General features: G+C 45.3%; 2 protein-coding genes and 1 long non-coding RNA gene across 4 annotated transcripts in view; 2 read left to right on the top strand and 1 right to left on the bottom strand.

The window, feature by feature from the left end:
* Window positions 1–35,547, top strand: part of LOC119970436 — a 147,434-nt gene extending 111,887 nt beyond the window's left edge. The window contains exons 1-3 of one of the 2 annotated variants that reach the window (XR_005461616.1): window positions 28,387–28,477; window positions 33,321–33,504; window positions 34,979–35,547. This is a non-coding gene — a long non-coding RNA (uncharacterized LOC119970436). Of the gene's footprint in view, window positions 1–28,386; window positions 28,478–33,320; window positions 33,505–34,978 lie in introns of those variants that run through there. The other variant, XR_005461615.1, reaches the window with a different exon arrangement.
* dtwd2 (DTW domain containing 2) lies at window positions 5,971–180,021 on the bottom strand. Its single transcript, XM_038805044.1, has 6 exons — window positions 179,808–180,021; window positions 107,655–107,745; window positions 94,636–94,730; window positions 42,327–42,519; window positions 20,096–20,224; window positions 5,971–9,146 (listed from the first exon to the last, which is right to left on the bottom strand). Exons 1-6 carry the CDS (start codon window positions 179,948–179,950, stop codon window positions 8,976–8,978), a joined length of 822 nt encoding a protein of 273 aa, XP_038660972.1. The 5' UTR covers window positions 179,951–180,021; the 3' UTR covers window positions 5,971–8,975.
* Window positions 180,022–208,944: 28,923 nt separating this feature from the next.
* Window positions 208,945–541,225, top strand: LOC119970433 (dmX-like protein 1). The gene is given in 45 exon segments (XM_038805043.1): window positions 208,945–209,295; window positions 279,108–279,233; window positions 284,088–284,165; window positions 287,526–287,604; window positions 294,187–294,325; window positions 314,083–314,149; window positions 323,354–323,520; window positions 327,136–327,173; window positions 327,176–327,218; window positions 327,220–327,304; window positions 327,468–327,636; window positions 341,550–341,762; window positions 343,606–343,844; window positions 345,508–346,201; window positions 346,896–347,017; window positions 348,590–348,679; window positions 351,170–351,293; window positions 355,755–355,874; window positions 357,700–357,909; window positions 366,135–367,853; window positions 375,089–375,199; window positions 384,927–385,096; window positions 386,730–386,827; window positions 388,079–388,244; window positions 392,345–392,618; window positions 407,119–408,185; window positions 411,247–411,438; window positions 429,030–429,106; window positions 433,679–433,806; window positions 434,091–434,339; window positions 448,098–448,270; window positions 459,084–459,211; window positions 461,495–461,580; window positions 470,858–471,059; window positions 473,769–473,886; window positions 490,571–490,657; window positions 490,914–491,035; window positions 493,295–493,436; window positions 514,607–514,667; window positions 525,125–525,252; window positions 526,933–527,016; window positions 527,129–527,220; window positions 532,257–532,309; window positions 534,086–534,303; window positions 538,027–541,225. Coding segments are annotated over 45 exon segments (9,069 nt in total). The 5' UTR covers window positions 208,945–209,208; the 3' UTR covers window positions 538,261–541,225.
* The last annotated feature ends 35,491 nt before the right edge of the window (window positions 541,226–576,716 follow it).

Genomic DNA, 576,716 nt, shown 5'->3' with positions numbered 1-576,716 from the left:
AATTGTAAACATTAAACTTGTGTTCAAGAAAACATATAAGGATAAACCCAACAACTAGTCAGATTAAACTCCTGTTGGGAAAGCTTTTGAAAGAATAATTTGGACAAATGTGAACATACAAACATAGAGATTAAGAGCAAGAGTAGATCAATGTGCCTCTTAAATCTGCTCCGGCTGCTTTTAAATAAGATCATGGCTGGTAAGATTGCTGCTTCAATTCACCTACCCCTGGTAAGCTTTGATTCCCTCATCTACTTCTGCCTGAAAAATATTCAATGACCCTGCCTCCACCTCTCTCTGGGGAAGAGAGTTCCAAAGACTCTGAGAGAAAGAATTTCTCCTCATCTCCTCTTAAATGGAAAATCTCTCCTCCCCAGAGAGCGGTGGAGGCAGGGCCATTGAATATTTTTTAAGGCAGAGGTAGATAGATTCTTGACAACGAGGGAACACAATTTAAAAATAAGCGTTCCAAAGACTGAGAGAAAGAATTTTTCCTCATCTCCTTTTGAAATCTCTTATTTTTAAATTGTGTCCCCTAGTTGTAGTCTCTCCCACCCAGGAAAACATCCTTTCAGCATCCAGCCTGTCAAGCCCTCTCAGGATTATCAATAAAGTAACCTCTCATTCTTCTGAACTTCAATGGATATGGACTTAGCCTGTCCAACCCAGCTATAAGTCGCATTTATATAATTTCTTAAATAACAAGACCAAAACTGTACAGTATTTCAGATATTGTCCAAGCAGCAGCCTGTACAACTGTAGTGAAAAAATCCCTACTTTTACATTCCATTCCCCTTACAATAAATGACATCATTCTACTTGCTGTACCTGCATATTAAGATTTTGTGATTCAGGCACTAGGACAGATTCCTCCATACATCAGTGTTCTGCAGTCTCTCCTCATTTAAACAGAATCATAAAATCCCTGCATTCGACCCATCAAGTCTGCATCAACCCTCCAAAGGAATACCCCACCTAGGCCCACAGCCCCACCCTAACCACGAAACCCCACCTAATCTTCGGAGACTAAAGGGCAATTTAGAATGGCCAATCCACCTAACCTGCACATCTTTGGACTGTGGGAGAAAACTGGAGCACCCGGTGGAAACCCACGCACACACGGGGAGAAAGTGCAAACTCCATACAGTCATCTAAGGCTGTAATTGAACCTGGATCCCTGGCTCACCACTGTGCCAGTGTGCCGTAATATGCCGCTTTTCTATTCTTCCTGCCAAAGTGGACAAGTTCACATTTTCCTACAACGTACCCATCCACCTAATTTTTGCTCACTCACATAACCTATCTATATTCCTTTGCAGGCTCTTTATGCCATCTTTACATCTTACTGTCCCACCTATCTTTGTGTCATTAGCAAATTTAGCAACCATACATTCAGTCCCTTCATCCAAGTCACTGAAACAAGTTGTAAATAGTGAGGCCAAGCAGTAATCCTTGTGGCACTCCATCTTGCCAACAAAAATGACCCATATATGTCTACTCTTTATTTCTGTTAGCTAACCAATCCTCTATCCATGCTAATATTGTATCCCCTACATCATGAGCTCTTATTTTGCGCAATAATCTTTGATGTAGCATCTTGCCAAATAGCTTCTGGAAATCTACATACAGCACTGCCATAGGTTAGCTTTATCCATGCTGCTCGTTAGTTTCGCAAAGAACTCCAATAAATTAGTCAAACATTTCCCCTTCACAAAATCAGGTGGGCTCTGCCTGGTTGCATTGAGATTTTCTAGTGCCCTGCGATGAACTTAATAATAGATTCCAGCATTTACAACAGATGTGAAACTAGCTGGCCTGTAGTTACCCGCTTTCTGTTACTCTCCTTTCTTGATAGAGGAGTCACGTTTGCAACATTCCAATGGGGCCTTTCCAGAATCTAGGAATTTCGAAAATTAAAACCAATGAGTCTATGAATTCAGCAGCTGCTTCTTTTAAGCTCCTAGGATGAAGTCAATCAGGACATGGCAGCTTTTGATTCCAATAAATGTTGTGATACCTGTTCCCTGGTGATTGTGGTAATTATTTAAGTTTCTCCCTCCCTTTCACCTCCAGATCACAATTATTTCTGGGTTGTTATTTGTATCCTCTGCAGTGAAGACTGATACAAATTATTTGTTCACTTAATCCTCTGTTTCTTTATTAATTCCATTATCAATTTCCCATTCTTAACCTGCATAAAACCTACACTTCCTTAACTTATACTTTTGTTTTAAAAACTTATCATGCTTTAATTTTGCTGGTTACTTCTCTCTCGTACTCTAATTTCTCCCTCTTTGTTGATTTTAATCATTCTTTTCTGTTCTTTAAATTCTGTCCAATCTTCTGACCTATCTTTCAACCTTGCAGAATTATATGCTTTTATTTTATCTTTAACTTTACTGTGTTTACTTTAGAGTGACAGTGTGAGGAAATTAACAGTGAACTTGAGATGAAAACAAAATAATAGAGGAATAATGAGGTGTGATTTATTTAACCAGATTAGCAGGCATCTAGAGACATTGAGGTGCAAGTGGCCATGTCAAAACATCGTTTACCAGAGATCAGTAAGGCTAAACAAATTATAATTTCTAAAGGTAAGGAATTTGAGAGATACAAACAGTCAAATCCACAGAGTGGGACGTCAAAGAGACTGAACAGTATAATTACTAGCATCCTCGTTGGGGAAGGAGGCTAGTTCACCATCTCTCCCTCCAACAACCAGGCAGGCCAGTTCCATCTACGATCCGAGCCATGGAAGCTTGTTCCATCGAACATTTAGAGCCATGGCAAATTGCACATATTCCCCTCTAAAAGGTGCAGTTGCATGCCTTCGCTGAACCCGGAAAGACATTTTCCCAGACTTGGTCTCCAAAGTGATATTGCGTGGTAACTGTTAACTGGATAAGAGTCACTAAAATTGGATGTTGCTTGGGAAAGGGGTGTCTCAGTGAGTTGTCAGGGTCCGTACTGTTTGTTCTAATTTATTCAGTTTATTCCCTTACTTTACATGTCTTTTATTTTTGCTGTAACATGTTTGATCTATGAATGTTTAATGGACCTGTGACTTTAAGGCAAACAGCCTGTCCCTTTAATTCAATAAAGCAGGATCCAGAAGGCTGGGTTGATTTAGACCAGTGATTGTCGATTGGCCAGTGTCAGTCATGACTTGGTTTGATTGATTTGCCTCGTGGCCAATGAATTGCCCAAAAGGCTGTGTTTTGCCCGGTAACAGGTGGTGATTGGATCTGATTCCACTGGAATGTTCTCAGAATCATGAGGTTGCAGTTTGGTTATTGATTCTGCAGTTTGGATGGAGGGTTCTAAGGAATTCTCTCCCAAAAGATCCACCTAAAAGACTGTCCATAAGGCCATTGTGAGAGCTGACTCGCTCTCCAGCAAGACTGGGTGTTATTCTCTCAAGACTACAAAGGCTTGAAGTCAAACCACAAGCTAGAAACAGGGCTTGATGTGAGATAAAGGGTGGGATTCTCCACCCCGGGATGCCCGGAATGCATTTCCAGATGGGACGGAGAATCGGGGGATGGGGGAAAATCGGGATCAGTGGCAGGCGGCGTTACTAACATGATGCTCCGACTCCCCATTAGTGGCATGAACCAGGAGCATGATGCGCACCGGTGGGGGATGTAAATAAATGCAAATGGGTTTCAATGACCCATTTGTATCTATTTAGTAGGCTTGGCGTAATGCTTCGGCCTCGCGTGATTGCGGCCGGGAATCACCTGGGCGTGGATCACTTGTGGTCTCAGAAATCGTGAGGCTGTGATGGACCTCGCAGGGGGCCAAGGGTCCATCACGCCAGTGCCACATTGGTAGAGACACTCTGAGGGCAACCACTCCCCCAACAGTGCACTGCCTGCCCATGCCTGCTCTAGCAGACCCCGCCCTGTAGTCCAGACAGGGGCAATGAGAAGCATTATAGCTGTACCTTACCCTGCAGTTCCACGTGTCCATTCCTCGAAGGAGAGCAGCTATGCCTACTCTGGTTCCCACAGATCCATTATCTGCAAGCCATTCATAGCTTTCCAGTTGTGTCTGTGATTGACAGCTTCTGCAGCACTAATCATTCATATCCCTTCACGCGTCAGTGGTCTAAATGGTGAAATCCCAATGTTTGTAAACATTGACTACATCAAAGAAATGTAAGTGCATTCCAAGCACTAAATGCATTTCAAACACTCAAATGTGTGATTTCACCGCATTTACCTCCTGCTTGGGACAGCATGGTGGCACAGCGCCAAGGGCCTGGGTTCAATTCTGGCCTTGCGTGTGGAGTCCGCTGTGTGTGAAGTTTGCATGTTCTCCCAGTGTCTGCGTGGTTTTCCTCCCGGTGTTCCGGTCTCCTCCTACAGTCCACAGATGTGCAGATTAGGTGGTTTGGATATGCTAAATTGCCCCTTACTGTCCAGGGTTATGTGGGTTCGGTGCGTTTACGGGTTTGAAGGGATAGGGTGAAGTTAGGGTGATCTTTCAGAGCATCGGTGCAGTTTCCATGGGCCGAATGACCTTCTTCTGCACTGCAGGGATTCTAAGATTCTATACACCCCGGGGGAGACAAGGCGGGTCCCGTCACTGCCGTACCTAGGGGTAGGGGGAACACCTAGGCAACTGGAGGTTGGGGCTACTGTGCAGGGGGGTGTCGGGGACAATTTACATTGGGGGAGGGTGTGGCCCGCCGCGGGTCTTCACTATTGGGCCACCCGTTAAAGATGACGACCTGACAGTGGGATTCCCTGGGAATCCCTCATATTCACTGAACACTGAACTGCATCCCGCTTTACGACTGCAGGATTATAAAACTGGTGCAATTCAGCTCTTGCAGGAGAATATAGGGCGGTATTCTCCGACACCCCGCTGAGTTGGAGAATCTCTGGGGGGGGGGGGGGTGCGGAACCCGCCCCAATGCTAGATGCTGTATTCTCCGGTGCCGTTTTTCAGGCGGGGATAGCATCCCCGGCCACGGGGCCGCTGGATAGTGGCGCCTCCTGCTATTCTGCGGGCCCCGATGGGTCGAGTGGCAGTCCATTTCTAGCCAGTCCCACATCCGCCGTGGGCGGTCCTCGGTAGCCAAGCCCACGATCGGGGCCCACCGATCTTCGGGCGGGCCTGTTCCGTGGGGGCACTTCTTCCTTCCACGCCGAGCCTCTGTAGGGCTCCGCCATGGCCGGCACAGAGAAAAGAACCCTTCACGCATGCGTCAAAATATGCTGGCCGTTCCACGCATGCCGAACTTGCGAAGTCCCTTCTTCAGCGCCCGCTGGAGCGGCACCAACCCATCTGCCGTCCACCTAGCCCCCGAAAATTCCTCACCTTGGGGGCCCATTGACGCCGGAGTCATTGGCGCTGGTTTTCCCGCCGGCTTGGGGACTTAGTCCCCGGAAGGGAGAATCCTGGCCATAGTCTCCCAAACAGAAACCCATCCAAAGTGTCTCAAGAAAGAAATGACTATTGGAAAATTTTAGGAAAATCAGATTATAAAAGTCAATTTAAAGTTAAAAACCTAGGGTTAGAGTATATTTGACTGCAATGGTCATGTTTTAAAAAAAAGAATTGTTCTGCGGGGCCTGCATGGTTTTAGCAGCCAGAAGGTAAAATTGGCAAAGGAATGAGTTTTTCAGTCTAGACTAACGCATCATGGTTTCATTGAGGAAGTTCATGGGGAGTTATTGGCATTTATGATGGCGTCAACACTTAGCCTCAGGATCAGAGAATCCTGCCCAGTTTTCTTTCCCAGATGGGTAATTTTTGAAAAAGGGTAATAATATTTTAAAAAGGAGAGCAGTCTTGTCCCAGGACAAAGAAGAAACTGAAACAACCTAGTTGAAGCAGCTTTTGGAAGATATTCAGCCAGAGTCTGAAGGGGTTCTAACAGGAGCCCGGATCTGTTCTGATCAACAACTGACTGTAGAAAAAAGTCATTATATATCACACACAAATGAATAGCAAGAAAGGTCTTGCTCCAACTGCTCTTTATTAAAAATGGGTACAAAAGGTAAATAATACATCATAGTAAATAACTCGTTATTTTCATTGTTGGATGTCTTTTGCAAAGCAATGAAATCTGTAAATTATACTTTCATCATTGATTTTTTTTCCATGTAAACCATCAGTCCATTACACAAAGCAGAGATTTAAAACAAAATTTGCTCAAGGAAAGCAAATAAAACATTCTCCTACAGAGGTAAGATAAAATAAACACACAGCTGCCAAGGGTTTGGAATTTACTTCTCACATTTGTTCTTTCTCAGTATTTCCACACACACTGCACGTTGCTTGATTAGCAACATGGGCTGCAACCAATGGCAGTCACTAGCAAAGTGAACTGGCTTTTTTTTCTCTCCCATTTAGAATTCCGTGAAGTGCCTGGCGGCAAGCTTGTTATTAACAATGGACAGTATAGGGAAGTATAGTTGGAAACTCTGTACAGCATCTCATCACCCATTTGTTCAATTATTTTTAAACCGTTTTGATGACATTTGGTGACTCAGCAAATGGCCATCATCACTGTGCACCTTTTGCAAGTTGCAGCAGTTTGAATTCTGCATTAGAATTAATATTTTATTCCAGCCAGGATTGAGCTACAGAGTTAAAATGCAAAGCAATACAGGAGAGGCAGCAGTGTAAATTAACAGATTTGTTTTAATCAATTATTTTTCTTTCCAACCCTTAATGAAGTGAGCTTCAAAGATTAAAGTCCAATAATGAATTATAGGGAGCTGATTCATGCCCTCCAGCTAGCGTTAGTTGTAGCCTAATACTTACCCCAACAAATGCAGATCAGATAAAAGAACAAAATAATTCTCCCCCACCGCAAACAAATAAATACACCAAGCTCAACTTAAATTTTCTTTATTGTTCCACCCTAAATATTGAAGCACTGCAGTTTCTGTCTAGCATGCTATCCTGGATGACATCCTGATATCTGAAAGATTTGATAAAAAAGCTACCATAAACATTCATTTGAATGCACACGCCTTTATTTTTACTTGGAATTACTCTTTCCTAAATTTTTGACAAAAACGGAGTATTGAATAGTTAAGGGGCTGGATTCTCCCCAGCCCCACGCAAAAGTCGTGTTTGGCGCAGGGGCGGAGAATCCACTTTTACAACAGGATCGGGCCCGCGCCGTTCCCACGGCTCTCTGGTCCCCGGAGAATTACGCGGTGTGGCTGGGGAGCCACTGCCACAGGCCCTCCCAGTGATGCTCTGGGCCCGACCAGACAAATTCCCGACAGCGTGGTTCTAATCACGTCTGGCCAGTCGGGACTCAGTCTGTGGCCGTATTGGTGGGTGCAGGGGGATCAAGTACCCCGGGGGGGGGGGTCCTAATGGGCGGCTGGGGCTGCGATCTGGCGGGTTAGATCGAGCGGCGCGGGGACGATCATTGGGACCTTCTTTGTTGGTCCAGGTCCGCCGGGTGAGTCCGCCATTGTATTCGGCTCGGCCGTTGCAGGCTCGCAACCGGAGGTGCGGGGGCCCGTATCCACAGCTGAAGATGCAAGAAGCACTCCAGGGCCCTGCCAGCCCCTTCAAGATAGGTGGATAGCTGTAATTTTGTTTAAGGAAAGTCTGCCGTGAAACGGCAACGTTTTTACACCGGCGTGGGGACATAGCCCCATTTTGGCATTTTGGGGAATCCAGCCCAAGGTATTTCAAATGGCTGATATCAACTTTACAATGTGAACTGAACTACGCAAGATTGCACCAGGGACTTGCTTTCAATGGGACTGAAGGACACATGGTGCAACAGCACCTGCAAAAACATTGTACCACTTTACCGGCATTTGTGGCATGGAGCAGACCATCTATTATGGAGGGGGAACCTGCCAGAAAAGGGGAGGCAGGGGGAGGAGCAGGTTTAAAAAGAGCCCTGGCACAGCAACTAGAGAAAATTCTGCTGCTGTCAGCACAGCCAGATCTTAACAGCTCCCTTCAGAAGAGGGTCAATCATCCTGAAATGTTGGCAGATTTGGAGGTCCAGTTGAGAACCAAGATCAAAGCATCACACATCCCCTCCTCCCATCCTTGACAGACCCTACATCATCATTCCAAGTGATAATAGACGAGTTTCATCCTGGCAAACAAAGGAATCCAGAAATGAGAAATTGAAAAAATAAAAACAGGGTGTTTGTATCAGCTGAAAGTCTTTATTCCAGCAGTCACAATAACTGTTGACATTTTCCAAAGGGCTATCATTCCTGACTAGAAATTTATCTTCTTCCAACTTTGCCACCCGTAAAATCACGAGTTCTATTTGCAGCAGATTATAGTTCTGCCACAAATAGAAGTTGGCACTGCACATTGGGTCCGAGAGTAATCAGGTCCTGATGACTTTCACTGGGAATTTTCCTCTGAGTCGCTACGGTCTTTCCATGTACGAAACAGAAGGCGGAATCCAATTCATAGCTGTAGATTATTTTCTTTGATTAATTAAAATGACATGTGGATTAACCGGCTGCCCAACTTAAAATTGGCCAAACGAAAGCAGTCCAGATAAAAAAGCTCCTAGTGATAATCCTGATTAAGATGGGCCTGAGTTAAAATCCCTATTTTTCCCTAAAGGAGGTAAATTCCCAAGTAAGACTAACAAAACCATGTTGTTTAAAAAAATATAACCCTCCATAACTGAGAACTGTAAAATTGTAAACTTGACCTCAGAAAACAGAATAAAGAAGAAACCCAGCTTTAACCCTCTAAACCTATTAAGGGGTGACTTCTGCAGAACGTCTGTCACTATTCTGCTAAAACGTCAATGAGATTTCTGGAGGAACCCCATGTAAACAAGATACATGCTGAGCATTTGCCTAAATTACGGCAGTGTAGCAGGGGAAGCCCTGAGGAAAGCAACAAGGAATCAGACTTCAGAAAATTCAAAGATAGAAAACTATGATGATCCATAGAAAATTTCATAACAAGTTTCTGCAAAAATAAAGCCATATTAAAATTATACTTGTCCCCTATACTTTGACATTGTCCACTAAACGCTCCATTCTATTGAGTTTACGTTTATTCTTTGGCATCGATTTTGCATACAATCCATTCTTGATCAGATGCTCCTTGCTGTGATGGATCTGAGCTCCATGCTGAAGCTGGAATGAGCACAAAGCTTGAAGAGGACGCAGGATAACCTGTAGATTTAAAACAACAAAAATGACTGATAATTCAGAAGTTATACTTATTTATTGATTCCGTTAATATGCCTTTAAAGGATGGCATCATCACATCATATGATCTGCATAAGATACTGCGTCAATAAAAAAGGCATACACCCCATGGTGGATAAAGTTAAGGCCATCAAAGAAGCACCAACCCCACAAAATACACCAGAATTAAAATCTTTCCGAGGCCTCGCAAACTATGTGAAATTTATTCCAAACTTGGCCACTTTACGGTTATACCTGCAGACAATGTTGCAAAAGCACCAGAAGTAGTCATGTCAGGTGCCACAGGATGAAGTCTTCATAAAGGTGAAGTAGCAGTTACTATCATCAAAGATCCTGACTCATTACGACCCCAAGAGTGAACTGGTGTTAACACATGATGCCTCTCCATATTGATTAGGGGCAGTCCTTTCCCATCGATGGGACACTGGCACAGGGAGAGATCTATAGCATATGCATCCAGAACCATCGCGGACATGGAAAGACACTGTTCTCAGATTGAAAGGGAAGGATTAGCTATTATTTTTGGGGTGACGAAATTCCATCCATATATCGATGGCCAATATTTCACAATCGTAACAGACCATAAACCCCTGGCTGGGCCTTTACAAAAAGAATAAAGCAATGCCCCACATCACCTCGGCTCGGGTCCAATGTTAGGTATTACTGTTAGCAGCCTAAAAATACTCACTCGATCACCACCCAGGAACACACATGAATAGACTGAGGTACCTCCCACTTCACACAAGCTTCGCCCCTCTGCTGGCATTGGAAAAAGTCATCATGACCTTGAACTTTCTGGATACCTTGCCAGTATCTGCGAAGCAGATTCACTGGCAAAGTTCCACCAGATGATTACAGTGGCAGAATTAGACGATACCCCACAGATTATATAAAGCCTTCCCTCACCAAAGGATAAGTGCTGAGTGTAGAGGCCATCATCCTGTGGGAAGCCCGAGTAGTCGTCCCTCACCCAGATCGGTGTCCAATCCTGACAGAATTACACAATGGACATCCTGGGGTATTCAAGATAAAAATGTTCGCAAAGAGCAAAGTCTGGTGGCCCGGCTCAATACAGACATCAAGAATCTGATGAATCAGTACTCCTTGTAGCAGGAGAACCAGATGCTCCCGGGCGCAATTCTCCCATCGGGAGACGAAGTCCCACCGCCAGAGTGAAAACCGGAGTGTTTCACTCCAGCATCGTAGGCCGCTCCCAGCCTCCTATTCTCCCGCCCTCGGGGGGGGGCGAGGAGTGGTGTCACGTCATTTACATGGGCTGGACCTTGGCGCCGCGTAAATGTCGTCATCCACGCAAGCGCAGTTGCCGTCCTCCCCGCGGCCGCCCCGCTAGAAGATGTCAGATGGATCTTGCGGGGCAGCGGAGGAAATGAGGTCCTCCTTCAGAGAGGCCGGCCCGTCAATTGGTGGGCACCGATTGCGGGCCATACCCCTTTTGAGGCCCCCCCTCGGTGCAAGAAACCCCCCCCCCCCCCCCCCAGCATTCCAGAGCTGATCCCGCTGGCAGCGACCAGGTGTGGACAGCACCAGCGGGAACTTGTCGTGTTGGGCAGGCCGCTCGGCACATCTGGGCCGGAGTAACGCTGCTCGCCCATTACAAGGGAAGGCCGTGAAAGAAACACCCCGGCCACCTGAGAGGCACGGAACCCACTCCGGCAGAGATCATTTCAGAAGAGACTAAGTCCTTATAGCCCATTAAGACTACCTCAGGTTAGGGAACTGAGTCTATGAGGGACCCGAACGTCGCTCTCCCTGACGATGAAGATTCGGAGTCCAGAATGGAGACTGAGTAGATTGATACTCTGCTAGAGGTCAGCACTGAAGATGAGCCTCCACTTGTAGCCCTTCAACGCTCAACAAGGAAACAATGATCCCCAGTCCGCTTCACAGCTCCCAATCCGGCTCCATCCTGCTGCTGACTTGAGGCCTTGTATCAAGTGACAGGAGTGAAGGGGAACATTCAGACTTATGCGGGGAGGGATGTGATAACCCTCACAAGGACCATGAAGATACTGAGTGATCTCCCTGTGGGTTTCATAGAATAAGAGTTCCTGTGGTGAGCGGGCGGTGGCCTGCCCAGCTGGGGCTTGTTAGCAGGATGTTTAAACGTAGCTCCCAGCAGTCCCCTACAGTCCTGGTTTAAAGTAAACCAATTAGGTCTTTCACTCCATGCCTCCTGGAATATACTCATGGTAAAGTGCCCGTAATGACGTTCTCTCTCGGCCACATTACTGATTTTTATACTAAATAATTGTAACAACTGTCTCCATTTGGAATAACCCTGGTGTTCCGATCTCAAACTTTTTCTGGAAATTTTAGGGGGTTATGGTCCGTACATATGATTGTACCTCCGGAATTACTGGGAATGTAAAACTGAAAATGCTGTTTTTTCAGTACCAAGCTTAAAGTCCCTTTATCAACTTCTGTTGGGGACGATTTAATTTCTTGAGAAATAGCCCACAGGCTTCTCAATGTCAAGTTCATCTTCCTGTAGCAAATAAGCTCCCACACCAATATCACTAGCATCCACGGTCAGCTTAAACTGCTTGTTGTAATTTGGTGTAGCTAATACTGGTTTTGTTGTTAACACAGTTTATAAATCTTTGAATGCCGTTTTGCAGTCCTCCATCCAATTAAAGTGCTTGTTCTTCTTTAAGAGCTCTGTAGAGATGCTGCCACCTTGCAAAAGCTCGGCATGAACTTGCGACAGAATCCGCTCATTAAAATCCCTTTTCTTGTGCTGCGTTCCAGAAAATCCCAAATGGCCTGTATTTTTGCATCTCATGGTGCCATTTGACCATGTCCCAGATATGAAATTTGGGCTTCAGCAAATTGACTTTTTGTGAGATTCATGTTGAGATCGGCTCCTTTCAAGTGGTCAGTTATTTTATGGGGTGCAGACGTATATAGCAATGACTCAGACTTTTAATAACTTTCTTCATGAGTCTCTGAAACGTTGCAGGTGTATTCTTCATCCTGAATGGCATAACTTTGAATTGATAAAGTCCATTCAGCATCACAAATACGAAGATCTCCTTTGCCCTCTTGGTCAAAGTTACTTGCCAATAGCCCTTTAGCAAGTCTATCTTTGTAATGAATTTAGACTGCCAAACTCTTTCAGGCAATGTTCAAAATGTGGAATGGTAAACAAATCCCTCTTGGTGACGGTATTCACTCTCCTCTTGTCCACACAACACCTTTGGACGGGATTCTCCGATCGCCGACAACAAAATCGCGTTCGGCGATCGGCCAGAGAATGCCCATTTCCGACCAAATCGGGGGCTGCACCTCTTTTGCAACACTCCGCCCCCTTTAAAGTGGCATAATCGCAGAGTACACTGTGCACCGTATCAACAACCTCAAGGCGTTGCCTGAGGCCCAACCCCCGATGTTCTGCCCCCAACCGGCCAAATTCCTGGCGCCGTCAGTCTCTTGTGGTCTCACCCGTCGGGAACTCAACGTGGCAGCTGCAGACTCAGTCCAGCACCACCAAAGTCACGGGAGGCCCGATCTGTGGGCAAGAGAGACTTTGTGAGGGGCTGGGGGCACTGTTGGGGCATTGCCCAGGGCTTGCAAGCCTGCCAAAAGGGGACATTATTTTGCAGTCTGGGTCCGCACGCGGCCAGTGCCATGTTGCACGGCCGATAGAGCCGGGTGCTCTATACTGCTCGGATGCTAGCCCCCAGCCAAACGATAGATCAGTGGCCGTTTTGCGCCGAACGTCTGGGCATAAAACACCACTGTTCCCATGCCAGCGTGAGGACATAGCCTCACAATTGGAGAATCCAGCCCTTTTGTGGTCCATTCGGCTTTGGCACCAGTACAATAGCAGAGCTCCAATTACTAGAACTCAATTAAATAATGTCACTTTGGAGCATATATTCAATTTGCTCTTGTATTTGTGATAACATTTCTGGATTTAACTTATATCGATACTGCTTTGTCGCCCACATCAACATCATGCATTGCTACCTCTGTTCTACCTAATTTATCTCCACAAATACATTAAAAGGACTGCAGGAACTCTTTCAATTCGCTCCGGCTCTTATCTGAAAGATAATTGAACCAGTCCTTTAAATTTTTCATTACTTCTCATAACCCAAATGAATTTTAGGTAAGTCGCTGTCAGAATGTGACTCTTCTTCTCCCTGTTTCATTATTATCAACACCTTATGTTTGTAGTTATCTCCTCTATCCCAATACTCTTTTAGCGTGTTGATATTATACTCTGTCTATTATGTCTATTTGCCATGCATACCAGATAATTTACTTTACTCAGCTTTCTTTTGATTTGATACGGTGCAGTTCTTCCGGCTATCAGTTGTTTACCTGACATGGGTAAAAACAGGAGCACTTCTTTCCCTGCTATGAAATTGGGAGGTTCTGCTTTCATTCCCTGCTGTGCTGTCTGATATATTTGTTTTAATTTGAATCACCCTGTTGTAATTTTATCAAGTCTCTTTGAATTAAACACATCTGTCTCTTCCCCTTTGTCTGTTTCATCTTCATTCAGTTTGCTAAAGATCGTATCAGATAACCTGATCTCGCTTATCTCATCCTAAACTCGTAGTTCTTCACTCTTTTGTCTTATCTTAGTAGCCTGTGATCTTGTCACTACACAATCAAGAAAAACCCTGAATGGTCTGTTTGAAATTTCTCTGGAACTGAGTTTTCTATCAGCTGTTCAACCACAGTAGGCATCTACTGTGATTCTGCGACATCATTCCCTAGAATGAAATGAATCCCTGCAATGGGCAATGTTTCTACCATTCCAACAACCAGGGGTCCTGTCTTCAAGCTACTCCTTAAGTTTATTTTTACCAAAGGAATTTTTCTTGTTTCACCATGAATGCTGCTGACCAGAACCTCTTCCTTCAATATCCCTTCTAAACTACAAATATTTTTTTCTCACAACATTAGGGCTTGACTTGGACCTGTTTCTCTTAAAACGTTAATATCTTTCCCCATTCTTGTCTGTCCACATGGAAATACTCAACCGTTGCACACAAAATCCTTAAACACATCAGCCACCTGCTGGTCACTTTCGTTCCTATAGTTTTCTCTTTTCTTCTGTGCATACATCCTACCTGCATCTCCTGTTTTCCAGCCTCTGATTTCATATTTCCCATTTTAAGATCTATAACTCCAACTGACTATCCATTTAATCCTCAGCATGCTGACTTGGTTAGTCCAGTTTATTACAAAGAAAGCATCTAACTTTCCTCACTTCTCTTACCCCCTCAGCATTATCTTGTTTATTTTGAGGTGAAGTTTCCTTGGAGTTTTCAACCACTCCCTCTCTTGCTTGACTGTCCTTTCTCACACCTTCCCATTTTCTGTATTTTTCAAAATAAAAAGAGTGTCGTAATAAAGGCTTTGGCATCTGAACAAACTCATAATCGGCAGTAAACTCTGATGCATGTCTTGTAGTTTTAACTGTTTGTTTCTGCACATGAGGGTCGGTGCAGGGTTGATGGGCAAATGGCCTTCTTCTACACTGTAGGGATTCTATGTTAAGATTCTATGAGTCCTTATCATTGTCGGTTTTGAGTCTTTATATTCTTCCAATGGAATTACTTCTCGAAGGGCCTCATAGGTTTCCTCTATTTTAATGCTCTCATCCACCTATTAAAATTACTATTTAACCCTTTCAAATTCAACAAGTCTGTCTAGACCAGGGGTGGGCAAACTTTTCCGTGCAAGGGCCACATTCAGAAATTCACAATTCATAAAGGGCCGCATAGTATATTAAGTAAAATAATTACTTCACCCGGTTATGATTCTGGGCGCCTCATATAGAACATAGAACAGTACAGCACAGAACAGGCCCTTCGGCCCTCGACGTTGTGCCGAGCAATGATCACCCTACTCAAGTCAACGTATCCACCCTATACCAGTAAGTAACCCCATTAACCTTTAAAAAAAATTAAACAATTTTTTTTTTTTAATGACTTGGTGGGCCGCAGAAATACCTTTGGCGGGCCGCATGCGGCCCGCGGGCCGTAGTTTGCCCACCCCTGGTCTAGACTGTTTTCTTAAATTTTGAAACTTTTGTCTATAAGCCTCTGGTACTAATCCGTAAGCACTCAGTATAGCTCTCTTCACTGTCTCATATTCCCCAGACCTGCCCTCTGATAAAGTAATAAATCTTACACCAGGTTAAAGTCCAACATGTTTGTTTCAAACACTAGCTTTCGGAAAGCGAGTGTTTGAAACAAACATGTTGGACTTTAACCTGGTGTTGTAAGGCTTCTTACTGTGCTCACCCCAATCCAATGCCGGCATCTCCACATCATCTCTGATAAAACCGCATAGACTTCACTTGCCCGACCTGATGTGTTGGGCGCTCTGGATCCGTGAAACACATACAGGCCATCAACACTGAATATAGTTCAACACTATTTTATTAACTCTTATAAATTGCTAAACATACTATTACTGTGGGTTTACATGATGCTAGATTAACTAGGGACCTGTGCCTGTCCTAACCAGTCGAATCACTCAGCACGTGGTGAGAGTCTGTACTGTAACTGATAAGCTCTGGTGCTTCTGAGAGGCTGCATCCTGAATGAGCGGGAAAAGTGATGCCCTCTGTCTTTATAGTGAGTGTTCTAACTGGTGATTGGCTGCGGTGTTTGTGCATGTTGATTGGTCCTAGTGTATGTCCATCAGTGTGTGTGTCTGCACCATGATATACTGGTGTATATTATGACACGACCTACAAATTTATTTTGAAAGAGCAGTGTCCAAATGTCATGTGACCATTTCATATGTTTAACTATTTTCGCGAAGTTGTTAAAAAATGCCTCGCCGTGCCTTTCAACAAAGTTTGGAAGTGCTTGTACAAATCAAAACTTCTCCCCACTAGGTTCATGTCCAGACTACTTTTTTCTTCATCCTGGTCTGTTGTCCTGGTTGCAATTTACTGCATTTTAATTTGATGTTCTCTCTCTCTATCCTTTTCTCTTTCTGCCATTGCTAGCTTCTGCATTTCCACTTCCCTTTGGAAAGCTCCCTCTTTCTTGCATTTCTAATTTCTTCATTTCTAATTCTCTTTGTAATTGAATTTTAGCTTGTTCAATTTCCCATCTTTTCAAAGTACTGAGTCTGTCTGACATCACATATATCTTTAAATGGATTACTATTGTCTCAATTACTTCAGCGTTCTTAGTCCCTATAGATAATCCGAATTCCAATTTATCAGATAATTCCATCAATTTAGCTTTAGGTGCACCATTCAAATTTGCTATGGTAATATTGTCCAAATAAATCTGGGCGAAAGCAAGAACCATCTTTGCAGTTTTGTTATTTTAAACAGCATTTTCTCATTTGGTTCCACATATTCCTCACTCTCGTTATGTTTAAAAGGTCATAAATCCCCTACACTCAAAAGGATTTATGCATTTTTAAATTCTGGCGAAGAGCCCCCAATTTTGTTCAGAACCCCACTGATGTTACTTGTGAGAGTGTTCTTTAAAAAAATTCATTTACTGAATGTGGGCGTTGCTGGTTAGGCCAGCATTTATTGTCAATCCCTAGTTACCCTTCAGGAGGTGGTGGTGTGCTGCCTTCTTGGACCGCTTCAGTCCTTCAGGTGTAGGTACACCCACTGTGCTGTTAGGGAGGGAGTTCCAGGATGTTGCCCCAGCGACAGTTAAAGAACGGTGATAATATTCCAAGTCAGGATGGTGAGTGGCTTGGAGGGGAACCTCCAATATGGTGGGGTTCCAAGGTATCTGCTGCTCTTGTCCTTCTAGATAGTAGTGGCTGTGGGTTTGGTAGGTGCTGTCTAATGTGCCTTGGTGAATTACTGCAGTGCATCTTGTAGATGGTACACAAAGCTGCCACTGTTCGTCGGTGGTGGAGGGTTTGAAAGTTTATGTCTCAAAACCTCAAAGGATAACTTGAAATTCTTTGGTGTATTTTTGTTTGGAATAATATGATGAACAATGTACAACCCATTGAGGAACCAGACCAGCCATTGCGTTAAAAATTAATACAAAATATTTTTTAAAGTAAAAGAAAAGAAAAACCCACACGACAAAAGACTAACATACACCATGTCACTTTAAACATGTTTCCTCTGATTGCTCCGGTTTCCTCCCACAGTCCAAAGTTATGCAGGTTAGGTGGATTTGCCATTCTAAATTGCGATTAGTGTCCTAAAAGGTTAGGTGAGGTTACGGGGATAAAGGGAATAGGGTGGAGGCGTGGGGCTTAAGTAGGGTGCTCTTTCCAAGGGTCGGTGCAGACTCAAAGGCTGAATGGCCTCCTTCTGCACTGTAAATTTTATGATTCTATGAAACACAGTTTTATCTGAAGTTACCTCTTGTTCCCAAAATATATCCGCTTTGTCTGAACTAACCGAGACACCCCTTTTCCCAAGCAACATCCATTTTTAGTAACTCTATTTGGTAAAATCCAGTTAATAGTTGCCACACAATACTGCTGAGGTGACCAAGTCTGGGAAACATCTCTTCCTGGTTCAGCGAAGGCACAAAAGTGCATCTTTTAGAGGAGAATATGTGCAGTCTGCTGTGGCTAAGTTATCAATGGACCTCCCTGCCACACAACCCCCTCACTAAATATTCATACCTCACTGATGTCACTACAGCTTTTTAAAAACGAGATTCAGTCAAGGGAATTCCTCTGGCGGCACAAAGGTAAGTATAGCCCCTGGGGGAGAGGGACATACCTCGCACAGCCCCTCGTGGGAACCCAATCCGGGGTGGGGTCAGTTTCCAATTATGTGTGCTTGTGGCAGGGGCTAAGTGAGCAGTGAGGAGGGAACTTGCAGACACAGGGAAGAGCGGACACTGTGGGGTGGGGGGAAACACTGGTGATACTTCTACAGTGGTGGTAGTGGGGGGTGGGGGGCTGGTGATGGCCTGGTAAGGGGTGGGGAGTCTCCAATGATTGTCTGGGGGCAGGAGGAAGCACTTGATGCCTCTATGTTTGGGGGACCGGAGTTCAGGGGATGGCACACTCCAGCCCTTTAAAGGTGGCACCCCAATCTCTGTTGAACCAGGTTCCGGCTCTATCAGGCTCCACCCCCCCCCACCAGAGTGATGGCATAAACCATGCCCACTCATTTTCTTTCCATTAAAGATGCTCAAGATCTGGAATGAAAACTGGGCTGTGCAGCTGGAGAGCTACAAACCAGTTTTCAGTCTCAGCCTGACACTTTGAAAAAATATGGTACGATTCCACCCAACATTTTTCCGCAATCGGCACAATGGCCCTACGCATTCTCCGCACTTCCGGGGCTAGGTGGACGCGAGAGGGGTTGGCGCCACGCCAGCCGGCGCCGTAGGGACTGCGCGAGTCTGCACATGTGCCAAAGGGCTGGCGTGATCCTGCACATGCACGGAACCACCGAAGTATTCTGACGCATGCGCAGGGGGGTGTCTTCACCATGCCGACCATGGCAGAGCCCTACACGGGCCGGCGCGGAAGGAAGAAGCCTTCATGGCACAAGCGCACCCGCAGATCGGTGGGCCCCGATCTCTGGTCAAACCACCATGGGGGGGGGGGGGGGGGGGGGGGGGTCCACGCCGGCGGGACTGGCCAGAAACCGACGGCCACTTCGCCCATCGGGGCCCGGAGAATTGCCGAGAATTGTCAAAGGCCCCCGACCAGTGTGGCATGAACCCCGCCCCCACCTGAAAACCGGCGCCGGAGAATACGGCAGCCGGCGTCGGTGCGGGATTCACGCCACCCCCTGGCGATTCTCCGACTCGGCGGGTGTCGGAGAATCCCGCCCAGAATCTTTAAAGTGAAATAAGAAAATGCTTAACACTCTGTAATGATCTATACATTTCTTTCAGCACGATGGCTAGTAGATAGTAGTAATATGGGGCTTGCAGTGGGGCACATGGGCACAGAGAAAGATGAGGGGCGGTATTCTCCCCTATCCGGCGGGGTGGGGGGTCCCGGCGTAGCAGAGTGGCGCCAACCACTCCGGCGTCAGGCCTCCCCAAAGGTGTGGTTCCGCACCTTTAGGGGCTAGGGCCGCGCCGGTATGGCTCCCGCTCCACCAACTGGCGCCAATGGCCTTTGGCACCACACCGACCGGCGTCTGGGCCGGCCGAAAGGCCTTCGCCGGTCGGCGTGAGTCCACGCATGCGCCGGAGCGTCAGCAGCCGCTGACGTCGCCACCGGTGCATGCGCGGTGGAGGTGGTCTCTTCCGCCTCTGCCAAGGTGGAGGCCGTGGCGGCGGCGGAAGAAAAAGAGTGCCCCCACGGCACAGGCCGCCCAACGATCGGTGGGTCCCGTTCGCAGGCCAGGCCACCGTTGGGGCACCCCCCCCGGGATCCGATCACCCCGCGCCCGCCGCAGAACCCCGGGGCTTGCTCCCCCCGGCACCAGAGGTGGTTTAAACCACGTCGGCGGGAGAGGCCTGACAGCAGCGGGACTTCGGCCCATCGCGAGCCGGAGAATCGCCGTGGGCAGCCTGCCGACCGGCGGGGCGTGATTCCCGCCCCCGCCGATACCCGGGTGGCGGAGAATTCCGGCCACGGCGGGGCGGGATTTACAAAGACCCCGGACGATTCCCCGACCCTGCGGGGGGCCGGAGAATTCCGCCCGAGGTGTGCTACTTATCTGACACGTTTGAGAGAATGTTCAAAATGCAGACAGAGTGCATTATCTATTACTTCACGAAGATTTACTTCAGCGTCAGTTAGTGTTTCTTCCCACCCCTACAAAAATATTAAGACCATTCATAAACTTGTTTACATGCAGCATAGTTATTTTAGTAAACTCAACTCATTTGAATTTACTTAATGTCTCTGATGCATTAAAACCAATGAATTATTTTGTTCCTGTCAGCATAACTATACAATTTGCAACGTAACATGGGCTGCCTAGAATGCTGCACCTTGTGACTTCTTACCTCATGAATGCAATGGTTCTTTTCCACCACAGACAGTGCAAAGGCTGCACATTCCAGTGTAGAGAGACAAGTATTTGTTGGCTGAGTTCGAATTATGTATTGGCTCGATAAACTGGTTTTGAGTTGAACCTAAACGCAAAGAGAGGGATAAAGGTTTTCTTTTCTTAAAGCTATTCATTTTCTCATGAAAAATGACACAAATAGCCGACAGCAAAATGCAACATCATATGCAAGGTTATGTTGTGGTACAGGAGATAAAGACACTGACTGGTGTGCTACTGAACCAAGAGAACAGGAAGATTCCTAACTCAATTTTTATGAAGTTAGTGAACCTTAGCTATGGTGGGAATAGGGGTACACAATTACGATCAGAAGAGAAGGAAACAAAGCAGACAATATTCCTGCTCCAGATGGCAATGATCGCGGATGAAAAATGCAAAGCAGACACTAGGTTGGACAGAAGAAGGTTTCATGCCACAATATCGCCAACGTTTTGATAGACTGCAAACGTTCAATGCCAATGCCCACACACAAAAAGACCAGCTTCCAGTGGAACGTAACTTGGCATGACTAGTGTGGTCAATAATTGGCAGAATAATGGAACAAGTCATAAGGAAATGATTGCTGTGTCACCAAAAACAGAGAGTTAGAATGAAATTTCTCAAAACGTTCTGATGGTTCTGAGTGAATTAGCACATTTGACGATGCTTATTGTGTAAGAGTTAAAGCTAGATTCTAACAAACTTTTGATTTTGTGTCGTTATTATAGGGATATGAACATGAAGTTAAACATAAAACCTGATTGACACAGCCAGTTTTTTTAATTGAAGAAAACAAGCAGCAGTGAAAATTCAGATTCATAATAAAGAGACCAACAATGAATGAGACACATTGCAAGTGGGTTTGCCAATGGGAGAATCCAAATAAGTGTTTTTTGATAGCATTGTCGAAAGCATCTTTCATCACGATGCTAATAACTGAGAGTAGGTTAACGGGGCAGTGGTTAGCCAGATTGGATTTCTCCTGCCTTTTGAGAATAGGACAAAGCTGGGACATGTACTGGAACAACTTGGATAGGAATGAGGCTAATACTGGACTACAAGTCTTCAATACCCCAGCCAGGATGTTGTGGTAACACATTGCCTTTGCTGTATCCAATGCACTCAGCTCTTAAATGGAGTGAATTGGATTGGTTAGACTGGGAGACTTGAATCCTGTGATGGTAGAACTTGAGGAAGAGACCAAGATGGATAATTCACACCAAATGTCAAATTGAAAATAGTTGCAAATGCTTCAGCTTTGACTTATGGGTTGGTGCTGGGCTTCACCATTGTGTAATCCACTGAATGATAAATCCTTTGGGAAAAATGTGACGAGTATCAGTGATGCGTTACTCACATAAACATATTTGTTTTTAGACATGATACTTCCACAACAAAATTAAAATCCAATCCCCATAAAGGTTAACATCTCAATTGGCCTTAACCTTTTTATTACACACTCAACACAAAAAAGGCACCTCCACAGTAGAAACACTGTCAATAACACATAAATAAGTCATCTGTTTCCAGGGGGAAAGTATAAAGTAGCAGTAATTCAAAGTGACAGTTTAAGAGCTGTCTGTTTATAGATTCCGCAGGGATTTCCAGTCATGCAATTGTTGCAAATGTATGTCACAAAACACTTTGACTTTCTTCAAGTCATGCCGATTAACTGTCAACTTCAGATAGGCAGCTATAGGTAAAATTCCAACAAATTGAACCTCTAGTTTGAATACGTATGCAGAATTTTCTACCTTCGGTTTGGGTATTTCCCTTTGAATACAATTGACGATACATCTGCAAATTGCACTTTGGGAAGTGAATAATTGTTCTTGAGTTCTCACTCAAATTGATTTGCATTTTGCCAAACACAAAATTCATTGTGAACTGCACAGTTGGGCAGTGCCTTAAATCAATTTTTGTTTCAAAAATACTTCTTGACATATTTAATTTGATACAGTTTGATTAATGCAGCTGAAAAATGATTGATCACAAAGCTAAGCATTTTCATCAGTGTCGAAGACACCATCTATAACCTGTTCTCAAATTACAACTTCTTCATAAAAAACAAGATAGAATCACTTGCTGGTTTTATTGGGCGGCAACAAGAGTTTAGATAAATATAAATGCTAAAGACCATGTCGATTGGTGTCTGAACCCAAATTAAACAACTTAATTTGCAGGAGCCCCTCGAAGGACTGCAAACGAGCACAATTAATGAAAACTCCCAATGGTGATTAATTTGTCCTGAGGGTCAGGCCGGGTTTTGTGGATGTGGCTGGCTTGTAGTGCAAAAAGGGGCAAGGAGGGGGGAGGGAGAGGGGGAAGGAAAGGGGAAAGGAGAGGGAGGGGATAGGAAGGGAGTGTGTCGCAGAGCTCCCAAAGTTCAGGAGGGAGGATGTGCGCCCCAACTCTGAGGGGGCCTTCCACCCACCCACACACACACACACCTTTTTGCCCACATGGGGAAAAAGTTTAATGTCACTTTCCCACCCTACCCACACCTGCCAGCCTAAAAATTGAGGCTGGGTGTTTTAAGGCCCTTTAGTGGCCATTAACTGGTCACTTAAGGGCCTTAAGAGGTGAAAGGGCGGGTTTCCCACCCAAGGCCCTGCTGCCCAAGATTGAAATTGGGTCTGGGTTTGGGTTTCCGGGGGAAATCCCATGCCCACCTCAGGGGATGTGTAAAATTCAGCTCTATGCCTCAAATTTAACACTCTTCAAATCTAATACACAAATATAGCCCTAATCACCACAAATCAAAAATATACCATAGTTAAATCAATAGTAACTTAAGTAAAAGACCTGCAGCAGAATTTTATAGTTCCCCTTCCTGCAGACAGGCTCCCAATAAATGTCCTGGGTGGCCTTCCTACTTCCTTCCTACCTGCCCCTAACCGGTTCACAATTTTATGTAAGGTGGTCAAAGTCTAGGGCCAATTATTGTCCAGGCACTTCAGGGTCCCTTCCCAACCATCCTCAATTATGAGGTGAGTGACAGGTGTTCAGGGACAAGGTTAAGCCCAGCAGGTTACCCTGCTTGGGTCTCAAGCAAGAGGGAGCATCTCCCTCAAGGGCCCCCTTTCCACATCCACTCGCTGAGGATTACAAGTCGTTTCCAGCCAATCAATGCTCCATGGACGCAAATGGTTATGGGCTGCTGTGATCAGGATGCAATCCCTCAGGGGCTGAATTAGCACAGGGCTAAATCGCTGGCTTTTAAAGCAGACCAAGGCAGGCCAGCATTTTTTTTCATTCATTTCATCCCTGCCGACTCTTTAGGTGGGAATCCCAACATCCGGAAAATCCTATCTTTAGACCCTACATTTTATAAGTCAAGAGGAATCTATAGAACAGACCTGAGATTGACTTGTGCTAAATTTTAACTGAATAAGTCACTTAGTATAAATTCATCTTGCTCTGTCGAACAATCATTAAAAAATTGCCAGCCATTTTACACTCCTGATTTTCTTTTCTACTGCTGTCAATATCTGTCGTCTTCTGCTTACATTTGTATAAAAAATACAGCAAAACAACAATGGTTTACTGAATAAAATATAGCTCTGTATTTTCTGAGAAATTCTACTAGACACTTGCCATAATTTGGGTACAACCCATCAGAAAATATCAAGGACTCATTTGTGTTATATTCTTGCAAAATTCCAGGATTACTTTTAAACGGAATGAAACTTCCACCCACCGCTTAGAATGGCAAATATGCCAGGAAGCGGCCCTGGGATTCATTATGACAGGAGCTGCAATTTCACTGGTTCAGCTGGGATTCCACAAAACATTGGAGACTCGGACACCAAATTAATTGAAGTTTACTGGCCTACAGAAACAAAAATGGGTTCTTCTGGGGGCAAGAAAGAACAAAGTCTGGATCAGGTCCTGCGCAGACCCACTCTGTTTTTCTGCCACTATCCTCTGTGGAGGGGTGCCAAGTATCATTGGGAAGAAACCATGTGCTCCAGGCAACCTTGCCTTTTAAAACACACACTTCCTATAAAAGAGAATTTGCAGCAATGCACTGCAGGTAGCTGGATAATTATTTATTGACATGCAGGGAGACACTTTGGCACATCAGATGAAGTAAAGACTTCCCCCCTCACCCATTCCCCCCATCTTTAGTCATACCACCTTAGACTCACTTGTCTTGAGACTGAGGCCAGAAAGAGGGCCACCATTCCAGCAAGGGGCAGGAAGCTCTCAAAACTACCCATCTGGTGGGGATAGTACAGGTGGTAAGGGTGGTCAATGCTCACAGCTTGGCATCCAGAACCTGGCAGCAATGCTACAAAACATTTAATGACCTCTGTAAGGGTCCTTCTTGTTGATTCCCTTATTTCCCATTATCGTTTTGATCTATGGATGCATTATGGACATGTATCTTTAAGTCAAGCAGCAGAGAGAATGAGGAATTTAAAAAGTTGCTTCAACGTATGTGGTGCTAGCTTTCAAGCAGCCAAACACAGACTTTGTGGCATCCAAGAGATGGCGCGTGACTCGATTTGATTGGTTGGCTGGTGGTCAATGAATTGGCAAAATGGCCATATTCTGCCCGGTAACAGGTGGTGATTGGATCCTGCTCAGTGGGATGATTTCCAGAGACCGAAGGAAAGTAGAGTTGGTCCTGGATGTTCAAGGAAGAAGGAGCTGTGAGTGCCTGTTCCCCCTCTTCACTCTCTCTCTCCAGAAATGTTGTGAGCTCCTGTATTTCTGAACCTACAGAGAACCTGAATGAATGGATCTACAGTGAACATCTGGAATTGGAAGCCTAAATTTATGGAAGGCACGCTACAAGACAACCATCTGAAACACAGACTTTTATCTGTACCAGCTTACCCGGACAGGCGCTGAAATGTGGCAACGAGGGGCTATTTGTAGTAACTTCATACTTGTGACAATAAAAGGTTATTATTATTTTAATTATTATTTTTACACCCCTCTTCCCCCCCCCCCCTCTGTGCCTGTGTATACAGAGGATGCGGCAAATTACAGAGGAATTAACCAGTTGTACTTGCTGCATATTTCATTACAGTTCTTGTTATAATATAAAACGTAATTGCATTTAAATTCATTCAATTCAGTGGTTCATTCAATTGTGTTGCGATTCCGCATCAAGGGGGGCTGGAATTGACCATGCCTTAGCCCAGAGTGTCGTAACCCCTCTCTTAACTGGTCAAGGTGAGAGAATGCATCTGACCATCACATCTCTCATCCATAACATCAGGGACATTAACTATATATACAGGTAAATAAGCATTAATTTTCTACCCTCACCCTTTCAAGAGAAAGTTTCTCACAACAGATGGGAAAGGCAGGCGATCCATAGATTAATCCTCTCATCATCCTTGAGCAATTTGTCCCGAGGATTATGGGCACTAGTGGCAATACCACCAAGGAAGATTACCGCCTTATGCAACTTTTCCACTCACTACCCACCCTCATCCTGAAATTTGGACATTCTGAATTCTCTGTGTACCTGAACAGACGCCAGATTGTGGCTACTAGGGGCTTTTCATAGTAACTTCATTACAGTGTTAATGTAAGCCTACTTGTGACAATAAAGATTATTAAAAAGGTGCCATGAAATGGAAAACTACCACGGGAGTAATTGTAGACCTTAATGATTTCCTCCCCACCGTCTCTTACCTCAACCTCCCTTGGCCAGAGCTTGTATGCAAACTCCTGGGAGGCTACGGTAACAGAGGATTTTGATGAAGGCCTCAGCACCATAGGAACATGCCAAATGAACGTGCACACCGAGATATTTAATGCATTTGCAGGCTTATCAGATGGGCTCCTATCACAGGAAAGAAGGACTGAGGAGTCCAGTTCAACAGTGGCACAGGACATCGCAGAGAACATGAAACCCGTTATTTTCACCGTGTAACTCACCATGAACTCCTCCATGGTAGCACTGCCAAACTGACCCATAATGGAGCATCTGCTCATCACTAACTCAACTTTCACTACTCCACAGGCAGAGGCCTCCCAATATCAGTTGTGTAGTGGAAGCTCAGATAGAGATCATGAGATCTTATTCATATAAATATGTAGAATCAGCACTTTTATGTTACACAATAGATAAGTCATGTTGGGATCGTAATGTGGTTCGGATGCTAGTGGAGCAACAGTGCAAATTATTCAGAAATTTCTGGTGAACCAGAATTTATGGAATATAACCACTGTCTCAAATTCAATAGCCATGAACTCACCATTTATTTTGCAGCAATTTCTGTGCCATTATCACCATCACCTTCAGACAGAACACATAGATATGTATAACGGTTCTGTCATGGGTAGAAAAGGTGGGAGATGAAGGCTGTATTATTAAAATAATCTATTTTTGTACTATTCGTATCTCACTTCCTCAATTTCCAGATCATTACTGCAAATGTATAACTACTTTGGTCCTGCAGAAGGCTTGGAATAACTACCAGTTTGATGTGCATAAAATCAATGTGCATTCCTGATTAGATTTAACAAACTAAGTGGGTTCCAGCAATGCCTGGATCCATGCTATGAAACAACATGACACATTATACTAAATTTAATAGCTTTGCCCTACATATAGACCACAGTAAATCCTTATAGTATAAATCCAATGTATGATGTGCTTGATAGAGATATCACCCTGCTGATAGAAGAGAAAGTGCGAAGCAATTACTTTAGGTGGGTACACTGAGAAATTATATGGGCTATCCATAGGCTACCTTGTGGGTTATATGGCTATGCCTCTGAAATAAATCTGACAGTTTAAGCAATAGATGAAGCTCCTGAAATCTTTAAAATGAGGGAACATAATTTCAGCATGCATACAATGCGAATGATTTATTAGTATGATAGTTATTGTGCACCCTTTTTGCATTTTATCGCAAATCGGAAGAGGAACAATAAACGCAAATAGTGGGGGTGATTTTGAGCCAACGTTAGCCGTCAGTGAGAATGGTGGCGTGGGCTCAAGTCAAGATCAGGCTTTCCGATTTTCACCCTCCCCTGCATCAATGAATTAATGTGAAACACGTCGCGAGAGACGGGGAACCTCCATTTAATACATTAGCATGTCATCAGCAAGCACTTACTCCTGACCTTCCCCTCCTCACTGAATATTCATTCAGTGTGATGTCCTGCTGGTGCCATTTAGAACAGGTTTTAACAATTGTGAACCTGGTGGCTTCACCTCCAAGATGGGTATTGGAGGTGAGCACTCAGGCAACCATGAATCTCCAGGGTGTTCAATACTCAGGGTGCATTGTAAAGGACGCAGGGGACACAGATAAGTTCAACTGGGGCCAGGATTCGGATTCAGTCTCTCAACCTTGGGGGGACAAGTTGCCAGCAGGCCTTACCTTCCCTTCATTTTGGGCTGCACCTTGTCTTAAGGGGGTCTGGAGACTGGCATGCAGGTATCATTTCCTGTGTCCTCCATGATGGCTTTGTGCCCAAATCACCACTGACGTGTTGGCCCTGCCCCATGAATTTGTCCCTCAGTTCATCTGACTTTGTTTACTTAGTTACTTGTCTTAAACAAAATATTTGGAAGCATTGGCCCCAAGCACGGAATGAACATTGGAGTTCAATCATTAATATAAATGAAATGAAAAATGAAATGAAAATCGCTTATTGTCACGAGTAGGCTTCAATGAAGTTACTGTGAAAAGCCCCTAGTCGCCACATCCGGCGCCTGTCCGGGGAGGCTGGTACGGGAATCGAACCGTGTTGCTGGCCTGCTTGGTCTGCTTTAAAAGCCAGCGATTTAGCTCAGTGAGCTAACACAACTTACACTGATGTGTCCTCTGTGCAAAGCATATGGTCATCACTCACCCCATTTAAGGTTATGACAGGGGGGCATCTTTGAGGTGCCCCATGATGATGCAGATGCTGATCCCATGCATGTACTTGACTGCTCTTTCACCTCGGTTGAAAGGTGCCACTGAGACTCTCGAGGGTCCACGCGCCTCATCCTGGTGGAGTTGAGAGGGATAACTGTGGGGAAATGGCAGTGTGAGGGGGGAAGTGTGAGACTTAGTGGTGAAGGCACTCACTAAGTGCTCACTAAGGGGGAAGCACATGGCTGGAAGTCTCAGAGACGTGGAGTGCTGAGGGTCAGGTCTCTGTCAGGAATCCCGAGGAGTATTTAATTGGAGCTCCCCGTTGATTGCAGTGATTAAGTTACCCCGGGACAAGTGAATCAGCGGGAGTCTGCCATGAGAGCGGTGTGATTCACGTAAAGAAAATAACTTTTCTTTAAGAGGCTCAATAATCCATGAGATTTCCTGCCGCTGGTGGCATTTGCATGGTTTGCTCATTGGAACTGACCCTACGCCATTTTTAGGTAAGGTTCCGTCCATAGTGCTCTAACAATCACCTAACTAATTGCATACTTGTTCATAAAAACATCTCATTTTTAATTATACTTATTTTTAAACGTATTTACTTGGTTCTTGTGGATAAAAAAAAAATTGTTGACTTGGAGAGGCCAATTTCCAAAGGTGGCTGACAAGTAGCTGAATGGATCGGTAAGAACAGCAGGATATTCAACTACTAATTTGTTTCAAGCAACCATTCTCTCTCCATGACCACTAACTCTTCCAGACACAGAATAGCTGATATATTTTGTTTTTTAAATAAGAAATAAAATGTTTGGATCTGCAGACATTTGAAGAATAAAGATAAATGTGACAATGCAAATGACTCACCATTTACAGCACAGTATGACTATATGACATTTATTTCTTTATCTATTAAGCAGAGTTGTTATAAGGAAGCAAAGGACCAGAATGCTTAACATTTCATATTTCTTCTGTCAAATAAAAAAAGACAATGAACATAAAACACAGCTTTTAACTAAAATATTTTGACAACCAGGTCAATGCTGAGAGAATATATTTGCTTCAGAACGCACAGCAGATTCTTCAGAGAGCCCTAAAGTTACTCATATTCTGAAACTGCATACATTTAAAAAATGACAGAAACCTTATGAATCTTTTATGCAGCAGAATTTCTTAAATAATTAATAAGGAGAGTAAAAGCGGTGCTACAAGATTTAGCCGAAGAATGGAATATAAAATCAAGGGTGAGGGATGAGAGAAATGAATTGCCTCTTATTTTCTAAATTATTTAACTTTCAAAAGATGAGAACATCACTAACTCTTTTACAGCAATTTTTAGATTGATGTGCACTGATAGAAGCAGCAAGAAGGCAAATATTAATTGTAAAACATTTAGAAAAAATACACAGCTGAAACTAAACTATCAAACACTGAACTGTTTGAAGTTACAAGGTTGATTTTGAAATGCATTTATGTTTGCTAATTCCACAAAGGTTAATACATAAAGGAATTGTGCTTTTTAATCACAGCCTAGATTTGATCTTAGTTATTCATGGATTTAAGAAATTTTTAAATTGGAGCCCTATGGTGCTTCCAAAAGTGGCTATGTTATAAATATGTTTCTGATTTGTACCTCCGGGAAAAGGGTTAGAGATGAACCCAGCTTGATGCCTCATCTTCAAAGAAAGGCTTGCATTCCCAATGGAATTATACAGATCTCTGTTTGCTAGAATCAGGAAGCTTTACGTAAACTAATATGTCAGGAAGTGGAAAAACCCAGTAAAGTGAGCAACAGTCTCAACTCTGTCCTATCAACTTGTTCAATCATGTGAAAGAGGCAAACTCTTATTCATAACAAGCCAAATATCAAAACTGTAAATTAAACCTGAAGATTTCAAATCAAGCAGCTTAATTCCTTGGATATCAAGATACCTTTGGGACAATCTGAAATCTCATCCTTAGTTAATTGGGAAAAAGTGAAAAATGACCACATTTTAAACTTGAATTCACACATCCCAATTATGCTTAAGATCCATCTTTCAAATAGCATTTTAGAAATATCTTAGATAAGAAGTTCAAAGATCCAACGAACTGCCATACAGGAGTTCTTAATATTTAAAAATTAATTAGACACAAAAGAACCTCTACGCTAACAATTCTCAGTAGGTGAGGTTATCATTTAAAATGAAAGCAATTTATTCTAACAAGTATTCGACACTACAAAGAAAACATAAATTAAAATGCTATAGTGTGCTATAATCATGGTTTCAATTCAATAAGGACTACATTAAATATCTGAGCTTTTATTCTGTTATTACAAAAAAGGCATAGCACTGTTACATCTGAAGCTGCTATTGCGACAACAAGCAACTGTCCTACTTTTTTCTTAATCCCCAATTGTGTCAATTAAAGATCCGTGTAATGGTTTTCATGCCAAATTCAGTGGTTTGGTATCAAGTATCCTAATAGTCGCCTGCTTGCAAACTCATGGAAATGTTAAAAATGTGATTCACAGATCAAAAAATGAATGTTTTAGAATGCAACTCATTAAAACATAGTGAGTACTTTTTAAATTTTAGGAGCAAGGTTGATTAAAGCAGATCACATCTAAAACCAAAATGAGCAAGTCTCAGTTCAGATGCAAGACACTTGAGAGAATTCCTTATTTTATTTTGAAAATCACACACACAACCCAGTTTTCAGACCTATATCACAGCTTAAAGGATTTTGTCAAGGCACTGTTGGTGGTACTTCTTTAGCTCTTTGAGGTACCAATTGTACGTTGTCCAAGTTTCCAAAGGCTATGGGAGTGCAGGGATCAGTGCTGCCCAGTAAACTATGACCTTAGTCTCAGATTTGAGATCCTGGTCCTCAAATACCTTTTATCTCAGTCAGCTGAAGGTGGAGCTGTAATATTGGAGGTGATGATGAATTTAGTTGTCTATGCCTTTCTTCATCAAGCAGAGACACCCAAGATCCTCCGGGTCCAGTATCCAGAAAGGTAGTTCAACGCCAGCATCTTTTCCAAGCCAACTTTCCAAGCATCAAAGCACTAATCGCTCAAACCTGCAGGGCTGGGCAGGGCATGTCGTTCTTATGCTTGATATCAGATTCCTAAAGTAACTGTTGTTCTCAGAACTCGCCTGCAGCAGGAGACTCCCAGGAGTGGAAACACTTTTGGGATGTCCTCAAAGCATTCCTGAAGAGTCAAACTGTGAAGGAATTCATGTGAAGATGTATAGTCGTAATGAGGGCTTATGAAGTAAAAAGTTATTTCCCTATTAACGAGAGCTTGAAGGTTTTTTTTAAAAAGGCTCGTTCACAATTCGTAATTACAGATCCTAGTAGATACAGACTTGTGTCACTTATAGCACTGATAAGAAAAATACACACCCAAAAACTGCAGATCAGCACTTTTTGTTGCACACCGTCAGGAAAGACAACACACTGTAGGATTTGATGAGTTGATACTGATAATCCCAGACCACAATGAACTGGAATTTTTACAACCCAGAACCACATTATAATCTTAAAATGCAGACTCCTGACTCATGAGAAAATTAACCATCATGAGTTCTGGCAAGCATGGCTTCTCTATAATCAATAAGAGCCAGGCCATATGTGGAATTTAACAATTATATAAACATAGAACATAGAACAGTACAGCACAGAGCAGGCCCTTCAGCCCTCGATGTTGTGCCGAGCCATGATCACCCTACTCAAACCCACGTATCCACCCTATACCCCCAACAACCCCCCCTTAACCTTACTTTTTAGGACACTACGGGCAATTTAGCATGGCCAATCCACCTAACCCGCACATCTTTGGACTGTGGGAGGAAACCGGAGCACCCAGAGGAAACCCACGCACACACGGGGAGGACGTGCAGACTCCGCACAGACAGTGACCCAGCCGGGAATCGAACCTGGGACCCTGGAGCTGTGAAGCATTTATGCTAACCACCATGCTACTGTGCTGCCCCATAAAGTTGCTGTGAAAAGCCCCTAGTCGCCACATTCCAGCACCTGTTGAGATAAGCTGGTACAGGAATTGAACCCACACTGCTGGCCTTGTTCTGCATCACAAACCAGCTGTCTAGCCCACTGAGCTAAACCAGCCCTTAAACTCTCTTAGAATCAAGAAGGGCCAGACCTACTTTGAAATTAATGGTGATCAAAACCATATTTGGAACATTTAAAAGGCTGAATCTAATTACAACTAAGATGTCACCCCAATTACTTTTTCAAATTAAGAGACAATTTAGCATGGCCATTCCACATAACCTGCACATCTTTGTGTTGTAGGGGAGAAACCCATGCAAACACGGGGAGAATGTGCAAACTCCACATAGACAGTGTCCCAGAGCCGGGATTGAACCTGGGACCTCGGCAATGTGAGGCAGCGGTGCTAACCACTGCACCACCATGCTGCCCCCCTCAGCCCTATTCTTAAGAAATTAGTTATCCAGCCCAAGACACACAACAAGTATTGAGACTATGCAATGGATAGTCAGATTCGCTTGACGAGTTTATATGTCTCTCACTCACTCAGGGATTAAGGTAAATATTACTTTAATGTTGGATGGATATCCCAAATAAATTATTTTTAGAAATGACATTTTTTAATTGCTCATTTAAAATTTTGAAAACTTAAAAGAAAAACATTCAAAGTTCTCTTGAAAAACTGCCCATCTTACATGCTCATAAAACTGTCAATCAAACACAGCCTTTCACACTCCCATTGCAAAAGGTTTTAAGTCACTTAACATTTCTTAATCTTGCCCAAATAAATGAAGACATTGAAATATCTTTTAAAAGAAACAGAAACATTTTACAAGCTCACAAAACTGTCAATCAAACAAATGTAGCAATTCTCCATGGCAGTTGCACAGTCCCCATAGAGCTGCATCCATTAGTGAGTCTTCGAGCTCAGCCAGACATTCATTATGAGATTACATCTCACAACTGTATCAACAAAACAGACGGAACAAATGGCCTGACAACTGTTTCGCAAGATTGTCTTATTAATTTTCTTATAATTTCAGTTGCATTTCAAAGACTTGCAAATGAGTCATTGATTCTATACCGTAGTGGAAATTGAAAGAGTTGCTATGGTGGATGCATATCGGGTATGGAAGAGGCATGAAATATGGAAGGATAATGGTGGGGGTGGATGGATCATATGTAGGGTGGGAGGGGATGGAGAGGGTATAGGAGGGGATGGAGAGGGTATAGAAGGGCATGGGGCATCCTGAGTGAGGGATGGGCATTGGGATCAAACAATCACGAATAATGTCCTGGAGACTGGAGGTAGGCCTTCTAATTTGCCTATCCCTGTATCCACAGGCCTCTATGGACACTTCAGGACTGTTTCATGAGGTGGAAGCCCTGACTCCAGCCCACTTCCACCTCCTCTGGATGAAAATTTCTTCTGAATGGGTTGACTTTCTAAAATCAGGAACACAGCATCTGGAAATTACCCGACTTGCGGTTCCCATTGCTAAGGGAAACATTTGGCCCAACGTTTCAGGTCAATTATTTATTCATGTTTCTGTGTCCACAGATGTTGTCTGACCGAATGAAAAGCATTTTCTGGTTTAATATTAGTAATTGAAATTTGCTTTGCAACTCAGGCTAAAATTATCAAAGATTTTAAATCACGTTCTAGAAAGCTCAAGTATATCTAAACAAAGTATATGAATGTTTCTAGTCTTTAACTTTCAGACCCAGTTAATGATCCTCATTGCCAAACCAATTTCAGCGAAACACCATTTTTATGTACATGACACATAGTAAGTTTGTTTATGGCATAACGCTAAAGATAACATTTACAGAGCTGTCACCTGCATTACAGAAGCTTTGCATTACAGCAAAGCTCTTGGGGTCATATACTAAAAATTTATGATGGTATAAAGTGGGCCAATGCTTTAGAATCCACTTTGGCTCAAGTGAAGCGTTCAGTTCACCATGTGATGTTAAACAAGATGCTTCTCATTAAATTGATGAAGCGATAAAACAATACAACCTGACAGCATCATGTAATAGCCTCTACTTCTGTACAGTTACAATATTAGAAAATAAGGTTGAACCTAGCTAACAATACAAACAATTTATGTCAACATCAAGTACACTGTATTATCAGTATCGCTTCTCTTCAGGTTTAAAATAATCTTCTAACTTTGTTTTTACACATGGTTTAGCATAAAAAATATAAGATATATTTTATAAAAAATATAAATAGATAAGAACAGAAGATATGGGAGCAGATTTCAGTGAAACATGGTACACAGATAGGGTACAACCCAGGGAAGAACTATTTTTTTTGGCAAAGATTGGAATTTAGGATCCATTAACACTGGGAGTTAGGACAAATTGACTTATCTTTTTAGAATGGTGTAGATTGCTTTATTCAAAATGTTGTGGATTGTTTTATTTAGAATATTGTTGATCATTTTAGAATGTTGTGGATTGTCTCAGCTGCTGTGGTGCAATCTTTCGCAACAGTCAAAATGTGAGCAGAATTTTCAGAGCAGGTTGTTGGATGTGGATTGGTCTGAAGCCCAATGTGAGATGGGACTATTGACAAAATTATTTATTTTCTCATTTTTGTAACTACAGAGCATCAGTCAGACAGAAAAAAAACCTCAAGGACTTGTATAACTGTAAGAACATTGAGTTAACATAGCTTGATGAAAGTATTCACTTTACTGAGTGGCCTTTTCACTTATTTTAACTGTTTTTCTCTGCTGAATAGTTCAGAACACAATGCTCCTATATTTTCCTTCAAAACATTTCAAACAATTCAATAATATCTATGGAAGGTTTCTATACAGTGCAATTTTATACTTCATTGCAACAAAAGATGATCTCAAAACTGTGGCAAAGTAGTAAGATTGCTTTTGTTTGCACTGGATACAGCTATTTAGCTATAAACCTATTAAATTAAATGCTTTTAAAGTACAATTTATTGCAAAAACCCTAAAATCATGTTATCCTCTTTCTAGATAAAAGGCATTGGAACACCTGGAAGCTGCAGTCAATAGAGCCAGCTGCAGACAACTTACTGTCAATATGCATCATGCAATGTTGCAGAAGAGAGATGCACTGCAGGTGGCAAAAAAAAGATTAGTTGATGCTCATATAAGTGTTCAGAACTATTTCCCTGCTGAGACATTCATTTTACATTGAACTGGTGTTCCAAAGAAAGACCAAAGTGTGATGTTATTTACATTTTAGAATGTAAGTTCAATATTTTTTGCACTTCATTTGCTGTGGCATCTACTCCTAAACTTAAAAGGTATAAGCACTGGACCTATATCTGTCACTTGTTTTTGCTCTGAATGGAATACTGGCAGTAATATACATGAAGTTCAGTATATCTACTGACCGTGATCACAACTGTTGCTGAATTGTATGTCATGGTGAGGATCCTCAACAAGGGATAAGTGAATGCGACTAATTAAGATAAATGATATTCTTGTAACAATTGGCCGGTTCTTAATTTGTGGGATTGAGAAACCGATCAAATGTCACGATAACCTCAATAAAACATGATGCTGATAATTCATCAATTTATCTTCCTCAGCTGCTTTTTCATTAGCTAGTTCTGCTCCAAACCTTTGTTCAGTGTCTTGTTTCTCCTGCATCTTATGAAGCATCTTCGGATGGCTTATGGCAGTAAGGGTTGAATGTACATCTGTGCAGCACGGGATTTGACAGTAAATTGAGAAGCGGTGTCATCACCGCACAGAAGCAATGCTGCAAGCTGGCCGCAATCATGGATGGAGGTGCAGGGCCCATCCAAAGCTGTTGTGGGGAGCAAGCCACAAGACACCAATCTGACAGCCAATGATCCCCGTGTGACACTCACTGAATTCTAAACTACTTTGAAATCAATTGGATATAAACATGTCTAAATTGCCTTCTCAGTTAGTTTACTTGCCTTCCTGTCGCATTATAGCAGCAACACCGTGTTAGCGGTTTCCTGCTGCTGGTAGAATGCATAATCAACATGCTGTTAGGGAGAGAACCTCAAGATAGAAATTAGAAATAAAATTTAAAATCTATAAAGGTAGGGAGATGTAGCAGTAACACAGTGCATTTGTAATCAGCACACTAACATACCGCACCACAGACCAACTGGACTTCATGTATGTTCCACAAATCCTGTAAGATCCTGATCACAACTGTGCTCACCATTCATACAACCCTTTGTTCAGTCCGGTTTCACCTCACACTACCAAGGCTTATCCCAAATCAAAATTATTAACAACATCTTCTTTGACTGTTTCCTGTGGTCTTGCTCAATGAAACAACCACTTCTACATGTATAAACTCTTGCATTCTGTTTCAAAAATGAATTCTCCTCCTGTCCCTTCAAGATTATGTTCAAAGTTTCCTCTTCTTTTGAGAGCCATTATGTTCTTCAGTGGCAGGCTTGGGGCAGTGTCAATGAATATGCTAACAAGACTAAGCTTTCCCCCCTCATCTTACAGGCAGACTGCCTATCTAACTTTTAATGTTGTAGATGAGCCAGAACAATCACTAAACAAACATCAAGGAAACAAAACCATAATTTTCTGTCAATGGCAAAATCTCTCACCTGCTTACTGAGTCAGGCAAGGTCAGATTGTATGCAAGCGCAGTGATCCCTCTGACCCAGAGTTGAGCTTCAAATCCCACATCAAAAAGGCTGCTTTCCTTTCACCTTTGTTACGTTGCCCATCTCAACCTCCAATTTGCTCGTACTGCTCCTTATCTATTTTGTTAGCCATCGTTAGTCCTGATTTATTCGATGGTCTCTTTGCCATTCTCATGATTTCTATCTTTTGTAAACTCCCACTATCCACTATCACCACTATCCACATCCTGTGCCACATCAAACACAGATTTCTCATCACCCCAGACCTAGGCCCTTTGTTCCCCAACACTGTGACTTTAAAATCCTTCTGCTTACCTACAAAATCCTCTAAGGTTTCAGTCCACCCTCTGGACTTAATTCCAAGCCTTAACATGTCGCTCAATATTTTAACTCTTGTCTCCTGTACATCTCCCAACCCCTCTTCTCCTCTATTTGTGGCAAAGCTTCAGATAATTTCTGATCTGCTGTGCAAATGCATTCTCTCCACCTCCCTTGCAAGCTGTAAAAGATTTCACAAAACCCATCTTTCAGCCACTTCTTTTGTCTCTCATCAAAAGCTTGACATTGGTTCCTTTCCTCATCTGTGAAGCGTCAAGGCATTTTTGTGTCTTCGCAGTGATAGATAAATTCAAATAGTTGTTGCTGTGGAGAAATGTCCAAAAGAAAAAGCTTTCGTCCATTGGTTTAATGGATACACTGGAAGAAAATGTAAGGGAATTGAAATACGAGGAGTTCCTACTTGTTTATACCATTTAATTTCACATATTTTAGTAATTTTGAGTCACAATGGCCGGTAAGTTCCTTGGAGCTGCCTCTGTTCCATTGTCATTAGTGCACTGGAAGTGTGACACTTCTGGTACAGTAACATTGGGAAAGTGGTAGCAACGCTGAAGAATTTCCTGGCCTCTGAAACCTGATTGTTCCATCGGTGAACTGTTCACATATTTCGAGCAGCTTGCCAATTGGAAGGGGCAGGATAGCTGATGGCTTCACTGGAGACCCCATCAAAAGCAAGTAAGTGAAAGAGGAGGGAGGGGGCAATCACACGGAGGATCATGCATCATCGGGATGGATTTACATGAGGTTACAAAAAATATTAATGCTTCTAGTGACCCTCCAAAAATCATTCACCAACCTATTTTATCTTTAATTTTCTTAGGAATTATTCTTAGGAATGACCTGCAGGGTTGCCTTTAAGTTCTTAAGTTCCATTGGTTAAGCTCTTGCCAAGTTCTCATTCTGTCCAGTGGTACTTTAGAATTGCACTGGGATCCTGTTGATGTTACAGGACTCTAATTTGAAGGTTAATGAGGTGTAACAACCACTTCAAGGCACTAAGCAAAATGGAAGTGCCTTAGTTGTCAGCAAAAACAGGCGGCAAGTAAATGAATATTTAAATCGAGCTGCCCGTTCTTCCTCGGCAGAAGGGAAGAAAATTAGCCCCTCTTTTAGGGTAAAACTCTGAGACTGTTTGGCACATGATCTAAATTTCAATTTAACAGTGCATCATTAAGTCAGCTCTTTGATTTTACGGAAGATTCGACAGCATAGAAACAGAAAATTCAGGCTGCCATTTATTTTCCAAGAAGCTCTTCATGTAGACCTATTGTTATACCATTCTATTTCATTCTCCCTCATGAGCTTATCTAGCTACCCCTGAAATAACATACCCCTTATAGTAACCATGGTTCACATACTTCACATTATTTAGGTAAAGAAAATTTTACTGAATTCCCTATTAGATTTATTAATGTCAATCTTATGTTTATGACCTCTGGTTTACACTCCTGAACATGTGGAAGCATTTTCCCCATGTCTACCCTATCAATTCCTTTAGGCAACACGGTCGCACAGTGGTTAGGACAATTGTTTCACAGCTTCAGGGTCCCAGGTTCAATTCCGGACTCGGGTCACTGTCTGTGCGGAGTCTGCACGTTCTCCCCGTATTTGCGTGGGTTTCCTCCGGGTGCTCTGGTTTCCACCCACAGTCGAAAGGTGTGCAGGTTAGGTGGATTGGCCATGCTAAATTGTCCTTAGTGTCCAAAAAGGTTAGGTGGGGTTACTGGGTTACGGGGATAGGTTGGAGGGCTTAAATGGGGTGCTCTTTCCAAGGGCCGTGCAGACTCAATGGGCCAAATGGCCTCCTTCTGCACTGTAAATTCTACATGTCTTAAAGTTGCCTATTTGGTAATTCATCAACCTTTTATTTTCCACAAAAGAAACCAAAACCTGTTCAAATATTACCCTTGTTAATCATTGTGCACCCCCTTCAATACCTCTGTATCCTTTTACAAATATGGAGGGCGCAACTAATTACAATACTCCAAGTGTGGTTGAGCCAAAGACTCATACATGTTCAACATGACTTTCCTGGTTTTTAATTACATTCTTCCAGAAATGAAGGTCCCAATGATTGGTTTGCTTTTTATGCTCTTATCAACTTGCTGTATAGTTCAGATATTTTTGTTCCTGTATTCCACTTAGACTCTTAGAGCTAAAATTCATTGGTATCCATTTTCAGGCAGGGGGTTCACAATTCACAATCTGCCAGTTAAAGATAATACAAACTTTCCTGAAATAAAAACAGACATGCTGGCAAAACTCTGCAGCATCTATTGAGAGAGAAACAGAGTTGGCGTTGAGTCCAATGTGGCTCTTCTTTGGAGCTTCCAGACCTGAGTTTATTCAGCACTTTGTTTTTATTTTCGATCTCCTGGATCTGCAGTACTTTACTTTAACAAACTTTGCCGTGCAAACAATTTAATCTTTTTGATTAATTGTCCCCCTCACTTCATTTTAAATAGTCATTTTATACTGATGTTCCATAACTATATTTATGTTGCCTTTGCTCTCATCTCTCAGACTTACATTTTTCACCAAATCCCTCTGCCCATCTTATTAGTTTGAAGTCCAAATCACAGCTCTATTTATCTTTTCTGCTAGGACACTGATTCCATTCCAGTTCAAGTATTTGCTATGAATTAGATAAGAACAGAAGAAATGGGAGTAGAAGACGACCAAAATGACCCCCTGACCCTGCGCTACCATTCAATACAATTATCTCTACCTCAACTCCTCTTTCCTGCCTGCTCCCCATATTTCTCGATTACCTGGGGGATCAGAGGCAAAATGAAAATTGAAAATCGCTTATTGTCACAAGTAGGTTTCATATGAAGTTACTGTGAAAAGCACCTAGTTGCCACATTCCGGCGCCTGTTCGGGGAGGCTGGTACGGGAATTGAACCGTGCTGCTGGCCTGCCATGGTCTACTTTAAAAGCCAGCGATTTAGCCGGCTTTGAAAGCAGACCAAGGCAGGCCAGCAGTACGGTTCAATTCCCATACCAGCCTCCCCGAACAAAGAAAATTAGAGAAAACATTCGTAAATATTCTGAATGCTTTTCCTCACTAGAGTAATAAAGAGGTGAAATTGGTTTAGTTCTGATATTTTGGCATATTACGAGTTCCCTTTCTTTCTCTGTAGAATTTTCATATAAAATCTGCAAAGCATTCTTACTGCAATGTTTGGAGATCCATCAAAAGTAAATAAAAAGGGAGCAAGACATAAATAGACTTAAAAAGCAGGAAAATAAAACAAATGTTTCAATAATTCTCACTACCTGTCAAATTAGCTTCATGTTGACTTTGGGTGATAGCAAACCACATGGCAGCTGCTCCTGCAACGGATAAAACGTTGCACACACCACTGTTTAATTTTGCATTTGCCTAATATTACATAAAGAGTTACAAAACAAAATGAAGTGAGTCTTCAGCAAGATCTGAGGCGAATGGGTATATTCAAAGCTATGACAAAAGACGGTTAAAATCATAATCTTCAAAACCAATGAACAATTTAATTACCCTGCCTCAGTAAATGCTAAACACCTCATGCTCTTTGTTTGAGAAGGTCCCTGGTGCTTGGCTGGATTTGTCCACAAAACGTCTTTCACTTGAATTAAGAACAAAGGTGGATACATTTTTAAAAAGATGTGTAGTAAAAGGTGTGTAGTTATGCAGTGCATGTAGTTTGCTAAGTGTTACAATGAGAAGGGGAGGGGTCGAATGGCTCCCCTCTTGTTTGACCATAACCAGCTTTTATTAAGTAGCTATGCTGGGCAGCATGGTGGCACAGTGGTTAGTACTGCTGACTCACATTCTCCCTGTCTTTGCATGGGTTTCTGCCCAAAGATGTGCAAGGCAGATGAATTGGGCATGTTAAAGTGCCCCTTAATTGGAAAAAATTAATTGGGGTACTCAAAATATATTTTAAAAACAAAATCAAAAGGATATGCTTGCTATTTCAGTGAATATTTAACTATTTACATGTTGTGACTAGATAAGAGATAGGTTTGTTTGAGCTTTTTGAAAAGAAAGAGGATGTTTTTTATTCCGCTTAATCCAGTCTAAGAAACTAGTCACATACACTCTGCCTTTCACACACACACGCATCACACTGGAAGTTCACATGCACACACAAATAGATAACAGAATTGGAGGATCGAGTAAGCAATAAGTTAAAGGGGTATACAGTTCTGGAGTAATAATAATAATTTTAATTATTGTCACAAGTAGGCTTACGTTAACACAGCAATGAAAGTACTGTGAAAAGCTCCTAGTCGTCACACTCCGGCGCCTGTTCGGGTACTCTGAGGGAGAATTCAGAATGTCCAATTCACCTAACAGCACGTCTTTCGGGACTTGTGGGAGGAATGGCCTGAAGGAGTCATGGATGCTTTAAAATGTATTTCCCCAAAGTCACCCATTATCAATGCATTTGTATTTTCTTACTTGTGGAGTGAGAAATTCAATTTAAAATAACTCAGCAAAACCTTTATAACTTAAAAAGAGGTTAATTAATATCATTCAATCGTTCTGGAAATTACCGAAGAAAACATAAAGGGCGTGATTCTCTAGCCTCGTTGCGCTCTCGCTCAAGCATAATGAAGCCGGTGAAAAGCATGAGAGGCCAAAAACGAGATCCGCGCCGGGCGCCAAACAGTTTGCGATGCAACCAGCCCGCTCCCATAGGCGAAATTGGGATATCGCCGTTGCGTGGCGAGAAACCAGTTATAACTACTTAAGTCCCATTTCCATATAATCAACGAGAACGACCCCATATCCAATGGCTTCCCATCATTCAGCAGCCTCCCCAACAAGTGCCCATGCTGGCGCCAATTAGTGTTCCTTTTGAAAACCGTGAACCTGGCGGAAGGGCTTCTGTGGGGAGCCAAGGAAGTGAGTGACCATTTTTGCTCACAGGCAAAGACCCAGGAGATGCTGGGCTTGCTGCCCCAGGACTTATTTCTGAATTACACCATTCGCTATTTAATCATTCAAGAACAGCATGCTTCTTTCTCCAAAATGTCGTACTTTATATTGCCCATATCACATTTCATCTGCCAATGTTCTGCCCACCTATATATTTTCTCTAAATCTTCCCAGGCTGCATATCATAGTGTGATATCAATTGTGAATTTACCTATTTTGCATTTAGATTTTGAGTGGGAACTGTAGCTGATTTTTCACAAGACTAAGGACACCAAATTCAATGGCCCACTACTAACTCAGCCAAGATCAGTTATCGCAGCAAAGGCCAGGTATTGGGTCACCGTCATGATCTCTGTGGTTTATCATGGATGGAGACAAATGTGCATTTTATTTTTGAAAGTTACTGAACAGATTTCTTGCTGCAGTATTGTGAGCTAATACTTACTTGTTTAGGAAAGCGAAAAAGAGAATTTCCATAAAACATCCCCTTGGCCTGACTCCATGTCCCATCTATGATGATGATATTGTATGGCGACAATGATGGGTCAAGTTCAAGTTCTTCTAGGTTATTTGCTTCAGGTCCAGGGTACAAGACTAACGTACTAAGACTCCGGCAAACAGCTGCAAGTTCAGGGTGCCTTTAAAATAAAATAAACAAATGTTTCAGTCAACATTTACATTTTCCTTTTTTTTGATAGAAATGGTCACACACACACTCATATTTCATAGAATTTACAGTGCAGAAGGAGGCCATTCAGCCCATCGAGTCTGCACCAGTCTTTTGAAAGCGCACCCTACTTAAGTCCACGCTTCCACCCCATCCCCGTAACCCAACCTAACCTTTGGACACAAAGGGGCAATTTAGCATAGCCAATCCACCTAACCTGCACATTTTTGGACTATGTTACATACTCAGCCAATTGCTTGCATTGAGTTGGTTGAAGACTGATTTTACACTTGGCCCTCTCATCAGATGGCAAACCTCTGCAGTATGTTGTGGAGCAGCAGCCAGAAGGTCCAAGATCTGAAACCAACCTATTGAAGGGCTCAACACCTCCTTGTAGAAAGGCTCCATCCTTTGGGTTTTGTGGAGCCCCAACGATCCATATGTCGACAGAAAACCTTGATACACTGATTATTAGGCTGCTCGTCTATTTGGGTGCCCCATGGATAAATGCATAAACAGTATGGTGGCTGAGTTGAAAATATTACTTGCTATCCTACTGCAGGCACAGGCACAGATCAGCACATATTAGGAAGCTACAGAAAACTTGTGGTTGGTAGTCCAGGCAGAGAACTGACTAAATAGGCATCTGACCCTTCCCTCTTTGTCATGTCTATAAACTGAGAGCTTTCTATACACTGCAATCGGGAAAACATGTAACACACCCATTATAACTGCAGATAGTAAGCAGGGGAATGTTCACATCGTAACAATCCTTTCATAATAGGTGTAAAGTGGAATCATTTAATCAATTTTGTCTTTTAGAAACCACAAAGTCAAACTGACTAGTGCAGATATCTGACCTTTTATTCATCCATTACCAAGTTCCTTAAGAATCTTAATGAGCAGTTAATTGGAGGTGAGGGAGTTGCCCACTAACCATGCACCCACCCTCCTGCCCTCACTTTGAAAGGAGCAATGTACCTGGAGGCTTTGGGGCACTGACACATGATCCAGAAGCACAATTTTCAAATCATGCTCATTCCTGTAGTCACCCACACGTCTGTTTACACCGCCCGCCACCTCAGGAAGGTTGACAGCATTATCCGAGACCCCTCCCACCCAGGCTTTGCCTTTTCCAGACCCTTCCATCAGGCAGAAGATACAGAAGTCTGAAGACCCGCACATCCAGATACAGGAACAGCTTCTTCCCCACAGCTACTAGACTCCTCAACGACTCCCCCTCGGACTGATCTGTTCCCTGTAAGAACTCTATTCATGACATCCTATGCTACTCTTGCTCATGTATTTGCTTTGTTTGGCCCCTTGTTCCGCACTGTAACCAATCATTGTTTGTCAATGAACTCTGTTGATTATTCTTTTATCTACTATGTACATACTGTGTATGTTCCCTTGGCTGCAGAAAAATACTTTTCACTGTACTTCGGTACATGTTACAGCAAATAAAATTAAATCAAATCAAGCTGAAAATCAAGGCCAATGTTTTCTTTTTGGAATTAGCAGTCATTATCGTGGCAGAAGGCATGTAATGTGCACAATCTTGGCATCAACAACAGATGTATTAAGCACTTGCAATAATTATTTTCACTTCTAGTACATAAGTTAGCAGTTATTCAAGAAATGTATTGTACGGTATATCCAGGGCAGGACATCAACCAATGTCAATTTGTAATGGGCCAGAGAGAGAAATATAAATTCAGGACTCCAGTTGGTATAGTGAACAAAACAAGCAAGACTTTGGCTAATCTTCATGAAAAATGAATTATAAATACCATGTGTAGCAGTGATGAAGATTTGCAAAATGCACATTCACACAGACTATCTGGTCTTTTTGCTTGTTTATAACTAAACACTCACTCGTTAATATGTGTTTGATCAATCTGGGAATAATTACAAATAGATAGAAAAGTTAGAAATGTTATCAAAAGCTACTACATTACAATCCTCCTTCATGGTCTTACAGAGCAGTTTTTCATAGATTTCTCCACTTAGCAATAAAAATATAAATCATTGGAAAAGAATACAAGTCTGATCAAATGCTAAAAATCAAAATTTGGCATTCCTTCACAAACAAAATCAATTGAATTTGTATTTTATCCCGTTGTTTCCGAGGCTGAGAGAGTATAAGAGTGGTTGTGAGCGTGTGAGAGGGGATAGGCATAAAAGGAGAGAGGACGTGTGCGTGAGACGCATCTGTGCGCAGAGCGGAATGTCTCCATAAGTCTGGTTCACTTTTAGTATCAGTGTTCTCATTCACCCTCACCCACACACTCTCACAGTGGGTAGTGTGCCTGAGTAAGCACCCCGAGACTGGGAGTGAGCTGGATACACACACTCTGATGCTCTTTTTTAAATTCTTCATGGAATGTGGTCGTCGCAGGTTGGGCCAACATTCACTGTCCATCTCGAATTCTCCTTGAGGGGGCATTTAAGAGTCAACCACATTGCTATGGATCTGGAGTCACATGTAGGCCCGACCTTTGGTTACTCATTGTTTTTTTTTGTTCAGCCACTTTTTTCTTTACACCTCAGGGGCTTTACACACCAGGGGCTGGTTTAGCACACTGGGCTAAATAGCTGGCTTTTAAAGCAAACCGTGCCAGCAGCACGGTTCAATTCCCGTATCAGCCTCCCCAAACAGGCGCCGGAATGTGGCGACTAGGGGCTTTTCACAGCAACTTCATTTGAAGCCTACTTGTGACAATCAGCAATTATTATCATCATAGTTTTAAAAATATTCACATTAATATTATGCCAAACTTTACCTTTCTGAAATTTGCTCATCAACCCCTCGAGTGAGAATGGTTTTGAAATGTGGCCCCCCACACAACGAGTTTGGACAAGCTTGCACTATATAAATTTTAAGTCATCCATTTTGTTTCCAGCATGATGTTTCCATTTCAGATTTATAGCATCGCACTTTTTCTTTGTCTCAATATGCTGCCATGGAGTACGTGCAACTAATTTTATCTCTTGTACTTCAAATCAGAAATTTTAAAAGCAATACGTAATTGCATATGCACAAAGATTAGACATATACAAGACGTTAACCAAAATTCTAATTATTTACCCCAAAACAATGTAAAAGTTTTTAACGTTTATTAGCTTTATTGATGAGTAAGGATCGTTAATAAACTTTGCAGTTTAATCATTTTTTAATATGATATAGATAGTATCGATAAGTAAAATAAGCAGTCTATCTGAAACCAGAACAACTATCAGAAGCATTATTAGTCTTAATTTCATGCCAATGTACACGCATTGTTTTATGTTGCATTTTATGTGTCTATCCATTAAGCATATGTGCTTGCACTTGCTTGCTATGGCAAGAGACCCAATTGAAGCTGCAAACATTGCAAATGATGCTGCCAGATAGATTTGCTCAAGTTTTCTGGTACTATAATTATACTTATTCCAATCCACAATACGTATTGAAAACACATTTTGAAATTTTAAGGCTGATGGTTCTGGGGAATGACGTAGATTAAGTAAACCAAGTGCCAGATTTACCAGAAATACAAAGAGCTGCCAAGGTGAGCATGGAGTTGCAATGCCCTGTAAATTCCTGCTACCAGCTGGTGATCCTGTTTGTTGGAATTTTACTGTGTTCACACCAATTTTGAATAGGCTGGATGGGAAGTGGGTGACAACTACCTGTTTAGGCAGTCTATAGGGCCTACTACCTGTTTAGGTAGTCTAAAGGGCCTAACTATGGCTACTGTGAAGTCTGCTCTCTACCCTGTTAAGGCTGAAATCTAGTCGCATAATGGAGGCTGATTTCCCATGTTAAGCCAAATGGCCTGGACTCCATCTTACAAGTTCACCTCCTTCCCCCCACAGCCATGATCAACAGAGGGTCACAACTGAGGTTTTACTATGGAAGAATACCCCCTCCACGGCAGCGGCCTGGCAGCTGCAGCCTCCATGAAAGTTTTTAAAAGGGCTTCAGAGAGCACCTCCATCTTGAGGCATCCTCTCTTTTACCTACGTGCATAAGGAGCTCCCATTGCTGGTCTGCCAATCTGTCAGTGCTCGGGGTACTTCTATTGGCCGACCAACCTTGGCAACCCACCCACTGTTCTTAATTCGATGGGGTTCAGGCCATGCAGCCACTTGATTGGCCATTCATGACACTAGACCGAATTCCGGATTGGAACCCTAGAACAAAAATCCAGCCCCAAGTGTGAGTAGGGAAATATTTAGGAGACAGTGATTATATCATGTTAAGGTTTAGGATAACTATGAAAAGGACATGGAGAAATCCAGAGTAAAAATAATTAACTGGGGGTCAGACAGTTTCAAAAGCGTGAGAACGGATCTGGCCCTGTTACATTGGAATCACAGATTACTAGCCAAATCTGTAGACAACATAGAACATACAGTGCAGAAGGAGGTCATTTGGCCCATCGAGTCTGCACCGACCCACTTAAGCCCTCACTTCCATCCCATCCCCGTAACCCAATGACCCCTCCTAACCTTTTGGACACGAAGGGCAATTTAGCATGGCCAATCCACCTAACCTTGGCGTCTTTGGACTGTGGGAGGAAACCGGAGCACCTGGAGGAAACCCGCGCAGACACGGGGAGAAAGTGCAGACTCCGCACAGACAGTGACCCAGCGACAAATCAAACCTGGAAACCCGGTGCTGTGAAGCCACAGTACTAGTCACTTTTGCTACCGTGCTGCCCAAATAATAGGACAATAGGCTGCTTTTAAAGAGGAGATGGTTCAGGTATATTTGAGGTACATTCCCAGGAGTGGTAACGGTAGAGCAAATAAATATGGGACTCCCTGAATGATGAAATAGATAGGCAGTAATGGGTAGCAAAAAAAGGATCCATACGGCAGATGTCAGATTGATGATACAAGGGAGAACCAAGCTTAAGAAAGAACATTCAGAGGAGAAGTGAAGACAGAATCAAGAAAAGTCAAGAGAGGGTATGAGAAGAGACTGGCAGCTAACATAAAAGGGAATACTTTAGCAAATCTGCCATCCTTACCTGGTTTGGCCTACATATGACTCCAGATCCACAGCAAGTGGTTTACTCTAAACTGCCACCTCAAGGGCAGTCCATTCCAGAATCTAACCAACTTGGTTCACTTTCTGAAGATTATTATTATAGTGGACCAGGTGGGTTTTTACAACAATCGACAATGGTTTTATGGTCATCATTAGACTTTTAATTCCAGATTTTATTGATTTCAGATTTCACCATCTGCAGTAGCATGATTTGAACCTGGGTCCCCAGAGCATTACTCTGGCTCTTTGGTTTACCAGTCCAGTGACAATACCATAACTCCACCGCCTCCCCTGCAACTTCAGTAACTGACTGAGAAAGTGCTGCATTGCTGTAAGTGCTGTCTTTCAGATGACATGTTAAGCTATATTTCCTACTCAGGTGGACATTAAGGTCACAGGGAAAATTCAAAGAAGAGCAAGAATTTCTACCCATGTCTTGGTGAACATTCCCATTCGAACAACATCACCAAAATTCGAGTAATTGGTCACTAATCTCAGTTATTTTTAATGGGACCATAGAACCATAGAATTTACAGTGCAAAAAGAGGCCATTCGGCCCATCAAGTCTCACTGGCCCTTGGAAAAAGCACCCTACCCAAGCCCACTCCTCCATCCTATGCCCGCAACTCTGAAACCCCACCTAACCTTTTTGCACACTAATCCTGAATGTAAAGAAGCTGCTACAATTGCCTACATCATTATGATTGCATTTCAGAAATGATTCATGCAATCCACTTTTATTGAAAATTACTTCGCAATCTTTTTCTCTTTGCTTTTTATTTATCTGAAATTAAACTAAGCATATTCAAAATAAACAGCTAAGAGTTCCTAAAATTAGATCTTGGAAAGGAAAGCTTCATTTATTTTTCTGTACTAGCTGATTACCACAGCATTGATTATGGCCTTGGTAGAAATTCAATGATTAGGTGTTAACATGGTTTTTTTCTTATGGTTTTATACTTCATGAGCCTGGATCATACACATTTCCTCTTTCAGCCTTACTCCGGCTTTGTTAAATCTTTAAAAAACTTTTTTCATATTTTCCAGGTGCTCCTCTTCAGATGCTCCTGCAACCAGTACATTATCTAGATAGGCAACCACCTTAGGTAGTGCCTGTGGTAAGCTTTCCATTGTGCGCTGGGAACTCGCACATGCCAACGGGACTCCAGAAGGTAGTCATGTAGACTGGTAGAAACCTTTGAGGGTATTTGTAGTAACAAATTCTTTAGATGCTTTGTCTAATTCTAATTGTTAGTACGCAAGGCTTAAATTAAGTTGGTGTAAGTTAAACCTTCTGCTAAATTAGTGTATAAATCTTAAATACTAGATACTGGGTATTGGTCCAATTTTACTGCCTGATTCAGTTAATTTTCTGCCCCCACATATCCTCTTGGTTCTATTTGGCTTAACCACTGACACGATGGGAGCCACCCACTCCAAATACTGTACAGGTTTGATGATGCATAATTCTTCCAACTGCTTGAGTTCAGACTCGGCCTTTCTCATGGAAGGCATAGGGGACGGATTGGGCTCTGCTTTTACACCTTGTATCTTGCCTAACTCATTTTGGACCACCTCCTGGTATTTTTTTTTAAGATGTCATGATAAACTCCCTCATTCATTTTGAAGATTCCTAGCCAATTTAATCTAAATTGGCAAAACCAATTTCAGCCCATTAAACTTGGCCCCCCACATGCAGTTGGGCTGACTGCTGCTTGCAGTTTACGGGCACTTTTTTTGTTCCTAGGATCCGTAAAACTTCCCCAATCTACATGGCTAGCCAGGCTGTCGGGTTTCTCAATGTCAGGGGCTGGACCCTCCCCGCCCCTTGCAAATAACGATACGTTTGTTCTCCTACAACTGGAGCAGAGGCACCCATGCCCATCTCCATTCTAGATGGCTGTCCATTTACCATCAACACAAATGTGATTGGGACCATTTTGCTAATCGTAATGTTGTTCACACCACAGACTAGCCTGTCTCTCAACATCCAGCAGAGGGCAGTAGAGTGGAGCTACTGATTGGCTGTTGCGGGGGAAATTTGCATACATGCATTGCGGTCAGCGGAACTTGAAGGTGTACCTGTGCAAGAGACCCTAAGTGTTGAAGTGAAGGCAGGCATCCAGCAGAGGGCAGTAGAGCGGAGCTACTGATTGGCTGTTGCGGGGGAAATTTGCATACGTGCATTTCGGTCAGCGGAACTTGACGGTGGTTTGTGGAGGAGCTGTTGTCCTGTTAGACCGCATGACGGCTCTGGAGCTGCGGATGGACTCACTTTGGAGCATCCCCGATGCTAAGGACGTCGTGGATAGCACGTTCAGTGAGTTGGTCACATCGCAGATTAGGATTGGTGAAGGAGACAGGGAATGGGTGACCAAAAGACAGAGAAAGAGCAGGAAGGCAGTGCAGGTATCCCCTGCGGTCATCTCCCTCCAAAACAGGTATACCGTTTTGGACACTGTTGGAGGAGATGACTCACCAGGGGAAGGCAGTAGTAGACAGGCTCATGGCATCGTGGCTGGCTGTGCTGCACAGAAGGGCGGGAAAAAGACTAGCAGGACTATAGTCATAGGGGTTTCAATCGTAAGGGGAGTAGACAGGCATTTCTATGGTCGAAAACAGGACTCCAAAATGGTATGTTGCCTCCCGGGTGCACGGGTCAGGGATGTCTCAGATCGGTTGCAGGACATACTGAAGGGGGAGGGTGAACAGCCAGTTGTCGAGGTGCATATAGGCACCAACGATATAGGTAAAAAACGGGATGATGTCCTACAATCAGAATTTAGTGAGTTAGGAGATAAGTTAAAAAGTAGGACCTCAAAGGTAGTAATCTCAGGACTGATATCAGTGCCACGAGACAGTCAGAGTAGAAATTCAAGAATAGTCAGAATGAATATGTGGCTTGAGAGATGGTGCAGGAGGGAGGGGTTCAGAATTTTGGGACATTGGAACCGGTTCTGGGGGCGGTGAGATCATTACAAACCGGATGGTCTACACCTGGGCAGGACTGGAACCAATGTCCTAGGGGGTGCTTTTGCTAACGCTGTTGGGGAGGTTTTAAACTAATGTGGCAGGGGGATGGGAACCAGATTTGGAAGTTAGAGGTCAGTAAAGAGGCAGCAACTAAAGCCAGTAAGGTACTAGATAATAAACTCAATGTGCCTAAGGGGAAGAGTAGACCGGGAAGAGATGATGAACGCAAAAGGACAGGTGGTCTGAGGTGCATTTGTTTTAATGCAAGAAGTGTAGCAGGTAAGGCAGATGAACTGAGGGCTTGGATTAGTACCTGGGAATATGATGTTTTTGATATTACTGAGACTTGGTTGAGGGAAGGGCAAGACTGGCAACTAAATATCCCAGGGTATAGATGCTTCAGGAGGGATAAAGAGGGAGGTAAAAGGGGTGGAGGAGTTGCATTACTGGTCAGAGATGATATCACAGCTGTGATTAAGGAGGGCACGATGGAGGATTCGAGCACTGAGGCAATATGGATAGAGCTAAGAAATAGGAAGGGTGCACTAACATTGTTGGAATTTACTACAGGCCTCCCAAAAGCGAGCGTGAAGTAGAGGTTCAAATATGTAGACAGATTATAGAACAATGTAGGTGCAATAGGGTGGTTGTGATGGGAGATTTTAACTTCCCCAACATTGATTTGGACTCGTGTAGTGTTGGAGGTGTACATGGAGCAGAATTTGTAAGGAGAATCCAGGAAAGTGTTTTAGAGCAGTATGTAAATAGTCCAACTCGGGAAGGGGCCATACTGGACCTGGTATTGGGGAATTATCCCGGTCAGGTGAAATGAAAAATGAAATGAAAACTGCTTATTGTCACAAGTAGGCTTCAAATGAAGTTACTGTGAAAAGCCCCTAGTCGCCACATTCCGGCGCCTGTTCGGGGAGGCTGGTACGGGAATTGAACCGTGCTGCTGGCCTGCCTTGGTCTGCTTTAAAAGTCAGCGATTTAGCCCAGTGTGCTAAACCAGTCCCTGGTGGTTGAAGTTTCAGTTGGTGATTACTTTGGGAATAACGATCACAATTCCGTAAGTTTTAAAATACTCATGGACAAAGACGAGAGTGGTCCTAAAGGAAGAGTGCTAAATTGGGGAAAGGCCAAGTATAACAAAATTCAGCAGGAGCTAGGAAATGTGGATTGGGAGCAGCTGTTTAAGGGTAAATCCACCTTTGAATTGTGGGAGTCTTTTAAGGAAAGGTTGATTAGAGTGCATGGTCAGACATGTCCCTGTGAAAATGAGAGATAGAAATGGCAAGATTAGGGAACCATGGATGACGGGTGGAATTGTGAGACTAGCTAAAATGAAAAAGGAAGCATACATAAGATCGAGGCGACTCAAAACTGATGAAGCTTTGGACGAATATCGGGAAAGTAGGACAAATCTCAAACGCGCAGGAAAGAGGGCTAAAAGGGGTCATGAAATATCCTTGGCTAACAGGGTTAAGGAAAATCCCAAACCTTTTAATCGTATATAAGGAGCAAGAGGGTAACTAGAGAAAGGATTGGCCTACTCAAAGACAAAAGAGGGAATTTATGCGTGGAGTCAGAGGAAATGGGTGAGATTCTTAATGAGTACTTTGCATCGGTATTCACCAAGGAGAGGGACATGATGGATGTTGAGACTAGGGATGGATGTTTAAATACTCTAGGTCATGTTGGCATAAGGAAGGGGGAGGTTTTGGATATTCTAAAAGGCATTAAGGTGGACAAGTCCCCTGGACCGGATGGGATCTATCCCAGGTTACTGAGGGAAACGAGGGACGAAATAGCTGGGGCCTTAACAGATGTCTTTGCAGCATCCTTGAGCACGGAAGAGGTCCCGGAGGACTGGAGAATTGCTAATGTTGTCCCTTTGTTTAAGAAGGGTAGCAGGGATAATCCAGGGAATTATAGGCCTGTGAGCTTGACGTCAGTGGTAGGCAAACTGTTGGAGAAAATACTGAGGGATAGGATCTATTCACATTTGGAAGGAAATAGACTTATCAGTGATAGGCAGCATGGTTTTGTGCAGGGATTTACACAGGTCGATAGAGTGGTCAAGAAGGCATACAGCATGCTTGCCTTCATCGGACGGGGTATTGAGTACAAGAGTCAGCAGGTCATGTTACAGTTGTATAGGACTTTGGTTAGGTCACATTTGGAATACTGGGTGCAGTTCTGGTCGCCACATTACCAGAAGGATGTGGATGCTTTAGAGAGGGTGCAGAGGAGGTTCACCAGGATGTTGCCTGGTATGGAGGGTGCTAGCTATGAAGAAAGGTTGAGTAGATTAAAATTGTTTTCGTTGGAAAGACGGAGGTTGAGGGGGACCGGATTGAGGTCTACAAAATTATGAGAGGTATGGACAGGGTGGATAGCAACAATCTTTTTCCAAGAGTGGGGGTGTCAATTACAAGGGGTCACGATTTCAAGGTGAGAGGGGGAAGCGTATATTTTCAATTTGCTACACTGTGAGAAAAATTTGAACCAGGGAGGAATACTCCAATTGTTGTGCAAACAATTAATAAAGAATATTTATTAACTTAAAATACATATGACAAGGATTATGATACACTACAACACTTAATTACACTGATGGCTGTACGCACACAGAATTACATGGGGCGAGATTCTCCGGACATGTTGCGCTCAAGGAGAGCAGTATGGCCGGAGAATGCGGAGAGAGGCTTCCAGCAGACCTCCCGACAGGCATCGCGCCTCGCAAGATTCTCTGGAGTCCTGCGTGACATCGGAGTCAGACCTCCCACCCCAAATGGGTGGGACCGAATGACACTTGCAGAAGTAGGTCGTAAACCTACTTATGACCTACCTGTGCGGGATCCACTGGCCTCCTTCGATTCTTCGGCCTCCCCAGAGAGGCTGCAGGCGGGCGCCGATCAGTGCTGGTCCACAAAAACGTGGTCCAGGCGGAACGGCACCTGGGGGGTGATCCCGGGCCATCGGACACCCCTGGGTGGTCAGGCGAAGTGCATGGCGCCCTGACCCTCTCCCTGGAACTTGGGCACCTTGACACTGCCCAGCTGGCACCTTGGCACTGCCACCCTGGCAATGCCAAGGGTCAGAGGGCAAGGGAGCCATGCCCATCAAATGAGGGTGGAGGGGGGGGTTGAAGGGTGGGGAGTACAGGGCAGCTAAGTAGGGGTCTCTGGGGGATTGGGGGGGGTGATGGTGGGTGGGGGTCCTAGAAGGGAGGGGTGCTGTAGGGGGGTTTGGGGCCTGAAGAGGGGAGATCCCATAGTGGGCTGTTCTCACTTGGGGGGGTGTGGGGTAGTGTTCATGTCTGTGGGGGGTGATATTGCCCATGGGTGGGGCTGTGGGAGACCCACAAGCTCACTAAGAGACCGGGGCACCCTTTCAAAATGCCGGCCTGATCTCGAAGTTCTGCTCCGCAGTACTAAACAAAATTCCAATTGTGTGCTAAACCCGTGAGAAAGACCCCAGGGCCAAAAAGAGTGACTAAGTGTCATTGAATCACAGTGGGGAACTTGCAGGCAGAGTGTTGCTCGTTCTGGGTGAGTGTGCTTTACACTCAATTGGCTCTGTTTTATTCCTAAGCTCTAGAGTCGCCAGGTATCTTTATAATACGCCACAAGATTCAAGTTCAAGTTGGGGCCTCACGGTAGCATGATGGTTAGCATCAATGCTTCACAGCTCCAGGGTCCCAGGTTCGATTCCCAGCTGGGTCACTGTCTGTGTGGAGTCTGCACGTCCTCCCCGTGTGTGCGTGGGTTTCCTCCGGGTGCTCCGGTTTCCTCCCACAGTCCAAAGATGTGCAGGTTAGGTGGATTGGCCATGCTAAATTGCCCGTAGTGTAAGGTTAATGGGGGGATTGTTGGGATACAGGTTACGTGGGTTTAAGTAGGGTAATCATTGCTCGGCACAACATCGAGGGCTGAAGGGCCTGTTCTGTGCTGTACTGTTCTATTCTATAAGTTCAGATCAATGACTCAATACACCAGTTAGTAAGTTCAAACAAGACACGTTTATTATTACACAGTTATTTACAACTCATGCACATAATACTAAGACTAAACTGTTCCTACCACTACCCGGCCAATACTTATCTGGAATAAGGGAACTGCCGGATCAGGGAACAATGGCCTCTTGCTTTGTCCTGGATCCGCAGGCTTCCAGTTGGTGTGGACTAAAGGGGTCAGGAGTGTCTACTGTCGTAGCGTGCGTTGTATGACACTTACTTGTCGGTGTAGCAATTGGCCAGGCTTCTCCTTCTCACGTCCAAGTTCCTGGAGAGCTGCTGCCAAGGTGTTCTGCTGGGAGGGCTGGCTAAGAGAGCGGAGGGCTGGCTAAGAGAGAGAGCTGGGGTCGGGGTCTCTGTCTTATACTGTTTTGGGTTTCGTGCCCATCTGGGCGGACCCTCTATAAACTTGCAATCGATTGGGTCTCTTCCCAATCGATTGATTTGAATTTCCCCAATAACGGGGCTGTTCCTCGATCACTGGGCGGTTCTTTCCACCTTGTTTGTGTCCTTTTGTTTCAGACTCCACTGGCGCCGGGATGTCTGACCTGCTATAGAATGTTTCAATCTCTTCTGATTGTTGTGTCCATTTTGCCTGGGAATCACCAGGAATCGCTCAATTAATATACGCTGCTTGTTAGTTTCTATGCTTTCTGGTTTCTTCACAGACAGAATCCACAGAGAGGTTCTGCAACCTGCTTGCCTCTCTGTCATTGTCCAATTTTCCCTGCATGCAACTCAATGTTCCATTTTATGTCGGGAAGTGGCCAGCTTCGGTGGCTACAAGAGCCAGTGGGAAACTCCCTGAAAAACCCGCTACAAATTAACTTAGAAATTTTGGGGAGAATCGTGCCCGTGAAGCTACACCTTGCTTCCCAACTATCTATGTTCCCTGAACTCTGAAAAGTCCCTTTGTCCCTAACCAACATCTAATATTCTAAAACTCTGTGAGCTAAATCCAACAGATAGTTACCAGCACAGGTTATTTGCCAAGTTTGGGAAAAACGTCTTCAGTTTCAGTGAACGCAAAATCTGCTACTTCTTAGCGGGAGATTGTTTCTGGGCTGGGTGGCAGCCGTGTCTGTGTCTCTTTCCCTGGTCATTGTGCTGTGGATATATAATTCTTTCCCTTTGGTGTATCCAACCTGTGGAGTCTGATTTTCGCATTTACATGTCAATTTCCTTACCCCGCCACTTTGAAGTTACCTCTTCTATATCCCCTTGTTTTCCTCTAGTCGCGTAGGTGAACACTTGCTTTTCTCACTGATATGCTAATTCACATCTCAAAATTTGCGACACTGCCCTTATCAACTCCCTGTTTATTTTATCCCAACTTAATTTTTTAAATCTTAATTTCCCCAACTCTTAACATGTTCCCTCCTTTTAAAAATGAATAGACTTAATTTGAAAGATGATTTCATTTCGTAACCATTTCTTATCAGTTCTACCTTATCAAGCATTACAAAGATTTAAAAACCACATGTCCATAAACCTATTCAAAAGGACTACATGCTATAGAATCATTTGGTGCATCCCTCAGAGCAAATAATAAAAATGGAATCCCTTTAATCATGTGTCTAATTATTTTTTGTAAATTCTTTTTATTGATTTCTAAGAGGAAAGGAGCAGGTACACAATGTAACACAGGCATTGTCAAACTTGGGGACGCGACCCGCAGGTGGATCGCAGGCGGGTGTCGGGAGGGGCGCGGAGCCGTCCGTCGCGGCGCTCCTGAAAACGCAAATCTGCGCGCAACAGCCGGCTGTTAATAACGCCGGTTGCAAGCGGCCTTCAAAATGACCGCGAACATGTAAAAAAAATACGGCCGCATTGCGCATGCGTGCCAGATCATCGGCATGAATACGCAATGTGGCCGCTTATTTTTAATAAACGGTTGCAGCTTTATGTTTTACAAGTTTGGGGCGGGGGTTTATTCATTGTATTCATTTATTTTATTCAATTAATTTTGATTTTTTTCATTTACAGTATTCATTTTTTTTTACAAGTTCGGGGGGGTTTATTTGATAACATTTTACAGGAAAAAAAAGCAGAGATTTGGACAGAAGGAGACACCATAATTTCCGACAGCGGAGTCTACACCTTCATCCAACAGGTTCCGTTGGAGGAGCGTGTACGAAGGCCAAAGGGACCCAAAACCATTTCCTCCATTTTTGCCAGCAGCAAACAAGGTGGGTCGCGAAGGTCGGCCAGCGTGGGTCGCGAAGGTCGACCGGCGTGGGTCGCGAAGGGCGGCCGGCATGGGTCGCGAAGGTCGGCCAGGTAGGGTTCCGAAGGTCGGCTGGGTTGGGTCCCGAAGGTTGGCCGGTTGGCAAAAATGGGTCCCCGGAAAAAAAGTTTGAAGAACACTGAAGTAACAGTACAGTATCATAATGCAACACCCCTCCAATAAACAGACAAATAAAACACTTGTTTAAAAAAAAGTAAAATTAAGTCGACAGTAATTAACTGCTCAAAGAAAGAGACAAATGGTTGCCATCTACAAAAATATTTCTCAGTGGATCATCTTCTGGTATACTTGATTCTCTCTAAATATAGAAAAGCCAGGATTCTCGAAGCCGCTGATGCGAGATGGGGCAACCTGTTCCCCAAGGCAGTCACAGGACCAGCAGCAGGGTCAGCAATGCCATTTGAGAGTCAGTAGCAGCGGCTATCAGTGCGGGCAGCATGACAAGGAGGACCGCCATCCAATGTCGGAAGAAGACTAATGACCTCCACCAAGCTGCAGTTTAAGTCTCCTGGCATCAGTTCTGCCGACCACCCCTCAAATCCCCAGACCACACCCCCCAACAAATCATTGGCTGAAACCTTGCACCTTTCCGACATGACATCCAATCCTCCCGCTTGTTCCTCAGAACCCACTGGCACTCATCCCCTACATATCTAGGTGCGATGCCCACACATGCCATCTGTTATAGACCCCCCTGCCCCATCAAGTGTGTGGCTCGCAATGCCCTCTCTTTATCCACGTCGGAGAAGATAGCTCATACTAAGCGGAGTCCCAGAGATTTGTGTCCTCACCCCCATGAGGAACTAGCCCTGGAAATCGCGAGGTTAGCCTGCAGAGGTAAGGATTCACTGCCACTTCACCCAGATGACTTGTCTCAAAGTGAGTTGTTCATGTCAGACAAAATGATCCTTTCCTCTGACTGACCACATACCGATTATCTCCCAGGATCTCCATCTGATGAGGCCGGCTATCCGGAGTCATCGTCCAGCACCTCTCCCCCCCCCCCCACCCCCCCCTCCCCCACCGCGCCCCCACCCAAGAGAATGCCTTAGAAAAAAACTCCAAGGAGACCACCATCACGGCGTCACAGTTGTCACCCCCACCTTCCACTCGTGCAGAGACACACACCTTGATGGACGACATTAGTGGACAGGCTTCTGGGGCACAATCTGGTGAACACCACACAGCTGCTGATACCCATTAGGTGGAGGCAGGAACATCCAGGGGAGACAGCAATCAGAGGTCTGCTGGACCTCAGGACCCAGCTACATCCCAGTCAGCTGCTGAGCCTCTGGACAAGGTTCTCCCAGAGCTGTTGCTGGTCATTTCTATTGCTACTTTTTAAAATGAATTAAACAATGACTTGACATCCTTGTCATCACATTTAAGAAGTGCTTGTTCAAATCTAAACACCTCCCCAATAGGTTCATGTCTATAACTACTTCCTTCCTCACCCTGCTCTAATGTTACTGATTTAGCTGCCTGTATTTTAAACTGAAATTCTTTCTCTTTCTGCTATTGCCTTCTTCTCCATTTCCACGTCAGGTTTCCTCAGTTCCATTTTCTTTTGAAAAGCTAATTTCCTTTCCCTTTCTTTTACATACATTTCTAATTTCTTAGTTTCTATTCCTTTTTGTAATTGAATTTCAGAAAATTCAATTGTCTCACTTTTTGGAGAACTTGGTGCAGCAGGCAACCCTTGCATTTTCAAAAGCTTCACTACACTTTCAATAATCCAAGTTTTCCTTACTCCTGCAGCTAATCCCAATTCCGATATGTCTGCCAATTCGGTTAACTGACTTTTGGTTACGTTCTGTAAACCAGACAAAGTTACATCTTCCATCTTTAGGAAAGCCTTGGCGAAGGCAAGAGTCATGTTTTAAATCACACACCTCCTCATTTAGTTTTACACTCTCCTCACTCTTGTTACGTTTAAATCACAAATTCCCCTACACGCAAAGAATTATGCTTTTCAAAGTTCTGCCAAAAAGCCCCCAATTTGTTAAGAACCCGGCTGATGTTAAACACGACAGTATCCCGAAACCCAGAAGGGTAACTTAGTGGTGTATATTTTTTATTTGGTGATTGTAAGAAAAATATGTGAACCAGGAAGGAATAGTTCAGTTGTTGTGTTAATTAATAATTAATGAATAATTCATCCTTTTGTTTGTGCTGAGTTAAGTAGACAGGGCAGAAAATAAAGGCCTTAAGACTTCCAGGCTCTGCAGGAGAAAATTAAACTAAGATTCCCTTTCTTGATCATTATCGAGAAAATAGGGGCAGCAGGGTAGCATGGTGGTTAGCATAAATGCTTCACAGCTCCAGGGTCCCAGGTTCGATTCCCGGCTGGGTCACTGTCTGTGGAGTCTGCACGTCCTCCCCCTGTGTGCGTGGGTTTCCTCCGGGTGCTCCGGTTTCCTCCCACAGTCCAAAGATGTGCGGGTTAGGTGGATTGGCCATGCTAAATTGCCCGTAGTGTCCTAATAAAAGTAAGGTTAAGGGGGGGGTTGTTGGGTTACGGGTATAGGGTGGATACGTGGGTTTGAGTAGGGTGATCATGGCTCGGCACAACATTGAGGGCCGAAGGGCCTGTTCTGTGCTGTACTGTTCTATGTTCTATGTTCTAAAACTTTAATGGAAAGAGCAGGTCTGGACACTGACGGATAGCAGGATCAGGGTCACCTGGAATCCACTTTCTCCACTGGCTCAGTTATAAAATTCCCTCACTGCAGTGAGTTTAGAATACAATCGAATCAACCTAATGAACCCCTCTCCTCAGCCCGCTGGTCATGGATACGAGGTTCACTCCAGAAACCTGAAAATAAAAGCATGGCTGACATTCTTGTGCAGTACTAAAGGAGTTTGCTGCATTGCCACAAACACATCTTGGATACAATATTAAAACAAAACAAGTTTGTGCCTTCATACAGATATAAAAGGGTATAGGAATATATAGGACTTAGGAATGGTAGTTGGCTGATTAGCCCTTTGAGCTTGCTTTGCCATTCAATAATATCATGGCTGATCTAGTTGTAGTCTCAACTTCATTTTGCCTTTTGACCCCATTGACCCTCGACTCCTTTGTTTCTCAAAAATCTGTCTAACTCTGCCCAAAGATGTAGCTCGGTGGATTAGGCCATGCTAAATTGTCCCTTAGTGTCCAAGCAGGTGCAGGATTGGTGGATTGGCCATGATCAATGCATGGGGTTACGGGAATAGGGTGGAAAGAAGGCCTAGGTAGAGTGCTCTTTCTGAGGATTGGTGCAGACCTGATTGGCCGAATGGCCTCCTTCTGCACGGTGGATTCGATTGATTCTGTCTTGAATAAATTCGATGACAACCTCCACTGTTTTCTGGGGAAGAGGATTCCACAGACTATCTACCCTTTGAGAGATAAAAATTCTCCTCTTCTCCTTGATAAATGATAGCCCTCTTATTCTCAAACTTTGTCCCAGACTCTAATCTCTCATACAAGTGGAGACATCTCCCTGTATCCTCCCAATCAAGTTCCCTCAGGATCTTATATGTTTCAATAACTTCACCTTTCATTCTTCTAAACTCCAATGGGTACAGGCCCAACCTGTTCAACCTTTCTTCATAAGATAAGCCCTTCATCCCAGGAATGAGTTATGGGAACCGTCTCTGTATTGCTTTAAAGCAATTATATATTTTTTCAAATAAGGAGACCAAAACTGTACATAATACAGATGTGGTCTCACCAATGCCCTATACAGCTGCAGTACAAGTACAAATCTTACTTTTACATTCCATTCCTCTTGCAAGGAATGCCAACATTCCATTTGCGTTCCTATCACTTGCTGTGTCTGCGTACTAACCTTTTGTGATTCATGTACCAGGACCCCCAGATCCCTCTGTACTACAGAGTTCAGAAATCTCTCTCCATTTAAATACATTTTCCCACATTATACTTCATCTGCCTCATTTTTGCCCACTCATTTAGCCTGTCTATATCCCTTTGCAGACACTCTGAGCAGAATTGTTCGTCGCCCGACGCCAGAATCGGGATTGGCAATCGGGTGGAGAATGGCTTCCGACGCCGGATCCGGGGCAGGCGCGGTTTGACGCCGTGTCACAATGCTCCTCCCTCTCCAAATCGGCGTCATGGGGATGCACGTCGCGCGTAGTCACAAGGTCGATGGCGCATCTTCAGCCGGCTCACCCGTGATGCCCTGTCCCTGATCAGCCGAATCCCAACTGTGTGGGCTACGTGTGGTGCCAGCAATCATGTATCCAGCGTGCCAGCTGCAGTGTCCAGTGCCGCCAAACCCATCTGGGATCCGTGCCGCTGGCCGGGGTGCTTCTGACAGGGCTAGGGGGAGTGGTGGGCTAAGGGGTGGGTGGGTTGGGGTTCCAGTACCGCCTGTGCCATGTTTTCCGGTACAACTGGTGCTGCTAGTCAGGCCTGCGCAGCCAGGAACTTGGTGATTCTCAGGCCATTTTCCACACGATCCACGGGTGGTTAACGCGGTGCCGGTGCTCTCCCCTTATCGGTACCAGAATCGGTGCGGAGGTCACGTGATTATCCCTTCGTGATCCATCCGCGGATTCTCCATTGGCACTTAGCCGCTGGAACGGAGAATTCCGCCCTCATTCTCTTCATGACAACTTACTTTTCTATCTATCTTGGTGTTCACGACAAATGTAGCTACCATGGCATGACACAAATGCAGGGGAGTTCCCCTAGGGTTCTGATGAGCACTAATCCTTCACCAACGTAAGTAAAAACAAATTATCTGTTCATTTATATCACTGATGTTTGCGGAATCTTTCTGTGTGAAAACTGGCTGCCACATATCCCAAAACTTCGACAGCAGTTCTGCTTCACAATTACTTACTGGACAGTGGAAAGTGCTAGGAGACCTCTTGAATTTGTGAAAATGGTACATAAATGCAAGTTCCTTCTGTCCTTGGTGGAGTTATGACATTGCAGTCTGTGTCCGTGATTGTTAGTTCTATATTGTAAGAGGATATGGGCATAAGGGCCTGCCACTCCAGCTCACTTGCTGGGCTGGGAGTCAGTTTCTTAAGCAGGCTTCCAGCAGGATTTTTTGCCTGGCAAACAGAGCTGCAGTTGTCTCAAGACATACACCAGTGGTGCTGCAGTAGCAGCAGCAGAAGCACAGTGAGGAAAAAGAGCCATGAAGATTCATATCAATCTCCCAACTTCAACAGTTAAGACCCAAGACTGGAATGGAGCAAAGGGACATTATTATATTGAGTTTTGGCCTCCTTCAAGAGACCAGAGAGCTTCCCCTCAGTATCCTAGGAACTACTGCCAGCTGGGGAAACAGTGGGAATAGGGAAGGCACAACAGGAAATCCACTAGGAACCTGAAACTTGCCTTCCCACCAGCATATGAGAAAAATCAAGGCCCTTGATATTTACAGTATTGACAAAAATGCAGTGAATTATAAGAATGATTATAATCATGGTAACATTTGCTGTTATTCTTACTGTTGCTGATTCTGATCATCTGTTGTCCATCTTAGTTGTTCATAGGATTGTTTTGTAGTTTTGTTTAACCTGAGCAACATAGTCTGTATTAGTGTAATCTGTTAATAAATTGGAGAAATCAGAAAATGCCATGAAATCCTGAACACGAGTCGACCTAGATAGGGTGTTCTTTCGGAAGGTTGGACAGTGAGAAGCTTTTTCCCGGGTGGAAGAGTCAATTACTCGGGGACATGGGTTAAGGTGCAAAGGGCAAAGTTTAGAGGAGATGTGCGTGGGAAGGATTTTTTTTTACACAGAGGGTAGTGGAACTCGCGGCCGGAGGAGGTAGTGGAAGCAGGTACGATAGCGACGTTTAAGGGGCGTCTTGACATGATTATATTTCTAGCATATACAACAGTAAAAACATTCTATTTTTACCAAGTAGCATGCTATGCCAGATTGCTTTGTGCGTAATGTCACATTTTGACTGACTGAAAACAAGTGCTTATCAATGAAAATGTGTTCCTATATTTGGCACAAGGGAAGTATCTGGAGAAAGCTTAAATCTAACTATTCATACACAAAAATGGCACCCTTCTCAGAAGGAAAATTAGTGTTGATAGGTACATCAAATATTAAAGCCAATATGTGAGGGGCATGTTTTCAACATTTTTCGCAGGCTGGGATGGAGCAGCTGGAATTATGAGGTTTTGGCTATTTAAGTTACGGCTGTCAGCATTTTCTGCTTGCTCATGCAATCAATTGCAAAGTTTGCTCGCTGCTGGTAATTATATTACATAGTGGGCAACACGGTAGCATGGTGGTTAGCATAAATGCTTCACAGCTCCAGGGTCCCAGGTTCGATTCCCGGCTGGGTCACTGTCTGTGCGGAGTCTGCACGTCCTCCCCGTGTGTGCGTGGGTTTCCTCCGGGTGCTCCGGTTTCCTCCCACAGTCCAAAGATGTGTGGGTTAGGTGGATTGGCTATGCTAAATTGCCCGTAGTGTCCTAAAAAGTAAAGGTTAGGGGGGGGGGTTGTTGGGTTATGGGTATAGGGTGGATGTGTGGGTTTGAGTAGGGTGATCATTGTTCGGCACAACATTGAGGGCCGAAGGGCCTGTTCTGTGCTGTACTGTTCTATTCTATTCTATTCTATAGGGCAAGGATATGCTGCAGCATCTCCTTAGTACTCTTTCACTGCTCATTTTTCTTCCGGTTGTTGCACTCCATGTCCAGCATTCTTCTGCAGAAAGATATATGGTGATCAGCATGGTCTCAATGCTGGTGTTCTTGCCTGTCCTGGTGGTGGTAATTTTGCCCAGCTATTTAATGTGCAAGACAGATCTTAGGTGTTCAAGATCCAACTTGTCAAAATTCTGACTGTTGTGATAGTAATATGCATAAGACTTTTATCTGCAATGGGCAATGAGACCAATGTTCTGATGAATTAACAACTTGATCCTGTGCTAGTTTGAAACATGCTTACTTAGCAAGCATTTCTAAATTAAAAGAACACTTCATGATCTATTAATGCAGGTCTTACGATATAAAGCCAAAATAGATGCACTGGTTGAAACTGTTTAGCCAATTATTACAATAGCAATGGTGAGTTTCATGTAAGGTAATGTTTTCTTGGATTTGGCTGATCAGATATTTATATATTCACACTTGAGTGTCGTTGGTTGGCCAGGATTTATTGTGCATTAAATGCACTTGAGATGATGGTGGCGGGTCACCTTCTTGAAGCACTGCAGTCGTGTTGTCGGAACACCCACGGTGATACTAGAAAGGGAGTCCGGAGCAACAACAATATGCTAATTCACAATCTTGAGAGACCTGGGTAGATGGTCATAGCTGATAATGGGGGATGGTTGAGAAGGCAAGGGTCTCTCAAATGTGTCCCAATGGTGATGGAGGAAAGCCCAATCTCAGAGAAGGTGTGTAGTCACAGATTTCATCACACCAGACAATGCTGCAGTCTCCGCACATGGATAAATGAACATGAGGAGAACTCACCTGTGGTCCTCCAGGATGGGCTTCACCATGGTGGGGGTGGAGGGGGCATAAGTAGACCAGTGCTAGATGCAGGGGTTTCTATTGGCTGAAATGCTCAAAGGTGAAGGGACAACTTCAAAGAATGTGCTGACTAAATGTATCACCACAATTTGTTCACAGATCACCACAGGTGGTTCTGACTCCAGACAACCATGTAGGGCACCACGGTAGCACTGTGGTTAGTACAGTTGCTTCACAGCGCTAGGGAACTGGGTTTGATTACCGGCTTGGGTCACTGTCTGTGCGGAGTCTGCACGTTCTCTCCGTGTCTGCATGGGTTTCCTCCGGGTGCTCCAGTTTCCTCCCACAAGTCACAAAAGACGTGCTTTAGTGAATTGGACATTCTGAATTCTCCCTCAGTGTACCCGCATAATTGCCGGAATGTGGCAACTAGGGGATTTTCACAGTAATTTCCTTGCAGTGTTAATGTAAGCTTACTTGTGGCATTAATAAAGATTATTATAAGATTATTACTTCTACTGGCTACGGCCCAGTCAAGGAGGAAGCACCAAAAGATTTGTTGTGTTCCTCTCACATGCATAGCTAATGAAGCTGACTAGCCCAAGTTCACACGTGGCCATCCTGGCCCAAAATGGAAACCCCTCTCACTTCTGCCTCACAAATTATACTCCGGACTGATTCCACCAATAGGATCTGATGTATCATGTCTGCATATCTCTGAGGCACAAAGTACAACACGTTCAATTTGCTTTCACTTTGGTTTCTCGATAACAAAACAATAATAATTTTTATTACAGTATCCGTTTTCTTAATTATTTACAAATACTACAGCTGACCAAAGAACCATATTTTTTATTTTGTGATTCCTCTCTATCAGTAAAGAATGCCTGAATTATCATCGCATGAATAATAAAGCTTGGCTGAGAGCCCAGACTTCCATAAAGGTTTTACTTTGTTGAAACAGATGCACAAAAGGGAAAACATGGCTTGATTGACAACTTGGCAATCTTTTTCTCTGTGATCTATTTTTTCACTGGCTCAAAGTATATTTACACAAGCCGAAGTTGTGTCAAATGCTTATAGTTTCTGCTACTGATAGTTAAAAAGTCTGGCTGATTGTAGAATTTTTGCAGCAACATTTATTTTCAGTAATTATGATGAATGGGTGTTTTTAAAGCTTTTTCACACGTGCCATTGTTATAGTTCATTGGTTCTATAGAGGGTGAAAAGGTATGGAAGTGCTTTGAGTTGGCATGGAGGGGAATAGGGGCCATTGGTGGTGGGTGGGGGTATGAGTTGGAATTTGACAGATGGGTAAGACCTTTGGAAGTTATCTTTTAAAAGGTTCCCACATCCAGACTATGGTTCTCGACAACTCTGAGGGGCTGTGAACCATGGGTCTTTGAGCTCAGCTCCATGACAATTGAAGGGGGCTAGAAGTCTAACTCCATAATGGAGCCAACCAGGTCAGCAAGGCAGCCATAACTCATTGTGTGCACCCTTCCCCCGCGCCAATTGGGAATGCTGGGAATGGGGGCAGAAATCCTCCAATTGTGTCCCACCTGCAATTTCTAAAGGCCCGCAAAGTTTCCACAACTCTGCATAAATCTGGTCCATCACTTACCTTGCATTACGGTAACAACTAATACATAGTCATTTATGTTCATTGAAATAGCAGTTTTTCCCCAGCAGAAATGATACAAATACCAGAAATCTATTCACTATCTTCTATTTATTGTAATTCACCCTGTTTTCTCCAGCTTGAGTCAAGAAATACTTTGAACGAATAAGATGCACGTAAAGCCTAAAAAGTGAAAACAAAATGAAGTATTTACTGACTGTTTGGTGCCATCTGCACTGTTGCGCTACACTGAACAGCAGCATTGCTGTCAAAGACAGCTTTCGTTTTAGTGGTCACGCTCCTTTGTTAAATTAGGAAACACCATTAAATATGGGCAACAGGGATTAGCAAGCACTGATAGTTTTACTTTTGGCCTGCAGCTAGTTGTGTGAGACCTTCACTCGGAGAACCTGACAGAACAAGTATGTATTAAAATACTTTATGGCTCTGGTGCTGTAAATTCCCTCCACAGAATAAATAGGGCAGCTCCCCTCACCATTTAACAGCCTTGGGTTATGTTAAAGTATAACCTCTTGAACTGATAATGTGTGTTACTGGACAAAGTTTTTTTTCTGTAACTCAACAAAAATTAGACTTTGTTCAATAGGAAAATAGAACAAAGTAGTCCGTGCATTTAATGAAAGGGAATAAAAACTTTTACAACCTCTAACACACATCTAATATTAAATAAAAAAAGATGATGTGTTCTTGGTTACTAATGTGAGATTCCATTGGCATTTTTAACATTTTCTTGGAAGGAAAGTTAAGCGATTCATTCGACAAGTCCCTCCATTCAGGAGTTACGAGCCGTTTTACTAAATTTGAAACGGTGGTCACTGTGGGACTTACATAATGTGATAACTGACTAATTTACAACACCCCTTCAAATTTCACCTTTCTAGAATGCAGGAGCCAGTGAAAGTGAATCATCTGGAAGTGTTTTTTCTCTCCATTTGATAATAAGACGAGCACACATCTGTCCGTGATAGTTCATTCTAACATACCAATTAGAAACAGGTCTCAACTTGAATGTGTTGCCATGAAGGCAGCTGGTGCTCTTCAACCATAAGAAAATTAATTCTCAGCAGGAGTCCAGCTGTAAATGGCAGCTACCAGACTAGTACACGCTACTACCAATCAATCCATCTATCTCCCACACTTCCACTATTTTACTACAATCTGTAGCATCTGCAAAGTTAGAAATTATTTTTTATTCCAAAGTCCAAATCATTAGTGCAAATTGCGAACAGCAGTAATCTCAGCACTGATTCTATGATTACACTAATAGGTGTTACCTATAATTGTAAACTTTAATTGCAGAGTCCCCTATCACTACCAGACTTCTATTCTGTCTTAACCTTTGGATAGCCTTCTGAGCCACAACGTCTTGGTCTGCGTCGTGGCTGTTCTCCCTGCAATATTTCTCCTAGTTCTCATAGGTAGCGAGTACGTCTTATCTGCTGGACAGAATCGCTGTGTGTGGATCCTCCTCAGGGAGAGATCTTCGGGAGAAGAGGCGCAGGCACAGGGTGTAAAGGGCGAGCAAGGAGGCCAATCAGGATGGGCCCGCAGTAGATGCCACTATCCAGCCGCTGGGGTGCACAGACAGTGATCAGCTACCTCAAATGCAGTGCAGATCCAGTGCAGCAAAAGGCTCCCAGGGAAACCGTTACTTCATTGTGCTAGAACCACGCCAGCCAGACTGGGTGAGTCAGAGGTTCTGAGGCTATTTCAGTGCTCTGCCACATCCAAGGGCCATAGACTGAACCCATCGGACCATCGAGATGGCAGTAGACCAGCCGGGCACCTTTGCAAATGGGATGGGGTGTAACTTCACGAACGTATAGATTGTCTGTGACCACAGGACCCAGATTCTTCAAGTATGTGCGAGGTTTCCGAGCACCTCCCATGATGCCGACATACTTCAACACTCGCAGGTGCCATGGCTCTTCATGGCTCTGACTCAACTAGATGGATGGTTGCTGGGTGGCATGGGGTATCAATTGAATAGGTAGCTCATGGAGAGGACAACAGCGCTACTGAAAATGCAGCTCTGCTGCCTGAATCGTTTTGTGGGGTCGTTGAAACATCATCCACTGATAGTCATCGTCAGAGAACTCAATGCCTGGAGCCAAATGTCACTAAACTACCTGATACCCAACGTTAGGCCACCATCACTCAGGTCATTACAACACAAAACTTTTATATCCGTTTTTAAAACTACCTGACAACAAACAGAACACAAAATGTTTGGCAAAGTCACGCAGACACACTTTGATGAAAGCAACTAAAATCACCTGTGAAAGCCCACCCTATGTTCAAGGTGCCTTAAAGGTACACTTGTGAGTGCTACATCTTGGTGCCCCTCCCAGCTCCTCCCTCACTGGCAGCGATACCGAGATCATTGCCTGTACGAAGGCTTGCAGGTCCGAGTGCAACCCCTGATTCTACTCCTGGAGCAGTTTCTCCATGCGATTCACCACACTCTCAATGGAGGAGGTTGTGTGCTCAGTTCTCAGGGTCAACGATGTGCCTACACTCTGCAGGAACTCCTCCACAACAGAGTCTATGGCACGCAGATCCTCAGGGATCTCTGCCTGAACTTCCAAAGCACCCAGTTGGACAACCTTGACTCCTGAGGACCTCACTCCTTGATGGCCCTTGAGATCTACGATGTCCATCTTGAAAGGTGGAGCATGTGAATGTTGGGCACACCACCTGTTCGTGTATGCTCCAGCACATTTCTCTTCTTCTGAACGTAAGGAAGTGTTCCAATTAGTCAAGCCCAGTCCTTCTACACCATTCCACTCTCATGAGCTTCCCAACTAAAGAACCAGCTTCAAGTACCCGTCAGACTGGGACACCTCACCCTTCCATACATTCAAGGTGCACAGCCCAATCTTCCACCTATGTCATTCACAGGGATGTGTGCCTATTGCCTGCATGCATGACTCATCCCTGAGCATCCCTACTGATGTCCACCCTCCAAGCCATCTATACAGGCTGGTATTCACACTTGCAGAGCACAAAAGATCAATGACACATTTTGACACTGTATCCCACTGCAGTGCACCGCATTATGCCTGCTCACTGCCTTCTTTGTCTGGTGGAGTGCCCTCCTCGTTCCATCCCATGCATTATAACATCACACAGGGCACTGGTACTGGCCTGTACTAGAACCCGCATTTGTCATCTGTGAATCATGGAACTGAGTATCCACCAATATTGGCAGTTTGCCTACTGTGTCCGCCTGGCACTGAGGCCACCATACGGTCCAATTTTCTTGGGCCTCTTGATCAGCTCTATGTGCCTTTCTCCCAACCCCGAGCAGCCTTCTTGCAGCTGGCTATCCCTCCTTTTATTTTCCCTTTCCAGGTCACCGGTCGACCTAACGCCTGCCAAGCTCCCACCCCTGCCGTCAGCAGCAACCTATGACTGGGCACGTTTCACAATGGTTAGAGCCTTGTTTCCCTGGAATGGTAGGTGAAGATCAGACAGGATTTGTTGAGGGCCGGCAGTTGCCTTCCAATGTCCGGCGACTGTTAACTGTTGTTCTTTCCCTGGCTACGGGGCAAGATCCAGAGGTGGTTGTGTCTTTGGATGCTGAGAAGATATTTGATAGGATGGAGTGGAAGTATCTGTTTACAGGTTTGGAAAGGTTTGGTCTTGGACCAAAGTTTGTTTCATGGATATATCTACTACGCTTGTCTAGTGAGCAAGGCTCCCTTGGCTAGTATGCGTGCCAACACTCTTGAGTTCAGGGTACTTTCAATTTGGTAGGGGAATGAGAGGTGTCTGATGTCTCCCTTCTTATCTATATTTTATGATTGATTCCCTAGCTATGGCTCTGAGGGCTTCAAGAAAGTGGAAGGGGATAGTTGAGGGGGTGGAGCATAGGGTATCCCTAAACGCAGGTGGCTTGCTGCTTTATGTGACGGACCCAGTTCCCACTATGGGTGTTATAATGGAGCTACTGAAGAGCGTTGGCTCTTTTTTGGGATACAAGTTGAATTTGGAAAAAACTGAGTATTTTCCATTGGACCCCACAGGGAAGTGAGCCAATTCTGGGGTGCTTCCCTGCTCCCTTGTCGGATCAAATTTCAGATATGTGGGTGCCCGAGTGGCCCAGGACTATAAACAGAATTTCGCCAGTCTGGTGACCAACGTCAAGCCTGATCTGTGAAGGTGGGATAACCTTCCCCTGTCCTTGGCGGGCAGAGTCTAGCCTACTTCCACGTTTTTTGTTTCTTTTCAATATTTTCCTGTCTTCCTCCCTAAATCCTTTTTTGGGAGGGTCAAGAAGTTGATAGCAGCTTTTATATGGGTGGGTAAGATTCCGGGAATTTGTATGACAGTTTTACAGTGAGACAGACAAATGGAGGGGCATGGCATTGCCTAATTTGTGTTTTTATTGTTGGGTGGCAAATGTGGAAAAGATGGTGAGTTGATGGAGTGACACAGAGGCCGCTTGGGTGCAGGTTGAGGCGGGGTCATGGAGAGGGTCTGGGTTTGGCGCATTGATGACAGCTTTGTTCCTGTTTTTGCCGACGAAATATGCCATGGGGACAGTTCAGGCAACATTTTAAGCTCAGGCCTCTGTCTATTTGTATCAACCATCTGTTCAAGCCGGCCTATTTTAAATAATTAATCACCATCAGTTACTAGGGGAAGTGAGGGGCGGGGGGCTGGGGGGTATAGGTTATGTGGGTTTGTATTCTTTTGAGTGTTTTTTTCATGAAATGTTGCATTTGTGGATTTGTAAAATTTTAACTTTTTTAATTTATTTGATAAAATTGAAAAATATTAATAAACAATGTTTTTGTAAAAAAACCATCAATGAGTTGAAATGGGGTCTGTTTCAGGTGGATTGGAAATCTATTTGATTTTTTTTTGCCTATTCAGCTAGTTTACCTATGTCCTAGTGCAATCAATTTGTAACATCCCCGCCGATTGTCACTCCTTCTAAGTTTGGTATCATAGGACTCCTTTAAAATTTTAATTGTATTCCAATATCCAAGTCATCTATATATCAAAAAACATTAACCCTTGGGAAACACGTCTGTCTATCATCCTCCAGTCTGAAAAATAACCATTTACCATGGCTGATTTTCTACCAATAAGTCTATTTTTGTCCAGTGCCATTCCTATCGGGGGTTTGTTGCTCAGGAGCCCATGCTGTGGACAGGGTGCATATGCAGGCGGGGTTCCCCAGCACAAGCGGCTTGTAGGATAGCATCCCAAGAGATGGCAGGTAATGAAAAAGTGTGGGGAGGCCCGGTGAATGCGAGGGATTGGATTGGATTTGTTTATTGTCACATGTACCGAGGTACAGTGAAAATTATTTTTCTGCAAGCAGCTCAACAGATCATTCAGTACATGGGAAGAAAAGGGAATGAAACAAAATTCAAGAAAATACAAGAAAATACATAATAGGGTAACTACATAAGCATTGGCATCGGACGAAGCATACAGGGTGTAGTGTTAATGAGGTCAGTCAATAAGAGGGTCATTTAGGAGTCTGGTGACAGTGGGGAAGAAGCTGTTTTTGAGTCTTTCCGTGCGTGTTCTCAGACTTCTGTATCTCCTGCCCAATGGAAGAAGTTGGAAAAGACGGTAAGCCGGTTGGGAGGGATCCCTGATTATGCTGCCTGCTTTCCCCAGGCAGCGGGAGGTGTTAGATGGAGTCCATGGATGGGAGGCAGGTTCGTGTGATGGACTGGGCGGTATTCACAACTCTCTGAAGTTCCTTGCGGTCCTGGGCCGAGCAGTTGCCATACCAGGCTGTGATGCAACCCGATAGGATGCTTTCTATGGTGCATCTGTAAAAGTTAGTAAGAGTTAATGTGGACATGCCAAATTTCCTTAGTTTGCTGAGGAAGTATAGGTGCTGTTGTGCTTTCTTGGTGATAGCGTCGACGTGAGTGGACCAGGACAGATTTTTAGTGATGTGCACCCCTAGGAATTTGAAACTGTCCCAGGGTGGCCATCAAGGTCACTGCAGCCCTGAACATTTTTACTCCTCGGGGTCATTCCAGGACTCGAACGGGGACTTATGCGGCATATCCCAACTAACAGCCCGCAAGTACATCCATGAAATCATGGATGCCCTCTGGCTGACAAGTAGCTGACAGGATAAACTTTGACCTGGACCAAGCCCATCAATATCCCAGGCAGCAGGATTCTCCGCCATCGCCGGAATGCCCCAGGTCCAAGGGGTAACAGATGGAACACAGATCACTTTGCATGCACTGGGCGGTCCGGGAGCACCCTTCATTAACTGGAAGGGGTTCCACTCCCTGAACGTTCAACTTGTGTGCGAACACCACCTGAAGATCATGCACGTGTGTGCACACTTCCCAGGGAGTGCACACAACAGCTACATCGTGGGACAGTTGGAGATCCCTGACGTCTTCAAGGGACACCCCAGAATGGTGGGTTGCCTCTTGGGGGATATGGGGTAGCCGCTTAGCACCCAGCTAATGTCGCCATTGCGAGGCCAGTGACCGATGTGGAGACCCGATACAATGAGGTCCATGTAGCCACCCAGGTTGTCATTGAGCGGTGCATTGGTCTGCTTAAATCCACTTGGGAGCTGTGAAGTGCTCACATTACTAACATTGCCAATTCCCACCTGAGGCTGGTACACACTCCGCAGCACCCTAATAAGCTCCACTTGTGACTGGGACATGTCCCCCAGCAATTGGGAAATGATGTTGAGGCTCTCAGCCATGGCCATCATTGACTAAGCAACACCTTGGGCACCAGCATTCACAGTGCTAACGTTGTGCTCCAGACTCTCCACAGCGGTCGCCACCCTTGCAGTGTTGGCCTTGGTGCCACGCATTGTCGGCACCATCTCCTGTGCCTATACCCACATTTCTGTTATTCTTTGTGCTTGTAAGGGAAGATGGTAGTGCAGTAGTATTGTCACTAGACAAATAATCCAGTGACTCAGTGTAATGCTTTGTGCTCCCGGGTCCGAATCCCACCCTGGTAGGTGGTGCAATTTGAATTTAATAAAAGAAATGGGAATTAAAAGTCTAATAATGACCATGAAACCACTGTGGATTGATTAAAAAAAACATCTGGTTCACTAGTCTCCTTGAGGGATGGAAATCTGTCCTCCTAACATGTGACTCCAGACTCACAGCAAGTTGCAACAAAAAAGATTGAAACCGAATGGACCACCAGGCATCGACCTTGGCACCAGAAATGACAATGGCAAACTCAGCCACGTCGAACTTGCAAAGTCCTCCTTATTAACATCTGACAGCTTGTCAACAGCCTGACACAGTCCCAGGCAGCAGCAACACCAGCAGGGATGGCAGCACAATGGTACACAGTCGGGAGGGAATTGCCCTGGGAGTTGTTGACATCAACTCCAGACGCCGTAAAGTCTTGTGGCATCAGGTCAAATATTGGAAAGGAAACCTCCTGTGAATTAACCCCTCAGTTGATGCATCAATATACTGCCATGTTGAACACCACTTGGAGAAAGCACTGAGGGACTTTAAAGTCTATCACCAAGTTTGGTACAACCAAGTTGTTTAAGTCTAAAGGATACAGCTCCTATATATGGTCTGCAGTAGATAGCCAACAAGAGGGAAAAACATCCTTACAAACCTGCCTGCCAAAAATACATCTGTCCATGGCAGTACTGGTAGGAGTGACCAAAGCACAGTTCTTGAGGAGACAAAGTCTCACCTTCACATTGAGGATATCGGCCACCGTATTGTGTGGCACTACCGCATGCTAAATGGGTTAGATTTTGAACAGATTGAGCAACTCGAGACTGGGCAACCATGAGGCTCTGTGGGCCATCGGCAGCAGCAAAATTATACTCAACCACAATCTGTAACCTCATTCCCCATTGTACCATTACCACCAAGACAGGGGATCACGTCTGGTTCAATTAAGAGATTATGAGGGCATGCCAGCAGCACCAGGTATACCTAAAACTGAGATGTCAACCTGGTGAAGCTACAACACAGGAGGATTTGTGTGCCAACAGTGTAAGCAGCAAGAAATAGACAAAAGTTAAGCAATTCTACAACCAATGGATAAGATCTACAATCTGCAGTCCTGCCACATCCAGTCATGAATGGTGGTGGACAATTAAGCAACTCACTGGACGGAGAAACTCCACAAATATCCCCATCCTCATTGATGGGGAGGAAGGGGGGGTGGTCACAGGATACTACAAACAATTAGGGCCCTGACAATATTTTGGCAATATAACTGAAGACTTGTGCTCAAGAACTTGCTGCACCCCTAGCTAAGCTGTTCCAGTATAGCTACAACTTAGGCATCTACCCAGCAATGTGGAAAATTGCCCAGTCATGATCTGTGCGCAAAAAAACAGGACAAATCCAGTCCAAATAATTATTGCCCTATCAGTCTATTCTCAATCATCAGTAAAGTGATGGAAAGGGTCATCAACCATGCTATCAAGCGGCACTTACTGAGCAAAAACTTGCTCAATGATGCTCAATTTCAGTTCCACTCGAGTCACTCAACTCTTGAACTCATTACAGTCTTAGTTCAAACATGAACTGCAGAGGTGAGGCGAGAGTGATTACCCTTGACATCAAGCCACATTTGACCGAATCTGGCACCCTAGCAAAACTGGAGTCAATGAGAATTGGGTGGAAACTTTCTGCTGGTTGGAGGCATACCTGGCACAAAGAAAGGTGGTTGCGGTTGCTGGAGGACAAACATCTCAGCTCCAGGACATCATTGTCGGAGTTCCTCAGGGGAGTGTCCCTGACCCAACCATCCTCAGATGCTTCTTCAATGACCTTCCCTCGAAAATAAGGTCAGAAGTGGGGATGTTTGCGGATGACTTCACAATGTTCAGCACCATTCGCAACTCCTCAGATAATGAAGCAGTCAAAGTCCAAATACATCAATATCCACGCTTAAGCTGACAAGCGGCAAGTAACATTCACGTCACACAAGTGCCAGACAATGACCATCTCCAACAAGAGAGAATTTAACCATTGCCCCTTGAAATTCAATGGCATTACCATTGCTGAATCCCCCACTATCAACATCCTGGGATTATAATCGGCCAGAAACTTAACTAGACTAGCCATATAAATACTGTGACTACAAGAGCAGGTCAGAGGCTGGGAATCCTGCAGCGAGTAACTCACGTTCTGACGCACAAAAGCCTGGCCACCATCTACAAGGCAAAAGCCAGGAGTGTGATGGAATATTCTCCACTTGCCTGGATGAATGCACCTTTAACAACAGCTCTAACAACATGCAAGAAGCTCAACACCATTCAAGGCAAAGTAGCCTGCTTTATTCACTCCCTGCTCCACTGATGCACAGCAGCAGCCGTGTGTACCATCTGTAAGATGTGCTGCAGGAACTCACCAAGGATCCTTAGACAGCACCTGACAAACCCATGAGCACTACCATCTAGAGAAGCAAGGGCAAGAGATACATGGGAATACCACCAGCTGAAAGTTCCTCTCCAAGTTACTCACCATCTTGACTTGGAAATATATCATCGTACCTTCAAAATCCTGGAACTCCCTCCCTAACAGCACTGTGGGTGTACTTACGCCACATGGACTGCAATGGTTCAAGAAGGCAGCTCACCGTCAACTTCTCAAGGACAATTATGGATGGGCACTAAATGCTTGCCAAACTAGCTACACCCACATCCCGTGCATGAATAAAAAAATGTTCACCAACATTAGTAACCATGCATTGTGCTTTTACATATCTGCATTCATGGTCCTTCTAGGTCTGCTCCTATCTAAGGATTGATTACTTCCTTATTACAAATGTAGGATTTCATAATTATTATGTTTTGCGAATGTGGCCCAGAGTATCCAGTCAGAGACTGGACATTCCCAGAAGATCCATGATGGGACGCCCTGCTCGTCCTCAGCAAAATGGGGAATCGGTGGCCGTTTGCGCTAGTTTTCCTGGCATAAAGCGCCACCGTTCCCATGCCGGCGTGGGAACATAGCCCCAAAATTGGAGAATCCAGCCCAGAGTAAAATGGACGAATGAAGGGTGTCATGTGACCTGTTCTGAATTCTACTGACAATAAGCCTTGGGGCTTGGTTGCTAAAGATTAAAAGTGATTGTGGTGGAATGGAAGACATGCTGTCTTGCTTGAAGGTGAAAGATATTCACGTCTGTTAACAATGACCAGCGTGTCTGTGCTGATGGTGGATAGTATGTTTTGCTTTATAAATGGTTATACTTAGTCTATTTAATTCCAAGATAAAGTGAAGTTGGGGGTCTGGCGGATAACTAATTAGTATTCCTACCTGGACACAAGATCTATGTGTCTCATGTAGCCATGGAGATGCGCTTTGAGAGGGGAAAAATCCATAGGATGACATTGTTGGATGAGGTTGGAGGTTTCCTAAAAATCACTGAACCCCACCAGCAGGGCTAATCTGCAAGAATCCAAGGGGTGGGTAGGGAGGCTGGATGTGGAGTTATGAATACAAATGTTTGTTTTTAATAAGGGATTTAAGTACGTGGGGATATTTAAACGTATTTAATGGGCTTTCAATAATGGAGTGTTTTTTTTAATATAGTGAAGACTGTAGTGGATATTTAGAACTTTGTTTTGTTTAATGTTTTATTTCAGTATGGTTCCTGAGCCCTGCCCATGGTGGATACTGGACAGGTTATCATGAAAGATACAAAGGGTACAAGTTGACAGGAAGTTGGAATGAGCCAATAAGGAGCCATCGAGTTGGATAGGTGCCATGGGGTTGGCACTACATTGGCATGAGGCTATAATGGGCCATGTGGTGGGTGGTGAGCACTGGTTGGCATGAACTGGTGTCCACGAGCATGGGAAATGAGTAGGAGGAGAGAGGGTAAGGCTGTGGGAGGGCTTAACAAGACAATTGGGACAAATTCCAAGATAACTGAGCCGGCCACGGCCTTTTAATTATCAGCACCTGTAACCTCCTCTGATCTGTGTCCAGGGGGTGGTTGGCCCGATCTTTCCCACCTACATCTGCAACGCCACCATAACACTCCTCTCCCATCTCCCATCCCCATCCAAATGTAGATCCTGTCATTTGGGGCACTTTTTCCTGAGGTGGATGCAGCAAGCCAGGAGATCTCCCAACTCGCCACATCTGCCTGAAGAGCAAAACCTCATGCCAAAGAGGTTGCTTCCCCTGCCTGGGGAATCTGGAACATGGGACTCCAAGCTCTGGATAAATGGCTGACCATTTAGCTACATAAGGAAACCAAAAAGTGCTAAGCATTTTTTGAATAGAACTCAGTCTTTTGGATGGGTGTTCCCTAAAGACCATTTGTCCCTCAGTTCGGAATTCTAATAAGGTGTATTTGCATTCAGCATTTCAGATTGCACTGGCCCCTCATCTTTATATTGTAAAATCTGAACATTATGCAGCTGGTAGAATGTGGGCCTGATTTTTTTTTCCCGTATGTCAATCTCCTGGGACCACCATGCCCCATTAATTTACAAATGCCAAAGCCTATTCCCAGTTGTGGTCTCCTACTGAATAAGAGCCATGAGGAAAAATACACATTCTTAGTTCACGAGCACCAGCAGTAAATAACTGAAGTAGCTTTGTATTCTTTTAAGTTTTCACCAAAGAACAAGTTTTGACTTTCACGCAGTATAAATTCTTTTAAAAGTCAACTTTTGCCAGTATTTCAACTCTACAAGGAAAGTCAGTGACAAATCTTTAACAAGTGATACACCGTGGTACAGGGAGCCTTTCAAGAAGAGGGAGAAAAAATAAATTGTCGTCGTAATTGGGGATAGTATAGTTAGAGGCATTGACACTGTTCCCTGTGACCAGGATCGAGAATCCCGACGGTTGTGTTGCCTGCCTGGTGCTCAGGTTCAGGATATCTCATCTGGGCTACAGAGTGGGAGGGTAAAGATCCAGTTGTCATGAGCCACGTAGGTACCAACGACATAGGTTGAACAGGAACAGAGGTTCTACTAAGGGAGTATGAACAGCAACGAGCTAAATTAAAAAGAAGAACCAAATAGGTAATATCTCTGGATTACTACCTGAGCCACAAGCTAATTGGCACAGGGTAAATAAGATTAAGGAGGGAAATACATGGTTCAAAGATTGGTGTGGGAGGAATGGGTTTGAATTCATGGGACATGAGCACCAGTACTGGGGAAGAGGGGACCTGTGCCGATGGGATGGTCAACTCTAGCCTCTCGGGCAGCACGGTAGCATGGTGGTTAGCATAAATGCTTCACAGCTCCAGGGTCCCAGGTTCGATTCCCGGCTGGGTCACTGTCTGTGTGGAGTCTGCACGTCCTCCCCGTGTGTGCGTGGGTTTTCTCCGGGTGCGCCGGTTTCCTCCCACAGTCCAAAGATGTGCGGGTTAGGTGGATTGACCATGCTAAATTGCCCGTAGTGTCCTAATAGTAAGGTTAAGGGGGTGTTGTTGGGTTACGGGTATAGGGTGGATACTTGGGTTTGAGTAGGGTGATCATTGCTCGGCACAACATCGAGGGCCGAAGGGCCTGTTCTGTGCTGTACTGTTCTATGTTCTATGTTCTCTCGGGCATTCCCCACTTTTTTTATCCCACTGCTTGTGGATGTGCCTTTAGCCTAATAGGTCATAAGATCTGCACTATCGTCCAAAACCTGACATCAGCTTTCCCTCTCCTTTTAGACCTTCCTTAAGACCTACCGCTTGGACTAATTTTTCAGTTATTTGTACAAGCATCTCCTTCTCTGGCTCTGTGTCCAGTTTTGTCTGGCTCCACTCTAATGAAGGGCTCTGGGACATTTTCGTCCGTGAGAGACACTACATTGTGCAAAAGTTGTCATTTCTGCCATTATTGCGCTGCATTATTGGTGCTGTTATCCTTTTGATAAAATGTTAACTGCAACCATGTCTGATAATTCCAGTTAAACTAATAATCTTTCCTTGAAAAGCATTTTTTTTTTAAAATACTACACCAGGACTGAATTTTTAACTGAGTGTTTGACTTTGTAATGATTAGCTTCATGAAATATGCATACACAGTTTTTAAAAAAAATCATAGAACACTATTCAAATTAGAGCAAATGAGTTCTCCTGGTGGCCCAGTTAATATTTTGCCCTCAACAACCAGCATGAAAATTAGACTCCCTTGTCATTTATCTCATTGCTGTTTCTGGAAACTTGCTGTGTGCAAAAGACATAATAATCATTTTATTTCAACAATTTCATTGTAGGTAACTGCAGGAATACATCATGCACAGCAGGGTGCACAGCTTTATTCTAGAGACAAACTGGATAGAAAGGTTTAAAGACAGTGACTCATGGCCCAACTTTCCTGGTCTTGCTTTTAATCTTGAAAAAAACAAGTGCTCTAATGACACATTCTACTTTTCCAATTAGACAAACAATTATTTTTCTCTCAGATCCAGTGAAAAATATTCTCTTGGAACAGAATACATCAGAACTGCAACTCTGTGCTAAGAAATAAGTAAGCCCACAACTCATGGCCCATGGTTTAGCTTGCAATATTTAGCTTAATGGCATGGGTTCTTCTGTGGCAAGTGGCGTGGGGAGGGGCTGGACAATCACTGAAGTTTTTTGGGGAATCACTGGAAGAGAGAGATATCATTTGGAATTGCATGTTTAGCTGGATTGAACAAACAGCCATTTGTTTACGACTGAAAAAAGGAGAAATGCTGTTGAAGCTTTTCGTTTTGCACTCATCAGGACAGATTTGCAAGAATGCCAATTATAAAGGGAACAACAATTTATACTGCATGGGAATGCAGTGCTGCTTGGTTGGCAAGTGGACTCTGTTAGATAGAGGCATTGACAGAAAGAATCACCAGGGAACAGTTAACTGCCAGCTTTTGTTTAAATTCAAACCAGGAAGATCGACTCTGATAGGTCAAGGCATTGCCATGGGAAATGAACCAGGGAATGGGTCCCTACAAACTTTTGTTGCGTTGAAAAAGGCACAATATTTGGATGTGAGCCTTTTCTCTGCAAAGACAGGGCTGTGTGTGTAAATGCATGAGGCTTCTGAGTCAGACTGATTATCTTAAATTGATTGCCAGTGAATTCTTTGCACAATCAGGATTGTTAAGCAAGTTCTGTCCAACCAAAAATTCACAGCTAATGTTCAGCACCATGTTTTGAGTTCTGCAAGCAATTGACCTTCTGCACAGCAATAATTCTTATTTTGTGATTCTGTGATTGTTCACTGTGTATCACGCAAACTCATGAATGGGCATAAAGTCGCCATTTTCCATCTTGAATAGTACCCAGTCTACCTCAGATTACCCTGGAAGGCTAAGATGAAGTTACCCATTTCACAATGCTACTATGCAGTAGCAACACAGTGATATTCTCAATTAACAAGATTCTGCCATCGATCCAAAAAGATATTCAGCTGGCGACACAAATGAGTAATGTGGTATAAGTATTTCAGTGCTGGTGTGATGTCAGGTATGCAGGCCATAGAACGAGTCACGGTGGATTGTATCAAATAGCACATCGCTTTGGCTGTTAACAATAGGCAAAGTGTTAACCATACCCAACCAGCCCATGCTTGTAAAACTCAAAATGTAGGGCACGATTCTCCCAAAAAATTTTGAAGTTACTTTGTGGCAGGTTTTTCAGGGAGTTTCCCACTGCTATTCAATGACACTTAGTCACTTCTTTGGGCCCTGAGGAGTTTCTTACAGGTTTGGCCCACATTTGGAATTTTTTTTAGCACTGGGAGCTGAATTCAGAGATCAGCCCGCCATTTTGAAAGGGAGCCTGATCTCCAAGTGAGCTTGTGGGCCCCCCCCCTCCCATGGGCAATGTCACCCCCCACATACATGGACTCTACCCCATACCCCCAACTGAGGACAGGCCGTTATGGGGTCCCGCATCTTCAGGCCCCGCTCAAACCCCCTTACAGCGCTCCCTCCCTTCCAGGACCCACACCCATCACTCCCAAATATCCTGGAGGCCCGTACCTACCCGCCTTGCACTCCCCCAGCCTTCAAACACCCCCTCAACCCTCATTTCATGTGCATGGCCCCCTCGCCCCCTTACTCTTGGTAGTGCCACCCTGACACTCACATAGTGCTCCTGCTGGCTTAGCAGTGCAAGGGTGGCAGTGCCAAGGTGTCCACGTTGCAGGGGGAGGGTCAGGGAGCCAGCCTGCACTTACCCTGACCACCCAGGAGTCATCGACGGCCCGGGTGACACCCCATTGGTGCCTTTTGTGTTCACCAGTACTGATTGGCGCTCGGCTGCAGCCTCCCTGGAGAGGCTGGTGGATCCCGGGTGAGTAGGTCATAAGCAGGTTTACTTCTGCGAGCGTCATTCGGCCCCGCCCATTTGGGGCAGGGTTCCGACTCCGCGTCTCGTGGGACTCTTGCGAGATGCAGAGGCTGTCAGGAGGCTCACTGCAGGCCTCTCCTAGTATTCTCCAGCCGCATTGTGCTCTCCCTTGAACGCAATGTGGGCAGAGAATCACGGCCATAATGTCCAACATTAGCTATGATTTATTGATTGGACAGAACTTACTAAAGAATCCTGATTGAGCCAAGAATTACACTGATAGTTAATTTAAGATTGCCAGTGTCGCAGTGTGGCTTGCTGAACCATGCTGGAAGTTATGTATATTCACACACAGGGCCCTGTCCTTTGCAGAGAGATGGACCATGTAATGTGTTGTTTTGAACCAAATAAAAGCTGTGGAACAGTGGGACAGTTATTCTCTGGTTCATTCCCCATGGCAAAGCCTTGCCAAATCATAGTCAATCTGCCTGGTTTGAATTTGAACATAAGCTTGGCAGTTACCTGTTCCCTAGTGAAATATCCATGGCAATATCTCTATAATTCTGAGTCCGCTTGCCAACCAATCAGCACTGTCTTCTCATGCAGTATAAAGTGCTGCACCCTTTACAATTGGTATTCTTGCAAATTGTCCTGATAAGTGCAAGACAAAAGGCTTCAGCAGAATGTTTCACTTTTCAACAATACTCAAGTTCTATACTACTGAACAATTTCAAAATTGATCTGGATATTCATAATTATCAAATTAAAATTCAAACAAGTTCCTATATTTGTGTGATTTTAATTTTAAAGTGCCATGGGTGAGCACAACGCAGCCGGAGAATACTGGGAGAGGCCTCCCGACAGCCTCTGTGCCTCGCGGGATTCACCGGAGTCCCGCGTCGGAGTTGGAACTCCGCCCCAAATGAATGGGGCCAAATGACGCTCGCGGAATCCACCGGTCTAGCACCCTCCACCTCAGTCCCTTGCTTAGAATTGGACTGTGTTCAACGTTACAACTGTGCCAAAATGTATCAACTCAGAAATATAGCATGAGCTAGTCCAACAGCTTCAAAACAGTTGGCAGTTCAAGAGGAGCAAATGGTTCAAAAAACCCTTAAAGTCAAGTGTACAACGTTCAAATTAAATTAAAAATAAAATTCAAATGGCAGACTCCTACCACTATTTCTAATGCTCTTAAATTCACAAATTTAAAATGCAGTGAGGCATAGGCTTATCATAATTATAGGTGGGCTGCGTTTGCTGCCAGCGCCATGTATGCCGATGACAAACCTGGGTTAATGGCCACAGTATTTATAGAGGCAATGTGCAGCAGCGCGCCTACACGATCACTACTGGCACCAGAAGGAGGGAATGTTGAGAATTTCTATCCTGGACTAGCAGTGATGGACTTTGGAAACTCCTTTTACCAGGGGTTCGAAGGAGGTTCAGACAGGAAACTGAAGTATTTTCCTTGTTTGGGCTTACACTCTCTAGAGTTTCGAAGAGTGAGAGGTGATCTAATTGAGATATATAAGATGATTAAAGATATTGACAAAGTAGATGGAGAGCAGATGTTTCCTCTTGTGGGGAATGAGAGGTCATAGATTTTGGATAAGGGGTAGCAGATTTAAAACAGAGATGAGGAGAAATTACTTCTCTGAAGGGTTGTGAATCTGTGGAATTTGCGACCCCAGATTGTGGTGGATTCCAGTACATTGAGTAAATTTGAGGAGATAGTCAGATTTTTAATTAGTAATGGGTTGAACGGTTATGGAGAACGGGCAGGAAAGTGGACTTGAGGCCGAAATGAGATCACCCATGATCATATTGAATGACGGAGCAGGCTCGGCAGGCTGAATTGCCTACTCCTGCTCCTAGTTCTTATGGGATATTTTACTAAAGTCATGTTGGTGAATGTTTCTAAACTCTATTGCACTATCCTAGTATTGCAAGTGGATTTTATGTTACCTCATCTATATTGTCCCGGCTGACACCCACAGCAACCTACAATCCACTTAGATCACTGGCAGAGCGAGATAGAGGCAAACTTTAAGCAATGAGGGCTCAGGAGAAGCCCTGAAGGTTTAACGCAGCTAAAGATCGATGGCTCTGTGCTGCAGGCCATTGAGGTAATGGTAACCTGTAAAGCAGTGTTCTGCTTTCTGCTGCTGAAGAGCTGATGTTATGTTTGTGAGTTGGAGTGCAAATGTGGAAATCCAGGGGAACAGAGTCTCTGAAGACATGACTGAAACCCTGCAAGGTGGGCCATGTTTGAGGCCATTCAGAGCGACTCTTAGAGATAATTCCAAGGTGAGATCTTCAAAGCTGAAGATAGGAATTCCTCAGGAGGGAGGAATTCCTATCTTCAGCTTTGAAGACAGAGTTTTAATGAGATTGGTTGACTCAGTGTTTACTGTGGTCTGGGTGGTTTATTCAGAAATTTTGCAATCTGTCTTGGTTGCATCTGCCCTTTATTGTATAGTGCATGCTCGACCTAAGTTTGCTGTATAATTTACAGGTACCTTAAATTACCTTGAATATGAGACTATAAGACATATATTGCAATTTGTTTTATCTTTCTGACCTTGTACAGTAAAGTTTATTTTTGTTTTTACAAGACCTGTAGAACCTTGTGGCGTTATTCCCTTTGCAAGTATCTTAATTTTCAAACTTTTTCTGCTTTAAACAAAAGATTACTGGTCCCTAACAGGATCGTATCAAGAACTTGAGGGACTGGTCTAGAATCGTAATGTTCTGCTTTAAGCAGAATATCATAACATGTGCAAACACTGACGATTCCAAATGGTGCTTCCTCACAAAAGCTGACATATCTTAGGAGCAGGTATGCAGCCACTACTCAGGGCTAACTTCATGTCATTGGGTTGAGCAGTATCCAGCAAATATGGATCACTCTACGTGACATTAAAAAGCAGCCATGAGAACCAGATGCAGCAAACACTTATAGGCTTTGATGAAATCACAGCTGTATTGCTGAGGATCTGTGCACTAAAGCTGGCTAATGTTCCATCTAAGTTGTTCAAGTACACGTCTGACAATGACGTCTACTCAACTATGTAGGGGATCGTCCAGGTATGTGTTACCCATCAGCAAACTATTGCCCGATTATAGTCCTCCCAATCGTTCATAAAATTATGGAATCAGTCATCTAAGTTCCATCAAGTGAAGCGTTTTCAAAAACTGTCTCAACTTATCCTGCCACGAGGACTTCCGGTTGCGGCTATGACCAGCTAAGTCGCACATTTGGCAGCTCCTGCGACAAAGGTGTTTAAGGGCCGATTGGAGGGCCCCGACGGTACTGTAAAGACGAATCCCGGTGGGGGAAGGCTCCCTGAGGAGAGTGAGACCAACTTTATGGTCGGTACTCGGAGTGGGGCGACAAAAAAAGCAGCAGCAGCTCCCCGAAAAAAGCGGGGGAAGAGGACCAAAATGGCGGCCGGTGGCGCGCTAGAAGATTGGAGAAAATGGGCGGAGGAGCAGCAGGCCGCTCTCCTCCGGTGTTTTACGGAGCTGAAAGTGGAACTCTTAGAGTCCATGAACGCGACGACCACAAGGCTGATGGGGGCCCAGGCGACCCAAGAGGCGTCGATAAGAGAGCTGCAGCAGGAGATGGCGGTGAGGGAGGAGGAAGCCACGGTCCTCGTGGGAAAGGTGGAGGTGCACGAGGCACTCCACCTGAAATGGCAGAGCCGCTTTGAGGAGCTGGACACTCGAATGAGGCGGAAGAACTTGAGGATCCTGGGCCTAGCAGAAGGCCTGGAGGGGCCTGACCTCCCGAAATATGTAGCGGAGATGCTGAGCTCCCTGATGGGAGAGGGGGCCGGTCCATCGCCCCTGGAGCTGGAAGAAGCATATCGGGTCATGGCTAGGCGGCCTAGGGCGAACGAGCCCCCGAGGGCGGTGCTGGTGCGATTCCAGCGTTTCTGTGATCGGGAGAAAGTTCTGAGGTGGGCCAAGAGGGAGAAAAGCAGCAAATGGGAGAATTCGACGGTGCGGATATATCAGGACTGGAGTGCGGAGGTGGCAAAGCGGCGGGCCCGGTTTAACCGGACGAAGGCGGTGCTGCACGCAAAGAGGATCAAGTTCGGAATGCTGCAGCCAGCGCGCTTGTGGGTCACCTACAAGGACCAGCACCATTACTTTGAGACCCCAGAGGAGGCATGGACTTTTGTTCGGGAGGAAAAGCTGGACCTGAACTAGAACTTGGGAACGCCGGCGGTCGAGGCCGCCCGAGTACCCTTGACTGATCAAGTGGCCCATGTCTTTCTTAGGCCAGGTCGGAACTTGGTTAAAGTTGATGGATCGTTTGGTTTCTTTGAAACTTGTGTTATGGGGGGTTTCTTTGTTCCTTTTTGTGTGTCTCTTCCCGTTGCCAACTTCCCTTAATTATTGTTGTTGTAGGGGGGGCTTTTTTTTTTTTTTTTTACTGCTTTTTGATCTGTTCTTTAAGGGTTATGGTTACTGTTCTGTTCGATGGAGGGTGATGGTTAAATACGTTATTATTGGGTAGTTATTTAGTTATGCAGGCATAGTTATGTATTTATGTATTTATTTGAGATTTGTTATTTATATTGTTATATTGTTAAGTTGGGGAGGCGGGACGGGGGGGGTGCAAGTTGGTTATGCGTGTTTTCTTTTTCTCTTTTTTCTTCCTCTCGTTTTAAGGGGGCTTTTTTATGGGCTTGGATGGGGACGGGGGTGGAATTGAAGATGGCGGGGTAGGGTGTGGCCGGGCGAAAGCGCGGGCTTTCCCCTGTTTCCCGCGCGCGGGACGGAGGAAGGGGGAGGAGAGAAGAGTGGGGTGTGGCCAGCAATGGCGGCTTTTCCCGCGCTGAAGCGGGGTCAGAGAGGGATGGCAAGGGGGGGGGGGAGGCCCCTCCCCCCCCCCACATCGGGAGGAGTCGGAGTGTGGCAGGGGCAGCCGGGTCAGCGAAAACCAGCTGACTCTCGGGAGTACGATGGTGGATACACCGCGGCTAGGAGGGGTCCTAGCCGGGGGGGGGGGGGGGGGGGGGGGGGGGGGGGGGGGGGGGGGGGGGGGGGGGGGGGGGGGGGGGGGGGGGGGAAAGGGGGGTTAGGGGGGGATACCGGGTTGCTGCTGGAAAGGCCGAGGACGGGAAGGGAAGAACGGGAGGAGAGAGGGGGAGGGGCCATCGCCATGGGGAACGGGTCAGAAGGGGAGGGTCGACCCGGGCGAACAGGGGACAGGACATGGCTAACAGACAGGGGAAAGGGACGGGTCGCTCCGCGACCCGGTTGATTACTTGGAACGTGAGGGGGCTGAATGGGCCGGTCAAGAGATCAAGGGTTTTTTCACACCTAAAGGGACTGCAGGCGGATGTGGCAATGTTGCAGGAGACTCACTTGAGAGTAGTAGACCAGGTACGCCTGAGAAGGGGGTGGGTGGGACAGGTGTTCCACTCAGGCTTGGACGCAAAGAACCGGGGGGTGGCGATTTTGGTGGGAAAGAGGGTGTCGTTCGTGGCGGCGCAGGTGGTAGCAGATAAGGAGGGTAGGTACGTGATGGTGAAGGGTAGGCTGCAGGGAGAAAATGTGGTGCTGGTGAATGTGTATGCCCCGAATTGGGATGACGCGGGTTTTATGAGGCGCCTGTTGGGCCTCATTCCGGGTCTGGAGGCAGGGGGCCTGATCATGGGGGGGGACTTCAATACAGTGCTCGACCCTGGGCTGGACAGATCGAGTTCCAGGACGAATAGGAGGCCGGCAGCGGCAGAGGTGCTAAGGGGGTTCATGGAGCAGATGGGGGGGGTAGACCCTTGGAGATTTGGCAGGCCAAGGGCGAGGGAGTATTCTTTTTTCTCCCACGTCCACAGGGTGTACTCCAGAATAGACTTTTTTGTACTGAGCAGGGGGCTGATTTCGAGAGTGCAGGACACGGAGTACTCGGCCATTGCGATTTCGGACCATGCACCACACTGGGTAGAGGTAGAACTGGGGGAAGCACGGGACCAGCGCCCGTTGTGGCGCCTGGATGTGGGGCTGCTGGCGGACGATGAGGTGTGCGGAAGGGTCCGGAAGGGCATTGAGAGATATCTGGGCACGAACGACACGGGCGAGGTGAAGGTGGGGGTAGTCTGGGAGGCCCTGAAAGCAGTGATCAGAGGAGAGCTGATCTCCATAAGGGCACACAGAGAAAGGAAGGAGAGGCAGGAGAGGGAGAGACTGGTGGGGGAACTTATAGAAGTGGACAGGAGATATGCGGAGACACCAGAGGAGGGGCTGTTGAGGGAGCGGCGCAGTTTACAGGCCCAGTTTGACCTACTGACCACTAGGAAGGCGGAGACGCAATGGAGAAGGGCACAGGGCGCGGTCTATGAGTACGGGGAAAAGGCGAGCAGGATGCTGGCACACCAGCTGCGCAAGCGAGATGCAGCCAGAGAGATTGGGGGAGTGAGAGAGAAGGGAGGGAACGTAGTGCAGAAGGGGCAAGAGGTGAACGGGGTCTTCAGGGATTTCTACAGGGAATTGTACCGGTCTGAGCCGCCCAGGAGGAGGGGGGGAATGGAGAACTTCCTCGATAGATTGAGGTTCCCAAAGGTCCAGGAGGAACGGGTGGAGGGGCTGGGGGCGCCGATAGAGCTGCAGGAGCTAGTTAAAGGGATAGGCCAGATGCAGGCGGGGAAGGCGCCGGGGCCGGATGGGTTCCCGGTGGAATTTTATAAGAAGTATGTGGACTTGGTGGGTCCAGTGCTGGTGCGAGCCTTCAATGAGGCGCGAGAGGGGGGGGTTCTGCCCCCGACAATGTCACAGGCCCTGATCTCCTTGATCCTGAAGCGGGACAAAGACCCTGTACAGTGCGGGTCCTACAGGCCTATCTCCCTCTTGAATGTAGATGCCAAATTGTTGGCAAAGGTCCTGGCAACCAGAATAGAGGATTGTGTGCCAGGGGTAATCCATGAGGACCAGACGGGGTTCGTAAAGGGACGACAACTTAACACAAATGTCCGGAGACTGTTGAATGTGATTATGATGCCAGCAGTGGAGGGGGAGGCTGAGATAGTGGTAGCACTGGATGCGGAGAAGGCATTCGATAGGGTGGAATGGGAATACCTGTGGGAGACGCTGGAACGGTTTGGGTTTGGGGAGGGATTTATCAAGTGGGTGAAGCTGCTGTATTCGGCCCCGATGGCGAGTGTGGTTACAAACGGGAGGAGGTCAGAGTATTTTGGGCTCCATCGAGGTACCAGGCAGGGATGCCCCCTATCCCCCTTACTATTTGCATTAGCGATCGAACCGTTGGCGATGGCACTGAGGGGTTCAGGGGGGTGGAGAGGACTGACAAGGGGAGGGGAGGAACATCGGGTATCACTCTATGCGGATGATTTGTTGTTGTATGTGGCAGACCCGGAAGGGGGAATGCCGGAGGTAATGGAAATACTAGCGGAGTTTGGGGACTTTTCGGGATATAAATTAAATGTGGGTAAAAGTGAGGTCTTTGTGATACACCCGGGAGATCAGGGGGAGGGAATTGGGCGGCTCCCCTTTAAGAGAGCAGTAAAGAGCTTCAGGTACTTGGGGGTGCAGGTGGCAAGGAACTGGGGGACCCTCCACAAGCTGAACTTTTCAAGGCTGGTGGAGCAGATGGAGGAGGAGTTCAAGAGGTGGGACATGGTACCGCTGTCGCTAGCAGGGAGGGTGCAGTCAGTCAAAATGACGGTCCTCCCGAGGTTCTTGTTTCTGTTCCAGTGCTTGCCCATCTTTCTCCCCAGGGCCTTCTTCAAGAAGGTAACTAGCAGCATTATGGGCTATGTGTGGGCACATGGCACCCCTAGAGTGAGAAGGATTTTCTTGGAACGGAGTAGGGACAGTGGAGGATTAGCGCTACCCAATCTTTCCGGATACTACTGGGCGGCGAACGCATCGATGGTGCGCAAGTGGGTGATGGAGGGGGAGGGGGCAGCTTGGAAACGTATGGAAAGGGCGTCCTGCGGCAATACAAGCCTGGGGGCGCTAGTAACGGCACCATGGCCGCTCCCCCCCACAAGGTATACCACGAGTCCGGTAGTGGCGGCCACCCTTAAAATCTGGGGGCAGTGGAGGCGACACAGGGGGGAAGTGGGGGGTCTGATGGCGGCGCCACTGAGAGGGAACCACAGATTTGTCCCGGGGAACACTGGCGGGGGATTCCAGAGCTGGCACAGGGCGGGCATCAGGCAACTGAGGGACATGTTCATAGAGGGGAGGTTTGCGAGCCTGGGAGAGCTGGAGGAGAAATTTGAGCTCCCCCCGGGGAACACGTTTAGATACCTGCAGGTGAAGGCATTTGCCAGACGACAGGTGGAAGGATTTCCCTTGCTTCCCGATAGAGGGGTGAGTGATAGGGTGCTGTCAGGGGTCTGGGTCGGAGAAGGGAAGGTCTCGGACATCTACAAAATAATGCAGGAGGTGGAGGAGGTATCGATAGAGGAGCTGAAAGACAAGTGGGAAGCGGAGCTGGGAGAGCAGATAGAAGATGGGACATGGGCGGATGCCTTAGAGAGGGTCAATTCGTCGTCGTCGTGCGCAAGGTTGGGCCTCATCCAATTTAAGGTGCTGCACAGAGCCCATATGACGGGGACTAGGATGAGTCGGTTCTTCGGGGGTGAGGACAGGTGTGTTAGGTGTTCGGGAAGCCCTGCGAACCATGTACATATGTTCTGGATGTGCCCGGCACTGGAAGAGTTCTGGGAGGGGGTGGCGGGGACGGTATCGAGAGTGGTGGGAACCAGGGTCAAACCAGGGTGGGGGCTAGCGATTTTTGGGGTTGGGGTGGAGCCAGGAGTACAGGAGGCAGGGGAGGCCGGAATATTGGCCTTTGCGTCCTTGGTAGCTCGGAGAAGGATCTTGATTCAGTGGAGGGACACAAGGCCACCAAGTGTTAACACCTGGTTAAACGACATGGCAAGCTTCATCCAATTGGAAAGAATCAAATTCGCCCTGAGAGGGTCGGTACAGGGGTTCTTCCGGCGGTGGCAGCCCTTCCTTGACTTTCTGGATCAGAGATAGGAACTGGAGGCCGAAACAGCAGCAACCCGGGGAGAAAGGGGGGGGGGGGGGGGGGGGGGAAGGGAGGGGGGGGATAGCAACGAAGGGAGCACGTCAGCGGGGGGTCGCGGGCAATGACTGCCCGAGGCCATCGGTAGAAAGGGAAAAAACGGTTTGGTTGCTAGACTGGTAGCGTGGGGGGGGGGGGGGGGGGGGCGCGCGGGGGAGGGCGTGGGGAGGATTTTCCAGGGGGGATTTGTTGTGTTATAATTTAAAATGTAGTAGGGGTAAATGTTTGTATCGAAAAATTTCAATAAAAATTATTTTAAAAAAAAACTTATCCTGCCACCTTCAAAGATTTGCATATGTGGATCCCGAGTACTCTCGGTTTCTGCATTGTTTAAAATTGTATCATTTTCTTATACTTCCTCATCACCTAATTCCTAACAAGACGTATCACTTCACACTTCTCTGGATTAAATTTAGTCAGTCCATTTACCAGACTGCCCTCGCCCTCCTGAAGTCTATTACCATCCTTCTCGCCGCTTACTGTATTTCAGCGTTTTATGTGAACTGAAAACTTTAAATTATGCCCACGTCATTAATGTGCAGTCAACTCCTGTCAATCGCTGGGGTTACATTCCTGTGAATTCTCATGAAGAGTCAAATCGCGAACGGTGAACCTATGCATACGTTGAGTTGGTGCATGCTCAGTATGCACTCTCTATGTGGAAAGACATGAGAAAGGTGATTTAAACAGTCTTACAGTTTAACATAAGAGTCAAAATCATGGATGAGCAAAGATTTGGGGCCACGAGCTGCGATTTGATGTACATACACATTCACGTGAGTAAACAAATTCACTATAGAGGGGCTGTGAATGGCAGAATATCAAAAAGAGCAATGGCCCTAATATGGACTCCTGGGGAACATTACTATATGGGGGCACGGTAGCACAGTGGTTTACACTGTTGCTTCACAGCGCCAGGGTCCCAGGTTCGATTCCCGGTCACTGGGAATACTGTGTGGAGTCTGCACGCTCTCCCTGTGTCTGTGTGGGATTACTCCAGGTGATGGTTTCCTCCCACAAGTCCAGAAAGATGTGCTGTTAGGTAATTTGGGCATTCAGAATTCTCCCTGTGTACCCGAACAGGCGCCAGAATAGGGGCTTTTCACAGTAACTTCATCGCAGCCTACTTGTGACAATACAGATTATTATTATTATAGACATTTCTCCAGGCTGATAAAGCAACTGTTTTAGTTCACCAACATCCATTCTCCCCCCCCCCCCCCCCATCTTCAACATCTCTCATACTTATTCTCCTCTATCTCTGGAAAGAACCCACTCATCCAAGACGGTGTCATATTCTGTCCCTGTCTGTGTGGGTCTCACCCCTACAAGCCCAAAAATGTGCGAGGAGGTAAACTGGCCAAGCTAAATTGCCCCTTAATTGGAAATAAAATGAATTGGATACTCTAAATTTATATTATAAAACCTTCCCCACCTCTGGCCTCATTGATGGAGGGAAGATCTTTGATAAACAGCTGAAGATAGTTGGGCCTAAGACACTCCTGAGGAACACCTGCAACAAAGTACTTTCCACTGTACCTCGGTGACAATAAATTCAAAACCAAGTCCTGGAATGGAGGTGATTAACATCCAAAAACCACAATAACTTTTCTTTGTGCTCGGTATGACTCCATAACTCATACTTTACAAATGCCAATTAATTTATTAATTAGAGATTGCTGTCCTAATATCAACAATTAAATGAATGACCTTTACTTTATCGCTCACCTCTTTTGAAAACCGGACTGTCACATTTACAATAATCTAATCCTCTGGCACCACCCACCAAGGAGGGCAGATAATTGTGGCCAGAGACTGGTCATTTCCTTTTTTTAAAAAATAATTTTTATTCGAATTTTTTGAAAAATATATATCAACAGAACAATAATAATAACAATAATAATAAACACCCCCCCCGGCACCCGTAACAACGCATGTAACAAACCCCCCCCCCCCCCGCCCCCACCACCCCCCAAACCCAATAAACAACAAAATAAATTAACAATAAGCAAATTTACCTAAACAATACCCCCCGCGACCCCCCCCCCCCCCCCCCCCCCTTTCCCCCCTCTTCCCCCCTAGTTGCTGCTGCTGCTGACCTAGTTCCTTATCGTTGAGCCAGAAAGTCGAGGAAAGGCTGCCACCTCCTAAAGAACCCTTGTACCGACCCCCTCAGGACGAATTTGACCCTCTCCAGCTTAATGAATCCCGCCATGTCATTGATCCAGGTCTCCACGCTCGGAGGTCTCGCATCTTTCCACTGCAGCAAGATCCTCCGCCGGGCTACGAGGGACGCAAAGGCCAAAACATCGGCCTCTTTCGCCTCCTGCACTCCCGGCTCCACCCCAACCCCAAATATCGCGAGTCCCCATCCTGGCTTGACCCTGGACCCTACCACCCTCAACACCGTCCTTGCCACCCCCTGCCAGAATTCCCCCAGTGCCGGGCATGCGCAAAACATATGGGCATGGTTCGCTGGGCTCCCCGAACACCTAATGCACCTGTCCTCACCCCCAAAAAACTTGCTCATCCTCGTCCCGGACATATGAGCCCTGTGCAGTACCTTGAACTGGGTGAGGCTAAGCCTCGCACATGAAGAGGAGGAGTTCACCCTCTCCAGGGCGTCCGCCCATGTCCCCTCCTCAATCTGCTCCCCCAGCTCCACCTCCCACTTAGCCTTCAGCTCCTCTACCGATGCCTCCTCCACCTCCTGCATCACCTGGTAGATGTCAGACACCTTCCCATCCCCGACCCACACCCCCGAAAGCACCCTATCCCTTAACCCCCCGCGAGGGCAGTGAAGGGAACCCCTCCACCTACCGCCTAGCAAACGCCTTGACCCGAAGGTACCTGAACATATTCCCCAGGGCGAGCTCAAACTTCTCTTCCAGTTCAGCCAGGCTCGCAAACCTCCCGTCAATGAACAGGTCTCCCAACTTCCTAATGCCCACCCTGTGCCACCCCAGGAACCCGCCATCCATGTTCCCTGGGACAAACTGGTGGTTCCCCCGCAGCGGGGCCTCCACCGAGCCCCCCACTTCCCCTCTGTGTCGCCTCCACTGCCGCCAAATTTTGAGGGTAGCCGCCACCACCGGACTCGTAGTGTACCTCGTTGGAGGGAGCGGCAACGGCGCCGTTACCAGTGCCTTCAGGCTCGTGCCTCCACAGGACGCCATCTCCATCCGTTTCCATGCTGCCCCCTCCCCATCCATTACCCACTTACGTACCATCGAGACGTTAGCCGCCCAATAGTACCCAGAGAGGTTGGGCAGCGCCAGCCCCCCTCTATCCCTGCCCCGCTCCAAAAAGACCCTCCTTATCCTCGGAGTCCCGTGCGCCCAAACAAATCCCAGAATGCTGCTGTTCACCCTCCTAAAAAAGGCCCTCGGAATGAAAATGGGGAGGCACTGAAACAAAAACAAAAACCTCGGGAGCACCGTCATTTTAACGGACTGTACTCTACCCGCCAACGACAACGGCAGCATGTCCCACCATTTAAACTCTTCCTCCATCTGCTCCACCAATCTAGTAAAATGAAGCTTGTGCAGAGTCCCCCAACTCCTAGCCATCTGAACCCCCAGGTACCTAAAACTCCTCACTGCCCTCTTTAGCGGGAGCCTACCAATCCCCTCCTCCTGATCTCCCGGGTGTACAACAAACAGCTCACTCTTGCCCAGGTTCAATTTATAACCCGAGAAACTCCCAAACTCAGCAAGAATCTCCATCACTTCCGGCATTCCCACCACCGGGTCTGCTACATACAGCAGCAGGTCATCTGCATACAGCGACACTCGGTGCTCCTCCCCACCCCGCACCAGACCCCTCCACCTCCCCGACTCCCTGAGAGCCATGGCAAGAGGCTCAATTGCCAACGCAAAAAGCAAGGGGGACAGGGGGCACCCCTGCCTCGTCCCACGGTGGAGCCTGAAGTACTCGGACCTCCTCCCATTTGTAGACTGGTCATTTTCAACCCTAAATTCCCTCACTAACTGAGAATGTATCCCATTTGGACACGGTGACACTTTTAACTACGTCCTTTTTATCTATTTTTATCCTATACAATATCACCACTACCTCATCCTCAACTACTACATAAAATGCCTGATTGTCATCGATACAATTAACTCACCGGTACCCCAGTGAAGCTCTCTACCTCTCTACATGCAAATTAAATCAATTGGCAGTAAACTGGATTGAAGGAAAGGAAGGAGGGACAAAGTAAGACAAAAAGGAAAAAAAGGAAAGACAACTTGCATTCATGCAGCACCTTTCATGAGTTAAAGGTTTCCCAAAGTTTGCAGCAAATGGAATACTTCTGAACTGGAGTCAATGCTGTAATACAGGTAAGTACAAGTATGGAACTGAAGGTATCTTTACCTGTCCTCACTAAAACGTCGACCAATAAAGACTTTGCATTTGTCAGCTGGAAGGCAGGCAGCCAGCAGAGGCACCGTTCGCAGCACACGATTCCCCTAATTTAAGAAACAAAGTGTTAAAAGTTTTGTGCAGATACACAAAAAAAGGCCCACTGTCAAAATGTCTAACACGTAAATCTAGTTTCCCAATACTGAGATCGGAGTGACTTATGTTTTAAATTTGAGATCATGAAAATTGAGCAGTCACAGAAGATTCGAACACGAAGGGCAAAATTTTCACCCTGAGGCCAGAAGTTGGCTTGGAGGCATGTGTGCCGGCAATTCCTTGCTCCTAGCCAGTTTGCTGGTTTTCCAACATGTTCCATCTCTAGTCTGTTGTCAGGAAGGTGGCTTCTGGGGCAGTAATAGCTACCCGCCAGCCAGCATGTGGGCAGCGAATTAGATCAATAAAAGTAACAATGGGGGTACTCTTCACATGCAGCCTGTATCTTCTTGATGAGTGACAGGCACTCCAAAGTGCCTGGTGCTTTTACATGGAATGGAGAATGCCTCCCAGCAATCGGCCGGGAAGCCAGAGATGCAAATTCACAGACTCCCAGCATGGATCAACCGGTTTGTGAGGGCTACCTTTGTGACCATTGACCATCCAGTGCAGGAGCTCTCCCTCTGCATTAATTATCTGGCATCTGTGGCCACGGAATCTTTTGTTCCATGTACAAGTTGTTACGAGTGTAAGGTAATAAGATGGTTAGTTTTAAATCGTCTCTTTAATTCAATGTAAAATGGAGTAAGAAAGAGAGGCATTCAATGTCCTACTAATTCTGCTCAAAGGTAAGCCAATGTGACCAGGTTGCCATGAGAATGTGGGATCCAGGTCAAGTCTTGTCGAGAGCCACATAGCAGTTTTTACATCTGGACACGAAGAAATGAGGAGCTGGCTTTAGTATAGGCAGATTCTCAAGCTTGCAGACTCGCGAGAGAGAGAGAGAGACACACACACAGGAGAACCGCAGCTGCCGCGAACAGCAGGAGACAAGGCTATTCTCCGGTAGCTGCCAGGCTTTCCTCAAGAAATGGAAGTTGTCAATTTCTAAGGAAATTGGAAAATTTGCCCTGGTGCAACCAGGAGAAGGCCTTATCATTAGAAATCTCTTTGGGGCCTCTCAGAAGACTTTCATTGGACACTGGATGTTATGGCTCAGCAAAACGTGGAGAAGCAAGCCTTATGGAATGTGCATGTAACTTTAAACTGCTTCCAGCAAATGCTCCAATTGCGTGAAGCACATTTCTAGTCATGCTAGTAAATTAAGTGGTGCTCAGTTCTTTCAACCCAACAGAAATTCAACCATGAAACCACTTTAAAACTTTATCCTTACTACTATTTCTTATTTTTAAACTGGGCCTTTCTGCTGAACAAAGACAATCAATATGGTTGACCCTCTGTCTGGAAATGTTTTTGAAATTAATTTACGGGATGTGGGCGTCGCTGGTTAGGCCAGTATTTATTGTCCATCCCTATTTTCCCTTCAAAAGGTGGTGGTGAGTTGCCAACTTGAACCGCTGCAATCCTTGAGGTGTAGGTACACCCACTGTGCTGTCAGGGAGGGAGTTCCAGGATGTTACCCCAGCAACAATGAAGGAACAACGACATATTTCCAAGTCAGGGTGTTGAGTGGCTTGGAGGGGATTGTCCAGGTGGTGTGTTTCCCAGGTATCTCCTGCTCTTGCCCTTCTAGATGGTAGTAGTCACGGGTTTGGAAAGGCTTGTCTAAGGAATCTTGGTGAGTTACTGCAGTACATCGTCTGCACACGGCTGCCATTGTTCGTCGGTGATGGAGGGTTTGAATGTTTGTGGAATGAGGAGCGATCAAGCGGGCTGCTTTGTCCTGGATGGTGTTGAGCTTCTTAAGTGTTGTTGGAGCTGCACTCATCCAGGCAAGTGGAGAGTATTCCACTACACCCCTGACCTGTGCCTTGTAGATGGTGAACAGACTTTGATGGGTCAGGATGTGAGTTATTCGCCGTAGGATTCCTATCCTTTAACCTGTCCTGGTAGCCACGGTATTAATGAAATTAATGAAAATGAAAATCGCTTATTGTCACGAGTAGGCTTCAATGAAATTACTGTGAAAAGCCCCTAGTCACCACATTCCGGCGCCTGTCCAGGGAAACTGTACGGGAATCGGACCGTGTTGCTGGCCTGCTTGGTCTGCTTTAAAAGCCAGCGATTTAGCTGAGTGAGCTAAACCAGCCCCTGTGGCTAGTCCATTTCAGTTTCTGATCAATGGTAAGCTCCAAGATGCCGATTGTGGGAGATTCCGCGATGGTAATGCCATTGAATGTCAAGGGTTGATGGTTAGATCCTCCCTTATACGAGATGGCCATTGACCGACATTTGCGTGGCACGAATGTAACTTGCCACGTGTCAGCCCAAACCTGGATATTGTCCAGGTCTTGCTGCATTTGTACATGGATTGCTTCATTGTCTGAGTCGTCGTGAATGGTGCTGATCATTGTGCAGTCATCTGCAAACATCCTCACTTCTGGCCTATGATGGAATAGAGGTCATTGATGAAGCAGCTGAAGATGGTTGGGCCTAGGATTATCTCCAGTCTTCTCAGTTTCAGAAATATCACACTTTGATATGTCTAAGGAGCTTCTAACAGACCACCTGGAACTGCACGGATCAATTTTAAAGCAAGCTACAGGAATATCATTTACATTTGACCCCCCTCCTGTTAGAGCAGGGGGAATATGTTTTCTGTAGTTCAGCAGAGTCTGTGGGTCTGTTGAGATAATGACTTCCCAAAATCCAGACCCTCAACACAAATGGCACCCGCTCGGACACATAATGGCTGAGACATTATCAGCCCTGTGGAAAAGAATCCAAATTCCAGACGCTGAATCAACATGCATTGTTGAAGTCACTGTGGGGAAGGAAGGCCACATGGCCCAAGGCTGTGGCTTTTTGAGCAGTTTAACATTAGGTTTCTATGCTGTGCAGCCAGTCTGCTGTTTGACATACATCTACCAGCAGGCCACAGGTCAAATTCCAGGTTGGGCAACTCGCTCACCTAACTTGACTCTGCTGGAAGATATTGTATCATTGCCTACAGATTTGACACAATCTCAGCATGCCTACTTCACCTTGTGGCATCAACACCACTTGAAACAAAAATCGTGCACACCAGTCTCCAGCCTGTTGGCCATCAAATGCCCACGTGAAAGCTACCTCAATGGACTGTGACTTGGGACTCTGGAACTCACTTGAATCAATATTCATTTTCTCTGTGGTACTTGAACTATAAAACCTTATTTTCTCTATCCCCCTGATAGAAATCTATTTCTCTTATAGGTAATAAAAATTTAAAGGAAGAAATGATTTAGTGACATTATACTATTAAAAATCATATATTAGCCATGACAGCAGAAAAGGCTGAGAGCATGGGAAAAGATCAGATGAGGAAGTCAGTTTGAAAACTGACTATCCACGTTGCAGAGTAAACTCATTGTTATCATTGCTGGGCAAAAATCCTAGTTCAAGAAAACATGGTTGGAAACAGGTGTTTGATCACACCATATTATGGAAACATATAGAAATTTTCTCATGCTACATTATCTCTTAAAACTTGATAGACAGACATTTTGGTCGAATTAGGTGAATTATAATTATTTTAACCCAATCACAGTCAAAAAGGGGACAGAACCTTAAAAGATTATGATTTCCTTATGTGACCGGGAGAGAGCCCTCTCTCTCTCTCTCTCCGAAATCGTCTTTAATCTAACCTTTGAAACCTATTCTTTACTTGGTTTGCAAACAGCTATTTCCTTTCGTTTCATTTTTGTATTGTGCATTTTGATCTGAAGAAATGACCACAAACTGAATTGTATTTTGAATTCAACTCAACCATCTGTATTTGCGTTGGACAAACAAACTTTCTAGATTCTGTACTCGCATAAAATTTGGCTTTAAAACTGACACAAATAAAGCTATACTTTACTTCACCCAAGAAGCTCAGTCTCAAGCTCTGTCGATTAATATATAGTGCGGCGACACATAAATATATTAACAAAGTACAGATCCATCACCCCGTCACTGTGCGAATGTGGAGTGAGACGTTGTTAACACTCCTTTTTGTGGATTTTGAATGTGTACAATACTTGCAGAGTTAATCCTAACTCGAGTTTGCAGAGGTATTATTGGTTAAATTGGATGACACAAAAACAGAGGCATTAGGAAAATACGCCATTGCTTGTTCTAGAAGAAAATAAATTTAAAGCTTCTTCCATTCACGGGCAGGTGGTAAGAGGGAAGCAGTGCTGTTTCAGCGGACCCCCCCCTGTCCGGAATAGGGGACCTTCTTTTAAAGTCGTTGGTCTCTATGAGGAACGTAACAAAGTCTTCAGTCTTAAAGTCCTGCCTTCAGTAGCAGCACCCACATCACCCAGTGGAGCTGGTGGCCATTCAGAGCCACGGGCCATCCTGTTGGTCTTTCTAACTCAGGAACCTGCCCACAGGACACCTGGAAGTGTTCTCTTAATTGGCTGCCTTCTCAAAAATCCCTCCAAAATCCTGTCATGGTGACTTGCTAAGTTCAGCCCAGCATCTGGATCAAAACACTGAACTAAAATTCAGCCTGAGAAGTTAAGAACCAATCTGAGATTTCCTCCTTAATTTTCCTTTCCCAAATTCTAATCAGTCCTTCTGAACAAATGTCCCAATAATAATTTAAAAATTTTATATTCCAAGTACAGTATTGCCATTCATTAATTTGCTGGTAGATTGATGCTGGTGGGAGGGAGTAAATAGGAAAATAATTAAACAGCGACAATAATCTGTAATATTTCCAAAGCAACACATTTCTCTCCTTAATAAGAAACCGAAAGCATGAAATCATATCCCAGCATGCTGGAGGACATAGCCTGATGGAACATGGACATTCTTGTGCCACTGCACCAATTTTTGACAGTTGCATACATCTTTTAAATTGTTAATCAGTGCAAAGGTTAATCAATAAAATAAATAAGTCAATAACAGGTAATAGATTACTGGCAGTGAAGAATCTCGCTCAGATTTTTAATCCCGGTTTGGTTCACACTATCTGATACATTAGTTTGGGATTCATGGATTTAGTCAAATAAGTGAAATTTTAATAATTTAATAAGCTTTATTGTCACAAGTAGGCTTACATTAACACTGCAATTAAGTTACTGTGAAAAGCCGCGAGTCGCCACATTCCGGCGCCTGTTCGGGTACACGGAGGGAGAATTCAGGATGTCCAAATTATCTAATAGCACGTAATTTGGGAGGAAACCGGAGTACCCAGAGGAAAACCATGCAGACACGGGGAGAAAGTGCAGACTCCGCGCAGACAGTGACCCAAGCCGGGTATCGAACCTGGGACTGGTACACCACAGTGCTAACCACTATGATACCATGCTGCCCCATTTTCAAATTTCGCTCGCATGAAACTCGTTCTTAGTTTCTCTTCACATTCCTCCATACAAATGAGAATTGTTTTCTTCCACACTATCTTCTGCACCTGTGCAATTCATCTAGGCAGAACACTGCAGAATACAATGGGCGCAATTCTCCCAAAAGATTACCACGTGCGAATCTCCGGAAAGATTCCTAAGTGTGGTAGCGAGCAGAAACAGCTACGAGCATCCCAGTGCTCGGTCTGGTAAGGCCTGCAACGCAATAAGACATTAATTGGTCCACATAACGAGACCCCATAGGCTTCACTCCGCAAACGAATGCTCGTCAGTGGATTCACCAGGACAATACTCACCAGCCCACCGCTAACAAGGTCGAGCAGCACCTAAACAGTTCTTGCACTGCCAACAAATTCAACTCGCAGCCATGGCACCTAGACGACTGTCTCCAAGGTTTGGAGATGTGGACCTGGGGAAGCTCCTCAAAGTGTCGAGACCAGGATGGACATCTTGTTCCCCCAAGGGTCCCAGAGGGTGAGCCACAGGACAGCAAGTGCCGCCCGGGATGAAGTGGCAGTGGCCATCAGCTTGGGAGGTGTAACCAGTAGGACCAACACCTAAGAAGGTCAAAGACCTACACCAGGCAGCACGGGTGAGTTGACACCAACACCCCCTCCAGATCTTTCTGCCCCCATGCGAGCATTCCCCCCCCCCAACCCTCCAATTGGCCCCCAACCCTCCCTTCACCCCCCCATTCCCTTCAATTCCCCTCCACCATTGTGAAACACGTGTACGGCAAATGATGCCCTCTCTGGGTTTCCATAGGAGAAGCTCTCTCAGTCGCTGGGAGTGGCCCTAGACTGGCGGAGAGGTGCCAGACATAAGAATCCCCATGACCTTCGAGGAATGGAGCAAGGAGGTGAAGGGGGTAGCTGAGGGCAGAGCGGTCACCAATGCAGAGGTTGGCGCATGCCGCAAAGGTGAGGATTTACCAAGCCCCACCCCCTGGATAACCCATTACTCCCACTGACCAGGGGCAAAATTCTCCGACCCTTCGCAGGGTCGGAGAATCGCCCGGGGCCGCCGAAAATCCCGCCCCGCCGTGGCAGAAATTCTCCGCCACCCGGGAATTGGCGGGGGTGGGAATCACCCCTCGCCGATCGGCAGGCCCCCTGCGGCGATTCTCCGGCCCGCGATGAGCCGAAGTCCCGCCGCTGGGAGGCCTCTCCCGCCGCCGAGGTTTGAACCACCTCTGGTGGCGGCGGGATCGGCGGCGCGAGCGGGCCCCCGGGGTCCTGGGGGGAGCGCGGGACAATCGGACCCCGGGGGGTGCCCCCACGGTGGCCAGGCCCGCAATCGGGGCCCACCGATCGGCGGATCGGCCAGTGCCGTGGGGGCACTCTTTCTCTTCCGCCACCGCCACGGCCTCCACCATGGCGGAGGTGGAAGAAAATCCCCGGCACATGCGCGAACCGGCGGAGGTCTTTCTGCCAGCCCCGGCGCCAGGCGTCAAAGGCTGCTGGTGCTGGTTTTGGCGCCAGTCGGCGTGGTGCCAACCGCTCCGGCGTGGGCCTAGCCCCCAAAGGTGCAGAGAATTCTGCACGTTTGGAGAGGCCCGACACCGGAGTGGTTGGCACCACTCCCCTATGCCGGGACCCCCCGCCCTGCCGGGTAGGGGAGAATCCTGCCCCAGATGTCCATTCTCACGCAAGTCCTCCCACCGACACTGCGAGCTCATCTGGGGTGGCTTCATCCCCTGCCTCCCATGAGACCACCTCGGAGGAGAGCTCAGAGGATGCCACAATCAACACGTCATAGCTGTCAAGCCCACCCTCCTCCAGTGCAGAGCCACACATCTTGGTGGGCAACACTAGTGGTCAGGCTTCTGGGGCACAATCTGGTGAGCACCATACAGTTGCTGATGTACATCAGGTGGAAGTTGGAAAAACAGGCAAGACAGCAGTCGGAGGTCTGCTGGATCCCAGGGTCCAGCTGGGTCCCATAAAATGCTGAGCCGCTGGACCACACTATCTCGGAGCTGATGGAAGCGTCAGGAAGCGGCCGGGCCATTTAGAGGCAGATGTTGATGATACTCCAGCAGGTCATAGTCGATTGGAGGAGCCACAGAGGTTAAGGATGCAGGGAGATGTTGCTGGCGATACGTGGCATCGAGGCCAACACTAGGGTGCTGGGGTGGCGACTGCAATGGAGAGCCTAGTGCATGGTGTCAGCAGCATTAGTGGAGGTGTTCAAGGTGTAGCGCAGTGGGTGATGGCCGTGTCTGATGGCCTCAGCAGAATGGCAGACTTGTTGGGGGAATGTGACCCAGTACTAGGGTGACCTTGATGAGGTTCTGTGGGACATGTCCCGCTCTCAGAAGGGAATGGCTGAGGCACTGTGGAGCTTGTCCCAGTCGCAGGTGGGCATTGCCAAGATGTTGGAGAGCATGTCCCAATCACGGAGGAGCATTGCCGAGGGCGTCGACCATGGTGCAGAAACTATTGAGCCGTTTGCCAGATTATGCAGGGGCAGCTGGGACTCGAACAAGCTGTTCCTCTGTCCCGAGGTGAACCCCAGTGCCCTGTGGGCACCAAGCAGGATGAGAGGGCGCTGGGTGCCAACCCGGACCCATCCGATGGGAGTGGGTATGGTGACCATCAGCGCCAACGGGTTCCACACGGACAGGGCGGCACAGCTGTACATGGCATGTGCCGACAAGTGCACCGGGGCCTTCGGCCCCAGAGGACACCCGCCAGGGTCATCGAAAGCCACGGGCGCAGTAGGCAACAGGCTGCTTCCACCTCGGATGTGCATCCTGGGGACATACCTAGAAGTAGCAGTAGAGCAAGGAAGGCAAAGCACAATGAAGATCAATGAGAGAGCGCTGAGGGTGGAGGGGGGGAAAAGAGGTAGGTACTGGGTTAAGGGGCGGTGGGGTGAGTGGGTGGCACCATTGGCTATGGCGCCTCTGTCCAAAGATGTGCAGGTTAGGTGGATTGGCCATGATAAATTGCCCTTAGTGACCAAAAAGATTAGAAGGGGTTAATGGGTTACGGGGAGAGGGTGGAAGCGAGGCCTTAAGAGGATCGGTGCAGACTCGATGGGCCGAATGGCCTCCTTCTGCACTGTATGTTCTATGCCACCTTTTTCCTTAATGCGAGCCGACATCCAAACCATTGGCCCATCTCTCCAGCCGAGCCCCACCCCCCACCCACCCGGGCACACTGCGTGCAGGTGACGGGTATGACTGGACAATCAGCTACAGCCAGGGATCAGACTATGGTAGAGATGAGGAGCACCGACGCTCAGCTCTCGGCAGGATATCATCAACCCTCCGCCCTCAACATTGACCCTTGACGGTGCAGACACAGTCCCGAGTGATGCCACACATACCCTGGGAGGGTGGAAAATGGGGTTGTCAGGGAAGATATCGATGACGGACCAGGCCATGTCCTAAGTGACTTGGGCGAGTATGAGGGCCTCCCTGGCCCTCTGGGCTTGCTGAACCCTCGCCGCTGCCACTTGTCTTGCAGCCTCTGACTGGTCCTCTGGTTCATACCTGGGATCAACCTCCAGCACCTGCTGGGCCAGCGTCTCCTCATCCTCCTCGGAGATGGCCACACGTTACTGACAAACAGCGGTGGCTCCCACCCAAGGACCCTCTATTACCCTGTTTATCTCACCCCTCTCCCCCACGCCGGAACGCCATGTCCATGCACGCCCATCCGCAGTGGGCCCTCCTCAACTGACTCCAGACTCTGTACCCAAGACCTGCTCATAACTTTACCTGGACTGGGCGCTAGTCCCCGCCCCGGTACACTCATCCACTCTCCGACCATGGACATATCGCTGGAGCTATGTATCGTCCCTTGGGTGTTCGGATGTTGGCTGCTGCCTCTGCGGTGTGGCCTCCCGCAGTGTTCATGCACAGTGTCCAGGCATCGCGGCCTGACTGAGATGTTAGGCAATGACTCCCACATGCTACATGACCAGTACACACACGGGAATCCACTTGGGATGTGTGAAGTGCTAACTTAACCACTATTGCCAATTCAGCAATAGCCTTCAACCGCACGGCCACAGGCCTCAGCAGTCGGTGGCGGTTATGGATGGTAGGTGGGGCAGAGGGGCAGGAACAAGTGTTACTCCCGATCCAGGGGTTGGCATGGTGGAGCCATGCACGTTGCCCCCCCCCCTCTTGCATGCCATCCTACCTCAGCCGAGGGTGCCCCACCTCCTGCCGAGTACTGGGGTGGCAAGCTTATACCCCGGGCACTTTGCCTGTGCGCAAAAATGGCTACTCACCTCCTCGACTCCACGCAGAAACACCCGCCAGGTTCACCTTTTTAAAAAGGAGTACTAATCAAAGCCAGCGTGACCACTTGCTGGGGATGCTGCTGAATCATGGGAGTCCATTGGATATGGGGTGGCTTCCATTAATTGTATAGAAATAAGGTTTAAGTGGTGATTATTGGCTTCTCGCCACCGATTTTGTCCACAGGAGCAGACCATTGCATCACCAACTGTTTGGCGCCCAACGCGATTCTCGTTTTTGTCACTCCCGTTATTCACCGGTCTCATTGTGCTCTCTCCTCAGCAAATCAAGGCAGAAGAATCACGCCCAAAGTGTCATTTTGGGCGAGTTTGCCGGGTGCTTCCCACCAGCTTTTTGGGTGTTTTCCAGGCCTGTGTTCATCAACACTTGATTATTTTTCTGCAACTTTGGGAGTTCATCACTGATCTCGCCCATATTTTGAAATGTTTCCAGCAGTGGGGAAATGAACTCACCAGCCAGACCGGATCTTCACGGATCAGGGCACCATTTTGAAAGGGTACCCTGATCTCTAAGTGAGCATACAATTAATGGGAGCCACCCCATATCCAACGGACTCCATGATTCAGCAGCCCCCCCCCCCCCCCCCCCCCCCCCAGCAAATGGTCCCCTACACCCTCACCCATGGACAATTCCCGCCCCACTCCGCCCCAAGTGAGCACACCCTGCTATGGGGTCGCTGAGGACCCCCCCTTTAAGGAACCCCGCTTCACCACCCCCAAACCTTCATAACCACCCCCCATGCTCACAGTTTCGCGTTTGTAAAATATTAGAAGTTACTGACATTATTTATTTTCCATTGAATTATTTCACACCAACACCAAAGAATTTAACTATCAGTAAATTAGTAAAAGGTAATTGTTTGAAGCTTTAATACAAAAGGCATCATATGGACTAAATGTCATAACTATCTGGAAGAAAGACAAAACTTATGATGTAAAGAATAATGATGAGCCCACCTCTGAACCATTAACTTATTTGGTCTCTCCACAGATTCTGACCGACTGATATCATTGGGTCACGATTGTAAATTTAACTCAATCATCTGCGCAGGAAGCCATGGTGAGTTTTTATGCCAACAAGTCAAGGAATTGGACTGAGGCAGAAAATGTCCTAAAATGTATTTATTTTATGATGCTCCTTTCCTCATGGAACCAGGAGGAACATCAGTGTTCCTCCAAGCCACACAAGGTAAGTTTACGCCTCTCTTGCCAAAGATTTGTGCTTTATTTCTCAATCCCGAGACCCCCCCCCAGACAGAATGGCCCTCACAGCCAATGATGTCATAACCTTTTTTTTATTAATGTAGTTTATTTAGTGCTTTCAATCTGGTTACAATTCAATTATTGAGTCAATGAGACAAAGTTACAGCAACTGTGGTAGATTTTGTTGTTTAACATGATTTACTAAGTCACATCATTGTATGTAATGATGTCATACCCTTAATTCACAACTGTAATTTTCTGCACCTTCCATCTACTTTCCATTCAGAGCAGGTTGTCTAATGAGATTTAAATGTGGCCCAGAGTTAAAATCAGGGCTCTAGATTCAAATTAGTTTATATTTAAAGCTTTCGTCAGCTGTCCTCCCAAATTTAAGGAGTAATGTACCAATCCCTAAAGTTTCACTTTTTTTGTCCTTTTAAAGTTTGACCATTTAGTGTTATTCCCCTCAAATGCCATAGATTGCCACATTCATCTGCCCCAATCTACTATTATGTCCATGTTCTCTTGAAGTTGCTGACAGTGCTCCACCTGTTAATTTTGATATTGTACACCTTCACCCTATTCACATTGACACTTAGTTAGGGGAGTAATGGTTCCAAAACAGATACGCGGGCTATTGTTGTTTACATTTGCGAACAGATCTGTAGTGGCAAATATCAGAGCAGCAACATAGCATCAGACACAACAGCACTGCAACTTCAATATCGCATTCTGCAGAGTTTCTGGCTGCATGTTGCTCAAGGGAGTGCTGCATCAGCAGAGGGTCTTTATCCCGATGGAAAAGAGGAAAAAATACACACAAGAGTCTCTATAAGGCCATTGTTGCATGCATGACAATGAGTGGGTAAACTGAAAAGTTTGTTTGTGTTCCAATGAGTTGTGGCAATAGGATTTAAACGGTATTATTATCCATGGCATATTATGTAATGTAAATTATTTCTTTAGGAAGGAAGGAAAAGAGTGAATAGAGTCAGAAGTTGAGGGACCGCCAATAAATAGAACATAGAACATAGAACATAGAACAGTACAGCACAGAACAGGCCCTTCGGCCCTCGATGTTGCGCCGAGCCATGATCACCCTACTCAAACCCACGTATCCACCCTATATCCGTAACCCAACAACCCCCCCCCTTAACCTTACTTTTTTTTTAGGACACTACGGGCAATTTAGCATGGCCAATCCACCTAACCTAATCCATCTTACTCATCTTTCGACAATCATTATTTCAGCCTTGACCTAATTCACCTGATCATTCCTTCATCTAAATTTGATCAAGCTGGAACAAATATTGACCATTTGAAGAACAGAGTTGGAAGAGTGCACCTGGTCACTTGGCTGCCCCACAACCCCTTCCCTTGGCAAAGCTTGATTCATCTGGAAAATTCACAAGGCAAATGAAGACAGTGGCTTCTTGATTCTTTGTCGTAGAGTAGTGCTCCAAGCTCACTAAAGTTTTCTGGAATCTTTCTTCAATGATGCGTGGTCAATGTCAAACGTAAATGGCTTTCTGCCAGATTTTATGCCATATACTTAACCTAAGATGATTTCATATTGATATTTATCCAACCATTTGACTGCACTTGCTTAATATTTTTCTATTTATCCTGACAAGGAAAAACTGATTTACGATTTGTTATTATTAAATGGTGCTGGTCCTTTAAAAGCTTGATAAACGAGTCACCATTCACACAGCTTAATACATTTGTTCCCTCAACATCTGCCTCAAAACAGTAAAACAACGTCGAATGCCTGGAAAAGGAAATGACACTGAAGGACGCCGCAGTAATTTCACAGCAGCAGAGATAATGATCTTGATTGTGATGGGTGTTGGCAAATGGCAACGGATGCAAAACCAGTTACTGACAAGTTTACACATTTTGTAATAGCGACACTCCATGTACAGCTCAGGGAGGCTTGTGGAAATCAAGACTGATCATACAATATGGTTTCCTCTTGCCCTTTCCCATAGTCCCATTCTTGTTAGATAGCTGGTGGCTTATGCTCCTTCCCATAACCTTACTCACCTCTGCTGGATGCTGAATTATATACAAGCATGTGGCGACGTTCAATGGATTAACCGGTAGAAACGGGCAGAGGCAAACCTTCTGAGGGCGGCTGCAATGAGAAAGCAATATTAGTCAATAAATATATAGCATAAATTCAAACAGGAGAAAAAGATGTCAATATCTAGCTTCATAAACGTGAGAGTTATCTATTTCTGAGGGCAGACATTACATTCAGATGCTTCACTTAATTCAAAAGAGACTTGGTGTTTTATATGCTCTTTTAAGATAAACCATAGATAGAACGTAGGTTTTTCCTGCTGTTTTCCTGACCTGGAGAAAACCCAGAGGGGTCATTACACTTACAGAAGGAAAAAAGTTACTGTAAATGCAGCAAAACCTCTCACAGCAATTCAACTATAATTCACTTGAGAACCTATTTGGAGAACATCCCCACTTGGAGTACCTGAGCAGTGGTATTAAAGGAACAAATCAGGTAAGCAATTAGGCATTGCATGTCTGCCTCACACCTCAAAATAAGTCTGAGTAATGCCATAGGAAATTAAGACCACAGAAAATTGATTTTTATTTACAGAATAAAATTAAATTATTTGCATTTAGGCTGCACTTTTCATTTACTCAAGGTGTCCCAGAGCCCCACAGTGAATTAAATACTTTTAAAGTATAAACACTGCTGTAATATTGGAAATTTGGAACAAAAGACCCCCAAAACAGGAATGAGTTAAGAGGTCTGATAATCTACTTTGTGGATAATCTTGATCAGGATGCAGTAGTACAAGGGTCTGGCACATAACGGGTTAATGTGGGGTTGAGTACAGTACCACCCACACAATATGTAAGAGACCACATGACATACACTAAGGGTCAATGTAGTGTTGGACAGAACCATGCTTCTTTTATTCGTTCATGGTATGTGGGCGTTGCAGGCTGGGCCAGCATTCCCATCCCTAATTGCCCTTGAGGGGGCAGTGAAGAGTCAACCACATTGCTGTGGGTTGGGAGTCACATGTAGGTCAGACAAGGTAAAGATGGAAGATTTCCTTCCCTAAAGGACATTAGTGATCCGGATGGGTTTTTACGGCAATCAACAATGGTTTCACGGTTGTCATCATCAGATATTTAATTCCAGATATTTTATTGAATTCAAATTTCACCATCTGCAGTGGCTGGATTTGATCCTAGGTCCCCAGAACATTCCTCTTGATGTCTGGTTTACTAGTCCAGTGACAATACCACTATTCCAGTGCCTCCCCACAAAAAGCAATCATGAAGACAGCTCCGAGCTTAGACGTTTACTGTATCAATGTATATAGTTTCCAGTAGCTGATAAGTACTTATTGTTGAACTATCAAATATTACAAATACCTTAATAAGACCCACTGAACTATACCCAAAACCTTACAACAGAACCCAGGAGAATTCATCTACTCTTCCACGTAGACATGAGAGAATGTACAAACTCCACACAGTCACCCAAGGCCAGAATTGAACTTGGGTCCCTGGCACTATGAGGCAGAAGTGCTAACCATTGTGCCACCAGTTGATTTATTTATCATTACAATGATCAAATCACATTGGTAGGAGAACAAAGGTAGTTTTAAGGGATTCATCTGTATTGATAAACATAAAAAATAAGGTATACTTTTAGGTGTGTTTAATTTAATGTTTCTGTGCCTGGAAGGGTAAAACCTATATTTAGATTCATACTGGACAAAGGTGTTTGTATGTATGGGTGTTGGTTTCAATGCCAACTGTGATTCGATTGTGCTTAGAGAGGGTTACGGTGTGAGAAATAAATAAAATACATAAGCATGTGGGTGTTCCTTAGCAACTGGAAGTCCTTGTAATGTAAATAGCTTTTACATTTTAGTTTAGATAATTTGAGAGCAGTTGTAATAACCCCAACTAACATTTTGGACACTATGGGGAAATTTAATATGGCCAATTTGCCTAATCGGCAGATCTTTGAACTGTGGAAAGAAACTGGAGCACCTGGAGGATAAACACCCAGACACGTGGAGAATGCACAAACACCACAGAGACAGTGACACAAGGCTGGAATCAAACCCAGGTTCCTGGCTCCGTGAAGCAGCACTGCTAGCCACTGTCCCGCCATGCCGGGGGGGGGGGGGGGGTTCTGGGGAGAAATCCACAGACACTAACTTGGATTCAGAGCTAAGTGTGTATTTGACCACAGTCATCATGTGTGCTTAGAAGGAATGTTGTCTGTTAATGAGACCAGTGTAGGTCAAGATATACGTTGTAATTCATGTTCATCTTTAAATCTGTGTTCACGTATTAAGCTACGGGTGGAATAAAGGAGTATTGTATTATCATTTTTCATGTTTAATAAATTATTTTTCTTGTAGTTAAAAGTAACTAGCAATCCTGTGACACTGGCCAAATTCTCCTTTTGGGAGACTACGTTCTCCCGCCGGAGTGAATTGGAATTGATTTGAACTCCCGGCGAGTATCCCTCGCCAGGGAAATTTATGCATGGCGGGGAATACAAAGGATTCCCGAAAGAATCCCACTTTTAGGCCATAATTTTGAGCAGACAGCCTGATAGCGGGTCCCAGCAGCAGCCCCCCCCCCCCCCCCCCACCCGCCGCTATTGCAAATTAGCCTCCCACCCTGCATCATGGAGCAGCCCCCACTCCTCCCCGCCGCACTGCAAAGCAGTCCTCACCCCCAGATGTCTGAGTCGCCCGCCTTCCCCCAGGTACAGGGTTGATCCAACCCACCTACTCACTAGATACCCCCTGAATAGGGGGACCACCCTGAGACCCCATGAATAGGGAGACCCCCAAGACCCCCTGAATAGCACCCCCCCCCCCCCAAGAGTTCCCCTAACTGAAGGGACACCCCCCCAGAGAAGCCCTAAATAACGGAATCACCCACCGAAATGCCCTAACTAAAGGGACACACCCGAACTAAAGGGAACCCCGCCCCAGAGATCCCCTAAGAGACCCCCTCCCCCCACCCCACACACACACACACACACACACACAGACACACACACACACGCACACACACAGACACCCCCCCCCTCCCCAGAAAAGAGAACCCTGCCTGGAAGCTAGAGAGCAGTCCAGACAGGGGTAGTGAAAAATATTACTGTTGTAACATTCACCTGGGCAATACACGTGCTGGCTCAGACAGAGGAAGCACCAGATGTCCATTTCAGGAAAGAGAAAAGCAGAACCCCTCGGAACCTTCATCTGCAAGCCATTCATTTATTTATCTTAGTAGCTGTGATTTGAGGGTTACCCCCTTAGCCCAAGGCAAGATCCACGCTGGCAAATACCAGTAGTGATCCGCGCCCATATGATTCCCAGCTCGGAGGACTGGGGAATTGCAAGGGCCTATAGACTCTGGTGCCGGGCCCGCTGAATGGATGAAAATGAGTCATTAGAACCCATTTGTTTCCATTAGCGTCCTCCTGCTGGCGTGCGAGCGCGTACCCCAATCCCGCTGCCAGCGCGGGGCTGGAGCAGGGTGGTTGGCGAGGCTGGGCGCAAACTTGAATTTCGTCCGGATCCCGATTCTCCATCTGTGTTTCTCCATATTCTATTAAAAAAAATGTTAAAACTTACGTCTTCTGACCGGATTCCATTCCGGGATCTTCTCGTCCAGTTATAATATCTACTGGAATTGTAACAACATTCAGGGATAGTTATCCTGCCTATTGAGTAATTCAATGCCAAATGTTTCCCTGAACACTATTATTGTCAGAAGGAAATTTATTTTGCACTCCATTTGGTGTGGAATTAAAAATTATGTAAATTATGAAAAGTGTTTAATTATAATGTTCAATTTGTACCTTCTCAGACACTTTCTGATTACCTGTTGTTTTACATTTGAACAATTTAACTATTTTTACTCATTCACAGGACTTGTGCAATTCTGTAGGTCCAGCATTTATTGCCCATCCCTAATTGCTTTGAACTGAGTACATTTCAGAGGCATTTAAGAGTCAACCACATTGCAGTAGATCTGGAGTCACATGTAGGCCAGGCCAGGTAAGGATGGCAGATTTTTTAAAAGGACATTAGTGAACCTGATGGTTTTAAAGTTGACAGTGGTTTCATGGTCACCATTAGGATTTTTCATTCCAAAATTTATGAATTCAAACATCACTATCTGCCGTGATGGGAGTCGAACCCAGGTCCCAGAGCATTACACTTGGTCTCTGTATTACTAGTCCAGCAACAATACCATTGCCTTCCCGCTAACACCACCACCTCCCATTGTGTCTGTAGATATAACAGCTTTCTCCTACCAAAGTGAGGTGAGAGTGACTGCCCTTGACATCAAGGCAGCATTTGACCGGGTATGGCATCAAGTAGCCCTAGCAAAACTAGAGTCAATGGGAATCATAGGTAAAACATTCCGCTGGCTGGAGTCATACCTGGCACAAAAGAAGATGGTTGTGGTGGCAAATGCTCCAGGGCATCACTAAAGGAGTTCCTCAGGGTAGTGTCCTAGGCCCAACCATCTTCAGCTACTTCATCAATCACCTCCCCTCCATCATCAGGTCAAAAGTGGGGATGTTTGCCGATGACTGCATCATGTTCAACACCTTTCGCGACTCCTCAGATAATGAAGCAGTCCATGTCCAAATGCAGCAAGACCTGGACAATATCCAGGCATGGGCTGACAAGTGGCAGGTTACATTTGTACCACACAAGTGGCAGGCAATGACCATCTCCTACAAGAAAGGATCTAACCATCGCCCCTTGACATTCAACGGCATTACCAACGCTGAATCCCCCGCAATTAGCATTCTGGGTTACCATTGATCAGAAACTAAACTGCACTACCAACATTAATACTGTGGCTACCAGGGCAGGTCAAAGGCTAGGAATCCTATAACAAAAAACTCACTTCCTGACCCCCCCAAAATGCCTGTCCTCCATTTACAAGGCACAAGTCAGGAGTGATGATGTGGAGATGCCGGCGTTGGACTGGGGTGAGCACAGTAAGAAGTCTTACAACACCAGGTTAAAGTCCAACAGGTTTGTTTCAAACACGAGCTTTCGGAGCACGGCTCCTTCTTCAGGTGAATGGAAAGGCTTGTTCCAGAAATGTTTATATAGACACAGTCAGAGATGCCCCGGAATGCGAGCACCTGCAGGCAATCAAATCATCAAAGATGCAGAGAGAGAGGTAACTCCAGGTTAAAGAGGTGTGAATTGTCCCAAGCCAGTTCAGTCGGTAGGCCTCTGCAAGTCCAGGCTTGTTGGTGGGGGCCGAATGTAATGCGACATGAATCCCAGATCCCGGTTGAGTCCGCATTCATGCGTGCGGAACTTAGCTATAAGTTTTTGCTCAGCAATTTTGCGTTGTCGCGTCTCCTGAAGGCCTCCTTGTAGAATGCTGACCCGGAGATCAGAGGCTGAATGTCCTTGACTGCTGAAGTGTTCCCCAACTGGAAGGGAACAGTCCTGCCTGTTGATAGTCGCACGATGCCCGTTTATTCGTTGTCGCAGTGTCTGCATGGTCTCGCCAATGTACCACGCTTCGGGACAACCTTTCCTGCAGCGTATGAGGTAGACTACATTGGTCGAGTCGCACGAGTATGCGCCGCGTACCTGGTGGGTGGTGTTTCCACGTGTAATGGTGGTGTCCATGTCGATGATCTGGCATGTCTTGCAGAGATTACCCTGGCAGGGTTTTGTGGTGTTGTGGTTGCTGTTCTGAAGGCTGGGTAATTTGCTGCAAACAATGGTTTGTTTGAGGTTGCGCGGTTGTTTGAAGGCCAGTAGTGGGGGTGTGGGGATGACCTTGGCAAGATGTCCATCCTCGCTGATGATGTGTTGGAGGCTGCGAAGAAGATGTCGTAGTTTCTCCGCCCCAGGAAAGTACTGGACGACGAAGGGTACTCTGTCAGTGGTGTCCCGTGTTTGTCTTCTGAGGAGGTCGGTGCGGTTTTTTGCTGTGGCGCGGTGGAACTGTCGATCAATGAGTCGAGCGCCATATCCCGTTCGTACGAGGGCATCTTTCAGCATCTGTAGGTGTCTGTTGCGCTCCTCCTTGTCTGAGCAGATCCTGTGTATACGGAGGGCTTGTCCATAGGGGATGGCTTCTTTAATGTGTGACGTAAGACGCGACAACGCAAAATTGCTGAGCAAAAACTTATAGCTAAGTTCCGCACGCATGAATGCGGACTCAACCGGGATCTGGGATTCATGTCGCATTACATTCGGCCCCCACCAACAAGCCTGGACTTGCAGAGGCCTACCGACTGAACTGGCTTGGGACAATTCACACCTCTTTAACCTGGAGTTACCTCTCTCTCTGCATCTTTGATGATTTGATTGCCTGCAGGTGCTCGCATTCCGGGGCATCTCTGACTGTGTCTATATAAACATTTCTGGAACAAGCCTTTCCATTCACCTGAAGAAGGAGCCGTGCTCCGAAAGCTCGTGTTTGAAACAAACCTGTTGGACTTTAACCTGGTGTTGTAAGACTTCTACCCAAGTCAGGAGTGTAATGGAATACTCTCCACTTTCCTGGATGTGTACAGCTCCAACAACACTCACAAAGCTCAACACCATCCAGGACAAATCAGCCGCTTGATTGTTCCCCCTTCCACAAACATTCAATCCCTCCACCACCAACGAACAGTGGCAGCCTTGTGTATCATCTACAAGATGCACTGCAGTAACTCATCAAGGTTCCTTAGGAAAACTCACAACCACTACCATTTGGAAGGGCAAGAGCAGCAGATACCTGCTGGGAACCCCACCACCTGGAGGTTCCCCTCCAAGTCACTCACCAACCTGACTTGGAAATATATCGTTGCTCCTTCACTGTCGCTAGGAAAAAATCCTTGAAATCCCTCCCGAACAGCACAGTGGGTTACCTACACCTCAAGGACTGCAGTGGTTTAAGAAGGCAACTCACCACCAACTTCTGAAGGGCAACTAGGAATGGGCAATAAATGCTGGCTTGACTCCCACATCCCATAAATGAATTTTTTAAAACAACGGCGTTACCAAATTACAAGTAATGTCTGTTGCTGGCTGAGTAAAGTATCACACAAAGCATCTATTTAAATTTCAGTTGATTCAGGGGATTGAAGATAGTTATACAAGAAACTTTAATCAGTGCAGAGTCACAATGGACAGAATGCTGATTAGCTCTTTTACAGATTTCTGCCACCCATCCAAGGTAGTTTCCAAAGTTCAAAAAACAATCAAAATACAGGAGCAAGACATCTGAAATACATAGATACACAGAAGATAGGAGCAAAAGGATGCCTTTTGACCCTTTGAGCCTATTCTGCTATTTATCAAGGTCATGGCTGATCATCCAACTCAATAGCTTAATCCTGCTTTCTCCCCATAACCTTTGATCCCATTCGTCCCAAGTCTGAATGGGTTTCCTCCGGGTGCTCCGGTTTCCTCCCACAAGTCCTGAAAGACGTGCTTGTTAGGTGAATTGGACGTTCTGAATTCTCCCTCTGTGTACCCGAACAGGCGCCGGTGTGTGGCAATACAAATGTATCCCAAGTAAACAACATAAAAGCTTACTGGCCTCAGCATAAGCAACACAAGTCAGTCTGTAACATTGACACATTTATGTTGGCAGATAGGGATTTGGCAATATTAATGAAAACAAACAAAAGTCTGCAAATTTACAAGTTAAAATGCTTGCCTTCTGTAATCATTTTCTATTGTTTTTTTAATTGAGACTTGATTTACAATTTATTTTAATACTTGCAGGAAGCATGAAATAGAAAGTAAACATTTTCTAAACATTTCTTGAAGTTACTAAAAAAAATTTTGATTTAATTTTTAAGTTTTGTTGAAAGACGTTCCTCAATTATTTTACAGCAACATCTAGATCATTACTGTGATAAAGCCAAGGGAGTCCAACTAGCTTCTTAAAAGTCCTTTATTTCAGCAACAGTATCATACATGCACATGGACCGGTTACCTTTCATCTGGTCCTCGTTCCCTTTTATTAGCTGGCGCTACAGCTGCCTGCCTTTGATGTTAGTGATGGGTTAACTCAGTCCAGTTGAGCACAGGGAACAATCATGCCCAGCTGGATGAGTCCTGTGCAGGTTATGTAGCCATCTCAGATGGCCACCTGCAAAGGACCATGGAAATTATGGCCAACTCAGGACTCAGACACACTCTGAGCTTGTGTGCGTATTTGCAACCCAGCTAGCTAGACGCGATCGAAACCTCTGCTTGTTTGCATTCTAATGGCCCATTTCCCCAGAACAAAAGGACTGTACTCTGGTAACCGATACAGATGCAGACTAACCGGCGCCACTCCCTTTGCTAAGAAAGCCCAAACAGCCAAGGTCAATGACCGCTCAGGACACGCCCAGCCATCAAGGCACCCGCCCCTTTATTGGCCAAAATCGAAGGCAGTGATCGAAGCCTGTCGAATTATTGGGTCCAAAGCTAAGGACCGTCCCAAAGAGAGCAAAATCCCAGAGGGATAAAAAGAGACACAGCCATGTGTTCGGTCTCTCTTGGCCCCGGCCTACACCTGAAACCAAGTGTAGCATTACGACCAGAAGACAAGTTCGAGACCAACAATCGCTACCAGACAGATGAGCCCAGCAGAAACAAAGCCACTTCTTCTACCCAGCCACGCAAGATCCAAACAAAGGCCTTGTTCACCTGCAAAGAGCCGGTTGCCCTGAAGTTAAGTATAGGTTATTGTAGTTGTTAGATGTAGTTTAACTTGTAATGTTTTGTGTTGCATGTCGAAGTAATCCTTGTGGGTAAATAAACCATCTTTGAACTTGAACTGACTAACTGGTTGTGTGGTCCTTTGATCGATATCCGGTGGTATCATTTGATACCTGATGACTCTGAAAAGCAATATCATTAATAACTGCCATATCTAGTTAATTTGGCAACATTATTGGTGACGCTAGTGGGATAGTATTCCACTCATTAAAAAGAGCAACATTATTGGGGTCTCCGGTGCAAATTGGCAACATTATCGGTGACTCTGGTGCCGATTGGCAACAGTTACTACAGGTCATCACATTTAAAATGTATCAAAATTGTAACATTCAAAGAAGACATTTGGTCCATTATTGCTGCCACAAGAGTAGCAATCCTATAACACTCCGGCGCCGGTTCAGGTATACCGAGGGAAAATTAAGAATGTCCAATTCATCTAACAAGCACTTTCAGGACTTGTGGAAGGATCACGGAGCACCCGGAGGGAACCCACGCAGACAGGGGGAGAACGTGCAGGCTCCACACAGACAGTGACCCAACTTCATTGCAGTGTTAATGTAAGCCTACTTGTGACACTAATAAAGATTATTATAATCTCATGTATCTATCTATCCATATCAGTTTGTTCGTCCTTTCATTCAACCATCAATCTAACCGACTCTTAAAATGTCGACACAGTCTCTACTTGAATTACTAGCTGTATTAGTGTGTTCTACACTTGGAAAAGCCTCTGTGTAAAAAAGATTTCCCCTGTTTTCTGTCCTATATCTCTTGCATTTAATCTTATTGGAAGTTCACTCATTACAGATCGTCAAACACTAGAAACAAGGGTTCACCCATCTTCTGGAAGGGTCACTGGATTTTGTTCGACTCAGGAACGTGACTGGCCAGTGGTTGGCCGTCCCCCAAAATCATGTACCTCAGGGGTGAAAGTTCTACCCACCAAGTGGTGCCAGCCAATCAGAGGCTAGCTGCTCGATTGAATGGCAGTATCATCAGGAGCTAGGGGCTGCTGACGGTACAACACAACCCAAGTCCTAGTATCAGCGTTGCATCCCAAGCCACAGGTGAGCGATGGCAGGAATGGGGTGGGGGGGGGGTGGCACAGGGGGGTCAATGGGGACAGAGGCGATTGGGAATAAGGGCAGGAGGGTGACTCTCAGTGAGCCCGTGATGCTGGGACCCTCGATCAGATACAGAATGAGTTTGAACGAGGGTCCTCACCAAGGGACCCTTCAAGCAATCCCATCATGCTCACCACATGACAAGATCTGGGAGAGTGAAGAAATACTCTCAACTTGCCTGGAGACATGTCATTCCAATAACACTCGTAGCTTGACACAATGCAAGACAAAGCAATCTGCTTGTAGACTGACACAATCCAAGACAAAGCAGTTTGATTGATCAGCACCCGCATGCACTGATTTAAAGATACCCCGCCTCTATCACCAGCATATGGAGACTGCAGTGTTTATTATCTACAAATGCACTGAAGGAAGTCACCAAGGCTTCTTTGGCAACAATTCGCAAACCCATAACCTCCACTGCCTAGAAGTACAAAGACAACAAGTGAACAGGAAGACCGTCATATCCACGATCCTCTCCAAATCATACATCATCCTGACTTAGATACATTGCAGCTCCTTTATCATCACCAGGGTAAAATCCTGGAACTTCATAGCTAACAATATTGTGAGAGTAGGGAATTCTGCAGATTCTGATCATCTGAAATAAAAACAGAAAACATGCTGGAAATGTTCAGCAGGTCTGGAAGCAACTGTGGAGAGCAAATCGAAATAGAGTTAATGTTTCGCGTCAAATATGACCCTTCAGTTCAGAAGAGTCACATTCGATTCAAAATATTTGATGTGAAAAATTAACTGTTTCTCTCTCAATATTGTGGGAATACCTTCACCACAAGGACTTGAGTGATTCAAGAATTACCAGCATTGCTTCTCGCAACAAGGGATAGGCAATAAATGCTGATCTTACTATCAATGTCCATATCCTGACAATCAATGAAACAAACTCAAGGCTCTATGGGACAGACACGATGGACAAACTGATGTTCTTCTGACTTTTGGATGTCTCTAAATCAGTCCAGTCACGCTGTGTTCTGATGGCACAGTGGTTAGCACTGCTGTCTCATGGCGCTGAGGACCCGGGTTCGATCCCAGCCCATGTGGAGTTTGCACGTTCTCCCTGCTTTTGCATGGGTCTCACCCCCACAACCCAAAGATGTGCAGAGAAGATGGATCGGTCACGCTAAATTGCCCTTTAATTCGGAAAACAAATTGGGTACTCTAAATTTTGTTTAAAAAGTCACGCTATGTTATCTTTAACAGAATAATATTTGAGTTTATACTGCTGTTAAACAAATCATATACTTATAAGAAGTTATCATTTTGTACAATTGTGAAACTAGCATGGGTTTGCCAAAATAAGTCATTTATTTATTTCCACTCCAAGTCCCAGCTGCCAACTCATTTTGGGCCTAAAATGTTCCTTTCTCAAAAGTTACAAAAATCTCTGTTCCATTCCTTTTCAATCCTGACAACAAACTCCATGTCCATGCCACAAGTCCCAGCCCATTTCCTGGTCACCCCTTCAAGTTGACAGAGGGCAGGATTTGCAGTGTGCTTCAGGAACCCTGCTGCCGGATCGCAACTTCTTCAACTTCTTTATTCTCAAATAGAAATTACCTAATTTTGCCAGGAGTGGGTTCAGCACCCAATTGGCAATGTGGAGGCAGGGCACAGTCAACAAGGATCCTTTAAAAAGGTAAGAGGCAGCCAAGACTGGGTCTGCCACTTGTGGAGATGGCTTTCAGGGAGAAGAGTGGAATAAGGCCGGCATTGCCAGGGGCTGGTGGGTAATGGATAGCCTCCCAGACTTTTGAATGCCTTCCTGGATGCCCGCATCAAGGCTGTGCCTGAGAGGCTGCAGTTTCTTCTCAGCCTCTGGCCAATACAGCAGCCCACACCTGCCACTCAGTGAAAGGGCCTGGTTAGAGGTGGCAGAGATGGTCAGTAATTGCAGCATGACTAAGAGCACAATGTCCAATGTTGCAAGAGCTTCAATGACCTCATAAGATCTGGCAAGCTGAATGGCAAGTGGCAACCACGGTCCAGGCCTCCAACTCCAAGCTCAGAAGACTGTATATATTTAGTGCTCTCTAACATTGGCAGAGCTAGTCACTGAGGTGTCAGACACCCTCATGTGTGGGCTACTAGTAAGCAGGGGCACCACTGAGGTGGGCAACAGCTCATGCCAATATCACGTTATGAGAGTTGAGGGAAGGCAGCCTACTCATTCTTTCCTCATCCTGCAGAGGAATCACATGTGCAATATCCAAGAGATGGCACAGACGGAGGTAGATTCTTGTACCTGCATCAATTCAAAGCAAGTAGCAGTGCTGAACATTGCATGGGCGCCAATGCGGCAGGGTATCCAACTTGGAAAAGTTGGAAACCATGAAGAGCTGCTCACTTAATAACTCCATCATTAGGTGAAGGACATGGAAGAAATTTCTGCCCAATGTGCTGAGGTCATCAACCAGTGTCATCTCAGACCTTGGTTGTGTTGAGGCACTTGCTGAGATGTCCAAGTTATAGAGGGTCATAGAATCCCTGTAGTACTGTAGGAGGCATTCAGCCCACCGAGTCTGCACCGACCCTCCGAAACAGTACAATACCAAGACCCATTCCCCAGCGCTATCCCCATAACCCTGCACATTCATCATGGCCACTCCTCCTAACCTGCACATTTGTTTGCACGAAGGGAAAATTTAGCATGGGTAATCCACTTAACTTATCAACTCCTTCTTCTTGTCAATCCTATAAAGACTGCAGGCTGAAACGCACAAAAGGAAACTCCGAAACAGCACTGTGGGTGCACCAATATCACATGGACTACAGCAGTTCAAGAAGGCAGCTCATTGCCGCAATCTCAAGATAATTATGAAAAATTAAGAATGAATTAGGGATGCGCAATGACTGTTGGCCTAGCCAGCAATGCCCACATCACGTGAAAGAATTTTTAAAAAATGTCACCAGCCTCCTTGGTGCGGGTTGGGGTGTTTGACATAGACTACACTGGCACATCCTGTGTCTGCACCATCCACCATTGCAAACGCATTGACACCAGGGTTGGGAGGGATGAAAGAACACAGTTTAGATTACAACAGGGAAGATAGGTAAGCACCACTACTGAGCAGAAGGTGCAGAGAGTGGCAGGGTCAGCTGTAGGCAGTCTCCCTTTGGAGGATGGAGGACAGACAAAGCCTGCTTCGGAGCACAAAAGTGCTGGGCCTCAAGTGTCACAGCATGGAGGACCTGTCTGGAGGAGTAGAGGCCGATGAGTTTCTCATGGTTGGGTATCTCTGAAACAGTGTAGAATGATGGGCTGACAATGGCAGAGTCCATGTAGTACATGTGCTCTGTCATTGCTCATGGGTTTGAGCATTCCATCTCCTCCTCTGAGAGAATGGCCACCCTCTTGAAGAGCAACATTCAGCATCACTGAGTAGATGCAGGTGTAGTGCACTGCCATGTACAGAAAGAATGAGACACTTTGTAGCATGGACCACTCATTGTCCATGAGGTTGCAGAGATGCCTGGAGTGGATGCCAGCTACGTCTCAGTCAGTCAATAGCGCCTTGAGACGGTGGAGACAATCAAAGAGGCTGATGAAGTGCCACCTCTAAGGTGGTATCTTGCCTCCTTAATCCCTCCAACTCAGGAACCAGCCATGCTGCAAGGCCCTATGGCAGGCTCTGCCCTGTAATGATGCAAGCTCAGAATATATGGAGGAGCCCTAAGGTAATCCGCGTGACGAGGTTACAAGCCACAGACATCTCAGTTGGTTGCAGGTACAATGGAACAGGTTGCCTCCACCTCATCCTCAGCCACATGGGGACAATAAAAGCAGACGTAAGTGCAAGGCACCACATCATTAGCTGCACTTGATCGATTACCTGGGTGAAGCTTGCATTATTTGTATTTACGTTGATTTATGTAGTTCTAAAATTACTTTTTTTCTTTTAAATTTAGAGTACATCCAATTATTTTTTTTCCAATTAAGGGGCAATTTAGCATGGCCAATCCACCTAACCTGCACATCTTTTTGGGTTGTGGGTGTGAAACCCACGCAGACACGGGGAGAATGTGCAAACTCCACACGGACAGTGACCCAGGGCCGGAATTCAAACCCGGGTCCTCAGCACTGCAGTCCCAGTGCTAACCACTGTGCCACCATGCTGCCCCTCTAAAAATATTTTTGATGATATCGCTCAGACTTCTGTTGTTCATAGTGTGGTGGGGACAGAGAAGGTGGCTAAGGGGGGAGTGGTGAGGGGTGGGAGGCACTATAGACTTGTTTTGGGTGCTGGGTCTGTGAGGTGGGTCAATGGCGGCAGTGGAGACCCCATGCTCCTCATCTTTGGGTCGCAATGGGACTGTGTGCAGGCTCGAAAAATTGCTTCAACGGTTTAAATTCAGAATGCAAATCATGTGACATAGGGATGGGTGTTAGTCAGGTGAGGCACTGACAAATTAACATGGTTATTGTGATCATGCCAGCCTGCCGATTCCTATGAGGACAATAAGGTGTAGGTGCTGCGTTTCTCTGGAGCACCCTCTTCATCCTCCATCTGCATAATCTGGATGTTGGTCTGAAGAGATGTGACACATGTGACTCGCACAGAATGAAGAAATCATGGCATTTTCCCAGGAACCAAATGCATAGCTGCAAAATGTGCTTCTTGTGGTCACAGGTCAACTGTGCATTCAATGAGTAAATTTTTTTTCTGTTGTTTTGAAGAATCTGTCTGGCTGATCTCTCTGTGCCTTCATGGATTTTTTGGGTATAATCAATGACCCCCCTGGACCTCGGGGAACCAATTGATGGTGGCATTGCTGACCCCTGTGTGTCAAAATGGATGTATTCCTCCCCTCCCCTTCCCTTCTGGAGTAGGAAATCTATGACATGCCTGATGGTATGATAAGCTGCTGACTGGGAAATGCTACCCGGATCCTCAGTTGACCCCTGAAATATCATGGATGCACAAGTAACCTTAATGTCTGCAAGTAGAGCACCTCCATCGGGGACACAAAGCAACAGCCTACTTCATCACTCGCGCTCTGTCATTCTGCACTGTAGGTATTCCATGATTTACAAGCAGCTAACTCTTGGGCAGTTCACCAGATGTCATGAGTAGCACCTTCTTCCACTTGCAGCCCTTCACTCTGCTTCTCCAGCCTTCTCCTGACCAGAGGATGCCTCTGCTGGCTCCTCCTCATTGCTCTTCCTGATGTCAGAGTAGCCTGTCCCCATCTCAGAGCGTCCGGTCGTTTGTGCAACAGGCCTTCTTCTGCCAAACTCTGACGTCCCTCTCAGGACTCCAACCTTTCACCAGCCTCTCAGTTCCTGCCATCACTACAGCCTTGGTCAAAACATGAACAAAAGAGCTAAGCTCAAGAGGAGAGGCGAGGATAACTATCCTTGACATCAAGGCAGCATTTGAGAAATATGGCATTCAAGGAGCACAATTCAAACAGGAATCAATGGGAAATAGACAGAAAACTCTCCACTGGTTGGAGTCATAGCTTTCAGAAAGGAAGATGGTTGTAATTGTTTGAGATCAATCATCACAGTTCCACAACATCACTATAAGAGTCCTGAGTAGTATCCTCGGCACTATCATCTTCCGCTGCTGCATCAATGACCTCTCCTCCATCAGAAGTGGAGATGTTCACTGAGAATTGCACAACATTCAGTATCATCCTGGAATCCTCAGAAACTGAAGTAGGGACTTCCGATTGCGGCGATGCGGAGCTAAGCCGCACATTCGGTGGCTCCCGCTATTTTTGGACTTTCGGGCTCTTTTAAGGGCCCGCAACGGCGCTGTTTTGACTTTTCCCCGGGTGGGAAGGCAGCCTCTGTGCTTGGCGGCCGGTGGATGGGCTGGACTAGAAGTGGAGCGACCAGAAAATCAACTTTGCAGCAGAAGAAGGTGCGAGGCAGAAAGGACAAGATGGCGGCGGGCGGGGAACCGGCACCGTGGCAGCAGTAGGTGAGTGAGCAGCAGGAGCTGCTGCTGCGTTCCTTCCAGGAACTAAAGGCTGAGATCCTGGAGCCGTTGAGGGCATCGCTGGACAGGCTCGGGACGACTCAGACGTCTCAGGATGCGGAGATTCGGGAGCTGCAGCAGAAGGCTTCGGAGAACGAGGACAAACTCCTGGGCCTGGCGGTGAAGGTGGAGTCGCACGAGGCGCTTCACAAGAAATGGTTGGCAAGGATGGAGAATCGCTCCCGCCGGAAGATTTCAACACGGTGCTGGATCTGCCACTGGATTGATCCAGTTCCAGGATGGGTAGGAGGCCTGCGGCGGCTAAGGTGCTGAGGGGGTTTATGGACCAGATGGGAGGGGTGGATCCATGGAGGTTTGCGAGGCCGAGGGCCAGGGAATTTTCATACTTCTCCCATGTGCATAAGGCCTACTCCCGGATCGATTTTTCGTTTTGAGTAGGGCGCTGATTGCAAGGGTAGTAGACGCCGAGTACTCGGCGATAGCCATTTCGGACCATGGCCGTTGTGGCGCTTGGAGGTGGGGCTGCTGGCGGATGAGGCGGTGAGGGGGCGGGTTCGAGTATGTATTGAGAGGTATCTAGAGGCCAACGATAATGGGGAGGTCCAAGTGGGGACGGTCTGGGAGGCGCTGAAGGCGGTGGTTCGGGAGAGTTGATCTCCATTTGGGCCCACAGGGAGAGAGGGGAGCAGAGAGAAAGGGAGAGATTGGTGGGGGAGATGGTGAGGGTGGACAGGAGGTACGCGGAGGCCCCGGAGGAGGGATTGCTGAGGGAGCGGCGCAGCCTTCAGGCTGAGTTCGACTTGTTGACCACCAGAAAGGCAGAGGCTCAATGGAGAAAGGCTCAGGGTGCGGTGTACGAGTATGGGGAGAAGGCGAGTAGGATGCTGGCACACCAGCTCCGTAAGCGGGATGCGGCCAGGGAGATTGGTGGTGTAAAGGATCAGGGAGGAAATGTGGTGCGGAGGGGGATAGACATTAATGGGGTCTTTAGGGACTTTTATGAGAGACTATATCGGTCCGAACCTCCGGCGGAGGAGGGGGGGATGGGGCGCTTTTTAGACTGGCTGAGATTTCCGAGGGTGGAGGAGGGACGGGTGGAGGGTCTGGGGGCGCCAGTTGAACTCGAGGAGCTGGTCAAAGGGATAGGGAACATGCAGTCGGGGAAGGCACCGGGGCCGGATGGGTTCCCGGTTGAATTTTACAAGACGCATGCAGACCTGCTGGGCCCACTGTTGGTTAGGACATTTAACGAGGCAAGGCGGGGGGGGCTTTGGCCCCGATGATGTCTCGGGCGCTGATCTCCTTGATTCTTAAGCGAGACAAGGATCCCCTACAGTGTGGGTCGTACAGGCCGATTTCACTCTTGAATGTGGACACCAAGTTGTTGGCAAAGATCTTAGCCACAAGAATTGAGGACTGTGTGCCGCAGATTATTCACGAGGATCAAACGGGGTTTGTGAAGGGGAGGCAGCTGAACACTAATATACAGAGGCTCTTGAACGTTATAATGATGCCGGTGGTGGAAGGGGAGGCGGAGATAGTGGTGGCGCTAGATGCGGAGAAGGCCTTTGATAGGGTCGAGTGGGGGTACTTGTGGGAGGTGCTGGAAAGGTTCAGGTTTGGGGAGGGGTTTGTCAGTTGGGCGAGGCTGTTGTATGAGGCCCCGATGGCGAGTGTGGCCACGAATAAGAGGAGGTCGGAGTATTTTCGATTGTATCAAGGGACGAGGCAGGGGGGTCCCCTGTCCCCCCTACTTTTTGCGCTGGCAATTGAACCCCTGGCTATGGCGCTGAGGGAGTTAGGGGATTGGAGGGGGCTGGTCCGGGGTGGGGAGGAGCACCGAGTGTCGCTCTACGCGGACGACCTTTTATTGTATGTGGCGGACCCGGTGGAGGGAATGCCGGTGGTGATGGGGATTCTCCGGGAATTTGGGGATTTCTCAGGGTGTAAGCTTAACTTTGGGAAAAGCGAGCTGTTTGTGGTCAGGAGGGGGGAATTAGAAGGCTCCCGCTGAAAAGGGCGGAGAGGGGCTTCAGGTACTTGGGAGTTCAGGTGGCCAGGAGCTGGGGGGCCTTGCATAAGCTTAACCTCACAAGGCTGGTGGAGCAAATGGAGGAGGAGTTTAAGAGGTGGGACATGCTGCCTCTGTCTCTGGCGGGTAGGGTGCAGTCAGTCAAGATGACGGTGCTCCTGAGGTTTCTGTTCCTGTTCCAGTGCCTCCCCATCCTAATCCCGAAGGCTTTTTTCAGGCGGGTTAACAGGAGCATTACGGGATTTGTGTGGGTGCACGGGACCCCGAGGGTGAGAAGGGCGTTTCTGGAGCGGGGCAGGGATAGGGGGGGCTGGCGGTGCCCAACTTCTTTGGGTATTATTGGGCTGCCAACGCAGTTATGGTGCGTAAGTGGGTAATGGACGGGGAGGGGGCAGCATGGAAGAGGATGGAGATGGCATCCTGTGTGGGCACGAGCCTGGGAGCGCTGGTAACGGCGCCGCTGCCGCTCCCTCCAACGAGGTATTCCACGAGCCCGGTGGTGGCAGCTACCCTCAAGATTTGGGGGCAATGGAGGCGGCACAGGGGGGAGGTGGGGGCCTCGATGGGGTCCTGATACGTGGGAATCACCGGTTTGTTCCGGGGAGAATTGATGGCGGGTTCCTGAGTTGGCACAGGGCAGGTGTCAGGAGGCTGGGGGACCTGTTCATAGATGGGAAGTTCGCGAGCCTGGGTAAGCTGGAAGGGAAGTTCAGGCTTCCCCCGGGGATCACCTTTAGGTACATGCAAGTAAGGGCGTTTGTCAGGCGGCAGGTGGTGGGGTTCCCTCTGCTGCCGCCGCGTGGGATTCAGGACAGGGTGCTCTCGGGGATGTGGGTTGGAGAGGGGAGGATCTCGGAAGTTTACCAGGTGATGCAGGAGGTAGACGAGGCCTCGGTGGAGGAGCTGAAAGGTAAATGGGAGGAGGAGCTGGGTGAGGAGATTGAGGAGGGGACATGGGCGGATGCCCTGGAAATGGTGAACTCCTCCTCTTCATGTGCGAGGCTTAGCCTCATACAGTTTAAGGTGCTGCATAGGGCTAATATGACCGGGACAAGGATGAGTCGGTTTTTGGGAGTGAGGACAGGTGTGTTAGGTGCTCTGGGGCCCAGCAAACCATGTCCATATGTTCTGGGCATGCCCAGCACTGGGGGAATTTTGGAAAGGTGTAGCAAGGACGGTATCGAGGGTGGTAGGATCCAGGGTCAATCCAGGCTGGGGACTCGCAATATTTGGGGTTGCAGTGGAGCCGGGAGTGCAGGAGGCGAAAGTGGCCGGTGTTCTGGCCTTTGCGTCCCTAGTAGCCCGGTGGAGGATTCTTCTTCAGTGGAAGGATGCAAGGCCCCCAAGCGTGGAGGCCTGGATCAATGATATGGCGGGGTTTATTAAATTGGAGAGGGTGAAATTAGCCCTAAGGGGATCAGTGCAGGGGTTCTTCAGGAGATGGCAACCATTCCTAGATCTCCTGGCAGAATGGTAAAATCAAAAGGTCAGCAGCAGCAGCAACCGGGGGGGGGGGTCTCTTTGTTTTTGTTTTGGGTTGAATCTTCGCTAGCGATGGGTGTTTATTTATTGTTTCTCTTTTGTATATATGGGGGGGGGGGGGGGGGTTGTTCTTTTAGTTCTTTGAATTTTCTGTTACTGTTTTCTTTTCTGTGAAAATGTGAAAATTTGAATAAAAATTTTTTTTTTTTTAAAGAAACTGAAGTAGCCATATCCATATTCAGCAAGATCTTGACACATTCAGTTTTAAGCTGATAAGTGGCAAGTAACATTCGTATAACATAAGTGCCAGGCAATGACCATTTCAAACAAAAGAGAATCCAACTATATTCCTTGACATTCAATGGCATTACCATTGCTGAACCCCCACAATTAACATCCTGGAGGTTACCATTGACCAGAACCGAATAAGGATCAACCATATAAATACTGTGGCTACACGAACAGGTCAGAGGGTGAGAATTCTGCAGTAGCTTATTCCCCGAAACCTGTCCACCATCTACAAGGCACAAGCAAGGATGGAATATTCTCCAATTGCCTGAATGAGTGCAGCTCCAACAACACTTAAAACACTCAAGAAGCTCGACACCATCCAGGACAAAGCAATCCTTTAGGTTGGCACCTCATCCACCATCTTCAACATCCACTCCCTCAACCACTAACGCACAGATGCAGCCGCGCATACCATCTGCAAGATGCACTTCAGCAACTTTCCAAACTCCCTATAATCTAGAAGATCAAGGGCAGCAGATGCATTGGAACACCACCACCTACAAGTTCCCCTCCAAGCCACTCACCATTCTGGCTTTATCGCCAATTCCTTCCCTGTTGCTGGGTCAAAGTCCTGAAACGCATTTTCAACAGGACTGTGGGTGTACCTACACCACATGGATTGCAGCAGTTCAAGAAGGCGGTTCAGCTCCACCTTCACAACGGCAATTATGTGGAGATAATAAGAATGCTGGCCTAGTTAATGACGTTCACCTCCCATGAAAGAATTTTGAAAATGGGGCGAGGGCAGGACTTGACCAAGTGACATTCATGCGGCTGCAGCATGTGGGGGTTTTGGGAGAGAACAAAAGCAGCAGAAGGTAAGATAACCTCAACAATGAAGTTACCCTGGTAGGGAAGATTGCTCCCATAAGGGATAGGATGGGATGATGGGAAGGATGGGGATGGCATGGCAAGGGGCAATGGTATGTGTTAGGGATGGTAGGGAGAGAGGGCATAGCATGGGAGTAGTGGTTGAGATGCTGGATTGATCAAGTGTGACAAAATTGTGGGGACAATTACGTGGTCCAAATGATTCAAAAACTATTCTTTGAACTAATTGAAAATTCACTCAATTTGAATAAAACAATTTGAGAAAAGTTGTCAGGTGAATAACAAGAATACATCAGCGTTGATTCGTTTGACAAATATGATGATAACAACCTCCGGAGTTTTGACACAGTCTAACTCCAATTGACAGGTCATCGCACAAACTGAAGACTCAGGAAGGAGCAAGAGTAATGCTATGAAACTTGAATCGTAAAAAAGGGCTTTGTCATGGTACAAGATTGGTAGCTAAGAAGCTGTTTTCTTCAATGATTGATTCTGAAATTATTACAGGGAGATATCTGGAAAAAGAGTTTTTATTTCTTAAATAATACTAAGCCCATCAGGTGAAAACCTGCCTTTTCAACTCAGGAGAAAACAGTTCCCAATTAGACTAACATATTATGTGACTATAAACAAGTCACAAGGCCAGACTCTTGACAAAATTTGTATTTATATTCAGAGGCCTGCTTTTACTCATGGACAGCTTTATGTAGCTTTTTTTTGTGACATTTTGATTTTGTTAAAGTCTTTCATGAAAGACTAACCGGTAAATCTGAATGTTAAAAAGTACACCGCAATAAAGATTTAAAAACTGGAGTGTAAATGTTATGAGGTGATGTATTGCTTTAATATTTTGAAGGTTGGAAGAGCAAAGTCGAAGAATGCACCCCCGCACCTAGTCTCTCATTCTTACATTTGCTACACTTTTGTTGCAATCTCTCCCAGCAACTGTCTAATGTCCAACAGATTTCCCCCCCACTCTCCGTTCTGATGAACAGCCAAATGGATTCTGAACATTACCACTGTTTTCTCTTCCTCCAAATGCTGCCCGACTTGCTGACTTTCTCCAACATTTCCTTTTTCTTTAATAGGTCAGGCTGCCAGTCTTGTAATAAATCATTAAAATTCAATATACAATTCTGTAGTTAAAAAATATATCCAGCATATTTCGAGTCTCAACTGGAATCTATTATTAAGGAAGTCTTAATAATGTACTTTAAAAAATAATCGCATGATCAGACAAAGTCAACATTGTTTTATGAAAGGGAAATTTGAGTTTGACAAATTTATTTGAGTTTTTTTGAAGATATAACTAATAAGGTAGATAAAGGGGAACCAGTAGATGTAATATATTTGGGTTTCCAAGTGGCAATCAAAATATCCAGGACTGGATTCTCCATTTCTGAGATTAAGTGTTGATGCCGGCGCAGAATTCATGGAGTTCCATGACAGCAAAACTGGCACCGCATCTGGACCGATTCAACTACAGTTGAGGATCCAGCATGATGCCACGTGGAACACACTCAATTCCAATGAGAAACGGTGCGAGATTCGCAGGTCTGAAATTGACATTCAGGAGGCTGACGAGTTGCAGTCACCTGTATACACTTCAGTCCCCATACACACCATCCCAGCCAACAAGATGGCAGCAAGGAGAGCAGCTCCACGCTTCACCGGCAAGCTGGAGACTCTCCTGGACGCAATGGAGGCAAGGCGGATGATCCTATTCCCTGACCTGGGAAAGAGGCTGCCAGCTGCCGCCATTCGCCATGCCTGGGCGTAGGTGGCAGAGGCGATCTGTGCCGTAAGTAACACCTTCCGGACCAGCCAGCAATGCCAGAAGAAACTGCACAAACTCCTCAGGGTGAACACCAATCCTTGGCCCTGGCACCAACCCCCTAACCCTATCCATAACCCGGAGGGTGGCTGGCCCCCGCCACCCTGCACCACATGATGGCCCCCATACCGGTGTCCATGGTCAGGTGCCCTGGCCACTGAGGCCACCAGCTACTCAGCCACTGGAATGCATGCGTTGGATTGGCTAACACCGTTGTTTTCCGTTTGCCGCCAGGAGAGGTCGCCCACAACCGCCGGGAGCGGGAGAAGACTGGAGGGGGACCGACGGACCTGCCCACCCTACACCACCCGCACCCTCACCACCACCTCCCCCCACCCGCACCCTCATTCCCACCATCCCCACTGTCTTGCAGTCTACTCATGTGTCTTGTCTTGTATCTTGCTGGATCTGCTGCAATGCAGTGAGCCCATCTGGTGTCCCCCAGCCAGTGCCACAGCAGGAGCCCCTGTGAGTCAAGCACCGACGATGAGATTCAGATGCCAGCTCACCATCCAAGAAACCCCACAGCACGAATCGCAGGATGACACTGACTTCCCATCACAGCTGTCTCCAACTCCCTCCACCATCCCAGAGACACACACCTCGGTTGGGCACTTTAGTGAAGAGGCTCCTGGGACACTATCTGGTGCGCACCACACAGCTGATCTGGTACAGCAGGTAGAGGTAGGAACACCCGTGGGGAAGGATGGTGGGAGGGCGGGCCGATCCCAGGGACTAACTGCTGTTCAGACGGGTTTCGAACTTCTGGAACGGACAGCACCTTCGATTGTAGAGATGCAGTTGCAGAGCCAGAGGCTACATGAGGGGTTGTCGGCGAGCATCCACCACTTGCAGGTGCAGTTGCAGGAATCCAACCGCATGCAGCAGCAGGAGGTGGTACCGACTATGCATGCCACACAGGCCAATACCGCACGGGTGGGGTCCACGGTGGAGGAATTGGGGGCGACGGTTTTGGCTATGGATCAGCATGTCCAAGGCCTAGGGCATTCTGCCCAGACAACCATGTGCCAGAGCCACCTGGAAATTGAAGCGACACTTCAGAGCATGGCTCTGTCACTGGCTGATGTGCAACAAACCCAGAAGGTGGTGGCACAGTCAATGGGTGGTGTGGCGCATCCTAGACTGAGATGGTCCACTCCCTGTGCTCAATGGCCAATCAGGCCCTGGTCGAGACCAGACGGGCCTCTAGGACTGGCAGCGGCAGGTGACGGGGAGCCTCAGCATTTAGCTCTGCTCGCACCCCCGTCCCATGGTGTAGCCCAGGGTCATCGAGAACCCCAAGGGAGGAGGAGCTGATGGAGCCCATGACGGTGACTCCCACAGGGGAGGTGGCAGAACACCACAACACCCCCCCAGCCCCGTCTGCAGGTGCATCTGGTAGGCAGCTCCACATTTTAGCATGGTGCGTATCTCCATGCCTAACCAGGTCCAACATGCTCCGCCCCCGCATTACCCCCACCCCCCAATCCCCATGCCCCTGGACCAATCGGTGGCCGACGTCGTGGGGGCCTCTGGCCCTGGCATCTGTCCCTGATGTCAGGGATACGGTTGGCTAGCACTGCCCTTGCCAGCAGTACGCTCCACAGACCCTGCTCAGCACCCTCGTAGGGGCTACACTGTTGTTGCCCTGATGCCCCACTGGTTGTGTGGTAGGGGACATGGACGGTTGGGTGGTGGGGGGTATGGTGGAGGTTGGGGTGCTGGGGTGGGGGCACCCATATGTCCGCTGCCACCCTGCAGAACCAGGGGCCAAGATGGGTGGTCAGTGAAGTGCACAGCAAGATGTCTGCCTTGCAGGCCGCAGCAATGGCAGTCCATGCCTGGGCACCGCCCCAGTCCTGTGGAGTTTCTTACCGGCCAAATGGCCCGTTTCCTCATCACTCCCCCCCCCCCCCCCCCCCCCCCCCCCCCCCCGCCTCACCCAGCCCGGCCAGTGTACGGCCCGGCAGCCCACAGTCGCAACTCTCCATGTCCTACCTCCTCTCTCTCCCCCTTATCAGCCACAATGCCTGTTTCATGGTTTTTAAAAGCACAAGTGAAGCGCGCCGTCGGGAACTCGGCCCATTGGAAGCGGAGAATCGCAGAGACCTCGGAGAATACCAGGTCGGGCCCACTAATGATATGCAAACGGTATTTATTGTACGTGCATTCCGGAACACATTGATGTCGCTACCGAGGTGACGAGAATTGGAGTTTGGCATCAATTTTGGCGTCGGACCTATTCTCTGCCCAATCTCGTTTCGTGATTTCGGCGTCAGCCAACGGAGAATCCCGCCCCCAATGTTAAACAATTTTCCTTCACCAAATCTGTGCTGAACTTCATATTTTCTAAATGCAATTAACTTTGTCCCAGATTATTGTCTCCAATTCCCCGTCACTGACGTGAGACGACTGGCTGCTTCTATCCCTTTCCACCTTTTTTTAAAGAGGGGCACCACATTAACTAGTTTTTACATTTGCCACTTTTCCAACTAGTTTTGAGCAATAGAATAAACTCATGGTGGCTGTTGGAATAAAATGCTGATGACTGTTAGTAAAGGTTGAACCTTCAATGAGGTAGGGCTTGTTAGCAGTTGTTCATGATTATTAGTCGCTCCATTTGCAAAATTAGAATGTAACTAATTAACGTGTCAGCTGGGGGGCTCGAGACAGATGTTTCCATCAGCCAACAGATGCTGCATCTGTTTCTGTGTAGCACAATATACTTTATTCTTTCAAATCTTTAAGTCCAACCAAATCAAATCTTTATTGGCTGTAACCACATGATATGAAATAAATTTGGGGTGCCCTACCTAGTTTCTAATATGTATGTGGCTATGACACAAAACATAACATAATTCAGTGCCAGGTGAACTGGTAATATCGTTAAAACTGGCAATGATGACGGCTGAAGCAGAAAATGGAAAGTAATTCCCATTGGTTCACTTCATGTGTTTTTGTGAGACTGAGATTGAGGCTCAGGCAGAGAGTGTTTTTCTTGTTCTTCTTACTACATTAAATCTAAACTGCAACTGTGTGATGCAACAATTTAGCATACCATTTACATTTTTATAGCACCTTGGCAGATTGAAATGTCTCAAAATGCCTTTCACAACAAATTACTTTTCAAATTGATTGACTGCTCTGTACACAAATACAATTACCTGACTTCACCAATTAAATATCCCATAAAACAGTAATGAGACAAACGGCCAGCTAATCTGCTTTTTGTTTGGTTGAAGTGAGAATATATGTTTTAACACTGTGGGAGAACTCCCAGCCACATTTTCTTCAAACTGTGAAATGGGAGCATTAACATTTACCTATATCGTTGTAACACTCAAGATAAGGGGCAAAATTCTCCGACCACCCCAGGGTCGGAGAATCGCCTGGGGCCGGCGAAAATCCCGCCCCCGCCGTGGCAGAAATTCTCCGCCACCCAGGAATTGGCGGGGGCGGGAATCACGTCCCCCCGATCGGCATGCCCTCCGCGCCGATCGGCGAGCCCCCTGCGGCGATTCTCCGGCCCGCAATGGGCCGAAGTCCCGCCGCTGAGAGGCCAATCCCGCCGCCGTGGTTTGAATCACCTCTGGTGGCGGCGGGATCGGCGGCGCGAGCAGGCCCCCAGGGTCCTGGGGAGGCGCGGGGCAATCGGACCACGGTGGCTGCTCCCACGGTAGCCAGGCCAGCGATCGGGGCCCACAGATCGGCGGGCGGGCCAGTGCCGTGGGGGCACTCTATTTCTTCCGCCACCACCACGGCCTCCACCATGGCGGAGGCGGAAGAGAATCCCCCAGCACGCATGCGCCGGTGGTGACGTTAGCAGCAGAATTCCGCACCTTTGGGGAGGCCCAACGCCGGAGTGGTTGGCGCCACTCCGCTACGCCGGGACCCCCCACCCCGGGTAGGGGAGAATCCCGCCCCAGATCTTATTTCAACCCCTCAGGAAATTAGGAATGAAAAGAGAGAGCATGAAAAAATATTGGCAAGTAAAATCAAGGCAAACCGAAAAATGTTTAGAATATGTAAAGAACAGGAGGCTAACAAAGGAAAGCTTAGGGTCAATTAGGGACCAAAAATAAATTGTGTGGAGGCACAAAACGTGGCCACGATTCTTAATAATTACCTTGGATCGGATATTGGCTTTGAGGTGGATAGCCCACCTTGGTAAAAGTTACTCCTTCACTGCTTGGGGCAGTGCCAACTATAGAAGCAGAGAGTTGGCAACCACAATAAGAGGTGAGTATCAAGGTGGGCTGGTTAGAAGGTATGTCTTGGTTCTCTGGGACTTGATTCCAGCTGTTATAGAAGTTGCTTGGTCCTCTTAGCACTCAAAGCCTCATTCTACTTTACTCTCACCACCCACCCTCCCCACCCCACCCCATGCCCCTTCATACCCTCCATTCACTTCCATAGCCGTTCACTCAGTAGCCATCATGGGCAGACCTCATGAGCCATGTGGATATGAAAAAAATATTTCTAACAATTTAATACATGTCCCATGTCAACATATTTGAAAAACTCCAACTCATAAAACTATTTGAAATCTCAAGTAGTTTCTCTCCGATGAAAAATATTATTCAGACACGACATCAAAGATAGTTAAACCTTTGACAGATTCTTTAAACTGTAAATCTGTGAACTCAGAAATTCCTACTGAGATAATTGTAGCTTTTGTAACTCAGCCAAGCACTCATAATGACAGCCCTTGAGTATACATCAACAAAGAACTCTATTGAAACTGCACAATCAGATACTAAATCTTTCTTTAAACATAGACCTGTAATAACAGTCCAGGAGAGGGCTTTTTAATCTCACTGACACATTCAAAGAGCAGGACTTTTATCTACCCTTCAAGAGCAATTATGTTTACTCTTTAAATGTATCGTTCTCATAGGCCCTTACCACAACCAAAATAGGACACTAAGTTCAAATTGCCCTAAATACTCAGGGAGTCTGGTAAAATGCTCAGAGAGTCCGGTAATAATAGCAAATACTGAGGGAGTCCGGTAATAATAGCTTCATTGAAAATCTGGAGGCAGTTTCGCCAACATTTCGGGTTAGGGGCAGGGTCAAGGGAAATGCCAATTCGGGGAACCACAGATTTGAGCCAGGGAGGTAGGATGGAAATTTCCGGAAATGGGAAGAGAAGAGGATTAAGAAGCTAAAAGATTTGTCTCTCAGGGGTCGGTTTGCAGGATTGAAGGAGCTGGAAGCGAAGTATGGGCTGGAGCAGGGGGAAATGTTTAGATATATGCAGGTTCGAGATTTTGCCAGGAAGGAGATACAGAGCTTCCTGGAGGAACCGGCCTCCACATTGCTGGAGAAGGTGGCAGTGTCAGTGGTGTATAGAGCTATTTTGGAAAGGATAAGGCACCACTGGAAGGGATCAAAGCCAAGTGGGAGAAAGAGTTGGGAGAGGTTACAGAGGAGGGGGTCTGGTGTGAGGTTCTTCGGAGAGTAAATGCCTCCACCTCATGTGCGAGGTTGGGGTTGATACAGCTGAAGGTCGTATGCAGAGAACACCTCACAAGGGCGCGGATGAGCCGATTCTTTGAAGGAGTAGAAGATGTGTGTGAGCATTGTTGGGGGGGGGGGGGGGGGGGGTAATCACGTTCATATGTTTTGGTCCTGTCCAAAGTTAGAGGACTACTGGAAGGAGGTTTTTAGGGTAATTTCCAAGGTGGTATATGTGAAACTGAACCTGGGTCCACGGGAGGCCATATTCGGGGTGTCGGACCAGCTAGAATAATGAGGGAGGAAATATTCAGGTGTTTCACAATATTGAAACTGGATAAGCCACCAGGCCCGGACGGGATGTTTTCAAGCTGTTAAAAGAAAGGAAAGAAGCAGCAAAGGCTCTGACCATTATTTCCAAATTCACTTTGGCTACAGGAATTATGCCAAAGACTTTAGGATTGCTAATGTTGCACCATTTTAAAAAAAAGAACAAGCCACAACTCAAGTAATTACAAGAGAGACAGTCTAACCTCGATGGTAAGCAAGATATTGGAAAAAAATTCAGTGCAATTATATTAATTGCATTTGGAGAGGCATGAATTACACATGTACAGTCAGCATGGATTTGTTAAGGGAAGATCATGTCTGACTAACTTGATTGAATGTTTTGTGGCGGTGACAAGGGGTTGGTGGGGGTAGCATATTTGATGTGGTGGGCAGGAACTTTAACAACGTTTTTAACAAGGTCCCACATGGCAGAGTGGTCAGTAAATTAAAAGCTCACAGGATCCAAATGAAGATTGCAATTCAGATTCAAAGCTGGCTCAGTGGCATAAAGCAAAGGGTTATGGTTGGCGTATATTTCTGACTGCAAGGCTGTTTCTACTGTGTTTTTAATTCTTCCATGGGGTATGGCCATTGATGGTATGGCCAGCATTTGTTGCGCATTCCTAATTTCCTTTAAGAATGTGATGGTGAAACACTTTTTTGAACTGCTGTAGTCCATCTGCTGCAGGGACACTCACAGTACAGTTAGGAAGGGAATTCCAGGATTTTGATCCAGTGACAGTGAAGGAATTAATTCAATTCCAGATGGTGTGTAGCTTGGAGGATGCTGCAGGGCTCGACATTGGGCCCCTTGCTGTTTGTGGCATATATCAATGTTGTAGACTTCAATGTAGGGGGAAGATCAAGAACTTGGTAGATGATATGGTAATTGGCTATGTGGTTGATGGCGAACAGAAAAGCTGTAAACTGGAAGAAGATATCATGGGACTGGTCAGATGGATAGAAACGTGGAAACTTGAATTCAATCCGGAGAAGTGCGTGGTAATGCATCTGGGGTGGGCAAACAAGTCAAGGGAATACATAATAGTTGGTAGGACTCTCATAAATGTGGAGGAACAGAGGGACCACAAAGTCTATGTCCACAGATCCCAGAAAATAGCAGGGCAGGTAAAGATGCAGTGAAAAAACACATAAGGGAGACTTTCTTTTATTTGTCCAGAGCAAGATTGTTAGAGCAGGGAGGTTATGCTGAAACTATAACATACAGAAACAACTATATAAGCCTACAGCAAGACCAATTCTGCACACTTCCTAAATCTTCATTTCAATGGGAATTTCTCCATCAGTGACTCCTCTTTATCAATAACTTCAAATAGCTTCTGAACTTCACTCGTCCACCACACTGTCTCCAAAATTGGACATGGGTTTATTGATGCTCCACGCTGATTCCTCCAACACTCCGCAACTTTAAACCACAACAGGAATTTTGACTTTAATTCCGTACTCAGTCCTATTGTCTCCTCTCGATCCTCCACTCACTACTCGGATACAGTAAATCCTAAAATCGTTGTATTCGTGAAAGTTGTGATTTTAATTCGTACAACTTTGAGTGAATCACATGCTACATTCCTGTATTGGTAAATGAAATAACTTTTAAAATTAAATAAACTTAAAAATATAAAAGAAAAATGGTAACTTGCTTCTTCCAGTACCTTATGCTCGCTGACGATCCTACTCACTACACATCCCGCTCTCTGACCCTCACCACCACCCCCCCCCCCCCCCCGCCCCCACTTCAAGACTCACCCCCTTGTCAATCATTGGATATGCAGCCTCTCCCGCTCTCTAATGCACCGTCTCACTGTCAGCCGCCTTGGCTTGTGGCCTCTCCTTTATCCATCCTCTCACCGATTTTCTCTCACCAACCCTCCCTCTCCCTGACTCTGCCGCTTGCCTCTTCCCTCTCCTGAACTCTCAGTGTGATCACAGGTTCTGGAGGTGAGTTGTGAGTGTCAGGATGAGCAGCTTCAGCTTTCAGGAGGTAAGCTCTCCAAGTCGGTTTGTGATCAGCTTCAGCTGCTCATCTCCAGAGCCTGCTTTCACAGTGAAGGCAGCATGCCCAGTCTCTGTCCTACACTTGCAGCCACAGTATTTATATGGATTGTCCAGTTCAGATTTGGTCAATGACAATCCTTGGATATTGATAGTACGGGATTCAGCATAATGCATTGAATGTCTTAGGTAGATGGTTAGATTCTCTCTTGTTGGAGATGGTTATTGCCTGGCACTTGGGTGGCAAGAACATTATTGTCACAGCCAAAGCCCAGGTTTTACTGCATATGGGCACGGATTGTTTGCGTATATGGGGAGTCACTAATAGTGTAATTATCAACAAGTATCCCACTTCTGACCTTATGAAGGTGGGAAGATCATTGATGAAACAGTTAAAGTGATGACCCAGAACTGGGATCATTTACATCCAACACCTACAACCATCTTCCTTTGTGCTAGGTATGACTCCAACCAGTGGAGAGTTTTAGCCTGACTTGAATTTTGCTAGGACTTCTTGATACCAAATTCAGTCAAATGCAGCAATGATGTCAAGGGCAGTCACTGTCATCTCGCGTCTTGAGTTCAGCTCATGTGTCCATGTTTGATGTATGTGGTCAGGAGGTATGTGTCCCTGGCAGAACCCCACTGAGTGTCAGTGAGTTTAATACTGAATATGTGCTGCTTGACAGCACTATTGATGACAGCTTCCATCACATTGTTGATGATCAACAGTTGGATTTATCCTGCTTTTTGAGGACAGGACATAACTGTGCAATTTTCCACATTTCTGGGAAGATGCTAGTGTCACAGCTGTACTGGAACAGCTTGACTCGGGGTGCAGATAGTTCTGGAGCAGAAGTCTTCAGTATTCTTGTCGGAATGTTGTCAGGGCCAATAGCCTTTGCAGTATCCAGTAACTTCACTCCACATGATATCAAGAAACAGCACAATAGAATTAGTTAAAGACTGGCATCTGTGGTGTAGTCGGTGGTAATCAGGAATTTTCCTTGCTCATGTTTCACCTGATGCCATGTGACTTTATGGGGTCCAGAGTCGATGATGAGGACTCCCAGGAAAACTCCCTCCTCATCGTACAACACTGTGCTGACACGTCTGGTGGGATGATGATGGTACTGTCTGTGACATAGTCATACTAATTGAATCATATACCTTACAGACAATGTCAGATCCTTGTTTGATAAGACTGTGGAACAGCTCTCCCAATTCTAGCAGAAGCTCCCAGATGTTAGGAAGGAATAATTTGCAGGGTTGAGAGGGCTGGGTTTGTGGTTTACAGTGCCTAGGTCATTTCTGGGTGGTCTGTCCAGTTTGATTCCTTTCTTTTGACTTTGCAGTGGTTTGATATAACTGAGTGGCTTGTTAAACCATTTCAGAGGGCAATTAAGGTTCAACCACATTGAATCTTTGAAGTCACATGTAGGCTGGACCAGGTAAGAATAGCAGACATTAGTAAGCCAGATGGGTGTTTTATGGCGATTAATTACAGAGACTAGCTTTTAATTCCAGATTTATTAATTGAATTTAAATTTCACCACTGCCAGGGTGGGATTTAAACCCATATCTCTGGATTACACATAGAGCGACATTATCACAATGTCACTGCCTCCCCCTAGTTGAGGGTAAAGTTTTTCACCCAGTGGATGTCGGTGGTCTGGACGTCACTGCTTAGAATGATGGTGGAGGCAGAAACACTCTTCTTGTTTAATATACACTTGGATATGTACTTGCAGTGATCCAAATGACCTCTTGTGCCCCAAATATTTCTATATTTAAACTTCTCATCCGAAGGGCATTATCTCTGCTAATTCAGCAGTCTCTCAGTACTGTACTGAAATGTTTATTATGAAATTATGTCAGCTATGATTATATATACAAACCAAAAAAAAAATTAAAAACATTCTATTTCCTGCTTGACAAAATGTTTTATGTAAGCACCCTGATACTTAATTTAATCTGGTTGCATCATCATTGTGCTGAGATATATCGACAGTGCTATAGGATTCATACTCAACCCATTGATTCCTCAGGCAGCAGATTCCTAATGCTTTCTAACAAGGAAGTAACTAGGGTAAAAGTCACAAGGTAAGATTCCCTCGAGTTCTCATCTACATGTCCCGACTGTAATGAGTCCACTGATGTAAACACCAGTCTTTACATTTGAAAAAGAGATGCTATCATTAAAAAGCAGTAACTTGAACCTGTCTCACCTGACTTACTTTTTATCAAATGCCTCAGATGAAGTAAAATTCAGTTCTGACTAAAACCGAATTGTGTAAAAGTTATGATGAAGGAAAGCAAACCTAGCCTGGGGGGAGGAAAACAGTACATTTCGTCGCAAAGTCAGATAAAATACAACACTGACCCCTAGTGAATGAAGAGAGGCACATCAAAGCAACACAATCTTTCAACTTGTGTGGAAAATGGTGGGCTGGATTCTCCGCACCCCGACGTCAAAATCGCATTTGGCGACAGGGCAAAGAATCCGTTTTCGTGCACAAAATCAGACCGGCACCAGTTTCGCTATTCGTTGCGTCCTGAAAATCGACGTATACGCCGCAACAAGTATCCACCGCCTCAGGCCATTGCCTGAGGCCCGCCTCACTATTCTCCTTTCCCAACCAGCCGAATTCCCGACGGCGTGGATCTAACATGGGTCTGCCGTTCGGGAACCTCACGTGGCAGCTGCGGACTCAGGAGGGCAGGGGGGCTTCATTCGGGACTGGGGGCTGTGTGCGCAGCCGGTCCAGGGCGGGCAAGCAGCCGATGCAGGGCACTGTTTCGGCAGTCCAGGTCCACGGGCTGAGTCCACCATGGAGCATGGTGCGGCCCTGGAGGCAGCTACTGTGCGCACACGCAGCCTCTGACCCGGAAGTGCGGCTCTGATCCGTATCTGGGAGCTCTACGACATCTGTCTGTTAGCCCCTGCAAACGGTGAATCTGTGGCCTTTTTACGCCAATTTTGCTGGCGCAAAAGGCCACAGTTTTCACAACGGCGTGGGGACATAGTCCCAAAAACAGAGAATCCAGCCCAGTGTTTTTCAGTGTTATAGTAATAAATTTCTGTTACCCCAGCAGAGAGCAGAATGGAAAGATATTACCATGTCAGTGAAGTTTTCACTCCGACATATTTTTTACAGGGGAATTAGCCTTGAATGTATCAGTACGTTTTTCACTGCTGGATACGAGATGTTCAAAATAATTTTATAAATTATAGTATTGTTAGAAAAAGGTAAAAATGTTAACATAAACAAAAATCAAATATAGAGAGATCTAAAGCACTAAACCAGATGATCCAGCTCTGCTCAGAATGAATTACTAAGATGGCTATAATTCAATCTCTTTATATTATATCTTATGTTATAAATATTTAATGCTATGACTGCAATGTAATAGTTAAGTTTCCAATGTGAGCTTATTGGTCCTTGAAGTTATATGGATAAATCAAATTCTAATAACAGGTCCATGCTAACCACCTCATACAACAAGCCAACACATTGTCAGTAGAAATACATTTCAACTTGTTATAGTAATCAAAATAGTTCCACACACCATTCAACACCCCCCACCTCACCACCCCCAAACTTATTAATTCATTACTCAGGGCATCTTACTCACCCTTCTCGCTACTCAGTAACCATCACAAACATGTCAGCTCTACTACCTCCTTCCTATTGACACCTAGTTCGAGTGCTCCAGCTCCAGTCTCTCCCCACTCACAGTTCCGGTGTACTGGTCCAGTTCCAGTTACATCACTTCAGCCACACGTTCCAGTTGTCATTCTCGATGTTGCATTTTTCAACTTTTTATTCCTCACCAAAACAAAACTGCTTCATCCCTGTCTATTTTGGCAATGCAGATTTCCTCACTAGCTCTCCCTATTTACACACGAGTACTTCCCTAAGGCCCTATCATGAAAGATCTATTACCACTAGGTGATAACAGCTCTCTACCTAGCTACACTTCTTTACAGAACCAGCTCAAGACTTCCTTTTCCCCAGTCCAAAGTACAGATTCCACTGCCTCCCTGCCGCCACTCTATCTCAACCTGAAACACCTTACTCTTCTCCATCCTTGTCCCAAATTGTGACCCAAAGCTGCTCTCTCTCATCTGCATGTTACAGCCGCTGCCCTGTTCGAAAACACTATCAATATCCACTTCCAACATGTTAGCTGCAATTTGCTGCATGTGTAGAGTTGGGAAAAGGTAAAATATACAAATCAATTAAATTTCTGAAGAGCCAAACATACAGATTACAGAAAAGATAGCGAGATAGGTAAACTTACATAAATCAACTGACAAAGCAACAAAGAGTTGGTGTCAAACAGAAATACTATGACAATGGCAGAAAGTTAGTGATGTGAAAAAAAGGAGAAAAAGGTTTGGGAGTGCACCAGAAAGTTTGTTACAAGAGAAAATAAATATTTTTAAAGTTGTTTGTGACAATTCAACAACAGATCATCAAATTTACTCATAAATGATAAGTCACAGCAGAAGGAATGAAGTAGTATGTATACACACACACAAAGTATTTTATCCCTCTACATTTCTAACTATTACAAACTTTTGTCTTTCAGTTAATTTCTTGACATATCTCTGTGAAATTCTGGTAAAACATTCAGATTGTAGGGTAGCAAATAGCACAGCATGTTACATCACCAATATATGGTACCACAGGTGGGTTGAATGTGATTTTGCTCCTGTTTACGTTTAGTTAAAATATTTGAGGTGGTTCTCCAACTCAGAAACCCTTCTAGCGCAGCTTACGTTTCTTTGGGCGGAGGGACATTTACTTTTGTTTGTATGGGTGTTAGGGTTAGGGTAGGTCCACGGGTAAGTAAGTCTGATTTTTATATAGCAAGGAATGTCATACACAGGCCGTTCTAAACCAGAGTTTTACAATAACTCTGTTACAAGTCTTGAAGCATCACCTCTCAATTGGTGTGTACTGCACTAACTAGGAAAAATAATTTGTTCTAATGTTTAAAAAATATAATTCGAATTAAAAGTTAATTGTATGTAAAACTCACTATATTACTCCCTAAACTGTATTCATGTCACACCCTAAAGGTTGACAGCTCACATAGCTTCAGTACATCCATTATGCCAAACACAGATAAGGCCATCTTTGATCACCTCCTTGTATCACTCTCCACTCATATTCCCCTTCCCACTCCAAATTCTATTTCCTTCTTTATCTCTTCCCCTTGGATAAAACTCTTCCTCAATTCACTTACAACTGCACTTTCAATATCTCAGCTCTCCAGCCTTTGGCCCTCAGTTCCTTACAACACAGCAGCACGGTACCACAAGTCATTAGCACTGTGGCTTCACAGCGCCAGGGTCCCAGGTTCGATTCCCTGCTGGGCCACTGTCTGTGTAGAGTCTGCACGTTCTCCCCGTGTCTGCGTGGGTTTCCTCCGGGTGCTCCGGTTTCCTCCCACAGTCCAAAGACGTGAGGGTTAGGTGGATTGGCCATGATAAATTGCCCTTAGTGACCAAAAAAGGTTAGATGGGGTTACTGGGTTATGGGGATAGGGTGGAAGTGAGGGCTTAAGTGGGTCGGTGCAGACACGATGGGCCAAATGGCATCCTTCTGCACTGTATGTTTTATGCCTATGTCTAACACTTTGGCAGTTATCGATCTGCTCAGCCATACCCTCACCCCCACCTTTGATGCCATAGTCTCAGCCTACTCTCAGCCTACCCATGCCTCCTTGTAGATTCTTCATCTCCACTCTCTTAAGATATGGAAAACAACTGATTTAGTCATTCACTACCAGATCTGAAAGAACCAAAAAATGTGGTTCCTTTCCCTATCTCCTCCAACAACCAATGTGAGGAGCACATAGACTTATCACCAAGATTGAGACCACCCAATGGGCTGCCTCTGCCACTACCATCCCCTGTCCTCGTCCACCTGCCTGAATGTCTTTTAGCAGCACGGTGGCACAATGGGTAGCACTGTTGTTTCACTGCGCCAGGGTCCCAGGTTCGATTCCCGGCTTGGGTCACTGTCTGTGCGGAATCTGCACGTTCTCCCTGTGTCTGTATGGGTTTCCTCCAGGTGCTCCGGTTTCCTCCCACAAGTCCTGAAAGACATGCTGTTAGGTAATTTAGACACTGAATTCTCTCTCTGTTTACCTGAACAGGCACCGGAATGTGGCAACTAAGGGCGTTTTACAGTAGCTTTATTGCTGTGTTAATGTAAGCCTACTTGTGACAATAAAGATTATTAAAGACCAAGCCCTAAGCTCATTCCTTCCTTTTTTTTGTTTCTGTCCTATCTATCTTTATGTCCTCACCATCTTCATCCTACCCATGAGATGTACTTTTGCCTTCTTCCACCTTATTCTCACTAAACTGCTGACCACACAATTTCCTTTCCTAGCTTGTCAGTTGATATAGTTGATAGTTATCTCTCCTCAGATATTGTCCCCTACTCCTTCAAATCTGTTGTCATCGCTGCAGTCCTAAAAAAAATCAGCATCTGACCCCTCTGCCTTTGTAAATTACCATCCATCTTCAACCTCCAGGAATGTGTTGTCAATTCCTAAATCCATGGCTCATATGGCATCTCTCATTCCTGGAATTCCATGTTTGAAACTTTCTAATCAGATTTTACACAATCAAAACAGCGCACAGCCATAAATGACACCGTTTCTCCGCAAGGAGACATAAACATTCCCCCAGAGACCCAGACACATATTCTGACACAATGGTAGGACTGGACTGGTTAGGGGATGACAAATGTGGAGACATCTACGGACAAATCATAGAAAAGGTCAGGACCCTACTGGACAAGACTATATGGAACTGGAGGAGGAGCAGGGCATGGAGACAGGAGGAAGGGGTTCAAATCTCACTCCAGGACTTAAGTACAACAATCTACACTGGCACTCCACTCCATTACTGAGAGAATGCAGGTGTCAGAGCTGCCGTCTCTCAGATAAGACATTAAACAAAGGCTGTATCTTCCCTCTCAGGTGGATATGAAAGATGCAGTGACACTATTTTGAAGAACAGCAGGGCAGTTATCCCTAATGTCCTGACCAATATTATCCATCAATTAACAGCACAAAAAAATATCTGGTCATTACCACATTGCCATATCTGGGAGCTTGCTGCACACAAGTGTTAATACACCCTGGGCTAACGTGGGGTCAATTCCAGCCCCACCTGATCCACAACACAATCACAACACAAATTAATTAACCAATAATTCTTTGAAAAGTACCCAAAGTCTTTGGCCCTCGGCTATCCAATAATTACAGTCACCAGGTTTGTAAATGTAAAAACAATTACTGTTTATTTATAACAAGATAATGAAATATACAGCAAATTCAACTGGTTAACTATTATCTAATTCCTAATCCCCACTTTAGCTTGCCCCCGGCCCCCCACCCTCTATATACATACACACACGCACGACAGACAGCCACAGTGGGGTGGAAAGAGGTAAAAATCATAAAGTAAAAGAAAAAAATAATATTTGTTTCAGATGGTGGTTTCCAGCACCTTACTCCTTTTTAAACCTTGCTTCAGTGAGTGGTTTTTATTGTGGATTCATTCAGACCATGTCGTTTCAGAAATCCAGCACTCACTGGAGAGATATAGAGAAGGTTCTTGTCATTGTTTGCATCCCGTAATGGTTTTCCTGTAGATTTATTCATTCAGGTTTTCTGCAGCCCCAGGAATACAGCATTGACAGCCTTTCTGGAGAAAACAGGGAGGAGAGAGAGCCGCAAGAGCTTGACTCTGTGCTGCCAGGATCAAACTGAAACTCCTTACGACTCTGAAAATCATTCCACTGGGCTATGATTCAATCGCCACTTATTTCCCGGCAGAGTACAGCCTTTTGGTCCAATTCATTGGCCACAAGCCAATCAATTAAACCGAGTCCCACCCCCTCGCTCTCTCTGGTGTTGACAAGTATGAAGCTCCTGTTTAAACCAGCAGATAGCAGCAGAGTGTTCTGTTCAGTAACATGTGAAGTCTGCTGCTTGACTTAAAGATACATGTCCATAAATCATCCATGGATCAAAAATACTAATGGCAAAATAAAAGAAAGGGGAAATACTGAATTAACAAGAACAATCCGTACACAAGTAACATCTTTTTTTCATTTATGGGTTATGGATGTCACTGGCTAGGCCAGCATTAATTGCCCATCCCTAATTGCCCCCCAGAAGATGGTGCTGAGCTGCCTTCCTGAACTGTTGCAGTCCATCTGAGGTAAGTACACCCCTGTGCTGTTAAGGACAAAGTTCCAGGATTTTGACCAAGCCACAGTGAAGGAACGGCAACATATTTCCAAGTCAGGATGATGAGTGACTTGGAGGGGAGCTTCCAGGCGGTGGTGTTCCCATGTGTCTAGTGCCCTTGTCCTTCTAGATGGCAGCAGTTGTAGGTTTAGAAGGTGGTTCCTAAGTAGCCTTGGTGAGTTTCTACAGTGCATCTTGTAGATGGTACACACTGCTGTCACTGTCAGTAGTGGAAGGAGTGCATATATGTGTGAAAGGCGGGGGGGGGGGGAGAACAGTCAAGTGGGCTACGTTGTTCTGGTAAGCGTCAAACCTCTTGAGTGTTGTTGGAGCTGCATTCATCCAGGCAAGTTATTATGTTCCTACACTACAATAGTGACTTCAACGGTTAAGCTTTGGGTGGTTATGAAAGGTGTCATACAGTTGCAAATCTTTATTTTATCTCTGGACTTAAGTATTCCATATGCTTGTGGCAAGAATCCTACATTCTACCTTTCATAAACATGAAGTGATCTAAACTTCTTGCCCACATCTTAATTCTCACCAAGTCCCATTCACTCAGGACCCTGTACATGCAGACCTATGTTGGCTCCTGGTTAAGTAACACCTTGATTTTGAGTTTCTCATTCTTTTTTTCAAAGGCCTCTAAGGCCTCACCCCTATCTTCATAACCTCCTCCAACACTACAAAGCTCTGAGAAAATCCTTCAATTTTTGGCCCTATTTGAGTGTACCCAATTTTAATCACTCCACCACAAGTAACTTTCAGTTACCAAATCCCAAAGATTTGGATTTTCCTCCCTAAACCTCTCCGCCTCTCCACGTTGATTTCTAACGTATAGAAATTCCTTAAGGACTAACTCTTTAACCCAGCCTTTGGTCTTCTGCCCTAATATCACCTTATGTGGCTGTGACCACATTCTGTTTGCTGTGGTCCTTTGAAATGTCTTAAAGATACTACTGAAAAACAGTTCTTGTTGTTCAAGATGGAAAGTCTCTTCATTGGTGACGATGTGATAAACCAATTTTCATGAAGTATTTTCTTTAACGTACCACTATTATATTAGGAATTTTGTCCAAACTTCAGAAGAAAAAAGTAATGACATAGAATGCAAAATTACAGATCATCAGGAACGATGCATGATTGTTGGCTTTTTTGATTTTGACTAAGCACAAAACCAACTCAAGATCACAAGCATTTTCTAGTTCAATGCATGTTGTCACTTTTCCAGAGCAGTTGAATCTTTGTAATTCATAAGTTCAGTGGGTTTGTGTGTCAGAGAATGAGATTTCAGTTGTGAAAGCATTCATTTTTCTTGAGATTTTATCAGCTGACTACCTTTAACAGCTATCAAAACAGAGGCATGGGAGCCGATTAATATTTTAATGCCTTTGTACATGGAAAATAAAAGCAAGCAAATTTTCTATTAATGCAACATTAAAAAGGAATTTAAAATCAAATCTCTCCTCTGTTCCCATTAGAATTTTAGCCTATTTTCTTCCTTGCCCTCACAAGGACATTAATTTTACCAATAAGCCCATGTGGAGTTTGCACATTCTCTCCGTGTTTGTGTGGGTCTCACCCCCACAACCCAAAGATGCGTAGGGTAGGTGAATTGGCCACACTAAACTGCCCTTTAATTAGAAATAAAGAATTGGGCACTTCAAATTTATTTTTTAAAATAATAATTTTACCAGTACTGCCACAACTCATATGCAACCCTTACTAGTGCATGGCCACAATGCACACTATCAATTTCTAATAATAATCTTTATCAGTGTCACAAGTAGCTTTACATTAACACTTCAATTAAGATACTATGAAAATCCCCTCATTGCCACACTCCTTCTGTTCAGGTACACTGAAGGTGAATTTAGAATATTCAATTCACCTAACACACACGTCTTTCGGGACTTGTGGGAGGAAAAGGGAGCACCCGGAGGAAACCCACGCAGACACGGGGAGAACGTGAAGACCTTGCACAGTGACCCAAGCTGGGAATCAAACCCGGGTCCCTGGCACTGTGAAGCAACAGTGCTAATCACTGTGCTACTGTGCCACCCGCTGGACACTGGAAAAGTGGATTGTTTGTATGATTTTGCATACTTTAAGCAACAATGTTTTTCTTGTGTTATCTGCGCATGGGAAAACATTACAAATGATCCCAATCCTGTATGCGCCCGGCATCCACGTAAGCTTTCTGTAGGGCGGAGGGATGCCACTAAATAGCAACTCCGCTTAATCCATGCTGAAATCAGCAGATATAGAACACAGTGATGAACGAACCTGTGACCTACTAGTTTGCATGGCCCAATTCACTGGATGAGCTTGTTGTGTAATCAGGGGAGTCATTGCAATTAATAAAGAGAGAATGACACCCAAAATGGCAGTTGATGAGAGTGGTCAAAATAAATGGAAACCTGTGAGACTTTGCATCCTAGAACACAGAATATTGACAGTACAGAAGGAGGCCATTTGACCCATCGAGTCTGCATAAACCCTCTGAAAGAGCACCCCAGCTAGGCCCACTCCCCCGCAGTCCCACCTAACCTGCACATCCCTGGCCATGAAGGGGTAATTTTTTTTTCATGGCCAATCAACCTAACCTGCACACCTATGAACTGTGGGAGCAAGCCGGAGAACCCATACGAAATCCACGCATCCACAGAGAGAAAGTACAAATTCTACATAGTCAGCCAAGGCCAGAATTGAACCCTGGCCCCTGACGCAGTGATGCAGCAGTGCTAACCACTGTGCGTCCCTGTAAGCCACTGAGGCACACATGACGGCGGCCCTGACGAGCAAGTTTTTTGGGATAGAGGACAGGTGTGCGAGGTGTGCAGGAGGGCCAGCAAATCGTGTCCATATGTCCGAAGCTTAAGGGATTCTGGCAGGGATTTGCAGTGGTCATGTCCACGGTGCTAAAAATAAGGGTGGTGCCGAGTCCAGAGGTGGCGATTTTTGGAGTGTCAGAAGATCCGGGAGTCCAGGGGGTGAAAGAGGCCGACGTCTTCGCCTTTGCTTCCTTGGTAGCCCGGAGACAGATATTGCTAGTTGGAGAGACTCAAAGCCCCCGAAATCAGAGATCTGGGTTAGCGACATGGCCAGGTTTCTCAGACTTGAGAAAATTAAGTTTGCCTTAAGAGGGTCAATGCTGGGGTTCGTCCGGAGGTGGCAGCCGTTTGTCGACTTCTTTGGGGAAAATTAACTGTGTCAGCAGAGGCAATAAGAAAAAGCGGGGATGTAGGGGAGGGTGGGGCGGGGGGGGGGGGGGGGGGGGGAGAGGATGTGGTGGGGGGGTGTTAGGCTATTTTCTGTTTGGGGAGGTGGGATTTGTTAGGGATGGAGATGCTTTATGCACTATGTTTATATTTGTATTTGTACTGTTTACTGTTATTATTATAAAATTATAAATACCTTAATAAAATGTTTTACAAAAAAAATCTGCAATTTTAAGGTAAACAATGCTGAAGTAGTTAGGCATGTCACAATGATTGATAAAATCAATCAGGTAAATTGGATTTAAGAATAACGCATGTGTTGTTGCTCCAAGGCTCGCCTGCATTTAATCTACGTGATTATTATTCTATTGACGACAGCAGCTCCTGGAGTCAAACCCAATATTCATGCAAATTACATAAACTGCCTCAACATTTACTGAAGATGGATTGCATTCACTTGCAAAATATAGACAAACAAGTCTAAACATTCTAAACTAGATTAACTCAGATTAAACAATCCTCTTCACTCACTGTGGAGGTAAACTAAATTTATTGCTATAGAATCCAGAATCACTTAACCAGTTCAGGTAAATTATTTTGATTCGATCACTTTTAGCAAATACTAATATTCGCTGATTAAATTATTCTTCATCTTGAGCTACAATTCTTCTTCTGCTTTTCTCCCCATCTTCTACTTTCCTAAAGTTGGCAATTTATGCTGGGATACAGATTCACAGGTGCAAGCGGTCATCTGGTACCTTGCATGTACATGAGAACCTGAACAGCGAGCAGTTTATATAATAATAATAATAATAATCGCTTATTATCACAAGTGGACTTTGATGAAGTTACTCTGAAAAGCCTCTAGTCGCGACATTCCGGCGCCTGTTCGGGTACTCCGGTACGGGAATTGACCCCGCGTTGCTGGCCTTGTTCTGCATTACAAGCCAGCTGTTTAGCCCACTGTGCTAAACCAGCCCCTACTGTACTAAACCAGCTCCTTTAACTGTTGAGGGCTCTGTGGAACAGCAAAATTCTACCCCTTTTCTAATACCCACATTAGTGGATTTTCCAGCAGGTCTCGGAAATGGCAATCAGCAGCAGGAACCCTGGCTTATTTTTTTGTTTCTGTAGCCAATGGTACTGAGGCCAACTGCTGCATGCCTGCTTTTGCTGCTGCTCGGATCATCAACTGGATTGGATTGGATTTGTTTATTGTCATGTGTACCGAGGTACAGTGAAAAGTATTTTTCTGCGAACAGCTCAAACAGATCATTTAGTACATGAAAATAAAATAAAATAAAATAAAATAAAAATAAAATACATAACAGGGCATCACAAGGTACACAATGTAAATACATAAACTCCGGCATTGGGGGAAGCTTTCAGGAGTGTAGTATTAATCAGGGCAGTCCATAAGAGGGTCGTTTAGGAGTCTGGTAACAGCAGGGAAGGAGCTGTTTTTGAATCTGTTCATGCGTGTTCGCAGACTTTTGTATCTCTCCAGCCAGATGGAAGAAGTTGGAAGAGTGAGGAAACGGAGATCAAGCAAGGGAATGAACTCAAGGTCTAGGACTTTCCAATTAATGTGGTCCAGTATCATATTATATGGTGCATTAGTGTCCAGCCCTCTTTTTCCCTCCTCTTGACCTCCCATGGCTTGTTCCATATAGTCCCTTGGAAGAAAACTATTACCCTTGTTTTCCTTCCTTCACTCTGGGAATACACATCAACATATAGAAAACGTATGCATAATTCACTGTGTAAGGAATCACGGACGCAATCCTGTATCCATAGTACAATTCAATCTTTGCTGAACAAGCTTCACAATAATTGCCACAGTACTGCACCATGGCATTAACTCAACGTTTCAAAGTTACCCTGTCAAATATCATAATCCAAAAATATGGGGTTGTTTTCTGTAGTGTAAATTGTGTGTGTCAACACGAGGTATTTGGAAGTAATTCGATTGTTGTACTGCAGATAGAAGGATATATTTTCTTTATGAAAATAATTGATATTTAAGAGTTTAATTGATGTGGGGAAAATAATTTACTCACTACATGCAACAAAGGAACACCAACAAAGCACGTGAAGGAGGTGAAGAAGCGCAGGGTAAAAAAAAGTGTGGCTGTGACAATAATTAAAACATGCGCTTTTTCCCTGAAAGAGGTTGACATTATAGCCAGCTGAGATTTTTTTTAAATTATTAGCAGAACAGCACTTCATCATTTCAACCATTGAAGCCCTGTGGGGATTTTTATTGCTTCTTTCCTGAAGCCCAATTTTTCATATTTCCTATCACACAGTGAAATTATAAAAGATGAGAATGTGCATCAAAGATGAGAAGCTGTACAAGACACTGGAAAGTGCGTGAGCATCTGGTCAGAGTGCGTCATTAGAAATATCATCTAATCTGGAGTGTTCCTCTCGTGTAAATATGAAGAGATTGAAGCAATATTGCTTTTCCAGCAATTGTAATGAAACTGTGCTGGTTTACTTTCCGTCTGTAAAGAGCTGATTCTTAAGGATCTGGAGACATAAGCTTACATGCATTTTGGGGTGAAAAAGATCCATATTGTAAGAAAACATTCTAATGTAGTGCAGCAGTTCTAACTTATTTTCGATTTAAATTAGTTCATCTTACTAATTACTGTAAAATCAGAGCAACGTTGACTCTTTTGCTGTTGACTGCTATTTTCTCATCTGGCAGTTATAACCTCAAAATGTGATTATTTACAGATTTTCTTTTCAAAAGATGAGTGCAAAACTGTCCATGCAAGAATAACCAAATTATACTTTACTCCTTACAGCATATTTGTGGATCCTCAAACTATTTGGTAAACATCAAAGCAAAGGTACTCCATAGAAAGCCGTGAAAGGTTTTTGTATGTTCTTCACTTTCTCTCCAAATCTAATTGAACTACAGTGTTTGAGGTGTTTCTTACATTTAAACTTGATAACCTCTTATATCAAGCACAATTTAATTACTAGTAAGAGCTGGCATCCATCTTCAGTCACATGAAGGCATTTACAACTTAATTAATTTCCATGTTAAAATCCCAGGCATCTCATTTCGCCATAAATAGATGATCATAATAGAGCCAGGCAGTTGGGGCAGCACGGTGGCACAGTGGTTAGCGCTGCTGCCTCACGGCACCAAGATCCTAGGTTCGATCCCAGCTCTGCGTCACTGTCCGTGTGAAGTTTGCACATTCTCCCAGTGTTTGCATGGGTTTCGCCCCCACAACCCAAAGATGTGCAAAGGTAGGTGGATCAGTCACGCTAAATTGCCCTTTAATTGGAAAAAATTAATTGGGTACAATAAATTTACAATAAAAAAATAAATAATAGTGCCAGACAGTCAGCCCTTTTGAAGGTTTCTGTCACATCCAGGCTATGTGTGTGCTGTCGCTGATTTCCTGTAGTCCAAAACAAATCAGATTTACCATCCCATCTAAAAGAGATTGCCATGAAAATATTGCCAAAGGGCTCACGTAGTTAAATAAGCCATGTAATGTAGTACTGAACTGTATGGACCAGGAAGCACTAAGGTTTAATCCTTGACACCAAAGCTCAGTTGCGATGCTTTGCTCTGTGGTCAAATGGCCCTGCAAACACCTGCTGCCTGGTGTCACACGTGAAGAACTACCACTGGGGAGAACTATCTGAGACCGAGCAACATTCACAGAACTGTTTCCCAACATGGGCCATTCTCTCAGGAGTTGAGGAAAATATTTGTTAAAAAGTTAAAGCAAAATCAGCAACTCCCAGAGACAAACAAATAGTAACCAGAGTATATGAGAATTTTCACAAAGACAATTTAAATCCAGAAAGTCACAAGGAAAACTCATAGCATTCTCAAGATTCCAGCACAGATAAAATACATCAGATGCTGAAAAATAAACAGATCCTGAATGCATTTGTTCATAAAAGTACTGTAATACTATGTAGGTCGAATGAGGTTCTAAAAGCATATTCATTAAATGGTGACTGAATCTCTGTAACAAAATACATTTTAAAACAAGTATTTGATTTTATTAAAAGAGTGATTTCATTTGAAGCTGAAGAATAGAGCCACTGTAGCACAAATCTTTGATTACTTTCCTTTTGAGGTAGAAAGTCATGACCCTGAATCTACCCTCAACACACAGCGGCATTACACCACCCCCAACCCCCTACTTTAATCCTTTGCTCTTTTGAAATCTCACTAAAATGTCCATAACGCTACATGACTGTATTTATTGTTCGCACTGAAATAGATGAATTTGCAGCACTTGAATACAGAACACTTTTAAGACCAAACTATTTTAATTTGCAATAAGCAATTTTGAAATATCAGCTCCCACGTAGATAGCTGTTACCATGTTCGAATCAGTTCCGAATGCAGCTGTAGTAGTAATGCAGTCACATCATAAAATAAGTGATGCTACATATTCCTTTGTTAATCATGAATACAGTATAAAAAAATGAATTATAGCCAAACAATTGGACAAAAACCCAAACTTTCTGTTTTATTTAATCATGATTTGAAAATCAGAAATGACTAAATGTCAATGTAAGTAGTGTTTATTTTTTAAATTAATATGGACCTGTCAATTACTATGTTAGCTGATCAACAGTACTAATTAAGGCGACAGTGAATGCTTTTCAGCGATTAATTCCAGTTAGCTGGTCCAGAATAATCCAGGCTTTTAAAACAGCCACACTGGGAACTGACTGGTGGTAGAGGTTCTGGAACTCCCTGGGAGAAGCACTAGCTGAAAACGAAGAGTGCACAAAGAGGCCCCACTGTGACTTCTCTAACATAGCAGCAGCTGATTGACAGCCATAAACCTCTGCTGTTTTTGTAGGAAGCACTCATGAAGTGGCTATGAGTACAAACCACAACTAATAGAAAGTAAATAGGAGTTGTATTTATTTTAGTCAGCAATGAAAATCATTGGATTGTTTTATGCAGATTATTTGACAATTTCTTGACCTACTCTTTTGAATGTGACGGCAAATGTTAATTATTGCAAAAGTTATTGATCAAAACAAACCTGACATTTGTTTAATTAAAAAGGATTGGTTGTGGCATTGCCTGGTCTGCACCAGCTGTGACCGCTGTCATGTCATGCTGTAAGCAGTCATAGGCAAGCAGATGTGTTATCAATGACTGAGCTGCTTGCAATTACGGTTTTAAAACCACAAAAAATTAAGACTTAAACCATTCAGCTTCATTATGACAAAGAGTTATGATATGGCTGCAAAAGTCATCTCGGAAATTAAACTTGGCCACTAAGTCACTTTTCAGAAATTAAACCCAATCATCTTAAATGCAACAATTAATTTAAAAAGAACAATAAGAACCTACAGACGAGAAGATTCAGATATGCAGCACAATTAACCTCACAGCTTCATTCAATCTCCTGAGTACACTTGACAAATATTTCAATCCCACAGGCAATGTTTCAATTTTGCCAAAGTGTAGTAAGGATAAAACTTAGCTGCAGATTTAATGAATAAACGTTGGCCCAAAATGTGTATTATGATGAGGCTATTAGCGAAGGATAAATCTGACAGCAACGTCTGGCATCCATGCATGCACAGCTAAAAGTGGAAATCTGGAAGTTGATCAGGGTAGCACGGTAGCATAGTGGTTAGCACAATTGCTTCACAGCTCCAGGGTCAGAGGTTCGATTATCAGCTTGGATCGCTGTCTGTGCGGAGTCTGCACGTTCTCCCCGTGTGTGCGTGGGTTTCCTCCAGGTGCTCCGGTTTCCTCCCACAGTCCAAAGATGTGCAGGTTAGGTGCATTGGCCATGCTAAATTGCCCTTAATGTCCAAAATTGCCCTTAGTGTTGGGTGGGGTTACTGGGTTATGGGGATAGGGTGGAGGTGTGGGCTTGGGGAGGGTGCTCTTTCCAAGAGCCGGTGCAGACTCGATGGGCCGAATGGCCTCCTTCTGCACTGTAAATTCAATGATACTAAGTATTAGTGATGCCCTGCCTTCCACAGATTGATTGGTGCTCTCATCAATAGCCTATGCATTGAATTGACTGCAACACATGGGCGGCGTGGTAGCACAGTGGTAAGCACTGTTGCCTCACTGTTGCTGCCAACATAAGTGTACTTTACCTGAATGCTCGTAGTATTCGGAATAAGGTAAATTAGTTGATGGCGCAAATCATCGAGAATGACTATGATTTAGTGGCCATTACTGAAACATGGTTAAAGGATGGTCACGACTGCGAGTTAAATATCCGAGGGTATCAAACTATACGGAAGGACAGAGTGGATGGTAAAGGAGGTGGTGTAGCTCTGTTATTTAAGGATGACATCCAGGCAATAGTAAGGGATGATATCGGTGCTACGGAGGATAAGGTTGAATCCATTTCGGTGGAAATCAGGAATAGTAAGGCAAAAAAGTCACTGATAGGATTAGTCTATAGGCCACCAAATATTAACATTATGGTGGGGCAGGCAATAAACAAAGAAATAACTGATGCATGTAGAAATGGTACAGCAGTTATCATGGAGGATTTTAATCTACTTGTCGATCAGTTTAACCAGGTCGGTCAAGACAGCCTTGAGGAGGAGTTTATAGAATGTATCCGCGATAGTTTCCTAGAACAGTATGTAATGGAATCTATGAGGAAACAAGCGGTCCTAGATCTGGTCCTGTGTAATGAGACAGGATTGATTTTTTTAAACAAATTTTTATTCAAATTTTCAATAACAAAATACAAAAAGAAAAGAGGAAACAACCCCCCCCCCCCCCCCCACCAGATATACAAAACAAAATAAATAAATTAACACCCGTCATCAACACTGAACAAATATACACACCCCTTCAGAAACGAAACCACCTTTCCCCCCCCCCCCGCCGGGTTGCTGCTGCTGCTGGCATTTTTCTACCGCTCTGCCAGGAAATCTTGGAATGGTTGCCACCTCCTGAAAAACCCCTGCACCGATCCCCTTAGGGCAAATTTCACCCTCTACAATTTAATGAACCCCGCCATATCATTGATCCAGGCCTCCACGCCCAGGGGCCGCGCATCCTTCCACTGAAGAAGAATCCTCCGCCGGGCTACCAGGGACGCAAAGGCCAGAATACCGGCCTCTTTCGCCTCCTGCACTCCTCTGCAACCCCAAATATTGCGAGCCCCCAGCCCGGCCTGACCCTGGATCCCACCACCCTTGTCACTGTTCTCGCTACGCCCTTCCAAAAGTCCTCCAACGCTGGGCATGCCCAGAACATATGGGCATGGTTTGCTGGGCTCCCTGAGCACCTAACACACCTGTCCTCACTCCCAAAAAACCGACTCATCCTTGTCCCGGTCATGTGAGCCCTATGCAGCATCTTAAATTGTATGAGGCTGAGCTTCGCACAAGAAGAGGAGGAGTTCACCCTCCCCAGGGTGTCCGCCCACGTCCCCTCCTCTATCTCCTCCTCCCATTTACCTTTCAGCTCCTCCACCAAGGCCTCATCCTCCTCCTGCATCACTTGGTACGTTGCCGAGATCCTCCCCTCTCCAACCCACACCCCCGGGAGCACCCTGTCCTGGACCCCGCGCAGCGGCAGCAGTGGGAACACCGCCACTTGCCGCCTGACAAATGCCCTTACCTGCATATATCTGAAGGCGTTCCCCGGGGGGGGGGGAGCCGAACTTCTCCTCCAACTCACCCAGGCTCGCGAACTTCCCGTCCACAAACAGGTCCCCCATCTTCCTAATACCTGCCCTGTGCCAACTCAGGAACCCGGCGTCAATTCTCCCCGGGACAAACCGATGGTTCCCCCGTATCGGGGACCTCACCGAAGCCCCCACCTCCCCCATGTGCCGCCTCCATTGCCCTCAAATCTTGAGGGTAGCCGCCATCACCGGGCTCGTGGTATACCTCGTTGGAAGGAGCGGCAGCGGCGCCGTCACCAGCGCCTCCAGGCTCGTGCCCACACAGGACGCCACTTCCATCCTCTTCCACGCTGCCCCTTCCCCTCCATCACCCACTTGCGCACCATCGCTGCATTGGCAGCCCAGTAATACCCACAGAGGTTGGGCAGGGCCAGCCCCCCCCTATCCCTGCCCCGCTCCAGGAGAGACAGGATTGATTAATTAACTCATAGTTAGGGATCCTCTCGGAAGGAGTGATTACAATATGGTAGAATTTAAAATTCAGATGGAGGGTGAGAAGGTAAAATCAAATAGTGTTTTGTGCTTAAACTAAGGAGATTACAATGGGATGAGAGAAGAGCTAGCTATGGTAGACTGGGAGCAAAGACTTAATGGTGAAACAGTTGAGGAACAGTGTAGAACCTTCCAAGCGATTTTTCACAGTGCCCAGCAAAGGTTTATACCAACAAAAAGGAATGACGGTAGAAAGAGGGGCTGGGTTAGCTCACTGGGCTAAATCGCTGGCTTTTAAAGCAGACCAAGCAGGCCAGCAGCACGGTTCGATTCCCGTACCAGCCTCCCCGGACAGGCGCCGGAATGTGGCGACTAGGGGCTTTTCACAGTAACTTCATTGAAGCCTACTCGTGACAATAAGCATTTTTCATTTTTCATTTCATTTTCAAGAGGGAAAATCGACCGTGGATATCTAAGAAAATAAGGGAGAGTATCAAATTGAAGGAAAAACCATACAAAGTGGCAAATATTAGTGGGAGACGAGAGGACTGGGAAATCTTTAGGGGGCAACAGAAAGCTACTAAAAAAGCTATAAAGAAGAGTAAGATAGATTATGAGAGTAAACTTGCTCAGAACATAAAAACAGATCGTAAAAGTTTCTACAAATATATAAAACAAAAAAGAGTGGCAAAGGTAAATATTGGTCCTTTAGAGGATGAGAAGGGAGATTTAATAATGGGAGATGAGGAAATGGCTGAGGAACTGAACAAGTTTTTTGGGTCGGTCTTCACAGTGGAAGCCACAAATAACATACCAGTGACTGATAGAAATGAGGCTATGACAGGTGAGGACGTTGAGATGATTGTTATCACTAAGTAGTGATGGGCAAGCTAATGGGGCTAAGGGTAGACAAAACTCCTGGCCCTGATGTCCCAAAGTACTAAAAGAGATGGCTAGGGAAATTGCAAATGCACTAGTGATAATTTACCAAAATTTACTGGGGTGGTCCCGGCAGCTTGGAAATTAGCAAACGTGACATCACTGTTTAAAAAAGGAGAACGCGGGTAATTATAGGTCAGTGAGCTTAACTTCAGTAGTAGGGAAGATGCTGGAATCTATCATCAAGGAATAGGGAGGCATCTGGAAGGAAATTGTCCCATTGGGCAGACGCAGCATGGGTTCATAAAGGGCAGGTCGTGCCTAACTCATTTAGTGGAATATTTTGAGGACATTACCAGTGCGGTAGATAACAGGGAGTCAATGGATGTGGTATATCTGGATTTCCAGAAAGCCATTGACAAGGTGCCACACAAAACGTTGCTGCATAAGATAAAGATGCATGGCATTAAGGGTAAAGTAGTAGCATGGATAGAGGATTGGTTAATTAATAGAAAGCAAAGAGTGGGGATTAATGGGTGTTTCTCTGGTTGACAATCAGTAGCTAGTGGTGTCCCTCAGGGATCAGTGTTGGGCCCACAATTGTTCACAATTTACATAGATGATTTGGAGTTGGGGACTAAGGGCAATGTGTCCAAGTTTGCAGATGACACTAAGATGAGTGGTAAAGCAAAAAGTGCAGAGGATACTGGAAGTCTGCAGAGGGATTTGGATAGGTTAAGTGAATGGGCTAGGGTCTGGCAGATGGAATACAACGTTGACAAATGTGAGGTTATCCATTTTGGTAGGAATAACAGCAAAAGGGATTATTATATAAATTATAAAATATTAAAACATGCTGCTGTGCAGAGAGACCTGGGTGTGCTAGTGCATGAGTCGCTAAAAGTTGGTTTACAGGTGCAACAGGTGATTAAGGTGAATGGAATTTTGTTCTTCATTGCTAAAGGGATGGAGTTTAAGACTAGGGAGGTTATGCTGCAATTGTATAAGGTGTTAGTGAGGCCACACCTGGAGTATTGTGTTCAGTTTTGGTCTCCTTACTTGAGAAAGGGCGTACAGGCACTGGAGGGGGTGCAGAGGAGATTCACTAGGTTAATCCCAGAGCTGAAGGGGTTCGATTACGAGGATTGGTTGAGTAGACTGGGACTGTACTCGTTGGAATTTAGAAGGATGAGCTGGGAAACTTATAGAAACATATAAAATTATGAAGGGAATAGATAGAATAAATGCGAGCAGGTTGTTTACACTGGCAGGTGAAAGCAGAACTAGTGGGCATAGCCTTAAAATAAGGGGAAGTAGATTTAGGACTGAGTTTAGGAGGAACTTCTTCACCCAAAGGGGTGTGAATCTATGGAATTCCTTGCCCAGTGAAGCAGTTGAGGCTCTTTCATTAAATGTTTTTAAGATAAAGATAGATAGTTTTTTGAAGAATAAACGGATTAAGGGTTATGGTGTTCGGGCCGGAAAGTGGAGCTGAGTCCACAAAAGATGAGCCATGATCTCATTGAATGGCAGAGCAGGCTCGAGGGGCCAGATGGCCTACTCCTGCTCCTAGTTCTTATGTGCTTATGTTCACAGCTCCAGGGTCCCAGGTTCAATTCCTGGCTTGGGTCACTGTCCGTGCAGAGTCTGCAAATTCTCCCTGTATCTGCGTGGATTTCCTCCGGGTGCTCCTGTTTCCTCCCACGGTCTAAAGATGTGCAGGTTAGGTGGGTTGGACATGCTAAATTGCCCTTTAATATCCAGAAAGTTTAGCTGGGGTTACGAATAGGGTGGAGGCATGGGCTTAAGTCGGGTGCTCTTTCCAAGGAGCGGTGCAGACTTGATGGGCCGAACGGCCTCCTTCTGCACTGTAAATTCTATGACTCTATGAACACGTGAGTTCGGGTACTTACCCATTAACTCTACAGTAAAAATTATTGAAAAGGTTAAGGCTAATGTACTTAGACGTGATTGAGCTTTTAATGATTTGAGAAGTGATAATTACTGAACAGCCTCTTTATTCCTGAAAAAATAATTTTACAAGTGTGGAGTTTCATCTGCTGAGGAGAACTCAGCTGATGAAGGAGCTGTGCTCTGAAAGCTAGTGATCCCAACCTGGTGTTGTCAGACTTCTTACTGTGCCCACCTCAGTCCAACGCCGACATCTCCACATCAAGAAAATTAATGTTAGAGAATATTTTTGAGAAACAAACTTTTTTAATGCTTCTTAGGTACATCACTTTTAACTCTTGCCCATAATTCCATCCATATTTCTGAATCTTTATTTTGCTTTTATATATCATAGAAATCAAATTAATGCCTCCTAATTTAGAGCCTTTTTATCTCAGTTAGATAATTTGCTTGATTGGCTGAAAACCTTGTTGCCTGCCTTGCTCGTACATACCATTGATCCGCTGTCGAGGTTGCCACACTGGAAAAGGTACTGGGTGCGATTCTAGACTCCCCACGCCGGGTGGGAGAATCGCGGGAGGGCCCCCCCCCCCCCCCCCCCGACTAATTTCACGACCCCTTGGCGCCCCCCGCGATTCTCCCACCCCCCGCTCGGAAGAATCGCCGCTCGCCGTTTTTCATGGCACAGCTGAGGTGCTGAACACATAAACAAAGAGAATGTCATTTCTACCTTGAGTAAGTTGGAGCAGTAATGAGGCACATTAGTTGCAGAAGGAGGGTGGAGGAGGAAGATGGTTTTGAATTCAATGTTTTGGAACCTGGAGAGCCAGTGGAAGTCAGCAAGCAAAAGGTGACGAGTAAGTCAGACATTCTGATGGACAGAATGCAGGCAGTGGAGTTTTGGATGAATTGAGGGGAACGCTGGCAAGGAGTATTATTATAAAAGTCAAGCTTGTCTGAAGTTTTACATGTGCAGTTTACCCTGTGGTACTTCACTAAAGTAGGCATTCCTGTGCCTAAGCCCAAACTGGTGATGGACATTTGTATCAAGCTCAGTGGTATCAACTAAGGTTGAAGCCAAGCAATGTTGTGGAGGATGAAATTAAGCACTTGACACCGGAGAGAATACATAGTTTGAAGTTAATTTCAAGGTCAAAAAGGTCATTTGGAGCAGGGGTTGCCAACTGAAATGGTTCAATTCAATGGTCAGTTCAGAAGGCCCTAAAGCTCCTGATCAAATTCCTCGATCTTATATTAAATTTCAATGGAATGCTGCAGGAGGCAGAGGAAAGAAAGGTCAGCATTATCAGCAAGATGAAGAATTAAAATAATATCTGACCAGAAGCTCAAGGTCATGCTTGTAGACTGAACGGAGGCGTTCCACAAAATAGTCATCCAATCTACGTTTGGTCTACTCACGTTTTTTTATATAGTTTTGTGAGATTTGAGGATTTCTGGCAAGTGCAGCATTTGCTGCCCATCCCTAATTGCCCTAGAGACTGTGAGGGTGTGCCACCCTCTTAAGCCACTGTAGTCCATCTGGTGTAGGTACACCTAAAATGCTATTAGGAAGGGATGATGTGGAGATGCCGGCGTTGGACTGGGGTGAGCACAGTAAGAAGTCTTACAACACCAGGTTAAAGTCCAACAGGTTTGTTTCAAACACGAGCTTTCGGAGCACTGCTCCTTCCTCAGGTGAATGGCGAGGTATGTTCCAGAAACATTTATATAGACAAAATCAGAGATGCTGGACAATGCTTGTAATGCGAGCATTTGCAGGTAATCAAATCATTACAGATCCAGGGAGAGGGATAATCACAGGTTAAAGAGGTGTGAATTGTCTCAAGCCAGAACAGTTGGTGGGATTTTGCAAGTCCAGGCCAGATGGTGGGGGGTGGATGTAATGCGACATGAATCCAAGATCCCGGTTGAGGCCGCACACGGATTCCTGATTTTTCCAGCTGGTTTCTTCCTATAATTTCCAAAAAACACTGTGAATCTCCAGATTCTCACAGAAGTCGGCATTTTCTTTTATTCGTTTATGGGACGTAGCGTCGCAGGCTTTGCCAGCATTTATTGCCCATCTCTACCTAATTGCCCTTGAGGAGGCAATTAAGATTCAACCACATTGCTGTAGGTCTGAAGTCACATGTAGGCCAGACCAGGTAAGCATGCCAGATTTCCTTCCCAAAAGGACATTAATGATGTTTTTTTTACGACAATCGACAATGGCGGGATTTGAACCTGCCGCAGAGCATTACTCTGGGTCTCTGCGTACTAATCCAGTGACAATATCACTATGTCACCGCCTCTCCAGGAAGGCTCAGTGAAGTGGACTACAAACTTTGACCGCTACTTTGCAAGACAACACTTGTTACTCTCTCCTTCCCAACTTCAACTGGTTCAACTAGCATGTTTGAAGTGCTCCTTCAATATACTGGAACTGAGATTGCGTCTTCTATTCTACTCATCCCTTCTCCCAAAGCCTGTCCCTCATCAACAAAGGACAAGGCAGGAGTGCGCTGGGATACTGTCCACTTGATAATAATAATCTTTATTAGTGTCACAAGTGGGCTTATATTAACACTGCAATTAAATTACTGTGAAAATACCCGAGTCGCCAAAGTCTGGCGCTCGTTCGGCTACACAGAGGGAGAATTCAGAATGTCCAATTCACCAAACAAGCATGTCTTTCGGGGCTTTTGTGGGAGGAAACTGGAGAGCACCCGAAGTAAACCCACGCAGACACAGGGAGAACCTGCAGACTCCGCACAAACAGTGACCCTAGCCTGGAATCGAACCCGGGTCCCTGGCGCTGTGAAGCAATAGTGCTAACCACTGTGTTACCGTGTCGACCTGGAAAAGTGCAACTCCAGCGACACTTAAGCTCAACTCCATCTAAGAAAAAGCAGCCCACTTCCCTGGTATTCTATCCACCACTTCAAACATTCATTCCCTCCACTAATGGCACATGATGGCAACATCTACAGATGCACTACAACAACTTGCCGAGGTTCCTTCAAGCGCATCTTCCAAACCCATGGCCTCGACACTGAGAATAGAGGCAGCAAACACATCGGAGCGGCATTCTCCTCCAAGTCACATATCAATTTGACCTAGAAATATTCCTGCCCTAACAGCACTGTGGGTATACCTACAGCACAAGGACTTCCAGTGGTGGCCATGGTGTTTAAAGGTCAAACACAGGGCAGTTTCTACTTGAAGGTGTAGAAAATAGCTCTTTTTACCCCAAATTGGGTGCAACTTCGACAGAAAAGTGTAGCTGAAGGTCGGAGGAGAAGCTCCCCCATGAGTGGTATGTCTGCTGGTTTTCTAAACCCGGCAGAGGGTGAAAGACTTGACCAAGGAGTTGGAAGAGACCCGAGGCACAACAGCCAGCGGAAACATGGCGGAGGGGGAAGGGCCAGTGCAAGTAGCAAAGCCCCAAATGGAACAGTTGATGGTCTTCATCAAGGAAGCGTTCCGCCAGCAGAGGAAGGTGATCCAGGAGGATCACTCGAAGGCCATCGAAGGGGCTGTGGCACCCCTGAAGGACTCGATAGAGAGGGTGGAGAAATGTTTGGAGGCACAGGGATCTCAGATCCAGGAGACTGAAAGGGTGATGTCGGACCACAGCGATCGGGTGATGGCATTGGATGCGGAGGTGGGGCTCTTAGGACACCTTTAGAAGACGTTGAGAGCAAAGGTGAAGGAGCATGAAAATAGATTGAGAAGGCAGAATCTGCGGTAGTGGGCCTGCCTGAAAGAGTGGAAGGTGTGAGTGCCACGAGGTACGTTTCAAGGATGCTGGCGGAGGGGGTGTTGGATAAGGCCTCTGAAGTGGATGGAGCGCACAGGTCTCTGAGGCAGAGGCCGAGAGCAGGGGAGCCACCGCAGGCGGTAATTATGAGGCTCCATAGGTTTGTGGAGAAAGAGAAGATTCTGCAGTGGGCCAGGGAGAAGCGCAACTGTGAATGAGAGGGGAACAAGGTCCAAATATACCATACCATTGGGGCTGAGCAGGCAAAGTGGAGTGCGGGGTTCAACTAAGCCAAAGCAGTGCTGTATTGACAGCGAATTAGGTTTGGACTGCTCAACCTGGAAAAGCTTTGACATATGAAGGCCTGCAATACTATTTTGAGACCCCAGAAACGGCCAATGACTTCATCATGGAGCATAAACTGGGAGAGAGCTGAACTGAACAATCCTGGGAGACTGAGGTGCTGGCACTTTGACGTAATTGGGATTATGGGTAGAGTGGGGGTTGCGGGGAGTGGGTGGTTTTCTTTTCCTCCAAAGTGGAGAGGTTTTTTTCTTTTCTTTAAACTGTTGGATTGACAAAGGGTAGCCGGGGTGAAAGGTTTGTAAGGGGACAACGGCCCCCACTCCCCCTCCTGCTGCCTGGGCTGTGTGTTTTTTTTTCTGTTTGTCTGTTCTTCAGGAAGGTGACCTGTGGTTCAAGATGAGTCTTTGTTTGGGTGGGAGAGGGGGAGATCAACGGGGAGCCTTCTTCACAGAACAAAGAGGTGAGGGCAGGGAGGGTGGAGGCTCAGTGGGAAAAGCCTTTGGGCAGGAGTTGCCACGCTGACAGGTAATGCTGGTGAACGGAAGTGAGGTGGGGGGAGAAGGCCAGGGTGGCCCTGGGGGGGGCAGGGGGAGGGGTGGGGGGGGGGGGGGGGGGGGTGACGCAACGAGACGAGGTTGGAGAAGAAACATGGTCGGGGCGGAGAAAGGGGCCATCTTGGATGGGTCAGGTATAGGGTGAAATTAACAGGGGTAGAGCCAAAAGGGGAGGATGGCGGACGGTAGAGGGGAATGGAGGCGTAAGCCCCTGGTAAGGCTGAAAGCGTGGAACGTGCGGGGACTCAATGACTGGTCAAAAGATCTCGGGTCTTTGCATACCTTAGGAGCTTGAAAACGGAGGTGGTCGTTCTGCAGGAGACGCACCTCTGCGTGAAGGACCAGGTTAGGCTAAGGAAGGGATGCGTGGGTCAGCTTTTGCACTCGGGGTCTGATTCAAAGTCGTGGGGAGTGGCAATTTGAATGAGTAAGGAAATGGGATTGTGAGCACAAAAGAAGTGAGGGACCCGGGCAGGAGATAGGCGATGGTGAGTGGGGTATTAGAAGGCATGCGGTGGCACTAGTGAACGTGTAGGCACTGAATTGGCATGATGAAGGTTGTATGAGGGGGTTGCTCGCAACTGTGGCCATGCATGTGTTGATTATGAGAGGAGATTTTAATTGTGTGGGCGCGACCCGCGGGTGGGTCGCGGGTGGGTGTCGGAATGGTCGTGGATCCGTCCATCGCGACGCTCCCGGTCGCGCAAATCCATGTGCAACAGCCGCAGCAGCCGGCTTTTAATAATGCCGGCTGTGAGCAGCCTTCAAAATGGCCAGGAACAGATTTTAAAAATTCGGTCACACTGCGCATGGGTGCCCGATCATCAGTGCACATGCGCAAAACTATTTTTTTCCAAGTTCGGGGGCCAAAGGGACCATTGGGGCCAAAGGGACCCAAAACCATTTCCTCCATTTTTGTCAGCAACAAACAAAGGATGAGAAGGTGGTGGGTCACGAAGGTCGGCCGGTTTGTAAAAATGGGTCCCAGGAAAAAAAGTTCAAAAAACAATGTCCTAGAGCCGAGGGTAGATAGACCGAGCCCCAGGTCAATGGGTAGGATACATATGTCAGGTGATGGGTGGGTTTATGGAAAAGATGGGTATGGTTGACCCGGGGCGCTTCAAGAACCCAGGGGGAGTATTCCTTTTTTCGTATGTGTACAGGGGATATTGACCTTTTTGTGGTGAGCCAGGAGATTTTGGTTGGGGTGGAGGGAGCAGAGTACGCGGGGATAGTAATCTCGGACCATACGTCCCATTGGTCGGAGATTGGGCATAGATCGGGATAGGTGCAGAGGCCAGGGTGGAGGCGCGATTCAGGGTTGTTGGCAGATAGAGGGTTTTGTGACAAAGTGCGGGCTGTTATTAAAGATTATGTAGAATTGAACCAAAACGGGGAGGTGTCGGTGGCCACTTTTTGGGAAGCGCTAAAAGCAGTGATCCGAGGGGAGATTATCTCGTTCAAGGCACAAGCGGATAGAAAAAGGAGAGGGGACTACGAACGGCTAATCAACGAGATAGTGGAGGTAAATAGGTGCCCACCAAGGGCAATTTGATAGTTGACAACAGGGAGGGCGGTAGGACAGCTGCGTACGGCAAGTGGGGTGCTCTATGAATACGGAGAGAAGGCAAGTTGAATGTTAGCGCATCACCTGTGGAGGCAGCCTGCGTCCAGGGAAATATTGAAGATACGGACTGGGGCAGGGGATGTGGTGTCGGAGCCGGGGCAGATAAACAAGGCATATATATATAAAGGAGCTGTACAGGGTGAACCGGGGGAGGATGAAGAAGGGGACATGGGACAGTTCTTTGATGAACTGGATTTCCACAGCTGGAGGAAGAGAAGAGGCAGGCACCAGAGGAGCCTCTGGAGCTGAGGGAGACAGCGATCAGTACAAGGGGTATGAAGTCGGGGAAGGCCCTGGGGCCCGATGGTTATCTGGCAGAATTTTATAAGGAGTTTGCGACATACCTGACACCACATCTCTTGGGGACAATTAGCGAGGTGTTGGCGAAGGGGGTGTTGCTGGAGACGACGACTCAGGCAATGATCATGTTCATACCAAAAGGGGGAAGGACCCGTTGGAATGTAGGTGGTTTAGGCCCATATCGCTGTTAAGTACAGACGTGTAAGTGCTGGCTAAGTTGGTGGCGGAAGGATGGAAGGTTGTGTCCCCGGGGTGTTTGCGGAGGACCAAACTGGCTTCGTAAAGGGCAGGCAGCTTTCTAGTAATGTAAGGGGCTGTTAAATGTGATTATGACCGTCAAGAGTTCAGGTACCGGAGATCGTGGTGCCCATGGATGCAGAGGAGGCATTCGACTGGGTGGAGTGGCGATACCTGTTTGAGGTCCTGGGAAGGTTTGGGTTTCGACCGAAGTTTGTGGCATGGACGTACCTGTTATATGTAGCACCGAGGGCAAGTGTGCGGACCAATGACCTTGGTTCACGGAACTTTGAATTACACAGGGGACCAAGGCAGGGGTGCCCACTGCCACTGCTGCTGCTTGCACTGGCTATAGAGCCTCTGCCAAGCTAAGATGGCCACATGCAAAGGACCATGGGAATTATGGCCAACCCAGGACTCAGACAGATACAGAGCCTATGTGTATCTGAAACACAGGTAACCAGACCTGATCAAAACCCCCGCTCATTTGCATTTTAATGGCCCATTTTCCCAGGACAACAGAACTCCAATCAAGCAACCGGTACAGCCACAGACTGATCGGCGCCACTCCCCTTACTCAGAAAGCCCAACTGCCAAGGTCAATGACCGCTAAGGACCCACCGGGCTACCAACGCACCCACCCTTTTATTGGTCGAAATCAGAGAGAGTGGTCAGAGCCCTGTCGAACTATTGAGTCCAAGGTTAAGGAGCGCCCCAAAGAGCTCAAAATCCCAGAGGGATAAAAGGGAGCACAGCCATGTGTTCTGTCGCTTTTGGATGCGGCCTGTGCCAACCCAATTGTAGCAGGAACAGTCAGCTAAGTTGAAGACCAACGATCGCTACCTGACGGATGAGCCCAGCAGAGACAGAGCCACTTTCTTCGAACCAGCCAAGTGAAATCCAGATAAAGGCCTTATCCATTTGCACAGTGCCAGTCGCCCTGAAGTTAAGTATCGGTTATTGTAGCTGATAGGTGTAGTTTAACTCGTAGTAGATATTGTGTTTGCATGTTGAGATAACTCTTGTGTGTGTAAATAAACCATCTTTTGAACTAACTAATTGCTTGTGTGATTATTTGATCAAGATAAGGGAAGGCTAGAAATGCCCACAGTATTGGCGACGCTGACGGGACCGAAACAGAGCAACATTATTGGCGTCACTGGGTGGGAAAAACACCAACAGTATGTTTGGGATCCGCTGGAGAACTGGTGGAGGAGGCTAGGGAAGATATGAAGAGGTGGGACCCACTGCATATGACTTTGGCAGGGAGGGTCCAAGTGGTGAAGATGAACATTCTGCCTAGGTTCCTGTTCATATTCCAGACACATCCTGATCTTTATACCAAAGGCCTTCTTTCAGAAACTGGACATAATTATTTTGGACTTTGTATGGGCAGGGAAGGTGCCAAGGGTTAAGAGGAACCTGTTACAGAGGCAGCAGGAAGGGTCGGCATTTCCGAACCTGCTACATCACTATTGGGTCGCGAACGTGGAGAGGGTGAGGCGATGGCAGGAAGGAGAGGATGGAGAATGGATTAGAATGGAGGAGGAATCCTGTAGGGGGTCCAACTTCAGGGCTATGGTGACGGCAGCAATGCCATTGGCGCCGAGCAGATACACAGGGAGCCCGGTTGTGCAGACCACGGTGAAGATCTGGAACCAGCTGATGATGCACTTTAGGATAGAGGTGATGTCAGTGTTAATGCTGTTGTGTGAAACCCACGGTTTTGTGCCGGGGGGGGGGACACTAGCAGTCCACGCGCATATGTTCTGGATGTTCTGGGGCTGCGATAAGTTGGAGAGATTCTGGGCGGGAGTTTACGCGGTGCTAGCAAGGATAGTGGGGGAGGAGGTTGAGCCGGACCTTTTGATGGCGATATTTGGGATATCGGAGAAGCCGGAGCTGATGGAGGGGAGGAAGGCCGATGTTAAGGCCTTCGCCTCTCTGATTGCCCGGCGACTAATTTTATTGGAGTGGCGGTCAGCAACCCCACTGGGAGTAGCAACCTGGCTGGGGTACTTATATGACTTGCTTCGGCTGGAAAAGATCAAATACAAGTCATGGGGTTCAGCGGAGGGTTTTGAGGCAAGGTGGGGGACGTTAGTGTCCGTGTTTCAGGAGTTGTTCGTCACGCGGGGGGGGGGGTGCGACGAAAAAGGGGAAAATTTGTCCAAACTGTGTAGTTGTGTGTTGGGAAGTTTTTTTCCCGAATTATTTATATATTGTAACTTTTCATATCCATTTGAAATAAAATACATTTAATAAAAAAGGACTGCAGTGGTTCAAGAAGACAGCTCATTAGCACCTTCCCATGGGCAATGAATGATGGGCAATAAATGCTGGCCTTGCCAGCGATGCCCACATGCCATGAATGAAAAATAAAGTGGGTCATCATCATACGAACTGGCACTAATTTGATGTGAATTCCAGATATCAAATGTTAATGAAGTGCAGCACTAAAAAGCTTCTAAAGATGTGTTTCTTATATTTCTTGATTTCCCAAGCACTGCTGGCCCCTCCACTCTCTATGCAGTAAAATCCAGTTCTTGGGATCGGCAATAAATGTTTGGCCTTGCCAAAAATGCTACATCTCACGAATTAATTTTAAAATGCTAATTTGTGTTGTATCAGCAACTTTCTATGCTGAGATAGGATTGAAAATCACTTGTATCTTCTCTTACTAAAACATGGAAATCAACTACACCCTGAAATGTAAACTGCAATGTCAAGATATGGAAAGAGTGGAAATACTTCAAAATCCTTAATTTGATTTTCAAAATATTATAAATATTCAGCAGAGCTGCGTAATCTCTAAAAATATTTCAGAAAGCTGATAGAACTGACATTGTACATTAGACCCATTCAAATATAATGAAATAGTTTTCTATATTAATGTTACAGTTCCCTGGCAATAGACACTCTTGATACAGTGTTATATTACCCAAAGAAAGTTTCAGGTTCGATCATCAGCCTGCTTAATTTACTGATTTAAACCACGTTGGCAAGAGGGACACAACTGTGGCTTCCAAGGATAGGACAGAAAATCTGTCAGGGTTCCACTCTTTTATTATAAATTTAGAGTACCCAATTATTTTTTTTCAATTAAGGGGCAATTTAGCGTGGTCAATCCACCTAGCCTGCACATCTTTGCGTTGTGGGGGTGAAACCCACACAGACACGGGGAGAATGTGCAAACTCCACACGGACAGTGACACAGGGCCGGTATTCAAACCCGGGTCCTCAGCGCCGCAGTCCCAGTGCTATCCACTGTGTCACATGCTGCCCTGGGTTCCCACTCTTGATCATTACACATTAATCTTTGGTAGAAGAATGCATGAATGGATAATGAGTAAGGATTAGGATAGGTCCGATTGCCACACCCTGAAAAGTACTCACTGTCTATGATTAAATGCTCAATGCAGTCAGCATCCATGGAACCATGTCCCAGTATCAATCATCATCTTCACGTACAAAGAAAAACATAGAGTTTATTTTTTGCTTTCTAAGGAAAATTGCGCACCATTTACAGCACAGGAGATCATCAGTATTTTTCTTCCATGTAAGAAAATAGATTGCATCGCATTTCTTGGATCCCTTCCTTCATCCATTTATCCAATCGAACCTTAATTTCGGCCTCAAGAGCTAATCCAAGACGTGGATTCAAATGCCTCGCCTGTCACTTGTGCCTTCTGTTCCAAATCTCTTGGAATCAATTTGAATCTAAGACCCTCACTGCTGACCCTTCAATTACTGAAAGCAGTCTGTTACTTTCCTTCATCCTCTTAGAATTTTAAGAACTATCACATTGTCTGGTAGCCTGGATTGTTCCAAGGAAAAATAATCTGTTCAGTCTATTTGGAAGGGGATGTTCTTGGAAGGTGATAAACACTCTTTCAGAAGGGCCCTCTTAATTATATACGTATACTTAATAATAATGCACAGCAGTGACATATCAAATCACGCAACTTGATGATGTCAGATGAAAGTTAAAAAATTCCAGTGTTGGAAAGCTTGCCCCTAAAAATGAATCTGAAAATTCAGAGATGTGTTGTTTCTGGAGGAGTGACACTCTCGTCCGACTAGGTGGTGATGTGGTAAAGGTTTCAGTGCTGAAGCAACTCTGCTGTCTAGCTGTTCGCCTTAGCACCACCAAGTGATTGCAGTAGAGCAATACAACAGAAGGATTTCAATATTGATGTTTTTAACATCAGGAAGAATTTGTCTTGTGCTTATGAAATCAAGTTTATTTTAGATTTCTTTTGTGGATGCAGGACAATTTTCCTTCCTTTTCCATTTTCAATTTTCCTTTTGGAGATGGAACACTTTTCCAGTATCACAATCGACAGTTCACAAGATAGGCACTTAGAACATAGAACAGTACAGCACAGAACAGGCCCTTCAGCCCTCGATGTTGTGCCGAGCAATGATCACCCCACTTAAACCCATGTAACCCGTATACCCGTAACCCAACAATCCCCCCGTTAACCTTACACTACGGGCAATTTAGCATGGCCAATCCACCTAACCTGCACATCTTTGGACTGTGGGAGGAAACCGGAGCACCCGGAGGAAACCCACGCACACACGGGGAGGACGTGCAGATTCCACACAGACAGTGACCCAGCCGGGAATCGAACCTGGGACCCTGGAGCTGTGAAGCATTGATGCTGACCACCATGCTACCGTGAGGCCCCTTTGTGTAACATTGTGTGGCATGAATGTTACTTGGTGAGGTGGAAGGTGAGACAAGGGGAACCCTGTTATGGTTTTAGGACAAGGTGGTAAGAGGTGAGAGCAGAAGGGTGTGAAATGTAAATAACATGGCTGCAGGTTCTGTCAACCATCGTGGGGCACATTTTGCCGAAGGAAGTGTGGGTGGAATCCTCAGTTCAAGAAAACAGAGGCTATACCAGAAACATTGTTGTAGAAGATTGCAGCGTCATAAGAGATATAGTTGGGAGCAAAAACGCAAGACGATCAAGATGGGGAATTGAGATGTAAAGATGTTAAATGTCCATGCTGAAAATACAGTGACGTGATGTGTGAAGTAAAAGGAGATTAGGATGTGGGAATACCATATCGCTGTTTCTTCACTGTCACCGGATCAAAAGCTGGAACTGCCTTCTTAACAGCACTGTATGTGCACCTCCACTAGATGAACCACAGCAGTTCATATTGACAAATCACCACCATCGCCTCAAAGACAATAAGGGATTGGTAATAAATGCTCACCAAGCCAGCAATGCTCACATCCCATGAGTGATTTTAAAATAAGGAAATGGGAAAATTAAGAAACTGAGTTTGTACTTTCAGGAATAAAAGCAGAAAATGCTAGAAACACTCAGCAGCTGTGGCAGCAGCTATGGGGAGTGAACAGAGCTAACACTTTGAGTCCATATGACTTCTTCAGAGCTAAAGAGAGGGATAAATGAGATGGATGATACACTGTACAAGAGGGGGTGGAGCAGGTGGAACAAGGTAGAAGGTCAATGATAGGTTGGAGCTTGGAGAGATTGCAACAAAGATGCACAGGGCACAAGGCACCTCAGGGACTGCAGCGGTTCAATAAGGCAGTGCACCATCACCTTCTGAAGGGCAACTAGGGATCGGCAATAAATGCTGGCCTTGTCAGCGACGGCCACATCCCATAAAGGAATTTTTTAAAAGACAGAGGACGAATTAGCGGCTGTGTGAAGGACAATGGAAGGTGCTCATAAGGCATTATGGTAAGGTAGCAGAATGTGTTAATAGGACAACAAAGGCCAGTGCTAATTGAAAGAGAAACAAAATAATAAATGACAGGTGGCCAAGTGGGGGAACGGGGTATGGTACATTGGGCCAGAAAGATTTTGGGGGGATATGGAAAAGTGGTCAAGATGAAGAAGGGTCACAGTCTAAAGCTGAGTCCCAGGGCTATAAAGTGCCCAATCGGAAGAGGATGTGATGCTCCTCCAGTTTGCGTTGTGTTTCATTGGAACATTGCAGTAGGCCAAGGGAACACATGTATTTTCAGGGTTTGTTCAATAACTTTTTTCAATAACAAATACCAGGTACCACCACCGCGCCAACAGGAAAAGCAACAATGTGTCTCTTCAACTGATTTGATTGAAGTGCCGCAAACTCACACCCTTCATATGTTTTAATGCCGAATCTCTCAGTTACCATTGCAGCATAGGCTTGTGGAGCATAAACCAGGGAGGAGTAAAAATGCGGATCGATAAGCACAACAAACTGTTGTCACAGACGACTCTGCTCTGGGGAGTAGATAGCCTTTATGTTTCTTCAGGATACTACCTGGAAAATAGTTCTCAACAACAAAGGAACGAGAATCAAATTAAAATCAACACGGTGTTGGGGGGGGGGGGGTCTTGTTTGTGTGGGGTGTCTTGCGCGAGGCTGGGTCTGGGTTTATTAAATTGTCACTCTGGAGTTAAAAGTGATTTTCTTTGTTCTAATTCTTTCAGAGTAACTATCAGGGCAAAACTGGCAGCACCATCTGAAGTTAACAACATAAAACTTCTGTTGTATAGTTCCACACAGGGCGCTAGCACGTCAGGGCAATTGCCGAGTAAACCCTTAAGTGGGAATGTGTAACTGGTAATTCACACTGTACCTTACTGTTGTCCCTGTGGGCCCCATCTGTGAGCCACTGCCCACAGGGGGAGATGAGGAGCATGTACAGGGCTCCGCCCCCTTTAGGGAGTATAAGTGCTGCGGTCCTGCGAGACCACCTTCAGTATCGTGCAGTCGCAGGCAGGCTCAGTTGTAAGCCAATTAAAGCCACAGTTTACTCCAACTCGTGTCTCAGAGTGAATTGATGGTCGCATCAGGGAACATCCTAGAGGGATTCCCAGTGCATCATGGGGTTCCCCCCAAATGCGATGCTGGGCAACCTGTAAGTTATGGGCCTATGTATCTGGTCTATCACTCTTAACCATTTTGTGATTCACAGTTAGACTGACCAGTCACAGAAGTCTCATCCTTTCCTTCACTGATTAAGATGTATGAACCCCATCCCATGGAAATCAGGAACAGGGAAAGTAAAAAGAATATCCTTTGTTTCAGTATAAAACATGAAAACAAGGTGAGTCATGAACTCTTCAACGTTTTCTCAGGTACCTCTACTGAAAAAAACAACTTAAGTTACTATATTCCCCGGACTATTTGTTTTGTAAACACAGTATGTTATCACTGTGACAAATGCAACTTTGCACTTTGAAATATTTCAATTGTCAAATCATTCACGGATTTCATAGAAACCCCACAGTGCAGAAGGAGGCCATTTGGCCCATCGGGTCACATCAACCCTCCAAAAAAAGCATCCTACCGAAGCCCACATCCCCGCCCTATACCCATTGCACCCTCTAACCTTTGAACACTAAGGGGGCAATTTTAGCATGGGCAATCCGTCTAACCTGCACGTCTTTGGACTTTGGGAGGAAACCCACACAAACACGGAGAGAAAGTGCAAAATCCGCACAGTCACCCAAGGCTCGAATTGAACCCGGGTCCCGTACTCATTCATATTTTTTTTAATACTTTCTAAGGATTTAGCAGCTGCAATTTTTTTAATGTATGTCTATTTCATGGAGAATTCAATGCAATTGCCAAAAATTAATACAGGTGGAAATTTGTGAAAGTCTCTACCCTCATTGACACTTACAGATAAAATCGGAATCAAAATCCTGAAGACAGTGTAGACTTGCAGAAGTACTTACTAAAGAAGGAAAAATACTAATTACTTCAATCTGTTCTTCAATTTTATTCTTCTCATTGAGAAAAACTGAACATTTGGTCAAGCTGTATATTCACCTTGCAGATCAGTTACCCATTCTCAGGTAAATGCATCCTTTCCATGGATCAGTGCCCAGACCTGAATGCACTTGGAACTTAATTTCATCAAACAAGAGTCCTAAGGTCTGTACATGGTGGATATTGGATGAGTTGGCAAGGAAGGTGGAAGGGAATGAGGTTTGGATTGAGGCATGGATTGGCATGAGTTGGCTCCAAGTTGGCAAAGGAACGACTACAAAGGGATATGGAGACTGAATAGAGACGTTGTGTTGATAAATGAACTAAAAAGGGACATGGGAGTAGACATAGGGGCATAAGCTGGTATGGAGGGTATGAGGGACATGATAGTGGGTGGAGGATATGAAGTGGCATGGGTCGGCATGGATGGGGCATGGGGAATGTGTGGTGAGGTCATAGAATTTACAGTGCAGAAGGAGGCCATTCGGCCCATCGAGTCTGCACCGGCCAATGGAAAGAGCACCCTACCCAAGCCCACACCTCCACCCTATCCCCATAACCCAGCAACACCACCCAACACTAAGGGCAATTTTGGACACTAAGGGCAATTTATCATGCCCAATCCACCTAACTTGCACATCTTTGGACTATGGGAGGAAACCTGAGCACCCGAAGGAAACCCACGCACACACGGGGAGGATGTGCAGACTCCACACAGACAGTGACCCAAGCCGGAATCGAACCTGGGACCCTGGAGCTGTGAAGCGATAATGCTATCCACAATGCTACCGTGCTGCCGTGAGGGGGTATAACAAAAACGAGAACATCTGGGGCAGCTATTCAGGAGTTGGGCTTGCAGAGCTGGACCTTTACCCAACTCTGCACTCCTGATGCGAGAACCAAAATGCAGACCTCAATGTATGTTTTTGTAAGTACAGTGGGGCACCTCAGAATGCCAACCATATACAGTACTGTATTTAAAGAAATTGTGCATTATATGATGTTAAATTTGCAAAGTTTTATAAAAATTTACATTTTTGATAACAAAAAATTCAGACAACACAATAGTCCTCGAGGCCCAGCATAGCGCTCCTGATCTGTCAAAATGAAGGACACGCTCCTTTTTATTATAGCTGTTTTTAATTTTTCCAATTGAAGGGCAATTTAGTGTGGCCAATCCATCTACCCTGCACATCTTTGGGTTGTGGGGGTGAGGCCCACGCAGACACGGGGAGAACGTACAAACTCCAGTGACCCAGGGCCAGGATCGAACCCGGGTCCTCAGCACCGTGAGGCAACAGTGCTAACCACTGCACCACTGTGCCGTTCCACTCCCTTTTTTACAGCACAAGCTGCCAAAAACCAGGTAAATTAAAAGTCCCACTGAAATTGACAGGCCGATACGAAGGAAAATGGATAGGATTTGATGTGTTGGGGGAAATCAGAAGTCGGCGGGGAGCATCTGACGTCGACGGGGAGCATCGGAGGTCGACGGGGAGCATCGGAGGTCGACGGGGAGCATCGGAGGTCGACGGGGAGCATCGGAGGTCGACGGGGAGCATCGGAGGTCGACGGGGAGCATCGGAGGTCGACGGGGAGCATCGGAGGTCGACGGGGAGCATCGGCGGTCGACGGGGAGCATCAGATGTCGAAAGAGCATCAGACGTCGAAAGAGCATCAGAGAGTAGTGCAGGGGTCAGATCTCGGGGGAGGTGGTGTATTGAGTTGGGTAGGAGTTGTGTTGCCCCTGCAAGAGGGGAAGTGGTCATGTCAGGATGGGGAGGGGGAGCAGTTACTTTGGGGATCCTAGTTGGGATCACTGGGGTGGAGAATACTGTGGAGTTGTGGTTAGTCAGGGGTGGAGGTGTCCCCTGGGTGGTTAGAGGTGGGCAAAGAGTGGTGTTGGGGGAGGGGAGGGGGGGGGGAGGGGGAGTACAGACTGCTCTTTACAATAGTTACCCAAAAGTTAGAAGAGGTTTTAATTCTTCTAACCTTTTTATGTGTAACGTTTGATCTAAATCCTGTCAGAACCATCCAAAGTTTGCCATTTGAAAAGCTCGGGTTTCCAGCTCTGCATCGGAATTCTCTGGTCCCACAGGCTAACCTCTGTGTTACTTTTGCAACGATTGGCTCCAGTTTTACTTTGCAGAAAACTAACAAACTACAACTGAGCAAGTAACTTACAGGTGAAAAGTAAAAATTGAAAACTCCCAATCAACAACAATCAGGAAGATATGAAACCTACAAATTAGGCAGCATCAGTGAGCAAAAACACGGCCAATAAACAATTTGCGAGTTATTGAAGGAATTCCTGATGGATTACAATACTTCCAAGTTTTGAATCAACAATAATAAAATTTACATAGAATTTACAGTGCAGAAGGAGGCCATTCGGCCCATCGAGTCTGCAACGATTCTTGGAAAGAGCACCCTACCCAAGGTCAACACCTCCACCCTTTCCCCATAACCCAGTAACCCCACCTAACACTAAGGGCAATTTTGGACACTAAGGGCAATTTATCATGGCCAATGCACCTAACCTGCACATCTTTGGACTGTGGGAGGAAATCGGAGCACCCGGAAGAAACCCACACACACACGGGGAGGATGTACAGACTCCGCACAGACAATGACCCAAGTCGGAATCGAACCTGGGACCCTGGAGCTGTGAAGCAATTATGCTATCCACAATGCTACCGTGCTGCCCTAGTCTCTGACATGGTCAGAATATTGTGATTAAAAATCAGATCAAGAGGAAATATATTTCAGAAGAACTACCATCACCACTTGCCAATCAACAGGCACAAATAAACAGAATACCCATTACGTTTCTTCACATCCAATGGTTTTACTATTAGAATTCTGAACCACTTGGGTGCTCTGTGTGACTTCCTGCGATTAGAAAAGATAAAGTATGAGTAAAGGGGCTCTTTAGGGGTGTTTGAAGAAAGGTTGGGGATGTTAGTGACCGTGTTTGAGGTGCTGTTTGTTAAGGGGGAGGGGGGATGAAAAAGGGGAAAGATCTGGACAGACTGTATAGTTGATTGTTGGGAAGTATGTTTCCCGGGGTGTTTATTTGCTGTAACCTGTTTTGATTCATGTTTGCAATAAAATGCATTTTTAAAAAGTAATAATTCTGAACCACGTCCTTTATGCACTCCAAGCTCTGGTCACGTCTTTACCACTCTCATCCTTGCCCTCCTGAACCCCACTATGTTGTTTTCTCTGGTTCCATCCTCTCTGCTGTATTCATCCCTTCCCAGATAAAGCCATGCAAAAACCATAACTGTCGTTCAGACCCAGATTATTCATCACAGGAGATTATCACATATATTATATTTTAGGATGCATCCATCACATTTCAGACATCACACGCACACACTTCTGTATCACACTCCAAAATGTTAAATTTATATGCTGTTCATTATCTCAAACAATCTTTTTGTAAGCAATTTTAAAATAACAAAGTACAATGCTCTCTCACGAGGATGGCTCGGGCAACATATTTTAACCCACCCCCCTCAATCTCCATTGTTGACTTTCTTTGCATCTCAGTAAGTGTTGCTGGTTTGCACATCTTTCACTTTAAATAGTGTGCATATCTTTCAACCCACTTATCAACATGTAGCTGAATACTGCATCAATTGCATGGTATAAGGAAATAGGTGTTATGGTGTCAGATTGGTTACCAATGCTGCGTCAGCACCAGGGACCCAGGTTCAATTCTGGCCTTGGGTCACTATCTGCATGGAGTTTGCACGTTCTCCCTGTGTTTGCATGGGTTTCCCCCAAGTATTCCAGTTTCCTTGCACAGTCCAAGAATGTGCAGGTTAGGTGGATTGGATGTGCTAAATTGACCCTTAGTGTCCAAAAAGATGTGTAGGTTAGATTAAGTGAAAAATGGGACAGGGCGGGGGAGTGAGCTTGGGTGAAGTACTCTTTCAGAGGGTTGGTGCAGTCTCGATGGACCAAATGGCCTCCTTCCGCACTGTAGGGATTCTATGATATCAACAGGAAACATAATATAAAGGGTACAATTCTCAGGAGGGTGTAGAAGCATAGGGACCTGAAGATATATGTACACAAATTGTTGAAGAAGGCAGGGCAGGTTGTGAAAGTGGCTAATAAAACATCCGGGATCCTGGGCTTTATCAATAGAGACAAACAGTGCAAAAGCAAGTAAGTCATGCTGAATCTTTATAAAACACTGGTTCAGCTTCAACTGGAGCATTGTGTGAAATTCTGCACAAGCACTGAAGAGAACCGGAAAAAGATTCACAAGAATGGTTCCAGGGATAAGAAACTTCAGTTATGTGGATAAATTGGCAAAGCTGGGCCTGCAATCCTTGGAGAAGGTGAAAAGGAGATTTGATGGAGGTGTTCAAAATCATGAGCGATCAGGACACGGGAGAAAGAGAACTGTTTCCACTGACATAAGAGTCAAGAACCACAGGACAATGGTATAAATGAACGGCAAAGAACCGGAGGCAACATGAGGGAATACATTTTTTTAAGCAACAAGTAGTTAGGATCTGTAATGCACTTGCTGAGTGTGGTGAAGACAGATTCAATCGTGGCCTTCAAAAAACTAGTGGATAAATAAAATGCATTGTAGGGCTCATTGGGAAAGGACAGTGGAGTGGGTTTAACGGAGTAACTCTTACAGAAAGCCTACATTGGCTGTAACCATTTTATGATCTGCATGATGAGCAGAGTGCAGTTTGTTGGATCTTTGCAAATGTCAAAACTACAACAGGACTCCCCATCCCAATCCCCACAAGCCCATGAGCGTCTCACAGTTTCCACGGTGACCAATGATTTAAGGACAGGGACTATAGGCTGATGTCCCCGTCAATCAAATCCAGAAAGCCCCCCCTCCCTTCCCAGAGGATCACTTGAGTCAGACAGCAGGGGTGGTTTCAAACTTTAGATAGACTTAAATATTCAATTAAAACTGCATTTCTGGGGATTTGAGGGAAGAGTTTCAATGCAAAGCGCAAAACCAAAAGTGTTATTGAGGGAGGGGGTTATTCTGTGGCACTGAGCTCCTCTCTCTCACTCACTTACAGCTGGGGCTGACTCAGGCACCCGAGGCCATTCTCAGGCCCGACTCCCGCTGCAAACATCGCTTCCAGTACCTGCATCGCGAGCAAGTCGGCCTCTTGCCCGCCGCCTCCACCGGCAACTCGGACAGTTCCTGCAACACGTTCTGCTCTTCCTCCGCGCAAAGTGCGCCGGCCCCCCGGCCATCCGAGTCTGCAGCCGCCCTTTCGGGCTCCATGTTGCACCCGAGCCCAGCTGAAAGGGAGCGTCCCCCGCCCGGCCCGTCAGATTCGCCGGGGCATCGGCAGGGGGCGCGCCGGCTGCAGGTTTCCTCGTCACCATCAGAGGGCGCACAAACACTGGTTCACAGAATGGCTCCGACACAGGAGGAGGCCACTTGGCAACTGCTGGAGAGAACCGGAAAAAGATTCACAAGAATGGTTCCAGGGATAAGAAACTTCAGTTATGTGGATAAATTGGCGAAGCTGGGCCTACAATCCTTGGAGAAGGTGAAAAGGAGATTTGATGGAGGTGTTCAAAATCATGAGCGATCAGGATACGGGAGAAAGAGAGAACTTTCTGTTGACACAAGTCAAGAACCACAGGACAATGGACCTGAAGATATATGTACACAAATTGTTGAAGATGGCAGGGCAGGTTATGAAAGTGGCTAATAAAACATCCGGGATCCTGGGCTTTATCAATAGAGACAAACAGTGCAAAAGCAAGTAAGTCATGCTGAATCTTTATAAAACACTGGTTCAGCTTCAACTGGAGCATTGTGTGAAATTCTGCACAAGCACTGAAGAGAACCGGAAAAAGATTCACAAGAATGGTTCCAAGGATAAGAAACTTCAGTTATGTGGATAAATTGGCGAAGCTTGGCCTGCAATCCTTGGAGAAGGTGAAAAGGAGATTTGATGGAGGTGTTCAAAATCATGAGTGATCAGGACACGGGAGAAAGAGAGAACTTTCTATTGACACAAGTCAAGAACCACAGGACAATGATATAAATGAACGGCAATGAACCTGAGGCAAACTGTGCACTTCCTGAGTGTGGTGAAGGGGCAATTCACCTCTGCCCTTTTCTGAACATAATTTAGTTATGTTTAGTGGCCTGGATTGAACCTGCCTCCACCTTCTAATCTTTATTTCTTGCTGCTGAAAAAGTTTTTTTTCGTCCTGTGGCCATTCCATATTTAGCCAATTACTGTAAACCTCAGTTGTAATATGGGTTCCCAAGATCAGTGTTTTTCAAACTTTTTGCCCTGGACCTACTTTTTCCAACCATCATATCTTCATGACCCATGCAGACTGACCTTTGTGACATATGCCACGTTCGCTTACCTTTAATTTGAATGCCATAATGGAGATGCTGGTGTTTGACTGGGGTGGGCACAGTAAGAAGTCTTACAACACCAGGTGAAAGTCATTGTTCCCCTGATGAAGGAGCTACGCTCCAAAAGCTAGTGATTCCAAATAAACCTGTTGGACTTTAACCTGGTAGACATAGAACATAGAACAGTACAGCACAGAACAGGCCCTTCGGCCCTCAATGTTGTGCCGAGCCATGATCACCCTACTCAAACCCACGTATCCACCCTATACCCGTAACCCAACAACCCCCCCCTTAACCTTACTTTTATTAGGACACTACGGGCAATTTAGCATGGCCAATCCACCTAACCCGCACATCTTTAGACTGTGGGAGGAAACCGGAGCACCCGGAGGAAACCCACGCACACTGGGAGGACGTGCAGACTCCACACAGACAGTGACCCAGCCGGGAATCGAACCTGGGACCCTGGAGCTGTGAAGCATTTATGCTAACCACCATGCTACCCTGCTGCCCCTGATTTGTAAGATTTCTTACTTTAATTTGAAAGGAGAGTCTGCTTGGTCCTCATGATCTCACTTGAATTGGGTTAAAACGAGGAGAGAGCAATGCACATATCAGGTACAGACTTCAGCCAGTTCCTTTGTGCCATCTTCATCTTTGTGAAAATGGAACATCCAACCTTGCATATGTAGGTCATGGTGAAAGGCAGGCAATAGCAACAAAATGCTTGTTTTACTCAGCACTGGATACCCCTAGGTGATGCCACTACAGAATGCTGAGAGCCTCGTGCTTTCGCATGTTTTAAATGTGGTATCACAGGTCAACCATAGTAGTGTAGTCTTTTAATCTGGAATTGGTTTTAAGTTAATAACTGACTCTGGGGTCTCAACTTTAAAAGGAATTTTTCACCCACCACTTCTCTTTCAAAATCTAAAATTTCTCCTCTCATCTGCCAGTACTTCCCTGCATATAACACATCCTTATTTGCATTGGCACAATTGACAAAATCATACCTCAAGAAATCCTCTTTATATTGCTTTGTTCCTGAGTTAAGTTTCTTCTTTGTAGGCTGTTAACCAGAGGTCCTGGATCTCTGTACAGAGCTAACACTAGCACTGCTCTGCCCTGGACTCTTCTGAATAGCTTTCCCCAGCAGATTTTGTTATGAGATCCTATCCAAAAGATAAATTGTCTACTTGAGTCTCTGGCCACCTCTTACTTGTAAACAAACCATTCATCTTCACAATTCACTTTCCTTGCCTGCCAACAGCTGGAAAATGGAAGCAACACTACTCCATGATTAGGCACCAAAAGCATGTACCTGGCATGACGTGAAGTGTGCGTGCAGGGCACGTGACCTGCTCTCTGCTGCCACTTCTGGCCAGAAGACTCCACACAGCCTCATTTATTTCCATTTAAAAGACGGCAGGGCTGCCATTCTCATTGTAAACCTGGTAGCGGCCATTAGGCACTTCTCCTGTGATCAGGACTACCGCAGGAAGTCTGCAGCCGATGGTTCCACGGACCTCCTGACACCTGCCCACGACCCACCCACAGATCGTGATCCACACTTTGAAAAATCATGCCTTAAATGTCTCAATAATGAGATCCTGAGATCTGTATATTTAAACATGAACTGTTTTTGTTAGTCTTTTGTTTAATAAATTTAGATTATCCAATTCTTTTTTTCCAATTAAGGGACAATTTAGCGTAGCCAATTTGCTTACCCTGCGCATCAGTTTTGGTTGTGTGGATGAGGCCCACGCAGACACAGGGACAAGGTGCAAACTCCACACGGTCAATGACCCGGGGCCGGGATCAAACCCGGGTCTTCATTGTCGCCTTTAACTATTTACAGATCTTGTCTTACTACCATGCAGGATGCTGCTTCCATGCAGGTAAGCTGCATCCAGAGTGTTCACCAGAGGCTGTGGAGTCTATGACCATGTGACTATACATTATACCATGGACGAAGCTATTCCCCAGTCTCACGTTAACCCTTGCTCTGCTAGGGCAGCACGGTGGCCTAGTGGTTAGCACAACCGCCTCACGGCGCTGAGGTCCCAGGTTCGATCCCGGCTCTGGGTCACTGTCCGTGTGGAGTTTACACATTCTCCCCGTGTCTGCGTGGGTTTCGCCCCCACAACCCAAAAATGTGCAGAGTAGGTGGATTGGCCACGCTAAATTGCCCCTTAATAGAAAAAATAATTGGGTAATCTAAATTTAAAAAAAAAAAAACCCTTGCTCTGCTCAGCATATTTATATTACAACAGCATGCACACAACATCTGATTCTTGATCCTTCCAACAATGGGAGCAGTATGTTTCTTTCTGCTTTGTCCAGACCCCTCATAACTTTGAGTACCTTTATCAAATCTCCTCTCAACCTTCTTTTCCAAGGAAAACAATTCCAACTTCTTTAATCTATCCACGCAACTGAAGTTCCCATCCCTGGAATCATTTTTGTGCACTCTTTCGAATGCCTTTACATATCTTTCCAAAGTGGAACTAGATGCAATACTCCATGCTTTCTTAACCCTCGGAAGGCGACGGGCCCGGACAGGGTCCCGGATCGTGCACTCAGAGCCTGCGGGACCAGCTGGCAGATGTGTTCGCAGACATCTTCAACCTGTCCCTACTCTGCTCCGAGGTCTCCACCTGCTTCAAGAAGACTACCATCATACCGGTGCCAAAGAAGAACCAGGCAACATGCCTCAATGTCTACATTGACATCAGTTGAAATGAAGAGCTTCGAGAGGTTGGCCATGAAGCGCATCAACTCCATACTCCCAGGATGCCTAGATCCACTGCAATTCGTATACCTCCGCAACCGGTCCACAGCAGACGCCATCTCCCTGGCCCTACACTCATCCCTGGAGCATCTCAACAACAAAGACTCCTACATCAGACTCCTATTTATTGACTATAGCGCTGTCTTCAACACCATAATCCAAGCCAAGCTCATATCAAAGCTCCAAAACCTAGGACTTGGCTCCTCATTCTGCAACTGGATCCTCGACTTTGTGACCCACAGACCACAATCAGTAAAAATAAACAACACCTCCTCCACAATAGTCGTCAATACCGGGTCCCCACAAGGCTACGTACTTAGCCCCCTACTATACTCCCTATACACACACGACTTTCTGACAAAATTTGGATCCAGCTCCATCTCCGGATTTCTGACGACACGACCATAGTGGGTCGGATCTTGAACAACGACGAGTCAGAATACAAGGGAAAGATAGAGAACCTAGTGGATTGGTGTAACAACAACAATCTGTACCTCAATGCCAGCAAAACTAAAGAGCTGGTCATTAACTTCAGGAAGCAAAGTACTGTACACACCCCTGTCATCATCAACGGGGCCCAGGTGCAGATTGTTAGCAGCTTCAAATTCCTAGGTGTCACATCACCAAAAATCTGTCTTGATCCACCCAACTCAACGCGACCACAACAGTGCCTGTACTTTCTCAAGAAACTAAAGGAAATTTGGCACGCCTGTACTGACTCTTAGCAACTTTTATAGAAAGCATCCTATCTGGCTGCATCACAGCCTGGTATGGCAACTGTTTTGCCCAAGACCGCAAGAAACTTCAGAGAGTCGTGAACACAGCCCAGTCCATCACACAAATCTGCCTCCCATCCATTGACTCTGTCTACACCTCCGGCTGTCTTGGGAAGGCAGACAGGATAATCAAAGACCCCTCCCACCCGGTTTATTCACTCTTCCAAATTCTTCAATTAGGCAGGAAATGCAAAAGTCTGAGAACATGCACAAAAAGATTCAAAAACAGCTTCTTCCCCGCTGTTACCAGACTCCTAAACAACCCTCTTATGGACTGACCTGATGAATAATATACTCCTGTATGCTTCACCCAATGCCAGTATCTACTTTAAAAAAAATGTATTTTATTATAAAAATGTATCAAAACAGGTTACAGCGAACAAACACCCCGGGAAACATGCTTTCCAACAATCAGCTATATAGTCTGTACAGATTCCCCCCCCCCCCCCCCCCCCACCCACACAACGAACAGCCCCTCAAACACGGTCACAAACATCCCCCACCTTTCCTCAAACCCCCTTGAAGAGCCCCTTAACTCATACTTTATCTTCTCTAATGCAGGAAGTCGTACAGGTCACCCAACCAAGCCGCTACTCCAGGTGGCAATGCCGACTGCCAGTCCAGCAAAATTCACTGCCGTGCAATCAGAGAGGCGAAGGCCAAGGCATTGGCCTTCCTCCTCTCCATGAGCTCCGGCTTCACTGAGACCCCAAATATCGGCACCAAAGGGTGCTGGTCCACTCCCTCCTCCACTATCCTGACTCAGACTGCAAACACCCCCGCCCAGAACCTTCCCAATTTTTTGCAACCCCAAAACATGTGCGCATGATTCGCTGGCCCCTGCCCATACCTCTCACACTCATTTGCTACCCCCCTGAAAGAACCCACACATTCTCGCCCGAGTCATATGCACCCTGTGCACCACCTTAAACTGTATCAGGCGCATCCTTGCACATGAAGAGGTCCCATTTACCATACACAGTGCCTCACTCCATACTCCCCAATTGATCTCCCCTCCCAACTCTGCTTCCCATTTCCCCTTGATCTTCACCACACGCTCACCTCCCTGCTCCCCCAGCCATTTGTATATATCCCCAATTCTTCCCTCCCCTTCCACATCCGGGAGCAGCAGTTGCTCCAGTAGGGTGTATCCCGGCAACCTAGGGAACCCACTCCAGATCTTTCGTGCAAAGTCCCTCACCTGCAGATATCTGAACTCTCTCCCCCTCAGCAGCTCTAACCTCTCTCTTAGCTCCTCCATACTGCCGAACACTTCCTCCAAATACAGATCCCTCACCTTGACCAGTCCCACTTCCCTCCACCTCCTTAATAAACTATCCACCCCCCCCCCCCCCCACCGGCTCAAGCCCATGATTCTCGCACAGCGGCATTCGCACCGACATCCGTTACATCCTAAAATGCCTCCTCAGCTGATTCCATATCTTCACTGTGGACTGCACCACCGGGCTCCTTGAATACCTACTTGGAGCCATTGGCAATGCTGCCATCACCATAGCCCTCAAACTAGACCCCTTACAAGATTCCTCCTTCATCCTTCTTCCCACCACCGCCGCTCCTTGTCCACATTCGGCGCCCAATAATAATGAAGCAAGTTCGGCAATGCCCCTCCCCCCCCCCCCCCCCCCCCCCGTGCTGCCTCTGCCTCTGTAGCACAGTCCTCCCCACCCTCGGCACCTTCATGTCTGTGTATTTACCTTGTGCACCTTGTATTTTCTTTTCTTTTCATGTACTAAATGATCTGTTTGAGCAGCTCGCAGAAAAATACTTTTCACTGTACCTCAGTACACGTGACAATGAACAAATCCAAATCCAACCGTTCTCTCAATGTGAACTGCCACGTCAATGATTTATGGGTCCCTCTGCTCCTGCATCCCTTTGAGAATTATACCTTTTATTTTATGTTATTGTATTGTGTTCTTTCCACCAATATGAATCTTTTCACACTCCTCTGCATCAAATGTTATCTGCCATCTATCCGCCCATCCCACAAACTTGTTTCATGTTCTTTTGAAATTCTACAGTCTAGTGGAATTTACATCTTTATCCTCACAGTTCACAATGCTTCTAAGTTTTGGATTGTCCACAACTTTTGAAATTATGCCTGGTACACCAAGGTTGATGGCATGTAATGCGAAAGCCAGTGTAGATTAGTGCAGCTATTGAAAATGAATGGGTAAATGAAATTAAGATACAAATCAGCTGTGATCTAAATGAATTATGGAATAGTGCTCAAGGAGCTGAATGACCTGCTCCTGATTCTATATTCCTATTAATGATTTTCGATGCATATGGCAGAGTTTCAGAACAGTTGAAAGTTAAAAATTCACAGTATTTCATCAGCATTCATAAGGAGAAAAACATGGGTAATATTTGGGTGTACATTTTCTTCTCTTGACAGGTACCATAAACTTCTGTATTTCCATCATTTTCCATGTTTAGTTTAGTTACATTTTTTCATTACTTGTAGTTAACAATTGCCGAAGTCTAACTTGCGCATCATGTCCTGTTCAAATATCAGGTCAATCAGCCCCTTGAACCTGTTAAACCATTCATTTTAGGTCATGGCTGATCTGTGTTTTAATGCCGTGTATCCATTCATCACCACAATCTTCGCAATCTACACTGGCTTTCACTCCCCTAGTACATTAAATTTGAAATCCTCATTCTTTAGATCTTAATCCATCCTATTTTTGTAATCTCCAATTGCCCGATACTCCCTCCAATTCAAATACTGCATTCCTCTGACTCCCTCCAATTCAAATACTGCATTCCTCTGACTGGCATTTTGCGGATTTCCCCCTCCCTTTGTCTCACCAATTGTGTCAGAGCTGACATCCATTTAGCTCACAATTTCTGCATTTCCATCTCTAAATTTCTAAATCTTATTCTTCTTCTTTAAAACCCAACTCTTTGACCAAGCCTTCAGTCATAGTTCCTGTTGGTCTCTTTCTGGCTTGGTGCCCCTTTTCCTTGCAATAAGCTAAGAAGCACCCTGGGACATTATTTGTACTAATGGTGCTACATGAATCTGAGTTCATAGAATCCTGACAGTGCATAAAAGGCCATTTAACCCATCAAATCTGAACCAACCCTCAGAAGGAACACCCCAACCCAGGGGTGTTATCCTATCCCCGTAATCCAACCTTTCCTTTGTATACTAAGGGGCAATTTATCAAGGCCAATCCACCTAACCTGCACATCTTTGGACCATGGGAAACCCACGCAGACACAGGGAGAATATGCAAACTCCACACAGGCAGTTACCCAAAGTCAGAGTCAAACTCGGGTCCCTGGCACTGTGAGGCAGCAGCCCTAACCACTGTGCTACTGTGACATAGACTATCATTCCTGTGAATTCAGTATTTTCCATGTATAAGAAGGATAAAATTAGGCAACAAATTAGAATGCAAATTGCATGCAAATATCCTGACAATATTTATAAAAAATATGCATAAAATATGATCTCTTCAAGTGTCACAACTTTGGTACTTTCCACTTTTTTTCATTTGATTAATTTTAGATTTAGGCAAACTGTCAACTATCATCAGATTATGGAATTTCTTTCCACTTGCAAATTCAAATAAAGATTATAATCAAGCTTTTCTGGCATACCCTTTGAAGTAAGCAGATTCAAATGTATGTATCTGCAGAATCAAATCTACAGAAGCAAATTGGCCTGAGGTTGGCATTTGCCTTTTAAAGGATTAACCCTATTATCATAGCCAAAGATCAATGAAATTTGAGGTAAAACTCGGTGACTCTGTAACAGTACAGTTTATGAAAACATACTTGCCATTGGTTAGACATGATCAAGTGACTTGGCCATGCAAGATGCAACTTGAATTTGAGCTGCTTCTCCCCATTCCTTTATAGCCTCATCCATGTTGTTTTACACACAACAAATTGTATGTAAATATCCTGACAATATTGGAAAATGTAGAAAATGTGCATAAGTGTAATCTGTTTACATGTCACAACTTTGATACTTCGCACTTTTATTCATGTGATTCATTTTGGATTGAGGCAAACTGTCAGCTACCCTTTTCTCCCTCCCATTTGCATTGTGGCTATTGATATTTGGCTTTAGGCATTAGCCTGCCCAGATCATTGCCTGCTTTCCGTATCCCTCCCTCCTGACATTGCGCTCATTTCTCCAGCAAATCTTTAGGGCTGTCATATTCATTCCCTTACACATCTTGTCCTTCAACAGTAATTTCAGCGGGTTAATAACGTTATTTCGGGCTTTGTGTGGGCGGGTAAAAGCCCGCGAGTTAAGAATGTGTTACTGGAGCGCAATCGGGAGGGGGGTGGGTTGGCGCTGCTGAACTTCTGCAATTACTAGTGGGCGGCTAATATTGCCATGAAGCGGAAGTGGGTAGTGGGGGAGGGGTCGGTATGGGAACGGATGGAGGCGGCATCATGCAAAGACACCAGTTTGGGAGCACTGATAACAGCACCTCTTCCGTTCTCGCCGGCCCGATACTCCACAAGTCCGGTGGTGGTGGTGGTGGCTCTGAGAATCTGGGGGCAATGGAGGAGATATAAGAGAGTGGAGGGAGCAGCAGTTTGGGCCCCGATTTATAATAATCATCAGTTTGTACCGGGTAGGCTAGATGGTGGGTTCTGAAATTGGCAAAGGGCAGCAATCAGAAGGATGAAAGAATCTATTCATAGATGGGAGCTTTGCCAGCTTGAAAGCCTGGGAGGATAAATTTGAATTGCCAGCAGGGAACGCGTTTAGGTGTTTGCAGGTGTAAGAGTTCCTGAGAAAACAGGTGCCGGCCTTTCCGCTGCTGCCGCCATGGGGGATGCAGGTAGAGTAGTTTCCAGTACCTGGGCGGGAGAGGGGAAGGTATTGGATATTTACCAGGAGCTTTCGGAGGCGGAGGAAACTCCGATGGAGGAGCTTAAGGGCAAGTGGGAGGACGAGCTAGGAGGAAAGATAGAGGCGGGTCTATGGGCGGATGCCCTAAGCCGGGTTAATAACTCCTCATCATGTGCCAGGCTCAGCCTGATACAATTTAAGGTAGTCCACCGGGCACACATGACAGCGGCTAGGATGAGCAGGTTTTTCGGGGCAGAGGACAGGTGTGCAAGGTGCGCGGGAAGTCCTGCAAATCATATCCACATCTTTTGGGCATGCCCGAAGCTTTGAGAGTTTTGGCAGGATTTTGCTAAGACAATGTCCACGGTGCTAAAAACATGGGTGGTGCCAAGTCCGGAGGTAGCGGCCTTTGGAGTGTCGGAAGTCAGGGGGCGAAAGAGGTTAATGTCTTGGCCTTTGCCTCCCTGGTAGCCCGGAGTTGGATCTTGTTAATGTGGAGGGACTCAAAGCCCCCGAGTGCAGAGACCTGGGTTAGTGACATGGCTGGGTTTCTTAGTCGCGAGAGAATAAAGTTTGCCTTAAGAGGGTCAATGGTTGGGTTCACCCGGAGGTGCCAGCCATTCATCGACTTTCTCGGGGAAAATTAAATGTCAGCAGATGCAATATTCCAAGGCATTGGGGGGGGGGGGGGGGGCCGTATTGTTATTTTATGGTTGGGGTGTGTGAAGATTGAGATGGGGGGGAATGTTTATCATACCATGTTGATGTCATTGTCTATGTTATTTTTATAAAAATGTTCAAATACCTTACTAAAAATATTTTTAAAAACAGTAATTTCAGTTCTTCAACCTTTTAGGATACCAGACCAGATCCCAACATTCGTTAGGGTACCAGACGAGAACCCCAAACAATTTATTTTCATTTGTAAAACTCTGAGGAAAGGAGTATTGATTCTGACCAATAGGTATCATTTATGTTAAAACAAACATTTATTTAAACACAGAATTAACCACATTAAGATCAAAGAAAGTATATTTACAATTATCAGTTAAACAATTCTTAATCGACTCATAGTATTACGGGCCAGGGTTTAGAGAACCCCAAAGTGTACCATGGAGTTCACCTGACCCACAACATTTAATAGATTTTGGTTAAGGGGAGCACAAGGGCCCACTCTACAGGTGTGATGCAACAGAGATCTAAAGTACTTTTAAAACAAAACAATATTTATTCTATGAATCCAGTTAACATTTTATAAACACACAGTAAACATCTCAGCAACTATCAACTCAAATACTTCCCCCAAAGACTACAGTACTCTATAAGTAACCCTTAATCTTTCCTCGCAACAGCCATAAGACAAATACCCTCTTTAACAAAGACAGCAGGTTTAAATTCTCCACTGAGTGCAGTTATCACTTTTAAATTAGCAAGTGATCTGAAGACATGTTTTTCATGCAGAAAGAGATGAAAATTACACCTTGTTTGGCTGGATGCAGCTCCAACTCTGAAAACTAAACTAAACACACACTATAGCTGCCAGCTCAGAAACAAAAGTAAAAGCAGACACAGCCCAGCTCCATCCACACTCTGGCATCACTGGATCTATTTGATAAACACCCATTTCTTAAAGGTACTCTCACATGACAATATAGTCGTATGGCCCTTCGGCCCATCGAGTCGGCATTGACAATTACTGTAGGAGCGTTTCCAGAGACTGAGTAAAGCTAGCTTTTACGTGGGGTTCCTCACTCTTAGTGACAGTTCGGCTGAACACACAGACTGAAGGCACATCAACTCCGGTTAAGACAGCTTTATTTTTTCAAGCTTGGTCCGCATACGTGGGAGAGTGATCTGGATAAATGCCAAAATCACTGTGCCTGACACTGGTATAGACACCCCAATTGTACAGTTTTCCCAAAATCAATAGCCCACTCCAGTTGGTCTTGATCCAATCCTTGAAGCTGTCGATTTTATATTGCCAGTGAAATTTACTTTAAGCAACCTGATGACTGTGATTAGCTCATGATTTAACCCCATCCTGCCACCTGATGTTTACTAGGATACTGTATCCATGATGAAGTTGTTTTTTTGCCATTTCCATCTTACTTATCTAAGTCAGTTCCTGCCACCTCATTGTTCATTTATGGGCAGGATGCTAAAATTGGTTCCCCTTTACATCATGTGTAAACATGGAGAGGATATTGGGGGCACTGATAAAAACTGTTTACTGAGCTGACCATGTTATTGCTGACCACATTATTTCTGTCAAATCCTGTTTGTCTCAAAAACATGGGCATGTTAGCTAGCTTAAATCCCATCATGCATTGCACCACTGCTTGTAGCAAGAGTTTGAATGCTTATTACTGCTATCTTCTAAAAATACATATTTAATGGTGACTAATGATTACTGGGTATACTTTCTATTATTAGTCTCAATCCTTAATAAACTAACTTATGTAGAACTATTCTAGTGTTATCCTAGCTATCTGGTTTTAGGGGGTCTCATCTCGCACTAATCCCAATTACCAGCACTCGTCCCACATCCTTGAATGTGATGGTGTTTCAAGTGCTCATCCAAGTGCATTTCCAGCCACTACCTTCCCAGGCAGTGCATTCCAGATTCTCACCACCCTCTGAGCGAATTTCTTTTTTCCCAAAGTTACTTGGAATTTTCTGCCCCTCACCCTAAAACCATGCCCCCTTTTGGCCCCTCAAGCAAGGGGAACAGCTGTTTCCTATTTACCCTGTCCAAACCCCTCATAATCTCATACACCTCATTCATATACCCCATCAGCCTTTTCTGCTCGAAAAAAAACAATCCAAGCCTATCCAGTCTCTCCTTATAGCTCAGAAGCTCTATCCTCGGCAAAATCCTGGTGAATCTCCTCTGTACCCCCTCCAGTGCAATCACATCCTTCCTATAGTGAGGTGACCGGAACTGCACATAGTACCCCAGCTGTGGCCTAACCAACTTTATGAACAGCTTCAACAATAACCTCCTTGCTCTTATATTCTATGTCACAACTGATAAAGGCAAGTGTCCATTATGCCTTCTTAACTACCATATTCACCTGCTCTGCCACCTTCAGGGAACTGTGAACAAGTATCCCAAGCTCTATCTGTTCCTATGAGCTTCATAGTGTCCTGCCATTCATTACATACTACCTTGTCCTGTTTCTTCTTCCAAAATGCATCACCTCACACTTATCACCATCTGCCACTGCTCTGCCCATTTGACCAACTCATCCTGTAACCTATAATCCTCTTTTTCACTGTTAGTCACCCGACCAATCTTGGTGTTGTACGCAAACCTACTTATCATTCCCTCACATTCTCATCTATATAATTTATATATATGACAAACAATGAGGGACCCAGGACTGATCTCTGTGGGGATCACAAGGAAAAACTTATACTTACTTTCTATATTTGCTGCTAACTCTAATTAAGCAACTCGATACAGTTCAGATGCCACTTTGAAATAAAGTTAACAAATAGATTATTTGCTTAGTTGTGCAGAGACTTTGGACAGAGTTCCTTTCAAGAGCAGATCCAGTACACTTCTGCTCAACCTAGCAGCATTTGGCAAAACTGCTGTTCAACTTAAAATCCTCCTGTCTTGACAGACTCAAATCCGGTGGCAAATTGCAAAACTACAGACCTCCCATTATTTCCATCATTTGCATCCCACTAAGATCCTTGATGTGCTTAGTTAGGATGAAACACCACTGCCCCATAAATTAACTACTCTCCAGGAAATCTCTAACAATCATGACCTCTATATGTAAACAAGTAAATAGTTAGGATCAATCATGACCTCATCTTTTACGATTTCTTAAGTACAGCTTTAGCAAAAAGACAATCTGGATACCTTAACCTATGTTCTTTAATAATATTACTGCAACAAGCATATACCTTAACGCAGGCTTTTAATAACATTACTGCAACAAAAATAAAACACAATATATATACCAATTTTGCACATTCATCACAAACCACAACTGTCTTGCCCCTCATCTCAAATACAAACCATTCTTATTCTTAAGACACATGCTCAAGAGTGAAGTATGCTTGGCCAGCAGGGGCAGCATTAGGATAATGGGATTACAGTCATTTAAGAAAAGGAACTAAAATACTTTGCTAAGTGTTAAAAATAAAATCCATAAAATTTACATAAAGCGTAAAGCATTTTCTGTAAACTGAACCGATCATAATATATTAAAAGTTTAATATACATAGTCTGGGCTGTGCTTTCCAGCAACCCCTTCACAAACCCCATGTCATCCCAATTTGGCATGCAAACGTTCACTAGCACCACTGGGGTCCCCTCCAACATGCCGTTCATTATCACATAACTCTCACCTGGGTCCCACACTTCCTTGGCCACTACAAACCCCATCCTTTTGCTCAGCAAGATGGCCACCCCCCCCCCCCCCCGACTTTGAATCAAACAGCGAGTGAAATATCTGACCCACCATCCCTTTCTCAACCCGGCCTGATCCTTCACCCGGAGGTGCATCTGCTGCAGAAAGACCACCCCCGTCTTCCAGCTCCTCAAGTGCGAGAAGACCCAAGACTTCTTCACTGCCCGTTCAATTCCCGTACATTCCATGTTACGAACCTTACCGGAGGCTGACGCTCTACTCCCTTCTACCATTTGCCATCATCCCCTTCCAATTCCACTTCCTTTGATTTTGCCCTAAACCAGCCCATCCAAGATGGCCCCCTTTTCCGCCCATGAACCCGCCCATTCTCTAACACTGCCATGTCGCATTCCCCCTAACCCCCACCCCCTTCCCTACCCCCACGACCATCTCCCCATCTCACGTCCATTCACCAGCATTACCTGCCAGCATTACCTGCCTGCAGCTCCTGCCTGGATGCCCCTCCTAGCTTCCCCTCCATGACCCCCCCCCCCGGCTTTCCCTCCCTGGTCTGTGCAAATGGCCCCCCGTGAACCCCACCCTCCCCAAACAAATAAAGACAGATCACAGGTCAACCCCTCCAAAAAGAAAAAGTGCAAACGGCTGGGGAGGTGGGGGATGGCAAAATCACCCACCTGAGAAAAAGCTCCCCACCTCCGGCCTCCACAATACCCGCATCTTCTGAGCTCTGTTGTTCCAGATCCTCTGTCTCCCATCAGTATTCAGTTCTCCCCCAGTTTATGATCTCTAATGAAGTCATTGGCCTCCTCTGGGTGTTTCAAAATAGTACTTGCAACCTCCGAAAGTCACCCCCAGTTTGCCAGGTACAGCACCCCAAACCTGATCTGCCTTTGGTATAGAACCGCTGTGGCCTTGTTAAACTGGCATGGCTTTTCGCCAGCTCTGCTCCAATATGTTGATACATTCCTACACTGTTCCCCTCCCCTTCGCAGTTCTGCTTTTCCCTGGGCCATCGCAGAATCTTCTACTTCTCTACAAACCTATGGAGCCTCCAATCACCACCCGTGGTGGCTCATTCTCAGCTTCTGCCTCAGGACTGGTGCGCATTGACCACCTCTGGGGCCTTGTCCAGCACCCCTTCCACCATCAGCCCCGCCAGCATCCTTGAGACATATCTTATGGCACTCATGCCTTCCACACCTTCTGGCAAACCAGTGATGCACAGGTTCTGCCTTCTGGATCTGTTTTCCTGCTCTCCTGCTCCTCTATCTTTGCCCTTAACAACGTGCAAATGTCCCCCAGGAGCCCCAGCACTTCCTCCAGTGCCACCACCTGATCGCTGTGATCGGACATCACCTTCTCCATCTCCCGGATCTTCGACCTCTGTGCCTCCAGACACTTCTGAACTCTCTCAATCGATCCTTTCAGGGATGCTACCAGTCCCTCAATGGCCTTCGATTGATCCTCGTGCATTTCCTTCCGCTGCTGGTGGGACTCTTCTCTGATAAATGCCATCAACTGCTCCATCTGGGGTTTTCCAACTTGCAACAACTCTTCCCGCTCTGCCATCTTCCCAATTGCTACTGCGCCACAGGTCTCCTCCAGTTCCTTGGCCAAGTCATTAACCTTTTTCTGCCGGGTCCGGGTAACCAACAGACATGCCACTTGTGGCAGTAACCACTGCTGTATATATTAGGGTATGTATGGTAAGGCCCTGTACTACAGGTAAGGGGGTAGTCCCTGCCTGCTGGCTCTGTCCAGTCGGCGGAGTATAAATATGTGTGCCCCCCGTACAGCAGCCATTTCGCCAGTTGCTATAGGAGGCCACATATCTCAGTGTAATAAAGCCTCAGTTGTATTCAACTCTCATCTTTGTGCAATTGATCGTGCATCAATTTATTACACTAAAGTTTTCAGAAGATGGACCTCCGCATCAAACTGGATCGCCTGCAGCTGGATCCGCAATCAAGCAACACCAAAAAGGACTTTGAACACTGGCTAGCTTGTTTTGAAGCTTACATCAGGTCTGCACCAGACCCAATTCCGGAAACTCAGAAGATCCAGATCCTCTACACACGGCCGAGCTCCAGCGTTTTACCGCTTATCCAGGACGTGCTGACCTACGGTGAAGCCATGGCACTACTGAAAGAGAATTATGCTCAGCGGACTAACATGCTTTATGCCAGGCACGTCCTCTCAACGCATAGTCAACTCCCTGGTGAGTCAATAGAAGATTTCTGGCGTGCCCTAATTCCCCTGGTCAGAGACTGTGACTGTCAGGCCGCCTAGGCCAGGGAACACTCAAATTTACTCATGCGGGACGCTTTCGTTGCGGGGATTGCATCAGATCACATCCAGCAGCAACTTTTAGAGGGGGCCACGCTCGACCTCGCCGCAACCAAAAAGATGGCGCTATCGATGACGGTCGTCTCACGCAATATCCAGGCCTAAACCCCGAGCCGCGCGGCCCACCCCTCCTACACATAGTGGACCACGCAGACGGCCGCCCCATCGGGGACCCCACTCAGCCAACCCTACGCCTGTGCCACGCGCCAACCAGTCAACCCTGGGGGCCCCAGATGTTACTTCGGTGGCCAGTCAAAACACCCCTGCCAACACTACCCGGCCCGGAGCGCCCTTTGCAAGGCCTGCGGCAAAAGGGGGCACTTCGCTGGGGTATGCCAAGCTCGCTCAGCCGCCGCTATTGCTATGACCCACCCCGCGTACGGACAGGGGGCCCCGACATCTTTCCCATGCGGACCACGCACGGCCAGTGGGCGCTGCCATCTTCCCCTCCCCAGGCCACATGCGGCCCATGGGCGCCGCATCTTGTTCAACCCCCGCCACGTGCAGCCCGTGGGTGCCGGTATCTTGTCCTCCTCAGGATCATCAGGCGCCGCCATCTTGTCCTCCCCACAGCACGTGGGCGCCACTATCGTTCCAGGACCCGTGCCCCCCAGGCACCCCATTGTCTGACACCAGCAACGACCCAGCCGCGGCTCGCCTCGGTCACACCTTCTGGCAAGCCAGCGATGCGCAGGTCTCGCCCGCACAATCTAGCAACTGCCTCCACAAAGCGTGAAGATCGATGGGCACAAGATCTCCTGTTTGCTGGACTCCGGAAGCACCGAGAGCTTCATACATCCCGATACGGTAAGGCGCTGCTCTCTCGCGATACACCCTGACAATCAGAGAATCTCCCTGGCCTCTGGGTCCCACTCCGTGGCGAACTGGTGGTACTGCATAGCCATGCTCACTATCCAGGGCGTAGAGGTCAGCGGCTTCCACCTCTACGTCCTCCCCAAACTCTGCGCTGCCCTGCTACTCGGCCTGGACTTCCAGTGTAACCTCCAGAGCCTAACATTGAAATTCAGTGGGCCCCTACCACCCCTTTCCGTGTGCGGCCTCGCGACCCTAAAGGTCGACCCACCTTCCCTATTCGCAAACCTAACCCAGATTGCAAACCCGTCGCCACCAGGAGCAGACGGTACAGCACGCAGGACTGGATCTTCATCAGGTCTGAGGTCCAGCGGCTGCTTTGGGAAGGCATTATTGAGGCCAGCAACAGCCCCTGGAGAGCCCAAGTGGTAGTGGTGAAAACGGGGGAGAAACACAGAATGGTCATGGACTACAGCCAGACCATCAATCGGTACACGCAGCTTGACGCGTACCCCCTTCCACGCATATCTGATATGGTCAATCAGATTCCACAGTACCAGGTCTTCTCAACTGTAGACCTAAAATCCGCCTACCACCAGCAACCCATCCATAAGGCCCATACACTGCCTTCGAGGCAGATGGCCACCTCTACCACTTTCTTAGGATTCCCTTCGGCGTCACCAACGGGGTCTCGGACTTCCAAAGGGAGATGGACCGAATGGTCAACTGGTACGGGTTGCGGGCCACTTTCCCGTACCTAGACAATGTCACCATCTGCAGTCACGACCAGCAGGACCACGACGCCAACCTTGCCAAATTTCTCCGCACCGTCACTCTCCTAAACCTCACTTATAACAAGGAGAAATGCGTATTCAGCACCAACCGTTTAGCTATCCTCGGCTATGTGGTCCAGAACGGAGTTCTGTGGCCCGACCCCAACCGCATGCGCCCCCTCATGGAACTCCCTCTTCCCCACTGCCCCAAGGAACTCAAACGCTGCTGGGGTTCTTTTCTTACTATGCCCAGTGGGTTCCAGATTATGCAGACAAGGCCCGCCCACTCATCCAGTCCACCCTTTTCCCCCTGACGGCCGAGGCTCAACAGGCCTTCAACCGTATTAGGGCCAACATCGCCAAGGCCGAGATGCACGCAGTCGACGAGACGTTACCCTTTCAAGTGGAGAGCGATGCATCAGACGTCGCTCTAGCCGCCACCCTCAACCAGGCAGGCAGGCCCATGGCATTCTTTTCACGAACCCTTCATGCCTCCGAAATTCAGCATTCCCCCGTTGGAAAAGAGGCCCAGGCCATCGTTGAAGCTGTGCGGCATTGGAGGCATTACCTGGCCGGCAGGAAATTCACTCTCTTCACTGACCAACGGTCGGTAGCCTTCATGTTTAACAACACACAGCGAGGCAAGTTCAAACATGATAAAATCTTGAAGTGGAGGATCGAGCTCTCCACCTACAACTACGAGATTTTGTATCGCCCCGGTAAGCTCAACAAGCCCCCACCCCACCACCCCCTATGCCCTATCCCGAAGTAAATGTGCCAGCGTACAGGTGGACCGACTCTGGACAACTTTGTCACCCGGGTGTCACACGGTTGTACCACTTCATTAAGGCCCGCAATCTGCCCTACTCCATCGAGGAAGTCAGGGCCATCACCAGAGACTGCCAGGTCTGTGCGGAGTGCAAACCGCACTTCTACCAGCCGGACCGTGCGCGCCTGGTGAAGGCCTCCTACCCCTTTGAATGCCTCAGCATGGACTTCAAAGGGCCCCTCCCCTCCATCGACCGGAACACGTATTTCCTCAGTGTGGTCGATGAGTACTCCAGATTCCCCTTCGCCATCCCATGCCCCGACATGACGTCATCAAAGCCTTCAACACCATCTTTCCTCTGTTCGGCTTCCCCGCCTACATCCACAGTGACAAGGGATCCTCATTCATGAGCGATGAGCTGCGTCAGTTTCTGCTCCACAAGGGTATCGCCTCGAGCAGGACGACCAGCTATAACCCCCGGGGAAACAGACAGGTGGAGAGGGAGAACGGGACGGTCTGGAGGGCCATCAAGCTGGCCCTACGGTCCAGATATCTCCCGGCCTCTGCTGGCAGGAGGTTCTCCCCGATGCACTGCACTCCATTCGGTTGCTCCTATGCACTGCGACTAACGACACACCCTATCAAAGTCACTTTGCCTTCCCCAGGAAGTCCACCTCCGGGGTGTCGCTCCCGACTTGGCTCGCAGCTCTAGGACCCGTACTCCTCCTTAAGCACGTAAGACCGCACAAGGCGGACCCATTGGTGGAAAGGGTGCAGTTACTCCACGCCAACCCCCAGTATGCCTACGTAGCGTAACCCAACGGCCGCCAAGATACTGTCTCTCTCAGGGACCTGGCACCAGCAGGTTCCACACACACACATCCCCCCAGCCCGGCGCCACTCTCCCCTCCCCTGGTGCACCCAGCAGCAACCCCCCCAGGACCATCTGTCCTCCCCCTGCCACTCCCAAGGATGAAGAGGATCTCGGGAGGCTCCTGAAGTCACCAAGGACCTGACAGACGCCAGAATCACCACCACCATGGCTTCGCTCCCAACGTCAGATCAAGGCTCCAGACCCGCTAAACCTGCAATTGGTTCTGGACTCAAAAATGTTTTCTCTGTATATTAAACGTGTGCTGTATATAAACACCACCCCCCCCCCCGCCGGACTCAATTTTAACAGGGGGTGAATGTGGTAGTAACCATTGCTGTATATATTAGGATATGTATGGTAAGGTCCTGTACTACAGGTATGGGGATAGTCCCTGCCTGCGGGCTCCGCCCAGTAGGCAGAGTATAAATATGTGTGCTCCCTGTACAGCAGCTATTTCACCAGATGCTGTAGGAGGCCACACATCTTAGTGTAATAAAGCCTCAGTTGTATTCAACTCTCGTCTTTGTGCAATTGATCGTGCATCACCACTCACGGGGGAACCTCTCCTCCACTTCTTCAGCTATACTTTCCTGCCGAAATTCCCCACCTTTGGGTAAAAAGAGCTCAAACCACCGCCTTCAAGCCGGAGCTCTGTGTGCGACCACTCTCTCCATGGCCATCACCTGAAGTTCTCAGATAGAGTCTTGGAGATTTCTGTCTTCACTCTATGGTATATCCATACCAACTGAAACAAAAACAGTTTTTCTTGTCTCTCCCTGTCCCTGTATTCAGCATTTCTCTGAACCCCTGTTGCTAGGCAACAACAGTTTTTCCTACTTTTTGTGTTTGTTTCAACTTACCTAAACTACTAGCCCCTCCTTACCAGCACCGGGGTGTTCCTACACTACATTTCCTGCAGCGGTTCAAGAGGGCGGCTCAACACCATCCTCTCGAGGGCAACTAGCGAGAGGCAATAAATGCTGGTTTTGCCAGCGAAGCCTACATGCCATGAATTGTGTTTTTAAAATCCATAAACTTGTATCCCCTACCCCAGTCATCAGACATATTATCCTCTCTTCCTAATGATTTCCCAGCACTGACCTGAGGAACTGGCATTTGCCATTTTAAAACACTGATAAGTAATTACACAGTACCAGTATAAAGTATTATCCTTTAAGCATTTAAACAAACAAAAGTTATTTTCCTATCATAATGTTAGCTACAAATTTATAATTTTATAAAGCTACTGCTTTCAGGGGGTTGGGGTGAGGAGAGGCAGTGACCTTTTCTTCATGCAAATTCATTGCAAATGCTCAACGCTGCTATTTATATTTTTTCTGCCGCTCTATTGTTTTTAGCTCCTGTTGCTGGCTGTGTTTCTTATCCCTTAGTCTTAACTCAATGCCAAGAAAAAGTTGAAAATTTGGCAATCCTGTCCTGAATTCAGCCAGGGGTGTTGAATCCATCACAGCCTCCTCTTGAGGATCCCAGTCTTCAACCAATTTGATTCATTCTATGTGATATCAAGAAACAGCTGAAGACAATGGATAGTGCAAAGGCTTTTGCCCCTGACAACATCCTGACAGTAGTACTTAAGGCGTGCTCCAGAACTATCCATGTCCTTTGCCAAGCTGTTCAAGTACAGTTACAACACTGGCACCTGCCCAACAACATGGAAAATTGGCCAATATGTGCTCTCTACAAAAAGCAAAACAAATCCAATCTGACTATTTCCTGCCCATCAGTGAACACTCAATCATCAGCAACATGTTGGAAAGTGCCATCAACACTGCTATAAAAGCAGCACTTGCACAGCAGCTAGGTGGGGATTAACCATGCTACATTGCCCTTAATGTCCAAAAGATGTGCAGGTTAGGTGGGGTTACGGGGATTTGGTGGGGGAGTGGGCCTAGATAGAGTGCTCTTTCAGAGATTTGATGTAGACTCAATGGGCCAAATAGCCTCCTCCTGCACTGTAAAGATTCTCTCATTCTATCACCTGCTTCACGATACTCAGTTTGGATTCTGTCAGGGTCAATCAGCTCCTGGCCTCATTATAACCTTTGTCCTAATATGAACAAAATACCTGAATTCCAGAAGTGAGGTGAGAATGCCCTTGACATCAACACAGCATTTGACCAGGTGTAGCATCAAGGAGCCCTCACAAAATTTAAGTCAATGGGAATAATGAGGGGAAGCTGTGGGGTTGCCAGAGGGAATGGAAGGCCTGTCCCACTGAATACTTTTTGATGATGTTTGGGAAGATGGTGGGGGAGGGTGAATTCATGTGCCCTCGTGAGCTGGATCAAGCCCACCGGACACTCCGACAGAAGCCCCGTCCCAATGAACAACCAAGAGTAGTTATTGTGAAGTTTCACAGCTCCCAGGAAAAGGAGTGGATCCTGAGATGGACTAGGGAACAATGACTATAAATTGGAAGGCAATGCCATCAGGCTATATCAAGAACCAAAAGAGAAAATGATGGAAAATAATAATATAATAATAATAATCTTTATTGTCACAAGGAGGGTTACATTAACACTGCAATGAAGTTACTGTGAAAAGCCCCGAGTCGCCACATTCCGGAGCCTGTTCGGGTACACAGAGGGAGAATTCAGAATGTCCAATTCACCTAACAATAGCAGCATTATTGCAATAAGCAACATGGTTTGTGAAGGGGAGGTCGTATCTCACTAACTTGATAAAATTTTATGTGAAAGCGACGAAGATGATTAATGAAGGAAGGGAATTGATGTTGTCAACATGGACTTCAGTAAGGCCTTTGACAAGGTCCCTCATGGCAGTCTGGTACTAAATGTGAAATCACAAGGCAGAGGTGAGCTGGCAAGGTGGATACAAAACTTGGTCATGGAAGACAGAGGGTAACGGTGGAATTGTGCTTTTCTGAAGGGAAGGCTGTGACTAGTGGTGTTCCGTAAAGATCAGTGCTGGGACCTTGTTGTTTGTAGCAGATATGATTTGGAGAAAAATGTAGCTGGTCTGATTAGTAAGTTTGCGGACGACACAAAGATTGGTGGAGTTGCGGAGAGTGAAGACGATTGTCAGTGGATACAGTAGGATGTAGATCAGTTGGAGACTTGGGCGGAGAAATGGCAGATGAACTTTAATCCAGACAAATAATAATATTTATTGTCACAAGTAGGCTTACATTAATACTGAAATGAAGTTACTGTGAAAAGACCCTAGTCACCACATTCCAGCGCCAGTTCATGTACACTGAGTGAGAATTCAGAATGTCCAATTCACCTAACAGCATGTCTTTCGGGACTGATGGGAGAAAATCGGAGCACCCGGAGCAAACCCACGCAGACACGGGGAGAACATGCAGACCCCGCACAGACAGTGACCTGAGCTGCTAATCAAACCCAGGGCCCTGGCGCTGTGGAGTAATAGTGCTAATCACTGTGCTACCATGCCGCCCTGATAAATAATAATAACAATCTTTATTATTGTCACAAGTAGGCTTACATTAACACCGTAATTAAATTACTGTGAAAATTACTGTGTACATTGTGTACACTGAAAGAGAATTCAGAATGTACAAACTACCTAACAGCACAGTGCTTTTGGTCAATGCAGACGAGTAAAGTTCCTGGCCCTGATGGATTCCCCATTGAGTTTTATAAGAAGTTTGCAGGACAGTTAATCCTTTAATATTAGATATGTTTAATGACTCTTTGTCCTGAGGTTTGATGCCCGTCACACTTACATAGGCCTCTATTTCCCTGACCGTGAAGAAGGACACGAACCCTACAGAATGTGGGTTGCTTCGACCCATTTTGCTTTTGAATGCATATGCCTAAATTACTTGCAAAAGTGCTGGCACTACGTTTGGAGCCCTGCCTGCCAGAGGTGATCATGGATGACCATATGTATCGGTTAGTCAATATTTTCCTTTCCTCCCTCTCCAGCACTGGAACCAGAGGTGGTTGTTTTCTTGGACACTGAAAACACATGTGATAGGGTGCAGTGGGGCTATCTCTTCGGGATTCTTAAGGAAAGTTCATATCTTGGATTTGTTTACTATGTAGGGCCCCCACTGCTAGTAAGGGCAGGGATGTCTGCGCTTCTATTTGCTTTAGCAATTGAATCACTAGCCATAGTGTTAAGATATTCCAGTAAATGGAAGGGGAAGGAGGGAGCATAGGGTGTCCTTGTACGCAGATGGTCTGCTTCTTTATATTACCAACCCAGTTTCCACAATGGATAAAATAATGAAGCTGCTTAGGAGTATTGGCTCCTTCTCTGAGTATAAGTTGAATTTGGGCAAGAGCGAATACTTTCCAGTTATTTCCAGAGTCATGATTTTTTGCAAAAGGCTTTTTCTTCTTTTCTCTTGGCACCAGCATCCTCCCTGTTGAAGAGGATTTTACCTTTCACCGAATCTGGTGGGAGGGTTATTTTGAGTATTTATGGCCAGATCGAATCAGTGGAGTCGGGTCAGTTGAATGGACCGAAAATGAAGTGGGAGGGTGAATTGAGAGCTATTTGCTCTTTGCAGTGTTAAGTCGACCTCCTCCTGTGCTTGGCCATGTTTGATCCAGTTCAAGGTGGTGCACAGGGCATATGACCAAGGTGAGGTTGAGTGTTTTTTTCGGGGCTAGAGGATAGGTGTGAGCATTTGGGGCCTGTTAACCATATTCATATGTTCTGTTTGTGTCCCAGGTTATGAAGCTATTTGGTCTCTTTCTTCAAGACAATATCAGAGATAATGAATGTCGTACTGGAGCCATGTCCCCTGGTGGTCATTTTCGGGGTATCAGATTCGCCTGGCCTGCCTTGGTCTGCTTTCAAAGCCAGTGTCACGATGTGCTACAGATCCGGTAACGCCCACTTAAAGGGGAATTGTCCTGCTGAGGGAAAAAGGTGTTTAAAGTGCTCAAAACCTAACCTTTTCGCTTCCCATTGTAATTCAACAGCAATTTGTCCCAATACAAAACAGGAAAAGCATCTTCAATCAACATCAAAGCATCTTCAATCAACATCAATCTTAAAAAATGAATTGCAGAGATTACAATGTCAAGGCATAATTTCCAAAATTACACAACCGATTGACTGGGTCAGCTCATTGGTTTTTGTCAAAAAACCTTCAGGCGATCTCAGAATTTATATGGATCCCAAAGATCTAAATAAAAACATACGTAGGGAACATTACCCTATTCCCAATCGAGGAGAAATTACTCTGAAATGTCAAATGCATGTATTTTTACAAAGTTAGACGCATCACAAGGTTTTTGGCAGCTGCAGCTCGACAACTCCAGCAAGCTACTCTGAACATTCAACACACCTTTTGGAAGGTACTGTTTTAATAGAATGACCTTGGGGATCATCTCTGCCTCAGAGATTTTTCATCGAACTATGGAGCAGATGATGGAAAACATCTATATGGACAACCTCATTATATGGTCAACTACTGAGGAAGAGCATATTGCAAGGCTAAGGAAAGTATTTCACCGAATACATCAATATGGTTTAAAATTGAACCAATCTAAATGCACACTTTCTACCTCGTCGTTGAAATTTTTAGGTAATACCATTTCAGCTAAAGGCGTCCGACCGGATGAAGAAAATATATCAGCCATACAGAAAATGCAGCAACCAAAAGACAAGAAAGCTGTACTTAGATTTCTTGGATTTGTAAATTTCTTCGGGAAATTCATCTCCAATTTATCTTCAAGAACTGTTGCTCTACGAAACTTGATCAGAAAGAATACTGAGTTTGAGTGGATTCCACACCACCACGCAGAATGGCTGGACCTCAAACAACAATGAATAAAAGCCCCAAGTTTAAATTTCTTTGATCCAACCAAACCCACAAAAATCTCGACAGACGCAAGTCATTACATAGAACAGTACATCACAGAACAGGCCCTTTGGCCCTCAATGTTGTGCCGAGCCATGATCACCCTACTCAAACCCACGTATCCACCCTATACCCGTAACCCAACAACCCTTAACCGTACTTTTTTTTAAGGACACTACGGGCAATTTAGCATGGCCAATCCACCTAACCCGCACATCTTTGGACTGTGGGAGGAAACCGGAGCACCCAGAGGAAACCCACGCACACACAGGGAGGACGTCCAGACTCCGCACAGACAGTGACCCAGCCGGGAATCGAACCTGGGACCCTGGAGCTGTGAAGCATTTATGCTAACCACCATGCTACCGTGTTGCCCTGTCAAGATGGAATTGGTGCAGTCTTACTTCAGCAAGACAACCAGACAAATTGGATTCCTGTAGCATACACCTCTAGAGCGATGACTGCCGCAGAGTGCAGGTATGCGCAAATAGAAAAAGAATGTCTTGGACTAATAACATGCATCACTAAGTTTCATGACTAAAGTGGGAAATGGTTCAGAAGGGCACTTGGCACAGAAGATGGCTGCCTGACACACAAGATGGAGACACAGAGAATAAAGCAGACATAACTGATACCTGGAGCCCAGCGGGGTGCCAGTGGGACAGATAGGAACAGATCCAGGACAAAGGGAGCCAGACAGGAAGATTAAGAAATACATAAATGCAGGACACCACTTGAATAAAGCTGACTTCAGTCAAGGTGTACACAATGATATGCTAATACGAATGTCTTGGGCCATTTCCTAAAACAAAGGACAATCGATACTGCTTTCCTGCTGCTACCTGTAACCTGTAAAATCTCTTTAACTATAACCATGTGTAAATGGCAAAACGCTTACAAATAGCGATGTACAATCTATAAAATGTTTAGAGATAACAAGGTGATAATTGTTTTGTATCTGGGCTCATTGTGAACCCAAAGTATAAAATGAATGACTGCCATTCAAACCATGAGAAAAATTGGCTACTGTACCGCGGGGTACGTACGCTTTCTCCCGAAGCTTCGTGTAACAATAAACTGCACTGATTGAACACAGCAAGTCTGACTCCCGAAGTGGTTGATTTTCCCACAACAATGACTATGTGTATGTTCTACTTAAGTTCATAGTTGAGACTGATCATCGACCTCTAGTAAATATAGAGAAAAGCCTCAATGATATGATGCCAAGAATACAGAGAATGATGATGAAGTTGAGGAGGTATGATTTTACATTAATCTATACTCCTGTAAAAGATCTCGCAATTGCAGATACACTTTCAAGATCTATAAATACTGAAAATCTACTGTTTGAATCCATCAATGACGTAGAAGCTCAACTGCAATTATATAGAGAAACACTTCCTGCATCAGATGAAAAGTTGAAGCAGATGCATGATGAAACACAAAAAGATGTAACCTTGAGTTATCAATCATCTACAGCATGGATGGCCAAAAGGACACTCAACATCAAAGTATTCAAGCAGAACTTACTGTGGCAGATGGCATACTATTAAGAAATGACAGGATTATCATTCCATGAAATCTCAGGTCAGAAATTCTCAGCAAAATTCAAGAAGGACACCTCAGCTTCGAGAAGTGCAAAAGAAGAGCTAGACAAGCTGTGTATTGGCCTGGAATAAACAAAGACATCGCAGAGATGATAATGTTGTGTTCGACATGTCAACGGCATCGACTGGCACAATGTAAAGAAACACTACAACAACATGACATTGTTACGTCACCATGGGTGAAAGTAGGCATTGACTTGTTCTATGCAAGTGGACAAGACTATGTTCTTATCATTGATTATTATTCCAACTTTCCGGAAGTGATGAGACTACCTGATATCATCTCTACAGCAGTGATCAAAGCGTGTAAGGAAATTTTTGTGAGACATGGTATTCAGCAAACTGTCATGTCAGATAATGGTTCGTGCTTTGTAATCTGGGAGTGGACAGGATTTTCAAGAATATATAACTTCAACAACATTACCTCAAGTCCCCATTTTCCTCAATCAAACGGAAAAGTGTAGAAAGGTGGACACATTATGAAGCAATTGTTAAGGAAAGCAAGAGATTTGCAATCGGATTTTTACTTTGCTTTACTATCATACAGAGAGACTCTCCATCAAATTCAGGTTTATCTCCAGCTCAAATGTTGCATAATCGTGAAATAAGAACGACACTACCGAAAATTCATGTTGGTGATCCAGATCAACTGGGTGCACTGAAAAGAATTCAACAGCAACGTGAAAAACAACAAAGTTATTAAGCCATGCACATAAAACCACTGAAACCTCTAACACCAGATGACATTGTTAGAATCAGACCACCTAATGGAGGATGGTCTGATACTGCTATGGTTATTAGGCAACTATTACCACACTTCTACATAATCAAAACTGCAGAAGGTGGATTGATTAGAAGGAATAGGCGTGAATGTGCACTTTTGAAAGTGCACATTCGTCAACCTGTCTTTTCAACTTTGTATTTAAATCAATCTTTAAGTCAGCATGTGAATATCAAACAACCTGTTGAAAGTGAACAGAAGAAAATTAAAGTGTCGATGTCTCCAAACAAATTAAGATCAACTAGACAAAGAAAACCAAATCATTTGAACTTATGAACATTTGACAGATTCATAACTGATGTACAGTGCATGACAGAATTCTTCATTTCTTGTGTACAATTTTCTTTATTGTGTATCTAGAAAAATGTAACACAAAAAATGGGGATGTATGTTAATACATGATTAGTTAATGTTCAGTCAGATGATCACTAGACGGCAACACTAACAAGAACTATATAAGGAGTTTCCCGTTCTTTCTTAGTGTTAGTATGTGTGTTGCAGCTCGAGGATAGAAGTGACCAGCACAGAGTGCAGTGTATTATATTAATTGTTAATTTAATCTAATCTTAGTTAATTCTATTACTAGTCAAATTATTGAAGTAAAAGAATTCACAAGTATATTATTTTGTTATTTTGTTACTCAATGAATAAGTTGTCATCAACTGGAAGACTTTGACTGTTTATTATTAAATTAAATACAACTCGGCAAGACAAATGAGTAATACACACATTACATCTCTGAAATGTAACAGTACAGTGCTGTTCAAGCCCTACTGTGATTCTCATTGAGATATCCAATCCAATCTGTGCAGCGTGTCTCTTCATCGTCGGTGATTTCAAACTACATCTCAGCTCAATTTTTCTTTTCTCTGAATGTACCAACTCTTTAAACACATCCCTCCACAATATAATCTTCTGCCCACGTTCATTCACTTTGCAATGCAAGAAAGAATCTCATTGGCTGTGCTTTGGAATGTCCTGAGATTGTGAAAGGTGCTTTTTAAATGCAAGTTGCTGGAAATACTTTGCTCTTTTTGAGAGATTAAAACTACGCTGGGCTCGTTCAGGTAGTTTCAACTGACTCCATCAGCTGGATGGTGGTGGGCCCATGTCTTTCCAACCTAGATTTCTTGAGAACATGAAACTGAAGCATGAATCAGCAGTTTGTGGAGCCCCAGTCCTGCTCGCCCCCAGGTTCATGGACAATGCCATCACTCTGTGGTTGATGCTCTCCATCAGTGTGCGGTCACCATGGTAACAGGAGGTGGCAGGTCACATGCGCGCCCCACCTCCTCCAAGCTCTCGCGAGAGTTGCATTGTGTCAGCAAGATGGCGGCTGGACGTTGCGAACGGTGTCAGTGAGGAGCGGCCAGGAGAACGGCGGCCATCAGATACGTCAATAGGGATCGAGCAAGTGAGCGCAGGCCCAGCTCAGTGTGTGGGTGTCTCTCGGACAGGTGTCGTCGTCATTACTGCTCTGAGATGAGCCGAAGGTTTGGCAGCCGGCCGGGAGGGTGAATCGTCGCTTCGTTCGCCGGTGCAGAAAGGCAACAAGACGCCGACAGGAAGATGAATCTTCACCAGGTCCTGACTGGAGCTGTCAATCCCGGGGACAGCTGTTTCTCGGTGGGCAACATCGGCGATGAACCGTTTACGGTGAGTGTGCGGCCGACAAGCTGGGAGCCGGGCAATAAAGGAGCAAACTGGAGGGGGTCAGAGCGAGTCGGTAGTCTGAGTATCCAAAGATCGTGCGTCTGTGCCCCGGGGTGTGTGTGTAAGTCACGGCGTTTTGTAGCTGTGTGCACAGCCCCAGGAGCCCGTACACCAGTTTGCACGTCCTGTCAAAGTACACGGGCAAACTCTGTTTATGCTGAGTCCGGATACTCGATTTCTTATGTCAACATTTTGAAAGCCATCTTCTTCGGAACATGCGACTTCTGTGCGAGGTGATTGCACCTGTTGAAGCTGGTCTGTATGTATGTATTCAACCAGTCTTGGCAATCCTGTCTTAGTGATGACAATATTAGTATAGCGTCAGTTGACTCGGAATTATAGGTAATGTAACCAAGTAATGTCTCCATACTAGCTTAATTTAAAATATTAATTTTGCTATTACGCGTGTTACTGAATACGAGGGCCCAGGTTAAAGTCATGAACTGTGCCATGTTAATGAATCTTGGTTTGTAAGTAGTCGGGAAACCATAATAAGCCAAAGAAGAAGTGTACTGGTATGAAGCGTTGCGGGGGTTCTCGTTCCAAAATGTTCCTAGGACCAAGATAAAAATTGCATCTGTCCATGTCAAGTAAACAAAGAAAGCATTACATTTATTGTGCTTTTTATGACCACTGGATGTCTTAAAGCACTTTACAGCTAATTAAGTATTTTTCAATCATAGTTACTGTTGTAAGTTAAGAAATGCTTTAGCCAATTTGCAAGCAACAAACTCCACACACACCAGTGTGGAAATGATCAGACAGCCTATTTTTGTGATGTTGATTGAGGGATAAATATTGTTCAGGACACTGGGGACACTCCTCCACGCTTCTTTGAAATATTGTCAAGGGATCTTTTACATCCAATCAGTTTAATATCTCATCTGAAAGCCAAAAATTCAACGTTTTATCAATATTGTCGTCATCCTTGATCTTTTGTGCTCAAGTCCTGGAGTGGGATTTTAACTTGGAACCTTTTGATTGACTCAAAGGCAAGAATGCTATCAACTGAAGCACAGCTGACACTGCCAAGTTGGGGCTATCCTGGTGATAACTTAAAGTTTCAAAGTAGCCATTTGGATGGCATGCCAAAAGGACTCTTTGAACTTTAATTTTCTCAAAATTTGAGGAGTTTTGAAACCTTGGTAATGGTAGATATGCTGCATTGGAGACCTTTCTGTATGGTTTTCCGTTCTGAGGTATGTTGGATAGTCAAGAATATGCCATTGGTTAAACATTTTCTCACCTGAAATTGGATAGAACTATGGAAATGGACAGAACTATGGAGAACCTGCGGAAGTACAAATCTTGCTCAATTAGTGCAGGTCCATAACAGTGATCTTGGTGTTCACCCAAAAAAACAGTAGTTTGTGTTGCAAATACAGTTATTCAAAACGTTAATTGACTATGCTGTATCAATAATTCAGACTTTGCAATGTGACAAAGTGCTACCTAGCCTCAATCCAACAATGAAAGAAAATAAAATGCTGGAAATACTGAACAGGGCGGCATGGTAGCGCTGTGGTTAGCACTGTTGCTTCACAGCGCCAGGGTCCCAGGTTTGATTCCTGGCTTGGGTCACTGTCTGTGCAGAGTCTGCACGCTTGCCCTGTGTTTGTGTGGGTTTTCTGTGGGTGCTCCGGTTTCCTCCTACAAGTCCCGAAAGACGTACTGTTGGGTAATTTGGACATTCTGAATTTTCCCCTTCGTGTACCCAAACTGGACACCGGAATGTGGCAACTAAGGGCTTTTCACAGTAACTTCATTGCAGTGTTAATGTTAGCCTACTTGTGACAATGAAGATTATAATTATTATTATTAAATGGGCTACTATCTGCTGGAAAAACAAAGTTTGTTCAGCATGGTTGCACAGTGGTTAGCACTGCTGTATCACTGTGCTAGGGACCCGGGTTCAGTTCTGACCTCGGGTGACTGCGGAATTTGCAGATTTGTCCCATGTCTGTGTGAGTTTCCTCCCACAGTAAAAAGATGTTCAGGTTAGATGGATTGGCCATGCTAATTTCGCTTAGTGTCCAAAAGATTAGATGGGGGATTGGGCCAAGGGAGGGTGCTCTTTCGAAGGGTTGGTGCACACTCAGATGAACCGAATGGCCTCCTTCTGCACTGTTGGGATTCTAGAGTTATTATTTTGTCAGAACTGGAAAAATTATAATGTGTAACCTGTTTTAAGCAGGTAACACAGAGGACAGTTTGGGAGGGGAAGAAAGAACAAAAGGAAAGCTTTTGAGGTAGGGTAGCGGATAGGAGAGATTAAATCACAAAAGGGACGATGGTGCAAGGCAAAAGGACTTGGTAATGTGACAAGTGAGGAAAGAAAAGACTGATATGCCTGGGTATAAATGGAAATAAAATAATTACCAGACAGTCCTAGCTGGGAAAAATGGGATTAGAGGTTATAATCAAAAATTGTTGAACTCAATATTCATTCCGGAAGGCTGTCAAGTACCTAATTGAAAGATGAGATGCTGTTTATTGAGCTTGCGTCAAGCTTTATTGGAAAAGCAAACGAGACCAATGACAAAGAGATCGGAGTGGGATGGAGAAATAAAAATGACAGTCAGCCTTGCCAATTAAACAAGAGTGAGAGCTGAAGTGCAAGAAACCAGGACTTTCTCAAGCACAATGTAGGGGAATCCTCTGTTAAGGAAAATGAAGGCATATTTTTAAGTACTAGTATCGGAGGTGTCCATGACAAAACGTGATGGCAGCAGAGAAACTAGGATTTTTTTTGAAGGCCAATTCACCTAACCTGCATACTTTTGGTTTGAAGAGGTGAGATAATTATTTATCGAATTTTCAATTTTTGTTTCAGATTTCCAACATCAGTATTTTGCATTGGTAGAATGTATTTATAATGTTTGTGTGTGAGAGGGTATCTGATGTTAGAAATGCAGTACTCCCTCAGTTGACTGCGCTTCCAGTGATCTGAAAGCATTATTTACCAAGCCAAGACAGTGGGCCTGTAAATCTGGCGCTGGGTTTCAGTTATTTGTTCAAGTAAAATAAGCCAGAGCCAATTCTGCTTGTTCCACATTGCATGTTCCTTCTACACGTCTGGAAATTTCAGATATTCCCTTGAATTTGCACCCTCGGTTGTTCTTTACTTAAGTTGCAGGAAATTTCTTTGTTTTAATTAGAAAATGAATCTGATTATAAATAAACATCTGGCAAATAAATTATGAATATGTGGCTGGATTCAAAATTGTTTTCTATAAGAACATAGTTTTTTTCATAGTATCCTCTCGTAGGTTTATATCTTGTCCTGTGTTAATTTCTGCATCGTTAATGTGATGCATAAACTGTTGTTGGGTCTTTCATGGGCTGTTATGTTAAAGGCAGTTTGTATAAATACAAGTTGTTATTGGGACCAACACTAAACTAAAAAAGGTAGAAATTGTTGCCTGCTGTTTGCTTTCCCAAGATGGGATCAAAGGAATGCTAACATACACAATGCAAAATGAGCACAAGATCTCTTAATGATAAAGCCGAGCCCATGAAGTTTTAACGCAAGTGAATAAATATTAGAACATAGGAAAAAAAATCAGAAAATGGGAGATGGACTGGTTTACTGTTTGTGATTTGTCACAAGTACAATGGGTCGAACAGTACAACGTTTCCATGCAGTAAACTTCTATGATTCTGAATTGCAGTGACTATGGTGCCTAAAGAAGTACGACCAGCTATGAAAATATTTTAATTTAGCATAAGTATTAAGAAAATACAGAATATAATAGCTTAAACAGCGATCATGGTGAATTGAGCAGTTGGCCTTGTGTCTGAGTCCTAACTGATAGCCCTCCGGAACAATATCTTGATTCAGTAACCTTTCTTCATGCTGATGAAGGGAACTAATAGAGCACTTTCCTTTTGGGACATCTGATATTGATATTAAATGCTATTCAGTCAGTTATAATATAGTTGGATATAAAGTACAGTTTCCATGATTTGGCCTCGAGCTTAAATGTGCCCAGTCCAAATGTGTTATTTTTCTCTGCCCAGTATCGGTTCTAGTTTTTCTTTGTATTTACAATAAAGTACCAAACTAGGAATAGTTTGTGTCTATTCTTAATGGAAATGAGGAAACCGTCATAGTCAGTTTGGAGTAAATTTAAGCCAGGATGCATAAAGTGAAACCAGTGGCTAACCCATTGCGAGAGTACTTTAATTGATGAAAAATAACCTCCTGTGGAAATATTATTCTTAAATTCTGCGGTAGAAATATTTTGTTCACCGTCTTGCATTGATCTTTACACTGACTTTAACTAAACCCAGGGTATGGATGCTTATAATAATCAGTTGAGTCGAGTCACACACAGCATGTTCAACTGAGACAATAAAGCTTTCCCAGTGTGTAATCGCAGCCCCAAGATAGCCCAAATAATTTTTTTTGGAAAATATTTTATTGAGGCATTTATAATTTTAACAATTTTAAACATTAAATTTCAACCACCTCCGAGTAAACCCCTGCAATGAACCCCTGAAGGCAAATTAAATTTTTTAAGTCTGAGAAATCCTGTCATGTCGCTAACTCACACCCCCGACTTCAGGGGCTCCGAGGCCCTTCACCCTAGTTAGATCTGTCTCCGTGCTATCAGGGAAGCAAAGGCCAGGACGTTGGCCTCTCTCACCCCCTAGGCTCCTGGGTCTTCCGGCACGCCGAAGATAGCCACCTCTGGACTTGGAATCACCTTCAGTTTAAAAAAAAGTATTTTATTACAAACATCACAATAGGTTACAGCAAACAAACACCCCGTAAAACATGCTTCCCTACAATCAACTATGCAGTCTGTACAGAGTTTTCCTCTTTTTCAGTGACAAACAGCCTCCTGTGACGAACAGCCCCTCAAACACAATCACAACATCCCCCACCTTTCCTCAAACCCCCCTGAAGAGCCCCTTAACTCATACTTTATCTTCTCTAATTGCAGGAAGTTGTACAGGTCACCCAACCAAGCCACTACCCCTGGTGGCGATGCCGACCACCACTCCAGCTTAATTCGCCGCCGTGCAATCAGAGAGGCGAAGGCCAAGACATCGGCCTTCCTCCTCTCCATGAGCTCCGGCTTCTCTGAGACCCCAAATATCACCACGAAAGGGTCCGGATCCACCTCCACCACTATCCTGGCTAAGACTGCAAACACTCCTGCCCAGAATCTTCACAATTTTCTGCAACCCCAAAACATGATTTGCTGGCCCCCGCCCACACCTCTCTCACTCCTCTGCTACCCCCTGAAAGAACCCACTTATTCTCGCCCGAGTCATATGCACCCTGTGCACCACCTTAAACTGTATCAGGCTCATCCTTGCCCGTGAGGAGTCCTGTTTTCCCTATGCAGTGCCGCAATCCATGCTCCCCAATTGATTCCCCCCTCCCAACTCCACTTCCCATTTCTCTTTGATCATTCCATTTTCCTTTGATCTTCACCTTCAGTTTTAATCCCTTTAACATGACGCCAGCAAACTCCTGCCAAAAGTGCTCTACCTCGGACATGCCCAAAACATAAGGACATGTTTCGCAGGACCCCTGCACAGCGCCCACATCTATCCTCCACCTCTTTAAAGAACCTGCTCATCTGTGCCCTGTGGACCAACTTCAACTGTATCAGGCTGAGCCTTGCACACAACGAGGATGCATTAAATCTCCACAGAGCCTCTTCCCATAACCTGGCCGCAAACTCCCCACTCAGCTCCATTTCCTACTTTCTCTTCACCTCTCCTATCTGGGTTCCCACTCCATCAGCTCTTTATAGATCTCTGAGATCTTCCCCTCTCCTACTCCTGTTCTCGACATCACCTTATCCTGCAGCACCTGGGGTGCAGGTGCGGGATGGTCGAAACCTGGCTCCGCACAAAATCCCTCCATGTAGATTCCGGAACCCATTCCCAACTGGCAACTCAAACTCCTCCTCCAAGCTCAGGAAACCGTCATCAATAAAGGGATCCCCAAATCTCTCGATCCCTGCCCACTGCCACCTCCTAAAGCCCCCGTCCCGCGCCCCTGGAGCGAACCGATGGTTATCACATATCAGTGCCCACACCGACCCCCCCCCCCCCCCCCCTCCCCCCTAACCCCTTCTGCTGATTCCACTGTCCCCACACCCTCACGACTGCCACTAATACCAGGTTTGTGGAGTATCGAGCTGACGAGAATGGCAGAGGTGCCGTAACAATGTCCCCAAACTTGTGTCTCACATGATGCTGCCTCCACCTGCTCCCATACCGACCTGTCCACCACTACCCACTCCTTGACCATCGCAATATTCGCCGCCCAGTAGTAGTTCATGAAATTTGGGAGAGCCAGCCCACCCCCTCCACACCCCTACTCCAGCAGCACATCTCTGCCTCGTCCTCCAGTGCAACCTGAAGTAGTCTGATCTCACCCGATTTGTCTGCACACTCACCACTAGTGCCTGGTATAGCAACCGGACTCAACCAAAATGCCTGCCCAAATCAAACTGCCCCAGGACCCCCCTAGGTATTCCCACTCCACCTGATCAAAGGCCTTCTCTGCGTCCATTGGAACCACCACCTCAACCTCGCGCCTCTCTGGAGGCATCATAATAACATCAAGCAATCTCCTAAGGTTGGTCGCCCTTAATGAACCCCGCCTGGTCCTCCCCTATTATTGTGCGATGCAATCTTCAATCGTTGTGGTCAGGGTCTTTGCCACAGTAGTTTGGAATCCACATTTATCAGGGAGATCGGCCTGTTTGACCCACAGTTTTCCGGGTCCTTATCCTGTTTTAAAATGAGGGACATCAACAAATGTGACAACGTCGGGGAGAGCACTCCCAACTCCTTTGCTTCATTGAAGGCCCTTATCAACAGCGGTCCCAAACCCCTGAGAATGTTTTATAAAATTCCACCGGGTACCTGCCCGGTCCCGGAGCCTTGCCCGATTGCATCGCTTCCAGCCCCTCTACTACTTCTACAAACCCAATTGGGGCCCCTAGGCCCTCCACCAGCTCCTCATGATCTTCGGGAACTCCAACCCTCCCAGAAACCGCCTTCTCCCCGGCTGGGGGTTCCGACTCGTATAATTTGCTGTAAAATCCGCTAAACGCCCCATTAACCCCTGCTGGGTCCAGGACTGTATTCCCACCGATGTCCTTCACTTTCCCAATCTCTCTCACCTCCTCCTGCTTCCTCAACTGGTGCGCTAACATCTTGCTACCTTTCCCCCCATACTCATATACCGTCCCTCTCACCCGTCGCAACTGCCCTACCACCTCATCCGTGGATAACAATCCAAATTCCATATGCATCTTCTGCCATTCCTTTAACAGCCCTTCCTCCGGGGCCTCTGCATATCTCCTGTCCACCTGCAGGATTTCCTCCACTTGCCTTTCTATCTCCACCCGCTCCGCCTTCTCCCAGTGTGCCCCAATCAAAATACATTCCCCTGGGGACCACTGCTTTCAGGCCTGCCAAACCATACTTGCCGAAACCTTAGCTGTCGCCGACGCCATCCCTGACCTCGAGCTCGACCGGTCCAATCTCGGAACCAGGACCATATTAAAGACCCTCCCCATAATCAACCGATGAGAGTCCAGGTCCGGGATCTATCCCCGCACATTCGCCACCCCCTTCGTTTTAAAATCCAATTCCGAATGAAATACTTGCCCAACCCATCCCTTCCTCAGCCTAATCTTGTCCTCCACCTTCAGGTGCGTCTCTTGTAGCATGGCCACATCCGCCTTCAATTGCTTCAAGTGTGCGAACACACGGGCCCTCTTGACCGGCCCATTCAATCCTCGCACCTGCCACGTGACCATCCTGTTCGGGAGGCATCCTTGCCGGTCAACCAAAGTCTTTACTGGGCCAGTCTCCGACCAGTGTCCCGCACCTCCCTCAGGCGCCCATCGTCATCGATCCTCCTCCCCTTGCACTTCATCCTTCCCCTGTCAGCGTACTGCCCCCTCCCCCACCCCTCTCCAGATCCACCAGCAACAGTCCAAGCCCCCATGCCTCCACTGACCTTCCACTTGCCCCCCATTGCGCTTCTGTGAACTAGCCCACCCAGCTAGCCTGGCAGCCCCCACCCATGGTACCTAGCATCCTATTCCCCCCCCCCCGCTTGAACATTCGTGCAAACAAACCAATATCAATTTCTCCCCAAGTCCAAACAAGGAGACCAAACTCCTATCCCTTAACAAAGAACAAACTTGAATCTGAAAAAGAAAGAAATGGCCCGAAACATAAGTTAACAGCAACATCCCAGCATCTCCACCAAAGTTCAAAGTCCACCTTTTCCTGCCAGCCCATTGTCTTTAATAAAATCTACCGCCTCATCCGCCGAACCAAAGTACAATTCCCGGCCTTCGTAGGTCACCCACAGATGTGCCCGGGTATAGTAGCCCAAATCTTACCCCCTTCTTGTAGAGGGCTTCCTTGACCTTGTTAAAGCTCACTATCCACTTGGCCAACTCTGCACCCAAGTCCTGGTAGACTCTGATTTCACTGCCCTCCCAAATGCAGTGCCTTGTCTGCCTGGCCCACCTCATAATTTGCTCCTTGCCCTGAAACCGGTGCAACTGCACCACCATCGCCCTCGGTGGTTCGTTCCCCTGGGGCTTCCTCATTAGTGCCCTGTGTGCTCAATCCACCACCAACAGCCATGCATATGAACCCTCTCCGAACAGCTTCTCCAGCATCCTCCCCCACGTATGCGCCAGCATCGGCTTTTTCACTCCCCTCTGGCAGGCCCATGATCCTTATATTCTGCTTGCATGACCGGTTCCCTAGGTCTTTGACCTTCTCCTCCAGCCGCCTCTGCTGATCGCGCATCAGCCCCATCTCCGCTGCCATCGAGGCAAACTGCTCCTTGTGTTCCCCTGCCACCTCCACCATCTTCTGGATCACCTGACCCTGGACCGCCAGCTTCGTTTCGCTGCGGTCCACCCGGCGAATCCACTGCCCGGGCCAGTCCTCCAGACTCTCCTTCCGTTACTGGATGAATGTCTCATTCAAGAAGCTCACCAGCTGGTCCTTTGACCATTGAGCCGGCAGGCCCACTCCCTGCCCCCCTCTCACCATCTCCACGTGCGTCGCAGGTGCCGCACCAGCTCCAACCAACTAATTCTCTCTTTTTCGACTGGCTCTGGCCCTCAGCTCCAGACACCAGAGGGTCAATCTCTTATCTCACTCTCCTGCACCTTTATTCTGCCTCACATCCACCTGTTTACCGGGGAAAAGATCCGGAAAAACCACGACGAGTGGGAGCCACCAAATGTGAGACCACTCACTCCATGGTCGCCACGAGAAGTCCGATATCTCAAATATTTACTGGACTTGGATAATATGCAGAATTGAATTACTAGTTGCATAAAAACGTGTGGTCTGGGAGAATGCGTGACAATGATTTATTGGTAGGCAAGCTAATAAATACTTCTCAGGAGGTGATCAAAGTTGGTGTTATAATGGGTACTGCAAAGCTATTCTATTAAATAACTGGTACCAACTCAAATCCCAAACTGCAAAGAGAAGCACATCCTGTAGTTACAGGCATCGTTTTGGTTTCTTTCGCCTAATTCACTGAGATTAACTAATGAACTCTACTAAGAGCACATGACTGCAAAAGTCCACCATGAAAGTTTACCACCCAAATATTTCATATGATGTCCATAGTTAGAAAAAAATTAGAACTGTCAGATGTACAAAAGCCAGTTCAAGATCATTGAAATAATTAAGTGATAAGTTGCATTGATAGGAACTCAAAAAAAAAATGTCCTTGGTGAGTGGCTCTTTTCATCAAGCTTCACAAATGGAGACGCATCATAGTCCATATGTGCACTTTGTCCCGGGAACAAGCACAAGTGTTGAGCAGTAGAGCCTTTGCAGTGAGAGAATTCTGAGAAAATTTGCAAGGTGCTTGGTCATCAAGGAATTGCCCTAGGTCCTTGAGGAAAAGAGGCAGAATACAGGGCATACCTTTAAAAGCCCCATTCGTACAGAAGCTGCACTCGAGGACAGCAAATGTTATCCTTTGTGAAAAAGGTGAAAAATGAATTTGGAAATTATACACCAGTAAGCCCAATTGCTGTAATACTTCAACTGGTGACTCCAGCTGCTTTCATTACACAGAGGAGAGTATCTGGCTCCTCTTTTCCTCTAGCCTGAACCACAGGATATGTTGCAAACTTTTAGTTGAGTCCTGTTCGTCGGTGAAACAGCATGTTAAACTACAGCAGGTGTAGAGAATTTAAGAATCTACTACTTGACCAATAGTGAAGGGGATGTAACTAATATTTTGTGCTTCTCCTATGTGCAGTTTCAAGATACTGTCAAATCAATGATAGCAGCAACTTAAATGTTTACTAATCTCTTGAATGCATCTGTTAATTGTCAAGAGACTTATGCGATTGCAGTCAAGAAATGCCCTTTGTTTCCTTTTTGGATGGGAGTGACAAGTGTTGGAACACTCCGGTGATTGTATTATTTTTGTAAATTATTGTCAATTACAATGAAATAGATCTGGTTTGTTGACTTTGTGCAATTGCTTATATTTATACAATTGCATAGTCTAATTCAAATCATGAGTTACTGTGACGTGGTAAGTAATGCCTAAGAATACTTTTTGTTTAAAGTACTAAGAGTATTTTATAAAGAAGGAAGTGTGCTGAATTCTTGATACAAATGAGTTTTTAATTTTCTGAAAGTTGAGATTGAACCTTTGCTGTGTTTTATGATATTACCAGCTAGAAGAGTGTTGACTGGTTGGATGTTGTGAGAATGTTTCCTCTTGTAGGAGAATCTAGAACTAGGTCTCGCTGTCTAAAAATAATGTGTCGCTCATTTAAAATTATTTTTCTTTTTGAAGGTTGAGTCTGATAAAATTCTCTTTCTCAAAAGGCAATGGAAGTAGAGACTTAAATGTTTTCATGGCACAGCGAGATAGATTCTTTATTAACGTGGAGTGAAAGGTTATCAGGGCGAGGCAGGAATATGGAGTCGAGGTTGCAATCAGATCAGCTATGATCTTATTGAATGGTTGAGCAGGCATGGAGTTCTTGATGATGTTGAGCCAAGCGGAGAGTATCACACATCTGTCTTGATCTTAAATGGTAGAAACATTTTGGGGAGTCAGGAGTGAGTCACTTGCAACTGAGACCCAGTTCCTGTCCTGTGCTTAAGCCACAGTATTTATGTGGCTGGTCCAGTTAGGTTTCTGCTCAGAGGTGACTTCCAGGATGTTGCTGGGGTCCCAATGAACATGACCATTGTAGGTCAGGCGGTGATCACACTGTCACTTGTTGGAGATTGCCTCACTTAGATTATGGACTAATCATTTTCAACATCACGGTTCAAAGCCCTAATCCTGATAACAGGATATTTTTGAATTTGTAATGGGATATTTCTCCACAATCTAAATGGGGGATTTGATGGTGTGAGGCTCCAGAATATAATGCAGCTACTAAAAGCAGGGACCAGAGAAACTGTTTACGCTTTGATATCTGACCGTGTTTATTCTCATCAATTTCTTTTGCTGTAACATTTATTAAAAATATGTGACAGTATGTTCTCTGTATATGATGTATTTGCAAAACTGTCATGATGACACCGATGGTGTTGATATATTCATATGTAATGATTCAACTGCATCCAAAAGAATGAAAGTCATAAATAGCTTAATAGTTGCTTTGGTAATATTTAATGTTGGTCTGGCAGGTCTATTGTGAGTGCTACAACTGGTTTCAGGTTGCGTAACCTGTTCTTCAGGTTAAAAGGTAATGTTGCTGTAAGAACTCATTGATTCATTACAATAACGGATGTGATTTTATAATTTAGCTATTTGATGGATAAGGCTATTATATAAGGTTAACTAGTTACTCATTTATACTGGCCATTAGTTTAAAATCGGCTCTGTTAAGAGCCCTTAAAATTGGATTCACTCTTGTTTTCATTGTACTTTGGCACATGAGTATTTTTAAATTTAAAATGTGAGCTATGGTGAATTTAACATCATAGAATTTACAGTGCAGAAGGAGGCCATTCGGCCCATCAAGTCTGCACCGGCTCTTGGAAAGAGCACCCTACCCAAGGTCAACACCTCCACCCCATCCCCATAACCCAGTAACCCCACCCAACACTAAGGGCAATTTAGCATGGCCAATCCACCTAACCTGCACATCTTTGGACTGTGGGAGGAAACCGGAGCACCCGGAGGAAACCCACGCACACACGGGGAGGATGTGCAGATTCCACACAGACAGTTACCCAAGCCGGAATCGAACCTGGGACCCTGGAGCTGTGAAGCAATTGTGCTATCCACAATGCTACCGTGCTACCGTGATTACATGATGCAATCAAAGTTGATTTCCTGACAACCAACCCGTTTTGCATCTTGGGTATCACTTTCTACCACAATGTTTCCAAATTAATTAATGCAATCTCTTGGTTGGAAATGTATGTACATTGCTGCAGCTTTTTGAAGTGTATCGATGTTGATCACTGTGAACAATATGAAGAAATATTTTTGACCACCAAGAAAAGTAATATTGACTTGGTTTCTCTGGTCATAAATTTGCACATGCTAAAGTTCAGTTGCTATCCTATTAATATTGCATATAAAATTATGCTTCAAGCATTTCAGAAGTATCCTGTTGCAACAATAACATCTTATTTTCTGATAGCTAATATATGATGTATTTAGAGGACAGGTGAAAACTGCTGCTAGATCTGTTAGTAACCACAAATTGATATGTCCAGGTACCATCAACAAATATTGATGCCATATTGGGCAAGTGGTCAAAAATAATTGCAAGGTAGAACTGAGACCACAGCCAGATCAGCCATATGGTTACTGAATGGAACAGGCTTGAAGGGCTGAATGGCTTACTGCCCCTAAGTCCTTTCTTCCTGTTACAGTCTGGAAAGTGGGGGTGTTGTAATTTGAAGGACCTTAATTTCTCCTCAGCTGTCTGTGAACAGAAATATATTTTCATTTGTTTCCCTCTTTATAAGCTGTGACATAACTCAGGTTTTTTTTCATGTGCTCGAAATACGATAAATAGGTTTGCAATGTCCCCCTAGCATTTAGATGGTAACAAGAGGGATAGAGAAAAGAACGATTTGCAGTGTCATGCGAGAGTACCTTTAAGAAATGGGTGTTTAAGAAATGTATCTTTTTGGGCAGCACGGTGGCCTAGTGGTTAGCACAGCTGCCACACGGCGCTGAGGTCCCAGGTTTGATCCCGGCTCTGGGTCACTGTCCGTGTGGAGTTTGCACATTCTCCTCGTGTCTGCATGGGTTTCGCCCCCCAACCCAAAAAAAATGTGCAGAGTAGATGGATTGGCCACACTAAATTGCCCCTTAATTGGCAAAATTATTGGGTAATCTAAATTTTAAAAGAAAAAAAAAAGAAATGTATCTTTAAGAAGTGGGTGTTTATCAGTGATGTCAGAATGTGGGTGGAGCTGGGCTGTCTGTCAGCTTTTTACTTTCGTTTTAGGCTGTTTGCTGCAGGCTGTGTTTTAATTTAGTTTTCAGTGTTGGAGCTGAAGCCAGACAGCAGGTGCACTGTTGATCTCTCTGCCATGAAAAGGCTATCTCTTGATCATTTGGTGAATTCAGAATTATAAATGTTCTCAGTAGTGAATGTAAACCTAATGTGCTTCAGTTAAAAGGTGTTTCTTTTTTCTTCTGGATGTTGTTTGGGAAGTTATTAAGGATTACTTAGTGTTGTATTCTTTGGGGGTTGTATTTGAATTAATGGTTGCTAAGATGCTCACTGTATGTTTTGAAAAGCTTAACTTGAGTTCAAAGAATACACATTGTTTTGCTTTAAAAAAATACATTTCCATTTCTGCTGTACCACACCTGTAGAGTGGGCCGTGTGCTCCCCATATCACAATCTATTAAAAGTTGTGGGTCAGGTGAATTCCATGATACACTTTGGGGTTTTCTAAACCCTGGCCCATAACAGAGAAAATAAATATTGTTTCACATAGCTCCAGAGTCCAGAAATTAAATCCATTGAAGAATTCCTTCATAGAGGTAAGTGAGTTGAAAACCGATGCTGGTTAATCCACTTTACTGATTGTGTTGACTTCACTCAGTGACAGATGCGGTTATGTTGACTTCACTCAGTGACATAAGCATGCAGAGATGAATCAGCCTTGAAGGTGATAGGACTGAATTTCTGGCAGAAGCTCACTGGAACAACGGAGGTTAAGGGCGACCTGATAGAGGTCTGCAAAATTATGAGGGGCATAGACAGAGTGGATAGTCAGAGGCTTTTCCCCAGGGTAGAGGGGTCAATTACTAGGGGGCATAGGTTTAAGGTGCATGGGGCAAGGTTTAGAGGAGATGTACGAGGCAAGTTTTTTTACACAGAGGGTAGTGGGTGCCTGCAACTCGCTGCCAGAGGAGGTGGTGGAAGCAGTGACAATCGTGACATTTAAGGGGCATCTTGACAAATACATGAATAGGATGGGAATAGAGGGATACGGACCCAGGAAGTGTAGAAGATTGTAGTTTAGTCGGGCAGCATGGTCGGCACGGGCTTGGAGGGCCGAAGGGCCTGTTCCTGTGCTGTACTTTTCTTTGTTCTTTGTAAGAGCCAGGTAGTCTACCTGAGCAGAGCTCCTTGCTTATGAAGCTACAAGTTACATAGTAAACAGCAAACTGAGCCATGCTGTTCAACAAGGCAATATTACTTGTTCCAAGGTTGTGGATAGCACCTTCAGTGAGTTGGTCACATCGCAGATTAGGATTGGTGAGAGAGACAGGGAATGGGTGACCAAAAGGCAGACAAAGTGCAGGAAGGTAGTGCAGGTGTCCCCTGCGGTCATCTCCCTCCAAAACAGGTATACCGTTTTGGATACTGTTTGGGGAGATGACTCACCAGGAGAAGGCAGTAGTAGCCAGGCTCATGGCACTGTGGCTGGCTCTGCTGCACAGAAGGGCGGGTAAATGTCTGGCAGGGCTATAGTCATAGGGGATTCAATCGTAAGGGGAGTAGACAGGCGTTTCTGTGGTCGAAAACGAGACTCCCGAATGGTATGTTGCCTCCCGGGTGCACGGGTCAGGGATGTCTCAGATCGGCTGCAGGACATACTGAAGGGGGAGGGTGAACAGACAGTTGTCGTGGTGCATATAGGCACCAACGTTATAGGTAAAAAACGGGATGAGGTCCTACAATCAGAATTTAGGGAGTTAGGAGATAAGTTTAAAAAGTAGGACCTCAAAGGTAGTAATCTCAGGATTGCTACCAGTGCTACGGGACAGTCAGAGTAGAAATTCAAGAATAGTCACAATTAATACGTAGCTTGAGAGATGGTGCAGGAGGGAGGGGTTCAGATTTTTGGGACATTGGAACCGGTTCTGGGGGCGGTGGGATCATTACAAATCGGATGGTCTACACCTGGGCAGGACTGGAACAAATGTCCTAGGGGGTGCTTTTGCTAACACTGCTGGGGAGGTTTTAAACTAATGTGGCAGGGGGATGAGAACCAGATTAGAAAATTTAAAAGAAAAATAAGTTTTATTCAAATTTTCCAACAACAATTTTATCCCAACAACGAAAAAAGAAAAACAATAACCCCTCCCTCCCAATACAAAAACAATAAATTAACCACAAGAAAGAGTAATAAACATAGAACCATAAGAACAAACCCCAAAAACCAACCCATAGTCGTCGTCTCCCCCCCCCCCCCCCCCCCCCCCACCGGGTTGCTGCTGAAGTTGACCACCCTCTAATGCTCCGCCAGGAAATCAAGAAAAGATTGCCACCGCCGGAAGAACCCTTGCATCGACCCCCTCGGCAAACTTGACCCTCTCCAGTTTAATAAACCCGACCATGTCGTTGATCCAGGATTCCGGGCTCGGGGGGGGGGGGGGGGGGGGGGGGGGGCTTTGCGTCCCTCCACTGCAAAAGGATCCTTCGTCGGGCTACTAGGGACGCAAAGGCCAGAATACCGGCCTCTCTCGCCTCCTGCACTCCCGGTTCCGATGCTACCCTAAAAATAGCGAGCCCCCAGCCCGGTTCCACCCTGGAGCCAACCACCCTGGACAAGGTCCCCGCCACCCCCTTCCAGAAACCCTCCAACGCCGGACACGCCCAGAACATGTGGGTGTGATTCGCTGGGCTCCCCGAACACCTGCCACACATGTCCTCACTGCCAAAGAACCGGCTCAGCCTGGTCCCAGTCATATGCGCCCCATGCAGCACCTTTCGCCGGATTAAACTAAGCCGTGCACAAGAAGAGGAGGAATTCAACCACCCCAGGGCGTCCGCCCACGTCCCCGCATCAATCTCCTCCCCCAACTCCTCCTCCCACTTCGCTTTCAGCTCCTCCACCGAGGCCTCCTCCCCCTCCTGCATCACTTGATAAATTGCAGAGATCCTACCCTCGCCGACCCACGTCCCCGAGAGCACCCTGTCCTGAACCCCCCTTGGCGGCAATAGCGGAAACCCAGCTACCCGCCGCCTAACAAACACCCTAATCTGCATGTACCTTAAGGAATTCCCTGGGGGTAGACCCCACTTCCCCTCCAACTCCTCTAAGGTCGCAAACGTCCCGTCTAGGAAGAGGTCCCCCATCTGCATGATACCTGCCCTGTGCCAACTCAAAAACACTCCATCTATCCTCCCTGGTACAAACCGGTGGTTTCCCCGTATCGGGGACCAAACCGAGGCCTTCACTTCCCCCCTATGCCTCCCCCCATTTCCCCCAGACTTTGAGGGTAGCCACCACTACCAGACTCGAAGAGTACCTTGCCGGGGGGAGCGCCAACGGGGCCGTCACCAGCGCCTCTAAACTCGAGCCCACACAGGATGCCGCCTCCATCCTCTTCCATGCAGCACCCTCCCCCTCCATCACCCACCTACGAATCATTGCCACGTTCGCAGCCCAGTAATACCCACACAGGTTGGGTAGCGCCAATCCACCCACCTCCCTGTCTTGCACCAAGAATACCCTCCTCACCCTCGGGGTCTTCTGCGCCCACACAAACCCCGTAATGCTCTCCTAAACGGGTTAAACCCCGTTAACCCTCCTAAAGAAAGCCTTCGGAATCATAATGGGTAAACACTAGAAGAGAAACAAAACTCTCGGGAGCACCGTCATCTTTTTAAAAAAAATAATTTTTATTCCGATTTTCACAAAATATCAATAACAGAAAATATTAACAGAAAATAATATTAACAGCTAATAAAAACAAGAAAGAACAACCCCCCCCCCCCTTCCCCTCCATGTAAATACAAAAAAAGAAGACTTCCCCCCAGGCTGCTGCTGCCGCTGGCCTTTTTCCCTATCGTTCTGCCAGGAAATCTAGGAAAGGTTGCCACCGCCTGAAAAACCCCTGTACTGATCCCCTCAGGGCAAATTTCACCCTCTCCAATTTGATGAACCCCGCCATGTCATTGATCCAGGCCTCCACGCTTCGGGGCCTCGCATCCTTCCACTGAAGAAGAATCCTCCGCCGGCAAAGGCCAGAACACCGGCCTCGTTCGCCTCCTGCACTCCCGGCTCCACCGCAACCCCAAAAATTGCGAATCCCCAGCCTGACTTGACCCTGGATCCTACCACCCTCGACATCGTCCTTGCTACGCCCTTCCAAAATTCCCCCAGCGCTGGGCATGCCCAGAACATATGGGCATGGTTTGCTGGGCTCCCCGAGCACCTAGTACACCAGTCTTCGCCCCCAAAGAACCTACTCATCCTCGTCCTGGTCATATGAGCCCGATGTAGCACCTTGAACTGTATGAGGCTAAGCCTCGCACAAGAAGAAGAGGAGTTCACTCTTTCCAGAGCATCCGCCCACGTCCCCATCTCAATCTCCTCACCCAGCTCCTCTTCCCATTTAACCTTCAGCTCCTCCACCGAGGCCTCGTCTACCACCTGCATCACTTGTTACATGTCCGAAATCCTTCCCCCTCCAACCCACACCCCCGAGAGCACCCTGCCCTGGACCTCACGTGGGGGCAACAGAGGGAACCCCACCATCTGCCGACTGGAAAAAGCCCTTACCTGCATATACCTAAAAATGTTCCCCGGGGGGAGCCTGTATTTCCCCTCTAACTCACCCAGGCTCGCAAACTTCCCGTCGACAAACAGGTCCCTCAACCTCCTAACACCCGCCCTGTGCCAACTCAGGAACCCGGCATCGATTTTCCCTGGAACAAACTGGTGGTTTCCCCCGTATTGGGTACCCCATCGAGGCCCCCACCCCCCCCGTGCCGTCTCCATTGCCCCTAAATTTTGAGGGTGAGAGCACCGTCATCTTAACCGACTGGACCCTGCCCACTAGGGAGAGTGGCAACACATCCCACCTCCTGAACTCCTCCTCCATCTGCTCCACCAGCCACGTGAAGTTTAACCTATGCAGGGCCCCCCAGCTCCTGGCTATCTGGACTCCCAGATATCTGAAGCTTCTCTCTGCCCTTTTCAGCGGGAGCTCCCCTATCTCTTTTTCCTGGTCCCCCATATGCACCACAAACAGCTCATTCTTCCCCACATTGAGCTTATAGCCAGAGAAGTCTCTGAAATCCCCCAGGATCCTCATCACCTCTGGCACCCCACCGCCGGAGCCGCAATGTACAGCAATAAATCGTCCGTTTACAGCGACAGCCGGTGCTCTTTTCCCCCCCCCCCCCCCCCCCCCCCCCCCCCTCTCCAGTTCCTCGATTCCCTCAGTGCCATGGCCATGGGTTCGATCGCCAACGCGAAGAGCAGGGGAGACAAGGGGCACCCTGCCTCGTCACCGGGACAACCGAAAGCCCTCCGACCTCCTCCCATTCGTCACCACGCTCGCCACCGGAGCACTGTACAACAGCCTCATCCACCTAATAAATCCCTCACCAAACCCGTAGCTCCACTCCACCCTGTCAAAAGCATTCTCCGCATCCATCGATGCCACTATCTCCGCCTCCCCGTCCACCGCCGACATCATTATGACGTTAAGAAGCCGCCGCACATTGACGTTCAGCTGCCTCCCCTTCACAAAACCCGTTTGGTCCTCGTGAATGACCTGCGGGACCACATCCTCCACCCTCCTAGCCAGTATCTTGGCGGGCAGCATCACGTCCACATTGAGGAGCGAGATCGGCCTGTAAGATCCACACTGGAGGGGGTCCTTATCCCACTTCAAGATCAAAAAAATGAATGCTCTACACATCGTCTGGTGCAACTTCTTGTAAAATTTCACCGGGAACCCGTCAGGCCCCGGTGCCTTCCCTGACTGCAGACTCCCCATCGCCTTGATCAGCTCCTCCCACTCGATTGGGGCCCCCAGACCCTCCGCCCGCTCCTCCCCCACTCTCGGGAACTCCAGCTTGTCCAAGAAGCGGTCCATCCCACCCTCCTCCCCAGGGGGCACTGACCGGTACAATTCTTCATAAAAGGTCCTGAACACCCCGTTAATGCCCCTTGCACTCCGCACCACGCTCCATCCTACATCTCTAACTCCCCCTATCTCCCTCGACGCCTCCCGCTTCCGGAGCTGGTGGGCTAGCCTCTGACTTGCCTTCTCCCCGCACCCATATACCGCTCCCTGCACCCTCCTCCACTTCGCCTCCATTTTCCGGGTGGTCAATATATCAAACACCGCTTGGCGACTACGACGCTTCGTCAAAAGCCCTTCTTCCGGGACCTCCGCGTACCTCCTGTCCACCCGTACCATTTCTTCCACCAACCTCTCCCTCTCAGTTTTCTCCCCCCTCTCCCTGTGTGCCCTAATAGAAATCAGCACCCCTCTAACCACCGTCTTCAACGCCTCCCAGACCACCTCCACCTGCACCTCCCCATTGTCATTAGCTTCTAAATACCCCTCTATACACCTACAGACCCGCCCACATACCTCCTCATCCGACAGCAGCCCCACCTCTAACCTCCACAGCAGGCGTTGATCCTTCCCCTCCCTCAGCTCCAGGTCCACCCAATGCGGAGCGTGGTCTGACATGGCTATCGCCGAGTACTCCGCCTCTACCACCCTTGGAATCAGCACCCTGCTGAAGACGAAAAAGTCGATCCAGGAGTAAGCCTTATGGATGTGGGAGAAAAACGAAAACTCCCTACCTCCCGGCCTCATAAACCTCCAAGGGTCCACCCCTCCCATCTGGTCCATAAACCCCCTCAGCACTGTGGCCGCCGTTGGCCTCTTACCGGCCCTGGACCTCGAACGATCCAGTGCTGGATCTAGCACTGTATTAAAATCGCCTCCCAATATCAAGTCCCCTGTCTCAAGTTCTGGAATCCGGCTCAGCATGCACCGCATGAAGCCTGCATCGTCCCAATTTGGGGCGTACACACTGACCAGCACCACCTGCTCCCCTTGGAGTCTACCGCTCACCATTACGTATCTGCCACAGCTATCCGCCACCATGCTCGACGCCACAACCGACAAGCTCTTTCCCACCAAAATCGCTACCCCCCCCCGGTTCCTCGCATCTAACCCCGAATGGAACACTTGTCCAACCCACCCTCTTCTCAGCCTAACCTGATCCACCACCCTAAGGTGCGTTTCCTGGAGCATAGCTACGTCCGCCCCGAGCCCCTTCAAGTGCGCCATCACCCGGGCCTACTTCACCGGCCCATTCCATGTGACCAGCCGAATCAGGGGGCTCTTCCCCCTCCCTCTGCGCCGGTCAGCCATAACTCTCCCTCGGCCCACCATGTGCCCGCAGTATCCACACGGCCAGATCCCCATCCCGACTCCACCCCATCACCATCTGTTCCCCTTCGGCCCTTCCAGCAGCAACCCGATACCCCCCCCCCCCAAAGCTGGGGCCCCTCCTAGCTGCGTTGCCCCTCTCGTTATACATCCGTAAGCCAGCCAACTCATGCTGACCCCGGCTTCTCCCGCCACCCCAACGACCCCCCTGGTGTGACACAACCGCCACTCCCCCCGACTTGGTGCAGGCACCTCCCATTCCGCCTCTTTTTTCCCGTGCTTCCATCTGAAACCCCGCCGCCCGACCTAAAACACGGGAAACAAAAGGGCGTGCGACCCAACGGGCCTGCAATACAGCTCCCCAACCCTCCACCAGTGAGAAAAAAACCAAAATGCATAGTTGAAAAGCCCCAAAAAGAGAAAAAACAAAAAAGGACCAACAAAGAAGTACCAGGGAGAACAGAGCCTCCGGACAATATACATCAGTCCCCAACCCCGCCTCAGTCCTCGGTTCGAGTCCAGCTTCTCTGACTGGACGAAGGCCCAGGCATCTTCCGGGGAGTCAAAATAGAGCTGGCGGTCTTTATAAGTGGACCAGAGGAGTGCCGGCTGTAGCAGGCCGAACTTCACCCCTTTCTTGTGCAGCACTGTCTTCGACCGGTTAAAACCAGCCCTTCTCTTCGCCACCTCCGTGCTCCAGTCCTGATAAATCCGGATCTCTGCGTTCTCCCACCTGCTGCTCCTCTCCTTTTTAGTCCATCTCAGCACACACTCACGGTCGACGAAGCGGTGAAAACGGACCAGCACCGCCCTTGGCGGCTCGTTCGGCCTGGGCTTTCTCAGCAACACTCAATGGGCACCCTCCAGCTCCAAAGGCCCTTGGAAGGCGGAGGGCCGGGTTTAACCGGACGAAGGCGGTGCTCCACAGACGGAGGGTGAAGTTCGGCATGTTGCAGCCGGCGCGTCTGTGGGTCACCTATAAGGATCGGCACCATTATTTTGAGTCCACTGGGGAGGCGTGGGCCTTCGTGCAAGCCGAGAAACTGGACACAAACTGAGGGTCCCCCGGAGGGGGGATGCTGTAGAATACTGTATTTATTTGTACTGTATGTGTATTTGCGGGGTTTAGGGTATGGGGTGGGGTGGCCGTAGGGTGGATGGGGTGATGCCGTACGGGTGTTTTCTTTATGGGTTTTCTAGCAGGAGCTGGGTGGATGGGTTTGGACTGAGGGGTAAATGGGGTGTTTGGGGAGCTGGTGGGGGGACTGACAATGGGAGTGGCCCTGGAGGAGGCGGGGCCCGGCAGGGCGAAAGCGCGGGCTTTCTGCGGGGTCCCCGTGCGGGGAGGGGGAGGGGGCGAGGTCTTCTTCTCCCGCGCAGGAGTGGGGGAGGGTGGACTGGTTACTGGGCACTATGGAGGAGGGGCAGTCCCACGTTGGGAGGAGCCGAAAGTAGGGCGGGAGCCGCTGGGGTCAGCAGAAGATAGCTGGCTCACGGGAGTGCTGTGGGGGGGGCGGGGCGGGGGCGGGGGGGCGGCTAGGAGGGGTCCTAGCCTGGGGGGGAGGGGGGGGTTACCGGGTTGCTGCTCGAACGGTCAGGAAGGAGCTGGAGGACGCAGGGGGTGCTGAAGGGGGGAGGTGCCGCCGTGGGAAACTGGCAGAGCGGGGGATGCTGGCCGGGGGTGGGCAAGGGAGGGGGTATGGCTAACCGGCAGGGGAAGGGGGCAGGGAGCCCTCGGATCCGGCTGATAACCTGGAATGTGAGGGGGCTGAATGGGCCGGTCAAGAGGGCCCGAGTAGTTGCGCACCTGAAGGGGCTGAAGGCGGATGTGGCCATGCTCCAGGAGACACACCTGAGAGTGGTGGACCAGGTCCGGCTGAGAAAGGGGTGGGTGGGCCAGGTATTCCAGTCAGGGCTGGACGAGAAGAGGAAGGGGGTGGCGATCCTGGTGGGGAAGAAGGTGTCGTTTGAGGCGTTGAAGGTGGTGGCTGACAGTGGCGGGAGGTACGTAATGGTGAGTGGCAAGCTGCAGGGGGAGCGGGTAGTGTTGGTGAATGTTTATGCCCCAAGAGAGTTTATGCTCTCTGAAACAGCGCTGAAGCAGCTCCTGCACCCACTGCTGCCACGCTGCCGGTTCCCCGCCCGCCGCCATCTTGTTCTTCCTGCCTCGCACCTTTCTTTGCTCCAAAGCCGATTTTTTGACCGCCATGCTCCTGATTCAGTCCATCCACCGGCAGATAAACGCAGCAGATGTGTTCCCCCACCAGGAAACATCTAGCCAGCTCCGCAACGGGCTCTTAAAAGAGCCCAAAAGACCGAAAAAAAACGGGAGCCACCGAACGTGCGGCTTAGTTCCGCATCACCGCAATCGGAAGTCCATCCCAGATTAGAAAATTAGAGGTCAGTAAAGAGGCAACAACTAAAGCCAGTAAGGTACTAGATAATAAACTCAATGTTTATAAGGGGAAGAGTAGACAGGGAAGAGATGATGAACGAAAAGGGACAGGTGGTCTGAGGTACATTTGTTTTAATGCGAGAAGTGTAGCAGGTAAGGCAGATGAATTTAGAGCTTGGATTCGTACCTGGGAATATGATATTGGTATTACTGAGACTTGGTTGAGGGAAGGGCAAGACTGGCAACTAAATATCCCAGGGTATAGATGCTTCAGGAGGGATAGAGAGGGAGGTAAAAGGGGTGGAGGAGTTGCATTACTGGTCAGAGATGATATCACAGCTGTGATTAAGGAGGGCACGATGGAGGATTCGAACACTGAGGCAATATGGGTAGAGCTAAGAAATAGGAAGGGTGCAGTAACATAGCTGGGACTTTACTACAGGCCTCCCAAAAGCGAGCGTGAAGTAGAGGTACAAATATGTTGACAGATTATAGAACAATGTAGGAGCAATAGGGTGGTTGTGATGGGAGATTTTAACTTGCCCAACATTGAATGGGACTCATGTAGTGTTGGAGGTGTAAATGGAGCAGAATTTGTAAGGAGCATCCAGGAGAGTTTTTTTAGAGCAGTATGTAAATAGTCCAACTTGCGAAGGGGCCATACTGGACCTGGTATTGGGGAAAGATCCCGGCCAGGTGGTTGAAGTTTCAGTCGGTGATTACTTTGGGAATAGCGATCACAATTCCGTAAGTTTTAGAATACTCATGGACAAAGACGAGAGTGGTCCTAAATGAAGAGTGCTAAATTGGGGAAAGGCCAAGTATAACAAAATTCGGCAGAAGCTAGGGAATGTGGATTGCGAGCAGCTGTTTAAGGGTAAATCCACATTTGAAATGTGGGAGTCTTTTAATCAAAAGGTTGATTAGAGTGCAGGACAGACATGTCCCTGTGAAAATGAGGGATAGAAAAGGCAAGATTAGGGAACCATGGATGACGGGTGAAATTGTGAGACTAGCTAAGATGAAAAAGGAAGCATACATAAGATTGAGGCGACTTAAAACTGATGAAGCTTTGGAAGAATATCGGGAAAGGAGGACAAATCTCAAACACGCAATAAAGAGTGCTAAAAAGGGTCATGAAATATCTTTGGCTAACAGGGTTAAGGAAAATCCCAAAGCCTTTTATTCGGATATAAGGAGCAAGAGGGTAACTAGAGATAGGATTGGCCCACTCAAAGACAAAAGAGGGAATTTATGCGTGGAGTCAGAGGAAATGGGTGAGATTCTTAATGAGTACTTTGCATCGGAATTCACCAAGGAGAGGGACATGACAGATGTTGATGCTAGGGATGGATGTTTAAATACTCTCGGTCAAGTCGGCAAAAGGAAGGGGGAGGTTTTGGGTATTCTAAAAGGCATTAAGGTGGACAAGTCCCCAGGACCGGATGGGATCTATCCCAGGTTACTGATGGAAGCGAGGGACAAAATAGCTGGGGCCTTAACAGATATCTTTGCAGCATCCTTGAGCACGGGTGAGGTCCTGGAGGACAGGAGAATTGCTAATGTTGTCCCTTTGTTTAAGAAGGGTCGCAGGGATAATCCAGGGAATTATAGACCTGTGAGCTTGACGTCAGTGTTAGGCAAACTGTTGGAGAAGATTCTGAGGGATGGGATCTATTCACATTTGGAAGAAAATAGACTTATCAGAGATGGGCAGCATGGTTTTGTGCAGGGAAGGTCATGTCTTACAAACCTAATAGAATTCTTTGAGGAAGTGACAAAGTTAATTGATGAGGGAAGGGCTGCAGATGTCATATACATGGACGTAAGGCGTTTGATAAAGTTTCCCATGACAAGTTGATGGAAAAAGTGAAATCGTATGGGGTTCAGGGTGTATTAGCTAGATAGATAAAGAACTGGCTGGGCAACAGGAGACAGAGAATAGTGGTGGAAGGGAGTGTCTCAAAATGGAGAAGGGTGACCAGTGGTGTTCCACAGGGATCCGTATTCGGACCACTGTTGTTTGTGATATACATAAATGATCTGGACGAAGGTATAGGTGGTCTGATTAGCAAGTTTGCAGATGATACTAAGATTGGTGGAGTTACAGATAGCAAGGAGGACTGTCAGAGAATACAGCAAAATGTAGATAGATTGGAGAGCTGGGCAGAGAAATGGCAGATAGAGTTCAATCCAGGTAAATGCGAGGTGATGTATTTTGGAAGATCTAATTCAAGAGTGGACTATTTGGTCAATGGAAGAGTCCTGGGGAAAATTGATGTACAGAGAGATCTGGGCGTTCAGGTCCATTGTACCCTGAAGGTGGCAACGCAGGTCGATAGAGTGGTCAAGAAGGCATGCAGCATGCTTGCCGTCATCGGATGGGGTATTGAGTACAAGAGTCGGCAGGTCATGTTACAGTTGTATGGGACTTTGCTTTAGCCACATTTGGAATACTGCGTGCAGTTCTGGTCGCCACATTACCAGAAGGATGTGGATGCTTTAGAGAGGGTGCAGAGGAGGTTCACCAGGATATTGCCTGGTATGGAGGGTGCTAGCTATGAAGAAAGGTTGAGTAGATTAGGATTGTTTTTGTTGGAAAGACAGCGGTTGAGGGGGGACCTGATTGAGGTCTACAAAATTGAGAGGTATGGACAGGGTGGATAGCAACAAGCTTTTTCCAAGAGTGGGGGTGTCAATTACAAAGGGTCACGATTTCAAGGTGAGAGGGGGAAAGTTTAAGGGAGATGTGCGTGGAAAGTTTTTTACGCAGAGGGTGGTGGGTGCCTGGAACGCTTTGCCAGCGGAGGTGGTAGAGGCTGGCACAATAGCATCATTTAAGATGCATCTAGACAGATATATGAACGGGCGGGGAACAGAGGGAAGTAGATGCTTGGAAAATAGGCGACAGGTTTAGATAAAGGTTCTGGATCGGCGCAGGCTGGGAAGGCCGAAGGGCCTGTTCAATTGCTGTAATTTTCTTTGTTCTTTGTTCACAAGCCAAAGGACCATGTCACATGACTGCCACCCCTCCACCAGGTCTTTGACAGAGGATATGTATCTGGCACCTGGATTTCAAACATTGTTAAGTGTCTCAACCTTAGGAATTGAAAGGACGGTTGTGAAGCCTTTGACTTAGTAGAGAATCCATTGCTTCCTGGCAAGGCTGGGTTATTAAAAGCCGATGGTCTTTGCACAGCCTTTTTTGAAATTTACCTGCATAGTTCAAAGGTGGTTGTCAGTGGCTCCTCCGAGAAATCGAGTTGCAAGTTTTCCCCAAACTGCTATGTAGCTTCTTTTGATCGAGGGTCACAGACCAAAATAGGCTCACCCATTTTAGGTCCTTATTCAGTTCTAAAATTTTAGATATAGTGGTGTGCATGTCTTCATCTACTTCATTAAAATATAGCGTGAAGTCTTAAGTCCTCCTTGGGGGGACTGTGGCGTAGCCGAATGATGACCAAGAAACTATTAATTGGAAAATTGGGCAGCACAGTGGTTGGCACTGCTGCCTCACAGCTCCAACGTCCCAGGTTCAATTCCGGCCTCGGGTGACTGTGTGGAGTTTGCACTTTCTCCCCGTGTCTGCGTGGGGTTTCCTCTGGGTGCTCCGGTTTCTTCCCACAGTCCAAAGATGTGCAGGTTAGGTAGATTGGCTCTGATAATTGTCCTTAGTGTCCAAAAAGTTTGGTGGGGTTACTGGGTTACGGGGATAGGGTGAAGGCATAAGGTGCTCTTTCCAAGGGCCAGTCCAAACTCGATGGGCCGAATGGCCTCCTTCCACACTGAAAATTAAATGATATTGTCAATTGTCATAAAAAACCATCTTGTCTTTCGGCAAAACCTTACCTGGTCTGGCCTTGATATGACTCCATACCCACAGCAATGTGGCTAACTCTTAAAAGTCCTCTGAAATGACCGAGCAAACAACTGAGTTGTATCAAACAGCTGCAAAGTGAATAAAAAGGAATGAAACTGGATGGATTACCTGACATCGACCGTGGCATTGGAAACGGCAAACCCAGCCCTGTCGACTCTGCATTGTCATCCTTCCTAAGATCTGGAGGCTTGACTCAAAATTGGAAGAGCTGTTGCACAGACTAGCCAAGCAATACCCTGTCATAGTCATATTCAAATTATACCTTAAAAAAAAAAGTCCCGGACACCACCATCACCATTCCAGTGTATATCCTGCAGAGAGGCCCACATCCTGTAAATTCATTTTTAAAAGTTCCTTTATGTTTCATAATTGGGTTGCCACTTAATACGAACAACAGACTTCTTTGAATACCCAATTATCTTTTTCCAATTAAGGAGCAATTTAGCATGGCCAATCCACCTAAACTGCACATCTTTGGATTGTGGGGGTGAAACCCATGCAGACACTGGGAGAATGTACAAACTCCACACTGACAGTGACCCAGGGCCAGGCTCGAACCTGGGTCCTCAATGCCGTGAAGCTGCAGTGCTAACCACTGCGCCACCTTGACACAACAAACATTTTGTAAGAGCATTTAGCAGACACCAGAGAATAACGTTTATCGTTTGTGCAAGTATTTAATACTTGATCTCTCAAAAGTAATTACTTTTATGTGGAAATTCCCGGTGGATGCTTCTGAAAATGTTTAAGACTGTAGTTAGTCAAAGAAGACTGCTTGTTAGTCACATGGAGATTGTATTTGACTGCAGCATCTAGCAAGATGAGGGGCAGCACAGTAGCATTGTGGATAGCACAATTGCTTCACAGCTCCAGGGTCCCAGGTTCGATTCCAGCTGGGGTCACTGTGTGTGCGGAGTCTGCACATCCTCCCTGTGTGTGCGTGGGTTTCCTCCGGGTGCTCCGGTTTCCTCCCATAGTCCAAAGATGTGCAGGTTAGGTGGATTGGCCATGATAAATTGCCCTTAGTGCCCAAAATTGCCCTTAGTGTTGGGTGGGGTTACTGGGTTATGCGGATAGGGTGGAGGTGTTGACCTTGGGTAGGGTGCTCTTTCTAAGAGCCAGTGCAGACTCGATGGGCCAAATGGCCTCCTTCTGCACTGTAAATTCTATGATAATCTATGAAGATGTGCAGAAAATTAAACTCTCTCTCACAGGAATTAGTAAATCAAGTTTATTATTTTGACATCAAACATGTAGCCATATAGGAATAGATTTGGGAGGTAACGTCACACTGAAGAACTTGAGGTTAAAGGGGGAGGTGTGAGGATGTGGCCGCAAGGATGACGCGAGATTGAAGGGATGGGGAGCATTTCCTGAGGAGATAACTAATGCCTAGTGGGACTGGGAAGAGAAGTTGAGTGGTCATCATTTGGCGGCACTAGGATCAATGTAGCAGTGTTATGGAGAGGGCATGTGAGGATAAATGAGAGAAAGATGAGAAATCGTTTCCAGGGTGGCGTTTGGTGGCAGGACAAAGGGAGTTAGTGGCAGAGGCAGCAGGTAGGATTGTCCCAGTCTTTATGGCAAAGCAGTCCATGAGCTCCTTGCCCTTGGTGAGAATGGAGGAGGCGTAGACAGGGTTTGAAGACTATACTGTACAGATTATCTATTCGCTGGAAATCATAGAATCCCACATTCGGCCCATCGAGTCTGCACCAACCCTTCGAAAGACCATCCTACCTAGGCCCAATCTCCTGACCTATTCCAAAGACCCCACCCTAAGGGGCAATTTAGTGTGGCCAATTCACTTAACCTGCACATCTTTGTACTGAGAGGAAACTGGAGCACCCGGAATAAACCCACAAAGACATGGAGAATGTGCAAACCTCACAGCCACCCGAGGTCAGAATTGAACCCAGGTCCCTGGCACTGTGAGGCAGCAGTGCTAACTACTGTGCCACCCTGAGTTGTTTTGGCAGACGAGAGAAGGGCCTGGTCTACCAAGACAGGAAAATTTGGGTTGGTCTGCAACAAGAATGGAACACAAGTTCTGTTGAGTGTGACATCCCATCCTCCCTCCAGGATCCTTTCTTACTTTTCCTCAAGACCTTCCAAGCACTTATTAGGTGATGGGATCAAAGACTGTATATAACGGTATGTTCCTTCAATTATGTGCAACATGTTTTCCCTAAATCCCACTGCCATCAAGGGAAAGATCCAATTAAGAACATGATAATGCACTTTTACGGTAGCACAGTGATTAGCACTGTTGCTTCACAGCGCCAGGGACCCCGGTTCGATTCTTGGCTTGGGTCACTGTGTGAACTTTGCATGTTCGCCCGTGTCTGCATGGGTTTTCTCCGGGTGCTCCGGTTTCCTCCCACAAGTCCTGAAAGACATGCTTGTTAGGTGAATTGAACATTCTGAATTCTCCTTCAGTGTACCTGAACAGGTGCTGGAGAGTGGCGACTAGAGGGTTAATGCAAGTTTACTTGTGACACTAATAAAGATTATTATTATTACTTTCACTAATCCACCTGACTTAATTTTTGAAATCTTAACTGTATAGAACATGAGCGGTCACTAGGAGGGCAGAGGAAATGTTACAAGGACACTCTGAAAGCATCGCTAAATAAAATGCAACATCCCATAAACTCATGGGAATTGCTTGCCTGAGAGAGCACCAACTGGAGAAGAAATATCCACAAAAGCACCAATCATCTCCAGCATCACAGGGTGGGCCATGCGGAGGCCAAACGTAAACAATGGAAAGAAAGTGCAGAATCCAGTTTCCCACCATTCATGAAAATAATGCATTTTATTTAGCAAGGCTTTCAGAGTGTCCTTGTAACATTTCCACTACCGTCTAGTGACCGCTTGCCATTGCGGAGCTCAGAGTAGAGCATTTGTTTCTGGAGTCTTGTGTCGGGCTTGCAATGTCGCCAACCCATTGCAGTTGGATCAGTGCCTCGATACTGGGGATATTGGCCTGGAGAGGATGCTCATATTCGTAATCCTGTCTATTTGGTGGATTTCCAGGTTTTGTGGAGGAAACATTGGTGATACCTCCAGGGATTTGAGGTATCTGCTGTATGGTTTCTGATCCATACAGGAGTTTAGGGACCAAGGCTGTTCTATAGATAATGAGCGTGGTGCTGAAGTTGAGGTTTCGGTTTTTGAACACACCACCTCAGGTGTCAGAAGACTGCACTGGCGCATTGAAGTCAATGCTGTCTTTCATTGTCAATGTCTGCTCGTGCTGAGGAGGCTCCCAAGGTCTGGGAAATAATCCACATTATGCAAGGATTCACTGTGGATCTTGCTGACAGGGGGCAATTTTGTGTGGCAGGAGCAGCTGGTAGAGGCCCTTTGTTTTCCAGATGTTTAGTCTGAGGCCCATTCTCTCATCTGCCTCGGTGAATACATTGATGATGGTTTGTAGTTCGGCGTCTTGAGTGGATGCATACAGGCATTGTCAGTGCACTGTGCTCGATGGCAGAGGTTGGGGTGGTCTTGGTTCTGGCCTGGAGGTGTCAGACATTGAACAGTTTCCTGCTTGTCTGGTACGTTAGTTCCACTCCAGCGGGGAGCTTCAGGATGATGGGGTAGAATGTTGCTGTGAGGAAGATGGAGAATAGCATCCGTGTGATGATGCAACCCTGTTTGACCCCAGTTGGCACACGTATTGGATCTGTGGTGGTTCCATTGGTAAGGATCTCTGCTTGCATGGTGGAAGCACGGAGCAGGTGGAAAATGGAGACTAATTTCTGTCGCAGCAAAATTTGAGGAGGATGTTCCACAGTTCCTCACAGTTGACGGTCAAAGGCCTTTGCAAGATCGAAGAAGGCCATGTACAGAGGTTGAACTTTTCCTGGATTTTTTGTGCGCTGCAGATCATGTCCATTGAGCCTCTTGATGGGCAGAAGCTGTACTCAGACTCAGGGCAAAGCTATTCAGCCACTGGGAGGAGGCCGATGATGAGTATTCTTGCGATGACCTTTCCCGCGGCAGAAGGTAGGGAAATCCCTCTAATTTCTGCAGTCAAACCTGTCTTTCTTTAAGATAGTCACAATTAAGGCGTCTGAGATAGCTCGGCATGCTCGCTTCCTTCCAGACAAGGATGATGAGATTGTGGATTTTTGTCAAAGTGCCTCTCTGCAGCATTTAAAAACTTCTGCGGGGATTCCATCTTCACAAGAAGTCTTGCTGTTTTTCAGCTGTCGGATTCATTGCTACCATTCATGGAAATACTTTTTAGTTCCACTTTGGCCACTAGTTTACATAGAAACATAGAAATAGAATGGTAACAACACAGGAGGAAGCCATGCAGATCTTTGTATCTATGCCTGCTCTGAGAACAACCCAGTTTGTCTCATTCCTCTGCCTTTTCCTCATAGCAAATTGTTTCCTTTAAGAGAATTATTGCATTCCCTTTGAAAGCCATGATTCAATCTGCCGACACCACACTCAGTGCATTTCAGATCCTCACCACTCACTGCTCATACAAGTTTTTTTCCTGATGCCGCCTCTGGTTCTTTTGCTGGTCACCTTAAATCAATAACCTATTTTTGACCCTTCCACCAATGGAGATCAATTTCTCTCTGTCTACTTTGTTGTGATCGCCATGATTTCATTCTCAAGTTGCCACTTCATGCACACCCTAGTTGCCCGGGGAAGGGGCTGGGGCATTCTTCTTGAAAGCGGTTTGATGCAACTGAATGGCTTGTTCAGCTTCTTCAAAGGGCAGTTAATTAAATCAGGCAACAATGGCAGGTTTCCTACCCTAAATGACATTAGTGAATTCGATAGGTTTTTTAAAAAAAAATGTTTTTATTCTCCATTTTCACATTTTCCTTCAAAATTTACACCCCACCCACAGACAGTAAACGGAAACAAATACAAAATCAAATCCCCTTAACAATAACAATAATCCCATCCTCCTACCACCCCAAACAATGGCCCACCTGTCAATATATGCATCCAATAAAACAAACCCTCCCACGGTGGAAACAAAAAAAGGAGAAAAAGAAAAAGGAGTCCGGGACAGCCCATGGTCACCATAGAGTCCACTTCCTCCCTCTCTCTCTCTCTGTCTTCTCCACCCCCCCCCCCCTCCCCCACACTCAACGCCATCCAACCTCTGAAAGAGTACCGTACATGATAACCAAGAGTTGTAAACACCCCCCCCCCCCCCCCCAAAAACGCCTCCCCTCCACTGCTTCTTGTAAAACTCCTCCCCCCAACCTCTGTTCCTTTCCCCCAACTTTCTACCCCGGCTAGACCACTTGGACCCTGTTCTGCCAGGCTCCGATGGCTGCAGCCCTTTCCCCCACCTCACTCCCGTTCACTGTCCGGCTTAAACCGGCCAGCATGGATGCCCCCGCCCGGGTCCGTTTCCCCCTTGTCCGGCCCAAGGGAAGCCCAGAAATCTCCTTTTAGCACACAAACCCCGCATATACACCTGCAGCCCAAAGAGCTCTCACTTCGAGTGAAAGTCCCATCACTTCCCTTGTCCAAATATATACAACATTGGCTCCTTTAGCCCATACACCCGCACGCAGTGAAACAAAAAAAGAAGAAAATACAGTCATGAGGTTACATCGGCACATGGCCATTTCTCAATTTCTCAGTTCTGCCACAGTCCTTCTGCCTTCGCAAACTCCTCCGCTGCTTCTGCCGTTCCAAAATAAAAGTCCTTGAGCTTGTAAGTCACCCTCAGCTTTGTTGGATGTACAGTGCTGCACTGCACCTTGCTAATGTTCAGTGCCCTCTTCACCCGGTTGAAAGCAGCCTGCCTCCTCGCCAGCTCCACTGTAAAGTCCTGGTATACACGTATACCAGCTCCAGCCCACTGCACCACCTGCTTCTGCTTGGCCCAGCACAGGACCTTCTCCTTCACACTGTACCTACGGAAGCACAGAGTCACTACCCTTGGCGACTCACTCGCCTTTGGTATAGGCCTCCATGACTGATGAGCCCGATCCAGTTCATATCGGGAGGGATCCTCCCCCTCCCCCAAGAGTTTCACCAGCATCGCGGCAAAATAATCAGTCGGTCTCGGCCCTTCAACTCCTTCGGGCAGCCCCACAATCCTCAAATTCTGTCGCCTGGATCTGTTTTCCAGGTCTTCCATTTTCCTCGCAGATCCTTGTTAATCTCCATCACCTTCCGCATCTCCTTCCCCATCGAGGTAAGTTGATCACCGTGCTGCAATAATGTCTCCTCCACTTCCTTCAGCGCCTCCCCTTGCTCCCGCACTTCCGCCACTGTGCTTGCCACCACCGTCGTCACCGGGGAAATCGCCTCCTCCACCAGCACACTCAAAACCTCCCTCCTCTCCTTCCTCATTGTCTTCATGTATTTTGTAAACTGCCTTTCGAATTCTGCAGCCATCACCTTAGTTATTTCTTCAGCCGCAAGCAATGCGGCCTCCCCTGGTGCTCCAGCCTCCATTTTCCTTGGTGACCACACAGTGACCTTTCCACTCCCCGATGGACTTTCAGCTGTTTTTTTATGGCCGTTTTTTTGCTCACCTTCGACATTTTCCTTTACTGTGCCTTCACTGTGCCTCCTCTGTGCCTTCTCTCTGCTTTTGCTGCCTCCGTGGACACTGGGACCGGGGCTTAAAGCCCCGAAAATGCCGTTCCCGAACGGGAGCCCTCCATTGTGCGGCTGCCTCCCGCCTGCCGTCACCGGAAGTCGAATTCAATAGGTTTTGAGAAACACACCAACATCTTGAAGATCACTTTGATATTAACTTTTGTTTTTAGACTTAAAAAAAATGAATTTGTATTCTCAAACTGGGATTTGAACTTGCAATCTTCAGAGTATAAATTTATGACTCTAAATTACTAGTCCAGTATCATAACCACTTCTGTAGCACAATGCTGATTGAGGAAATTTCAATGTGAAACTTGAGTTGAACTGTCCACTGAACTTTTCTGAACTAAACGTTGCCACAGAGCATTGCATAATGCAACCTGATTTTTCTTTGGTTCTGAGAACTGTCAGTGTCCATTGTGGTCCATTCTTTTGCAGAGCACCTGGTGGCTTTCGACATGATAAGGGAGGGAGAGCTTATTTTGGCAAATAGAAAAGGGGTTTTGCAATAAGTAGGAAATACGCCACTAATAATTTTCCTATCGAACTTACTTTGTTCCAAGAAGTCTGAGGAAGTATTGTGTATTTTGACAACCTGTTGGTTCTGCAGATGATGGTATAATCTATAGTAGAATGTTAATGACCTATATCTGGAAAAAGAAAACAGTTGAAAAAATTGGGCTATTTCTGAATGTTACATCTTGAGCTGCGTATCCAGTGAATTAGTGTGAGTTGCCCTTCAGAAACACTGAAGATCATTGTATTGTTGCAGTATGAGTCCTTGTTTTGGTCATCTGACTTTCTGGCTGCAGCCTACATAAGCTACACAAGTCTTTAGCCTTTTGTCGTCCTCAGATTTATGAAATTTTGATCTCTTCGTTTAGCTGGGTTCAGGTCATCTGCAATCAATTTATCTCACTAAACCAGTTCTAACCTCTTGTTTCGAAATGGCACACAGCTACATATGTTCTGTTTGGGAAAATATTATTGACAATAGTCAGTGTTGTTGGTGCTATGTGTTACAACAGTAAATGGGTGCAGTAATTGTTGCTGTCCTTGTAGAACTGATATTAACATTTGTTTTATCTCAATTTGGATATGCACTGCCTATTCACAGCATTCCCTTATTTGACTTTTTAAAATTTATATTTTTGAGGCAGCACAGTGGTGCAGTGGTTAGCAATGCTACCTCATGGTGCCAGGGTCCCAGGTTTGATCCCGGCTGTGGGTTACTGTCCATGTGGAGTTTGCACATTCTCCCTGCGTTTGCGTGGGTTTCACCCCCACAACCCAAAGATGTGCAGGATAGGTGAATTGGCCACACTAAATTTGCCCTTAATTGGAAAAAATGAATTAGGTACTCTAAATTGATTTTAAAAATATATTTATTTTTCATTTTTTTTCTTCCCCTCCCCAAACATGGTAACATCCGCTATGTCCCTGTGACTATAGGTAAATAGCTCAGCATTTTCCATACATGTACCTGAATATTAACTAGAAGACAGACTGTTGGGGAGGCATCACAGCCAAGCTTGCATCTTTTCTAAAAGTAGAAAACTATGGAATCTGGGAATCTGAAATTTAAAACGAAAATACTGGAAATCCTGAGCAGGTCAGCCAGCATCTGTGAAGAGGAAAACAGAGTTAATGGTTCAGGAAAAGTTAGAAATATAGTGGGTTTGGTTCTTGTTATCTGCATATTTTCCAGCAGGGGGCTCTGCCTCCCAGTCTAATCTTTATCTCAACCGAGACATATTGGGTTGCCAGATGCTTGGCCATTTCATGGTCCATCTTCAGGAAATTTCTACAGTGGTTTCTTTTCAAGGCAATGAAGTTCAGTACTTTGGATAAGCCAGAAAAACATATTTGGACCCAGAAAACATGCGACCAGGTGGGTCGGATCAGGTTTTTATTCACACTGCAAGACCATTGGCAACTTGACACCATCTTAATGTGGTTGTGTAGGTAAACTTAACTGTGATGTGAAAAGTACTTTGCACCATTGCAAAACATGCAGCTGAACTGTCTCATCACAACATTGGCAAAACGCAATGCCTTTTGTTGAACGTCTGCACATTCAAGGAGATATTTGTGCAGTTTTCTCGTCCATTTAAATGGCATATTTAACTGTTCTGCTTTAAATAAGGTTGGCAGTTTGAATACTACTTTTTTCTTACGAGGTACTTCAAGCCAACTTATTTCGAGGTTATTTTAGATATTCCCTCAGTAATATAAGAGCACAAAATATTGGAGAGTTTGCATCTCCTTGTCTAAGCAAACATTGTTTTTAAAATCAGCAATTATGTTTGTGCATGCTCACACAAGCCTATGGGCATGCTTTACTAATGCAGTAGACTAAACACATTTTTAAAAATGATTAATGTAAGGCATTTGATAGATAATCAAATGTAGTGTTACTGAGGCATCAGGATATGAAGCTATATCTGTCAAAATACAAGTTGACAGCTGGTGGCTGCTCGACAGTAAAAATTAGTTAGGTTTGTAAAAATGGTACATCTTTTGTTATGATCCCTTGGAGACCAACAGGGCAAAATAACTGAATTTACTGAAAGACCCCCAAAACCAATGGAAGAGCGAATTCTTTCAAAGCTCGAAGCAGAATTCTAGTTCATTTTCTTCAAAGGTTTAGCCATTGTCATCACCTGACCATAGCTCCCAACCAAGTTGAATTCTCCTGTTATGCTCTGAGTTCTACTGGTATGGTCTTTATCAAACTGGCACACATTCTGCAGAAGAACATCAGCTCTGCTCGGGACTTGATGACAATTATTCAGAAACTCAGTCATATCCCTATGCACATCCTATGCACTGTATGGCTGGCCCTTTAAAAGTAACAGAACAATGTCAGTGACCTTATTTTTTAAGTCCTACCCCATGGTTTCCCATGCTGCCTCTGAGGCCAGGTCAATGCTGAAAGCCAAGCACATAAATCAGCACCCTCAGCACAGGCAGCAGCTCCCTGAACAATTCCCAGAAACAGTCAGCTTCTTCACCCAAAATGCCACTGGAGATCCATAGTGCAAGTGCAAAGCCTGTAATTGCACCACTGCCATCTCCAGCCGACACGCTTGTGCTGACAGACAATGGCACTGGATGGCATTCTACTCTGCAGTAGAATCGCTGCATGTTAATTGAATGAATTAAGGGCAACACGGGGGCGCAGTGGTTAGCGCTGCTGCCTCACGACGTCGAGGTTCCATGTTCGATCCATGCTCTGTAACTGTCCGTGTGGAGTTTGCACATTGTCCCCGTGTGTGCATGGCCTTGGCCCCAACAACCTAAAGATGTGCAGGATAGGTGGATTGGCCACACTAAATTGACCCTTAATTGGAAAAAATGAATTGGATACTTGAAATAAAAAAAATAGAATTAAAGAGTTGACGTTTGAATCTTGACTAAATATCAAAGTGTCTCATAATGTATTTGCAAGAATAATTCTTATGAGGCTATATGTTTCATACTAGTATTTGTGTGAACTTACTTTTAAACTCCGCGTCCAAAGCAGTAAGTAGGGTCATTTTAGAAGAATACACTGGTTAGTTTTAGATGAAAGGTAATGAAATATATGGCAGGAAAGTAGTTCCCAGCACTTGCCTATAAAGCTGGTAGAATGATGTTACCATCTTCTAGGTCCATGAAGGGCATTTATCGGAGAGATTTTATTGTCCATCTACAATTGTCATTGTAAAGTTATTGGTTTACTGCAATCTGTGTGGTGAAAGTACTTCTATGGTACTGCATGGTGACACAGAGTTCAAGGACCTTGACCCAAAGGAGATTATTTCCAGGTTAGGATGGCGTAAGATTTGGAGGAGAACTTGCTGGTGGTGTGTCCATGTGCTAGGTAGTAGAGTTTGTGGATTTGGGAGGTGCTGTCGTAGAAGCTGTAGCAAACTTCTGCAATGCGTTATGTGGTTATTAATGCAATCGGTATACATGAATAAATGTCTGGTTTATTTGAAATTGGCTGGATTGTCATTTTTTTTGTGTAATTCACTGTTTCATGTTTATAATTACTGGAAAACTGCCTACATTTGGCACATGGATTTGTCATAGTTTGTTTATTAGCAGTTCTGGCGTAAAGATGATGAAGTTCAACTCCTTTTCGAGTTTAAAATCGCACATGTCATACTGGATTGAATCTACGGAGAGTAGGCATACTCTTAGAAGCAAGTATTTTGTAAAATGAAACTTGCTGCAACTGGGACCTTCTGGTAACTGGTAGTCTGTAACAACAGCTGGAAATTGTGATTATGTTAACACAACCTCGTGAAAATACCTGATGAGGAATGATGACCCATATGAAGTGTTAACTGAATAGTCAGGGTGATAGTTGAAACCAGCTTTAGGTTGGGGAAATTGAGTTAACCTCCTTGTGGAGCAGAATCTCCTCTGAGAAACATAACCTCAGACAACCCTCAGTCAACCTAAAACCATTGTTTCCCTCTAACACGGAAATGTTAGAAGTATTTTTCAGATAGGATCTACTTCAAACATTGTCAAAGGGGTGAGATTGAACTGGTCCTTGGCAGTATGCTCTTTTGTCAAAACAGAATGACATCTCCTTTTCATGAAACTGTATTCATTCTTGCAAGTGACAACACAGGAACTTTACCCAGCTATGCAAAATCCCTACCTAAGACCATAAGACCATAAGACATAGGAGTGGAAGTAAGGCCATTCGGCCCATCGAGTCCACTCCACCATTCAATCATGGTTGATTTCAACTCCATTTACCCGCTCTCTCACCATAGCCCTTAATTCCTCGAGATCAACCTCCTGTTGATCATGCAAGAAACAGTATTTTTTTAATAAAACTGGTAGATCTCACCTAGCACAAAGGCAAAATGCTGTGGATACTGGAAAGCTGAAATAAAAACAGAAAATACTGGAAATTACAAATAGATCAGGTAGTGTCGAAGGAAAAGTAACAGTTCATGTTTTAGGTCAACAATCTTTCATCAGGCTGGAAAAGGTTGGAGATGGAGATGTACGGTTTTTAATAGGTACAGTGGCAGGGAAAGATGCTGCCTGATCTGGACAGGTTGGGAGAGCAGTTAGTGAAGCACATGGCATCCTGGGCTTTATCAATAGGGACATAGAATACAAAAGCAAGAAAATTCTGTTAAACCTGCATAAAACACTGATTGGGCATTACATCCAATTCTGTGCAGCACTCTTAAGGAAGGATGTTGAAGGCATTGGAGAGGATGCAGCAAAGATTCATGCAAATGGTTCCAAGGATGAGGAAGTTTAGTTTATGTAGAAAGATTGGAAAACTGGGATTATTCTACTGTAAGAAGTCAGTTTGAGAGCTAATTTGATAGAGATATTCGACATTGAGGGGTCTGGGCAACAGCGACTGCCAGTGACTCTCACATTGCATAAACAAATAAATAATAAAGGAAAAAACTGTTCTCATTTGTGGAAGATCAAGAACCAGAGGGCATAACTTAAGGTCAACAGTAAAATACTACAGATGCTAGAAATCTGAAATCAAAAGAAAACCTGTTGGAAAGATGTCAGCAAGTCAATCAGCATCTGTGGAGAAAAATAGAGCCAGCATTTCAAGTCGAGGTGAGCTTTCATCACAACTAATAATAATAATAATAAAAAGATGGGCATTTTCCAGACATCTGGAGAGAAAAGACTGGGAGCAAAAGTCGCAAAGCTTGGTGTGTGAGGTGACCTTGACCAGACCAGAAGGAAGCAAGCAAGGAACAGCCAGCGAGAATCACCTTTACAAAGAGGAACCAGATGGACTCGGGGATCGGATCTGCAGCTTAGCAAATCACCTTTACGGGAGGTATAGTCGAATCCTGGGTGTTCCTTGTATGTATAGTGGGTAATTTATCGGCAAACTATATTTAATAAAGTGTGTTGCATTATACCTGTGTCCTACTTTGTTCTCATAAATAAAGACACCTGGGTAACTTTTAATTAGCGAGCTGGTTGAAGTATCTGAATTGGACAGAAACAACAACTAGATCAAGATTCTGATGAAAGGTAACCTTGGCTTGAAGCATTGGCCCTGTTTCTTGCCACTGATGCTGCCTGACTGCTTGGTGTTTCCAACAACTTATTTTTCTTGCAATATTTAAGGTTATTGGCAAAAGAAGCAATGATAACATGAGGAAAAACGTTTATGCAGCAAGAGGTTAGATTCTGGAGTGTACTGACATACATTTTGGTGGAGGTTAGATTTATTGAGGCTTTCAAAAGATAATTGAATCACTATCTGAAAAGTTTGTACAACCGTGGGGTAAAAATTAGTGGCACCAGGTAAATTGCTTATTTACTTTTTTTTCTCAGCTGTACCCTTCTGTGTTTTTATTGAAATGTTTATCTATTTCCCTGAGAAGTGTAATTTTTACATGGCTTCAATAGTCTATTGCAGGGATGTATTCTGGAATGGATTTCCGAGTTGAGTGATTAATCTTTTGAAATCTGATTCAGACAGTCTGGGCATCAGGTGGCTAAACAAATGAAATGGCCATAGGGCATGTGGGTATTACTGATTCAAACAAAGCTGATAGGTAGGGCCAGTGAAATGTTTGCACACTACCAGAGGAGGTATCTGGAATGTATGAGGAGGTGAAAAATCTATCTTAGGTGCATATGAACTAGTGCCTGAAGCCTACAGACAAAGGTTTAGTAATTTAAGGAAAGAATTTGGTCAAACATACATGGAGTTTGAAAGGCTCAAACAGAGTAATTTTGATAGGTGGATAAGGGCTTTGAAAATAGACCAAATGTTTGAAGCTCTCAGAGAAATTGTACTTTTGGAGGAGTTTAAAAATTCAATTCCTGATGTAGTCAGAACTCATGTGGAAGAGCAGAGGGTTAAAACTGCGCGGTTAGCAGCAGAAATGGCAGATGATTATGGATTCGTTCATAAATCAAAGCTTGGTTTCCGACATCAGTTTCAGCCTGTGAGGGATAGAAACTGGGGACATGAGAAATACTCGAGAGGTAAAAGTAAAGGTGATCTGATGAGAGATAATAAGGAGAGTGTACCTCAGATTAAAAAAGAAATCCAGGAGGGTGGAAGAGACATGAAACGTTTCAAATTTTTTCACCGTAATAAACTAGGCCATGTAAAGTCACAGTGTTGGTGGTTGAAGAAAAGCACTGGGAACGCTGATGTGGTAAAACAGGATAAGAGAGTGGGGTTTGTTAAAGTGGTAAAGGAAAGCCCAAGTGAGGCGAAGGAGGAGCAAAACATTGTACAGCCTGATCAAGAGGTGATTGATAAGAAGGTGCCAGGTCTCTTTAAAGAATACTTGTGTGGGTAAAGTTTACTCATGTGTATCAGGAGGAGCAGGTATAGAAGTCACAATTTTAAGAGATACGGGAGCGAGTCAATCTTTAATGGTAGGAGATGAGGAGTTATGTAGTTTGGGAAGAATGTTGCCACAAAAGGTGGTAATATGTGTAATTCAGGGTGAGAGGAATAGTGTTCCATTTTATAAGGTAAGGTTGGAAAGTCCAGTGAAGTGTGGTGAAGTGGCAGTAGGAGTAATAGATAAACTACCTTGTCCAGGAATACAGTTTATCTTGGGTAATGATATAGCTGGATCGCAGGGGGGAGTGATGCCTACTGTGGTTGATAAGCCAGTGGAAAAAACGAAGTTGAAGTGCAATTATCAGAAACGATTTTTGATCAGATGGTTGAAAAAGAACAAGAACAGGTGGAGGATGAGGCGGATATATTTAGTTCAGGAAAATTGGCGGAGTTACAACAAAATGATATCGGAATAAAACGGATGTATCAGAAAGCATACACGGAAGAGGAATCTTGAGTGTATACCAGAGTATTATTACCATAAAAGTGATGTCTTGATGAGAAAATGGAGACCTTTACATATGCAGGCAGTTGAAAAGTGGGCAGATGTTCATCAAGTAGTATTGCCAGTAGGGTATAGAAAGGAGGTGTTGCGAGTTGCACATGAGGTACCAGTGGGAGGTAATTTGGGAATAAGGAAAACTCAAGCTAAAATCCAAAAACATTTTTATTGGCCTGGACTACATAAAAATTGAGTTAAATTTTGTCAATCATGTCACACATGTCAAGTAATAGGGAAACCTCAAGCAGTGTCAAAACCAGCACCCTTAATACCCATTCCAGCATTTGAGGAACCTTTTACAATGGTCCTAATTGATTGCGTAGGACCGCTTCCTAAAACAAAAAGTGGGAATCGATATCTTTTGACTGTAATGGATGTGTCTCCTAGGTTTCCAGAGGTCATTCCAGTACATAATATTACAGCTGAAAAGATTGTGGAGGAATTACTTAAATTCTTTACTCGATATGGACTACCCACAGAAATACAATTGGATCAAGGATCAAATTTTCCCTCTCGGTTATTCAAAGAAGTAATGGATAGCTTCGGAATGAAACAACTTAAATCAACTGCTACCATCCAGAATCGCAGGGAGTGTTAGAAAGGCGGCATCAGACATTAAACACAATGTTGAGGGCTTATTGTGAAAATTATCCAGAGGATTGGAATAAAGGAATTCCATTCGCACTGTTTGCAATTAGGGATGCACAAAACGAGTGAACCAAATTCAGTCCTTTTGAACTCATTTTTGGTCATGAGGTAAGAGGACCACTTAATTTGATTAAGGAAAAATTGGTGAGTGAGAAATTGGAAATTATATTGTTGGATATGTGTCAAACTTTAGGGAACGATTAAATAGAGCAGGCGAATTGGCTAGACAACATGTAAAAGTTGCACAAAAAGTGATGAAACGAGTAGCAGACAAGAAATCCAAAGTTCGTAGTTTTGCCAATGGAGATAAAGTTTTAGTATTGTTACCAGTGGTAGGTGAACCTTTAAAAGCAAGGTTTTGTGGACATCAGATTGAAAGGAAATTAAGTGAGGTGAATTATGTGGTACAAACACCAGGTAGAAGGAAGACTCACCGAGTGTGTCATGTAGATATGCTTAAAAGGTACTTTGAAAGGGAAGGGGAGCAAAAGGAGGTTTTAATGATTCTAACTCAAAGTGACGAACCATATCCAGGTGACTGTGAATTTGACATACCTCAAATTAAATTGGAAAATGAGGATGTTCTTAAAAATTGGGATAAATTGTTGAGTTACATTCCAGAGGAAAAACAAACTGATTGGAAAGAGTTTTATTGATATCACATGGGCAAGTTTGTTGAGATAAATTGGGAAGTACTAAAATGGCTCTACATGATGTAGATGTGGGAAATGCTGCTTCAATCAAGCAACATCCATACAGACTTAACCCTTTCAAATTGGCACAGGTTAACAAAGAGATTGAGAGTATTCCTAAAAATGGCATCCTTGAAGTGGGTTGCAGTCAATGGAGATCACCCATAGTGATGGTACCTGTACCAGACTGCACCCAACGGTTGTGTGTGGACGATGGAAAAGTTAATGCAGTTACAAGAACGGACTCTTATTCTATCTCACGTTTGGAGGATTGCCATCAGAAAGTGGGACAATCAGCTTTTATTTCCGAACTGAATTGACTTAAAGGTTACTTTATCCAAAAGGGCGAAGAAGATTTTAGCTATTGTGACTCCAGATGGCATATATCAATTCAGAGTTATGCCATTTGGCACAGAAAACGCCCCGCCACATTTCAAAGGTTAACTAACAAAGTTGTTTCAGCCAGACATGGAAAGAACATTTAAAGCATCTGATGGAGTTATTCGATCGACTTCAGGAGGTGGGTTTGGTGATAAACCTAGCCATAAGTCAATTTGGAAAAGCCCAAGTTACTTTCCTTGGCCATACAATCGGACAGGGGTGAATGGCCACACGGGAAGTGAAACCAACAGTTATTGAGGAGTTTCTGATACCCTCAAGGCGCAGGGAAATAAGCGATTTCTTGGCATGAATGGATTTGATCGAAAATTTGTGCAAAGGTTTTGTTGCGTGATTGCTCCACTGATGGACTTGCTGAAGAAACATCAAAAATTTCAGTGGGCAGCGGACTTTCAACAGGCATTTGACTGCCTGAAAGCTGTAATAACCAATGTGCCTGTGTTGGAGAAGTACAAGGGACTCTGTGATCAGATTGAACGAAAGTATCTGACTTTAAAGAGACATGCCGAGGCGTAGAGAAATGGATGGATCACGCAGAGATCTTCCTCTTCAAAGAGACTGTCAATCGAGAAGGATTCAGTTGGGGGAAGAACAAAGAAAAAAAATTGACTATATTATTGTCCCTATTTGCGTGTGTTGTTTTTTGAAAGAAAAAAGTATATTTACTGTGTGCATTTCTTAAAGGACAGTGAAAAGGTGAAAAATGAAACCATCTTGAAGTTGATGGTTTGTTTTTTCTTCTTGGGGGGGGGGGGATGTGTGCCATGAGAAAGTCACTTTAAGAAATGTTTGGCTGCTCATGTTATTGCAGTGATGTCAGTGTGGGTGGAGCTGAGCTGTGACTCTGCTTTTTAGTTTCACTTTGAGAAAAGCTTGGGTGTGTCTGTTTTTTTTGGTTCCGTTTTTCGAGGTTGGAGCTGAAGCCAGACAAAGCAGGTGTACTGTTGTTCTTTCTGCCATGAAAAGACTATCTCTTGATCGTTTGGTGAATTCAGAATTATAAATGTTCTCAGTAGTGAATGTAAACCCGATGTGCTTCTGTTAAAAGGTGTTTCTTTTGTTGTCTGAATGCTGTTTGGGAAGTTATTAAGAATTATTTCATGTTGTATTCTTTGGGGGCTGTATTTGAATTGATGGTTGCTAAGATGTTCACTCTATGTTTTAAAAAGGTTAACTTGAGTTCATAGAATAATACTTTAAAAATACTTTTCGATTTCTGCTGTATCACACCTGTGGAGTGGGTCATGTGCTCCCCATACCACAATCTATTAAAAGGTGTGGGTCAGGTGAACTCCATGATACTCTTTGTGGTTCTCTAAACCCTGGCCCATAACATCAGTAAAGTCTGATGTATAATAGCAGCCTAGTTCATACTTGCACAAAAATCTCTTGTTTCTATAAAATTCTAATAATGCACGTGTGTATTCTTGGGATCCATACAAGCAAGTTTAATTACGTGTATGCAGATTAAACTCCATTACACTTTGGATTCTGGACTCGCGTAAAGCCATAACTTGTATTTTTATTGTGGTCTAGCCCTGTATACCTTTCTTTCTCTTTTTTTTTCAACGAAGAGGAATGAGTGCAAAAGGGGTGGACGTTGGCAAATCCCTTTCCCGTGGTTTGTGTGTGAAATAAATCCCAAATCCTTAATTACTAACTGTGTTCACAACAATATATAACAACTTCAACATGGCAAAACATCCCACCATGCTTCACAGAACGACAGTAACAAGGCAACAAAATTGACACCAAGCCAAAGCAGACATGAGAACAGGTGACCTGTTAGGTTTTAAGAAGGTTATTAAAGGAAGAGAGAGAGGCAAAAAAGGTTATAGGATATTGATCATTCTGAAATATGAAGCTTGAACTGTTTTATTCTGAACATATTTAGATATTTTATTTGAAGTATCATACCATTCATTAGAGGTTTATATTTTGACTGCAGATTATTATACCAGACATTTAAAATTCCAGTTATTACCTGTGATGTCAGCTTCTTGACAGGTCTTTCTCAAGTCAATTTAGAGGAACAACATTTAATCATTGTTTTAAAGAATGCAATACTTGATCAAAACTGTTTTGAAATCCGTATGTAGCAAACTATGTGGAGGTATTTTTATCAACCTGCAAAACACCTTAATGAATGCAGTCCAACCAGTCGGTGATTACACATTCATGTATAATTTAGACTCTGATAATGAAATGCCAAATGGTGATTAAAGTAACGATTTTCCCACATCGTGTCTAGTAAAGGAATTTGCTTTTATTGTATCGTTTCAGGGGGCTTTCCCTTGGTTCATTAGGTAACAATATTTTCCAGTGTGTTTCAACACCTGCATTAACAGACTTGAGCTGAAATTTAAGAATTACTGGGTAGTATTCCTATTATTAAGGTGAGTGTCATTGGAAAGGCTGACATTTATTATCCATCCCCAGATTGCCACAATTCTGCTTTGACTGGCTTGGTAGGCCATTTCAGTGAGCAGTTCACGGTCAGCCTGCATTTAATGACCAATTTATTTTGAAGTTCTTAATGTAACCATTATGTTGCTTTCGTATGAAACATTTACAGTCTATAGATTTGAAGTAACAGCACAAGTGAATCGAATTTTCAAATTAGTTTTTACATATATAAAAAAACTAATACTGTTACCTGATACCAACTGGAGCAGTGTTGTTTCAGGTTTTCTTTTGTGTTTTTGCAGAAAATAAAATCAGTAATTTTAACAAACTCCCATCAGTTTAAAAAAAAATAAATTTAGAGTCCCCAATTCTTTTTTTTCCAACTAAGGGGTAATGTAACGTGGCCAATTCACCTACCTTGCACATATTTGGGTTGGATTGGGGGGGGTAGGGGGGGGGGGAGGGAGAGAGAGAGAGAGAGAGAGAGAGAGAGAGACCCACGAAGACGCTGAGAGAATGTGCAAACTCCACACGGACATTGACCCGGGTCAGGGATCGAAACCAAGTCCTCGGTGCAGTGAGGCAGCAGTGTTAACCACAGCGCCTCGGTGCCGCCCTCAAACTCCGTCAGTTTAAGGGTAAGTTTTGGATAATTCTCAAGAGTCAACTTTTATTTTGTTTGTGGAGCCCTTTGATTTCAGGCGAGTTTATCATTGTGACTTATCACTCAGTTTCACTGGGAAGTGATATAATGAACAGTGATTACCCGAACAAAAGCCAAAGATCTCCATCAGCTGGGTAAAATTTGGCTCATTAATAGACCTGTGTCCATGTAATCCCCACACCACCAAACTCCTATGCTGCCTAATAATAGTTCCTGAGTTCTGGAAATAGACTGTGTAAAGCTGTAGAAATTCGGGAAAGGTAAATAAGGAATTCCATACTTGATCCCGGGGGGAAATTAATGAGAGGGGAGGATCTTGATTTCAACACTGAATAATGTTCCATCTGAAAAAATGTATCTTATTTAATTGTCTGATTTTTCTTGGATTAATATTCCTAGCCAGTCGCAACCATTTTTTTTTAAGCTATGACCAAAGTGTCATCTTCAAGTTTGACTTGGAAATTGAGTGCTTCCTTTTGAATGTCCTGTGGTTTACATTTTTGATGTGTTGTGGAAGAACCAATAACGCTGGAAATCACCTCTTGGTAACTTACTTCTGTACCTATCTTGGTGTCAACTGCGAATTTAGCTATTATTATTTGGCCTCTGTACGGGTCGCTGTGGCACTCCACTCGTGTCAGCTTGCACGTGCTCTCTACTTCCTGTTAATAAACAATCTTTTATCCACACTACTATGTTAGTCACTGCACTATGTTCTATTAGCTCTAACTTCTTACCTCTTAACATTTGATATGGCATCTTATCAAAAGCCCTTTGGAAATCTAAGTACGCCACATCTACAGGTTTCCCATATTCCACCTTTCTTGTTCCGTAATCAAAAAAAATCAAATAATTTAGTTATACATTTTGCCTTCACAAAACCACTGACTCCGTCTGATCACTTGACTTTTCAAGCATCCTGATATAACCATAATGTTATGGTTGAAGTTTCCTGTTTTCTGTCTCCCTCCTTTATTGAATAGAGGTGTCACATTAGCTATTTTCCAATCCACTGGGATCCTTTTAGAATGTCATGAATTTTGGAAAATTATAACCAATGCTTTCCTATTTCTGCAGGCACTTTTTTTTATGACCATTGGGTGCAGGCCATTTGGTCCTGGGGATGTCAACCTTCAGATGTAATAGTTTTTCCAGCACCTTTTCCCTGATGTTAGTGAGCTTTAGTTACTTGTTCCCTATTTAAATACTTGTAGAAACTTACTAGCTAGCTTTTCTTCATGCGCCACTTTCTCCCTCTTTATTATCTTTTGTTGTAATTCCTTTTTGGTTCATTAGGATTTCTTTAAATTTGATACAATCCTCCTTGTTTGAGCCACAAAGGGTGCAGCCATCTCAGAATTTCTTACTGGGATAAGTCATAGCTAAAAGTTATTAAATATCTCCTTATAAATTGGCCACTGCACCTCGACTGTCCTACTTTCTGGTTTAGCTCTGGGCTATACAGCTGGTTTGTAATGCAGAACAAGGCCAGCAACGCGGGTTCAATTTCCGCTGAGTACCGGCTGAAAATTCTGAATTCTCCCTCTGTGTACCCGAACAGGTGTTGGAATGTGGCGGCTGGGGGCTTTTCACAGTAACTCCATTACAGTGTTAATGTAAGCCTACTTGTGACAATAAAAGATTATTAATATTTTCAACTTAGTTTCCCTGTTCACTTTAGCGAGCTCTGCATTCACGCCTTTAGAATTACTTTATTCAGGTTTAAAATAGTCTTAGACCCACACTTCGCTCCTTTAAACTTTGTAAAATTCCATCATGTTAGGATTGATATCACTTAAAGACCCTTTTCCCATGAGGTTATTGATTAATCCTGCTTCAGTATCGGAGGATTTGTAAACAACCAGTGTGACATCTCAATTCAAAAAGGGTGGTAGGCAAAAGCAGCTAACTTTAGGCCGATTAGCCTAACATCTGAAGGAGTGGTGTGGAAAAGAAGGATTCTATTTCATCGGGCACTGACACCCGTATTAGGACAGGAGAGATCTGTACTATTGGTAAGGTCTCCACCTGAATCGATCTGAGACCATTGTCTGCGGAAATGATAATTAGGGTGGTCGCAAGGACTGTAAACTAGCAAATGGGGGAGAAGTGAAGGGTAAAACTACAAAAAATATAATGGTTAATGGGAACCAAAGCAGCAGGTCAGCATGTGAGGAGAAGATAGAGGTTAATAGGATTATGCAGGCAGGGCAGTCTGAATGACTACGAAGGGGAAAGGAAACATAAAAAATCAAAATGTAAGGTGATGTTACGAGTGAAAGGTGGGGGTGAGGCTGAGTGTTATCAGAGATTAATAAAGCAGATCAGAATGTGTGAAAAGCGTGGTGCACAAGTAAATCCTGCAAGGGAAAGACAAATCTTTAGGACATGTTCGGAAACCTTGTACCTAAATGCATGTAGTATTCGGAATATAGTTAATGACCTGACATCACAAAAAACGACAGATGGGTATGATTTGGTGGGGATTACTGAAACATGGTTGCAGGGTGACTGGGAGTTGAAAGTCCAAGGGTACTTGGTATTCCGAAAGGATAGACAGGACGGAAGGTGGATTGGAGTTGCTTTCTTGGTTAAAGATGACATCAAAGGTGTATTTAGAAATGATATTGGTATTAAGGGCCAAAATGTTGAATCGATCGGCGTGGAAAAACAAGGGAAAAAGCTCCATGGTAGGAATTTAGAGGCCCCGAGCAGTACTTCCAAAGTGGGGCATAGTATAAATCAAGAAATAATGAAGGCTTGTGAGAAGGGCACAACGGTAGCCGTGGGTGATTTTAATATTCATATTGACTGCCGGGTCCTATTGGGGTGGAGGTCAGCTTCTCCACCCTGTGACACAGCTTGGCGGGGGGTGGGACCGACTTGAAATTCTTTGACTCTCTGGAAGATGAATTCTCAGCTGGATGGGATGGAGGAAGGGTTTCAAAATTCATGGGGGCTGTTTATTATGCACTTCCAAGAATTGGTTGGCATTGAATATTCTGGGAGGAGGAAGGGGGAAGTGACGGTATTGTTATTTTTGGTTACACTGTTTACGGATTGATTGTTAGTTTGTGTTTTGGAATGTACGGGTGCATGTTTTGGGCAGTATATTGAACGGGGTGCGGTTTGTGTGTTGGGGATTGTTATTGCATTTGTTTTTGGTTTTTTTCTTTGGCTGTTTATTGATGAAAATGAGGAGAATAAAAAGGTTTTTAAAAAATGCATATTGGCTGGATTAATCAAATTGGCAAGGGTAGCCTTGAGGGAAATTTCATAGTGTGTATGAGGGACTGTTTCTTCGAGCAAAGTGCTGTGGAGCCAACCAGGGAGCAGACTATTTTAGATTTAGTATTATGTAATGAAGAAGGGTTGATAAATAGTCTTGTTGTTAAGGATCCTCTTGGAAGGAGTAATCGCAGCATTCGCAGCAGGGGTTGGTTTAGCACACTAGGCTAAATCGCTGGCTTTTAAAGCAGACCGAGGCAGGCCAGCAGCACGGTTCAATTCCCGTACCAGCCTCCCCAAACAGGCGCCGGAATGTGGTGACTAGGGGCTTTTCACTGTAACTTCATTGAAGCCTACTTGTGACCAGCGATTTTCATTTTCATTTTTCATTTCTACAATTTCAAATTCAGGTTGAGCGGGAGAAGTCAGAGTGTCATAATAGATTTTTAGCGTGGGCAGAGGTAATTATACAGGCCTGAGGAAAGAGGCTGGGCACAGATAATTGAGGATAGGACAATTGAGAAACAATGGCGGATGTTCAGGGAGGTATTAAATACTTCTCAATTAAAGTATGTACCTGAGAGGAAGAGGAATTGCAAAAGGGAGAAAAACATTCCCTGGATAAACAAGGAATGCAAGGAAGACATAAAGGCAAAAACTAGGGCGTACCATGCTGCAAAAGCTAGTGGTAAGCTGGAGGATTGGGAGAACTTCAAGGTACAGCAAAAGGCTAGAAAAACAAAATTGAAAGAGCTAAAATGAACTATGAAAGGAAACTAGCAGAAAACAGAAACATTGATACCAAAAGCTTCTATAAATATATAAAGAGAAAGAAAATAGCTAAAGTAAATGTGGCCCTTTAGAGGATGATACTGGTGGGGTAATATTGGGGAATACAGGCAGCGGATCACTGAACCAATATTTTGCCTCTGTCTTCACTGTAGAAGAAAATAAAACATTTCCTAAAACTACAGTTAATGCAGAGAAATGTGGCGCAATAAACATCACGAGGGAGACGGCATTAAATAAACTGATGGGATTAAAGACCGGTACTTGATGGCCTGCACCCTAGGGTATTAAGGGAGATGGCAGCCGAGATAATGGGTGCAATGGTTATGATATTTCAGTATGCTTGGATTCTGGAAGGATCCCGGTCGAATGGAAACTCGCTAATGTGACACCCCAATTCAAAAAGGGTGAGGGGCAAAAAAGTAGGAAACTATGGACTGGTTAGCTTGACGTCCTATGGTGGGGAGGTTGCTGGAATCAATCATAAGGAGGAGATGACCAAACATTTGGAAAGACAAAGCTCCATTGTCAGATTGGTTTTATGAAGGGCAAGTCATGCTTCACAAACTTACTTAAGTTCTTTGAGGACATAGCCAGCAAGGTGGGCAATGGGGAACCTGTGGATGTGGTATATCTAGACTTCCAAGAGGCGTTTGACAAGGTTTTTCATAAAAGACTGATCCAGAGGGTGAGATTGTAGGGGGATTGGCGGTAGAGTACCAAATTGGATTGAGGATTACTGACTGACGGAAGGCAGAGGGTTGGGATAAATGGGTCCTTCTCTGTCTGGCGAAATGTAACTAGTGGGGTGCTGCAGTAGTCAGTTCTCTGATCTCAATTGTTCACAATCTGTATAAATATCTGCAAGCAGGGACAGAGTGTAACATAGCAAAATTTGGGAATGATATTAAACTAGGTGGGAAAGCAGGCATTGAAGAGGAGATAAAACATTTACAGACCAATATAGATAGGCTAGGAGATTGGGCTGAGGATGGCAGATGGGGTTTAATGTAGTGTGCCGTTATCCATTTTGGCCAAAAAATAGAAAGGCAAGTTATTATCTCAATGGAAAGCAGATTCAAAATGCGCCTGGGCAGAGGGATCTGGGTGTCTTTGTTCATGAATCACAGAAAGTCGGTATGTAGGCAAATGGAATGTTCATGTTTATTGCAAAAGGACTGGAGTATAAAAGTCAACAAGTGTTGTTGCAATTGTAGAGGGTGTTGGTGGGACTGCATCTGGAGTATTGTATCCAGTTTTGGTCTCTTTAGTTAAGGAAGGATATGGTGACATTGAAGGCAGTTCAGAGGAGGTTCACCAGATTGATCCCGGGGAATGAAAGGATTGACGTACGAGGAGAGATTGAACAGTTTGAGCTTGTACTCGCTGGAGTTCAGAAGTATAAGGGGGATCTGATTGGGGTGTATAAAATACTAAATGGGGTTGATAAGTAAATGTAGTCCATATGTTCCCCCTTGTGGGGAAGTCTAGAATGAGAGGCCACAGATATAGGTGGAGAGGCGCTAGACTTAAAACTGAGATGAGGAAGAACTACTTCTCAGAGAGGGTGGTGAATTTGTGGAACTTGCTGCCCCATAGTGGGGTGCAATTGGAGTAATTAAATGGTTTCAGGAAGGAGATAGATATATTTCTGATAAAAACCGGGTTAAAGGGATATGGGGAACAAGTGGGGATTTGGATTTGGGACCAGGAAGAGGTCAGCCATGATCTATTGAATGGCGGAGCAGGCTTGTAGGGCTGAATTGCCTCCTTCTGTTCCTAATTCCTGTGTTCCTATCCATCGCTGGAAAAATGATGGAATCAATTATTAAGGAACCAATAGCACATTTGGAAAACCATAATCTGAGCAAGCAGAGTCAGCATGGCTTCATGAAAGAGAAATGGTGGCTGACTAATTTTATTAGAGTTTTTCCAGGCAGTCTCAACCAGAATGGATAGAGGTTAACCAGTAGATGTGTTCTATTTGGTCTTCCACCACGTGTTCAACAAGATATTCCAGAAAAGCTTAAGTCATATGATTAAGAGCCCATGGTGTTGGAGGTAGTATATTCGCATGAATAGAGAATTGGCTAATGGGCAGGAAACAACGAGTGAGGATAAGTTTTTTTTTCTAGTTGGTGACCTGTAACCAGTGGGGTTCTACAAGGGTCAGTACGGAGGACCACAACTCTTTACAATATATATGAATGACTTGGGGGAAGGAAGCGAGTGTACTGCAGCCAAATTTGCAGGTGACACAAAGGTGGGATGGCAAATAGTGAGAGGGATACAAACGGTTTTCAGAGATATTGATAGGGTAAGTAAGTGGGCAAAATGTTGGCAAATGTCTGACTCCCTGGACTCAGTCTCTGCAAACCTTTGGACCCTGGTGGAGACCGTTGTAGGCCTCCAGGACTGGCAGCGCCAGGTGTCGGTGGGGCGACGGGGCACCTCCCCGCTCGCACCTCTGTCCCACAGTGAGGCCCGGGGGCCACCGGGCTCCCCGAGGGAGGAGGAGGAGGTTTCGGGGCCCGTCCCATTAACCCCATCACGGGACGTCCCGGAATGCTCAGCCTTCCCCATCCCATCCCTGGTGCATCGGGTGGGCAGCGGGCTGTCATCATTCCACATGGCACTGATCACACCCGCTGACACAGCCATCAATGTTGTGCCATACCGTTGTGCCGCAGTGGTAAGGGTGATGTCGAAGTGGAGCAGTGTACACGGAGAGGGGGGGGGGGTGGTGGTGGTGGTGGCAATTGTGTGTTGACCCTCTACGCGACTGGCGATGCAGGTGGTGGTTTGGTGTTCAGCGGGGATGTCGCATGCGATGCGTGAATCTTGCTGCCACCAAGGCATCGCGTGCCCGCCGTCCTCGCCTGGTCTGTCGCGCCACCTCCTGGGCATCACCAGCACCTGGGTCGTGTCTGCGTGCTGTGCCCGCCACTCCGCCAGCCGCCTCCTCCTCCCTCTCCTCCTCCTCCTCCTCTGTGCTGGCACCACTGCCACTGGCTTCTCCCTCCGCCTCCTCCAGCAGGTCATCTCCCCTCTGCATCGCGATGTTGTGCAGCGCACAGCGGACCACAACAATGTGAGCAACCCTGTCGGGCTGGTACTGCAGGGCCCCTCCGGAATCTCATCTTCAGGAGCCCAAGGCAGCGCTCCACCACACCCCTGGTTGCTGCATGGGTCTCGTTGTATCGGGTTTCCGCATTGGTCTGAGGCCTCCGTTTAGGCGTCATCAGCCAAGACCTCAGCGGATAATCCCTGTCGCCCAGCAACCAGCCCCTCAGCCGGGGGGGGGACGTCCCTCGAACATCGCAGGGATGTACGACTGCGCCAGTATGTAGGAGTCATGCACACTCCCTGGGAACCTTGCACAGACGTTCATGATCCTCATGTAGGGGTCGCATACCACCTGGATATTCATGGAGTATGTCCCACTCCTGTTTGTGAGGACCTCCCTAACCTCTGCAGGCGGGAGCATGGCGATGTGAACACAATCGATTACCCCCTTCACCATCGGTATCCCGGCCACGCTGGCAAATCCACGAGCTCGTGAATGTTGACCGGCTCGGTCCTCGGGAAAGGTGACGTAGCGATCGGTGATGGCATAGAGGGCGACGGTCACATCCCGGATGCACCTGTGCACCAATGACTGGGAGATCCCGGAGACGTCCCCGCTCGGAGACTGGAAGGAGCCGGTCGCATAGAAGTTAAGAGCGAGTGTCACCCTGACGGCAACTGGGATTGCGTGTCCTCCACGCGTTCCATGTGAGGCGAGGTGCGCCACGAGGTGACAGATATGTGTCACCATCTCCCTACTCAACCGGAGTCTCCTCCTGCAGGTGATGTCCGTCATTGTTAGGAAAGAGATCCGGACACGGTACACCCTAGGCCTTGGTCGTCGCCTCTGGCGCCCTGGCTGCACCTTCACTCTCTCCTCCTCCCCCTCCTCTTCCTCTCCCCCATGCTGCTCGACGACTGGCAACTCCTCGGCCCTTCCCTCTGCTGCTGCAGCTGGCCCTGCATCCAGTGCTGGTTTTGGCTGTGAACGCTGCTCCATCTTCAACTACAGTGCAGCGGCGCCAACTACTGCGCTGAACATAGCCGTTCTGTTTGCAGACATTGTGCTAACCTACAGAAGGGTGGATGGGGGCAGAGAAACGAGACATGTTAACGGAGGTTAGTCGACACCTCGGCAGCCGCCAGCCACGGGCTACCTGTGTGTCCCGGTGGCCTGGTAGCGCTGCTGACACGCGGGCAGCCTAACCCCTGGTCACTTTCTGCATCCAATGGGCAGTTAACTACATCAGTGGCCTGTGTCTGTAAGCCACAGGGCAACCAGCGGCCGTGTCCTCGTGACCGGCAAGCCATGGCATGGTGGCTGTTTTTTTAGTAACCGGGGTTGGACGAGTCACTCGCTCCCTCTCTCCCTTCCCTCCCCACTCCCACTCCCCCCCTCAGTCTCCCCCCCCCCCCCGTCTGCCACACTCCCCCTCCGTCTGCCACACTCCCCCTCCGTCTGCCACACTCCCCCCTCCGACTGCCACACTCCCCCCTCCGTCTGCCACACTCCCCCCCTCCGTCTGCCACACTCCCCCCTCCGTCTGCCACACGTCCCCCCCCCGTTAGAACATAGAACAGTACAGCACAGAACAGGCCCTTCGGCCCTCGATGTTGTGCCGAGCAATGATCACTCTACTCAAACCCACGTATCCACCCTATACCCGCAACCCAACAACTTCCCCCCCTTAACCTTACTATTAGGACACTACGGGCAATTTAGCATGGCCAATCCACCTAACCCGCACATCTTTGGACTGTGGGAGGAAACCGGAGCACCCGGAGGAAACCCACGCACACACGGGGAGGATGTGCAGACTCCGCACAGACAGTGACCCAGCCGGGAATCGAACCTGGGACCCTGGAGCTGTGAAGCATTTATGCAAACCACCATGCTACCGTTCTCGGGGATGCCTTCCCCATTGTGGCCCGACTCCAGCAGTGCGCTGAGCGGTGCGCTCATCTCCTCGATGCTCTCGTCAGCCAGCACGACTGGTTGACGAACTTGAAAAGCAGGTGTGTTAGCCGGAGTGAAAACATGGCGTGATGACGTCGGGACTTTGGCCCATCAGGGCCAGGAGAATAGCGTGGCGCCTAAAAGTCGGGCTTTTGGTCATGTCGGGGGGGCTGTCGAGGGCTTTGCCGGGAATGCCGATGTGAAGTTTGTGCGGGGTTCGGAGAATAGTGGAAGGGCGTCGGACTGGCGTCGCCGTAAAAATCGGCGCGGCCCACTATTCTCCGAACTGACGTGAGAGCGGAGAATCGCGTCCTCAGTGCCTGGAAGGTTAAAACCTATAATTAGATTAATGCTGGACAAATGTGTTTGTATGTGTAGGGGCTGGTTAACTTCCAACTGTGTTCCTATTGTGCTTAGAGAGGCTGCAGCATGAAGAGTAAATAAATTGGCCGGCAGAGGTAAGCAGTGTTGCTCAGCGACTGGGGCGTTGTAAGTTGGAGAAGTTTAAAAAAAAGTTTAGAGTACCTAATTCATTTTTCCAATTAAGGGGCAATTTAGCGTGGCCAATTAACCTACCCTGCACATCTTTGGGTTGTGGGGGCGAAACCCACGCAGACACGGGGAGAATATGTGTAATAAGGGGCCTCACGGTAGCATGGTGGTTAGCATCAATGCTTCACAGCTCCAGGGTCCCAGGTTCGATTCCCGGCTGGGTCACTGTTTGTGTGGAGTCTGCACGTCCTCCCCGTGTGTGCGTGGGTTATCTCCGGGTGCTCCGGTTTCCTCCCACAGTCCAAAGATGTGCGGGTTAGGTGGATTGGCCATGCTAAATTGCCCGTAGTGTAAGGTTAATGGGGGGATTGTTGGGTTACGGGTATACGGGTTACGTGGGTTTAAGTAGGGTGATCATTGCTCGGCACAACATCGAGGGCCGAAGGGCCTGTTCTGTGCTGTACTGTTCTATGTTCTAAGTTAGAGATGTTTTAGCTGAATTAGTGGTCAGTTGGAGTCAGGATCTTTGTGGGTGAGCAACTCTCAACTCTGTCAGAAGAAAGTCTGGACAGGACAGGAGCTGAAAAGTGGCAGGTTTCCTACGATTTACAGTCCAGATACCCAGGGAATTGGGACAAAAAAAAACAAAGTTAAAAGAACAGAGACCAAGGTATTGAAACGGAGAATTCAAGGGGAAAAATAAACAAAGTATTTGGAGTTTAAAAAAAACAGTTGCAGTAACTAGATTGAAAGCAGGACAGCAGACTTTAGAGGTCAATGAAACGTCTGATGCCAGTTAATGTAGTCTGGGAATTCAGAGTTAAAACAATTGTGAGCAGTTTGCACAGCAGTCAAGACAAAGAAATCCTGAACGGGGTTGGTGTTAAATCCTGGACTGGATTCATTGTTAAAAGTGGGGTGGAGGCTTTGTTTAGCAGTGCCATTTGGAAAAACCTGGTTTGGATTTTGGAATGCAAACCATTAAGGGAAAACATAATTATGAGTGAAGATTGTAATGCATGTTTTTGGGAGTGGACGTTTGAAACTTTAACATGAAATTCATGTTGGGGGATTCTGAGGAGACACCCACAAACATTCACTTTGGGATTCAGAATAGTGTGTATTTGCCCGCAGTCATCCTGTGTGTTTAAAAGGGACTTTGGGTGACTGAGACCATTATAGATTAAGATGTATTTTGTAATCCATGTTAATCCTAAAACATGTGTGCAATTCATAAACTAAAGGAGAGTAAAGGAGTATTGCATAATTATCCAACCTTTAATGTTTAAACTTTTGTTTTCCTTGTTAAAACTAATTAGTGGTCCTGTGGCACTGTTCCTACACATTTTATTTTTATTTAAAGTAAAAGTTGGTCTTTTGAGCCAGGATTCCAGTCTGGGATCTTCCTGTACAGTTAGAACACCAACTGAGATTGTAATACTTATTTCTACACATAACGTTACAAATAGAGATCACTTAAACCAACCTCTGTTTCTTGACACTATTCATTTTAAATGAATTCATATTAATGGAATTCATTTTACAGGCTACTGTTCCCAATCTGATTTGTCCAGTCTACATGCCGCACATGATTATTGTGATACCTTTCTTAAACACCCCATTTATTTCTTCCTGTATAATCTGTCCTACAGCTAGTTTCTGTAATGGTGACCATGAAACCATTGTTAATTGTCGTAAAAATGCACCTGGATCAGTATTGTCCTTTTGGGAAGGAAATATGCTGTCCTTACTTCGTCTGGCCTACATGCGGTTCCAGACCCGCAGCGAAGTTGTGCGACAAGCCACTTAACTCAAATTGCTTCCAAAGCTATTGCAGGAATTTGCTTGCAAGCAAGTTTCAAGTTTTCGTAGCCCATCTAATGTTTTGGACTAACTAAAAATGTTTTTATGATGCTCTGTTTTGGCCATTATTCATTATGTAAGAAAGTCACAGATTCACCTGTGCGTACCAAGCTGCCACACTAATTGATGGCGTATAACTGCAATGCAGTTAACTTAATTTCTGTTACCTTTTGTAAAATAGGAGCCTTCTGGCTCAGGCAACATGAGTGACACCCTAACTCATCTCCTTCACTCTTTAAGATCTTCCTCCATCCCTCATTTGGTTGCTTGGTATTTCTTTATTTTGGAGAGGTATTTGCAGAAATTGTGAACACATCATTTGAACAGAAATATCTGTCTTTAACAAATTAATATATTTTTGAAATACCCACTTAAATTTTTTTTTATTTTTATTCACATTTTTGTAAAAACATAATTTTTGCACAACCGTGCGCAACAATTAACAGAACAAAGAGGGGGGAAAATGTTAACCATATGTACAAAGAAAGGAACAATACAACGTAACGGATCGTCTGACACACCAAAGATCGCTATCTCTGGACTCGGCACCACCCGCGTGCCTAAGATCTTGGACATTGCCTTAGCAAAACCCTGCCAGAATCCCTTAAGAGCCGGGCATGCCCAGAACATATGAACATGATCTGCACGGCTTCCCGCACACCTCTCAATTTATTCTTAACCCCAAAGAGCTTGCTCATCCTGGTTGCTGTCATCTGTGCCCGGGGGACCACCTTAAACTGGATTAAGCTAAGCTTGGAACATGATGAGGAGGAATTGACCCTGTTTAGAGTGTCCGCCCACAGGCCCGCATCCAGCTACCCAGCTAGCTCCTCCTCCCATTTGCCCTTAAGCTCCTCCACTGGGGCTTCCTCTGCCTTCTGAAGTTCCCGGTAAATGTCCAAAACCTTCCCCTCCCCTACCCAGGTGCCGGTGACTACCCTATCCTGTATCCTGCATGGGGGTAGCAGCGGAAATGATACCTCCTGCTTTTTCAGAAAGGCGCGTACCTGAAGGTATCTGAAAGCGTTTCCAGGGGACAGACTGAATTTCTCCTCCAGTGGCTCTATCGCAAGGGCGAACAATAAGTGGGAGAAGGGGCACCCCTGCCTTGTCCCCTGGTGGAGCCTAAAATATTCTGACCTCGCCTTGTTCGTGCACACTCTTGCCACTGGGGCCTGATAGAGTAGCTGGACCCAACCTATGAACCCCTCACTGAATCCGAAACTTCTTTGCGCTTCCCACAGGTACTCCCATTCCACCCGGTCAAAGGCTTTCTCCGCATCTATTGCCATCACCACTTCTGCCTCCCCTTCCTCTGAGGGCATCATGATGATGGTTAGGAGCCTCCGTACATTGGAGTTCAATTCCCTTCCCTTGAAGAAGCCAGTCTGATCCTTCCCTATCACCCCAGGGACACAGTCCTCAATCCTCGCAGCTAAGATCTTGCCCAGCAGTTTGGCGTCTACATTCAGGAGCGATATTGGTCTATAAGATCCACACTATAGCGGATCTCTCTCTCGTTTGAGGATGAGTGAAATCGAAGCCTGTGACATTGTTGGGGGGGGAGGGTCCCTCTCTCTGTCCTCATTAAAGGTCCTTGGCAGGAGTGGGCACAGCAGTTCCGAAAATTTCTTGTCGAATTCTACAGGGTAGCCATCCGGCACCGGGGCTTTGTCCGACAGCATGTCCCCTAAACCCAGCATTCTGCTCGCTTTCTCCCCATATTTGTAGACAGCTCTTTGGCCCTCCTCAGCTGTTCTACCGCCTTCCAAGTGGCCAGCAGGTCGAATTCCGCCTGCAGCCTCCAGCACTCTTTCAGTAACGAAATACCCACTTAATTCCACAGGGTAAGTTGGTGCCTTCGATTCTGCTTAATGGCTAAATAGATGCCTTTTTTAAAGTGAACATAAATTTGCAAAGTAATTGAAGTTCAATTGTGTGATATTTGTAAACCATCAAAACATGTTTGTTAAATTTACCAAAACCAGACTTTTGTTGGAACTGTATTTTAACTTGTTACCTCTGATAGCAGCGGATAAGAGGGAGGAATGTGTACCTTTGGACTGTGTCGTTTTGCACTTCACGCTGGGAAATATCACAGTAGCCTGTCACAGCAGCATTCATAAAGGATTATTGTTTGTGGAACAATTAAAATCAAAATAATTTGTATGTAACTCCCGTCTAGGTATTTGAAACATGGTAAGCCAAACAGCCTTTAAGTTTAATCAATTCTAGTGCTCAAAGAAATGGTCACCTCAGAATTTGAATTATTATTTGCATTGCAGAAATATCTCATGTTTTTTTGGAACATATTTTAATTAAGTTGTCAACATTTTATACATAAACTTAAGGCAAAAAAATACAACCCCCCCCCCCCCCCCCCCCCCCCCTCCCAGCCCCCCTCCCAAAGCATCTGACAGAGGCCAGTTCCTTAAAGTGATGGTTGAGGGGTGACACCTCTTGTGAAACCCTTCCAAATTCCCCCTCAAGGTGAACTTAAAACTCCATCAAGTCATCCAACCACACTGAAGCACAGGGTGGAGAAGCTGACCTCCACCTCAACAGGACCTGCTTCCTCGCTGCCAGCAAGGCGAAGGGTAAAACATCTGCCTTACTTCCGACTGCAGGTGCAACGCCCTGAATATGGTCCCGCAGGGGCCTGGGCTTTAAGGCCATTTGCAAGATCGCCGACATGATGCTGAAGAAGGAGCCCCAGAAACACATGTGGATGGTTGGCCGGCCCCCTCCCACATCGCTCGCAAATGTCCTCCATCCCCCCAAACTCATACTCAACCTCGTTGGTGCGCCCAGCACTCCTGTAATTCATCCTCTCACTTGGCCTTCAGCACCTCCAAAGACATTGCATTCTCTCCCATAATCCTCCAATAAATAACCGAGGTGACTCCCCACTCCAAATCCATCACCGCCAGCAGCCCCTCCAGCAAAGAGGGGGGAGGCTTCACCGGAAACGTCAGGAAAATCTTCCTGACAAAATCCCGCACCTGCATATACATAAAAGCCTCAAACTTCTCCCTCAACTTTTCCAAACTTGAGAATCGTCCTCCCAGGAATAGATCCTATGTTGTAACCACCCACCCCACTTCTCTTCCCAGCCCTGAATCTTCACATCTAATCTAGCCGGTTCAAACAAGTGATTCTCGCGGACTGGCATCAATTTTGCCTCCGCCCCTAATTTACAGTGCTGCTGAAAATGCCTCCATATCTTCAGCATCACCACCACCACTGGGCTACTTGATTATTTTCCTGGTGCAAGCAGGAATGATGCCGTATACGAGCCTGCCTCCATCCTCACCCACACTGCTTCTGATTTCTTACTCTCACCCCTCATCTCGGCATTCATCGCCTACTGTAATACATAATATTCGGTAAGGCCAAGGCCCCCAAATGTCACCCCCTCTGAAGCACCATTTTACAAATCCTGGCAAACCTCCCAGCCCAAATAAATGACAAAATCAGCCACTCCACTGCCATGTAAAATGCCTTTGGCAGGAAAATGGGACTCACTGAAATAAAAATAGAAACCGCGGCAAGATATGCATTTTCACCAAATGCACTCGGCCCACAAGCGACAGGGGGAGGCTATCCCACCTCTGCACAAGAGGGTTTCCCACCACTGGACAAGTCTGCCTCAAACCCACCCACCAGGCTTGTGACGTTTAATTGATAGAGCCGTGCCGAAACTGAGCCACCTGTACCTGACCACCATCCGAAACAGCAACTCCCTCAAGTTGGTCCTTTTTTCTGACGGGGAAACCAAAAAGCATTCACTCTTCTCCAAGTTTAGTTTGTAACCCAAAAAAGTCCGCAACCACCATAGCAGCCCTACTATCATATTCCCCCCGCCGTCAAACCGGGTCTGATGTATACAAAATAAGGTAGTCAGCGTACAAGGACACCCAACCTCCACCCCCTCCCCTCCCCCTCACTACCGCTCCATCTATCTGAGCCCCTCAGTGCAATGAATGAGGGCTCTATCGCCACCTCAAACAAGAGCGGGGCATGGGACACCCCTGCCTCGTCTCCCTCTGCAGTCGGAAGCACCCTGAGCTCACCTCGCATGCTTGAACGTTCGCCTTCAGATCCGTGTGTATAGATTTGACTCATGCCACAAACTTGGGCCCTTTCCAGAACCGCTCCAGCACCACAAACAAATAGCACCATACGAAACTGTCCAATGCCACTGTGACTTCCTGTTCCTTCCATTCTGCCGAGGACACAACCACATATAACGGGCGGCGCACATTCGATGCTAAATACCTCCCCTTTATGAACCTAATCTGGTCCTCACCCACCACCTGAGCCTGAGCGCCAATACATTGCCATGTATCTTGGCGTCCATATTTAACAGGGATATCGGCCGATATGACCCACACTCCACTGAGTCCTTATCTTTCCTTGTAAAAGCTAAATAGATGTCTGTCCCATCATGCCTGGAAGCACCCCCGCTCGCCTCCGCGTTCTCGAATGTTTCAATCAGCAATGGTGCCAACCTTTCAACAAACTTTTTATTACATTTTTTTTTTAAAGACAATTTTATTGAGGTATTTTTGGGATATAGAACAATGACATTGTATAGCACTTTACAAAAGGAAAAGCAAGTAACGCATAGTACAAACCACAACTCCGTTCTCGCAAGAACCTGGCTAAACCACCCCCTACTCTACCCTACCCTAGCCCCCCCCCCCCGCTGTCGATTAATTCTCCGCGAAGAAGTCAATGAATGGCTGCTACCTCCGGGAGAACCCCAATCGTGAACCTCTCAAGGCGAACGTAACCTTTTCTAGACCGAGAAAACTCGCCATGTCTGATAGTCATGCTTCGGTCTTCGGGGGCTTTGGGTCCCTCTATGCCAGCAGTATTCGTTACCAGGGAAGCAAAGGCCAAGACGTCGGCCTCCTTCTCCTCCTGGACTTCCGCGTCCTCCGACACCCCAAAGATTGCCACCTCAGGACTCATTACCACCCCAGTTTTCAAAACCCGGGAAATGATGTCTGCAAGTGCCTGCTAGTACCCCCTGAGTCGAGGGCACGACCAGAACATGTGCACGTGATTAGCCGGCCCACCAGCGCATCTGGCACACTTGCCCTCCAGCCCGAAGAATTTACTCATCCGGGCCACTGTCATGTGGGCCCGGTGCACGACCTTAAACTGGATCAGACTGAGCCTGGCGCATGCTGTGGTCGTGTTTACTCTGCTCAGAGCTTCTGCCCCAATACCGTCCTCCATTTCCCCCCCCCCCTCCCGAGCTCCTCCTCCCACTTAAGCTTCAGGTCCTCAGTCTGTGTATCCTCTGCTCCCATTAGCTCTTTGTAAATATCTGAAACTCTACCCTCACCTACCTCTTCCCTAGAAACTACCCTGTCCTGCCTCCCCTTTGGCGGGAGGCGTGGGAAGGACGGCACCACTCTGCGCACAAAATCCCGCACCTGCAAGTAAATAAAGTCACTCCCTCCCGCCAGCCCAAACTTCTCCTCCAATGCCCTAATGCTCGGAAAGCTCCCTTCCAGGAACAGATCACCCACACTCGCAATCCCTGCCCTCCGCCACAGTCGATACCCACTGTCCACGTCCCCCGGGGCAAATAGGTGATTGCCGCAGATTGGGGTCCACACTGATGCTCTCTCTTTCCCTATATGCCTCCTCCACTGGTCCCAGATCCGCAGAACCGCCACCACATAGTGCTGGTGGAGTACTGCGCCGGCGGGAGCGACAGGGGCGCCGTAACCAGTGCTGCCAAACTGGTGCCCCTGCACGAACCAGCCTCTACCCGCTCCCAAACCGACCCCGTGCCCACCATCCATTTCCTTATCAGTGCTATGTTGGCCACCTAGTAGTAGTTGCTAAAGTTTGGCAACGCCAGCCCCCCCCTTCCCCTCTGTTCCTTTCGAGCATCACCTTCCTCACCCGTGGGGGCTTCCCTGCCCAGACAAATCCCAGGATAATTTTATTCCGTTTCTTAAAGAAGGACCTCGGGATGAAAATAGGGAGACTCTGAAATATGAACAAGAATCTCGCGATAATTGTCATCTTAACAGTCTGCACCCTCCCCGCTAGTGACAGTGAGAGCGCATCCCAACTCCGAACCTCCTCCCTCACTTGTTCCACCAATCGGGATAGATTCAGCTTCTGCAACCTGCCCCAGTGCCATGCCACCTGTATCCCCAACTATCTACAGCTTTCTCCTACCAAGCTGCACGGCAACACCTTCAGCCTACTCTCCTGCCCGCTCACCTGAATTAAGAACATCTCGCTCTTAGCCATGTTCAATTTTAATCCTGAAAACCGGCCAAATCCCCTCAGGTTTCCATGATACTGTCCATCCTCGCCATTGGGTCTGACACATATAACAGCAAGTCATCCACGTATAACGAAACTTGATGTTCCACTAAACCCCTCCCCCCCCCCCCCCCCCCCCCGGACCAGCCCTTTCCAATCCTTGAAGCTCTGAGGAATTGCCAGCGGCTCTATCGCCAGCGCAAACAGCAGTGGGGAGAGAGGGCAACCCTGTCTTGTCCCACGGTGCAGTCTGAAGTAATCTGATGAAAAAAATGAAATGAAAATCGCTTATTGTCACGAGTAGGCTTCAATGAAGTTACTGTGAAAAGCCCCTAGTTGCCACATTCCGGCGCCTGTCAGGGGAGGCTGCTACGGGAATCGAACCGTGCTGTTGGTCTGCTTTAAAAGCCAGCGATTTATCTCAGTGAGCTAAACCAGCCCCTGATGTCACCCTGTTTGTCCTTACACTAGCCTCTGGGGCCTGATATAACAGCCTAACCCAGTCAATGAACCCCTATCCGAACCCAAACCTTCCCAGCACCTCCCACAGATATTCCCACTTGACCTGGCCAAAGGCCTTTTCCGCATCCATAGCGACCATTATCTCTGCCTCCCTGCTCTACGGGGTCATCATGATCACATTAAGCAGCCTTCTTAGATTGGCTGCCAGTTACCTACCCTTTACGAACCCAGTTTGGTCCTCCGCAATTACGTCCGGTACAATGTCCTCAATTCTAGTCGCCAAGATCTTGGCCAGTAACTTAGCATCTGCGTTGATGAGGGAGACCCACAAGCCTCCGGGTCTTTATCCCGTTTCAGAATAAGCAAAATAGTGGCCTGCGACATCGACGGGGGTCGAACCTCTCTGTCTCTTGCCTCGTTGAAAACCCTGACCATCACCGGCCCCACTATTTCGGCAAACTTTTTATAAAACTCCACCGGATACCCATCCGGCCCTGGGGCTTTACCCGACTGCATGACCTTCAGGCCTCCAATACCTCTTCGATCCTAGCCAGGGCCCCCAGTCAGTCTACGAATTCCCTACCTACTCTTGGGAAGGTCTGTCCGTCTAGAAATTGCCTCATCCCCTCCGGTCCCCTGGGGGGGGGGGGGGTTCCAAAATGTACAGTTTACTATAAAAGTCCCTAAACACCTTGTTCAGCCCTGCCGGGTCCCTCACCAAATTTCCATCCCCTCTATCCTTCCTACCTCCCTTGCCGCTTCTCTCTTCCTTAGTTGTTGCAAGAGCATTCTGCTGGCCTTCTCTCCATGCTCATATAGCGCTCCATTTGCCTTTCTAAGCTGCTCTACAGCCTTGCCTGTGGTTAGCGCCCCAAACTCGGCCTACAGCCTCTGTCGTTTCCTGAGTAACTCGGGACTCCGCGTAGCTCCTGTCCATCTGTAAAATTTCCTGAATCAGTCGGTCCGTTTCTGCCCTATCTGCCCTGTCCCTTTGAGCCCGTTTTGAGATCAGCTCCCTTCTCACCACTGCCTTCAGTGCCTCCCAGAGCACTGCTGCTGAGACTTCTCCGGTATCATTTACCTGCAGGTAATTCTGCATGCATTTCCCAAGTCTCTCACACCGCCTTGTCCGCAAGCAATCCAACTTCCAACCTCCATTGTGGGTGCTGAAAGCTATCCTTACAAATCCATAGATCTACTCAGTGCGGAGCATAGTCCGATATGGCAATTGCCGAATATTCTGCCCCCCACCATCCCGGCCAGCAAGTCCCTACTCGTGACAACAAAATCAATTTGGGATTACACCTTATGGACGTGGGAGTAATACGAAAACTCCCTCGCCGACGGCCGGCTAAATCTCCATGGATCAGCTCCCCCCATTTGCTCAATGAACCCTCTCGGTTCCTTTGCCATCGCTGGCAACTTGCCCCTTTTTGAAGACGACTGATCCAGGCTCGGGTCCAGGACTGTGTTAAAGTCCCCACCATAATCAGTTTGCTAGAGTCCAAGTCAGGGATCTTCCCTCGCAACATCCTGACAAAATCCCCATTGTCCCAATTAGGGGCATACACACTGACCAAGACTACTCTCACCCCTTTGAGTTTACCCTTAACCATAACAAATCTGCCACGCCCATCCACAACTGTACCTTTCACCTCAAGTTGAACCCTTTTATTAATCAGCATCACAACCCCCCTAGTCTTAGTGTCGAGCCCCGAATGAAAGACCTGACTAACCCAGCCCTTCCTTAACCTAACCTGATCTGCCACTTTCAGGTGCGTCTCCTGCAGCATGACTACGTCCTTCAGGACCCGCAAATTCGCGAACACATGCGCCCTCTTTACTGGCCCGTTTAGCCCTCTAACATTCCAGGTGATCAACCTGGTTGGGGGGCACGCACTTCACCCCCCCCCCCACCCCCCCCTCCCCCTCCTCTTTGCGATCAGCCATCCCCTTTCCTTGGCCAACCCTCCAGCCATGTGTCGTGCTTCCTCTGGCCCACCTCCTGGCTGTCTCCACCCATGACCTCCCCACTGTTGCAATGTCCAGTTTCCATCCCCGTCAGCAGATCAAACACCCCCCCCCCCCCCTCCAATCAGACAGATAGAGATACAAAGTACCAGACACTCTCAGCCCTTCCCCTCCACACACAGAAAAAGATTGCAAAAAAATTCCCCCGAAACCCGCATCATAATCACACCTTTTTAACTATTTTCTTTTTTTATTCTCCCCCAACCAAACCTCCGACCAAACAAGAAACCCAGAAAGAAAACATTCAGGGAAACCACGAAAAAGAACAAAAAAAACACATCGCAACAAAATACATCAACCTAGAATTGTCAAAAAAACGAAAAGAACGGACCCAAGCATGCAGGCAACTCTCAAAGCGAGAGAGAGACAAAATAGACTTAAAAGTTCTACCATGAGTCCAAGAGTCCTCAGCTCAGAGCCAGCCCTTGCTTCTTAACAAAATCCATCGCCTCCTCGGGTTCCTCTAAATACTGGTGCTGACCCTCATACGTAACCCACAGTCGCGCCGGAAAAATCAGCCCAAATTTCACCTTGTTCTAATACAAAATCTCCTTCACCTGCCTGTAGCCTCCCCTCCTCCTGGCTACCTCAGTGCTCAGGTCTTGTCAAACATGCAGGGTGCTAGTGTCCCAGGCACAGCTTTGTGTGCTCTTGGCCCATTGCAGAACCCGCTCCTTGTCCAGGTACCTGTGGAACCGGACCACCATCGCTCATGTGGGGCCCCCTGGCGGCTGCCTCATCTGCACTCTGTGTGCCCTGTCCACCTCCGGCGGGCGAGGGAATACCTCGTTACCCAGCAGCTTGTAGAACATATCTGCCACATACGCGGCAGCATCCAACCCCTTGCGGGAGGCCAACAATTGTTACATTCTGCCCTCGGGATCTGTTGTCCAGGTCCTCCAGCCTTTCCAGCAGCATTTTTTGCTGATCCCTCAACCTCCGAATCTCCACGTCCGCCACCGTTTAAAAGTCGACCTGCTCCTCCACCGTCTTCTCCAGCTTCTGGAGCTTCTCAGCCTGATCATCCAGCCTTTTTTCCATGCTTCGGTCCATCAACTTCTGGTGGAACTCCAAATTATCGCGCTTCAGAGCTAAAAAGCCCTCCTGCAATGCCTGTAGCAGCTGCTCCATTGTAGGCTGGGCAGTCGGCGCCTTACTCTGGGCACCAGCCATATTGGTCTCTCTCACAGCCACCCCCGTGCCATTGTTTGACCACTTCTGCTGTTTACAGTCCCTCCGGCTTCTTAAGTCCATACAACTCTGTATGGGTTCAGTGCCTGAGTACTATTGCTTTCCAGTTCCGCGCTCAAAAGCGCAAAAAAGTCGGAGAAAAGGTCCAAAAGTCTGACCGAAGCGGGAGCCACCAAATGTGTGACCTACTCCCTCATAGTTGCCACTGGAAGTCTCCTTTTTATGAAATTCTACCAGGAGCCCATCTGGCCCTGCCTGCTCTTTCCCTATCGCCATCTGCACCACCTGAATCCCTACCAACCCGACCCTCCAATCCCTCTAAACACTGCTGCATATCTGACTCATCCCCTGCGGGCTCTGATCTATACAATTTCTTATAGAAGTCTTCAAATGCCCTATTCACCTGCTCCGACACCAAACCCCACCTCCCCGGTCCTTCCCCAACCTGAACAATCTCCCAGGAGGCCGCCTCCCATCTGAGCTGGCCCGTCAACAAATGGCTGGCCTTCTCCCCATGTTCATACACTGTCTCATTTTCCCGCCTCATCTGGCATACTGCTTTTTCCGTGAACAAATGATCAAATTTAGTCTGCAGCTCCTTCCTGCCAACCAACAACTCAGGCATGGGACCCTCTACGTGCCTCCCGCCCACTTCCAAAACTTTGTCCATGAACCATTGGTGTTCCTCCCTGTCAACCTGTGCGTTACACAAAATAATCTCAGCCTCCCACCACTGTTTCAATGCCTCCCATAACAGCGAGACCTCCCTGTTATTAAATCTAACTTAATCTCTATGACCCCTTCCATCCTTCCACAGAAACCTAAATCTGCCAGTAACCCCACATCCATCCGCCACACCGGCCTCTGTGTCCCCTCTCCAAGATCATATCCAGGTCACATCTACCAAGTGCGATGCATGATCGTAAATAAAAATAGCCAAGTATTCAGCTTTCCTCGGACCTGGCAGAAACAGCCTCCCCACCATCAAGAAATTGATCCTCCAATATACATTATGCACTGAAGAAAAAATACTCGCTACTCTGAAGATGGAGAAACACCATGGTCTGTTCCTCCCATCTCCTTCATGAACACCACCATCTGGAACCTAAACCTCTTACTCACCAGTATTGGTGTGTGTCCCCCCCCCCTCCCCCCCCCCCCCCCCCCCCCCCCCCCCCACCACCACCACCACCACCACCACCACCTCGCTGTGTAGACCACCCTGAACCGCACAGCAATATTGTGATGTTCTGGTGTATATGAATACCAGTGCCACCCCACATCACCTCCCACTTCTGCTTGGCAATCTCAAGACCTTCTCCTTTGCCAGATAGCTGCTAAAGCAGACTATCACCGCCCTTGGTGGCTTGCTCACCCTTCGGCTTCGGCCGAAGTGACCGATGGGCCCGATCCAGCTCGAAGTGAGTGGCATCTTCATCCTCCCCCAACAGCTTCACGAACATTCTTACAAAGCCTCTGGCCCTCGAGCCTCTCCGCCAGTTCCACAATCTAAAGATTGTGCCTTCGGAACCGATTCTCCAGGTCCTCCCCCTTTGCCCTCGGGCCTTTATTGTTATCCTCCACTCTCGACAGCTCTGCTTGCAGCATGCCGAGCTGGGCACTGTGCCGCGATAGTGCTTCTTCAATCCCCTTTACCACCTCACCATGCTCCCATACCATCTCCGTTGTCTTTCCAAGAGCCTCCTTTATTGCGGCAAGCACATCTTCCACCGACTGTTTAAGAGTCCCCATCATCTCCTTCCCATGCCGCTCAAAGTGCTTGGTAAATTGAAGCTCGAATTGCATTGCCATCACCTCTGCCAATGTATCCACCGTGATGGGCACAATCTCATCCAACGAGCTTGCACTCACCATCTTTTCTCCCTCAGAACTCTGACCCTTGCTCGAGACCACTGGTTGAGTAACCCTTGTTCCCTTACTTCCCATTATTTTTTGTTGGGATATCGGCATCCTCTGCTGCCCTCAACGTTATTGGGAACAAATTTTCATCTAAGTTCCCTGAAAAAAAACTAGGTGGAAAAGGCTAAAACTGAACTCTAGCGGGAGCCACCCAACGTCCGACCTCTGACTTCATGTCGCCGCTGGAAGTCCGAAATATCCCATGTTAAGAGTATTTTAAACTTATCAATTCATTTTGTTTATACTAACTATATATTTTAATATCTTACTAGGCCTATGCTTCAGGGTGTGATATTGTGATTTTGGCCAGCGATTTTGAAAGACTCCAAATTATTCCTGGAGCCAAACATGGAAATATCCAAGTTGGGTGTGTTGATTGTTCCATGCAGCAGGGAAAGGTATGTCAAATTGTTTCTTAGTACATTAAATGCTCCAATGCTTTGTGATATGTGTTGCATTAGCATCACCAATGGTCAGCTGTTGTCAGAGCTGTCTTTCAGCTCAATTTCACAACCGGCCTTTGTGTTTATATGATTTCTCTCTCACTCCCATTTTTTCTGTTTTGTGCTTTCCACAATTCTCTTTCATCGCATCTTGGTATCGATTTAACTTCATTCCTTGCTAACAATGTAACCCCACCCCCTTTGCCATCTGCCTGTCCTTTCAAAAGGACGCATATCCTTGGATATTTAAATCCCAGCCCTGATACCTTTGCAGTCACGTCTCTGATGGCTACAATGTTGCACCGGCCAATTTCAATGTGTGTAACAAGCTCATTTACCTTGTTCCGTATATTGCATGCATTTTTGTAGAAAACCCTCAGTCCGGCATTGACCACCTCCATTCTCATATTTGTCACCTTTTTTGCTTTGCTTGAAGTTAGATTCCTGCCACCTTCTATACAGTGTTCTCTCACGCTCGCTCTCTCTCCCACGCTTACTGTCGGTCTTGCTCCCTCATTCTCGCTCTCGCGCTTTCTCTCTGTCTCGCTCTCTTGTTCTAGCGCTCTCTCTCTCTCTCTCTCGCACTCTCTAGTTCTGCTTCTTAATTTAGCTCCTAGCTGCTCATACTTCCTGAGCAGAACCTCTGTCTGTGTTCTACCTATGTCCTTGGTACCTATGTGGACCACGACAATTGGATCTTTACCCTCCCACTCCACGTTCTTCTGGAGCCCCGATGAGATATCCCAAAACTGTGCACAAGGTAGGCATCACAGCCCTCTGGATTCTCGATCCTCGTCACAGAAAACAGTGTCAATGCCCCTAACTATACTATCCTCAATTACATCTACATTTCTTTTCTTTCCCCCCACTTGAACGGCTTCCTGTGCCACGGTGCTGTGCTCAGTTTCCTCATCCTCCCCGCAGCCACATTCCCATTCACACAGGGAGCAAAAATCTCAAACCTGTTGGACAAGCTCAAGGGCTAAGGCTCCTGCAACCCTACTTCCTGGATCCCTCTACCTGCCTCACTTGCAGCCACACCCTCCTGTCCCTGACCACTATCCAAATTCAAGATATTTAATCTAAGGTGTTTGACCGTCTCGTGAAGCAGTGTCCAGGTACAACTCCCACTCTGATGTGTTGCAGCTTCCGAAGCACCGAATCCAGCTCATCATTACAGACCAGCTTTCTAGCCAAATGAGCTAAACTGGCCCTCCCAGGGAGTCAAAATGATGCTTAAGCTACACAAAGCCCTGGTTGGACCGTGCCGAGACTGAACAGTTCTGGACAACAGATTTTAAGAGTGGTGACCTTGGAGGCAGTGCAGGATATATTTATCAGAAAGGTATTGGAGTCCAAGATTTAAGTTACCATGAGAGACAACACAAATGAGAGTTATTTTCTCTGCAGTTTAGGTCAAGGGAGGATGATCTAAGATTTTAGTATATTAAAGAGCACAGATGGGGTAGGTGGAGGGAGACTTTTTCTGCTTGTTTGGGAGTCTTGAATGGGGGAGGCAGTGGTATAGTGGTATTGTCAGTGGACTTGTAATCCAGGATAATGCTCTGGGGTCCTGGGAAGATGGTGGAATTTGAATTTGATTTTTAAAAAAATTTAAAAATTCTGGAATTAAATGTCTAATGATCATGAAGCCATTGTCAATTGTCATAAAAACCCATCTGGTTCAGTAATGTCCTTTAAGGAAGGAAATCTATCGTCCTTACCATATCGTCTGGCCAACATGTGACTCCAGATCCACAGAAATATGGTAGACTTTTAAATGCCCTCAGGGATGGGCAATAAATGTTGGTTCAGCACGCAATGCCCACATCCCATGAATGAATAAAAAATAAGTAGAAAATCTGAAAGTCCGGGCCAGAAGTTGTTAGTAGTGAAATTACGAAAAGGAATGGTAGAAACTTGAAACACTTCTGCAAACGACAATTTTTGTTGGATCGGTTATTTTTAAATTGGTTTTTTTTCTAGTTAATCTAAAATTTCGAGGGATATCTTGTCTTGAGTTAGGTTAGAACTAAACTCTGATCACATTCAATTGCAGAACAAACTTGAGGGGCTTAATGGCTTACTTCTATTCCTGTGCTCATTCTCTCTTCCCTAACTCCAGTCTGCCAATATTGAGTTCACACAGGAGCCAACTTGAGGACTGTGCTTGGAATTGTACCGCAATTGACGGCAGTGCTTTCAGAAGCCAAAAGGAGAAAAAGATAATTGGGCGTTGGGATGAGAGAAGTGTTTATTTTAAAACACCCTCCATCTCCAATCCCAGTTTATTTCATCCTTCCTTGTTGAGGGCATCAGAAAATTGGTAAACGTTTAGGAGTTATGAACTATCAGAAAGTCCATTGTCTGCCAAGTTGAATTGAGGCTCCCTCTGTCTGTATAGGCAGAAACATAGAAAATAGGAACAGGTGTAGACCCTTTGGCCATTCGGGTCTGCGCCGCCATTCAATGGCTGATTATCCAACTCAGTGGTCTGCTCTCTCTCTCTCTTCTTTCCCCCCCCCAACCCCCCCTCCCCCCCCCCCCCCCCCCCCCCCCCCCCATCCATCCCCTGTGCCCCTATATCCTTTGATTCATTTAGCCACGGGAGTAACATCTAACTCCTTGAAAATAGTGTTTTGGCCTCCATGCCTCCTGTGGTACCTAATTCCACAGGCATACGACTTGGGTGGAGAAATTCCCTCTCAATCGTAAATGGTTTGCCCCATACTCTTAGACCATGACCCCTGGTTCTGGTCACTCCCACACTCTCAAACATCCTTCCTGTCTCATCCTGTTAGAAATTTATAGGTTTCTATGAGATCTCCCTCATTCTTCTTAACAGTAACAAGTACTAAAATGTCTTATCTTCCTCCGTATGATCAAAATAGATTAATTGACCATTCATTTCATTATCGTTTGTTGGATCTTGTATTTCTTGTTTACATAAATTACAGTACTGAAGTTGACGGTTATATGTGAAGATCTTCTAGATACTTGAAAAGCATGATGAAATTGTTAACAAATATTTGGGGAGTTCTGTTTATTAAATTACGTTGCCTATATAAGTCATTGAATGATAGAATGGTTATCGCATAGGAGGCCATTTGGCCACTGTGTCTTTGCTGGCCCTCGGAAGAAACATCTCACCTTGTTCCCACCCCTTGCCTTTTTTCCATTGCCCTGCAATTTTTTTCTTTTTCAGATAATGATCGATTTCCCATTTGAGAGGATCAATTGACCCTGCCTCCAAACACACCCTTGTGGGGGCGGGGGCTATCCACATCCTCGCCGCACGCAATGTGAAAACGTTTTTTCTAATGTTGCCATTGCTTCCTTTGCCCTTTACCTTTAATCTGTGTCGTCTGAAAGAAACTTCCACCAGTTTCTCCCTATCTATTCTGCCCAGGCTCCTCATGACTTTGAATACTATGTCAAATCTCCGTCTTCTCTTCTCCAAGGTGAACAGTCCAAACCTCTTCAACCTTTCACCCTAACTATAGTTCGATATCCTGAACTGTTCATGTGAATCTTTTCTGCAGTCTCTCAAAGCTATCACATCCTTCCTAAAGTGTGGTGTCCAGAACGGGATACAATCCATTTGAGGCCAAACCAGGCTATGAACCAGGGCCTTGATGCAGTCACACCTATTTCCTGTACTTCTGCTCGCGCTCTCTCTCTCTCTCTCTCTCTCTCTCTCTCTCTCTCTCCCCCCCACCCCCCACCAAACCCACCCCCCTTCCCTCCCAGAGCCAGGATAAGGTTTCCTTTGTCCTCAACTTCCACCCCAACGGCCTCTGTATTTAATGGATCATCCTCGGCTATTCTTGCCACCTCCAACATGCTGCCAACACCAAACATATCTTTCCCTTTCAGTATTCCAAAGGGATTATTTCAAGAGCAACACCCTGGTCCACTGATCAGTCGCCTGCGATATATCGTCCCCTTCCCACAACACCTCTCTAAGGCTGGAATAAATTCCATGTAAATGTAATGCATTGAGATTTAGGACAATGTATACAATAGCACTCTCAATAGATGAACTACAGAGACCCAGTTATTCTATACTTGGCTGAAAATGTTTACCTGCATTATTGGAGGATGTGGGAATTGCTGAAGTTACATATTTATATAAGCACAAACCTCTACAACTTCAGCATAATCACAGCACCAGACCGTTGGTGATTATTGGAGGGAAGCAGAAAAATAAATTGAAATTAGCTTTTTTAACCTTTCTTGATGGTAAGCAAACTATGAACACACCTGACTCTTGTGTGATTCAATACAAGTTGCATCAATTTTTCTCATTTCTGAAGTACCAATAATGGCCAAAATCTTCTGCTTTCTGCGTTGATGTTGACTGTCTGTATTGTTTAGAATCTTTTATTCCAGAACATCCATGTGCAGATCTGAAATTCATTAAAGAATAAAGTAAGTGAAGTCGCCATAGTCTCAGATGACCACCAGCTGCTTTCCCCTTTGAGTGGGGGGATGCTGACTGGTGGTAATTTAACCAAGGATCACCACACCTTGGGGAAGGGGCAAGGTTTGGAAGGCAAGGCCTTCATAGATGAGCAATAGGGATTGCAATACAATTGCAAAATTATTGCATGCAAAGAGCAACATTTTTCAATGCGTGAACCTGGAAACAGGGCATCTTTGAGACATCAAGGCCTCAACATGCTGTTAGAAACTAAGATGATGCATTTGCCTTTTATTCAGTCTAGCTCTGTGGTCTGATAAATGGTGATCATGTAATTGTGGGAATTAATAACTCAGTATCACTGCTCAAATGTGTTTTCTTCACAGATTGCTGCATCATATGGAAATTTAATCTGCATTTTTGAACCCATCTCCCTTTTAAATCGGAAAACTAAGCATTCTACAGTAGGTGGAGACAACTTGTGTTTTTAGTTTTAAAACAGTGAGAATATTGTCTTGAATTTTGGTGTTCTGAAACCTCACATTTTTTTAGAATTTGTTTGGTAGATTTTTTTTGAGCTGGTTTCTTTTGTACCCAAGCAGCACGGAAGCACAAGTGGATAGCACTGTGGCTTCACAGAGTCCCAGGTTCGAATCCCCGCTGGGTCACTGTCTGTCGTGGAGTCTGCACGTTCTCCCCTGTCTGCGTGGGTTTCCTCCGGGTGTTCCGGTTTCCTCCGACAGTCCAAACACTTACAGGTTAGGTGGACTGCCCATGATAAATTGCCCTTAGTGACCAAAAAGGTTAGGAGGGGTTATTGGGTTACGGGGATCGGGTGGAAGTGAGGGCTTAAGTGGGTTGGTGCAGACTCAATGGGCCAAATAGCCTCCTTCTGCCCTGTATGTTCTATGTCAGTGTTTCACACAGATTTAGAACCATATTTGATTCCCTAAATTATTGAGAGATTTACACTCTCTAGTAGGGTTTTTGATTTTCCATTATGAAGTGCACATTCTCCTTTTATAATCCCAATTACTTAATTCCAGAACTCTGATGCAGGTTGGCTGGACCAGCGTTTAGCGTCGCTGAAGTGTGTGTGGGGCACAGCAGATGTTTCCAAAACTGTACTGCGAATCAGCAAGGAGTACTTCGTACTTTTTATCCAGCTAGGGACATACAATTAGGGCTTTAGTATTTGGGATTATTTCGAGTAAAGTGGAAGAATTGTAACTTGTAATAAATGTCTGTCGCTCCAGATTCTATTAAGGAGTCAAGCTGGCCAGTTAATTATCAGTGCACTGGAGTACAATGGGCATGCTTCCCTCATGTATTTTCTTCCCAAGTCTGCCAAAGAGGTTGGCTTGCTTACAGTCTTCCCCATCGCTAGGTGTGTTAGCCTGAAACCATCTTGATTTCAACTTAATAGACAACTGATGAGTAAAGTTTTGAGTTCTCACTAGGTAGACAAACTGCAACAGCTCTTTAATATTAGCAGAACCACTTGGCATAGCATGTCAGTATATTGGCTAAAATGACCAACTTACGTTTCTTGGAGTTACTTGCTTCAATGCAACCCAAATGAATATTTAGACAAGATGCCAACAACTAATGTATGCATTAATATTTACATATAGTACAATTGTTGTAGGTTTTAGAATTTTCTCTGACTGTAGGCTACAAAGTAGTGTGGTAAGAAGGACCCACCTAGGGAATTTTGAATCATCTTTGGATATATGCAAAATACCAGGTTTGACCATGATCTCAACTCTTTAAGCTAGTTTATTTGTGTGGAGCCTCAATAAAATTATGTGCATCTTGAGTTTCCTTTCGAGTGTATTTCCTCCCTGTAACTATTCATTTTTGCAGCAGAATCCAACTTGCAGGTTAATCATAGTAGATAGGTGGAATGGAGCTCTTTAATTTTGTGCCTGCAATTTCTAAACTATGAAAAAAAACTATTGCATATTTGTCTGGTGCATAGCAAGATTAACTAGCATTGTGACTTAGATGTCACTGAAGAAAAGACAAAAGTGCCTTTCATCCCTTCTCAGTGGAACTGAGGAGGAACACGTCTAAAATGAAATTTGCATTCACCAGCATGCCCAGGCATTGAAATAACTTTACAGTTGGGACAGCTCACTCTTGCATTCAGTACTTTTTGGGATCTTCTCTGTTCAAAACTAATAAAATGCATGTAAGGGTATCAGCGTGTCTTCATGCTGAGCCCATGGTTGAAAATGAACAGAGCTCATAAGGTTTGTTATCTGCAGGTGTACAAGAATATCTTCAGAGAAATACCCAAATATAATCCCAATGATGTTATTCAACACATCATTAAAAAAGTCAGATTGTTAACACAAATTATACTGACTGTTTTCTCTATTAAAGTTGATGATCTGATGACCAGAACCAATTGTCACAGGCAATTTTTGGGAAAAGATATTAAACTGGAAAGTTAGAAAATGTTGACTGTCCTTTGAGATTACCTTGAATTGAGATTGTCGAGAATCCTTATACATGTCAGAGGAAATTCTGCACTTCCAATATTTTTTTTTATAAATTTAGAATAGCCAATTATTTTTTCCAATTAAGGGGCAATTTAGCGTGGCCAATCCACCTACTCTGCACATTTTTGGGTTGTGGGGGCGAAACCCACGCAGACACGGGGAGAATATGCAAACTCCACACGGACAGTGACCCAGAGCCGGGATCGAACCTGGGACCTCAGCGCCGTGAGGCGGTTGTGCCAATCACTAGGCCACCGTGCTGCCCCTACACTTCCAATATTGAGCGACACTCAAAGGCATAGTTTAGAGATCGGATTACAGTATTGTGAACCTGATTTTTCAACCATCAATATTCGGCACTGGTGAATTTCCCCTGTCCTGTAGTTTCAATATTTTTCTTGTAATGGAGAATTACAGTTTCCTTGAGTACCTTTGCTGCTTTTCACTACAGCACACTGTCACTGTTTAATGTGTATATGTGGTTATTAACAGTGTACATAGTTAAATGAAAAGCTTTTCATGCTAACACAACTGATGTATGAATTGAATTGTAGTAACTGTTGTAAATTCGTTGTGCAATATATCTGATTTGCATTTGTAACTTTTAAGATTAGTTATATTTTCTAGTTGATCTGAAAGTTCGGGCACGCGAGATATACTTAGACTACATGCCACCACTTGTGATAGCAAAGTATTTCTTACAACTATCAAATCTGTCAATTTTTATGAACAGAAAACATAAAAATTTGGAGTTATGCACTTCCAGGTTTTGTATGTTTGTATTATGCCGTCAATATTATGAAACTTGAGTATACCTTTATTATGGGATGAAGTGAAATAAGATGACAGGTAATATGCTCTTAGAATTTTCTTTTAAATTAAAGCCACTCAACCAAAAAGTGTTTTATGTATTCCCACAAGTAATCCACAATTAATTAATGGACTCTTCCTTTTCTCATTGCAAATTCAGCATTTGATTGCCAAATTTGAATGCAATTATTTTGCCGACTGTTGCCATAAGTTTAATATTACAAAGCATGTCTAAGATGTAACCTATTAAACAATCAGAGCGGTCCATTAAGGACTATACAGAACAAAGAATAGCACAGGACAGGTCCTTCGCCACTCCAAGCCTGCGCCAATCATGATGCCTGTCTAAACTAAAACCTCTCTGCCAATAACAGCTCTCCCCATAACATTTAAGTTGTGCTCTTATTTAATAAATTAATTAATAATGTTGAAATGTGTTTCAACAAGAAGCTGTTAAACTCACTTGAGTCATTGCACCTTTTTATATTTGAATTTTCTATCTGTCAGCAGCTAAATTATCAATGGCAGAAGAGTGGACAATTTGCACTGGAGTCAGTGGTGCATAACTTAGCATGGGACCCACAAGGTAAGAAAAGATATGTAAAAGTTGTAAATTGGAAGCCTGTTTTCTCAATGACTGGAATGTTAGACAAGATTACAGTGAATATGAACCAGCTGATTTGTAAAATTATTTTCTCCAGCCACGGGTCCAAAATAATATTTGCTGATTTTGTGTTGCGGCAGTCATGGTGAGGCTATGTCCTTGTCGCTAAGTCTTTGCTCCCATTATTGTTAAGTCTGTCTTAAATTAATTTACTGTAATAAAAAATTGAATTCAAATTAGCATCACAGTTAACCAAGTGCCTTGTGATGGAGATCACTTGGTTTGAATTTTTGTAGCAGTTTAAACTGCCAGGAGGAAACTTGCTGGATAACAACAACTACTTCTGACAGTTAAATAGCTTATTTAGCATCATAAAACGTATAAGGTGCTTTACAAGGAACATAGCAACAAAATTTACCATCAAGCCATGCAAGATGATATTGGGGCAGATCAAATTAGAACAGATCAAAAAGTTGATTAAAAGAGAATGAATAGAATGAGAGTAAACAATCCAAGAATATAAAAACTAATTGTAAGAGCTTGTATAGAGTAACTAAAATAAATATTTGTGCCTTGGTGGCAGTGGCAGGAACGGGAAAAAGTATCATGGGAAATTAGGAAATTGCAGAGAAATTGAACAAATATTTTGTTGGTCTTCACCAGTAAAAGATATCAATTACTTGCAAGAAATAGAGGATAGTCAAGGAACTAATAAGAATATGGAATCTAAAGTAATTAATATCAGTAGAGAAAGGTATTGGTGAAATTTAAGGGGCTAAAAGCTCCAGGACCCAATGGTCTACATTTTAGGTTTGTAGAAGTGTAGCTGTAGTCCTAGTGGACTGGGGATGACTGTTCAAAATTTCCTGGAATTTAGAAGAATGAAAGGTGATCCCATTGAAACATGTAAGATTCTGAAAGACAGGCGGAGAGATGTTGCCAAGATATTTCAGAGCTTTAGACCCAGGAAACTGGAAAATTGGCCACCAGTGGTAGAGTTATTAAAATTGGGGTGCACAAGAGGTCCAAATTGTAAAAGTTCAGAGAGTTTTGGGTGAGCTAAAGTTTATGTAGGATGTAAGATAGGAGATTGGCCAGAAGGAAATAGGAATAATCAAGTCTAAAGGTAACAAAATCATTAATAAGGGTTTCAGCAACAGATACACTGAGGCAGGGCTGAAGGTGGGCAATGTTACACAGGTGACAGTGTGCAGGCTTGGTGATGGAGTTGGCGATATCTTGTTAGATGGATTATTCAGAGTCACATATGGCACCAAGGATGTGAATACTATGGTTTAGCCTTAGACAGTTCCCAGGCAGAGTGGCACAGTCAATGGTTGGGGAATGAAGTTTTGACAAGGACCAAAGACTGTGACTTTGTTCTTCCCAGTATTTAATTGGAGAAAATTCTTGCTCAACAAGCAGTGAATGTTGGATAAGCAATCTAATCAATTAAGGAGACATGGATGTGATTGTGACAAGTGGTGGTGAGTTAGACTAGGGTGATGAGTGTACCTCAACCTGATGTTTTTTTTTGGATGGTATTACCGAAGTGCAGCCTACACATGAAAAATGGGAGGTGACGGGGTTATATCCTCAGTATCTCTAGAGCTTTGGGAGTTGGAAGAAAGCCATTGCAGGTAGATCTCTGGTCATGACTGTGAGCAGTCCCACCCAGCTGGACGACAGAGGAACGATACTGGAGGAAGATGGTATGGTCAACTGTCTCAAAGGGTGCAGGCAGGTCGAGAAGAATGTGGAGTAATGTTAGTCACATAGCTCATTTGTGGCTTTGATAAAAAGCCATCTGAGGACTGTAGAAGAAGATGGTGAGGCGAAATATTATTGGAACAATTAAAACGTAGAGTTGAAAGAAAGGTGAATGTGAATTTGGGAGGCAACAACACCCTTGAGGAGTTTGAGGAGGAAAGGGAGGTTGGAAGTCATGCAATAATTTGCAAGGACAGCAGAGTCGAGGTTGGGGTTTTGTGATGACCAGGGGGTTGTCTACAGGTTAAAGGGGTGGAAGACAATTGTCCCTGAAGGGAAGGAACTGTCTCAACTAACATGGCAGCTCGAAAAGGAAGTTAAGTGGTCAGAAATTTGGTGCATATCAGATTGGGAGAGCAGGACGTCGAGTACCATGGGCAAAATGAGCAGGGCATGAGAAGTGATAGAGAAACAAGAGAAAAATGCAAGTGCAGGGTTACAATGGGGGAAATGATTGGTTCCATGGTTAGGGAAAGTTTGGGAAGTTGGAGGCAGTAAAAATGGATGGTCTCAATCTTTTCTTGAATTCCTTCCTTTTTCACCTTCAGCCTTCCTCCCCTTTCCTCTTTTCACAGTGGTTTCTCTTTTCAACATTTTTCCTTTCTTCGTTTTCCTTGGCTATTTTCCCTTTTTGCCTTTGTTCCCTTTTTTTTTCTTACATAAGAACTAGCAGGTGTAGGCCATTTGGCCCCTGCAGCCTGCTCCGCCGTTCAATAAGATCGAGGCTGATCTTTTTGTAGACTCAGCTCCAGTTACAATACGCCCGCTCATCATGTCCCTTAATTCCTTTACTGTTCAAAAATCTATCTACCTTTGCCTTAAAAACATCCAACAAAGTAGCCTCAACTGCTTCACCGGGCAGGGAATTCCACAGATTTACAACCGTTTACACGAAGTGGTTCCTCCTCAACTCGGTCTTAAAGCTGTCCCCACTTATTTTGTGGTTATGCCTCCTCGTTCTAGTTTCACCCGCCAGTGGAAACAACCTCCCTGCTACTATCTTATCTATTTCCTTCATAATTTTATATGTTTCTATGAGTCCCCCCCCCCCCATTCTTCTAAATTTCAAGAGTATTGTCCTAGTCTACTCAGTCTCCTTGTGGCATTGTTAATTAGAGATAGTATAACAGCTGCAGAAAGGCAGTTCGAGGGGGATCTGCCTACTGAGGTAATATGGGTTGAAGTTAGAAATAGGAAAGGAGCAGTCACCTTGTTGGGAGTTTTCTATAGGCCCCCCAATAGCAGCAGAGATGTGGAGGAACAGATTGGGAAACAGATTTTGGAAAGGTGCAGAAGTCACAGGGTAGTAGTCATGGGCGACTTCAACTTCCCAAACATTGAGTGGAAACTCTTTAGATCAAATAGTTTGGATGGGGTAGTGTTTGTGCAGTGTGTCCAGGAAGCTTTTCTAACACAGTATGTAGATTGTCCGACCAGAGGGGAGGCCATATTGGATTTAGTACTTGGTAATGAACCAGGGCAGGTGATAGATTTGTTAGTGGGGGAGCATTTTGGAGGTAGTGACCACAATTCTGTGACTTTCACTTTAGTAATGGAGAGGGATAGGTGCGAGCAACAGGGCAAGGTTTATAATTGGGGGAAGGGTAAATACAATGCTGTCAGACAAGAATTGAAGTGCAGAAGTTGGGAACATAGGCTGTCAGGGAAGGACACAAGTGAAATGTGGAACTTGTTCAAGGAACAGGTACTGCGTGTCTTTGATATGTATGTCCCTGTCAGGCAGGGAAGAGATGGTCGAGTGAGGGAACCATGGTTGACAAGAGAGGTTGAATGTCTTGTTAAGAGGAAGAAGGAGACTTATGTAAGGCTGAAGAAACAAGGTTCAGACAGGGCGCTGGAGGGATACAAGATAGCCAGGAGGGAACTGAAGAAAGGGATTAGGAGAGCTAAGAGAGGGCATGAAAAATCTTTGGCGGGTAGGATCAAGGAAAACCCCAAGGCCTTTTACACATATGTGAGAAATATGAGAATGACTAGAGCGAGGGTGGGTCCGATTAAGGACAGTAGCGGGAGATTGTGTATTGAGTCTGAAGAGATAGGAGATGTCTTGAACAAGTATTTTTCTTCAGTATTTACAAACGAGAGGGGCCATATTGTTGGAGAGGACAGCGTGACGCAGACTGATGAGCTTGACGAGATACTTGTCAGGAAGGAAGATGTGTTGCGTGTTTTGAAAAATTTGAGGATAGACAAGTCCCCCGGGCCTGACGGGATATATCCAAGGATTCTATGGGAAGCAAGAAATGAAATTGCAGAGCCGTTGGCAATGATCTTTTCGTCCTCGCTGTCAACAGGGGTGGTACCAGAGGATTGGAGAGTGGCGAATGTCGTGCCCCTGTTCAAAAAAGGGAATAGGGATAACCCTGGGAATTACAGACCAGTTAGTCTTACTTCGGTGGTAGGCAAAGTAATGGAAAGGGTACTGAGGGATAGGATTTCTGAGCATCTGGAAAGGCATTGCTTGATTAGGGATAGTCAGCACGGATTTGTGAGGGGTAGGTCTTGCCTTACAAGTCTTATTGAATTCTTTGAGGAGGTGACCAAGCATGTGGATGAAGGTAAAGCAGTGGATGTAGTGTACATGGATTTTAGTAAGGCATTTGATAAGGTTCCCCATGGTAGGCTTATGCAGAAAGTAAGGAGGCATGGAATAGTGGGAAATTTGGCCAGTTGGATAACAAACTGGCTAACCGATAGAAAACAGAGAGTGGTGGTGGATGGCAAATATTCAGCCTGGAGCCCAGTTATCAGTGGCGTACCGCAGGGATCAGTTCTGGGTCCTCTGCTGTTTGTGATTTTCATTAACGACTTGGATGAGGGAGTTGAAGGGTGGGTCAGTAAATTTGCAGATGATACGAAGATTGGTGGAGTTGTGGATAGTGAGGAGGGCTGTTGTCGGCTTCAAAGAGACATAGATAGAAGGCAGAGCTGGGCTGAGAAGTGGCAGATGGAGTTTAACCCTGACAAGTGTGAGGTTGTCCATTTTGGAAGGACAAATATGAATGCGGAATACAGGGTTAATGGTAGGGTTCTTGGCAATGTGGAGGAGCAGAGAGATCTTGAGGTCTATGTTCATAGTTCTTTGAAAGTTGCCACTCAAGTGGATAGAGCTGTGAAGAAGGCCTATGGTGTGCTAGCGTTCATTAGCAGAGGGATTGAATTTAAGAGCCGTGAGGTGATGATGCAGCTGTACAAAACCTTGGTCAGGCCACATTTGGAGTACTGTGTGCAGTTCTGGTCACCTCATTTTAGGAAGGATGTGGAAGCTTTGGAAAAGGTGCAAAGGAGATTTACCAGGATGTTGCCTGGAATGGAGAGTAGGTCATACGAGGAAAGGTTGAGGGTGCTAGGCCTTTTCTCATTAGAACGGAGAAGGATGAGGGGCGACTTGATAGAGGTTTATAAGATGATCAGGGGAATAGATAGAGTAGACAGTCAGAGACTTTTTCCCCGGGTGGAACACACCTTTACAAGGGGACATAAATTTAAGATAAATGGTGGAAGATATAGAGGGGATGTCAGAGGTAGGTTCTTTACCCAGAGAGTAGTGGGGGCATGGAATGCACTGCCTGTGGTAGTAGTTGAGTCGGAAACGTTAGGGACCTTCAAGCGGCTATTGGATAGGTACTTGGATTAGGGTAGAATAATGGAGTGTAGGTTAACTTCTTAAGGGCAGCACGGTAGCATTGTGGATAGCACAATTGCTTCACAGCTCCAGGGTCCCAAGTTCGATTTCGACTTGGGTCACTGTCTGTGTGGAGTCTGCACATCCTCCCCGTGACTGCGTGGGTTTCCTCTGGGTACTCCGGTTTCCTCCCACAGTCCAAAGATGTGCAGGTTGGGTGGATTGGCCATGAAAAATTGTCCAAAATTCTATGATTAACCTAGGACAAAAGTTCGGCGCAACATCGTGGGCCGAAGGGCCTGTTCTGTGCTGTATTTCTCTATCTATCTAACTCCAGAATAAACCGAATGAATCTCTCCTGCACACCCTCCAGTGCCAGTACATCAAGTAAGGAGACCAAAACTGCACAGTACTCTAGGTGTGACCTCACCAGCACCCTATACAGCTGCAACATAACATCCCTGTTTTTAAACGCCATCCCTCTAGCAATGAAGGACAGAATTCCATTTGCCTTCTTAATTAACTGTTGCACCTGCAAACCAACTTTTTGTAATACTTGCACAAGGACATCCAGGTACCTCTGCACAGCACCATGTTGCAATTTCTTACCATTTAAGTAATGGTCCATTCTGTTGTTATTCCTACCAAAATGGATGACCTCACGTTTACCAATTTCTTCCTTACTTTCTGTTTTTTTCCTTTTGCTTCAGCCCTTTGTTTGTTCCTCCTTACTTTATTCCTCCCTCCTTTTTTTGTTTTCCTGCTTTTCGATATTCATAGCATGCACAATTTTCCAACCATGACAAAGGCTGTTATGTTTCTATGCCTCAACTCTTTCACTGTCCATTCAGGAATATGTCAAAAGCTGCAAGTGAACACTTGCACTCTGGTCTTGCATTCCTTCATAGTTGGTAAATCGGGAAACTCAAAACGTATGGGTAAAATTGCTAGCTGTCAGTTGGTTAAATTCCATTGAAATTGCGGGACCATTCTGTGATATCACTGGTTTGTCAAAGTATTGTCACAGAACAAAGGGGATATCCATTTTTTTGTCAAATCATTTGACAGGACTACACTGAGTTCAGAAGCTTTCATGAGGACTGAAGGGTAAAACAGTAATTGAAGTAACAAACATTTTCCAATTTCAGGAATTCGTCTCTTGACTGGTTCGAATTCTTTGCAGCTTTGGTCCAATGGAAATCTGGAAATTAATATTAATGAAGAGGAAACTACAGATGAGACAGATCCAAATAAAGCTGGTGATTGGAGATGCATCTGGGAGTCGAAGTAAGGGATCATTTTAGCTTTTGTTATGAATAGGATACAAGTTGTGTTTTCAAGATTTTGGTTCCAAGTTGTCGCCTGGTGAGAAGCAATATTAGCTGTAAAGTAGTTTTTAGGAAATATATGTAATAGTTACTTTTGAAATTCTTGTTCAGCAGTTTAATGCTTACATAGAATCATAGAATATTAGAACATAGAAGGAGGCAATTCAGCCCATTGTGCCTGTGATGGCTTTTGGTATAACTGTTCAACTAATTCCACTCCCTTGTTTCTCCATGGTCCTGTATATTGTTTTTTCATTTTAAATTATTTAACTAATTTTTTTTTTTTTGAATGTTGCTTTGAATCTTTCAGGCAGAATGTTCTGGAGCACAATGACTCAGTTTTTAAAGAATTTTTTTTCCCTTATGTCATGCCTAGTTCTTTTGTTTTAAATGTGTTTATTGGCCCTTCCGCCATTAGAAACCATTAATCTTTAGTTAATTTACCTTAAAGCTTCATGATTTCAAACACCAGTATCAGATCTCCCCTTATCTTACTTTGCTCTAAGGAAAGCATTCCCAAATCCTCCAATCTATCTATGTAACAGTGATCCCTTATCCCTTGAACCAGTGAAGTAAATCTCATCTGCATCCTCTTCAAAGCATTCATATCCTTCCCAAAATACTACAACTGGAGTCAGTCGAGTGTTTTATATAGATTAAGAATAGTTTCCTGACTTTTGTATTCGCTACCTTTATTTATAAAGTAAGAAGTCTTACAACACCAGGTTAAAGTCCAACAGGTTTGTTTCAAACACGAGCTTTCGGAGCACGGCTCCTTCTTCAGGTGAAGAAGGAGCCGTGCTCCGAAAGCTCGTGTTTGAAACAAACCTGTTGGACTTTAACCTGGTGTTGTAAGACTTCTTACTGTGCTCACCCCAGTCCAACGCCGGCATCTCCACATCATGGCTTTATTTATAAAGGCTGAGATCCCGTATTCGACGCAGCATCAGTGGTTAGCACTGCTGCCTCAAGGCACCTGGGACTCGGCTTTGATTTCAGCCTCGGGTGACTGTCTGTGTAGAGTTTGCACATTCTCCTTGTGTTTGTGTGTGTTTCCTCTAGGTGCTCCGGTTTCCTCCCACAGATGTGTAGGTTAGGTGGATTGGCCAGCTAAATTGTCCAAAGATGTGCAGGTTAGTTGGGGTTACAGGGATAGGACATAGAAATGTGCTTAGGTAGGGTGCTCTTTCGGAGGCTCGATGCAGACTTGTTGGGCCAAATGACTACCTCCTCACTGTAGGGACTCTGGATATGCTTTATGAATTGCTTTGTTAACCCGTGCTGCCATCTTTAAAGATGTGTGTGCACACAGCCTCAAGTTGTTGCACACTTTCAAAATTGTACCATTTAGCTTACATTGTCATCCCATTCTTCCTACAAAAATGTGTTTTAAGTCATTAATTCTCAAGAACATTATTGCAATTATCTTTTAAACTTTGAAATATGTTAAGGAAAAACATGTCACTGGGTTCCAAATTTTGAAGTTAAACTTGAAGCATTATTTTGACTTTTCAAAAGTTGCATTATTTCTTGGAATATTTGCATTTATTCGTGCTGGATGCAATGAGTTACAAAATAAAAATTATGTAACTACAAATAAATGCCGTGGGAAGAACTGAATGTTGCGAAGGTTTGTTAAATAAAAAAAAACATTATTGAAGTTGATGCTGGATTCAAATATCAGCTATAGGTTATCCATGAAGGCCCTGCCTTCTCAATCTTGCCCCTCATCTGAGGTATGGTGATCCTCAGGTTAAATCACCACCAATCAGCTCTCCCTCTCAATGGGACTATGGGGACTTTACCTTGTAAACCAAGTTGTTTTTGAAAAGGTACATTGCAACTGGTACAAAATATCTAAATATTGTAACTGGTTCAAAATATCACAATACTGCACAAACATAAATTCATTATACCACACAGTAATGAAATCCTAATATTCTATACACTTCTGCAGTCTATATAGTATACAAGTTAAATGTATGGATTTTAAATACTAACAACGCCGAGCTGTCCAAAAATTAAATCTTGCATGTAGCATGTGGTTCCTGTCTGTGTAGGACTTCTCTGCACTACCCTGTGATTTATTAAAGTCATTGACATAAAATGCATGAAGGAATAAGTTCATAGGACGTTTACACCCTGCATTAGTAATAAAGCAAACCTAATCACCAAATATTATAATTAAATCAAACTTCTTCTGTATGTTCATCCATAACAAGATTTATCTACTGTAAGCATGTAATTACAATTTGGGTTACTAAGCACAAAACCACTGAACATTTCAATACCCTTGTATTTTGAAGGAAGTAATGTCAGGAAATAAAAGGATTAACTTTAGATTGGAATTCATCAGGAGATGGAAAATCCTGTAACTACCATGAGGATATTACAGCATAGAAGAAGCCATAGGAACATAGGGATTTGGAGCAGAGGTAGGCTATTCAGCCCTTTGAGCTTGCTCTGCCATCCAATCAGGTCTCAAATCCAACTCCCCAGTTGCCCATATCTCTTTAACCTGTTTTTTATCAGAAATATATCTACTTGAAACCATTTGATGGCTTTGATTCCACCGTACTATGGGGCAGTGAGTTCCACAAATTCACCACTCTCTGCGAGAAGTAGTTCCTCCTCATCTCATGTTTAAATCTACAATCTCTCGACGTATGTCCATGACCTTTCGTTCTAGATAGGCCAATGTTAAGTTGACTTTATCAATTCCTTTCAGTATTTTATCAGATCCCCTCTCATCCTTCTAAACTCTAGCGAGCGCAAGCCCAAACTGTTTAATCTCTCCTCATACGTCAACTCATTCATCACTGGAATCAATCTGGTGAACCCCCTCTGAACTGCCACCACATCCTTCCTCAAATAAAGAGACAAAACACAATACTCCAGATGTAGTCTCACCAACACCCTGTACAATTGCAACAGCACTTCTCGACTTTTATACTCCAGTCCTTGACAATAAACACTAACATTCTATTTGCCTTTTTAGTTACATGCTGTAGTTAAGTTACAGACCGACTTTCTGCGAGTCATGAACAAAGACACCCAGATCCCTCTGCCCAGACCCGTTTTGAATCAGCTTTCCATTTTGATAATTTGCCTTTCTATTTTTGTGTCCAAAATGGATAGCCTCACGCTTATCTACGTTAAACTCCATCTGCCAAACTTTGGCCAATCTCCTAGACTATCTATATATGTCTATACATTTTTTAGCTCCTCTTCACTGCCTACCTTCCCACTTATTTTAGTATCACCTGCTTGCAGATCATTTATATAGATTGTGAACAGTCAGAGAACTGACCCCTGCGGCATCCCACTAGTTAAAGTACGCGGGCCAGAGAGTGACCCATTCATCTCAACCTTCAGTCAGTCAGCCAATCCTTAATCTAATCTATTCCTTTACCGCCAATGCCCTGCGATCTCATCTTCTAGATAAGTCTTTTATGTGGCAATTTGTCAAATGCCTTCTGGAAGTCTAGATGTTACACACCCACAGGTTACCCATTGTCCACCTTGTTGGTTATGTTCTCAAAACCTCAAGCCAGTTTGTGAAGCATGATTTACTCTTCTTAAAACCATGCTGACAATGGTGGATCGAGCTTTGTCTTTTCAACTGTTCAGTCATCTCCTCAATGATTGATTCCAGCATTCGTCATTGAATCCACACAGGTTCTCTGTAGAGCAATCAGAGCAGTCTCATTCCCCTGCTCTATCCCCATAACTCTGCAAATTATTTCTCTCGAGTTCCCATGCAATTTCCTTTTGAAATAATTGAGTGTCTCTGCTTCCACCTTCTTCAGTGTGTTCAGGTCATTACTATTCGTTGTTTTTCTGCACACCCTCTTGCCAAACACCTAAAATTACTTCCTCGTCCTTGTACAATAAGCTAATGGGAACAGCTTTTCTCTGTTGAGCTAAACTAAACCTCCCATAATTTGGTACAATTTTATCAAATCTCCCTCGACTTCCTTTGCTCCAAGGAGAACAGACCTCAGTTTAAGAACATGACAAATAGGAGCAGGAATAGACCATATTTCTGTCAAACCTGCTCTACCCTTTGATACGATCATGACTCATCTTTGGCTTCAACTCCACTTTCCTGACCATTCCCAATATCAACCGATTCTCCGCGAGACCAAAAATATGCCCATCTCGGTCGAGGTGGCAGAAGAGGACTCTGGGAAAAGTCAACTTGGTCACCTCAGCTGTACTGTGAGTAGCCGAAGAACTCCTCCAATGCCAAACAGGAGAAAGATCATCATCCAGTAAAGGCGGCAGAAGATAATTTTGGGAGAAGTGAACACCGTCACCTCGGCTTGGTTCCACTGATGTCTGGTTCCTTAGTGGGTTCCTTAATGCCATAATACATACCATACCATGCCATAATGCTGCCTTAATGTTAAGGGCAGTCACTCCGTCCTCCCCGCTGGAGTTCACCTCTTTTGTCCATGTTTGGAACAAGGCTGTAATGGATTCTGCTTCCTGAGTTTGTTTGCCTCACAATCTGCACTGTTTTAATCAATTTTTAAAAAAATAATCAACAAAACAATACAATAATAACAATAAAAATAATAATAATAAACACCCCCCCGGCACCCGTAACAACGCATATAACAAACCCCCCCGCCCCTCAACCCCAATAAACAACAGAATAAATTAACAATAGCAAATTAACACTATTCCCCCCCCCCAACCACCACCACACCGGGTTGCTGCTGACCTAGTACCTTATCGTTGAGCCAGAAAGTCGAGGAAAGGCTGCCACCTCCTAAAGAACCCTTGTATCGACCCCTTCAGGGCGAACTTGACCCTTTCCAACTTAATGAATCCGGCCATATTATTGATCCAGGTCTCCACACTCGGAGGTCTCGCATCTTTCCACTGCAGCAAGATCCTCCGCCGGGCTACTAGGGACACAAAGGCCAAGACATTGGCCTCTTTCGCCTACTGCACTGCCGGCTCCACCCCAACCCCAAATATCGCGAGTCCCCAACCTGGCTTGACCCTGGATCCCACCACCCTCGACACCGTCCCCGCCACCACTTCCAGAACTCCTCCAGTGCCAGGCATGCCCAGAACATATGGGCATGGTTCGCTGGACTCCCCGAACACCTGACGCACCTGTCTTCGCCCCCAAAGAACCTACTCATCCTAGATCCGGACATGTGGGCCCGGTGCAGCACCTTGAACTGGATGAGACCAAGCCTCGCACATGAAGAGGAGGAGTTCACCCTCTCCAGGGCGTCCGCCCATGTCCCCTCCTCAATCTGCTCCCCCAGCTCCACCTCCCACTTAGCCTTCAGCTCCTCTACCGAAGCCTCGCCCACCTCCTGCATTACCTGATAGATGTCAAACACCTTCCCATCCCTGACCCACACCCCCGAAAGCACCCTATCCCTTACCCCCCGCGGGGGCAGCAAAGGGAACCACTCCACCTGTCGCCTAGCAAACTCCTTGACCTGAAGGTACCTGAACATATTCCCCGGGAGGAGCTCAAACTTCTCCTCCAGTTCACCAAGGCTCGCGAACCTCCCGTCAATAAACAGGTCTCCCAATTTCCTAATGCCCGCCCTGTGCCACCCCAGGAACCCGCCATCAATGTTCCCTGGGCCAAACCGGTGGTTCCCCCGCAGCGGGGCCTCCACCGAGCCCCCCCACTTCCCCCCTGTGTCGCCTCCACTGCCCCCAAATTTTGAGGGTGGCCGCCACCACTGGGCTCGTGGTGTACCTCGTTGGAGGGAACGACAACGGAGCCGTTACCAGTGCCTTCAGGCTCGTGCCTCCGCAGGACGCCATCATCCTTTTCCATGCTGCCCCCTCCCCCTCCATTACCCACTTGCGTACCATCGAGACACTAGCCTCCCAATAGTACCCAGAGAGGTTGGGATGCGCCAGCCCCCCTCTATCCCTGCCCCGCTCCAAAAAGACCCTCCTTACCCTCGGAGTCCCATGCGCCCAAACAAATCCCAGAATGCTGCTGTTCACCCTCCTAAAAAAGGCCCTCGGAACGAAAATGGGGAGGCACTGAAACAAAAACAAAAACCTCGGGAGCACCGTCATTTTAACGGACTGTACTCTACCCGCCAACGACAACGGCAGCATGTCCCACCTTTTAAATTCCTCCTCCATTTGCTCCACCAACCTAGTAAAATTGAGCTTGTGCAGAGTCCCCCAGCTCTGAACCACCTGAACCCCCAGGTACCTAGAACTCCTCACTGCCCTCTTTAGCGGGAGCCTACCAATCCCCTCCTCCTGATCTCCCGGGTGCACGACAAACAGCTCACTCTTGCCCAGGTTCAATTTATATCCCGAAAAACTCCCGAACTCAGCAAGAATCTCCGGCATTCCCCCCACCGGGTCTGCTACATACAACAGCAAGTCGTCCACATACAGCGACACTCGGTGCTCCTCCCCCCCTCCCCCCCTCGCACCAAACTCCTCCACCTCCTCGACTCCCTGAGAGCCATGGCAAGAGGCTCTATTGCCAGCGCAAAAAGCAAGGGGGACAGGGGGCACCCCTGCCTCATCCCACGGTGGAACCTGAAGTACTCAGACCTCCTCCCATTTGTCGCTAACTTGCCATCGGGGCCTCTTACAGCAACCTCACCCATTTAATAAATCCCACCCCAAACCCGAACCTTTTCAACACCTCCCACAAGTACCCCCACTCAACCCTGTCAAAGGCCTTCTCCGCATCCAATGCCGCCACAATCTCCGCCTCTCCTTCTGCTGCCGGCATCATTATCACATTTAGCAGCCTCCGCACGTTAGTGTTCAGTTTTAATCAATTTAAATCTTCTCTTCTCTGTAAAAGCATCTGTTGAGAGTCTACGATTCTGTCATGAATCAGCTCATCCTTTAAGTGTCCATAATTGCATTACTTTGTCAGCCAGTAGAGATTGTTGATGAACAAATCCATTCTTTTGCTTGGTCTTTGCTTTCTTTAATTAAATTTTGCTCTCTCCATTAAATTCCAATGGGTGCTTAAATAAGAGTTGAAAGCTTGTTGGACTTTTTCATCAGTTGAAGTCTCATCAATATCCTGCCTTGCTACCAAGCCATCAACAATAGACCCTATTGCATAAAGTAGTGTACAGATCTGTCTTTTTTTGATCTCTGCTTTCTGCATAGAAAGGGTACACCAAATAATACGACCATGTATGTTAGTGGTTGGCAAGGATGCAGGAAAGTTTATGGATAGCAATGTTAGGATGAGCTGAAATTTAAAGGGTGGAGGATGGAAAGCCAGGAGATTAATCTGGAGATCATGAAGACGTCGATGCGTTCTCCCACAAATGATGTGCTGAATCACAACCAAAGATAGGCCATGTATGGATGTAAAAATGGTCAGTCCTTTTTCTGAACATTTATGGGGTTGTAAGCTCAGTTAATGGTCAAATAGGATGCCACGGTTGCACATATTCTCATTCCGCTTGATACCATGTCTAGGGAGATTGTGGTGGGCTCAACAGGAGGCCTTCAGTCTTTCTAATGTTTGAATCAGGAGTAGTAGAGCTGTGTTGTAATTTTACAGGGGGAAGTTAACTTCATGTCTGCAGATGATACTACTAGCTGGTAGCATGTAGATAAAGAGCAGGAACCTTGGAGGAAATGGTATGGGAAGCATTGTTGGAGATGGTCTGGCACCAGTTAAATAAATAGACATCAGTGGAACCAAGTGAGGCCATTCCATTTAGCTGAGTGGGAGAAAATTATTGAAGGAGAATAGTGTGATTGGCTCAAAGGAGACAGATGAGATGAGGAGGAATAGTGCACTTCTGTCATCATAGTGCATCTTTTTTGTGACATTTGTTCATTCTGATTCACAGTACAGAAATGAAAATATGATCGTATCAATTCAAAAACTGAATTGTACAAAAGGTAAGCATGATTTGGGAGACAACAGCAAGTTCTAGACTTGGTTGGGCAACGGAGGTTTGAGCTGGGCAGCAGGTTCTTAAGAATGTAGGGGTCAATTAGTCTGTTTTTGAGGATATAGCTGATAACAACAGGTTTGTTGGGTGAGGGAAGTAACTAGGAAGAAAGATGCAACTATTAAGAGGGCCAGAATCTTGTGGACGAGATTAACTGGGTGAGCAGATTAGGGAGAAAAACTGGAGAAAGATTTGGGTTCAATAGTTGGGCAGCTGAGAACCTTATGGGAGGTTAGACTAAGGCAAGATGAAGTACAGCAGTGGGGGGGAGGGAGAGAGGGGGGGGGAAGTTGGAGCAGAACCGACTACATTGATATTCTCCATCTTAAATTATGAGGTCCATAATCGTCCCCTGCTCATTGATGGTGGCGACAGTATGGAAGAGAGGAATTCAAGGAGATTATTGTAGGAAAGAAAAATTGAGGTTAACGTTCTCCAGGATGATCTTTGGGTAGCGAGCAGTTTTGGCAGGAGATTGCCCCCTTTCAGGCCAAATAAAAATTTATAACCTCATTTTTTAAATGTTTTTTTCAAAGTTGTTGACTTTTTCATTCTCTGAAATTTAACAGCTAAAAATCTGCAAATTTCTACTCTGCTTATTATACAGATTTAATTTGCCATCCTTACTTCAAGTGCATGCGTTTGACACCTACATTCCTTTGACCGAAACGTTTGTGTATATGCATACACACACACACACATGTGCTTCACAGAATAACATGCGAAACCCCCAAAATATTAAAAATAATACCATCTCTTGTCATACAAAGGGGAAAATATCTCCTGTTTACGACTGCTTACTGACAATAACAGTCCAGTCTCTTGCCAGAGAAATAGCCATTTGGGATGAACGTATGATGCAAGCTTCAGGAGAAGACTGAAGGAACAGAGGAACTCTTTATCCCAAATTGATTCACTTTTCTGGAATAAAGGTTGTTATCTCTACTTACTGCTTCAATTCTGTGATGACAGTAATGGTTTCTTGTCGGATTAATGTTTGCTTCCAAGCTTTGGTGACTTATATTTAAATCAGTTGGATAAATGCTGTCTATTTGAATTTCCTACTATTGTTTTCTTTTTAATCATAGTGACCTATAGCACTGAAAAGGCCATCAGATTGCTGTGTCTGCGCTGGTCAAAAATTACCTCCTAAGTATTGGAAACCATTTTGCAGCACTTGGCTCATAGCCTTGTATGTCTCGACATCGCAAGTCCGCGTCTAAATATTTGAGGTTCTTTTCCTCCACCACCCTTTCAGGCAGTGAGTTCCAGACTCCCAACAATCACTGGGTGAAAAACTTTTCCTCACAACCCCTCTAAGCCTCCTGCCCCTGACCGTAAATCTATGCCCCCGATCATTGATCCCTCCATAAAGGGGGAAAGTTTCTTCATGTCTACTCTATCGATGTCCCTCTTAATTTTAAACATCTCAATCATGTCCCCCCTCAGTCTCCTCTGTTTCAAGGAAAACAACCCCAGTCTATCCAATCTCTCTTCACAGCTAAAACTCTCCAGCCCAGGCAACATCCTGGTAAATCTCCTCTGCACCCTTTCCACATCCCTCCTATTATGTGGATTCCAGAACTGCACACAATACTGTGGCCGAACCAACATTTTATACAGTTCCAGCAAAACCTCCCTGCTCTTAAACTCCATGCCTCATCTAATAAAGGCAAGTGCACTATATACCATCCCAACCACCATATCCACCTGCTCTGCTAACTTAAGGGACCGATGTGCTTGCACACCAAGATCCCTCTGATCCTTGGTGCTTCCCAGGATCTTGCCGTTTATCATGTATTCCCTTGCCTTGTTTGGCATGACCAAATGCATTACACTTGTCTGGATCAAATGCTATTTGCCACTGATTAGCCCATCTGACCAGCCTGTTTAGATCCTCCTATAATCTTAATGCTATCCTGCTCAATATTTATCACCCAACCAATTTTTATATCATGCAAACCTATTATCAACCCTCCTACATTGAAGTCTAAATCATATATATAAACCAAAAACGTGAAGGGCCTCAACATCGGCCCCTGTAGAACCCCACTGGACACGAGGTTCCAGTCAGAAAAACACTCCTTGACCATCACCCTCTCCTTCCTGCCACTCAGCCAATTACAGAATCTAACTTGCCAAATTTCCTTGGAGCCCATGGGTTCTTACCTTCACTATCAGTCTCCCAGGTGGGACCTTATCAAAAGCCTTAAATTATAGAATTTCCAGTTCAGAAGGAGGCCATTTGGCCCATCTGCACCGGATCATGGAACGAGCATCCTACTTAAGCCCACACCTCCACCCTATCCCTTTAAATCCCGTTACCCCACCTAATCATTTTGGACAACAAGGGCAATTTAACACGGCCAACTCGCCTAACCTGCACATCTTTGGACTGTGGGAGGAAAGGTTTATGCCTTCCTCCCTTTGAAAACAATGATACCACATTGGCTATCCTCAGGCATCCCTCCGGAGAGGAATTGAAATTATTGCCGGCGCCCCTGCTCTTTACTCCCCTGCCTCACTCAGCGTGGGATACATTTCATACGGCCCTGGAGATTTATCTACTTTTAAGCCTGCCAGACCACTCAGAATTTTCTCTTTCCATGTTAATTGCTTTAATTTTATCACCGTCCTTCTCCCTGATTTCTATACCCATATTGTCCCTCTCACTCGTGAACACCGACAAAATATTCATTTAGAACCTTGTCTATGTCCTCAGACTCCACATGCAAATTGCCACTGTGGTCCTTGATGGGACCAACTCTTTCCCTGGTTAGAGATGCATGTAATAAGGGATATCGGTGATCATGGGTGACTTTAATCTTCATATAGATTGGGCAAATCAAATTAGCCACAATGCCATAGAGGAGGAATTCCTGGAATGTATACGGGATAATTTTCTTGACCAATCTGTGGAGGAGCCAACTAGAGAGCAGGCCATCTTTGACTGTGTAATGAGAAGGAAATCATTGCAGTCTGGCTGTACGTGACCCCTGGGGGATGAGCGACTATAACATGATAGAATTTATTATCAAGGTGGAGAGTGAAATAGTTGATTCGGAGACTAGGGTGCTAAATTTCAATAAAGGGAACTATGAGGATAGGCGTGAGATGGCTTTGATAGATTGGGGAAAGTTACTTAAAGAGATGACTGGATAGACAATGGCAAACATTCAAGGAACGCATGGGGGAACTACAGCAACTGTTCATTCCTGTCTGGCAGAAAAGCAAAGGGGTTAAGAGGGCCAATCCATGGCTTACAAACAAAATTAGAAATAGTATCTGATCCAAGGAAGACGCATACAGATTGGCCAAGAAAAATAATACATCTGAGGATTGGGCGGCGGTTTAGAATTCAGCAAAGTAGGACAAAGGGATTGTTTAGGAAGGGGAAAGTACAGTACGAAAGGAAGCTTGCAGGAAACATAAAGACTGACACTAAGAGTTTCTATAGATGTATAAAGAGAAGGAGATTGGTAAAGAGAAATGTAGGCGCCCTACAGACAGAAACAGGTGATTGCATAATAACGGACAAAGAAATGGCTAAGAAATTGAATACATACTGTCTTCACAAAAGAGGACACAAACCAGATACCAGAAATGCTGGAAAATGAAAGGTTTAGTGAGAGGGAAGAACTGAAGGAGATCAATATCAGTAAAGAAATGGTGCTGGGAAAATTGATGGGATTGAAGGCGGATAAATCCCCAGATACTGAGAATCTGCATCCCAGAGTGCTTAAGGAGGTGGCTCTGGAAATAGTGAACGCATTGGTGGTCATCTTCCAGGATTCAAGACTCTGGAACTGTCCCTGCAAATTGGAGGGTAGCTCACGCCACTCCGATATTCAAAAAGGGAGGTAGAGAGAAAGCAGGGAATTATAGACCAGTAAACCTAACATCGGTAGTGGGGAAAATGCTTGAATCCATTATCAAGGACTTTATAGTGGAACATTTAGAAAACAGTGGCAGGATTTATGAAGGGAAAATCGTGCTTGACATATCTGTTGGAATTCTTTGAAGAGGTAACCAGTACAGTAGACGAGGGGGAGCCAGTTGATGTATATTTGGACTTTCAGAAGGCATTTGACAAAGTCCCACGCAAGAGATTATTGTGTAAATTTAAAGCGTATGGGATTTGGGAAATGTATTGAGGTGGATAGAAAACTGGTTGGCAGAGAGGAAACAAAGAGTAGGGATTAATGGGTCCTTTTCAAATTGGCAGGCAGTAACCAGTGGGGTACCACAGGGATCGGTGCTGGGACTCCAGCTATTCACAATATATATTAATGATTTTGATGAGGGAACAAAATGTAACATCTCAAAGTTTGCAGATGATACCAAGTTAGGTGGGAGGGTGAATTGTGATGAGGATGCAGGGATCCCACAGCATGATCTGGACAGGTTTGGCATGTGGGCAAATCAATGGCAGATACAGTATAATTTGGATAAGTGTGAGGTTATTCATTTTGGAAGCAAAAACAGGAAGGCAGATTAGTACCTGAATGGTTATAAATTGGGAAAGGGGAGTGTGCAGCGGAACCTGGGTGGTCTTGCGCACCAGTTGTTGAAGGTAAACGTGCAGGTGCAGCAGGCGGTAAAGAAAGCTAATGGTATGTTGGCCTTCATTGCGAGAGGTTTCGAGTATAGAAGCAGGGATGTGTTGTTGCAATTGTACAGTGCCTTGGTGAGGCCACACTTGGAGCATTGTGTGCAGTTATGGTTTCCCTCTCTGAGGAAGGATGTTCTTGCTCTCAAGGGAGTGGAGCAAAGGTTTACCAGATTGATTCCAGGGATGAGGGGACTCGTATAAGGAGAAATTGACTAGGTTGGGATTGTTCTCACTGCAGTTCAGAAGAATGAGGGGGAAATCTCATAGAGAATTATGGTAGATGCAGGGAATATGTTACCAATGATGTATGTCCAGAACCAGGGTTCAGGGTAAACCATTTCGGACAGACATAAGGAGACACTTCTTCACACAAAGAGTGGTGAGCCTGTGGAATTCATTACTACAGGAAGTAGTTGATGCTAAAACTTTGAATATATTCAAGAGGCGGCTGGATATAGCACTTGTGGAGAATGGGATCAAAGGTTATGGGGAGAAAGCAGTACAGTAGTCCCCCGTTATAACGCGGGTGTTGGGGTCCAAGACAGCCACCCGCGTTACATCCGAGCCACGGATATCCACGATGGGGGTTTTAAATTTATTTTAAAATCTATGCATGCGCTTCCCATTGTGAGTCTACGAGGCGTGCTTAAACCACTATACAATCCATGACTGTGTCTTCAGTCCTCTGTGATATGGGGGGCGGGGGGAGAGGTCAGACCCCCTGAAGCCTCGCGTTAAACTTGGTTAAAGTGACAGGTGCCACTTTTAAAACGGAGTGACTAGGCGCTACTGCAATGTAAAGATCCCCGGTCCGGTCCATCCAGAGTCCTGACCGCCACCGGTTTAAAGAACCCCCTGCTCCAATCCTCTGCAGTATCCACTTCCGGATGCTTTGTGAGCTGCTCCTCTCTCACTGAAACATAATCTCCCTCCAATCAGCCGGCAGTGTCAACTTCAGCGGCCGGCTCACTTTGATCCGGAGAGGGAAGCTGACAGCACCCGGCTGTTTCGAGTAAGTTGGGGTCCATAAGCCCCCCCGCCGTATATCGCGAACCGCGGTATTGCGGAGCGAGGTATAACGGGGGACTACTGTATTAGGCTATTGAGTTGGAAGATCAGCCATTATCGTGATGAATGGCAGAGCAGGCTCGAAGGGCCAAAAGGCCACCTCCTGCTCCTATCTTCTATGTATCTATGCATGTTATCCGTTAAACCTTAATGTACTTGTAAAACAATTTAGGATTTTCCTTTATTTTACCTTCCAGTATTGTTTCATGTCCCCTTTTTACTCCCCTAATTTTCTTTTTAAGTTCCGTCTTGCACGTTCTGAACACCTCAAAGGCTTCTGCTGTTTTCACAGAATCACATAATACATAAGACTTCGGCCCATCAAGTCTGTACCGACGCATGAAAAATACCTGACCTGCCTACCTAATCCCTTTTGCCAGTACTTGGCCCAAAGCCTTGAATGTTATGACATATCAAGTGCTCATCCAAATACCTTTTAAAGAATGTGAGGCACCTCTACCACCCTCCCAGGCAGTGCGTTCCTGACCGTCACCACTCTAAGGGTAAAGATTTTCCTCAAATCTCCCCGAAACCTCCTGACCTTCACTTTGATCTTGTGCCCCCTCGTAACTGACTCTTCAACTAAGGGGAACAGCTGCACCCCATCCATCCTGCCCATGCCCCTCATAATCTTGTCCACCTCGATCAGGTTGCTCCTCAGTCTTATCTGGTCCAGTGAAAACAAACCCAAGTCTATTCAACCTATCTTCATAACTTACATGTTCCGTTCGAGGCAACATCCTGGTGAATCACCTCTGCAATGCTCCAGTGCAATCACATCCTTCCTATAATGTGATGACCAGAAATGCACAAAGTACTCCAGCTGTGGCCTCATCACAGTTTTATATAACTCCTCCCTGCTTTTGTAATCTATGCATTGATTGAAAAGCCAAGTGTCCCATTAGCCCTTTTCACCACCCTATTAACCTGCCCTTCTACCTTCAGAGATTTATGGGCAAACACATTGAGGTCCCTTTGTTCTTCAGAACTTCTTTGTAACATTGCTCCTTCCAAAGTGTATCATCTCACACTTTTCAGTTAAATTCAGGGGCAGCACGGTAGCATAGTAGAACATAGAACAGCACAGCACAGAACAGGCCCTTCGGCCCTCAATGTTGTGCCGAGCCTTGTCCGAAACCAAGATCAAGCTATCCCACTCCCTGTCATTGTGGTGTGCTCCATGTGCCTATCCAATAACCGTTTGAAAGTTCCTCAAATGTCCGACTCCACTATCACAACAGGCAGTCCATTCCACACCCTAACCACCTTCTGAGTAAAGAACCTACCTCGGATATCCCTCCTATATCACCCACCCTGAACTTTATAATTATGCCCCCTTTTAACAGCTACATCCACCCGAGGAAATAGTCACTATCCCCCTCATCACCTTATAAACCTCTATTAAGTCGCCTCTCATCCTCCTCCACGCCAAAGAGAAAATCCCTAGCTCCCTCAACCTTTCCTCATAAGACCTATCCTCCAAACCAGCCAGCATCCTGGTAAATCACCTTTACACCCTTTCCAATGCTTCCACATCCTTCCTATAGTGAGGTGACCAGAACTGCACACAATACTCCAAATGTGGTCTCACCATGGTCACGTACAGTTGCAGCCTAACCCCACATAGTTAGCACAGTTGCTTCACAGCTCCAGGGTCCCAGGTTCGATTCCCGGCTGGGTCACTGTCTGTGCGGAATCTGCACGTTCTCCCTGTGTCTGCGTGAGTTTCCTCCGGGTGCTCCGGTTTCCTCCCACAGTCCAAAGATGAGCGGGTTAGGTGGATTGGCCATGCTAAATTGCCCTTAGTGTCCAAAAATGTTAAGTAGGGGTACTGGGTTACGGGGATAGGGTATATACGTGGGCTTCAGAAGGTGTTCTTTGTAAGGGCCGATGCAGACTGGCCTCCTTCTGCACTGTAAATTCTATGAAATTCCATCTGCCATTTTTCTACCCACTTTCCCATCCCATCTATATCTTTCTGAAGCCCAACACACTAATTTTACGCCCTTTATATGTGCCATTAGCTTCCCTCGATATCCAGGGTTCACTGGATTTGTTGGACCCACCCTTTTGTTTTATTGTAACATGTTGGCCCTATGCTCTCCCTGTTTACTTCTTGAATATGTCCCACTGTCCTGTCACAGATTTACCTAAAAGTATCTGCTCCCAGTCCACTCTGGCCAAATTAGATCTGATCTTATTAAAACCAGCCTTCTCCCAGTTTAGAACTTCGATTTCAGGCCCATCCTTGTCCTTTTCCATAACAATCTTGAGTCACGGTCTGCAAAATGCACCCCCACTGATTCTTCAACAGCTTGTCCGGCTTTGTTACCTAAAATTAAGTCCAGGACCGTCGCCTCTCTTGCAGGATTTTTAAGCCTTCTACGTTTTGGCTTAAAAAGTTTTCCTGGATGCATTTTAAGATCCTACTCCCTCTAAACCTTTCACACTGCCTACCCCAGTTAGTGTTGGGGAAGTTAAAATCCACCATGATCACGACCCTATTATTTATAATAATATTCTTTATTGTCACAAGCAGGCTTATATTAACACTGCAATTAAGTTACTGTGAAAAGCCCATAATCGCCACATTCCAGCGCTTGTTTGGGTACAAAGAGGGAGAATTCAGAACGTCTAAATTACCTAACAGCACGCCTTTCGGGATTTGTAGGAGGAAACCCACGCAGACACAGGGCGAATGCGCAGACTCCACACACAGTGACCCAACCCGGGAATTGAACCTGGGATCCTGGAGCTGTGAAGCAACAGTGTTAACGACTGTGCTACCGTGCCGCCCAATTACACTTCTCTGAAATTTGCCTACATATCTGCTCTCTTTCTCTTGGACTGTTAGGGGGCACATAGAACACTTGCAACCATGCAGTTGCTCCTTTTTGATTTTAAACTCTACCTATATTGCTTCATTTAAAGAGCCTTCTAAAATGTCACCTCTCCTTACGGCTGCAATTGATTCCCTCCTCTTTTACTTCCCTGTCTTACCGGAAGATCCTATATCCTGGAATGTTGAGCTGTCAATCCTGACCCTTCTCTCAAACATGTCTCAGTGACCGCAATGATGGCATATATCCGTGTTTTAATTTGTGCCCTCAACTCATCTGCCTGGTCCTTGCATTGAGATAAATACCATCCAATCTTGCCAAACCTCCTTGTGACTTAACTGGCCTATAACTTTGATTCCTTCCCAACTTACTTGCTGTCGCTTCTAATTCTGGCTGTGCATTTAGCTCTGGAATCATAGAATTCCTACAGTGCAGAAGGAGGCCATTCAGCTCATCGAGCCCGCACCAACCCTACAAAAAAGCATCCTGCCTATTCCCACTTCACCACCATAACCCCACCTAACGTTTTGAACACTAAGTGGTAATTTAGTGTGGCCATCCAGCTAACCCGCATTTCATTGGACTGTGGGAGGGAAAAACGGAGCACCCGGATGAACCACACGCAGACACTGGGTGAATGTGCAAACTCCACACAGTCACCAGAGGGCGAAATCGAACCTGGGTCCCTAACTCTGTGAGGCAGCAGTGCTAACCACTGTGCCACCCACAACCTTCTCTCAGGATCCCACCCCACTGCGGAGTTAGTTTAAACCCTTCCCAACAGCACTAGCAAACCTCCCTGCAAGAATGCTAGTCCCGTTTCGGTTCATGTGCAACTTAAAACCCATGTCCCCTAGTAACTGACTTTTTCAACCTGGGAAAAAGAATCTTGTTCTCTATTCTGTCCATGCCACTCATAATTCCATGAACCTCTATCGCCCCTCAACCTTTGCCGTTCCAGTGAAAACAATCCAAGTTTATCTAATCTCTCCTCATAGCTACTACCCTCCAGACCAGGCAACATCCTAGTAAACTTTCTGTATGATGACCAGAAGTATATGCAATATTCCAAATGTAGCCTGATTAAGGTTTTATCCAGCAGCAGCAAGACTTACCAATTTTCATACTCGCCCGATGAAGAGAAGCATGCCATATGCCTCCTTGACTGATATCCACCTGTGTTGCCATTTTCAGTGATCTCTGGACCTGTATGCCCAGACCCTTCTGCTTGTTAATACTCCTTAGGGTTCTGCCATTTACTGTATAATTCCCACCTGTATTAGACCTTCCAAGCTGTTCTTCTGTGTCTGCGTGGGTTTCCTCCAGATGCCCCGGTTTCCTCCCACAAATCCCGAAAGACGTGCTGTTAGGTGAATTGGACATTCTGAACTCACGCTCAGTGTACCTGAACAGGCGTCGGAATGTGGCGACTAGGGGCTTTTTACAGTAACTTCATTGCAATGTTAATATAAGCCTACTTGTGACAATAAATATTATTATTATTTCTCTGGATTAAACTTCATCTGCCATTTCTCCGCCCAAGTCTCCAACCGATCTATGTCCTGCTGTATCCCCTGGCAATCCTCTTCACTATCCACAACTCCACCAATCTTTGTGTCGTCCGCAAACTTACCAATCAGACCAGCTACAGTTTCCTCCAAATCATTTATATCTGCTACGAACAACAAGGTTCCAGCACTAGTCCTTGCAGAACACCACTAGTCATAGCCTTCCATTCCGAAAAGCACCCTTCCATCGTTACCCTCTGTCTTCCATGACAAAGTAAGAAGTCTTACAACACCAGGTTAAAGTCCAACAGGTTTGTTTCAAACACGAGCTTTCGGAGCACGGCTCCTTCTTCAGGAAGAAGGAGCCGTGCTCCGAAAGCTCGTGTTTGAAACAAACCTGTTGGACTTTAACCTGGTGTTGTAAGACTTCTTACTGTGCTCACCCCAGTCCAACGCCGGCATCTCCACATCATGGCTTCCATGACAAAGCCAGTTCTGTATCCATCTTGCCAGCTCACCTCTGCCTTGTGATTTTACATTTTCTATCGCTCTGCCATGAGGGACCTTGTCAAAGGCTTTACTGAAGTCCATGTTGACAACATTAATTCCCTGCCTTCATTAATCATCTTTGTCGGGTGGCACAGTGGCGTAGCCCTGCAGCTTCACGGCGCCGAAGTCCCTGGTTCGATCCCGGCTTTGGGTTACTGTCCGTGTGGAGTTTGCACATTCCCCCCGTGTTTGCGTGGGTTTCGCACCCAACAGCCCAAAAATGTGCAGGCTAGGTGGATTGGCCACACTAAATTGCCCTTAATTGGAAAAAATTAATTGGGTAAACTAAATTTATTTTTAAAAAATTAATCATCTTCCTCGCTTCCATAAAAAATTTGATCACGGTAGTGAGATATGACCTCCCCTTCACAAAACCATGCTGCTTATTGCAAATATGTCCATTTTTTCCCAAATACGAGAAAATCCTGTCCATAAGAATCTTTTGCAATAATTTCCCTACCACTGATGTGCAGATCACTGACCTATAATTTCCTTCTACCCGTAAACAAAGTACAACAGTTTTGGCTGTTCTCCGGTTCTCTGGAACCTCAACTGTAGCCAATTCTGGTTTCCCCCAGCAGTATCCATAATTGTATATAAGTTGTCTTTCTTTCCTTAGCCTCCTTTTTGTCCTTCCCTCCCTCACGGAATAAATCTTCCCATCTTCTAATGTTGAGGCATATGGATCAGGCAACTAAAGACTGAATCTCTGGTTTATGTTGAGTTAACTGCTCACAGTTGGCTAAACAGTAGGAAGATAATGCAGTGAGCCTTGGTAAAGCAAGCATGGAGAAAAATTGCTCCTAATTTTAACCATGCTGAAAATTGGGTTGTGTAAATGATACTTGAGAACAGGATTGTGCTCATGTGAAATGTCCAATGATGCCAGTAATGTTCACTCTCCAGGCTCAAATATTAACTTTGGTAAGAAGCTAGAGGGTTGTCATCTGCTAAAAATATGTGCTGTAGTATGAGACACCACCTTCAGTAGAAGAGGGGAGGAAATGAGAATGTAATTTTGTTTGACCTTGGTAATTTGTTTACTCATGATGGTAACGTTTTTTTTGTTTCAGTCTTTTCTTCCCTAGCATTTTACAACCTCCCTTCCTGGCAGATTTTAGGTTCAGAAAAACTATTTGGACTTGGTGTTAGCTTTTGAGTTGGTGTGACCTAAGAATGTTGATTTGCTTTTACAGAACTGCATCTCCAATCCATCTGTTAAAAGTGTCTCCAGATGGCGAATTCTTTGCAACAGTGGGAAAGGTATTTGTATTTCTGTTTAGCTGAGATATAACACTGACCTAATGTTTGATGTGTCTTGCGGATGGTTCACTTGATTTCATTTTAAAAGAAATAACTATTATAAGTGTTTCAACATGCCCATGAAGTTGAAGTAGTTGAGTTCAGCAGTCGCAAATTAAGCAACTGTGTTTTGATATAGTAACTGCAACTATTACCCACTTAATAGCTGCACAAATTAAGAATTAAACAGTTCCTGGAATTTTCACTTAACCATGAATTATGTATAGATCATTTAATTTCATTCAAATATCTTAATAGCAGGAAAGATGTGGCTGACAAAACAGTCAATTAAATAAAATCCTGGTGGTATATTGTTGCAAATAGAAAATTATTTAATAGTTTCATTAAAAATTAATTTGCATTTCTCCTTGCTAACTCAGCAGATCTCATGTCGGTCTTTCAGCTTTCTTAGTTATAATAAATAATATTGAATTGTACCATGGCTTCAAAAGGAACAATTTGATGTCTCAGATAAAATCAATTTAAAAAGCCATTTGACTGAGTGCTGAGTTCTTGAAAGGAAATATATTTGAGTTGATAAAATGATTGACCCTGATTGAATTTGAATTGTTTTGTCAACAAATGATAACTATGCAAGTACTTTTTAATCAAATTTTCATTTTGAACGTTTACTAAATAATTGTTAACCATCAATGACCAAATCTGCTGGTGTCCAAATCGCTATACATGAGATGCCTGTATCAGGACCCTACAAATGTAGGGTCTCGGATGTATGTGGAAATTGTTCAGGAAATTTCTCCCCTATTTGCTTATTTCTGCTCCCCTCCATGAATATCTCGACACTTGAACCAGAAACACAGAATGTGCCTGGATATAAATGTTTTGTTGGTTAATACTTAGCCTAACTCGGGGATTAGCCGGAACAGGCAAAACTGGACCACAACTGACTACCCAAGTACCTGCTTGACGACCCACCCGACGTCCTCACCATCTGTCCACCTGACCACAGTCCCACACCATGACTACTACCTGTCTGCATCAATCTACTGCACTGCATCAATCTACTCGTCCACTGAAAGTCTTTAACTTTCAGAAACTTAACTGAATATGGCAGCTGCTGTTTAATTATATTGCAATCCCCTTTCTGTCTTTCTATACCTATATTATCCTTTTCCATCGTGGATCAGATGCAAAATACTCGTTTAATACATCAACTTCGTCTTTTGACTTCACACAGATTGCCACTTTGGTCCCTAATGGGCCCTACTCTTTCCCTGGTTGCCCTTAAAATACCTGTAAAACACCTTGGGATTTTGCTTTACTTTGCCCGCCAGTGTTTTTCCACACGTTCTCTTCGGTCTCCTAATTTTACTTTAGGCACCCCGCTATACTTTCTGTACTCCTTTAGGGCATCCATGGTTTGAGCCCACTTTATCTGCCATAAGCCTCCCCTTTTTTCCTTCTCCATATCCATATGGTCATATCCATAAGACATAGGAGCAGAATTAGGCCACTCGGCTCATCGAGTCTTGCTCCTCCATTCAATCATGGCTAATATTTTTTTCTCATCCCATTCTCCTGCCTTCTCCCCATAACCCCTGATCCCGTTATTAATCAAGAACCTATCTGTCTCTGTCTTAAAGACACTCAGTGATTTGGCCTCCACAGTCTTCTGCGGCAAAGAGTTGCACAGATTCACCACCCTCTGGCTGAAGAAGTTCCCCCTCATCTCTGTTTCAAAGAATTGTCCCTTGAGTCTGAGATGGTGTCCTCTGGTTCTAGTTTTTCCTACGTGGAAATATCCTCTCCACTTCCAGTCTATCCAGGCCTCGCAGTATCCTGTAAGTTTCAATAAGATCCCCCCTCATCCTTCTAAACTCCAACGAGTACAGACCCAGAGTCCTCAAACGTTCCTCATATGACAAGCTGTTCATTCCAGGGATCATTCTTGTGAACCTCCTCTGGACCCTCTCCAAGGCCAGCACATACTTCCTGAGATGCAGGGCCCAAAACCGCTCACAATACTCCAAATGGGGTCTGACCAGAGCCTTATACAGCCTCAGAAGTACATCCCTGGTTTGTATTCTAGCCCTCTTGCCATGAATGCTAACATTGCATTTGCCTTCTTAGCTGCGACTGAACCTGCACATTAACCTTAAGAGAATTGTGAACAAGGACTCCCAAGTCCCTTTGTGCTTATGATTTCCCAAGCATTTGACCATTTAGAAAATAGTCTATGCCTAAATTCCTCCTTCCAAAGTGCATAACCTCACGCATTTCCACATTGTATTTCATTTGCCACTTCATTGCCCACTCTCCTAGCCTGTCCAAATCCTTCTGCAGCCCCTTGATTCCTCATTACTATCTGTCCGTCTACAGATCTTTGTATCATCTGCAAACTTAGTAACAGTGCCTTTAGTTCCTTCTTCCAGGTCATTAATGTATATTGTGAAAAGTTGTGGTCCCAGCACAGACCCCTGAGGCACACCATTAGTCACTGCCATACTGAAAAAGACCCCTTTATCCCCACTCTCTGCCTTCTGCCAGTCAGCCAATCCTCTATCCATGCCAGGATATTACCCTTAACACCATGGGCTCTTAACTTATCTAACAGTCTCCTATGCGGCACCTTGTCCAAGGCCTTCTGGAAATCGAAATAAATCACGTCCACTGGTTCTCCTTTGTCTAACTTCCTTGTTACCTCCTCAAAGAACTCTAATAGATTTGTCAGACATGATCTCCCTTTGACAAAGCAATGCTGACTCAGTCCTGTTTTACCATGCATTTCCAAGTACTCCGCAATCTCATCTTTAATAGCGGACTCCAAAATCCTACCAATGAATGAAGTCAGGCTAACCGGCATATAATTTCCCATCTTCTGCCTCCTTCCCTTCTTAAACAGTGGTGTTACAGTAGCCACTTTCCAGTCCTTCCTGCCTCCAGTGATTCCTGAAAGATCACCACAAATGCCTCAACAATCTCCTCAGCCATCTCTTTTAGGACCCTGGGGTGTAGTCCATCCAGTCCAGGCGACCAATTCACCTTCAGACCTTTCAGTTTCCCCAGAACCTTCTCTTTCGTGATGGCCACTACACTCACCTCTGCCCCCTGATTCTCCTGGAGCTCTGGCATCCTACTGGTGTCCCACTGATGCAAAATAACCATTCAGTTTGTCTGCCATTTCTTTGTTTCCTATTATTACTTCTCCAGCCACGTTTTCCAGTGGTCCAATGTCTATTTGTGCTTCTCTCTTACCTTTCATATATTGAAAGAAACTCTTCCTAGCTTCCTTTATATTACTAGCTAGCTTGTAATCATATTGCATCTTCTCTCCCTTTATTGCTTTTTTAGTTGTCCTCTGCTCGCTTTTATAGGATTCCCAATCCTCTGGCTTCCCACTAATCCTTGCCACTTTTTATGCTTTTTCTTTTGCTTTTATGCTGTCCTTGACTTCCGTCGTCAACCATGGATGCTTTGTCCTGCCCTTAGCATGTTTCCTCCTCCTTGGGATGAATTTCTGCTGTGCCTCCCGAATAACCCCCAAAAACTCCTGCCATTGCTGTTCCATTGTCTTCCCTGCTTATTTCCTTTTCCAATCAACTCTGGCCCGCTCCATCCTCATGTCTTGGCAGTTACCCTTATAATTGTAATACCGTTACGTCCGACTCCAGCTTCTCCCTCTCAAACTGCAAGGTAAATTCTATCATATTGTACCCACTGCTCCCTAAGGGGTCCTTCACCTTCAGATCCCTAATCAAGTCTACCTTATTATACATCACCAAATCCAGAATTGCCTGTTTCCTGATGGGCTCTACCACAAGCTGCTCCAAAGATCCATCTCTTAAACATTCCACAAATTCCTTTTCTTGGGATCCACTATCAACCTGATTTTCCCAGTCCACCTGCATGTTGAAGTCCCCATGATTATTGTAATATTGCCTTTTCAACATGCCTTTTCTATCTCCTGATTTATTTTCTACCCACATCCTGACTACTGCTAGGAGGCCTGCACAAACTTCTATCAGGGGGCCGGGTCGGAGAATCTGGGGGGGGTGAATCCCGCCCCGCCGGCTGCTGGATTCTCCGACGCTGGAGATTTGGCGGGGGCGGGAAACACGCTGCGCCGGTCGCAGTGCCCCCCCCCCCCCCCCCCCCTCCCCCCTCCCCCGCCGATTCTCTGACCTGTGATGGGCCGAAGTCCTACTCGTTCTACGTCCCTTCCGGCGGCATGGGTGGGCTCCGGGGGGGGGGGGGGGGGGGGGGGGGGGGGGGGGCACATGGGGCGATCTGGCCCCGGGGAGTGCCCCCACGGTGGCCTGGCCCCTGATCAGGGCCCACCGATCCGCGGGCGGGCCTGTGCCGTGGGGGCACTCTTCCTACATGCCGTTCGTGTAGGACTCCGTGATGGCCGGCGCAAAGGGTGACCCCCCCCCCCCCCCGCACACGCATGCGCGGGGATAACATCAGTAGCCGCTGATGCTCCTGCGCATGCACGGGCCTGCGCCGGCCGGCGGAGTCCCTTCGGCCCCAGCTGGCGCGGCGCCGAAGGCCTTCCACTCCGGCCGGCGGGACGCAAACCACTCCGCTGCTGGCCTAGCCCCTGGAGGTGCTGAGGATTCCGCACCTTTGGGGCAGCCCTATGCCGGAGTGGTTCACGCCACTCCGTCCCACCGGGACCCCCCGGCCTGCCGGATACGGGAGAATTCCGCCCAGGGTCTTTTTACCTTTGCGACTCTTCAACTCTACCCACAGAGATTCTATGCCTTCTGGTTCTATATCGCTCCTTGCTATCGATTTAACTTCATACCTTACTTACAAATCTTTGCCCATCTGCCTGTTCTTTTGATAGGGCACATATCCTTGTATATTTAGATCCCAGCCCTGATCCCTTTGCAGCCACATCTCTTGATGTCCACAACATCGTCTCTCTCTCTCTCTCTCTCCTTTGTGAATGACTCCCACTGCTCTGATGTGTATTTTGCTATCTCTTGTCGGACTTTCTATGTGCTGGCTCAAAGCTCTGCTGGATGTACTTTAAGAATTCTGCCCCTCTGAACCTTTCACACTTTGCTTATCGCAATTAATATTTGGAAAGTTGAAATCCCCTACTATTATTGCCCTATTATTTCAACACTTCTCAAGATTTGCTTACATGTGTACTCTTCGATCTCCCCCTGACTCCCAGTAATGTGATTGCCCTTTTTTAGTTTTAGTTTCCATCATATGCACTCACTTGAGCCTGCTAAGATATCCCTATTCCCTGCAGTAGTTGACTCGTTGATCACTATGACAACATAATTTCTTCATCTTTACCACCTCCCCCTGATGGCCTGAAGATCCTAGACCCCAGGTGCTAGTCCTGACCCTCCCTGAACCATGTTCTCGATGGCAATATATAATTTATCACAGTTAATCAATGCCCTCAGTTCATCTGCCTTACCCGTAAGATTCCTTGCAATAAGATAAAAGCCATCCAGCCTTGCCATACTCCCTCATGCCTTAACATATCTATCTTTGTTTTGCCTTCCAGACTGACTTGATTTTTCTTCTATATTTGGCTGTGTAAACCCCCCCACCCCCCTCCGACTTGCACCAATCCTATCTATCTTCCCCCAGAAACTGACCCAGTGATCCAGGAAACTAAAACCGTCCCTCCTGCACCATCGCGTCAGCCATCTGCTCTATCTTCCTATTCCCATACTCACTGATACGTTACACCCGAAGTAATCCAGAGATTGCAACCTTTGATGTCCTTTTCCATCCTCTATCTAGATTCCTAAATTCTTGTTGCAAGACCTCACCCCTTTTTCTACCAGTGGCGTTAGTACCAATGTGAACTATGATCCTTCGGAATGTCCTGCAGCCATTCAGTAACATCCTTGATCATGACACCAGGGAGGCAACATGCCACCTTGGAGTCACCACTATGGCTGCAGAAACGCCTAACTGCACTCCTCACAATTACAACTTCTACAACTATTGCTCTTCCACTTTCACTCCTGCCCCACCTCCCCCCACTTGTGCAGTTAAGCCACCTACAGTGCTGTGATCTTGGCTTTGGCTGCACTCCCCAAAGGAAGGGTCACTCTCACGCTTTTCCATCAAAGAAAAATGGTTCTTGAGTGAGACATACTCTGCGGCTTTCCTGACAACCTCACTGCCACCCTCATTTTGGTTGGTGGTCACCCATTCTCCCTCTGACTGCACTTCTTTAAACTGTGGGATGACCACATCTAAAACCATGCTATCCATGAATCTCTCAGCCTTGCGGGTGCACCACTGTGCCTCCAGCCGATGCTCAAGCTCGAAAACACAGCTCTCAGGCTGGTCAAACCGGTGGCACTTCCTGAATGTGTGGTCATCCATACTGCATGGAGCGTCCAGTGATTCTCGCGTACTGCAGGCAGTGCAAAGCTGGCCTGAACGATCCATTCAGACTTTAATTTGAACTCTTGCCTTAAATTCGTGTGAAGTAGAAAATTATTTATTTTTTTAGAAGCTAGAACTCTTACCGTAATGTAGTTTTTAAAGTGGAGAAAACAATTTACCAATACCTATCATTTGACTCTCTCCCTTGTAGCCTCTACTTCAGCAGGCCACGATCTTTTTAAGTTCCACCTTTTAATTGCTGTTCGGGCGGTGGGGCACTCTCAGGCGAAGGGTTGTGGAGGTGGTGGCAGGTGGAGGAAGCGGGGAGTCCTAAGCTTGCATTCACCAGCAGCAAGACCGGTGGTTCAATGTTCTGATTAATTAAACATAGCAGGCAGGCACTTGGCGCTGCAAGCTCAATCAGAAGACCAGCAGCTCTGGAGCCAAGGGAACTCCACTAGGTTACCATTGAGATATAGAATATAAAAGTAAGGATATAAAAGTAAGGATATAAAAGTATAGAATATAAAAGTAAGGATATAATGTTAGAATTGTATAAAACAATGTTGAGGCCACAACTGGACTGCTGTGTGCGCTTCTAGTCACCTCATTACAGGAAGAACGCTCAGGAGAGAGTGCCGAGGAGGTTTACAAGAACATTGGCCGGGTTTCTCCCCTACCTGGCGGGACAGGGGGTCCTGGCGGGACCGGGGGTCCCGGCGGGATGGAGTGCCTGAACCACTCCAGCGTCGGGCCTCTTCAAAGGTGCAGAATTCTCCGCACCTTTAGGGGCTAGGCCTGCGCCGGAGTGGCTCCCGCTCCGCCGGCTATCATGAATGGCCTTTGGCGCCCGAAAGTCCTTCGCCGGCCGGCGGATGTCTGCGCATGCGCCGGTGCATCAGCGGCTGCTGATGTCAGACCGGCGCAAGCGCAGCGGAAGGGGTTCTCTTCCGCCCCCACCATGGTGAAGGCCATGGCGGGGCAGAAGAAAAGAGTGCCCCCACTGCACAGGCCCACCCGCCGATCGGTGGGCCCCGATCGCAGGCCAGGCCACTGTGGGGGCACCCCCCGGGGTCAGATCGCCCCGCGCCCACGCCAGGACCCCAGCGCCCGCCCCGCTGCCAATCCCGCCGGCACCAGACGTGCTTTGATTCCCGCCGGCGGAATTGGCCTGTCAGCGGCGGGACTTCGGCCCATCGCGGGATGGAGAATCACCACGGGGGGACCGGCGCGGCGCGATTCCCGCCCACGCCGATTCCCGGATGGCGGAGAATTCGGGCCTTGGCGGGGGCGGGATTGATGCCAGCCCCGGGCGATCCTCCAACTCCCTGGGGGGTCAGAAAATTCCGCCCATTGACCGGGGTTGAAAAGTGTGGCTACGAGGAGAGATTGGAGAGGGTTCGGGTTATTTTCCTTGGAACAAAGAAGGCTGAGGGGCGACTTGATTGAGGTGTACACAATTATGAGGGGAAGAGATAGGCTGGACAGGATAAAATTGTTTCCCTTGGTGGAGAATTCTAGAATCATGGGGACGTAGATTCAAGATAAGTGGCAGAAGGTGTAGAGGGAACATGAGGAAAAACGCTTTTCAGCAGAGTATCGTGGGAGTTTGGAATTTGCTGTCTGAATTGGTGGTGGAGGCAGAGACCCTAAACTCTTTTGAAAGGTACCTGGATCGGCACCTTAAGTGCTCTAAGCTACAGGGATATTGAACAGGTGCAGGAGGTGGAATTAGAAAGGGCACCTGGATGTCATCAGGCTGGCATGGAGAAGATGGGCCGAATGGCTTCTTTCTGTGCAGTACCTTTTCTATGAGGCAGGTTGGGGAGCACAACCTGCTGGCCAACACTGCACTGAAGATTCCCAAAGTCGGTAGTGACATCAAGATGGAGAGGTAACCCCTCCACAGGCCTTGTGGCCTGTCATTGGGGCATGGTACCTCTGACAACTGTTGGGTTCTGTGGAGGCCTTCCCCATCAAACCAATACTGGTAGTCATTCAAAGTGGGGCATTAATTGGCTGTCTGTTCCCATGGATCAGGCAACAGACCCAGTTTCCAGAGGTGGGAATATGTCGGGAAGCTGTTGCAAGTTGGTTTCTGACAATTTCCCCGGCCCCACTCCACTATTCCCACCTTCAAATCCATGGGACTGGGGAATCCAGGCTTAAAAGTGTCAGTTTTTATAATAATAATAATCTTTATTCGTGTCACAAGTAGGCTTACATTAACATGGCAATGAAATAGCTGTGAAAATCCCCTAGTCGCCACACTACGGTGCCTGTTTGGGTACATTGAGGGAGAATTCAGAATGTCCAATTCACCTAACAAGCATGTTTTTCGGGACTTGTGGGTGGAAACCGTAGCACCCAGAGGAATCCCATGCAGACACGGGAAGAACGTGTCGACTCCGCACAGTTGCTGTTGGATGCTGTGATTTGATACTAACTTACAATGTGATTGTCTTGGTAATAATTAATGGACAAAAATACTATTAACTAGAAACGATTCTGTAACAACTACTTGTACACATTTTATACCTCTACAATGCTTTGCCAAAATAGCCAATAATATTTTGTATTCATTTTATTTTTATTATATTAATATGCCCTCTTTGAACCGGGGGAATATGAAACTTCTGACTTAAATTGTTTTTCAAATGTTTAAAAAAATAACTACAATTTACTATTGATTAATAAATCTTGAAATATATTGCAGATGCTGTGTAACATATAAACTCTATTTGGATAATTGTGCGTCCCATAAAGGTTGAATGAAAAACGTGTTTTAGCTCATGTTCAAGATTTTTCTTTTCATCTCCTCTCCTTACCCTCCAGGATGACTGTCTTGTGAAAGTATGGTACAATTCCTGCAGTTGGCAATCAGCAGTGATGACACCAGTAGACAAGAGAGAAGGCGATATCGATTTTTCCTTTGTATATTTAGCCCATCCTCGAGCTGTGACTGGATTTTCTTGGCGAAAGACCAGCAAGTACATGCCAAGGTTAGCTAAATACTTGATAAGACCAAGCAATGCATTGCCACTATATGTGCTGATGTTAGCAGGTAGTGTGTGTGTGGCAATATGAGTGAACCAGTCAGCTCTCAAACGTCAAGGTCAGGAGTGGGGGGAAAAATGTCAAAGCTGAGGATTGCATATCAAATGACCTTTAAACTTATTGCAGCACCCTTCCTTCACAGTTTACTCCAAAAAGCAGTTATGTTTGTTGAATGTATTTAAGACTGAGATAGACAGATTTTTAGTGAATTCCGAGAAATGGGAAGGAGGCGGGAAAGCGGAATCGATGTTGAAGATCATCCATGAATTGAATGATGGAGCAGACTCAACGGGCCATATGGTTTTCTCCTATTTCTTGAGTTTCTATCTTCTTAAGTTTGTCTTTATTTTTACCTAGTCAAATTTGCCTAGTCATACCATTTTGTTTCTATAAAAATAACATTGAGCTTATCCACAATTATTTAGATATACCAATGAGGTCCCCCAATGGGCACTTATTTTTTTTAATTGCAGAAACATAGAAAATAGTTGCAGGGGTAGGCAATTCAACCCTTCAAGCCTGTACCACCATTCAATATGATCAAGGCTGATCATGCAAATTCAATATCCCACTCCCGCTTTCTCTCCGGACCCCTTGATCCCTTTAGCCACAATATCCAATGAACTGGCCCCAACAGCTTTCTGTGGTAGAGAATTCCACAAGTTCACAACTCTGAGAGAATATGTTTTTCCTCATCTCAGTCCTGAATGGCTTACCCCTTATTCTTAGGCTGTGACCCCATGTTCTGGGTGTCTCCATAGCCTGTCCAGGATTTTATATGTTTCTATGATATCTCTTCTTCTACTTCTGAACTCCAATGAGTACAAGCTCAATCGATCCAGTCTTTTTTCACATGTCAGTCCTGCCATCCCAGGAATTAGTCTGGTGAACCTTCGCTGAACACCCTCAATAGCAAGAATGTCCTTCTTCAAACTAGGAGACCAGAACTGCACACAATACTGAAGGTGTGGCCTCACCAAGGCCCTGTAACTGTCATTACGTTGTGATGTACAATTTCAGGTCGTCTTTGGTTTGTTCAGCTTTCCCATCCGCTCTGTATTGTTGAAAAGGGAGACTTGTTTCCAAAGCTTTTTGTATGGCACTCATCAGGACAAATGCAAGAATGCCGAATTTCAAACAATCACAACAATTTATACTACAGGAGAAATGCGTGCTGATTGGTTGGCAAGTTGACTCTAATTGGAATTGCCTTGGAGAAAGCAACAAAGAACTATGGCACCTTATGCTTCTAGATAATTCCAAAAGGCACAAACTTTGGACCGTATTTCTTTTTGCCAGAGAACATGGCCCTAATATAAACCTGTTACTACCTAAAAAGTAAAAAGACGCTACGTTTGCACGTGTGACTGATTATCATAAATCGGTTGTTCGTTGTACCTGTTAGCATACTTGGGATTGCTTCAGCAAGTGCTGCCCAATCCGGATCAACATCTACATATCTACTTGCCTGTTGTGGATTAATGCGGCTCTATGTGAAAATGAGGGAGAGTGATTTGCATGTAGACGTGCATTTCTCTGGACTTAATGCACATCTTGCTGATGTGGTAAATATCCACGATGTGCAACAAAACCAAAAGAGTCTAATCTTCAACTAGAAAGGAACAAAAACTCAAATTGCCTCAGTATAGAAAAATTGTTGAACAGTGGTATTTATGTTTTAGGTGGTTGAGTATGGTCTGTACTCTGCCTATTATGAAAAACTGAAAGAGCATGCAGTTTTATACAGTGATGTACTTTGTTCTGCTATATAAGGCCCAGAACTTCTAATCTCCAGATAGTTGCACCCTGGAGGACCCTGTAGAAGTTTTGCGCTTTACCTATCCTATCGCTTTAATGATATCTTTTATCTTATTCTGATATATCTCACTTGATCTTTCAATTTATCAAAGGGGCGACTGTAGAAGCCAGGTATTTCAAATACACTTAATATAGGTAAAAAGCTGGCTAAAGCATAAATATTAATTCCCAGTTTTAAAATGAAAGAAACATACAATTTCCAAACTCAGTCATGAGTTTGCAAAACACAGAAGTCTGATAAAAAACATTACATTTTTTCCAAGGACAAGGGTTGAATCCATGGCATCGAGGAATAAGAAGGAACAAATGGCATGGTTCTCATGCCATTTGAGATTAGAGTAAATCACATCCCACGATTATAATAGCTGAAACATGTTAGACTGTGTTGCCTTGTTTTTAATAAATGAACAGTTAAAACATCGAATCAAATATAATATATATATATTTGATTCCAACATTAAAAGACAGTTTGAATTATATTTTCGGAATTATGCCTCGCATAGTATAATGAGATAACATAAGGTCTCCATTGTTGCAGACATGCAACAATTGGAAGTAATGGTACATCGTGAAGATGGACGGCTTGTTATCAAATCAAATGTGTTTGAGTCTAAATCAAACCAATTAGGATTATATTGGGGTGTGATCGGATCGCTTAAGACAGATATGAAATAGTATATCCATGGATGATTTGGTCCCCATTTTAGACGGACAGAAAGACAGAAAGGAACAGCAGAGAGGTGGAGAGAGAGAGAGAGAGAAAGACAGAGAGCCAGAGCGAGAGACAGAAAGAGCTATAAAGTAAAGGAAGAGAATTAGAAAAGAGTTCTGTATTCATATTTCATTTTCATACTTTGACTTCAGACTTTGACTTTTAAAGTTGTGTTCAGGCTACTGTCTCAGAAGACAATTCCTGTGATTCTTTGAAGAAAATCAAATTATCTACAAACTACCTTTTAAATGATTTTCAAGTTGTAACCAATGAACTCCAAATAAAACAATTCTTATTTGCACCTGATAAGTTTTTAACTTGATTTTCTACTGAGTTTCAGCAATGCTCCAGAACAACCGGTAACCTTAAATTGAAGCTCTACTTCACAATCATAAGTTCCTTCAGACCCCTACCAAAAGTTGCAATGTGGGCCTCCTCGGGAGTTTACAAGCCACTGTCCTCACTTTTCCCATTCTCCTGCCTCCCTCCTTCTCACTCAGCCACCTTTCCTTGATCTTCCTCACCCACTTACCATACTACTCCCTCACCCACCTACCACCCTACCCCCTCACCCACCTACCACCCTACTCCCTCATCCACCTATCTACCACCAACTCACTCACCATACACACTTTACTTTGTTCCATAACTTCTCAAAATGGTTTTGGGGCATTTAAAATAACCAGAATGAGGCAATTAGTGCCATAAAGAGGGGGCATGGCCTGGCTTCCCCCAACCATCCTGCACTCCAAGGAAGGACTCACAGAAGAGTTGTATGCTCTGAATTTCTGATGAGACCCGCTTCAGAAGCCTGGTGAGCATTGCGGAGCTCCTGTGTAAGGTAAGTAAATAGGAGAGAAGTGGCAATTGTGTAAATGCAATATATAAATAATGGATAATGTATTGGTAAACATGGTTCAAAAACTCGCATAAAATTTCTAGTGTTTTCATTCATTGTTTATACCTCTCTTGGTGTGAAGTAACCTCAATCGTTGATCTTATTTGGGCTGAGAACTTTCTTTCATTGCAGGGGTCTGTCATGTAATGTTCTGTTGACCTGTTGCAAGGACATGTTTGTCGGTTATGGGCAGAGACATTACTTCCGAGTGATAGTTGCTTCTGGTGAAGGCCACATCAGTGTTTCTGAATCTGCCTTTGTAACCAACAACCTCAAGAGGAACATCTCTAGTCGTGAGAAGGTACGGAATGCCTTTGCGTTCTGAGAAAGTTCACAGTCTTGAATTCTAAGCATGTTTATCTGAAGGGAAGCAAAACATTCTTTTGAAATGGAATTGCAATGTTAAGACTACTGTTCAACAATTTTTCGATATTAAGATGATTTGAATTTTTGTTCCTTTCTAGTTGAACATCAGGCCCTTTCGAATAGGGAGAAGACGATCATCTGGTCTTGTTGCACATAGTGGATATTTACCTCATCAGCAAGATGCGCATGAAGTCCATAGGAATGCACCCCTACATGCAAATTCACTCTCTCATTTTCACATAGCAGCCAGCATTAATCCAGCAACAGGTAAGGAAATGTTATGTTTATATGCCAAGAGATTATTGAAAGCATTCTGTATTTTAAGTTAATTTTTTTGTTTTTAATATTTTTATTGGAATTTTTTACAGAAAATATAAAACATAACGACAAACAGTGAAATGCAACAAAATAACCCATAATAACTGTGACACCCCCAGACCGTATCGACGCATGTATCACATCCCCCCACCCCCCCAACCCCAATGAACAACAAAAGAACTTAAAAATATATTAAAATTAAATAAACAAACATAGTCATTGTTCCCCCTCCCCCCCCCCCCCGGGTTGCTGCTGCTACTGTCCCTGTACCCTATCGTTGAGCCAGAAAGTAGAGAAAAGTTTGCCACCGCCTAAAGAAACCTTGTACCGACCCTCTCAGGGCGAATTTGACCTTCTCTAGCTTAATGAAACCCGCCATGTCATTGATCCAGGTCTCCACGCTTGGGGGCCTCGCATCCTTCCATTGTAGCAAGATCCTTCGCCGGGCTACTAGGGACGCAAAGGCCAGTACACCGGCCTCTTTCGCCTCCTGCACTCCCGGCTCCACCCCAACCCCAAAAATCGCGAGTCCCCGTCCTGGCTTGACCCTGGACCCCACCACCCTCGACACCGTCCTCGCCACCCCTTTCCAGAACTCCTCCAGTGCCGGGCATGCCCAGAACATATGGGCATGGTTCGCTGGACTCCCCGAGCAACTGACACACCTGTCTTCACCCCCAAAGAACCTACTCATCCTCGTCCCAGTCATGTGGGCCCTATGCAGCACCTTGAATTGGATGAGGCTAAGCCGCGCACAAGAGGAGGAAGAATTAACCCTCTCCAGAGCATCAGCCCATGTCCCGTCTTCGATCTGTTCCCCCAGTTCCCCCTCCCACTTAGCTTTCAGCTCCTCTACTGACGCCTCCTCCGCCTCCTGCATAACCTTGTAGATATCAGATATCTTCCCCTCTCCGACCCAGACCCCCGAAAGCACCCTGTCGCTCACCCCCCTTGCGGGAAGCGAAGGGAATCCCTCCACCTGCCGCCTAGCAAATGCCTTTACCTGCAGATACCTGAACATGTTCCCCGGGGGGAGCCCAAATTTCTCCTCCAACTCCCACAGACTCGCAAACCTCCCATCAATAAACAGGTCCCTCAGCTGTCTGATGCCTGCTCTGTGCCAACCCTGAAATCCCCCATCAATGTTCCCCGGGACGAACCTATGGTTCCCCCTTAACGGAACCTCCATCGAGCCCCCCACTTCTCCCCTATGTCGCCTCCACTGCCCCCAAATCTTGAGGGTAGCCGCCACCACCGGACTCGTGGTATACCTCGTAGGAGGGAGCGGCCACGGCGCCGTTACCAGGGCCCCCAGGCTTTTATCTCCACAGGACGCCCTCTCCATCCGTTTCCATGCTGCCCCCTCCCCCTCCATTACCCATTTGCGCACCATCGACACATTGGCCGCCCAATAATACCCCGAGAGATTGGGTAACGCCAGCCCCCCCCCCCCCCCCCATCTCTACCCCGCTCCAAGAAGACCCTCTTCACCCTCGGGGTCCCATGCGCCCAAATAATGCTCATGACGCTGCTAGTCACCCTTCTAAAAAAGGCCCTAGGGATAAAGATGGGCAAACGCTGAAAAAGGAACAAGAACCTCGGGAGAACCGTCATTTTGACGGACTGCACTCTACCCGCCAACGATAGCGGCACCATGTCCCACCTTTTAAATTCCTCCTCCATCTGCTCCACCAGCCTGGTAAAATTAAGCTTATGGAGAGTCCCCCAACTCCTGGCCACCTGCACCCCCAGGTATCTGAAACTCTTCACTGCCCTCTTAAATGGGAGTCTCCCAATTCCTCCCTCCTGATCAACCGGGTGTACTACAAATACCTCACTCTTGCCTAAATTTAACTTGTAGCCCGAGAAGCCCCCAAATTCCGCTAACGGCTCCATCACCCCCGGCATTCCCCCCTCTGGATCCGCCACATATAACAGCAGGTCGTCCGCATACAGCGATACACTATGTTCCTCCCCACCCCGCACCAGACCCCTCCCTGACTCCCTCAACGCCATAGCCAAAGGTTCAATCGCCAGTGCAAAGAGCAAGGGGGACAGGGGGCACCCCTGCCTGGTCCCACGGTAGAGCCTAAAGTACTCCGATCTCCTTCCATTGGTAACTACACTTGCCATCGGAGCCGCGTAGAGCAGCCTCACCCATTTGATGAATCCCTCCCCGAATCCGAACCGCTCCAGCACCTCCCACAGGTACCCCCACTCAACTCTATCAAACGCTTTCTCCGCATCCAGCGCCACCACTATCTCCGCCTCCACCTCCACTGTCGGCATCATAATAACATTTAGCAGTCTCCGCACATTCGTGTTGAGCTGCCGTCCCTTGACAAATCCTGTCTGATCCTCGTGTATCACCCCTGGCACACAGTCCTCTATCCTGGTGGCCAGGATCTTCGCCAGCAACTTAGCGTCAACATTGAGGAGCGAGACAGGCCTGTATGATCCATACTGCAAGGGGTCCTTATCCCGCTTCAGGATCAGAGAGATCAGTGCCCGCGACATCGTCGGGGGCAAAGCCCCCCCCTCCCATGCCTCATTGAAGGCTCGCACCAACAGGGGGCCCACCAGATCCGCATACTTTTTATAAAATTCCACCGGGAACCCGTCTGGCGCCTTCCCTGACTGCATTTGTCCAATCCCCCTGACTAGCTCCTCCAACTCAATCGGCGCCCCCAGCCCCTCTACCAGCTCCTCTTGAACCCTTGGGAAACATAGCCTGTTCATGAAGCTCTCCATCCCCACTCTCCCCATCGGAGGTTCTGACCGGTACAGTTCCTCGTAGAAGTCCCTAAAGACCCCATTTACTTCTGTCCCCTTCTGCACTACATTCCCACCCGTATCCATCATCCACCAATTTCCCTAGCCGCATCCCGCCTGCGGAGCTGATGCGCCAACATCCTGCTCGCCTTCTCCCCATACTCATATACCACGCCCTGCGACCTCCTCCACTGTGTCTCCGCCTTTCTGGTGGTCAACAAGTCAAATTTGGCCTGCAAACTACGCTGTTCCTCCAGCAACCCCTCCCCCGGTGCCTCCCCGTATCTCCTGTCCACATCCAGGAGCTCCCTCACCAGTCTCTCCCTCTCCTTCCTCTCCCTCCTTTCCCTATGGGCCCGGGTGGAGATCAGCTCCCCCCGGATCACTGCTTTCAGAGCCTCCCAGACCATCCCCACCCGGACCTCCCCCGTGTCGTTGGTATCCAGATACCCCTCAATACTTCCCCGGACCCTCCTACACACCTCCTCATCAGCCAGCATCCCCACATCCAGGCGCCAGAGCGGGTGCTGGTCCCGCGCCTCCCCCATCTCCAGATCAACCCAGTGCGGAGCATGGTCTGAAATCGCTCTGGCCGAATACTCTGCATCCTGCACCTTCGGGATCAATCCCCTGCTCAGGACGAAAAAATCTATTCGGGAATAGACCCTATGGACATGGGAGAAAAAAGAATACTCCCGCGCTCTCGGCCTCCCAAACCTCCAGGGATCCACCCCTCCCATCTGGTTCATAAACCCCCTCAGCACTTTGGCTGCCGCTGGTCTCCTACCCGTCCTTGAACTGGACAAGTCCAGTGGGGGATCCAGCACTGTGTTAAAGTCTCCCCCCATGATCAGGCCCCCCGCCTCCAGGTCCGGAATGCGGCCCAACAAGCGCCTCATGAAGCCGGCATCATCCCAATTCAGGGCATATACATCAACCAGCACCACCTTCTCTCCCTGCAGCCTACCCTTCACCATAATATATCTGCTCTCCTTGTCCGACACCACCTCAGCCGCCTCGAACGCCACCCTCTTCCCCACCAGAATCGCCACCCCCCCGGTTCTTCGCGTCCAATCCTGAGTGAAAAACCTGCCCCACCCACCCCTTCCTCAGATGAACCTGGTCCGCCACCTTCAAGTGGGTCTCCTGGAGCATAGCCACATCCGACTTCAGCCCCTTCAGATGAGAAAATACCCTAGTTCTCTTAACCGGCCCATTCAGCCCCCTCACGTTCCAGGTAATCAGCCGGATCAGAGGGCAACGTGCCCCTCTCCCCCGCCGGCTAGCCATAGCTTATCGACTGCTCGCCCAGGCCAGCTCGCCCCACCTGACCCGTTCCCCATGGCGATAACGCCTCTCCTCTACCCCCCCCGGCCCACACCAGCTCCTTCCTGGCCATTCCAGCAGCAACCCGGTATCCCCCCCCACCCCCCAGGCTAGGACCCCTCCTAGCCGCGACGCACCCTCCATGGTACTTCCGTGAGTCAGCTGACTTCTGCTGACCCGGCAGCTCCCGCCAAAACCATTTCCTCCCGGCATGGGGTCATCCCCCTCTTGCCACACCTCCTTGGCACCGCTTCAGCGGGGGAAAGAAAATCAATGAAGGCCACGCCCCCACCTCCAGCTCCGCCCCCTCCTGCCCCGCAGCGTGGACATCCAGAGGCAAGCCCGCGCTTTCACACTGCCACACCCCACCCTTCTGACGCAGCTCCTGAAAATCCAGTTTCACGCCAACCCCCAGCCCCGTACAGAAGAGAACATATAAAGCACATACCCCCAACGTTCCCCACATACCCCACACCCATACCCAACAGACAAACCCACCCGGAAACAGAGCAAAAAGAAAACCAGCATAAAAATAACACGTGACAAAATTGAAGAACAGCAACAGCGAAAACAGCAACGGCCATAGTGTGTCCCCAGACCCTAGTTCGAGTCCAGCTTCTCCGTCTGTACAAAGGCCCACGCTGCCTCCGGGGACTCGAAGTAGTGGTGCCGGTTCTTATATGTCACCCACAGATGCGCAGGCTGCAGCATTCCAAATCTGACCAGCTTGGCATGCAGCACCGCCTTCGTCCGGTTGAACCCGGCCCGCCGCTTTGCCACCTCCGCACTCCAGTCCTGGTAGATTCGCACCACCGAATTCTCCCACTTGCTGCTCCTCTCTTTCTTGGCCCAACGCGGCACACACTCCCGGTCACTAAATCGATGGAACCGCACCAGCACCGCCCGCGGGGGTTCATTTGCCTTAGGCCTCCTGGCCAGCACTCTGTGAGCTCCCTCAAGCTCCAGGGGCAAATGGAAGGACCCCGCTCCCATCAACGAGCTCAACATCGTGGTCACGTACGACGGGAGATCCGACCCCTCCAGCCCCTCCGCCAGGCCCAGGATCCTCAAATTCTTTCGCCTCGTGCGAACGTCCAGCTCCTCCAAGCGGTCTTGCCACTTCTTGTGAAGTGCCTCGTGCAACTCCACTTTCCCCACGAGGACCACGGCCTCCTCCTCCCTCTCAGCGGCCTGCTTCTGCAACTCCCGGATAGACACCTCCTGTGCCGCCTGGGTCCCAAGCAGCTTGTTTGCAGTTGCATTCAGGGAGTCCAGCAACTCAGCCTTCAGCTCCGCAAAACAGCGCAGAAGAGAGGCTTGCTGCTCCTGCGCCCACTTCCACCAGTCCTCGGGTGTTCCGCCGGCCGCCATTTTGTCTTTCTTCCCCTGCTTTTCTTGGGGAGCTGCTGCAGCTTTTTCCTTCAGATAGATAGAGATAGAGAAATACAACACAGCACAGGCCCTTCGGCCCACGATGTTGCGCCAAACTTTTGTCCTAGGTTAATCATAGAATTTTGGACAATTTTTCATGGCCAATCCACCCAACCTGCACATCTTTGGACTGTGGGAGGAAACCGGAGTACCCGGAGGAAACCCACGCAGTCACGGGGAGGATGTGCAGACTCCACACAGACAGTGACCCAAGTCGAAATCGAACTTGGGACCCTGGAGCTGTGAAGCAATTGTGCTATCCACAATGCTACCGTGCTGCCCTTAAGAAGTTAACCTACACTCCATTATTCTACCCTAATCCAAGTACCTATCCAATAGCCGCTTGAAGGTCCCTAACTTTTCCGACTCAACTACTACCACACGCAGTGCATTCCATGCCCCCACTACTCTCTGGGTAAAGAACCTACCTCTGACATCCCCTCTATATCTTCCACCATTTATCTTAAATTTATGTCCCCTTGTAATGGTGTGTTCCACCCGGGGAAAAAGTCTCTGACTGTCTACTCTATCTATTCCCCTGATCATCTTATAAACCTCTATCAAGTCGCCGCTCATCCTTCTCCGTTCTAATGAGAAAAGGCCTAGCACCCTCAACCTTTCCTCGTATGACCTACTCTCCATTCCAGGCAACATCCTGGTAAATCTCCTTTGCACCTTTTCCAAAGCTTCCACATCCTTCCTAAAATGAGGTGACCAGAACTGCACACAGTACTCCAAATGTGGCCTGACCAAGGTTTTGTACAGCTGCATCATCACCTCACGGCTCTTAAATTCAATCCCTCTGCTAATGAACGCTAACACACCATAGGCCTTCTTCACAGCTCTATCCACTTGAGTGGCAACTTTCAAAGAACTATGAACATAGACCCCAAGATCTCTCTGCTCCTCCACATTGCCAAGAACCCTACCGTTAACCCTGTATTCCGCATTCATATTTGTCCTTCCAAAATGGACAACCTCACACTTGTCAGGGTTAAACTCCATCTGCCACTTTTCAGCCCAGCTCTGCATTCTATCTATGTCTCTTTGAAGCCGACAACAGCCCTCCTCACTATCCACAACTCCACCAATCTTCGTATCATCTGCAAATTTACTGACCCACCCTTCAACTCCCTCATCCAAGTCGTTAATGAAAATCACAAACAGCAGAGGACCCAGAACTGATCCCTGCGGTACGCCACTGATAACTGGGCTCCAGGCTGAATATTTGCCATCCACCACCACTCTCTGTCTTCTATCGGTTAGCCAGTTTGTTATCCAACTGGCCACTTTGCCCCACTCCGGGTGAGCACCATAAATTATGGGGAATGCTCCTCTCAACACCTTCCCCCACTGGGATTCGTCGGGACAGCGTCGACTGCTGCTAGAATTCAGCTTTCATAAAGGCCCTCAAGTCAGCTTGAGACCTATAAGCTGGCCCTTCCCCCGCTTGCCTGCTTGCAGAGGCTTTTGTTTGCTGCTGCTTCCGCCCAATCTTGCACTGTTTCTGAGGGTCTGACAACCAAGAAACATCCTATTCCTGGGGGAAAGTACTCCTCGAACCTTCACCTACGCCTTTTCATCGAAATTCCAACCCATGCCGCCCAAAAAAGAGCTCTTTTCTGTAACCTTGGGCAGGAGCTGTCTCTGTGTGCACACTCACTCCAAGCTGCACACCGGAAGTCCCCATTTTAAGTTAATTTAAGTTTAATAAAAGTAAACACTCAACTATACCAGACCACCCTCTATATCGACCTTCCATTGTCTCTGACTTGTTACACTGCTTGTTCAAAAATATGCAAAAATATGTGCCAACTGAATATTAGGAAGGTTGAAGCCAGTAACGTCAAAACTACCACCGACTCTGTTCCCTTGCGATCAACATCATCCTGGCAACTGCCTTAGGCTGAACAAGACAGTTTGGAACCTTAGTGTTGTATTTAACCGTGAGATGAGCTTCTGACCACATGCCCCCATCATCACCATTTTGTCTACTTCCACCTCCATGCCTTTGGTGCTTCTAGACTTGGTTATTTCAACAATCTCCTGGCTGGGTTCCATCTTCCATCATACTTAAGCTTGAACTCTTCCAAAACTATGTTGTCCATATCCTAGCTCACACCAAGTCCCATTCAGTTCTTTGCTCACTAACCTACAGTGACTCCCAATCGCAATGCCTCATATTCAAAATTCTTTTCATTTTGTTTTCGAATCCTTCCATTCTTCTGTTTTTCTATGTCTCTCTAGTCCTCTCCAGCTCTAAAATGCTCCAAGATATCTGCATTGCTTCAATTCTGGGCATTAATGTTTGATCACTACATTATTGGGGAGGCATTGGCGTAGTGGTATTATCCTAGGATTAAAAATCTAGAGACCCAGGGGACCTGTGTTGGAATGCCAGCACAACAGATGTTGAAATTTGATTTTTGTAAGAATCTGGAATTAAAAGTCTAATGATGACAATTAAACCATTGTCTGTTTCTGTTTTTAAAGAAAATCTGTTGTTTGGCCTTTTTGTGATTCCAGATCCACAACAAAGTGATTGACTCTTAACCACCTTCTGAAATAGCCTAGCAAGCCACTCAGTTCATGGGCAATTAGGGATGGACAACGGTGATGCCCATGTCCTATGAATGAATTGAAACAAAAATTGAGACATACATTCAGCTGCCTAGATCCCAAGCCCTGGAACTCCCTGCCTAAACCTCACAGCCTCAAGATCCCACTCCACCTTTAAGACAACCGTTAAAACCTATGCTTTTGATCTGTCTTAATAGCTCCCTATTTAGCTTGGAGTAGAGTTTTGCTTGATAATTCTTCTGAAACGTCTTCGACCATTTTTCTATATTAGGGGGTAATATATTTCCGCTGCTTGTCAATGGGATATTCCATTGAAACCACCCCATGCCACCGGGAAACCAGCGGACGGGGGTGCGCTGCCGGCAGGAAAAGTGAATCGCAGCAACTAATCATTGGCATGAATTGAGAATTGGGTACGGAGAGAAAACAGTGAGTAGGATTAAACAGGTCATTCTCAAGTTGGCAGGCTGAGTGTAGTGGGGTCCACAAAGATTGAAAATTACCCATTTATGCCTACTCTGTTTCCTGTTTGCTAGCCGATCCTCTATCCATGCTATTATGTTATCCCCTTGCCATGTTCTCTTATTTTGCCTAATAACTTTTCATATGGAATCTTGTCAAATGCCTTCTGAAAATCCCAAGTGCTGCACATCCACAGATCCTCCTTTATTCACATTGCTTGTTACTACCTCAAAGAACACCAATAAATTAGTCCAACATGATTTCCCTTTCACAAAACCATGTTGACTCTGTTTGATTGCAAGTGCCCTGCTATAACCTTCTTAATGATATAATCTAGCATTTTCTCTATAGCAGATGTAACTGGCCTATAGTTTCCTGCTTTATGTCTCCCTCCTTGAATAGAGGAATCTAGGGAATTTTGGAAAATTAAAACCACTGCATAGTTCAGCAGCTACTTCCTTTAAGTCCCTAGGATGAACTCCATCAGATGCTGGGGACTTGTCAGCTTGTAGTTCTCATGATTTTCTTAATACTCTATCCATGGTGATAGTAATTGTTTTAAGTTCCTCCTCTGTATCACCCCCTGATTCGTGCATTTCTCTGGGATGTTATTTGTTTCCTCGACAGTAAAGACAGACACAAAATATCTGTTCAATTCATCTACCATTTCCTTATTTTCCATTATTAATCCACCAGGCTCTTACTCAAGACAACCAATGCTCAATTTCACTTTTTCCTTTTTAAATATCTATAAAAACTCTTACTATCTGTTTTTGACTGGATTTTTCTTGTACTCTAATTTCTTTCTTCTTACTAATCTTGTCTCTCTTTGCTATTCTTCATATTCTGTCTAATCGTCTGACCTACCACTTATTTTTGTGGAATTAAATGCGTTTTCTTTAAATTAGGTGTGATCTTTATCTTCCTTTGTTCCACATAGATGGTGCATCCTTCCTTTAGAGTCTTTTTTTCTCACTGGAATTTATCTTTTCTGAGTATTTTGAAATATCTCAAATGCCTACCACTGGGCCTATACTGACCTGCCCCTTAACCTAATCTTCCAGGTCACTTCAGCCAGCCTTGTCTTCACACCCTCAATTGCCCTGATCTAAGTTCAAAATACGAGTCTCAGATTCTCTCTGCTCTCCTTCAAAATGAATGTGAAATGCAACACTATCATTAAGAGGGCTGTAAAGCTTAACAGCCATATTTCACATATAATTAAAATTTATTCTGGTACATATAAACTGTTAAGTGGCTGGGTGGCTGTAGATAGCTATTGCCCTCGTGTTTATGAGCTTAATTTTGGTAATGGTACTTTCAGTAATGGCTTTTATCAGTAGATACAAAATCTACATTGAATATATAATGGCAGTCAGATAGTTCACAATTTTCTCTGTATCATGTTAGTTCTGTTGATTCCTTTTCTGAAAGTATTAATGGCTTATTTTTTAAGTAGTTCAAACATTGCCTCTAATTCCGTAATTATGCACACATCTCACTTGCTGGGAAACTATGTAAAATGCATGAAAGGGACAGATAACAAAAGTAGCTGCTTTTTTTTTGTGGATTTCATTATAACTATTCAACCATTAAGAAAATTAGTGTGATTTGCACACCAACCTGTTGTGTTAAAATCCTGTGGTCAAATTCTGCCTGAGAGTTCGATGTTGACATAAAATGAGTCATTTTCTGAAAATGTGCTAATTGTTAAAAAAATAAAATAAATATTCACTTTAGAAATACCATATTAAAATAATTCTGATTTAAAAGAACACATTGAATAAAATTATCTAACAGTTATTTGTCATTCAGTTTTATACTTCAGGAGTTAACAATTGTGTATTGTCATGCTTTGCCGTTAAAACTTGAATTTCGTAGTTGCATTTATAGGTTTTGGCAATAAAAACCTCAGTCTAAGTTTGTGTTGAATTCAATGCATCATATTTTTATTTGGAGGAAGTGAGTGGAATTAGTCAATCTGAGTAAATTTAAGAACACGTTTAGTCAGTGGAGGAGAGTGTGACGGATTGAGACTGGGTAGAGCCTCTCGGACATGCTAGTGAGAGGTAGAGGTACAGAGGAACTGTATGTCAGCAGTGACATGTCCGTTAATGTGATTCAATTGGAATCAGTTCAATTGATGGAGGGAATCAAAAGGTTGTTAATGTGGGTGGATGGGTACAGGTAAAAAAGGAAGAATGTGGATCCCTCCTTGGGATAAGAGCAGGCTGAAACAAGTCTGTCTGGGACGGTCCTATTAAGGAACTGGAATGGGACTGTATAGTTTTTGAGAATGTAAGATAGAATGCCATGCTGACAAGCTGTCGAGAAAAGATTGTTGGTAATGGTTTGGGAAATTATAGCTTGGTTTTCAGCAATGGTGCCACACTTCAGGAACCAATTAAGAAAGAATGGTTAGCATAAGGTTAGTGAACTTTTATGCTATAAAATGAAGTTTGTGTTGTGTGGCGGGTTCTGCTGAAAGGGACCATGAAGATTGCATTATTCAATATTTCTTTTTCACTGAAGAGTAAATAGCCAGAGCTCTGTAGAGGTCAGTAATTGTAGCTATTCAAAAAGTATCAAGGGGAAGAATCCGGAGAAGCTTTTATTTTTCAAAATGTTCCTTTTTTTTGGAAGAAAATAATTGTCCCCATTAATTCCCTCTAAGTTTTCAAAAGGTCTTTATTGCCTTGATGGGCTTTTTCAGCTAGGCTGTTGTTTGGCATCACTGACAGAGAGCCTGCCCAAACTACTCCTTAAGAATCAGTGAGGAAATGTTACTTCAAGACTGGAATCCATGACCAACCAATTACTTTCTTATTTGGGAGTTTCCTATGGATGAGACCATTTCAAGTGGTTTAAAATGATGTCTCCCTCACCTTTCATAGAATTTTCATAGAATTTACAGTGCAGAAGGAGGCCATTCGGCCCATCGAGTCTGCACCGGCTCTTGGAAAGAGCACCCTACCCAAGGTCAACATATCCACCCTATCCCATAACCCAGTAACCCCACCCAACACTAAGGGTAATTTTGGACACTAAGGGCAATTTATCGTGACCAATCCACCTAACCTGCACATCTTTGGACTGTGGGAGGAAACCAGAGCACCCGGAGGAAACCCACGTACACACTGGGAGGATGTGCAGACTCCGCACAGACAGTGACCCAAGCCGGAATACCTGGGACCCTGGAGCTGTGAAGCAATTGTGCTATCCACAATGCTACCGTGCTGCCCTTTCTGGAGATACTTCTCTGTCATTTTATATAAAGATAAATAACCAAGTAAATTTTAAGTTGAGCCGCAATATTTCCTTATGTAAAAGGGAAGTAAATTAATCCTAGTGTTTAAAACTAATTTATTTTATGTATGATCAATGAAGTTATAGCTATAGGGAGGCAGTGGCGTAGTGGTATTGTCACTGGAATAGTAATCTAGAGACCCAGGATAATGCTTGGGGACATGGGTTCAAATTCCAGCAGGACGGATGGTGCAATTTGAATTCAATAAAAACAATCTGATATTAAAAGACTAATGATGACCATTAAAAGTCATTGTCGATTGTTTTTGAAACCCACTCTGCCATTCTTACCTGGCCTGACCTGTATGTGACTCCAGACCCACAGCAATGTGGTTGACGCTTGACTGCCCTCCGGGATGGGCAACAAATGCTGGCCCGGCCAACGACACCCACATCCCATAACCGAATAAAATGTATTGCAGCCACAGAAGGAGGCCATTCAGCCCATCGGATCCATGCCAGCTCTGTAGTCCAGTCAATCCCATTCCATTTTCTTTCCTTGCAGCCCTACAAATATATTTCTCTTAAGTGCCCATCCAATTTCATTTTGAAATCATTATTCATCTCTGCTTCCACCATCCTTGTCGGCAGCAGTAAACTCTGGTTATTTATGAATTGCTGTGTAAAATGTTCTTCCTCACACACTACCCCCTTCCCCATCCCCCCAGCATCTCCACCTATACTCTCCCTAGTGTTTGTATGATCAACAACTTTACTTTAGCGTCCTTGTTTAAACCTGTCATAATCTTGTACACCATTATTTAGTCTCCCACTCGATCTCCTTTTCTCCACGCCAGTTACTCCATGCTAACCTTGTAGCTAAAACTCCCCATCCTGGAACCATTCTGGTAAAAAGGACCCTTGCATCTTTTTTAAAGAGTGATAACCAGAACTGGGTGCATTACTTTAGTTGTGGCTTCACCAGAGTTCTTTACAGATATAGCCTACCTTCCCTGCTGTTGTATCTCATGCCTCTGTTTATGAAACTCAAGATCCCAAATGCTTTGCTAATTATTCTCCTTCAGTTCTATTCACCTTCGAGGATCTGTGCACGTGGAACATCCGGTCCCCTTGTCCCTGCAAAAATTTTAGAATGGTACCATTAAATCTAAGTTGCCTCTTTCTATCCCTTCTGCCAAAATACAATACCTCTGGGGCGACACAGTGATAGCACTGCTGCCTACGGAGCTGAGGACCCGGATTCGATCCCAGCCCCGGGTCACTGCCCGTGTGGAGTTTGCACATTCTCCCCGTGTCTGCGTGAGTTTCACCCCCACGACCCAAAGATGTGCAGGTTAGGTGGATTGACCGTGCTAAATTGCCCCATAATTGGAAAATAATAATTGGGTACTCTATATGTATTTTTAAAAATGCATTACCTCCCATTTCTATGTATTAAAGTCCATCTCTTACTACCTGTCCATTCTGCTTGCCTTTCTCTGTCCTGTTGTGGTCAATTTGTGTCATCTTCACTGTTTGCCACACCTCCAATTTGGTATCATTTGCAATTTTTAAAATCTCACTTCAGAATTCCACATTAAATATGTGGCTGATTTAACTCAGTGATAGGTGCAGCAGGCACAGAAGGTTCTGTGCAGTTCATACAGAGGGAAATTAAGCAAGTATTATTATCTGAAATACTGAATGCATTAGACGCGATATTGCTATGAAGCCAGTGTCTTCTCCATTAAAGATAAACTGTCACCAAAGTATCCAATAGCAATTGTTTACCAAGGATAAATTTGTATTTTTGTTCAGGAATAGAACATTGCAGTCCGGTTGCCTCATCACTATCTCAAGGAAGAGTGTGTGATGGAGGGAGTTATTGAGAAAAGAACAAAGATTGGAAATAAGTTAATCCCTGTCACAAATGTCGGAAGTCATTTTTAAAAATATGGTTGACCAGTTTTGCATGTTTACATTTCTGATTTTATTTTTATCAAATATTCCGTCTTTGAAGGTTGTTTAAATTCTCATTTGAATAGACATTCCACTGCTGCCTTCCATCACCTCGTTGAGTTTGAGTGAAAATGAAGAAACTAATGGACCCTTTGTAGTCCATTGGCTAAACAACAAGGAATTGCATTTTACCTTATCAATGGAGGTCTTTTTACAGCAGCTACGACGGAGCTTGGAGCAGCAATCTCCAGAATCCGGAATGGAAGATTTTGGACAAACCGAGAGCAAATCTGATGATGGTACTGTGTTAATTTTGCCTGGTTGAAATATGCATGCGCTCTTTTATATTGTTAGTTTAGATTTAGCTTGGTATGTTACTCTTATTCTAAATAATTGTCTATGTTGCAGAACCTTCATTAGCAATTGATGTGTTAGGCAGGTTGGTTCGACATTGACTGCAACTGGATGCAGGGAAGCTAGAAACAAACGTCTGACACAGGAGATGATCCATCACTGTTTTATTTAACTATGGACTGCTGTACATGTTCAGCTGTTGGTTGACACTCTACTAATCCAACTGATGACCTCTTACTGGCTTGACCAGATTTACCAGCTACTGCATGGTAATAGTGCTCACTAGCTTATGCACTCCGACTGTCTCAGTAGCTGGGTCTTGAGAGAGGGAGAGTCTTAATGCCCTGTGGGCTTTATAGTGGTGGTGTCCTGTCTGGTGATTGGCTGTTCTGTGTTGTGTGTTCATTGGTCATCCTGTGTGTCAATCACTGCCTGTCTGCATTTCATTATATACATGAGTGGATATTATGACAGCAGTCTTAATTGGCAGAAGTGCAAACCCATTGTAAGAATTTTTATTATTATTATTAGAATTTAAACTTAACATAATTAGTAAATGCAGTCCAATTATATGTTTGTAAATGCTATAATTTAATGTTTTTTTTAAAATGGCTATCAGCCACTACGAATAAGTTTGCATACTGTTCCAGTCATTAAATGACACAGCAGAAGTTTATATGTTCTGCACTACTTGGCACTAAAGTAGCCATTGGTTCATGTAAAGTTAACATCAGAAGTATACATGATGCTGATGTAGTATATATTTTGAAGTTTTTGTGACACAGTGGCAATATCCCTACCTTCGAGCCAAAATTTCAAGTACCATGTAGGGGCTTAATGACCACAGAAGGTGTTTTCATAACATGGCCAAACATGTTAATTATTAACCTACAAATCCTTCCATTACACCAATGGCAGTTGGCGAGAGCATGAGAGTCTTCCCACAGCCAGAACCTTCAGATCACAATGGTAAACCACTGCAGTTTCTTGCCAAGCATAACCATGGGCCAACAGATTGAAAGTCCTTGTTCGCTAATGCCCTCTTAAGACATGGTACCTGAAGCGAGCGAGAATGCTATTTTGGGTGTTTACATTTGCTCAGAACAAGAATAACATTGTTTTGTCTGAATCTGTACTGAGATGCATCTTCAGATAGAACTTTGAGATTGAAATAATAAATTATTGTCTCCATGCAAGTCACAATTGAGTCAAACCACTTAACTCCACCATGATGTATGTTGCACCTCAGAAAATTAAATTCAGGACTGATAAGTTACAAATCAGAAGCCTTTTGGCTTGGTGTCCATTTTCCGCTTGCCTCTATGTTTCATCTTGTGATGTTTTTTTTTATAAATAATCACTTCTTATATTCTTTAAAAATATTTAGGTGTTTTTATTTTCTTATGATAGCTAACAGATAAGGATTTCCTGCAGTTTATGAAGTTCTTTTTATTAAAAAAGAATTTGTCTGATGTGTTCAAATCACGGTGGATTGAGCATTATTTGACATGAGCAAAATGTCTCCATATTTGACAGCATGTTAAAATTTGTGTTCAACTTGAACTATACATTTTTAATTTGATAAAAAAATACTATTAAAAGTTACATTTGCTATGATTCCGTAAATCTGAATAATGGTATAAAATGTATTGTCACTTTGACATCCACCAAGGTTCACAGTGTTTCAAGTAATGTATATTCTAGCAATTAAAAACAAGAATAGAACATGATGTAACTGTTCACCATTAACGATTCATAAATTGAAGCTGATCCATTCTTTTCACACAGAAATTGATGAAAACAGTGAATATCAGAAAGGATTTATGCAATCTGTACTTTCAGACAAAAGTACTGGAGAAAAAACCTCAGCAGCTGTCATGATTGATCATAAAATTGAAGTGTTATTAGCAGAATGGAACAAGAATGCAGACATGCTCTTCAGTATTCATCCCATGGATGGATCCTTATTGGTGTGGCATGTTGACTGGCTGGATGAGTATCAACCTGGAATGTTTCGACAGGTGCAGGTAAAGCATCCAACTGTTTCTAAATATTGCTTTTTCAATTAGCTAGATTTCCAGTTTCTGATCCATTTTTATTGTTGCTGATATACATCAAGAGAACAGTGAAAATAAATGTCAAAAAGTCAGGAAATTCAGTTTTTGTCCAGACAGACAATGCACAGAAAATTACAGGGGCCGATTTGAAAGTTGTGGGCCCAAATACTCGAATTAGTAAAAGTAGAGACAATTTTTCCAGTGAGTAGCTAATAATAATCTTTATTATTGTCATGAGTAGGCTTACACTAACACTGCAATGAAGTTACAGTGAAAAGCCCCTAGTAGCCATACTCTGCTGTCTGTTTGGGTACAGAGAGGGAGAATTCAGAATGTCCACTAGATCCTCTTGCAATCTATTTCTTTTATTTCACTGATTTGTAAACTTAATTTCCCCATTATGATTCCAGTTTGGTATTTTTAAGATCAATATTCAACCTGATTCAATATTGATCAAAATTAAAATTCAAGGATGTAATGTTCTTGTTGGATGACCTTATTTATATTGCAAGAACACTTGCAGCTAAGGCTATAGACGATTTATTAACATTAACTGTGGGTCAACTATGTCCAAAACAACAGATGAATAACAGTATGATCATGCACAAGCAACCTCTCTTCCAGCTATCCAGTCAGTCTGAGGTTACCTGACTCTAACATTCACCTATATACTAATGAGACTCCTAGTGGTCAGTCGTTGAATTGGAACACAACCATGATATCACTGCAAAGGATGCTTTTTCTTGACAGAAAAGCCACTGAAAAGCATTCACCAAAGTGAAAGCAAATCTGCTGTTTTGCATTTTGCACTCATTTTGCATGTGGAATTTTTTATTGTCAGTTCGTCACTTTAAAGAAGTGCTCAAATGTCAAAGGTGTGTAAAATTCAGTTAATCCTACAGTTGTGTTAAGCAGATTCATTATGCCTAACTCTTTGTGCTGTCACCATCAGGAAAAACTTCTTAAATATTACAATCCTTTGCAACAATATTGACATTAGTTTTGTTGCATTAATGAAATTGAAATATGCTCTTATTATATATAAATCTAATATTTTTTAATATTCCTGAAGATGCTAGATCTTTTTTGCAAAAATATTCTGTGCCTTCTTTTCTTGTGCTTTCCTCTCCCTGTAATAATTTCACCTTGATTATCAAACTCGGAATCTGCTCAGATTTAACTTGTTTCTATTTGTCCTGAAACTAGTTTGCAAACTCAATGTCCAACTATTTCACTTTTAATAGTTATTTTATTAATGTTCGACTCTGTTACTAGTTTGGCGAACAGGTCAAACTTTATTTTGTTAAGCAACTTGAATGTTAGAATGAGAGACCCTGGCAATGCCTGGAGGAAGTTTAGTACACCACATTGGAGTTATCTTGGAAGTGTTGAAAGGGATAACCACATGATAAATTCCAAAATTAAACTTTTTGTTTCTTGCCAGATAGTTGAAACTTGTTGGTGCACAAGCTTTACAACAATTATTTGATTTGTTTCTTATTGTGTAACTTGCTTTAACAGTGATGAAATGTAGACTTAAAAATAAATAAACTTTGTCTAAACTTTTTAAAAAAATGAATATGATGGTTTTAACTGTCCTTTTTGAAAATGTGTATATACTTTTATTTCCTAGGTTTCATTTGCCTCTAGAATTCCTGTGGCATTTCCAACTGGTGATGCAAACTCTCTCAGCAAGAGTATAGTTATGTATGCCTGCACAAAAAATGTAGACCTGGCTATTCAACAAGGAAAACTAAAGCCACCCGGCCTTACACACTCCACATCTGGCATGTTAATCTCTGCTGGCCAAAATAAGTCATCTGGTAGTTTAAAACTGAGCATCTTCACACCTAATGTGCTCATGATCTCCAAACATGCAGATGGATCCTTGAATCAGTGGGCTGTCAGCTTTGCAGAAGAGTCTGCATTTTCAACTGTCCTTGGTGTGTCTCATAAGTCACGTTACTGTGGTCATCGCTTTCATCTCAATGATTTAGCATGTCATTCAGTTTTGCCCCTACTGCTGACTACTTCCTACCACAATGCAGTACGAACACCAGATGGTGGAAACCTGTACAATGAAGGCAGGGGTTTTGACTCCTTAAAATGCGGTTCAGTATCAAGGTACCAGAGAGAAATTGGGACAGCAGTTACATTCCAGGATTCTAATTCAATATACAGTGAACTAATTCTGTGGCGAGTAGATCCAGTCGGGCCATTATCGTACTCTGGAGGGGTGTCAGAGTTGGCCAGAATCAATTCCCTCCATGTTTCAGCCTTTTCAAATGTGGCTTGGCTGCCAACTCTAATCCCAAGTTACTGTCTAGGTAAGTACAGCATGGATGTTTTGAATCCTCAAATGAATGCTTCATTTTTTTGAATGTAGCTTCTCATGCCAGTGAACTGGAAAATGGACCATTTATTTTCAAATATTTAACTCCAAACATGGTAACTTTATTGGATACAGATGTTTTCGTTTGAGCTCCCATGTCAAGTTCATTACTGTACTTTGTGTTTTTCATTAAAATCTGACATGCAGCTGTCAGAGCCTTAATTATCTAGTTTGTAAAGAAACCTGTGAATCAGAGCAATGCTACTTTGTTTGTCCCATTATCTAATCCTCCACTACAAGAAAATATGCGAACTTTCAAAATTGGAACTTCATTATTGAAATCAAGTATTAACCACAATTCTGTATTTGGAAGTATACAGGATATATTGTTGAAGAATGCTATTTGAACAGTTCTGGTCTGATCGTCTTAGCATGAATTTGCTGTAAACATATTGCTTTGCATGTAATTTTGGTTGAATCAGGCTTCACTTATTTTCATTATCTGACAGCAAATTGTTTCACTTAAACCACCCATTTCCTTTTATTGGATCTAACTGTGTCCTAATTCTTTGGAGTATATTGCTTGGTGGTGGTCAGTCACTAGTAATGTATATTAACCATATCTTCCACGCAGTAATTTTATGGATGTTGGATGGCATATGATAATTGAACTTGATTTTTTATTTTAGGTGCATATTGCAACTCTCCTAGTGCTTGTTTTGTGGCAAGCGATGGCCAATATTTGCGATTATACCAAGCTGTTATTGATGCTAAAAAGCTTTTAAGTGAACTTTCCAATCCAGAAATCGCTGTAAGTGGAAGTTTAATTATGCTAAATGCCACTTAAGTGTTACAAATTTTGATTTGTCCTTTAGTATCTTGTTTAAGCATGCACAACTCCTGTGTAGAAATGGGCCACAGTATGCTAATCTTTTTGTATTTTTGATTTCACAGCACACAATATTTGTGCCAGTTGTTGCCAAACTACATGTTGCATCTTTGATATGCAAAGAGGCGCTGGTTTAGCACAGTGGACTAAACAGCTGGCTTGTAATGCAGAACAAGACAAGCAGGGGCTGGTTTAGCTCACAAGGCTAAATCGCTGGCTTTTAAAGCAGACCAAGCAGGCCAGCAGCACGGTTCGATTCCCGGACCAGCCTCCCCGGACAGGCGCCGGAATGTGGCGACTAGGGGCTTTTCACAGTAACTTCATTGAAGCCTACTCGTGAAAATAAGTGATTATCCTATCCTATCCAGTGCAGGTTCAAATCCTGTACCGGCCTCCCCGAACAGGCGCCGGAATGTGGCCAGTAGGGGCTTTTCACAATAACTTCATTGAAGCCTACTTGTGACTATAAGCAATTATTATTGTTATTATTATTATTATAATACTGAACTTGTTCTCAAACTGTCCCAGCAGTCCTCAAAAGGATTGAACTTACTTTTAATTAAATATGCTTTTCAGCAGAGTACATTTTGTGAGCATGTTCATGAGTAATTCCAGTTTTTAGGATATTTATATACCAGTTTCCCCCCCCCCCCCCCCTCCTCACATGATAGACGTCGCATTTAAAAAAAGGATATTTGGCAACTGGTATTGCATTTTTTTATTCTTCCATGGGATGTGGGCATCGCTGGCTGGGGCAGTATTTATTGTCCATCCCTGAGGGCAATTAAGAGTCAACCAACATTGCTATGAGTTTGGAGTCATGTAGGCCAGACCAGGTAAGGACGACAGATTTCCTTCCCTAAAGTAACCAGATGGGATTTTACGACAATTGACAATGGTTTCATGATCGCCATTAGACTATTAATTCCAGATTTTTATTTGATTCAGATTTCACCATCTGCTAAGGCGGGATTCAAATCCAGGTGCCCAGAGCGTGACTCTGGGTCTCTGGATTCCTAGTCCAGGGGCAATACACTATGCCACTGACTCCTCTATTGCATCATGGGTGACAAAGTAGTACAGTGGTTAGCACAGTTGCTTCACAGCTCCAGGGTCCCAGGTTCAATTCCCGGCTTGGGTCACTGTCTGTGCTGAGTCTGCACGTTCTCCCCGTGTCTGTGTAGGTTACCTCTGAGTGCTCCGGTTTCCTCCGACAGTCCAAAGATGTGCAGGTTAGGTGGACTGGCAATGCTAAATAGCGCTTAAATTAGGTGGGGTTACAGGGTTGGGTGTAGGTGTGAGCTTAAGTGAGTGCTCTTTCCAAGAGCTGGCACAGACGCAATGGGCTGCATGGCCTCCTTCTGCACTGTAAATTCCATGATCCGTGTAGGATCATGTGACACTCTATCCATGAAAATTGTACTTTAAGCAGTTACTTCAATTTAAGATTGTGTTGAAAGACAGTAATTCAGCTGTTTTGGTATGTTATCACAGAGATTTGTTGGAGAGGTTTTCAATATTGTAAGCCAGCAATCAACAGCAAGACCAGGTTGCATTATAGAACTAGATGCAATTACGGAACTTGTAAGTATCATTACCAGCATTTTCTGCGACTTATTGCACATATGTTGACATACTCACATGAACATACTGACAAAATAATGGTGTCAAGTAAGAACTTTCATTAACATCACGCTTTTCAGAGCCACAGTACATCACAAAATGCTTTGCAGCCAATTAGCTACTTCTGAAATGTCATTGTAATAATGCAGGAAATGTAGCATCCGATTGGCACACAATAACCCCTCTTAAACATAAAAGCAGAAATTAGTTAAAAATAAGCTTTAGATGTTGAATGAGGGATAAATATTGGCCAGGAGACTGAGGAAAACTTGCCTGCTTTTGTAAAGACCACAGTGAGAAGACTATGCCTTCAACAGTGTTGTATTCTCTTGGTGCTACGTTGGGATGTCAACCTAGACAAGAGTGTGAACAACTGAATCGCAGCTGATGCCCACATTTGATGTACCAGCATACCGCTGATCTAAATTTAAGTAGATGAGCTCTGACGTGGATGTGGCAATTTAGACACCTATAAGTTTTTTCTTCAGCCCACCCTCCCCCAACAACTCGGATTTTTCCTGAAATATAAATAAAAGGGTTAATTGACAAAAACAGCCTACCCCTCCAAGTCTTGTTCTTTCAACTGTGAGATGACCATTGTTCTAGGGGAGAACAAAGAAAATGCTTCCAAGATACTCTGAAGCCTCCCTCGAAAAAAACACAGCAGCATTGATTGGGAGGAGATTGCTTCTCAGAATGGTGGCAACCTGTCTATGGAGCTTCATTGCACTTTGAATCCCAATGTCGAAGCAGAAAAGGAAGAAATCCCAGGACTGTGGAACCCACATTTTGTGGGGTAACCTGCCCCAGGGGTCCAAAGATTTGTGGGTTGGGAATTGGCCTGTTCAGTCACATGAAGATCCATGGGCTGAAAACTTTGACTCTCATGACACAGAAGCAGATCATGCTTAATTTAAGCAAAAACTTGTTATTTATCTCTGGCTGTGAGTTGGCCCGGTTAGTGTTGTCCATTGGTGCTGCTCACATTTGATTCCTGTAAAAATCAGTTGCCTTCAACCTGCAGTTATATGGACGACAGTGCATACATGCATCAGGGCAACCACGTCAAAGACATCTAAAAATTGATATGCAGTAATCTTTGTAACCTGAATTAAAACTTTCCACCTTCAGAAGCAAGAGTAGTATTCCGGGCCAGGGTTTAGAGAACCCCAAAGTGTATCATGGAGTTCACCTGACCCACAACTTTTAATAGATTTTGGTTATGGGGAACACAAGGGCCCACTCTACAGGTGTGATGCAACAGAGATCTGAAGTACTTTTAAAACAAAACAATGTTTATTCTATGAATCCAGTTAACATTTTATAAACACACAGTAAACATCTTAGTAACTATCAACTCAAATATCCCCCCCAAAAAAATACAGTACTCTAAGTAACCCTTAATCTTTTCCAGCAACATCCGTAAGACAAATACCCTCTTTAACAAAGACAGCAGATTTAAATTTTCAACTGAGAGCAGTTATCACTTTTAAATTAGCAAGTGATCTGAAGACATTCTTTTCATACAGAAAGTGATCAAAATCTCACCTTTTTGGATGCAGCTCCAACTCTGAAAACTAAACTAAACACACACTGTAGCTGTCAGCTCAGAAACAAAAGTAAAAGCAGACAGACAGTCCAGCTCCACCCACACTCTGACATCATTGCAGCTATTTGATAACACCCATTTCTTAAAGGTACTCTCACATGACAATAGTTTTGTTAGATGCGTGAGAATACAATATTTGCATAGGCAGAAGGAAGTAAAATCAAAACAGATAGGAAAGATTTCAATCAATCGCAAATGTTTTCATCAGCTTTTAAGATAAACAAGTGTCAAAGCAAATGAATATAAATTCAAATTGAATTACTATGATAACTACAAACTTCCTTGTTTCAGCCTTGGCTCAATGGTAACACTCATTCTTAAGTAGAAAGGTTGTGGGTTCAGGTTCCATTCTAGAGTAATCTTGGCTGATACTTTAGTGCAGTACTTATAGGTGCCACCTTTCAGATGGGAGGTTAAACAGAAGGTCTGCTTATCTTGGTTGGTCCTAAAAGATCTCATTGGTACTATTCGTGGTAGAGCAGAGAATTCTTCAAATATTCTGCCTTGCCCAGTATTTATCTCTAAACTAACACCACAGAAACAAATTATCTAACCAATGTAACATTGATGTTTGTAGGGCCTTGCTATGCTCAAATTGCCCGCTGCACTTCACAACAAGCAACTACACTTAACGTATACTTCATCGACTGTAATGTGCTTTGACACATCCTGAAGTCATGAAAGTTCCTTATTTGCTCCCCACTCTTTCTCATTTTCTCTCTCCACTTCCTCTCCTGCCTCCAGCCCCCTACTTGTTCTTGCCCTAATTTACTTGAGCTATGTATGAAGAATTTATAATTGCACCTTATAATTTACTTACTTAAACACTGGCTTTATTTTAGTATGGGAAAGAGACTCAGTTACTTCACGTCTTTAAGGAGGATTTTATATTAGTCAATCAACCCAAGAAAATGAAGCAAAATGAAAGACAGGCTTCCAATGAAATCGGATCACAACAGGAAACAGGTACAATGTCTTGATTAGTGCAGATCTACTTTTCCAAAATTGCCACACAGATTTAATTATGAAAATTTTTTTCAATTATAGTACACTTATATTGTTTTGTTCCGTTTGTAAGTTCATACATTTTTGAGCATGTAATTTAACAAGATCGTCTTTGCACTTTTTTGACTGATTATGAAGTAATGTTGCTTTTATTCAGTTTATCTTTCCTACAATATCTAAACAATCGCGTTTCACGGGTAGGCTTTGCAACCCTTTCATCTCTGTATCAGTCTTAAATAATTTGTAATATTTTAATGCTTTTGATTTATATTTTTATTTGTTACTTACATTATCTTTTCATTTTGTATGGGATTTTGTTAATTTTCAGAAATTATACGTTTGCAACAAATATTCATTAGTTTTGAGATAAAAACAAAATGTGGGAAATACACAACATGTCAGGAAGCATCCGTGGAAAGAAACTGTTAACATTTTAAATTGATGAACTTTTCTCAACAATCAGAACTGTTTATTTAAAAAAAAAACATTTACTGTATTTTTTTAGTAAATGGACCAAAACAACGTTTAAAACCTAACAACCCTTTACAAATGATCCCAGACCCATTGGTCCTGAAAGCTCTCTGTTCAGTGGTTTCCCACCTCCACTCTGTCCTCAAATGCTCGTAAACCCTTCAAAATACAACCTTATACCCGAGCGCTCTTCCCATGTGGAAAATTATTGCTGATAATCCTATTATAAAACCTCAAAATCAGGAAAGGAAAACTGGAAAGATGGTTAAAGAAAATGCTTGAAAATGTTAGTAGATAAGGCATCAGATGCCAGAGAACGATACCACCTGCAAGTTCCTCTCCAATTCACATGTCATCCTGACTTGGAACATTATACTGTTATGGGCCAGAGTTTAGAAAACCCCAAAGTGTATCCTGGAGTTCACCTGACCCACAACTTTTAATAGATTGTGGTATGGGGAACACATGGCCCACTCTACAGGAGTGGTACAGCAGAAATGGAAAAGTATTTTTTAAAGCAAAACAATGTTTATTCTATGAACTCAAGTTAACCTTTTTAAAACATACAGTGGACATCTTAGCAACCATTAATTCAAATACAACCCCCAAAGATTACAACACTAAGTAATCTTTAATGGCTGTTTAGCACAGGGCTAAATCGCTGGCTTTGAAAGCAGACCAAGGCAGGCCAGTAGCACGGTTCAATTCCCGTACCAGCCTCCCCGAACAGGCGGCGGAATGTGGCGACTAGGGGTTTTTCACAGTAACTTCATTTGAAGCCTACTTGTGACAATAAGCGATTTTCATTTCATTTCATAACTTCCCAAACAACATCCAGAAGACAAAAGAAACACCTTTCAACAGAAGCACATCAGGTTTGCATTCACTACTGAAAACATTTATAATTCTGAATTCACCAAATGAGCAAGAGATAGTCTTTTCATGGCAGAGAGAACAGCAGTACACCTGCTTTGTCTGGCTTCAGCTCCAACACTGAAAAAACAAAACCAAAAAAAACACACACACCCAAGCTCTTCTCAAAGTGAAATTAAAAAGCAGAGCCAGAGCTCAGCTCCACCCACACTCTGACATCACTACAGTAACATGAGCAGACAGACATTTCTTAAAGTGACATTCTCATGACAATACCGTTCTTTCACTATGTCAAAAATCATGGAACTTCTTTCCTAACAGCACGGTGGGTGTACCTACAGAACTTGGACTGCAGCGGTTCAAGACGGCAGCTCACAGCCACCTTCTCTTGGGCTATTAGGGATGTCCAATAAATGTTTGCCAGGCCCGTGATGCCCACATCCTGTGAAAGAATAAAAAAGAGATAGGGATTTGACTTATCAAGTCAATGGCCTTTCCCTGACACTTTACTTGCTTGAAAACAGAAAACAGATACATTTGTAATGTTTTCCAGTTATGATGAAAGATCATTGACCTGGATCCTGTTCTTATAAACTGCTTTTTCAACCTGCCCTGCCGCCTTCAACAATTTGTACACGGATACCCCTCAGTCACTGTTCCTGCATACCCTTTTGAATTGTACCCTTCAGTTTATATTGTCTGTCTGTTCCACATAACAAAATGTCTCACATTTCATCTGCCAAGTGTCCATCAATTCCTCCAGTCTGTCAATATCCTCTTGAAACCTGTCCAACTTTTCTGTCAATCTAAAAATTATCTTAAGTGAATAACATTCCAATGGCAAAACAACTAATTTCATTTATAATTTAAAAAAAAATCTCATGTTGATTTGCAAGCATCATGTCGGAATAATGTAATTCACCCTGATGTGCTTTGAGATATTTTTGAAATTTGCGAAGGTGCTAAATGATGCAGCCAAATGCGGATCTTATTTGCAACGTTATGAAGCAAACTTTATACTATAAATATGTGGATGCAGGAAATCAGAATGAAAAACCAAGTGTTAGAAATGCTCAGCAAGTTAGGCAGCATCAGTGAGAGTTAACGGGGTGCATTCTCCATCCAGCGACGCTAGAATCACAAATCGTGACCAGGGGGAGATTGGCTTAGTGAGTAATATTCAAATGGCAAAACAACTAATTTAGTAAATAATTAGTCAGCCAAAAATCGAGGTCGGTGCCGAGCGCCCAACGTAATGCCATGCTCTGGTGCTTCGATGGTGGCAGGAATGTTTTCCACACCCCACACTGGCATGGGCATGCAAAACGTACAGTAGCATTCGTTAACATATCATTAACACAACATATCAAATGGGCCTGACCTGGTAGTCTCTGACTTTGCATGATGCTCCTCCAGGTGGTTCACTTGTGGTATTTAAAAACTGGGACCAGGCACTGTGGCTGCTGAGGGAGAGTGAGGAGGTAAGAAAAGTTCCAACGGCAGACCAGGCACGGAGCACCATTGCCACAGTCTGCAAAGCAGCCTTCTGGCTGTCCACTCCACCAACTGCCCACTGTGACTCGTAAATGTGCAGAGTGCCACCGGCCGTATGGGTACCTCCCCCCCTCCCCCACTTCACCTCTCCTGGTACTCCTTGCACCCATCCGAGGCGCTGCACCACTGCAGGAAAGAGCAAAGGGCACCCTGAACATTGGACGCATGCATGTGGCCTTTACCACCCACCCTGGCACATTGATCCCTTCCCCCACTCCACAGGACCACCCGCCGCCGCAAGCCCCGCCTGCCCACTGTGCCCCTGCTCCCATCCACCGTGTCCCGATCAGATGAGCACAGCCTGTGTCGCAAAGAGGGCCCACAGCTACGGTCCCAACGGGTGCCCATCCCCCTCGCCCAGCCCCATCAATGGGCTCTGCCGCATGCATGCCACCAAACACGGCGCTGTTCGGTGACACACATTCCCCGCCCTACAGCAGGTGCCACAGTGTTGGCAGGGTAGCATACGGCCCACCTAAGGAGTACACGCATAGTAGACCCCAAAGGAGGGTACAGGGCAAGGGCCTCAGAGCGTATTGCTGACATGGGTAGTGCCATCCACCGGTACCATTGCTGGCAGGGTGGCGGAGTCAGTGTCCACCCCCCTCCCAGTGCCAGGCATTGGTGCAGAAGGCAGTATTGGGAGGAATTGCTGGGGGTGGGAAGGGACATGCGGGGGCAGGGCAGGGCGACTGTGTAACCCATTGGACGTGGATGGGAATGGGAGTACTCACCATGCCAACATGTCTGCCCTTTACCCTCTTCAGGCAATGAATTTCTGAGTCCAATCAGGAATGGTTGGCATTTGCTTGGCCATGGCAGCCCTTGCGGCCTGATTTTGATATTCCCATTATTAATTCCTATGTCCACATTCACCTGAGGATGGTGCAGTGCTTCGAAAAGTTAGTGATTCGAAACAAACCTGTTGGACTTTAACCTGGTGTTGTAAGACTTCTTACTGTGCCCACCCCAGTCTAACGCCAGCATCTCCACATCACATTTAAATGAGCATTCCAGCAACAGTGAAAATGTAACAACTTGCAACTGTGGAGAGAAAAGGGAGTTCATGTTTCGAGTCTGGATGATTCTTTGTCAAAGCTCCCAGTGTTAGCCCCCTTTTCTTTCCACAGATGGTGTCCAACCTGCTGAATTTGTCCAGTATTTTCTGTTTTTGTTTCCGATTCCAGCATCCGCAGTAATTTGCTTTTAACTTGCATCATTTGAAAGCTTGACTTTTAATGACCGCGGAATCACACTACAATCTGCTCTTATTTCCATAACTCTTAATCATCTATTAATGTGACTTTTGTCAAGCACAAATTCGTTCACTTTTACTTTGCATAATTCAAATTTTTGGATGATTTGAATTTTAAGACTTTGGACTATTAACACTTGCACCTGGTTTTGCTTTAGAAAGACAATGATAATTGAAATATTTCTTTCACACTTGCTGATGCATACTATTCTCTAGGTAATGTTCAACATGTAGGAAGCATTGTTTAACCAATTTTCATTACTTTACAGAGCAACCACAGGATGGATTTTCAGAAAAATTCTTTTTGGTGGTAATTGAGCATAAGCAGAACAGCCGCTCAGTGCTGCATATGTGGCATTTGCACTTGAAATCCGATCAGATCTCTATTGGTGGGTGTCATTTATAAGTTAGATTACATTTTCCATAAAAATTCAATGTAATTGTCAAATATGTGGTCTGACTAACCCAAGCTGATCTGAATTTGCACAAGGAAGTTTTGAGAACAATGTAACTGCATGTTGATCCATAGCCTCCCATTTTGGTAATTTTTTTTTTTTTAATTAGATTAGCCAATTATTTTTTTCAATTAAGGGGCAATTTAACGTGGCCAATCCACCTACTCTGCACATTTTTGGGTTGTGGGGGCGAAACCCACGCAGACACGGGGAGAACGTGCAAACTCCACACGGACAGTGACCCAGAGCCGGGATCGAACCTGGGACCTCAGCGCCGTGAGGCGGTTGTGCTAACCACTAGGCCACCGTGCTGCCCATTTTCGTAATTTTTGATAGAAGTGAAAAGATTGGATGTCTGTAGACAATTTAAAGCATTTGCTCACTGCTTTAAAAACATTTACTAACTTAACAACTTCAGGAAGACCTGAGAGAAAACCTAACTAACCCAAAGACGACATGCACCAATGATGCAGGGTTAATATGCGGGGCCTCACGGTAGCATGGTGGTTAGCATCAATGCTTCACAGCTCCAGGGTCCCAGGTTCGATTCCCGGCTGGGTCACTGTCTGTGTGGAGTCTGCACGTCCTCCCCGTGTGTGCGTGGGTTTCCTCCGGGTGCTCCGGTTTCCTCCCACAGCCCAAAGATGTGCGGGTTAGGTGGATTGGCCATGCTAAATTGCCCGTAGTGTAAGGTTAATGGGGGGATTGTTGGGTTACGGGTATACGGGTTACATGGGTTTAAGTAGGGTGGTCATTGCTCGGCACAACATCGAGGGCCAAAGGGCCTGTTCTGTGCTGTACTGTTCTATAATATGCTAATCATGGTCCTATTTTGTTTTTATGTCACTCATAACCTCCTTACTTTCCAACAGTTCCACATTAATTATCGCAGGACTTCTCATACAAGATGTGACAGGATTGATTTATTTAAAACAAAGGAACATTTAAAAAGTGAATCTAAAGGAATAGTCCACAGACAAATAATTGTGAACATACATACAAACATATGAATGAGGAGCAGGAGTCAGCCACTTAGTCCCTGCTCTGCCATTCGATAAGATCATGGCTGATCTGATTTCTCGACATTCCTGCCTATCCCCTATATTCTTTCACCTCCTTACTTACCAAGAATCTAGCTATCTCTACCGTAAAAGTATCTTTATTAATTCATGGGATGTGGGCACCGCTGGCTGGGCCAACATTTCTTGCCCATCCTTAATTACCTTTGAACTGGGTGGCTTGCTGGGCCATTTAAGAGTCAACCACATTGCTGTGGATCTAGAGTCACATGTATGCTGGACCAGGTAAGGAAGGCAGATTTACTCTCCTAAAGGGCATTAGTGAACCAGGTGGGTTTTTATGAGAATCGGCAATGGTTTCTTGGTCATCATTAGACTTAATTCCAATTTCAACATCTGCTTGGTGGAATTCAAGCCCTGGTCACAGAGCATTTACCTAAATTCAAAGATTCTGCTTCCACCATCTTTTGCAAAAGAGAGTTCCAATGTTAGTGGCAGAAGACCATTTAACAAGTCAATCCAACTTCCTCCTTGGACTGTTAGCTGATCTATTGCAGATTCTAACCTGAACATTAAATCTTTTCCACAGGAACTGGTGCATTTCATGTGATGGTAACAGGTGCAATGCAACTAGTGTTTTTTTGACAGCGCAGTAAATTGTGCACAAAGTTATACTGTGGTTATGTCAGTGTTCTAGTTGAGCTCTAGTTGAATAAATGAAAATGTTCTTTTTTTTTTAGACAATGCTGCTGAAATCTCTTTGTCACCTCCAAAGGAACAGAATGGCTTCTCGTCTGAAAAATTGCATTCACCTTTCTTCAAAAAATACCAGGCTTGTAAAGCAAATTTACAGAGTGCCAGTAGATTAGCACTCATCTCAAAAAGAGTTTATAGCCAAGAATTAGCTCTGCCAGAGGGTGTTGAAATTATTAGAGCTACTCCCTCTGCAGGTTAGTTGGTATTTAATGATTAAAACGAAGTCACTGTGAGTGACTTTAAACTCAATGTTTGAGATAACACTGCTAGAATTTAATGTATGGTTCCATTTAAGCAGTTCTGGTTCTATACTATATAAACTGTCTATGCTTCAACTGTGAATGTCTGCTTTTCAAAGTAAATGCAAGTAGCAATAGATTTTGTCTTAAGTTTAAAGTTTTATTTCCTGTAGAGTGTGAGGTAAATTTCTGCCTCTAGGTTATATATGTAAGAAAAACTTAATATCATAGAAAAAAAAACTGCCTAATCAATCTCTGAAAAAGAAAACTAAATTAACATTTCAGTTTCTTCCCCGAAACTCCATTTGCCTTGTCAACTGCATACAAAAGATCTTATAGCAGCAATTTGAAGAAGAGCAAAATGTTCTTCCTGGTGTACTAGCAAATATTTATTCCTCAACCAACACACAACACAGATAATCTGGCCATTAGTACATTGATGTTTGTGTAAAATGCTGTGTGCAAATTGGTGACAATATCTTCCTGGTCATACTTTGACTAATGAACGGGGAGAAATGGTGCAATCCTTTCTTCCCCACCTCTTGGTTGTTGCAGCAAGATGTTGTTTTATAGGGAGTGTTTTAAATCTTTTGAGTGTTATGGTTTTCCATAATAAACACAAAACGGTTTAAATCAAAAGAAAGCAGGTTTACTCGCATAATACCTCAAAATGTAAAGAAACACACTTTGCCTCATACACACGACAAACACCCAGTTCTAGGGGCAAAGCATGTGTTGAGGTCATTAGCGAAAGAAAACGCAAGAAGTCCAAATTTCAGTCCTTTTAGAGTCAAGCACACCAGGATTGATTGGTTCTCTCGCAGTTCTTTGGATGGATGAAAGCCTCTGGATCTCCAAACAATGTCTTGGCCAAGTTTCTGAAGTCAAAGTTTTAAGATGAAAACAAATTAGTCCTTTGCTCTTACAGCTTTAGTTGACTCATTGTTAAGCAGTTTTCTGTTCTTCGCACTTGAAGATGGTCCTGCATTTCCTGGTGGTTTGCAGACTGCCCTATCTCCCTTGTTCTTGGAATAAAAGGATGTATGATCTGAGGATTGTTTCAGCCATGTGACCCTCATGATCAATATCCACATAATTGTTTCAAAATTAGAAGCCACTGCTACACGATGAGATTTTAATGGTAGCAGTTCATACCCATCTATGATAACTGGTTTCTTTGGACCATCTTTTGTCAGAGTCGAGCCTGCAGAAGCTGAGTCTGGGAGAGCTATTGATTTTGAGTTTCAGTAAACATCCAGTAACTAGGAGTTGCAAATTGACAAGTGGTTTCACATTTTGAATGTCTGATCAAGGGAGAGTGTCCTACCATGGTATTTTTATCCTGGGAATTTTCCAGAAGAATGTTCAGATATGAGGGAATTATTTGTGCAGAAAACACAGAAGGTCACTTGACCCTTGATGACAATCTTTGCTCAAGGTATAACATGGCCCATATGCCATGTTGTTTGTTACAAATAGATGAGGAAGGTTGAATGGCTCCCCTCTTTTCCTCCTCTTAATTTGACCGCACCGAGTCTTTTTGTTTGAAAGGGATATAGTTGCCACTTCAGTAAGTACTGAACTGTTTACAAATTGAGATCATAAAATAACTAATCAGACAGGCTTTATGAGTTTAACAAAGAACACTGATTATACTTAAATTTATCAAATTTATCTAAGTAAAATAATAAAATGTGCTCAAAGTTCACACACGCACAAATTTAGATTACAGAGTGGGGAAAGATAGATTGGTGAAATTAGATCCATAAAAAGGAAAAGTAATACACAGTTTATAGTTTGGTGATTTGGCTGGCTTTGAGTCCTGATGCATCTGGTTTAAAGATATAGATAGCTGATTTGGTTGTATTTCTGGGGATGGCAGTGCTGGGTTGAATTCTTAATCATTTCTATTTTCAGTAGTGGTGTCCCTGGATGGTCACTGTTAGGGTTCAAAACTTGCAATGTGGGTTGGAGAAAAGGAGGAAGGCAGGAGGGACCTGGTCTCAGCTGCTTGTCTTCAGTTCTGCAGCAAAACAGATAGCTTAAACACATAAAGGGGTTGGCTTGTCATATGATCTCTCTTCGGCTATTCAGGGGATCCAAATAACGTCATTGCCAGTGTGTTCCAAAGATAACTTAATTAGACCATGTCTGGGAAGATGATCTCACCATGGCATCAGTGTAATTAGGCTTCATGGTTTGTCTTCAAAAGTCAAATACTTCAGGCCTTAATGCCTTGCTAAAGGGACAAGAGATGTGGATGCTTCACATACCCAAGGAGGTCATTGTCTTTGTGTTTTGCAGACGTACTGTCACCATTCCAGTGGAGTGAAATATAAAGTTATGCAAATGTTTTGGCTGCAAGCTCAAAATCCTTTAACTCCTGTTTTTTTAAAATCTGTTTTTAAAAAGTTTAATTCAGGTTTCCAGCCTTGATTAAAATGATGGATTAAAAACCATTGCTTCACACAAAAATTACATTTTTGTCACATGTTTGCCTAATATCAATAGTTGGGAAAATGCTAAAGTCCATTTGCCTCACATCTATAGTAGGGAAAATGCTACAGTCTGTTGTAAGGAAATTGATAACAAGACACTTCGAAAATATCAACAGGATTAGACAATGTCAACATGGATTCATGAAAGGAAAATCATTTTTGACAAACCTACTGGAGTTCTTTGAGGAAATAACTAACAAAAGAGATAAGGGGAACCAACTGATAAAGCATATTTGGATTTTCAGAAAGCTTTTGATAAAGTCCCATGTAAGTGGATATTGTGAAAAATTGAAGGATTGGGAATAACATTGGCGTGGATTGGTTCATAGACAGGAAAGAGTAGGAATAAGTGGGCCATTTTCAGAGTGGCAAACAGAAGGGTCTTGCAGGGATCAGTGCTTGGGCCCCAACTATTTGCAATATATATCAATGATTTGGATGAGGGGACCAAATGTAATATGCTGACAGCACAAATGTTGGTGAGAATGTAAGTGGTGAGGAGGATTGGGAAATGCTGATGTACAAAGGGACCCGAGTATCCCTGTACACCAATCACTGAAAGTGAAAGCAAGCAGTTAAACAGGCAAATGGTATGTTGGTCTTCAATGCAAGAAGTTTTGAGTACAGGAGCAAGGATGTCTTACTGCATCTTTCTTGGGCCTTGGTGAGACCATACCTGAAGCATTTTGTGCAAGTTTGGTCTTCTTGTCTATGAAAGGATATACATGATGTAGCTGAGCTGGAGTGCAACAAAGGTTCAGCAGACTGATTCCTGGGATGGCAGGATTGTTGTATGAGGCGATGGAGGCCTAGTCAGTAAATATATTTAAGAAGGAAATAGATTTTTAAACTAAAGGTGCCAAGGGCATGAGAAGAATATATAGTCTGGAGTTGAGATAGAGGATCAGCAATGATCATATTGAATGGCAGAACAGGCTTGAAGAACCTAATGACCTCCTATTTTCTAAGCTTCAATGTTCTTTTTTGTAAGTAAAAAATATCTATCATCTTAATACACTCTGGGGCATTGATGCAAGAGTGACATACCACACTCAACTGGCTGCAAAGCACTGCAAATTTAATGGTCATTATAGGCACTACAAAAATGTAAGACTGGCCTTCGTTTCCTTGGGTACCTCATGTGCAATCCCGCGAACTGCAAAATGAGTTGCAGAAAGAAGGAACTTATATTTAAATAACGCAGTTCATGACTTTGGGACATCTGAAAGCAGTTTACGGCTAATTAAGTATCTCTGATGTATATGCAATAATAAGGACATAATAAGGAGGGGCTGGTTTAACTCACTGAGCTAAATCGCTGGCTTTTAAAGCAGACCAAGCAGGCCAGCAGCACGGTTCGATTCCCGTACCAGCCTCCCCGGACAAGCGCCGGAATGTGGCGACTAGGGGCTTTTCACAGTAACTTCATTGAAGCCTACTCGTGGCAATAAGCGATTTTCATTCATTTCATTTCAAAATATGTAAATGATGGCAGGTGAAATTTATTACAGACACATGCACATAGTAAGAAAATATTGACAACACAAATGGTACTTCATTAATGGCTAAGAGTGAATTTTAAAGGATTTAACGACATTAGTGGACCACAAAGGATAAGGAATTGAAATGTGCAAACTGAACAGTGAACTAAAAGTTGGTAAAATTTTGCTAAAACTGTACAGCACTTTGTAACTGTGGCTACCCACAATGTTTTTGCAGGCTTTAGAGCACTGCCTTGCTCTTATCTGGTATCTGAACCAGTATAGTGCCCTCTTTAGGAGAGGCAAGAGGCCAATATGTTGGAAATCTCAAATAAAGTAATATTGAATCTGGGACAGGAACTCACCAAAATTATCATAAGCAAAATAACATTAATGAAGAAAATAATGCCACTGAAGAGTAACAAATCCCCAGGACTAGATAATTTGGGGTTTTAAAGAAAGTTGAGGGCACAAACTGTATCTTCCGAAGTTCTCTCGATTCAAACCATTCCTTCAGGTTGAATATTGCACATGTGTCTCCATTGTTTATAAGGAGAGAAGAAATCCAGGGAATTTTTGACCATTTAGCCTAAAACCATGTTATTGGGAAATTGTAAAAGTCTACATTTAAAGATCGGCTGACTGAACACCTCAAAAATTCCAGCTGATCAAATAGGACAGTTCAGGGCATCAGACCTTGGGAAGGCTTGAAGCGTAGACACTGAAATGATAGTTCCCTAGCTGGGAATCTAAGAAAGGGGGTGTATAGTCCCAGTGTAATGGGTAAATCATTTAAGACGAAGATGAGGACTAACTTCTTTGCTCAAAGGGTTGTGAATCATTGGCATACTCTCCCGCAAAGTTTGGGATTCAGTATATTTAAACTTGCGATAGATAGATGTTATGATCTCTTGGGGAATTGAGGGATATGGGGAAAGAGGGAGAAAGTTCAAGGGGCTGTGTGGTTTATCCGTGCTCCGTTTTATATTTGCCCTGGAGGGAGTATAGCATAGGTTTACTAGAATGAGACCCAGACTACGAAAGTTAAGCTAGAAAGGCAAATTAAACAAACTGGGTTTGTATTCCCTAGATTTTAAATGGTTAAGGGCTGATTTGATTGAGGTTTTCAAGGTATTAGGGTGAACAGACAGGTTAATAAAGAGTAACTTTGTTGGGTGGCACGTAGCACAGTGGTTAGTACTGTTGCTTCACAGCTCCAGGCCCCAGGTTCGATTCCCGGCTTGGGTCACTGTATACGCGGAGTCTGCACGTTCTCCCTGTGTCTGCGTAGGTTTCTTCAAGGTGCTCCGGTTTCCTCCCACAGTCCAAAGATGTGCCGGTTAGGTGGTTTGACCATGCTAAAAAAAAATTTTAAAATTTAGAGTACCCAATTGTGTATATTTTTTTCCAATTAAGGGGCAATTTAGCGTGGCCAATCCGCCTAATCTGCACATCTTTGGGTTATGGGGGTGAAACCCACGCAGACGTGAGAATGTGCAGACTCCACACGGACAGTGACTCAGGGCCGGGATTCGAACCTGGGTCCTCAGCGTCACAGTCCCAGTGCTAACCACCGCGCCACATGCCGCCTCTTGACCATGCTAAATTGCCCTGAGAGTCCAAAAAAGGTTAGGTGGGGTTACTGGGTGGAGGTGTGGGCTTAAAAAATAGGGTGCTCTTTCCATGGCTGTTGCAGACTCGATGGCTGAACGGCCTCCTTCTGCACTGTAAATTCTATGACCAGCATAGATTTGTAAAGGTAAGTAATGCTCGAAAAACCTGATCAAAATTTGTCAAGAGCTATCAAAAGTAGGACAGGAAAGGTGTATAGGTGTTAGCTATATGGACATACAAAAAGCATTTGATGAAATTCCTCAAGGCACTGTTGACTAAACTTGAAATCCATGGAATTGAAAACTTGCCTGATTAGGAAACTGGCAAGGCAGCAAGAGAGACAGAATAGGGATAATGAGCAGGTACTATGATTGCCAGATATGACTAAAGGTGTTCTGAGAGGATATGTATTGGGGGGCCTCAACTATTGATGAGATAGAAAGTGAAGTAGCTGGAGAGAAGGTAGATTTGATGGAGGTTTTAAAAATTATGAGGAGTCTGGACATGGTAGGGAGAGATAAACTGTTCCAATAGGTGGAAGGATCAACAAAGAAACATAGAAAAAAAGAAGTAGGAGGAGGTCATTCGGCCCTTCGAGCTTGCTCCGTCATTCATTATGATCATGACTGATCATCAAGTTCAATACCCTGACCCTGCCTCTCTTTCCCCGCCCCCAATATGCCTTGATCCCTTTTACCCCAAGAGCTATATCTAATTCCTTCTTGAAATTACACAACGTTTTGGTCTCAACTATTTTCTGTTGTAGCAAATTCCACAGATTTACCACTCTTGGTGCAGAAATTTCTCCTCATCTCGGATCTAAAAGGTTTACCCCTTGTCCTCAAACTATGACCCCTAGTTCTGGACTCCTCCCACCATCAGGAACATTCTGAATCTACCCTATCTAATCTTGTTAGAATTTTCTAGTTTCTATGCGATCCCCTCTCACTCTTCTGAATTCCAATGAATGTAATCCTAACCGATTTAGTCTCTGCTCATATGACAGTCCCACCATCCCAGGAATTAGCCTGGTAAACCTTTGCTGCACTCCCTCCATAGCAAGAACATTCTTCCTCGGATAAGGACACCAAAATGGCACACAATACTCCAGGTGTGGCCTCAACAATGCCCTATACAATTACAGTACTCAGTTCCTATACTCAAATCCCCTCGCTATGAAGGCCAACATACCATTTGACTTCTTTACTGCCTGCTGTACCTGTACGATTAGTTTGAGCGACTGATGCATGAGGACACCAAGGTCTCGCTGAGTATCCACCTCTCTCAATATACACCCATTCAAATAGTAATGTGCCTTCCTATTTTTGCTACCGAAGCAGATAATCTCACATTTATCCACATTATACTGCATCTGCCATGCATGTGCCCACTCACTCGGCCTGTTTAAATCCCGCTGAATTTCTGCATCCTCCTCGCAGCTCACCCACCCATCCAACTTTGTATCATCTACAAATTTGGAGGTAATACATTTAGTTCCTTCGTCCAAATCACTAATATATAATGTGAACAGTTGGGGCCCAAGCACAAATCCCTGTTGTACCCCACTAGTCACTACCTACAAATCAAAAAAAGACTCTTTTATTCCAACATTTTGCTTCCTGTCTGCTAACCAGCTTTCTATCCATCTCAAGACACTACCCGTAATCCCATGATCTTTAACTTTACATCTTAATCTGCTATGTGAGAACCAGAGGTCACCAATTTAAAGTGGTTAGCGAAAGATGCAATGGTGGACATTAGGCAAAACTTTTTACACAGGGCATGATTTGGATCTGGAATAGTCCGCTTGAGAGTATGATAGAGGCAGATTAATTTGAAGCCCTCAAAGGAGAATTGGATAATTATCTTGAGAAAAAAGATTTGTAGAACTATGGGGACCAGACAGGAGAGGTTCCAGGTACTTGGGTCATTAAAATGTCATGAACAGGTGAAGAGTGTATTCTAAAAGGCTAATGAAAGCTAGCCCATTCTATCTCGAGGACTAAAATACCAGGAGGTTGAAGTTGTGCTTCTGCTGTACAAAGTCTTGATTAGACCACACCCGGGGAACCTCTAGCAGTTTTGGGCACATATGTTAGGAAGGATAAATTAGCCGTGGTGGGATTGCAATGTCAATTTAGTGGAACAATACCTGGAACCTGAAGATTAAATTACAAGGAAAGACTGCATAACTAGGGTTGTATTTCTTCAAATTCTGAGGATTAGGACTCAGTGGATTGGTATTTTTAAGCTATTAAGGGAACAGATAGGATTGGTAGAGATAAATTATTTACGTTAGTTGTTGAATTCAGGACTAGATGGCATGGCCTAAAAGCTAAAGCTAGACCTTTCAGAAGAAAAGTTAGGAAACACTATTGCACATAATAGTATTTAAGAGACACGCGCATAGATGGACAAACTGAGTTAGGTCGGAAATATGTCAATGTCTTGCTTTCATTGCAAAGGTAAGTTCTGATCTGATTTTGAAGTTGGTTAACTGCTGTCATTTTTATTACTGAACAAACATAAAGGTATTATTGCTATCTTTATTGTTATTTCCATTAATCTTTCATTCCACTTATTGCAGGGCATCTGAGTTCATCGTCAGTTCACCCAGCATGCCTTGCTCCATATCTTCTGGCAACTTCTTGCACAGATGGAAAAGTCCGATTCTGGCGATGTAAAGTGTCAGCCCATTTAGAATCTTCAGCAGCTGGGGATGGTGTGGAGAGTAATCTTGCCTATTCTTGGGAAGAATGGCCTTTACTGATTGAAGAAGGACTTCAGAACAGTAGTGCTGTTAGTGTACCAGGAAGGCCAGTGGATGTAAGTTGTTCATACACAAGCCGGCTAGCAGTGGCATACAAACGAACAATACCAGTTAATGGACATTCCAGTAAACACTTCACAATGCATGTGGGCATATTTGAATGTGAATCAACTGGAGGCTCACAATGGATTCATGAACAGACAATCCACTTAAATGACTTGAGTCACACCGGTGCCATGTTGGATCCAAGGATCAGTATAGATAGTAATTTAGTGGTTTACAATAAACAGGAGTCACATCTGACCAATGATCATCAAATGACTTTTGATGCAAAACCTCTGGTTCACTTAGACTGGGTCTCCAAGGAGGATGGATCGCACATCTTAACTATAGGAATTGGATCTAAACTGGTAATGTATGGACAGGTTTCTGGAATAATACAAAATCAAACAAAGAAAGAAGCACCAGCAGTTTTCTCGCTGTCTTTATGGGATAGTGCCAAAGAAGTATCTCAATCTAGGTGGGTGCTTCTCAGAAGTGTGGATTTGGTTTCTTCAGTGGATGGATCATTGTCATTACCAGTTTCACTTTCTTGGGTGCGTGATGGTATCCTAGTGGTAGGGATGGATTGTGAAATGCATGTTTATTCACAATGGCAACCACCTGATAAATTGGATCCAGTGATAACTGAAGCTGAAAGTGGCAGTACTCCTTCAATAGTTAGTCTCGCAAAATATGGCAGTGCAAATGGTTCCAACCCTTACCTGTACAGAAAAACCCTGTCAAGGTCAGTGACTGGACTTGCTCAGAAATTTGGTGGCAAAAAAATTCCATTTAATTGGAATATTGAAATGGAGGACTCTGGTCTTTTTGAAGCATCTCATGATTTGTCTCCCACTCTGCCTCAGTACCATCCGTTGCAACTTTTGGAGTTAATGGACTTGGGTAAAATCAGACGGTCCAAAGCCATTCTGTCTCATTTAGTCAAATGTATTGCAGGAGAAGTAATCACTGTCAGCGATAGTGAAACTAGCCATGAACGGCGACTCCGATCTCTGACGATTAGTGCAAGTGGCAGCACAGCAAGAGACCCCTTAACTTCAAATAAAAGTGAAAATCCTGACTACACAGAAATCGACTCTATTCCTCCTCTTCCTCTGTGTGCACTTTTAGCTGCTGATGAAGATATTTCTCACACCACTTTTGAAAAGCCAAACAAACGAGTGAATATCAGCGAGAATAGTCAACGGCATTCAACAGGAAGAAACTATGATGAATTATTTGCAATGTCCAGGACTGGTACAGATGACCTCGACAGCTTCAGTGTTGACGAAGGCAATAGTCTGAAGGTTATTGACCTTTCCCAGTACAGTTTAACCTACTTTGGTCCTGAACATGCTCGAGTACTGTCCAGTCATTTGCTTCATTCCAGTTTGCCTGGTCTTACAAGTATGGAGCAAATGTTTTTAATGGCACTCGCAGATACCATGGCAACTATCAGCACTGACATAGGAGAGAGCAGAGAGAGAACACAAGGTAATGTGTTTTGCTTCAGTGAAAGTTTTATTTTTAATTTAAACCTTTTGTAAACAATAGTACCAATAACCTGTATATGTCAGTATAAATTATTTGAATACATTCATTTTGAGACTCTTTGAAGATATGCAAGGACTTTTTTATTGTGATGAGGGTTATGTGCTTGATGCTAGCTTTTTGGTAAACATGATTTTGCGATATATTACCATCTTTTTTGTAGTGCAGACTGAACCATATTTTTCCTGTTCTCAGAACATGAAAAAATTGAGCATTATGCATCACCAACAAATGTCAGTATTGGTCAAATTATAGATGCAAGACATTCCCTCAAGATCTGCATTTGCTACAAAAATATAAATTTGAAGTGAAAAGGAGCAACCTGAACCTGTCACAAAAGCCACCATAATGGTCAAGTGACAGTGGTATACTTTCTTTGACTGTAGAAAAGATGACATAATGCAAATTTCAAATAATCAAGGTGAAATACAGTGAATGGTAGAACCCTAAAGAGTATTGAAAGTCAGAGAGATCAAGGTGTACAGGTCCACAGGTCACTGAAAGGGGCAACACAGGTGGAGAAGGTAGTCAAGACGGCATACGGCATGCTTGCCTTCATTGGTCGGGGCATTGAATATAAGAATGGGCAAGTCATGTTGCAGCTGTATAGAACCTTAGTTAGGCCACACTTGGAGTATAGTGTTCAATTCTGGTCGCCACATTACCAGAAGGATGTGGAGGCTTTGAGAGGGTGCAGAAGTGATTTACCAGGATGTTGCCTGGTATAGAGGGCATTATCTATGAGGAGCGGTTGAATAAACTCGGTTTGTTCTCACTGGAACGACGGAGGTTGAGGGGTGACCTGATAGAGGTCTACAAAATTATGAGGGGCATAGACAGAGTGGATCGTCAGAGGCTTTTCCCCAGGGTAGAGGGATCAATTACTAGGGGGCATAGGTTAAAGGTGTGAGGGACAAGGTTTAGAGTAGATGTACGAGGCAAGTTTTTTTACACAGAGGGTAGTGGGTGCCTGTAACCCGCTGCCGGAGGTGGTGATGGAAGCAGGGACGATAGTGGCATTTAAAGAGCATCTTGACAAATTCATGAATAAGATGGGTATAGGACCTAGGAAGTGTAGAAGATTGTAGTTTAGTCGGACAGCATGGTCGGCATGGGCTTGGAGGACCGAAGGGCCTGTTCCTGTGCTGTATTTTTCTTTGTTCTTTGAAATTAATACCTTTAACTTGGATATCTATTATAAAAATATGTGTAGGATGTGCACTTCCTGCCTACAAATGTTTTAATAAAAATATATAAATCCAAGGTTAAACAAAAAACTATTCGAACAATTCAACACCCCCCACCAACCAACACCCATGAACCTGAAGCTAACCCCCAACAGCTGACAGAGGCCAGTTCCGTAAAGTGATAAATAAACGGGAGCCATCTCGTATGAAACCCTTCCGCATTTCTTCTCGGTGAAATTCACTTTCTCCAAACACAGAAACTCCATCGTCATAGAATCACGGAAAAATACAATGCAGAAAAAGCCCATCAGCCCATCGAGTCTACACCGCGGAATGCATGTCTCCCAACCACATTGAAGCACAGGGTGGATCTCTTCCGCAACAGAACCAGCCTCTTAGCTACCAGTGAGGCGAAGGCTAAAACGTCTGTCTCGCTTCGCACTTCTAAAGCCCCGAATATGGCTCCCAGGGGACTGGGCTCTAAGTCCATTTGCAAGATCGCTGACATGGTGCTGAAGAAGGAGCCCCAGAACTTCAAGCACGACCAAAACGTATGTATGTGATTGGCCCGCCCCTTCCTACATTGCTCGCAAACGTCCTCCACCCCCTCAAACAACCGACTCGTCCTCAACCTTGTCAGGTGCACCCTGTGCATCACCGTCAACTGTATCAGCCCCAACCTTGCACAAGAGTTCGATGCATTCACCCTCTGCAACACTTCGCACCACCACCCCTCCTCCAGCACCACCCCCCATTTCCTCCTCCCACTTGTCCTTCACCCCCTCCAAACGCACTACATCCTCTTCTATAAATCCTCCCATTAATAGCCGAGGTGACCCCCCCCCACCACCACCACCCACCCACCCACCCTCCACCCAATCACTGACACACACCCTCTGGCAAAGAGCGGGGAGGAATCAGTGGAAAAGTTCAGGACGTCCTGACAAAGTCCCGCACCTGCATATAACTAAAAGCCTTGGTCTGCAGAATCCCAAACTTCTCGCTCAACTCTTCCAAACTTGTGAATCGTCATCCCAGGAATAGATCCTTTAGTGTAACCACCCCTTCTCCCAGTCCTGAAACCTCAAATCCAATCTAGCCATTTCAAACAAGAGATTCTCTTGGACCGGCATCAATTTTGATTACAACCCTAATTTAAAATGCTGAAGAAATTGCCTCCATATCTCCAGCATCGCAACAATCTGACCTCTACAGGAGTCTGCCTCCATCCTCCCCACACTACTTCTGGCTCCTTACCCCAATCCCGTACCTTCTTGGCATTTGCTGCCCATTTGTAATGCATACAATTCAGTAAGGCCAAATACATGACGAGATCTGCTACTGCACTCGCAGGTAAAATGCCTTTGGCAGGAAGACCTGGAGACACTGGAATAAAACTAGAAATAGAAGCCAATTGCACCCGACCCGCAAGCGACAGGGGGAGGCTATCCCACCTCTGCAAGTCCGCATTGGCTCTACCCACCAGCCTTGTGAGTTCAGCTTACGGAGCCGGGCCCAAACCCGAGCCACCTGCACCCCATATATTTGAAATGAGTGCCCACCACTCAAAATGGCAACCTCCCCTCAAGTTAGTCCCCTTTCCCAGTAGGGAAACCAAAAAGCGCACACTCTTCTCCAAATTTGGTTTGTTACCCAAAAAGCCCCAAATCTCTTTAGTAGCCCATTATGTCCCCCACCGTAGGAACAAGGTCCGATATTTAAAAAAGGTTATCAGCTTACAAGGACACCCTATGCTCCACCCCCTCCCTGTCCCCCACTATAGCCCTCAACTTATCCAAGCCCCTCAGCGCAATGGCCAAGGGCTCTATCGCCAACGCAAGCAAGAGAAGGGACTTGGGACACCCCTGCCTCGTTCTCCTATTTAGTTGGAAGTACCACAAACTCACCTCGTTCATGTGAATGCTCACCTTCAGATCCGTGTATATAAATTGACCCGTGCCACAAACTTAGGCCCTATACTGAACTGCTCCAGCACCGCAAACAAATAGCTCCACTCAACCCTGTCACATACCTTTTCCAGTTCCAACGCCGCAATGCCCTCCTGCTCCTCCCCTTCTGCCAGGGACAGAACCACATTTAACAGGTGCCGTGCATTCGCTGCTAACCGCCTCCATTACAAATCCGATCTGGTCCTCACCCACCACCTGCGGGAGGCACTCCAGCCTAAGCGCCAATACATTGGCACATATCTCAGTGTCCACTCCCCCCCTTCTATTTCATGAATGCCGCCAATATCTTCGCTGCCTATTTCTCCCAAGTTACTAAATCTCCCATTCAATTTTAATAGTCAGTGGCGTAAGAAATATATAATTGATACTGGTCATTTATGTAGTTCCATTGACTAAGGCTTTGAAACTTCTGTTTCCATTCTGCCCAGGACAATTGGGGATGCTTACTAATGATTGCGCAATGTTCAGGACCGTTCACAACTCCTCCTGAGATACTGAAGCAGTCTATTTTCAGAAAGACCTGGACCCACTTTCAGTCTTGGACTGATAAATTGGCAAGTCACATTCTCTCCACTGGAATGCCAGGCATCAACCATCCCCAACAAGAGAGAATCTAACTATCTCCCTTGACATTCAATTGTATTACCCCATTGACCAGAAACCAAATTGTAACAGCCATATAGTACTGTGGTTACAAGAATAGGACAGAGGCTGGAGATTCTGCAGTGTGTAACTCACATCCTGACTTCCCAAAACCTGCCCACCATCTACAATGCATAAGCCAGGAATGTGATGGAATATTCACCACTTGCCTGAATGAGTGTGACTCCAATAACACTTAAGGAATTTGACATTATCCAGGGCAAAGGAGTCCACTTGATTTGTATCCCATCCACCAACCTAAATAGCCATGCTACCACTGATGGATAATGGCAGCAATATGTACCAAATGCAAGATGCACTGCAGCAACTTGTCAGTGCTGGTTAGAAGCCCCTTTTAAATTTGCCACCTCAACCACCTGGAAGGGCAAGGGCAGCAGACATATGGGAGCACCGCCTGCTGCAAGTTTTTTTTCCAAGTCTCACACCATCCTGACGTGGAACTATATCGCCATTCCTTCACGGTCACTGGATCAGAATCCTGAAATTCTCTTCTCAGCAACTTTGAGGGTACCTATACTGTATGAACTGCAGCGGTTCAAGAAGATTGTTCACACTTCATGGAAATTATGAATGAGAAATAAATGTTGGCCTTGCCAGCAATGCAAACATCACACAAAAGAATAAGAAAAAATGGCGTTGGACAAATAAACAGCTAAATGGGAGAGGAGGCTTCATAACCACACCATCCTCAGTCATGTATGGAGCCCAGTATGAATGCAGAAGGCAAGGCCGAAGGATTTGCAACCATCTTCAGCCAGACTTGCTGAGCCGATGTTTCATCTTAGCCTCCACTTGAAATCCCAGCATGCCAATCTTCAGCCAACTCGATACACTCCATATAACATCACGAAAGATTGATGTCTATGGGTCTTCACAACATTCTGGCAGCAGTGCAGAAGACTTGTGCTCCTGAACTAACTGTTCCCGAGCCAGGTTTTTCCAGTATAGTTGCAACACGGGCATTTTCTATAAATGCGGAAATTTGCCCAGGCATGTCCTGTCCACAAAAAGCAGAACCAATCAAATCCAGCCAGTTACCGGCCCATCGATGGCCTCTTGATGATCGACAAGATGATGAAGGATGGCATCGACAACAATGACCTGCTAACTGGCCCGTATTGAATTCCTCATAGGCTACTTGGCTCCAGACCTCATGACAACCTTGGCCCAAACATGGGTATAAAGAGCTGAATTTGTGAGGTGAGGGTGACTGCATCAAGGCAGAATTTGACCCAAGTGTGGCACCAAGGATCCCTTGGAAAATTGAAGTCTATAGGAACCAGAGGGGAAAGTTGCCACAAGTTGGGAGTCATACCCAGCACAAAGGAAGATGGTTGTGCCGATTGGAGGCCAATCATCTCAGTTCCAGGACATCACTGCAGGGTTTCCTCAGTATAATGTCCCAGGCCCAACCATCTTCAGTCATGTCATCAATGACCTTCCCTCCATCATAAAGGCAGAACAGAGGATGTCCACTCATGATTACACAGTACGTTTGTGACTCCTCTGATGCTAAAGCAGTCCACATGCCACAAGATCTGTACAACCGTCAGACGTGGGGTGACTTGAGTGCCAGACAATGACTTACTTCAACAAAGAATCTAATCATCCCCTATTGACTTTTTAAAAATATAAATGTTAAATACCCAATTCTTTTTTTCCAATTAAGGGGCAATTTAGTGTGGCCGATCCTCCTACTCTGCATATCTTCTGGGTTGTGGGTTGAGACTCACGCAGATATGGGGAGAATTTGCAAACTCCACATGGGCCGTGATCGAACCCGGGTCCTCAGCACTGAGGCAGCAGTGCTAACTACTGCGCCGACGTGCCACCCTGTCTTCTCCTATTGACATTCAAAGTCCTTGCCATTGCCGAATCCCCCAAAATCAACGTTCTGGGATGTCTCATTGACCTGAACTTAACTATATAAATACTGTGGTCGCATGTGTAGGTTAGAGGCTAGGATTCTGCATCGGATTACTCACCTCCTGTCCACCACTACAGGGCACAAGTCAGGAATGTGGTGGAATACTGCCTGGATGCATGCAGTTCCAGGAACATTCAAGAAACTCAGCACCATCTACGAAAAAGCAACCAGTTTAATTGACATCCCATCCACCATCTTAATTCCTTGCAATAACTCATGAACAGCTCCTTCCAAACCTAGTTGAACTTCTGGATAACTAATCCCCCAAAAATCTCCATTTACTCCCTCCGCCTCCCACCCCTTCCCCAACCCTTGTGATTCCTCTGACCCTACTTCACCATCCTATCCAGTTTATACTGTACTCCTTTACCCACTTAGCTCACCCACCCTAAGACACTCATTCACGATCACACTGAAATGCTGTTTAAATATCGTAGTTTTACAGCACAGAAAGAACCCTTTGGCCCATCGTGTCCGTGCCAGCCATTAAGCACATATGCACTCTAATCCCTATGTTCCAGCACTTGGCCCGTAGCCTTGTATGCTATGATATTTCAAGTGCTCACGTCAATACTTCTCAAATGTTGTGAGGTTCCTCCCTCTCTCTCTGACCCTTTTAGGCAGTGAGTTCCAGATTCACAGCACCCTTTCCTCACACCCCTCTAAAAGCCCTCTCCCAAACCTTAAATCAATGCCCCCTGTTTATTGACCCCTCTGTGAAGGGGAATAGTTCCTTCCGACCCATCCTATCTCTGCCCCTTATAATCTTATACACGTCTATCAGGTCCACCCTCGACCTTCTGTGCTCCAAGGAAAACAAGCCCAGTCTACCAAATCTCTCTTTAAAGCTGAAACGCTCCAGCCCAGGCAACATCCTGGTGAATCTCCTCTGCATCCTCTAGTGTTGTGAACACAACTGCACAAAGCTCTTCATTGTGTTCGTGAACACTTGGCAGAATATGATGGCTAGTGCATAGATGGCGGTGTGCGTGGCTTCTGCATGGATTCCTTTTGCTGATGATCCAAGGTTTTCTGTGCTACCTGATTCTGCAGGATCTTGCATCGGAAGATTGGCAGAAAATTAGAGGAAGTGAATACTTTTGTCAAATCGAGGTCACAAATAGGTGTTCCGACCTTAATTGGAAGATTTGGGACGGAATGCTCTGCCACTGAGTCATTGCTGCATGCTTTAATCTAATTCATTTGAGGAAAACTGAGTAAGCATTTCATGCACAGGAAGATGCAGATCTAGTGGGAGAGTGGGGCAGCAGGATTAGTTTAATGATGCTTGTTTTTATAAATACAACAGACAGATTAGTTCTGTCAACAATTTAAAGTACCCTGCTCTTACATTTCTTTCTAGCCGAAGAGTTTTGGAAATTGAAATTACGTAATATGCAAAAAAAAATCAAATGGTTCTTTTTTTTCCAGGTGGAGAAACACTTGATGAATGTGGATTGAGGTTTCTCTTAGCCATGCGGCTCCATACATTCCTATTGACATCATTACCTCCAGTCTATCGAGCACAACTTCTTCGTCAAGGTAAATAAATAAAAATGGTTAGAGTATCTCCTGTAATCAAATTAAAGATGCAACTGAAACTCTTAATTCCTATAAGTACCTTAAAACCAGTTCTAGCATACACAAAGTATTTATTGTCTAACTTTCCACCTGATACGTTGTACCTTTAGCAATACAGCTTCCATAATGTGCCTTGTAATGTGTGGACAATCCTATACAGCCCTAATGTAGAATACATCTCATAAATTGTTTTAGAACCTTTAAATGTACTATCACTGTAAAACAATTTCGAGAATTTATTTTTAATCACTTTATATATGACATTTGGACTTTGCCAGCAATTTCAGCATTTCGGGACATGCTTAAGTTGAGAAGTGGTGGTAATGAGCTGCCGCCTTGACTTTCTGCAGTCCATGTGGTAGACACTCCACAGCGCTGTTAGGTGGGAGTTCTGGGATTTTGGCCCAAAGACAGTGAAGGAACAAGGATATGCGCCCATGACTTGGAGGGGAACTTGGAGGTAGCTCAAAGACTTATGCTGCTCATGTGCTTTGAAGTGATGTAGGTCACAGTTTTAAGAAATGCTGTCAAAGACGTCTTCGCATTATATTTATTAGATGGTATACATTGCGACCACTATGCATCAGTGGCGGGAGCGAATAAGGTACGGGATGAGGTAGTGGTCAAGAGAATTGTTGTGATCTGGAATACAAATGTGAATGCGTCTTTAATTCACTTGTCTCTCAGTCCGGAAGAAAGTACTCTCGAACACGTCCATACTTTAGAATATTCTTTATTGCGATCGGGGCAGCCCTCTAGGTATTCCAAAGGTCCACCTTGGAGAGTGCCAAAGTATTGCTCAAAACATCCTTTCTTTATATGTTTTTTTAAGAGGGCTGCCCCTTGCATTCACTTGAGCTTGCCCCCATTACAAAGCATAGCTTGTTGTTTCAGTACAGCATTACTGAATTAAAGAATTATTGCTGCTTGGTAGCCTCATTTTTCTGATGATGAGATAAGTCTATGGGGTCATTGAATCAGAGAAAACCCACAGCATAGAAGAAGGCCATTCAGCCCATCTAGCCTGCCTGCTCAGGTCTTCCAAAGGAGCACCCTATTCAGGCCCATGCCCCAGCCCTATCCCCAAAGCCCCACCTAACTCTTTTCTTTTGTGGACACTAAGGGGCAATTTTAACATGGCCAATTCAGCTAACTTGCATATCATTGGACTGTGGGAGGAAACTGGAGTACCCGGAGGATACCCACGCAGACACTGGGAGAATGTGCAAGCTCCATTTCGACAGTCACCCAAGGCCAGAATTAAACCTTGGTCCCTGGCGCTGTGAGGCAGTAGTGCTAATCACTGTACCCCCATTCATGTTTGGATAGAACAAGAACAAAGAAAATTACAGCACAGGAACAGGCTTGGATTTTTTTGCCTTTTGTGGACAGAACATCCTGGACAGTTATTAGTGTTGTTGGGTCGATACCATTGTTGCAGCTGTACTGAAACAACTTGGCACAGATAGTTTCTGGAGTACAAATTGTCAGCACTGTAACCAGGATGTTTTCGGGTCCCATAGCCTAAGCCACATCTAGTAGTTTTAGTCGTTTCTTGATGCCATGTTTAGTGACTTGAATTATTTGAAAATGGCACCTGTGATGCTTGAGATCTCTGGAGGAAGCTATGATGGATCATCAAATCAGCACTGCTAACTGAAGGTGATTGCAAATGCATCAGCTTGTCTCTTAGACTAATTTTGCCATCATTGAGGATGGGGATATTCATGGAGTTCTTCGTCCTTTTAGTTGTTTTTATCCACCATCATTCATGATTGTGGCCAAACTGCAGAGCATTGATCTGATCGGTTGTGGGAGCGTTTAATTTAGCTCATAGCTTGTATTTACATAGAAATGTAGATAGAAATTAGAAGCAGGAGAAGGCCATTCCATAATTCGTTATGGTCACGGCTGGTCATCAAGTTCAATGCCCTTATCTTGCCCCCCCCCCCCCCCCCCCCCCCCCAAACACACAAACCCATTCACTCCCTCACTCACAGACACACACCACCATTGGGAACATTCTTTCTGAATCTACCCAGTCTAATCCAGTTAGAATTTTTCAAGTTTCTATGAGATCCCCTCTCACTCTTCTAAACTCCAATGAGTATCATCCTGATCGATTTAGTCACTCCTCATATGATAGTCTCGCCATCACAGGAATCAGCCTGGTAAACCTTTTCTGCACTTCCTCCACAACAGAACATCCTTCCTCCAGGTGTGGCCTCTCCAATGCCCTTTACAATTGCAGTAAAATATCCATATTCCAATACTCAAGTCCTCTTGCTGTGAAAGCCAACATACCATTTGACTTCTTTACTACCTACTGTACCTATGCGCTTAGTTTCAGCGACTGATGCACGAGGATACTAAGGTATCGCTGGGTATCCATGTCTCTCAATTTGCACCCATTCAAGTAATAATCTGCCTTATTTTTGCGACCAAAGCGGATAACCTCACATTTATCCACATTATACTGCATCTGCCATGCATGTGCCCACTCAGTCGGCCTGTCCAAATCCCACTGAAGCATCTCTACATCCTCCTCACAGATCACCCTCCCATCCAACTTTGTATCATCTGCAAATTTGGAGATAATAAATTTAGTTCCCTTGTCCAAATCATTAATATATAATGTAAACAGTTAAGGTCCTAGTATAGATCCCTGTGGTACCCCACTAGTCACTGCCTGCCAATTGGAAAAATACCCATTTATTCCAAATTTTTGCTTCCTGTCTGCTAACCAACGTTCTATAAATCTCAAGATACTACCCGCAATCCCATGCGCTTCAACTTTACACAGTAATCTGCTGGGTGAGACCTTGTCGAAAGCCTTCTGAAAGTCTAAATAAACCACAACCACCAGTTCTACCTGGTCAGCTCTACTTGTTACATCTTCAAAGAATTCTAGTAGATTTGTCAAGCATGATTTCCCTTTCTCCATGCTGACTTTGTCTAATTACACCTGCTTTCCAAATGCTGTGCAATAAAATCCTTGATAATGGATTCTAGTAACTTCACTACTACCGGCGTTAGACTCACTGGTCAAGAGATCCCTGTTTTCTGTCTACCTTCCTTCTGTATATACTCCTGTATTTTAGTTTCACCAATTGTTACCTCATTGTTAGGTAATGCTCTTGGCATGTTCTCCTACACTCCTCATGGAACCAAGGTTGTTTCCCTGGTTTGCTGACAATGGTGGAGGCAGGGATATGCCAGGACATGACTTTACAGATTATAGTGGAATCCTGCTACTGCTGGAACACAGCACCTCCTGGATGCTGAGTTTAGAACTGGAACTGTGCTTTATCTGTCCCTTTTAGCATGACGATTGTGCCACACAATACAATGGAGGGTGTCCTCAGTATGAAGATGGAATTTGTTTTCTCCAAGACTACATTGGCCACATCTACCAACAATATGGACAGATGCATTTGTCCTTAAATAATTATTTTTCCCCTTGTTTTTGTTCTCGCACCACCTGCTGTAGGCCCAGTCTGGTGCCCAAGTCCTCAGCCACTGGGGGAACTACTGAGCTACTCGTGGTTGATGGGCATTGAAGTCCCTTACTATTAACACAGTTTGTACTTCTTATAATTGGTCACCAGTATGTTCATGTACTGATAATTCAGGTGCATGAGGTAGTTATAAGAGGGTTTCCTTGCCTATGTTTGACTTGATACTACGAAACCTCATCAGATGAAATATGGAGTCAATGCTGTCACTCCCTCCAGACTGTGTACCAATGCGCTGACACCTCTTGTAAGTCTTTACTGCTGGTGAGACAGGGGTTAACCAGGGATGATAAGTCAGAATATTGACTAATATGTGCAATTCTGAGTATAATTCTGTCAAACTGTTGCTTGCCTAGTCTGTAGAACAGCTTTGGTACATGTCTCCAGGTGTTGCTGAAGGAGATCTTGCGAAGCTGGCTGGTCTAAGAATACCTTTATGACTTCCGGTTGCGGTGATGCGGAGCTCAGCCACACGTTCGGCAGCTCCAGCTATCAAAGGACTTTCGGGCCTGTTTTAGGGCCCCAAACGGCGCTGTTTCGACCATTCCCGGTGGGGGAAGGTGTTTGGAGGAACATTCCCCGAAATTTATGGTGCGCACCCGGAGTGGGGAAAAGAAAAGGGCTGCAGCAGCTCCCCAGAAAAAGCGGGGGAAGGAGGACAAAATGGCGGCCGGCGGAGCACCCGAGGATTGGTGGAAGTGAGCGCAGGAGCAGCAAGCTGCTCTTCTGTGCTGTTTTGCGGAGCTGAAGGCTCAGTTGCTGGACTCGCTGAATGCGATTACCAGCAAGCTGCTTGAGACCCAGACAGCCCAGGGGGCGGCCATTCAGGAGTTGCAGCAGCAGGCCGCTGATCGGGAGGAGGAGGCCGTGGTCCTCGTGGGGAAGGTGGAGATGCACGAGGCACTTCAGAAAAAGTGGCAAGACCGCTTGGAGGAGTTGGACTTTTGCACGAGGCAGAGGAATTTGAGGATCCTGGGCCTGGCGGAGGGGCTGGAGGGGTTGGATCTTCCGTCCTATGTGGCCACGATGCTGAATTCGTTGATGGGGGCGGGGTCCTTCCATCTGCCCCTGGAGCTTGAGGGAGCCCACAGAGTGCTGGCCAGGAGGCCCAAGGCGAATGAACCCCCGCGGGCGGTGCTGGTGCGGTTCCATCGGTTCAGTGACCGGGAGTGTGTGCTGCGCTGGGCCAAGAAGGAGAGGAGCAGCAAGTGGGAGAACTCGGTAGTGCGAATCTACCAGGACTGGAGTGCGGAGGTGGCTAAGCAGCGGGCTGGGTTCAACCGGACGAAGGTGGTGCTTTAACAAATTTAACAAGCAGGTTAAATTTGGAATCCTGCAGCCTGCGCGTCTGTGGGTAACATATAAGGACCGGCATTACTACTTCGAGTCCCCGGAGGAGGCGTGGGCCTTTGGGCAGGCGGAGAAGCTGGACTCGAACTAGGGTTTGGGGGCTACGGGGTCTTGTGTACTACGGTTGTTACTATTTTTGCTGTTGCTGTTTTTGTAATTTAGATATGTGTTTTTTATGCTGGTTCTTGCTCTGTTTCCTGGTTTTGTTGGGCATAGTTTTGTGTTATGTGGGGAATGTTGGGGGTTTGTTTTTTTTTCCTGTACGTGGCTGGGGGATGGGGTGGAGCTGGAATTTGGGAGCTGCGCCAGAAAGGTGGGGTGGGGCAGTGTGAAAGCGCGGGCTCGGGCGGGGTGTGCTGGCCTGGGGCGAGCAGTCGATGAGCTATGGCTAGTCGGCGGGGGAGGGGGGCGGGGTGCCCTCTGATCCGGCTGATCACCTGGAACGTGAGGGGGCTGAATGGGCCGGTTAAGCGGGCTAGGGTATTTTCTCATTTGAAGGGGCTGAAGGCGGACGTGGCTATGCTCCAGGAGACCCACTTGAAGGTGGCGGACCAGGTTCGTCTGAGGAAGGGATGGGTGGGGCAGGTTTTTCACTCAGGATTGGACGCGAAGAACCGGGGGGTGGCGATTCTGGTGGGGAAGAGGGTGGCGTTCGATGCGTCTGAGGTGGTGGCGGACAAGGAGGGCAGGTTTGTTATGGTGAAGGGTAGGCTGCAGGGAGAGAAGGTGGTGCTGGTAAACGTGTATGCCCCGAATTGGGATGACGCTGGCTTTATGAGGCGTATGTTGGGCTGCATTCCGGACCTGGAGGCAGGGGGCCTGATCATGGGGGGAGACTTTATCACGGTGCTGGATCCCCCACCAGACCGGTCCAGTTCAAGGACGGGTAAGAGGCCGGCGGCAGCCAAGGTGCTGAGGGGGTTTATGGGCCAGATGGGAGGGGTGGATCCCTGGAGGTTTGGGAGGCCGAGGGCGCGGGAGTATTCCTTTTCCTCCCATGTGCAAAGGGTTTACTCCTGAATAGATTTTTTCGTCCTGAGTAGGGGAATGATCCCGAGGGTGGAGGATGCCGAGTATTCGGCCATAGCAATTTCAGATCATGCTCCGCACTGGGTCGATCTGGAGGTGGGGGAGGTGCGGGACCAGCGCCCGCTGTGGCGTCTGGACGTGAGGTTGCTGGCTGATGAGGAGGTGTGTCGGAGGGTCCGGGGAAGTATTGAGGGGTACCTTGAGGCCAACGATACGGGGGAGGTCCGGGTGGGGATGGTTTGGGAGGCTCTGAAGGCTGTGATCCGGGGGGAGCTGATTTCCATGCTGACCCATAGGGAAAGGAGGGAGAGACTGGTGGGGGAGCTCCTAGATGTGGATAGGAGGTACGCGGAAGCCCCGGAGGAGGGATTGTTGGGGGAACGGTGTAGCTTGCAGGCCAAGTTCGACTTGCTGACCACCTGAAAGGCGGAGACACAGTGGAGGAAGGCGCAAGGCACGGTTTATGAGTATGGGGAGAAGGCGAGCAGGATGCTGGCGCATCAGCTCCGCAGGCGGGATGTGGCTAGGGAAATTGGTGGAGTGAATGATAAGGGTGGGAATGTGGTGCGGAAGGGGGCAGAGGTGAACGGGGCCTTTAGGGACTTTTACGAGGAACTGTACCGGTCGGAGCCACTGAGGGAGGGGGGGGGGGGGTGTGTGTGTGTGTGAATGGAAAGCTTTATGAACAAGCTACGTTTCCCAAAGGGTGCAGGTGGAGGGGCTGGGGGCGTCGATTGAGTTGGAGGAGCTAGTCAGGGGGATTGGTCAAATGCAGTCAGGGAAGGCGCCGGATGGGTTCCCGGTGGAATTTTATAAAAACTATGCAGACCTTGTGGGCCCCCTGTTGGTGCGGGCCTTCACTGAGGCATTGGGGGGGGGGCTTTGCCCCCGACGATGTCACGGGCGCTGATTTCTCTGATCCTGAAGCGGGATAAGGACGCCCTGCAGTGCGGATCATACAGGCCAATCTTGCTCCTCAATATGGGTGCTAAGTTGCTGGCGAAGATCCTGGCCACCAGGATAGAGGACTGTGTGCCAGGGGTGATACACGAGGATCAGACAGGATTTGTCAAGGGAAGACAGCTTAACATGAATGTGCGGAGGTTGTTAAATGTTATGATGATGCCAGCGGGGGAGGCGGAAATAGTGGTGGCGCTAGATGCAGAGAAGGCCTTTGATAGGGTTGAGTGGGGGTACCTGTGGGAGGTGCTGGAGAGGTTTGGATTTGGGGAGGGGTTCATCAAATGGGTGAGGTTGCTTTATGAGGCCCCAATAGAGAGTGTAGTTACTAATGGAAGGAGGTCAGAGTGCTTCAGGCTCTACCGTGGGACCAGGCAGGGGTGCCCCCTGTCGCCCTTGCTTTTTGCACTGGCAATTGAACCTCTGGCTATGGCGTTGAGGGAGTCGAGGAGGTGGAGGGCCTGGTATGGGGTGGGGAGCAACATTGGGTATCGCTGTATGCGGACGACCTGCTGCTGTATGTGGCGGACCCAGTGGGGGGAATGCCGGGGGTGATGGAGCTGTTGGCTGAGTTTGGGGGCATTTCGGGCTATAAGCTTAATCTGGGCAAGAGCGAGGTATTTGTAGTGCACCCGGGTGATCAGGAGGAGGGAATTGGTAGGCTCCCGTTTAAGAGGGTAGTGAAGAGTTTTAGGTACCTGGGGGTGCAGGTGGCCAGGAGTTGGGGGACTCTCCACAAGCTTAATTTTTCCAGGCTTGTGGAGCAGATGGAAGAGGAATTTAAAAGGTGGGACATGGTGCCGCTATCGCTGGCGGGTAGAGTGCAGTCCGTCAAAATGACGTTGCTCCCGAGGTTCTTGTTCCTTTTTCAGTGTTTGCCCATCTCTATCCCTAGGGCCTTTTTTAGGAGGGTGACTAGCAGCATCATGAGCTTTGTTTGGGAGCATGGGACCCCGAGGGTGAAGAGGGTCTTCTTGGAGCGGGACAGAGATGGTGGGGGGCTGGCGTTACCCAATTTCTCGGGGTATTATTGGGAGGCCAATGTGGCGATGGTGCGCAAGTGGGTGATGGAGGGGGAGGGGGCGGCATGGAAAAGGTTGGAGATGGCGTCCTGTGGAGGCACAAGCCTGGGGGAGCTGGTAACGGCGCCGTTGCCGCTCCCTCCTACGAGGTATACCACGAGTCCGGTGGTGGCGGCTACCCTCAAGATCTGGGGGCAGTGGAGGCGACATAGGGGGCAAGTGGAGGGGCTCGATGGAGGCCCCGCTAAGGGGGAACCATCGGTTCGTCCCGGGGAACATTGATGGGGGGGGGGTTCAAGGGTTGGCACAGAGCGGGCATCAGAAAGTTGAGGGACCTGTTCATTGATGGGAGGTTTGCGAGCCTGGGAGAGTTGGAGGAGAAATTTGAGACCCCTCGGGGAACATGTTCAGGTACCTGCAGGTAAAGGCGTTTGCTAGGCGGCAGGTGGAGGGATTCCCTTTGCTTCCCGCGAGGGGGGTGAGGAACAGGGCGCTTTCGGGGGTCTGGGCCGGGGATGAGAAGGTATCTGATATCTACAAGGCAATGCAGGCGGTGGAGGAGGCGTCAGTAGAGGAGCTAAAGGCTAAGTGGGAGGAGGAACTGGGGGAGCAGATCGAGGATGGGACATGGGCGGATGCCCTGGAGAGGGTTAACTCTTCCTCCTCATGTGCACGGCTTAGCCTCATCCAATTCAAGGTGCTGCACCGGGCCCATATGTCCGGGACTAGGATGAGTAGGTTCTTTGGAGGCGAAGACAGGTGTGTCAGGTGTTCGGGGAGTCCAGCGAACCATGCCCATATGTTCTAGGCATGCCCGGTACTGGAGGAATTCTGGAAAGGGGTGGCGAGGATGGTGTGGAGGGTGGTAGGATCCAGGGTTAAACCTGTCTGGGGACTCGCGATTTTTGGTGTTGCGGTGGAGCCGGGAGTGCAGGAGGCGAGAGAGGCCGGTGTTTTGGCCTTTGCGTCCCTAGTAGCCCGGCGGAGGATCTTGCTACAGTGGAAGGATGCGAGACCCCCAAGCGTGGAGACCTGGATCAATGACATGGCGGGTTTTATTAAGCTGGAGAAGGTCAAATTCACCCTGAGAGGATCGGTACAAGGGTACTTTAGGCGGTGGCAGCCTTTCCTCCACTTTCTGGCTCAGCGATAGGGAACTAGGTCCGCAGCAGCGGCAACCCGGGGGTGAAAAGGGCGGGGGGGTGGGTGTTGACTATGTTTATTTTATTTATTTTAAATTTATTTTCCAGTTCTCTTGTTTACTGGGGGTGGGGGGGGGGGGGGGGGGTTCGATATATGCGTTGCTACGGTCTTGGGGATGTTATGCTTATTATTATGTTGTTTTATTGTTGCTTGTTACTGTTTGTTATATATTTTGTAAAAAATTTTCAATCAAAATTATTTTTAAAAAAAAGAATACCTTTATCATGTCTCAATTACAATGTGGTCCATCTGGTTATATTCTTGAAAATGTTTGTAATATTTTGATGCAATTGAGTGACTTGTTAGGCTCTTTCAGAAGGCAATTAACAGTCAATCACATTGCATCAAGTTGCACGCAGGCCAACCTGTTTCCTTCCCTAAAGGACAGTAACTAGTTGGGGCGTTTTGGCAGTTACTCATGCTCGCTTTTTATTCCACATTCATTTATTCTTTTTAACCGAGTTCAAATTCGCACACTGCCATGTTGGAATTTGAATTCATATTGCTAGATTATATATTTAGATCTCTGGATTACTAACTTGGTATCATAATCACTACAGTACTGTATCCTTTATTCTTGATTTGTGGACATGTTGTTTGTTTTTACAGGTTTGTCTACTTGTCATTTTGCCTGGGCCTTTCATTCAGAGGCAGAAGAAGAGCTGCTAAACATGATCCCTGCAATGCAGAGAGGAGATCCCCACTGGTCAGAGCTTAGAGCCATGGGTGTGGGTTGGTGGGTGCGCAGCACAAACATTCTTCGTAGATGTATGGAAAAGGTACCATGCATTTGTTTATTTTTGAATGTTTCTATTTAAAAATAATTAGGATTTTGATTACTTTTGCTGTGTTTTATTGCAATTAGGATCTCCAATGTTGATTTGCCTGTGTTTCTGTATTGGCAGACAACACTGATTATTAATAAATGAACCCTTACGATACCTCAAGATAGAAAATTGAGTTTTATTAACAGCCTCTTTTTATGTGGATCATCCAGTGTTTCAGATTATCCACAGGGACAGTTGTGTCAGATCCATGCATCGTTAAGATTTTTTTAACTTATCCATTCATGATAAAGAATTGGGAGCTTCCCAGCTGTTGTAGAGATGTACACTAATTTATTTCCCTGCTTTGAGCAAATACCCATTTTCGGTATCAGCCATGATGGGTCTTGTGTATTGAGTTGCAAATTTCGGGGTTCAAGCCCACTCCAAGGCTTGAGCACAAAAACAAAGCTGATGCCCCTTTTCAGTACTGCAGGATGTCACAGTGATGGGTGGTGCAGTCTTTCAGACGAGCCATTAAACCAGTATTACGGGTGGGATTTACTGACCACCCCGCCGCAGGTTTTTAGCGGCGGAGTTAGCCTGCCAGCAGGATCATCCCACCCCGTCATTGGCAACGGGATTTCCTGGTGACAGCACCCATCGTCGCTGGTAAATCAGTGCACCGATATTGGACTGGAATTTCCCGCCGGTGTGAAAACGGGGAAATCCCATGCTACATCTACCAAGAGGAGACAATATTTGAAGTGAAGCAAGGGAGTTGTTCTAGCCAGTAGTTACCCCTCAGTCAGTATTTCATCACCATGTTTCCAACATTACAGCCAAGATTACTTTTGAATAAGTACTTCAATGAATGTAAAGCACTTTGAGATGACTGGTGGTAGCGAAAGCCTGCCTTTTTCTTCTTTCCATTATTTGGTTATTTGTGATAATGCTTTCCTAGTATATCAATAGAATTTTTCTCTTTCAAGAAGGGGACAAATATCCCTTATTTAACGTTGCAAGAAATATGATTTGATTTTCTCCATCTCCAGCAACCGTTTTTGGCATATTTGCCATTCAACAACTGAAGAATTATCCTATTGCTGAAATTTTCTTTGAGGGACTGAACTGTTACATGGCTGAATTCTGTTGAAAATTTGGGTTTAGCTAGCAAGTCACCCCTCCCTGAGCCAGTGAATATGCTGCAGCAAGAATAAAGAAAAGCATCTAACAGAGCAGACATATTATTTTGTGTGGGATCCAGGTGTTTGGTGATAAGAAGCTGTACCTCTTGATAATGCTGTAAGGTATTTCTTGGCTGTCTCAATAACCAAATACAATCATGAATTTTGATAATAAGACAGTGTTGAGGAAAATGACTTGTTTCACTTGGATATTTTCAGATTTTGCTAGATTATGTAGTAAATTCCAAGCAGATTTTTCACTACAGTGAAGGTTTCAGGCTAAAGGAACAGGAGTTGAAAGGTCAAATGGAATTGTTTTCTCACATAGTATAATTTTGTTAACCTGGGAATAGTGATTTCTATGTGGCTTGGAAGACTTTTTCAAGTAGTAAGTTGTGTTTGATTCGTAATTTTATGTATTAATTGGCTACTCAAGTGATTTTTTTTCCTAAAAAATACAGGTTGCCAAGGCTGCATTCCAGAGAAATAATGATCCCTTAGAGGCAGCTATATTTTATCTTGCAATGAAGAAAAAGGCTGTATTATGGGGTCTGTTCCGGTAAGGCTTTCTAATGTTTCACTCTTGGTGCGAGCGGCATTGTCCCCATCCCTAGCACAGGCATGAATTCTGTCAATGAGGCTAGTATTTCAGGCTTCCACTTGGGTAAGATTGCATGTGATTTGTTTTTCTTTTTATAATACTTTTCATCAGAAGGATGTCTGAGCTGTGCTGAGCGATATTTAAAACTAAAATCAGTATTTCTTGTCCAAAATTATAGATTTAGATATAGATATAGAACAGTACAGCACAGAACAGGTCCTTCAGCCCTCAATGTTGTGCCGAGCAATGATCACCCCACTCAAACCCACGTATCCACCCCATACCCTTAACCCACCACCCCCCAATTAACCTTATTCTTTAGGACACTAAGGGCAATTTATCATGGCCAATCCACCTAACCCGCACATCTTTGGACTGTGGGAGGAAACCGGAGCACCCGGAGGAAACCCACGCACACACGGGGAGGACGTGCAGACTCCACACAGACAGTGACCCAGCCGGGAATCGAACCTGGGACCCTGGAGCTGTGAAGCATTTATGCTAACCACCATGCTACCGTGCTGCCCCTTTTACCGTGCATCATACTCTGGATAAGAAGGATTAATGTATTTTCCACTACTACTACTTACGTGTGGGAGCAAGACCCTGTTAATCATATTAACTACCTGCATAAAGAATAAAAGAAAACATTGAACACTGTTGCAATAGAGCAAGTTGCCATAAAGATGGTGAATTAAAAAAATAATAATTTATGACATTTGGATGTTGTTAGCTGGGCCAGCACTGACAGCCCATCCCTAATGGCCCTTGAGAAGGTGGTTGTAGTGAGCTACCTTCTTGAACTGCTGCAGTTCTAGAGATGTAGGTACAACCACATTGCTATTAGGAAGGGAGATCCAGGATTTTGAGTCAATTGTTTTTGTGTACCTCTTGAATTGGGTATGGTTGGAGGATGTTGTGAGCAGATTATGCGTGACTGAGACAATTCAAAAAAGGAAGAAATAAAATTATCTTGAAGTGTGACTCTTTAAACAATTATAATGTCCCTTTGTCAGTTATACTGGATGTATATTTTATCTGCTGAAGAAATGTATTAATTGACTGACATTTGATGCATTTACTGGAAATAATTGGTTTCTGCTTTTCCTAATATTCTTCAGTTGGTAGGCATTGTGTTTGTATGTGTTTCGAACTCAATGAAAAAGAGGAGAAACATAAAATTTTGAGTAATTTTTTTTAAATATGCAGGTCTCTTCACGATAAAAAGATGACAGAGTTTTTTGGGAAAAACTTCAGTGATGATAGGTGGAGAAAGGCTGCATTGAAGAATGCCTTTGCATTGTTAGGTAAACAACGATTTGAACAATCAGCAGCTTTCTTCCTCTTGGGTGGTTCCCTGAAGGATGCAATTGAGGTAAAGCAACCATAAATTGCAATAATTACTAGTTAAAGAAAGTAACGTGTCTAAGTTATTAAGATCTAAAGTTCAGAAAATGTTCTTTCCTCCACTTCAATATTCTCCATTATGCTCCAGGTAATACACTTGCTGAGGTTTAGTTCTTTGGGAGCTAGTACCTCATATAAGTGACCATTTTTCCTCCAAGCTTAGTGTTGGTTGACTATTCAACCACGAATGACATTTTAGCCAAGCCTGATCCATTTCTCATCATATATATAAACTGCTCACCAGAGATCAATGAATGGCAAACCAAAGTAATGTAGAACGCTTGGCTGCTTTTTATGCTTTTCTTTCAACTGGTAAAGTAACTGTAACTAGACAGTTATAATATCTGAACATTAATGTTAATCTTTCATATTTTGAAATGTGTAAATCATATTTCTGAGAATTTATAAAGCACCATCAAATACCTTTTGAAAAATGGAGGATGTTTTACAGTGAAGAGAAAAGGAGTCGCACTCGCATGTACTTAAGTAATTCCAAAGCACGTTTCAACCAATGAAGTACTTTTGAACTTTAATTGTTTTACATGAGCAAAGTCTCAGCCCATAGTGGATAGAGGGGAACCAGTAGATGTGTTGTATTTGGACTTCCGGAGGTACATCATCATAAGATAAGAGCCCATGTTATTGGGGGGTAGTATTCTGGCATGGAATGAGAATTGACTAATGGGCAGGAAACAGTGAGTGGGGATAAGGGGTTCCTTTACTGGATGGCAACCTATAACCAGAGGGGTTCCAGAGGAATCAGTGCTGGGATGGCAGCTATTTACAATATTTAGGAATGACTTGGAGGAAGGAACCAAATGTACTGTTGCCAAATTTGAAGACGCTCCAAAATAGGTGGAAAGGCAAGTTGCAAGAGGGATACATACAGTTTGCAAAGCATTATTAATAGGTTAAGTAAGTGGGCAAAAAGTTGGCAAATGAAGTCTAATGTGGGAAAATATGATCATTTTGGAAGGAACAACAAAAGAACAGTATTTAAATGGAGAAAAACTGCAGAAAGCTGCAACACAAAGGGACTCTGAGATACTTAGAACAAAGAACAGAAAATTACAGCACAGGAACAGACCCTTCAGCCCTCCATGCCTGCACCAACCAAGCGGCCCGTCTGAAATAAAACCCCCTACCCTTCTGAGGATCATATCCCTCTATTCCCATCCTATTCACGTGTTTGTCAAGACGCCCCTTAAAAGTCACTATCAGGGGCAGCACGGTGGCACAGTGGTTAGCATTGCTGCCTCACGGCGCCGAGGTCCCAGTTTTGATCCCGGCTCTGGGTCATTTTCCGTATGGAGTTTGTACATTCTCCCACTGTTTGCATGGGTTTTCGCCCCCACAACCCCAAGATATGCAGGGTAGGTGGATTGGCCACGCTAAATTGCCCCATATTTGGAAAAAATAAATTGGGTACTTTAAATTTTAAAAAAAGTCACTATCGTATCTGCTTCTACTATCTCCCCTGGCAGCGAGTTCCAGACTCCCACCACCCTCTCTGTAAAAACACTTGCCTTGTACATCTCCTTTAAACCTTGCCCCTTACAACTTAAACCTATGCCCCCTAGTAATTGACTCTTCCGCCCTGGGAAGAAGCTTCTGACTATCCACTCTGTTCATGCCCCTCAACATTGTAAACTTCTATCAAGTCGTCTGTCAACCTCCATCGTTCCAGTGAGACTAAACCAAGTTTCTCCAACCTCTCCTCCTAGCTAATGCCTTCCATATCAGGCAACATCCTGGTAAATCTTTTCTGTACCCTCACCAAAGCCTCCACATCTTCTGGTAGTGTGGCGACCAGATTTGAGCACTTTGTTCCAAGTATGGCCTAACTAAGGTTCTATAAAGCTGCAACATGTCTTGCCAATTTTTAAACTCAATGCCCCGGCTGATGAAGGCAAGCATACCGTAGCATTTTTGACTACCTTCTCGACCTGCGTTGCCACTTTCAGTGACCTGTGTACCTGCATAACCAGATCCCTCTGTCTATCAATACTCTTAAGGGTTCTGCCATTTACTGTATTGTTCCCAACTGTATTAGACCTTCCAAAATGTATTACCTCGCATTTGTCCGGATTAAACTCCATATGCCATCTCTCCGCCCAAGTTTTCCAACTGATCTATATCCTGCTGTATCCTCTGACGGTCCTCATCGCTATCCACAATTCCAGCAACCTTTGTGTCGTCTGCAAACCTGCTGATCAAACCAGTTACATTTTCCTCAGCAAGGGTCCTAGCATTGATCTCTGAGGAACGCCACTAGTTCCATCCCTCCATTCAGAATCGCACCCTTCCACTGCTACCCTATATCTTCTATGACCGAGCCAGTTCTGTGTGCATCTTGCCAGGTCACCTCTGATCGCGTGCGACTTCACCTTCTGTACGAGTCTGCCATGAGGGACCTTGTCAAAGGCCTTACTAAGGTCCGTGTAGACAACATCCATTGCCCTACCCACATCAATCATCTTCGTCACTTCCTCAAACTCAAATCAAGTTAGTGAGACATGACCTTCCTTTCACAAAACCATGTTGCCTTTCGCTAATATGACCATTTATTTCCAAGTGGGAGTAAATCCTGTCTCGAAGAATCCTCTCCAATAATACTTGTGCATGAAACACAGAAAGCTAGCACTGAGGTGCAGCAGGTAATCAGGAAGGCTTATGGAATGTTTGCCCTTATTTCAAGGCGGTTGGTATATAAGAGTAGGGAAGTCTTGCTGAAACTGTACAACATATTGAGAGACCACATCTGGAGAAATGTGAGCAGTTTTGGTCCCTTTATTTAAGGAAAGATGTTATTTAATTGGAGACGGTTCAGGAAAGATTCACTGGCATGATCCCCGGTATGGTGGGATTGTCTTATGATCGAAGGCTAAACAGGTTTGGACTCTACTCTTTGGAATTTAGAAGAATGAGAGGTGATCTCATTAAAACATATAGGACTCTGAAGGGGCTTGACAGGATAAATGCCGAGAGGATGTTTCCCCTCATGGGAGAGTCCAGGGCCAGAGGGCATGGTCTCAGAATAAAGGAGTGCCAGGTTAAAAATGAAAATAAAAATCGCTTATTGTCACGAGTAGGCTTCAATGAAGTTACTGTGAAAAGCCCCTAGTCGCCACATTCCGGCGCCTGTCCGGGGAGGCTGGTACGGGAATCGAACCGTGCTGCTGGCCTGCTTGGTCTGCTTTAAAAACCAGCGATTTAGCCTTGTGAGCTAAACCAGCCCCATTTTATGAGGAAGACTGATATGAGGAGGAATTTCTTCTCTGAGGCTTGAGAGTCTTTGAGTCTTTGGAACTCCTTGTTACGGAGAGCTGTGGGGGCTGAGTCCTTGTGTATATTTAAGGCTGAGATAGATAGATTCTTGATCAGTAAGGGAATCAAGGGTTACAAGGAAAGGGCATGAAAGTTGATGTGAGGAATTTCTGATCAGCCATGATCCTTTTGAATGGTGGATCAGGTTCGAGGGGCTGAATGGCCTACTTCTGTTCCTATTTCTTGATGAGAATTTTAATATCATGCACGTGATAAATGACTACTTCCCTATTCAATTTCTCTAAGTGCAATCTATCTTCTCTTTCGCTCTGAAGAACCTTATCGTTTTTGCACCATATTTATAGAATGAAAATGCTAAGTTCTTATGAAGTTATTAAAGTTTTATAATTATATTGAGCGCTATGCATTAAAGCCAATTTCAAGATTCATTCCCCATTTATATGGTACAGAATATGTTATGCAAAACCACCTGTCTGGTATTGAAAATCATCTAAATCACTTTATAATTCACAAAATATTAAAATGTGCATTCTATTAAAGTTTGAAAATCCAAAATTGTTTCTAATACTCATTGCAGAAACAATATTTTCCATGCAAATCATAATTAGAAATTTTCACCTGAACAAAAGACCTGCACAGGTCATTGCCAAGCAATGCTGAGTGAAACCTTGTGAGATTTAACGTCAGTATTTCACAATTGATTTTAAAACATCTTATCTGAACTTGACAAAACTCGATGTTTGCCACTTGGTAATGAAGCCTTTTCTGTTTTTTTGAAAGGTTTGCCTTGAAAGACTTCATGATGTTCAGTTAGCACTTGTAATAGCACGATTATATGAATCGGAGTTTGAAGTGTCATCCACCTACAAGTCAATACTCATCAGAAGGATACTGGGCTTTGATACAAAGAGCAAAGATTTTAACCTTTCCCTTAGAAATTCTGACCCTGTTTTGCGGAGTATGGCATATTGGATATTGGAAGATTACTCCAACTCTTTGAACACACTGTTGGAGCAGGGGATGAAGGAAAATGATGATTCCAGTGCAGTATCAGGTAATATTTGAGAAATTAAGTTTTTAAAAACAAATCATAAATTTGTATTCTGGTGTACTCCCCTTATTTTTGCACTTAAAATAGTAGTTCACCTTCAACACAAGTATTTTGTTAACTTTCCTAAAGACATTGCATAAATAGTTTGTGAACAGAATTGAAGGTCATCATGATTATAGTAAGCTGATGGTGCATTTATGGTGCTGCTGGTTGGGAGACTGTGACCATGTAAATTTAGTGCTGCTTTGAAGTTACAAAGTTCCTACATGGAATGCCCTGAGACAGAATGGTTCTTGTGCTGCTGGCATCCAGAAAAAACTGGCAATATTAGGCCATCTTTTTGCTATGAAGTAACCATTAGGCTAACAAGGTTCACCGATATTTATGCAACTCGAGGCAAACAAGCAGGCATAATTAAACACAACAATTCAAAGTTTATTAGCCAGAAATTGTTCATAAGCAGATGGAATGTCACAATTAGAGTTTCCATTTAAATGTATTTGAAGGACGTGAAGTTCCTGCACTGAAATTTTCGGCACAGAGGCATATTACCTCTGTAACACTGGAAAGTAACTTTTGACAAGTATGGAGTCCCATTCCTTGAGATTTTTTGTTACTTTTGGCGACTTGTTACCATTTGACAAAAAAAATTACATTACAGATTTTGTGCCTAACTCTTAAGCAAATAAACATAAGAGAAATGGTGGGCGCAATTCTCCCAACGGGAGACTAAGTGCCGACGCCGGAGTTAAAACCGGAGTGTTTCACTCCAGCATCGGAGGCCGCTCCTCACCCTCTATTCTCCCACCCCCAGGAGGCTAGGAGTGGCGCCGCGTCAATTTTGCACGCTGGGTCTTGGCCACCCAATAGTACCCCAAAAGGTTGGGCAGCGCCAGCCCGCCTCTATCCCTCCCTCGCTCCAGGTAAACCCTCTTCACTCTCGGAGTCCCATGCGCCCACACAAAGCACAAAATACTTCTAGTCACCCTCCTAAAGAAGGCCCTGGGGACGAAGATGGGCAGGCACTGAAAGAGGAGCAAGAACCTCGGAAGCACCGTCATTTTGACGGACTGCATCCTCCCCGCCAACGACAATGGCAACATGTCCCACCTTTTGAACTCCTCCTCCATCTGATCCACAAGCCTGGTGAAATTACGCTTGTGAAGAGTCCCCCAGTCCCTGACCACCTGCACCCCCAGGTACCTAAAACTCTCCCCTGCCCTCTTAAGCGGGAGCCTACCAATTCCCACCTCCTGGTCCCCAGGGTGCAGCACAAACACCTCACTCTTGCCTAGATTTAGTTTATAGCCTGAAAAGGTCCCAAACTTAGCTAGCAGCTCCATCACACCCGGCATCCCTCCCACTGGGTCCGCCACATACAGTAGCAGGTCATCGGCATACAACGACACCCTATGTTCCTCCCCACCCCGCACCAAACCCCTCCACCTTCCTGAATCCCTCAACGCCATCGCCAACGGTTCGATTGCCAATGCAAACAACAAGGGGGACAGGGGGCAACCCTGCCTGGTCCCTCGGTAAAGACCGAAGTACTCCGACCTCCTCCCATTCGTGGCCACACACGCCATCGGGGCCTCATACAGTAGCCTCACCCATCTAATAAACCCTTCACCAAATCCAAACTTCCCCAACACCTCCCATAAGTACCCCCACTCCACTCTATCGAAGGCCTTCTCCGCATCCAGCTCCACCACTATCTCAGCCTCCCCTTCAATCGCCGGCATCATGATGACATTCAACAACCTCCGCACATTCATGTTCAGCTGCCTTCCCTTAACAAAACCTGTTTGGTCCTCGTGTACAACCCCTGGCACACAGTCCTCTATCGTGGTGGCCAGGATCTTTGCCAGCACCTTGGCATCCACATTAAGGAGAGATATGGGCCTGTACGAACCACACTGCTGGGGGTCCTTGTCCCTCTTTAAGATTAACGAGATCAGCGCCCGTGACATCGTCAGGGGCAAAGTCCCCCTCCTCCCATGCCTCATTAAGTGTCCGCACAAACCTAGGGGGCCCACTAGGTCCACAAACATTTTTTTTAATAAACAATTTTATTGAGGTAGTTTTTGTCTTTATAAACAGTTACAGACATCATCAGAAAGAAAGCAAAAAAGGCAAAAATGTGCAAACATCCATGTAATTTCAATACTTCAATCATAACATATTGCACAAGCCCGCTCCTCTCCCACCGGTACTACCCGCCATATTTTCCCTCCTACTCTACTCTACCCCCACCCCCTGCTGACGCTCACTCTCCCGCAAAGAAGTCAATAAATGGTTGCCACCTCCGGGCGAACCCCTGCACAGATCCCCTCAAGGCGAACTTAATTTTCTCCATACCCAGGAAACTCGACATGTCCGCAAGCCACAACTCAGTCTTCGGGGGCTTTGAGTCCCTCCACGCCAATAGTATTCGTCGCTGGGCTATCAGGGAAGCAAAGGCCAAAACATTGGCCTCTTTCTCCCCCTGGACCCCCGGGTCCTCTGAAACCCCAAAAATTGCCACCCCTGGACTCATCACCACCCTTGTTTTTAGCACCCGGGACATGACCCCCGCAAATCCATCCCAGTACCCCCTCAGCTTAGGGCATGCCCAAAACGTGCACGTGGTTCGCTGGTCCTCCCGCGCACCTAGCACATTTGTCCTCTACCCCGAAGAATTCGCTCATCCGAGCCACCGTCATATGGGCCCAGTGAACGACCTTAAATTGAATCAGCCCGAGCCTAGCACATGTCGCGGTCGAATTTACCCTACTCAGGGCCTCTGCCCACAACCCATCCTCCATTTCCCCGCCTAGCTCCTCCTCCCATTTAAGTTTCAGTTCCTCTGTCTGAGACCCTTCCTCCCTCATGAGCACCTTATATATACCCGAGACTCTACCCTCCCCTTCTTCCCTCCTAGAGACTATTCTGTTGAGGATCCCCATTGGCGGGAGGCGTGGGAAAGATGGGACCTGTCTACGAACAAAGTCCCGCAACTGTAGGTATCTAAAGTCATTTCCCCTTACCAACCCAAATTTCTCCTCCGAGCTCCTCAAACTCGCAAAGCTCCCTTCCAGGAACATATCACCCACCCTTCCCGCCCCCGCCCGCCGCCATACTCGGAACCCCCCATCCATACTCCCGGGGGCAAACCGATGGTTGTCGCAGATTGGCGCCCAGACAGACACCCCCATCTCCCCCACATGCCTCCTCCACTGGCCCCATATCCGCAGGGTCGCCACCACTACCGGGCTGGTAGTGTACTTGGCCGGCGGCAGCGGTAGAGGAGCCGTGACCAGGGCTGCCAAGCTGGAGCCCCTGCACGAAGCCGCCTCCACCCGCTCCCAAATAGACCCCGTACCCACCATCCACTTCCTTATCATAGCGATGTTGGCCGCCCAGTAATAATTGATCGGACTCGGCAAAGCCAGCCCTCCCTCGCTACGGTTCCTCTCCAACATCGCCTTCTTCACCCGCGGGGATTTTCCCGCCCAGACAAAGCTCATGATCAGCCCGTTAACTCTTTTGAAGAAGGACTGTGGGATAAAGATCGGGAGGCACTGAAAAATAAACAAAAATCGAGGGAGGATTGTCATCTTTACAGTCTGCACCCTCCCTGCCAGCGACAGCGGGAGTGCATCCCATCTCCGAAACTCTCCCTTCATTTGCTCCACCACCCTGGCCAAATTTAACTTATGCAGCCTGCCCCAGTCTCGTGCCACCTGGATTCCCAAATACCCGAAATTTTCCTCAACCAGCCTAAACGGTAGCCCTCTCAATCTGTTCTCCTGGCCCCTTGCCTGGACCACAAACATTTCACTCTTGACCGTATTTAATTTGTATCCTGAGAACTGGCCGAACTTCCTCAGCATTCCCAGTATAGTTCCCATCCCGGCCACTGGGCCGGACACATACAGGAGCAGGTCGTCTGCATAAAGAGAAACCCTATGTTCAACCCCGCCCCTCACCATCCCCTTCCAACCCTCTGCGGCTCTCAGCGCAATCGCCAGCGGCTCTATGGCCAGCGCAAACAGCAGCGGGGAGAGCGGGCAGCCCTGTCTGGTCCCTCGGTACAACCTAAAATACTCCGACACTTCTCTGTTGGTCCTGACGCTGGCCCTCGGGGCCTGATATAATAGTTTGATCCAATCCACCAATCCCTCCCCGAACCCAAACCGTCCGAGCACCTCCCATAGATAGTCCCACTCCACCCGGTCAAAGGCCTTCTCGGCGTCCATTGCCACCACTACCTCCACCTCCCTACTCACTGGGGGCATCATTATCACATTAAGTAATCTTCTCAGGTTGGCCGCCAGCTGCCTACCTTTCACAAACCCCGTTTGATCCTCCCCAATCACCTCCGGTACACAGTCCTCCCTTCTACCCGCCAGTACCTTTGCCAGGAGCTTGGCGTCTACATTAATCAGGGAGATTGGCCTGTAGGACCCGAACGCCTCCGGGTCTTTACCTCGCTTCAATATCAGTGATATGGTGGCTTGTGACATTGTTGGCGGCAGAGTCCCTCTGTCCCTTGCCTCATTAAAAACCCTCGCCAAGACCGGGCCCACCAGCTCCGAGAACTTCCTATAAAACTCTACTGGGTATCCATCCGGCCCCGGGGACTTCCCCGACTGCATGGCCTTAAGGCCCCCCAATACCTCCTCTACTCTAATCGGGGCCCCCAGCTCTTCCACTCGCCCCCCACCTATTGTTGGGAATGTTAACCCGTCCAGAAACCTTTTCATTCCCTCCGGTTCTTCCGGCGGCTCCGAAGTATACAGCTTACGATAGAAGTCCCGGAATACCTTATTCAATTCTGCCGGGTCCTCCACTTTGCCCCCCCCCCCGTCTCTTACTCTACCTATTTCCCTGGCCGCCTCCCTCCTCCTGAGTCTGCTAGCCTTTTCCCCATGCTCGTACACCACTTCCCTCGCCTTCCTAAGCTGTTCCACGGCCCTGCTCGTGGATAGAGCCCCCAGTTCCGCCTGTAGTCTCTGCCTCTCCCTGAGTAAAACCTCCCCCGGGGACTCCGCGTGCTCTTCATCTATCCGACCCATTTCCCTGACCAATCTATCCATCTCTGCCCGGTCTGCCTTGGCTCTGTGGGCCCCAATTGAAATCAGCTCCCCCCGCACTACTGCCTTTAGCGCCTCCCACAGGGTCGTCCACGAACTTTTTATAAAACTCCACATGGAACTGATCCGGCGCCTTCCCTGACTGCATCTGCCCAATCCCCTCAACGAACTCCTGCAGCTCGATCGGTGCCCCCAACCCCTCCACCTGCTCCTCCTGCACCTTCAGGAAAGATAGCCCGTCGAGAAAACTCTCCATTCCCCTCCTGTACCGTTGGCTCCGACCTGTACAGTTCCCAGTAACAGTCCTTGAAGACCTCATTCACCTCTACCCCCTTCCGCACCACATTCCCACGCTTATCTCTCACTCCAGCAATTTCTCTAGCCGCATCCCGCTTGCGGAGCTGATGAGCCAGCATCCTACTCGCCTTTTCACCATGGTCATACACAGCCCCTTGTACCTTCCTCCACTGTGCCTCCGCCTTTCTAGTGGTCAACAAATCAAATTTAGCCTGTAGGCTGCGCCTCTCCCCCAACAATCCCTCCTCTGGTGATCCGCGTACCTCCTATATACCTCCAGGATCTTCCCCTCCAGTCTATCCCTCTCACTCCGTGCCCGGATGGATATCAGCTCCCCACGAATCACTGCCTTCAGGGCTTCCCAGACCATCCCCACCCGGACCTCCCCCGTATCATTTGCCTCGAGGTACCCCTCAATACTTGCCCGGACCCTCCTGCACACCTCCTCCTCCGCCAACAACCCCACATCCAACCGCCACAACGGGCGCTGGTCCCGCACCTCCCCCATCTCCAAATCCATCCAATGCGGAGCGTGGTCAGAGATTGCAATGGCCGAATACTCGGCCTCCTCCACTCTCTGAATCAGTCCCCTACTCACCACAAAGAAGTCTGTCCGAGAATAAACCCTATGTACATGGGAGAAAAAGGAATACTCCCGTGCCCTCGGCTTCACAAACCTCCATGGATCCACCCCTCCCATCTGGTCCATAAACCCCCTCAGCACCTTGGCCGCCGCCTGCCTCCTACCCGTCCTTGAACTGGACCGATCCAGTGAAGGATCCAACACCGTATTGAAGTCCCCACCCATAATCAGACCTCCCGCCTCTAGATCCGGGACACGTCCCAGCATACGCCTCATAAAGCCCGCATCATCCCAATTTGGGGCATACACATTTTTTTTTTTTTTTTTTAAATAATTTTTATTGAATTTTTCAAAATACAAACATTTTAACCCCCCCTACATTTACATTTAAATTATAACAACACAAAGTCAAACCCCCCTACTTAACAAGAAAGAGAAAAAGAATCCCCCCCCCCCCCCCTACCCGCGCATCCCCCCCCCCCCCCCCCCGCCGGCGAACCGACAGTCAGACCAACTTATCATTTCTAGCAGCGTCCTCGGGCAGGCCTTGCCCGTGCCACCGCCGCTACCGTACTTCCTTCGTCGTTTTCCCCCCTCCCCCCCCCCCCCCTCCCCCCCTCCCGCCCTCCCCTCCCCTCCCGGGTTGCTGCTGTCATGGCCTCAGTTTCTATCTCTGATCCAAGAGGTCTAGGAAGGGTTGCCATCGCCTGGAAAACCCCTGCACCGACCCTCTCAGGGCGAATTTGATCCTTTCCAATTGGATAAAGTTTGCCATGTCGTTTAACCAGGTGTTAACACTCGGAGGCCTTTCGTCCCTCCACTGAATCAGGATCCTCCTCCGAGCCACCAAGGACGCAAAGGCTAATATTCCAGCCTCCCTCGCCTCCTGTACCCCCGGTTCCACCCCAACCCCGAAGATCGCAAGTCCCCATCCTGGCTTGACCCTGGACCCCACCACTCTCGACACCGTCCCTGCCACCCCCTTCCAGAACTCCTCCAGTGCCGGACATGCCCAAAACATATGTGCATGATTCGCAGGGCTTCCCGAACATCTAATACACCTGTCTTCACCCCCGAAAAACCGACTCATCCTTGTCCCCGTCATGTGGGCTCTATGCAGTACCTTAAATTGAATGAGACTTAGTCGCGCACATGACGACGACGAGTTAACCCTCTCCAGGGCGTCTGCCCATGTCCCGTCCTCTATCTGTTCCCCCAGCTCTAACTCCCACTTATCTTTCAGCTCCTCTACTGGTACCTCCTCCACCTCCTGCATAATCTTATAGATGTCCGAGATCTTCCCCTCCCCGACCCAGACCCCTGATAGCACCCTATCACTCACCCCCCTGTCGGGGAGCGCGGGGAACCCCGCTACCTGTCGTCTGGCAAATGCCTTCACTTGGAGGTACCTGAACGTGTTCCCCGGGGGGAGCCCAAATTTCTCCTCCAGCTCTCCCAGGCTCGCAAACCTCCCCTCTATAAACAAGTCCCTCAGTTGACTAATACCCGCCCTCTGCCAGCTCTGGAATCCCCCTCCTGTGTTTCCCGGCGCAAATCTGTGGTTCCCTCTTAGTGGTGCCCCTATCAGACCTCCCACTTCCCCCCTGTGTCGCCTCCACTGCCCCCAGATCTTGAGGGTGGCCGCCACCACCGGGCTCGTGGTATACCTCGTGGGAGGGAGCGGCCATGGTGCCGTTACCAGTGCCCCTAAGCTTATGTTGCCGCAGGACGCCCTCTCCATGCGCTTCCAGGCTGCCCCCTCCCCTTCCATCATCCACTTTCGTACCATCGATGTATTTGCCGCCCAGTAATATCCTGAAAGGTTGGGTAACGCCAGCCCTCCACTATCCCTACTCCGCTCCAAAAAGACCCTTCTAACTCTCGGGGTGCCATGTGCCCACACATACCCCATGATACTACTCGTTACCTTCTTGAAAAAGGCCCTGGGGAGGAAGATGGGCAGACACTGGAACAAAAACAAGAACCTCGGGAGGACCGTCATTTTAACTGACTGCACCCTCCCTGCTAGCGACAGCGGCACCATGTCCCACCTCTTAAACTCCTCCTCCATCTGCTCCACCAGTCTGGAAAAGTTCAACTTGTGTAGGGTCCCCCAGTTCTTTGCCACCTGCACCCCCAAATACCTAAAACTTTTAACTGCTCTTTTGAAGGGGAGCCTCCCAATTCCCTCCCCTTGGTCTCCCGGGTGTATTACAAAGACCTCACTTTTCCCCAGATTTAATTTATATCCCGAAAAGTCCCCGAACTCCGCTAGTATCCCCATTACCTCCGGCATTCCCCCCTCCGGGTCTGCCACATACAACAACAAATCATCCGCATAGAGCGAGACCCGATGTTCCTCCCCTCCCCTTGTCAGTCCTCTCCACCCCCCTGAACCCCTCAGTGCCATCGCCAACGGCTCAATCGCTAATGCAAAGAGTAAGGGAGATAGGGGACATCCCTGCCTGGTACCTCGATGGAGCCCAAAATATTCTGACCTCCTCCCGTTTGTTACCACACTTGCCATCGGAGCTGAATAGAGCAGTTTTACCCACTTGATAAATCCCTCCCCAAACCCAAACCTTTCCAACGTCTCCCACAAGTATTCCCACTCCACCCTGTCAAATGCCTTCTCCGCGTCCAGCGCTACCACTATCTCCGCCTCCCCTTCCACTGCTGGCATCATAATCACATTTAACAATCTCCGAACATTTGTGTTAAGTTGGCGTCCCTTCACGAACCCCGTCTGGTCTTCATGGACTACCCCTGGCACACAGTCCTCTATCCTGGTTGCCAGGACCTTTGCTAACAGCTTGGCATCTACATTTAAGAGGGAGATAGGCCTGTAGGACCCGCACTGGACCGGGTCCTTGTCCCGCTTCAAAATCAAGGAGATCAGGGCCTGCGACATTGTTGGAGGCAGAACCCCCCCCTCGCGCGCCTCATTGAAGGCTCGCACCAGCACTGGGCCCACCAAGTCCACAAATTTCCTGTAAAACTCCACCGGGAACCCATCCGGCCCCGGCGCCTTCCCCGCCTGCATCTGGCCTATCCCTTTAATTAGCTCCTGCAGCTCTATCGGCGCCCCCAACCCTTCCACCAGCTCCTCCTGTACCTTTGGGAACCCCAATTTGTCGAGAAAGTTCTTCATTCCCCCTCTCCTCTTCGGCGGTTCAGACCTATACAATTCCCTATAGAAGTCCCTAAAGACCCTATTCACCTCTTGCCCCTTCTGCACTACATCCCCACCCCTCTCTCTCACTCCCCCAATCTCTCTGGCTGCATCTCGCTTACGAAGCTGGTGTGCCAGCATCCTGCTCGCCTTTTCCCCGTACTCATACGCCGCACCCTGCGCCCTTCTCCACTGCATTTCCGCCTTCCTAGTGGTCAGTAGGTCGAACCTGGCCTGCAAGCTACGCCGCTCCCTTAATAGCCCCTCCTCTGGCGCCGCCGCATATTTCCTATCTACTTCTAGGAGCTCCCCCACCAGCCTCTCCCTTTCCTGCCTCTCCTTCCTCTCTCTGTGTGCCCTTATGGAGATCAGCTCTCCTCTAATCACTGCTTTCAAGGCCTCCCAGACCGTCCCCACCTGCACCTCACCTGTGTCATTCGTACCCAGATAGTTCTCAATGCCCGTTCTCACCCTTCTGCACACCTCTTCGTCCGCCAACAGCCCTACATCCAGGCGCCACAACGGGCGTTGGTCCCGCGCCTCCCCCATGTCCACGTCCACCCAATGTGGTGCATGGTCCGATATCGCAATGGCCGAGTACTCCGTGTCCTGCACTCTCGGTATCAGCCCCCTGTTCAATACGAAAAAATCGATCCTAGAGTACACTCTGTGGACGTGGGAGAAAAAAGAATACTCCCTCGCCCTAGGCCTACCAAATCTCCATGGGTCTACCCCTCCCATCTGCTCCATGAACCCCCTTAACACCTCTGCCGCTGCCGGCCTCCTGTTCGTCCTGGAACTCGATCTATCCAGCCCAGGGTCTAACACCGTATTAAAGTCCCCTCCCATGATCAGGCCCCCTGCCTCCAGTCCCGGGATGAGGCCCAGCAGGCGCCTCATAAAACCCGCGTCGTCCCAGTTCGGGGCATACACATTTACCAGTACCACACTCTCTCCCTGCAGCCTACCCCTCACCATCACGTACCTGCCCTCCTTGTCTGCCACCACCTCTGCCGCCACAAACGACACTCTCTTTCCCACCAAAATCGCCACCCCCCGGTTCTTGATATCCAAGCCTGAGTGGAACACCTGTCCCACCCACCCCCTTCTCAGGCGGACCTGATCTGCTACCCTCAAATGAGTCTCCTGCAGCATTGCTACATCAGCCTTCAGTCCCTTCAGGTGTGAGAAGACCCTTGATCTTTTGACCGGCCCATTCAGCCCCCTTACGTTCCACGTGATCAATCGGGTCGCAGAGCGACCCGTCCCTACTCCCTGTCGATTAGCCATGTCTTGTCCCTTGCTCGCCCCGGGTCATCCCTTCTTTTCTGACCCGCTTCCCATAGCGATGGCCCCCCCCCCCCCCCCACCCCCCCCGGCTCTCCCCTTCTCGTCCCTGGTCTTTCTAGCAGCAACCCGGTGTCCCCCCCCAGTCCCCTCCCCTTCCCCCCCCCCCCCCCCCCCCCCCCCCCGGCTAGGACCCCTCCTAGCCGCGATGTACCCCACATCGTACTCCCGAGAGTCAGCTGGTCTCCGCTGACCCGGCTGCTCCTGCCACATTCCGACTCCTCCCGGTTCACCCCATCTGCGCCCGTGAAAGATCCCCTTAAAACCCCCGAGAAAGACCCGCATAATCAACCCGCTCCCCCCCGTCCCGTCTCCCCAACTTAACGCTATAAATACAAATACCCAATGGCAACTACATACATAAATACTTAACTACATACTTAAATAACAAAATAATTAACTAACTATCAACTAACCGCGTGCCCAACCATCACCCTCCATCAAACAGTATAAATAACCGCAGATAACCATAACCCGAAAAGAAAAAAAAGGAACCAAAAAACCCCCCCAAGCACCCAAAGAAAAAGGGTAGGAGGGGTAAATAACTAAGGGAAATTGGAAACGGGAAAAAACACCCCATAAGAAGCCAACGACCCACACTAGAGATTTCAACAGTACAAATATACAGAAACACCCAACAACTCGAAACCTTCAAAATATTCAGAAAAGTCAACCGTTCGAGAAAAAACACCCCAAACACTCCACGAAACTGTTACCCAGTTCCGACCTGGCCTGAAAAAGAAAAGGGCCACTTGCACAATCAAGAGTCCCCCGGCGGCTACGACCGCCGGTGCTCCCAGGTTTTAGTTCGTGTCCAACTTTTCCTCTTGTACAAAGGTCCAGGCCTCCTCTGGGGACTCGAAATAATGATGTTGGTCCTTGTAGGTGACCCACAAGCGCGCCGGTTGCAACATTCCAAATTTGATCTTTTTCGCGTGTAGCACCGCCTTTGTCCGGTTGTACCGGGCCCGCCGCTTTGCCACCTCCGCACTCCAGTCCTGGTACACCCTTACCGTCGAGTTCTGCCACTTGCTGCTTTTCTCCCTTTTAGCCCACCTCAGGACTTTCTCTCGGTCACTTAGCCGCTGGAACCGCACCAGCACCGCCCTCGGGGGCTCGTTTGCCCTAGGCCTCCTGGCCATGACCCGGTATGCCTCTTCCAGTTCCAGGGGCGCCGGACCGGCCCCTTCCCCCATCAGGGAGCTCAACATCTCCGCCACATATCCCGGGAGATCCGACCCCTCCAGGCCTTCTTCCAGGCCCAGGATCCTCAAATTTTTCCTCCTCATCCGAGTGTCCAGCTCCTCGAAGCGGCTCTGCCACTTCGTGTGGAGTGCCTCGTGCGCCTCCACCTTTGCCCCGATGACTGTGGCCTCCTCCTCCCTCGCGGCCATCTCCTGCTGCAGATCTTTAATCGACGCCTCTTGGATCGCCTGGGCTCCCACCAACCTGGTGGCCGTCGCGTTCATGGACTCTAAGAGTTCCACTTTCATCTCCGTGAAAAAACGGAGGAGAGCGGCCTGCTGCTCCTCCGCCCATTTCTTCCACTCCTCCGGTGCACCGCCGGCCGCCATTTTGATTTTCTTCCCCCGCTTTTTTTGGGGAGCTGCTGCCGTTTTTCTTGCCGCTCCGCTCCGGGTACCGACCATAAAATCGGTCTAGTTCTCCTCAGGGGACCTTCCCCCACCGGGATTCGTTTTTTCAGCGCCGTTGGGGCCCTCCAATTGGCCCAAAAACACCTTTGTTGCAGGAGCTTCCAAATGTGCGGCTTAGCTAGTCATAGCCGCAACCGGAAGTCGGGGCATACACATTAACAAGTACCACCTTCTCTCCCTGTAGCCTGCCCCTTACCATAACAAACCTACGCCCCTTATCCGCCACCACCTCAGATGCCTCAAACGACACATTTTTCCCCACCAGAATTGCCACCCCCCGGTTCTTCACATCGAACCCGGAGTGGTAAACCTGCCCCACCCACCCCTTCCTCAGACAGACCTGGTCCGCCACCTTCAGGTGGGTCCCCTGAAGCATTGCCACATCAGCCTTTAGCCCCCTCAGATGATCAAGTACCCTTGACCACTTCACCAGCCCATTCAGTCCTCTCACATTCCAGGTGACCAACCGGATCAGAGGGCACCTCGCCCCCCTCCCCCGCCGACTAACCATAGCCCGTCGACTGCCCGCCCCAGGCCAGCACCCCCTGCCCGACCCAGTCCCCACAGCGACAGCACCTCACCTCTGTCCCCCCGGCCCACATCAGCTCCTTCCTGACCCTGCCAGCAGCAATCCGGTATTCCTCCCGCGCTTTTGCACTGCCACACCACACCCTACTGACGCAGCTCCCAAATACCAGCCCCATCCCATACCTCCAACCCCATACAGAATACAACAAACCCCCAACCCCCCCCCCCCCCGCAAAATACAAAATTCAAACCATGCCCCCCAACAGAAAACAGAACAAAACCCAAATAAATAGCCATATCAAAATTACAAAAGTACAGAAAAAACACAGCAACAGCAGAAACCAGCAATAAAATATTACAACCGACCCCGCAACCCCTAACCCCTAGTTTGAGTCCAGCTTTTCCGTCTGCACAAAGGCCCACGCCTCCTCCGGGGAATCAAAATAGTAATGCCGCTCCAAATAAGTTACCCACAAGCGTGCAGGCTGCAACATTCCGAATTTTATTTTCTTCTTATGGAGCACCTCCTTCGTCCGATTAAACCCGACCGCCACTTAGCCACCTCCGCACTCCAATCCTGGTAGATCCGTACTACCGCATTCTCCCAATTGCTGCTCTTTACCCTCGGCCCAGCGCAGCACACACTCCCGATCGCTGAACCGGTGGAACCTCACCAGCACCGCACGCGGGGGTTCATACCCCTTGGGCCTCCTGGCCAGTACTCTGTGTGCTCCCTCCAGCTCCAGGGGCAGACTGAAAGACTCTGCCCCCACCAACGTGTTCAGCATCCTGGCCACGTAGGTTGTCAGATCCGACCCCTCCAGACCCTCTGCAAGGACCAAGATCCTCCGATTCTTCCGCCTCTGCGGAGATCAAGCTCCTCGAAGCGGTCTTGCCACTTCTTATGGAGTAGCTTGTGCCCCTCCACCTTACTCACGAGGACCACGGCCTCCTCCTTTCGTCAGCGGCCTGCTCCTGCAACGCCTGGATGGCAGCACCCTGGGTCGTCTGGATCTCCAAAAGCTTTTTGTTTGTTTCCTGCAGAGAGCTCAGCCTTAAAATCTGCAAAACAGCGCAGGAGAGCAGCTTGCTGCTCCCGCACCCACAGCCTCCACTCCACTGGTGCTCCGCCGGCCGCCATTTTTAAATCCTTCCCCCGTTTTTTTCTGTGGAGCTGCTGCCGTTTTTTTCCGCATTCCACTCCGAGTCCGATGCATTAAATGTGGAGAAAGTTGATCACAACACCTTCTCCCTCCGGGAGACGTAGAAGAAACTCCGTTTTGGGCTCTAAAAAGAGCCGAAAAGTCCGTTTAAATCGGGAGCTCCCAAATGCTCAGCTTAGTACATCATCGCCGCCGCCGGAAGTCGTTTTTTCTGTATTAACCCGAGATGTTCCTTTAACATCTTGAAAATTTTGATCAAATCACCATTAATCTTTTACATTCCAAGAAAATACAACCTGAGCTTGTATAATCTTCCCTCGTAATTTGACCCAGGTAATTTTGGTAAGCCTACACTGCAAGGGCAGTTATATCCTTCCTAATGTTTGGTGTCCAAAACAGCTCGCCTCAATTCAGGTGTTGAGTAATCCAGGCTTTGTAAAGCTACGTTATGTTTACTACCTTGTCCTCTGTACATTTTATCGAACATGTTAGCATCAATTAAAACATTCGAGCTAGCTCTTGGTTTTAAGTGTTACACTTTATTCATAGACAAAGACTTGCATTTATATTGTGATTTTCACAACCACCAGACCTTTCAAAATGCTTTTGAAGTGGAGTCACTGTTGTACGAAATCATGATGAAATAATTTAATATCTGGCAATATTTTGAAATCTCTTTTCAGAATGCATCAAGTCTACTTCATGCAACCCTGGGGTATTTAATTTCTACAACTATTTGAGAACCCATCCTCTTTTGTTGCGAAGACATTTTGCTTCTTCAGAGAAGACAGTGTCACATATGGGACTAACTGTGGAAAGTGGGTTGGCAGATAAGATAAGCTTAGCTGAAAGAAGATTGTTCTTTACAACTGCAAATGCACATTTTAAAGCTGGCTGTCCAATGCTAGCCCTTGAAGTCTTGTCCAAGATGCCAGCAGTCACCATAAAGCCAAAGACTTTACAACATAAAATAAGTTCTTATTTGACTGTTAATTCTTCATTAGAAGAATCTAAACGTAAAGTTTTGGATTGTGATTGCTCCTCACCAATAATAAATGGTGTGGAATCTAAAGCCTCGTTTGATTGGCTGTCAAATGGACAATCTAGTTCATCTCTTAGTTTTGATTGGAGTCAATCTTCTCTAACTGTTGAAGAACAACCACTGGAATTAAAATGGGATAGTGATAAAGAAGATGAAGAGGAAGAGAATGGCCTGTCAATGAAGGACATAAATCCATCTTGTTCTAATGCCGAGAAGGTGGAAGGAGAACGCTGCTGTAATTTCTCCAGCTCTGCTGCTGATTTTTTAAGTCCATCGGAAGATGTCATAGCAGCACAACTAAAATTTGGGGCTTGCTTGAAGATACTTACAACAGAGCTGCGTACCCTGTCTACTGGATATGAGGTTGATGGTGGCAAACTCCGCTACCAATTGTACAACTGGCTTGAGAGAGAAATTATAGCCTTACAGAAAACATGTAATTACAATGTTGATCTGGAAGCTATGAAAGATAGTTTGGAAGGTATATGGGATGAAGTACCTAACCATGAGCAAGCAGAAAATGGAGTCATTGACCAAAAAAAGTCATTTCATCAGCAAGAATATTTGCAGCGTAGGAGACAATGGCTTCTGCAAAACCAGCCCCTTCTGAGGATGTTTCTTAGCTATTGTAGTCTTCATGGATCTCATGGCGGAGGCCTGGCATCTGTTAGGATGGAGTTGATTCTTCTTTTACAGGAATCGCAACAGGTAATTTTTATTGCATGATAAAGTATGTTCTCATGCCTCCGTGCAGTGTCTTTGTTTAAGTGAAACTAGAGTTTAACTAATTTTCGATTGCTCCCTTCCTGTGTGGTTCGTTATCTGTTGGCACTTTCTTATTCTGTACCAAAACTAGCAATATAGAGAATTGTAAGCAAATTCTTCTTTTTCATGATGTGACGTATTGGAGCATCTGTGCATTTGGTTTTTGGGCAGGTTTTAAAACCTCAAAATTCTTGATAATTTTCTTTCTTTTATTGGGACTTGCTACGTTACATAATTTTAACTAGTCATTGCAAAAATACATAATGACCAAATTTGAAGAAATGTACAACTGGGCATGAATTGTGTCACATTTAGTGTACCAGACAGTTAACATTTTGATTACGCTGTAATCAGTTTTGTTAGATTCAATTCTGGGTCATGTAAATGTAAAAAAAGGAGCTGGTGTTGGGCATCTTAAAATTAATTAAGGTGGATAGTTCCCAGGGACTGTTTGATTCACCCCACATCTGGTTTCTGAGTTCACGGTGATGGAGTAGAGGTGTGGGCTTAAGTAGGGTGCTCTTTTCATGGGCCGGTGCAGAATCGATGGGCCGAATGACCTCCTTCTATACTGTAAATTATATGAGAATATTGAGGGAGGCATGGGAGGGAATTGCTGGGTCCCTGACAGAAATATTTGTATCAGCATTGGCTACAGGTAAGGTCTCAGAGGACTGGAGAATAGTCAATGTTGTTTGTCCCTTTTGTTTAAGAAGGGTAGAAGGGATAATCTAGGAAATTATAGGCCAGTTAGCCTTACGTCAGTGGTAGGGAAATTATTGGGAAAAATTTTTCGGGATAGGATTTAGTCACATTTGGAAACAAATGGACTTATTGGCGATAAGCAGCATGGTTTTGTGAAAGGGAAGTCGTGTCTTACTAACTTGATTGAGTTTTTTGAGGAAGTGATGAAGATGATTGATGAAGGAAGGGCAGTAGATGTTGTCTACAAGGACTTCAGTAAAGCCTTTGACAAGGTCCATCACGGCAGTCTGGTACAAAAGGTGAAGTCACAAGGGATCAGAGATGAGCTGGCAGGATCGATACAGAACTGGCATTGTCATGGAAGACATGAGGGTGTGCAGATATTCTGGGTCAGATATTCTGGTGGAAGGGTGATTTTCTCAATGGAAGGCTGTGACTCATGGTGCTCTGCAGGGATCACTGTTGGGACCTTGGTTGTTCGTAGTATCTATAAGTCATTTGAAAGAAAATGTGACTGGTCTGATTAGTAAGTTTGCGGACGACACAAAGATTGGTGGAATTGCAGATATTGAAGAAGATGGCAGATGGCACAGCAGGATATAGACCGGTTGGAGAATTGGGTGGAGAAATCGCAGATTGAGTTTAATCCAGACAAATGTGAGGTAATGCATTTTGGAAGGTCTAATACAGGTAGGAATTATGCAGTAAATGGTCAAATCCTTGGGAGTATTTTCAGGCAGAGATATCTGGGCATGCAGGTCCTCATATCACTCGAAGTGGCATTGTAGGTGGATAAGGCAGTCAAGAAGGCATACTGTATGCTTGCCTTCATCAGACAGGGAATTGAGTATAAAAACTGGCGAGTCGTGATGCAGCTGCACAAAACCTTGGTTAGGCTACATTTGGAATATTACGTAAAATTCTGGTCGTCACACTACCAGATAGATATGGATGCTATGGAGATGGTGCAGAAGAGGTTTACCAGGATGTTGCCTGGTCTAGAGGGTATTAGCTATGTGGAGAGGTTGAATAGACTTGGATAGTTTTCACTGGAACAACGGAGGTTGAGGGACGACTTGATAAAGGTTTGCATGGGCAGAGTGGTTAGTCAGGTGCTTTTTCCCAGGATAGAAAAGTCAATTACTAGGGGACGTAGGTTTAAGGTGCAAGGGAGGAAGTTTAGAGATGTGCGTGGCAAGTTTTTTTACACAGTGTGGTGAGTGCCTGGAACTCGCTGCCAGGTGAGGTGGTGAAAGCAGATACAATAGCGGCATTTAAGAGGCATCAAGATGAATACAAGAATAAAATGTGAATAGAGGGATAAGGGCCCCGGAAGTGCAGAAAGTTTCAGTTTAGACATGCATCATGATTGGAGCAGACTTGTAGGGCCGGAGGGCCTGTACCTGTGCTGTATTGTTCTTTGATGCAATACTTGCTCCATACCAAACTAGCGATGAAAAATTGATGTTTTCTTGAATGTAAAATTGCATATCTCATTATTGAAGGATAAGAACTTTATTAGCACAAGTAGGTCATTCCAGCCTTTAGAATCTACTCCACCATTTGAGATGGCCATGACTGATTTTGGTTCTCAAATAAATTTGGGTGATGGCGAGCTTTCAATGCATTCCGTTCCGACTCTGGCAGGCCTGCTGACATTTTACACTGAATTGAGCGTTGATTGGCAGAAGGTGGGACTTACATCTGCCATTCATCAGAGTCCCGCCTTCGAGAGCTGTCATCTAATCAGATTGGGAGGGTAGGGGATTCCCTGGGGTGTCAGGAGGAGGGTCGATCTTGGAGTTGAGGGAAGGCCAGACACCAGGTCCTTGAGGAGATGGTGCCCTAAATCTGAAGGGGTCTTCTGATTGTGGCCCCCGCCAACCCCTTCCCAACTAACAGTGGCCGATGAGATCAGATGAAGCCCCGAGTCTAAACATTGAGGGTGAACAGGACATGGCCCTTCAGTGGTCACTTGAGAGCCTGAATGAGGCATGGGCAGACTTCTTGTCCAAGACCTTGCTGCCCAACTGTAAAATTGTGTCTGGGTCAGGCCGGGCAGGATCCCGGGAGGAGTCTTGTCCATTCGATTTTACACTCCCTCCACTTTGCGGGGTGGGGGGGTGGGGGGGGGGGGGAGAAGCATACAAGTATGACTAATGAGAAGTTTCAGGGACTGGGACTATGTCAAATTTGGGAAGAATTTTTAATGACCCATTGATATTGGCATATTCACAATTAAAGATAAATTTTAAAATATACAGAATTTCAAACATGTCTATTGATGTTTTGTATTTAGGAGCATTCGGTGAAACAGACCACTAGTCCTTTGGTGCAACTTGCATCAATACCCCTTCTATTTGCCTGCACTGCAAGTTCGAAAACTGTGGTGGCTAACCCAAGACTCCATCTGAGCAACCTTACTCATGACATTGTGCATACCATTGTGGAATTTGATTCTCCTCCACATCCGGACATCAGAAATAACAAGGTAGGTTTTAATTTAGCACACTATTTATCATGTATTTATGAATTGTAGAACCCCTCCAAACTTCCCCTCAGTTCAAACTTAACCTTCCGCCACGCCAGGGCACAGGGTGAAGAGGTTGCTCTCCATCCCAACAGGATCCACCTTTGGGTGATCAACGAGGCAAAGGCTACAATATTTGCCTCCGCACCCGTTTCCAATCCCAGCTGGTCCGACAACCCGAATACAGCCTCCCGAGGGCCCGGTTCCAGTTCACAGACATGTTCTACCTCCTCAAAGAGCCGTCCCATCCTCGTCCTTGTAAGGTGTTCTCTATATATACACCAGCTGTATGGGCCCAAACCTCGTGCACGAGGTGGAGGTGTTCACTCTCCGGGCCACCTCACACCAGAACCCCTCTCCCAACTCTTCCTCCCGCTTTGCTTTGATCCCTTCCAGTGGTGCCTTCTCCTCTTCCAAAATAGCCCCGTAAACCACCGACACTACCCCCTTCTCCGGTCCCCCTGTTGTCAGCACCTCCTCCAGCAATTTGGAGGCTGGCTCCACCGGGAAACTCTGTATCTCCTTCCTGGAAAAATCTCGAACCTGCATGTATCTAAACATTTCCCCCTGCTCCAGCCCATACTTCGCTCCCAGCTCTTTCACTCCTGCAAACCGACCCCAAGAAACAAATCTTTTAGTGGCCTAATCCCCCTTCTCCTCCCATTTCCAAAAATTTCCGTCCCACTTCCCTGGCTCAAATCTGTGGTTCTCCCGAATCGGCATTTCCCTTGACCCTGCCCCCAACCTGAAGTGTTGGTGAAACTGCCTCCAAATTCTCAATGAAGCTATTATTACCCGACTCCCTGAATATTTTCCCGGGGCCATCGGGAGCGGCGCTGTTGCTAGAGCCTTCAATCACGACCCCCTACACAAACTCTCCTCCAGTCTGACCCACTGGGAATCAACCCCTCTGACCCAGCTCCGCACCTTGTCCACATTCGCCGCCCATTAATAATACATCAGGTTCAGAAGACCCAAAACTCATGCCTGACTTCCTCTCTGTAGCAGCACCTTTCTAACTCTGACCACGTTCCCTTCCCCATATGAACGAGATAATCATTCCTTCAATCTCTCTAAAGAAATGCCTTTGGCAGGTAAATCGGCTGGCATTGGAAAATAAATCGAAATCGAGGCAATACGTTCATTTTAACCGCCTCAGATATTTAAAGTTAACATCTATCACCTTTATGCCGCAATATGCAGAAGTTTTTTTGAAATTAAAAGCAAAATGAAGTCCACTTTTTATTATGGTTCCAACCACTTAACCTTCACCATGATGGTGAGATAATAAGTTAGAGGATTCATCCTCCTGATTCAACTTAAGCATGCTTTGCAAGCCAATTCGCTTCTCATAGGTCAGATTGCAAATAAGGTTCAAGAATCGACAGTTGATTTTTCTTTTAAATTAATGATCAGTGAAAGTGGAATTTTTCGACAGTTTTACTTTGTTGTGTTCAGTTTACTTTGTGCCAAAATAATTATTATCTTATTAAGAATGAAAGAGTAAAGGTAATTTGAGAGACAATTTAAGCGAAAGCATCCAGATTTCTGTCACAAATGGACTAAATTCCATACCATTCAAGCACCCAATATATTCCTTGTCCACTTGAAGGCAGTTCAGTCAACAGACCTACTCATTAAATTCAACCAGCCTAAACCGTCAAACTATCCGCACAGAACCCAAGTAATCATCTTGCTATCTGTCTAATTAGAATCACCCTAGCAGTGGAGACAGACTTCGGCCTGTGGGCCACATCCAGTCCATGGGAGCTTCTAATCTAGCCAATGGCTGCATTAGGAAAAGCACACCACCAGATCAGTTAAGTGAGTGACTGACACCAATGAATGTTAATAGCTATATCTGTACATGTGCGTAACTATTTCTGTCACCTGGCTGTTCGGCATCAGAAGTAACAATAACAACAAAATGCAGATCCTCAGGGAAAGTACATTTAGGCCTATAGGTGTACTTCCAGCAAGTTGTAGTTGGCCAATGTTTGGAGGCCGAATATGGACTTTCTTGGGAGTTGAGTACACGAGAATAAGCATTAAGAACAACAGAAGGGAAGTGTGCATTCAGGGCTGATTATTATATTACTGCAGCTTCAACTTGCATCTTGGCTTTGAAAGCATATACAATTGTAATTTCAAAATTTTAAATTATTTTCCCTTGGGTGTTCGAACTTTTCAAAAATAAAACCAAGTGAATTCTTAATGCAGCCGTGTTTCTCCATTTTTCCCATTCTCTCACTGAAGGTACTGAGGTCTGTCTCCATGGATCCTGGCAGTTCTATATTTGGACCTGAGATCTTAGACATTGACACAGTAATACACGAGCGCCTATTATAATGGATATATACCTATAATATATTAAAATAAATTGTTCTTCTGTGTGTCTGTCCTGTCAACATTTTACTTCATAAATTCCTATAGCCATGGGCGAGGTAGAGGGTGGAATTAAGGGGGCGGGAGTTAAGTAGGGAAGATGATGGACGGTAGAAGGGATTAGAGGCGTAAGCCTCCGGTAAGGTTGGTAAGGTGGAACTTCAAAGGACTGAATAGGCCGGTAAAGCCGTGTTTGCGCACCTAAGGAGACGCACCTCCGTGTGAAGGACAGTTAAGGAAGGGGTAGGTTGGGCAAGATTTTCTTGGGGTTTGATTTGAAATCGAGGGGAGTGGTGATTTCAATGAACAAAAAAATTGGATTTGTGAGTGAGAAGCAGGTGAGGGATACGGATGGGAGATATGTGATTGTGAGTGGGGTATTGGAAGGGGCACCGTAAATATGTATGCCCCAAATTGGGATGATGTCGGTTTTATGAGGGTGTTGCTGGCAGTGATCCCAGATTTGGCCACGCACCAGTTGATCATAGGAGGAGATTTTAACTGTGTCCTGGAGCCAAGGGTGGGTAGGTCGAGCCCCAGGTCGATGGGTAGGGTACAAATGGCGAGGGAGCTGGGGGGTTTATGGAGAGGATGGGTATCGTGGACCCATGGCATTTTCCGAACCAAGGGGGAAGGGAGTATTCCTTTTCACACGTCCATAAGGTGCATTCGAGGATTGACTATTTTGTCATGAGTCACAGGAGATTTTGGTTGGGGTGGAGGGGGCAGAGTATGCAGGGATAGTTATCTTGGACCATGCACCCCACTGGCTGGAGATTCGGTTTGGAACAGAACGAGAGCAGAGGCCGGGGTGGAGGTTTGACTCGGGGTTGTTGGTAGATGGAGGTTTTTGTGATGAGGTTCGTGCGGCGATTAAGGAGTATGTGGAGTTGAATAAGAATGGGGAGGTGTTGGCGGCCATTTGTTGGGAAGCACTGAAGGCAGTGGTCCAGGGAGAAATTTTTTTGTTTATGGCTCATGCAGATAAGGAAAGGAGGGCGGAACGTGGCTGTCTAGTGAATGAGATAGTAGAGGTGGACAGGGAATATTTGAGGGTGCCCACTGTGGAGGAATTGACGAGGAGGAAAAGGTTGCATGGGTAGTTTGACAGGCTGACAACGGGGAGGGCGGTAGGGCAACTGTGTAGGGCAAGAGGGATGAGTATGGGGAGAAGGCGAGCCGCTGCTGCCGCACCAGCTGTGGAAGCAGGCTGCGTCCAGGGAAATATTGAAGATACGGACTGGGGCTGGGGATGTGATATCAGAGCCAGGGAAGATAAATGAGGCATTTAGAGAATACTACCAGGGACTTTACGAGGCGGACCCGGGGGAAGAGGAGGGGGACATGGCACGAGCTAGAATTTCCCCAGCTGGAGGAAGTAAAGAGGCAGGCGTTGTGAGGAGCCCCTGGGGAGTGCTAGATAGTATCAGGGGTATGAACCCAGGGAAGGCCCCTGGGCCGGATGGGTACCAAGCGGAATTTTATAAAGAATTTGCAGCGGACCTGGCACTCCATCTCTTGGGGGCGTTTAATGAAGCACTGGAGAAGGGGGAGTTTCCGGAGACGATGACACAGGTAGCAATCACACTAATCCCAAAAAAAGGGAAGGATCCGGTGGAATGTGGGTCATGTGGACCCATTTCACTATTGAACACGGATGTGAAAGTATTGGCTGTTGTTGGTGGGAAGGATGGAGGACTGTGTCCCGGGGGTGGTTGCAGAAGATCAAACAGGCTTTGTGAAGGGCAGGCAGCTCACGAGGAATATAAGACAGCTGTTGAATGTGGTGATGAATCCGTTGGGGGCTCTGGTACAGGAGGTAGTGGTGTCCATGGACACTGAGACGGCATTTGATCGGGTGGAGTGGCGGTACTTGTTTGAAGTTTGGGCTGAGATTTGTGTCATGGGTGGGGTTGCTATATGTGGCACCAAGGGCGAGGGTGAGAACGAATGATATGAGCACACAAAGCTTTGATTTACACAGGGGTATGAGGCAGGGGTGCCCACTGTCACCGTTGCTGTTTGCGCTGGCCATAGAGCCGTTGGCGATGGTTCTCGGGGGATCGGCGTAGTGACGGTGGATTATGAGGGGACAGAGGGAGCATCGGCTGTCGCTCTATGTCACTCTTGCTGTATGTTTCGGATCCATTGGAGAGTATGGGAAGGACTATGGGCCTGTTGGGGAGGTTTGGCGCGTTCTCTGCATACAAACTGAATGTAGGGAAAAGCCAGAGATTCCCGGGGAATGATCTGGGACAGCGGGCTAATTTAGGGGGGTGCTATTTACTGTAGCGAGGGATACGTTTAGGTATTTGGGGATTCCGGTAGCGAGGGAATGGATGGGGCTCCATAAGTGGAACTTAATGAAGCTGGTGGAGGAGGCCAAAGAGGATCTTGGGAGGTGGGATACCCTGCACTTAACGTTGGCGGGGAGGGTCCAAGTGGTGAAAATGAATATTCCGCCGAGGTTCTTGTTTATCTTTCAGGCTCTCCCGATCTTTATACCTGTGATGAATGGGTAATGTGCCTTTAAGATCATGCATGTAATGTCCCTTTAAGACCGGGTTTGGAACCCCGGGGGACTCCGCCTCCGGCTCCACCTCCCAGGGGCCGGATATAAGGTGACGTCCTGTGGGCGGCGCTCAGTGAGCACTCATCTCCCTGGCTGGCGAAGTTCTCTGTTTATTAAAGCCTTTGTTTTACGAGTACACTCTTGTGTCATAATTGAGGGTATATCAATACCAAAGGCCTTTTTTCAGAAAGTCGACATGATCAACTCAGACTTTGTATGGGCGGGGAAGGTGCCGAGGGTGGGGAGGACCCTGCTACAGAGGCAGGGTCAGCAGGGGGAATTGGCGTTGCCAAACTTGCTTCATTATTATTGGACTGCGAATGTGGACAAGGTGCGGCAGTGGTGGGAGGGAGAAGGGGTGGAGTGGGTTAGAATGGAGGAGGAATCTTGTAAGGGATCTAGTTTCAGGGCTATGGCGACGACAGCGTTGCCAATGGCTCCGAGTAGGTATTCAGGGAGCCCATTGGTGTGTCCACGGTGAAGATATGGAATCAGCTGAGGAGGCATTTTAGGATGGAACGGATGTCGGTGCGAACACCGCTGTGCGAGAATCATGGGCTTGAACCGGGGGGGGGGGGGGGGGGGGGGGGGGGGGAGATGGATAGTGTATTAAGGAGGTGGAGGGAAGTGGGGCTGGTCAAGGTGATGGATTTCTATTTGGAGGAATGGTTCACCAGTTTGGAGGAGCTAAGGGAGAGGGTAGAGCTGCCATGGGGTAGTGAGTTCAGGTATCTGCAGGTTAGGGACTTTGCGCGAAAGGTCTGGAGGGGGTTCCATAGTTTGCCAGGATACACCCTGCTGGAGCGACTGCTGCTTCCGGATATGGAAGGGGAGGGAAGAATTGGGGATATATATAAGTGGCTGGGGGAGCAGGGAGTTGAGCAGGTGGTGAAGATCAAGGAGAAATGGGATGCGGAGTTGGGAATGGAGATCAATTGGGGAATATGGAGTGAGGCATGGCGAAGGGTAAACGGGACCTCCTCTTGTGCAAGGATGAGCCTGATACAGTTTAAGGTGGTGCACACAGTGCATATGACTCGGGCAAGAATGAGTGGGTTCTCTCAGGGGTAGCAGATGGGTTGAGAGGTATGGGCGGGGGCCTAGCGAATCATGCGCTCTTGTTTGGGGTTGTGAAAAATTTGGAAGTTTCTGGGCAGTAGTGTTTGCGATCTTAGACAGGATAGTGGAGGAGGTGGTGGACCCGTGCCCTTTGGTGGTGATATTTGGAGTTTCAGAGAAGCCGGAGCTCATGGAAAGGAGGACGTTCAATGCCGTGGCCTTTGCCTCTCTGATTGCACGGCGACAAATTTTGCTGGAGTGGTAGTCGGCATCGCCACCAGGGGTAGCAGCATGGTTGGGTGACCTGTACGACTTCCTGCGGTGAGAGAAGATAAAGTATGAGTTAAGGGGCTCAGCAGGGGAGTTTGAGAAAAGGTGGGGCATGTCTGTGACCGTGTTTGAGGAGCTATTCGTCGCAGGGGGATGGGGGTTGGTGGTGGGGGGAGGAGAGGAGGGGGGAGGGTGAAAAAGGGGAAAAATCTGTACAGACTATAGTTGATTGTTGGGAAGTATGTTTCCCAGGATTTTTATTTGCTGTAACCTGCTTTGATACATGTTTGTAATAAAATACATTTTTTTAAAAATCCCTATAGCCACATTTATAATGGTACCAAGGAAGTAAGTGGGAGATCAGAAGAGCTGGGCTTGCTTGGTAACCAGAGAACATAGATTTAGGTCATTGACAAAAGAATCAGAGGGTAGCAGATTTTGTCAATCCATCAAAAGCTTGACCTATAATTCTGCTGGTGGACAAGGGATTTAAATATCCAACCATAAATGCTGCTACCTGCAGCTAGTTTCAAGATAAATGTGGCCAAGTTCTCCACAAGCAATCTGTATTTAGCATTTTAAGATGCGCTTCTCAGTGATTAATTGTTGATGCACTTCTGAAAAAATTCGTTGATAAAGCACCTTCCGTTACTCCCAAAGATTCAGCTAAGGTTCAGATTTTAGAAGGAAGGTGATAAATGTAATGGAAAGTTAAGTGTGTGGGATTTTAGGTATTTGTGTTTTAAGACAACTAAAAATTAGAAATGTGTTCCATAATGTGTGGGGCAGTTAACAGATGCACTTGGTAGTACCTCTTATAAAATGTGCCGTGAAGTTATTAAAACCCAGGTCTAGGAATGAGAGGTCGAGGGAGGATACAGATTACTTTACTCAAAAGATGTCGTGGCTGCCTCAGACATGCCTATGGTGTCTCCACATTTTCTTTTCTAGACTGCTTTTCACTTGGTGTTTCATGCTCCATATTTATATTGGCAAGACAAAAGCAAAATACTGTGGATAATGAATACAGAAAATGCTGGAAGCATTCAGGTCAAACAGCATCTGTTGAGAGAGAAAAAGAGTGACCTTGGGCTTTGCCATTGAAGAGGGATGACCAACTGCATTGTTCATTTTAAGCCAAAGGAGTGTGAAAAATAGGGTACATGTGTTTTTTCTTATAGTCCGTAATACATTGTTATGATAGTATAATTATCATAATAAAGGTTTTATATCTATTTCTACCAAAATTTATTTTCAAATTATTGTATTGAAAAATCCCTTGTGCCAGTGCATTCAAGAGGTCGAGTCTCAAGGCAAGGTTCAAAGCGTATTGTACAAGTATTGTACAAGTTCTGAAGTCCTTCAGGGAGACCCACACAGCCAGCTCCTAACAATGGCTTGACCACGGTGATCTCTCCGATATGCAGACGAGGTTCAATATTTATAGAGAGTACAAGCATTTGCAAGGTTTTGGCGGGCTTTTGCCGTTTTACATTTGAATAGTACAGATAAATAGTACAGATACATGATTTCCCGAGCTTCCTGACTCTGACGTCAATGTCTCGTAATCTGCTTGGTTTTAATAGGTGTTCCCTTGACTTACTTGACTAATCCCTTGATTAGGTGTTGTGTGGTTCCTGGGTTAACCTGGGAATCTATTGTGTCAGCCTCCTGTTTGATAGGATTTGTGTCAGTGTGTAAAACTAATCTAATCAATATATTTAATCCTTAAGTTTCTTTTGCCTGCCTGGGTCATTTTGGTTTTACAACATTTCATTTTATAACATTTCATTTTATAAGTCTTAGTTTTAATCAAAATATATATATATATATTTGCCCCACTGTCAGGGTCTTGAATCGCAGATATCCCGATCTTCTGGCCATGGTGCCGTTTTAAGATGCAGCTTCGTGCTGTTACTAGGCAGATTATAGATTCTCCATTTCGTTGGAAAAAGGTTTCTCAGCTGTGCAAAAATGGGATTCAAACGAATACCCATCCCTTTACATCAAAAATGGTGCCAATCAGTCCAATAAATAAAGAATGCTTTGATGATGTAAATATTAATACGAATCCAATATAGCCTTAAAAAATGTCCTACTTCAAAATGCTCAATGAAGGAATAATTATTCATCAGCTCCCTTAATATTTCCAACCCAGATGCAGCCCTATGGTAGAAATGTTTGCCCATACCTGAGACATTGGTTTGCAGTTTTATCTGGAGCCATTTATTTTTTAAATGCTCCGTCTCCTCACAAACAGCGACAATTTCTCAGCTCTCAGTATCCTTCCCACAAACCTTACCGGCACAGCTGATGAACCGTGCATTCCATATGTCTTTAATTGGCTGTCCCTTCGATTTGTGGATGATGTCTACCCAGGTTTGCCAGTTTCTGCTCTGGGCCTTCATGTGACTGAACAGACTAATTCTCAACCCACAGATGTTTGGGCACATAGGGCAGGATGTCCTATGAGATAGTTGGTTATGGAATACAGTATTTGCTTCTTTTCCTTTCACTCCATTATGATATGACTCAAAACGTGATGAAGCTTGATGGATAAGTTGTCACCATTTTGAACAATTGACAGTGATTTCATTCTCGTCATTAAGGTCAATGCTATTATGCTTTAAGGAGAGCTTCAGACTATCGTTGAAACAATTTCTTTGTACTCCCTTGAAATGCTGGCTCTTTGTCAAAACAGGACATGGCAGAAGAGATAATTTTTTGTCATCGTGAACCCAGTTCATAAAAATTGATTTCACAGGAACTTTGCTGGAACGCACGTGGAGCTGGCTTTGAATGCTAGCATTTGCTTAATGGTCTTCCCGTTGAATCCAGGGGTTGCTGAGGAGGCATTGTTGATGGAATTTCTCTAGCAGTCTTACGTGTAGCTGATGCTACAGTGCAGGTGTCACTCCAATACTGGAGTGTGGTAATCATAGAATACCTACAGTGCAGAAGGAGGCTATTGGGTCCATCGGGTTGCACTGACCCTCTGAAGGAGCACCCTGCCTAAGCCTACCGCCCCACACTAGCCCTGTAACCCCACCTAACCTGTACATTCCTGGACACTAAGGGGCAATTTAGAGTGCCAGTCCACTTACCTGCACATCTAGGGACTGTAGGAGGAACCCGGAGGAAACCCACGAAGGCACGGGGAGAACGTGCAAACTCCACACAGTGACTCAAGGCCGGAATTGAACCCAGTCTCTGGCACTAAAAGGCAGCAGTGCCAAGCCACCGTGCCACCCACAGATGTCAACTTCTCTAGATTCTTCTTGAATTGCAGAGGTCTTTGTTGTCAAACACTTGCTGCTGTAGTTTGTTGAAGGCTGAGCTGGTGCAGCCAACCCATTATTGGATTTCCAATCATTAATGGCCTTTGGGGAGAAGTATGGGAGCATTCAACATAGTCCAGAGTGTCGCCTTCAAAATATGAGAGGTGGAATATTTGCCTGACCAGATTTGGGTTTGCAACATTCAAGAACAGGCCGAGTTTCATGAATGCAGAATTGACAAAACCGAGAGTGGCATGCAAATTTGTTGCATGGTGGACAACAACACTGCAGTCATTTGAAAACTGCAGACCATGTTTAATCTGTGATGGTCAGTTTAGATTTGGCAGAGAGACAACGGACGTTAAAGAATTTTCAGTCTGAGTGGTATTTAATGCTCACACTCGAGGGAAGTTGATTGTTGAGGTGAATAGCCAATTTAAAGTAGATTTTAAATAGTATGAGAGCTATCACCCAGCCTGCCTTGATGCAGATTTTCAAGCACCTGTTTCAGATCTCTCTCTTGAGAGTTCAGTCATATCATCATGAAGCAGTTTCAGGATTGTGATATGGTTTCTGGAACCTCCAAATCTTTGGAACACAGTCCTTTGAGCCTCACGATTTACTGAGTCAAATGCTTTGGTCAAGTCAGAGAATGCAATGAAGAGTTCCTGATGTTATTCTTGACAATTTTTCTTGGATTTGTCTGGGAACAAAGTTAGGGTTCCTCTAGAAGGTTCAAAGCAGTGCTTCCCAAACCGGTGTGTATTTTAATGCCTCTGACTTTGTGACTTCAGAGTGACGGGGAGTAGGAAAATGATTGGCAATAAATGGGGGAGGAAGAGAGAAGATTGGGAATGGATAGGTGGGGTGAGGGGTGGGAGACATCAATTGCCGAGCATGAGGAGAGGGGGAGGTAGTTGTAGTAGCCATAGCGCAGGGAAGGGAAAAGACTTCAGCTGTTTGGTGGGGTTGGGGGGAGCTTCAGTTGCTGAAGGGGGTGCAGTGAGTGTGGCCATATTTCTTGATCTCTGTGTTGTTGGGGGAGGGGGGAAATGGGATGCAGCGAGGGAACCACAGTTGATAATTGAAAAGGCACTATTTGTCCAAACAAAGCAAACGCCTACAATTTCACAGGCTTTCTTTGCAGCAGCAAGCGGGCTTCAGAGAACAATCCATTAGGCCTCGTCCAACAAAAGAATACGAGCATTTCAAGGGGCCTTGCAGCTGTCAGAAATTGGTCTAACCTCCACAGCAGCTATTGCTACCTCTGACCTCACAACCCTGACCACATCCCTCCTGACCCCAGCCCTAGTCTAAAGCCACTCTGTGTCTCTGGGAGGATTTAATCAGTCACAGGAGAACGTGTGTCAGAATTTTTGCTGCTGTGGGCAAGAGGGAAATACTTTGATAGTTCCCTCAGAATTATTTATTTCCCTTCTCGAAGAAAGTTACAATTGTTGAATTTCTGAGTTGGGCGGATATGTTCTTCCTCCTAAATCTGTAGAGTGAGTGTATGGAGTCTTTTTAAAATAAATTTAGAGTACCCAATTCATTTTTTCCAATTAAGGGGCAATTTAATGTGGCTAATCCACCTACCCTGCACATCTTTGGGTTGTGGGGGCAAAACCCACGGAAACACGAGGATAATGTGCAAACTCCATACGGACAGTAACCCAGAGCCGGGATCGAACCTGACCTTGGCGCTGCGCGACAGCAGTGCTAGCCACTGTGCCACTGTGCTGCCCTGAGTGCATGGAGTCTTGATGTGAACAAAAGCCCAACAACTTTAACTTCCTCAGCTGGAATACCATGAGGGCTGCATACAGGCTCTGTTGCTTTTCATCTACTTGATTTTGTAGCAGCTTTCATCAACAATGGTTTAGCCATTGATTCTACCAAAGGGTCCCGGGTGATAGTCTGGAGGAGAGTATTAGCTGTCATTGTGGATTTATGGTCAAGGCATTGTCACATGCCTATAATCTACATGATCTCAGTACATTTCAATAAACTATTAAAGGATTGCTATGTTGTTGGAGGCTCTGACTTTTTGATGAGTAAGCAAAGCCCTGTTTACCTGTACTGGTGCTTTAGGTGATATAAAAGCTGCTGTGGCACTATTTGTAAAGTGGTTCTCCAGGTGACTGTCAACATTCATCGGTCCAACATTATCAAAAATTGATTATGCTACTCATTCTTCATCGTTGCTCTGTGCAAATTAACTGTCGCATTTGTCTGCAAAGTGGTTGACAGATTGCATTTCAAAATGAATTAATCAGATATAAAGAGTTTTGAAGCACTTTGGAATGGTTGTTCCATTAACTTCACTACATAAATGCAAGCTGCTGAAATGATCTGTGTGTAATGAGGTACTTGCTTAACAAATTAATTTGTTTTCCTGAAATTTCAGCTGTGTTCTAACAAAATCCAACAGATGCCAATTGCCACTACTTTCTTGAACTTTTCATGCTGCTGTAATTCATTTTTTAAATGCAAAATTGTGAATGAAATAAGGCACCTTGTTGAATTTATTTGTATTCCAAAATGTAGTATATATTTTTTGAGGTAATGCTTTATTCAATTCTCTGTCATCTTCTACTAAATATTAAGCTGCATTCCATCATTGACTTTCTAGAGTAGTCCAGTATGATATGCAGTATTATGCTTGTAAATACCTGGTGAAACTCTCCGGCATGCGTTTATGATTCTGCCCTCCTGCCTAGCAACTAACTTGATGCCTCTAATAAAATATTCCTAATTTTATCTGGATTCATAGGAAGGCTCTTCCTTTAAACAGTGTACTTTTTGAAAATGTTACTCATTAACATCAGTAATCCCTCATGCCAGGAATGTTTCTTCCTCGCTGATGGTTGGGGAGAAATGAGAAGCCTGTGTTGGGTTTCCAGATGGCTTATGAGCCCTGTTTTGCTTTGCAGGCTCCCTCTGAGAGGAAATCGATTGTCAACCCAGTAGAGGTAGTGGCTGTGGTATTTTTAATGGATAGGCTTGCAAGGTACAAACAAACAAGCTTTATTGGAAAGGTGTTTACTCTACAGGCTGCAACGGTAGATTGCCCGTTTTCCCCACGCAAATGGTCGATAATGAATCAGTATGTTTCCTCCCAACCATTTCGCTTGCCTTAGGCATGTTCAGCAGATCAAACGCTGTGCATAACTGACGTTTTACCATGAGTAATGCCGGAGAACTTTGGCATGTCGAATGTGGTGTATTCCTGTACATCATCAGGAATTGGCTTAGTTTTAACAATGATCCATGCTCACAAGTTACCTTCAATGATTGCTTAATTGTCTGAACAAACCTTTCAGCCAGGCCATTTGTGGCAGGATGATTAGAAACGGATCAGATGTTGGACTCCGTTCTCCTTCATGTAATTTGTGAATTCTTGCAAAATGAGCCATGACCCATTGTGGCTCGCAGGTTGTGCAGGGTAACCAAATCTTGCAAAACATCTCATTTATGGACATTTCTAATACGTTGAAGAACATTCATCCTTTGAATGGTCTGGCATAATCTCTGTGAACTCTTTGCCATGGCCCTTATAGCCATTCCCATAGATGTAATAGCACTAGTGGCGTCAGGTTCAAACCTTTGCACAAGCCGAACGTGGACTTGCCTTCTGCTTGATTTCGCTTTCAAGCTCTTGCCACCAAAAATAACTTCTGGCTATCTCCTTCATTCTTATTATCCCACAATAACCTTCATGAAGTTGGCTTAGGACACTTTCCCTTAACAATGGCGGAATGATGACACTCATTCCCCAGGAGAGACAATCAGTAAGGATAAATAACAACAACACGATAGTCCTCAATACCAGGCTCCCTACTGTACTCCCCATATACACACACACCTATACTTTCTCAGGAAACTAAGGAAATTTGGCATGTCCACGTTGACTCTTACCAATTTTTAAAGATTCACCATAGAAAGCATCCTATTTGGCTGCATCACAGCTTTGTATGGCAACTTCACGTCGTAAGACTAAGAAACTACAGAGTCGTGAACACAGCCCAGTCCATCACGCAATCTTGCCTCCCATCCATTGACTCTTGTCAACACCTCCCGCTCCCTTGGGAAAGTGGGCAGCATCATCAAAGATCCCTCCCACCCGGGTTATTCTCTCTTCCAACCTCCTCCATAGGGAATGAGATACAAAAGTCTGAGAACACGCACTGACAGATTCAAAAACAGCTCTTCCCCCTGTTACCAACTCCTAAATGACCTCTTATGGACTGAGCTTATCTCTCCACGTTACTTCTCTACGGAATAACACTACACCTCATATGCTTCAACCGATGTCTGTGTCCATGTATTTACATTGTGTACTTATCGTATGTCCTCTGTTTTTCATGTATGGAATGATGTGCCTGGACTGTACGCAGAATAATACTTTTCACTGTACTTCGGTACACGTGTCAATAAATCAAATTAACCTGTGCGGATAATTTGAGTCTTCGGGTAACATGGGGCTTCAACTGCGGGTTTGTTCCTGCGGTCTTGCCAAGAAACACCCTGTCCAAAATTTCTGACTAGTGGATTATTTCTGGTATGCTTCATAGATTGTCCTGCGGTTACAGGAGTGTTATCGACTTCTTAGAAATAGAAAATATTACCACTTAACTATTCATTGATGACTCATTAGGTAAAGGTAATCTAGAGGGTCCATCAGCTTTCCTATGGAGATTTGATTGGCAATATTTTATCATATGTGGATGTAATATCAACAGCAATGCCTATCACTGAATCTGGCTCACTGCTAGAGATGGAATACTGGGATGCAACCCCAGTATCGTAGCCAATGGTCGATGATCTGCTGTAAAGTAAATTTCTGTCCATATCGTCATTGGTAAAAATGTTTGATTCTGAAAATTAGGCCCAGAGCTTCCTTCTCTATCTGTACATATTTCATTCCTGCCTTGTTCAAGGATCTTGCTGCAGTTGGTTTCTCTTCACAGTTGGGTATTATGTGAGAAACCACTGCTTCCACCCCATAAGATGAGTCATCACAAGCCAGTTGGAGTGGTAACTTCGGATCCAGTGCGCCAGGACTTCTGACTTTAGTAATGCTTTCTTAGTTTGTAAGAAAGACCGCTCGCGTTGATCCACCCGTTTCCATTTCATTTTCGTGTTTTGACACAATAAGTTGTGTAAAAGCTTGAGAATATTTGCTAGATTCGGGACAAACCTCCATAATAGTTTAAGTACAAAAACAATCAAATTGATTTACATTTTGAAATGCAGGTGCCTCAGTTCTCGCTTTTACTTTTGATAGCAATTTGTGCAGTCCCTTTTTATCTATAGCATGCCACAGGTAATCAATCGACCCTCCCATACTCATAGTCTGTAATCTTCTTGTCTCTGGAGTGTAGCATCTAAATTTTGAAGATGCCCTTCAATTTTTCCAGTAACTAAGATATCGTCTGACTAGCACTGGACTCCTGGTCAGCTTAGAATTTGATCCTTGGCACAACGCAGGTCCGGATATGATGCCAAAAGGAAGTCTTTTTATATCTCAATAGCTCTTTGTGTGTTATGATTGTCAAATATTGTTTTGAATCTGAATTTACATTTATTTGGAGATAAGCTTGACTAATGTTAACTTACTGTAATGCTGGTCTCCAACCAATCCAATCAATAAATCATCAATTAAAGACAGAGGGTACTGCTCTGCACACAGTACCGGATTGACAGTGACTTTAAAATCACCACATTTGTGTCTCTTTCTTCATCATGGATACTATCGTTGTGATCCAATCAGTTACATTAATGAGTTTGAGGACCCCTGCTTTGACCAGCCTCTCTACTTTTACCTCGACCGTGGGCCTGATGGTGTCCGGCACTGACCTAACCTTTAAGCATCTTGCTTGTCTTTCAACCTTAACCTTAAGCTTGACTGAGATCTATTTTATACTTCCCAACTATCTATTAAAGACTTTGGCGTGTTTCTTTAAAATTTTTGATAGACCTGCTTTGGACTCCGACATGAGATTCACCTTGTCCCAGTTTAGCTTGATTCTCTCCAGCCAGGTTCTCACCATTAGGCCTGGATAGTTGCCTTGAACAACTTGCAGGGATAAGTTTGTAGCCTGTCCATTTAGCTGCACATTTACATCGATACGGCCCTTCCCTGGTATATGATTTCAGTGTTATCTTTGTGGATATATTTTTGAGGGCTATCGTAGTTTCTTTTGGTAAACCGTTTCTGGTACCAAGGAAATGGCTGCGCCAATGTCCACCTCCGTTTTCACCAGTTGTCGGCCAGTAAAGGAAAGACCCAGTTACAGTTCATTGCGCCCGCAATAGACAAGTATGTTCAACAACAGTTCATCATCTGACTGTGATTCTTGCTCCTAATTCATGCTTTCTTTTGTATCACATGGATCTTTTCCCCTCTTCAGTTTTCCATTTCATAGAATCCATACAGTACAGAAGGAGGCCATTTAGCTCCTCAAGTCTTCCCCAACCCTCGGAAAGAGCACCATCACCCAGGCCCACTCACCCGTGGTGTCCCCGTAACCCCATCTAACCTTTGGACACAAAGGGGCAGCTTTAGCATGGCCAACCCACCTAACCTGCACGTCTTTGGACTGTGGGAGAAAACCGGAGCACTCGTAGGAAAACCATACAGACACAGGGAGAATGTGCAAAAGCCACACAGACAGTGACCCAAGGTCACGAGATCAGGACATCTAAAGCCACCTTTAAGTTTCAGTTGCTTTCTGTCAACAGCCATTTTTGAATAGCTTAATTTCCTAACCCACACACGAATCTATCTCTAATTGTGTCTTTCTTTGTGGTATTTATAACAGATAGGCTTGCAGATAATGAAGGTACAGATAAACTAGCTTTAGTGGAAAGTGTTTACTCCAGCAGGCTGTAAAGATGGACTGCCCAATTACCGTGCAAACAGCCGAAGAAATGATCAATATGTCACATGATCGGACTCTTAAAGTGGCCTGTTCTAACTCAGAACAATCGTAAATACACATCAGTGGCAGATTGTTGGCTTGTGCAGCTGCCTTCTCTCTCTTGGTTTATGTTCACTGGCTTCTCTTGTTGATTGGAAGGCCCTGACACCATTTTTGATAGTGGATCGCCATTTTCGTTGTGATGAGCATCTGCTTAATTCCCAAGTGTTGATGTTAATACAGCAGACCTTCAAGGAGATTTGGGGATTTTCTTTGAAATATTTTCTGTGTTCCTGTGTGAGCTGGCTCCCTAATAAGTCTCTGAGTCAAACCCTTATTTTGGCAGTCTTCAGTTGAGCATTCTGATGATGTGTTCTGTCTATCTCAGTTAATGTGAGACTATCATGACTTCTCACTTGGCATATTGGTATTTTGGAAGATGACCATGTTTGTTCTTTTGTCCTGTCACTTGATTCATAAAACCTCTCTAACATAATGTTGGTGGTGCTGGTCTTGAGTCTTGATATGGCAGCAATAAAATGTCCAGATTCTCCCCATACTACTAAATGGCGCTGAACCACTGCCCAATGGAGGGCAGAGACCTGTAACACTAACACTAACTGTTACTCATTCCACAGATGCTTCCCGATCGTCTAAAGTGTTGACAGCATTTTCTATTTTTATCATGTTTTTTCTTCAGTTGTCATTAGTAAATTAATGCTTATTGTCTGATTAATATGGGAACTGCAGCCACAGGACTAGCAGGTGTAACTTTTAAGCATTGGGGCAATTAATATCTGAAATAATCCCATCAGCTTAATACCTACAGTTTTACATTCGCTTACCAGCGCTTGTTTTTGAATTAGCTCCTCTGAGCGAAATGGCTAGTTATTTTGAACGGTGTATTATTGTGGATTTAAAATGTGATTAAGAATATTGTACTTGATCATAATTAGAGACTGTGTAAACTTGTGTCTTTGAACAAAACTTTTTTAAAAAAGTTTGAATTTCTAGGGCTGTGGGTAGCAACCAGAACAGTGTACTTAACTACTTTTTTACCTTCAGATCTATGTAATGCACACTGTCGCAGCATCTCTGTCTGCTTGCCTCTACCAATGCCTTTGTGATGGCCATAGTTACAGGTAAGCCTTTGCTTTCTTTTAATCAATTTCTTCCCTAACATGGCAGCCAACATATAAGGAAATCCTTTTCTAAATCTTCTACAAGCATAAAGATAATGAAAGAGTGGCAAAACAGAGAGTGGGGTCGATTCAGGGGAAAAAGAGGGGAAATAGCAGAAGTGTTAAACAGTAACTTTGCATCTGCCTTTACGAAGGAAGAAGATAATCCCCATGCCAAGGTGAGAGAGGAGGTAACTGGTGCATTAGAAGAAATTTAAATTGAGAAGGAAGAGCTGTTAGTTTATCTTAAAATTGATAAGGATGGATGTGATTCATCCAAGGGTACTGAGGAAAGTGAGAGTAGCAATTGTAAAGGCACCAGAGACAATCTTCCAGTCTTCCTTCGCCACAAGGGCGGTGCCAGAGGTCTGGAGCATTGCAAATGTTACATCCCTATTCAAAAAAGGGTGCAAGGATAAAGCTGGCAACTACAGACCATTCAGTTTGTCTTCAGTGGTATGGGAGCTTCTGGAAACTGGTTGGGACAAAATCAATAGTCACTTAGACAAATGCAAGATAATTAGGGAAAGCCAGCATGGATTCATTTGAAGGAAAATCATGTTTAATTAACTTGCTTTTTGAGGAGATGACAGAAGGTTGATGAGGCTAATGCAGTTAATGTGGTGTATGGCTATTCAAAAGACATTTGATATAGTGCCACCATCAGACCTGTGAGCAAAATTCGAGCTCATGGAATAAAAGGAAAAATAGACACTTTGATACGAAATTGGTTGAGTGATGGGAAATAGTGTAGTGATGAATGGTAGTTTTTCAGATTAAAGGAAGATTTATAGTGGGGTTCCGCAGGGCCAATTTTGAGACTATTGCACTTTCTGATGCATTTTAGTGACCTAGTCTTTGGTGTTCAAGGCATGACTTCAGAATTTGTAGCTTATACATAGATTGGAAAAGTTGCCAGCTGTGGTGCGGGTCATCTTCAACTTCAAAAGGACATAGACATATTGGTGGATTGGGCAGAAATGTGGCAGATTAAGTTCAATGCAGAGAAGTGTGGCAGGTAGAAATGGAGAGAGAAAATAAAACAAAGGGAGAAACTCTAAAGGAGGTGCAGAAACAGAGGGACCTCGGTGTACATGTACACAAGTTATTGAAGATGGCAATGCATGTTGAGGGAGCAGTTAATAAAGCATGTAGTATCTCAGAGTTTATTAATTGGGGCATTGAGTGCAAGGGGAAGGAGATCATGTTGTACTAGTAAGACATTAGTTTGGCCTCTTCTGGGATTCTGCATCCAGTTCTGGGCACCATACTTGAGGAGGGAGATTCGCAAGAATGATTCCAGAGATGAAGAGCTGTCACTGAGGATAGATTGGGACTGTTTTCCTTGGAAAAAAGAAGCCTGAGAGGAGGCGTAGTAGAGGTATTCTGAGGGGTGCAAGGATAAAGCTGGCAACTACAGACTATTCAGTTTGTCTTCAGTGGTCGGGGAAACTTCTAGAAACTAGTTGGGACAAACTCAACTGGCTAAATAATGAGAAACCATTCCACTCGAGAACATCAAGAACCAGAGAGCATAGATTCAAAATAATTGGTAAAAGTGATGAGGAAATTCTTTTTCACCCAGAGGGTGGTTGGAGTCTGGATCGAACTTCCTGAGAAGGTGGTGGAGGCAGATTCAATTGAGGTATTCACCAGGAAATTGGATTGCTGTCTGAAAAAAACGAATGTGCAAGGTTACGGGGATCAAACAGGGGAGTGGGACTAAGTAGAATGCTCTTTCAGAGAGTCAGTGCAGAATTGATGGGCTGAATGGCCTCCTTCTGCACTGTAATAATTCTGTAATTCTTTTCCCTCCCCTTATGGTGATCTTCATCCTTTTAAGGGCTGCAATTTCACAAGTGTCAGGCAGCATCTAATATTGGTATCAAGTTGCAATTTTGCATGTGTATCACAGGCAATGAGTCTTGAAAGATGATTTGACTTTTGGGTAGTATCAAAGTATCCACACATGCACGTTTTCCAGCAATGTCACCGGGTAGTGAGTGGAGCCCTGGATGGTTTTCCCTCCTCCAACCCAAAGAAGATTGAGGCTAAGTGCATCATCATACTGCCCTCTCAGCATAAAATTAATTGAATGTCAATTTACTGATCTGTTTAACTTGGTTAAATGCTGGCTTAAGTTGTTGTTGTTTGCATTAGTGGTTCAGTGGTAGAATTCTTGCATACCATGCAGCTGCCTGGGTTTGATTGCTGGCCAATGCAAGGCAACTTTTTGCAATGTGCAGGAGTACAGGGTAAAGGCAAGGGGATGGCACTATGTCATGATGCTCTTTTGGAGAACTGGTGCAGACATGATGGACCAAATGGCCTCCTCCTGCACTGTACCAATCCTGTGATTCTGCGAAGTACTGTTCAGCACACTGAATTTTCATTTAATTCCGGTTGCTGTGATCCACAATGAATATGCTGTCTTGCCGGCTTTCAACAAAGGATGACTTGATTTTACGTTACTCCAAGCAATACCAAGAAATCTTAAAATTTTCCATATCATTTCATTTTTGGTCCCTTATCTATCACTCTTTTGAAGTTCATCTGATGTGCTGTCTATTGTTAATGGATATAATTTTTGACCCTCCTTCCTCTTCCACACCTTGTTTCTGTTCATTGTACCTTTCTTGTGTTCGCCCATGTCCTCACCCTCTTCCACCTCAATTTCTCTTTCTTAGCTGAATGATCTTATTCTCCTTTCTCACCCCTCTCTCCCATTTTGATTATTTTGCCACTGTTTTCTACTTACTGCTGCATCTTTTTCCTTTTTCCACTTTCCATCTCTGGATGTGCATGGACTCTTTACTCAACTGCTTTCCCTTCTCTCTTCTATTTCTCAGGAGCCCTTTTTCTTCTGCATTATGCCTATCTCTCATTAGTCTACTAGCATTACCGGCTCCATTTCGAATAATCCACTCACCTATTTTTTACTTTTATTATTTTCTCCCTCTCCTAAGCCAAGCTTTCTTCACAAACTAAACATGACAATCAAAGTCAATGCTCACTCATCTGCCTGTGCAAATACGACAAACTGTTGCAAATATGAACATATTTTAGTGTTTCTTCCACCATTCCGATTCACCTGGATGCGTCTCATTTCCCCTTTTAAGACACTGTCTCTTCTAAATTACTCTTTTTGTTCCCACACTTCCTTGGAACTCTTTCTTCCCCTCTCCCTCAGATTCTCTCCTTTTATCCACCTTGTCCCCCACCACCATGACTCTCTACATCTTTTGCTCTCTCCCCTTCACATTACCCATTATATTTCTTATGTGTGTACTTATTCGTTCAATTTCTCATTAACTCTCCTACATGTCTTCACTATTGCACCCCCTGCCTGCCCTCACCCAAACTAGATTACATGAATGTTCTATCCCCGCCGTACACATTTTTGGTCCTATGCACTACTTTGCGCACCTTTGCTGCCAGGATGTTGCTCCTGGTTCCATTTACAAATCCAACAACAGTTATTCTCGGGTTTACTGTTGTTCCAACAGCTCATATTAGTCACATATGCTTTTATGCTTAACTATTCGCCAATTAAGCATGAAAGAACAGTTATAAATGTCTCTTATGTGTTCGTGGAATCCCTACAGTGCAGAAGGAGGCCATTCGGCCCATCAGGTCTGCACCAATCCATGTCCCACCCTATCCCTGCAACTCCGTAACCTAATCTTCATATCCCTGGACAATAAGGGGAAATTTAGCATGGCCAATCCACCTACCCCGTACATTTTTGGACTGTGGGAGAAAACCGAAAACCCACACAGACACAGGGAGAGCGTACAAACTCCACACAGACAGTGACCCAAGGCTGGAATTGAACCAGGGTCCCTGGCACTGTGAGGCATCAGTGTTAGCCACTGTGCCACCCCTTTCACTTTCTCCCTTTCACTTGCTCACTCTAATGATCTCTCTGGCCTTCCTCATCTCTAAATACTTTTCTATTTCACTGCCTGCTGCTCTATCCTCCTCCTCCTGTGCTAATTTCCTTCTCTACCTGAGAAGTCAATTAATATTCCAATAGAAGCAAACAAAGGAAATATTTGCATTTATATAGAACATTTCACAACCACCAGACATCTCCAAGCTTAACAGCCAATAAATTGCTTTTGAAATGTAGTCACTGCTTAAATGTTGACAACAGGGCAACTAAAATGCACACAGTAAGTTCTCCATAGCAACAATGTGGCAAAGATCAGATAATCTATTTTTGTGATGTTGGCTAAGGGATAAATATTGGCCAGGACAACTCCACTGCTCTTCAGCGATTGCTCCACTGCTCTTCAGCGATTGCTCCACTGCTTTTCTTTGAGAAAGTGCCATGGGACCTTTTATTCTTCCTAAGAGGGCTGCACCTCTGACAGTGCAGCACTCACTCAGTACTGCTCTGTAGTGTCAGGTTTGATTTTTGTGCTCAAGCCCTGCAGTGGGACTTGAAATTATGACTCGGGAGCAAGAATTCTACCTACTGAACCACAGCTACCACATGAAGAAAATAAACTTGAGTTTTATCTTTTTCAGTTCTTCATTTGAAAACCAGTTCACTGGAATGGTCTACCAGAGTTTTCTGTTTTCAAAGCAACGTTCCAACAGAGCAGCAAGTTTAGATGGCACAGTAACTCCCAATACTTCCCCAGACCAATGGCCAGGTATTAGCTATATGAGTGAGTGTATCCTCATCCTTGTTCTGAAACATTGTTCTTACATTATAACAGAGATTATTTATTTGCCAAGATACATATTCACCCTTATAATTGTATACTCATTCTTCATTTATTCCTGATTCTAGCATTGGTCTAGGTCAGTAGTACTGTCCTTTTAAAATATGCGGGATTTATCTGAACGAGAATAAAGAAACACAAAGCTAGATATGGATGGCAACTTTATCAAAAGAGTGAGAAATACATTAATCTCCTAATGCTCTAATTTGCAGGTATAAAGGAACTAATTCATCTCCTGAATTCTGCTGGAGATGAGGATAAGCCCAAATTGACAGTCCTACTCTGTGAGGTGTTGACAGCAGTTTACCTCAGTCTTTTTGTTCATGGCTTGGGAACACACTCCAGCAATGAGCTATTTCGCCTTGTGGCTCATCCTCTTAACAGCAAAATGTGGCCTGCAATTTTTGGTGGAGGAGCCCAAGTACCTGTGAAGAACCAAATCCAATCTAAGCCTGTTTCAGGTTTGTTCATTTTTTTTCACCTTTGGTGTATACAAGTGTTAATTGTATAAATTCCTAAATTAACGTGGTTCAGCAACATGTGTACTGGTCAGTGCAATAGCAATAAGGAATTTAAAGAAAATAGTGGGAAACGATAAGACAACATTGAAGTTAACATTAGTCATTTTTTTTCAGCTCCGTGCATAGTATTAACCTACCCCCTCTCTTTGATTGCTCAAGAATCAGCATTGTCTTTTTAGTATTCCCTATGTTAATCTGTTTTGCAGCATTCAGTTTTATATATTGTTTTGTGAGAAAAATCAAAACATTCATTCCTGTAGTTATTGCAAGAGCAAAATGTTATGAAAGAACAATATTATCTGGGAAATCAAATATTTTCTGACAAAACTATCTAAATAACTTTGATGAAGGATTGATAAGTTTCCTTGCAAATGTTTTCTGTAGTGCTATGTATAGGTCTCTAGCATTTTTATTTGGAATTTCCTCACTTACAATTCATTGATAAGTGTGTCATCAAAAATGAAAATGATGGATTTTTTCCTGCTCCTATTACTTGTATATCGTCTTCAAGGATGTAATTAGCAGAGTTTACTAGGGGAGCCAATGGATGTGGTATATTTGGAATTTCAGAAGGCTTTTGACAAATTCTCGCATAAGAGATTAGCATGTAAATTAAAGCGCATGGGATTAGGGGTAGCATATTGAGATGGATAGAAAACTGGTTGATAGACAGGAAACAAAGAGTAGGAATTAACATGTCTTTTTCAAATTGGCAGGCAGTGACTAGTGGGATCGCAGGAATCTGTGCTAGAACCCCTGCTGTTCACAATATACACAAATGATTTTGATGAGGGAACAAAATGTAATATCTCCAGATTTGTAGATGACACAAAGCTGGGGGGGGGGGGGGGGTGCGCTATGAGGAGGATGCAGAGATCCTTCAGCGTGATTTGGTCAAGTTGAGTGGGTAGGCAAATGTATGGCAGATGCAGGATAATTTGAATAAATGCTAGGTTATCCGCTTTGGTAACAAAAACAAAAAGGCAGACTATTATCTGAATGGCCATAAATTAGGAAGGGTAATGTGCAACACGATCTGGGTCACTGAAGGTAAGCATGCAGGTACAGCAGACAGTAAAGAGGGCAAATGGTATGCTGGCCTTCATTGCGAGAAGATTTCAGTACGGGAGCAGAGATGTCTTGCTGCAATTGCACAGAGCCTCGGTGAAGCCACACCTGGAATATTGTGTGCAATTTTGGCCTCCTTATCTGATGTTCTTGCTCGAGAGTGTGCAGCAACTGTTTACTAGACTGATTCCTGGAATGGCGGAACTGAAGTATGAGGAGAGATTGAATTGGTTAGGATTGTATTCGCTGGAGTTCAGAAGAATGAGGGGGGACCTCATATAAATGTATAGAATTCTAACAGGACCAGGAAGAGTTATTGCAGAAAGGTTGTGCCCGATGGCGGGTGTGTCCAGAACCAGGGGTCACATAGATACATAGAATTTACAGTGCAGAAGGAGGCCATTCGGCCCATCGAGTCTGCACCGGCTCTTAGAAAGAGCACCCTACCCAAGGTCAACAACTCCACCCTATCCCCATAACCCAGTAACCCCACCCAACACGAAGGGCAATTTTTGGACACTAAGGGCAATTTAGCATGGCCAATCCACCTAACCTGCACATCTTTGGACTGTGGGAGGAAACCGGAGCACCCGGAGGAAACCCACGCACACACGGGGAGGATGTGCAGACTGTATGAGGTTTAGGCCATTTAGGACAGACCTGAGGAGAAATCTCTTTACCCGGAGAGTGGTGAGACCATGAAATTCATTACCACCGGACGTAGTTGAGGCCAAAACGTTGTATGTTTTCAAGAAGCTGTTAGATATAGCACTTTGGATAAAGGGGATCAAAGGATATGGGAGGAAGCAGGATTTGGGTGATCAGCCATGATCATAATGAATAGCTGAGCAGGCTCATTGGGCTGAATACCCCCCCCCCCCCCTCCCCCTGTGGATTCCTGGTTAATTTGCTGTCAGTCTAGATTCAATAAAATCTGAGATGGATTTGCAGGTATCATATCATTTAATAATAACTAACTTGCAAGGCTGACTTAATCCATAGGACCTCAGGACACACACACTGTCTTCTGAGAGCCCAGAATAAAGAGAGACAGAATACAAAAAAGCTTCTGCTGATATATTCAAAATCACAGTAAGATTCACATATAAGCTTCCCATTGGTCATTCTATACACCTCCTGACCTGGCCCTATATCCAGATTGGTCGCTTTGCATTGTAACCCCATCATCCTTTGCACCATGCTCACCACGAGGCAAAGCTCCCCTCCCCCGAGCTATGAAACTTCTGCTTTCCTTTGTTCTGTCTGTGACCACAGTGCCCTCAGGGTCCTAGTGCCTAATTTTATCACATTCATTTATTCATTTCCTCACCCCCACTCCTATTTTCTACCTTTCTTTATCTTATGCTCTTATAAGTACATTAAAGAAGAAACTGAAATTCAACAACAAAATCCAATCTTGGTTGTTTTTCTATGTAAAGTAACGGTTGAGGTTCCTGTTTTAACATAACATTTTTTGAATATATTCTCCAAAATGGTTTTATTACAGAGATTTTGTTGCAACAGTCTGTTTTGTAAATCAATTTGTTGTGAGAATTTTAAAAATAATCTGCTGTGACTATTTTTACTCTATTCCCAGTCTCATTGCATCCAGACATTTAGGCATAGCCAATCAGTCATTATTAGCTTATTGCTTGCAGGCCATTTTAAACTCAGCTGAATAGACAAATAATCTGTTTTGTTCTGCGCTGATGATGCTTGTAAAATTAATTGATGAAAGCTCAATAGATTAAATGGCATTGTCTTTTTATGTAATGCATAGAATTGTAATTTGTTTACTTTTCACAACCAAATGTAGAATGTTTGGATAAGTATGTATAACTAGAAATTTCAAATTAAGTCCTCCAGCATTGAAGAATAAAATTACGATTCCCCATTATAAGAAGTACAAATATATTTGAACATGAAGAGAAGATAAACAGTACAACATGGTTCTGCACTTTTGCATGGTGGGGTGAAGATTAATCTCTATACAGTGTTCCTGATCTTATTTGCATTGGCGTGGATAAGAATTGAGCAGAAGCCTGAAAACATCTCCAAAAGGAGATGGCAGATATTGATGAGAAACTTGGGTCCAGAGCAAAATAAGCTCAGCAGCAGGTTGTCTACCTTTTTAACCTTAGGTGGTGTTTTGCCTGAGAAAAGAGAAAAAAGAAGGACGTGTTTGTGAGTAACAAAGCCAAAGAAGTATCAGTTGAAATCTCTTTAATCCTCAGTAAAGTGAGGTGACATTGGACTAGTGGAAGATTTTCAATATAATGCGCTGGGGATAACGGAGAAACCAAAATTTGTAAATAGCTAAGTAAATAATACTACAAATCTTTCAGAAACCATTCACAAGTTGTTGGTAACTTTTTCATTGCCTGTTTTGCTATATTCTTCTTTCCTACAGCACGCCCTCATGGCATTTAATTTGCTGATTCAATTTTGCAGTTATATCTAATTTTTTCCTTAAATTTATGAAGGCATTAGAAAAGCTGTGGAATGCAGGAGGTAATTTTACATGTTGCTACATATGTCCACAGTCTTAAGACATGATGACCATTTAGTGCCTGCACAGCTTTGTTACCTTGTACTGATTGTCGGCCTTGAATTATTTTGAAAATTGGGACTATACCTGTTGCAGAATTTAGCTGGATGTAGTTTTCGATGCATTGTTATATTATAAATTTTTTACATTTTGTATTTCTCTAATTAAAAATCTGGTTAATGCTACATTAACATTTTGAATCATTTAGATTGGTCTCTCTTTTTATGCAATGGATGAGAAAATACTTCTTGAACACTAACAAGTAATGTCGACAAAATATAAAACTGAAACGTACAGTGCTTAAGATGGGTTGAATTTGCATCTGAACTGTTTTTATTGTTATACTGCACATAGTACATTCGAGCATGAAGTTTCCTGGTCATGAGCTATAGATTATTTCTCTATATTCTCCAATTTTTATATTACAGTGGTTAACCATGTCTCTGTAAATCTCATCACTCAGCAAGTACAGCAAGCATATTTAGGAATTTCAAGAATGGTGGTATCATCATTGGCCTAGTAATCCAGTAACCCTGGCTAATGTCCTGGGGATTGGGATTCTAATCCCACCATGGCAGATGGTGAAATTAGAATTCAATAAAAATCTGGAATTAAAAGTTGAATGATAGTCATCAAATAAAAACCCATTTGGTTCATTAATGTCCTGCAGGGAAGGAAATTGCTGTTCCTACCCGGTATGGCCTACGTAATAATCTTTATCGGTGTCACAAGCAGGCTTACATTAACACTGCAATGAAGTTACTGTAAAAATCCCCTAGTACCCACTCAACGGGGCCTGTTTGGGTACAGAATGTCCAGTTCACCTAACAAGCACATCTTTCGATAATGTGGGAGGAAACCGGAGGAAATCCACGCATTCACGGGGAGAACGTGCAGACTTCGCAACGACAGACACACAAGCCGGGAATCTAACACTAGTCCCTGAAGCTGTGAAAGAACAGTGCTAACCACTGTGCTATCATGCCGCCCACTGTGCTACCATGCTGCCCATGTGACTTCAGATCCAGAGCAATGTGGTTGACTCTTAAATAATGTCCTCTGGAATGGCCTAGCAAGCCACTGAGTTCAAGAGCAATTATGGATGGGAGTAATGGCCCACACCCCGTGCAAAATAACAAGTATTTGTTCAGTCTATTGCACAGTACTTCCAGAAGAATTAATAAAACTAATTCTAAGGTTATGTTTATAATTCTGTGCACACAATGGAAAGTAGACTATTTAGGTAAAGATGTTTTTCTGATTACATTATCTCCGAACCATAATTTTTGTTTTTAGCATGCAAATATTATTTCTGATTTTCTAGCCTTTGGGTTATTTTCAGATTTCTGTGTTACTATCCATATTATCACTTCTATTGTTAGGCTGTAACTTACAAGTAGCATTGTTCATAGAAATCAAAGCAATGCATGATAAATAGCTGTTCAGTACCTATTGTTCACAGTCATATACATATTTCCTTCATGTTTTTCAGCAGCAGATTGATATTTGTCTATTTTGACAGGAAGGTGGTTACCTGAGCATAGCCAACAGCAGATAGTAATGTACTCCGTGGATTGTGTGGGGTTTTCAAAAGCTCTTGCAATCTTCAATCCTGCGTGTTCTGCAAGTGCAGCAGGCAAGACAAATAGGACCAGAGTATTTTATATTGACTTTGCATAGCAAACAATTACAAAGAAGTGAATACTATAATCCTACTTTTGTTTTATTACTGATTTTACAATGCTATTGCTTTAGTCTATACTTGTGAAAACTAATTGAATTTTGAATGTTTCTTTCTTAAAAGCAAACCATAGTTAAAACTATATCTAAGCAAATACTTTAAAGCAAACTGATACTTTTTGAGTCAGGATCTTTAAACTAATAAAGTAACCAGACTGATGATACTGTTTTTGTCTACTGAACCTGCTAAACACATTTCCGCAGAATTCCATGTGTTCCATTTAATGGTTTTCAACATATACACTTAAAATTTCTGTTGCAATGAATAGTTGTGAATTTTAAAACTGAAATGGATAAATATATGATAATATACTTGAAATTAAGATGGTGCAATGATTAGCCTTCCACTCAATTATATCATCAGCACAATATACAATATTTTCAGGGGTTTCATAATAATAATGTAATAGAGAACAAATGGTGCTTGAGGAAGTCTGTTGATGGTGAGATGTTGAAAATCAACTCGCAACAATATGTGTATACATATGCAAAATGTTTCAATTTAAAATTTAATACTTGTCAAATTTTAAATCAAATCAGAAGATACCAAGTGGATCCATTGAATATGATTTTTTTGTTCCCCACCATCATGCTAATTTTTCTTTTATTTAAACTGTTGTGTTGTTTGGCAAACCCATATTCATTACCCATCCTCATTTACACCGCATTGAGCAACTAGGTAACGTGAACTAAATTTCTCCATTTGAAGAACATTAGTTGGGTTCTTTTACCAAAATTCAGTGGTTTTCATGGATTTAATTGAAATTTCTTCATTCTCTACTAAAATGTGATTTAAGCTTCCAACCTTTGGCTTACTAGCCCTGTGACATTGCCATGATATGCCATACACAGCGTAGACCAGAGTGCCGTTACACACAAATTGTCAATGAAGTCAAGTCATGAGGTACAAATTGTAGCCTACAGGTCCTTAGCACTTCCCATTATAGATGCCAGACTTACTTATTGTGAAACATTTCCCACATTTTTGTTGTTTGAAAGAACCTTTCTTAATTTGAACATAAGTTTTTGTCTTTACTTCTAAATTAAATTAAAAGTTGATGACAAAGATTTATAGAGCATACGGAAAGTAGTCAGTAAAGCAAAAATGAAGATTTCTTGAAAGGACATAAGAACATAGAACATACAGTACAGAAGGAGGCCATTCGACCCATCAAGTCTACCCTGACCCACTTAAGCCCTCACTTCACCCCTATCCCCGTGACCCAATAACCCCTCCTCACCTTTTTTTGGTCACTAAGGACAATTTGTCAAGGCCAATCCACCTAACCTACACGTCTTTGGACTGTGGGAGGAAACCGGAGGAAACCCACACAGACGCGGGGAGAGCGTGCAGACTCCGCACAGACAGTGACCCAGCAGGGAATCGAACCTGGGACCCTGGCGCTGTGAAGCCACAGTGCTACCGTGCTGCCCAAAGTATTCCTACTGGTATTACCCAATTAATTCAACTATACCTATATATTATGTGAACAGCTATTTAATTAAAAAATATGGGTACTGTAGGTAATGGTTAGTGTTCAAGCTTATAGGACTTTCCTTGCTGCACCTGAAAAAGTTAATACTTGATTTTTGCTTGATTGTACTTGAGCAGTTCAATGTTAGAACCTTCATGTCAAAGCCATAGTTCGCAAATCTAATCAAGTGTTTACTCAGGAAAGGAATATTTTTCATTACAGTTCAACAAACATTAAACCTTTTTTTTTTACAATGCTATGCTTGTCTACTGTAAGCGTATTGATGCATTGATAAATGTTTTCTCTGCAACTTTGTGATAGTGGAAGGGGAGCATGCTATGTATTAAGAGGTATTGTGCAAGGAAATGCCTTTACGTCCCATTCCAATTGTGCCCAATTTTTTCTTTTAGCTTTGGGACATATCAGTTGCACTGGACTGGTCAGTTTCCTTCAATACAGTTACCTCTTATCTCTACTAAGAGCATTTGCATGTAAATAATTGAATAATTCTTCAGTTGGTATCTTTTTTTTATAAATGTTTTTAATTGGGTTTTTGAACAAAGTATATTTGCCGTTATGTACACAGCATAAGATATATACATATTTATATAGAAGAGAAGGGCACAAATAAACATACCGAGAAAGAAAAAATAGAAATAAAAAATAAATATAAAATAAAATAACTGGTAAGGTATTATGCACCAGCTCAAAAGCAGCAACTCTGTGCAATTGGCAATATTATTTACAACACATAAATAGGCATCTGTTTGTGTGTGTGTGTGTGAGGGGGGGGGGGGGAACGACTCGGGAGAAAGATATACATTTGGTGCCAGAGAAACAATTACAAGGGGCAATACTCGAATGGGTATGATGTTGGTATTGTCACTTGCTTCTCCCGGACGGATTTCGCTGCCGTTGTCGTCTCGTGTTCACCTCCTCTTCAGCCGTTCATCCCGTCTTTCGCCTGGATTTTCCTTGCTCACTGTTCCTGTAGATGCCAAGTTTCTTATCGATTCTTGTGCCCTCCTTCCGGCTATTATTCCCCTGCCTCCCCCCACCTCTCTGGTTCTCCTCTATGGTTCCCTGTCTCTTCACTCTTCTCCCTTCCCCCCTCCTGTGGTTTGCCTTTCTTTCCTGTTGGGTTTAGCTGTCGTGGTCCCCTCTCCCCATCTATCTCTCCCTCTCGTGCCTTGACTACTTTCCGTTGATTCTTGGCTACCCAGATATTCTTCTGCTTATTCGTTGGCCACAAACAGGTCCCAGATCAATTGGGTGAATGGCTCCCACGTTTCTGTGGAAGCCGTCGTCTAACCCCCCGGATGGCAAATTTGATTTTCTCCATTTGGAGAGATTCTGAGAGGTCGGACAGCCAGTTTGCATCTTTGGGTGGTGCTGCTGACCGCCAGCCAAACAGGATTCTATGGCGGGCGATCAGGGAGGCAAAGGCAAGGGTGTCCACCCTCCTCCCCAGGAATAGATCTGGCTGGTCTGATACCCCGAAGACCGCCTCTTTCGGGCATGGCTCCCCCCTCATCCCCACCACTTTGGACATTGCCTCGAAGAAGGCTATCCAGTAACCCGCAAGTCTGGGGAAGACCAGAACATGTGGGTATGGTTGGCCAGACCTCCTTGGCGCCGTTCACATCTATCCTCCACCTCCGGGAAGAACCTACTCATACGGGTTCTTGTTAAGTGGGCTCTATGTACCACTTTTAGTTGCGTCAGGCTGAGCTTTGTGCACGTGGAGCCGGAGTTGACCCTATGCAGTGCTTCGCTCCAGAGACCCCACCCTATTTCAATCCCCAGGTCTTCCTCCCGTTTTCATTTGGTATCTTAATATCTATTTGCATACATGTTAAGAACTAGAATATTTTATTCAACTTGTTTTATTAATAACAAACTATTCGATGAAAGCCCATTTCTTTTAATACAATAATAATCGCTTATTGTCACAAGTAGGCTTCAGTGCAGTTACTGTGAGAATCCCCCAGTCACCACATTCCGACGTTTGTTCGGGGAGGCCGGTAGGGGAATTGAACATGCGCTGCTGGCATTGCTCTGCATTACAAGCCAGCTGTTTAGCCACTGTGCTAAACCAGCCCCTTCCTTTTTTCTTACTCCTAGTACTCTTCAGCCAGCATCATCTGTTAAATTCTGTGAAAATAGATCTAATGATGTCAATTTATTACCTTTGACTTGCTTAGATTTCTGAAAGCTCAGATCTAAGGGTGGCACAGTGGTTAGCAATGCTGCTTCACAGCATCAGGGACCCAGGTTCAATTCCAGCCTTGAGTGGCTGTGTGGAGTTTCTCCTCATACGTTTCCTCCAGATTCTCCAATTTCCTCCCACAGTCCAAAGATGTGCAGGTTGGATGAATTGGCCATGCTAAATTCCCACATTAGTGTAAGGGAATTGCAGGTTAGGTGGGTAAAGGGGATGGAGGCTATGGGCGGAGAGTGGGCCTAGGTAGGGTAGTCTTTCAGATGGTCTGTGCAGACTCGATGGACCCAATGGCCTCCTCCTGCACTGTAGGGATTCTGTGGTAATCTTTGTTTCGCAGCTGTACAGCAAATCTTAACTTTAAAGTGCAGTTATCATTCCACAAGTTGAGAAGAATTAAATGAAAAATGAAAATCGCTTATTGTCACGAGTACGCTTCAATGAAGTTACTGTGAAAAACCCCTAGTCGCCACATTCCGGCGCCTGTTCGGGGAGGCTGATACGGGAATTGAACCGTGCTGCTCGTCTGCCTGGGTCTGCTTTAAAAGCCAGCGATTTAGCCCAGTGTGCTAAACCAATGGTATATTTGTATGATTTTCTCTTAGTTTGAGGCAAATTGTTTGAAGTCAATGAATACAAGACACATTTTAATTTTGTTTCTTGGGAGAATATTGATCTTCCAGTCTCTGCATTTCTTTTCATTAAATCAGCTAGAACTTGCAATATTTGAAGCTGGATTATTGGAACATAATATCCATTCGGCAATGTGATTATCTGTTTTACTGTTCAGATGTTTTTTTCCTATAAGGAACATTGAAATATTTCAGGTTCATGCTGCTCGTTGTAGATAAATTCCCAATGGATCTAATCATGTACGCTTAGCAAAACCTTGATTGCAGTTGAAACTTCAAATTGTTGTCTGGTGTCTTTTTTTAAAACTAGTTACCTTAAATTTCTAAAGTTTATGCAGAGTCATTATTATAATCTTTTTGTGATACAAATAAATAATTGAACTATCCTTCAAACGGGATGTCATTTGAAATCAGAAATCTAGCAATGAACGGTACAACTGTTTAATGTTTATCATTTAAGATACTTGTTAGCAACATTGTGTTTAAGAATTTGGTTATATAGTGGATCAATAACAATTGGGGACATTCCATAAAACAACTTAAAATTCCTTTTTAAATTTTGTGAAAATATTTATATATTTACTGGATAAATTAATTGCAAGATGATACTATTTTATTCCTAAATATAAAGAATATTTCTTAAAAACATATAAAAAAGAAGTCTTAATGACACTATTAGTTAAATATTGTGCTTTGATCATTATACGAGGTTCAAATCCAACTCGGACTAATGGGATAAAAATCTCCTTTGTCAACTGACTGTCACAAGTATGATGATGATTTAGGATAGTCTAATCTCAATTCATAGTGAATGTGACTGCACTTCCAATAAGCACTGTCCATATTTAACTAATGTGATATTCAGTTATTGTGTTTGGGACCATCAACATTTTTTAGAGAAATCTGAACGTTTCTAAAAGTACAGGGTTATGCTTATCAGTTTTACTTACCATATCCCCTGACAATTATTTTGTACTTATAAGACACATCAGTCTTAAAGTAATTTACTTCTATAGGGACCACCCATAGGTATACCACAATCCTCTGGAAACTACTTTAACCCTCCTCAGTTCCAGCTATTCCCGGAGGTAAGACATTAATTTACTACCCCTTGACTAGTTGTGGATACCTCAGCCCTTTGTTCTGGTTGCCTTCTCAATATTTACATATTAAACTTCTGGTTTATTTCCTTTGCCACTAGACGGTGAGGACCTCCAGATTTTTCCACTAGCTTTGAACTAAGAAATCGTCCAGCTTCTTTTCCCTCATGAAATCCAAACTGAGATTAAGCCCTACCTGAAATCCCCATGTTAAATGATTAAGTTAGCTTTTTCTCTGCTTACAGTGCAGGCCTGACTAACTTGTTTACTTTGGCAACTTTTGTCAACTTCACACAAGTTGCAAGTAAAACACTCAACAAACACATAGACAAATTGAATACCGAGAATTTCCCAAAACTGATGGCGTGCTTGGGATGCATTCTCGCAGACCTTTCAATTAAGTAGACCTCATTTTAAATTTGTCCTTTGATCGGAAGAAAGAAATGGATTTTTGCAGCACTTCAGGGTTTGCCAAATGCTTCTAAACTAGTTTAGTTCCGACTCCCAAAACAAAAACACATCTATTGACTGCCCGTACTGCAGGGTTTGCAGACATCAAAGTTTCCACCTAAAGGCCCACACGTTCATTGTTTAAGGATGCGATTTAACGGCCTCGTCGTAACCAACTTGGTGTAGGGACGAGGCCTTTGAATCTCTCAAGAGACCTCTCATGAGATTTGCAACAAAAAAAACACCTCACCACATTTAATGGAGTCTCGCGAGACGTCGCAATCTGAATCCTGCCCTCACTGAGCATGATCCAGATCAGCATATTTAAATAAGCCATTAGGCTAATTTAAATGTGTGTTTGCGGGTTCTCCCGCCACCCGGGACCTAATGGCCGCATCTGAGAGACCTTGCCAGGGTACCATGTTAGTATTGGTTTCCACCAACGTCAGGGAGTAAGGGGGTGTTCCCTGGAGCCAACCTGAGGTTGGTAGGGGGAGTGCGGATGGTTGGAGAGATCCACTGCAGCCAGACAAAATGGTGTCCCGGTCTGCTCGCCAGCAGAAATGACTCTTAAGTGCGGCCTCGACAGAAAAAACTCCTCGAGGCCAAAAAACAACAGTAAAGTGCCGTTAAATAGAGAGATGTCTTTCGGCGTCTGCAGCACCCAAAACCGGACATGTGCCCTAAGTTTCTCCATCTGTAGTTTTATGACTCTTGCCCTTCTAGCTGTTCACCTCTCAAGTCACCATTGCTCAGTTTTCTGAATTGTAATTAACTCAGACTTGTTTGAGATGTTTTTACATCAGATGTTTGCTAGTTTTAAATCCAGTTTCCCCCAGATCTGCAGAGTTAAAACCTTAATTCCTAAAATTAAAAGTTACATTCCAAGGAATATAATTTGTGAATTTCATATTCCTGACAGTGGACCGTTATAGTTTGTGTGGAAAATAGAAAGAAAAATCATACTTGTGCATTTGGGGGATAGGTGAAGATTAATTTGTGTTCGACAGTTTAAAGCTTTTTAGTGCATTTGTTTATACTACATGACTTGAGATTGTGAAAGAAGGTAGTACCCTAAATTGGCCAAATATTCCCTTCCGAGTACTGAAGTTCTCCAACATGAAAATAATTAAATTTTAGGGCAGCCATACAAGCCAAATAGTCCTCACGCTACTTCAACTTCATACTTTGGTCAGATATTTTCCCATGTAAATATACTTAACTGTCACTGCAAAATAAAGACCAAAGATGAGTTAATCAATTCAGTGTCAAACCTGTCTCTCTCTCTCTGTCTGTTTCTGTTTCTCTCTCTTTCTCTCACTTCTCTCTCTCTCTCTTCTCTCTCTCTCTCTCTCTCTCTCTCTCTCTCTCTCTCTCCTCCCCCCCCCCCCCCCCCCCCCCCCCCCCGGAAACACGATACTTATCTGGTACTCTAATAAACAGAGCACTTTCTAGCTGCCAGAAGGGTGTTGGAATTTTAATTCAAGACAAAAATGCTGCAAATAACACAATCCACTGTACTGTGATATGGTGCTCCTCAGTATTTAAAACTAGGGATATATTATGATTTTCATTACCTTGTTTTTTAAATATTATAACACCTGCCTTTACAGAAAGTGATTTGTGTTTCTAAGGAGGGAAATCTTCATTTCATTTTGTTTCTCTTCACTTTATTTTTCTCCCCATGTTCTTTTCATTACTTTTCCACTGAAGAGATAGAAACAGTAAGAGAATTGTCTGATCGAGAGCTGCAGGTTGATCCCTACCATTTCAGTATACTTGAGCCTGAAATAGTTACGTTTACTGGTGAGGTTGGTGAATAAACACTTGATCTGCCTAGCCTTTTTGTATTATAGCTATCCAGTTAACCATCTCACAGCAGAAAGCAGACCTGGCTATTGTGAAGGAGTTGACTGATTTTAGACTAACCGTTTGAAGCCTGAAACTGTTTGAGTGCAAACAAATCAATGCAAATTTGTCTGTCATATTAAAACTGTGTAAAATGCTTTTGATTTTGAAGTGTTTTTAGTATTAACCGTGTTGATATTGGTTTGTTCGAGCTGCCAAATGGTATCCTGTGGAAATGCAAAATGTGCATGGTTAAGTGCATGGATAGGCTATCTATGCACAGGATTTCTGCATGTATTGTTATTGTAATACTCAAGTTTAGACAGCTCCATTTTTGTGTGATACTTTTATGGAGAAAAATTACTTGAATATTAAGTTAAATTTAAAATAACTGATTAATTTCTTATTTCCTGCAAGAAATTCAAAAATTTCTGTGAAAACAGTTGCCACATCCATTTCTGGTTTTATAGTTGTGCTATTCATTAGCCTGTTTCATTTTAATTTTTCAGTGGAAAAAAAATTAAATTGCCTTACAATAGTTATTAGATTCTCATCTACATTTTTCCTCAACAAATGGAGTGCATTGTGTATAATTCCTTCTGTACTTCCTTTGCAGCAGTTACTCCTCCCTCTGATAGGTATCGCAGCCATTTCCAACGCAAAGAATCTTCGAGCAGAGAATCCGGAGCATCCTCTCACAGTCCTCCAGTTGTTGGCCAAGAGATTTCAGTCTATAAGGAGAAGTTCATTCCTCCTGAACTTAGTATCTGGGATTATTTTATAGCAAAGGTAATTTTTTTGTTTTCATGTTGGAAATCATTGAAGTGCACACAAGAAAAAGTTGATTAATCTCTATTGTTAATTGGAACCTGAATATTTGTATTAACATTAATATACCATGTTAATAATATACCACATTAATACATATACAAACTCATCCATCCAAACCCACTAGGCGAACAACAAGATAATGATAGCATTAACACTTAAAAATCTCAATGGTCGACGAATGTACATTGTTGATATTGGGATCTACATTTTTGTAACGTTATTATTAGTTATTCCTCAAGTAATTTAGACTAATTAGGGGGGGAGGGGGGCAGGCAGTTAGCAGAATGGGGCACAGCATAAGACAGAAAAGCAATCATGTCAGAGGGAATGCTGTGGTAGTAAGTTTAACAAGGGAGTAAGACCAGGCTGGATGGCCTCTACTTTAATGCCAGGAGTATTACAGGTGAAAGGATTGAGTTAATGGCGAGGATTGACATGTGGAATTGTGATATAGTAGCCATCATGGAGATGTGATTGAGAGAGGGGCAGCTCAAGATCCTGGGATATAGAATCTTCAGGCAAGACGGAGGAAGGGGTAAAAGAGGAGAGGGCATTGCATTATTAGTTAAGGAGTCAGTTACTGCTATAAGGAGAGATGAGGGAGCATCAAATTAAGTTTTGTGGGTACAGCTTAGGAACAAAAAAGGGACAGCTACCTTGCTAGGTGTTTATTATAGCCCCTTAGATAGTCGGCAGGAATTTGAGGAGCAGATATGTGCGCAGTTCGCAGAGGTGTGTAAAAATAATAATAGACTAATTATATTAGGTGATTTCAACATTCCCAACATTAACTTGGATAGTCACTGCTCAAATGGAGTTGAGTTCTAATATTGTACACAGGAGAACTTTTTAACTCAATATGTAGAGAGTCCAACAAGGGGCGGTGCAGTGCTGGACTAAATTCTGGGGAATGAAGTTGGACAGGTAGTTCATGTGTTGTTGGGGGAGCATTTTGGTGATAGTGACTGCAACATGGTACAGTTTAAGTTTGCTATCCACAAAAGAAATGGACAAGTTACAAAAAAAGGTTTTGGATTGGGGGAGAGCGAATGTTTAGTAAAATAAGGCAGAATCTGGCCAAGGTAGACTGGAAAGAGTTACCTGTGGGTACAGGCCCAACATGTTCCCTCTTGGGTAATGGGAAGGAGTAACAAGCACAGAGAACCATTGATGACCAGAGACATTCAGGATAAGATAAGACGGAAAAGAGAGAGGCTTTTAGCAAGTACAAGGGGAGCAAATCAAGGGAGGCATCATAGGAATACTGAAAGTGCAGCATGGAACTGAAGAAAACAATTAGGAGAGGAAAGAGGGGATATGAGTAAGTGCCAGTTGGTAAAAGTAGTGAATATCCCAAGATATTCTATTAGTATATCAATGGAAAGAGGATAATAAGGGAAAGAGTAGGGCCCATTAGGAGCCAATGGGGAAATCTGTAGGTGGGGCCAGAAAACATTGGTAGGGTGTTGAACGAATACTTCATATCTGTCTTCACCAAGAGAATGTGGAGGCAGATAACAAGCTTGGGGTTCTTGAGAAAATTGTCATAGAGTGTGACAAGGTATTGGAGGTGTTGGCAGACTTAAAAATGGACAAATGGACAAATCTCCATGTCCGGATGAATTGTGTCCCAGGATGCTATGGGAGCCGTGTGGAGGAGATTGCAGGTGCTGTCACCCAAATCTTTTTATCCTTTCTGACCTCGGGGGAGTGCCAGAGGACTGGAGAACAACTAATGGAGGTCATGCCTAACAAATTTGATTGAATTTTTTGAGCATGTGACTAGGTGTGTAGATGAGGGACTTCCGGTGGCGGACATCGTGTGAGTAGTCGCAGACAGGGTAGCTCCTGCTTGAAGGTGTAGAAAAGAGCTCTTTTTAGCCGAAGTCGGGTGCAACTTCGATGGAAAAGTGTAACTGATTTGATTTGATTTATTATTGTCACATGTATTAGTATACAGTGAAAAGTATTGTTTCTTCCATGCTGTAAAAACAATGCATACCGTACATAGGGAAGGAAGGAGAGACTGTAGAATATAATGTTACAGTTATAGCAAGGTGCAGAGAAAAGATCAACTTAATACGAGGTAGGTCCATTCAAACATCTGATGGCAGTAGGGAAGAAGCTGTTCTTGATTCGGTTGGTACATGACCCCAAACTTTGGTATCTTTTTCCTGACAGAAGAAGGTGGAAGAGAGTATGCTCGGGGTGTGTGGGGTCCTTAATTATGCTGGCTGCCTTTCTGAGGCAGCGGGAATTATAGATAGAGTCAATGGATGGGAGGCTGGTTTGCGTTACGGACTGGGCTACATTCATGACCTTTTATAGTTTCCTGCGGTCTTGGGCAGAGCAGGCTCCATACCAAGCTGTGATACAACCAGAAGGAATGCTTTCTGTGGTGCATCTGTATAAGTTGGTGAGGGTCGTAGCTGACATGCCAAATTTCATTAGTCTTTTGAGAAAGTAGAGTCGTTGGTGGGCTTTCTTAACTGTAGTGTCGGCCCTGGGGGACCAGGACAGGCTGTTGGTGATCTGTACACCTAAAAACTTGAAGCTCTCGACCCTTTCTACTTCGTTCCCATTGATGTAGACAGGGGCATGTTCTCCACTAGGTTTCCTGAAGACGATGACAATCTCCTCCGTTTTGTTGACATTGAGGGAGAGATTATTGTCGTCGCACCACTTCACCAGATTCTCTATCTCATCCGTGTACTCTGTCTTGTCATTGTTTGAAATCCGACCCACTACAGTGGTGTCATCAGCAAATTTGAAAATCGAGTTGATGGGGAATTTGGCCACACAGTCATACGTGTATAAGGAGTATAGTAGGGGGCTGAGGACACAGCCTTGTGGGGCACCGGTGTTGAGGATGATCGTGGAGGAGGTGTTTTTGCCTATCTTTACTGATTGTGGCCTGTGGGTTAGAAAGTTCAGGATCCAGTTGTAGAGGGAGGAGCTGAGGCCAAGGCCACGGAGTTTGAGATGAGTTTCGTAGGAATGATGGTGTTGAAGGCTGAGCTGTAGTCAATAAATAGGAGTCTGACATAGATGTCTTTGTTATCTAGGTGTTCCAGGGTAGAGTGCAGGGGTGTGGAGATGGCTTCTGCTGTGGACCTGTTGCAGAAGTAGGCGAACTGTAGTGGATCAAGGCAATTCGGGAGGCTGGAATTGATTCGTGCCATGACTAACCTTTCGAAGCACTTCATGATGATGGATGTCAGAGCCACTGGGCAATGGTCATTAAGGCACGCTGCTTGACTTTTTTTTGGTCCAGGGATGATGGTCGTCTTCTTGAAGCAGATAGGGACCTCAGATTGTTGTAAAGAGAGGTTGAAGATGTCTGCGAATACCCCCGCCAGCTGATCCGCGCAAGACCTGAGTGCTCATCCGGGCCAGTGGCTTTCCATGGGTTGAACTTCGAGACGGCTGCTCTGACGTCTGCCGTGATGATCTCAGATACAAGTTCATCCGTAGCTTCTTTAGTGGAGGGCTCGCTCTCGCTGACCTCTGGCTCAAAACTGAAGGTCGGGCGGGAATGGTGTGTCTGCTGGTTAACAAATCTGGCATAAGAAGGTGAAGGACTTGTCCAAGGCGTTGGAAGAGACCCGTGGTGCAACAGCCAGTGGAAGGATGGCGGAGGGGAAAGGGCCAGTGCAAGTATCAAAGCCCCAAATGGAACAGTTGATGGTCTTCATCAAGGAAGTGTTCAGCCAGAGGAAGGTGATGCAGGAGGATCTCTCGAAGGCCATCGAAAGGGTTGTGGCACCCCTGAAGGGATCGATGGAGAAATGCTTGGAGGCCCAGAGATCGCAGACCCAAGAGATTGAGAGGGTGATGTCGGACCACACTGATTGGGTGTGGCATTGGAGGCGGAGGTAGGGCTCTTAGGAGACTTTTGTAAGACATTGGGAGGAAAGGTAGAAGAGCAGGTAAATAGGTTGAAATGGCAGAATCTGCGGATAGTGGGCCTGCCTGAAGGAGTGGAAAGTGCGAGTGCCATGAGGTACGTTTCGAGGATGTTGGTGGGACTGGTGGCAGAGGGGGTGCTGGACAAGGCACCTGAAGTGAACGAAACACATAGGTCTCTGAGGCAAAAGCCTAGAGCAGGAGTGCTACAGCATGCAATGCTCATGAGGCTCCACAAATCATGGAGAAGGCGAAGATTCTGCAATGGGCCAGGGAGAAGCGCAACTGCGAATGTGAGGGGAACAAGGTCCGAATACACCAGGACATTGGAGCTGAGCTGGCAAACGCCGTGCCAAGGCAGTGCTGTATTGACAGCGGATCAGGTTTGTGGTGGTCTACCCGGCGAAATAATGGGTGACCTATGAAGGCTGGGAATACTATTTTGAGACCCCGGAAGCAGCCAATGACTTTATCAAGGAGTATAAACTGAGGGAGAACTGAACTTAATAATTTTGTGAGATGGAAATGCTGGCACTTTGAAGTAATTGAGAACGGGTGGAGTGGGTTTTATTTTCCTCCAATATGGATACTGTGCGGGCTGTAATTAAAGATTATGCAGAATTGAACCAAAACGGGGAGGTATCAGCGGCCACTTTTTGGGAAGTGCTAAAAGCAGTGGTCCGAGGGGAGATGATCTTGTTTCAGGCTCATACAGATAGAAAAAGGAGGGAGGAATATGAACGGCTAATGAATGAGAAAATGGAGGTAGATAGGGAGTACTCGAGGGCTCCTACCACGGAGGAACTGGCAAGGAAGAAAAAATTACAAGGGCAATTTTGATAGGTTGACGTTGGGGAGGGTGGTAGGACAGCTGTGTAGGGCAAGAGGGGTGCAGTACAAATACGGGGAGAAGGTGAGAAGGTTAGCGCATCAGCTGCAGAGGCAAGCCCCGTCCAGGGAAATATTGAAGATACGGACTGGGGCAGGGCATGTGGTATCAGAACCGGGGAAGTTAAGCGAGGTATTTAGAGATTATTGTAAGGAGCCTTTTATATACGTTTGGAATAAAATACATTTTTTTTCAAAAGCTGTGCAGGTGAGGGTAGTGCAGTTGATGTAGTTTACATGGATTTCAGCAAAGTCTTTGACAAGATCCCACATGGGCAACTTACAAAGCAGGCAAATGCACATAGGATGCAGGGCAATTTGATGAAGTGGATTCAAAATTGGCTTAGCTGTAGAAGACCAAGTGATGATAGACAGCTGCTTTGGTGACTGGAAGCCAGTGTCCAGTGGAATACCACAAGGATATATGTTGGGTCCCTACAGTTTATCATTTATATCAACAACTTGGATGACTAAATGGGGGGTAAGTTTGCGGATGACACAAAGATTGGCCAGGTGGTTAACAGTGAGGTTGAGTGTCCTGAGTTACAGAAAGATATAGTCGGGATGGTCATATGGGCGGGAAAGTGGCAGATGGAATTTAACCCTGAAAAGTGTACGGTGACAAGGAAGTAGTCAATAAATGATCTGACACTGAGCAGTTCCAAGGAACAAAGGGACCTTGTTGTGTTTGTCCATAGATCTCTGAAAGCAGAAGGGCAGGTTTATAGGGTGGTGGGAAAAGTACTTCGGACGCTTTATCAATTGAGCCATAGATTACAAAAGCAGGGAGGTTATGTTGGAGTTGTATAAAACTTTGTTGAGGCCACAGCTGGAGTACTGGGTGCAATTCTGGTCATCAATATAGGAAGGATGTGATTGCACTGGAGGGGTTGCAGAGGAGATTCATCTGGATGTTGCCTGGGATGGAACATTTTAGTTGTGGAGAGACATTGGGTTAGCATGGGTTGTTTCCATTGGAGCAGCGAAGACTGTTTTGGGGCAGCCTGATCGAGGTGTACAAGATTATTATGGGCATGGACAGGGTGGATAGGGAGCAGCTGTTCCCCTTAGTTGAAGGGTCATTTACAAGGGACACAAGTTCAAGGTCCAAAGATGTGTAGGTTAGATGGATTGGCCATACTAAATTGCCCTTTGTGTCCAAAAAGGTTGGGTGCTGTTACTGGGTTGTGGGGGTAGGGTGGAGGTGTTGGCTGAAGTAGGGTGCTCTTTCCAAAGACCGGTGCAGACTCGATGGGCCGAATAGCCTCCTTCTGCACTGTAAAGTCTATGATTCTATGAGAGGCAGGAGGTTTTGGAGGGATTTGAGGAAAAGCTTTTTTACCCAGTTGGTGGAATGCACTGCCTGGGAGGGTGGTAGAGTGAGTTGCCTGACATAAAAAGTGAGTGGATGAGCACTTGGCACACCATAACATTCAAGGTTATGGGCCAAGAGTTAGCAAATGGGTTAGGTAGGCAGTTCAGGTGTTTTTCATGCATCGGTGTAGACTCGGTGGGCCAAAGGGTCTCTTCCGCACTATTATTCTGTGATATCTACATACCACTCTTTTAAATCTACACTTTTTTTCTGTAAATTTGATTTTTGACATAGGTATTCATATTTTCTAATCCTCGAAGGTGAAATGGTAATAAACATCTGTGGAGCACACAGATGTATGTGCTGATTTAATATTCAAACTTGTCTAATTGGCTTTGCATCAAGCTGATGCATACAAAGGCCCCAGTGGTCAATTAGATACCCAGGCTAAGTTTTAAATCGAGTGAGATTTATTCGCTTGTGGTATCTTTACTTGTCATGATGAACAAATTATAGTTATCATTATCTCCCTCAAATAAAAAAGTTAAAAGTCTGAAACAGTAACCCAACCCCCTCCCCACATTCAATTTTTACACAGGCAGGATGAGGTGTGGGCAGTCAATCTCTCGGGAGGCAGGTTGAATATTTAAATATTTGAATGAGTGCCTCATTTAAAGATTCTATTTTAACCAATCAGCTGGATTTTCCTGGCCTCGAAAGCACTGCAGGTGGATGTAAAGTGAATTTAAGTGCCCTTGCAGCACTGCTTGTGGAGTAGGACGAACAGGAGCGTTTTGTCCAGGCTCAACATGTAGCCCCTCCTTCCCCCGATGAGCATCACCTCATCCAACCTCACACTTCACCCATGTGCTGCAGTTTTTCACACCGGACAGCTGCAGGAAATCTACAGAAAATAAATAAGACATTGGGTTCAGGAAACCCATGCTTCCAGGTTTTGCTTTCTTGACTGAGAATGTGCCTCAGGAACCATGTTGAAACCAGAGTGTGTGCTGATGTGTCAGGTAGGTTGGTTCGATGTGGACTGCACTCGATGCAGGGAAGTTAGAAACAGACGTCTAACACTGGAGAAGATCCAACACTCTTTTGTTCAACTATAGAACATATTCAGCTGTGGGTCGACACTATACTGATCTGACTGGTGACCTTGTAGTAGCCGGGCCAGACTTATTAGTTACCTCATGGTGTTTGCACTTGCCAGCTCGTGGACTCTGAGCAGGAAACCTAGTGCCCTCTGGCTTTATAGTGGTAGTGTCTGTCTGGTGATTGGCTGTACTGTGTTGTATGCTTACTGGTCATCCTATGTGTCAATCACTGCCTGTCTCAATCTCATTACACACATGAGTGGATATTATGACATCTCCCCTTTTTCTTTGTAGTTAAATAAATACTGATGTATGTATACGTATGTGTATATGTATATATATATATATATATGCCTGACTATATACAAACGGTGCTTGAACAAACATATATACATGGGAAGGTGTCGATAGTCGATAATTCAGTCACAAAATTTACAAAAGTTCAGTCTTTGTGGTGGGCGACGAATTCTTGTCAGTCGCTGCAGAGGTGGATAGGTGGGATCGCGGTCGTCACGTGGGCCGGCAGGGTCGCTGGCAGATCGGTGGCCTCGTGGCAGGGTACGTCCGGAGGAAGTATGGTGGCCGGCGGAGCACTGCGGTCAGGTGCTGGGCGTGGAACTCTTCGCAATGCCCGTCTGTTGCGCCATACCAGGGAGCCATCAGCCATGCGGACAAGGAAAGACCTTGGGGTAACTTGTTTTACAACAACAGCAGTGGCTGACCAGCCGCCCTCGGGGAACTGGACGCGAAATGATCGGCTGGAGCCAGCTCAGGTAGATCCGTGGCATGAGCATCATATGTGGCCTTCTGTTGCACCCGGGACTGCTGCATTTTTTGTAAAACCGTGAGGTGGTCAAGGTCTGGAACATGGATGGCTGGAACTGTGGTCCTCAGAGTGCGATTCATGAGCATCTACGCTGGAGACAACCCAGTGGACAGTGGGGTTGCCCTGTATGCCAGCATTGCCAGGTTGAAGTCAGAGCCTGTTACTGCAGCTTTGCACAGCAATCGCTTGACAATATGGACCCCTTTCTCGGCCTTCACGTTTGATTGCGTGTAGTGGGGACTGGAGGTGACGTAAGTTGTAGGACTGTGCAAAATTAGACCATTCCTGGCTGTAAAAGCATGGACCGTTGTTGCTCATTACAGTGAGCGGTAACCCGTGCCTGGTGAACTTTTCTTTGCAGGCTTTGATGACCGCCTTCGACATGAGGTTGGACAGCTTCACCACTTCTGGATAACTGGAGAAGTAGTCGACCAGGAGTATGTAGTTACGCCCCTTGGCGTGGAACAGGTCGACACCTACTTTGGACCACGGAGAGGTCAAGATCTCGTGCTGTTGCAGTGTTTCCTTGGGTTGAGCCGGTTGAAACTTCTGACCGGTGGGCCAGTTGAAGACCGTGTTGGCAATATCCTGGTTAATGCTCGGCCAATAAACCGCCTCCCAAGCTCTGCGCGGCATTTCTCGACTCCAAGGTGACCCTCATGGAGTTGACCCAGCACCATAGCCTGCATGCTCTGAAGAATAACTATCCTGTCGAGTTTCAGAAGGATTCCCTCCACAACCGTCACCTCGTCTTTCACGTTAAAGAATTGGGGACATTGCCCCTTCTGCCAGCCATGGGTATGGTGCTGCATCACACGCTGCAGTAGAGGATCCTTAGCAGTTTCCTCACAAATTTGACCACCTGTTCGTCAGAGGCTGGGAGGTTGGTGGCACGCAATTGCACTTGCGGTTCTGTGTGGCAGATGAAGACACCTTGTTCACACGGTATGGTGATGGACCGGGAATGGGCATCTGCAATGATCAGCTCTTTGCCTGGCGTGTAGACAAGTTCGAAGTCATAGCGGCGGAGTCGAAGAAGAATTTGCTGTAACTGAGGTGTCATGTCATTTAAATCCTTCTGGATTATGTGGACTAGAGGCCTGTGGTCCGTTTCCACAGTAAATTTCGGCTGGCCGTAAACTTAGTCATGAAACTTGACTATTCCTGTCAGGAGACCCAGACACTCCTTTTCGATCTGGGCATACCGTTGCTCAGTGGGCGTCATGACCCTGGAGGCATATGCCACTGGAGCCCAGGACGTGGAATCATCTCGCTGGGTGAGCACCGCCCCAATGCCGTCCTGGCTTACATCAGTTGATATCTTGGTTTCCTTGGTTGGGTCGAAGAACACTAGAACTGGGGCTGTGGTGAGCTTTGCCTTCAGCTCACGCCATTCTGCTTCATGTGTGGGTAGCCACTGGAATTCTGTTGACTTCTTGACGAGGTGGCGGAGGGCCGTGGTGTGGGTTGCCAGCTTTGCAGTTTCTGCCGCCCTGTTGTGGGAGTAACGATTCTTGGCATACTCATGGACAACGCACGTCTCAATAGCGACAGAGAGGGTCAAATGTTTGATTTTTAAGGAGCTGCTGCGCAGGGAGTCGGAGTGGACCCCGAAAATGATCTGATCCCGGATCATGGAATCAGCCGTTGAGTCATTGTTACATGACTGCGCTAGGATGCGGAGATTGGTCAAGAAGGAGTGAAAAGGTTCATCCTTACCCTGAAGCCTCTGCTGGAAGATGTACCGTTCAAAGCTCTCATTCACCTCAATGTCGCAGTGGCTGTCGAACATCAGCAGGACTGTTTTGAATTTTGTTTTGTCTTCGCCGTCGGCGATCGTAAGGGAGTTGTAGATATGGATGGCGTGATCCCCCGCAGTGGGGAGAATTAGCGCGATCTTCCTGGCATCCGATGCTGCCTCAAGGTCGGAGGCCTCGATGTACAAGAGGATCTTTTGCCTCGAGGTCGGAGTTGCGGAGGAGGCTGGATGTTTTCCATTTGGCTGGATGGCTGCTTGCTGGTCAATGCTGATTCACTTGAGGTAGGTCTGTCAATTTCAGTAACACTCTGGTACCATGATGTGTTAGGCAGGTTGGTTCAATGTGGACTGCACTCGATGCAGGGAAGTTAGAAACAGATGTCTAACACTGGAGAAGATCCAACACTGTTTTATTCAACTATAGAACTGCTGTACATATTCAGCTGTGGGTCGACACTATACTGATCTGACTGGTGACCTTGTAGTAGCCTGACCAGACTTACTAACTACCACATGGTGTTGGCACTTGCTAGCTCGTGGACTCTGACTGTCTCAGTAGCTGGGTCCCGAGAGAGGGGGAAACCTAGTGCCCTCTGGCTTTATAGTGGTAGTGTCCTGTCTGGTGATTGGCTGTACTGTGTTGTATGCTTACTAGTCATCCTATGTGTCAATCACTGCCTGTCTGCATCACATTATATACATGAATGGATATTATGACATGTGCATTTTCTGTTTTTCTTTCAAATCTCCAGTATCTTTAATATTGTGCTTTTTGTTCCTACCAATCATCTCATTCCATTCATCAATAAGAAAGAAATGCCACAAGAAACTAACTAAATTAATTAGTTGATGGAAAAAATAATGCATGCTGAAAATTAGAAAATATTAACGCTATAAATAGCTAGATATTACAGATCATTTAAGTTAGATCAATAGTTGCAGCTGATATAAACTGCATATATTCTTTTTTCTAGCCCTTCCTGCCCCCAGCACAGAGTAAAAGTGAATATGATTCAGAAGAGAGCCAGAGCAGTGATGATGAGGAAGATGCTTTTGCTTCAGACGTACAGCTTCAGGAACATTCAAATCCAAACTCATTCAGGTAAGAGAGAGCTTGGTTTGTTTTAACTTAATAAAAGTGACTTTGATATCTTAATATTCATCCCCTCCCTCCATCACCACCCTGCCATGTTATCCTTTTGATGGGGGCACAGTAGTTAACACCGAAATAGGGAGGTACATAGTTGAAAATTATGGCTTTAAGACGTGGTTTTAAGAATGCTCGTTGTTTTTATTGTGTACAGTTACCCTCTTCAACTATTTCATGATATATCTACCCGAAATTTCATTAACTTTGTAAAACACTGTCGAGCATCTGTAGAGAGAGAAGGGAGATAATGTTTCGAATCTGGATGACTCTTTGCCGAGCTTTGACAAAGTCATCCAGACTCAAAACGTTAGCTCCTACTCTCTATGCAGATGCTGTCAGACCTGCTGAGATTGTCGAGTATTTTCTGTTTTTGCATCACTTCTACTTCTCCACATTAAATTTAATCTGCCACAGATCTGCTAATTTCACCAGCCTATCGTTGCATCCCTGAAGTCTATTACAATCTGCCTCATTATCGACAAAATATTGGAATTATGGCCTGTATTCAAAAGTGCCTATCATTTATATGCAGCAAGAAAAGCAATGATCCTATTAATGATCCCTCTTCGTAACTCCACTTTTTAAAAATTCATTTACGGGATGTGGCTGCCGCTGGCTAGGCCAGTGTATTTTGCCCATTCCCTATTTTGCCCTTGAGAAGGTGGTGGTTAGTTGCTGCCTTGAACCGCTGCAGTGGTTAGGGAGGGAATTCCAGAATTAGAATTAGAATAGCACAGCACAGAACAGGCCCTTCGGCCCTCGATGTTGTGCCGAGCAATGATTACCCTACTCAAGCCCACGTATACCTATACCAGTAACCCAACAACCCCCATTAACCTTATTTTTTAGGACACTAAGGGAAATTTAGCCTGGCCAATCCACCTAAATGTTGACAGTGAAGGGGCAGTGATATATTTCCAAGTCAATTTGGTGAGTGACTTGGAGGGGATCCTTTGCATACTTCTCAGGTTTGAAAATAACCATTCACTGTGTCCCGTGTAACAAACCCTGGATAGCATGCAGACCAAGGCTAGTAAGTGGTAAGGAGCATTTATGCCAAACTAGTGCCAGGCAATGATCATTTCTAAAAAGAGTGAATCTAGGGCAGCATGGGGGCACAGTGGTTAGCATTGCTGCCTACGGCGCTGAGGACCTGGGTTCGAATCCCGGCCCTGGGTCACTGTCCGTGTTGAGTTTGCACGTTCTTCCCTTGTCTGCGTGGGTTTCACCCCCACAACCCAAAGATGTGTAGGGTAGGTGGATTGGCCACGCTAAATTGTCCCTTAATTGGAAAAAATAATTGGGTACTCTAATTTTTTTTTAAATGAACCTAACCTTCGCCCTTGACATTCAGTGCTTTACCATTGCTGAATCCCCCACCATCAACATCCTGGCCGTTGCCATTGATCAGGAACTTAACTGGACCAGTCCTATAATGTTTGATTACAAGAGCAGGTCAGTGACTGATAGTTCAGCGGTGAATAACTCGTTCACCTTCCCCACAAGCCTGTCCACCATCTACAAGGCACAAGTCAGCTGTGTGATGGAATATTCTTATTAGCCTGGATGCGTGCAGCTCTCGGGACAATACCATCCAGAACAGGAACAGCTTGTTTCAATCGATACGGACATCCACCACCTTAAAACATTCATTCTCTCAACTTGTACCCTATACAAGTTGAACTGTGCGAACTCGCCAAAACTTCTTCAACAGTACTGAAATGCTTATTATCTGATGAGCTGTCAGCCCCAATCAGAAGCCACTGTAATGACTGTGTAACCTGACTAGTTTAGCAGAATGCATTGAGTTTCAAGTTGAGATTTATTCGAGTGATGGAATAGTGGGGCCTTACTCTGTAGCTTGTTTGGATTAAATGTGAACGAAGAGTGCTTAATGTTGACACTGAAGAGGACAAGTGTTCTGTTCACTCATGCAAATTGCTCACAGAACACAACATTTCACGAAAAATATAGATGTAAAATAACGTAGTTGTGCGAGAAAAATTAAAGTTACATGACAATATATGTAGAATTCTGAATGAATTCCGATTGAGGCAAGTTTTACTTCAAAATATTTTATGGCATCTGCAGCTAGAAAATAAAACAGGGCCCAAAGTTAAATTGCTCCAAGTTTATTAACCAATGAGCGGTGTCACGGTTTGTCACACCTTAATTTTTTTAAAAAGCTGTTGCAAATTGAATGAAATATTTTGTCATTTTTTTGATATTATTTAGCTGGTCACTGATGCGATATGCTATGGTGCAGCTGGTGCTTCATAATTTGAAGAACTTTTACCCAATGGCAGGGTTGGATCTCTCAGGTAGCTAATTACTTTATTTGTTTCATAATGTAATTTTATCTCCCTATGTGTCCTCTGTTCCAGGCAATAACGCATGTTGTGGGATGATAAATTCTTAATTTAGCTTCGCACTATGAATATACATGATGCAAGATCATAATTATAATCAGCGATGTGAAATTACCGACATTTGGATAATGGAATTACACCCGTGTAGATTTTCTTTTCTCACCTCCACCTTCCCTCAGCTGCCGCCTGAGGTTGTGAAGAGAGAGTCTGAAAGTCTGGATATTCTTGGCCGATAATGAGGCTGGGAGCAGCCACTTATCCTGCCAGGAAGGAGGGGGGCTCTTCTTCTGGCCACTTGGTAGAGCCACCGTGCTCTGGCAGGTGGGAAAGGAGTGGGTACAGCAGCAAAGCTCAAGTTTTGGAGTGGTTTGGGGTCTGGTAGGTGGGGGCATGCGTTTCCTAGGGTTGGGTAAAAGGGTGCTCAGTGAGTGTAGGGGGGGGGGGGGGGGGGGAGTAGATGGCTGCTGAGTAAATTGGGGGACAGTGAGTTGGCAGAGAGAAGTTGTGAAGAGGCATGGCAACCAACCGTCTGGATTTACTGGAATTGTCCCTGAATTTTCCTTCCTGTTCCTCGTCCCATGTGTGGGCTTCCCTGAATGCTATTTATCCCAAAATTATTCAGACCGTGAATAGGAAACTGTGAGCCTCCTCCTAAAGCTGCCTGAGCATCTTTGGTGTCTGCGCACACACGTTGTGCAGTCCTGGTAGCACACCTTCTCCGCTCCGCTACCTCTCTTCCTCCCCCCGCCCCCTGGAAAAAACCTTGGTCCTGTTGACTGCCAGCATCCCCTTTGAAGTATCCCTTTATTTTTTTTACCCACTGAATTGGAAAAGAAGCATCCTTGAGGGTGGGTTGGGTTGGTGAGGGAGGGGGAGCAGAGGGTTGCCGTTGAAAACGTATGTGTATGGTGGGGAGGGGGGGGGTGGAGAAGGACTTCACTGAGTACTTTAAGAAAAACATGTTGTAATGATGTATGTTCATCTTTAATGCACCAAGATTAATTATATACTGAAGTTACTCTGTTCTACGATGGACAGAATTTGTGTGGTCCCTTCAAGTCCATAGTAAGGATGTTTGCATTTAAGGTGTGTATTCCTCACACTGATTTTTCCTAATTAAAAGACCTGCTGCTGGAATTTATTTTTAATAATTTAAGAAATAAAGAAGGTTATTTATTATCACACCTTGCTCCAACTGTTTAAAGTACACTATCTCGTTCAGACTATCACACATGCCTAAGTTTAGATACAAATGAAGTTAAAGCCACAATTATAAAAACTGATTTGTGGCTGGTGTCCATGCCTAAGCCGCCTCATGTTGCCGTAGTTGAGTTTTTTCTTTCGTTGAATTAAGGTCTTGTAGAAACAAAGGATTGCCTTCCGTGAAACCTCTTGTACACAAATAGCTGCGAGATTGGTTCTGAGGTGAATTTGGAAGCTGGAACAAGACAGTCTTTTGCTACATTGGAAGACTTTCCACTATGATGGTTCAGCTGTTCTGCATTTGATTTCACAGAATCACAGAATAATACAGTGCAGAAGAGGCCCTTCGGCTCATCAAGTCTGCATCGATGCATGAAATGACACCTGACCTGCCTACCTAATAACATTTGCCAGCACTTGGCCCATACACTATCCACCCTGGTCCATGCCCCTCATAATCCTGCACACCTCAATCAGGTCACATCCCCCCCTCCGTCTTCTCTGCTCCAATGAAAACAACACAGCCTATCCAACTTCTCTTCATAGGTGCTAGGTTTAGCACAGTGGGCTAAATAGCTGGCTTCCAATGCAGAACAATGCCAGGGTGGCGCGGGTTCAATTCCGTAACAGCCTCCCCGAACAGGTGCCGGTTTGTGCCGACTAGGGGCTTTTCACTGTAACTTCATTGAAGCCTACTTGTGGCAATTATTACTTAAATGTTCCATCCCAGGTTACATCCAGATGAATCGCCTCTGCATCCCTTCCAGTGTAATCCCATCCTTCCTATAATGTTGCAACCAGATTGCACACAGTACTTTAGCTGTGGCATCACCAAAGTTCTATACAACTCCAACATGATCTCCCAGCGTTTGTAATCCATGCCTCGATTGATAAAGGCAAGTGTCCCATATTGCCTTTTTCACCACCCTGCCCATCCACCTTCAAGAGATCTATGGAGAAACACGCCAAGGTCCCTTTGTTCCTCGAACTTGCCCAGTGTTAGTCCATTCATTGGGTACTTCCTTGTCACATTACTCCTTCCAAAGTGTGTCACCTCTCACTTTTTCAGAGTTACATTCCAACTGCCACTTTTCTGCCCATATGTGCATTCCGTCTTTATCTTCCTGTAACCAAAACACTCAACCTCACTGTTAACCACCGCCGATCTTTGTGTCATGCCGCGAAAACCTACTGATCTACCTCCCACATAGTCTTTAAGTGTTTATATGACTAACGTAGGGACCCAGCACAGATCCCAGTGGTATGCCATTGGACACTTGGCTTCCATTCACTAAAGCAGCTATCTGTCATTACCCTCCGTCTCCTAAGCTAAGCCAATTTTGAATCCATCTTATCATGTTACCCTGCGCCTCATGGCATTGTCTTCTTGTAAGTGCCGTATGTGGGACCCTTACCAATTGCTTTGCTGAAATCTATGTAAACTACATCACAGTGGCACAGTGATTAGCACTGCTGCCCTCACAGCAGCAGGGACCACGGTTCAATTCTGGCATTAGGTGACTATGTGGGAGTTTGCACAATTCTCCCTGGGTCTGCTTGGGTTTCTTCCGAGTGCTCCGGTTTGTCCCAAGGGTGTGCAGGTTAGATGGATTGGCCATGTGTTTGGATTGCCCCTTCGTGTCCAGGGATCTGAAGGTTAGGTTAAGGAGTTACTGGGAAGTGGATTTGGGTGGAGTGCTCTTTTCAGAGGGCCATTGCAGATCTGATGGGCTGAATGGCCTTCAGCACTGTAGGGATTCTATGAACTGCACTACCCTCATGGTCCCATGCTCTAAGCATTCAGTGAGGCATGACCTCCAACTGAAAAAGCCATGATGACTTTTCCTGAATCAAACATTGCCCTCTCCAATGGAGATAGATTCTCTCCTTAAGAATTTTCTCCACTAGCTTGCCTGCCACTGATGTGGGACTCACTGGTCTATCTCTACAATCATAAATTGTGGCTGTTCTCCAGTCACCTGGCACCTCCACCGTGGCCAGAGAGGATTTAAAATTTTGGTCAGAGCCCTGGCAATCTCCTACCCACAGCATCCTGGGACACAACTATCTGGACCTGGGATTTGTCCACTTCTAAGCCTGCCAACACCTCCAGTACCTGCTCTCATCCTATGACAATTTGCTCAAGAACCTCACAGCCTTGCTCCCCGAGTTCCTTATCTACCTCCTCATTCTCTTGGTGAAGGCAGATGTGAAGTATTCGTCAACACCTGACCAATGACCTCTGCTCCACCTACAGATTTTCCCATTGGTCCCTCATGGATCCTACTGTTTCCCTGGTTATCTTCTTTCCATTGATATACTTATAGACTATCTTGGGATTTCCCACTTTACCAACCAAGCTTCCCACATCTCTCTTTGCTCTCCAAATGCTTTCCTAAGCTCCATCCTGCACTTTCTGTACTCGGTTGATTTTCTCCCCTTGTACTTGCTAAAAACCATCTTCTTTATACTTGCTAAAGTACTCGTCTTTGTTCATGGTATTTAAACGCAGTTTAGATTCAATCTCATGACTGGCAGTATTATCACTTCTGGGTCCAGACTACTACGATACAGTGCAAATTACAATAGTAATTCATCTTTGCCTCATCTTACTTCTTTTGTCTCCCCTTTAAGTCACTCCGCTTAACATATTTGCTTCAATGTGTTTAATTTTGAGGGCACTTTTTTTTTCTTGCATCACTATTTACAAGTTTACATCTGCAGTCTGGCCCCGACACCCCTTTCCATTACACTGCACTATGGCCCCGCCATTGGTATGTCCTGATACTGGAATCACGTCACTGTAACCAAGGTAGAAGCTGTGGAGAGAGAGTGATGCCTGAGATATGCGGGCACTGGGCCGGGGACCAAATGCTGCGGTATGAGTATCTGGTGTACATGGGGGTGTAGGGAGGAGAAGGGAAAGGGAGTGTGGCCCCAACTCAATTTTGTGCCTCTCCATCCTTCTCTGACTCCATCCATGCGCCACCTATCCCCACCACTACCCTCGATTCTATCTGAAACTTAGGGGATAGCGGGCTCAGCCTCTGCAGGAAATCAGTCCAAGCTCCTGATCCAGGTGCAGCCTCGAACTGGGAATTGGCCCAAGTCTTCACTGTTCACTCACTGTCCTGAGCTTGGGGTGGAGTGAGGAGGAGCAGGATGGGGAAAAGACATAAAGTGAAGAGAGAAAGTAAGTCACAGGCAGACAGAGAGATATAAAGAGATGGGGTGGGAAAGGATAGACAGAGAGACGGTGGGAAAGGAGAGAGACGGTGGCATGGGAGGAGAGACAGAGGACGGTGGGATAGGAGAGAGATAGACAGACGTGGGATAGGAGAGAGATAGGGAGACGGTGGGATAGGAGAGAGATAGGGAGACGGTGGGATAGGAGAGAGATAGGGAGACGGTGGATAGGAAGAAGATAGAGAGGCGGTGGGAATAGGGAGAGAGAGAGACGGTGGGATAGGAGAGACGGTGGAATAGGAGAGAGATAGGGAGACGGGGTGGATAGGAGAGAAATAGAGAGACGGTGGGATAGGAGAGAGATAGAGAAGACGGTGGGATAGGAGGGAGATAGAGAGACGTGGGATAGGAGAGAGAAGAGAGACGGTGGGATAGGAGAGAGAGATAGAGAAGGTGGGAGAGGAGAGAGATAGAGAGACAAGAGAACGGTGGCAAGGAGAGAGAGATACCGAGACGGGATAGACGTTGGGAAAGGGGAGCGACAGAGATGGACAGATGTTGGGAAAGGGGAGCGACAGAGACAGATAGACGGTGGGAAAGGGGAGCGACAGAATGGTGAGAAAGGAGACAGAGGGCATGGGTGGTGGGAAAGGAGACAGAGAGCACGGACGGTGGAAAGGAAACAGATGCACGGGCGGTGGGAAAGGAGAGCCACAAAGGTTGAGCTAAGTTTCAGAATGCTATGTTTTGTGACCCAGTTGTGCTACTCCAATTTTGTTTGGGTGATTTAAGTGTTACCAAACCTGAATTTATCCATATTTTGTTCCATTTAATTATTTATTTTATTTGCAACTATCCCAGCTAGGAATGCACAATGCTGCAACGTGTAGAGTACAGTATTTTGACTGTCCCCCTGGTTTACCAGGGCAGAAATATCCGAGAGGAACCTACCAGGGCTTTAACATTAATTCCTATGCGAACCCATGATTCACATCAAGTTTATTACACCTAAGTGGGATTTTCAAGAAGGTAACTACAACTTTAATTGAGGATTTATTTATGTCTGGCACTCACAGACCACCTGTCCAGACATCCCATATTCCTAAACGCTAATCCATCCTTAAACAATGAGAAGTTTAAACGTCACATTTTTACTGTCCAAATTTTGAATGCTCATCGTCACATGTTAAGCTGCAACCACCTTAACAGGTTTTGTGGTCAATCGCATGAAGTATGATATCCCTCCATAATATCCAATGTCCTCATGTTTGTGGATCGAGATAACATTTTCACCCTTGGTTAGTCTCTTTGTTGAATAAGCAATAAATCTCAAAAACCAATGGGCAGATTTGAAGGAAATTTGGTATACAGAATATGGTCCAAGGGAGAACTGATTAGTTTTTGGTGAGGATATTGATCCGGATACTAGATTTTTTTTTAAAGGATCGTCAACGAATGGGTTGAATTTGCTTCTTTTTAGAATGTTGGCACAGTCTGTGTTATTATGGCACAGAAGGAGGCCATTCGCCAGATTGAGACCATGTCAGCTCTCTATTGAGCCAAACAATACCATCCCTCCTACTTTATTTCATATAGCTCTGCAAGTTTATTACCCTGAAAAGTGTTGGTTAGAATGCTGTTCATGTTTAGAATGTTATAGATTGTTTCCGCTGCTGTGATGGAATTTGCCACAGCTGTCAAAATGTGAACCGAGCTTTCCGAGCAGTTAGTTGGAATGTTCTGTAGTCTCCTCAGTGAGATGGGAAACTTTGATCAAAATATTTTTTTATTCAGCTTTGGACTTCTAGAGCAACAACCAGGCAGGAAAACTCTCAAGAAAGAACGGAGTAAATTTTTAAAAACTTCATTCATGGATATGGTCTTTGCTGGATAGGGGCGCGGGCAGGTCTTGAGCACAAGGCTTCAGTACTATTGCTGGAGTAATTGTCAGGGCCAAAGTGTTTACAGTATCCAGTGCCTTCAACTGTTTTCTTGATATCATATGGAGTGAATCGAATTGGCTGAAGACTGGCATCACAGGTGCTGGGGACCTCCGGAGGAGGCCGAGATGAATCCTCCGTTCAGCATTCTGGCTGAAGATCGTTGCGCATGCTTCAGCCTTAGATTTGTAATAAAAATTGAGTTAACACAAGTGCCTCTTCTTTTGTTGCTGTTTTGTTTTCCCTGGAATATGAGGTCATGTTAACTTTTAAGAACTTCTTCGTAAGATATGAGTACTGATCAGGGAGAACCCTAGGGCTTTCTGTGGGTATGTCAGGAACAAGGGAATGACTAGAGTAAGATTAGGGCCAGTCAAGGATAGTAGTGGAAAGTTGTGTGTGGAATCAGAGGAGATAGGGGAAGCGTTAAATGGATGTTTTTTGTCAGTGTTTACACTGGAGAAAGACAATGTTGTCGAGGGAAGAACACTCGGGTTCAGTCGACCAGGCTAGATGAATTGAGGTTCAAAAGGAGGAGGTGTTAGCAATTTTGGAAAATGTCAAAATAGATAAGTCCCCTGGGCCAGATGGGATTTATCCTAGGATTCTCTGGGAAGCCAGGGAGGAGATTGCAGAGCCTTTGTCCTTGATCTTTATGTCGTCTTTGTCGACAGGAATAGTGCCGGAAGACTGGAGGATAGCAAATGTTGTCCCCTTGTTCAAGAAGGGGAGTAGAGGACACCCTGGTAATTATAGACCTGTGAGCCTTACTCGGTTTGTGGGTAAAATGTTGGAAAAGGTTATAAGAGATAGGGTGTATAATCATCTTGAAAAGAACAAGGTTTGATTAGCGATAGTCAACACGGTTTTGTGAAGGGTACGTCATGCCTCACAAACCTTATTGAGTTTTTGAGAAGGTGACCAAACAGGTGGATCAGGGTAAAGCTGTTGATGTGGTGTATATGGATTTCAGTAAGGCTTTTGATAAGGGTTCCCCACGGTAGGCTATTGCAGAAATAAGGAAGTATGGAATTGAAGGTGAGTTAGCGGTTTGGATCAGTAATTGGCTAGCTGAAAGAAGACAGAGGTGGTGGTTGATGGCAAATGTTCATCCTGGAGTTCAGTTACCAGTGGTGTTCCGCAAGGATCTGTTTTGGGGCCACTGCTGTTTGTCATTTTTATAGATGACCTGGAAGAGGGTGTAGAAGGATGGGTTAGTAAATTTGCAGATGACACGAAGGTCGGTGGAGTTGTGGATAGTGCTGAAGGATGTTATAGGATACAGAGGGACATAGATAAGCTGCAGAGCTGGGCTGAGAGGTGGCAGATGGAGTTTAAAGTGAGGTGGTTCACTTTGGAAGGAGTAACAGGAATGCAGAGTACTGGGCTAATGGCAAGATTCTTGGTAGTGTAGATGAACAGAGAGATCTCGGCATCCAGGTACATAAATCCCTGAAAGTTGCCACCCAGGTTAATAGGGCTGTTAAGAAGGCATATGGTGTGCTAGCCTTTATAAGCAGGGGGATTGAGTTTCGGAACCACAAGGTCATGCTGCAGCTGTACATAACTCTGGTGCGGCCGCACCTGGAGTACTGCGTGCAGTTCTGGTCACCACATTATAGGAAGGATGTGGAAGCTTTGGAAAGGGTTCAGAGGAGATTTACTAGGATGTTGCCTGGTATGGAGGGAAGGTCTTACGAGGAAAGGCTCAGGGAATTGAGGTTGTTTTCGTTAGAGAGGAGAAGGCTGAGAGGTGACTTAATAGAGACATATAAGATAGTCAGAGGGTTAGATAGGGTGGACAGTGAGAGTCTTTTTCCTCGGATGGTGATGACCAACACGAGGGGACATAGCTTTAAATTGAGGGGTGATAGATATAGGACAGATGTCAGAGGCAGTTTCTTTACTCAGAGTGTAGTAGGGGTGTGGAACGCCCTGCCTGCAACAGTAGTAGACTCGCCAACTTTAAGGGCATTTAAGTGGTCACTGGATAGACATATGGATGAAAATGGAATAGTGTAGGTCAGATAGGCTTCAGATGGTTTCACAGGTCGGCGCAACATCGAGGGCCGAAGGGCCCGTACTGCGCTGTAGTGTTCTATGTTCTATGATGGAATGCCAGAATTCGTTGCCCATCCCTAATTGCCCCAAACAAACATTGGAAAATAGTTTGCAAAGCACTGCCGTAGTTTTCATTTTGCATGTACATACTCCATCAAGGTTGTTAGTATGGACTTCATTCATGCAAACTCTAACTATATTAAATCTAGAAATGCTGAGGTCAGTTTGGTGATTTTATACAAGTGTATTGGTTCAGGTTTGACATAAAGACAGAAGGTAAACAACGGTAAAATTGATGTTTCTACTTGCTTTACGTCTAATAATTCCACCTACTTCAAGTGGCCTAGAAGCATTAGCATTCACTGCTGATCATAAAAAATGTAGAAATTATGGGCAGCACGGTGGCGTAGTGGTTAGCACTGCTGCCTCACGGCGCTGAGGTCCCAGCTCTGGGTCACTGTCCATGTGGAGTTTGCACATTCTCCCCGTGTTTGCGTGGGTGTCACCCCCACAACCCAAAAGATATGCAGTGTAGCTGGATTGGCCATGCTAAATTGTCCCTTAATTGGAAAAATGAATTGGGTACTATAAATTTATTTTTAAAACATTTTTAAACGTTGTAATTACATGATTCCTTGTCACAAACATGTTCAAGTATTTTAATCTTTAGCTACTTTCTAAAGGAAATCAAGCAGAAGATTTTTATTAGATGAGAAATTTATGCAGTGGTCTTTCAAGTTATTAGCTTTAATAACCTTTTATCATTTTCCAAAGTTTTATAATGCAAATTGGTTTTGTTATTTCGCCAATGTTTTAGCATCTTTATTGTTCTTTTGCAGAACTCCCTGTTTGTTCCCCATCTTGCCATGCAATTTTAAAAACTCTTCAACGCTGGGAACAAGTATTACATCGGCGTCTTGAGTTATTTGGTGGCCCTCCTCCAGACTTCATCTCAATGCATGCCAGTGAGGGCACAATGTCTTCAGGTCCTGCTATTCTCATCCATAAAGCATTGCTGGAACCCACCAATACACCATTCAAGTAAGATGAGCGAGCAAACAATATTGGATCATTTTAATTATCCCAAGGTAGATGAGAAGAAATATAATCCACAAAGTCAAAGAGAAAAATGATTTATCTAGAGCCGCTTTCTAGATCTGTGTGATTTTGTTCAGTAAAGAAAGATGTGTTCACTAAGTTCAAGTTAATTAAGCGACAAAGTGAGCAAGCAAACAGTTAGGAATTTGCGCCTACCTAAGTTGTGATCTTGATTTGAAAATAGAAAATAAGATTGAAAAATCAAAGATAAGGAGACTTGACTACGAGAAAGCAAATTCTTATGAATTAGTAATTCATTCTGATAAGTATTAAAACTTCGGAATAGATTAAGTTATCAAGCTCTGATGGCTGTTGAAAGAGAATGGACTTTGGAGGTTCTGACCATGATTTTTAACTTCTCAAGTGTTCACGTTGTGCTGTGGAACTGGAAAGTAGATAATATAACACATTTGTCCAATAAGGGAAGGAGATTAAACTGGGTAACTGTAGACCAGTTAGTTTAATGCTGACTGATAAATTTTTAGAATCCATAATTCAAGATGAAATTAATGAATATTTAGAAATGCGTAGGCTAACTAAGGACAACTAGCACAAATTTATTAAAGACCAATCATGATTGACAGATTTAATGACACCAATGAAGATGTAGCTGATTGGTTAGATCAAGAGAATGCAGTAGATTTATATAAGGATTTTCAGCATGCAATAACATGTCTCAGGAGACTTGTTCGAAAAGTTCAGACATATATGAGTATTGCTGAGACAATACATTTTGTTGAAACTTTTTGTCTTGAACTCAGGATATTACAAAAATACCAAAATCAGGGGGAACAACAGTTTTTACTGTATGAAGAGGGTGTTATTTGCTTGCCAAGTGGTCTCTGGTCAAGGTGTTGCCATGGAGAAAGCACCAGGGAACAGTTAACTGCCAAACTTTTGTTTAAATTCAAACTAGGCTGGTCGTCACTGCTCTTGGCAATGACTTGGCTAATCAGTGAACCAGAGAATGGCTGCCCCTGCAAGAATTTGTTTAGTTGAAAAAGACAGGGACATGTTTCTTCTATCTGCAAAATTATAGCTATCCATTGGTTCATTCCACAGGGCAATACCTGAAACAAACAGAGGCAAGTTGCTTCGTATAAATTTCAAACTATGCCTGGCAGTTAACTGTCAATCACCATCAACTGGTGCATTCTCCATGGCCGTGCCTCTACCAATCAGTCCACTTATCAACCATTCACTACCCTCTTCTCACACAATATAAAGTTGTTGTTTCCTCTGACATTAATATTCTACCACTATCCTGATGAGTGCAAAATTAAACATTTGGGCAAAGTGTATTTTGTCAGCAGTACTCCAGTTCTGTACTGCCAAATGACTTCATATAACATGAAATATGGAAAGACATTTAATTAATTGAGTTAAGATAAATGAGTGTTCGTAAGATTGTAGCAAGGTTGGAAAAAGATCAGTACCTCCCTGGTTCAATGCTGATTCCATTTTTATTATCGAAATATGGTGATAATTTGAACTTTGATATAAGAAGCACTGTCTCGCTCCTTTTTGGCAATTAATGATGGGGAAGGTTGGTAAATATTTTAATATTAAATTCATATTAAATATGAGGAACATCTGTCAATGATATCAGCTGGACAAATTAATGAAATTACCAGAAACATTGATATCGACGTACGGTAGTAGAATTTAAGAAGAAAGCAAAAATTAGGTTATGTATTCCATGGAAAAACATTGTGCATGAACACAGACAGAGAGGTCAAATGTACGGAGGGGAGGTGGGGGTATGCCAACTTGTATTAATTATATGGGGGCAGGCAGCGCAGCAAGAGTGCTCCATTTAACTATCTTTAGTGAGGAGACTCGCAGCCCATTGCGCTATCTGCCTCCAGTGAATCAAATCCTCAGCAGCACTATGTGAAGAAATTTTTCCCCCATAATTCTCTGAAAGCAGATAATAAAGGACAACAATATTTTCGACATTGATGGGGCATAAAGTACAAGAATAACAAAATAATTACACATTCTTAACTGTGGTTAAACCACCGAATAGTTAGCAGTTTTGAGTTTGCTATTAAAGAAAAAACATTAAACTCATAGTATACAGAGTTGACTAGAGCTAATGCCAAGGGTTAGAAGCTATTATGAAAAGATTCTTGTGATTCTAAGTTTTCAAGTTACAAAAGATTTTCAGGGTGGTAGATAACTCCTATTTCCTTTGGCTGTGGTGTTAGTCACAATGGTTATTCAATTTAACAGAACCCAGGAGAAATTACACAGATGGTTGTTGGGAGTATAGAATTTTTTGACGAAATAATTTGTTGAGGTGGAGAGAATTGCATCTTGGGGAAAATTCACCATTTATGGGTTATGATGCAAGGCAATGGGGAGAAAGCAAGGCAATGAGATTAGTGTTGCACTGCTCTAACAGAGCCAGCACAGATTTAATGAGACTGATGGAAGTCTTTGCTGGAAACCTGATTCCTACAGTTCTAATAGTACACTTCAATGAAATGTGGGAACTGTATTATATGTATTTTCACTTCGGAACTTTTAGTGAAGACGGTGCATTTTTTCCTTATTTTCAGTTATACAATTGGGATGGGGAGTGGTGTGGTGGGCACCATCTACTAAAAAGTCAATTATGGCACCGTTGAAATTACTTTTTCTGTCTAGGTCAAGACACCATACTGCACTTCCTGTAAAGAGACTTTGGCAATACCTCGTCAAACAGGAAGAAGTGCAAGAGATCTTCATTAGAAACATTTTCACAAAAAAGAGATGTCAAAATGAGGTCTGTAGCACTAATAAATAGTGTTTAAATTTATTTCATCTTCATCATCTACCCATTGGTACTCTTCATGTCTTTCTTTCTATGTAAACCCCAAATATTATCAATGGTTGAATGGCAGTTATTTTAAAATTAGGTTGCATATTTTCTACATCAGCATTCAGCTTGGGTAAGTTGTACAGTTAATTTGATGATGAGATAGAGTTATCGGTGAGTTCTACAATTAAAGATCACAAGTATTGTGATACAGTTTAAATAATTTCAACATGCGTAACTGAGAAAGCAGGAAATTTGAAGTACTTTTTATACAACCTTTTCACTGATCATGGGAATGTTGCATACATTGCATGTAAAATTCTCCTATTTATTATTGGGTAGTGCCATCGCATTGCAAGCTAAGAAATTATCTAATATCTGTCTATTTGTGTACTGCACCAGACCTAAGCCTGTGATTTATCTGTATTTTGTTTCTGTTTCTGTAATTACAACTGTAACCTGCCATTGCACCTCTGAAATGATGCAGCAGGTACAATAGTTTAGTGGTTTGGTTACTGGATTAATAATCCAGAGACATGGGTATAAATCTTAGCATGGCAGTTGTGGAATTTAGGTTCAGTTAATTTAAATGTTTTCTCGTTTGTATGATATTGTCATCACTGGCAAGGCTGGCATTAATTTCCCTTGAGAAGGTGGCAGTAAACTGCCTTCCTAAATACTGAAGTATAGTGTAAGTGCACCCACAATTATGTTAGGTATAGAATGACAAAAGAACAGTAGCAAGTCAAATGCTGTGTGACTCGGAAAGTCTTATGTGCTGACTGGCCATGTTTTTTCTAGGTGGTAGAAGTCACTGGTTTGGAAATTCTTGCCAAAGAACATTTTTAAATTGCTGCAATGCCTCTATAGTTGGTGCACAGTACGCATGTGGATTTGTGGCAGCAAAGTTGGTAACTTTGGAAGGGATAGGGACAGTACTTGAGGAGACAGAACTATGTCAGCTTTGTCAGGGTAGAAATGTTTACTGTGGTGGATGAGGTCCAGGGTTTACTGTATGTTTTAATGTTGTTGGAGCTGCACTCAACAAGAGAAGTAGGGAGTGTTCCGTCATCACTGTGAAGGATAGATGCACATGTGTCAGGTAGATTTGTGTGTCACAGAATCATGTAGGGTTTCTCCATGTGTTGGTTGTTTCACTGCCTGCTGTGAGACCAGTCTGTCAACTTTACCTTTCAGGCTCAGTCAGCCACTCTTGACACGCACTGAAGTCCTCCATGCAGAGCATATTCTGTATCTTAAATACATAATGCTGGAATATAAGCTAATATCAATCATTGTGATCGTAAAACTACTTGTTTGCTGTAAAAACCTAATTGCTGTGACATGTCATCCCCTGAAAGATATATGCTCTTATCTAGTCTGTCCTGTATATAATTCCAGATCTACAGCAATGTGGTTGGCTTTTAACTGCCTTTTGAAATGGCCTAGCAAGCTACTTAGTTGTATCAAAACCATAATGAAAAACTGTAATCATGCAAACTGCAGCAGCTCTAGACATAACTCACAACCACCTTCTCAAGGGCAAGTACGGCAGGTCAATGAATGTTGGTTTTGAAAGCAACACCTGTGTCCAGTGAATTAATCTAAAAAACTATCCCCATCTTCCTGGCTGACATTCCCACCACTGTGGCCGCTGGAGCTCACTTTTCCATTCTGCTCACGGTATCCACCATTTGAACTCTACCAGCAGATCAATGATTAAATTGCCCCTAACACTCATGATTTTGGAATCATAGAATCCCTCAGTGCAGAAGGAGGGCATTTAGCCCATCAAGTCTGCACCAACCCTCCAAAAGACGACTCTACCTAAGTCCACTGCCCTGCCCACCCCACATAGTCCTGTAACCCCATAAGCTAACCTGCGCATCCCTGGACTCTGAGCGACAATTTAGCATGGCCAATCTACCTAACCACATATTTGGACTGTGGAAGGAAACCAGAGCACCCAGAGGAAATTCAGGCAGACACAGGGAAAACATGCAAAGTCCACACAGTCACCTAAGGCCGAAATCAAACTTGGGTCCCTGGTGCTGTGAGGCAGCCGTGTTAACCAGTGTGCTGCTCCAATTTCTTCACAAATGTCAATTCACATTGGAACATCCACGACCATATAGTGCATCATTATATTTGACCTTGTGCTTTGATTGAACCTTGGCTCACGTTGCCCGTTAGTAAACCTTCTCACCTCCCTGCCTTATAACTATACTTTGTACCGCCTGCTCTGCCCAAAGTTTCTCGATGGCTATATGACACTGATCACCAAGTGGACACCTTGGTTCTTTTCCCTTACACCTCTGGCTTATCTTACCATATTCATCCCTCCTAGCTCTGCTTTATTATCTGTATTATCCACTCCACCACCTTCACACACCTCATCCTGTGTTTTTCAATGAGAGATCCTCCATTTTCCTCCTCTTGCTAAAGTGACTCCTATGCTTCAGTAATTTAAATCTCTATATTACTCTTATGCCCTTGTCCTCTGCCCTCCTATCATTCCAAACCCTCTGCCTCTATAAAATTATTCCTACCAATGTTCATGGCCATCACTGAATGTTGCCATCGCTCATTCTGCTCCCATGATTTCAATCACTGATCAGTCCATCTCCCATAAATTCTTTATATTCCTGACCACTCTCACTTCCCACCCACTTCCTCCTGGAATTCGTTTCCTCACTATCAGCCATCTCCATAACTTTACCACAGCATCTTCCATTGTTACTTCCAACAATAAGTATGCAGAGCTTATAGATTTGTTTATCACCAAACCCATTCACAAACTTCAGTTGTATCCCTGTTTATTCCACCAAGTCCAACGTCTCCAGGCTTTCCTCTGTCTTAACCACAATACTATGTGTTTCTCTAGTTCTCTTAACTTGCCTCAATTTCTCTCCAAGATCATCCACCTCCTGATTATGCCGAACCCCCTCTCGATGCTAGCTTATGTGGTTTTGTCTCCTCAAGTATTGTCCCCATCCCTTCAAAAGTTGTCAACCCTTCCTCAACAAACCTACCCAACCCCTTTGTTCTTGGGACCTACTGCCCCATCTCCAATCTTTCTTTCCTCCCCAAAGTAATTGGATGTGTTGTTAGTTCCTAAATCCATGTCAATCATTTTTGCAGCTCCTTATTTGAAACACTCTAATCGGATTTCTGCACCTACCACAATGCTGAAATAGTATTGACAAAAATCACAAATGGCACCTCTATTTGAGACCATGGGGTAATTTATCTTAATGTGATTTCAAGAAACGGCTGGAAGCACTGAATATTGCAAAGGCTGTGGATCCTGACAACATTCCAGCAGTAGTATTATGAACTTGTTGTCTAGCCTCAACCCTAACCAAGCTGAATCAGTAGAGCCATAACACTGACATCTATCCACCTGACAATGTGAAAAATTGCCCAGGTATGTCCTGTCCACAAAAAGTGCCTTTCAATTCCATTGCGAATTTTACCAATTAGGGCCGTTTTATGTTCTCTGTTCCCTTTCCCAAATATACTTCTTCATGTTTACCTAATTTGTACCATAATTACCCTGTATCTGTCCATTCCTCTACCTGGTATGTCACCTGTTGTCCTCCGCATTCTTGCTCATAGTTTTGCCATGTCCTTTGTTTCTTATCAAGAAATTAGCTTTTGTAGTACGAAGATTGTCCAATTACTGAGTAAATTGGGCCTATATTCTCCAGCACTTAGAAGAATGAAAGGTGATCTCATTGAAACATTCAAGATTATGAAGCGAGGATAGGGTGTGTACTTAGAGTTTGTTTTCCCAGCTTTTAATCCAGAGCAAGGAACTGATCATTCACGATTGAGCTGAGGAGAAATGTCTTCATTTACAGAGTTGAGAATATCTGGAATTCTCTACCCCAGAGCATTGTGGAAGCAACATCACTGAATATATTTGAGGCTAGGCTAGAGGGATATTTGGCCCCTTATGGTATCAAGTGATGCGTTGAGCTAGCAGGAAAGTGGAGTTGAAGCTCATGATCATATTGCATGGCAGAGCAGGCTTGGTGAGCTGTATGGTTGTCTCCTGTTGCAATTTCTTGTGTGAACAGCATTGTCTTGTAGCTCCTGGATGTTCTACTGCTTTGCTTGGTAATTCTTAGTTGGAAATATTAATGATGTGTGTTTTGAAGATTATAGAGCAATAAGAATTAGTTTAGTTGAGTTTTGCTGAAAAGATAACATGCTGCCCAAGATTTTTGTTTTGCATTCATCAGCACAGAATCGCAAGAATACCAGTTTTAAAGGGAACAACAGTTCGGCATGCGTGAGTAGAGAGTGCTGATTGATTGGCAAGTGGACTCAGGTAGAGGTGTTGACATGGAGAAAGCACCAAGGAACAGTTAACTGCCAAACTTCTTTTCAAATTCAAACCAGGCAGGTCGACACTGCCCTTGTCAATACCTTGACTAATCAATGAACCAGAGAATGGCTGCCACTGCAAGTATTAGTTTAGTTGCAAAAGGCATGGACATGCTTCTTCTATCTCCAAAAGGCCTTGTGTGAGTAGCTTCTAGCATGCGTAATGTTACAACCTCAAAAAGACGACCTACCTATCATACACATAAGTAATGTGCTGTATGAATTTCAGTAATGGTGTGATGGGCCAGTTTTGCTCAGTTGGCTAGATTGCTGGTTTGTAATGCAGAGTGAGGCCAAAAATGTGGGTTCAATTCCCGTAGCAGCTGAGATAATTCATGAAGGGCCTGCCTTCTCAACCTTGCCCCTCACCTGAGGCGTGGTAATCCTCTGGTCAAATCACTATCAATCAGCTCTTCCCCTCAAAGGAGGAAGCTTATGATCATCTGGGACTATGGCAACTTAACTTTTTTAACTTTAGATGCTAGGTATGTAGGCCATACATGCCACCGTCTGACTGATCATATCAAACAACATGTCACTTTAACTGTTCACAACAGGCAAAGTACTGGCCGTACCCAACCAATCTGTGCTTGCAAACTCAAACATAGTGTCAAACATTAGATGTAATTTCTTGAAGAACAAGAACAAAGAACATTGCAGCACAGGAATAGGCCTTTTGGCCCACAATGCCTGCGCTGATGCTTATTCAGACCTAATCCTTATTGCCCAAACAATGTATCCCTCCATTCCCCGCCCGTTCATGTGTCTATCAAGATGCATCTTAAACATTGCTATTGTGCTTGCCTCCACCATCTCCACTGATAATGCGTTCCAGGCACCCACCACCCTCTGCGTGAAAAACTTTCCCCACACAACTCCCCTAACTTATCCCCCTTTCACCTTGAACCCGTGCCTCCCCGTAATTGAGTATTCTACCCCGGAAAAAGCTTCTGACTATTCACCCTGTCTGTACTCCCATAATTTTGTAGCCCTCAATCAGGTCTCTCCTCAGCCTCCATCTTTCCAACGAAAACAATCTTGAGTTTATTCAACCTCTCCTCATAGCTATCACGCTGCAGACCAGGCAACATCCTGGTAAACCTTCTTACCCTTTCTCCAAAGCATCCACGTCCTTCTGGTCGTGTGGCGACCAGCACTATCGCAATATCCAAACGTTTTTTACAACTGTAACATGACCTGCCAACTCTTCTACTCATGCCCTGGCCAACATACAGAGTGACATATATTCACATACAGGGCTCTGCTTTGCAGAGAGAAGGAGTGTGTCCACACATTGTCTTTTACAACTAAAAAGCTTTAGGGACAGCCAATCCCTGGTTAATTCCCCATGGCAATGATTGACCAATCCGAGTTAATCTTCTGGTTTGAATTGAAACAAAAGTTTGCCAGTTCGCCATGCATTCTCCATGGGAACACCTCTACCAATCAGAATCAACTTGCCAATCAAGCAGCACAGGCTTCTTGTGCAGTATAACTTGATGTTCCCTTGCCATTTGGTGTTCTAAGTACTGTGCTACCAAACTACCCATCGCTGTTCCTGTCAAAGCAAAACCACCTGTCCCAAATATCCAATATAATCTTGTTAAAAATATTGAGACGAGCAACCTAATTTTATCTGCAAGATTATTTTGTGTTTTTTAATTTCAGATTAGTCTAATAGAACTTTGAAGTAGTAACAGAAAAATCAATGTAATATGCATGCATATGTAGTGCCTATTGTTAGGTTCTATATTCCTTTTCACCTTTTTATGTATTCCTTTTCACCTTTTTATGTAAAGGACAGAGCTTCATCTTTAGCAATGTTTTCTAATTCATGCTTAATTCATTTTTTTAAACCATTTGTCTTGTGGCTGTTCTTTGTTCTGCAATGTAGTCAGTAGACACCTCCAATGAATCAATCAGAAATTCTATGATGGAGGAACCTAGCATCAACAAGGTACAGCTCAATTGTTTATAACCATCTCTGGCACTGAATGCTGTGTTCTCCCCAGGAAATACTGTTCTGTAATGTAATATTAACATATCATTTAACATACTTTGACTAAATAAATAGCTGAGTCTGCATTATGACATCCATATACTCAAATAAGCTCATAAGTCAAGTAAGTACCTGGGGAGACCACACATGAAATTGAGTCCATAAACTGCCAGGGTTACAATATTTATTCACCATATCATGTATTTGGAAATATGAATATTTCCTTTTACTTGGTGTGCTAGTGAATTGCAAATAAACAGGTATGGGTTGGTTTTTCCTCTACTCGCAAATATGCTGATCTTGACACATGCACATTGGTGTTTTTGGCATGAGGTAAAGTTGCTATTTTTCACTACAGTTTAAAATATATTTCATTGGAACTTTAAAGAATTAAAAATGTAGATATGCATCAGAATTGTGAAAATTAAAACTGGCGAGGAATGAGGAGCACTGCTTGACACTGAATAGCTGAGAGCCATACACACTGACAGATGTTGAAGCATTTTAAAGATTCTGCTCAGATGGTCTTTAATGAAAAACCTTCATTAACCTTCTCTAATGGCTTGTAATATGTTAAATATCGCAATTGGGAACATTTTTGCCATCCATTATGCTTTGCTGATCAGGACTCTGAATGATCTTCATGGGGCATGAAGGTCATTAAATCCCTTGAGCCAGTTGCTCCATTTCATTAGATTATGGCTGATCTGTAGTTCTACTCCATTTCCCTACCTTTGATCTATACCCTATGATACCTCTACCTGATAGAGATCTGTCAATTTCAGTCTTGATTTTCAATTGATCAAAGATCCACGTGTTTGGGGCAAAGAATTCTACATTTCCCAGGAGCTTCCTGCCCGAACTCCTGAAAGACCTTGGTCTAATTTTAAGATTGTGCCCAGTTTCGCGACCGGGGCAATTGATTTTCATTTTCTACTTTTAAACACTGAAATTAAGTAATCTTCAACCTTCAAAATTCATGAGAGTTCAGACCAGTTAAGCAACCAATTTCAATTTAATCCATTAAGATCTGTTGTTATTTTGATAAATCTCTGCTGTACCACCTCGAAGAGCAATATTGCCTTCCTTTCTTTACCTAGAACTGAATGTAGTACTTCAGTTGGCATCAGGCCAAGGCTGTACAACTGGAGTATAACCTTATACCTTGTATTCCAACTCCCATGAGATAAGTGTTAGAATTCCATTCATCTTTTTGATTACTTTCTGTACATATGCCTGAACAATTCCTTTTCTCCTCATCATTTTCTAATCTTTTGCCGTTTCGAAAATGTTCTGAAATACTTTTGGATGCAAAGTGGTTGACGTCAAATTGAACTCCCACCTCCCACAGTTTTGTCCATTTATTTAATCTGACCGTATGAATTTATAACTTCCTGCTGCCATTTACAAAACCTACTTTTACTCCTAATTTGGATGAAAGAATAGTTTCTTATCCAGGATTTTGGGATATATGGAAAAAAGCTGAGATCACAATACCAATCCATGGAGCACACTACTTGCCACATTTAGTCAATGAGTATATTCCCTTTATTTCTATTTTCCTGTCTCCAAATATCCAAGCAATTTGCAACAGAGGGCGGTATTCTCGGTTTTGCCGGCGCCAGGACGTTTCCCGACAGCGTGGGGCTGCCCCACAATGGGAAACCCCATTGGCTGGCCGGCGTAACGGAGAATCCTGCCGGCAGTTGGGGCAGAAATGTGACGCGGCGGGACGGAGAATCCAGCCCCTTGTCTTTAAAGTTACCTCCAATTTGACACACCTTGTTTTTACTAATAATCTCTTATGTGCAGCCTTATCAAATTCCTGCAGGAAATTCAGACAGACAATATCCATAGATACTCCCTTGTCCTACCATGTTAGAAATTATATTGAGGATTAGTCAGCTTGACCTACTTTTCAAATTTATTCTGGCTCTGTGATCAGCTCATACCTTTGCTCAGTCATTCTGTCCCTGATGGTAGATATAGTCTACCCTGCTGCCTCTTCCACATCATGTTCTTTTTAAAAAATAAAGTTTTATTCATCTTTGAGATGTGGGCATCACTGGCTCGGCCAGCATTTATTACCGTATCCTAACTGCCCTTGAGAAATTGGTGTTGAGCTGCCTTGAACCGCTACAGTCCATGAGATGTGATCGTGACAGAATTTACAAACAAGGATTCAATGGCTATTGGTACCCCTGAGGACTCCAACTTAGCTTTAACAACCCATAAGTACTTTTGTGCTGTCAGCCTGTGTTTAACATCAAATCATTGATTAATCAAAACTTCCTTTAATTGAACATTGAGAAGTTGAGTTTCAACCCACTTCAACTCATAAACTGCTTTCTTGTCATTGCCTATCTAATTCACCAGTCACATTGCACATACTAAATGAAACAATACAAAGTCATAGTATTCTGCTTGACACAGAGGTGAGCTTCATATCTCACATCTTTTCCATCTATGCAGCCTGCCCTCCCCCGCTTCATCTGTGGCTGTGGCTAAACACAGGGGCTGGTTTAGCTCAATCGGCTAAATCGCTGGCTTTTAAAGCAGGCCAGCAGCACGGTTCGATTCCCGTACCAGCCTCCCCGGACAGGCTCCGGAATGTGGCGACTAGGGGCTTTTCACAGTAACTTCATTGAAGCCTACTCGTGACAATAAGCGATTTTCATTTCATCTCTTCCATCACTGAAACCATTTTATCATTTACAGACTAAATTGATCCCTTGTTATTTAAAGTTTTGCTCAACTACAAATATACATTCTAACTTGCTGAGAATGCATCTCCTGTATGTTGTCTTGCACCAACTTGGTTCAGTGTGGGTTCCACCAGGACAACTGTTCTCCAGATCACGTTCCAGCCTTGATCAAAACGTAGACAAGGGAACTAAATTCCAGAGGTGAAATGAGAGTAACTGCACTTGATATCAAAGCAACATTTGGATGACTATGGCATCTAGGGGTCCCAGTAGAATTGAAGCCAATGAGAAAACTACACTGGCTAGAATCATTGCAAACACGAAGGAAGGTGGTTACAATTGTTGGGGGGCCAATCATCTCATCCCCATGAATTTGCTGCCTGAGTTGCTTAGAACAGTGCCCCTAAAGCCAAGTATTGAACCCGCACTATTAACCTTTTTAAAATAAATTTAGAGTATCAATTCTTTTCTTTCAATTAAGGGGCAATTTAGCATGGCCAATTCACCTACCTTGCACATCTTTGGGTTATGGGGGTGGGACCCACTCAGACAGGGGGAGAATGTGAAAGCTCCACATGAACAGTGACTCCGGGCCGGGATCGAACCTGGGTCCTCAGCACCGTGAGGCAGCAGTGCTAGCCACCTTGGCGCCCTCCGCACTATTGCCTTGCTTCGCATCACAAACCAGCCATCTAGCCAACTAAGCTAACCGACCTCCACTTGGGACAAACACCCTGCAAGGAAAGAACCACTTGACTGCCCAAAGTCTTTTAAGCCTCCACAAAGCATAAGTCAGGAGTGTGATGAAATTTGTTCCAACTTGCTTGGGTGAGTGCAGCTCCAACAATACTTAAACTCAGCTTGACACCATCAGAAGCCAAAACAGCCTGTTTAATTGATACCCTCATCCACAACTGTCAACATTCCCTATAACTGTTGCATGATTAATGCGTGTGTACCATTTACAAGATGCACTGCAACAACTTGCCAAAGCTGCTTCAAAGGCATATCCCCACACACATGACAATTACCAGCTGGAAGAACAAGGGCAAATTTTTCATGAGAACACCAACCTGGCAAGTTTCCCTTCTAGTCACACATTGTGCTGACTTGGAAATAGATCACTGTTTCTTCACTGTGTTGTAATTCCCGTCCTAACAGCACTGAGAGTTCCCTCAGTTGTTTGATTGTAGTTGTTCAAGATGGCAGCTTACCACTGCCTTTTCCAGAGAAGTTAGGAATGTGGGCAATAAATAAGATTTAAGTTATAGATAGGGAATTGTTTCTAATTTGTGTGTGGGAGAAGTTTCTGTACAAGTATGTTTTCAGTCCAACAAAGAAGGAGTCATTGGTGAATCTGGTATGGGGAATGAGATGGAGCAAGTGAATCAAGTGTCTGTATTGGAACACTTTGGGGCAGTGATCGTGTAATCATACAATTAAGGTTAGCTACAGAAAAGGACAAAGAACAATCCAGAGTAAAAATAATTCATTAGAGGAGAACTACTTTAAACAAGGTGAGGATAGATCTGTTCCAGGTAAATTGAAAACTAAGTTTGGCAGGGAGCACTGTAAATGAGCAATGGGATGCTTTTGAAGGGGAAATACTTCAGGTACAGTCGAGGTACATTCTCATGAGGGAAAATGGTACGACAAACAAAACCAGAGCTCCCTAAATGATAAATACCAAGATGAAGCAGAGAAAGGATGCCTATGACAAGTGTCAGGTTGATAATACAAGTGAGAATCAATAAAAAGGTGAGATAGGAAGTGAAAAATGTGATAAGTGCAATGGAGACAAGTAACTTTTAAAAAGAAATCCAAACTCCCAGTTATCAACTTTTAAACATAAGCCTTGCAATATAAGAGTTCAACAAAGCAAGTACTATATTTTGTGAACATTTGTTCTTTCAGGCCAAAAATCTGAACAGGACAATCCCCATTCTATTTTTATTTCCACCCAAGGGGTTTTCTTCTCTGTTACAGGATCTTGCTGATTCTTTCACACTGGGACCAAACCAAGGTGTTCCACAGCTCCCAGGAATTCACATTGATTCTCTTCAATATTCCTGCTATTCTCGAAGTATAAGATTTATTGGGGTCTGTCCTTCAGCACCTCATAATTAACGATGCCCCAGCATGGGCCTCAGTGCATTCTCGCTTAGTAACTTCCAAAGCGAAAAAAGCTGTAGTTTCTGATACCAAAGAGAAAATGCTGGAAAATCTCAGCTGGTCTGGCAGCATCTGTAGGGAAAGAAAAGAGCTAATGTTTTGAGTCCAGATGACCATTTGTCAAAGCTATAAGACAGAGAAAGTGGGAAATATTTATACTGTGGAGTGAGAATGAAAGATGAGTCATAGCCACAGAAACAGGGTGCTAATAGCCATAGAAACCATGGGTAAGAGTGCTAATATCAGTCCCCAGAGAGAACAAAAGGTGTGAAAGGCCAAACAGCAGAGAAACTAACATCAGAGAGTAAACTGTGACAGATGTAGATGTGGGGGGAGGGGAAGCAGAAAATAGTGGAGAAGGTTTTTTGGGGGGGGGATTGGAAGAAGGGTAGGACTTTCCAGAAGTCTGTATTTGGACCACTACTTTTCCTGATTGATATTAATGACCTAGACGTGGGCAGCACCGTGGTTAGCACTGCAGCCTCATGGCGCCGAGGTCCCAGGTTCAATCCCGGCTCACTGGGTCACTGTCCATGTGGAGTTTGCACATTCTTCCCGTGTTTGCGTGGGTTTTGCCCCCACAACCCAAAGATGTGCAGTGTAGGTGGATTGGGTACTCTAAATTTATAAGGAAAAAAAATTGACCTAGACTTTGAACGTGCAGGGCACAATTTCAAAATTTGCAAATGAAACCAATTTTGGACCTGTTGCGAACTTTGAGGAGGATAGTGATGGACTTCAAGAGGTAGGCTGGTGGAATTGGTAGGCACATGGCAGGTGAAATTTAATACAGAGCAGTGTAAAGTGGTACATCTTGCTAGGAAGAATTAGGAGAGGCAATATTAAATCAAGGTGACAATTCTAAAAGGGAATGCAGGCGTTATATATGTGCACAAGTTGTTAAACGTGGCAGAGCCGGTTTGGTGATTAATAAGGCATCCAGGATCCCGGACATTCGAAACAGGGACACAGAGTACAAAAACAAGAAAGTTATGATAAACCTGGATAAAACACTAGTCCAGCCTCAGCTAGAGTATAGAGTCCAATTTTGAGAACCACTTTAGGAAGGATGAACACATCATGCAGAGGATGCAGAAAAGGTTCATGAGAATGGTTCTATGGATAGGTGAATTCAGTTACACAGATAAATTGGTGAACCTGAGGCTATTAATGTTGTGAGCACTACCACTATGCTAAATGGGATTGACTTCGAATAGATCTAGCAAGTCTGGACTGGGCAACTGTGAGGTGTTGTGGGCCATCAACAGCAGCAGAATTCTACTCAACCTCAATTTGCAAACTCATGGCCTAGCATATCCCCCACTCTACCAAGCCAGGGGATCAACCCTAGTTCAATTAAAAGTGCAGGATGGCATGCCAGACTGAAAAATGAGGTGTCAACCTGGTGAAGCTACTATACAGGACTACTTGAGTACCAAATGACATAAGCAGCAAGTGACAGGCAGAACTAAGTGATTCCACAAACGACGGATTGGATTTAGCTCTGCAGTCCTGCCTCATCGAGCCGTGAGTGGTGGTGGACAAAGAAACAATTCACCGGAGGAGTAAGCTTCACACATCTACCCATCCTTAATGATGGCAGAGTCCATCAAATCTGTTGATAAGATAAGGCTGAAACATTCGTAGCAATGGGGCTGGTTTAGCACACTGGGTTAAATCGCTGGCTTTTAAAGCAGACCAAGGCAAGCCAGCAGCACGGTTCAATTCCCGTACCAGCCTTCCCGAACAGGCGCCGGAATGTGGCGACTAGGGGCTTTTCACAGTAACTTCATTGAAGCCTACTCGTGACAATAAGCGATTTTCATTTCATTTTATTTCAATCTTCAGCCAGAAGTACCGAGTAAATAATCCATCTTGACCTTCACTGGAGATTCCCAGCATCACAGATGTCAGTCTTCAGAATATTCAATTCACCCATGTGATAGCAAGAAACAGCCGAAGGCACTGGCTACCGCAAAGGATATGGGCCCTGACAATATTCCGGCAATAGTACTGAAGACTTGGGCTCCAGAACTTGTCACACTCCAAGCCGCACTTCCAGTACAACTTCAAAAGTGGCATCCACCTGGCCATGTGGAAAATTGTCCAGGTATGTCCTGTGTACACACACATATAACAAATCCAACTTGGCCAATTACCGCCTCTTCAGCCTACTCTTGATCATCAATCAAGTGATGGAAGGGGTCATCAGCACTATCAAGCATCACTTGCTGGCAATAACCTGTTCCCTTAAGCTCATTTTGGATTCCGCCAGGGTCACTCAGCTCCTGACCTCATTAGAGCCTTGGTTCAAACATGGACAAAAGAGCTGAATTCCAGAAGCAAGATGAGAGTTGATTGCCTTTGATATCAAGGCATCATTTGACTGAATATGGCATCAAAGAGCCCTAGCAAAACTGGAGTCTAGGAATCGGGGGATAACTCTCCATTGTTTGGAGATATGCCTGGCACAAAGGAAGGTAATTGTGGTAATTCATCTCCGTTCCAGGACATCACTTCAGGAGTTACTCAGGGTCCTAAGCCCAACCATCTTCAGCTGCTTCATCAATAACTTTCTTTCCGTAATAGGATCACAAATGGAGATTTTCGCTGATGAAGACTGCACAATGTTGAGCATTTGTGACTCCTCAGATTCTGAAGCAATCCATATACAAATACAGCAACTTGGACAATATTCAGGCTTGGGCTGACAAGTGGCAAGTAACATCAGTGTCAGCAAAGACCATCTCCAACAAGAAAGAATCTAACCGTTGCCCAATGACATTCAATGGCTTTACCATTGCTGAATCCCCCACTATCAACATCCTAAGGGTTACTGTTAACCAGAAATAGAACTGGACGAGCCATATAAATACTGTGGCTACAAGAGCAAGTCAGAGACCAGGAATTCTGTGGCGTGTAACTCACCTCCTGGCTACGCAAAGCCTGCCCACTATCTACAAGGCACATGTCAGGTGTGTGGAATACTGTCCACTTGCTTGGATGAGTGCATCTCCAACAGCACTGAACACCATCCAGGACAAAGCATCCTGCTTTATTTGCAATCTTTCCATAAACATTCACTCCCTCCACCACCAACAGTGACAGTGAAGGAACGGCAATATATTTCTAAGTCAGGATGGTAAGTAACTTTGGAGGGGAGCCTCCAGGTGATGGTCTTCCCATGTGTCTGCTGACCTGTCCTTCTAGATGGAAACGGTCGGCAGCAGTAGTGTGAGCCATCACAAGATGCACGGCCGGAACTCAACAAGGCACCTTAAGTGGCACTTTCCAAACCCAAGACCGTTTCTATCTAGAAGAAGGTGACATCGTTTTAAGCAGATTGACAAAAGATGCAATGGTGACACGAGGAAGAATTCTTTTCAGAGTGAATGATTAAGACCTGCAATGCACAGCCTGAAATCGCGTTGAAGGCCGATTCAAACGATTCTTTCAAAAAGAAATTGGATAATTATTCGAAAAACGAATGTTTGGAAACCTATGGGTGAAAGGCAGGGTTGTGGGACTCTTTCCCCCCCCCCCCAAACGGCTTGTCGCGTTTTACAACAGGCCGCTCGGAGAATCGACGCTCGCTGTTTCTAACGGTCGAGCGGCGATTCTCTGGCACAGATGGGCCAAGCGGCCTGCCCAATCCGACCGGTTCACGCCGGCGCCAACCACACCTGGTCGCTGCCGGCTTGAACAGCGCGCGAACACTGCGTGTGGGGCCTGTGGGGGGGAGAGAGGATCGAGCACCACGGGGGTGCTCAGGAGGGGTCTGGCCTTGATCGGTGCCCCCCCGATCATCGGGCCGGCGTCTCTAAAAGACGCACTCTTTTCCCTCCGCCGCCCCGCAAGATCACTCTGACATGTCTTGCGGGGCTCCTGCGGGGAGGATGGCAACCGCGCATGCGCGGCATGGCGCCGGCCAACATGCGCGGGTGACGACATTTAGGGCGCCACCGGCCACGTCATTCAGGCAGCGCTGCTTTGACGCAGGTGCCAAGGCCCGGCGCGTGAAATTGACGCGCCGTCACTCCTAGCCCCCTGGGGGTGGGCGAATAGGGGGCGAGGAGCGGCCTCTGATGCCAGAGTGAAACACTCCGGTTTTCACTCCGGCGTCGGCACTTTGTCTCCCTTTGGGAGAATTGCGCCCCTGGACTGCAGCAGCTCTAGCTGCCAGTCACAGCCACTTTTTCAAAGGCAATTTGAATGGGCAGCAAATAGAGGCCTTGCCATCAAATCAATAAAAATAAATCCATTCCTCTTATCATTACTCATCTAGAACATAGAACACTACAGCAGTACGGGCCCTTCGGCCCTCGATGTTGCGCCGACCTGTGAAACCATCTGAAGCCTATCTGACCTACACTATTCCATTTTCATCCATATGTCTATCCAGTGACCACTTAAATGCCCTTAAAGTTGGCGAGTCTACTACTGTTGCAGGCAGGGCGTTCCACACCCCTACTACACTCTGAGTAAAGAAACTGCCTCTGACATCTGTCCTATATCTATCACCCCTCAATTTAAAGCTCTGCGCTGTCTCTCTCTCTCTACCTCTCTCCTTTATACCATTACAATTTTCTCCAGTTATGCATCCATTCTCAGACCTTTTGTTCTTGCTCTGCCTCCTCCCCTCACCCTATCATTTTTGGCAGGGCCTCAGCCAATTCATCTCATACCATCTCAACTCTAAATTTCTGCCTCTCATTCTCTCTCTCCACCTTAAAAACCAATTTAAAACATAATTTCTGATCAAGCTTGGAATCCATCAGAATTATCTGTTCCCCATGGCTCATTGCCTGTTCCTTTTATCAATTTGTCCATTTCTCACCCTTTGAAGGACTTTGGAGCAGTAATCACATGAATGGTGTACTTTATAAAAAATTGTGGTTAAGATTACTTGAACATACGATAACTAAACAGTTAGTCTGATCTGTTCTATTGAGAAGTGCTCAAGCAGCTTTCTGTTTCTACCTACCTGATAAATTTGTAGGTTCTCAGCAAAATTGCTGTCAGTCTCTGGTATAATAGTTACTTCCTGATTACAATAACAATGGTGGTGCTGTTAATTGCTAATGTAAACTAAATGATTAAAATTGGTATTGCACAGATCTGAAATCTAGAAAAATAGCACTTAGCCGAAATGCCAAAATGAACATATGCCATTGATGTTATAACCACACAACATTTTTTTCAACTCAAGGAGAAGGTATTTGTGCCGTAAAAGCCTCTCTTGATCGGCTTATGCAAAATTGCTGATGGTGAATTTCTGAAAAAAATAGTTGGCAAATTTTTGCTGCACAGTTCGAACATTGGGTTGCATGCCAGCACCATGAGCAAACGATTATAATTCACAATGTGGTCTTGTTTTGTAAAGGTGGAAGCTGATTCCGGTTACCCTGGGGGAAGGGCAAGGATTGTCCATAAAGAATCTGACATCATAACAGCATTTGCAATTAATAAAGTAAGTGAATGCATATTTTCATCAAAAAGTGTCTTTCTGATCACTGCTTTGAATAAGATAATGTGCTTTTCAACTGAAAACTAATAAATACTGATTAAAATTAATGCTCTGTGCGCATGCAATGGAATTTTGTTTTTACTGTACAAGGGATACAGCATTTTATAGTGCGGGCAGCTTGATTTCTTTTCCTCGACATATCAAAATTTGAGGTAACTCTACTTTGTTGATTTTTGAGGTAACTGTTGATTTTTTTTAGGCTAATCGGAACTGTGTTGCCATAGCCACAAGTCATGATATCCAGGAGTTAGATGTGTCCGCTATCCTGGCTACCCAGATCTACACTTGGGTTGAAGATGAGTTTGAACTGGAATCAAAAGGGTAGGTATAATGAGAGTCATTATACCACTTAATGACCCAGTTGCTCAATTAGTTATGTGATAGATGACCTGTTACAAACATCATGGATGCAATGCTAATAAACAATCTCCCACTCATCATCCAAAAGATTTTAAACACTGGCAAACATGATTACGATTGAAGGAAAAAAACACATGGCAATGAAATTCTGTCTTGTGGAAAGTGTGTATATGATGTTTTCTTTGAGAATTGTTTCTTATGCTTCCACTGGTAAAATGACCTGACAACATTTAATGGTTATATAGTGGGAATCTCCATGTGCATGAAGAATTGGCTAGCTGCTGACACTTGTGGAACAGTTCCTCAGCATGAGTGACCGCCTTTGAAAAATTGAGAAAATGTGAATATTAGTATTTGACTGAGCATCTGCAGTCCCAACACAGTGAGGTTTAGTTGTCAGGAGAGATATATTTTTCTTTAAATCAAGAATCAATTTTAACTGAAGCAGTTATCCCAACTGTAAATTAGCCTCCTCCTTTAGAAGAGCACATATGCTCAAGTTGCAAAGTTGTAAATGAATGAAGAGTCAACCGAGACAAAAGTGATTTTGTTAAGGGTAGGATACATCTGACTAATGGGCTTGAATTCTTTGAGGAGATCCTTAATAAGTGAGTGTCTCTGGATATTAGGGGTGGAACTGCAGCACAGTGGTTATCACTGTTGTTTCATACACCAGGAATCGGCTTGGGTCACTGTCTGTATGGATAAATGATTCACACAGGAGGTTGTTAGCCTTTTAAATTGAATTGGAAATTAGTTGGGAGGTAGGAGACAAAGGGGGGTTGACTGTAAATTGCTATGCCGAAGTCTTTAAAAGGTGTTATATGAGAAACAAAAGGTTACAAAGAGATAAGGACCATTTTAGTGAGTGGGCAAACTACGGCAAATGGAATTCATTGCAGACAAAATATGAGGCCACTCACTCTGGACCCAAGAAAGATTATTCAGAGTATAATGGGAGACCAAATGCAGAAGTTATTAAAAACTAGTAGACTGGTACAAAACAATCAAAGGCCATTGGAATATTGGCCTTTATCTCAAGAAGGGTGAAGTACAAAGTTTTTTGGGGGGTAGAAGGCAGATTATGCTTCAATTGTATAGTCTTGATCTGATCATATCTGAAGTACTGCATTCAGTTTCAGGCACTGCACCTCGGGGAGGATATATTATCTTGTGTCTGGGGCAATTGCAATTTTGATAAACGAGGATGATCTTGGAGCTTCGTGGTTTAGAGAGCCAGGTTGCATAAACTTATATTTCATTGAGTTTAGAACATCGAGGACGCTCTGATTGAGTTGTATCAAACGTTAAAAGGATTTGATAAAGTAATAAACTATACTCAAGGTTGACACTGCAGTGCAGACCTGAGGATTGTTGAACTGTTCTGGGTATCATCTTTAGGATAAGAAATTAAAACCTCTCAGGTGAAGGGTAAAGATCCCATGGTGTTACATAAAGAGGTGTACAGAAGTTCTTCCAGTATTAAAGCCAGCATTAATACCTCAATCAAAAAAACTAAAACCAATTATTTGGTCATTTATGTAATTGATGTTATGGAAGCTTGGCGTACGCAAATTATATTTCCTATGTTACAACAGTGACTACATTTCTGTGGTACTTTGTTGGTGGTAAGGTGCTCTGGAATGCCCTCAAGTTGGGAAAGCTTCTATACGAATTAAGTCTTTCTTCGTTAACGTTCAGATCATGCAGCAAATGTGGCTGATAAAGAAATTGAAATAAGTTATTACTCATGCTGTTATGGGTTGAAGAAAGGCACAATTTGTTGGGGGCAAAGATCTATTTGGTAGGTGAATGTTAGGACATGTTGTGCAGAGAAGTGGCGAAACTTTGTTTTGAGAGGAGCAGATTTCCAGTTCTGTGGAAAATAAATAATGTATAATAACCACGTGTTCTTTGAAAAATAATGTTGAATCAGGATTTATGTTTATTTTTGAACTAAAGTAGTTATTTTATTTGTTAATAAGGAACACATTGGCACTATTGATTATTGGTTCATCTGGCCGTTTGGTGGCAGGATTGTAAAGGATTAATAAAGCAGTGATGGAGTAGTCTGTGTGATGAATTACTCTTGTGTGCTTTGCTACAACTATTAGCTGGAGTGACGTGCAGTTTCATTTCTATATGTTAGGTAAACATGCAATGCTGGTTATGAAATGTTTTATCTCTGACTTCGTTTTTCCTTTTTTTATGTCGTCTCAGATCAGATGAGTTTCTGGTGGTGCATGCTAGAGATGATTTTGGTGATTTGCAGTGCAGCACACCTTATACTCCCAGTGTTCCTGGCACCCCAATAAATATGCCGTGGCTGGGCAGCATGCAGACTGGCCGAGGGGCATCTGTGGTGAGTGTGAACATTTTATCCAAATGTTTTAAAGAAATAGCAATTCTATCCAGGTTGTTACTGATACAACACCAAATAATTGTTAAAACGGCAGAATTAAAATTAGTGCTATTGCACAAACATATTTCTATTATCTTTAGGTTTGAAGTTTGTTAGGGGAATTAAACGAGCCGGGTTCTTCAGACCGTTTGAAACTTTAGCAAAACGTCTTTTAATGCCACATGCATGTGGGAGAACCAAACTTGGCTGCTTTAACTGCAGCTTGGTCCAAGACGCTCTGTCCCATAAAGCTGTCTTACACATCTTATACTGTTTGGATCGTACAGACTAATTCAAAGGAGTACAAAGTGATTTGAAGTACTACAATACAACCAATTATCGATACCGGCAGTTTGATTAGGTTGCAGTCACTTCCCTGATTAGATGACGTGATACATTGTCCGACATACTCTACTTCCAATCGTTTTGTGGACACATCTTGTCCATCTGCTTTGCAATACAAAGGAACATCCTTGAGACAATCAGCCAGTAATGAGGTGGTGAGTGCCCTGTGTCCCTGATACATGTATATGTGTGGGTCCACAATGCCCCTTCCAGACATTCAGGAGCCAGGCTTTCGACTTGTAGGCTATGAAATGTGTTACCTGAGAAATGCCTGCTTTTAGAACATAGAACAGTACAGCACACTACAGGCCCTTCGGCGCACGATGTTGTGCCGACCATTTATCCTAATCTAAGATCAACCTAACTTACACACCTTCAATTTACTGCTGTCCATTCCACCAACCTTCGTGTCATCGACAAACATATTAATCCACCCTTCCACTTCCTCATCCAAGTCATTTATAAAAGCCACAAAGAGCAGGGGTCCCAGAACAGTTCCTTGCGGGACACTACTGGTCACCGACCTCTAGGCGGAATACTTTCCATCCAGTACCACTGGCTGTGGTCTTTCGGCCAGCCAATTCTGTATCCAGACAGCTAAATTTCCCAGTATCCCATACCCCCTGACTTTCTGAATGAGCCTACCATGGGGAACCTTATCAAATGCCTTACTGAAATCCATATACACCACATCCACTGCCCTACCTTTATTATTGTGTCTCGTCACATCCTCAAAGAATTCAATGAGGCTTGTGAGGCATGACATGCCCCTCACAAAGCCATGCTGACTATCTTTAATCAAACTATGTTTTCTAAATAATTATAAATCCTCTTTCTCAGAATCCTTTCCAGTATTTTGCTCAACACAGGCGTAAGACTGACTGGTCTGTAATTTCCAGGGATTTCCCTTTTCCATTCTTGAACAGGCGAACAACATTCGCCTCCCTCCAATCATCTGGTATTATGCCAGTGAAGAGTGAGGACGCAAAGATTTTTTGCCAACAGCGCAACAATATCCTCCCTTGCTGCCCGTAGTAACCTTGGATATATCCCATCTGGCCCAATGGACTTACCTATCCTGATGCTTTTCAAAATTTCCAGAAACTCCTCCTTCTTAATATCAACCTGTTTGAGTCTACTAACCTGGTTCACGCTGTTCTCATGAGCAGCAAGGTCCCTCTCTCGAGTGAATACTGAAGCAAAATATTCATTTAGGGCCTCTCCTACCTCCTCAGACTTTAGGCACAAGTTCCCTCAACTATCCCTGATCGGCCCTCCTCTCACTCTGATCATCCTCTTATTTCTCACATAAGTGTCAACGCCTTGGGATTTTCCCTAATCCTTCCCACCAGGGCTTTTTCATGTCCCCTTCTAGCTCTCTTAAGTCAATTTTTGAGTTCCTTCCTGGCTATCTTGTAACCCTGTAGAGCCGTGCCAGATCCTTGTTTCCTCACCCTTGCTTAAGCTTCCTTCTTCCTCTTGACTAGAAGCTCCACTTTTCTTGTCATCCAAGGCTCCTTCATCTTACCATTCCTTCCTTGTCTCAGTGGGACAAAACTATCCAGCACTTGCAGCAAGTGCTCCTTAAACAACCCCTACATTACTGTTGGGCATTTCCCCAAGAACAATTGTTCCCACTTTATGCTCCTCAGCTCCTGTCTAATAGCAGTATAATTTCCCCTCCCCCAATTAATACCTTCCCGTATTGTCTGTTCCTATCCCTTTCCATGACTATGGTAAAGGTCAAGGAGTTATGGTCACTGTCACCGAAATGCTCTCCCACCGAGACATCTGTCACCTGGCCTGGTTCGTTGCCAAGCATCAAATCCAATATGGCCTTCTCCCCAGTCGGCCTATCTACATATTAAGTCAGGAATCCTTCCTGGACACACCTGACAAATCTGCTCCATCTAAACCATTTGCACTAAGGAGGTTCCAGTCAATATTAGGGAAGTTGAAATTACCCATGGCTACATCTCTGTTACTTCTGCACCTTTTCAAGATCTGCTGCCAATCTGTTCCTCCATCTCTCTGCTGCTATTGAGGGTCTATAGAAAACTGCCAATAAAGTGACTGCTCCTTTCTTGTTTCTGACCTCCACCCATACTGACTCAGTAGACAAACCATCCTCGACTACCTCCTTTTCTGCAGTTGTGATGCACTCCCTAATTAACAGTGCCACTCCTCTTCCTCTTTTACCGTCCTCCCTATTCTTCTTAAAACATCACCTCAAAACATGTAACAACTATTCCTGCCCCTGTGAAATCCATGTCTCCATAATGGCCACAATATTGTAGATCCAAGTACTGATCCATGCCCTAAGTACATCTCCCTTGGTATGCTAATTTGCGTTTGTCCACATTTTGGGTTTTAGAGATTGTCAGGTTAACCCTTTCCAGGCATTTCCTTCCCTGCTGTTCCATGTATACCTCCGATTCTCCATTTTCCCTACTACAAAGTTAATCTCCTCGATCAACCTTTGGTTTAGAAACGTCAAAAAAACAAAGAAAAATCCTGTTCTGCAGGCAGCTTCAATTTGCTGTGATTGGAAAGAAAGGTGTTTTTTTTTTAAATGTATGTATCTTGTCACATCAATGAGCAGGCTATCAGTACTAGTTAATAATTGCCATTCTTAAAATACGCACTCCAGTCTTAATTCTCGGCTTTAACGATGGAAGGTGAGATAGTTTTTACCTGAGACAACATGTGGACGGAGGGTTAACGCTTGGGAAAATGTGAAATGTTGGAAAGTCAGCTGCAAGTTGCCAACTTCCGTATTTACTACCAGCACATTAGGATGCATGTGCAACAACCCCCTTGGAAAGGCGGGTAGTCAATTTCAATGTGTTAATTCCAGCCGATTGAATCGGTATGTGTGCCACTTATAGTGTGTTACTTTGAACCTTAAATGAAGACCAAGATTACCAGCACCAATCGGAACAGTAATACCTGATGATGAGGGGAAAGCCAGTCTATCTCTAGGAGATGTGAATGGCTGAAACTCAAACCCTATTACCTGTCAATGCTTCAGTCATCGGGCACCATTTGTGAACGATGGAAAGATAGATACTATGGTCACCTCCCAGAAACTGGGTTGTGATCAATTTTGAGAGCAGCCCCAGGCAGTCAGTCTGGAAGAAGGAGACTCCGAGTAAAGAGACCCAGCCCAGCAAATGTAAGACACTGCCTCAAATCTGCCGGCAGGCAAAACAACGAGGGAAGCCTATTACCTACCAATTTGAAGAAGCAATCCAGATCTTCGCTATAGGGCTCGGCTGCAATGACTGGAGCAAAGCCAAAAACAAGCTGCTGCAAGTAGCAAACCACTGAATTTTTGTTGTCAGAAATTCCCAAACTCCATTTCTTTAGTAACCTAAAAGTGAATCACCAGGCCTACCACCTTTCAAATTCAATCTCAAAGGATTCAAGTACAACGGTGAATTTTGGTCTTTTTTAAAACTTAAATGCATGTTACCTGTTTCATAATCACTTTTTCTTGTCTGCATTATTGTGTGAGTGGGTGCATTTGGGTGTTGTGAAATAAATATTTATTCTTCCTTTTTCTGAGCTTAGAACCTATCTTTTGTCTGCTCTTGGGAGTTACAGCATTCAAGTGGGTTAGAAAACATCTTCTTTAAAACACAATCTGTAGTCAGTCAAGAGATGGAAAAAGACCATCCTACCAGAGGCCCCTTGTTGGTAACAATATCAGTCTCTTAGGCGATTTATGGAATCACATTGTGTGATGGCAGACACTTGGAACATGCTGGTGCCAGACTTTCTGGCCATACTTAGCCATTGGCTGCCAAAGTCACAAACGCCGTCAACTCCTTTGCCTCTGAGGACTCTTCCAGGCCTCTGTTGAAAGCTTTTGCAGGATCCTGCTGTAGGCAACCCACATATACATAAGACATGAGACTGAGGGCTTGTACCAGGCAAATAATTGTCAATACATGAGGTGACACAGGCAAGCTGAGCAGGCACTCAGTCAGAGTTCCAGCTGGCTTCACATACATGTGACAACAATGTCGCGTTCAGATCACCCTGGCTTCGACTGACAGGGCTTTAACTCCATTAATGTGCAGCCAGTGTGTTACCCCAAGAATATTTATACAGCTGTGCTTAAGATTCTGGGCAGCTGCTTCAGTACTTTTGACCTGCAGCAATCTACCCTCTCTGATGTCTTCACACAACTGAGGAAGACTTTCCAACTGGCTGCACAGATGAATAGGAATATCCATTTAAAATGTGACTAATGATGCCTGTGTGGAACCCAATCGATGAAGCCCGGCAGCAAGGCTATGGTAACCAAATGTGTAATTGAGCAAGCTGTTGACACACTAGACATATTACACATGCCTGGATGTATCTGGAGATATCCTTCAATATGTACTAGCCTGAATTTCTAGAATGGTCCAGGTCTGTTGCATGCTGCACAAAATTCTGTAGTAGTGAGGTTTGGACCTGTAAGAGGAACCACGCAGAGCACAGAGTCTCTTTGAAGGAAGAGGCACCATGTGACATAACCAATGTGCTAACAGTGGAGTGGTTTACTGCTGGAGTGCTCTCATTATTGCAAGGGTTCATTTGGCTCCACCAGTCTACCCACCACAAAAGCCATCCTTTGTCCCCACCCAGCTTTGACACTAACACAAGACAATCCTTCTTGAAAGAGAATTAAGATATACTGTAAACGTTTCTTTTTTTTAAATAATTTTTATTCAAGTTTTCAAAACTTTTTACCAACAAGAACAGAAAGAAATAAGAACAGCAACCCCTCCCCCCTATACACAGATAATAAATTAACAGGAATAATTAACATAAAAGCAAATATACACGCCCAATAAAGGAAAAAACAAACAAACTCTCTCTCCCCCCCCCCACCCACCCACCCCGGGCAATAAAGGAAGAAACAAACAAACCCTCTTCCGCGCCCCCCCCCCCCCAGGTTGCTGCTGTTGCTGACCATCACCTAACGCTCCACCAGGAAGTCTAGAAACGGTTGCCACCGCCGGAAGAACCCTTACACCTACCCCCTCAAGACAAATTTGACCCTCTCCAGTTTGATAAACCCAGCCATATCGTTGACCCAGGATTCTACGCCAGGGGCCTCGCATCCTTCCACTGTAGAAGAATCCTGCGCCAGGCTACCAGGGACGCAAAGTCCAGAATACTGGCCTCTTTCGCCTCCTGCACTCCCGGCTCCACTGCTACCCCAAATATTGCGAGCCCCCAGCCCGGCTCAACCCTGGAACCAACCACCCTTGACAGCATCTCCGTGACGCCCCTCCAAAATCCCTCCAGCGCAGGGCACGCCCAGAACATGTGGGTAGGATTGCTGGGGCTCCCCGCACACCTGACACACGTGTCCTCTTTCCCAAAGAACCGGTTCAACCTTGCCCCAGTCATGTGTGCCCTATGCAGCACCTTAAATTGAATTAAGCTGAGCCTTGCGCAAGAGGAGGAGGAATTCACGCTCCCCAGGGCATCCGTCCATGTCCCCTTGTCGATCTCCTCTTCCAGCTCCTCCTCCCACTTACCTTTCAGCTCTTCCACCGAGGCCTCCTCCCCCTCCTGCATCACTTGATAGGTCGCCGAGATCCTCCCCTCTCCAACCCACGTTCCCAAGAGCACCCTGTCCTGAACCCCTCTTGACGGCGACAGTGGAAACTCCGCCACCTGCCGCCTGACAAACGCCCTTTACTGCGTGTATCTGAAGGTGATCCCGGGGGGAGGCCAAACATCCCCTCCAGCTCCCCCAGGGTCGCAAACTTCCCATCTACAAATAGATCCCCCAACCGCCTAATACCTGCCTGTGCCAGCTCAGAAACCCTCCGTCCATTCTCCCTGGGACAAACCGGTGGTTTCCCCGTATCGGGGACCAGACTGAAGCCCTCACCTCCCCCCCTATGCTGCCTCCATTGCCCCCAAATTTTGAGGGTACTGTAAACGTTTCTATAGGTTTATAGATAGTATGTGATTAGCGATGTGAACGTCAATCCTTTAAAGACAGAGGCAGGTGAAATTATAATAGGGAATAAGAAAATGGCAGTGATATTAAACAGATATGGTAGAACACTAGCATTCTGGAAATAATGGGAAACTAAAGATCCAGTGAAATAAATCAATATAATTGAAGAAATCACACTGGAGAACTAATGTTCTATGTTATCCAGTTCTTGAAAGTGCATAATGAATTATGCCCATGACTTGTCGAACCCCTCCATCATTCCCCTCAGTTCAAACTTAACCTTCTCAAGGGTCATGTATTCCAACAAGTCCCCCGCCACGCCAGGGCACAGGGTGGAGAGGCTGCTCTCCATTCCAGCAGGATCTGCCTTCGGGCGATCAACGAGGCGAAGGCTACGATATCTGCCTCCGCACCTGTTTCCAACCCTGGCTGGTCCGAAACCCTGAATATGGCCTCCCGGGGACCCGGGTCCAGTTTCACATGCACCACCTTGGAAATTACCCTAATAAACTCCTTTAGGACCAAAACATATGAACGTGATTAGCAGGCCCCCCCGCAATGCTCACACACATCTACTCCTTCAAAGAATTGGCTCATCCTCGCCCTCGTGAGGTGCGCTCTATATACCACCTTCAGCTGTATCAGCCCCAATCTCGCACGTGTGGTGGAGGCATTTACTCTCCGGAGCACCTCACACCAGACCCCCTCCTCTGTAACCTCTCCCAACTCTTTCTCCCACTTGGCTTTGATCCCTTCCAGTGGTGCCTTATCCTCTTCCAAAATAGCTCCATACACCACTGACACTACCACCTTCTCCAGCAATGTGGAGGCCGGTTCCTCCGGGAAGCTCTGTATCTCCTTCCTGGCAAAATCTCGAACCTGCATGTATCTAAACATTTCTCCCTGCTCCAGCCCATACTTCGCTTCCAGCTCCCTCAATCCTGCAAACCGACCCCTAAGAAACAAATCTTTTAGCGTCTTAATCCCCTTATCTTCCCATTTCCGAAAACTTCCATCCCACTTCCATGGCTCAAATCCGTTGTTCCCCCGAATCGGCATTTCCCTTGACCCTGCCCCCAACCTGAAGTCTTGGCGAAACTGCCTCCAGATTTTCACTGAAGCTATTATTACCGGACTCCCTGAGTATTTCCACGCAGCTATCGGGAGCGGCGCTGTTGCTAGTGCTTTCAGTCCCGACCCCCTACACAAACTCTCCTCCCTTCTGACCCACTGGGAATCAACTCCTCTGACCCAGCTCCGCTCCTTCTCCACATTCGCTGCCCAGTAGTAGTACATCAGGTTCGGGAGACCCAAACCCCCTGCCTGCCTTCCCCTCTGCAGCAGCACCTTTCTCACTCTGGCCACCTTTCCTCCCCATATGAACGAGGTAATCCTTCCCTCAATCTCCCTGCAAAAAGCCTTTGGGAGGAAAATCGGTAGGCATTGAAAAATAAACAGAAATCGCAGCAACACATTCATTTTAAACGCCTGTACCCGACCTGCCAGTGACAAGAGGGAGGCCATCCCACCTTGCCAGATCGGCTTTCACTCCCCACCAAGCTAGTGATGTTATACCTGCAAAGCCTCCCCACTCCTGGGCAACCTGCACCCCATGATACCTAAAGTGCGGTTACCTAAAGTAAATACCCAGCCCTACGGAACGGCACCCCCCCCCTCCCCCACCCCTGCCCCGGCCGAGACACCACAAAATACTCTTGTCCAGGTTCTGCTTGTACCCCGAGAAAGACCCAAATACTCGCAGTAGCTCCAATATTCCTCCGATCGATGCACTCGGTTCCAACATATACAGCAGCAAGTCATCGGCATATAAGGACACCCTATGATCTATTCCCCCGCACTATTCCTTTCCATGCTCCCGAACTACTTAATGCGATGGCCAACGGCTCAATCACAAGTGCAAACTCCTCAGAGACCGTGTTAAGGTGATGGAGCTGGATGAACTTCGGATCATCCGGGAGGCAGAGGGGGTTATAGAGAAGAGTTACAGGGAGGTAGCCACACCAAAGGTACTGGACAAGAGTAGCTGTATTACAGTCAGGGGAAAGAAAACTAACAGGCAGACAATGCAGGGATCCCTCGTGGTCGTTCCCCTTCAAAACAAGTATACCGTTTTGGATGCTGTTGGGGGGGATGACCGACCGGGGGAAGGCCCCAGCGGCCAGGTCTCTGGCACTGAGTCTGGCTCTGGGGCTCAGAAGGGAAGGGGGGAGCATAGAAAAGCAATAGTAATAGGAGATTCAATGGTTAGGGGAATAGATAGGAGATTCTGTGGTCGCGAGCGAGCCTCCCGAAAGGTATGTTGTCTCCCGGGTGCCAGGGCCAGGGATGTCTCGGATCGTGTCTTCAGGATCCTGAAGGGGGAGGGTGAGCAGCCAGAAGTCGTGGTGCACATTGGTACTAACGACGCAGGTAGGAAAAAGGGTGTGGAGGTAATAAACAAGTTTAGGGAGTTACGCTGGAAGTTAAAGGCCAGGACAGACAGAGTTGTCATCTCTGGTTTGTTGCCGGTGCCATGTGATAGCGAGGCTTTGAATAGGGAGAGAGTGCAGTTGAACACGTGGCTGCAGGAATGGTGTAGGAGGGAGGGCTTCAGGTATTTGGATAATTGGAGCGCATTCTGGGGAAGGTGGGACCTGTACAAGCAGGACGGGTTGCATCTGAACCAGAGGGGCACCAATATCCTGGGGGGGAGGTTTTCTAGTACTCTTCGGGAGGGTTTAAACTAACTTGGCAGGGGAATGGGAACCGGATCTGTAGTCCAGCAACTAAGGAAGACGATAGTCAGGACGCCAAAGCACGTAGTGATGCAGTGGGAAAGGTCACAATGACAAAGGAGAGTACTTGCAGGCAAGGAGATGGGTTGAAGTGTGTATACTTTAATGCAAGAAGCATTAGGAATAAGGTGGGTGAACTTAAGGCATGGATCGGTACTTGGGACTACGATGTGGTGGCCATCACGGAAACTTGGATAGAAGAGGGGCAGAAATGGTTGTTGGAGGTCCCTGGTTATAGATGTTTCAACAAGATTAGGGAGGATGGTAAAAGAGGTGGGGGGGGGGGGGGTGGCATTGTTAATTAGAGATAGTATAACAGCTGCAGAAAGGCAGTTCGAGGGGGATCTGCCTACTGAGGTAATATGGGTTGAAGTCAGAAATAGGAAAGGAGCAGTCACCTTGTTGGGAGTTTTCTATAGGCCCCCCAATAGCAGCAGAGATGTGGAGGAACAGATTGGGAAACAGATTTTGGAAAGGTGCAGAAGTCACAGGGTAGTAGTCATGGGTGACTTCAACTTCCCAAACATTGAGTGGAAACTCTTTAGATCAAATAGTTTGGATGGGGTAGTGTTTGTGCAGTGTGTCCAGGAAGCTTTTCTAACACAGTATGTAGATTGTCCGACCAGAGGGGAGGCCATATTGGATTTAGTACTTGGTAATGAACCAGGGCAGGTGATAGATTTGTTAGTGGGGGAGCATTTTGGAGGTAGTGACCACAATTCTGTGACTTTCACTTTAGTTATGGAGAGGGATAGGTGCGTGCACCAGGGCAAGGTTTATAATTGGGGGAAGGGTAAATACAATGCTGTCAGACAAGAATTGAAGTGCAGAAGTTGGGAACATAGGCTGTCAGGGAAGGACACAAGTGAAATGTGGAACTTGTTCAAGGAGCAGGTACTGCGTGTCTTTGATATGTATGTCCCTGTCAGGCAGGGAAGAGATGGTCGAGTGAGGGAACTATGGTTGACAAGAGAGGTTGAATGTCTTGTTAAGAGGAAGAAGGAGACTTATGTAAGGCTGAAGAAACAAGGTTCAGACAGGGCGCTGGAGGGATACAAGATAGCCAGGAGGGAACTGAAGAAAGGGATTAGGAGAGCTAAGAGAGGGCATGAAAAATCTTTGGCAGGTAGGATCAAGGAAAACCCCAAGGCCTTTTACACATATGTGAGAAATATGAGAATGACTAGAGCGAGGGTAGGTCCGATTAAGGACAGTAGCGGGAGATTGTGTATTGAGTCTGAAGAGATAGGAGAGGTCTTGAACAAGTATTTTTCTTCAGTATTTACAAACGAGAGGGGCCATATTGTTGGAGAGGACAGCGTGAATCAGACTGATAAGCTTGAGGAGATACTTGTCAGGAAGGAAGATGTGTTGCGCATTTTGAAAAACTTGAGGATAGACAAGTCCCCCGGGCCTGACGGGATATATCCAAGGATTCTATGGGAAGCAAGAAATGAAATTGCAGAGCCGTTGGCAATGATCTTTTCGTCCTCGCTGTCAACAGGGGTGGTACCAGAGGATTGGAGAGTGGCGAATGTCGTGCCCCTGTTCAAAAAAGGGAATAGGGATAACCCTGGGAATTACGGGCCAGTTAGTCTTACTTTGGTGGTAGGCAAAGTAATGGAAAGGGTACTGAGGGATAGGATTTCTGAGCATCTGGAAAGGCATTGCTTGATTAGGGATAGTCAGCACGGATTTGTGAGGGGTAGGTCTTGCCTTACAAGTCTTATTGACTTCTTTGAGGAGGTGACCAAGTATGTGGATGAAGGTAAAGCAGTGGATGTAGTGTACATGGATTTTAGTAAGGCATTTGATAAGGTTCCCCATGGTAGGCTTATGCAGAAAGTAAGGAGGCATGGGATAGTGGGAAATTTGGCCAGTTGGATAACAAACTGGCTAACCGATAGAAGACAGAGAGTGGTGGTGGATGGCAAATATTCAGCCTGGAGCCCAGTTATCAGTGGCGTACCGCAGGGATCAGTTCTGGGTCCTCTGCTGTTTGTGATTTTCATTAACGACTTGGATGAGGGAGTTGAAGGGTGAGTCAGTAAATTTGCAGATGATACGAAGATTGGTGGAGTTGTGGATAGTGAGGAGGGCTGTTGTCGGCTTCAAAGAGACATAGATAGAATGCAGAGCTGGGCTGAGAAGTGGCAGATGGAGTTTAACCCTGACAAGTGTGAGGTTGTCCATTTTGGAAGGACAAATATGAATGCGGAATACAGGGTTAACGGTAGGGTTCTTGGCAATGTGGAGGAGCAGAGAGATCTTGGGGTCTATGTTCATAGATCTTTGAAAGTTGCCACTCAAGTGGATAGAGCTGTGAAGAAGGCCTATGGTGTGCTAGCGTTCATTAGCAGAGGGATTGAATTTAAGAGCCGTGAGGTGATGATGCAGCTGTACAAAACCTTGGTCAGGCCACATTTGGAGTACTGTGTGCAGTTCTGGTCGCCTCATTTTCGGAAGGATGTGGAAGCTTTGGAAAGGTGCAAAGGAGATTTACCAGGATGTTGCCTGGAATGGAGAGTAGGTCATACGAGGAAAGGTTGAGGGTGCTAAATGGTGGAAGACATAGTGGGGATGTCAGAGGTAGGTTCTTTACCCAGAGAGTAGTGGGGGCATGGAATGCACTGCCTGTGGAAGTAGTTGAGTCGGAAACGTTAGGGACCTTCAAGCGGCTATTGGATAGGTACATGGATTAGGGTAGAATAATGGAGTGTAGGTTAACTTCTTAAGGGCAGCACGGTAGCATTGTGGATAGCACAATTGCTTCACAGCTCCAGGGTCCCAAGTTCGATTTTGACTTGGGTCGCTGTCTGTGTGGAGTCTGCACATCCTCCCCGTGACTGCGTGGGTTTCCTCCGGGTACTCCGGTTTCCTCCCACAGTCCAAAGATGTGCAGGTTGGGTGGATTGGCCATGAAAATTGTCCAAAATTCTATGATTAACCTAGGACAAAAGTTTGGCGCAACATCGTGGGCCGAAGGGCCTGTTCTGTGCTGTATTTCTCTATCTCTATCTATCAAACAGCAGGGGGGAGAGAAAAGTGTCTCGAGCTGATTTTGTTTGTGTGGACACTCGCCTTCGGCTCCTTATATAATAGCTTTACTCAGTTCACAAATCTTGGTCCAATCCCAAACCGCTCCAGAACTGCCATCGGGTACCCTCATTCTACCCAGTCAAACTCCTTCTCGGCATCCAATGCCACAACCACCTCTGTTTCCTTCCCTTCCGCCGGTGCTACAACGACGTTCAAAACCCTCCTAATGTACGAAAACAGCTGCCTCCCTTTCACGAACTCCATCTGATCCTCACCTATCGCCTTTGGGAGGCATTCCTCCAGCCTACCCGCCAGTACCTTCACCGGTAATTTTGCGTCCACATTCAGAAGTGATATGGGCCTATACGACCCACACTCCGTCAGATCCTTATCTTTTTTTAGCAACAGTGAAATCGATGCCTGCCCCAAGGTTTGTGTCAGCACCCCCTTCTCTATCGCCTCTTCAAACATCCCCACCATCAGGGGTGTCAACTTATCCTTGAATTTTTTATAATATTCCACCGGAAACCCATCCGGCCCCGTCACCTTGCCCGACTGCATCCTCCCAATCACATCCTTTATCTCCTGCCCCCCTATTGCTCCTTCTAATGTAGCCCTGTCCCCCTCCCCTCGCCTCAGGTACTCCAACCCATCTAGAAATTCCTGCATCTCACGGTCTCCCCCGGGTGGCTCTGACCTGTACAACCTCTCATAAAACTCCTCAAAAACCTTGTTAATCAGCTCCGTAGCCACTACCAACTTCCCTGCCCTATCCCTCACCTGAAGAATTTCTCTTGCCGCTGCCTCCCTCCGGAGCTGACCTGCTAACATACGCCCATCTTATCTGCATGTTCATAAACTGCACCCCTTGCTCGTCTCAGTTGGCGCACCGCCTTCCAGGTGGGCAGTCGGTCGAAGCTCGCCTGTAGTTCCTTCCTCTTTTCCAGCTGCGCTGGGTTCCCATCTTCTGCATAACTCCTATCTACCTCCAACATCTCATCTATTACCCTCTGCTACTCCAACGTCTCTGTCCACCCTGGCCTTAAACAAAATTACCTCACCCCATACCACCGCCTTTCGAGCCTCCCAGACAACTGCCTTCGACACCTCACCCGTACAGTTGAAACCTACATATTCCTTAATTACCTTTTCAATTTTCTCACAGAACACTTGGTTCCCCAAAAGCCCCACATCCAGTTTCCACCCTGGCCTCTGCGCTACCCCTTTCTCCAGTACCATATCCACCCAACGCGGAGCGTGATCTGACACTACAATTGCCGAGTATTCCGACCCCTTGATCCCAGCCAGCAAAGCCTTTCCCACCACACAAAAGTCGATCCGCGAGTATCCTTATGGACTGCTGAGAAAAACGAGTACTCCCGTTCCCTTGGGTGCAGGAACCCCCAAGGGTCCACTCTCTCATTTCCACCATTAGCTCAGCTAGCGCCTTCGTGCCCCCCCCTGATGGAACCAGCGAGCACGGCCGTGATCTGTCCAACCTTGGCTCCTGCACCAAGTTCCAGTCCCCCCCACAATCAGCGCATGTGTGTCAAAGTCGGGAATGGCCCCAAACACCTGCTTCGCGAATCCCATATCGTCCCAATTGGGACCGTATACACTTAAACAGCGCCACTAATCTCCCCTCCAGCGCCCCTGTCACAATCACATATCTACCCCCCTGATCTGCCACCACCTTCTATATCAGGAAGCGTATCCTTTTGCTAATCAACACCGCTACCCCTCGAGCCCTTCCATCAAATCCAGAGTGAAACACTTGGCCCTTTTTATGTCTCACCTGGTCCTTCACCCTCAAGTGAGTCTCCTGCAGCATTGCCACATTGGCTTTCAAACATTTAAGGTGCACAAGCATCCTTGACCTCTTAACCAGACCTCCTAGCCCTCTCACGTTCCACGTGATTATCCTTACCGGGGGGTCTGTCACACCGCCCCCGCCCCCTCCACCTTTCTTATCTACCATCATCATACCACCGGGCCCTGCCCCATAAGCCTGACCCGCCCATGTCCATTGTTAACATCGAACCCCTTCTCCCCCCCCCCACCTTTCCCCCTGAAACAATATCTCCCAGCATCCATCCCCCGCCCCCCTTCCCCCCCCCCCCCCCCCCCCCCCCCCTCGCTCGCCTCGTAGGCCCATTGAAGCCTGCTATCCAGGCTCCAACGTCCGCAGCCCTCCTCTCCCCTCACCTCCGTTCACTAGCTGACTTTAGTTAGCTCGCGCGGATGCTCCCCTGCCAGTCCCAGAGAAAGAAAAAACAACAAAAAAACTAAACCAACAATCCAACCCATACAATTCACTAACATAACATTTAACCGTCGCAGCACAGAACGCCAATCAACCCATCATTAACCTGAACTCTGTAACAATGCAAAGAGAAGTAAATTACAATACACATCAGTAAAAAGAAAGTTGTAGCATTTATACATTTTCCAGATGCTCAAATACAGCCCACAGTCTCTCTTCCAGTTCCGCTCCTCACGTCTGTCCCAAGCCTTCTGCCCTCACGAACGCCTCAGCCGCTTCCGCTGTCTCAAAATAAAAGTCTTTGGCGTTATACGTTACCCTCAACTTCTCCGGGTATACCATACCAAATCGCACCCCCTTATTGTACAATGCCACCTTCACTCGCACAAATGCCGCTCGTCTTTTTGCCAACTCCACCGTCAAGTCCTGGTCGATCCAAACCGCAGTACCATCCCACAGCACCTCGCGCTTCTGTTTCGTCCAGCTTAATACCTTCTCCTTCATGCAGAATTTATGGAAGCAAATAATTACTGCTCTTGGCAGCTCGTTCACTTTGGGTTTCGGCCTTAATGACCGATGAGCTCGGTCTAGTTCCTACCGGGAGGGTTTCTCACCCTCCCCCATCAGCTCCACCAACTTCTTAGCAAAGTATTGTGTTGGCCTTGGGCCCTCTGTCCCTTCGGGAAAGCCCACAATTCTCAAATTGTGCCGCCTTGAGCGGTTCTCCAAGTCTTCGAACTTTGCTCGGAGTCCTCTGTTGACCTCCACCACCCTCCGCAGCTCGTCCCCCATCGAGGTAACCTGGTCGCTGTGTAGTGACACGGCCTCCTTCACTTCCTTTATCTTCTCGCCCTGCTCTCTCACCTCGGCCGATGCCTTTGCCACAACCACCCTCACTGGGGCGATTGCCTCCTCCACCAATAACTTCAATGCGACCACCGTCACCTTCTTCAAGGCCTCAATGTGCCGCGCGAACTGCTTTTCCAGCTCCACTGCCATCACCTCGGTCATCTTCTCCACTGTAAGTAGTACGGCCCTGCCTTGCGGTTCAGCTTCCGCCATCTTGTCAGCACTTTTGCTCGGCCTCTCATTCAGCGGCGAACTTGCGTTTCCTCCTTTCTTCGACACTGCTCTTCGCATCCTTCAGCGGCTTATTGGTTTTTCTTTCTTTTCTCATCTCCCCCCTTCCACCCTCCTGTAACACACTTTAAAATTTTCTCTCAATAATGCTTTGCCTTGGCAGTTTACATTCTGAAATACAGTCCACGTTTTACAAATAACTCTTTTAAACCAAACTTCTGCTCCACTTTAACAGTGAATCTACTGCAGTTTTTACACCAACCCCTTTAGGATGTCTTTGACTTGACAACTGTGCAAACAGCTCACAATTGCTTTAACTCTTGATTCCCAGACTATTAAAATGGCATCAGATGTTTCAATTACCTCTGGAATCTGCTGTCCAACTTTAAATCTGATGACTGCAATTGTCCCCAAATCACAACACTTTAATTACTTCTCCTTGAATTCTTCTAGACAATACCTTGGGCCCTGTTCACTTAACTTCAGTCGTCTAAAACATTCTTCCGGTCCTAATTCCCTGCTATCTGGACTGTAACTTGTTCATTAAGAATCTTGCATCTTTGCAACTTCCTGGTTCTGTCCAGCTTCTCCTGGCAGAGTTGAGTGAAATTCACTCACCGGTATCCTGTCCCCAACTGCAGTATATCCAGCTAAAACTTAAAAGCTTTCTTTTTATAAATTTAGAGTACCCAATTCATTTTTTCCAATTAAGGGCCAATTTAGCGTGACCAATCCAGCTAGCCTGCACATCTTTGGATGGGGGGGGCGAAACACAAGGAGAATGTGCAAACTCCACACGGACAGTGACCCAGAGCCGGGATCGAACCTGGGACCTCGGCGCCATGTGGCAGCAGGGCTAACCCACTGCGCCACCGTGCTGTCCTTAAAAGCTTTTTTTTATCCTTACAAGGGTCTCCAATTTCTCAGCAACCCCTGCTAGTTCTATTGATTCTTCCCACTGTAACCCCCCTTCTAAGCAATAGAATCACAGTTGGAATTGAAACGAACCCCCACACATACAAATCCTTTGTCCAGCATGAATCTAACTATAGGTTTTATCCTTTCAGGCACAGAAACATTAGATTAAACCCATTTAAAACTATACCTTGTATCTAATGTTTACCAATACATATATAATTCCTTAAAACTACATTTGTGTTCCTAACAGTAGGGATAGCTTTTAGGTTGGCAGGCTGTAACTGGTAAAGTGTTACAAGGATTGGCATTTGGGCCTCAGCTATTTACATTCTATGTTAATGACTTAGGTGAGGGGACTGAATGCAATGTATCCAAGTTTGCTGATGCTAAGTTAGATAGGAAAATAAGTGTCGAGGAGGGGGTCAAAGAGGCTGCAGAGGGATATAAACACGTTGATGAATGAACAAAAACATATCCAATAGAATAAAATCTAGCGAAGTGTGAAGTTATCCACTTTGTATGAAAAATAAAAAACAGAATATTTTTTAGAATGGTGAGATTGGGAAATGAATGCATTCAGAAGAAACTCAATATCCTTGTACGTGAATGTTAACACGCAGATGCTGCAAGCAATTAAGAAGAATAGTATGCTAGATTTTATTACAAATGGTGTCAAAATCAAGCATCTGATTCCAATTATACACTGTGTTGGCGAAGCCACACCTGAAGTACTCTGTACAGTTCTAGTCTCATTACCTAAGGAAGGACATACTTGCCCTTGAAGTGCACCAGATGAGGTAATTGTCCTATGATGAGAAAATTAGTGGCCTGAGCCTTTGTTTCTTGGCGTTTAAAAGAATGAGAGGTGATTCAATTGAAGCATATAAAATTTTAAGTGTTTCCCCTGAGTGTGGAACCTAGAACCATGTGGTCACCATTTCAAAGTAAGTGGTCACCCATTTTCGACTGAGTTGTGGATACATATTTTACTGTGTTGTGAGTTGTTGGATTATCTATTCCAGCGAGCTGTAAATGCTCAGAGAATCCGTATATTCAAGATAGAGATCAGTACATTTTTGGATATTAAGGAATGTAAGGGATATGGGAATAGTGTGGGAAGATGAAGTTGAAGTAGAAGATTAATTATGTTCTTGTATAGCAGAGGAGCTCAAAACGCCAAATGGCCTACTCCAGCTCCTATTTCTTAAGTTATTATTTTCAGAGGTCAGAGGCAGGCTGCTCAAATTCTTGTTCTGACTGCGGAGATGCTATTGATTAATGTCTTTTGGAGCCTGTGTTGGCTACTCTGCATAAATGCAAAGTCAGTCTCAGCCATCAGAAGAAAACATAGAGCTTTGGCATACTAACAAAGGGAGGAGCAACATGTAAGAAGTGAAAAGGCTTTGAGTGGAGTTCCAACTTTCATATAAAATGTATTGTTGCCAATAATGTTGATGAACCACCAGCCTTTCCCTTATATCGATCAAATGCCACACAACTAGTTAGTTAGTTCAAAAGATGGTTTATTTACATACACAAGAATTATTTCGACATGCAAACACAATATCTACTACAAGTTAAATTACACCTATCAGCTACAATAACCTATACTTAACTTCAGGGCGACCGGCACTGTGAAAATGAATAAGGCCTTTATCTGGATTTCACGTGGCTGGTTTGAAGAAAGTGGCTCTGTCTCTACTGGGCTCATCCATCAGGTAGCGATCATTGGTCTTGAACTTGGCTGGCTGTTCCTGCTACGATTGAGTTGGCACAGGCCGGATCCAAAAGAGACAGAACACATGGCTGTGCTCCTTTTATCCCTCTGGGATTTCGCGCTCTTTGGGGCGCTCCTTAACCTTGGGCCCAATAGTTTGGCAGGGCTCTGTTCACTGTCTCCGATTTCGGCCAATAAAGGGCGAGTGCCATGGTAGCTGGGCTGGTCCTTAGCAGTCATTGACCTTGGCAGTTAGCTTTCTGAGTAAGGGGAGTGGCACCGATCAGTCTGTGGCTGTACCGGATGCTTGATTGGAGTTCTATTGTGCTAGGAAAATGGGCCATTAAAATGCAAACAAGTGGGGGTTTCGATCAGGTCTGGTTACCTGTGTTTCAGATACACATAGGCTCTGTATCTGTCTGAGTCCTAAGTTGGCCATAATTCCCATGGTCCTTTGCAGGTGGCCATCTTAGATGGCTGCAGTACCAACGACTGCCCTCTCGAGTAATAAGCTATGATGTCTACAAGTTTTGAAACCCTGAGGTTCCAAGTAATTCCAAAAAGGCGCAAGGCTTTAAATGAATCCCTTTGTTTCCAGAGAATAGAACCCTGCAAATGATTGTACATCACTTCTGGCAAGTGGAAATGGACCACCTTACGACCTCAACTGATGATCTTAAATGGTTAAATTAGCGCACGCAAGATTGTTCAGCAAGTGCTGCCCGATCATGGAATCACATCTAACAGTAGATGTCTTGTTCTGAGTTTGCAAGTGCAGGTTGAATAAGTACAGCCTGTACTCTGCCTGTTACAAATAACCAAAGTGGATGGCACAGTGGCTCTGTGGTTAACACTACTGCCTCACGGTGCTGAGGACCCAGGTTCAATCCCAGTCCCGGGTCACTGTTTGTATGGAGTTTGCACATTCTCCCCATATCTGCGTGGGTCTTACCCCCACAACCTAAAGATGTGGAGGGTAGGTGGATTGGCCACATTAAATTGCCCCTTAATTGGGGCGATAAATAATTGGGCATTCTAAATTTATATAAAAAAACAAACAACCAAAGGAACATACTGTTTGATTCTATCAACCACTCACTGGGACATTCAACACCTGCATCATGTCAGCACTGAAATTCATACCTAATGTTGTTCAGTTGTGTGGTAGGCAGAATTTATTTTTGGACTGATGGCAGTATCCTGCTGGCAGAAAATGCCACTTGCATAGTCTCTGCATATTAACAACTTGCTAAACCTGCTATGCTGATTTTTGAGCTACTTTTCTTTTCCAGGATAATTTGAAGTAGTCCTATTACTTTTAGGAAAGTGCTTGCTAACATTTTTGTTGGCTTCCATGAGAAATGCATTTTTGATGGAATAAGCCCTAACCTCCTACTCTGAGCACATTTCCAATTCCTGTATTGATGCTGAACTATTAATGAAAAAATCTGGAATAATAATTCAAAGAATGACAGTTCAAATCCTTTTGAATTGTTTAATAACCTGGAAATAAGCATGCATCTGTCTTATTGTTGTGATTTGTTTGCTCATGTTTTTTTCAGGAAGTAAAGGTGATATCTTCACCCCCCCCCCCCCCCTCCCCCGCAGCCTATATGTGACTCAAGACCCCCACAGGCGTGATTGTCATTGTAAAATAAAAGCAGAAAATATTGAATGAGCTCAACAGGTCTGGCTGCAACTGTGGAGAGAAAAACCAAGGTAATCTTTTGAATCCCTATGACTCTGGGGAAGAGTTCTGAAGAAGAGTCAAATGGACTCGAAACGTTAACTTTGTTTCTCACGCCACAGATGCTACCAGACCTGCTGGATTTTTCAGCATTTTCTGTTTTTAATTCCGATTTCTAGCATCTACAGTATTTCAAAAGTGGCTTAACAAGCCATTCAGTAATATCAAACCGTGTCGAAGGATTCACATACAGTCTCCAGCAAGCAGTTCAAGCAATCCTGACACCAGCTCCTGGCAAGGGGTAATATCTGTCGGCTTCACTAACAGCACATGCATCCTGAGAATGAATGTTCAAAACCTTTGAAGTTTAATTCCTAGCTGTGAAAACTCATTCCTGGTCAGTCCTTTTGGGTAAATATCCAGCTAGAACAGTGGCCATTTGCATTTTGATCCACTCGTATCATTTTTTAAAAAATTTAAATGTCAAACGTTTTTTTCAGACTCTTGGTAAGTCAAATGCAATATTGATTTATCATTATTCTTTTCAAAATGTACACAAATGAACATCCTATATGTTAGTTTGAAGTAACCTGTGAAGTACTAAAAGTAGATGATATTGTGTAAGAAATACTTGAATGTGATTGTCCTACATTGAAAAGTGAAGCCATAAAGGATGAGTTATACAGTCTTCCCTCACTGCTGGAACATGTGTTACATTCTAAAGCTTCAGTTTCCCATGTAGTCTCCTATTTATGCAACTTGTGTCCCATCTTCATACTTGTTAAAACATTACAGTAAACCTTTTGGTGGAAGTGATTAGTGTAAATGGCCATCTTTTCACATGCTTGGAGTGAGTATGTTTGAAGAAATGTCATTCAAAATGCTGAGAACCTGAATGTTGCATTGTATCAACTGTGTAATAATGCACATTCTTAGTCTATGTACTGGTTCCGCAAAGCTCACTGACAATGCTTTATTGACTTATATTCTATGAATTAGAAATAAAGACCCAATATGTTGTATAACTTGCACTTTGGATAGGTGCAACTTGGGACATGTCTTTAGTACATAGAAATTTCCTTGAAGTTCATCTTCCAAAGAAAAATTGCAAAAACAGAGTCTAATTTAGATGTTCTTGGTGTAGGTCGCGAAATAGATCTTCACGTTTAACGTAGCAGTACACTTTTTCAATTTGGCTGTCAAATGTGGCATCTTTAGCATGCTCATACTTGTTGCGCACCTAAAGGATTTGAAATAAAATTAAATGTTGCTACACGTGTTTTCAGTTTAATAACGTGCACTGTTCACTTTGGCAGATGATCAAGAGGAATATGAATAATGCCAGAAGGATGGCTTCACATCCAACACTACCTTATTGTGAGTGTACATACAAAATGTTTGGCACTGTTATTGAGGGTCAGAAGCTAATAATAATGTGATATACTTTTGTTACTAAGCTACCTTCTGTTGACCTGAGTTGCACAAATGTCTTCTGCTGTAGTTAATTTTCAGCTGAAGATTAAAAATTTAGACTCCGAACTGCTTTGAAAAATAAAAAAATTGAAGTAAGCATCTTATTAAAACCCAGAAAATGCTAGAAATGCACATCAAGTCTGGCAGCATCTGGGGTCTTCAGGTTTTGACGAAAGATCATGGGCGAGATTCTTCGCAACTGCGGAGAATTGTAAAGGCTGCCGTGGGACAGGCCGTGACCCACGGCAGCCTTCATGCCCACTTCCGGGGACGATTCTCCCCCCCGGGCGGGGCTAGGAGCTCGGCCCCATGCGTCACAGCGGCGCGGCTTGACGACGATCGTCAAGGCCGCACGTCAAGCGTCACGTCGGCCGCGCATGCGCAGGTTGGACAACGCCAACTCGCACATGCGCAGTTGCCGTCTTTTCCCTCAGCCGCCTCGCAAGACGTGGCGGCTTGATCTTGCGGGGCGGCGGAGGGAAAAGAGTGCATCCGTTACGGACGCACGGCCCGCGATCGGTGGGCACCGATTGCGGGCCTATGTCCCCCCCTTGGCACAGCCGTGGTACAGCTGTGCCAATCGGGCCCTCAGATGCCCCAAACAGGCATCTGGCGCCCGTTTTACGACGGCAGCGAGCAGGTGTGTTTGCTGCCGTGTTGAAACGGGCGTGAAGGCCCGGCCCATCGGCCTCAGAGAATTTTTTTTTTTTTTTTTTAATAAATTCAGAGTACCCAATTATTTTTTCCAATTAAGGGGCAATTTAGCGTGGCCAATCCACCTACTCTGCACATTTTTGGGTTGTGGGGGCGAAACCCACGCAGACACGGGGAGAATGTGCAAACTCCACACGGACAGTGACCCAGAGTCGGGATCGAACCTGGGACCTCGGCGCCGTGAGGCGGTTATGCTAACCACTAGGCCACCGTGCTGCCCTCGGCCTCAGAGAATTGCCGCTCGCCGTAAAAAACGGCGAGCGGCGATTCATGGCGTGGGTCGGGCGTGGAGGGGGAGAAGAACGGGAGGGCGTGAAAAATGTCGGGAGGCCCTCCCGCTATTCTCCCACCCAGCGTGGGGGGCGGAGAAACGCGCCCCATGACCTGAAACGTTAACTCTGACCCAGATCTTCCAGCTGGCCATGAAGTTTTCCGCGCTCTGACTGAACTTTTCATTTTCAGTCGGGACTTATGATCCCAGTCAAATCATAATTGGGCCAGTGCAACCTCTTCAGACAAGTCCAACGACTGTAGGAGAATGAAGGAGAGGACATTCCCCATTTTTGCAGCACTAGCCCCTTTAAGCCCTTTAATTAATGAGTTTCGGTTGATGAAGGGTGGGTGGTTAGACAGATGGGGGAGGCATTGTGATCTGGGGCTTGGTGGTGGGATAGAGGTTCGCATCGGGAGTTTTAGTTGGGTTGGAGGAATGGGAGAGAGCGTTGGATAGGCCTGGGGTGCTGGCATGGTCGTTAGACGTGATGGTGAGAGCACGAGTCCAGTCGATTGGGGGGAGGCACTGATAATCCAGTCAGGTTGGGGTGGGAGGTCTGTTTGAAAGGTTAGGTAAGGTTGGATTCTGTGGTTTTTGTTCTGGGGATTGTCAGTTTGGGGTGGATTCTGATGTTCAGTTCAGCTGTGCTGGATTATTTCAGGATCAGATTTTAAATAGAACATAGAACATTACAGCGCAGTACAGGCCCTTTGAATAGTTTAACATTTCCAGGTTAATTATTACAGATAACTACTATGTGCCTGGCTCAAATCCCTGAATCTGAGCTTGATGTTGGAGTCGATACCCTGCCGACTACGCCAGTTGTAGGCTATTGACTGTGTCAGTTGAGGGATTTTTAAACCATCAATTCAAGGTTACCAGCTGAACTTGCGATACTGGAACTCGGTATAAATTTAAGTTAAAACTTGTCAGGTGCAAATAAGAATTGCTTTATTTGTCTTCTATTGATTACAACTTGAAAGTCATTTAAAAGGCAATTCGTAGACAATTTGAAGCTTTCAAAGAATCACAGGAATTATCTTCTTCGGCAAACGGCTCGCAACATAACTTTTAAAAGTCAAAGTCTGAAGTCAAGGTCTGAAAATGAAATATGAATACAGCGAGACAGTGAAGAGTTCAGATCAAAGTATAGATGCTTCTAACCTACCAACAAAAACTATCCAAAAACTAACCTAAAACTAAACCCTAAACCTAAAACCTAGCCTCTCTCTCTCTTTCTCTCCCTCTCTAACCTCTAACCTAAAATGGCGGCAAAGTCGTCTTCTGTTATACTGTTTCATATCTGTCTTAAGTCATCTGATCACACCCCAATATAATCCTAATTGGTTTGGGTTAGACTCAAACACATTTGATTTGATGGCAAGCCGTCCATCTTCAATATGTAACATTACTTCTAATTGTTGCCTATCTGCATACTTGTGCATGTTAAAGAATGCGATATTGTGCTTTATCAAAGCCAGCAAAAACTGGTTTTATGCTGACCTGACTACTACAACAATGGAGACCTCATGCTATCTCGTCATGCCATGCTGGACATGATTCCAAAAATATAATTCAAACTGTCTATTTCAATCTAGTAAAGTAAATTATGCTGCTTTTATAAAATTGTTGTTTTGAGAGTGCTGGAATCAAATATATTTGATTCGATGTTCTAACTGTCCATTTATTTATTTTTAAAAACAAGGCAACATAGTCTAAAATGTTTCAGCTTGTATAAATTATGGGATGTGATTCACCCTAATCTCGAATGGTGTGAGAACAGTAGAACCCTCACTCCTGCCACCTCGTTGCCATGGATTCAGCCCTTGTCCTTGGAGAAATGTCATGAAAAGTGTTTGTCTTATCAGACTTTTCTGTTACTTTAAAACTATGTCAATGAGTTTGCAAAATATGTGTTTTCTTTCTAATCCTTAATTTTAAAATGGGCTTAATATTTACGCTTAAACAGCTATCTTTTATCTATATTAGGTGTATTAGAAATACCTGGCTTCTACAATCAGCCCATTGGAGGTTCAAATTTCCTGGGCAATCATAGTACACGTATGTGTGTCTAGTCTATCAGAGTCTCTATACACAACACAGACAAATTTCACACACTAGACATTTCAAGATTTGGGCCAATGTTTTTCTCTCTCCTGAGATGTTTACAGACGTGTGTACATCCAGAATTGTCTGTGTTTATTTCTGATTTCCAGCATCTGCAATATGTTGCATGTTTGTATTTTGAAGTATTGCTAACTTAATTAGAGTTTGTGGGTCTGAAAAGTTTTTAATTCTGATAATGAAAAGGGCATTAATAAGCAACTCCAAAAAAGGTTATTATCCAGGATGGGGACTCTTGAAGTTAGGGGTAATATGTCAGCATGGAGAGAAGATTGTTAAAGGATAGAAAGCAGCAAGAATAAATGGGAAAACTTCAAGTTGGCAGGCAACAATGATCAGTGCTGCAGCCTCTGATATTTACGATCTATCATCATGACTTAATGGGGGCTGAGAGTACTTTATCTATGTTTCCTGGCAATATAGATCTAAATGGGACAGTGAGCTGGGAGGAGGACTCAAGGTAGCTACAAAGAGATATAGACAGTTAAATGGGCAATAAGATAATAGGTGATGTATAATGTGGGGAAATGTAAGGTTATTTATTTTGGGAGGAAGAATAGAAAAGCAGAATACTTATTAAATGCTGATGAACTATTAAATGTTGAAGCTCAGTGAGAGTTTGATGTTGTTGTTCTCATCACAGCTAACATGAGGATACAGAGGGAATTGGAAAAGTAATTGGCTTGTCCTTTATTGCAGCGGAGGTTGGAGGATAAGATGAGGAACACTTGCTACAATCTTGCTCTTGGTACAGGGCTTGATGAAACTAGATTGGAGAACTTAAATGCACTTTTGGTCTCCATACCTATGGAAGAATATGCTTGACTTGAAGGGGGTGAAATAAAGATTCTCTCGACTGATTCTTGTGATGAAAGGGTGTCCTATGAGGAGAGATTGAGAGTGGATCTAGACATACTTGAGTTCAGAAGAATGAACGGTGGTCTCATTGAAGCATATAAGACTCTGAGGGGGTTGGGAGATGCAGAGAGGACTTCCGGTGGTGGCCATGGAATGAGCGGTTTCACATTTGGCATCTTCCGTGGGATTTTTTGGTCCTTTCCCCGTCTGAGGGACAAAGCTTTGGATGGAAAGAGATGTAGGAGAGTTTGGAGAAGGTTGAACGCCTCTGGTGTGGTTGGTGGATGGAGCCACAAACTAGGAGTGGATCGAGAAGAAAGGAGCTGTTGGAGCGTGAGAGTCTTCATGGCGTGCCACAGGTTAAGAGGGCAAAGGGCCTGTTCTGCCTGCCCAGTGGTCAACGGAGCAGCTGGTGGATTTTTGAATGCTAAGTTCAGCCAGCAGGGGAAGGAGGTCCTGGCCAAAGTGGTAGAGCCTGTTAAAGCAGGTATTTGAAAGAGTGGGGCAGAGACTGGAGTCTCAGGGCTGGGCGATCCAGAAAGTGGAGGAGGCGGTGGGGGAGCATGAGGAACAGTTGGCCTCGTTGGTGGCCGAGGTGGGGGTGATGTGGGAGACACAGAAGAGGCTGAAAGAGAAGGTGGAGGATCTGGAGAACCATTCCAGAAGGCAAAATCTGAGGATTGTGGGGATACCTGAAGTTATCCAAGGTGTGGAGGCCGGCACGTATGTGGCCAAAATGTTGGAGGAGTGGATGGGGGAGCGGGCCTTTGACTGACCCCTGGAGGTCGACCGAGCGCACAGTGCGCTGATGCACAGGCCGCAGCCAATGGCAATGGTGGTGCAGTTGCACCGCTTTCTGGATAAAGAGAAGGTTCTTCGGTGGGGAAGGCAGATGAGGAAGTGTACTGGGAAGGGAAAGAGCTAACCGAAGATCGAGACCTGGGTGCTGCACTGACGAAGAGGAGGGCCGCGTTTAATTGCGCCAAGGCTGCCTTCTTCAAGAAGGGGGTGAAGTTCGGGGTTCCCTACCCGGCCCGCCTCTTGCGACTTTCCAGAAGCATGAATATTATTTTGGTACGCCAGATGGAGTTCCTGAGAGACAATGGACTGGCCAGAGAAAGAGGACATTGAACTTTGGAGGAGTTTGTGAGGTGATTTCTCTGTTCTCGGGAAACTTCTCCCCTTGAAATGTTCTTTTGGTTTAGATGGCAGGGTGCTTGGAGTGCACCTTTTCTGTTTTTTGGGGGGGATCGTAGATGGCGGGAGGGAGAGGGGGGGTGAAGGAGAAAGGGAATTGATGGGGTTGGGAGTAGGGGGTTCAGAGGCCTTGGGTGGGGGCCGCCAAGCTAGCCGGGCGGGCTAGTTAACGGGAGTGCTGTGAGAGGTTGTCAGGAGATGGGGTGGGGGGAGTGTATGGGGTTGCTGCTTTTGCGGGGAGGGGTTCCTGTGTTGCAGCTCGAAAGGGAGTGATGACGATGGACATCAGAGGGTGTGCCGAGAGGTTCACGTGACATGGGCTGGCGTTGGCCCAAAAAGGTGTATGGTTGATCGGCATGGGAGAGGGACAGGGAGCCCCCAAACCACGGCAGGGGAGGATGGCACGGAGCCCTCCAACCAGGTTAGTCATGTGAAACGTGTGGGCCGGTCAAACAGTCGCATGTGTTTGCGCACCTGAGGAGGCTGAAGACGGACGTTGCTTTTTTACAAGAGACACACTTAAAGATGGGGGATCAGACGAGGTTGAGGAAAGGGTGGGTGGGGCAGGCTTTCTACTTGGGACTGGGCATGAAGACGAGGGGGTGGCAGATTTGGTAAATAAGCGGGTAGCATTCAAGGTGGGGAGATCCAGGAGGGGGAGGTTCGTGATGATGAGCAAGAAGCTGGAGGGGGTTGCTGGTGGTCCTGGTAAACATTTAAGCCCTAAATAGGAATTATGTTGATTTCCTGAGGCGGGAGCTGGGGAAGATTCCTGACCTGGACGCACTGACTGATCGGGGGGGGGGGGTAGGTTTAACACTGTCACAGAGCCACACTTGGACCTGTCGAGCCCGAGGTCGGGTAAGGTGTCGGCAGTGGCGAAGGAGCTGAAATGGTTTATGGGGAGAGGGGAAGGGAGGCAGGACCTATGGAGGTTTGGAAGGCCAAGGATGAAGGGGTTGCTGGTGGATAAATAGGTGTGCGAGCGGGTGAGAGCCATCCGGGGGTATGTGGAGCTCAATGACATGGATGATGTCAAGGCCGCCACGCTGTGGGAGGGCAGAACAGACAGTGACGGTAAATCTGGTGGAAAAATTCTGAGGATGGACAGGAGGTATTCGGAGGCACCGGAGGCAGAGCTGCTGAAGGAGAGGCAGAGATACAGATGGAGTTCAGATTAGTGTCCACAGGGAAAGCGGTGAGGCAGCTGCCAAGGAACAGTAGGGCAATACACAAGTATTGTGAGAAGGCGAGTAGGATGCTGTCCCACCAGCTGAGGAAGCAGCAGGAGGTGGCGAGGGAGATTGGTAAAGTACGAGACAGAAAGGGGGTTGTTGGATCCAGTGGGGGTGAATGGGGTGTTTACAGGAGATTTATGAGTCGGAGCCCCAGCTGGGAAGTGTGGCGGGGGGGGCATGCAGCGGTTCATGGATGGGTTGGAGTTTCCCAGGGTGGACGAGAGGTGATGAGAGAGGTGATGGAGAGTGGAGCCGATGCAGGCAGGAAGTACCCAGGCCCGGTGGAGTTTTATAAAGTTCTGGCAGGGGGGTGAGTCAGATATTCATGCATTTAAATGATATGATCAAGACACTCGTTAGCAACCCGGTACCTTGCTGCAAGACATGGAAGTGAGAAAGGGAAACACAAGATCTCATTTGTTCTCAGTTCACCTTTTAGTATATGACAAATCCTGCATTCACAACCACTATAGAGCATTACTAGCTTGTATAGTTACAAAGCAAGAATAAAAGTATTCAATAAATCAAATTAAGTAGCAAAGTCATTTTTGAAGATTTTATGTAACACAATATGCAACTTAAAAACCTACAAAAAAATCTTGATGGAAAAGGTAAATAAACATGATGCAATAAGATGTTAATTCCTTATTCCACCGTTGTTGAAGAGCATTGTTTCAAAATTTGAATTGTTACAATGTATTTTATAACCTCCATAACAATTCAGAAATCTACTCAAACTGTCTGCTGCAGCACAGAGTTAAGATCTTTTCACCCTCAATATGTATTCAATATGGCATAATTAATGGTCGCTAATTTCAGAAATATGCTTTTTGATGTATGAGTTATGTGACCATGCAATTTAGCAGCTGGGAAATATACGCAGCAAAGAAGGACTCTGAAGAAGTATTCCAATTATTCGACCGAGTATGATATGGCATGGCACAACATAACCCAGATTAATTAATGTTTCTCTGTTCATGTACATGAAAACCTAGTCAAATTTAATTTGGCTGTCACTTTTTTGGTTTGATATGATTCATCATGGAATTGGGAATAGAGGTCACAATTTCAAAGTTTGTTCATAATGTTAAACTCAAATGTAATAAGTAGTGAGACAATATCAACCCTCAGGAGAAAACAGGTGAGGTGGCAGATACATAGATGCCATTTAATGCAGAGATGTGGGAGGTGATGCATTTTGCAAGGAAATATTAAGATAGGCAATATCAACGAAATAGTACTACAGTAGTCCCCCGTTATAACGCGGGTGTTGGGGTCCAAGACAGCCACCCGCGTTGCATCCGAGCCGCGGATATCCACGATGGCGATAATAGGTGAATGAGAGGAAACATTGCTGACTGTGTAAGAATGTAAGAATGGAAGGGCGTTTTAAATAAAAAACACCAAAGTTCTTTAAAGTTTTTAATTTATTATAAAATACCACTCAAAAAAATATACAATAAAACATAAAATAGCACTTACAAGCAGATTTTTAAAAATCATTTCAATGACATGAAAAAGTCTGTGAGTTTCTTCTGGCACATACCCTTCCTCATCTTGACTTGTGCTTGTCTCTGGAGGTTCTTCAGGTGTAGTATGTATATGGGGTCGAAGTCCTGTTGCTCTGTGTATTCTATGAGCCACTTCAGGTTGGTGATGGCATCCGAGTGGCTCTTTGCTGCAACTGTGGGCTGGGGTTCTTCTTCTGCCTCTTCTTCTGCCTCCTCTTGGATGACCTGGTCGATGATCTCCTCCTCTGTAAATGTTTCTGTGGGTGTCATGTCGACCTCTGCGGCTGACCACCTGTTCACCCAATCCCGGAGTGTTAGGTTCTCAGCCAGGTCCTCTAGCCTCTCCTCAGCTGCCCTGGTCTCTGCTTCAGTAAAGCCTAGGAAGCCCTCTTCTTCTGGGTCGTGTTGTGGGAGTGCTGCTCCTGGGGCCTTTTTCCAGCAGTTGGCGATGGTCTTCTCTGTCACAGCTCCCCAGGCCTTCCCTGCCAGATAACAGGCATCCTTGATGGTGATGGCTTTCAGGTAATCTGGGACAGTGAGAGGAGAGTCTATCATTTCCAGGATCAGTTCTTTTTTGTACACAGACTTGAAAATCTGAATGATGCCAGCATCACATGGCTGGATCTTGCTGGTGGTGTTCTTTGGGAGATAGAGCACTTGGATCTGCCCATCCCTGGTCTTGAGAACATCTCCCTGAGGGTGGGCTGAGCAGTTGTCCAGTAGGAGTGTGACCTTCTGCGGTAAGTTGCGGGCACTAAGGTGGTCCCTGACACTGGGTACAAAGTGCTTGAAGAACCACTCCTCAAATAGGGTAGCTGTCATCCAGGCTTTGCCAGAGTTTCGGTACGTGACGGGTAGGTTCTCCATGTTGATGTGGTGAAAGCATCTAGGAGACTTGAATTTGCCCACAATCAATGGCTTCAGCTTGTGTGTTCCTGTGGCATTGCTGGCAAACAGGATGGTGAGCCTGTTCTTGGCTTGCTTGAACCCCTGAGTCTTGTGGGCATCATCCTTGACAGCTAGGGTCTTGTCAGGCAGCATCTTCCAGTAGAGCCCTGACTCATCTGCACCATGTAGTCCTTGAGGATGTCCGGAAAGGCTTCTGCTGCTGCTGAGTCGGCAGATCTCTGTTCACCACTGTTGGTAACTACACCTATCCCATGTCTTTTCTGGAACCGATGAAGCCAACCCTTGCTGGCTACGAAATTGGTGTCCTCTGGGTGGAGCTGCTGATGGAACTTCTCAGCCTGAGTCCTGATTATAGGTCCAGATAGGGGGGTGCCACCAGACTGTTCCTGGACAAACCAGGCGAACACAGCCTTCTCCAAGTTAATGTCACTAGCGGTCCTTGCCTTTTTCCTGGCAAGCCCTTCACTCTCAGAGACTGTCTCAACATAAATTCTCAAACTGTCCTCATCTTTCTCCCACCCACGGAGGGTTGACTCCGGTACACCAGTCTCTCTGGATAATTTTGCCTTTGTTTCGCCGTTTCGAATATGGTCTATCAAATGTATCTTTTCCTTTACTGTGTAAGACTTGCGCTTCGGCATTTGGTTTTTAGACGCTTTCATTTTAAAATGGTTGGGGATAGAAAACTGTTACTTTAATCACCAATCATCGCGGCTATTTCGTTTTTAGACGCTTTCATTTTAAAATGGTTGGGGATAGAAAACTGTTACTTTAATCACCAACCATCGCGGCTATTCATCGCGCCTAAACGGGCTAATCATCGCGGCTGATTGGCACTCGAATGAATGAAAAAAAAGTTCACCAGCTTAAAAAGGGGTTGTTTCAAAAAGAGTGAAAAAAGTTGGGGTCCATAGGCACCTCCGCCGTATATCGCGAACCGCGGTATTGAGGGGTGCGGTATAACGGGGGACTACTGTATTATAACCCTGCATGGAACTCATCCAGCTGGGGATGATTGTTCCCTAATGCTGATCGGGTTGTGAGTTAACCAGCACTCGTGCAACATGTCAGCTGCTCTAGCAGCTAACAAAGGATTAGGACCCTGAGAAGTGTAACCAGGTCCTGTGTAAATACTGCTGTTATAGTGAATAAATGTCTTTCTTATGAACTCTTCGGACTCCCCTTTGCTGTTTACTTCAGGTATAATTTTCAAAATTGTGTAAGTCCACCAGTCTTTGAAGGTGGCAGGGCAAAAGTTGAGAACATTGTTAAAGCATATGGGATGCCTGGCTTTATAGACAGAGATATAATGTACAAAACCATAGCTATATACAATACTGGTTAGGCCTTACCGAGGTACCGCACTTCAGGAAGTATTTCAAGTCCTTGGAAAAAGTGCAGAATTAAAAAAACTAAATGTTCTTGATAGTTAATATTTTGTGTTTTGGCTTCATACCTTTTATAAGTTGTGGATTTTAAGGAAAGTATTTGTCTGTGCTAAATAGTTAACCAAATATTATTTCTGTGATGATTTAGATCTCACTGGTGCTCAGGATGGTAGTGTTCGAATGTTTGAGTGGGGTCACTCACAGCAACTAGCATGCTTTCGACCTTCTGGTAATTCCAGGATAACCAGAATACGATTTAATCATCAGGGTAATAAGGTATGCTATCTGAGAAAGAGAGCCTGCAGATGATAAGGAAGTAAAACGTATTTGAAGTTCCATAAGTTTTTTTATATTCATACATAATTATGTGTATATTTTTCTTCATTTTGTCATCACACAGATGACTATGACTATGAACACGACTATGTTCATGAAGGTCAGAGGTCATGAATTGTGAAATACAATTAATGTGGACATTCTTAAATGCAAAGTAACCATGAAAGCCAGTGGATCGTTGTATATCCAACTGGGTTGTTGAGCATTAAACCTATTTCTTTTGCCCCTTCCCCTCAGTTCTAACAATAGTGTTTGTGGATTTCTTCATTATCCTTTTCCTCTTTTCAATCATACCGAAACATCCCTCAGGCCCCATTTTTTGACCTACCTGATCTAAGCAAAAGCAACTCCAGGAATGGCTTCTCTCATCACAATTACTATACCATCATGAGCCTCCTAAGCATTTACCCTTACCACAGAATAATACAGCACAGAAGAGGCCCTTCGGCCCATCGAGTCTGCACCGACGCATGAAAAATTCCTGACCTGCAAATCTAACCCATTTGTCAGCAATTGGCCCATAGTCTTGAATGTTGTGAAGTGCCTTCGACACTTTTGCATCTGCATGCTTCCCTTGGCAACATTATCCACCACTGTGGGATGAACTTCTACTTTAGTATATTGGTTACTTCCATCTCCAAATCGTCATGTGCCTCTGGCACTATCACAACTCATCCCTCGGTGAACTCCAATCATTTGCCTCCTCACCAGACTCAATTACTACATTGCTTTCCTGCCCTCGAACTTCTGTTGCCCAAACTCGAACTTCTATAAATTTAAGCTGATTCAATACTGCTGTAGTTAAGCTATTCTGCTTTTATTCCCATTTGCTTATCACCCCTTTCTTGGTGACCTGTGTGGACTCCTGATTTTCCCAATGCGTTAAACTATTATCTTGTGTTTAAATCTCTCTGTGAACTTAGTCCTTTTAACCTTCCTTTTCTAATCCTATAATCAATACTTTTCACACTCACTATTCCATTCTTCTGGTGCATCCACCCCTCCATTGGAAATTATGCATTTGCAGCATAGATCTGACTTTTTCAAATTGTCTCCCTGATTTTACCACCTACTTCTTCACAACTTTGCTTAAAATTCACCTGCTTTGGGAATTTCCACAACTTGTAATTATCACATCAGGGGCTCTAAATTCACAGTTTTTATGACTGCTCAACAATGTTATTATAGGATTACTTGCCTTTGATGTGGAGTTATGAATAAGAGTTTGTTTCTATATGGGATTAGACACTTGAGATGTAATGGCCTTGAATGGGCTTTTGTGAATAGGAGTATTTTTTAAATTCTAGTGAAGGTTGTAATGGCGAATTAAACCTTTATTTTATTGCCACATGGTCCCCAAGGTCTGTCCGTGGTGGGTACCGGGTGAAATGGTGATAATTACAAGTTGTGGAAATCATTCATAAAGAGTCTTTGGAATAATGTCAACAAACAGCTATTGTAACTGCTAGAACAGAGGGGTTTTTTTCCCACCTCTCACTGTGAGTTTGTATTGCTGTTGAACATTCAAAAGCAAAGACTATATTTATGAAACTGAATAGAAATGAAACATTAATTAGCTTCTTTAGATGAATGAGGTATGTAACCTTGTCTTTTTATCAGTTTGGAATTGTTGATGGAGATGGATTCCTGAGCTTCTGGCAAACAACTCCAATTGCTTTAGGAGCTACACCAAAACCATACCTGGTGAGCTGATAATTAACTATCTTTATGTTTAAATTTGATATGTTAATAAAAAAATCCTGTAACTTATTGCAATTCTGCGAATTCATTACTCAAATTATGTTTTATTTTTCAGACCTGGCAGTGCCATAACAAAACTGCAAATGATTTTGTTTTTGTTAGCTCATCTACTTTAATAGCAACAGCAGGACAGTCTAGTGACAACAGGTAAGATGAACAAATGAATGTTTAACATTTGTTAAGGCATTATTCATCCTTGCACAAGTACTAACATATCATCTCAGTATCCTTCAAATGGAAGTTACCAAATTTCGACTAAACATTGTGGATTATATGTTAGAATAAGCACCAGGGGCGGAATTCGGAATTCTCCGCAACGGCCGACGCTGTCGTGAAACCCGGAGTGTTTCACGCCGGTGTCGGAGGCCGCTCCTCGCCCCCTATTCTCCCACTCCCGGGGGGCTAGGAGCGGCGTTTCGTGAAACTCGGCCACCGGGCCTTGACGCCATTTTGGGTTAGGGTTAGGGGGTGGTAGAAGAATCGCGGGGGGGGGGGGGGGGGGGGGGGGGTGCCAGAGCGGCCCTCCCGCGATTCTCCCACCCAGCCTGGGGAGCGGAGAATCGCGCCCCAGGTCTCTTTCAAAACTAACTGTGCTCAGCATTACCTTTGTTCTTCTGAAATGTAACAAGCATTGTCATCTCATAAATACGTTTTAATTTTGTACTAAATTCACAAGAAACTTTCTCCTCCTTTCTCGCTTCCTTTCTTAACCAATTCCCATATTCCCCCTAACTGGTGAATCTAATACCGGGGAACATAATTTCAGGATAAGAGGTTGGCAGTTCAAGCCATGAGGAGGAATTTCTTCTGAGTGTGCTGAATCTTTGCAGTTCTGTACCCTAGAGGGCTGTGGAAACTCAAATCGTTCAAGACAAAAAAAATCAACAGATTTCTGGAGACTGATGACATTGAGGGATATGGAGATAGCGCAGGAAAGTGGCATTGAGGCAGATGATCAGTCATGATCTGATTAAATGACGGAATAGGCTTGACGGGCCAAATAGATAGACTATTCCTGTTCCTATCAAGTACTTCAGTCCTTAGGCACTTAGTCAGTCTGATCACAAATGCCCTGTTTTGGTTCTGTCAGGACTGCTCAGTTCCAGGTTTCATTACAACCTTGGTCCAAACATGGACAAAGACTCAATTTCCAGAAGGCAAGAGAATGTGACATCAATGTAACATGCGTTTGAGTGTGGCATCAAGGAGCACCAGTAAAATTGAAGTCAATAGAAAGCTAGAGAAAAACTTTTCACTGGCTGAAGATATAGCTAGCACGAAGAAAGATGGTTTTGATTGTAGGAAGCCAATCATCATAGCCCTCGGGTATGACTGCAGGACCTATCCATGATTCCCTGCACTCATCCCTCCCCGCACCCGGCCCCCAATAAGATTAGAAGTGGAACGGTTTTCTGATGATTGTATGATGTTCAATTCCTGCATTCACAATTTGCCAATGTAGCAGTCTTTGCCTTAATGAGGAAAATCTGGACAAAGTCCAGACTTGTATTGATAAATGGCAAGTGACATTGCCAAGAAAATGACCATGTCCAAACAAGAGAGTTCTAACCACTCCCCCCATGACATTCAATGGCATTACAATTGTGACATTCCTCTTAACATAGCTAGAACAGCCACATAAATACTGTGGCTACAAGGGCAGATCAGAGACTCTGTAGCAAGGCATTCCTCACCTGACTCCACAAAGTCTTCCCACCACTTAGAAGACACAAGTTAGGCCTCTAGTTCTGCAGCTGTTTTGTTGATGTAGGATGGCAGAATGCCTCCTTTAGAATCTCAAGGCAATATTACAGGTTCTAGCAGCTTGGGGGAGGAGTTAGAATTGTGACATAACTCCCACTTCCCCTTCGCTTGAACAAAGGATGTATATTCCTGGTCTGGGTTTTTGATGTTTTCATTCTTTAATAAGTTTATCGGAGGTTTCAGGGTTGTTTGTCCTCTCAGATGGCTCACCTTCGAAAGCCAGGGCTTTGACTCAGAAACGTAAAGGAGCCATTTTGCATTTTCTTAGAATTTGGTTGTTACAGTCACAGGAAGCGTCATTGCTTCTTTGGAGAAAACAAAATTGCTGCGGTTTTCTGAAGGCTAGAAATTAATTTTGTGCAAGCTATGCTCAACGTAAAGCCTCTTTCCATTATATTTAAAAAATATATAAAGTAACCAGGATGATATCGAGATATGTATTCCAAAAACACTCAAGAAGCTTAGCATCCAAGACATAGCAGTTCATTGGACAACCATATTCACCGTGTTAAACATTTACTCCTCTCTTCCACCACCACCATCTCCCAAACTGGTGCAATTTGACTGCAGTGTGTATCATCCATAAGATGCACTGCAGTAACTTGTCCAGTCTTTTTTGATTACATTTCCTAAACCTGCAACCTCTACCACCTGCAAGAGTATCAGACAGAAAAGAGCGTCACCAACTCAGAATTTCCCACTAAGTCATCCACTACCCTGACTTGGAAATATATCACAGAATGATACAGTGCAGAAGAGACCCTTCGGCCCATGGAGTCTGCATTGACGGATAAAAGACACCTGACCTGCCTACCTAATCCCGTTTGCCAGCACTTGGCTCATAACCTTGAATGTTATGACGTGCTAAATGCTAACCCAGGTACTTTTTAAATGATGTGAGGCAACCTGCCTCTACCACCCTCCCAGGCAGTGCATTTCAGACCATCACCACCCTCTAGGTAAAAACGCTTTTCCTCAAATCTCCCCTAAACCTCCTGCCCTTCATCTTGAATTTGTGGCCCCTCATGACTGACCCTTCAGCTAAGGTTAACAGCTCCCTAGCCACCTTGTCCATGTCGCTCAGAATCTTGAACACCTCGATCAAGTCGCCCCTCAGTCTTCTGTGCTCCAGTGAAAAGAACCCAAGCCTATCTAACCTCACTTCATAACTTAAATATTCCGTCCCAGGCAACATCGTGGATCGTCTCTGCAACCCCTCCAGTTCAATCACATCCTTCCTATAATGTGGTGACCAGAATTGCACACAGTACTCCAGCTGTGGCCTCAACAAAATTCTATACAGCTCCAACATGATCTCCCTTTTGTAATCTGGGCTTCGATTGATAAAGGCCATATTGCCTTTTCACCACCCTATTAACCTGCCCTTCTGCCTTCAGAGACAGTTGGACAAACATGCCAAGGTACCTTTGTTCCTCGTAATTTCCCAGTGTCCGGCCATTCATTGAATATTTCCTTGTCTCATTACTCCTTTCAAAGTGTATCATTTCACACTTTTCAGGGTTAAATTGCATCTGCCACTTTTCTGCCCATTTGACCATCCCCCCATATCTTACTGTAATCCAAGACACTCAACCTCACTGTTAACCACCCGGCCAATCTTTGTGTCATCCACAAACTTACTGATCCTACCTCCCACATAGTCATCTATGTTGTTTATAAAAATGACAAACAATAGGGGACCCAGCACAGATCTCTGTGGTGTGCCACTGGATATTGGCAACCCAAGCCTATCGAACCTCTCTTCATAACTTAAATATTCCATCCCAAGTAACATCCTGGTGAATCATGTCTGCACCTCCACCAATGCAATCACATCCTTATAATGTGGCAACCAGAACTGCACATAGTACTCCTGCTGTGGCCTCACCAAAGTTCTAAACAACTCCAACACCAACTTTGTGCTTTTGTAATCTGAGCCTCGATTGATAAAGGCAAGTGTCCCTTATGTCTTATTCAACAATCTATTAGCCTGCCCTTCTGCCTTCACAGATCTATGGACAAACACTCCAAGATCCCTTTGTTACTCGGAGCTTCCCAGTGTCAGGCCATTCATTGGAAACTCCCTTGTCAAATATCACCTGTTCCTTCATTATCACAAGGCCAAAATGCTGGAACCTAACCACAGTGTGAGAGTATCTTCACTATATGGGTGATAGTCATTCAAGTCATTCGCCGCCGCCTTCCTGAGAGTAATTGGGTTTGGGTAATAAATTCTGCCTTGCTAGTAGTGCCCACATCCTAAGAATGATTTTTTTCATCAGCTTTGACAAAGGGCCATCTGGACTTGAAACGTTTGCTCTTTTCTCTCCCTACAGATACTGCCAGACCTGCTGGGATTTTCCAGCATTTCCTCAAAGATTTTTTATTCCTCCTTGTACTGAGCAGATAATATTTGTTAATGTTTTCCAGATATTAAAATTGAACCATCATTATAGATTTAAGAAGGAACCAGATTCAGAGTCGAAAGATAGAAGTCTGATTTGAACCTAAAAAATATGTCTCTGATTGGTTTGTCACTGAATGGCAGTGCCTTCCCGTACCAGCCTTCCCGAACCAGGTGCCGGAATGTGGCGACTAGGGGCTTTTCACTGTAACTTCATTTGAAGCCTACTTGTGACAATAAGAGATTTTCATTTTATTTAAATGAAAATCACTTATTGTCACGAGTAGGCTTCAAATGAAGTTACTGTGAAAAGCCCCTGGTCGCCACATTCCGGCACCTGTCCGGGAAGGCTGGTACGGGAATCGAACCGTGCTGCTGGCCTGCTTGGTCTGCTTTAAAAGCCAGCGATTTAGCTGAGTGAGCTAAACCAGCCCCCTAAAAAATTCTCGTTCCCAGATCGGGAGTTGAACCCGGGCCGCCTGGGTGAAAACCAGGAAGCATGTAATCTGAGCCTCACAGTCGATTTTGACATGTTTTAGCTATGCGACAGTCATTGCTCAGTGTAACAAGACCCTTGTCTCAAAGTTGTTCCTGGGATCTTACAAACTTGGAGAAGTGCTACTGGTACGACTTCTAGCCATGACATCAATCTGATAGATCAGCAAATGGATGGTTCATTGGTTTACACAATCCCTTATGGGAAATGGCATTCTTCATTCCATCTGCAAATCTTATTTCCTACACTTTAATTTTCTTTCATTTCACATCTGAATTTCCCTTTTTCTCCTTTTTTAAAAATTGACAACTATTTTGAAGTTTCACTTGGATCTATCACTATAGTATTTCAATTGTGGCAAAAGCATTAAAGTTAGCCAAGCCAGGGTGTGAGAATGGAGAGCTAGATACAAATGTCAGTCTCAAGTTTGACCTTTTTTTGAAGAACAGAAGGAAATGAACTTGTGGATGCAGATGACGTAAAGTATATTAGTTATGATTACTTTTTCTGCCCCTCTAGGAATATCTGCCTCTGGGATACACTTGTGCCACAAACCAGTAGTCTCGTTCATGGTGAGTTTAACAGAAAATATGTGGTGTTAAATTCATAACAACATTTATAATGAAGCTTTATAGGTAATAACTAGTCAAAAATAGTTCACAGAATAATTGGAGAAAATTAATTAACTTAAGCGTTTTGTGACCTTTAGCAAATGATGCATGTTGTTGCTTGGACAGTTTGATTTTCAATTTTTTTTTAACAATCAAAATAGCTCTATACTGTTCAGCTGCTGATGCCCAGGCGTGGACATCACCTCCTCCCCCATTGCTCTTTCCTCCTTTAGGACACTGCCTAGGACTTGCCTGTTCAGCCAAGCTTTTGGTCCCTGCCTCAATATCTTTTCATCTCGCTAATGTCAAATTTTGCCTGATAATTCTTTGAATCATTGTGAGATGTTTTCCTACTTTAAATGAGCTTTGGAAATGCAAGCTACTGTTAAAAGGGCAGTGTCGGATGTATTCTTCACCATATTTAAATCAGTTAATTCTCTGCACAGTCTTTCTGTTTTATAGAATTATGACCTTTATTACAGAGTAAGCAATAAAGAAATGGATCAAAGGTAGATTTTAAAATAATATTAAAGCATCTAATTGATTATGACAGGCAGAACTGAATACCGACTTAGCCATGTAGTAATTAGAAATCTTTTGTGCTACGAATTTACCTTTTTCTTTCTTGGATTTTAATTGTATACTTCAGAATTGTATTTTCAGTGTCGGGATACATTTATTGTGATTCAGCTGTTATTTTCTGAGTTTAATGCGAATGGGGAACATTTAAGAAAAGATCACATGTAAAAAGTACAATTTCCATTGTACAATAAATCTTTAATTTATTTGAAATGTTCTATTGCGATGATCAGAGAAGTCTTATCCACCAAGAGTGTGGTAAATTTATTTTGGGGTTGTGCCCCAGCTGACTGAGACTTGGTGTGTTTGGAATCTGTGGCACTTGCATTGGTCTTGCACATAAGCAGCTTTATGGAAACTAAGTAGTATCTATATATGCTCTATTTTTCTGTCATCTTCATGCTGAGGTAAGGAATTCACTTTTTGCTGTACCTGAACAACATGTAAAAAATCTAAAACTATTAATGTTGTAAGCATATTGTTTAACAGTGTCACTTTCTCAGTGCATGTTAAAATACACACCCTATTGTATCATCACTCTTGAGTTATACTTCCAACTATACGTAGATCTAAGGCCATGCAAAGGTAAAGCAGTGGTCCGCGTATGTGTGCTTACATGTGCTCTGCTCAGTGGCATTCAGGTGCTGATTGGAAAATGTGTCTTGCTATTCATGGCTTATTTTTTATTTAGAAAGGTTATAGCCCCTTGTATTTTAAGAATGGTTTGTCTTTGGTTTCCAGTCAATCAGTTGATCTGTAAACAAAACATTTTGGTGCAATTTGTTTTTTTTAAATAAATTTAGAGTACCCAATTATTTTTTCCAATTAAAGGGCAATTTAGCCTGGCCAATTCACCTACCCTGTACATCTTTGGGTTGTGGTGGGTGAGACCCACGCAGACATGGGGAGAATGTGCAAACTCCACACGGACAGTGACCTGGGGCCGACATCAAACCCGAGTCCTCAACACCATGAGGCAGCAGTGCTAACCACTGCGCCACCGTGCCCATTTTGGTGCAGCTTGAGGGATACAGCGATAGTGCCGATTCTAGTGTAACTAGTTGATACTTTCTGGTCAGTTTGTTTAAAATGTACAGGACTTCTAGATTGTTCATAAAACAAGACAACTGGGTCAACGTACAGTTTTTTGCATTCCAGCTTTCACCTGTCATGATAGTGGAGCCACCGTGTTGGCATATGCATCAAAGCAGCAACTTTTGTTATCTGGTGGAAGAAAAGGTTACATTTGTATATTTGATCTACGTCAGAGACTACTGCGTCAAACATTTCAGTCTCATGATTCACCTATCAAAGCAATTGCTGTAGATCCAGCAGAGGAATACTTCATTACTGGGTCTGCCGAGGGTAATATGAAGGTATAAGTGATGTATAAGATATTATTTGTCAATTTAAAATATTGTTGACATACTTTATAGTTCTGAATAAATCTAAGTGTATTGAGCCAGTATTCAATATTTGTTAACTGGAAAAACCTTATTGCAGCGAACATCAGCAACCTTAAAATATCAAAACATATATTGGGGAATAACTGAAAATATGTCAGTACCCATAACTTTTTTTTGGACAGCATCAAACCAAATGCTGCATTTTAGGACAATGAGTGATTTTTGAGTCCATTAAGCTGTGGATTGATGATTTGGTCATCCATTATCCATTCATAAATTCAAAGATCACAAAATCTGTCTTGCTTCTCTCTTCATCTAATTGATTGATTTGATTTATTGTCACATGTACCGAAGTACAGTGAGAAGTATTTTTCTGCGACCGAGGGAACGTACACATTTCGTACATAGTAGGCAAAAGAATAATCAACAGAGAACATTGACAAATGGTACATCAACAAACAGTGATTGGTTACAGTGCGGAACAAGGGGCCAAACAAAGCAAATACATGAGCAAGAGCAGCAAAGGGCGTCGTGAATAGTGTTCTTACAGGGAACCGATCAGTTTTCGCTTCCATAAATGTACCAATTCCTTTGTGGAAAAGCACTACTGACTCAGTATTTTTTTTTTTGTAATATACATACAATTATTAACCTACGGGCTTCTTTCCCGTGGCAGATTTTTTCTCCTTGCAATTTATCTACTAGCTTCATGACGTCCTGTTATGTAGCAGGTAGTAGATGCCATGCCAACCAAATTCCAGAGGGAAACTTGGCAAGCTATTACAACGGTCTCAATTTGTATTTTATTACAAGAAGATGTGTGTGCTGAAGTCAGGTGCCAGAAATTCCAGTAATAATCTTGGAGGTTTTCAATTAAAACATTTAGAAGAGAATAAAATGTAAACACCCAAGATTACATATACACAATTGAAATAGATCCTACAAACATTTCCACCAAAATATTTTTACTTTGTTAGACTCTCAAACACCACACCCCCTTTTAGGCCACAACCCTGATAGATATTTAATCTATAAACTTTCAGTAGTCTTGCCACAAGGCATAACCCACTGTTGCTATTGGGAAGGTATTTCACAGTGCTTTCCTCTCACTCCCCTGTGGAAATCTAAGGCTTCAAACAAGACCATGATTTCTGGAACAGACATCTCTCTGAACTTAACTGCTCTCAAACTATAAAAATCTTTCATGTTCTCTATTCCCCCTACGCTTGAGTCAAATAAAACTTGATAACCTTTCCCAACTGTCCTCCAGTTGTAAAATCTTTTATTTCCCTTTGAAAGTTAACAGCTAAACACAAACAAACCTTTCTTATAGAAAGATAGGAAGTAGGGGCAGGAGGAGGCCATTTGGCCCTTCTAGCCTGTTCTGCTGTTCATTATGATCGTGGCTGATCAATCCAACTCCATAGCCAAATCCCGCTTTCCCCCATATCCTTTGATCCCCTTCACCCTAAATGCTCTATCTAACTACTTCTTGAAAATATACAATGTTTTGGCCTCAACTACTTCCTGTGGTAACGAATTCCACAGGCCGACCACACTCTAGATGAGAAAATCTCTCTTCATCTCTTGCCTAAATAGTATACCCCAAATCCTCAGACTGTGACCCTTGGTTCTGGACACACCCACCATCAGGAACATCCTTCCTGCATCGACCGTATCTAATCCTGTTAGAATTTTATAGGATTCTATGAGATTCTCATTCTTCTGAACTCCAGCAAATGGAATCCTAACCGATTCAATCTCTCCTCATTACGTCAATCCCCCCCCCCCCCCCATCCTAGGAATACGTCTGGCAAACCTTCGCTGCACGTCTTCGAGAGCAAAAACAACCTTCCTCAGATGAGACTGAAACTGCATACAATATTCCATGTGTGCCTCACCAAGGCCCAGTATAATTGCAGCAAAACATCCCTACTCCTGTACTTGAATCCTCTCACAATGAAGGCCAGCATACCATTGGCCTTCTTTACTTTCTGCTATACCTACATGCTTACCTTCAGTGACTGGTGTATGAGGACACCCAGGTCTTGTTATACATTCCATTCTCCTAAATTTTGGCAATTCGGATAATAGTCTGCCTTCTCATTTTTGCTACCATTCACATTTCTCCAAATTATACTGCATCTGCCAATCATTTGCCCACCCACTCAACTTGTTCAAATCACACTGAAGAATCTCTGTATCCTCCTCACAGCGCACCCTCCCTCCCAACTTGATGTCATCTACAAATTTGGAGATATTACATTTTGTTCCCTCATCTAAATCATTAATATATATTGTGAATAGATGGGGCCCTAGCACCAATCTCTGTGGTTCCCCACTAGTCACTGCCTGCCAATTTTTAAAAGACCCTTTAATTTCTACTCTGTTTCATATCAACTAGTTTTCTATCCCTCTCAATACACTACCCCTAATCCCACTTTAATTTTACACACTAATCTCTTATGTGGGACTTTATCAAAACCCTTCTGAAAGTCCAAAAAATGTTTATTCATTCATGGAACTTGGGTTGTGCTGGCTGGGCTAGCATTTATTGCCCATCCCTATATTGCCCTTGAAGGGGCAGTGAAGATTCAAACACATTGCTGTGGACCTGGAGTCACCTGTAGGCCAGACCGGGTAAGGATGGCAAATTTCCTTCCCTAAAATAAATTAGTGATCCAAATGGGTTTTTATGACAATCGGCGATGGTTTCATTGACATCATTAGAGTTTTAATTCCAGTTTTGTTTTAAATTGCATTTCACCATCTGCAGTGGTGGGATTCGAACCTGGCACCCAGAGCAATTACCCTGGGTTTCTGATTTACTAATGCATTGGTATTACCACTACCCCACAGCCTCCCTGTGCACCACATCCATTGCAACCCCACCCCCCCCCCCCCCCCCCCCCCCCCCCCCGTCAACTCTACTTGTTAAATCCTCAGAATTCCAGTAGATTTGTCAAGCATGAATTCCCATTCATAATCCCCTTTAACCATCTCAATTAAATTTTTACCCATGTTTGTTTACTTGTAACACATCATAACTTGGTCATCTCCACTTCAAATGCCTGCTTTTACATCTAGCTCCTTTGATGTTCTCAATTCCATAGGGACTCAGTCCTAAGCTTAATTAAATTGTGAGGCACATACAGACAGACGCACAACATTTCCACAGAGCAACACAATAGCCTCAAAAATATTGAAATAATCATTTCATCATAATGCATTAATACTAATTCCAGCACTTGGCCATTTTGCCTTCTCAAATAGTTATTTTGGTAAAGTACTATTTATATTTAACAGATGTCATGAGGCAAAATTGTAATTACAGTGATAGTCTTAGGAAGGATACGTACTTTTGATGGAAGTTCCAATGGGCTGAGAGTTAGCCCATCTACAAATCCCCATCATGTTGTGTTCTCATTTCAGTCTTGTTGCTTTGAGCGGGATGCTGAACAAAAGCTGACTATGACCCCACAATTAATTGAATTAGTAAAAACAGTCACTGATCTTTTACCAGCTAAGAGACCATTGACAAGAAAATTTGAGGTCGCAGTTTTAGAGCACAACAGTCAGCTGCATTTAATGCACAACTTTAGGAGGTGGACTGCATTAGACACGTTTATGAACTTCCCTTGTAATAAACCTTTAAACTGTATCCCGTTCACACTGACTTGCTTTTACTTTTAGGTTTGGAGTTTGACTACACACAATCTGATTCACACATTCTCAAATGAACATGCTCGACAGTCACTCTTCAGAAACATAGGAACCGGAGTCATGCAAATAGAGACTGGCCCAGCAAATCATATGTTCTCTTGTGGAGCTGATGGAACAATGAAGATGAGGATCCTGCCAGATCGTTTTAGCATAGGGAGTGGGAAATTAGATATCTGGCAAAATGATGTTAGATTTATACTATGATAGTGATATTGTCAACATAGCTTCTCAACTTAAATTCAGATCTACTAAAATATTTTGTGTATTAAGTGTATAGAGAACAGGTGCCACATAGCTATGTGTTGAGTGGAAGTGGAGATTTTCTTTTTCATTTTAATTCTTAATGCACCGATGCCTTAAGAATATTGTATGCTTATGAAATTTGTGAATGAAAACTAGGAATTATTGAATCTAAATGTGTCAAAATGTAAGAATGAAGTAAGTTTATTGTACAATAAGGTAAAATGTGTTGCTGCTAAAAAAAAAAAGCTTTTCTTTGTTGATACAGGTTGCCGGTATTTTTTTGAAGTGTCAAAATGTACAGCGCTTTAAAGAGAATCAAATAGTACAAGATACAATAATTATCTTTTTTATGCTTGTATTAAGGATTTGTATATGATGTTATCATTTGAACTGTGACCATTCCTTGTTTTTTTTGCCTTAGGAAGCCCCTGAAATACAAGCTATAAATTATTTTTTGCTTAAAATCTTCAAATAGGAGAACATAGCTAGTGTTCCAGGAGTTTGTGGCAAGGGAGAACTTTTAAAAAAAACTTGCACAGCATTTTACAATAAAATCAAAGGTAAAAAATGTTTTTAAAAAATCCTTTGCCTTGAGTTATAGCTGTAAATGAGATCCATTGATGTTTAAATCGTTCTTCCATTGAGACAATATCTAAATTAATTGTGATCTCTTTTTGTGTGCAAAAGTACACAGCCATAGGGGACAGCAAGCAGCCTCTACTGCCAGTGCCACTTTGTATCATTTCAATAATGGGTGTATTGCAGTTGAGCCAAGATTACTCAATATCTGAATTTACCAAGATTAGTAACCCATGATGATGGGGAATCATGGACACACAGCTGCATCCTACAGTCCATTATGCAATGTGTTGATATGAAAGAAAATTGTTTTAAAACATTTTTGACCTAAACTATGTAGTTTAAACTCTATTGTGAGTTAGGTTAGTAAAATAATAAAAGCTTAGAAAACCTTTGCAGCAAAGCAGTAAATCTACACTGAACATTTATCTTAAGAACATCCTAGAATGGAAAGGGTTAATATACAGAGTTGTTCCATTTTAAATAATCTATATTTATATGGTCAAATGTTTAAATGCAATACTTGATGAAAAATAAGCCAAAACCAGACTAATGATTGGAGCTTTCTTTTCTGTAAACAAGCAAGTTGAAGTAAAAAGTTACATATTTACAAACTGTTAACTGATTATCCTTTGATACAACTAAATGTATAACGTGTGGAGGAATAATCACTTAAGATAAATATTGAGCCAATGTCCTTAACTTTAGCTTTCACTATTTACCTTTGCATATATTATGATTCACTATGATCAGCATTCCTATTCTAAAACAAAAGCAGAATTTCTACACTTCTGATTTTTAAAGAAATGTGATGCTTTTTGGATTCTTCCTATCTAATGCTACATACTAATTACAATATGGGCAGGGTGACCATTTTCTCCAAGACTTTACCTTCACCTTTCCTTCCTGTGTCAGCTGAAGAGACAGGTATTGAAGTTGAATCCTGATTACTTGGCCACCCTATCTTATTTTCATTCCCGCTCCACAAGGAATATCTGCCCTTGCCAGCTTGTATTGATTGAGCTGAGATCAGGTATTCAATACACTGGAAAATACTGAGCTAAAGCTTTACTATACCAATTTACTTGTCCAATCCATAATGTCACTGGTTCAGTTTTTAACTGGTCACTTTTGTGTAAGTCAATTTACTTTTATAGAAGAAAGGTTAGCACCCATCTTTTTAGGCTGACCAAAGGGGTATGTTCTGTTAGGATTACTGAATTGCACTAGCACAATGTTAGTCAAATAGCAGCTACTTCATTGCAAGATCCAGATGTAAAAGTATACACCCGTACAAATTGAACCTTGTACAGCTAAAGAAACTTCCTTCTATTTCACCAAATACCGGAATAATTAAACTGCTTTGTTAAAAATTATATTTGCTATTATTTCATGCACGCTCAATATTGGGAATAATCATTTATATTTAAGGATTGTAACAGTTCACTTATTGTGAATGGCAGCACATTGTTTCATTGGTTGATAACCTGGGTTTAAAACAAATAAAACATTTTGTGCATTGCTTAGCAGAGAGGAATAAAATCTCATGTTTTTGTAATGGATTCACTTTTTAATACTTAGTTGGCTTTTGCCTTGGCGTGTATGAAGTACAAGACTAAGCATGAAGTCAAGTGCACATGTAATCTTAACTTATCACAGATTTATGTACCTATTAGTTTAATTAAATGAATTCTTGCTTGTAAATGTCTTAGTAAATAGGCACTACATGTAAGCATTTACATTACTTTATATATAAAGGACTCATTCAGGGTTGCATTTTTGTTTTTGTTATATACTCAGGATATTCTGTCTTTGCTTTGAAATGTTTCAGTATAATTAAAACATTTATTGGTGAAACTTAATTTTATCTGTCAGTTAACCAAGTTAGTTTATTTAATAGTTAAGAGTATAACAACAGAAAGGAAGAGTGCAGGAGAATCAAATCTTGGTCATTTTATTTGTGCAATAAAATGTACTAATTTTATTATAGAGCAAAATTTATGAAATGTTATTGATATATATGAAAAAAAAATTCTGCTTTCCTACTTACTTGGAATATGCCATGATAATTAATTTCAACAAAAATACTGCACAACTTAATCATAAGTGACTCCTAAATTGCCGAGAGTTTTTGAACTCTGCACCTAAAAGTAAAAATTAACCTTACGCTTTGAATCATAATGAACAAAAGAAATATGTAATCCCAAGTTAAAACCTACTGGTGCTTAGCTTCTGTTTATAGTATCAGAGGCTGGCTCTACTGAATTTTCTTCAAACAAAATTATGTCAATCATGTTGTACTTAACATAAATAATTGTTTCAATAAAACGGCTATAGAAACAAAAAACATTTTGGCATGGTTCTTATAACGTGGTGCTCCTATTGTAGACTTTGTAACTTGAGATAAAGAGAATCTCCTTAAATAAAGGTTAGTTATCCCTCCTAATTTATCTAATTCAATACAAGTTGGTTCTGCTGCTAAATTCTGCTACTTCTTCGGTGTTCTGTCCTTAACACACTACTTCCTGTTCTTAACTCTAAAGTTGTTAAGAATTGCATTTTTAGTACAAAATTTACTTTGAATTATCAACAATAGATTTAATTGGCAGTCTCCTCTTTCCCCACCCCACAACTTCTAGGCACTGACACCTATGTTCAGATCCAGGTACCATCACCTTCCTTCTCAAAATTGGGCAGAATGTGCAAAGAACAAACTTGTATTTATCTTTTCTTTTTCACAATCTGCAAATGTCCCAAAATGCTTTATAGCCAATGAAGTACTTTTTGAATTTTAACCTGAAATCTAGGGCAAGTGACAGCCAAAGAGCAAACTGCAAGGTCCCACAGACAACAGTAAAATAAATGACCTGATCATGTTTCTGAGGACAACAGCCTTTTTGAATAGCTCACTTTTCAAAATAAAATGTGTTACAATGTGGACCTTTATGGATCTGAGCAATGCCTGCCTTTTCTTGGGATGGGTGAAACATTTTTCTCTCCCATACTTCTTGTACCTCTTTCTGGTACGTTAATGACAGCAAATGCCATATCCTGCATTCATGCTAAAATGGAAAATTCTATCAACGTTGCCTTTAATAACATAAATAGGAGCAGAAGTAGGTCATTTGTCCTTCAGTTCAGGTTTATCAATCAGCAAGATCATGGCTGGACTTCAATTTCATTTTCCCACATTATCTCCGAATCAATAAATTCTCTAAGCACCAAAGATCCAGCAATGTCTATCTTGAATAACTTTTTTAAAATAAATTTAGAGTGCCCAATTCATTTTTTCCAATTAAGGGGCAATTTAGCATGGCCAATCCACCTACCCTGCACATCTTTGAGTTGTGGGGGTGAAACCCGCGCAAACACGGGGAGAATGTGCAAACTCCACACAGACAGTGACCCAGAGCAGGGATCGAGCCTGGGGCCTCGGTGCTGTGAGGCAGTAGAGCTAACCACTGCTTCACTCCCTACTGAAGTTCCGGATGGAGGTGTTCAAGTCTGACGACCCTGACCTATATAAGAAATCCAGGTATGACGTACGGAAAGCCATCAGGGATACAAAACGACAATACCGCATCAAACTAGAGTCCCATGTCAACGACACTAACCCACGACGTCTATGGCAAGGCCGACACAAGATCATAGTCTATAAAGCAAGACCAGGTGGAATATCTGGGGCTTGAGCATCCCTACCCGATGATCTGAACAAGTTCTCTGCCCGCTTTGAGCAGTCAGTGCCATCCGCACCAACAGCCCTGGACACACCCATACCCACTATTACAGCATCAGAGGTGGGAGCTGCCTTCTTGAAAGTGAATCCAGGGAAAGCAATGGGCCTCGACGAGTCCCTGGGTGAGCACTCAGAGCTTGAGCAGACCAGCTAGCGAGTGTATTCGCAGATATCTTCACCACTTCACTCCTCAGCTTTGAGGTCCCCTCCTCCTAAAAGAAGGCCACCATAATACCAGTTGTTGCTCTGTTTACTTGCTATAAATATGGCGGTCAATATGGTCGCCTTCCTTAATCCAATTATGTTTACTTTCAGAGTCGGCAGGTATCTCTCGATACCGCCACAAGGTTCAACCCGAATACCGATCAAAGAGCTAATACACCAGTTAGTTCAAAGTCAATACTATTTATTTACACACACAGTAAGATCTGCTCATGCACAACAATACTACAAACTAAACTATCTCTAACGCTAACGCCTATACTTAACTTCGGGTGCCCACTTAGTCAGAGGAACAATGGCCGTTGTTCGGATCTGAGGCTGTTGGGTTCGAAGAGGTAACAGGAGAACAGCTAAGGTCATCTGTCTGGTAGCGAGCGTTGACCTTGAATTTAATTACTCCTGCTGATGCTGATGGATGGGTCTCCCCGCCTGAGAGCCAAATCCAAGAGAGTAAATCTCTCGTGGGGGTTCCTTCTTATACTTGGAGGGGCTTTGAACGCTTTTCGGTGGGCCTTAAACTTGGCCCCAATTAATTGGGCCGCTTCTCGATCATTGTTATCGATCTGAACCAATAAAGGGGTGGGTGCCCTGATGGCTGGGCGTGTCTTAGGTGGACGTTGGCCTTGCTTTGTTTGTGTCTTTCTGGCGCTGGGATGTCTGTAACAGTATCAACTACCTGAGTGTTAGTCCTTTGTTCCTCGGAGATGGGCCAACAATATGCTAATCGACCCAGAGTTTCGATTCCGTCTGGTAACTGCTTTCCAAATATACATTCAGGCACTGTGCCTGCTTGCTGTCTAGCATTGTCCACATTTCCCTACATTCTCTGTGAGCATCCATTTTGTGTTCTGGAAGTGGCCATCCCAGATGGCTACACAGTACCAAAGAAGAACAAGGTAGCCTGTCTCAATGACTACCGACCGGTGGCCCTAACATCTGTTATCATGAAATGCTTTGAGCGGCTTTTCATGAGATGGATCGCTGCCAGCCTCCCAGACTGTCTCGATCCACTGCAGTTTGCCTATCACCACAACCGGTCCACAGCAGAAGATATCTCACTGGCTCTGCAATCAATACTCGAACACCTCGACAACGAGGACACCAGACACTATCTCACTGGCTCTGCAATCAATACTCGAACACCTCGACAATGAGGACACCTATGTAAGATAGCTGTTCATAGACTACAGCTCCGCCTTCAACACCATTATCCCAAAAAAGACTAACAACCAAACTCCACAATCCTGGACTTGACCCCTCCCGGGCAGCTGGATCCTCGACTTACTCACCAACAGACCGCAACCTGTCAGGATAGGCAACAGCACCTCCTCCACAATAGTCCTCAACACCGGAGCCCCGCAAGGATATGTGCTCAGTCAAATTCTGTACTCCCTATACACCCATGACTCTGTGGCAAGATTTAACTCCAACTCAATCTATAAGTTTGCGGATGATACGACTGTGGTGGGCCATATCTCAAACAACGGCGAATCAGACTACAGGCAGGAGATAAATCACTTGGTTGCATGGTGTATCGAAAACAACCTCTCACTAAATGTTGGAAAGACCAAGGAACTGATCATCCACTTAAGGAAGCACAGCACGACACACTCTCCCGTCTGCATCAATGGCTCCGAAGTGGAGATGGTCGATAGCTTTAAGTTCCTGGGAGCCACCATCACCAACATTCTGTCCTGGTCCACTCACATTGATGCAACAGTCAAGAAAGCCCAACAACGTCTCTACTTCCTATGGAATCTGCACCGACTCTCACAAACGTCTACAGATGTGTGATAGAGAGCATCCTATCTGGCTGCATCACAGCCTGGAATGTCAACTGCTCGGTCCAAGATAGCACAAAGCTGCAGATTGTGGTGAACTCAGCCCAACGCATCACACAAACTTGCCACCCCCACATGATTCTGTATACACCTCTTGATGCCTCAGGAAGCCAGACAGCATTTTCAGAGACCCCTCCCACCCAGGCATTGCCTTCTTCCAGACCCTTCCATCAAGCAGAAGTCTGAAGACTCGCACATCCAGACATAGGAACAGCTTCTTCCCCAAAGCTACAAGACTCCTCAACAACTCCCCCTCGGACTAATCTGTTCCCTGGAAGAACACTCTTCACGATGCCCTATGCTGCTCATGTATTTGGTTTGTTTGGCCCCTTGTTCCGCACTGTAACCAATCACTGTTTTGTTGATGTACCATTTGTCAATGTTCTCTGTTGATTAGTCTTGTGTCTACTATGTACATACGGTGTACTTTCCTCGGCCGCAGAAGAATACTTTTCACTATACTTCAGCACATGTGACAATAAATCAAATCACTGCGCCACGTGCTGCCATTTATCTTGACTAACTTGACAACTGAGCATCAACAAATCTCTGAGAATTCCAAGATTCACAACCCTTCGAAGAAATGATTCGGCTTCCGGCCGGGCAAGAGAGTGGTCGCGGGTGGAGGAGCTCCTGGGGGGGGGGGGAACAAAGTCGCGTCCCGCTCCTCGCCGAGAACTTGCATCCAAGCGTGCAGATTCGTCCGTGTGGGCCCCCGGCAACAAGAGAGTGGGGACGAAGAAGAACCTGGACTCCAAAGTGCATTACAGTGGGAAACCTGGGCTTCGGAAGCGGAGCAATCCACCTGCCCCCCCCCCCCACCCCCCCAACGCACAGCAGGAGAACGTGGGGTCAGATGAGCGGCGGCCCGGACCAAAGCAGGGACCGAGCCAGCAGCAAAGACCCCCCCCCCCCCCCCCCCCGGGCAGGAGAACGCGGGGTAAGATGAGCGGTGGGGGGGGCCGAGCCAGCAGCAAAGACCAACCAACCCCCCCCCCCCTCCCGGCAGCGTCCACCACAAGGCAAGCGGCACAAAGAGGGACTCCCGGCCTGACCAGAAGCCTCTCTCCCTCTCGACCCTGTGTGAGTGAGGGGGAAAAAAAGAACTTGCCCTCTTTCAAAAGAAAACTTAAAGAGAGAATTTTTTTTCACTGTTTAAAAAAATATATATTTTCTTGAAAAGAGTGTTTTAAAGCAAAAGTGTTAAAGGAGAGAAGTGAGGGGGGAGAAAGCGGGGGGGGGGAGAAAGCGGGGGGAGGGGGAGGGAAAGGGAAGAAAAAAAATACCAGAAGGGAGCCAAAGCAGAGGGAGAAAGGGCACCAAAAGCAGACGGGGCAATGGGCGAGCCAGTTCAGACGAGCTAATCAACCGACAAAGCGGCGGAACGGAAGATTCGCCGCAATAAAAAGAACTCGACAGACAGGAGCATTTTCCCTTGGGCCAGGGGGGAACTGGAACTGGAAGGCAGCCTTTGTCGAGACGCTGAAGGAACATCAGCAGGAAAACAAGGCAGTGGCCAGAGCGGACATAGAGGCCGCAGTGCAGGCAGCAATGGCTAACTTACTGGCGGAGGTGCAGCTCGCCCTGGGCAGAGTAGAGGAGAAGCTGGAAGCCCAAGAGGAGAAACTGGAAGCCCAAGAGGCGACCATTAAGGAGCTGGAAAAAGCCGTGACTAACATGAGCGACCGGATCACAACACTGGAGAAGGAGGTGCCGAGACTGGTCACAATGCAAGGGAGCCTGAAGGGCAGAGTGGACGATCAGGAAAACCACTCAAGAAGACAAAATGTCAGGATAGTGGGCCTACCAGAGGGGATCGAGGGTAGAAACCCCCACGGCATACGTGGCCGAGATGCTGGGTAACTTTGTGGGGAGGAAAACTTTCCCCAACCCACCAGAAATGGACAGAGCACACAGGATGCTGCGTCCGAAGCCCAAGGCAGGGGACCACACGAGGGCAGTTATAGCTAAATTGCACCGGCATCAAGACAGGGAAACAATCCTGCGCTGGGCTAAGCAAAACAGAACTTGCAAATGGGAAGGACACTCCATTAGAGTTTCCGAGGACATTGGGGCAGACCTAGCCAGGAGACGGGCCAAATTCAATAGAGCGAAAGCAGCTCTTCACAAGAACGATGTGCATTTTGGAATGCTGTACCCAGCGAAACTCTGGGTCACATACCAAGAAAGAGAGTACTTCTTCACAGCCCCCGCCGAAGCAAGCAAGTTTGTCGAGGAACACGGGCTAAAAAACCAACAGCTGGAGTAGAAATTAGGGGCCCCTGGCAAGGGGCATCAGCACGCCGCGGGAGGGGTGAGGCAACGCCAGGTCCCTCCGCCCCTACCCCCGCCAGGGCGAGCGCACCCGGAACAAAAAGCAAACCACTTCCCGAGGGACCGCTTCAGGTGGGAGACCAGGCCGCAGCACGAGGGAACGAGAGCAGCGGAGAAGGGAGAGCGAGCAAGTGGAGTGCAAACGGTGATAGAAACAGGGGAAAGAGGGACAAAAGAGCAGTATACGGGAGAGGGGGGAATAAAGGGGGGGACAGGACACCGGGAGGGATGGACTGGGGGGGGCACAGGGAAGGAGGGACAAACAAGGGTTAGGTGGATTGGCCATGCTAAATTGCCCGTAGTGTCCTAATGAAAGTAAGGTTAAGGGGGATGTTGTTGTGTTACGGGTATAGGGTGGATACGTGGGTTTGAGTAGGGTGATCATGGCTCGGCACAACATTGAGGGCCGAAGGGCCTGTTCTGTGCTGTACTGTTCTATGTTCTATGTTCTAAGACTAGAAAGGGAATAACAGGGCTACAAAGTGCAAACCAAGGGCTCGGAACAAGGAATCGCTGCAAGCATCCACCCAGTATGGTCTCTGGGTGAAGGGAGACCCCAGAGTGCAGGGGAATACCCGCGTGGTTGACACACAGTGGGCGACCATGTTGGATGCCCCCTGGACAAAGGGAAACCCTGGAGCGCAGGGCAGTGACTGCGGCCATCCTGGACGGCCCCCTCACAAAGGGAAATCCCGGAGGTCAGGGGCACGTCCACCTGGTAAGTATGGTTAATCCCACAGGAATGAGGGGACAAAAACCCCCCATCAGGACAGTCAGCTGAAACGTAAAGTGACTCTACGGCCCAGTGAAAAGATCCAGAGTCCTTACCCACCTAAGAAATATGAAGGTCGACATAGTCATCCTCCAAGAGACATACCTGAGAGAGTATTACCGACTGCGGGTAAGAAAGGGCTGGGTGGGACACACCTACCATTCCTACCAAGGGCCAGGGGGGTAGCAATACTGATCAGCAAGACGACGATGTTTAGGGCGACAAAGACGGTTACGGACCCAGGGGGACTGTATGTCATGGTCAGCGGGGCCCTGGATGGGGCACCGGTAGTACTAGTTAACATGTACGCGCACAACTGGGACGACGTGAGCTTCATCAAAAAGACCATGGCAGAAATCCCTGACATAGTGACGCACCGACTAATCATGGGAGGGGGAGGGGAACTTCAACTATGTACAGGATCCAACAACTGGCAGATCAAGCCACAAAACGGGGAAAGCCTCAAGCATAGCAAGGGAACTCGGTCACTTTATGGAACAGATGGGAGCGGTGGACCCCTGGAGATTCACCCACCCAGGGGAGAAGGAGTTTTCCTTCTGGGGAGTTTTCCTTCTCCCCAGTACACAACGTTTTCACCAGAATTGACTTCTTTGTGGTGGGGAAAACGGTGCTTCTGGGGTTAGACAAAATGGAATACTCCACAAATGTGATATCCGACCACGCTCCACACTACATGGACTTGAGGCTGGAGACGGGCAGGGCCTAACCTCCCATATGGAGGTTGGACATTGCCCTACTAGCTGACAAGGCCTTCAACGAAAAGATACCACAGGCCATTGCAGAGTACATGGAGAACAACCAGAATGGGAGGTCTCATTCTCCACATTCTGGGAGGTGCTAAAGGCCCTACTGAGAAGGGAAATCATCGCTTTCAAAGCGCCAAGAGATGGGGAGGAAAGGGCGGCTAGGCAGCAGCTGGTCGACTCCATCCTGGAGGTAGACAGTAAATACTCCGAGGTCCTGGCGGAGAGGAAAGAGCTATATGATGTGCTGTCCACCAGGAAAGCAGTGCACCAACTCCACCAGGCACGTGGGACCTTATACGAACATGGCACACCAGCTGAAAAAGCAGGCAGCCACCAGAGAAATTGCACAAATCAGAGATACCAGAGGCACATTAGAAACAGAACCAGAAAGGTTCAGAGCCCCCAATGGGGGAGTCTGGGATGAAACAGTTCCTTGATGGACTCGACATACCAGTCGTGGGGTAGGGCAGAAAACGGGGCCTGGAAGCACCACTAGCACTGGGAGAGATCATGGACATCATTAGCTCCATGCAAGTGGGGAAGGAGCCGGGACTAGACGGATTCCCGGTGGACTTCTACATAAAATTTGCGCTAGCACTGGCCCCGCACCGGCGGGAGATGTTCACAGGCTCGCTAGCTAGGGGCACACTGCCACCCACGCTAGCACAGGCCTCAAACCCGCTGATACCTAAGAAAGATAAAGACCCAATGGAATGTGGGTCATACAGACCCATCTCACTGCTGAACACAGATGCCAAAATACTGGACAAAATCCTAGCCAAAAAGCTAGAAGACTGTGTACCTGAGGTGGTTGCAGAGGACCAGACGGGCTTCGTCAAAGGTAGACAGCTTACCTCTAACATCAGGCGCCTGATGAATGTGATAATGACCCCATCCGGGGAGAGAACACCAGAGGTGATCATCTCCCTAGACGCAGAAAAGGCCTTCGACTGGGTCAAATGGAAATACCTCATAGAGGTACTGGAGTGGTTCGGGCTTGGAACAGGGTCCACCTCCTGGGTAAAACTCCGATACGACACTCCCGTGGTGAGCGTATGGGCCAACAACACAAACTCCCGATACTTCCAGCTGCACAGGGGCACCAGACAAGGATGCCCACTGTCCCCACGGCTGTTCGTTCTAGCAATTGAGCCATTAGCAATTGCGCTCAGGGCAGCAAAAAGCTGGAGGGGGATCCAAAGGGGCGGCAGAAAGCACAGAGTCTCACTCTATGCAGATGACCTGCTCCTCTACATTGCGGACCCACAAAGCAGCATGGATGGAATCATAGCTCTCCTGAAAGAGTTTGGCGCCTTCTCGGGCTACAAACTCAACGTGAGCAAAAGCGAGATCTTCCCGGTACACCCACAAATAGGGGGGGGGGGGGGGGCAGCACTAACGGGACTGCCGGTTAAACAAGCCTGACACAAATTCTGCTACCTGGGGATCCAAATAGCCCATGACTGGAAAGGGATCCACAAATGGAATCACACCAGTCTGACGGAGGAAGTAAAAAAGGACCTGCAAAGATGGAACACACTCCCACTCTCCCTCGCGAGGAGAGTCCAGATGATCAAAATGAACGTATTGCCCAGGTACCTCTTCCTACTTAGATCCATCCCGATCTACATCCCCAAGGCATTTTTCAAAGCACTAGGCAAACTAATCATGGCGTTTGTATGGGGGGAAAGAATGCTAGGATCCCAAAAAATGTCCTACAAAAAACAAAATCCGGAGGTGGGGCTAGCCCTCCCAAACCTACAATTCTACCACTGGGCGGCGACGGCCGAGCGAATAAGGGGATGGATCCAGGAGCCAGAGGCCGAGTGGGTGCGCGCGGAGGAGGCCTCCTGCGTGGGGACCTCCGGGCATTCCCCACAGCGGCATTCCCATCCCCACCCAAAAAATGGTGATAGCCACCCTCCAGTCCTGGAACCAACTGCGGCAGCAATTTGGCCTGACCAAAATGTCGGACACAGCTCCCATCTGCAACAACCATAGGTTCACACCAGCGCTGACTGACGCCACCTTCAAAAGGTGGGGACAGGACGGAGGGACACTGACAGTCAGGGACTTATACACGGACAGCAGGATCGCAACACTGGACGAACAGAGAAATTCCAGCTAGCCAGGGAGAATGTGTTAAGGTATCTGCAACTCAAAAACTTCCTCCAAAAGGAGACAAGGATGTACCCAGAACCGCCACGACAGACATTACTGGAAGAGTTACTGGATGTAAACATCTTAGACAAAGGGAACTTTAGCGACATGTATGACTGACTGGTAGAAAGGGCCGATACCATACTGGACGCAACAAGAAAGAAATAGGAAGAAGACCTGGGGATTGAAATAGGGTGGGGACTCTGGAGCGAAACACTGCATAGGGTCAACTCCACTTCTACGTGCGCAAGGCTCAGCCTGATGCAACTAAAAGTGGTACATAGAGCCCACTTAACAAGAACCCGTATGAGTAGGTTCTTCCCGGAGGTGGAGGATAGATGTGAACGGTGCCAAGGAGGTCTGGCCAACCACACCCACATGTTCTAGTCTTCCCCCAGACTTGCGGGTTACTGGTCAGCCTTCTTCGAGGCAATGTCCAAAGTGCTGGGGATGAGGGTGGAGACATGCCCGAAAGTGGTGGTCTTCGGGGTATCAGACCAGCCAGATCTATTCCTGGGGCGGAGGGCGGATGCCCTTGCCTTTGCTTCCCTGATCGCCCGCCATAGAATCCTGTTCGGCTGGTGGTCAGCAACACCACCCAAAGCTGCAGACTGGCTGTCCGACCTCTCAGAATCTCTCCAAATGGAGAAAATCAAATTCTCCATCCAAGGGTCAGACGATGTCTTCCACAGAACGTGGGAGCCATTTACCCAATTGTTCCGGGACCTGTTTGTGGCCAACGAACAAGCAAAAGAATACCAAGTAGCCAAGAATCAGGGGAAAGTAGCCAAGGCATGAGAGGGAGAGATAGACCTGGGGGGGGGGGGGGGGGGGGGTGGGAAGGGACAGCTAAACCTAAGAGGAAAGAAAGGTGAACCACGGGAGGGGGAGGAAGAGTGGAGAGACAGGGAACAATAAAGGAGAACAGGGAGGTGGGGGGCAGGCAGGGCAATGATAGCCGGAAGGAGTGCACGGGACGAACGGCTGAAGTGGAGGTGAACGCAAGAGGACAACAATAGCAAAATCCATCCGGGAGAAGCAAGTGACAACACCAACACTAGACCCATTCGAGTATTGCCCTCTGTAATTGTTTCTCTGACACCCAAATGTATATCTACCTCCCCAGCCCCCCCCCCCCCCCCCCCCCCCCCCGGGCCACCGCCCACAAACAGATGCCTACTTATGTGTTGTACATTATATTGCTGATTGTACAGAGTTGCTGCTGTTAAGCAGGTGCAGAATACCTTACCAGTTATTTTATTTTATTTTTTATTTCTATTTTTATTTTATTTTTTATTGGTATGTTTGTGCGTGCCCTTCTCTTCCATCTATATATATATATATATATCTTATTCTGTGTACATAACGGTAAATATACTTTATTCAAAAACCCAATAAAAAACATTTATAAAAAAAACCCTTCGAAGAAATGTCCTAAATTGACTCCTCATCCTGAGACTGTGACCACGAATGCTCGAACTATCCTGTAATCCTAGAAATCCGTTTGATCAATCTGCGTTGCAATCCTTATAAGTAAGGAAACCAAAACTGTTTAGGGTCCTCCAGCTGTGATCCTACCCTTGTTCTGTATAATTTCAATCAGAGTTGTTTACTCTTTGCAGGAGCTCTGGTGCCTTTTTGTTAAATAAGGGCTAACATACCATATGCTTTCCTTTGCTGTACCTGCATGTTAACTGTGCTTCATCATCAGAGGGACAAGTATCCATGGACACCACCAATCACCAGTCACCTTTTATTTTGAAAAATTAATCCTGATTGTGTTTTTTCAAGTGAATATCTTCAAATTTCCCAGCATTACATTCCATCTGCTGTTTTTGCCCACTTAACTAACCTATCTAGATTCCTTTAAAGCTTTTTATTCTTCTCAACACTTGCTTTCCCGCCTGACTTTGCATTTTAAGCCAACTTGGATACATTGCACTCGCCCTTCATCTAAGCCATTTATATAAATTGTAATTAGCTGAGACCCAAGCACTGATCCTTGCAGTACCCAGCTCGTTATAAATTAGTGACCTGAAAATTACACATTTATTCCTACTCTTCATTAACTAGTACTCAGTCTGTTCTTCTTTTATTAAATTTAGAGTGCCCAATTCATTTTTTCCAATTAAGGGGCAATTTAGTGTAGCCAATCCACCTACCCTGTACATCTTTGGGTTGTGGGGGCGAAACCCACACAAACACGGGGAGAATGTGCAAACTGCACACGGACAGTGACCCAAAGCCGGAATCAAACCTGGGACCTCGACACCGTGAGGCAGCAGTCCGTGCTGCCCCCGTACTCAGTCTGTTCTAATATATAACTTACAATCCCATGACCTATTAATTTTGTGCATTAACCTCTTAGATGGCACCTCAGCAAATGTTTTTTTGAAAATCAAAATACACTGATCATTGGTCCCTCTTGTAACTATCCTACTCGTTGGATTCCAAACGATTCAACAATTTCCTTTTCATAAATTTGTGTTGCCTTTGCCAAATTGTTGATGATCTTTATTATTATCACAAGTAGGCCCATTAACACTGCAATGAAGTTACTGTGAAAATCCCCTTGTCGCCCTGCGCCTGGTCGGGTACACTGAGGGAGATTTCAGAATGTCCAATTCACCTAACAAGCGCGTGTTTCGTGACTTGTGGGAGAAAACCACAAAGAGTGAGATGTTTGTGGTCCAGGCGAGGGGACAGGAGAGGCGACTGGCAGAGTTGCCGTTTAGGTTAGTAAAGGGAAGCTTTAGGTACCTAGGCAGCCAGGTGGCGCGGGAATGGGACCAGCTACATAAATTGAATCTGGCCTGGTTGATGGACCAAATGAAGGACGATTTTCGGAGATGGGACACGCTTCCGTTATCTCTGGCTGGGAGGGTGCAAACGGTGAAGATGATGTCCTCCCAAGATTCCTATTTGTATTTCAGTGTCTCCCCATCTTTATTCTGCGGTCCTTTTTTAAGTGGGTCAACAGAGTGACCACAGGCTTCGTCTGGACTGGCAAGACCCCACGAGTAAGGAAGGTAATGCTTGAGCGGAGTCGGGGAGAGGGCAGGCTGACGCAGCCAAATTTTTGTAACTATTACTGGGCTGCGAATATAGCCATGATCAGGAAGTGGATGGTGGGGGAGGGGTCAGCATGTAAGGGCACCAGTTTGGGGGTGTTGGTAACTGCGCCTCTGCCGTTGCCACCGGCACGGTATTCCACTAGTCCAGTGGTGGTGGCGGCCCTGAGAATTTGAAGCCAGGGGAGGCGGCATGTGGGTTAATGGGAGCATCGGTCTGGGCCCCAATCTGTGATAATCATCGGTTTGCCCCAGAGAGAATGGACGGGGGTTTCCGGTTATGGCGGAGAACGGGGATTGAGAGGATGGTGGATATGTTCATAGAGGGGAGCTTTCCGTGTTTGAGGGCATTGGAGGAAAAGTTTGGGTTGGCGAGGGGAAACGCATTCCAGTATCTGCAGGTGCGGGACTTCCTTCGTAAACAGGTGTCAACCTTCCTGCTCCTATCGCTAAGGGGGATTCAGGACAGGGTAGTTTCCAGAGGGTGGGTAGGAGAAGGGAGCATCTCGGACATTTATAAGGAGCTTATGGGGTCGGAGGAGACGCAGTCCGAGGAGCTGAAGCGCAAGTGGGAGGAGGAGCTGGGAGGTGAGATAGAGGATGGCCTATGGACAGACGCGTTGAGTAGAGTTAACACATCTGCAACATGTGCCAGGCTCAGCCTGATACAGTTTAAGGTTGTTCACCGGGCTCACATGACAGTGGCCCGGATGAGCAGATTCTTTGAGGTGGAGGACAGGTGCGCAAAATGTGTTTTGGACATGTCCAAAGCTTAGGGGATTTTGGCAGGTGTTTACGGACATCATGTGCACGGTGTTAAAAACAAGGTGACGCTGAGTCCAGAGGTGGCGATTTTCGGGGTGTCGGAAGAGCCGGGAATCCAGGAGGAGAAAGGGGCAGATGTCTGGCCTTTGCTTCCCTGGTAGCCCGGAGACGGATACTATTAACTTGGAGGGACCCAAAGTCCCCGAAGTCGGAGACCTGGCTATCGGACATGGATAGCTTTCCCTGTTTGGAGAAAATCAAGCTCGCCTTGAGAGGGTCAATGTTAGGGTTTGCCCGGAGGTGGCAACTGTTCGTCGACCTCTTTGCGGGAAATTAATTGTCAGCAGATGGGGGGGGGGGGGGGGGGGGGGGGGGGGTTGTTTAGACTAGAGTAGGGGGACAATAATGGTGGGACCTGTACGAGAGGTAAATGGCTTTTGCACTATGGTTATGGTTTCATGTATATTGTTTATTTTGTTGTCACTATACCAAAAATGCCTCAATAAAATGTTTATTTTTTAAAAAATAGTTTTGTACTGCATTTGTGACCCAAGAACTCCAGCAATATGACATTGCCATCACCGCTGAGTGAGACCCAGGAAGCTGGTGTTACAATCCCAGTTGATATTGTAATTGGATGGGAAGATCCCAGAATGAAACCCTGGCTCAGACGATGGTAACTTTAATCTATAAAACATGAAAGAACAGAGTCACAAGATCATTCATTAGTTTTAACAACAAGGACAAAAGCATTTATTAAACATTAAGAGTTTGATTATTATACAATATTCCTTTACTCCCCATAGCTTAACAATTTCACAGGTTTGAGGATTTTATTTTTGTAAATAATTTTTATTGGAATTTTTTAAAAATAAGTATCAACAGAACAATAATAGCAATAACAATAATAAACACCCCCCCGGCACCCGTAACAACGCATATAACAAACCCCCCCCACCTCCCCCCAAGCCCAACAGACAACAAAATAAATTAACAATAAGCAAATTAACTGAAACACTATCCCCCTAAACCCCCCCCCCCCCCCTTTCCCCCCCCTCCCCCCTGGGTTGCTGCTGCTACTGACCTAGTTCCTTATCGTTGAGCCAGAAAGTCGAGGAAAGGCTGCCACCTCCTAAAGAACCCTTGTACCGACCCCTTCAGGGCGAACTTGACCCTCTCCAACTTAATGAATCCCGCCATGTCATTGATCCAGGTCTCCACACTCGGAGGTCTCGCATCTTTCCACTGCCGCAAGATCCTCCGCCGGGCTACCAGGAACGCAAAGGCCAAAACATCGGCCTCTTTCGCCTCCTGCACTCCCGGCCCCACCCCAACCCCAAATATTGCGAGTCCCCAGCCTGGCTTGACCCTAGATCCTACCACCCTCGACACCGTCCTCGCCACCCCCTTCCAGAACTCCTCCAGTGCCGGGCATGCCCAGAACATATGGGCATGGTTCGCTGGACTCCCCGAACACCTGACACACCTGTCTTCGCCCCCAAAGAACCTACTCATCCTAGACCCGGACATGTGGGCCCGGTGCAGCACCTTAAACTGGATGAGGCTAAGCCTCGCACATGAAGAGGAGGAGTTCACCCTCTCCAGGGCGTCCGCCCATGTCCCCTCTTCAATCTGCTCCCCCAGCTCCACCTCCCACTTAGCCTTCAGCTCCTCTACCGAAGCCTCCTCCACCTCCTGCATCACCTGGTAGATGTCAGACACCTTCCCATTCCCGACCCACACCCCCGAAAGAACCCTATCCCTTACTCACCGTGGGGGCAGCGAAGGGAATCCCTCCACCTGCCGCCTAGCAAACGCCTTGACCTGAAGGTACCTGAACATATTCCCGGGGGGGGGGGGGAGCTCAAACTTCTCCTCCAATTCACCAAGGCTCGCAAACCTCCCGTCAATGAACAGGTCTCCCAACTTCCTAATGCCTGCCCTGTGCCACCCCAGGAATCCGCCATCCATGTTCCCTGGGACAAACCGGTGGTTCCCCCACAGCGGGGCCTCCACCGAGCCCCCCACTTCCCCCCTGTGTCGCCTCCACTGCCCCCAAATTTTGAGGGTAGCCGCCACCACTGGGCTCGTAGTGTACCTCGTTGGAGGGAGCGCCAGCGGCGACGTTACCAATGCCTTCAGGCTCGTGCCTCCACAGGACACCATCTCCATCCGTTTCCATGCTGCCCCCTCCCCATCCGTTACCCACTTACATACGATCGAGACGTTAGCCGCCCAATAGTACCCAGAGAGGTTGGGCAGCTCCAGCCCCCCTCTATCCCTGCCCCGCTCCAAAAAGACCATCCTTACCCTCGGAGTCCCGTGCGCCCAAACAAATCCCAGAATGCTGCTGTTCACCCTCCTAAAAAAGGCCCTCGGAATGAAAATGGGGAGGCACTGAAATAAAAACAAGAACCTCAGGAGCACCGTCATTTTTGCGGACTGTACTCTACCCACCAACGACAACGGCAGCATGTCCCACCGTTTAGATTCCTCCTCCATTTGCTCCACCAACCTAGTAAAATTGAGCTTGTGCAGAGTCCCCCAGCTCCTAGCCACCTGAACCCCCAGGTACCTAAAACTCCTCACTGCCCTCTTTAGCGGGAGCCTACCAATCCCCTCCTCCTGATCTCCCGGGTGTACAACAAACAGCTCACTCTTGCCCAGGTTCAATTTATAGCCCGAGAAACTCCCAAACTCAGCAAGAATCTCCATCACCTCCGGCATTCCCCCCACCGGGTCTGCTATGTACAGCAGCAAGTCGTCCGCATACAGCGACACTCGGTGCTCCTCCCCACCTCGCACCAGACCCCTCCACCTCCCCGACTCCCTGAGAGCCATGGCAAGAGGCTCAATTGCCAACGCAAAAAGCAAGGGGGACAGGGGGCACCCCTGCCTCGTCCCACGGTGGAGCCTGAAGTACTCGGACCTCCTCCCATTTGTCGCTACACTCGCCATCGGGGCCTCGTACAGCAACCTCACCCATTTAATAAACCCCTCCCCAAACCCGAACCTCACCAACACCTCCCACAAGTATCCCCACTCAACCCTGTCAAAGGCCTTCTCCGCATCCAATGCCACCACAATCTCCGCCTCTCCTTCTGCTGCCGGCATCATTATCACATTTAGCAGCCTTCGCACATTAGTGTTCAGCTGCCTCCCCTTCACAAAACCTGTCTGATCTTCATGTACCACCCCCGGCACCCAGTCCTCTATTCTAGTAGCCAAGATCTTCACCAGCAACTTGGCGTCTACATTCAGCAGTGAAATTGGCCTGTATGATCCGCACTGCAAGGGGTCCTTATCACGCTTCAGGATCAGGGAAATCAGCGCCCGTGATATCGTCGGGGGCAAAACACCCCCCTCCCATGACTCGTTGAAGGCCCTAACCAACAGGGGGCCCAGCAGGTCGGCGTGTTTCTTATAAAATTCAACCGGGAACCCATCCGGTCCCGGCGCCTTCCCCGACTGCATGTGGCCAATCCCACTGACCAGCTCCTCCAACTCGATCGGCGCCCCCAGTCCCTCCACCTGCTCATCCTGCACCCTTGGAAATCGCAGCCTGTCCAAAAAGCGCCCCATTCCCCCTCCCACCACCGGCGGCTCCGACCGGTACAGTTCCCTGTAGTTCCCTGTAGTCCCAAAAGACCCCATTGACCTCTGCCCCCGCCGCACCACATTCCCACCCCTATCCTTCACTCCACCAATCTCCCTAGCCGTGTCCCGCTTACGAAGCTGATGCGCCAGCATCCTGCTTGCCTTCTCTCCATACTCATAGACCGCTCCCTGCGCCTTCCTCCACTGTGTCTCCGCCTTTCTGGTGGTCAATAAATCAAACTTGGCCTGCAAGCTACGCCGCTCCCCCAGCAACCCTCCTCTGGGGCCTCCGCGTACCTCCTATACACACTCAACAGCTCCCCCACCAGTCTCTCCCTCTCCCTCCTCTCCCCCCTCTCCCTATAGGCTCGGATGGAGATCACCTCCCCCCTAATCACTGCCTTCAGAGCCTCCCACACCATCCCCACCTGGACCTCCCCAGTATCATTGACCTCGAGGTACCTCTCGATACATCCCCGAACCCTCCTACACACGTCCTCATCAGCCAACAACCCCACGTCCAGATGCCAAAGCGGGCGCTGGTCCCGCACCTCCCCCATCTCCAGATCCACCCAATGCGGAGCATGGTCCGAAATCACAATAGCCGAATACACGGCCTCCTCCACCCTCGGGACCAGTCCCCTACTCAAAACAAAGAAATCAATGCGGGAATAAACCCTGTGCACATAGGAGAAAAAAGAGTACTCCCGAGCCCTCGGCCTCCCGAACCTCCAGGGATCCACCCCTCCCATCTGGTCCATAAACCCCTTCAACACCTTGGCCGCCGCCGGCCTCCTGCCTGTCCTTGAACTAGAACGATCCAGTAGGGGATTCAGCACCGTATTGAAGTCCCCCCCCCCATGATCAAGCCCCCCACCTCCAGGCCAGGAACGCAGCCCAACATATGCCTCATGAAACCAGCATCATCCCAATTTGGGGCGTACACATTTACCAACACCACCCTCTCCCCCTGCAGCTTACCGCTCACCATCACATATCTGCTGCCACTACCAGCCACAACCTCAGACGCCTCAAATGCCACCCTCTTCCCCACCAGGATCGCCACCCCCCGGTTCTTCGAGTCAAGCCCTGAATGGAAAACCTGCCCCACCCACCCCTTCCTCAGACGGACCTGGTCCACCACCTTTAGGTGAGTCTCCTGGAGCATGGCCACGTCCGCCTTCAGCCCCTTCAGATGTGAAAACACCCGGGCCCGCTTAACCGGCCCATTCAACCCCCTCACGTTCCACGTGATCAGCCGGATCAGGGGGCACCCCGCCCCCCTCCCCCGTCGACTAGCCATAGCCCATTGACTGCTCGCCCCTGGCCAGCACCCATTCAGCCCATTTCCCACGCCGATAGAACCTCACCCCGACCCCCCCGACTCGCACCAACTCCTCCCCGGCCAATCCAGCAGCAACCCGGTATCCCCCCCCCCCCCCCCCCCCCCCCCCCCCCCCCCCCCCCCCCCCCCCCCCCCCCCCCCCCCCCCCCCCCCCAGGCTAGGACCTCTCCTAGCCGCGACGCTCCCTCCACTGTACTCCCGTGAGCCAGGTGACTTCTGCTGACCCCGGCAGCTCCTGCCCTAACTCCGACCCCTCACGATATGAGGTCCCCCCTCCTCCCCTGCATCAGCTCCTTGGCACCGCTTCGCCGTGGGAAAATGGGTCTGATAACCACGCCCCTCGCCACCAGCTCCACCCCCCTCGTCCCGCAGCACGGCAAACCAGAGAAAAGCCCGCGCTTTCACACTGCCCCACCCCACGAACGCAGCTCCCAAACAGCAGTCCCAACCCATCCACCAACTCCGTACAAACAAAGACACAGATCAACCACAAACCCCAGTACCCCCCTTAAAACACCAAACCATAACCCACATCGTCCGAAAGCGAGAGCAAAAGCAGAAACAAACAAAATAACCAGCAACAGCATAAACAGTGATACAGAAATAGAAATACTCCCACAGCCCCGAATCTCTAGTTCGAGTCCAACTTTTCAGCCTGCACAAAGGCCCACGCTTCCTCTGGGGACTCAAAGTAGTAATGCCGGTCCTTGTAGGTGACCCACAGGCGCGCAGGCGGCAACATGCCGAACTTCACCTGCTTTCCGTGGAGCACCGCCTTCGTCCGGTTAAACCCGGCTCTCCGCTTGGCCACCTCCGCACTCCAGTCCTGGTAGATACGCACTACCGAATTCTCCCACTTGCTACTCCTCACCTTCTTGGCCCATCGCAGATCACACTCCCGGTCACTGAACCGATGGGACCGCACCAGCACCGCCCGCGGGGGTTCATTCGCCTTAGGCCGCCTGGCCAGTACTCTGTGGGCCCCTCCAGCTCCAGTGGCAGATGGAAGGATCCTGCCCCCACCAGCTACTTCAGCATCACGGCCACATAGGCTGGCAGGTCCGACCCCTCCAGCCCCTCCTCGAGATCCCAGGATCCGCAGGTTCTTCCTCCGTGACCGAAGCTCCATCTCCTCGAACCGATCTTGCCACTTTTTATGAAGCGCCTCGTGTATCTCCACCTTCCCCACGAGGGCCGAAACCTCCTCCTCGCGCTCAGAGGCCTGCTGCTGCAACTCAAGTATCACTGCACCCTGGGTTGTCTGGGTCTCCAGCTGCTTACTAGTGGTTACCTTCAGGGATTCCAACAACTCCCCTTTCAGCTCCGTAAAATAGCGCAGAAGGGCCGCCTGCTGCTCCTCAGCCCACTGCCTCCACTCCTCAGGGGCTCCACCGGCCGCCATTCTCCCGCTTTTCCAGGGGAGCTGCTGCCGTTTTTCTCCTCGCCCCACTCCAAGTCCGCACCATAAATCCTGGGGGGTTTTGCTCCAGACCCCTTTATCCACCGGGAGTCGTCAAATCAGCGCCGTTTGGGGCCCTTAAAAGAGCCCACAAGTCCTATTAAAGCGGTGTGGTGATCCTCGCCTGAGTGTGAACAGAAGGGACTGGTGGGACATGGAAGTACCACCAGGGGGCAGCGCGAGGACACATAAAAGGAACGCCGAAGGTCCGCCTGGGCACTTGAACCGGAGGGTTGAAGAGGCAAGGTGTGGAAGTTAACTCTGGGCTGCTAGTCTGTTTTGGGCCTAGTTGCAGAACATTGAAGAGCAGCATTTTCTCAAGTGCAATTCTGTAATTTATTGTGGGGCACAATAAATCATTCTTTAACCTAAAGACGACTTCGAGCATTCTTTCAAGAAGCATAACATGGTACAGGAGTGGCTTCTCTGAACAGAAGGAACCAGCGCTACCCGCAAGACAAAGAAAATAAAACCAAAAAGCAGCAACAGCAACAGGCAGGCCACCAGACTTTGCAGCCTCTCAACTCCAGACGACTTTCTGAAACAATGGAACACACGCTGCTTCCAGGGCCAATGAGAGCTACAGGTAATTTAAATTACAATTGGAAAATGTTTAAACAACAATTTGAGATGTACTTGTTAGCTCAGGACTTACATACAGCCACCGATGAGAAAAAAATTGCACTTTTAATCAGATCGGATGGCCAGCAAGTGGTAGACACATATAACTCTTTCACATATGCTGATGCTGCAGACAAAACTAAGTTTCACTTGATAATCGCAAAATTTGATGAACACTGTAAGTCTCAATCCAATGAGATCATTGAAAGATTCACCCTCCGTCACAGACTCCAAAAAAACGGGGAGACTATCTCCCACTTTGTGACAGATCTACGCTTGCTGGCACAAGGCTGCAACTTTGGTGATTTAACTAACTCAATCCTCAGAGATCAGCTAATCTATGGTCTTACTGACGGAAATCTAAGAGAATCACTAATACTACTAAACGATTTAACTCTAAAAACTACCATAGATAAATGCTTGCTACAGGAGCAGAAAAAGCAGCAGGTACAGGAGCTATTTGAAAAACATTCCTTACAAAACACTCACCACGATGCAGATATAAAGATGGTGGCTTCCCCTCACAGGTCGTCTCTTCCGTTCTCCAGGCCGTCTCTTCCGTTCTCCGGCCCGTCTGCGCATGCGCATCCTCCTGAAAGACGCGATCCCGGAAGTGATCGGTCCGCGCATGCGCACTACTCACAATACCGGCCCTGGACTGAAAACCGCAATGCGCATGCGCGAACGCAACATACGCATGACGTCATGACGTGTCATTATTGCGGCTCCTCCCACTTAAAAGGGCAATGTCCTGCTCAAGGAAAAAGGTGCAGAAAGTGTTCAAAAATGAATCACTTCGCCTCCCAATGTCAATCCACAGCCAAATATCACTCATCCACGCAACGGCACGGCAACCTGAAGGTCCGCACAGTTGATGTCATGAACACTCAGGCACCCGACGACAATTTTTCCGACCATGAAGAATTCAACTCCTGGGAACACACGTACACCATTGGAATTATTAATGCCACAGCGGGACCACAGGAGCTGATGACACAACCTCGACACGTGCATGCCATCAACTCTGCAAGTGAATGGACTGCTACGGTGCGCGTACAGGACTTCCCCATCATGTTCAAACTGGACACGGGAGCCTCAGCAAACTTGCTAACGAGCAAAGATCTCACGGCTAATTCAACGGATTTTCATGCACACGGCTGCATCATCACGCATTACCGAGGACATACAGCTGCTCCTCACCAACTACCCCGACGTCTTCTCGGGCATGGGTACACTGCCCTACACGTACAGAATCTTGCTCAAAGAGAATGCCATACCGGTCGTTCATGCCCCACGCAGGGTGCCAGCTCCATTGCGGGACAAGCTACGATCCGAACTTCAACGTCTCCAAACTCAAGGCGTCATCTCACGAGTCACACAGCCGACTGACTGGGTCAGCTCGCTGGTGTGCGTCAAGCAGCCATCTGGTGAGCTTCGGATCTGTCTAGATCCCAAAGACCTGAATAAGAACATTCGCAGGGAACACTACCCTATCCCCAAGCACGAGGAAATCACGAGCGAAATGGCACAAGCTCGAATCTTCACCAAACTGGATGCATCACAGGGGTTCTGGCAAATGCAGCTCGATGAGTCCAGCCGCCTGCTGTGCACCTTCAACACGCCGTTTGGAAGGTACTGCTATAATCGGATGCCCTTCGGCATTATATCTGCATCCGAAATATTTCACAGAATCATGGAGCAGATGGTAGAAGGCATCGAAGGCGTACGTGTCTATGTGGATGACATCATCATATGGTCAACGACAGAGGAAGACCATATTGCGAGGGTGAAGCAAGTCTTCCAGAGGATCTACCACTATGGACTGAAGCTCAACCAAGCCAAGTGCACTTTTGCACAGTCCTCTCTGACCTTCCTGGGCGACACTATATCAGAGCACGGGGTGAAGCCGGACGCTGAGAAGATCGCTGCAATTCAGAGCATGCAGCGACCACAGGACAAGAAAGCAGTTCTAAGGTTCCTGGGATTCGTCAACTTCCTCGGTAAATTCATACCCAACCTAGCAGCACGGACGACGGCGTTGAGGAACGTGACAAGGAAGGACACGGAGTTTGCCTGGACCCAAGCTCACCAAGATGAATGGGATGATCTGAGACACCAGCTCCAACGCTTGCATTTTTTGACCCGGCGAAACCTACCAAGATCTCCACTGACGCCAGTCAACATGGGATTGGTGCTGTGCTACTGCAACAGGATGACCAGTTGGACTGGGTCCCAGTGGCTTACGCTTCACGAGCGATGACTGCCACAGAGTGCAGGTATGCACAGATAGAAAAGGAGTGCCTAGGGCTAATCACAGGCATGACCAAATTCCACCACTATGTGTACGGTCTTCCCACTTTCATCGTGGAAACGGATCATCGGCCGCTGGTCAATATCATCGACAAGAACCTCAATGATATGACACCGCGCCTACAACGCATGATGATGAAGTTGCGCAGGTACGACTTCACGCTGGTCTACACCCCTGGCAAGGACCTTGTGATAGCTGACACGTTATCACGAGCCATGGACGCTGACAACCCGCCACTGGCTTCCGTCAATGATGTGGAAGCTCATGCACAGTGGTGCAAGGAGACGCTCCCGGCAACGGACGAGAGGCTGCTGCAAATTCGTCAGGCGACACAGGAGGACGCCACCCTCCTTCAAGTCCTACACAACCTTCAACATGGCTGGCCAAAGGGGCGGTGCCCACAGTTCCAAAATGTCAAGACTGAACTATCCGTGGTCGATGGAATTATACTGCGAAACGACAGAATCGCCATCCCAATGGCGCTCCGGCCGGACATCCTCCACAGGATTCACGAGGGGCACCTTGATGCCGAAAAGTGCAAGAGGAGAGCGCGACAATCTGTTTACTGGCCAGGGATTAACGAGGACATTACAAACATGGTGCTCACTTGTGACACGTGCCAAAGACATCGATCGGCACAATGCAAGGAGCCACTGCAGCAGCATGAGATGGCCACGTCACCATGGGACAAAGTGGGCATTGACCTGTTCCACTCCATGGGCCGCAACTATGTTCTGATTATTGACTACTTCTCCAACTTTCCGGAAGTCCTGCAACTCCCGGATCTCACAGCCGCAGCCGTCATCAAGGCCTGCAAAGAAACTTTCTCCAGGCATGGCATCCCACGGACGGTCATGTCCGACAATGGTCCTTGTTTTGCCAGCTGGGAGTGGACGGACTTCGCCAAGCATTACAATTTCCAGCATATAACATCGAGTCCTCACTTTCCGCAATCAAATGGCAGGGTGGAGAAAGGTGTCCACATAATTAAACAACTCATCAGCAAGGCTGCAGACTCAAAGTCCGACGTACACTTGGCCCTCTTGTCGTACCGATCATCACCTTTGAGCTCGGGACTATCACCAGCTCAGATGCTTTTCAACAGGGATGTGCGGACAACATTACCAGCGCTACAATTCACCAATCCCGATCACTCGCCTGTCCTGGATAAAATGCGTCACCAACGGCAAGTGCAAAAGCAGCACTATGACAAGCAGGCCAAGGTACTGCAACCATTGGCCATCAATGACACGGTGAGGTTGCGAAACCCGGCTGGGGGCTGGTCCAAAATGGCGGTGGTCCTCCGCCAAATGTCGCCACGGTCCTACGTCGTGCAGTCGGATGATGGAAAAATGGTTCGACGAAATCGGCGAGACCTTCTGAAAGTCACACCTCGTCCTCGATGTTATATGCTGGAAATTGTAATGCTTGGCGAAGTCCGTCCACTCCCAGCTGGCAAAACAAGGACCATTGTCGGACATGACCGTCCGTGGGATGCAATGTCTGGAGAAAGTTTCTTTGCAGGCCTTGATGACGGCTGCGGCTGTGAGATCCGGGAGTTGCAGGACTTCCGGAAAGTTGGAGTAGTAGTCAATAATCAGAACATAGTTGCGGCCCATGGAGTGGAACAGGTCAATGCCCACTTTGTCCCATGGTGACGTGGCCATCTCATGCTGCTGCAGTGGCTCCTTGCATTGTGCCGGTCGATGTCTTTGGCACGTGGGTCTTTCCCACACTCGATCTGCAGGACACACTGGATCCACAGGACGCTGTCATACATCATCCTGACACCCCAGCAGCAGATGCCCACACGGACACAGACGACCCTGGATCTCCATGCCCACTCAGGAAGTCTACACGGATCAGACGTGCACCTGACTGTCTGAACCTGTGAACATGGACTGACGAATGCATTGCCCTGCCCTGTTGTGTGTACATATATATAAACCTAACTGTTTACATTTGTGTTTTGTTACAGCTCTGCAACTACGAAAATAAAAAAAGAAAAAAAAAAAGTGAAAAAGGGGGATGTGGTGATCCTCGCCTGAGTGTGAACAGAAGGGACTGGTGGGACATGGAAGTACCACCAGGGGGCAGCGCGGGGACACATAAAAGGAACGCCGAAGGTCCGCCTGGGCACTTGAACCGGAGGGTTGAAGAGGCAAGGTGTGGAAGTTAACTCTGGGCTGCTAGTCTGTTTCGGGCCTAGTTGCAGAACATTGAAGAGCAGCATTTTCTCAAGTGCAATTCTGTAATTTATTGTGGGGCACAATAAATCATTCTTTAACCTAAAGACGACTTCGAGCATTCTTTCAAGAAGCATAACAAGCGGGAGCTGCCGAACGTGCGGCTTAGCTCCGCATAGCCGCAACCGGAAGTCTCCCACAGGTTTGAGGATTAACCCACTAACACCGATCACAAAGTGCATCAAAGTACACAAAGTGTAATCTACAATGGTTTTATTAATGTCCCCTTTTAAACACACAAGATGATTAGTAAAATATACACTCCACTCTGAACCCAAGTTAGTGTCTGTAGATTTCTCCTCCAAATCCCCCAGGTGGTTGTCACATATGTTTTCAGACTCCGTTCCCAAAAACATGCATTAAAATCTTCTCTCAGTGGTTAACATTCCAAAATTCAGACCAGGTTTTCCAAATGGCACTTTTAAACAAAGCGTCCAAACCACTTTTAACATTGAATCCAGTTGATGTTTTTACACCAACCCCTTTAGGATGTCTTTGTCTTGACTACTATTGCTTTAACTCTTGATTCCCAGAATGTATTAAAATGGCATCAGATGTTTAATTTACCTCTGAAATATAATGTTAGCACAGTGGGCTAAACAGCTGTTTGTAATGCAGAACATGCCAGCAGCACGGGTTCAATTCCCGTACCAGCCTCCCCGAACAGACGCCAGGATGTGCCGACTGGGGGCTTTTCACAGTAACTTCACTGAAGCTTACTTGTGACAATAAGCGATTATTATTATTATTATTATTAAATTTGGTTACTGCAATTGTCCCTAACTCAGAACACTTTGTTTAGTCTTCCTTGAATTCTGCTGAACAATACTTTGGTCTCTGTTCACTTATCCAGTCCTCTTCAACATTCTTTCTGTCCCAATTCTCTGGTTGTGTGGACTGTAACTTATACTTTAGGGATCTGCCTCTGCAGCTCCCGTCCTGTTCAGTCTTTTTTCTGGCAGAGTTGAGAGATGTTCACTCCCCGAGGTCTTGATTCCAACTGCAATCAAATTAGTTAAACTAAAACGCACAAGGTCCTCTACCTTACAAGGGCCTAGTTGCAAAGCAACACCCACATACATACACATGTCTTTTACTTATTCTTCATGTTGCAGCCCTCTGAGCACAATAGAAATACAGTCGAACTTACCCAACGGCCACACATACAAACACCTTTGCCCAGCATGAATCTAGAGATGTTTAGTTAAACTCACTTAAAAATATGCCTTAATTCTAATGTTTATCAATACAAATATAAATTCCTTAAAACTGCCTTTGTTTTCCTAACATTGGAGAGGAGCATCTCCATGAACCCCAAGGTGGCTGTACTTTCTTCTGGAAAGAGAAATCAAAAAAGAATGCAGAGTTCAAAGAGTTGGATTTGCAATCAAGAATTAACTTATGAACCAACTTCATGAGTTCCTTCATGGAAGAATTTAGTGCCTCATAACTCTTCATCTCAAACAGGCAAGGAGGCAAATCGTCACCGTGATCTGTTCATAGGCCCCAACCCTGGATGCTGCCAAGGAAGGTGTCTATGCCAAATTTGACCAGCTTTTCTGCGGTTCCAAAGGAGGCCAAGTTTATTGTTTTTGGAGACTTCAACGCCAGAATTGGAAGCGATTCCAATTTCTGGAATGGAGCTCTTGGCAGGGAAAGAATTGGAAATGTCAACTCCAACAGCATTCTTCTCCACAAATGTGCAGAACAAGGGCTATCCTAATGAGTAGTCTGTTCCACCAGAAGAACAAGTACAAAACTTTGTGGCAACACCCACAGTCCAGGCACTGACTCCTGTACCATTATGTCACCGTCCATGTCTGGAATTGCAAAGATGTCCATACCACAGGCTGATGACTACTGGGCTGACCACCAACTTATGTGTTCAATTAAGTCCATCAAATTGGATCCCAAATGATGGTTTCAACAGAAAGATCTACATTGAAGCTCTGAAGGATCCAATCAGAGGAGACTGATTCCAACAATGTATTTTCAAACTTCAAACAATAACAGAAGAAGTGTCCACAGTGCTTGAGATGTCATCAAGTCCAATGTCATCAATGTCTGAAAAGAGACACCTGGATTTTCTATCAGGAAACATCAGGATTGGTTTGATGAAAATTATGAGGATATCAATGAACTGGTCATAAGTACAAAGCCATCGGCGCCTGATGAAATGACGCTGACTCAAAAGAAACTGGCTTACCAACAAGTAATGGCCGATGTACAAGGGTTACACCCATGACATGAAGAACATTTGATGGATAAACAAGGCAAAGGAAATTCAACATCTCGCTGACATGAATGATATCCACGACTTCTTCACTGCCACAAAGACAATTTTTGGCCCAGGGGACCAACTTTTCTGGGGGCTAAGGATGAGGAAGATCTGATCAAGGAAAGAGAAGCTACTAACTCCTATTGGAGGGACATTTTGAAAACCTTTTCAATCAAGAATCAATTATTGATGAGAGTGTTTTCAACTCCATCCCACAACAGTTAGAGATGAGCTCGGAACTCTGTAAATGTCTATGGAGGTGATGCACACCGTCTCACAATTGAATAACAAAGCAGCAGGTAGTGATGGAATCCCTTCTGAAATTTTTTAAGGACAAAGAAGAGGAACTAACATTGCAACTTGATGCAGTCATCCTACAGATCTAGACTGAAGTGAAAGTCCCAAATGATCTCAAGGATGTCATAATTGTGACAATCTTCAAGCCAAATCCAACTTTGGACATTACAAGGGGCATCTCGCTGCATTCCAATGGAGGAAAGAACATTACGAGAACCTTTTTGAATCAACTTAATACACTTGCTGAAGATCTAGTCCCTAATCTCAATATGTGGTTAGGCCATCAAGAGGTGCAGCTGAAATGATTTTTACACTTCACCAACAAAACTGCCACTAACAACATCAACCTTTCCACTTGGAGTTTTTTGAATTACCAAAAGTTTGCAACATAAATCATGAAGCACTCTGAAACATTCTGCTGAAGCATGGATACCTCTAAAATTCATTACCATCCTTCACCTGCTTTATGATATCCAAACAGTGATCCTGAACAATAGAGCCATTACAGATCCTTTTGAGGCTGACAGGAGTCAAACAAGATTGTGTCATCGCTCCAACTCTCTTCAATCTTCCTTTCTGTCTTGGTCTGTCTGACTAAAGACAAGCTCCCTGATGGACTGCAACTTATTTATAGAATTGATTGTAAACTATTTAAGGGTGCCACGGTAGCAGAATGGTTAGCACTGTTACTTCACAGCGCCAGATTCGATTCCTGGCTTGGGACACTGTCTGTGCGGAGTCTGCATGTTCTCCCTGTGTCTGTGTGGGTTTCCTCTGGGTTCTCTGGTTTCCTCCCCACAAATCCCGATAGCCATGCTTGCTAGGTGAATTGGACATTCTGAATTCTCCCTCTGTGTACCCGAACAGATGTCGGAATGTGGCACTAGGAGCTTTTCACAGTAACTTCAGTGCAGTGCTAATGTAAGCCAAATGGTGACAATAAAGATTATTATAATCTTCGCTGACTTCAATCAAAAACTGACACCACCCCTCTCTGTCATTGAACTCCAATATGCCAATGATGCTGCAATAGGTGTGGTGTCTGAAATGGCTCTCCAGAGAATCACCAACATATTTACTAAGGCATGTGAGAAGATTGGATTTGCACTCAAAATTTGGAAGCAAGCTCCATTTGCATGGATGCCTTTGTCCATCTGAGGAAGCAAATGTTTTAAAATTGCAACATCAAAACTGAAACCAAGCTCGTGGTCGGCCATGCCTTCATGATCCCTTCATCACTGTATTGGGCTGAAACATGGACAATGTATAGAAGACACCTCAAAACATTGGAGTCAGACCATCATACCGGGTGTCATGATGGTTAGCACTGCTGCCTCACAGCACAAGGGACCCAGGTTTGATTCCAACCTAAGGTGACTGTGTGGAGTTTGCATTTTCTCCCCATGCCCGCATGAGTTTCCTCTGGGTGCTCCAGGTTCCTCCCACAATCCAAATATGTGCAGATTGGGTGGATTAGCCATGTTGAATTGCCCCTTGATGTCCAAAGGTTGGATAGGGTTTGTAGTGAAAACTCAGAAGAATATGATATTTGAAACATGAAAGTAACACTGAGAGTGCCTGAGGCTTTATGAATTAAAGGGAGAAGTCCCACAAGGGGTTAACAGCAGCAGCCTGTTTTGAAAACAGGCAACTTCACAGCAGGGAAGAGAACGGATAGGAGCTTCATTATAATCTACAAATTAGAAAAGTCCTTGGATTGATTTAAACTCTTAAAAGTTATATGAAAGGAAACAGTATTTCCTTGATCTTTATGTCGTCTTTGTCGACAGGAATAGTGCCGGAAGACTGGAGGATAGCAAATGTTGTTCCCTTGTTCAAGAAGGGGAGTAGAGACAACCCTGGTAATTATAGACCTGTGAGCCTTACTTCGGTTGTGGGTAAAATGTTGGAAAAGGTTATAAGAGATAGGGTTTATAATCATCTTGAAAAGAACAAGTTGATTAGCGATAGTCAACACGGTTTTGTGAAGGGTACGTCATGCCTCACAAACCTTATTGCGTTTTTTGAGAAGGTGACCAAACAGGTGGATCAGGGTAAAGCTGTTGATGTGGTGTATATGGATTTCAGTAAGGCATTTGATAAGGTTCCCCACGGTAGGCTATTGCAGAAAATAAGGAAGTATGGAATTGAAGGTGATTTAGCGGTTTGGATCAGTAATTGGCTAGCTGAAAGAAGACAGAGGGTGGTGGTTGATGGCAAATGTTCATCCTGGAGTTCAGTTATTAGTGGTGTTCCGCAAGGATCTGTTTTGGGGTCACTGCTGTTTGTCATTTTTATAGATGACCTGGAAGAGGGTGTAGAAGGATGGGTTAGTAAATTTGCAGATGACACGAAGGTCGGTGGAGTTGTGGATAGTGCTGAAGGATGTTATAGGATACAGAGGGACATAGATAAGCTGCAGAGCTGGGCTGAGGTGGCAGATGGAGTTTAATGCGGAAAAGTGTGAGGTGGTTCACTTTGGAAGGAGTAACAGGAATGCAGAGTACTGGGCTAACGGCAAGATTCTTGGTAGTGTAGATGAACAGAGAGATCTCGGCATCCAGGTACATAAATCCCTGAAAGTTGCCACCCAGGTTAATAGGGCTGTTAAGAAGGCATATGGTGTGCTAGCCTTTATAAGCAGGGGGATTGAGTTTCGGAACCACAAGGTCATGCTGCAGCTGTACATAACTCTGGTGCGGCCGCACCTGGAGTACTGCGTGCAGTTCTGGTCACCACATTATAGGAAGGATGTGGAAGCTTTGGAAAGGGTTCAGAGGAGATTTACTAGGATGTTGCCTGGTATGGAGGGAAGGCCTTACGAGGAAAGGCTCAGGGAATTGAGGTTGTTTTCGTTAGAGAGGAGAAGGCTGAGAGGTGACTTAATAGAGACATATAAGATAGTCAGAGGGTTAGATAGGGTGGACAGTGAGAGTCGTTTTCCTCGGATGGTGATGACCAACACGAGGGGACATAGCTTTAAATTGAGGGGTGCTACATATAGGACAGATGTCAGAGGCAGTTTCTTTGCTCAGAGAGTAGTAGGGGTGTGGAACGCCCTGCCTGCAACAGTAGTAGACTCGCCAACTTTAAGGGCATTTAAGTGGTCACTGGATAGACATATGGATGAAAATGGAATAGTGTAGGTCAGATAGGCTTCAGATGGTTTCACAGGTCGGCGCAACATCGAGGGCCGAAGGGCCCGTACTGCGCTATAGTGTTCTATGCTCTATGTTCTATTTCACAAATCTTTAAGCAATGGATTTTATTGAACAATTAAGAAAGGCAGCCAGAATCTAACGTATAAAGATAAGGAACAACTGTCAAGTATGAAACGTTGCTGATACTGGTAATAAAGTGAAACAACTGATTTACAAATTAAGACAATTAAAAGGTGACAAGGCTACACTGTAGCTTATATCATTTTGAAGTTACAACCTTATAGAAGATGAACAAGGCAGATAAAGTTCGAGTCAGAAGGGATAACCCTAACATGACATTAGCTTAACCCAAAAATGACCCGAGTCGAATCTGAGAAAACTCATTAAAAAAGACATAAATCCAAAAAAAGGCTAACTAAGACACAGACAAATTAATTACATGTCAAGCAAAGCGAGAAAGTTACAGTCAGGAATGGCGAGCTGGTGAGGAGGAAGCTGCACTGTCGCGGTTAAAGTAGCGCCACGCTTCTAAATCGATAAAACTTAACTTTCAAACTGTCAAGCAGGCAGTCTGAAGGGTGCCAGGTGCAGAGATTAAGGGGCCCCAAATTGCTATAAAAACTGGGGGAGATGAGCAGAGAGTCACAACCTTCCTCGGTGATGGGACGAGCAACATCGACAGACCGAGCAGCCCAGAGAATCGAACAGAAGACCAAAAGTTTTTAAAAAACTGATTGTCAAGAGAGACTTGAAAGTCTGCAACTGGTCCGAACAAGAAAATAATTTTTACCTTTCTGTAAAAGTAGTTATTCTCTTTTAACTTGAAAATAAAGTTAAGTTCAAATTGATAACCTGAAAGAGTGATTATTATTTTCTTTTAAAAGTTTACTTTACTTCACTTAGCAAGCTGGACCCATGTGTAAGTTACTAAGTGGTAAGTAAATAAAATTCTTCTACGAAGATATGGGTTATACCGGGGGATAACTTGAAACACTAGTTTGACCTGAATAGCACCCGCCAAAGTCTGCATAGGAGTCAGGGAGTGAGAATCCCTGCTCACCATCTAGAATAAACCGACCTTTGTTGGTATAGGGGGAATTCTAGGTGGTGAGGTAAAAACGACAGGTTGTGGGAATAGGGTGGGTCTGCAGGATGCTCTTTCAGAGGGTCGGTGCAGACACAATGGGATGAATGGCCTGCTTTTGCACTATAGGCATTCTATGAAGATCTATGCGAGAAGATCTTGCATATTAAATGGGAAGACTGATGCACCAACATTAGTGTCCTCTCACAAGAGACATCACAAGTATCGAGGCTTTGTTCAGGCACCATCAGCTTTGTTGGTCATATACTTTGCAGTGTCAGATTCCAGGCTCCCAAAGTAGAGGGGCTGAATTAGCTCAGTGGGCTAGACAGCTGGTTTGTGATGCAGAACTAGTGTCAGCGGTTTACGCAGCTATTTTGGAAGAGGAGAAGGCACCACTGGAAGGGATCAAAGCAAAATGGGAGGAAGAGTTAGGGGAGGGTATGGAAGAGGGATTCTGGCGTGAGGTGCTCCGGAGAGTGATCGCCTCCACCTCGTGTGCGAGGTTAGGGCTGATGCAGTTGAAGATATGTAGAGCACACCTCACAAGGGTGAGGATGAGGGGGTAAAGGATGTCTGTGAACGTTGCGGGGGGGGGGGGGGGGGGGGGGGCTCACAAATCATGTTGATATGGTTTGGTTCTGCCCAAAGCTGGAGGATTACTGGAAGGAAGTTTTTAGGGTAATCTCTAAAGTGGTGCACGTTAAACTGTACCCGGGCCCTCAGGAGGCCATGGCCATATTCGGGGTGTCGGACCAGCCGGGGTTGGAAAGGGATGCGGAGGCAGATGTTGTAGCCTTCGCCTCGTTGATCGCCCGAAGGCGGATCCTGTTGGGATGGAGAGCAACCTCTCCACCCTGTGCCCTGGCGTGGCGGGGGCACCTGCTGGAATTCTTGACTCTTAAGAAGGTTAAGTTTGAACTGAGGGTAAGGATGGAGGGGTTCTACAATCTATGGGCGTTATTCATTATGCACTTTCAAGAATTGGATCACATCGAACATTAGTGGGGGGGGCGTTGGGGGAGTTGGGAGGAGCGGGACTGTATATGTTTCTGGTGACTATGGGCGATTCCTGATTCCTTTTTGTTATTTGTTTATGTTAACATGCGGGCAGTTTTTTGGGGGTTTGGTGGGAGGGTGGGATTGTTGTTGTTGATATGGGGATTGACATTATATTCGTTGCTGCTTATTGTTTATTGTTGGTGTGTGTAAATTTGGGAGAAAATGTGAAAAAGGAGAATAAAAATATTTTTTAAAAAAATAAATAAATAGGGAGAGTCTTTGGTGTGCTCTGGTGCAGAGGGATCTGGATGTCCTCGTGCAAGAGTCGCAGAAAACTAGAATGCAGGTAATAAAGAAAGTGAATGCAATGTTGTCATTTATAGCTAAAGGAACAGAGTATAAAGGTAAGGAAGTGTTGGTGCAACTATACAAGGCATTGATAAGACCACAGCTGGTGTATTACGCAGTTTTGGACCCCTTATTTGAAGAAAAATGCAGTGGCATTGGAGACAATTCAGAGGAGGTTCACTAGATTGATTCCAGAGATGACTAGTTTGTCTTATGAAGCGAGATTGAGCAGTTTAGGCCGATACTCTCTAGAGTTTAGAAGAATGAAGGGAGATCAAATTGAGATATGTAAGATGATAAAAGGTATGGATAAAGTAGACATCGAGTCGATGCTTCCTCTTGTGGGGCATTCTAAATCGAGAGGTCATAGCCTTAGGATAAGGGGTAGCAAATTTAAAACCGAGATGAGGAGAAACTATTTCTCTCAAAGGGGTCTGAATCTGTGAAATTCTCACCCCCAGAGTGTGGTGGATGCTATGACACTGAGTAAATTTAAGGAGTTAGATTTTTAATTAGTAATATGTTGATGGCTTACCAAGAAGGGGCAGGACGGTGGAGATGATGCCAGGATGAGATCAGCCACGATCGTATTGAATGGTGGAGTGGGCTATGGAGGCTAAATTGCCTGCTCCTGCTCTTAGTTCTTATCTTCAAAGAAAGACTTATTCTGTCTAATTCCACCTTCCAGCTCTTGGTCTGTAGCTCTGTAGGTAATAGCACCTCAGGCACAAATCTGATGTTCTTGATTAATAAGGGGATTAGGGGTTATGGGGAAAAGGCAGGAGAATGAAAATGTGGAACATATCAGCCATGATTGAAGGCGGAGCAGACGCGATGGGCCGAATGACTTCATTCTGCTCCTATATCTTATAGTTTTATGGAAGGGACACAAATATGAAAAGTTTTAAAACTCTATAGAGTTTGTGGTGGGAAAAAGGAAAACTCAGAAACATGGTCCTTGCCGTGTGTCAACTTAGCATAATGAGGAAATAGCGCTCTCGGTAGACATGGCTTATCATTGGGGCCGTACCATACCCCTTCTTTTACCTTACCCCCTGCCTTTGACCATTCTTTCTTTTCTTCCCGTGAGGCTTGTGTTTGCAGGTCTTGTATGTCCGCTGTTGGGATAGGAACTGTTAACATTGGCATGTTTACATTATCACTGATAGGTTTTTGCGCTGTTGCTTTCGCTGCCGCATCCGCCCTTGCATTTCCCTGTGAGACTGGATCGGTTTTCCCTGTATGTGCGTCACACTTACAGACTGCGATACACTTAGGTAAGAGGACTGCGTCCAAGAGATCAGAAATCAGCCCATGGTGCGTGATTGGTTTGCCTGTTGATGTTAAGAATCCCCTATGTTTCCACAAGGTTCCGAAATCATGAGTCACCCCAAAGGCATATCTACTACCTGTGTAGATAGTTATGGACTTGCCTTCTGCAAGTTTACATGCTTCTGTAAGGGCTATCAGTTCCGCAGCTTGTGCGGAGAGGTGTCTAGGAAGCGGCTCTGCTTTTAGTATGTTGTATGATGTGACTATGGCATACCCCACACAGTCCTGGCCCACTTCTCAATCTCTGAACGCAGACACATCCACACACAGTTCCATGTCGGGATTTTGTAGGGGGGTATCCTGTTTAAATTTGCATTTTTACTCCCTAGGTGTTGCCCAATTAAACTCATGGGACGGGATTTGATAGGAACATTGGGACTTAGCCTGATCAGCACCCCAGAGGGACTAAGGGTTACGGAAGGAGAGAAAATAGCATTTCAAGGAGTTAAATTTGACGCCAGACCTCTGATGTATATTTATGAATGGAGATTGACTCCAGCGGCAGTGAGTTCATTAAACGGAGCACTCATGGAAGAAGCACGCGAACGCGTTAACCCTATTAACACTGACTTTATGTCCGAGGAGAATCTGCACCGCACCGCACACATTCACATGTGGGGACCAGATAATCGATATGAGAATGAATGGCTCGGGAAGTTGCAAAAGTCTGAGGTGCTGCTGATACGGGAGTTATATTGGGATGGGCATAGGTGCGCTGCAAGTATAAACCTGTCTAGAATACGTCTGAGATCGGGAGTACCACATCCCTTTACAATAGAAGGGTCACACCTCCACGTATTGTTAGCGAAAGGGCGCAATAGACAAGGGAAAGATTTGGGACCGTGGGTCCTTAAAAATCTCAAAGTCAATGATTGGACACTGCTTTCAGACACAACTGTGTGGTTCAGTACGAGTATGCAAGCTTATAAAAATAATCTTAACTGGCTATCTCAGGCAGAGACAGTTGTGGAAATAGTCCCCGCCTCGGACCAGAGCCATAGGGGAACAACCTGGAGTTTTGTACAAATTACTGCCGATGACCCGCGACTGCAGACAGTTCCGGGGATACTTTGGGCAAAGGGAAAACAT

The sequence above is a fragment of the Scyliorhinus canicula genome, chromosome 8 (assembly GCF_902713615.1).
Source record: "Scyliorhinus canicula chromosome 8, sScyCan1.1, whole genome shotgun sequence".
NCBI classification, from domain to species: Eukaryota; Metazoa; Chordata; class Chondrichthyes; order Carcharhiniformes; family Scyliorhinidae; genus Scyliorhinus; species Scyliorhinus canicula.
The sequence above is the reverse complement of the archived record's forward strand: the minus strand, read 5'-3'. Positions and strand labels throughout refer to the sequence as shown.

What these genes read in the sequence shown, in the direction of transcription:
- dtwd2 (XM_038805044.1), bottom strand. Translation starts at nt 179,950, where the DNA reads ATGGAGCCCGAAAGGGCGGCTGCAGACTCGGATGGCCGGGGGGCCGGC. An exon ending in CCGACTTGCTCGCGATGCAG is followed by an intron (nt 107,746 to 179,807) that starts GTACTGGAAGCG and finishes TTCTCATTGCAG; the next exon opens with CCGCCCTCAGAAGGTTTGCC. An exon ending in TTTTTCGCTTTCCTAAACAA is followed by an intron (nt 20,225 to 42,326) that starts GTAAGTATTAGC and finishes CTTTGCGTTTAG; the next exon opens with GTTCAACTCAAAACCAGTTT.